General features: G+C 40.9%; 3 protein-coding genes across 14 annotated transcripts; 2 read left to right on the forward strand and 1 right to left on the reverse strand.

Annotated features, from left to right (window-relative positions):
• Window positions 1-107,416: 107,416 nt before the first annotated feature.
• LOC110212993 (uncharacterized) lies at window positions 107,417-116,328 on the reverse strand. Of its 2 annotated transcripts, XM_078151314.1 has the most exons (3): window positions 115,527-116,328; window positions 113,631-113,766; window positions 107,417-107,677 (listed from the first exon to the last, which is right to left on the reverse strand). In XM_078151314.1, exon 1 carries the CDS (start codon window positions 116,326-116,328, stop codon window positions 116,011-116,013), a length of 318 nt encoding a protein of 105 aa, XP_078007440.1. In that variant the 3' UTR covers window positions 107,417-107,677; window positions 113,631-113,766; window positions 115,527-116,010. The 2 variants fall into 2 exon arrangements, with proteins under 2 accessions (XP_078007440.1, XP_078007437.1); XM_078151311.1 differs by having other exon boundaries at window positions 113,631-116,328.
• Window positions 116,329-116,415: 87 nt separating this feature from the next.
• SLC4A7 (solute carrier family 4 member 7) lies at window positions 116,416-238,060 on the forward strand. 4 transcript variants are annotated; one of them, XM_078151308.1, is made up of 26 exons: window positions 116,416-116,565; window positions 160,210-160,291; window positions 172,075-172,221; window positions 175,798-175,936; window positions 176,470-176,630; window positions 180,062-180,250; window positions 188,513-188,628; window positions 190,488-190,645; window positions 193,166-193,253; window positions 194,555-194,701; window positions 195,605-195,711; window positions 198,346-198,520; window positions 202,543-202,676; window positions 203,051-203,296; window positions 207,133-207,238; window positions 209,063-209,224; window positions 209,599-209,712; window positions 212,825-212,986; window positions 213,154-213,405; window positions 215,943-216,011; window positions 217,817-217,990; window positions 220,974-221,105; window positions 222,764-222,864; window positions 231,580-231,687; window positions 232,501-232,581; window positions 233,647-238,060. In XM_078151308.1, exons 1-26 carry the CDS (start codon window positions 116,518-116,520, stop codon window positions 233,726-233,728), a joined length of 3,480 nt encoding a protein of 1,159 aa, XP_078007434.1. In that variant the 5' UTR covers window positions 116,416-116,517; the 3' UTR covers window positions 233,729-238,060. The 4 variants fall into 4 exon arrangements, with proteins under 4 accessions (XP_078007434.1, XP_020848840.2, XP_078007431.1 ...); XM_078151305.1 differs by lacking the exon at window positions 116,416-116,565 and adding an exon at window positions 121,445-121,719; XM_020993179.2 differs by lacking the exons at window positions 116,416-116,565; window positions 232,501-232,581 and adding an exon at window positions 121,449-121,719.
• Window positions 238,061-239,930: 1,870 nt separating this feature from the next.
• On the forward strand, window positions 239,931-482,025 carry NEK10 (NIMA related kinase 10). 8 transcript variants are annotated; one of them, XM_020993333.2, is made up of 39 exons: window positions 239,931-240,113; window positions 262,078-262,188; window positions 262,489-262,549; window positions 277,997-278,127; window positions 281,078-281,176; window positions 292,743-292,827; window positions 299,552-299,593; window positions 301,301-301,379; window positions 303,102-303,169; window positions 306,436-306,515; window positions 307,619-307,705; window positions 310,284-310,508; window positions 317,106-317,245; window positions 317,591-317,652; window positions 320,354-320,431; window positions 324,584-324,648; window positions 326,016-326,118; window positions 326,215-326,343; window positions 326,861-326,998; window positions 329,647-329,692; window positions 329,987-330,108; window positions 330,660-330,762; window positions 345,064-345,139; window positions 397,497-397,626; window positions 398,234-398,304; window positions 402,620-402,833; window positions 410,592-410,642; window positions 420,951-421,134; window positions 421,223-421,309; window positions 422,702-422,803; window positions 423,398-423,452; window positions 433,462-433,499; window positions 433,606-433,746; window positions 449,530-449,630; window positions 461,360-461,470; window positions 469,624-469,732; window positions 471,234-471,286; window positions 471,395-471,450; window positions 478,196-482,025. In XM_020993333.2, the coding sequence occupies exons 2-39, from the start codon at window positions 262,115-262,117 to the stop codon at window positions 478,242-478,244; spliced, it is 3,645 nt and encodes a 1,214-aa protein (XP_020848992.1). In that variant the 5' UTR covers window positions 239,931-240,113; window positions 262,078-262,114; the 3' UTR covers window positions 478,245-482,025. The 8 variants fall into 8 exon arrangements, with proteins under 8 accessions (XP_020848992.1, XP_078007445.1, XP_078007449.1 ...); XM_078151319.1 differs by lacking the exon at window positions 461,360-461,470; XM_078151323.1 differs by lacking the exon at window positions 433,606-433,746.
• The last annotated feature ends 94,691 nt before the right edge of the window (window positions 482,026-576,716 follow it).

Here is a 576,716-nt window from a genome sequence, read left to right on the forward strand (position 1 = left end):
CTGGCACTGCACTGAGGGAGTAGGGTGGGGGTGGCTGGTGCTGCTGGAGGCTATAGGGATCTGGCAGCTTAACTGGTGTTGAGCCAGAGTCCTAGTGCTGATATCTAGTGTGTGCTGAGGCTGGTGGGGAGTTTCTGCATTTCCCCAGGGATACACTGAAGTAATTGGTGTTAGCTGCCTATCTGCTCAGGCACCTATAGGGTGGGCATCTACCTATTTGCCCAGGGCTACACTGAAGCATGTGGAGATCTGGCTGCTGGAAGTTACCTGTTTGCCTAGGGCTATGCTGAGGCATGTGGCAGTTCTCTGAACTGGAGTCTGCCTGTTCCCCTGGCTACGCTGAGACTTGTGGGCAGTCCTGGTGTTGGTGTTTGCCTGCTCTACTACACAGGGGCTCAAGATCTACCACTGGTTTGCTGATGGGGGACTTGCTGCTGGCTTGCTGGGACCCTTTGTGTCCTGGACTGTGCTCCCCTTTTATGTAAGTAAGACAGACCTTTCCTGTCAATCTTCCAAATTTCTCAGGCTCAAAAATTGTTTCTCCCCATCTTTTTGCTGGTTCTGCTGTTTCAGGATTTGTTTTGTGGCACTCTTTTTATGGTTGTTTAAAAGTGAATACGGGAGAGTTATGGTGATTTGCTGCTTACTTCACTATCTTGGCTCCCAGAAATCCTATCTGCAACCTTCTCATTCTTGAGGTGGGATGTTCCCAGGTTAGGAATGAGGCTTAGGTGGGGAGGGGTGGAAGGAAGACAGGTGCTCTAGTTATGTGGAAGGTAGAAGAGATGGAAGTTTGGGGGAGCTCCTGCAGAAACCACTCCGACTTAGCTAATGTTGCCCACCTCCTCATTCTGAAATTATTTTGTATTAACGTTTTATATATTTGTACTTATTTCTCTGCATTCACGTTGCTCTTGCCCTTTCTCCCTCCCTCATTTCTCAATAAAATACAAGATCTTTGAGATCAGGGACTTTTTCATTCTTGTCTTTGTAAACCAATATCTTTGCATGGTGCCTGGCACATAGTAGGTGTTTAATAAATGCTTGTTGAATGAATGACTGATTAAGTGAATGGTTGAAAGAACGATTGATTGAACGAGTGAATGAATGTCTGATGGGGGCTATGAATTTCATGAGAACTCAGGCAAGAGGAAACAGGTAGTAGTGTTGTGTTGAGGCAAGAACAAAAGGTGTAGATTCCAATACCATCTTCACTATTTGCCACTAGTATAACCTTGGGCAAATCTCTTGCCCTCTCTGGGCCTCAGTTTCCTCCTACGTAAAATGAAGAGGCTGGGCTTGGTGACCTCTATGACTCCATCCAGCTCTAAATCCTATGACCTTTTGGACTCAGGTCAAAGGGGGTCTCAAGTAGCTTGGCTGGCCAGGCCCTCAGGAGGAGTGGGGTGTGAGTTTCCAGGACATTGGCTCTCTCAGCAGCAGCAGCAGATCTAGCTACTGAAGCACCAGGGGCCAGGCCTCCATCTGAAAGGGCACCAGAGGGAGAGGAGAGAGTGGCATTCTTGCAAGCTGAGAGGTCCTAGAGCAACAGCCTGCCTGTACAATGAAATCTGCTTGAAATAGAATTCCCTAAGAAGCAGGCTTGGGTTTTTTCTCCCAAATGAACTTCAAGCTACAGACACAGCCATATGGCGTGCAACAGCATATCCTAATAACATTTTGAAAAGTCATCTGGTCCAGTCCTCAACTCTTACATGTCTATGCCTTCTAAACAAGGTGCCATCATCAGCATCCAGACTTAAAAAGGAAAGGGACATGCAGATTGATTTTGGGTGAGGAAGACACAGCCCTTTATACTGGAGATGCCCTCTAGGCATGAAATCACAAAAACAAAGGGAAAGCGAGTAAAAGGTAAAGAGACATCAAGGGATGAAATTATGGAAAAATCATGACTTTTAATTTTGATTAGGGAGGGGCAAAGCAGCCCAAGTCACACTGGTAGTGAGTGAGCAGAAAAACTCAGACTGAAACCCAGGTCCAAAGCCATTCCTCTTCCCGCAGCACACAGCCACTCCCAAAGAATTGACAGTAGACTTGGAGGCTATTTCATGATGGCTTGTCCTAGTGCGTTCAAAATAAAATATACCACTGGATAAGTGCCCAGCTGTCCTCAACAGTAAGCTAACTTGAATAATCACCTCTTCTATAGGAAAGATGCAGCTGTCTGTTTTATCCTTTCACAGGTTAGATGGGACAGTGATTTCTCCTTGTGGCCCCAGTGATGCCAGTTCGTCACTGAATCCCCTTTTCTCTCTCCTGCCAACAATGACTCTGGGACCCAGCCTACAGAGTAAGGTGGACTCGCAGGGGTCACCATGGCAGCTCTCAGAAAAATCCTGAAGGACATGAGAAGGCTTCGCCTCCTGATTCTGTGACCTTTTCCCTCAGAGCTCTCCTGCACATTCTCCTTTCATCTCCTGGCAATTCCCATCAAAACCTGCTCTCAGATCATAGGATCAGAGAATCCTCCATTCACATAAAGTAAAAGTGGTTGAAAAAGCTTCCCAGGATAATTCACAGTTTTACCAGTTTAAAGACCTAAAACTCAAGAGATGACTAATCACTATTATTATTATAGCAACCACTTTGCAACTGACAGGGGAGGGGACTCACCCAGGGTCACACAGATAGTACATATCAGAGACGAGACATGGACTCATTTCTTCCTCACTTTCTGCCCAAACATCACGTCAAACTGCCTCTCCTGATAATTATACAGTGTTTTAGAGTTCGTAAAGCACTTCACATGAAATATTTGATTTGTGCCTCACTACAACCCTGCGGGGCTGGATATTATTATGTCTATTTTACAAATGAGGAAACTGAGGCTCAGAGAGGGTCAAATGACTTGCCCATAGTCATAGTTAATAAGAAATGTCAAAGGTAGGATTTGAACCCAGGTCTATTTGACTCCAAGTCAATAAAGCTCAAGCAGTGGATTTCAAAGAATTAGACAATAATTGAGAAAAACAGTTTGGAGGCATGGAGCCCTTGCTGATAACCCTGAGATCACACCAGTAGGTAGTTGCATGCTCAGTGTATAGATAAGGCCCTTTCGGGGAGTCATAGCTTCATCTGAAGATCATTAACAAGATTGATTGATAAAAAGAGTTGAGGAAGGCAAAAACTCCTGGGCATATTTTGTACATCACACAGTAACTGTGTGATTCATCCAGGTACAATTGCATTTCCTGAGCAAGCATTATTTGCTACATTTTTCCCTATTAATGTTAGTAATATCCATCCATTTCTACTATGCTACAGAAAGACTCCGTGTCCTCATCTAGAGCTCTAACTAGTATGGGGTGAACAGAGCTTGGCTCCAAGCTACCAACACAAGTCTTGGAAGAAGTTAAAGACATGCTTCCTCTCTGGAGGCATCCTCATCAGGCTGATGGTAGAACTACCCAACCCAGCTACTCCTTTCTTGGGCCTACCTTTTTCTCTAAGTCTCCATGGAGTGAGGGCCATCCTTCCATCTTTCTTCTGGTTTGACTACATCCATCATCAGATTGTCCACCAATGGAGGCTCCCGTCTCTCTCCAGCCCCACATAAAAAACTAGTTCTAATTATATCTCTACCCCCTCCAGCTTAGGAGCAGATTCTGTAGCCTTTTTTCAACCTGAGAGGAGGCTCTGATTGACTCATCACATGTTTTCTTCTTCCACAGCTGTAACATTCTCCTGTAACATGCCAACAGTCAAAATTCTGGCATTGGGAAGTGGTGGGAGCTCAAACTTGGAAGCCAATGCCGACTCAAACCTGTGCTCTTTCTCTAAAGCTACAGATAAAAAGCTTTATTTTCCTTTTGTGGCTTATAAGCAATTTTTTTTTCTTATGGAGCAATAATTTTAAAAAAAACTTGCTAATTAATCTCTGAGAAGATAAGACACAAGCTGAAATTTTCCATGTATGTCCAATCTTGAGTAACGGCTACAGGGCCCATAGGTGCCAGGGTAGTGTACCCATTCCATGCTCTGTACCCAGGTATGTGGTGTGGATTGGTACGAGTCTTGGGGAGCCAGGCCTTCTGATGAAAGGGGAGCTAGGGTACTTATTTTCACAATTCTTGGCAAGTTAAACCCCACCTTCAGCACTTCACAGATGATTTTACTTATAGCCTCAATTACAGCTTATGTCTAGGGGCTTCCTCAAAACGGTGAGTAAATAGGTATTCAATATACAATACCAATCAGGTATGGGACGTTTCTTTTGGAACACAAAAGAAATGCTGAACATAAAACACTCATAATATGCATTAACAGAATTCAGTCATTGAAATTATAGCTACAGTTACAATCTGCTAGATACTGACACTTAAACCTTATCAGATCATAAAGCAGTTTGCAGGATTGCTAAGTAGGCACTTCACATCTCACTTGGGCTCTTCACAGTCCAAACAACTCCCAGTACATGTATGTTGGCAAAATGGCCAGGCTTGGGCCAAACCTCTCATCAGCAGCCATCCTCTCGAGGCATTCTAGAGTAGTGATGAGGCTCTTCCCCTGCTGTCATTCAGCTATGATCAAATGGAACCTCCAAACTTCTCAAACTCCCAAGGTCACCTTCATGTCCATCTTGGGAGAGGTACTCCTTTACCCTGAGATCAGAAAAGAACAAACACAAAAAAGTAGCCCAAACCAAGGCCCAGGCTCTCCTGGGCAGGATATGTTCTGTAAATGCCATTTGCTCACGCTACAGGAAGGCCAGGATTAGGGTAGAACAGGGCAAAACCAACTCTTTTTCCTCATTCTCCTCTCACGAGGCAGCTAAATTAGTTTTTACTATGATATGTAGTCAGAAAGAAAGAGAAAGACTTAAGGGGGTAGTTGATCCCTTTAATACATCGACTGAGTTATCAGCTCTTCCAACTCCCCATGTCATCTCATGTCATGTCATGTCTTCAGTCCTGAGTCATATTTGCCTCACACGGTCACCCAGGAATGGCAAGTGAGCATGAACAGAAACTGAGTATGCACCACGAGACGGCCACTAGAAGCCAATGTGACCTCCTTGCATGTGGATGAATCCCCTGTGGTCTTGGAGGATTTCCTACCAAGCTCGTTGATCATAGACCTAGAGCTGGAATAATCCTTAGGGTTCATCTAGACCACCACCACTACCCCTTTTTTTGGGGTTAAGACGTATTATTTCGTTGGTACAGAGAGCTTCTGGTAGAGTAAGCTCCCTTTTCCAAGGCAGATTGACAGCTTGACTGCAAAATTATAGTCTTAGTAAGTTGCCTGGGAAACTGAGAGATCAATAACACACAGTTGGACACACATGTCCAAAGCAAAACTTGAACCCAGGACATCCTACCTCCAAAGTCAGCTCCTTAGTCATGATGCCTCTCCCTCATCTTACAGATGGAAAACATGAAGTAAAAAGACACACCTATATAGACTGTTTCCTTCTTTGTATTTGTACATCCAGTGCCTATTGCTGTCAGGCATACTGTAGGTACTTAATAAATGCTTGTTGATTGAATGAATGAATGAATGAATGATAATAAGTAGCAGAGCCAGGGCTCAGTCTCAGGCCCTCCAACTCTAAATCCTAGGCTCTTCTCTGCCTCATCATATGGTCTCTAAAACGTATAGGACCTAGTGATTTTATTTTCTTTCTTTCCTCAAGCTTTGTCACAAGCTCTGTCTTAGTTTGTGAATTCTTGCAATCAGTCACCAAAAAGATGTAACGTTTTATTCAAGGAACAGTGAGAAGTTCAGTGTCGCTGGAACAAAGATGGGAAAGGAGGAGATGGATGGTATAAGCAGACTGAAAAGGTTGGGGCGGGGTGCAGTATGAAGGTTACAAAGGACCTTGAATGCCAGTATAGGGTGGCTAAGAAGGTGTCTGCCCCTGCTACACAGGAGAGTGAGTCCCCAGTGCTTCATTTGCAGGGAGGAAGCAATGCAGTAAACCTCTGATGCATCCACGATGCGCTAATGCATCTATGCACTATTTTGCCTCCAATTTTATTAATAGATTATTTTTACAGATAAATGCAATTATGAATTAGTTACCCAACAACACACTTAATAAAATTCGTGAAGGAAGCTACTTAACCACCCTCAATGATTACATTGTGTGCATGGCATCTTTGAACTAGATTCAATTTCTAATTCACACCTTTGAATAATGTTCACAAATATTCTACTTATTTCCCCAGTCAGGAAAAACTAATTCTTCCCAGTTGTTTACCATATCTGTGCATCAGCCTCAAGGCAACCAGCCTGTTCTTGTTACCAGTCAGAAGCTCCTTTGGGAGACAGTAGAAAAAAACCCTCCCCACTCTTGCTTACTGTATATAAAAATATTATACTAATATTTTTAGCAACCGAGCATTGAGATTCTTTCTGCTATTTCAAGCAATGGCCTATCAGTAACGGCTTCTTTTGTACTTGGCAACTTACCAGAGGTGTCTGTGCTAGTTAGTAATGCTCTCTTCAAAAAAAGAATCCCACCCATGAAGTCAGAAAATAGCCAATAATTACTGCTCCCAAAAGCAGAGATAAGGACCGGACTGGGGAGGAGGGTGAGAGGAAACGTGATCGTTTCATCCTCAACAGAAACAGAGAAGTTAGGAGGAAGGGTGGATTTAGAGAGGAAGATACTGAATTCTGTTTGGGACATGTTGAGTTTGAGATATCCATTGGGCATCTATAGGGAGATCTCCTTTAGGCTGTTGATGATGTGAAACTGAAATTACAGACAGGAGGAGTTGCCTGTAAATGTGGGAGTCAACTATATAGAGATGAAGAACCCTTAGGAGGTGATGAGTTCACAGACAGGGGGGAGGGCTAAAAGAGAAGAGAGTGGAGGAGCCCTGGGTTACACTCACACAGATGGAGCTGGTCAGAATGTGGATGGTGATACAGCAAAGTCTACTGAGATGAATTAAGGAAATGGCTAAAAAGAGGAGGAGAGCAAGGTCATCGAAGCCAGGGACAGGAAGTGGGCAGCAATGTCACGTGCTGCTGAAAGGCCAAGAAGGACTGGGACCAGGAAAGGGCCATTGTCATGTCCAACAGACCACGGAATTTCAAGTCTATCCAGCCAGCACAGAACTGGGTCCTAAAGAATCAATGATAAAAATGGAACGGGAAGACCAGAAAATGATTCCATCTTCTCCATCAAAGCAATGTCCCACAGACTGGAAAAAATGTGACAAACAAGGCTAAGAAGAATTTGGTGTGGAAACAGGGAGAGAGCATCTAGAGAGAGATTGTTCTGTGTCTTGCACAATACATAAATATAGATACAGCTATAGATAGTCAAGGCATGTGTGTGTGTGTGTGTGTGTGTGTGTGTGTGTTGTTATTGTTCAGTTGTTTTTCAGCTGTGTCTGATTCTTTATGACCCCTTTTGGGGTTTTCTTGGCAGAGATCCTGGAGTGGCTTGCCACTTCCTTCTTTGGCTCATTTTACAGATGAGGAAACTGAGGCAAACAGGATTAAGGGACTTATCCAGGGTCACACGGCTGAGTAAGTGTCTGAGGCTGGATTTGAACTCAGGTCTTCCTGACACTAGATCCGGCTCTCTATCCACTGGCAGTGATATGCCTTGACTGGCTAGATGCACAACTTATTATGAAAAGGTCTCTTTTCTCTAATTAGTATTGCAAAAGACCAAGAGTTTTTGTTCTAGGTAAATGGTGGAGAGAGCAGGGGACTTAGAGTCTGGAAGCCCTAAATGCAAATCCTGTGTGATCCTGGGCAAGTCATTTAACCTCTGCATGCCTCAGTTTCCTCATTTATAAAATAGGGATAGTAATAGCACCTTGCTGTCAGGGTTGTTGTGAAGATCAGGTAGAGTAAATATTTTACAAGTGTTCATAAAGCATTTTGTAAATCCTTGAGCTCGCTATAAATTTCAGCTTATTATATTAAATTTAGGGAGGTTGTCATAAAGAGAAAGCACAGATGGAGGCCTGGCCTGCTAGCCAAGGTGACCTGGGTTCAAGTCCTGCCTAAGATACATATTGTCTGACCCCAGCTAGGCAGGTCACTTAACCCCTAGCTGCTCAAGGCTGGAGGTGTCCAACACTCCGCTAGCAGTCTGTGATACTCTCTAGTGAAGCCAAAACCAGATTAAAACTTAATTGGGAAATATTTAACAAAATAAAGAAAATATAATAAAACTAGATATAATAGATAAATAAAATATATAGATGTATTAGATTTGTTATTAAATATATCTATATAGTAATAATACAATTAATATACAAAGAGATAGTAAAACACAGCCAATATACAGCCCCTAGGGGTCCTGACATATGGATTAACAGTTCCTATTTCTATTCAAGTTTGACACCATTGCTTTAGGCAACTGTATGAAAATATAAGTTATAGAGTAGGTGGCTATCTGCATTAGTGGAGGGAGTTTCCTCACTTGGGAGTTCTCTATGCCAGTGAAATCCCAGACCAGTTAACACAGCTGTCCTGCTTAATTGTGTCCCCATCTTAATTTCTTTTTATTTTCTTCTGTAAATTTTAAAAATATATTTGTGCCCTCTCCTCCCTTCTCCTCCCCTCCTTTCCTCTCATCACAACTGGCTAACTCACTCTGCCCTTCCCAAGTCTTCCCTTGTAACAAATAAGCATGGACCAGCAAAAACAAAGCCACACATTGGCCATGACTGAAAACATATGCCTCTTTCTGCCCCACCTCACCCCTCACCTCTCTGCCAGGGATTGTAGCCACTTGAAATATCATCAGCTCCCTAGGTTTGAACAAATTGGACCCTAAGGGAGGTGAAGGAACATGGGCACTGAAGATGCTAGTGACTGAGGAAGTCATTGGATGCCAAGGACTTGTGGAGAAAAAGGAAAGGAAGGGTCCTAAAAGTTGGCAATAATTCAGAATCGTTCCCAGTTTTCAAAAGGGGCAAACAGGAAATCCCCACCAAAAATCTAAGTGTGTGGTTAAAGAGATGAGTTGAGACTCATTTGTCAAACACAGTCCCAGAAATCAGGGCTCTTTTGAAGCCAGAGTTGTATAATTGCCTGTCGGGGGCACTACCGAGGGGATTGCTGCACGGAGTGGAGTGTGAATTGGTTGAAATTATTCTTTCCTCAAGCTAAATTTTCTCTCAAGGGTCAAAAGAAAAGTTGACTCCCTTTCTCCTCAGTCCTTGCCCTCTGCACTCTCCTCTTCACAGCTCCCTGTACTTCTGGATTCTGTCTGGGTGACAAGGTCCCAAATACCACAGGGAAGGCCAGGTGTGAGATGCCTCCCCTGAATGGATACAGGATCGAGGCCCTTTTCTCTAATTAGGATTGCAAAAACCCAGGAGTGTTTATGCTAGGTAGGTAAGCCAATTGCAAAGCCCTGGGTAATTTCCCTATGAGTCTCCTTATTCAAAATCGTTACTGACCAAAGATCAGGTTTCCTTATTTTCATGTTTGTGCTGGTATACGATCTCAAGAAAGGCTTCCTGGAAAAATCCTGACTTTTAGAACTTATGGGCAGGTAGTTCACAAATCAAAGAGGACGTGTACTAGTCACTCCACCCAGTGATTTCTGGGACATGTTTTTGTGGGATAAAACTCCAGCCCTGGGCTAAAATGCTTGCTCTAGTTTTAGGGGTTCTGGTTTGGGTTTTTGCCTCTGGCTGCTCACTGGGACCACCTGCCTCGCCTTTGTCCTGTACAAAAGCTAACCTTTGAATTTAATTTGAATTGTGTTACTTGCAGAGTTCGGAGCCCCAACCCTGAGAATGAAAGTCTTCCCCCTACTGATGAAGCACGTGTCAGAGTCTCAGTAACAGCCCTCCTCATTACTAGCCAGGGCAGCTTCTCCCTCATTTAAAGTGGGCTGAACCTTTGGGGCCTTCTACGCTAGACCCATACCCAGGTCTGGAAACTGAGTCATTTTGGTTCTCTGGGCCTCAGCTAACTCATCTGTAAAATGAGGGTTTTGGACTAGCTACCTGTCCCATAGGGTCCCTTCAACTTCTAAATGTGTGATCTACTAACACTTAACATTTCTGGGCCCAGTTTCCCCATCTATAAAATGAGAGTTTTGGACTAGATGACTTCTGAATACTGTTTCAGCTCTAAATCCGTGAGGCTTCAATTTCATCAAAAGTTAGGGCACTGGGAGATTATGTCCTTCCCCTTATTTCTTTTCTCAACTTATTAAGCATCTCACAGAATCATAAGTGTTATACATGGAAAAGACCTCAGGACATCCCTGCCCCCATTTTACAGATGAGAAAACTGAGTGACAAAACTTTAAGACAATGAAGTTCCTAAAGTACATCAAAATGGACAAAGCCTTCCTCACTTTTTGTCCCCTAGCACCAAAGCCTCTTCCATACTTCAATTTAATAAGCATTGACAAAGTACTTGGTATATGCCAAGCTCTGGGCATACAAAGACAAAAAAATAGTCCCTGCCTTTAAGAAGCTTTTTACTGGTAAGATGAGGCAAAACCAGGCCACCATTTCCATGATCTACCACCAGTCACTCAGTGAAGTCATGTAACCAAAGTTGTATGAGGATTATAGTTTTGGTCCTTCTTGTTCTGATCTAGAGGTGAGGAAGAAGAAGGGAGGAAGGGTTCTGTGTCCTAATTTTTTTAGAGTAACTAAGCCTTTCCCTAATAATCTGTCACTATCCACCAAGAATGAGCTCAGAGCTCAAACAACGAATGACTAGGGCAAAGGCTCAGGGATATACTTAAGGCTGTAGTCCACAGCCCAAGGATGGAGCCTTGTGAATGATGGGAACTCTTACATAATAAGTAAAATCATGGTACCTTACCGCCAGAAGGAGCCTCAGAGCATGGAGAGCAACCTCATCAACAGAAGAGAGGATTTTGGGTCCCGAGATTTAAACTCAATTGTTCAGAATCAGAGAGTCAGCTGGTAGGGTAAGTAATGTACTGAGCTTAGCCAGGAAGATCTTGACTAGGTGACTCCCAAGTAAGTATACTCCTCTGAGACTCAGTTTCCTACTCTGTAAAATGGGAACCATAGATTTAGAGCTGGAGGAGACCTTAGAGGTCATAAAGTCCCACCCTCTCATTTTAGAGGAGGAAAGATGATGAGAGAAATGATATGACTTGCCCAAGGTCATGGTCAGTGCTAGAACAAGTAATCAAACCTGGGTTCTCTGACTCCAAATCCAGCACTCTTTACCACCTCATAGGGTGATTTTGAGGCTCAAAAATGAGATAGCATGTATAAAGTGTTCTATGAGCCTTAAACGCCAGATATAATTATCCCTGCTGTTAATCAGTATAGTGGATAGAGGGCCAGTTTTGGAGTCAGGAATTCCAACCTCTGACACATGCTAGTTGTGTAAATCTGGGAAGACTTTTTAATTTCTCAGTGCCCCGGGCATTGAAACTCTCTTACACCATAAGCTGCAGAAGAATTGCAGGTATGCATCCACAGAGGGTATTTACGCAGTGAGAGTTTCCTCCTTGAAAAAAATCACAGGTCCAGACCACATGTGGGTATTGGTTTATTGACAACATGTAAGTATAAATATATGTATATGTGTATACACATATATACAAAATACATGTTAATCCCAATTCATATATATGTATGTGTGTATATCTATATGTGTGTACACACAAATACATATATGCATATATACATGTATACACATATATATGCATACACACACATACACACACACACACACACACACATATGGATTAACTTCTGATTCCTGAGCCATTACTCTCTCCGTGATACTACCTTACTTCTTGACCTCTGCCTTTGGGACTTAAAATCAAATTAGACTACAGGAAAAAGAAATAAGTAAACCATTAGGTTGTGAGTAGACCTGTCCAGGTAGGTCTAGTGAGCCCATTTAGTCATGGTTGATAGATAGGAGCTGGTTAAGCTGTGAACTATATCATGAAGACATTTTGTACAGAAATAGCTGAGTAATTGGGGAAGGAGAAGGTCAAGAGGGAGGAAGCCAGGTGACATCAGTTTAGAAAGGTTTTAAGAAGAAAGGGATGGCAAGAAGAATTTTGAAGAAAGTCAGAGAACAAGGTTTAGCCAAAGGAGAAGATGAAGACATTTCACATGGGGAGAAATCCTCATTGTAAGGACTCTGAGTAGAATGCCCAAGTAGATTTCCTTGGCCAACTGGGAACCACAAGCCAAATAATATTTCCTTTTTTATTGGGATTGTTAATCTGGGAAATCAGGGGAATGTTGTTGACCTAAGCAATGCATTTGATAAAACCTTTCATTTTGTACTTATGGAAAATATAGAGGGCTGTGAGCTAAAAGTGAGTACAATTAGAAGACTTCAGAATTGGTAGAATGGCTCAAATCAGAGAGCAGTCATCAATGCCGACTTGGAAGGTCCGTGGAGGAGTTCCGCAGAGATCTGTTGTCTCTGTGCTATTTAACATTTTGTCAGTGACTTGGATAAAGGCACAGGAGTTATCCTTCCCAAATTTGTAGATGACATAAAACTAGGAGAGTTAGCTAACACACTGAATGACAAAGTCTTGATTAAATAAAGTCTTGCAGTCTAGAGAACTGGGCTGAACTGAATCAGATAAAATATAATGGAGATAAACGTAGAGTCTTGGACTCGGGCTCAGGAAATTGACTTCACACGTATTAGATGGAGGACATATGGGTAGGCTGAAGCTTGTCTGAAAAAAAAGATCTTGGGCTGTCAGTGGCCTGCAAGTTCATTATGAGTCAACGGTTTAATAGAGTAGCCAAATAAGTAAAAGTAATTTGGGTATTCATCAAAAGAGGTGTGGTGCCTGGGCCTTGAGAAATGGCAGTCTCCCTGCGCTCTGCCCTGGCTAGATGCCCATTTGGAGTGTGATGTTCAGTGGGGGGCACCACATTTCAAGGATGATGATAAGCTGGAGAGCATCCAGGGGTAGACAACCAGCGTGGGGAAGTGTTTTGTGCAAAATGAAGACCGGCTGAGAAGCTGAGGAAGCTCAGGGGGAAAATGAGATCTGCCATGCAGGGCCTGAAAGACTACCATGGGAAAAAGGGTTTTGGCTTGGTTAGCTTGGAGGGCGGAAGGGGCAAAGAGAAAAACTCGACTTTTGGTGTCAGAGAAAACTTCCTGTCCCAGAGCAGAATGGCCTGCCTCATGAGAGAATGGTTCCCCTTGTTCAAGCAAAGGCTAGATGACCCCTCGGGAAGTTTTTTTATGGTGGGGATTCTTCTTCAGGTATGGGTTGAACTAGACGGCCTCAGACGGCCTTCCATTTTGTCTGGGATGCTATGATTCTATAATCCTCCCAGAATTACAGAATGAGAGCTGGAAGAGACCACAGTGGCTGTTGAGTTCATCCCATTCATGGGCCATCTAGCCTTTCACTGGAGACCTCCAAGCAGGAAGAACTCATAGCTCCTCACCTCTCAAAGGAACCCATTCCATTCTTGGACATCTCTAATTATTAAGTTTTTCTGATACCAAACCTAAATTTCCTCTTTATACCTTCTACCCATTGCTTCTGGTTCAGTCCTCTAGGGCCAAATAGAACAAACCTAATTCCTCTTCCATGTGATAAGCTTTCCGATTATTTGAAGACAGCTTTCTCGCCCTCCTCATCCTCTTCTTTCCCAGGCTAAATATCCCCAGCTCGTTCATCTGATCTGTACATGACTGACATGAACTCAAGACCTTCACTATCCTGGTTACATTTCTTTGAACACCCTTCGGTTTATCAATGTCCTTGGTAAAGTATCATGCCCACAACGGAATGCAGTGCTCCAGGTAAGGTCTAAGGAGGACTGAGAACAGTGGGACTTTCAGAAAAATTACTATCTAATCCACTTTTCCTTTTCTTATATGAGAAAATAAGGGCACAGGAGAGAGGAACAATTGGAATGGGGGAGGGTCTTACTATGATAAGGATTCTAAAGCCAAGGCTCCTGGCTTCAACACTTTGCATGTACCCAATGCTTTTTTTATGTGCTTAATGCAAAGCATTTTGTATTTATCCCATTTCATCTCAACCGTCTTCTGTTAGGGAAATACTGAAACCACCTTTCAGGGAAGTAGTTTGATGGAACAGTCCAAAGGAAAGCAAACCAACCATCCAGGCAGGGAGAGCCAGTTAGCCCTAGGGGACTGAGAAATGAAACCCATTCTCCAGCTCTGTCAGAAGAGGCCCCTGTTCCCCAAATTATTGTTTTAGTAATGGCCTTTCCAATCGGCCTACTTTCCCCCCACCCCCCACTGTACAAGGGCAATATTTGCTCCTGTAGACTTGTGCTCCTGAATTGCTGTGTACATGGTCATTAATTTTTATCAGCAGATGTGACCGTGGACAATAGATAAAACATTACCCTTTTTTTTGGCCGACCATAAAGAAATGCTGTTCAAAGACTGGTATCAGAGCAACTAGCCGGAGCAAAACAGGAAATGACGGAAGGTCGGGGGGACCCTGATCCCATTATGGCTACTGCTGGGTTTGCTGAAGAAAGCCAGGGGAGGTTAATGTCTAACTGAGGCCTGGTTCATTATCTGAGGGCCTGAACATTTTCCAAGCCTTGGAGGCTGACTAATGAATTTATTAGGGAGATTAATACTTGTTATCTACTATTCCAAGCTGTTTAGTAGGTGTTAACCTGATTTTTATGCCCTGGGACAGGCTGAAGCCTCCTTGGGCACAGTTGCAACTGTTTCCCAAGCAGTGAGTACAGCAGGCAGGCTGAGGGCTTTCTTCTCGATGAGCCTTGGTGGATCTTAGCGCATGACACCTTCTTTCTGCCCCTGTGGCTTCTGTACAGGACATCTGCTCCAGCCCACTGTGGCCCCCTATCATAAGATCATGCAAAATCTCATAGATTTAGAGACAGAAGGGACCTCAAAGGATACCTAGTTCAGTCCTTTCATTTTATGGATGAGGAAAGTAAGGCCCAGGAAGAGACAGTCGTTTCCCCAAGGTCACACAGGTTGCAGAGTCTATATGCTGTGACAAGCTAGAAGAGACCATTGAGGCCTCACTTTATAGATGAGGAAAGTGAGGCCAAGAGAGATTAAGGGATTTGCCCAAGGTCACATTGTTCATAAATAACAGAGATGGTTTCTGCCGACCTTGCTCGGAACTTTCCCTGGATCTGGATCATCTATGATATCTAATGTGAATGCTTACTTTTAGGCAGCCAAATGGCTACCCCCATTCTTCTCTTTCCCCTTGATAAGCTCATAGTCAAACACTGGATACTGGGAGTCAAGTCAACTCTCTAAACACTTATCAAATGCCTACACCAGGAAAAGCAACATAGGACAGTGCCTAAAGATCCCTACTTTGAGTCAAGACCACCTCTGATGCTGGCGGTGTTACCTTGGAAGTCAATAAGGCATTACTCCAGGCCTGTAAACAGGTAAGAACTAAACGCAACCCCTGCCCTCAAGAAGCATACCTCAGACTAGGGGGATACAATCCAGAGGCACATAGAAACTAATCTTCCGAGGGAGAAAATGTGAGCAGCTCATGGGCTCATAGTCCTGGTACCAAATCTGGAGCATGGAGGCACTTAGAGGCCATTTAGTACAAACCTCTCATTTTCAACATAAGTTACCTGAGGCCCAGAGTTTAGTGAACTGGCCAGGGCACACAAATATTACCAAGCAGAGATGAGATTCCAACCCGGGTCCTTGGACTTCAAACTAAGTATTCCTCCCATTATGCAACACTGCCTCTCGGGAAAGGCCTACATGGGCATCTGTTAGGGATTCTACTTACCAGAGGAAGAAATGCCATTCCAGGCACAGGGAACCATTTGGGCCAAAGCAGGGAGGCAGAAGATGAAGCTTTCTGTAAGGGGAATGGCGAGTGGCTCAGTTTGGCTGGAACTGAGAGGGAGGGAGTGGGGATAAGAAAAAATAAGCCTGGAAGGATAAGTGGGAGCCATGGTGGAAGGCTTTAAATGGCAGGCTGAAGAAGCTGTGTTTTATCCTAAAAGGAATAAGGGGCCACTGAAGAACTTTGAGTAGGGAAGTGACATGATCATTTCAGTTTTAGGAATGACAATTTGGCAGCTGTGTTGAGGATGATCTGGAGATGAGAGGGACTGGATGCAGGGAGACCAATCAGGAAGTGATTGTAATATTCCAGTTAAGAGGTGATGGAGGCATTGAATGAAGGCAGAGTGAGAAGGGGCTGGATGCAAGAGCACCAGCGGACTTGGCAACTGGTTGGATATGGAGAGCATGGCAGTAGGATGAGTCAAAGATAACCCAGGGTTTTAACCCAGGGTTCAAGGCCATCTGCATGAGCTGTTCCTTACTGATGGAGAGTGATTCCTCAATGTCCCATGCATGCATGAGGGGTGGAATTGGCAAGTGCTTGGAAGCCAAGGGAAGGGTCCAAAAGGCCGGAGTGATTAACAGTGTCAAAAGCCACAGAGTGGCCCTATGTAGAATAAGGAATGAGAAAAGGCCATTAAGTGTAGCAGTGAAGACAACCTCAGGAATTTCAGAGAGGACATTGCTGGTGAGGTCAAGACATCACCAAATGGAGGCAAAGCCAAGTCTGAATTATAAGGCTATTCTGAAGGAAACGTCTTTTTGCTACTTTCAAATAAAGCGTGTTAATATGGAACCCCAACTACATTAACAAAGTATTGCCTGGTGGAGGACCTGTAGAGAAAAAGGCAGCTAAGTGGCACGATAGACCGGGCCTGGGGTCAGGAAGACCTGAGTTCAAATCTAGCTTCAGACACTTACCAGCTGTGTGCCTCTAGGCAAGTAACTTAACCACTGAATGCCTCAGTTTACCCATCTGTAAAATGGGGATAATAAAAGCACCTACCCCCCCAGAAGATCAAATGGGATAATAATTGTAAAATTGTAAAATTAGCATAGTTGCTGGTACATAGTAGGTGCATAATAAATGCTTATTTCCTCACATACACACACACACACACACACACACACACATCTCCTCCAATCTTGTCCAGTTCTCTCCTTAACCGACTTACCACAGTAAATCATTTTTTAAAAAGATTTTGTAATTAGTGCACCTGTCTTTTGTAGGTAAATAGGTTGGTGCTCCTAAAATACTTGAATCTGTTTTCCCCCCTTAAGTCACTCAGGCTCAAAACCTCAAAATTATCTTGGCCTCATCCCAATTCTCTATCACCTACTTCGGATCCATTACCTGGAGTTGTTTATCCTTTCTTCTAAGAGTCTATTCAATGTGTCTCTCTCTATTCCCACCATGGGGGTGGGAGGTAACTAGATTCATTTCATACATGGCTACATTCTTTTCTGTGAGTTTATGGGATCATTATCTAATGATGATTATCCATACTCCTTGGAGGAGCTGAGTCGTTTTTACTGCTCAGTGATAACAGAGGTGAATTTACCTTTTGGTTACCGAAGTTTCATTTTTTTATAACCTGTCCAACTGAGTCTCATTTCACTAACTGCAAGATTGAGGCTTTTAAAAATGGAGTTAAGCAACTTTCCCCTTGGCCTGTGCCATGAACCTGGGGCACAGCCAAGAGTAAAACTCTCTATTTTTCCTGCAGGTCTGATTTCACTCACATGGCTGACTACTTCTCTGGGGAAACAGTATGACTAGGGAGGGCTAATGTCAGTACCAGCATATTAGCCCCAGGAGAACCATATAACTATAAGGGCTAAGGGACCATAGGATCCTCATGCATCTATGCAGTAGCCTATACTCATGCCCTTCCTTAAATACAAACCATATTTTATTACCCTTTTAGACAACTGGATTAGTATGTTTTTTAACATCAAAGACAAAGAGGAAAAAATCAGCTCAATCCATCAACACATTGAAAAAATATGAAAACTTGCAATGCCAGTGAACCTCCCATCTCAGACAAGTTGAGAAATATACTCTCAACAGATCGGAAAACTGAGTCTGTCCACTTAGGACTCCCTGGAAAAAAGAAATAGTCTTGGATTATTGTGTATCATAGTCTCTGAGTCTATTTCACATGAGAAAAAAATGAGAAATTGCTTATTTAGGACACTGGGATTAAGGGAGGTTGGTTATTTTGAGGCCCTTTCTATGCTCAGGAAATAATTCTGGAATCCATCTGATTCGGTTGCAAGTCAGAGAAAGCACAGGACAGTCCAGATGGGCTTCACCTCCTCAGGCTCCATTTTTCTGCTATTTCTCCCAGATTCTGACATAGCCACTTTGTCATTCAGGTATTGACAAATGCAATCTGGGGGCTGAGATTGGGCAATGCATATAAACAGTGCCAAGACAAATGGAAATGGACAAATTGGTCCAACCGGTTCTATGGCACCACCTTACACAAAACACCTGGTTAATTGACTGATTTTTTTTTAATTTTCATCCAGCTGTGCCATGTGTCAGTCACACTCAGTAATAAGGTTGTGACTTTTATAGACAGAACAGGCTAGCAATTGGCTTCAGGGACCCAAAATTAAGTGGGCTCCAAACTCCCAAACTATGCAAGTGGTTTTGTGAGGAGTAAACACAAGCATGGAGCACTCTGGTCCCCACTGACCAGTCAACTTGTCAGGTTGCATTGTCTGTGCACTCCAATCTGAAGAGTAATCTGTTTCAAAATGAGTCCTTCAAATCACTAATACCTGGAGGAGTTCATTTTAATATGTCTAGACATCTTAATAATGTTTGGGAATTTGGATTCCTTCTCAGTGACTGTTCTGAGATAGGCCTTGATCACAGTCAGTTCTCTTGCTCAGGTGATTTTCCAGGGGTTTATTCTTTCATGCATAATGTTGAATCACAGGCGTGGAATCTTAAGATTTAGAAGTGAACTTATCCATGATCTACCTCCACTCACTAGTATTACAGATGAGGAAAAGTGAGGCCCAGGGTGGTCCAAGCCTGTTCTCATACATAGTAAACAACAGAACCAGAACACCAACACAGCTCTCTTAACTCTTAGTTGCAAGCTCTCTCCATTAGCTCCACACGTCTGCTTGGATTTCCCCAAACTGACCTTGCTTCCTACATTCCAATTTCCAGATATTGCTTCTGCTGGTTCAGTCATGTGGGAGGAGAGATAAAAGCTCTTAACTTTTTTTTTCCTTTTTAAACTAGCTCCTATTCAAGCATATTGAAGGTCTTGGGAGAAAGAGACAGAGTGGTACAATTCAAAGACTGTTAGAGTTGGAGTCAACAGGACCTGGGTTCAAATCCTTGTTCATCTCCTGTGGCCTTGGAGGAGAATCACTTAACTTTTCTAGATCTCAGTTTCCTCATCTGTAAAACGAGGGCTGACCTCCAAGCTCCCGTCTGAAGTTAGGATTCTGAACAATAGGAAAACTAAAAGGTTTTTTAAAAAAATTATTGGGTATCTAAGTTTGGCCAATCAAATGGATTGTTTCTACCATTTGATTAATATGAGATCAGCTCCTATAATACATGAATTGATAAGTGTTTGTTGAATACATCCTATGAGCTGGGTACTCTGGAGATACAAAGGATAGAGTCTGTCTCAATCAGTTTATCATCTATTCCAGGAGGGTCTCTTAGCAGAGCAGGGAGGGGCTCAAGGGTAGAAGAATTCATGCAATTGTCAGGGGAAGTCACTCTGTCTGCTGTTTTGCTTTTGGCTAGAAGAAGCCCTATATCCAAAAATGACTGCGATGTAAAATTCTATGGCATCAATAAAACTTATTTTTTAATCTATTAGAGTCAAGAAGACATCTACACATAAAGAGATAATTAACACCAAGCAAGGAAGAGCAGGTGGGATCAAAATGCCAAGCAATAAATGCATTATCAGGAAGAGACCATTTTCAGAGAGAGACTTTGTGGAGGAGATGGGATTTGGGCTGGGTCCTGAAGGATGAACAGGATTTCAATATGCAGACTGAGAAGGAGGGCATTTCAGGCAGGGACAAAGTGTGCCCCCAGATTTGAAGGGGAGAAAGTTTAGGGTGTTGTTCAGGGAACCAATTTAGCTAGAATTGTGGAAAAGTATGTCATAAGACTACAGAGGCAGCTCTACGTCAAAAAGATCTGAGTTCAAATCTTGCCTCAAACAGTCACTACCTGTGTGACCCTGGGCAAGTCACTTAACCGCTATCTGCCTCAGTTTCCTCAAGTGTAAAATGGGGATAATGATTGCACCCAGCTTAGAGGTGGTGAGATAATATTTGTAAAATGCTTGGCACTGTGCCTGGCACACTGTAGGTACTTAATAAAGGCTCGCTCCGTTCTTCTCTCCTCTTCCCCACTCCCACCCCCACTGAAAAAGCAAATTGAGACTACATTTTGGGCAGCCTAGTATGACAAGCTACAGAGTTTATAGTGTTGACACAGGATACCATTGAAAGTTAAAGAACAGTTTATACTAAAACAAGGTTTGTTTTGGAAAAATATGGGAGCGTAGTTACAGTAACGTTAAGTTTAACTTTTATAGAACTGTAACAATGTGAATTGCAAAATAGATAAGGGCTCCAATCCCCTCATCTTGTAAAGGAGGAAACTCCAATAAATGAAGTTCTTTGCCTAAGTTCACACTGGGACTAAGAGGTAAGTCTAGGATTTGAACCCAGTGTCCCCTAACTCTGGCCCAGCACTTTTTATACTACCTGCAACATTTAACTGTCCACATGGTAACAGGAAAAGGCATCCCACAAACATTACGGTGTTGGCTGGGACACATTCTGCGAGTGTGAAACCTTGAGAACATCAAGAGCATGACTTGCCCAGGGTCACACACAGGGTGAGATTTGAACTCAGATCTTCTTGTCTTAGTGTTTTTCTTGAAATGACAAGGAGCCATGGCAAATTCCAATGAGGGAGACCAGTTACTTCCTGCCTCTAAGAATGTATTCTACTTGTGTTCTTTCACCTCAAATGTATTTATAAAGGGGCAGGTAGGTGGCGAAGTGAATAGAGCACCAGGCTCAGAATCAGGAAGACTCATCTCCATGAGTTCAAATCCAGCCTCAGACACTTCTTAGCTGTATGACCCTTCGCAAGTCTCTTAACTCTGTTTGCCTCAGTTTCTCATCTATAAAATGGGAATAATGATAGCACCTACCTCTCAGGGTTATTGTGGGGATAAGATGAGTCAATCTTCATAAAGTGCTTCACAAACCTTGAAGTGCTATATAAATGCCCCTAGTATTATTTTTAATGTATTACTTCTTTATTTTAAACATTTTTTGAATTTCGAGTTCCCAATTCTCTTCCTCCTTCCAGCCCCTCCCTCAACCCATTAAGAAGGTAAGCACTATATCAATTATACATGTGAAATAATGTAAAAGATTTCCATATTAGCCATGTTGCAAAAAAAAACCCAAGAAAATAAGGAAAGTGAAAAAAAAATGACACTTCCATCTTCAGAGTTCATCAGTTCTGTCTCTGGAGGTGGAGAGCATTTTTCATCATTGATCCTTCAGAATTGTCTGGGATCATTGTATTAATCAGAGTTAGCTATTATTATTATTATTATATTTGAATTCTCTGATTCATATGTCCATTTCATGTCTTGTACTTCGCAGTAGGAATCCAGGCTTAGTCAACCTCCTGCCCATGTTGTAGTGTCTTACAGAAGTTAGCAAAATATTATTCTTCCCAACAGAAGTGTGTCAGCTGGAGCTTCAGCATTCAAGTGCCAATCATCCCTCTTCCCGTGGACAGCTCTAGCTGCAGCAGGCTCACTGCCGGCTGAGAATGCAGGGCCTTTAAACAATCCCACGTATATATTCCAATATGTTAAATAGCTCCTTTCTAAAAGGACACTGACGGCAATCATAGTGGATGAGGAGTGGAGGATGAGTCACGAGATTAGACAGTAGAAGCAGCACCCACAGAGATGACATTATGAATCTGGCCAAATATCTGACTGTCTCTGTTCTTTTCCTGGGCTTCCCAAGCCCATCTCTCCGCAGAGAGGAAGTACAGACTTTCCACTCTTCTCCTCCCCTGATGGGTCAGGCATCAATGCAGAGCCACCTTTGAGAATCTGAAGGGTCTAATTGCTACACACACACACACACACACACACACACACACACACACACACACACACACACGGAGCTAAAAATTAAGAAGAATGGGAAAGCTTACAGTCCCGAAGACTAAGAAGTCTTTAAAGTTCACATTGATCCATCACAGAAATGTGTAGGGAATTAGCCCTGTGGTTTCTTAGCTATAGTTGGATTCTTGCTCAAACTGGAGATCCTTCAACCCATGATGGATTCAGGTTAAGGGGCTCTATCAAGATTCCCCATCTCTTTTAGAATCTGCTTCCTGTTCTATCTCCTGGATACCCAGAAACAAATATTATCTGGAGAGCAGAGGGGGAGGGTAATCTGTGTAAATATATTATATTCCCACAATGTTTGAGGCTGAGATCAAGACAGGCTCACACAGGCTTCTAGGAGATGTAGTCCAAAGAGAATTTCTTCCAATGTTTCTCCTCCTCTAAGTTTTGCTGAGAGAGGAGGCATCACCATTACTACCCCTCAACAACCACGTGCATCTGGTTCCCCAGAGTCCCTCCGGGGCCATACTGTAAAGTCCTTTCCTATCCTCTGCTTCACTCTCCATGGGTTCATTTGAAGTCCCTTCTTCTCCTTGGTTCCCTAGATGTGAAAAGTCCCTTCCTTACATGGCCTGCAAGGAAGGAAGCTCTGGATGTTTCAGGCTGTCTTGTGCCAGTATGGTAATTGGCACCTCCACACTCCTGGGCGTCTTTTTGTTTCCAACCCTAAAAATCCAGATTCACCCCTGATCCATTCTTCTCTGCCCACGTTAGTGCTTCTGAACTAAATTCCCTAGTCCTCATTAAGGCCAGATTTGTTCTCCAGATAATCCTTTTCTGTGCCCATTGCCCGATGAAGGTAGAATGGAAAGAACACTGACTGGCCTCGAATTGAGACACCTAAGTCTGAATCACGATTCTAATAGTCCCTCTAACTCCATGTGACCATGGACAATTCAGTAAACCTCTTGGGGCCTCTGCCTCCTCATCCTTAAAATAGGAGTATTACTATTGGCACAGTTTACCTCCCAGAGCCACTAGGAGGCAAGCATTGGCAAACATTAAAGAATTACTCACATCTAAATTTTAGCATACTACAGTTCAGGCCTTAAACCTCTAGTAACACGTGTCCATGAAGACTAAAGTCTTAGGATCCTCCTTTGCAAATCTACTTCCCTATGATATTTTCAGAGAGGGTTTGTGGCTTCCTGTTCAGAACCTCCACCATCTTTTGGACTTCCCACAAGTTCCTGTTTCCAACCATAGGTATCTATAGCTCTGAGCTCACTGGCAGAATCAAGAAAATAGGCAGCACAGGCTAGGCAGCTAGACGAGGATTCAGGAAGACCTGAGTTCAGTTCCTGCTTCAGTCACTTATTGGTTGTATGCCTCAGCCTCAGTTTCCTCATCTGTAAAATGAAAATATTAAAGTTCTTACCATACAGGTTGTTGGAGGAGCAAATGAGATACTATATGCAAAATGATTTGGAAACCTTAAAGTTATATAAATTAGTTATATGACATTATATAAATAAATAAAGTTATACGAGTGCTAGTTGTTGTTGGCTCTTGCAGTGCACAAAGGAGGGGTAAACAAGTAATCTATACCACCTACTTCCGTTGGCTTTCACTCCTAGAAGCCCTCCTCTCCAAAAGATCGGGCTTTTAGAAGCCTCATTCTATACTTAATCACAGACAGTTCAACCTGCCTCTCCACCACCTTTCCAGTCTTCTTCCCCGGCTAAACTGTGAGGTCCTCGAGGGCAGGGACTACCTTGTACCTATTGTTCACTTTGTTGTTGGCGTCGTTGTCATTGTTGAGTTGTATCTGACTCTTCATGACTCCGTTCAGGGTTTCCTTGACAAAGATACTAGAGTGATTTGCCATCTCCTCATTTTACAGATGAGGAAACTCAGGCAAACAGGTTTAAAGATTTGCCCAGGGTCACACATCTAGGAAGTCTTTGAGGCTGGATTTGAACTCAAGCTCTCTTGACTGGAGGTCCAGTGCTCTATCCACCGAACCACCTAGCTGTTCCATGTTCTTACGTCTTTCAATGCCATTTTCCTCTGCACTGTCACTGTGTAGATTATCCTCCTGGTTCTGCTTACTTTGATTTGCATCCATTCATATGAGTCTTCCCATGTTTCTCTCCATTCTTCATAGACATCGTTGCTTATGGCACCATAACTTTCCATTCCATTCCCATTCCTCACTCTATGGAGTCAATTTACCATTGACAAGCATCCCTTTTGCTTCCAGGTCTTTTGGGGCCTCCATTTTTCAGATATTTTCCGGCTGGGTCCATTTGCCTATTTCTGGTTTTGTTTCTGTTTAGTTCAGAAATTCCTTAGCTGTCTCTCATCATCCATTTTATTTTGGGCTTCCAACCATTTTTAGCACTCACATTTTAACATGTGGTCCAACAACATAGTTTGGTTTAGTCTCCTTCCCTAGACAATTTTCATTACTTTCAAAATTGATTGTCTTTTTTGGTCCATATTAGGTATTAGTAACATACATTAAAATCAGTCTGTCCTTATGATGCGGTGGTTTCATGGGACATGTATCTACATATTCCCAGCATTTTCCATCACCATGGCAATTTTACATCATCTACATAAGGTGTTGCTCATTAGGGAAACTGAGGCAATGGACCATCAGGGTGAGTTGCTTTGATTTATCAGAGGAAGTTGGTGACAAAATCAGAAGCCAGGATTCCTAGGACCTAATGACTAGATTGGCTCTTGCCTTTATTTTTTAAATGTGATCTTTCTGGTCCAAGCTATTTTTAAAAAGGCCTGATCAAAATATTTAGATCTGTGGTTACACAAGGCTGCCGTTGGTGGGTTGTTGCTAGTTTTTTTTTTCTAACTTCAGGCCAAGTATAACAGGAAGAATTGTGAGCCAACCATAACAATCAGGATGGATATTAGAGCTGGCTGTACTTCTTGGGCAGTGTAGTGCAGTGGAAGGAATGAAGGACTTGGAGTCAAGAGAAACTTAGATTTCAGTTCCATTTCTGACACTCCTTAGCTATGTGACCACCGGCAAGGCTCTTGTCTCCAAGATTTGGTCTCCTCATTTGTCTAAGGGGCGTCATTGTGGGGATCAAATGAGTGCAGTGGTTTACAACTGGAAGGGGCTTTGGAGGTCTTCTAGTCCACCTCTCCTCTTTTTGCAGAGAAGGAAACTGAAGCCCAGAGAGGTCAAGTGATTTGCCCATGGTCTCATGGTTATGCAGGAGCCAGGCTAGGATTTGAACCCAAATCATCAGACTACAAATTTATCACTCTTTCCCTACCATCATGTTGCCTCTGTAATGTGCAAAAAAAGGTTTTGAAAGCTTTGAAATGAGATAAAATTGCTCCTGTGGTACTACCAGGGAGAAATCAGCCCATTTACATCAGTATGTGGCAAAGGGAATGAAGGTCCCATAGGTGGCGCCATATTTACCTTATTCTGTGCTTCTCCTTTGTATCAGTGGAACTGTTTTCCCTATGGTCCACTTGATCTTAACTATTGTGTGGGCTACATTTAGTGGAGGAAATTTTCGCACTCAGATTTTCCTCCTGGGATGAAATCAGATCCAAAATATATATGTTTGTGTGTGATATTGATGGATTATGTGTATGTGTGTGTGTTATGTATAATATATAACATATATAATATGTACAGATTATACAACATGTTTTATATCCATAATACATATGTTTGTACACACATGCATTTATTATTATTAAACAGGGTATTGACAAAATTGAAACTAACTTCTGACTCTTGACCCAATACTTTCTCCATGATACTACCTTGCTTCCTGACCTCTACCCTTGAGAACTTACAATTAAATCAGACTACAGGAAAAAAAGAAATAAGCAAGCCATTAGGTTGAGAATAGACCTGTCCATATAGATCTAGCGAGCCTATTTAGTCATGGTTGATAGAAGGGAGCTGATTAAGCTGTGAACTATATCACAGAGATATCTTGTACATAAAGACTTGAGTAATTGGGGAAGAAGAAGGTCAAGAGGGAGGAAACCAGGTAAGGTCAATTTAGAAAGATTTTGAGAAGAAAGGGATGACAAGAAGAATTTTGAAAAAAGTCAAAGAACAAGGTTTGGCTAAGGGAGAAAGTGAAGACATGTCACTTGGGGAGAAATCCCTAGTATAAGGGCTCTGCACAAGAACAGAATACCCAAGGGGTTTTGTATGTGTGTGTGTGTGTGTGTGTGTGTGTGTGTGTGTGTGTGTGTGTGTGTGTGTACACACACATACACTGACTGGAGATCACAAGCCAAAGAATACTTTCTCACACCAGATTCTACAGTAGGACTCTACAAAGAAAACTTAGTAAATTCCCATGATGTTTACAAAACTTGTAGGAAAAGTTTCTCGGGTGGTCTCTGACTTTGCCAACCCATCCCACCCACTTAAAAAAAAGACTTTTATTACTGCCTCAGCTGTTTATACCACAATCATTTCTTGATAAATATCTTTTCCTCCTTCTCTGTCAGTCATTCACCAGTTGACCCTACACTGTAAAGAAGAAAAATAATTAAGCATAAGTGGCTGACAAAAATGACCCCAAGGATCAGAGTTCCCAAGGGCCGTTATTAGTCCAAGTTGTTTTATAGATAAGGAAACTGAGACCCAGAAAGGGTCAGTCAGTCAGTCAGTAAACATTTATTAAGGGCCTACTGTGTTTCAGGCTCTGTGCTAAGTGCTGGGGATACAAAGAATGGTCAAAAAACAAAACAAAATAAAAAGTCAACCAATCCCTGCTCTCCAAGAGCTTAGTCTGATGAAGGAGAAGACCCACAAACAGCTATATACAAAATGAATACAATGGAAATAATTGAGAGAGGGAGGAAAGGCACTAATATTAAGGGGGACCAGGAAAGACTTCTTATGGAGGGTGGGATATTAGGGGGAACTTGAAGAAAGCTAGGAGGCAAAGGAGGGAGAGGGTTCCAGGCATGGGGGACAGCCAATGAAAATGCCTGGAGATGAGAGATGGAGGGAACGGTGTGCCAGGGACAGCCAGGAGGCCAATGTCTCTGGATCACACCGAGTACATGGGCAGGATGTGATGTAAAGTTAAGAAGACTGGAAAGGGACGGGGAGGCCAGGTTATGAAGGGCTCTGAACACCAAATGGAAGATTTTCTATTTGATCCTGGAGATGAGAAAGAACCACTAGGGTTTATTGACTAGGGAGCTGACATGATCAGACCTGCACTTTGGGAAGATCTTTGTGTCAGCTGAGTAGAGGATGGAGGAGTGGAGTGGGGAGAGACTGAGGCAGGAGACCTCTCCCTCCCAGCAGCTACTGCCCTAGTCCAGGCACGAGGTGATGAGGGCAGTATGTGAGAGATGTTACAAAGGTAAATTCCACAGGCCTTAACAATAAATTGGATATTGGGGGGAAGGTGAGAAAGAGTGAGAAACTGAGGATGGCCTTGAGGTTAAGTGACCTGTCCACTCTTACACAGGTTGTAAGCATCAGAAGTGGGCTGTGACCTCAGTCTTCTCACCCTAGAGTCAATGGTTTCCCACCATACCCTACTGCTCAATAATACATACTATAATCTGTTGCTGCGGCCTCCACTTCTCTACTGAAAGGAAATGAGTGTTTCATCCTAGGACCATGCTTGGTGATTGAAATAAGCCTTAGCTTGTCTGCCCTTTAGTGTGTTTTTTTAATTTGCATTCTTGTGGTCATTCATTCATTTGCCAAATATTTCTTCAGATCCTTCCATGTGACAGGCACTGTGTTGGGCACTGGGCATATATAAAACAGTTCTTCTTTTCAAGGATCTTACGTTTCCGTGGTAGATAATAATCTCTTAGCACTGCTTACTTCATCCTAAATCAGTTCTACCTGCCCCTTTAAGAGCACAGACTTCCTCATGAGACACAAGGAAAACCCCTAATTGCCCCCCTGAATAAAACTTAAACCCTGAAACCTAGACTATGGCCACTTCCTTATGAGGAGTCCCCATATGTGAAATGAATTGAATAAATGAGTAGGTATTGAGGAATTGAGGAGGTATCAGGTTGTCTGGAGATGAGAGGGACTTTAGAGAGAATTGAGTCTAACCTGTCCATTTTATAGATGAGGCATGCATAGAAAAAAAAAAGGGAGGCTTGCCCATGGTCGCTGAAGGTCATAAGGAATAAAGTCAGAATCTGAATCCAGATCTTCAGTTCAACCAAAATCCAACACTCTTTGAACCACATTGTGCATAAAGCACGCAGAACTCTGGCAGGCAAAACACTGGAGAAACTTATTTCGGACTTGTATGCCTTCGTGGTTGGTGGAGCCAGCAATCATGAAAGAAGGAAGGTAGAGGAAGTACAACACCAATAGTCTTTTCTACCATGCTCCCACTTCCTCCTCCCAAGCAGAAAGAAGGTGTGAACAATATTCACAAAGACCACTCCTCTTTCGCCAATGGGGCCAAAAGGGGCTGGCCTTTCTCCTCCAACTCTTCAGCCTCTTCCCCTCTCTTCTCTCTTTACCCTTGCCCAGGGCAGGATGGAAGAGGGCTTTGCTGCAGAGGTCCTCAGCCCTGTGCTCTCCAGGGCCACAGCCGCAATGACAACCAGCTCTGTTTCTTCTAACAGAAATCTAACGGAGGCCTAAGTTCATGGTTTAAAGTTCTGCTTATTGGGGAGAATTATAGAATCACTCACAATGCTAAAGAGCAGCTCAATCCCTCTCCCTCCCCCCACCAGAATTGGAGGGTTCTAGCCTATACACTTTGTGAAATGGCAGAATCCCTTAAGGCCGGCCCCTTTGCACACCTGGATCACAAGTAAAGACATGCCCATAGCCAATGGAAACCAAACTCGTTTATAAAAAGAGAATCGGGCTTACAGACCACCCGAGGCAGTGGAGGATTAGGAAAAGAAGAAACATGGAGTTTTACTTTTTCAGCTCTCTCTAGATGGAGAGGAGAGGAAGAGAAAGTGAGACTGATAGAAAACACCGCCCACACTGGGATTCTACATCCAGGGAGCATTAGCCAAGTTGGAGACTCACTTCCTGACCAGTCACTTCTTCTACTGCCTCCAGTGGGTGAAGCTTCTGGACAAGTTGAAGGCTGGATGCCATGGAGCTATCCCCTCTGCTGCAACCCTTGCTGCCCCAGTTTAGCAGTGACCCCCCACTCCCTCCGATCCTGCTGAGACAGGGAATAATGAAAGCGCAAGACTTCTCTCTGAGGAATACAGCCTTCACAGCCCTTCCCAAGCCCAGAGGAGCCCCAAGATATTCAACCATCCAGTCCCAAATACCCCACATCTTTTGCTCTACCTTGTGCTTGGCTAAGAGGACAGGGAAAACTACATCTCCCAAGGTACCTAGGTATCATCCAAAGAGTTTTTTTCCCTGTGAGGCCTTAAGCCCTGAGTCCATTTAAGGAGGGCAGGAAGGGGGAGGAGGTTACAATTCTGAAGTATCAGGGGTGTTCCTGAAATTATAGTGAGGTTACAATTATAGTTGGGTCCAGGTTTTTCTCATCTAATGACAGAGATCCTTGTTAATGGAACCCAGACGGAAACTGCCACCACCTCCAACATGGAAATGTCATTCTCTAGTTATGAAATTGGCCAAGAAGGGGAAGATTATTGGTCCTTGAGGCAAAAATAAAACTGGCTTCCTTGCTGTTCTACACGCATTTCCTCACTGCGTGGGTCACCAGCTTTGCCTGGTGTTTCTCTCAACCCAGAATGGTGTTTCTTTGTATTGCCACCACTGTCCAGGCTGGGAAAGGATGAAAGGCAAAGCTGAGCCTGTTTTATAGATTTGGACTCCAGCACTTCTTTCGTGGCAGAGTGAACATCTGTACGTTCTCTCGGGAGCAGGAACTGTACTCAGGCTATGTCATTTCCTCCCAACGCTCTCTCCATCTGCCCTGTGTGGTTTTTCCATTACAAAGCCAGATTCAAGGTATCCTGCAGCTGCCGCTTCTGCGGTTGCCATCACAGATGATGGGGGAAGCCCAAGAATAATGGAGGAACGGGAGGGAAATGCCTCTGAAATCCAGGTTTCAGGATCATTTGGGCTTTGGGCACGACCAAGAAGGTGAAAAGGGACTTTGTGTCATGAACCAAGAAGGGGTAGGATCTCAAACTGGAGGGATCATAGGAACCTATTTTTAAAGTTGGCAGGGGCCTTAGACATCACCTATCTAATCCAGTCCCCTTGGTTTATAGATGAAGAAAGTGAAGCTTGGACAAGGAAATGGAGAGTGGGGAGGTGACTTACCTAGGGTCACACAGTTGAGATTCAAACCCAGGCCCTTGACTTCAAGTCCAGGGCTCTCTCTGTGACTGTCAGTGAGGTTTTCTTCCATAGCAATGAAAGTGTCTGTCTATCTCACAATGCTCTAGTGATGCTCTAAAGAAATAATAGACACAAAAGATGCAGAGAGGCAGATTTCAGCCTGATGTCAGGAAGAACTTCCTGAGCAGTGGAGTCCTCCCACAGTAGAATGGGCAGTCTTGGGGCTGAGATCCAGGGAGTTTGCCAGCAATGGCTGGAGAAGCACATCGAGCAGGTGGGAGTGGGAATTCTATTGGAGAGACAGGTTGAACCAGATGGTCCCTGAGACCCTTTCCATCTCTGATGTCATGCAAGAATGCTTTGAAAATGACAGTGTTATAAATATAAGGTGTTATTATTATTATTGATTGGATTATGAAAAGAAGATGTGAAATCTCTCTTCCTCAGAAGAGTAATCAGTTCAATTCAACCACAAAATACTGAGTAAATTCATATCACGTGCAAGCCACTGTGCTAGACTCTGATGATACAAGGCAAAAATAACATGGATCCTCTCCTCAAGGAGCTTACGTTCTGCTGGGGAAGATGGATACAACATGGACTCACATTCAGGGAATACGAAGTGCCATAAGATACCTTCAGGATGAAGAACACATTAGCAACTGGAGGTGAAGGGGGAGGGGAATCAGGGAAAAGGTCTTCCATAGAAAGGGAGGCCTCCACTGTGCTGTGAAGGAAGCCAGGGTTTCCAAACTGTCAAAGGGAGGACAGAGTGCTTTCCAGACACAGGACAAGCCGAAGGTGGAGAGACAGATGCAGAGAACAGCTGGTGGGCCAGAGTGCATGAAAGGGAGAAATGTGACCAGCGTGTCCCTGTTCAGCTTGGCTGATTTAGGTGGGTGGCTTGCCCAAAGGCAAAGAGGCCTGATCTGAGGTGACCTCTCCAGGCCCTAGTCCCTAAAGAATTGTGTTCTTCAGCTCATGAATGAGTCAAACTATATGATCAGTAAACTCCTCCAGTTGCACAAGCCAAACACCAAACCACCCAGGTACCCCCTAGACAGTATGGTGGACAAACACCCCACCAGTCAAGTGATCAGAGAGCAGACATGGTGGGACCTGCCACCTCCCGTATGCACCACACAGCTGTGGTTTGGAGGAGGAAGGTGGTGTCAGAGGGGAGTTTGTACCCTCCCAAAGCTGAGTGGATCCAGGCTAGAGAGGGGCATGAGCAGAGAGAGAAGTCCAGATTATTAGAGGTGAACAGGGCCTGCTGCCTAACGGCCCTAGAAAGGAAAGATACAAAAAATGACTGTTTTACTACTACTTCGTTGTTCAGTCAAGTCTGACTCTTTGACACCCCATTTGGAGTTTTCCTTGGTAGAGATCCTGGAGTGGTTTTCCATTTCCTTTTCCAGCTCGTTTTACAGATGAAGAAACTGAGGTAAACAGGGTTAAATGACTTGTCCAGGGTCACATAGCTAGTAAGTGTCAGGGGCTGGATTTGAATTCAGGAAGATGAGTCTTCCTAACTCTAGGCCCAGCACTTTACTCGCACTGTGTCACCCAGCTTACTACTACTACTACTACTACTACTACTACTACTACTACTACTACTACTACTACTACTATTACATGGCATTTATATAGCAAGGCTTAGAAAGCACTCTACATATGTTATCTTGTTTAATCCTCATACCAACTCTGTGGGGTAGGTGCTATTATTATCCCCATTTTACAGATGTGAATATTGAAGCAGAGAGATGCTGAGTGACTTGTCTAGGGTCACATAGCTAATAAGTGTATGAGGCAGGATCTGAACTGAAGTCTTACTGACTCCAAAAATGCTACTCTATCCACTATGGCACTTAGCTGAAGTCCCTGCCTTCAAGAAGCTTACATTCTAATGAGGGAGACTATGCACAAATTTAATATATATAAAACATGTGCAAAGCAGTTTCAAGTAAATTTTAGATGTTAAATAATTTAATAGAATAAATAATAAATAAAAATTAAATAATAGAAGCTAATAATTGTGAAGGAGGGAGGGGAAGAGCTGACCAGGAAAGAACATAGGCAGAAAGTGGATGGAAGTTATTTGATTCTTGAAAGAAAAACCAGGGAGTTGAAGAAGGAATTTATTCCTGGCCTGGGGGAACAGGCAGTGGGCAGCTCGCCCAGGAGACAATCATGGTGCTTCTGCCCAATTCTCTTAACAAATACCCAGTGCCAACTGTGAACAAAGGACTGAGAAAGAAACAGTCGTAAATTAGACACGGTCCCTGGCCTCACAGAGTTTACAATCTAGCATGGAGGCTAAGACAAACCCACAGCTCTCTAGACAGCTTCTGTTCCTTTGAGTCCCATATAAAATCCCACCTAGTATAGGAAGCTTTTCCTGATCCCCCTTCCTGTCAGTGCCTTCCTTCTGAGATTATCTACTGTTTAGCCTGTGTCTTAGGTGTAGACAGTCGTTTGCACTTGTCTCCATCATCAGACTGTGAGCCCCTCGAGGGCAGGAACTGTGTTTTTGCCTGTCTTTGTACCCCTTGAACTTAGCACGGTGCCGGGCACCTAGCAGGCATTTAATGACTGCTTGTTGACTGGCTGACTGATTAATAAATGCCCAGAAGAGGCACAAAGTGTTTTGAGAGCTCTGAAGAGGAAAAGATCAGTGAGTGCCTGAGGCATCTGGGTCCCCTCAGCAGAGCAGAGCCAGGCCATGCCTATGAAGGGACAGCCACAGAACAGTCTAGGTGTTAGCACTTACCTCATGCCCCTCTTGGACTGGGGCGGGGGGGGGGTCTGAAGGGCAGAGATTACGTCAGAAGGCACACTGTGTGAAGCCACCCTCCATCCCCACTCTGGCCCCTGAGCGTCTCACATGGGGAATCCTTTGGGTCACTCATATCTGGAGTTATTTATAGTTCTTCTAATCTCACGGAGAGGGAGCTCTTTGGCAGAGCTTCAGAGGCTGCAGCTGATAGCGTCCAAAACAAAGGGCAGGGGAGATTTTGCAGTGGGGCCTCTCTGTCCATGAATCAGAGAGGCGAGGTGCCACATAGGAAAGAAAAATGAATTCGGAGGAATTCACAGGACTCTTTGACATTTAACACCTGCCTAACCTTGGGGGCAAATCCACCTCTCTGGGACTCAGTTTCTTCCTTTGTAAAATGAGAGGGTTGAAATAGATGGCCTCTCAGATCCCTCCCAGCCCTAAATCGGTAATCCCATGTGATCTGGGGATTAGGTGATCTCTCAGGCCCCTTTTCCTGCTTAATCTGTGATCCTAAGAACCTCATCACTGCAAAGATATAGTAAATGGCTACCTTCACAATTGGATCTAACAGCCCGGGAGAGAGGAGGCAATTCTTGCTTTTCGTCCTCCCTACATGGTGCCTAAAATTCCACACCTTCCCTCTTCCATCCCTAAACTCATGCCTCTGGATGAAAAACATTTCCCCTGAAATAATTCAGTTCAATTTAACAAACATTTATTAAGTTCCTAACCCTATGTGCTTGATACATGCATTAGCTAGCCAGCTATGATGGCAGCTTTGAGTAGTGTTTGAAGGGCTATCGTATGGAATTTGTTCTGCTTGACCTCAGAAGGTAAAACCATGGGAGAAAAGCGCAGAGAGACAGGTTTAAGTTCAGCAGAAGGGAAAAAGCCCTCCTAACACTTGGAGCTATGCAGGCACAAGAATTGCTTGACTCTGGAAACAGTGAGTGTTCCCTCACCAGAGGCCTGAGGCATAGGCTGGCAGGGATGCGGTTGAGGGGTTTCCTGTTTATATTTGCATTAGACTAAATGGCTTCTGAGGTCCCTTCAGACACTGAATGAGATTCTAGGACTCCCTTAAGAAACTCTCGCCCTTATGAGGGACAGTGCTAACTTGGAAACTTGTGTTCAGTAAAGTCTTCTACATCTTGGCTAATGGAAGAGGAAAGGAAACCGGGATTACATAAAACATGATCCATGGCAAAAGTCACTCCTGATCTGGGAGAGTCAAACCAACATGACCCATAATCATGGAAGAGTTCAGATACCCAGTTCTGCTCCCCTCCTATCTCAAGTTCACTGCTTATGAAGCATCTAACATCAGAGCTGGTTCCCGGTAGTCACTTAATGAACGTATGTGGAAATGAATTAAATTGGTCCCAACCACCAGTTCAGGGCAAGGGAGGAAAATAATCTGCTGAGTAACTACATTAATAACTTGAGATTTATTATTCAAAACTGCTATGTTCCAAGGTAACCCAGTCTAGCTGTAAACAGGATAAACTTTTGAACTACCTCAATTTGCCCTTATCTTACTAATGTATTCATGCAAAATTAATTAATCCTACTTATCATGGAAGGGTCAACATATTGTGCTAAAGCACACCTGGTAAACATTTCAGGTTCACAATTGATGTACTTATCTGACGGGTATTCCAGCCTCTCCCCTTCATCCTTTTTACCCACGTGACTGAGGTCAGTTTCACGTCTATATCCATAGTGGCAACAAGATGGAGAAAAGCCAAGTTCTAAGGATACCTGCCTATGGAAGGAAGGAATAATGTGGGTTCCTAAAGTTGATCATGTTTGTTTTGAGGATAAACTACTTAATTTTTTTTCCTTTGAGGGATGTGCACCATTTCCTTTCTAGGTTAATGAGTGAGGGAGGAGTCTGATATTCAGCACTTCTATATTCACATCCCAAAAAGACTGAAGCTTTGTCCGTCCGGTGCCATGAAAGTGGCCTCATTACGGCTGACCTGACATTTTCATCCAGAGATGATGAGCAGAGCAGCACTCTGAGTTGGTCATTAGGATACATGAATCACCAAATTGTCTGTGCTGTGGTCTAGTTGTTTGGGTTGTAAAGGTATATCCCGAATTTACAGATCTTATCTCAGAGATAAGGAAGTTTCCATAATCCAGCCTTGCAGATAACCATTCTCCTGGGGCAAGGAAGAGCTGATGATGGGCGATAGGAAAAGACAGGTGCTTTCACTCATTTCTTACTCACATCCTCTAGGGAGGAGGGTGCAGTGACAAGACAGCCCAAATCTTTCACCAATTATGCCAGTACTAGTTACTTGACACCTTGCTAAAATGCAGGAAAGGTGGTGTTCAAATGATGTCATGTTTGGCAGGAAGCGTTTTCTTTTGTGCATTTGTCCTTTTGTGCTGCTGTGGGAGTCGGAGGACCCCCAAACTAGATGGAGCCTAGGCAGCTTAAGAAATCCTAGTGGCTTTTGTCAGAATCTCCTTCACTTCATTGATGACTCACACAACTTAATTCTTTTACCTTCCCATTCCCATAGAACAAATGAAAAGGCCTTCGAGTACAGCTTTCTCTATTCCAACCCTAGATGGTGTGCCACCTTAGACCAATGCCAATGTCCCTCCCTCTTCTTTCTCTTTCTCTGTTCTGTTTAACTACAACAGCTTTGCAAATAATCACCTGCCTTGACTGAGCATCAATTTATCCAGATCCATAAAGAGGGTGGGGAAATTGGGCCCTTGTCCCAGGCCACTGAAATTTAAAGGGCATAAAAATTGTAAAGTGATTTCTTAAAGTTTGAGCTATCTAAAAACTAGTTACATTTACATTTTAATAATATTTTTACTGTTTCCACAATGTAGAAACTAGTTAGGAAGAATAGTTACACAAAAAGTAATCGGATAGCATACTTTACCCCCCACTTCCACCTAAATGGTTACGCGATAGATGAACAGTTTTTTCAACAGTGGCCTCAAGGTATTCCAGAATCTCTTTCATTAGGCCTGTTTCTCACCCACACTGGATTTGAAGATACATTTAGTGCTGTTCACCCTGAGCCCCTAAAATGCTAGTTATGGCTCTAACTAGCAATACAAGACTAAAAAATATACTGGGTTTTGTTTCTGTTTTTCAAATTAGTCATCTGTGTTTCCCTCCTACAGAAAATGGAGTCTATAACAGGTTGGTCAATTTATGTACAGTCATCAAATTTTAAAAATTAGAGGTCATCTTATTTGTAAAGTATTTTTCAACCACCTGCCATCCACAAGGCAGAGACAAGCCAGCCTAGCCAAAGCAGCAAGACATCCTAAGGGAAAGACAGGAGGTGGTGTGCTCCAAGCAAATCAAACCACCACCACTACCACCTTGACCACCATCTTCCCTGAGATCATGTTAGAGACATCCCAGGTCCCTGAGCCCAACAGCCTTTTGAATAACAGTGGTTCAATATCAGAAATCGATTTGATTCTATCTGTGGAAATGACATTAAGAAGAGTCATGACCATCTTCTTTGCTGCTGCTCCCTAAAAACGATGGGACCTTTCTTTCCATCTGACTTGCCACTGAACACTCCCATAGGTGTCATTTTCCATTAGAAGGTGAGCTCCCTGACAGCTAGGCCTGTCTGGGTGTTTTGTTTATATCCCCTCCACTTAACACAGTCCTTTGTACATATCAAGAATTTAATCAATGCTTTATTTATTGTAATGTTTTAGAGTTCTTGTTTGGGATTTTTTTCAATTTTCAATCAAATTCAGGATCTCTGGTGTTCAGACTATGATTGTGGTAACCAGCAGCTGTTTTCTGTTTCAGTTTGAATAGTTAGATAACATGAATTCACTAGTGTCTGAGGCAGAGACCTTCGAAGTAGGTATGTACTCAGGGAAAAGGAGAAGGCATCAGTTAGAGGTTTCAGACAAGCTGGGGACAGCTATGGGTATTCATTTCTTCACTGTGATTCCCCTCCACCCCAGCTTTCCTTCCAATCCCTGAACTCTTTCCCTCAGCAGTCCCAGACAGAAATGGCAAGTGACTCTGTCCCAGAGAACAACCCTCACACACAACACATAAACACACTCTTACACTCACACACACTCATGTGCTCTCACACCCAACCAACCCCTTTGGATGTGCCCATGCTTCAACAAGACAGAGAATTTACACAGAAGGAAAGGAATGTAGGGCCTCATTGGTTAGATTTCATGAGAGATTCTTCCAGTTATCTCCTTGTAATCCCTCTGCATTTCCCCTTACTGCTTCCAATAATATCAGCCAGATACCAGCAGATTTTTGACTACCCACAAAGTCTGCCCTTTCATGTCCTAAGGTTAATTATGACCTTACAATATGGCTACTCTTTCTTCAGCCCCAGGAACCCAATTAACTATTCACAAGCTAAAATTCATAAATCAGAATAAAGAGTCACAGGATCCTAGGATTCAAAGCTAGAAGGAAACTTAATCAGGAGTGGGGAACCCATGTTCTTGAGGCCCCATGTGGCCTTCTAAGAGGTCCTTGAGTGCAGCCTTTTGACTGAGTCCAAGTTTTACAAAGCAAGCTTAGATTCAGTCAAAGGGTCACACTTGAGGACCTAGAGGGCCACATGTGGCCTCTTGGCCACAGGTTCCCCATCCTTGAGTCTAACCTATTCATTTTATAGAAAAGTGAGGATTTAGGTTCAAATGCTGCCTCTCACTTAACACCCTGTAACCTTGAGCAATATTTTACCTTCTTAGGGGTCACTTCTCTTATCTGCAAAATGAGGGGGTTGGATTGGAATAATAATAGCTAGCATTTACTATCTATCTATTTATCTATCGCTCTGTCTTTCTATCTGATGAGGTAGGTTAATAGATAGATAGATAGATAGATAGATAGATAGATAGATAGATAGATTAGATAGATAGATGTTAGTAAGTAGCCCACCTCTGAGGCCAATTAGTTAAACCCAATCATTTAAGGCATTGAGGGGATAGTGGATACAGAGTTAGATTTGAGTCAAGAAGAACTGGGTTCTAAATATACCTCAGAAAATTACTATCTGTGGGACCCTGGGCAAATCACTTAATGTCTCTCAGCCTCAGTTTCCCCATCTGAAAATGAGGATAATAATAAAAACACTTATCTCCCAGAGTTGTTGAAAGGATTGAATGCGAGGGCATGATTGTCCTCTGGGCACCATTCTCTTGGTATTGAGAGCCCCGCTAAGCATTTCCTGACCAAGTACAAAATGTCACAGAAAATGCTTGGTTTCAGTTAAATATAAGATCCTTGAGAAGAGAGATGATTTCTTTGTTTTCCTTTCTATCCCCAGCTTCTAACCCATTGCCAGGACATACTAGATTCTTATTAAATGATTGTTGACTTGAGTTGAATCACCCACCAGTTAGTGGTTTCAGAAGACAGGGCAGATGCATCAGCACTTGGTAAACTATCCCTTCTGCAGGACAACTCCCCCTCTTTAATGATGCTACAAATAAATTGCATTTAATTACATTAATTCACATAATGAGTAACAGTGGACTACCCCAGGTTTTGCAATTTGTTATTTTAAATCCTACAGCCCAAGGATTGGTTTTTTCCCCTGCTGCCTAAAGCAAAATAACAGAAGGGCCCTAAGAATGTAAGCTCTTAAATAACCAAAAGGTAGAAATCTTCAAAAAAGAGTGTTTATTGATAACCACTTACACAAAAGCTTCCTTGGTGGACTCACCACCATAAAGTAGGTCCTCAAAGGTAAGAGCTTCCAAATTCATCTAAGGGCCACATTTTAGGAAGGACATTGAACACCTAGAGAGTGTCCAGAGGAAGGCCACCAGGATGGTGAAGCACCTGGAAATCATACCAGATGAGCTTCGGAAAAGGCACTGGAGAACCTGGGGAAGCCTTTCTTGATACCACCCCCAGTACTTAGCATTCCTCCTCTTCCCTGAAATGAGTTTATATTTCCTTTGGATACCTTTTGTATTTACTTATTTGTTATATTCCTATAGTAGAGAGGTTCATAACCTGGAGTTCATGGAGGGTCCATTGATAAGTTTTAGGGACTCCATTAATTTGCATGGGGGAAAATTACATCTTTATTTGCATTAACCTCTAACTAAAATTTACCATTTCCTTTAATTATGAATTGGAAAAAATACCCAACATCATTCTGAAAAGAAATCCATGGGCTTAACCAGACTGCCCAACGGGTTTACGATACCAAAAAAAAAAATTACCAGCCCCTGTAGAATGTTACTCCCTTAAGGGCAAGGGACTGTTTTCATCCACAGTGTCCCAAAACGTACTCTGTATCTAGTAGACACTTAATAAATGCTCATTGAATTGGGGATATCATGTAGATTTAAAGCTGGCAGGCCTCAGCTCAAGTTTTCCCGACTCTGAGTCTATAACTCTATCCATTGCCCCATGCAGGTTTTCCCAAGGTTAAGGTTAAAGCTTATTCAGAGCACAACTCCCAAGCACTTCCTGAGGGGATTTACTTGGTTGAGAGGGAATAGGGAGGGGAAGAGCATCTTTAGAACATTTAAAATAGGGCCTCAGCATTCAATCTTTGTTCTGCTCTTGCAGAGTTCGTTTGGAAACGCTAGTTTTAAAAATAGATTCAATATTCACTGCAGAGAATAGGGTCCATTGTATGAATGGACCTCTCTCAAAGTGCACGGGTAGCCAGCAGCTTACTCTTTGGGGTTGAATTTCTTCTAGCTTTATAACACAAACAGGCTGGACTGCACATGCCTCTTTGGAACAGTTTAGTAAGCAAAACTTTAAGGGAAATGAAACCAAAGAGTCTTCCCGGCCCTGCAGAAACCCTTTTCCCCCTCCCGCTATTTACAAACTTAATGTCTCTGTGTTGATAACTTAAAGGACACAGATTAAACCCACGAAAGGTTCCGACTCCATTTCAAGGTTGCGTTGAATGCTTTAGCTCAGTGAGATTTTCAGAGACGGAAATGACTAGCGTAATGCTTCACCGGGATTTATAACCCACATTTCCTCCAAAGACACTATCGGAAGGCCACAGGGGCAAGGCCTGTTCTCACCCACGCTGGCAAAGGGGTGGACTTATAGTCCAGCAGCGAAGTGGAAGTTAAAACTTCCCGTTGGATTTTTTTCTTGAAGAAACAATGGTTTCAGGTTCCCCCAAGGGTATCGTGACCTCACGCAGCAGAGTAGAGCATCATCAGCCATCGAAGGGACCGGACGGGACGAGAGCGTGGGTTTCTTCTCCCATAGCAAGTCAGCTTTCTCTGATCCCCCTCCACAGTGCCAAGAGGGTCAGAAGGATTATTCACTGAGTTTCGGCTCCCAGACACAAAGCGCCTGCTCCGGGACTGGTTTTAATTTTTCTTTAATGAGAGCTTATTTCTCCCCTTTCAACTTTGGGTGTGTCGGTGCTCATTCAAAACCAAACATTCAAAATTTCCCCTTTGAACAAGTCTTGTGGTTTTCCTACAGCCCTTTCTGGTAAGCCTTGGACCACTCACTCTCTTTTAGATTTTTTGGTTCTAACAGAATCATAGATTTCGAGAAGAAAGGAGTCTTAGAAGTCATCAAATCTAGCTCTTGGTTTCACCAAAAAAAAAAAAAGCAATGGAGACATAGATGGGTAAAGTGACCCACCCAAGGTCATACAGGTGACAAGTGACACTAGCAGGGTTTGAACCCTGGTCCACTGGATCTAGATTTAGTGCTACTGGCAAGACTTTTATGCAGAGCTGATGCCAGGTGAAGTAAGCAGAGCAGGGAGAATCATTTAAGCAATACCAACAACTCTAATAAACTCAATGACTAAATTTGATCCCCGAGAACCAGTGATAAAGTGTGCTACCCACTTCCTGACAGAGAGCTGAAAGACAGGGTACAGGCTGAGACATATGCCTTTTGTTCACAGGCAGTGCAGGAATTTGTTTTGCTTGACTGGGCATATTTGTTACAGACTTGTTTTTCTTTTCTTTTTCTCAGGGGAGGTGGGGAGGGGGACAGTGGGACAGGGAGGAAACAGATTTTTATTAGGTAAAAAATAAAATAAAAATAGTGTTCTTTCCGTGTACCAAAGGGAAGCAAAGGTGGAAAACTCACAAAACTTTACTTTGTCATTATTATGAGTTTCTTGGGGTCATATGATACAGCCAAGGGATCTGTGATGTCATCAGGGTAGAAAACTCCCAGTGTTGAAACTCCCTTCATCAATGCAGGTGGCAATCCACATATCATCATAGGATTCTAGCTATAGTCCTTCAAGGCCATTTGATCCAAGTCCCTCATTTTTACAGGTGAGGAAACTAAGACCCAAGAAGATTAAGTATGGGTTAGACTAGATGGCTGCCAAGGTCCCTTCTAACTTTAAAGTTATGTGAATCTGACTTGCTTGTATGCCCGCATCTAGTCATGGATAGACATAGGACTTAACTCAGGTCTTCTGATTCTTGATGTTCTTTTCACTATACCTTGTTGCGAAGATGAGATAAATTCTAGTTATATACAACTAGTAAGTGTCAGAGATGGGATTTGAACCCAGATATTTCTGATTCTATAGTGATCACTCTATCCTCTCTGCCATATTGTCTCTGTGAATGATGCTTCAAAACAAAATGTATCAATTAAGAACCCCCCAAACTAGCAGAAGTGGTTTTCTTTGTATCTCTTTTATTTTTATTTTGTTTCTTTACTGTCATTTTCCCCCTTCTCCTGGTGTCAGAATTTAGAACTGAAAGGGTCCTTTGAGGTCATCTCTTCCCATTTGACAGAAGAGGAAACCAAGGCTCAAAAAAAAAACCTAAATAACTGGCTCAATCTCTTCCAGGAATTTTTTCTTCTTTGTATGTAGTCCTGACCTCTAGCTATTCATTCATTTCCCTTCTAGCTCTTCAAGGAGAAGCAAAAGAATAGCATTACATCAAGGCAGTAGATAGGATTTCATCAGACACCAAAATAAATGCTTTGTGATGGCCTCAGTTCTGCCTTCGGCAGAGAAGTCTCTAGGATATGGATTTCAGCTGAGAATTTGACAGCATCTCTCATACTGTCCTTGTGGATGGGACAGAGAGATGAAAGCGAAGCACAGATTGTGTAAGTAGTTGTATGATAAAGCCCCCCCAAAAATCACGAACTGGTTGGTGTCAACTTTGAGGGAGCTATCTAATAGAGTCCCTCTAGTATCTAACTCCAGTTCTGTACTGTTCAACATTTATTCTTGTTGGTGTTTTTCAGTTGTGTCCAACTCTCTGTGACCCCATTTGGGGTTTTCTTGACAAAGATCCTGGAGTGGTTCGACATTTTCTTCCCCAGTTCATTTTATAGATGAGGAAATTGAGGCAAACAGCCTAGGATCACACAGCAAGTAAATATCTGAGGTCAGATTTAAACTCGGGAAGCTGAGTCTTCCTGACTCCAGGCCCAGCACTCTATCCACTGTGCCACCTAGCAGCCCTCAATTATGTCAATGGCTTAGATGATGGAGTTGATGAGATTCCAAGATTAGAGAGACACTGAACACAGTGGATGACAATCACTATGCAAAAAATTCTTCAAGGGAAACAGTTAAATATGAAAACAAATAGGCAAATGAGGATATATATTGATTGGAGCTACTGAGAATAGCACTTACAAGGATAAATGTAAAGTTTTACACTCCACAAGATAGAGGAAAACATGGCTGGGTGAAAGTTTGCATGATGAAAAATATCTAAGGGCTTTGGTGGACTGCAAACTCAATGAGTTAATAGTATGACATGATAGCCAAATGTATGTGTACCTGTTACCTTCTGGCTCTGTCTTTCTCAGACCCAGATGCTCCATCTGCTCCCTCAGGGCTCAAGGGGGCCCTGATGAGCTGGCGGACTCTTTTATCTAGTGCTATCAACTTGAGCTCCTCCTCACAGAAGCCAATGACTCCAGTCCCATTGAACATTAATTAGCTTTTACAAATGGATATTTACTTCCCATGTACGAGAAGTACCAAGAACAAACATCACCCCCCACCAAATACCTGTGTTGCATACTCTCTCCTACAACACCTCCTTCTCTAGGAAGAGCAGGTTTACTTTTAGTAGAGTTCCTACATAGTATTAGTCTCACCAAGTTTATGTCCTGATGAACTGTAACTACTAGATGAGTCCTTCTCTCAGCTGCTGTAGACTGGGGTCTGAAGGTCATTCCCAAGGGTCACTATAAACTCTCTGGGGCCCTGATGCTATTCTAGCTGCAAATGAGGACTCTGGAAAGTCATGATGTCAAAGAATCCTCTTGACATTTTGAATTCACAAGAATGAAGGCTCTACTCTCCACCTAGAACAGAGAAAAAAATATGCAAAGACCAAGAAAGCAGGCACTTCCACAGGGCCTCAGAGGGGAGACAGAAGCCCTTTATATCATTATCTGTCCCCAGTATCTGTGAGCAATAGAATTAAAAAGATCTCTCCCCCACCCTCTCCCCACATGAGAATAGGCTGAAGCTGATGGCCTTTTGGGAAGTCTCCTTCATTTCTATCTATGCAGCATTTGAAAAACAGCTCCTCCTAACCACACAATTAGTAACCAGAAACAGTCATAGAATATTTATGCATGTTCCATAGATTCTCCAAAGCACCCTCCCCAAAGTCAGCTCCTCAGCTCCTCCATATGGGGAGATGCCATTTCAGGAGTTTTGCACATGTGCCAGACCCCTATTACATATGTAGCATGTTTCACCAATGTTAGAGCAGTATAGAAATGAGAGCTCAAAAGGGAGGAGGGTGATAGAAGAAGGAAGTGGAGAAGAGGGAAGAGGAAGAGGAAGGAGAGAGAGAAAGGGGGGGAGGAAAGGGAGGGTAGATTTAGGCATAGAATTGACTAGGTGGGCTCAGAGGTCCCTTCGTAGTCTGAGATTCTGTGATTCTGCCTCTTCATTTGAGGTTGGAAAAAAAAAATCGACCAGCCATTTCAGATACATAATGCTGATAAGCTGTCACCTCATTTCTGCAAGCCACTCACTGACGCAGAACACAACTTCTCTATGACTTAACATAAGGACTGCTAGAGTCAGCATGGCCAAAAACATCGCCCTGCAGCCAATCTGGTGATGAGCCTCTCCAAACTCACCTAGGCTTGTCCTCAGACAGCTGGTATACAATCCATCTGCAAGCTCAGACGTGCAGCTTTTCTAGCTTCATGGACTGGCTTGGGCTCCACTGACATCGATTTCAAGAGCACCATGATGAGACCCAGTGAAGGTCATTGGCATGGCACAGTGGAGTCATGAGGCTTTGTTGTTCAGTCATTTTCAATCGTGTCCAACTCTTCATGACCCCATTTGGGGTTTTCTTGGTAAAGATATGGGAGTGGTTTGCCACTTTCTCCTCCAGCTCATTTTACAGATGAGGAACTGAGGCAAACAGGGTTAAGTGACTTGCCCAGGATCACACAGCTAGTAAGTGTCTGGGGCCAGATTTGAACTCATATCTTCCCCACTCCAGGCCTAGCACTCTATCCACTGTACCACCTAGCTGCCTTGGAGTCAGAGGACACATGCACAAATTCTGGTTCTGCCATTTGCAACTAGTATGAGTTAACCTTTATGGGCCTTGATTTCCTCATCTTTAAAATGAGGTGTCTGAGGTTCATACTAGCTCTGACTCTGTACTAAGATGATTTTAAAGGAGGTAATGTGAGACTGGGTCTGGCTCTGAGTATCCATCAATGTCATTTTCCTCCCACTCAGACATATCCCTGAGGCTATAATTTGCTTTTCTTTGACATCTCCTCCTTCTTTCTGTATCCAGGCTGCCCTTGATGTGAACATTAGCCTCATTTCACCTAAATAAAAACATTCAGAAGTTGACCCTGTAGATATTGTGCCCCTTCTATTTCCACCCTGCTGCCTCTTGGAAGAAAACCTCCCTCCTCTGTGCCCCTTCCTTACATCTCCAGTTGTCAGCCCATTTTTCTCAGCCTGCTTTAGAAGTGATGTAACTCAGAAGCTTCTGGGGAATGTAGTTTTAGTAGCTCTTCTGCGGTCACAAGACAGTGCCACCTTTGTGCTAGAGACACATATGGTGTGAAGGTCTAAGGCTAATTATGAAGGGGCAGAACCTCACTTTTGTCAGCCTAACCAGAAACCATTAACTGAACAGCCCACTCCTTGTAAGTACCTCAGGGGAAGTCATGTTAATAGAAGGGGGGAAAGAACCCAAGAGTAGGATGATATGGTAGAAATATTTCTGGATTTGGCATAGCAGACCTGGCATCAAATCCCAGGTCTGCTACTTAACTATTTGCTAACTGTGTGATTTTGAACAGGTCATTTTTCCTCTTTGGGTTTCAGTTTACTCACCTGTAGAATAAGGGTGCTGCCTTAGATGATGTCCAAGGTCTCTTTCAGTCTAGGGTCTATGACCTCATGATCAAAGACTTTTGGGCTCTCCAAGTTAATGATAGCATAGTATCTTCATTTCTCACAGCAATGCTCTCATCTCATAGTCCTGGTATTAGGGTTCCTTTCACACTGCAATGGCCAGTGTTTGCTCCCTTATCCCCAGTGGCCCCTTTTCAACTGCTCTCTGCTGTCTCAATGGTGGTTCTTCACAGTATCCCCTTGTGGCATCAACTCGTAGTCTATTCCTCACTGACATTGCTTTGTTGCATTTTGGAGGCCCACAACTCAGACTGAGTCTTGCCGTGGAAGATGATGGCTCAAACAGCAGAATGAATATAGGAGATTTCCCCTTATTGGGTCTTAAGCAGGAGGAAGGTCTTCAAAGAGTGGCCCATCCTCCAATCTTCAAAGAATCCCAATATACATGAGTTCGGAAGACCATCTAGTACAAACTCTTTGCGAGATGGGGTGGGGTTAGATGAGGGTGGCATTGAGATACATGATTTCAATAGTGTAGGACGGAAACTCTTCCATCAATGCAGTTCAACAACTCACATGTAACTTATAGTCTGTAAGAGTCACTTGGAGACACTTACAGGTTAAGTGAATTGCCCCAGTCACTGAGCTCCTATGCATTAGCACAATACCAGAATCCCAGACTAGCTGACTCCATGGTCAGCTCTCTTCACTGAACTATCCCACTCCTCTTGTTGCACCTTAGGGAAGACAAACATAGTAAACATTTTTTCAGACTAGTCCCTTTTTGCAAATCAGAACAATTATTCTTCTCCAGTCTTAGGATGGTAGATTTAGAGATGGGAGGGGCCCTAAAAGCTGTTTAATCCAATCCCCTCCTTTTATGAATGATGAAACTGAGACCCTGAGAAGTATAGTAAGTTGCCTAAGGCCACATAGGCAGTAAGTGGTATAAGTAGGATTTGAACCCTTGCCCTAGGAGTCCAGAATCAATAGACTTTCCTCCATACCACAAGTACCTCCCCATTTTCCTTATTCTTTCAGTAGCTTAGCCCCCACATCTGCCAGTTCTTTCTATTTCCTGGAATGTAATTCAGCTGAGCCAGGTGAGCTGACTTCATAGAAGGCAACCAGGAGCTCTTTGACTGTCTATATTCTGACCTTGGGCGCCAACTCCCCATTAGTCATTTTTTGTTCTGTCCCTTTCCAATCTAAACATCATTCTTCCAAGCAAAGAAAACAGAAGTAAAACAACAGTTGACTTGCCATAGTCATGCATTATTATGATTTCACCCACCCCCAAAAGCAGCCCTCTCTCTTCTGGGACCCTCCTCTGTCTTCCAATGAAGATTAAAGAAAAAAATTTTAAATCCTTGTCCTTGCCGGCAAGTAAGTCACACATCTGACAAATCCCCAAGAGCCCTCACACAACACCTGACAAGAGAGGTGAAGGAAACCTAAGGCAGATAGTCTTGGGTCCGACTGTTGCGGGCTAAGAGGTTGAGAGGTTGTGACCCCTCAAAGACCGGAGTACAGGACGGGTCACCTGGAATGAATTCACAGACTCAAGCATTCTTTAAGCCAAGGTGGCAAAGTTTATTGTCACGCTTTTCAGTGGGCAAGGATTCTTAAAGGATCCTGCAACCTTAGAGAGGTACAGTTAAAGTTTATATAGGATAAAATACAATAAAACATGGGCCAAATATGCTAACTAGGGGATTCAGGGTGGGATTAGGGAGTGGTTAAGGAGTGGTCAGTTCTCAATTGAAACTCAAGATAAGAAAAGTGCCATTATTCAAGAGAGTATCTGGTCCCAGACATCCTGGGCCCAGTGATAACAAACAGGAAGAATACTGATCAGCTCTATCCGGTCCTGGAATTTGCTGACACAGGGAGGGGTGTCTTTAGTTCACTCAGAGAGAAAAAGTTTAATTTAGGTTTTTGGCCCTTATTGGGGCCCAATTGATCCCAAATGATTATCAAGGCACAGTGTTTCTGAGGCTAGGGAGAAATTGGGGTCCAAGTACAAGCACCCAAACATAAGCACCCAAGCACCCCAACACTTCTGCCTCCTTAGTGCATCCTTTCAATCACTCAACCTCTGAGTTGAGGGTGATGGGGATACAAAGACATTCTCTGTTTTCTGCCATACTTATTCAATCTTCTCCTAAGTAATGCAGGGCTCCCCCACCCTCTGGCTCTCCTACAACAACCTAACACTTTCCACGGCCAGTCTAGCACATCTCCTTCTTCATGGTACATCAGCCTCTGAGTGTTGTAGAGGTTGGGCACCGGACTGAGAATTACGAAGAGCTGGGTTCACATCCTGCCTCAGACACTTCCTAGCTATGTGTGACCTAGGCAAGCCACTGAGCCCCTCTCAGCCTCACTTTCCTCATCTGTAAAATGAGGACAATAATAGTATCATTGCATAGAATGATTGTGAAGGTCAGTCAAGCTAATCTGTACACAAGACTGAGCAAACTCATTTAAATGTCATCTGCTATTATTGTTATTATTGCTTCCTGGGGATACTAATTGTAATCAGCTGCTTGCTTTACAGATCCTCCCTGAAGGCATGAGAATTGTCAAGGAATCTTAACTCATCACTGGTAGCACCTGGGCCTCTCCTTCGATAGTGAGTGTGGGTCATTGGCTTAAGGACACCTTGTTTGATGAGAGGATCGAGCTCTATTTTGATGTTTTGTTGTTATTTTTTTATTTTTACTAGCTGTGCTAACATGAGCACATCCCTGAGCCCCAGAGGATCATAGATTAAAATCAAAACAGTCCTTTGAAGTCATCTAGTCCAATTCCCTTATTTTATAGCTGAAAAAACCGAGGTGCAGAAAAGTCAAGTATTCCACCTAAGATCATGCTGGTGCCAGAACCGGGCTTCTGACTCCTTTACTCTGTCTCCTGTACTGTTCCCCATCCTTTGTTTTCTTACCTCCAAAATAGGAACGATAGTGTTCTGTATCACAGGCTTGCTCAGAGGAAAGTATATACCTCTCAACCCTCTTCCACATCTTTTTCTGAGAATTGTAATCAAATCTCAACCACCATTTCCTCTGGAAAGGATGTGTCAGTGAATGTCCCCATTGTTCCACTCACCTTCTTTGTGATACCTTAGCCCCTATTAGAATGTAAGCTCCTTGAGGGTGGGGAATGTTTTGATTTTATATTTGTATCCTCAGCGCTTAGCATATTTGATACATCGTAAGCACTTAATGACCATTTTGTCACTGTATAAATGTGCTTGAAAAGATGAAGTGCTACAAAATGCAAGCTAGATTATTATCATAGTTAATATCATATTATGATAATGTAATAATGTCATATATTATATTAATATTACATAGTTAACATGGTGACTAATATTGATATAATGATATAATTTTATTATTGTTGCTGTTATTTTTAGTATTATTATTATTAAACCTTATAGTACAGTATAAATGTGAGTTACTATCATGGCCTTTGTTCACAGGGCCAGATTTTGACTGAAACTCAGACGCTGCTACCAAGGTATACTTTTCTAGTGTGTAAGAAATCAGTGCAGTACATATCTCTGGACACAATAATATCAGCACCCTCTTATAAAGCTACATTTTAGCTTTTAAATTTAAAAACTTTTTAATTTAAAATTTGGTTGTGAGGAGGTGGGAATGTCTTTGTCGAACTTGACCTTGTTGAAGCTACATGACAGCTGGGAAATCTGTTGACAGCTGGATGTTCCATCGGTCACAATGCCGTGGACACTGACTCCTTGTTCCTTCCAAAAGAGTCTTGTGCCCTAGCCCTTTGTGATGACAGGTGGAAGACTGTTTGTCACATTCATAATGAGCTCCCAGCAATAGCTACTTGGAAACCATCAGAATGCATAGTGACCTCATTGGCTTCAACAAGAGAGTAAGAAGATAGTGTAGAAATGAAGCCTCTCTACCAGCTCTGGAGGCAGCCAATACCAATGTCCATCCAGGACTCATAATTGCTTACAGTTAAATTTAAAGCAGATTAAATACTCCAGGACTCCCAGGCATCTTTGCATTGATCCCCAGAATATGATATGACCCCAGGGTTTTTCCATCCACTGATTCATCTTATGAACAATTAGTATGACCTGAGGCTGGGTGATGTCAATGGCTGAGATAGGCCTCCCTTAGGCATTTTGAGTATAGGAAGGCTCCCTTCCATTTCCCAGGGAGATTCTGGATTCATTTGTTTGTTTTTTTTAATGCTATAGGAGTTTATTTATTTATTTGGGGGGGGGCTAGGCAATGGGGTTAAGTGACTTGCCCACGGTCACACAACTAGTACATGTTATGTGTCTGAGGCCGGATTTGAACTCAGGTCCTCCTGAATCCAGGGCTGCTGCTCTATCCTCTGTGCCACCTAGCTGCCCCTGGATTCCACGGTTTACCAGAAGTAGTTGAGAGTGGAAATACACTACCTGGTACATACTGGTCTAGGTGGGATCCTGTTCTCACAGCCAGAAATGATAGTTGTAATAACAAGCAAGGATTGAACTGGATTTCAACATGATGGGACTTTATTACAGCAAAAGCTAAACTAGAAATCTGCAACTACAACATTAATCTAGGGAAAAACCACTCAGGAATCATTGTATTATATAATACTTCTTGCCCCTCTCTGCCTATAGATACATAGAAACAGAGCCAATCAAACATCAAACACTCAGTAAGCACCTACTGTATACCACGATATATAGTGCCAAGATGGGGAAGGGGAAGAAATTTCTCCTCCAGCCCAGGTGGTGAATTATATTATCATTATATTTATCATAATTGTACTATACATTATAACTATACTATATATTATCATCACATACTCTACATAATATGATTTAGGGGTCGTTATTCCTCAGTGGGGTTCCCAAAGCAATGCTACCTCTTCCCCTCAGAGTTCTAGGACCTTTCTGAGGACTGCAGCATCTTTCTAATGCTATTGGCTTTATAATATATATGATATACATAAGACCCCATTCTCATGTTTTCCCCCCAATGTCAATTGTCAGTTACTTGTCATTGATTGACCCAATGAGTAGTGCTTCCAACCCCAGGCAGCTAGGTGGTGCCGGCAGCTAGGTGTCATGGTGGAGAGAGTGCCAGGCCTGGAGTCAGGAAGACTCATCTTCCTGAGTTCAAATCCAGCCTCAGACACCAGCTGTATGATCCTGGGCAAGTCACTTAACCCTGTTTCCCTAAGTTTCCTCATTTGTAAAATGAGCTACAGAAGGAAATAGCAAAGCACTCCCATATCTTTGCCAAGAAAATCCCAAATGGAGTCACAAAGACTCAGACATGACTGGACAGCAACAACACTAGATGTGTGTATGCAAAACTGAAAACAACAACAACACCAACAAGACCAATGGTAGCAGGGGCTTCTGAGGAAGAGAGAGTCAGAAAACCAACAGAGCTTCCAGTTCACGGTGGTGGGACGACACAATGAAATGAATTCAGAACTGGCTGAATGTCTAGACTCAGACAGCAGTTATTAATGGCTGAATGGCAGCACATCAGGAGATTGCCAGTGGATTGCCCCAGGGATCCAAGTTCTGCCTTGTGCTGGGTGGTGGTATTTTCATCAGCACCTTGGATGAAGGCATAGAAGGTGTGCTCATCACCCGGCTTTCCCAGTCTGGGAGAGGTATGAAACACACGAGATGACAGTCAGAATTCCAAAAGATCTTGACAGGCTGGAGTATTGGACTGAATCTAATGAGATGAAATTCAAGCTGGAGTCATGTAATATCCTGTACTCGAGGATGACAAATCAAAAGTGCAAGAGAGGGGATTCTTGATTAAATGGCGGCCAGTTTGGATGTTTCCTAGGGGTTTTGGTGGCCAATCAGCAGCACACGGGGCAGCCAGAGGCTCACGTGCCCTTGGGCTGTGCTAAGAAAGGCACACCTTTTAGGAATAAGGTGGAGGGACTGCCCTTCTATGTCCAGCTCCTGTGGAATTCTATTCACTTACACCTTTCCTTATCCTGCACTAAATAGAGAGGTATTCTGGGTTCTTCCATCTCTTCCATTGCTTTCTGAATTTTCCCTTTCCTCGTTGGTTTTCCCATAGCCTCCTCCTTCAGCAAACAGCTTGAAGTCTTGGTCTCTGAAGCAACTTCTGTATTCAAAAATAACATCTGGGATGCAAACGCGTTCTCATATGACAGTGTAGTATTAGTTTTCCAAAGAACAAGCAGGCTAACAGGACACGTACCTACCTGCAAGGACAAGATGTTGTCTTTACAAATAAAATAGCTGACAGCATTGATGTAGAGAGACCGGCTTGGTCTGTACAGAGCCATCATCCATGCACCAGGAGTTTCTTCATTGCTGTTTCCTGTTGGTAACAAGGCCGTGGGCTTCCCTCTCCTGTGTAGGACAATACAGATACTCATACAAGGGCTAAGAAAAGGACCAAGTGAGACCCAGCAATATGTAGTCCCCTGTTAAAGAGAGCACACCAGACAGAAGGCATCAGTAATGTTCAATAGAGTCTCCAAAAATAACTGAAGGGAAAGACAAAAGGCCTTTTTGGATTCAATCTTTAATTTCTCAATGAGATCTCTGGTTGCGAGGCCAAGTTCACTTTCCATTGGGTCAGATGATTCAAGCAACAAAGTAAAAGAAAGGCATCAATCTTGGGCCCCACATCCAAGGTCAGGGTGACCCTTAGTGTCACTTAAATCTTAAAGGCCATTAATGCTAATCCCATTTGGTTATCCTGTACACAACTTGAAAGAGAGCATTAATTTTCACTGTCAAAGACACTAGGCATATTTGCTCATAGCATTGTAAAGTTAGAACTAGTCTACTTCCTGCCTCACCCCCAACCACTACCATTTTACAAATGTGGAATTGAGGCATGTGAGTGACTTTCCCAGAGTCACACAATTAGTAAGTGTCTGAGATGGTATTTGAACTCAGGTCTTCCTGACTTCTGTACTCAGTTAGGCAGTTCTGCCTCTCAGTTCAAGCTGGGCAGAGCCAAAGAGAGGAAGAGCTCATATTTTCCTTATTCTTTTCTTTTTAATTTTAATTTTTAATAAATTAATAAACATTTATTTTCTCTCTGGCCCACCATCCCCGTTAAACAACAGACAAAACCAAAACCCCTTGTAATTAATATACATATGTAAGTAAAACAAATTCTCACACTTACCGTGTCCAAAAATGTATGTTTTATTCCTTATCTTGAGACCCTCACCTCTCTGTCAGCATGCTTCATCCAAAAAAAGGGGGGGGGCAGCTAGGTGGTGCAGTGGATAGAGCACTGGCCATGAAGTCAGGAGGACCTGAGTTCAAATCCAGGCTCAAACCAAACACTTCACACTTACTAGCTGTGTGACCCTGGGCAAGTCACTTAACCCCAATTGCCAAAAAAAAAAAAATCCCAAAAAACCCCCAACTCTGAAATGAGGATTAATCAATAAGTTGAATAGAGTTCTTAAGCCTTTCAATGGCTCTTCGTCTTTACAATATTGTTGTTATTATATAAATTGTTCTCCTGGTTCTATTCACTTCACCCTGCAGATCTCCTCAGGTTTCTCTGAAACCATCCCTTTCTGATTTCATACAGTTCAATAGTGTTTTATTACATTCATATACCGGAGTCTGCTCAATCATTCTCCAGTTGATGGGCAACCCCTCTCCCTGCCCCCTTTGTTTCCAGATCTTTGCCAATACAAAAAGAGCTGCTATGAATATTTTGGTTCATATGGGTCCTTTTCTTCTTTCTTTGACTTCTTTGAGTCGTAGACCTAGTAGTGGCTTAGTTGGGTCAAAAGGAACGTACAGTTTAGTAACTTTGGGGGCATAATGCGTTACAGAGTACGCATGAATTCCCAAATAGAAATACCCCTAGACTGTGAGGCTGGACAGCCGCAGACTATGAGCAGAGCAGAAAGTAGCCACTTTAGTCTGAGAGGCTCTGGGGAGCAGATTCTCACACATAGGGCAAAGCCTAACCCCAGGGGAAGGGAGAGCCTCTAGCATGTGCCATTGGTCAGAACGGGAGGGCTGCAACTGCTTAGATGCCAATTTAACACTGGGAGCTGGAAGGCATTCCTCCTGGCGGTTAGATAGAGATGAGGAAATTTAGGCCTAGAGTAGGTAAATGACTTACCACTATGTAATGGCAGAGCTGATATCTAGATCAGCACTCACTGCTCTACCTTTTGTAAGTCTGAAACTTTCTCCATCTCTCTAATGTTGTCTGTGATTGCTGCGATGGTCAGGGCATCATAAAATGCTAGAGTTGGAAGGAACCTTAGCCTCGATCTAGTCCCATCCTTCTGCCGGGGAAACACGTACCACATCCCCAAGTGGCTACCCAGGTCTGCAATCAAACTAGAATTTATTAAGCACGCTTCGAGTTCCGGGCTCTGTACTAAACACAAGGGATACAAAGAACGAAAACTGGGGCCTGCCTTCAAGGGGCGTATGTTCTATAGGGGATCCAACCTGTAGGGAGGAAGAAATCACTATTTCATGAGGCTTCCCATGCCCTCTTCAGAACCCACCTACTTTCAACTTTGATCCACTGGTCAGTTTTCTAAAGAGTCACAAAAGTAACCAGACTTTGGTATTTTCCATCCTCACATTCTTTTAGACCCAGCCTAGATATTTTTTAGTCTCAGGGCCTGTTGGCATGCCTGGCTTAAGAATCATTTAGCATTTTGAAGTAATCAAAATTTATCTTTGTCTACTCCCATCACCCCTTTAGGAGCTTTTCTCAGAGTTTACATCTGTTTTTGTCATCTTCCTCATGACACCCACTTCCTTCATGCTATTTAAGTGCTGCCGAGGGCCAACCATACAGTGTAAAACCACGTTCTCAAGCAATGCTATTTTACCAAAATTTTACCCATCACCCCTCCCAGTCACCATTCCTCATATCTCTCCTCCCATCAAAATTAGCCCATCCCATGTCCCATGCCTTTATGTCCCTGACATTTTTAGGAAAATAGAGGTAAAAATAGCATATTAAGCTGAATACAATTCACACTTTCCTTCCATTATGGATTAATAATCTCAGACTTGTAAGGGACCCCAGTAGCCATGTAATCCTACCTATATATGACCAAGAAACCTATTGTGGGCCAGGATATTAGGTGGAATTAGAGAGGTATGAGTTATGCCCCCATGTTCCACAACAGCAGCCCAGAGTGTTGCAAGCAAGGGAATTGCTAGGCCAACCAAAGCCAGTTGAGGTTAATTTTGTCCCTAGCTGAATTGATCCAGGAGCCAGCTGTGGGTCCTTTGGGCCAGCAGACTCTACAAATAGTTTTTCAGGACTTTGATGAAGAGCTCCAGAGATGCCGTGGAACTTCCTGTCTGACTGTCATTTCGTATGTGACTCTTGGCAAGTCACTTAACCTCTGTCTGCCTCAGTTTCTCAACTGCTTTTTACTTAACCTTCTTTTTGGCAGCTTTTATCTGTTTTCATCCTCTGAACTGTCTTTAAACTTTCTTGAGAATTGCTTCAACCTGAGGATATTGGGAACATAATTTTGGTAAAAAGCATCTCTAAGTGGCCACTTGTACCAGATGTGGAATAACAACTCTGACAAAATTCCATGAAAACACACGTAACAAGTGGTCATTTGACTTAAGAAGGCAGCATGAAGTAGATGGTAGAGAGAGTGGAGGGACTTGGAATCAGGGAGTTCCTAGTTCAAATCCCACTTCAGGACCCTCCTAGCTTTGTCACTTTGACAAGTCACCAAAACTCTGAAAGTGGCATTCTCAGGAGCAACTAAAGAAAATGCATTTTAAAACAGAAAAACACAACCCTCTTATGCTGTCATTTCAGGTAAAGTCAAAACTTTGGTTTCCTCTGGGTCACACCAGCCACCTACATATGAGAGGGGAAAGCAGCAGACTGCTTACATCCTCCCCACCCTGACCAGCTCCTTCCCCTTTGGCTGTGTCAGCGGTTTCTGCTCACTTTCATTGTGTATTCATACTCTTCCGTTCGTTAGAAAAAAAAAGTGTAGAGTAAATGTTGCAATTTTAAAAATTACTGCAGTTGAAAGAGTTCATCCAATTTCTAGTTCTTAAAAATACCTAATTCTTGAATATTTTGTACTTAGATTCTTCTAAAGTGCTCTCTTCAAAATTCCTTGGTGAAAAAAGTACAATCTTCCCAAACAGTATCCCTCCTCCACCCAGGTGCCATAAACAGTGACCCACTCCCTGTGACAGAGGGCTGGTTCCAAACACCTACTTCACCAACCTCCTGTGACCTAACATTCCAGAGAGCAGAATTGTCCTCTACAGAAGACACTAGTTAAAAGACATGAGCTTTTCCTGGGAAATAATCCTTCAAGCTCTTCCATTAGCAGAGAAATGTTTTGCCTTTATCTAGCTGAACCTTGGGCTCTCATGGGGATGAGTTAAAGAATGAGGCAATGGTGCTATGCTACATGTAGGGAATACAAATATAAAAGTGAGACAGTCCTGACCTCAAGAAGCTTACATCCTAATTTGTGGAGAGAACATATAAAAGGGAGTTAGGATCCAAGAAGAGTGGGGCAGCTAAGTGGCACAGTGGATAGAGCAATGGCCCTGAAGTCAGGGGGACCTGAGTTCAAATCCAGCCTCAGACTAAACACTTGACACCTACTAGCTGTGTGACCCTGGGCAAGTCACTTAACCCCAATTGCCTAAACAACAACAACAAAAAAGATCCAAGAAGAGAAAGTTTGTTCTGGGAAGCCAAAAGATGGTGAATGAAACAATATGGAGGTGCCAAAACTTTTGATGCAGGCAGGCAGTAACAGGAAGCACTGGGCCAGAGAAGGAGGCTTAAAGGGATGAAGTATTAGCGTCTCTATCTTCTCAAGAGCAAAGAAGCAGAGAATCATAGATTGAGATCCAAAGGGGATTTCATTGTTGCTCCAATGGGATCAAGAGAATTCTGAAGTTTTAAAATCTTGCTTCACTCAGAGGAATAGTCGGAATAGTTCAAATGAGCTCCGGTTTTGGAGTTGGAGAACATGGGTTAAAATTCTGACTCTGATCTTGAGCAAGGCATGACTTCTCTGGGTCTCAGTTTCCTCATCTGTAAAATGAGGGGGCTAGTCTATATTACCCAGAAGGCCATTTTCACCTCAAATTCTTATGTATATGTGTGAACAGAAAGATGAAGAGCAGACAAATTTCCCTCCGAGATGCTTTCAGGAATTTGTGGGAAAGGAATGGAAAATGCAGAGCCTGAGTGATGAAATATCCCTTTTCTCCAGAGCCATCATGCAGTGTTTGAGATTTCCTTCTTAATGGCCTGCCATTGATTCTGTGAGTTCAAAGGTGAGTCATGTAGCCCTGGAGAAGCAATTATCTGGTCCACTTTGGGGACAGGCATCTTACTTTCTCAAGGTCTCTTCTCCTTTCTATAAAAGGTTAGAATTGTCAGTCAAAGTATTATTGGAAGATAGCCACCACAAAGAGAATGAACCCTACCCCGCTGGGAGTATGCATGGGAGTATACACTAACATGCTGCTTACCCTTCATGCTACTCTGGGAAGCCACAAAGGAGGCACTAACTATGAAACTGAGTAAGGCTAGCAACCTGTTCTCTGGCCCGCTCATCTTTCTGGGGCTCCTTGCTGTCCGTTCCTCTTCCAAAGTACACTCCCCAGCCTCTTCCACGTGGGGGATTGCATCAGCCCTGGTCACCATCCCCTTTTACATAAAAATTTATAAATCAATATACAAAAGATTTTTTCTCACTTGCATCAAACCCCCAGCCAGGAAAAAACCTGGCACTTTAGACTGAGATTCAAACCTGTGTCTTGTTTTATCTCTATATACCAAAAGCCATTTGCTGATTCTCTCTTTTGCAGCCCCCTCCCTATTCACAAATAACAGCCTTTACAAGTTAAAAACAGTTATGGTCAATCAGATTTTTATCTAGCCAGAAAATTCAAACCACTTCGGCAAATTACAGAAGTAACTTGAGAAAATAAAGATAAGTTTTGGAATCGGCGGCTGCCTGCGGAGACAGGGCTGGAGTTAGTGGAGAAGAGAGACATACTTTATAGTCTCCTGAGTGGAAAGTGAGCAGCCACAGTAGCTCAAACATTTACGTTCCCTCAACCATCCCTTTCTGACCGCTGAAAGCAGAAGCAGCTTCGGCACTTGGAGTTCAGACAGTAGACTCATAGGTAGATGAGCCACCCCAACCCTCAGGGCCCAATTTCTAGATTTGCACCACAAAACCGCCCGCTGGAGCTCCTCTCTCTTTCTCCAGCTTCATTTGAAATGAGGGTGATCAAAATCTCACTTTCTGAAACTGAAAGCAACAAGTTAGAACTCTGGCAGTGATACTCCATTTTTAGTCTCCATCTCTCCCTGGACAGGAAGAGGTAATGCTGTCCTTCTGAGTTATGTTTCCCAGGAGCCCACACAGCTAATCTCCAAAGACTTCTTTCTGTCTGCAGAGATCTGTGCCCAAAAGTCTGCTGTGTGATTATCAAAGGGTATGTGGATTTATAGATTTACCCACTCAGCAATAAGCTCTGAGCCCCCACCGACTGGCAAGCCCTGACTCCTCTTTGAACTTGATATAGTAAATGAGCACTAGGCATGTCACTCTAACATAATGGAGTTGCCCCTCTGTAGAACAAATAACAAATAAAGATTACATAATAAGAAGAAAACAATGGATAACAAAGAGGACTTGAGCTCTGCTGCTTACCCTCTCCCAGACCTCTGACGGTCCCCAAATAGGATTTATCTGAATCTAGCAGGCCTCAGAAATGCGCATTTTGAAGTTGTGTACTTTTCCCTTCTGGGAACAAAGAATTTTCCACCTAATGTTTAATTCAAGCTTCATGTAGGGCCAGTATTTAGATAAAAACACATGGATCCAGGGTTTGGTACTAGGGAGCTAATAAACATGGGAACATAGAGCTTTTTCTATTATTGGTTGTCCCAATTGCTCCTGGAGAACCTCTGACTAATTCTGCTAGCTCATTGTAGCGACAGGTTATTGGACTCTGTAGCCAGCCCCAACAAGGAGTAACACCACCCAATTTCCCTCTCCCTGACTTTGAACGCGGCATTTCCCTGCTCCAGCCTGTGCTATTTCCTGAAGCATCTTCTCTTGATCCCCCACCAAGCCACAGCCCTGCTTTGCCTTGCATTAGGGAGAGGGAGAAGGCGCAATATAATCATATTAATTGTTTTGGCTGCCATTTTGTAATTGACTCACCTTACAATCCATTAAAGGCAACCAATTTCTTTTCAGGTAACTACTGACTAGCCACACCTCCTCTGCCTTGCACTTGTGTGGTGTTATTGAAACCAAGTGAAGGATTACATTAATTGATTAATTACATTACTCTTGATTGCAATTAATTAATTACATTAATCTATTAAATTTTTTTCTGATTAGTTTAGGTCCATCCTTTTGTAGTGGGTGAATAACTTATGGGATTCTGACTCTGCCATCCAAATTAGTAGGTATCCAGAGGCATTCTGTGGCTTGAGGCATGTATAAAGATGAGGGAGGAAACAGGCTTTTACCAATGATGAGACACCATCCCTTTTCCCACCACTTCATCCAGAAGCCTATGTCTAATTCCTCTTCCCAAGCAGACAACCAGCCACATCTAGGTCCATGATCCCATAAGGCCAATGTTAGTTGAATTGGGAGGCATCTGTGGCAGGTTATAATTGGCTTGAGAACCCCTTGTTTGCCATTCTATCTACAAAGCAAACTATGAGCTGCTCGTTAGCATTTCTAAGTAGCATCAACAACAAGCAGTGTTGAAATCATCCAGCTTTTCCCCCTACCGGGGAGGGGAGAGGCAGGAAAAGAGAAAAAGGGAGAAAGGAGGATTAATTTTACATTAATCAGCATTAGTTGTCCATTGTTCAAGAGGAAATTCAAAAACTGAGATCTTTCCTAACATTCCCTGCCCCAAACCAATACCCTTTAGTAGTGGTATTTGGGAATAAAGATGCTAATGAATCATCCGCCCTGACAATGTGGACCAATACCAGGCAGTAACACTAATCAAGCATTAGTCACATCTGCAGAGAAATGATTCACAGGCCCCTGAAGAGACTGCAAGGACCCAAAAGAGATTATTGACTGGCTAAGCTTAGACAATCTTCACTTTCTCTAGAGGTTTACACTTCATCCTGCTTATAAAAGCTAGGCCCTGAGTGATTTTGGTGGGATGTGAGAGTTTGGGGAAAAGGGATAAGAGACATGAAAATGATTCGGGGGCATTCAGATTCAAGAAATGGAGTGGAGCTGGCTCTTTACAGTCATTTGGGAGTCTTAGGGCCATAGCTTTAGAGCTGTAAGGGACCTTAGGGGCCATATAGTCCAGCTTCCTTATTTTATGATTGAAGTATTTATTAAGCACCTACTATATACCAGACACTGTACTGAGTGCTCTACAAATACCATCGCCTTTGATTCTCACAGCAACCTTGTGAGGTAGGTTTTGCAGTTTAGGCAACTGAGGCAAATAGAGGTTAAATGACTTGCCCAGGGCCTCATAGCTAGTAAATGTCTGAGGCTAGATTTGAACTCAGGTCTTCATGACTCCAAGACTAGAGCTCTAACCACCATGCTACCTAGCTTCCTAGGTCAGAGACAACAAGTTAACTTGTCCAAAGTCACCTAGCTAGTAAGCAGCAAACTCGGACTCTGTGTTTCTGGATATAGCACTCTCCTCTGGATCATGCTGCTTTTGACTTCTTCCACAACAACACCACACCACACCACACCTCACCATCCTGGATCACAACATCAGCCTTGTCATCAATTATGCAAAACATTTTGTTGTTTTCAAAGTACTAAGCTTATAATCTGATAGAACCTTCATTGTCTCACCTCCATATCATCTGGTGCAGTTTTTTTTCTTTTTACTGAATTTTAATTTAAATTTCTTCCTTTTCCCATTTCCTTTTCAGTTGAAGCTGTAGCATGTGTTGCTAACGTTTGTCTTATATGTGCATGTAAACTGTGTAAAAGTATGCTTACAAATCACATTCCACTATGCCCAAAGGGCTATAAAAATGTGCATACTCTTTGACCCCAGCAATACCACTTCTAAGGCTGTATCCCAAATAAATCATAAAAATGGGAAAAGGACTCACATGTCCAAAGATATTTATAGCAGCTCTTTTTGTGGTGTTCAAGAATTGGAAATTTAGGGGATACCCATCAATTGGGGAATGGCTGAACAAGTGGTGGTATATGGATGGTATATGGATGTAATTGTGCTATAAGAAATGATGAGCAAGCAGACTTCAGGAAAACCTGGAAAGACATGTATAGACTGATGCTGAGTGAAGTGAGCAGAACCAGGAGAACGTTGTACACAGTAACAGACATCTTGTGTGATGACTAACTTTGATAGACTTAGCTCTTCTCAGCAATGCAAGGATCTAAGACATCTCCAAGGGTCTCATGATGGAAAATGCTCTCCACATCCAGAGAAAGAACTATGGAGTCTGAATGCAGATCAAAGCAGACTATTTGTTCTTTTTTTTCTTCTGCTTTGTTTTGTTTCTTCTTTCTTGTGGTTCCTCTTATTGGCTCTAATTCTTCTTTACAACATGACTAATATGAAATATGTTTAATAGGAATGTATATGTAGAGCCTACTTCAGATTGCATGTCATCTTGGTGAGAGAGGTGGGAAGGGAGGGGGAGAAAATTTAAAACTCAAAAGCTTATGGAAGTGAATGTTGAAAACTAAAAATGAATTAATTAATAAAATATGAAGGCAAAACTAAGATAAAAAGAAAATTAATTAATTAATTAAAATTTGAAAATAAATTACATTCTGCCCCGTGAACTGTCCAGATCTGATCAAAAGCCCTTTGCTGTTAGAATTCTATAACTGCATAAGACTTTAAAGCTGTGTTGTTATAAAAAAAAATCAAAATACACTCATACTCAGTGTTTCATTGGTTTCCTTTGCACATTTATCCACCTTAGTGGTATATTGGTTATCCTTTTTTCTACCTATTCCTCTGGATTCCTGAGCCCATAGATAAGAGGCTAAGATGTCTCATCCTGACTTGAAGGAAGGAGCTTCCCGGCAAGGCTAGCAGAGGGTGTGACCAAGAAGGATTTCACCACTGCCTTCACCACCCACCCCCTTCCAGTCCTATGAAACATCATCAAATCAGTATAACTTGACTTGGCCACTACCCTCTCTCTCTTGTCCCAGCTTCTCACTCTCTCCTCAAGCTCACAGCGACTTGGCTTCCCAGGCTATCCCATGTAAAGTTTCCCACTTATGATCAGCCTGTTTAGTTCCCATCTTTGCCCACCCATCTTTCTCCACTTATCGTAACTTGCTGATCGTGTGCTCTGTTTGCTCAGAATCTTATTCAAGGCTGTCTATGATTACTACTAGAGAGTCTTACAACTTCCTCCATGCTACCATGGTAATTCATGGTGAGGATTTAATGTGTCATCTATTTCTCCCTTCTATGACCATAGTAAGTCATTTAATCACTTTGAGTCTCAGCTTTCTCATCTGTAAAATGGGAATAATAAGATTTCTACTACCCAGTTCACTCTTTGTGAAGGGATAGACTGTTATGGCAGAAAGAGTACTGGCTCTGGAGTCACCTGACCTGCATTCAAATCCCACTTCTGATACATACTGCCTGTGTTTCCTTGGGCCTCAGTTTTCTCATCTGTAAAAGGAGAGCATTGGTACAGATGGCCTCTAAGGTCCGTCTCAGCTCTAATCTATGATCCTGAGTTTAAATCTGAAGGGAGTGCTTTATAAATTATAAATCAATATAATGACAAATTCATTTTATAGAAATATGTTATTATTCCCAAATAATGGTAAGAATACAGGCCATGGCCTAGGTGTGTGGATTGGCCTCAGCAACAGCACTGGCTAATAGGCAATGATTTGGGGGGAGAGCCATAGCAACTCATTAGAATATCTGCTAAGGCATAGGGGGTGGGGGTCGCGTCAATGGAAGGACTGCTCAGAGAGATGCAATGAGGGATGCATGACACGTTGAAGTATTATTGTCAGGTGATATCTTTATATTGAATAGACCTCCTCTAGACATAATGCCTTAACCTAAACGAATGATTTTAATGGTGAGAATTTTAGGCAGCCCAGCGGGCAGGTCTCTTGGAGTTACTAGAATTACACTACATCTGATTTGTTCCAAGGACCAACCTTACAGCTAAAACTTAAGGCCCCAGAAGTGGTCGCCAGAGAGCAGGGGAGGTCTTAGGAAGATGGCATCAGGAGCTCCTAGACACAGACTCCATTTCCCTGAGCTTGGGCAGAAAAGGAAGGGCATCTCTCCACTGTGAGATTGGAACCTACTCAGTCCTCCATGATACTGGTGCCTTCCCAACGAGATTATCTCCAATTTATCCCGTAGGAATCTTGTTTGTATATAGTGGTTTGCATGTTGTCTACTTCCATTGCACAGCGACTGTTTTTAACCTTCTATTGTATCTTTAGCCCGTAGCATAGTATCTGGTACATAGTAGGCACTTAATAAATGCATGCTGACTTGTTGATTTGACAGGGATGTTCAGCATAGGCCTGGCCCCTGTTAATGCCAGGATATCCAGGGGACTGGGTCCATCTGCATTATACTCTTGAAATTAACAGCTCCTAAAGGAACACTGTTTCTCTGGACATCTCTTAGACAGGGAGGAAAGCGTTACAATAAGCAAACTCAGGACTTCTAGTCCTGAAGGGTGACCTTGGCTCCATGAGATGACTCCTTCCTTCTTCCCCTCAACTATCATTTATTCCTTGGTCATCAGTCAGCCCCCAAAAAATGAAAGCTTTTATTTGGGGGTGGGGTAGGAGTGAATTAGTGGGAAAGTGATAGGAAAAAAAGAACTCCAATCAATTAACTAGCACGTGTTAAATGCCTCCTATTCACCAGGCTCTGTGCTAAGTGCAAAAAGGAACAGTCCTCCTCCACCCTCCAAGAGTTTCCATTCTACGAGAGCAGAGACAACATGCAAATACAACATGAAAACCATTTAATGGAATAAACTTGGCAGCACGTGCTGAGACATAAAAATTTAAGAAAGACACTGTTAGAGAATAAATAGTGCTTTGAGAAGATCTGGAGTGGTAAGGTACATAAGTAGGATTCTTCAGCATTGTGAACAGTAAACAAGGCAGCTCCAGAGATGTGTTAATAGCTTCAAATGTCACTTAGACTTTTGGGATGCCCTGTATAGGTATATAAATAAGACATGTACAAAGCACATAGGCAGTCAGATTGAGGGACAGCCAGGAAACAAGTCAAATAGCTACCTTCTACTCCTGTGCCTCATCTTATTAAGAGTCTAATTGGATATCTGCTTTTGGAAGCTCATCTACCTTTAAAAATTCATTCCTCTTATTACAAAATTAGTAAGTGACTGATGTTGAGTAACCAATGAGTAATCTAGTTTCCTTTCCCAGCCCTTTCGATTACAACGGTACCTTCTTAATTCAGTTTCACTGATCTCTCATCATCTGTTGTTTTCATCAAGATGAGAAAGAGCGGGAAAGGGAGGGAGAAAAAGGGAGGGAAACAGGAAGAGAGAGAGAGACAAGGAAAAAAGCAGAAAGAAAGAAAGAAAAAAAGAATGGAAGACAGAAAGAAGGAAAGGAAGAATCAGAAAGTTTAAATACAATACAAAATCATGTAGGGATGTCAGAATTATAGATTTAGAACTAGAAAAATCTGAGTAACCATCACATTTGGCCATTTCATTTTACAGATGCATTGCCCCAGTGAGTGACAGAGTTAAGAGTCAACCCCAAGTCTTCTGACTCTGGGTAGACCTCCTACTCTGTGCTAAGCACTTTATAAATGTTATCTCATTTGATCCTCACAACCTAGGTGCTATTGTTAACTGCTAGAGAGATAGATGATATTACTATTCTCATTCTGCAGTTGAAGAAACTGAGGCAGACAACAGTTAATTGAATTGCCCAAGGTCACACAACTAAGTATTTGAGTATTTGAGACCAGAAAAAAAGGTCAAACTTTTAAATACTAACTTTTTCTGGTCATCTTTCTTTATCCTAAGCATATGTAAAGCATTTTATAATCCCAAATGGTAACTGTCATCATCATTATTATTATTACTGCAAGGGGCTCAGATGAATACAAATCCCTTCATTACTTTCCGCAGGAAGCCAGACTCCGCTGCCTGAAAAGTGGTTTTCAAGAAGTAAGTCTGTACGATTGAGTGTCTGGGAACATCTGAGAAAGTAGTGTAAATTGTAAATAAAGATCTTTTCAGAAGTCAGTCAAAAACGAGGGCATGACTAGGGACATCGGCCCTGGCCTCCCTTTCTCCTTGTGTGTGTGAGAGAAAGGCTAGAACTAAACTCGGAACCATGAGCTCTGAGTCACGTGAAGTCAGTTCTGGGGAATCATGATATAATATCTTTGACTTGTGCCTCCACCCAAGGTTTTTCTCTGGGAACATCAGAATTCCCCTCTTTTTGCCTCCAGATGGGGCCCAGGCCCCGGGATCATCTGCACTTGGTTCATATCTAGCTTTCTGCTAGGGGTCTTTGGTTTCCTTGTAAACATCACATCTTGATGTTTGCAAGACATGCCACAAAAAAAGTATATTACATATAACGAAGGCGCTCGTGCTCCAGCCCGTAGAGAGTCACGAAACCTTTCCTTTCTGGTGGGTCCCCCCACTGGCGACCTCTATGGGCATTCCAGCTGATAGTTGCATCTTAGAGGGATTATCTCCCTCCTCCCGCCATTATGGGAAAAGAATTTGGGGTAGAGAATCATATCCCTCCTCTCGATCCGATTCCCAGTACTACGTGAAGGGCAAAGTTTGGGTTTGCCCTTCACACCACAGTGCTATGCCCCACTGTCCCTCTTCCTCTCGACCTTGAGTCCAGGATTCTCAGTTGTGTGTATCTTCCTTTCCACCTTTTCACTAGCCCTTCAGTCCCTGCTGCCTCCACTTCTTCAGAGGTTCTCTTTTTGGTCTATGGGCAGCTTGGGGATGCCCTGGCTCAAGTCCACTGAAGCTTGGAGGCTCTGTCTTTCTGCCCACTTTGCACCTCCTGCCTCTTCCCCCTCTGTCCTGCTAGCTCTCTTCAATCAATCAATAACACCTAGTAAGTACCTCCTATGTGCCGGACACTCCGTTGGGCCCTAGAGACACAAAGGTGAAAATGGAATAATCCATACCCTAAATGAGCTTTCTTTCTATAGGGAAAACAAAATGGGTGTCTGTGTCTATGTCTGTGTATGTAGGTTCATGTATATACATATGGGAATATGTACAGGCCTGTATAGGTGTAGGTGTATGCATGCAATGTATGTAGATGCATAGCTGTACAGTATATGTGTTGTATATATGCATGTGTGTGTTATGTACATGTGTGTGTATATAATGTTGTATACATGTGTTTGCATACTGTCTGTATGTATAAGCTGTCCTGCTTGTCTTCTATTTCTGAGCCTTCTCCTGTTCTCTTCTGTACATTTGCTAAATGTTATACTGATCCTCTTTTTCTTTTCCTCCCCTCCCTCTCTCCCTTCTTCCCTTCCTTCCTTCCCTTCCTTCCTTTCCTTCCTTCCTTTCTTTTCTTTCCTTCTTTCCTTTCCTTCCTTCCTTCTTCCTTCGTTCCTTCCTTCCTTCCTTCCTTCGTACCTTCCTTCCTTCCTTCCTTTATTTCTCTTTCTTTCTTTCTTTTTGGTATCCCTAGTGATAACTCCCTTCTACCTCCCAAATTAAGAGAAAAAAGCCTTTCCTTTGTAACAAATAAGCATAGTCAAATAAAACAAACCCACACATTAATCATGTTTCCTTCCATATCTTGAGGCCATCACCTTCGGTTGGGAGGTGGGTAACATGTCATATCATCAGCACTTTGAAACTTGTGTTAGTCACTGAATTGAACAGAGTTCTCAAGCCTTTCAAAGTTGTTTATCTTTACAGTGTTGTGTTTACTGTATAAATGGTTCTGCTCACTTCACTCCTCTATACAGGTCTTCCCAGGTTTCTCTGAAATGGTCCCTTTTGTTCTTTCCTACAGTATAATGGTATTCCATCACATTCATATCCACTTACTCTTTCAGCCTTTCCCTAATTGATGGGCATGATCTTAGTTTCCAATTCTTTACTCAGACAAAAAGAGCTACTGTAAATATTTTTATCTGTATAAGTCTTTTCCTTTCTTTTCTTAATCTTTTCAAAGTATAGGCCTACTAGTGCTATCACTGGGACAAAGGGTTACCCTTTGGGTATGGTTCCAAATATCTTATACAAGAGGCACTTTCTCATAATTCTCCCCCTTTTAAACTTTAATTTAATGTTGCCTTAGATCAGCAGTTCTAGAAATGTGACTTTAGGATGATTAGTTAATTTCCATTACTTTAGAGGATCTGTGCCTTCATCAAAGTAGTTAGTCCCCCAACCTAAGCCAACCAAAACTTCTCCTCACCCTACTTAGAAAGTGGTCTACAATAGATGCCATCAACCAAAAAATGGGTCTCCTGCTAGCCAACCTTCTGCTGATTTGTTAGTTTCTCTAAACCTAAGCAGACTGGTCCTCTTACAACAGACAGAGTTCATCACCAGTAGGCAAAATGCTTCCAATATACCAGGATTTGGCAGCCCTTGCAGTCTGCTGACACAACCCAGGCTCACCTCCATGGCATGATCAAGCGTGGAGAAGGCCTCAAGCAGAAGAATCTGACATTGTCAGTATCTCAAAAGTTTGTCCAAAATGATGCCATCTTTCCTGTTCATTCTAGTTAGAAGGCTGTGTGTGGGGGAGGTGAGATGAGTTGAGTGGGACCAGATGGTTTATGAGTTTTCTTTCTATTCCACCCTTTCATCTCTCTCACCATGGGGTGTGCTCCCTGGACAAGTTTGAGAATCAAGGTCCTAAGGCAAACTCCCAGGGAGTGATGCTATCCAGAAGGCTGGATGTGGCCTGTTAGCAGGGCAGAAACATTATCTGTGCTGCCCTAATCTCTTCCGGGCTACAAGCTCCTGGTTCCCTTCTATCACTTTCTTCCTTGCCTTTTTCCTTCTTAGTTGCTACAGTTTATTATCTCCACTGAGATAAACCATAGTTTAAGTAAAAACTATTGTTTCTAAAATGGGGCGGTCAGATGAGCTAATTCTTTCTCAAGGCCAAGAAAACACATGTACATGTATAAGCACTGACCTCCATGCATACATGTGTACATATATATTGGGGTGACATTGGGATGCCTGTCCTCAGGACATTTGCAGTCTAATCCCCTAGGCCAGAATCTTAGATTATTTATTCATTTTGTAAATTTATTTATTTTTAGTTTTCAACATTTACTTCCACAAGATTTTGAATTCCATATTTTCACCCCATCTTGCCCCTCCCCCCACCCCAAGATGCCATGCATTCTGAATACCCTTTCCCCTAGTCTGCCCCCTTCTCTTCTCTTCCCCCCTCTTCTCTTACCCCCTTCTCCTTCTATTTTCCTGCAGGGCAGGATAGATTTCTATACCTCATTTCCTATATTTCTTATTTCCCAGTTGCATGTGGAAATATATTTTTTTAAATATGTGTTTTTAAAACTTTGGGTTCCAAATTTTCTCCCTTCCTCCCTCCCCACCCACCCTCATTGAAAAGGCAAGCAACTCAATACAGGTACATGTGCAGTTATGCAAAACACTTCCATAGTAGACATTGTGAAAAACTAACTCTATTTCCCTTAATCCTATCCTGCCCCCCATTTATTCTATTCTTTCTTTTGACCCTGTCCCTCCTCAGAAGTATTTCCTTCTGATTACCCCTTTCCCAATCTGCCCTCTCTCTATCATCCCCCTGCTCTCTTGTCCCCTTCTCCCCTATTTTCCTGTAGGGTAAGACAGATTTCCATACCCAATTGAATGTGTATGTTATTCCCTCCTTAAGCCAAATCCTATGAGAATAAGATTCCCTCATTCCCTCTCACCTTCCCTGTTTCCCCTCCACTGTAAGAACTTTTCTTGCTGTTTTGTGAGATAATTACCCCATTCTACCTCTCCCTTTCTCTTCTCCTAGTATAATCCCTCTCATCCCTTAATTTTATTCTCCAGATATCACCCCATTCATCTTCAACTCACCCTGTGCCATCTATCTATCTATACATATATATAATTTTTTTCCTCCAACTACCCTAATACTGACAAAGGTCTCATGAGTTACAAATATCATCTTTCCATGCAGGAATGTAAACAGTTCAATCTTAATAAGTCTCTTATGATTTCTCTTTCCTGTTTACCTCTTCATGTTCCACTGAGTCCTGTATTTGAAAGTCAAATTTTCTTTAGCTCTGGTCTTTTCATCAGAATGCTTGAAAGTCCTCTATTTCACTGAATGACCATTTTTTCCCCTGAAGGATTATACTCAGTTTTTCTGGGTAGGTGATTCTTGGTTGTAATCCTATCTCCTTTGCCCTCCAGAATATTATATTCCATGCCCTGTGGTCCTTTAATGTAGAAGCTGCTAAATCTTGTGTTATCCTGATTGTGTTTCCACAGTACTTGAATTGTTTCTTTCTGGCAGCTTGCAATATTTTCTCCTTGACCTGGGAACTCTGGAATTTGGCTACAATATTCCTAGGAGTTTTCCTTTGGGGATCTCTTTCAGGGGAGATCTGTGGATTCTTTCAATTTCTATTTTGCCCTCTGGTTCTATATATCAGGGCAGTTTTCCTTGATAATTTCTTGAAAGATGATGTCTAGGCTCTTTTTTTGATCATGGCTTTCAGATAGTCCAATAATTTTTAAATTCTCTCTCCTGGATCTATTTTCCAGGTCAGTTGTTTTTCCAATGAGATATTTCACATTGTTTTCTAATTTTTCATTCTTTTGGATATTTTCTACTGTGTCTTGATTTCTCATAAAGTCACTATCTTCCAATTGCTCTATTCTAATTTTTAAGGAAGTATTTTCTTCAGTAATCTTTTGGACTTCCTTTTCCATTTGGCCAATTTTTCTTTTTAGGGCATTCTTCTCCTCATTGGCTTTTTGGACCTCTTTTGCCATTTGGGTTGGGCTATTTTTTTAAGGTGTTATTTTCTTCAGTATTATTTTGGATCTCCTTTAGCAAGCTGCTGACTTGTTTTTCATGATTTCCTTGCATCACTCTCATTTCTCTTCCCAGTTTATCCTCTACTTCCCTTACTTGCTTCTCAAAATCCCTTTTGAGCTCTTCCAAGGCCTGGGACAGATTCATATTTTTCTTAGAGGCTTTGGATGTAGGAGCTTTGACTTTGTTGTTTCTTCTGGTTGTATGTTTTGATCTTCTTTGTCACCAAAGCAAGATAATATAGTCTGACTCTTTCTGCGAGGTTTGCTCATGATCCCAGACAACTACTTGAGTTTTAAACTCTTTGTTGCTTCCAATGTGGAGAATGTACTGTCCCAAGCTTCGGAGGTTTGTATCACTGTTTTCAGAGATACTTCTAGGGACCTGTAAATTTTCAGTTCTTTCAGGGTGGTATGATAAGGGTCGAGGTGTTTACTCTTCCTGGCCTGAGCTCTGGTCTTTGAGTGACTGGCCACAAGCAGTCTTTTCTCTCTTGGAACTGTGAGGAGGGGTTCCTCTCCACAGCCACTACAAGCTCCACCAAGCCAGTGCTCCTCCTCACCCCAGCACCGCCACCCAGAACTGTGACCCAGATCCAAGCACGAGCAAAGCAAGAGATTCCTGCCTCAGCACTGGCAAAGAGATCCCTGCAGGCCCCCTCTGATCAGCCACTCGATTCCCCCTCAGTCTGTGGGCCGGAACCTCAGGATGCAGCCAGTGCCCCAGCACCTAGCTCTGTGCTCTGGAACTGGCTCTGACCTAGCTCCCCTCTCACTGCAAAAACAGACTTTTCCTACTGACCTTCTTTGGCGTTCGTGGATTGAGGAGTCTGGAAACCTCCACAGCTGCCCGCAATTCAGTCCTCTGAGGCCTGCTCTAGGTTTGCTGCCACCTGCAAGCCCACAATATGCCTTTCCAATCAACCATCCAGGCTGTCTTGGGCTGGAAATTTGTTTTACTATGTCTTTTTGTGGGTTCTGCTGCTTTAGAATTTGTTTAGAGCCATTTTTTAATGGGTATTTGGAGGGGTTTGGGGGAGAGCTCGAGCAAGTCACTGCTTTCACGCTGCCATCTTCCAGAATCTTAGATTACTAAAATCATAAAGTTAGCACTGGAAGGGGTCTTCTAATCCAACTTCCTGAGGCCCGGAAAAATGAAGTGACTTGCTCAAAGTCCCACAAGTAGTGAAGGCAGAAGTAGGAGAAGGCTTGGGACAGAGATAATAAGCTCCATTTGGAACATGCCGAGTTTGCGGTGTCAGTGGAATATCCAGCTGGAGATGTCCTATAGGCTTGTGGGAGGCACAGGTCTAGAGTTCAGAAGAGAAGACGTGGCCAGAAAAGCCAGTGATTAGCAAAGGAGTAGAGGGAAAGGGGAGGAGAGACAGACAGACAGACAGACAGAGACAGAGATAGAGAGACAGAGAGAGAGAGAAGAGGAGTAAAGGAGAGGGGAGGAGAGGGGAGGAGAAGAGAGGAGGACAAAGATGCCAAATAAATTGTGCCCAAATTGATTGCTATTGAATGAGTTGAAAGCTGCTGACATTCCTTTAAAAGCAACATAGAGATGTTTGGTAAGGCATGTATGTGATTTTGGGGGTGCTAAATCAGAGAGAATCATTTGGCGATTAGGTATAAAATAACTTTCTTCAAAGCCAGATTATTCAGGGCAAATAATAGTATCGGATTCCATGTGCTACACTCCCCTTTCCACCGGGTTCCAGAAATCACTGATCCGTAACTTTCCATTGGCATGCAAGAGCCTGATTGGACAATGATTACCTTAGCTTTGGGTGCCGCCTTTTTCAAATATTATGTTAACTATACTCCATTTTTACTTAACAGGGAAAAATCATTAACAAGTGAATCAAACTTTTAAAGGCCCAGTTAGATCTTTAGACCCCTCAAATCCATTTCCATATAATTGATTAGATGAAGTTGTGCTGGTTATCTGATTTGATGGCATTATAATCGAGACGTCAGTCAGGTCCATTTTTCCAATGTGAAATGTCCAAGATCAAGAAGGGCACCTGCTAGGTTCTATGAAATGAGAATGGCCCTCATCCGAGAAAATCCAGTCCTCCCTTATTCCCTTTCCTCTCAGGATTGTATATCTGTGGCTATGAATAACAGGTTAACTAAGCGTAAAGCCACCACAGGGTGTGGGAGTTAATTGTTTATTGGTACACCTTTCCTGGCACCAGCTATGTGCCACCGAGAAGCAAACAGGTGTTTCAGGAGCTCTCTCTGAAATGAATGCGGGTGACCTTGAACTCTAAGGGGGCCTCGGTTTTCTCGTCTTTTTTCTAAAAGGAGCCAGGTCGAACCAGAGGATTTTGAGGCTCTCTCCTAACTCTAAATCTGTGCTCCTGACTGATCTCTAAGATCTCATCACCATTTTTTCAAATGAGTTGAATAGTTAATAAGGTGCATATTGGCAACAATTCCATCTTTTATTTGAAAAAAAATGATCATTTAATAGCAATAACAACAGCTGTTTTTAAATCTTTGGTTTTCTTATTGCTGAGGGCATGTGTTTTACAATACATATATACAAGTATATATACATATGTACATATGGACAAATATATAGCTATAGAAATGCATCTTTTTCCTTCTCTTTTTCTCTTTTCTCTCTCCTTTCTCTCTCTCCCTCTCTTCTCTCTTTCCTCTCTCTCTTTTATTTCTCCTTTCTCTTCCCACTCTCTCTCCCTCTGTCCTTGCTCTTTTCTCCTCCTCTCTCTTCTCTCTCCTCCCCCCATCTTCTTCTTCTTCTTCTTCTTCTTCTTCTTCTTCTTCTTCTTCTTCTTCTTCTTCTTCTTCTTCTTCTTCCTCTCTCTCTCTCTCCCTCCCTCTCCTCTCTCTCTCTTACCCCTTCTCTCTCCCCTCCCTCCTTCTCTCTCCCCACATCTGGATTCCTTTTTTCATTTCCATATGAGAAATTTGGTGGAAGGGGAGGAACAGGCGTCTCAAATTTAGCAGGTCTCCTTTTTTCTCTCGTGACTATCCTAGAATTATGATGGAGATAATGGAAGTTTATTTTGGAGGTGATCAGTTTTTGATGTCTTAAAAACTGTCAACAGCTTGGGCTGTTTGAAAAACTAGTTTAAGAAAGACTAAAAACTAGCCTTGCTAACTTGACTAGGACTGTATTATCTGTGTCTTGTAGGGGGATTGGTGTGGATGGGTCTGAATACCACCTTTAATTATGTGTAACTAAGAGGCAGAGCCATATAGGGGAAGGGCCACTGGAATCAGGAAGACCTGAGCTCAAATCCAGCCTCACACACTTCTGAGCTATGTTACTCTGGGCAAATTGCCTCTGCCTGCCTCAGTTTCCTCAACTATAAAATGGGAGTGATAAGAGCATGTCCCTCCCAAGGTTATTGTGAGGATCAAATAAGATATTATTTGTAAAGAGCTTAACACAGTGCCTGGCACATAGTAGGTGCTATATAAACACTTTTCCCTTCCCTAAATGTCAGCTATCATAATAATGGAAATGAGATCCTTTTATTATAGGTGCACATAGAATGTACATGGCAAATCCTAACTCTGTGCATCCACTTTTCAGTTTCAAACTGTGTAGACATGGAACATACAATCCTAGATTTGGATCTGGTAAGAACCTTTGAAGTCTTCTAGTCTAATGACTTTAATTTTAAAGACGAGGAAACTGAGGCCCAGAGAAGTTAAGAAGCTTGCTTCAGGTTACCCAGGTAGTATCAGAGGTGGAATCTGAACCCAGGTCCTCTGACTCAGAAGCTGGCCTGCTTTCAGTTTCCCATTCATTTCCATTCTTTTTCCCACTGCCGTGATGTTCCAGCTTCCACTCTCAAACCATCTAAAAAGCTGTAGCTCTTTTTACTTGTTTTATCTGTATTTTCTAAAGGACATGTGGTCATATGACTTTCCTGTGTCAAATACGGGGTGTAGATTCTTCCTCCCTCACCCCAATCTTTTTGCCAACTGAATCACCCTTTGGGAACTGGTCCAGTTCTGACTATCTTGAATCACACAATTAATCAATCAACTTTGTTGGAATCCAAGGCCCTGTCACCTATGTTAGCTCAACTGTTGTTCAGTCTGATGTTGTTGTTTTTTTTTTAATCATATAGACTCAGCTTCCAAGGCTGGTAACAGAACCATATGTTCTGAACCTCCTGATCATGATCCATTTAAATATCAATGAGATTAGATAAGAAAAATGGTTGGCCAACTCTCCCATTCTTCTGGCAATTCACTTAACTGTGGAAAGGTGGTTCAGGGATGATAGGGAACACTAGAAGACAATTAATCACTGTTTGTTTATTGATTAATTCAAGACAAGTTTGAACATGGCAGACAAGATCCCTGATCCAGTGCCCACCGGACCACATGGTCTCTGAGGCACCATCCAACTCTTGAGATTCCGTGGCATAGAGATGAAAGGGATCTTAGAGATTTTTCAACCCAACTCCTTCAGTATGATCTTTGATATCACCAGGTAGGAGTCTTAACATGATGTCCTCAAACTTGGTTACACTAAAAATATTTTGAAAATTGTATCTTAATATAACTGGTTTCCTTTGTAATGCACAATGGAAAGCACATTGGCTCTAGAGTCTGAAGGCTTTGATTCAGATCCCACCTCTGATGCTTGCTTTAAATGGAGGATTTCAATTAGGTGGCCTTGGAGGTCTGTCCTAACTCTTGATCTATGATTTTTGGCTTCTTTGTCCTCTCTCTTTTGCAATGTTATCATAGCAAGTTGTCAACAATAATACCAGCTGGCTTTAAACCTTTATTTTCCTATTGGTGGGGGCATGTTCAAGATAGGAAAGAGAGGAAATTATATTCAGTGCAAGGGTGATGGCCTAGAAAAGAGCTGAGGCTGTGGCGAGCATGAAGGATTGGGGTCACAGGACAGAGCAAAAGGTGGAATAATGGTTATAATTAGAGAAGGAAAGAGAGAGACAGAGAGAGGAGAGAGGGAAGGAGGAAGGCAGGAAGGCAGGAAGGAAGGAAGGAAGGAAGGAAACAAGCTTTTATTAAGTGCTTACTGTATGCCAGGCACAGTGCTAGAACTGAAGATACTTAGGCAAAAACACTCTCCCTTCCCTCTAGAAACTCATACTCTAGTGGGGATGATGTTACATAAAGACTCAGGGATAGGGGCAGCGAAGTGGCTCAGTGAATAGAGCACTGGCCCTGAAGTCAGGAGGACCTGAGTTCAAATGTGGCCTCAGACCAAATGCTTGACACTTACTAGCTGTGTGACCCTGAGCAAGTCACTTAACCTCAATTGCCTTAAAAAAAAAAGACTCAGGGATGAGTTGGGTAGAATCCAGTAGAATCCAGTGTTTGGTCACCATGGCAAAATGCCTTACAATCATGCTGTACTTGGAGAAGGAAATGTGAAGGAGAACAAAAGAGGTAATTTTTAAGGAAAAAAATTCCTGCCTTAAACGCAGCAAAAAAGAACAGCGAAGTATTCTTGGAATGTCTATTCCCCTACAGGGAAATTTAGAATGAAAAAAAATAGGACAATAAAACAAACATCTCTGGCTTAATTTCTCAAACAGTCATTAAATAGTTCTGAATCTCTCTAGAAGTTTCTTCAAATATGCCTTTCCAAGTCTCTTCAAAGAAGGCCTTATGAATTCTGATATGCTTTCACCTGTTTTTTGTTTCAGTAAGCAAAACACTATGCATTGTGCTAATATTACACATGCAATATGTGCTATTTAAAAAGGAGAGGAGGGGCAACTAGGTGGTACAGTGGATAGAGCTCTGGCCTTGGAGTCAAAAGGACCAGAGTTCAAAAACCTGGTCTCAGACCCTTGACACTTACTAGCTGTGTGACCCTGGGCCTGCTTGCTTCACCAAAAAGCCAAAAAAATACACCACACACACACACACACACACAAATATGTGTGTGTGTGTGTGTGTGTGTGTGTGTGTGTGTGTGTGTGTATATATATATATATATATATATGAAGGGGAGGAGGGGGAAAACTTTCTTAGCAGAGCTATCTAAAACCACAATGGGCCGCCTTCAAAGATGGTTTGAGCAAAGTTTGGGTGTGGAAGAGATTCCCTGACTGTGCCCACTGGACCAGATGGTCCCTGAGGTGCCCTCCAGCTCTGGAGTTTCTGTGATTTAGGGATGGACAGGAATTTAAGTGATTATTCAGGCCAATCCTTTTGTGGGGCTTAGACCAATAACTTGTCTAGTGCTGGCTCTGATATTACCAGGATTTCTTTGGGGCAGGGTTTCTTAACCTGAGGTGTTCAAACTTGTTTTTTTAAAATATTTTTATAATTTTATTTTAATATAATGGGTTTTCTTTGTAATACCAGGTTTGTATTCTATGCATTTAAAAACATTATTCTGAGAAGGGGTCCCTAGGCTTTACCACACTGCAGAGGAGTCCAGGACCCACAAGAAAAGGTAACAGCCTGAGCCTTTGAACAGGGATGTTTCTTCAGGAGACGGTGGGAGGCACACGCATCCATTTGTACATATGTATATACACTTGTGCAAACACATTGATGCAAACCGGCCACCTGCTTACTTGTGTGGGTGGGTGGCTGTCTATATTTACCCCAGCCGACTTCACAGAGGCTTCCTCTCCACATGTGCTTCTCTTTCTCTCCCCTCTGTCTCTGTCTCTCTCTCTGTGTCTCTCTCTGCCTTTCTGTCTCTGTCTCTGCCTCTGTTTCTGTCTGTTTCTCTGTCTCTTTGTCTGTCTCCCTCTGTCTCTCTCTTTATGTGTGTCTCTATCTGTCTCTGTCTCTCTCTCTCTGTGTCTCTCTGTCTTTCTCTGCCTCTGTGTCTCTCTCTGCCTTTCTGTCTCTGTCTCTGCCTCTGTTCTGTCTGTCTGTTTCTCTGTCTCTTTGTCTGTCTCCCTCTGTCTCTCTCTCTCTGTGTCTCTGTCTTTCTCTGCCTCTGTGTCTCTCTCTGCCTTTCTGTCTCTGTCTCTGCCTCTGTTTCTGTCTGTTTCTCTGTCTCTTTGTCTGTCTCCCTCTGTCTCTCTCTTTATGTGTGTCTCTGTCTGTCTCTGACTCTCTCTCTGTCTCTGACTGTCTGCTGTCTCTCTCTCTCTGCCTCTCCTCCACCCCCACTGGGTTCTTTCCTCAAGCTACCTCTTGTACGCCCAGACAAGCAGAGGCTCCTTTTCAATTGTGTCTGGTTACAATGTTTCATGGGGAGCGCCTCGTTCAGCATCACTGCTATTCTGAAGCAGCATCTCTCATCAAAGGACATGCTGCTCAGGCATTTCACCTTGGCCGAGGAGCAGCAGGAAGGGTGGTGACTCAAACGCAGAACCCGGAAAAACAAACACCCACCAGTGACTCACAGCCAGCTCACTCAGGGATGCTAAGTCTTTCCTTTTCTCCCAAGCCTGGGCCAGCACCATGCCTGACAAGCCCCAGGCTCAGCCTTCCTGCTCAGTGGCAATGCAGATGTGGCTGGAACTCCCCTTGGAGTCAGGGATGCGTCAGTGACCCAGAGATAGAGTTCACTGGGTCAGGGGATTAAGGCGACGGCTGTCTCATTTCTTTTAAAAAAAAATTTTTTTAGATGAATGTTTGAAAAACTCTGACTTACTGAGTGTGAGTCAGTCTTGAGCGTTTCTGGTTTGGGATTAGAGATTTTTGTCCCATCTCTCTGTCTGCTTTAATTGAGATTTTAATGATCTAGTCAGCCAGCAGAGAGTGGATGTGGTCTGGAGGTGGGGCAAGTATCTGGAGTTTGGGGTTCTCTCTCCAGCTCACCTTTGCTGTGGGGTCCTAGGTTAGGATTAGGGACTTGGCCACTTTTATCTCCTAATAATAAAAGCGCTTTTTAAAATAAAGCTCAAAGGGCTTCACAAAACCCTAATTCTTAGGTGCCTCAGTTTATATTTATGTAAAACCTGGGTGGGGAATCCTTTGTAGGAAAGCCTTTGAAACCCTCAGATGAAAGCGCACATGTAAAGGGGAATTATCCTCATTTATTTTTAAATGACATTACTGCGTGCATGTGTGGACAAATGCAACTGGAAGCAGCCTGAATGGGGCACCGCTTGCCGTCCTGTTCTGCCCATTGACCCTGTTTGCCTTGGACTAAGATGTGAGGACCTCTCTGCGCTTTTGTCTCCAAGGTTTCCCACAGCCAGACTCTGGTAAGAGGCAGAGAGGGCAGGCGAGGAGGGAGCAGGTCCTGGAGCAATGACCCGCCAAGCCTGGTGACTCTGTGGCGCTCTGGAAAATCAAGGAGGACTGCGGGGATCTTTATGGGAGGAGGCATGATGGACCTCCATAGTCATGCTTTTGTCAGACGTTTACATGTCTAAAGATCTGGATTCAAATCCTAGCTCTGCCATTTAGTACCTGTGTGACTCGTCACTTCAGCTCCCTCACTTTGCTCAATTATGAAAATGATAGAACTGGCCCAGATGCCCTCTGAATCTAGGAGCCTAATATGTGCCAGACAAACAGTCCCTGCCATCAAAGAGTTCATGCTTTTCATTGATGGGTCCATAAAGTTCTATAAATTCTTAAGCCTCATTGGACTCAAACTGTTGTTAGAGAACTCTGGCTCTTGCCTCTTTACCACAGAACCCTGGTAGGCGGCATGGTCTTTGAGGGCAGGGGCCATGCCATGTTTGGCTCTCCCACTGTGCCTAGCAGAGTGCTGAGTACAGAGGAGCTACCCAGTTTATTCCCATTGGTTGATGGCTGATGGGAGTGGAGGGGAAGAAGAGGGGCAAAATATAGCCTTTCTACTGCTTTTGATAGTGGGTGTATATATGAGGGGAAAGTGGGTTCTCTTAAAAGTATTTTCCCAAGCCAAAAGAGAACCCCAGTTGTGTACGTAGGGGAGTGACTTAGGAATGCAATGTGGTATTATGAATGAGGGGCAGCTAAGTGGCGCCATGTGCACAGAGAGCCCGGCCTGGAGTCAGGAAGAACTGAGTTCAAATCTGGCCCCAGACACTTACTAGCTATGTGACCCTGGGCAAGTCACTAAACCTGTTGGCCTCAGTTTCCTCCTCTGTAAAATGAGCTGCAGAAGAAAATGGCAAACCGCTCCAGTATTTTTGCCAAGGAAACCCCAAAAGGGGGAACAAAGAGTCAGACACGACGGAACAACAGCAACCATGAATAGGCATGAGAATTTGGGTTCAAATCCCAACTCTGACACAATTTGTGTGACCCTAGGCCTCTCTTTTCTCATCTGTAAAAGTGGGGGTAACTGGGGCAGCTAGGTGGCACAGTGGATAGAGCACCAGCCCTGAAGTCAGGAGGACCTGAGTTCCAATCCGACCTCAGACCAAACAACTTGACACTTACTAGCTGTGTGACCCTGGGCAAGTCACTTAACCCCAATTGCCTAAAAATAAAAATAAATAAATAAATAAAATAAAAAGTGGGGGTAACCCTAATTCCTCTCCAATACTTACTAGTTGTCCATGGGTGTATTCCTCAGAGGTTCTCTGGGTCTCAGCTTCCTTTTCTATAATAATACCACCTATAGCATCCCTCTCACAGTGTTGTTGTGAGGCTTAATTTTCTCATCTGCATGTGAAGCATTTTTTAACCTTTAAAGTGCTTTATAAATACACATTCTGGTTATTATTATCATCTCTTCCTGACAAATGGTCATCAGGCTTTTGTTTAAAGACCCTGGGTGAGGAGAATCGGGCATAACCTCCCACAGGCAGCCCATTCCACTTTGGGATAATGCCCTTTGTTAGGAGGGTTATTTCCAGCTCTGGATCTATGATGCATTAGGTTTTACATTTCTAGTTTTTCAGTATTTTCATCTTCAAAATGGGAATGGGGGGATCCTGAAGGTCCTTCTCTTATCTAAATCCTATGAGCTTTGTTGTGTATCCTCTGGGCAAGAATTTACCCAAAGAGGGACAGGAAAATTGATAGGTTCTTACTGGATGCTACAGAGTCAGAACTGATGGGACCAACGACATCCTTATCATTTTGTTGGTTTTGCTTTTCCTAGCTAGTGAAAGGTAAGGGTGCTTCCATAGGGCTTACTGGGGGAAGTTTTATTGTTGATGTTATTCAGTTGTTTTCAGTCTTGTCATATTCTGTGACCCCTTTTCTGCTTTTGCTTTTTTTTTCCTTCAAAGATTCTGGAGTGGGTTGGCATTTCTTTCTCCAGCTCATTTTACAGATGAGGAAACTGAGGCAAACAGGGTGAAGCAGCTTGGCCAGGGTCACACAGCTAGTAAGTGTCTGAGGCTGGATTTGAGCTCATGAAGATGAGTCTTCCTGACACCAGGTCTGGAGCTCTATGTGCTATGGCACTGCTTCATGACCCCGAACTGATTATAGTTCTCCCTCAAAATCTTCCTGACCCTTCTATTTCAGTGAAAGGAATCTATACTCCATTTGGAAAAATGACAGCTTAGCCCGTTGAGGAGAGACATCTTCAGTGACCCAGGATAGAAGGCAAAAGGCAGCCAAGAGGAAGAGGCAGTGACTAATCTGTCAATCGAGCCACATTCTGAAGTGAACTTGGTGGGGACAAATGTCATCTAGGAACTGCCTAAGTTTGAGCCCATTTCCCCAGGGATTGAGGTGGTATAGGGGGAAAGTGTACCCTAAGCATTGGGGGAAATGTTTGTACTTCTGTTCTTGATCTATCTCAGAAAAATATCCCTTTATAAAAACTAAGTGATTTTAACCGATTAAATGATACTCAGTGCTAATCACTGGTGGCTAACGATGGGAAGAGCATGTCAGAATTAGCCAATAGTGTCAGAGAAGACATCACTCTTACTCCTCAGATACAACCTTGAGAGGGAGAAATAGACTTGTTCTCGAGCCCTGATTCATCAACGTAAGTATATATTGGTACATGAATACTCAAGAGCTTAGAAGGTCTACTTACAGATCCCATATTTACTTATCTGTGGATGTGTGGTGTTCCCTACCCCCACCCCCACCAGGGAGGGGTTTTGTTTTGTACTAGCAGGCAATTAATGCTTGTTGAATTGAATTGAGGCTGCAAAGGAGAAGTTCCTGCCAGGAAGCATATTTTTCCAAATGTGTCCCTACGGTTTATATATGAAGTTCTACACAGAAGGCAGAGATTTTTGTGTGTGTGTGTGCAGAATTTAGCACTGCCTGCAAACTGAAGTCACTTAGGCCTGGTAATCCTCTCTCTGTCTCTGTCTCTGTCTCTGTCTCTGTCTCTGTCTCTCTCTCTCTCTCTCTCTCTCTCTCTCTCTCTCTCCCCGTGTCTCTCTTCTCTCTCTTCTCCTCCTTCTCCTTCTCCTTCTGCTTCTCCTTCTCCTTCTGCTTCTCCTTCTCCTTCTCCTTCTCCTTCTCCTTCTCCTTCTCCTTCTCCTTCTCCTTCTCCTTCTCCTCCTTCTTCTCCTTCTTCTTCTTCTTCTTCTTCTTCTTCTTCTTCTCCTCCTTCTTCTCCTCCTTCTTCTTCTTCTTCTCCTTCTTCTCCTTCTTCTCCTTCTTCTCCTTCTTCTTCTTCTTCTTCTTCTTCTTCTTCTTCTTCTTCTTCTTCTTCTTCTTCTTCTTCTTCTTCTTCTTCTTCTTCTTCTTCTTCTTCTTCTTCTTCTTCTCTCTCACTGTCTCTCTCCCTATCTTTCTCTCCCTCTCTGTCTCTCTGACTGTATCTATGCCTCTCTTGCTCTCTCTGTCTCTTTCTCCCTCCCCTCTCCCATAAACCAGGACTCTGCCTGATTTCTCTATGACTGCATTCTTTCCTATTCACTTCTTTGGTCTGACACATCCCTTTTATAATCTCAAAACAGAAATCCTCTTCCCTGCTCTTTATGGCACTGTTGACGTGGCCCTGTTTATTCTCTTGGCAAGCTCCAAAGCCCAGCTGCCCCTTTCTCCATAACTTGATGGGACTCGGGTGAGCAAATTAACTATGTGCTCTAAGTAGAACAGTGGCTTCTACTGCTTATCACTTTTCAACAACAGAATGGTTCATTTGTTGTTTACGAGGTACCACAGGTCATGTGTGGGCCTTATCTCCTGGATGGCAACCCTTTAATTGTCTCTCAGCTGTATGGGTGTAGGTACATCAGTTAATTTACCAACTGATACTTAAGAGCTGCTGAAGAATTCAGCGGATTGTCCCCTTCTCAGTAGGAGGCAAACAGCTCTTTCTTTCTTTCTATTCTGACTGATAATCCTCTCTCTCAGTTGTTTGCAAGGCTCACTTTCTTCTGAGCCCAGAAGACACATTTGGATTTGGTTCTAGTGCGTGGAACTGCAGTGTCCTAAGCGAGAGGAAGCGCAGGAGACTCATTTCATCTGTGTAGAAGGAAATAACCTCATGTCTCGGACCATTCCAAGGGAAGGTGTCACAAAGCACATGCGGGTCTGTGTTTCTCAGTAGGGCACTGACTTGAGGAAAAATGCTGTCAGAACAAAGACAAACGTGTTCAGGCCAGGACCTTCTGAACATCTTCCGGGAAGATGGAGAACCCTTCCCAAGAGCCTTTTCTTTCTGTCAGGTCACACCTGCCCTTGTAGGAAGCTCCTGTGCATGTGTATGCACCACATCTGTGTGTATATATGTGTGTGCGTGTTTGTGTGTGGGGGTGTACGTGTAGGAAGGCTATAAATTAGTGCAACTACCATTACCCCATTAATTCCAACATTCACTGAAAGTTCCTCCCTTTGGTCACAAAATAGAACAGTGGGTATTGCCAGGTCCAAGATAGTTAAAACTTGTAAACAATTTACAAAGTCTTTGATCTGAAACTTTTTTATGAGTAGGCACAGGGCTCCCCAGCTCTTCCATGCATCATATAATTGGACTGTATCCTGGAAAGTCACTGTGGTGTGTTTGAACAAACTGTAGCCTATCAATGTTGTATTTTTATATATTAGAACATTCTTTTCCCTTAAAAAAACAAAAAAGGAAGTCAAAAACTTATCACTTCTTTATTTCCTTAAATATCAGAAAGATGAACCAAAAATGTTTTTGAAAACTTTACAATATTTTTGCAGCGTTGGAAAAATAAATTTAAAAAGGAAGCTAATTTAGTTACGTGGCCCTGGATAAGTCAGTTTTTCTGGATATCCGTTTCCTAAATTTGTAGGAAGAACTAATTGGACTCGATCTGGGATTCTTCAGCTTTTTTGTATCCCAGACCCCCTTGGCAGTCTGGCAAGACCTATTGCCCCCCTTCTCAAGCCAATGAATGGTCTGTTGCCTACATTCATAATGGAAGGAAATGTAAATTGCAATTCAAGGTCAGTGAATATAAACATGCAATTTTTTTTTCCCATCCAAGTTCATAGACCCCCTGGAATCTCTCCATGGATTGCTTGGATATCCACGAAGCCGAGGTTAAGTACCTCTGGACTTAATGATCTCTATCTTTCCTTCCAGCTCAAAAACTCTGATTGTATGATAATGCTGGAAGGATAATAATATAACTACATGCCCGTGTTGACAAAGAATTCAAGCTATAGGATTCCAGTTTGTCTCTTAAGTATCTATACTGGGTATCCCAAGTGTTAATAGCTTAAATTATTAAAGAGATAATGGCTTGTGCTGTTAAAGCTTAAAACTACAGGGATACTTTTGGAACACTTTTGGAATTTGACTGATTTTATTGCACTAATGGTGTCAAATTCACTAATCACTACCTCTTCAGATCCTATGTTATTGCTCATCTTTCCTATTTAAGTTGATCTTCTTACGGTGAAATTGATGGATCATCAAGCATTTATGAAGCACCTACTGTGTGCCAGGCACTGCGGTAGACGGGGGATACAAAGAAATCTATAAAGCTTACATTTCATTGAATCAGGCCAACATGAGATAAGCCACAATATGTATTGGTTCATCAGGTGTTTTCTATAGTCTTCCCAAAATGATTACTGGCCATAAATCAGCTTAACTAAGCAGTGATCCAATCTGATTTCCAAGCTGGGCAATATAACTCACTCAGTTGTGATGGAGAGTTGGTGTTTTGGTTAAGACACAGAGTCAAAGGTTCAGCGTGGTGTATTTTCAAGCTGTAAGTACACAATTTAAAAGGAGCAGGTCACGGTTCCTGCTTGCTGAGTCCTTACCTCCCTGCTTGCTGAGTCCTTACCTCCCTGATGTAGAGGTGTTCTTGAAGTTGTCCTTGGGTACGGGTTTGTTCTGAGGCTCTCGTCCAGTCTAAAATCGGCCTCTCCTCACTGTTTCTAGTTTGTCCTCTGCTCCCATTTTGACGCTGCCACTAGTCACTGCTTTTCAAGGAACACTGCTAAGAGGCTGATCAAAAAATCCCAATCCGCTGGGCCTTTCCAGGTTCACAAAGTCCTTCTATGGGATGGAGGATAAGCATCCTGAGAGGAATCACTTGAGGCTTAGATGGAATTGCTTTCTCTTCATCACCACTAGTTGCGAAAAGGTCTGATGTTTTATTCACGATCCACAGGCTGTAACCAAGGTGTTGTTGTTGTTGTTTGGGGTTGTTTTTCCCCCCACCAATCTCACCCCTCTTCCCACGTGGGAATGTAGAGGAAAATACTAATTTTTCTGCTTGGCATTTTAACTTCTTCATAATCCATCTCTAAAACATCACTCTCCTCATATACACTATACTATAACCAGCCTGGCCTACAAGCTGTGCTCTGTATATAACCTCCCACCCCCTGCCTCACATACACACACTGTCCCCCACATCTACAATGTTCATTCTTCCTCTTTTGGAACCCCTGATTCTCTTCAGGGCTTAGCTCAACAAAAAAGCCTTTCTTGATGTCATAATAGAGTATCTCTACCATACCCAGATACAGTCTCAGGAGCTTTCTCAAACTATATGGTTCTTTAATCAGAGAAAGAGAGAAGGAGGGAAAGAGAGAGAGAGAAAGAGAGACAGAGACAGAAGAAGAGAGACAGAGAGAGAGAGAAACAAACTCCTTCGTTATTCGATCATGTTAGCTGAGTTGGAGCTAGAGATAATGCTCTGAAACATTTTTTTTTTTTTGGTCAACTGAACTACCATTCAAACCCATTATTTCTCAGTGGGGGAGGGGTGGAGAGTAGGAGAGAATTTGGAACTGAAAATAAAAATAAAATTTAAAAATGAAACAAAAAAATCCCATGATTATTTCTGGGTAATATGATTTATACACATTAAAGGCAGCTGGAGGAGGAGATGACAATTCAAAGTTTCTTTGCCATGGATTGGGCCATTGTATCTCAGCAGGTGGCAAGCTGTGACTTTTAAGTCAGACAAAGGAAAGTCTGGCGCAGTAAAAGATGTGCAGTGTTCTCCTTTCTTCTCTTATTCTGCCCACAGTGTTGGTTTGCAGGTTGGGGCAGCTGGGAATTAGGAAGCTGTCCTTGATGGATGTGCAGACAGATGTGCTTTGGGTAAGAGAGGATGGTGAGCCTCACCTCAGGCAGATGAACTTAGTCAAGGTTTTTTATTTTTCCTTTTTTCATTGTATTTATTCTCCACATAATTTTTAAAAAATAGAATTATCTTTTTCAATAGCTTCTCTTTCTGTTTAGCTGAGCTTGGAAGAAATTACCAAGAAAAGTCCTATTAAGGTCCCTTGGATTTTTAAAAAAGGGAAACCCTTTGGGAAGCAGGTTAGGAGAGGGTGGCAGTGACTAATGGAAGAGATCAGAGGGAAGTCCCGGATATTTAAAATGTTTCCATATCTCTGGTGCTAAGAAAGAAACAGCTGTTCACAGAGGAAAATAATGGACGACTTTCCTCCAAGCTTTCAAAAAGTGTCATCCCCCTATGTCTGGTGCCAGGTTTTGATATCGCTCTTTGCTGCCAAAAAATTAACATTTTCCTATACTCTCTAAACAGTTGCCAAAAAAGTAGGTACAGACACGGGAATGAGTAAGGCAATGTGTAGAAGTTATACTGAAATTTTATGGTTTGTTGTTTAGTATATATTTTTTTTCTTGATTGATTTTAGATTTTTTTTAATAGAACAGGATTTGATGACTGGTATAGGGAATGAATAGAGTTGGGGAAATTGTTCAATAAGTGCCTATGTAAGGAAAATGGATGGACCCTAGGTGCTGGGTGGTACAGTGGATAGAGTGCTGGAGAACAGTTTCACTTAAGTGAAAGACTGTAGAGGAAATAGGTCTATATGGCCTTTTCTAGGAGTTCAACCATGAAAAGGAGACAAAATATGGGATGATAGCTTGAGGGAATGGCAGGGTGTAGTGAAATTTTTTTTCAGGTCAGAGAGACTTGAGTGTATTTGTTTCCTATAGCAGGGAAGGGACCAGTCGATGGAAATAGAAGATGAGAGGGGAGGGGTGATTGTGAGGAATAGTATGACGGAGAAAATGGAAGGGAGGTCAACATTGGTAATATCTTATACCTTGCACCCTCCATGTCTCTTCGCTTGTCTTTGGGCACCACCAGCTTTGACTTCTCAGAAATTGTGACATTCTGTGGATTTGAAAACCCATAGCACCCCTGAAAACATATTGGTGTTGAATAGGTGGGTTTTGGTGTCAGAGAGCGGTTTGGGATCATTGAAAGCTCTGCCCAAGCTCTCAAATGCCATCCTCCTATGTAATTCTGGATCAAGACCATTGTCCATCGTGATGCCTGTTCTAGATACATGTTCTGCTTGATTACCTTGGTGTGTGGAGTCCATTCAGCTCCGTTTCATAATCTGTCTATACGATAAAGTCTTCGTGCATTTGGTTTTTTCTCATATGCATTGTTAGATTTATTCAATTTCATTCACAAATAAGCACCTACTAAGTGCCAGGCCCTGTGCTACCTAAGCACTGGGGATACAAAAAGAGGCAAAAGAAAGAATAGCTGTTGCTGGTCTCATTGAGTATTCTGGAGCTTGATGCAATGTCATCTGAAAAAAGGAGCACCTGAAGGACCTTGCCCTCATCCGTTTGAACTTTGTGCCAACTGATGAGTGTAGAGCTCTTTCGTTTGTACCTCACTTTGCACTGGTAATCAGGGAATCGTCAAACAGTGTTAGCACTGTTCAAGGAAATTTAGCCTCTATCAAGGAAACTCGTATGCTCTTAGCATCTGCACAGATACAGGATCTGGGCTCAGCTGCGGAGGGTGGGCTACTTGAGTTGCCTCTCAGTCACTCACCAATCAAAACAGCCAAGCTTTAAATTCAGAGTTCCAGAGCTGAATGGATTAACCTTCCTTTGGGCCAGAAGATGGGGAGGAGATTTTATCCCCCTGATATTTGGTCTGAAGATGCTGTTCCAAGCGGTGAGAAATCTCGCAGACGGCAAGACAGTCATGAAGTGGGAGAACCGTGATTGATCAGTCTCATGGAAGCCAAGACATGAGAAGATCTAGGGCAGGAATTGATTGACAATGTCAAAAAAAAACTACAGAGAGGTGAAGGAAGATGTGAAGTGAGATAAAGCCATGAGATTCAGCTGTTGTGGTCACTGGAAACCTCTGAGAGGGCAGTCTTAGTAGGGTCCTGGAAGCCAATCTTAAGGATTTGAGAAGTGGAGAGGGGCGGAGCCAAGATGGCCGAGTGAAAGCAGTGACTTGCTTGAGCTCTCCCCAAACCCCTCCAAATACTCATAAAAAATGGCTCTAAACAAATTCTGAAGCAGCAGAACCCACAAAAAGACAGAGTGAAACAAATTTCCAGCCCAAGACAACCTGGATGATGGATCAGAAAGGTGTATCGTGCCGGGCTGGGAGCGCAGCACAGCGCGGTGTGGGGCGCAGGCCTCAGCAAACCTGGAGCAGGCCTCAGAGCACTGAATCATGGGTAGCTGTGGAGGTTTCCAGACTCCTCAATCCACCAATGCCAAAGACAACTTAGAAGGTCAGTGGGAAAAGTCTGTTTCTGTCAGTGGTCAGAGAGGAAGGCGGGGTTTCAGCTCCATTCCCCATGGCCTGCGGGGGGGGGGGGGCAGCTGCTTCCTGAGCTTCTGGCCCACAGACTGAGGGGGAACCCAGTGGCTGATCAGAGAGGGATTGCAGGGATCTCTTTGCCAGTGCTGAGGCAGGAATCTCTTGCTTTGCCTGTGTGATCTGGGTCACAGTTCTGGCGGCAGTGCTGGGGTGAGGAGGAGCGCTGGCATGGTGGAGCTTGTAGTGGTTGTGGAGAGGAACCCCTCCTCACAGTTACAGGACAGAAAGGAATACTTGTGGTCACAGGCCAGGAAAGGAGTAAACACCTTGCCCCTTATCCTACCACCTTGGAAGAACTGAAAATTTACAGGTCCCTACAAGTATCTCTGAAAACAGCTACACAAACCCCTGAAGCTTGGGACAGTACATTCTCCACATTGGAAGCAGACTCTTACCTTAACAAAGAGTTTAAAACTCAAGTAGTTGGCTGGGATCATGAGCAAGCAAAAAGAGTCAGACTATATTATCTTACTTTGGTGAAAAAGAAGATCAAAATATACAACCAGAAGAAGACAACAAAGTCAAAGCTCCTACATCCAAAGCCTCCAAGAAAAATATGAATCAGTCCCAGGCCTTGGAAGAGCTCAAAAGGGATTTTGAGAAGCAAGTAAGGGAAGTAGAGGAAAAACTGGGAAGAGAAATGAGAGTGATGCAAGAAAATCATGAAAAACAAGTCAACAGCTTGCTAAAGGAGACCCAAAAAAATACTGAAGAAAATAACACCTTAAAAAACAGCCTAACCCAAATGGCAAAAGAGGTCCAAAAAGCCAATGAGGAGAAAAATGCCCTAAAAAGAAAAATTGGCCAAATGGAAAAGGAAGTCCAAAAGATTACTGAAGAAAATACTTCCTTAAAAATTAGAATAGAGCAATTGGAAGATAGTGACTTTATGAGAAATCAAGACACTGTAAAACAAATCCAAAAGAATGAAAAATTAGAAAACAATGTGAAATATCTCATTGGAAAAACAACTGACCTGGAAAATAGATCCAGGAGAGAGAATTTAAAAATTATTGGACTATCTGAAAGCCATGATCAAAAAAAGAGCCTAGACATCATCTTTCAAGAAATTATCAAGGAAAACTGCCCTGATATATAGAACCAGAGGGCAAAATAGAAATTGAAAGAATCCACAGATCTCCTCCTGAAAGAGATCCCCAAAGGAAAACTCCTAGGAATATTGTAGCCAAATTCCAGAGTTCCCAGGTCAAGGAGAAAATATTACAAGCTGCCAGAAGGAAACAATTCAAGTACTGTGGAAACACAATCAGGATAACACAAGATTTAGCAGCTTCTACATTAAAGGACCACAGGGCATGGAATATAATATTCCGGAGGGCAAAGGAGATAGGATTACAACCAAGAATCACCTACCCAGCAAAACTGAGTATAATCCTTCAGGGGAAAAAATGGTCATTCAGTGAAATAGAGGACTTTCAAGCATTCCTGATGAAAAGACCAGAGCTAAACAGAAAATTTGACTTTCAAATACAGGACTCAGTGGAACATGAAGAGGTAAACAGGAAAGAGAAATCATAAGAGACTTATTAAGATTGAACTGTTTACATTCCTGCATGGAAAGATGATATTTGTAACTCATGAGACCTTTGTCAGTATTAGGGTAGTTGAAGGAAAAAAATTGTATGTATGTATATATAGATAGATTGATAGAGGGCACAGGGTGAGTTGAAGATGAATGGGGTCATATCTGGAGAATAAAATTAAGGGATGAGAGAGGATGATACTAGTAGGAGAAAGGGAGAGGTAGAATGGGGTAAATTATCTCACACACAAAAAGAAAAGTCTCTCACAGTGGAGGGGAAACAGGGGAAGGTGAGAGGGAATGAGGGAATCTTATTCTCATAGGATTTGGCTTAAGGAGGGAATAACATAACACATTCAATTGGGTATGGAAATCTGTCTTACCCTACAGGAAAATAGGGGGAGAAGGGGACAAGAGAGCAGGGGGATGATAGAGAGGAGGGCAGATTGGGAAAGGGGGTAATCAGAAGTAAATACTTCTGAGGAGGGACAGGGTCAAAAGAAAGAATAGAATAGATGGGAGGGCAAGATAGGATTAAGGGAAACAGAGTTAGTTTTTCACAGCATGTCTACTAAGGAAGTGTTTTGCGTAACTGCACACATTTTCAGATATAACCTATATTGAGTTGCTTGCCTTTTCAATGAGGGTGGGTGGGGAGGGAGGAAGGGAGAAAATTTGGAACTCAAAGTTTTAAAAACACACGCTTAAAAATAAACAAACAAACAAATAAATAAATAAACTAAAAAAAAAACAAAAAAATGCTCAGAAGAATAAAAAAAAAGGATTTGAGAAGTGAGGAGGTGACGAGGAACTGGAGGTATTGAGTCTCAGTGGCTCATTCTAGGAGTTTGGCAGTGAAAAGGAAGTGAGAATATGACAGTGGGAATGGGAAAGATTTGCCTCTGTGAGTGAAGATTTAGGCTAGTCATGGTACCTGAAGTAAGCTGATGAATTGGGATGTTCAAGTGAACATCAGCATTAAGTTAATGACCTTTATGACCATGGGCATATCATTTATATTCTCTGGACCTCAGTTTCCTCATCTGTAAAATGTGAAGGTTGAACTATATGTTTTTTAAGGTCCCTTCTGGTTGTAGATCTATGGCCCTCTGTGTATGAATGCCCCAAGTATGAAGGCAGGAACTGGGGTGAAGAGGAAGATTCAGATACAGGCGCTGATTAAAATATTATTTTTAAATGGCCCCAAACTGATTTTTTAGCATCATCAGTTCTCTTTCTTGTTATTCTGCTACTGATATGCAGAAGTACAGGGGACCTACACAGAAATGAAGGCCATTTTGTTTCAAGGGTTAACAAAGTCTATATAATATATATAATACTCAGGAACATTGTGAAAGAACCCTCAACAAAGAGATGATGGACTATAGATGTGGAATGAGACACACATTTTCAGATACAGCCAATATATAGATTTGTTTTATTTGACTTGACTTGACAATATTTGGTACAAGGCTTGGGGACAGGCTGTGTGGGCAGGGGAGTCTTTGTAAAGTGACACTGGTATTTTTTTAAAAGATCATCGGTAAAGTATTTTTTTAAAAAAAGAGCACCTTTACTGCAATTCAGGAAATCTGGGCACATGTCCCAGGTCTAATTGTGTGACCTTGGGTAAGTCAGCTAGCCTCTTTTGGCTCAGTTTCTTCATAAGAAGACAGGAGGAAAGACATAGCTATGGAGTAGCTAGGTAGTGCAGTGGATAGAGTGCTGGGCCTGGAATCAGGAAGACGTGAGTTCAAATCTGGTCTCCAGTCTTTATTAGTCATATGATCCTGGGCAAGTCTCTTAACCTCTGCCTCAGTTTCCTCAACTGTAAAATGGAATAATAATAGTACCTACCTCTCAGGATTGATGTGAGGATCAAACAAGATAATGTTATCTTGGTACAGTGCCTGGCACGTAGTAGGCACTCAACAACGCTTATTTCTTTCCTTCTCAAAACAAACAAACAAAAAACTAGAAAAAAAGTAGATATTCACTCACTGCGGGATGGCTAAATTAATTGTGCTACACTGTGGTAGGAATATCACTGAACTGTGAGAAACAGGCAATATGAAGAACTCAAAGAAATATGTAAAGCATTAGATGAACTGATACAGACTGAAATGAGCAGAACCAGTAAAATAGCGTACACAATGAATACAACAATATGAATGGAAAGAACACAAATGAAGCAGCCTTGCATGGTGGGAAAAGCATTGGACTTGGAGCTCGGGTTTTTAGCTTTGAATCTTGGCTCCAGGAGTAATTTTGAGTGTGACATTGGACAAGTCATCTCCCAGGGCCTCCATTTCCTCATCTATAAAATGAGGGTATTGGACTAGATGATCTCTAAGGAACAGGCTGTTGTAAATTTTATGATTTCATGGCAGGAATTTAATAAATATTTGTTGAAGTGTAAGTGAGCAATTTAAAAGAAAACAGAATAGAAATAAATAAATAAGAAGAAAGTGATATAAAAATGGTAAAAGACATTGAAAATGAGGGAAGGAAAGGAGCTGCTGGAAAGAAATGGGTAAAGGGAAAAAATAGAGAAGACTGGAAAGAGTGGTAAACATGGAAAAGAACAGAATGAAGAGGTAATGGAGAAAAAGAGTAAGAAATGAGTGAACATGAAATAAATGTTCTGCCCTTGTCTGAGTCTATTAGGCACTGAGGTGGTTTCAAAACAATCACAGAAACTTCTAGTTGGATGGGACTTCAAAAGCCATCTTGACAAGCCCATACCTGAACAAGAACCCCAACAAGTTGCCATCTGGCCTTTCTTTAAAGTGTTCCAATCAAGGAGAACCCCAAGACCTCCCCAAGATTGTCGGGTTGCCTTTGGGAAAGCTCCTATTGTTAGAAGTCTATACTATTTGAATATGATGTAATAGAATGAAAACAATACATAACCTGAAAAGACGCTTTAGCAATTCATCATACAAGAAAACTTCCTTGAGAATATTATTATTAGCATTTTACAAATGATGAAACCAAGGAACAGACAGATTGACTTGGCCAAGGTCACAGACACATCAGTGTTGGAGCTGGGAAAAAAACCCCCACAAATCATGACTCAGAGTCTCATGTTGTAACCATCTGACCACATTCATTCAATAATTGGAAATTCATTCTATGAAAAAATTGTTTAGTGACAGAACCTTTCAACCAGAAGAGTATTTTGTTTGGAAGTATCAAGAGCCTAGTTTGGTGAAATTTGCATCTGTGATTAAAGCATTTAGATGTAGCAAACTTGTTCTTAAGTTACTCAGATGGAGCCACCTTTTAACTATCCAATAGAGGAGAGCTGTGATGTGAATAATTCTGAATGCTGGATAATCCTCCAAACTTTTCTATTTACCCTTTAGCCAATTCCCCATTTGGGTTGGCATGTTTACTTTGCTTTTATGTCTTATTTAGGTTGATATTAAAATTAGTTTTCATCCTCTGGGCAAACACAAGTGGTGGGAGAGAAAGGCAGCTCAGGTGAGTATTGGGTGGCAAGAAGAAGCCTTTATGGAATTAAAAATATTGTCATGGGTAAATCATACTTGGAAAACCGAGACTTAATTTGGAAGCATTTAACTACAGCAGGGAGGGAAATCTTTTGAATAATATCAGAAAAAAAGAAATGCTTGTTTCTCCAGTCTCCTTGTTCATTCTTTCTTACCGTAAGGCGGTTTAGGAGGTGGACAATGGTCGAGCGGAAAGTTTTTCTGGTGGCAGTTATTGGCCATAAGCCAGACTTATTACTCACTGTTCACAAACCTCCAGCTGGTATTTATCACATAGCAAAAGGGGAAGGGAAAAAAAAAAAGCTCTTCTCTTCTCTTATGGTTTTCATTTCACTTTGTACTCAAAGAATAGCAGACATATGCATGATTTAGAAAATCTCATGATTTCTTTCTTTCTTTGTCATTGCTCTGGGTCCCCTAAACACACCAATTACATCAACTGCTTTGTCCAAATTTACTGTATTTTGGTAGGTCAGTCCTGTTTGTCACCTTTTTATCTGAGGAAATAACATTTGATCTCCCCACTTCCTTTGGTTCATATCCTTGGGTGACTCTTACTTTGTGTTGATCGAGGGTATTTCTTGCTCTCTACTCAAAAGCTGGTCTAAGTGTTTGCCTCCCTTTGCTTTCAACATAGGAAAGAGAAGGCATTGACTCCAACCACTCTCTTAGGCACCTAGGGAGACAATGTGGTGCATTGGAAAGAGTGCTTGGTTTAGAGGCAAAGCATCCTCAGTTTGAAAACCATATCTGTAACTCCCTGGCTCTATGCCTCAGGTCAGCTCGTGTAACCTCTCTAGGCCTCAGTTATCCATCTGTAGAATGGGAGTGATGGACTAGATATTATCTGAGGCAGGGGCTCTTACATGGACCTGGGGGTCCATGAAGTTGGTTTTTTCCATATCTGTTTCAATAGATTTGGTTTCCTTAGTAGTCATATACAGTCATTATTTTGAGAAGGGATCTGTAACCTGTTTCTTTAAGCATCCCCAATGTCAGCACAGTGTCTCGCCTTGTTGCTGCTGCCGTTTGGTCGTTTTCGGTCGTGTCTGACTCTTGGTGATCCTGGTGTGGCTCACCATTTCCTTCTCCACCTCATTTTACAGAGGAGGAAACTGAGGCAAACAAAGTTAAGTGACTTGCCCAGGACCATACAGCTAGTAAGCGTCTGAGACTGGATTTGAACTCAGGAAGATGAGTTCTCTCCGCTGCACCACCCTATAGTAGATACTTAACAAATGTTTGTTGGAAGAGATCATAAAAACAGGGAAAGGATCTACATGTACAAACATATAACAGTTCTTTTTTTGTGGTGGCAAAGAATTGGAAATTGAGGGGATGCCCATCAGTTGGGGAATGGCTGAACAAGTTGTAGTATATGAATGTAATGTAATGCTATTGTGATGAGAGGGCAGATTTCAGAAAAACCTGAAAAGGCTTCCATGAACTGATGCAAAGTGAAGTGAGCAGAACCAGGGGAACATTGTACATAGCGTGAGCAACATTGTGCGATGATCAACTATGATAGACTTAGCTCTTCTTAGCAATGCAATAATCTGAGACAATTCCAAAAGACACGTGATGGACAATGCTGTCCCTGTCCAGAGAAAGAACTGGCGGAGTCTGAATGCAGATGGAAGCACGCTATTTTTACTTCATTTTTTTCTCAGTTCTTTTCTTTTGGCCTGTTTCTTCTTTCACAACATATCTAATGTGGAAACATGTTTTACATAATTACATATACATAGCCTATGGCAAATTGCTTACTATCTTGGGGAGGTGGTGGTGAGGGAGGGAAGGAGATAATTTGGAACTCAAAAATTTTTTTTAAAAATGATTGTTAAAAATTGTCTTTACATGTAATCAGAAAAATTAAAATAGTATTGAAAATAAATGCTTGTTGGATTGGATTGGAACACATTCAACAAAGGGTGAAATGTTTGAACACATAAGTCGACTGATGTCTCTTCTGAATTCTCATGCCACTTAGTTTTTATATAATGGAGGTCTGATACAGCACAGATGTTCTGCGGTTAGTGGCCTTTTTTTGATTGGCTGCACAGTCAGAACGGTAGGGTATTCACAAAGGCCAAGGTCAGCTTCTCCTTTTCCTTTGCTTCATTTGGATCTGAGGGAGCTTAGTGACTCCCTCAGCACTTCTGCTGAGAGACCATATGGTAAAGGGAAGAGCTGTGGGGCCTTTTTTTACTGTGAACCTAAATGGCCCCTTTTGGTCCTTGGCCTTTTCATTCATTCTTTTCTATGAAAGAACTCAGCTAAATTTGGAGCCTACTTCCCTACAGACTAAGGCGGTGTAAGGCGGAGTTTGCCTCAGAGGTATTGGGGAAAATATTTGCACAGTTTGCTATATCTTTGAAGTAAATATCCCTTCATAAAAACCAATTGATGTTAAGCAGTCAAATGGAAGGGGCTAACAAGTGGGAGGAGCACAGCCAGTGGGGGACTGGGCCAATGGCAGTAGAGAAAAGAGGCTCACAAATCCCTCAAGATGCTCAGAAACTCTTGGGGAGACATAGCCTAGCCTTGAGAGAGCAGAGTCAGAGCATGCATGTCACATATACCTCAAAATTTACCTCTGATTTAGGTTGTATCATATCATTTCATGATCTTTTAGTAGTATTATTGAGAGGTAACAGTAACCAAAATGAATATGAGGTACTTGATTCTAGGAGAAAAGAGAGTTCTTTGAATAACAATTGGAATATATAGATTTTGAGGGCAGAGATCTATCTTTTACTTCTCCTTTCTTTTCCTTAATACCCAGGCATGAGCATACAACTTTCTCCCCAAGAAACCTTCAGTGGCTCCCCATTTCCAGCCAAAGAAAAGACACATTTCTTAGGTGGTCATTTAAGGTCTTTCACAATTCAGTTTCAATTTATCTTTCCAGCCTTATTTCATACTACCTCCACTTAATTTGCTAGAGTTTGAAACCACAATTGCCTGTCATAGGTTCTAGAATCTTGTCTTTCTCATCAGTTTCCAGGCATTTATCCATACCACCCCAAATACCTTGAATGAATGGTTCCTGTTCCCCTGTCTTTAACAGAAATCTTTCCCCTTCCTTCAAGTGCTACCTCTTCCATAAAGCCTTTCCAGATTTCAAATCCAAGTTAAATGTGACCTCTCCCCTCTCCATTAGCATTTCATATTTTGACCTACATTACAATTATTTGCGTGCTTGTCATACCTATCCTTCCTACCAGACTATTCCTTCTTTGAGGGCACTGGACTCTCATTTTGGAATTCCCACTGCCTTGAACATGGTAGATGCTAAATATTTGTTGAATTGAAGTGGTAAGGATGAGCATCTAGCAGAAACCCAGAAAATATCTGTTGATGTTTAAATCAAATTAACTAAGGTCCACAGCCACATTCCCCTCTGTGGAATGTCTGAAAGTCAAGTCAACAAGCATTTATTAAGTACCTATTAGGTGTCAAACAGGCGTTAAGTTCCTGCCAAATTATGCATGCTTGAGTGATGTCTTTCCAGCCTTTTTTGGATGACCAATGTTCTTCCATATGTATGAGTCTGAAAACTAACCTAAGGCAAACATTCCAGGCATGCAAGGTGGCCTGGGGTTTTACATTGTGGACTTTAATCATGTGCCTTTCTCTTTTGCCCTAGGTCCAATATAATTGTCTCTGGACATATTTTCCTCCATAAGCATTTACATTTTTATTATATCACAAGTTCTAAGTAAAAGAGACAAGAGAACAGAGACAGAGACACAGTATACATAGAGCTGGCCTTGGAGACAGGATGACCAGGGCTCAAGCCCACCTATACTAGCTGTGTTACCCTAAGCAAGTTACTTGACCTCTGTGTGCCATGGGCAACCTGCCCCACTTCCGTAATATCATTAAGAGCCCCACCATCCTCCTAGCTCCTCAGGTTCACAACGTGGGTATCATCCTGGACTCCTGGCTCTCTTACCCTTCATATCCAATCTGGTTGATTTTACCTTTGCAACATCTCCTGAATATTCCCCTCTCTGATACTGCCACTAATCCCGCCAGGTCCTTATCTCCTCACTCCAAGACCATTACAATAAGCTGTTGGTGGGTCTGCCTGCCACAAGTCTCTCCCCACTCCAGTCCATCCTTCATTCAGTCATTAAAGTGCTTTTCCTACAGTATAAATCTGACCATGTCACATCCTCTACTTAATAAACTCCAGTGGTTCTCTGTCACCTCCAGGATTAAATACAAAACCCTCTGTTTAGCATTCAAAGCCCCTCATAACCCAACCCCCTATACCTCACCTTTCCAGTATTTTTACATATTTGTACATCACCCTCCCTTCTAATACTCTTCAATCCAACGACATTGGCCTGCTAGCTGTTTCCCAACAAGACACTCAATCTCTTGGCTTCCAGAATTTTCACTGGTGTCCCCCATGCCTGTCACACTCTTCATCCTTATCTCCACCTCTTAGCATCCCAGCTAAAATTCCACCTTCCACAGGAAAAGCTTTCCTAATCCCTTTTCATTCCATCTGTTAATTATTTCCTGTTTATCTTATATGTAACTTGTTTGTACAAAATTGTTGGCATATTCTCTCCCTCAATAGACTGGGAGATCGTTGAGTGCAGGGACTGTCTTTGGCCTTCCCTTGTATCCCCAGCACTTAACACAGGGCCTAGCACACAGTAGACGCTTAATAAATGTTTATTGACTGACTTTTTACATGGCACATTATAGTTGCAAAGCACTTTCCCTCATTGGATCCTTACCACAAAACTCTAAGTTAGTAGGAATTATCCCCATTTTACAATTGAGGAAACTGAGTCACTTGTGACTTGCCCCCATTTACAAGCTGGTAAGAGTCAGAACTAGGCCTTGAGCCCATGTCTTCCTCCTTTTAGCTCCAGGGCTTTTTCCGTCTACTCTAACACACTGATAAAATGCGGTAATACTGTTCCTGCAGAGCAAAATTAGTGTGAGTAAGAGTCATTCTTGTAGATGCTGTAAATTGGCTCCGAAGGCCGGTCCAAACTCAGCAGAAGCCCTAATGTTCCCCATAAACTTCATACTCTTCATAGGCTAGGGAACAGCCTCAGCAGTAAAAAGAAGGCTTTATTTGGAGCCAGATGACCCAAGTCAAATGCTGGCTTTGCCACTCATTGCCTTGGATGAGTCATTAGCCTCCAGTTTCCTTCTCTCCTATTCCTGAAGTTATGATCTTATGAATGCTTAGAATCAGTCCTCTTACTTATTAGTCATTTCTTTCACATAGACAGAGACTTAAAGATAGTGATACAAAGCTAAATGAATGAAAAAGCAGTGCTTACTGTTCTAAGAACAGCTAGTTGGTACAGTGGATAGAACACTGGGTTTATAATCAGGAAGACTCATTTTCCTGAGTTCAAATCTGTCCTCAGCACTTACAAGCTGTGCCATCCTGGGCAAGTCACTTCACCGTGTTTGCCTCAGTTTCCTCATCTGTAAATACGCTAGAATGGCAAACCATTCTGGTATCTTTGTCAAGAAAATCCCAAAATGAGGTCAGGAAGAGTCAGATATGACTGAAATAACTGAACAACACCTATGTTCCAAGTTCTATGGCTATAACAGCAAAAGGCAAAGACAGGTCCTGCCCTTAAGGAGCTTATATTCTAATGAGAAAGACCATGCACACTGGGGAGTGATGGTAGGGAGGAGGTTTTTTTTTTGTCTAGAAATTTAATGGGATTGTTAAAGGGGCTTTAATTTGACATTTCCATCCAAAACAATGGCAGAGTTGATTTGGTCACAATTCATGGTTGGGAAGTTTGAGGACAGTGTGAGTAGGGAAGGAGAAGGAAAGGGGAAGGTACAGAAGGGTGGCCTGAAGGTTGAGGGTGAAGTCTAATCTCGTGGGGAGGGGCAGTCCACTCATTAGAGTTGGACCCCAGATCAGAAGTTTCTCACTGGTAAGGAAGGCAGTTGGAGAGGCCCCAAGACCTCAGGCCATGATTTGGCTGCTCTTCCAGGGAAACATGCTTTCAGTTCATGATATTGATTGTTACTGTTAAAACATTTTGAGACAACCTGGGTAACTGTACATCTGGCTTCCCATCATTCAGTTCTCTGATTTAACTAGACCCTTTTGGAGCCTGGGCTGCCATCTGAAATTGAGAATTTTTGATTTTTCCAGAGACTTCAAGCTTTACTTGCCTAGATGAATAGGAAAAGGGAAGAATCATTTATTAAAGTCCTACTACATGCCAGGACAGTACTAAGCACCTTACAAATATTATCTCATTTCTCTCCATAAATATAGGAATCAAACAGATAGTCGATTATGCACAAGTGGAGGGATTGTTAGTAAAGGGAAGTAGAAATGGAGCTGGTATGTCAATGAACACTAGAGGTGGGCTGGCAGGAGTGAGAAAGTGGTGGGGAATTGAGTCAGGAAAAAAGTACCTGGATTCTAACATATTTGGATATAGATTGGTTTGGACTTAAGCAACCAATTCAACAATATTTGTAGAGCCCTACGTTCTCAGCACATGAAAGGACTGGACATTAATTAACTACCAACATATCTCCAAACCGTGTTCTATCAACCATTATCCAACAGCTAGTCCATTACAGACAAAGACCTTACAGCTCTTGTTGAGTTCAGAAAAGAGGGCCTTGCGAAGAAGGTAATGTATCTCAAACCCAGATGACCGACTTCCTAGGACACTATCAGAACTGGCAAATGTGACTGATAAACCACTTGTAGTAAGCTCTGTGAGATCTTGGAGAGTTGGAGAGGCACATACAGAGGACAAATATCTGAACTTTTTTAAAAAAGGGAAAAGAATGGAGACTGTAAACTATGGGCCAAGAATCCTTACTTCTAATCTTGGCAAAACTAGAACAAATTATTAAAGAGATGGTTAGTGAAAATTGAGAAAAGGAAGCGTTGATTACAAAGAGCCCACATGGCTTCCCTTCATTAAGAATAGATCAATCTGGAATAATCTTATTTCTCTTTCTGACAAGGTTACTAAGCAGGTAGACCATGAGAGTGAATGCCCTAGATAGTTTATCTAGATTTCAGCAAAACAATTGCTAAAATCTCAAATGAGATAACACATACAAAGTGCCTTTTTTTTTTTAGTGAGGCAATTGGGGTTAAGTGACTTGCCCAGGGTCAGCTCCTTAAGTGTTATGTGTCTGAGGCCGGATTTGAACTCAGGTCCTCCTGACTCCAGGGCCTGTGCTCTCTCTATCCACTGCGCCACCTAGCTGCCCCTACAAAGTGCTTTTTAAGCCTTAAAGTTCTATATAGTACTATATCCTAACTATGATGATGACGATGATGTCTCTCATGGAAATGTGGTGAAATGCAGGCCATATAATAGTATGATGAGGTAACTTTGGAAATGGTTGAATGGCCGGCTTCAGAGGAGTCATTAATGGTTCCATGTCAACTGGGAGGTAAGTCTCTAGTGGATGGCCCCCAGGGATCTGTAATTTGCCCTGTGCTATTTAATATTTTAATCAATGACTTGGATAAAAGTGTATATGGAATGCTTATCAGGTTTGCAGATGACACAGATTGGGGAGATGGGGGTAGTAACACATTGAGGGATAGAGTCAGGATTTTTTTAAGGTCTTGGTAATTTTTGATATTGGGCCAATTCTTAAAAAAAAAAAGGAAATCTGCAGGCATAACTATCCAGTTTTACACTTGTGTGGAAAAAGACAACTCATGAATATAAGATGGAGACAAAGTGGTAGGCATTTTATCTGAAAAATATGTTGGGGTTTAGCATATGACAAGCTTATAACAAGTCAATGGCATGCTAGGATGGTCCCGAAAGCTAATGGGATCTTGGGCTGCATTAAGAGAGGCACAGCTTCTGGGAATAAAAAAGTGCCCTGGTCAGACCAAATATGCCACTGTGTGTTCGGCAATCAGTGCCACATTTTAAGAAAGTTCTTGACAAATTGGAGGGTGTTCAGAGGAGGGCAGTAAGGATGGTGATGCCATATGAAAAGCCAATCAGGTCCATAGGATTAGTCAGTCAGTCAGTTAACAAGCATTTATTAAGTGCTTATTATGTGCCAGGCAGTGTGCTAAGCACTGGGACTGCAAAAAAGAAAGACAGTTCCTATCTTCAAGGAGCTTACATTCTAATGAAAAAGACAACATGGAAAAGGAAGCTGAAAAGGGGAAGCGTGAGAGGAGAAAGCACCCTGTGTGGGGGCAGCTGGATGGGAAATAAACGTTTACCATAGGAAAAAGAAGGGCGTGGGGGAGGGGAAGAACTTGGCAAATGTCACCAGAGTGGTTCTTCTTGTTCCTAAGGAGCAGAATGAGGAAGAAACTGCAGAAAGGATACTGTGGCCTTGATTTAAGGAAGACCTTCCTAACAAGTAGAGCTATGGAAAGGTGAAGCCGGCTGCTTCCTGACCACGAGGTCTTCAAGCCCAGGCTGGATGACGCCTTGCCAGTGATGACACACAGAGACGTCTTTTCCAGTTAGGAGTTAACTAGATGGCTTCTGGGTTTTCTTCCAGCCTTGAATAATGTGAACCAGAAATCCTACCTCATTCATTACATTGGCATCCTGCCAAAATGACACATATCATAGCTTCATTTGTCTCTGGCCTAAAAGGAGTCAGGAAATTAAGTCATCATGTGCTTTCCATGTCAGAACAGAGTGAGGAATGGTTGATATGCTTAGGTATCACAACGTGAGAGTTGTTATATAATTGTATAAGTAGGAACTTTTCACTCTGATGTATTGAAAGATCTGGGTGCAAATACAGCCTCTGATATCAAGGTCTGTATGTCCTTAAACGAATCACTTTACTTATCTAGGCCTCAGTTTGCTCAACTGTAAGGGAAGACGTTGGACTAGATGGTTTCTGAGGTTCCTTCTAGCACTAAATCTGCTACTGTTCTGTGATTTTATCCAGGTGGGGACTCCCTCTAAAGACACAGCTTGCAACCCCTCCAGGCCATTACAGCCTATGCAGTTGTCTTTGTTTTCCCATAAATATTCCATGGGCGAACTTGGATTGAAGAAGAAAAATTATTTTAATTATTATTTTATTTTTATCAAATTATCTTTATTTTCATCAACCTCTAACTGAAATTTAGCATTTTCTTTAATTATTTTAAAACATTCTTCTGAGAATGGGTCCATAGGTTTCACCAGCCTGCCATAGGAAAAGATGAGAACCCTGGCCATAGAGAATCCACCAAATGCTTGTTCAACTCTGAGCTCTTTGAGGGTCACAAGTCTGATTTTGCCTTTCTTTGTATCCCCAGAGCTTGGTATGGTGCCTGACACATAGGAGGTGCTTAATCAATGCTTGCTGACTGACTGTCCACTCTAGAGGTCTTCTACTCATTCATTTACCACCTCAGGGTACCAATGTATCTCTTGGGTTCTTGATCCATTATCTCACATTCTTTCACTATAGTCAATCTACCTCATTTTCTGGTCAAACATATGCTTGCTAATGTGTTTTACACTTCTTACACACAAGATGTGGACTAACAGGATATTTGTTGTTTTTCCTGAATAGGTAGTTAATTTAACCCACATTTAGTTTTGTTTGCCATCAGCTGCCTTACTCATTCAGTTTCCCAGGGGGGTTGTTGAGAGGAGGAAGAAGAGGAAGTTCCCTGCTTGAGAACAATGGATCCTACAATTATATTGTGTTTTCCGGTGGAGGGTCTTTTCTTACACTCCTGGGGCTGATCCAGGCTGAGATTGGACTTTTATTAACTACCATGGAAGAGATTTTGGGACATTGCCCTGATGGGATCAGAGACAATTTTCGACCAGGCAGCTTTCCTGGAAAGCCTCATCCTCAAGAATAATTAGTTCAACTTCTAACTGACATTCATTATGATATAATGCCATTGACTGTCTACTGCTAATGTAGCTATCATTTGACTCTGTTTTTACTTGCTGAGCTGGTGCCTGATGGGTTTCTCGGCATCTTTGGGCTAGCTGCTATTGCGCCAGGTTGCTAAGAGATGGTCCATTGAACACGCTGACGAGTGTTTGTTTGCTGGCAAGAAGACTTCCCCAACTTCTGCTGTTTTCCTTCTCTCTTGTTTTTTTACACTTCACAGTGAATGGTGAGGATGTTTTCATCTTCCACTGAAAATAAAAGATGGTGTTGAGAATTTCTTTATCCCCTCTCCAGATCCCCAAGTTCTTCTGGGCTTGGGCCATTGGATTACACAGCATGGTGGCCTCCAACTAGAATGTGGATTCTGGCCTGTCTACACAATTACATGGCTTATTTTTCTTTCAGGCTGAACCAGTGATTTCATTGGTGTCGGCACCTTTCAGTATGGAAACTACCTCCACCAGTATAAATGGGCAGCTCGTCAATAACTTAAAAGTCCCAGAGGGTTTCCTGGAACACTGGGAAATCAGTAATCTTCTCAGGGTCATACTCATAGGCATGATGCCTATATAGGTTTCCTGGAGTCTATGACTGTTTTTTTAAAGTCATAATTCTATGTTTTGTTTTGTTTTTTACCAGATTTGTGATATCATGGATATAGGGAACTTCCAATGAGCAAATTCCCTCTACCAATGCATGAGATTGCTCTGGAATATATAGTTTTAGAAGGTTGCCCTGGGAAAGGGAAAAGGAAGGGAATAAGAATTTGTATCACACTTACTATGTGCCAGGCCTTTTACAAATATCATCTCATTTGATCTTACAATGGTCCTGTGGGGTAGGTGATATCATTATCCCCATATTATAGTTGAAGAAACTAAGGCAAACAGAGGTATTTTTTAAAAGTGATTTGTCCAGATTCATACAGCTAGTGAATTTCTGTGGCTGGATTTGAACTCATGTTTTTCTGCCTCCAAGCTCAGTGCTCCATCCACTTCAACACACTACCTCAAGCATTTACTAAGCTTCTGTTAGGTGTGTGGCCCTGTGCTAGGCCCTGAGGATACAATAAGAGACAAAAAAGGAAACAATCCCTGCCCCTAAGAATCTACAACCTATTTTAGGGCAAGTAACATGTACAAGGCATTACAAAAAAGGAAATACAAAATACGCACGAGGCAAATACCAGCTAATTTGGAGGCAGAGGTGGGAGGAGACACGGTGGAAGGCTCAGGTAGCATGGGGTCCTTGGCCTTTTGAAGGAAGCTGGAGATCCTTGGGCAGGAAGGAAGGAGAGGGAATGTTGATTTTGGGGAAAGGTTGGTGGAGCACATTGGCTGAAATAAAAATGTATGAAAGACAGTACAGTAAATGAATCTGGAAAGGAAGGCAGGAGCCAAGGAAGGACTTCGAATGCCAAGCTAGAGAATTTGTATTTTCTCCTAGATGTAACACAATTGGAAAGAGAGTGGAAGGGTTTTGTATGTAGAAAGAAAGGGACAGATGTGGGGGACATCGTGGAGACAGATCTATGAGACATGAAAAATGGCTGGACATGGGAGGGAAGGGGTACAAGGCTGACTGTGAGGGCTCAAATCTGGGTGACTAGGAGGAGGATGGCTCTCATAAGAGAAAGAGGGAAGTTTGGAGGCCAGCCAGGTGCCTGCTGGGTGTGATTCAGGAGCCTAAAAGGGAAAGTGTCTTAAAAAGGATGGGAGGCTTCTAAAATGAAATTCTGATGATGTCATCACACAATAGTCCAATGGAAAGGAAAAGAAGATGAACCCAAAGAATTCGACATGGCTAAAATGGGTGCTCAAAAAGGAGTGATCTTTAAAGAACTCATAAAAATTATGCCAAAAGGAATATCAGGCCAACCTTTATGCAAAAAGAATGATACTGAGCCAGGTAAGTGAAAGGCTCGGAAGACATCCAAGTTTTCAAAAATGCGAAGGAAAATAGAAAAGGGATGTTTTTCTCCTCCTGTCTCTCCTGGAGCAAGAAGAACAAGGAAGTGGCAAGCCTCATCTTGGACAGATGCCGTGTAGACAGATGACACAGAGAAAGCAGAACTACCCAATTCCTACTTTGCTTCTCCCTTCTCTGTCAAGGATGGTCTTCCAAGGAGATGAGAGAGAACAAACATGGTTATAAGGAAATGATGCACAAGATCAGTGAGGAAGATGGTAAAAGAGTACTTCCTGCAGAGCCATTACTTTAGAGCTGAAAGGGACCTTCAAAGTTAGGCCAACCCCCTCATTTTACAGATGAAGAAACTGAGTCTCATGGAGGGAAGTGATTGGCCTGAGGTAAAAAAAAATTAGTGGCAAAACCATATATCTGTTCTCTTTTGAGGACCAAACTATTTATATTCCAAGAGGCAAATTGTTAGGTTGACCACTGGGGGAAATCAACTTTTTGGCTAAAGGAAACCTTGAAGATCATTTACTAAATTATAGAGGGATTGATAGTTCATGACATAACAATTCAGATCCTTAAAGTATTGAAATTTGTTCTGTTGCTGCGACAAGAGAAATCTATGAATACTGTACTATCACCTCCAGCAGCAATGACGAGGAACAAAAATAAAACACAGTAAGGTAGGAAAGCTTCTGAGAGTCTTAGGTACTGAAGAGTCTCCAGGGCACAGGTTCTCAGCTCGATTTTGTTCCTCTATTCCAGGTGCTCCCCTTGCATCCTCTTCTGCTTGGCTTGGGGTTTTGCTTTCCTGTCTGTGTATGTTGGGGGAGGAGGGTGGAAGCCTTGGTGACCGAGGCACAGGTTTGGTGCAGCTGCAGCTCCATGGGGCCACTTGGGACCGCTGCTAGGTTGAGGCATGGGAAGGAACCCCCATTGTAGAAAGCTCTGTTTCCCCGAGAGATTTTCTGGGACGGGGCCATGTGTGTGCGTGTGTGCGTGTGTGCGTGTGTGCGTGCGTGCGTGCGTGTGTGTGTGTTGGGAGAGAGCCTGAGTTCTCTAAAGGTCTACAGAAAGAACTGAGCAAACAGCAGCTGAGATTTATGAAGGTTTCTCAAACCTTATCATTGTATAGTTTGGGGTTCTTTGTGAAATAGGTATATTTGTTTTCTTATTTCAACTTCCTATTAATTCTGCAGGGCAGTTGGAGAAGCTATTATTATGTGCATTTTAGAAATGAGGAAATTGAGGAGGTGACACTGTTTTCCTAAAGTCATACAGCAAGTTAAATGGCAGAGTTAATGACCTAGAACCCAGATCTCCTTATTCCCAATCTAGGGTGTTTTCCACATGAAACAGTTTAATGGATTTGTTCTGTATCTCATTGATGTGGGTACTTCCTCTAATGATGTAGATTGCAATCTGGCCAAGTTTGTCCATCTTCTATGACTTTGGTCCATGCCCACAAGGGTCCACCTGATGTGCCTGGGGTCTTCCTCTGGCCCTATTAACTTTCTCTGAATACCAGGGAAGCACATGGGCTACCCCCCCCTCATCTCTTGTCTGTTCATCATTGAATGATGCCTTCTTACTCCAGCTGGGAGTGGCAATAATCATAGATTTCTCTTGTAATGGCACTAGAACATATTTCAATAGTTTTAGCACAAGAGGATCCTGACTTCATTTATGATGAGCCTGACTTCATTTATGGTCACATGTCTCCTGACATCCTTCACTTTGCTTTTCCACCACTATACTTTGTGTGTGTGTGTGTGTGTGTGTGTATGTGTGTGTGTGTGTGTGGCAATTGGGGTTAAGTGACTTGCCCAGAGTCACACAGCTAGTGAGTGTTATGTGTCTGAGGCCAGACTTGAACTCAGGTCCTCCTGATTACAGGACCAGTGCTTTATCCACGTCACCTAGCTGCCACTCACCATTATTCTTTTTTAAATACATGTTGTAGCTTAAAGGGTCACTATGTCATTTTCCATTGCCCTGGTGTGGGGGGGGGATGAGAGGAGAGGGAATCCACAACTTTCACTCTTTGGAAAGAGTAACTCACAGCTCTAAGCGCCAGGAGATTATTGTCTTTTAAAAAGCTGGCCTTTTGTTTCAGGGAGAAGCTTGGGACCATGAAAAGCATTGTATACTCCCAGCCTGGTCTCCTCCTCCTGTCCAATTCTTGGCTTGGTTCATTGTCCATACATGTTGCCTGTCCTAGATGTACTGATGGACCAGCTGACTACCCTAGTTTGGACAATAGATACTATTCATCGAGTGTGTGTGTGGTGTGTGTGTGTGTGTGTGTGTGTGTGTGTGTGTGTGTAGAGTTAGGCTAAACTTATTATAGATACCATTCAGGAGACTTTGCAGGGATTAGTGCAATCATTACAGAGAAATGGCTGTAGGACCTTACTGGCTGTCGTTCTATAGGGAATCCCTCTTAGATCTGGAATCTGCACTGGACCCTCTCCATGATGCTGGAATCGGCAAAGTGTCCAAGAACTAGGGGGAAGGGGTCTGAAGCAGGAACCCCTCCAGAGACATACTTAGGTATGACTGGATTGGACTCTGACTTTTGGTGACTGCCAAAAGCAAGATGTACAATAATGGTGGTGAGAGTCAGTCAACAAAAAAAGCTTTTATTAAATGTTTACTGTGTGTCAGGCACTGTGCTCAGTGAGAGGGATTTAAAAAAAGGCTGAAATTGTCCTTCCCATGAGGAACATATATTCTAATGATGGAGACAACATGGAAATGCTCTGGTACCTTCAAGTTACGGTTACAGAAGGGAAGTAATCTGGAGGGGAGGCGTTAGCAACGGGGAGATGCGGGGGCACAGGGCAAGGGCCTCCTCAAAAGGTGGGCTTTTTTATTTCCTGAAGAATGTGAGGGAAGGCGAGAGATGGAAATCCCAAGCAGGGCCAATGGAAAGGCAGGGGAGAAGGAAATGGTCATGTTCAAGGAACCGTGTAGCTGAATGCTACGTCACATGGAGGGGAGCAAAGTGTGAGAAGGCTGGAAGGGTGGGAAGGGGATAGGAAAAACTGTTTTTGATGAGCATGTTTCCCTGCCTTATGCACTGCTTGCTTATAATAATGAGCAAAGTTCTCTTTGTTTTCCTTTATTAAGTAACTCTCATTTAGCTTTGACTTATGTGGGAATCGTGTGGATGGAGCAGGGCCTTCAAGAAAGTCTGCTTTATTGAATCAAATGCTTGATTTAAACAGTCAATGGAGAACAAGCACAATGGGATCTTGTATTCTTAAAAGACTTTAATCAGTCATGTGACTAAACATCTGCAGAGTAGTGTTTGCAAAAGCCTTCCTGTTCCTTCCTCATAACCTTCACTGAGGGTGTCCATGGTGCTTCTGGAGATTAGTCTCAGTCTTTTTATGGAGATTGGAAAGTAGGTATGGATCTGCGGTCAGTAATATTTTCTTGTTCCACTGCAACAAACTGATGTCATATTTGGTCTTCAGCAAATCATTTAACTTCTCTCTATTCCAGTTTTTCCTAAAATAGAGGAAAACAGCATCTCATTTGAGAAGATTGGTGATTTTCCCAAGATTCCTGGAACCAACGTGCTATGTCCATGTAAGGTGTTATTTTGACATTAGAAAGCAGTAATAAATTTTGTTGGGTATCGAGTTTCAGCAATTAGAAATGCTTTCTTTGATATCTAGCTTGCCAAAACATCTATACTGGTGTTTCCCTAAATGGTCCCTTGGGATTTTTAAACTTTCTGTAATTTAAGAGGCAGCTGTAAGGTGGTGGATAAAGGGAACAGGACCTGGAGCCAGAAACACCTGGCTTCTAGTTCCTCATCTGACTTATACTGGCTGGGGTCACTAGGTAAGTCACTCAACCCCTCAGGGCTCTAGACCACCCTCTAGGACTAAACATTGTTAAGAAGGCACCTTGGATTGGCAGAAGGTGTTTTTCTCAACCAAGGGTTTCTAATAACAATGAAATCACAGGTTCAGTCCCCATCCTGTCCCACGTATTGTTCTTCTCCCAAATTGATCTCAGTATCTACCTCAGTGGTTCTCAAACATTTTTGCATTAGACAGTCTTTGCTTTGACAGTCTGGTTAAGCCTATGGATCCTTCTTAGAGTTGTGTTTTTAAGTAGCTGAAGGAAATGTTAAATTTCAGTTAGAGGCCAGCAAAAATAAAGATGTGATTTTTTTTCCCATCCAAGTTCACAGACCCCCTGAAATCTATCCCTAGATCCCCTGGGGATCCCAGGGTAAGAACTCCTGCCTAGTCTTAAGACAGAACCTTTATGCCAGCCAGTGGTTGATATGCCTAATGGGAAGTGAAACTTCTACCAAAACTAAAAAGGAAATGAAATGAAGTGATCTAAGGACAGTTGTCCTTGAAAATAAGGTCAGAATTGGCAAAGTGTCCAAGAACTGGGGGGAAGGAATCTGAAACAGGAACCCCACCCTGACATACTTAGGTGTGACTGGATTGGACTCTGACTTTTGGTGACTGCCAAAAGCAAGACACACAATAACTTTTAAGTAAGCTTGCTGGCTTTCCACAGAATGCCAAGGTACACACCTCTGCCCTCACTTGCCACCTGTTACTCAACAGCATCCTGCACTCTGTTTGATGCCCACGCTAATCGGTTCAGGATTAAAGCTTAACTGTGCTGGGGAAAACAGGAAAGCAAGGGAAAAATCCACTGAACTAGGAGTCAGGAGATTTGGGACCTGGTTTCAGAAGCTTCATTGATTTGACTTGCTGACTACCATGGCCAGGGCACGTGACCCTGCGCCATATTTACTGCCATTTTCTATTTCACTGAGAAGGTGGGATGGCTGTGTGTGTGTGTGTGTGTGTGTGTGTGTGTGTGTGTGTGTGTGCACGCGCACATTTCCTCATGAATGTTGGGATTTCTCTTGTAAAACACAGTCCCAAAGAACCCTTGAAAGCATATGAAATTCTGGCAGTAGAAAAAGCCAAATTACCTTTATAGGTACATTTTTTAACCTCATCTAAAAATTACCTAGAGGCAGGAAGACCTGAATTAAAATCTGACCTCAGACACTTACTAGCTGTGTGACCTTGGGCAAGTCACTGCACTGTTTTTATGTCAGTTTCCTCATCTGTAAAATGAACTGGAGAATAAAATGGCACACAACTGCAGTATCTTTGCCAAGAAAACTCCAAATGGGCTCAAGAAGAGTTGGACATGACTGGAGTCAGATACAACTGAAACAAGTTAACAACAACAACAACAACAAATGATTGCCTGACCACATTTCCAAAAGTGGTATCTGCGCTCATCGAGTAAGATGGAATTTAAGTAATCATCTAGGTAACTTGCACTAAGACTTCCTTTCTCAAACATCTGAGTAAAACAATAATAATAATGAATTTCTATGGCACTTAAACTTTACACATTGCTTTATATACATTATTTCTTCTGAGTAACACAACAGTTCAGTCAAGTAGTGAATACAAGTATTTTCCCCATTTTACAAATAAGGCAACTGAGGTTCTGAGAGAGGTAGTGACCTCAAAGACTCTATCTACACTGCCGCTTGGTAATATCCCATTAAATCATTGCTCTGACCTCAAAGGTTTTTGGACCATTTCCTTTATTCTTCCTTTTCAATGTTTTCTCTGATCAGATAGGGCTTTGCTTTCTAGTACTCCCTCACTCCCTCCTTCCCCTCTCCCCTTCCTCTCTGACTTCTTTAATGGGAAACAGACTGTGCTCCTGGAGGGGGAAGGTCAACAGATCTGAAATTTGGTCTAGACCCTTCCACTCATTTGTCCTATGACCTTAGGTAAGTCTTTTCACATTTTTTTTTTGCGGTGTGTGTGTGTGTGTGTGTGTGTGTGTCTTAGTTTCTTCCTCTGGAAAATGGCTATAATGAGTTGCCCAGTACTGGTTATATACGCTTTCCTGGTTTTTCTTTGTTACTATCATCGATGCATTTAGATTTTCTTAACAACCTCCACCAATTTATCAGGCCCAGAAGATGCAAAGATAAAAAACCCAAACCCAAACCAGACCCTGCCCTTTGGAGTTGCCATTCTGCAGGCGAGTGGAGGAGGGGAACTGCATTTACCAGATAAATAAGTGCCAGGTAGCATTCCCATCGAAAGACTTCAGGGAAAGGCAGCCAGTCCCAGGTTCCACCACAGCCAGGACTTTAAGGAAGCTAGGGATTCTGAGAGGTTGAGACGAGGAGGAAATATCTGCCAGGTATTTAGGACTGCCTGTGCAGAGCCTGGAATGCCATGTAGGGTACACTGAGTTTCCTCCCAGGCTCAGGTGATTGGCAGCCTTCACCTGGCAGCTGTTGGCAATGAGAGAGGTAAGGAAGACACAGCGTCATCACTTTCTCTCTGTCCAATCTCTATGATGGTTTCAGGATATTAAAAGTGACAAAGAAACTGCTGTCTTGTCTGTCTTTGCGCTCTTCCCAGAAAGAAGAACGTTCTTCCCTTGGGGATGAAGACCTTGCCAAGGTTTTCTAGTCATTCCTCATCGACTTGCTAGGACTACCAGCCATGCCAGATATGTAAGAAGTATCCCAAATCTGGGATCCTGAAAAATCTAATTAAAGTTTAACTTCCTTAAGCAAATTCTCTCCCCAGTTCTCTGAAGCTAATGCAAAGTAATAAGAAAAGTAAGGTCTTTGGGAAAGGCTTCAAATACTGGAGAACAAGTCATTTTCAACACCTCTCAAGCCCTTGAGAAGACAAAAGCTAGCATTTAGATTGAGCCTTAAGGTTTGCAGAACACTTTACAATTACTATCTTTTGATCCTCACAATCACCCGGGGAGGTAGGTGCTATTATCTGAATTTTACACATGAAGAAACTGAGGTAGACAGAACAGATTTGAGCAATTACTGTTTAAAGCAAGACTCAATTCAGCTTTTTCTAACTCCATCTCCACTCCTACTAAACCCCTTAGAATGATTATTTGCAAATAAACACGTGTGACAATTATGAATTCCTCTTTTTAATTTACTGGAACTGGCCCCCTGTAGGTTCTGTAAGCCTTTGTTGGCCTAGTTTGAATTAGGGTTCTTAGTTTTAGAAGGAAGGAACCCCAGAGGCCATTTTCTAACCCACCCCCCTCATAAAGATGAGGAGACTGAGGCCCAGTGAAGGGGAAATGACTTTTCCAAGGTAATTATCTAGGTAACTTGCACTAAAACTCCTTTTCTCACAGGTAGCAAATAGCAGAGCCTGGATTTGAACCCTCTGGCTCTAAACCGTGGTGAAGCAACAACTAAAAAAGAATCTAGACTTTCACTAATTGAGATTGCTCTCCACATTAACCAGAACTGTCACTGATTTGTTCCACCCTGTTTTTGAAACAGTTTTGCAGTGGAGGATGGGATAAACCACAGTAGAGAGATCTTTGTTAGTTGCATGCTTCTAGGCCAGGTGAGTCAGGATCTAATCTCTTTGCAGAGCAGGTTAATGAATCACAAATGATTCCTTAGTTCTCGGCTTTGAACTTGTGCTCTGGCTGTTGGTAGGGCAGCCCAGTGGTGTCAGACTTAAATAGGAAGGGGGGAGGGGGCCCAGGAAACTGTACATGAGGATCCCCGGGGCCACCAGCTGACCTAGAAAACAGCACATTAACATCTACATTCTATTGTATTTTTATTTAATTTACTAAATATTTTCCTATTACATTTTGATCTGGTTTTGGCTGCACTCGGAATGTAGAGACACCTCGGGTTGATGGGCAAAGAAAGGGAAGGTTGTGCCCTCTGAGGCTGCCATTCTTCCATCTCCTACAAGCAACGGGCTGCAGCTTTAGCAGACCAAAGGAAAATTCTTCATTCTAAAGAAAGCCTTTGGAGCAATTCCAGGTCAATACAGATTAGAGTTGAGGGAGATAAATATAAATGCTTACTGACTGATTAACATTAGTTGATTATAATTTTTCTGATATAGGGATGATAGGGCTAGGAGGGCATTATATGTAATAATAGCTCACATTTATATAGCAGTTTACCATTTGCTTTCTTCACCAAGGAAGCTGAACAAGGAATATTTCCCCATTGTACAGATAAAGAAACAGAGGCTCTTTGAGGTTAGGTGACCTGCCTAAGAGTTAGCATGCATTTGTCTACCATTGCCATTTCAAGTCTTATTTATAATTTTTGTGTGTGATTTTATTAGATATAGAATAATAATAACAGCTGGCATCTACATAGTACATTAAGGTTTGCAAAGCACCGTACGTATGTGATAGAGCAGGTGTCAAGCTCATGTTGCAGCCCAAGCCATATTAAAATGTAATTGGGAAATAGTTAACAAAATAAACATACAATGAAATAGAGATAATTTTAATATGTGGGAGTTTTAAGCTTCCCTTCTAGTTTTATTTTTATTATTTTTTCAACATCCATTTTTATAAGATTTTCAGTTCCAAATTTTTTTCTGCTTCCTTCCCCCTCCCCAAGACAGCAAGTAATCTGATATAGGTTATACATGTGCAATCATGTAAAACACATTTCCACAATATGTGGTTTTCTAAGCCCACCCCCCCCCTGCACAGGAATTCTCATTTGAGTTTGACACCAATGTTATAAGAGAACACCCAGTGTAGAAACTCTCTTTATTTATGCAGATAAAACAAATATCTGTAATGTCTGTTTGTTGAATTTTCAGGATTAGCTACTGTTAGAAGGCATTTTGAGGGACAGTGGACCCTTTCTTGTTCCTTAAAATCAAAAAGCCTATAGGAGGTCACTGAGTCAAATCACCCAGTGGTAATTTCCACAAGAGCTTTGTGGAACAATGGGGTACAGTAAAGTGAGTGCTCAGTTGAGAGTTAAGGGGGCCTGGATTCCAATTCTTTTTCTATCAGTTACTAAGTGACCATGGTGAAATCACTTTGACTCTTCAATTCAATTCAATAAACATTTACTATATGTCTAGGTGACCCAGTGGAAAGAGTGCTGGGCCTGGAGTCAGGAAGACCCGAGTTCAAATCCAGCCTCAGACACCAGCTGTGTGATAATGGGCAACATGCTTGCCTCACTTTCCTCATCTGTAAAATCAGGTGGAGAAGGAAATGGCAAACCACCCTAGTATCTTTGCTGAGAAAACCTCAAACGGGGTCACAGAGAGTCAGACGTGACTGACCAAGAACACGTGCCTTTCTGGACCTGCCTCAAATTTTCTTCTCTGTAAATGATGGTATTGGACTAGATGTCTTTAAGGTCCTCTCTGGCTCTAAACCAATGATCCTGTGAGAAGTGCAGCCCGATGCTGGAGACCAGGCTCCAGTGGTCATCTCCTGGGACCTCTCTTCCTCTCCCCCCTCTCAGGAATGGGGAAGGCCTAAGGCCTCCTGAGCTCAACAGACAACCACTAGATGGTGATCTCCAGAATCCTGCTCCTTATGGGAGATCTCAATTATTTTAGTAATTATTTACAAAGCTTGGCTACGTTTAGATACGTTGTATAATACTTACATTAAACAAGACTGCAACAATTCTGGGATTTGGCTCAGTTCAATGAAGATGTACTAAGTTTCTTCTAGGTGTTGATGTAGAGCATCGAAAAGGTGGCGCTAGCATCCAGTACCCATCAAGGTGTGTCCATCAGTATCTAGAGAGGTAGCACCATTTGCTGAATATTGAAGCTGATCATTATTCTTTTGGGGTGGGGGTGGGTTAGGCTTTTTTTTTTTTAAACAGGAACTTTGTGGTGAGAATACCCTCAAGTCCTGGTTGTGGTTTGTTCTTTGTTCTCCAAGAGGACCATGATATCAGCGAGATGATAACAGGGCTTGCAATTGACTTTGATTTGAGTGAGGGAGGGCTGTGAAAGGTCACCGGCCTCATTTTCTCCTCCAGAGCCATCTGGGTCTAGCGGCCAGATATACATTGGGTCGACTGGAGATGGCCCAGGATTCAGCGGGCGATGTTCGGCCCCTTTTAAGCTAAGGTCTTTTCAAGAGCTCACTTTGAGTGAGGCAATGTCCATTCTGTGAATAGGCCTCTTTAAGAAATGAATCAAGGGATGGCAGCTCTTACAGGAAAAAAAAAATCAAACTGGGAGGGGAAGACCCTTAGAGTTGCTGGGCAAAAGAGAAACAGTTACTATTTACATGTACTCTGAGCCAGGAGGGCCCAAAAAATAACCATTAGTGCTGCTTGGGTAACCTTTTGTTGTCTAGCCTGTGAGCTCCAGAGTGAATTTAGGTTTAAGGCTTGGTCTTTGAGAAAGAAATCTAGCCAGTGAACCCCAAGTTAACTAGGTAGCTTTTGGTCGGTTTTCCCTTTCTTTAGCAGAACACCCTCAGGTCAGGGGAGAGGGGTAAGTAAAGGGTAAGCTTGTGCTTCTTGGAACAAAATACAACTCACTCTATCCTCAGAATGCACAGAATTGCTCACTGAATATGTGTTCCTCAAAGATTAAAAAAAGAGTAAATCTAATTTTATTTTAAAAGGTAGATGAAATGTAGGCAAAGGGCAGAAATAACATCAGTTAGATTACTCCTTAGGAATGGCTTCACCTAATTTGTATCTGGTTTCCCACACCTACATCATAATAAAAGTATTTTACCTGTGCTATCTCATCAAGTCCTTTCCACAACCCCTGGGAGGGAGGTGCAATCAATATCTCTACTTTAGAGAGAAGAAAACTAAGGTTCAAGAGGTTAGTTGACCTGCCCCAGGTAAACACCTCCTCCTTGTCTAAAGGACGATTAGAACTCAGGTTTGACCATGTAGAGAACACTTGCTTTAGTTTCCTGTTCATCAGAATTCTATCTTGCTTGTTACCCCCTTCACAATAATACTTTTATTATACAGTGCAGGTAATTTTTTTTTAAGTTGGAAGGAACAGAGAAGACATTCATTTTATGTCAGATACTAGTTAAACTAGCCACAGGCCTTGACCATGTCACCATTAAAATGATTATTTTGTATTCTGTCATAATGCTCAACTTAAGTAGATCCCAGGTTCAACGATACTAGAATATTGGCTATTTCCATGACAGGAGAAGTTTGCACTCAGTACATTTTGGGGTTTTAATCTTCATTCTTTATCACTACCGCTGTCCTTAAGAAATGGAACGGATATCATGCAATTGTAGCTGTCACATGTTGTAGTTTTATTTCAAGACAATGTTTTATCATTTTGGGGATGGAAAAGAATGAAATATAGGGCTCGACTTTGTGAAAACCTTCTGACCTAGTCCTTGCTGGTTTCCAACGTAAGCCTTAAAGTTGCTTAAGGACTGTTCTAGTTTTCTTATCGTTCTTTGCTGGACCCAGCCTCAAGAGGTAAAGTGATTCGGGTTATTTTTGAAGTTGGAGGTAGTTAAGCCTAGAAAACGCTTCAGTGGAGAGCACTGTACTCACACTCAGCCGGTAGAGGCTTAGAGGCAACTGCCCTTTTTCCTCTCTCTGGTGATTCAATTATTGCTTCCTCCTTCCGGCTCAGAGCTCTGGTCCAATTGAAAGAGCGCTCTATTTAAGAGTCCCAGGACCTGGATTCAAATCTCACTACCTGTGCGACCTCAGTCAACTCCCCTTTTCTATTAAAATAACGGGGTCGTTTCCAGCTCTGAATTTACGAGCCCGTAGGCATTAGACCCTCTAGCACTCCTCGGCCTCCCCTTCGTCCCGAGCCTGCCGTTCGCGGACTTCACCACGCTTCCTGCCGTCCCGAGTGGGCACGTTCGGATGGGGAGAAGCTTCCTGGGGAAGGCTCGGGGGTCCCCGGCCACGCGTGCACGCCCGGGAGCAGCCGGCCGGCTCGCGGAGCCCCCCCAGCCCGCTTCCCCGGGTGGCTAGAGGTGCGCGTGGGCCAGCACGTGCCGACCCCAGCTCTGCCGCCTTCCAGCTAGACCACGACCGGGACACCTGGTCCCAAAGTCAGTCGCAGAGCCCAGGGGGCGGGGCGGCCTCGTCCTTGCCGGCGGCTGCCATTGGCTGGCCCGCGCGTCCGTCCGGTTCCTCGGGGCCGCGGGTCGGCTCCTGGCTCTCCAGCCCGGAGCCCCAACGGACCGGAGGCGCGGGGGCGGGGCGGGCGACGCGTCATCGCCGGCAGGCCCCGCCCCTCCCCGGCCCCGCCCCCGGAGGCGGCCCCAGCCTTCATCCCTCGAGCTCCGCACACGTTAGCCCCAGTCTGTGGCCTCCCTCCTCCCCCTTCCTCAGCCATCCTCGAGACCACCTCCGCCGCCGCCGCCGCCGCCGCGGGGAGCCCGCCGCCCGCTGCCGCCCTCGCGCGCGCCCCCGCCTCCGCGCCCCGCGCCCGCACGAACGTTCGTCCGCGTCCCCCGCGGTCTCGTCAGCGGCAGCGGCGGCGGCGAGAGAGAGGCGAGGCGGCGCGTGGGCCGGCGGGCCGGCCATGGAGGCGGACGGGGCCGGGGAGCAGATGCGGCCGCTGCTGACCCGGGTAACGACCCTCCCACCCCAACAGCCCCCTGCCCCGCCCCCCCGTGCCAGGCCCCCCCCCACGCCGGCCTCCCGAAGCCCGCCACACAAAGGCTCGGCCGCCGCCGCCGCCGCCGCCCGGCCCCTTTGTGTGGGGCGGCCGGGCCGGCCGGCGTGGCGGGGCGGGGCGGGGCGGGCCCGCATCCCCATCCCGGCTCCCTCCCCGGCGCGGCAGTCCCCGGCCCCGAGCCCCGGGCGGGGCGGGGCGGCGCGGCCGTCCGGCCCCGGCGCCACCTGCCCCGCGCCCCCCGTGAGTATGCCCGGAGTATCTGGGCGGCCGCGGCTGCGCCCGCACGTGCCCCTGCCCGGGGTCGGGGGGCCTTTGTGGGCCGGACACGTGGGCGTGGGGGGCGCGTGTGTCCGGGCCCCCGGGGTCTCCGCCCAAGCCCCCTCCTCCTCCCCGGGACCCGCCCTCAGGTGGGCTCCTCGAGGCCTCTGACACCGACTTCCTGCTCCTGGGGAGACCGCGCAGCTGGGCCCCCGAAGTGGTCTCCCCTTCCGCCTCGCCGGGACTCGGAAAATCGGGGCTTCGTGGGCTCTGGCTGGGGGTGGGAGGAAGAACGGTCCATTCGCGGGGTTTCGAGCCCAGATCCTCCTCCTCCTCCCTCCTTCCTGGCCTCGGGCCGTTTTCGCTGTTCTTTTTAATGCGGTTGTGTCTGCCTGGGCTGTCATCCGTCTCTTGGACGAACTTGATTAAACAACCTGAAAACACCCAGGGGAAACCGAGGCACAGGGAAGCGAATGGTTTAGCAGGAGTTGGAAGTCAGGATGAGGAAATGAGGGCAGGGTGACAGACCAGGAAATTAACTGGTCTTGTGTGGTCTTTGATTAAAACTGTCCTATCGCTTGCGCTTCGTACTTTAAGTGTGTATGAGATTGGGTGGTGTCTCTGCTGGAAGCTTGTTAGGGACCACAACGCCAGGAAGAAAGGTAGTGCTGGTCAGACTTCTTCAGCCTGTGATAAAATGGGAAACTTGGGGGCACGTTCCGGGGTAGGTTCCAGCCAGGTGGGGGCCGGGGAAGGTCATAGGTGTGAGAAGTGTACTTCGGCTCTATGCCCTCAAGGAGTTTACCTTCTCCTTGGGAAGAGAATAACCGAAACAACCCAAGAAACTGTATACCCCCAAATGATGATACAGCCAGTAATTGCTCGCAGAGGTCAGAGAGAAGAAATAGATGAGTGTGCCTAATTATGACTCCTTGGCTCCCAGGAAAACCAGCCCTTCCCACATCTCTCTGATCGCTTGAAGAGATGGCTGATTGCTGTGAAGCTATTCATCAATTCTCACTGATGTTTCTCTTTGACTTAGAATAAGGCAAAGAAGTGGTATAAAAATAGCGTCGCGCTTTGATGTTCTCTGCATGCCGGCAGTTGTCATCTAATATGGAAAAAAATCAGTCTGTGTACAATATTGTAATCTATTGGTCAGTAATCTGAGCTCTCAGTTTCATGCCATAATTTGATCTCTTCCAACATGCTATGATTCTAGCTGATCATTGGCGTGTGGGAGTCATTTATCTTGGGAATATAACTTGTTCTGCTTAAGTACCAAAAATGAGTCATTGTAGTCAGATAACAAACTTTCAGTCTTCTCTGGTGCTGTTTAAAGCCTGTATCACAAAAACTCTGTAGAATGACCAAAAAAAGGGAGTCTCAAACTGAATGCTGTGATTGATTTATTTCAGGTAAATGTTTAATGCAACAACAATTGCCAGTAGAACGACAAAAAAATTGAAGTTTTATGTAGATTTGCCTGATGGGTGGAAAACAGATGCTGCTATTTATATTTTCAGAAATGATAGTAAGAGAAAAATTATGAATTTTATTTTTATGAATTTTTAAATGAATATTTATTTTATTAATCCTTTTTTTCACTGACCAAATCAAGCTAACCTTTTTGGACACCTGCTACGTCCACAGAACTGCTGGGGGTACAGAAGGCATAAAAAACAGTTCCTGTCCCCAGGGAATTGACAGTCTTCTCATAGAGACAAAGCATGCATATGTACAAAATTAAATAGCAAAACACATCTGTAGAAAAGATGTCAAGGCAGTATATGCTTCATTGCTAGATTAATTATGCAGAAAATAATAATGGCTGTAGGAATTCAGAGTAGGGAGAACTCACCTTAGATCAAGAATTTTTTCCTTTGTATTGGATGGTGCATTGCCAAAAATGAATTGGCTTCTTCTTGATCTTTAAAAAAAAAAGCTTTCTATTTGTTATTTCACAAATGATTATATAAGTAGTGTGGCAAGACAAATATAGCAGGATTGTAGTTACCTCTCTAATTATGCTTATCCTTTCTTGTCTTAGTAGGCTATCTACAATAAAGGGAGAGAAAGAGAATCTTTCTTATATCCAGATGGAGGTGGAAAAAGATTGTTTGGATTGGTGTGGTAGAAATGTTTATAGTATATGGGGATTTTCTTTTGAGTAGGGGTAGGTTATGAAAATTCAGGTATTTTGTTTTGTGTTATTGTAGTTTGTTAAGATTCTGTGATTTTGGAGAATTCTGTTGTAAGTTGCAAAGAGGATTCAGATCCCAGCCTCCTTTTACTAACTGATGAAAATGTTATTCAATCTCTCTTAACATTAATATCCTCATCTGTAAAAGGGGAATAATTAGTATAAAGTGTTAACCTACATCTTAGGGCTGTTAGGAGGAAGAGTATTCTAGTATTAGAGTGCTTGGCCACAGAGGTGTTTGTCAACATCCTGTAATGAGGTGGCATGCTTCCTCTTTCCTGCCCCCTGTCTTATGTTTTGCCACAAATATGATATTTAAATTAAATGGGATATACAACTGGCAAAATAAAAAGAAAACCGGGTGTTTCAGAGTTATTGTTGTTTCCTTTAGCAGAAAGTGACTTCTGATTTAATGTCTCTCTATTTATTTAACTGCATCTTTTGTAGCTGCTGATTTTTGAGGGGTACTTTAATTTTCATAAGGATCAAAGAGAGAGCTTTATAAGTCTGTACAAGGACAAACAGTTCACTTTTTGAATGAGTTTTTTTTTAATCTTGGGATAAAGTAGGAGTATTTTCCTACATAAAAGAAGGTAACAATAAAATTTTCACCTGTTTTTGTACAGTCAGTGATTTTATTTCATTGAAGGATTACTTGAGGCTTACAATTTGGGGAGATATTTTAGGAATATGTTGACTATATCACACCCTTTTTGAAAAAAAGACCTATTGGGACCTTAGTATGAGGCTGTGTTTGGAATTCTACTTACTATTATAAGCTTTTATTCTTAATAGCAGATGGTCATGTTAACCAATGAAGAAAAAGGGGATGTGAACTTTAAAAGGAAGAGCCAAGATTAGACCAGGCCAGAACCATCATATTGTCCAGTCATAGTTCATTTCCCAGGAAGCCAACATTTTGGGTACTTTTATTATTAAGTCGCAACCCAGGTTAGTCTTGAATTTTACATGTACTCTTGAGCTAGTGTGGTGGTGTAGATAAGCCCTAACTTGTACATTTTACAAAACAGATTCCCATTGCCTCCAACAAAGATAACTCTGCATTCTGTTCTTTAGGTTAGAGTCTGGGTTTCAGTAGATTGATTGTAATTGCCTGCATTCTGGATTGAAGATGTTAATCCCTTTTCCTGACAAAGTTGTTTGTTCAGATCACCAGTTAATCTAGACACAGAACTAACTTGATGTTCTTGATTCTGCAGTCACACCTTTTAGAAGTCTTTTTTTCAAAAGGACCAAAGGGAAGTAAGTGTGAAACCCAAATCTGGAGAGTGACAGCAGCTATTACTGGAAAATTAATCAATTCACCAAGTGTTTTCTAACAAAATAAACTATTTCCTCTAATTTTTAAGAATTATATAAACTACTACTAACTTTAATTTTCAAGAATTATTGGTCTTCCTCATGAGTCTTATGGACTAGTTTATTCCTGAATTTCTTTAGGTTCCAAGCTCAGGGTTGTGATTTTTTTTCTCCTGTTTTTTTTTTTGACTCCAGGAATGCCATTGTTCATTAATTCTCCTATCATATTTCAATTCAAACATTTATTCAGTGCCTGCCATATACAAAAATTGGAATGCAAAGTTTAAAAAAAAGAGCATTGTTGCTCTTTTCAAGGAGTTTATGGTCTAGTAAGACAGGTGATCTCTTCTAAGATCAAGTGATCTAGACTTTTAGATTGGATTGAATCTCTGCATGAGGTCTTTGAAAAATGAAAATATTTTTGAAAATTCATTCATATTTGTGAGAGGCCCACACTTTCTTCAGCTTTACACTTGTGTTTTGGAATGCTTTCTATAAGAATATAAAGAAAAGAAAAATTAATAATGTTTTCTCTGGTTATTTGCTTTGAAGTAATTATTTTTATATTTTATGCCATTGGACCTAGTAAGAAAGATATAATGACATACTTTTATTAGATCATGATTTATTCTAAACATTTTTCAGTTGGGGAAAAAAAGACTAGATGATATCCAAGAATTTCTACTTTCTGGAAATGGTACATTCCTCTAAAAAGTTGGTAGCAAAGAACATTTATATATAAAGGAAATCATCTTTATGCGAACAGTAACAAAGTGTTTCATTAAAAGCCAACTTCCCCCTTTTGTCTCTGTCTCCATTGTCTCACATATGGTAGGCACTTAATAAATGCTTGTGGATTGGGTTTTTAGTTGAAAAATTTTGGTGAAGAGTTTTAAGATTTCTTTGTTAGTTTGCAGTGTAGGCTACACTCTTTCTCTAAACCTGTCCTTGTGTGTAATTTACACATATTGTATTATTTTTCAGTGTATACCTGTGTATATCTTTCTCCTCTCAAAGAGATTTCATTTTAGGTCCATAGTCTAAATGGCATAGAAGTAATATGTTGATGATGGGGAGTTGTCAGCTGTCTGGATCCTGCTATTATTCACTTAACATTTACTTTTTTTTTAAAAGCACTTTGTGGTACTTCCTTGGTTTTGAGTTCTTCTCTCCTTCTAATGCAGCCCTTTTCAACCTCAGACCATAAGAATTTCTCCCATGGTCTCCTGATCTTCATTGACAACTGCAAGAACCTTGTACTTCTCTCCTTTTGTTTGCATAGAGGTATACTGCAAATAACTGCTCCCTGGTTGGTTTTATCTGAGGTGGGTTGTGTTCTATTTTGAAAATTCTTTGAATTCATTGTTTCTTATCTTATAAGATGAATTTAATTGCATCATTCATTCTGTAAGTGAGAATTATTATAAAATTAGTCTAATTTTAGTAAGTTGCGTGAGGGAAGGGCCTTTTAGGGGTGGGGGTTTCAGTGCTTCGGTAAGTACTTAGTTAATAGATGTTTGTCGAATTTGAATAAGGGATTGAATCCTTGGTCTGCTGGTGTGGGGATTCTTTGTATCCTAGTTGACTTCTAAGTTAATTCTCCATGCCTTCTTATCCCATGTGATTCTTGACCATGTCTTTCTGTAAATCTCCCTAACAAGATCCACGCAGTATACTGGAATCTTTCTTCTCTCTTTTTAAAAAATAATTTTGAGTACCAATGTAATACTAAGGCCTTCCTTCTACCTCTTTTACTCTAGCTGTATTGTTGACCTTTTTTGTTTATATATTTGATGCCTCTCATATCAGTTCTTATAATGTGTATAAAAATCGGTAGAATCCTCATAATTGCATTTCCACTATTTCGAATGGAATCATTATGTTACTTATTGAATTTTGTTCTGCTTGATAGCAGTTTGTCTTTCTTACCAGCTCTTTATGGATGCTTTGGAACTGTTTTCCTGGGCACATCTTACCTTTGAAATGATGATGCTTTCTTTTTTTTTTCAGATGCCACTGTGTAGTTACAAGGTATTTTTTGTTAAAAAGTGGTTACTTTGTCTTTGCAGTTTGCTTGAAGGTTCAAAGTCATGGTTATTACTCTTGGCTCAGGTTGTAGTGATTTTTCTTTTTCTTCCTTTAAACTTTATGACACATAGAAAGCACTAGGGCAGAAAGCTAACTTTATGAAACTGGTTGGTATTCCTGGTGGTTCTAATGAATGATGCATGTTGTTTGATGTTAAAGACTGTGAAAGAATAATTTATTGATCTGGCACATGAGCTGTTAGCAGTATGGATCTTTTTTCTTCTTGTATAATGCTCAGATTTGCTTAATTTTAATAATTTAAAAGTTATTTAGAAAACTTGTCAAGAAAATGCTCCATCTTCTATTCAGTGACAGGCAAACTCTTAATATTTGGTTGGTGTTTCAGGGGTGGTTAGCACAGATGGCTATTGAAAGATACTCTGATATGTCTGAATCTCCTAATCTGTTATGTCATAAAGGCACCACATCAAGACAAAAGTTGCTGATACACATGTATCAGTAGAGTGAACATCTGAATCACATAATGTGCTTAACTTGGAGCTTTGAGTGCATTCGACCTTTGGAAATTATGAGTTTGCAGATTACTAATGTGCTGACCCACCTCTTGTTTTGAGTCACTTTCTATCCAGGGGTTTTAGGCTGGTGGGGTATTAGAGTGAGGGAGTATTGGGGAGAGATTGAGGATGATATTTATGAATGAGTATTTCAGGATTTGGAAACAGGTGCTTATTTTTATTGATTTTTATCATCTAAACTCTCATTTACCCTTAAAAAATATATCAGAGATCCTGAAATCTAAATATGTGAACTTTTTTTGCCTAGATTAAGAAATATTTGTGTAAAAGTAAATCAGAAGGTTTAATTATAGAAGTAAGCATTTTAAACGTTATTGTACTTTTGCTGTATAACTATTGTCCTTATACATTTATTTAGCCTTTGCTTCCTTCTTTTCAAGAATTTACAATAAAAGTAAGACTAGGTATTAGAGTAATAATGCTAATGGTTTCATATGTATATTGCTTCATTTGATTTGATCCTTATCTTTGGTAGTGGGTGCTGTAGGCTGGGGCATTGACTGTGCATTCCTTAATGCTGACCATTTTTTGAAAGTCTTTAAATTTACATCACTGTGATCTTCTCTAATGACCAAAACCTTGTTTTGAAGAGAAAGGTTCCATCCCAGACTCTCAGATCTAGGCTACTGGACCGGGTTGGGGAGCAGAGGCCCAGTACAAACCAAGCAGAAGCTGAAGGCCAGCAGTCTTTGAACTGCAAGGACAGAAAAGTGGGGGGTGCCTGAATGGGAAACCAAGGCTAGTTCTTCAGGGTGCCGATTGTGAAGCCAGAGGCAGTGATGGTGCCCAGAGAAAGCTAAGTGAAACCCAGGAGCCCAGTCAAGCTTAGGAGAACCTCTGGGATCTGAGAAACAGGGTAAGGAACAAAGGCTTCAGTAGGAAGTGAGAAAAAGGCTGTTTAGCTAAAAACAGACTTCCAGGTTGTGATTTTATGGATACATAAATGTTCATCCCTAAAAGCTGGAATGTAGTTGGGCCCTCTGCTTCAGTTTCCCATGGATTTCCTTTAGCAGAAGAGCACTTGCAGGTCTCATTATTGACCACAACAGTGGTGCTATGGCACCTCAATAGGGAGGGCATTTTTTTTCTTTCCAGGGTTTCCTTGCACTCCAGATCATGTGTTGCTAATTCTGTGACCGGAAGGTAGTAGGCTGGTTCCCCAATCCTCTCTTTTGACCACCAAGAGTTTTGCCTGTGTCAGTCCTGGGGACTGCTTTCTTTCCAGCATTGCTGAGGAGTGTGGGGGTGGTAATAGGTCCTGGCCTGGGTAATTCTGGCTCCCTGTGTTGGTGGGTAGGGCAGAGACTAGTGAAGTACAAGGGGCATTTTTATTGATTTGGGTATTGGGGTTGGTGGGCTACCACACTTAACTTCTGAATGTTGAGAAAAGATAACAATAGCTAATGTTATACAGAAATTAAAAGGTGCCTAGATTATCTCATTTATCTTCCTTGTTTTGTTGTCTTGCTTCTTGTGGACCTAGTCTAGGCAGAGGCTTCCTGTGCAGGGACTATTCTGGGGTGCTCCCAGTGGTCCCTTCCCCTCCTTCAATGTACCGTGTCCTTTCACTTTCCTAAAACCATCACTCATGGTCGTATCCACTGGATTGGCCTTTAATAATTAGCCAGTAGACACAAGTAGCTTAAAACTAAGGCATTTACTAAGTAGATGTCATTGTTAGAACCATAGTTAACAAAAAATTTCCCATGGCAAACATGAGGCTTTCTCACCTATGGCTCTATATACTGTCTTTTTTTCCTCCCTTCTGGCTTTGTGGTGCTTCTCTCAGCAAAATGGATTTGCTTGGCAGATTGCTCCGTGGGGCTCCCTGGACCTGTTGTTCTGTGTGCCTCAGCTTCCCCATTTAGGGCTGGCTTTCTTCTGGCCTGCCAGCAGTGTCACCCCTTAATTGTCTGGGGTCCTAAGGGCTGCTAGGCCCCTTCCTCACTGAGTGTGGCTTCTTTATTGAAGGAGTATTTCTGCTGTGAAACCCCATGGCTATTTTGGGAGGGAGACAGGTAACTTTATCAATGCAAGGTTAGTATTCTAAAGAATGCCTTTTCTCTCATTTCTAAGGAGTGGTTTACTTCTGAGATACTGAGGGAACTTAATTCATGCCTGGATACATTAACTGAAAAAACTTATCTTCTATCAGCTTTTGAATGTGGGAAGCTTTAAGTTGTTACACCAAGGTAATTTTTTTTGGTTTGTTTTCATTTTTTTTCCTTTTTTCTTTTTCCCAATTTGGTTAGGCAATAGGGTTAAGTGACTTGCCCAGGGTCACACAACTAGTAAGTGTCATGTATCTGAGGCCGAAGTTGAACTCAGGTCCTCCTGAATCCAGGGCTGGTGCTCTATCCACTGTGCCACCTAGCTGCCCCCAAGGTAATGTTTTAAATACCTTTTTAATTCTAATAGGCTATTAATGAATTGATTAATCTGTTATTTTGTCAGTTTGGTAAATAATATAACCTCTTACTTCTGAACTAGCTAGCTTCTTTACCAAAGCTGTTTTCCCCAAAGCATGGATATATAATATGTCTCAATCTCTGTCTGTATCTCTATCTCTGTATAGATTATGAGTAGAATGAATTTTACCTCCCAGTGCTTTCTTAATGACTGAGAAGGGTGGTGAACATGAAATCAAATTACATAATTTCATCTATCAGTAACATGAAATTTTACCCAACTGAAAATGACCATATTGATTGAATTGTCTTTTTCTTTTTGCATTTCAGATATATGAGGATTAATTAATGTAACAATGTGTGTAATTATTGAATTTTAACATTTGTGTAATATTCACCTCCTGAAACTCAGTATTGTTAGAGAGTTTCTTAAATATCATGACAGAATAAATGAAAATGACAAGAATTGGAGAATGTCTTACGTTTTATGTATATAATCATTCTAGTATAAATGAGATGTTTGTGTCCAATAGATGGTGCTATTTCCTTTTTTTTTTTAAAGAAATTAAAAAGTACTTAGGCATTAGATTTTTGGTATGGTTTCCTGTTCATACATTTTTCTTTTTGTTTTAATATTTGTATCTTCATACTTCAAAACATGATTGGTTGAAGAGAACAAGACAGGTTTAGCTTGGAGAAGAGAAGATTGGAGGGAGGGGAGCACATGATAGTTGTGTTTCACGGGTTGTGATGTAGTAGAGGAATGATTTAGGCTTGTTCTTTTTGGACCCAGAGGGCTGACCCAGGATAGGAGCAGTGACTGGAAGTATTCAGGCTTGATATCAGGAAAAAACTAACCATCTTAGCAGTGCAAGAACAGAGATGGAGGGTTTGTTCTTTATGGAGGGCTGGCCACCTGTCAGTAGGCCTGGTGTTGGATGAGGATTCGTCCCTGGGCATGAAGTGACTTTCTAAGCTTTGATTCAGTAGCTAGTAGGGCCTTCTTCATTTCCTCATCTCCTCTTTTTCCTCCAGGAAGAAGTGGGCAGGCCTTGTTACTGGGCAGTGCAACAGTGCACGTGCGTTCGTTTGCTTGCCTGTGAACTCTTTTTTTTTTTCTTTTTGTCCATGCTGTGACCACCAAGAGCATTCTTCTTTTTCCCTCAAGGTGCTCTTGATTGAATGTTAGGACAGGGCTTAGTTATGATCTCTGAGTTTTTGGACTAATTGGTCTGTCTTTTGTCAGGAGTAAGAAATTGGTTCAGGAATCAAGTTTGACCCTTACTTTTTATTGGTGGTCTGGTTTCGTTACAACATAGAGTATGTGAAGGAGAGTATTGTGAAATAAGTCTAGGAAGGCTGGCTGCAGCTGTACCATTTTGATGCTGGACAGAGGAGTTTGTATTTTATCCCAGAAATAGGGAGCTCTTGAAGTTTCTGCAGCAAGATGAGGACATGGTGAGGGCCCTTTGGAAGATCAGTTGGAGAGGACAGAAACCAGGAGTCTAATGAGGAGGCTATGGTGAGAATTTGGTAAAGAAGGCCTTGAACTAAAGTAGTGACTGTGAGAGATGCTGTGGCAATAGAATCAAATAAAGGTGAAGTGGACGCGATCTGGAGGGTGAAGGCACCGGCAAGAGGAGGAGGACTTCAAGGTTCCCTTTACCTGAAGTGATGGGGGATACCCTCAACCAAAGGAAGGCACTTTGGAGGAGGACTGAATCCAGGAGGAAGCTGTGAGTTTTCTTTTGGCCAGGTTAAGTTTGAGATGCCTAAATGACTTCCAGGTGGAGATGTCCACCAGGCAGTTGGTAATGTGGGCCTGAAGCTTAGGAAGAAAGCTAGGACTTCTGGGTTTATACCTCTGAGAGTAAACAGTATAGAGATAAATGAGGTCACCGGAAAAAGTAGAGAAGAGAGGGGGTCCAGGTCAGGGTTGGGGGGCAAGGCCTTTTTTTAATTTTTAACCTTTTATATCCCCAGCACTTACCACACTGCCTAGTAAAAGCTTAATAAATATTTTTTGATTATTTGACCCTCCTAGTTAGAAGATTGGGCCATGTCTGATGATCTAGCCCAGGAGTTTGAGAAGGTCAGTCTGGTTAGAGGAGAACTGGGAAAAAGCAGTGTTCTGAAGAAGACAAAGGAGGAGAGAGTGGTCAATTAGCAAGCATTTATTAAGCACTTAACATATAGACAAAGAGTCCAAAACAACCCTTGTTCTTAAGGAGCTTGCTTTCTATTTGTAATTGGAGAGACAACAGCTACATAAATAGGTACTAAGTCAATGGAAATTAAACCTTAGAGAGGAAGGTTCTCACTGTTGGAGAGACTGGGAAAAGGCCTCAGAAACTGGTATTTGAACTAAGTTTGAAAGGAAGCCAGGGATTCTAAGGGGTGGGCATGAGGGGAAGAGACATTCTAGGTGTGGGAATGAGCCAGGGGAAAGGCTCAGAGATAGAAAATAAACATCTTTTGCACTCAGATTTCGTAAGTCTAGAAGCCCTGGCTTTCTTCCTGAACTTTGGACTCATATTATAAACTGCCTGGTGGGCATCTCCACCTGGATGCCATATAGGCATTTCAAACTCAACCTCATTGTTTTGCTTCTGAATCGATTTCTCCAAATTGCCTTATTTCTGTTGAGGGTATGTATCCGCATGCTTCAATGAGATCTAGAAGGATGAAGTGGAGTGTTGGTAGCCAAATTTGTAAGGGATTGCAGTGAGTTGGATGTGTGGAAGGGGAAGGCAAAGAGTAGGAGTTTGGATTTGAAAGGAGGAAATGTTTAGGAGGATAGTTTGAGGAGATAGGGTCAAATGAAAGTTGTGTGTGTGTGTGTGTGTGTGTGTGTGTGTGTGTGTGTGTGTGTTGAATAAAAAATCTGAATTAGCCTGATGTGGGCATGTTGGTTTGCAAGAGGAGAGGTCCCTGAGAAGGGGCGTGTAAGGTGGTGATCTTGGAGAGAAAGTAATAGGGCAGAAGATCAAGGTTTAAGTAGAGAGCTTGGACTTGGAGGAGTGAAGGGATGATGGATGGGTTTTGAGGTACTGAATAAGGGAAGAAGAGGGAATTTGGAAAATGACCTTTATTTTTAAGTAAGAAGTGAGGTTCTTTGTTCATAGGGAGAGGGTGCTAAGGTGGACTGAGGTAAAGAGATTTGGAACAGTTGACTGTAAGGAATGGAAGAGTCAAATAAGAAATCGTCAGGATTGCTCTGGAGGGGGTGAAGGCCCATTGAGATTAGGTTAACATGTATTTACATTGGACTCAACTGGCACTGGTGTGTGACTTACGGCTTCCAATAGCAGCATTAATATGTAGGAATTGTGGGTAGCTAAGGTTTAAGATTTGGTAAGGCATGAGCAGAGTTAGGACAAAGTGGAAAGAGATTTGAGAACAGGTAGAGTATGTGATTGAACTGCAGTAACTGTCAACATAAGATTCTATATAACTATGTGTAAACAAGATATACAAGTATACACCAGGGAAGGACCTCCTGCAGATGGCGGAATTTTATCATACAAATTATTCTTTTGCTTATGCTCACTTCACTCTGCATCAGTTCATATAAATCTTTCTAGGTTTTTCTGAAGCCATCTTCATTATTTCTTATAGCATGATAGCAATTAGTCCGTCATGTTCATATTGCCATAAATTGTTCAACCATTCCCCAATTAATGGGCTCAGTTTCCTGTCTTAGAAATGAGACTGTTGGGGCAGCTAGGTGGTGCAGTGGATAGAGCACTGGCCGTGGATTCAGGAGGACCTGATTTCAAGGTCGACCTCAGACACATAACAAACTGACTAGCTGTGTGACCCTGGGCAAGTCACTTAACCCCATTGCCTAGCCAAAAAAAAAAGAAAAGAAAAGAAATGAGACTGTTGTAGAGAAACTTGCTGCAAAGATCCCACCACCCCCTGTTTTCTGCTGCTTTTCTAAGTTTGTTTGATTTTTGAAAAAATCTTTCAAATTTGTTTTAAAATTTGTTTCATGAACTCATTGGTTTTTGTTTGGTTTATCAGAATTTCCAGGGAGTCTATTACTTGGGAAAGGTTGGTTTGCCATTTTCTGTGTTAAGCTATTATATTTCCATTTCTTTTATTCAGAACTTTTATTTCATTGTTAAAATTTCTTTTTAATTCGTTCATTTCAGTGGAATGGAAAACAAAAATCTTTTTCCTTTGACCCTATAGTTGTTGTGGAGTTATTTCCTTCTTCCAGTTTAGATTTTTGGGTTTCTCTGGATCTACAGATTCTTTATCTTGGTGGTATCCTAACTTTAGCCGTAGTTTATGAATTGGGGCTTTGTGCCAGGGTCAGACTCTGCCCCAGGTTTAGACTCATACCCATGGGGTCTTTGAGGTATGGAGTACTAGATCTTGGGGCATTCACTGGTGTCTCAGGACAAAGTACAGGGAAATGTAAACCCCCAGGCCTGAGCTTTCCTAGTCTGAGCCCCGCTCCTACCAGTGATTTCTGAGGTCCATTCTGTGGGTTTCCCCATCTTGGGGCTTTCTTGAGGGAGCATTCTGGGCTTGCTGCCTCTGGAAACAGAATTGCAGGTTACAGGTGTCTCATGTTTGGCATAGTGGGAGACTTCTTTCTGTCTTACTTTCTTTGTATTGGCTTTTTTAGCTGGCTCCTTTTCCTCATTGCCTACAAACAGTGAGGTCTGTTTTGTTGTGCAGTTTCTGGGGTGGCTGAAGTAACTTAATTGTAGTTTGTCCGTTGGATTGTTTGGTGCTATTTTTAGGTTTTTACTTGAGTAGATGTGTGGGAGCTGGGCGCCTGTATGTTCCAGCGGCTTCTTGGCTAGATGTCCTCCTCATGTTGCACTGTTCCCTTTCCACATTGCACCTTCACTAAGGATATAGACTTCTTCTCTTGGAATCTGTAACTATTTATTTCATTGGAATTATCTTACTTCATTATGTAAGACTCTGCTGGTTTTTTAGATCAATTGATAAGCAAATGCTTACCCTCCAGATTACATTTGTTGTATCACTTTGCTATTATGCAGTTTGTTATGGGAGACTTAATTGTGTTTCTTGACTAAATTTGTAATTTTAATTCTGCATCAGTTTAGATGTTAGTACATATCATGTCAATGAGGCTACAGATTCATTTTTGTTCTGTGTCAAACGTTATATTAAGTAACTGCTTTGTGCAGAGGCAGCAAGTTGTAGCTAATTGGCCTTGGAGTTAAGAGAGATCTGAATTCAAGTTTCGGCCTTGATACATGCTGGCTTTGTGACCATCCTGGGTAAGTCTTAGTGCATTAGGCACTAGTCTCAAAGCTTGTATATTGCAGAAAAGGAATCCAGCGGAACTTGGTAAAAGGATTTTTCTTGTCCGGGAGTTCCAATCTCTATCCCAGTGTTAAAAATGTTAGGTTCAGGGGATATAAGTGTGATGCAAGTATAGGCTTCCTGTGACACCTTATAGGTATCCTATATGGTACTTAGCACTGCTATAGTGCAAGAAATCCACACTGACATCTTTCTTCAGCTTATCAGTGGGCAGGGTGTCTACTATTAGCCCTGCACGGTGTTTTAAATTCTGGTGATAAAAATGCAAAAGTAAGACTGCCCTAGGATTATACATTCTACTGGAGGCATACAGCATATTTACAAATAAGAAAATATGGGATGTTTAACCCCCCCCCCCCCAACTAAATAGTACCTTATTAAATGGGGCAGAGGGATGGGCAAGGTAAGATGTAATTTGTCCACCAGGTGGTGCTGTGCTCAAACTGCTAGGCTGTGGTTTTATCAAGCTTTCTCCAATGCTAGTCAAGAAATAATGGAATTTGGAGTTGCAGTGGACCTCAGCTATCATTTATTTCAACTCATACTTGAAGAGGAGTCTCTACTGTAGCAGATCCAACAAGGAGTTGCCCTAGACTCTGCTTGAAAACCTCCAGTGAAGGGGAACTCGCCACTTCCCAGTTGATCCACGCCATTGGTTATTAGGAAATTTTAACTGACATTAAGCCTCAGTTTCCCTCGTTATAACTTCTACCTGTTGATCCTGGTTCTGTCCTTTGGCCAAGCAGAGCACGTTTAGTTTCTTTTCTGTGTGACAACCCTTCACATACTTGATGATGGCTATTACGTCTCTTACTAGTTTTCTTCAGGTTGAGAACATCTCCAGTTTCTTCAGTTGATCCTCTTATAACATAGACTCCACGCCTTCTCTGGATAGTCTCCAGTTTAACAATGACCTTCTGAAGCTGAGGTGCCCGGAACTGAACACATTACTCCATTTGAGGTCTGATTATGGCAAGTATAGAGGGACTGTTGCCTCCTTAATCCTAGAGGCTTAATTAATCCATCCCAAGACTGCTTTAACTTTTTTGGCTGTTACATACATCACATTGCTGAGTCAGATTGAGTTCCCTCTGAATGTTTGCTTCTATAGGCTAAAAATAATCTAGTTTGTAATAATTCCTAATTCATCTGGTCTTTATAGTATATACTCAAAACCTTTCACCATCTAGGTTGCCCTCCACTTTTTGTTCTACACTTTATCAATGTTCTTTTTTGAACTGTGGTACCTAGAACTTAACACAATAGTCCAGATATGGTCTGACAAAGGCACAGAGTAACTTATCACCTCTTATTTTTCAAGTATAACTTTTAAAAAAATCAGTTTTATTTTTATTTTCACTTCCAAATTCTCTTCCTCCCTTAACTCCCTTCCCTAACCACTGATAAGGCCTACAATATCCACTATACATAAATATGAAGTTATATAATACATGTTTTTTAATTAGTCATGTCCTGCTTCTGAAAACTGCCTATTTATATCCTTTGACCATTCATCAACTGGGAATGGCTTTTATTTTTTATAAATTTAGCATGGTTCCCTATATGTTTGAGAAATGAGATCTTTATCAGAGAAATTTGCTGCAAATTCCCTCCCTGCCCCCAGTTTCCTGCTTCTTTAATTTTAGCTGCATTGGTTTTATCTGCCAAAAAAGATTTAATTTTATATAATAAAAATTATCCATTTTCCTTCCTGTGAACCTCTCTGTGTCTTGTTTCATCATAAACTCTTTCCCATCAATAGATCTGACAGGTAATTTTTTTCATTTTTCTTTGATTTGCTTATCTCACCTCTTTTGTCTAAATGATATACCAATTTTGAGCTTATCTTGTTATATGGTGGGAGATGTTAGTTTATGCTTAGTTTCTGCCAGATTGCTTTCCAGTTTCTCCAGTAGTTTTTGTTAGTGTATTCTTGCCACAATAACTGGGATCTTTGGGTTTATCAAACACTAGATTTCTGTGCTTATTTGCTTCTGATTATTGTGTATCTTATATGTTCCATTGATCAACCATTCTATTTTTTATCCAGCACAAGATTGTTTTGATGATTACCACTTTGTAGTACAGTTTGAGATCTAGTATTGTTAGACCCCTTTCCTTTTCATGTTTGTCCCCACAGATTTCCTTGATATTCTTGATCTTTTATTCCTCCAGATGAATTTTGTTGTATTTTTTTCTGGCTCGATAAAGTAATTCTTTGGTAGTTTGGTGTGGCATTGAATAAGTAAATTCTTTTAGGTTGTATTGTCATTTTTATTATGTTGGCTTGGCCCGTCCAGAAGCAATTAATATTTCTCTAATTATTAAGATCTGTCTTTATCTGTGTGAAGAGTGTTTTGTAATTGTATTCATAGAGTTCCTGTGTGTGTGTCTTGGCAGATAGATTACCAAGTATTTTGTATTGCCTGAAGTTATTTCAAATGGAATTTCTCTATCTCTTCTTTCAGGGTTTTATTGGTAATATATAGAAATACTAGTGATTTGTGGGCTTATTTTATATCTGCAGCTTTGCTGAAGTTGTTAATTGTTTGAAGTAATATTTTAGTTGACTCTCTTTTGTTGTTCACTTCAGTGATGCCACTTGGGATTTTCTTGGCAAAGATACTGTAGTGGTTTGCCATTTCCTTGTCCAGCTCTTTTTACAGATGAAGAAACTGAGTCAAACAGGGCTAAGTGACCCAGGGTCACACAGCTAATGAGTGTCTGAGGCTGGATTTGAACTCAGGTCCTCCTGGTTCCAGGCCCATCTATATCCATTGTAGCACCACCTAGCTGCCCAGTTGACTCTCTAGAAGGGTTCTCTAAATATATCATATCTGCAAAGAGTGATAGTTTTGTTTCCTCGTTGCCTGTGTTTATTCCTTCAATTTCTTTTTCTTGTATTATTGTTACAACTAGCATTTTTAGTACAATTTTGAATGATAATAGTAAAAGTGGACATCTTTGCTTCACCTCTGATCTTATTGGAAAGGCTTCTACTTTATTCGTGTTACACATGCTTGCTACTTATCCTTTTAAGAAAAACTCCATTTATTCCTATGCTTTCTAGTGTTTTTAATAGGAATGGGTGTTGTATTTTGTTATAAGCTTTTTCTGCATCTATTGAAATAATATAATTTTTGTTATTTGATAATGATCAGTCATGTTTATAGTTTTCCCAATATTGAACCAGTTTTACATTCCTAGTATAAATCCAGCCAGGTTATGGTGTATCATCTTTGTGATACATTGTTGTAATCTCCTTTCTAATATTTAATGAAAATTTTTGCATCATTATTCAGTAGTGAACTTGGTCTACAGTTTTCCTTCTCTGCTTTTGTTTTCCCTTGTTTAAGTATCAAAACCATATTTGTGTCATAAAAGGAATCTGGTAGGATTCCTTCCTTCTCTGTTTTTTTCAGATAGTTTCTCTAGTATTGGGAGTAATTATTCTTTGAATGTTTGATAGAATTTGCTTATTAATCCATATGGTCCTAGGGATTTTTTCTTAGGAGGTTATTTATGACTTACTATCTTTTCCTAAGATAGGGTTATTTAATCCTTTTGTTTCCTCTTTTAATTTGGGCAGTTGCTATCTTTTGACTTTGTGTTATTGTTTCTTGATGTCTCATGGAGTCATTAGTTTTCACTTCCTACCTAATTTTTAAGGTGTTATTTTCTTCAGTATTTTTTGTGCTTTGTGTAAATTCACCTTTTCATTTAGATTGTTGGTTTTGTTGGCGTATAGTTGGATTGACTACCTCTTAATAATTTTTTAAATTTTATTGAGTGTATATTCACACTTTCATTTATGATACTGGTAATTTGGTGTTCTTTTGTAAAAACCAAATTAGCCAATAGTTTATTTTATTTTAATTTTTTCATGAAACCAGCTCCTAGTTTTATTTATTAAATTTTTTTTTAACTTTCAGTTTTATTAAGCTTTCCTTTGATTTTTAGGATTTCAATTTTTTTTGTGTTTAGGGATTTTTAATTTGTTCTTTTTCTATTTTTTTTAAAGTGCATGCCTAATTTGTTGATTTTTTTTCTTTCTTTTATTCATATAAACACGTAGAAATATATTCTCACCCCCCTTCTCCTCCAAGTACTGCTTTGGTTGCATCCCAAAAATTTTGGTTGTCTCATTGTTGTCATTATCTCTAATAACATTATTGATTGTTTCTAAACCTGCTTATTCTTTAGTATTAGATTATTTATTATCCAGTTAATTTTTAACATATTCTTCCAGTGTCTGCTATTGAATATAATTTTTATTGCATTATGGTCAGAAAAAGATATATTTGATACTTTTGTTTTTCTGCAGAAATATTGGAAAGTTTGAAAGATTTTTATAACCTAATGCATAGTCAGTTTTTGTGAAGGTGCCATGCACAGTGGAGATTAAGTATGCTTCCTGTTTGTTCCCATTTAGTATTCCCTTGAGGTCCATCTTATATAACTTTTCTAAAATTGTTTTTTTTTAAAATGTTTTTCTTATGTATTTTATGGTTAGCTTTATCTAGGTCTGAGAGGGGTAAATTGTCCTCACTAGTATAGTTTTATTGTTTATTTCTTTCTGTAACTTAACTTTTCATCCAAGAATTTGGAGATATGCCATTTGGTGCATATATGTTCAATATTGATATTAATTCATAATACCTTTTTACAAAATGTAGCTTTCCCTGATTTTTTCTTTTAATTAGGTTTATGTTTGCTTTTGTTTTGAGATCATAATTGTTACTCATGTCTTTTGTATTTTAGATTCTGCTCTGTTCCTCCCCCCCCTTTTTTTAAAGCATTGTGTATATTGGATTTGGTTTTCTAACCCATTCTACTATCTTCTCCCATTTTTATGGATGAGTTTTATCCCATTCACATTCAGTTATGATTGCCAACTGTGTAATTCCTTCCATTCTGTTCTCTTCTGTTTATCCTTTTTTTCATCCTGTCCCCTTCTCAAGAGTCTATTTTGCTCCTGACGACCAACAGCACCCTAAATCTACCTTCTCTTTTATCCTACCTCCCCCCCCCCCACTTTTTCCACAACCATTTCCCCTTCTACTTCTCTGTTGGGTAAAATAGATTACTGTACCTGGTTATGTGTTATATATATTCTTTCTTCCTTGAACCCCAGTTTGTGTGAAAATGAGATTCAAGCATTTTCTGCTCTCTCCTCCATTTTCTCTTCCTTTGTATAAACTCTCCCTTGTGCCTCACGTGAGATGATTTTCCCCATTCTTTCTCCATCCTCCTCCCAATGCATCCTCCTTTCTCATTTTTCTTCTGAGATCTTCCCAACATATTAGATTTATATCCGTGCCCTCTGTTTAAGTAGATACCTTCTAACAGCTCTAGTTATGATAAAATTCTGAGGGGTCTGTGTGTGTCATCCTCCCATACAAGGATATAAACAGTTTAACCTTTTTAATTCCCTTATGATGTCTCACTCATGTTTCTTTTCTTATGCTTCTCTTGAGTCTTGTGTTTGAATGTCAAATTTTATATTCAGCTCTGGTCTTCAGCTCATTAAATTTTCATTTTTTTTTAATCTCCTGTAGCGTTATACTCAGTTTTACTGAGTCGATTATTCTTGGTTGTAATCCTAGCTCCTTTGCCTTTTGGAATATCATATTCCAAGCCCTCTGCTCCTTTATATAGCAGTAGCTGCTAAATCTTGTGTATTTCTGACTGTGGCTCCCTGGTATTTGAAGTATTTCTGGCTGCTTGTAGTTTGTTCTCCTTGACCTGAGAGATCTGAAATTTGGGTACATTTCTGGGAGTTTTCGTTTGGGGATTTCTTTCTGGAAGTGACTGGTGGATTTTTTTTCAAATTCTACTCTTTCTTTTGGTTCTAAGACATTGGGGCAGTTTTCCTTTATAATTTCTTGAAATAATGTTGTTTAGGATCTTTTTTTTAAATCACGACTTTCAAGTAGTCCAGTTATTCTTAAATTATCTTTCCTTGACCTATTTTCCAGGTCAGTTGTTTTTCCTGTAAGATTTTGTTTTCTTCTGATTTTTCTGTCTTTTGACTTTGTGTTATTGTTTCTTGATGTCTCATGGAGTCATTAGTTTTCACTTCCTACCTAATTTTTAAGGTATTATTTTCTTTAGTATTTTTTGTGCTTCTTTTACCAACATGTTGATTCTCTTTTCATTATTTTCTCACATTGTCCTCATATCTTTTCTTGGTTTTTTCTTCTCCCTCTCTTATTTGATTTTTAAAATAATTTCTTTGTTCTTTTAAAAAAATCTTTCTTTAGCTCTTCAAGGAGTTCTTGGTTTTGTGTCCAATCTGCATTTTTCTTTGAGGTTTTGCTTGTAGATGTTTTAAAGTCAGTGTTTTCTGAGTTTCTGTCTTGAGCTTCCTTTCACCATAGTAACTTTTTATGGTCAGATTCTTTTTTGTTTGCTTATTTTTCTAGCCTATTTCTTGACCTGGGAGTTTATATTAGAGTTGGGCTCTATTCATCTCTGGGGGTTGGGGGGGAATGTCCAGATTCTGTCTCTTATGTCCTTTTGCTGTTTCTGTAGCTCAGTGAGTGCCTTTAAGTTTTTGGTGCTTCCAGATTGGTATGATCTGGAGAGAGGAAAGGTCTGGTCACTGCCCTCCTCTTCTATGTTCTGGTTCTTACACAAGTATTGTTCCTTCTCCCTTGTGAATGCAGCCTGTCCTCTCTGCCCTGGTACTCTAACCTGGAATTGGGAAGTGGATGACAGAGTTGTCATATGGCACCTGATTTGGCATCCAATGCTAGTACAGGGGTCCTTTGGGATCGTTTATTTTTTGACCAGATTTTCAGTCACCTTACAGACTTTGGGATCTGGGCTGCCCCTGGCTGGCCCCCATCGGGTCTCTGCAGACCTCTTTTTCTGTCTTCCCAAGCTGGAAAAATGACTCACTGTGATTTCCCCCCCCCCCCCCTTGCTTTCCTGACTAGAATTCAGTTTGGCACAGTTTTTAGGTTGTTGTGAAAATGTTTGGTTTGTGAAGAAATAGTTTATTTTACTGCATGTGTGTATGTTTTTGTGTAAATGTATAGTCAACAAAGTTGTGTGGGAGAGAATTAAAAAAAAAACTTAGTAAATCATATATTATAGCAAAGGGGAAAATAAAAAGAATATTTTCAATCCAGGACAGTGATTTTTTTTTATCCCAAAATGGAAAGTTACAATTTGTGTAGTTAAAAGGGAAATAAAGTCCTAGATGAGATACTCATAGGAAGTGATAGAAGAATTAGTTTGAGATTACTTAACTCCCTTAAATTTGCAAAGTCCTTTAGGATTTAAATTAAGTACTGTTTTGAATATTCAATGAATTTATGATGTGAAATAGTATAGAGCCACTGCCACTATTCTTTGATAAGTCGTGGAGAAAAGAGGAGCTCCAAAGATGAGAAGTAGTCAAAGATTTGATTTTAAATAAGAGGAAAATCCTAGAAAATAAAGACTGGGTTGGATGCTGCTACTCTGGAAAATTCTAAAACACAGATTTTTTTTTTTTGTATGATTAGAAAGGAAAGTAGTAATCTCTAGGAGCCATTGTGGGCTTATTAAAGACACATTTGATTGTAGATGCAAGGAGAATGTCATAAATAGTAAACATTTATTAAGTACCTATTGTGTGGTAGGTAATGTGCTAAGCCCTGGGAATACAAATTTTTTTTTAAAAAGAAAGAAAGAAGGAAAAAGACAGTTATTGCTCTCAAGAATCTTACAATCTAATGTGGAAAGACAACATACAAAAGGAACTGAAAAGTAGGTGGAAGGAGGGAGGGTGCAACGTGGGAGCATGGTGGAAAAGTCTGACCTGGGCTGCTCCCTTAGATGGAGGTTTTGGACTTTTGGACCCACTCTCCAATCAGAAGGTTATAGGGTGCTGATGGGATCTTGCAAGATGATGAGGAAATTTGGATTTTAAGGAAGCATTTGAAATTACCTTGTGGGCAAGATGGAGAAATGGGGTGACAGAATAAAGATTCAAGATACTAGTTCATCTTTTAAGCCAACCAAAACTAAGCAAATGAAAACTAATAGGACTAAACAGAAAATCCTGTACTTAGTTTCAGACCATCAGCAGCATAGGTACAGGATAGAAGAAACCTGGCTTACCAGCAGTTCATATGAAGATGACTGTTTAAGTTTATTCTTAATTTGATTATAAATCAGTAATATGATGTGGCAAACCAAAAAAGTAGTACCAAATTTAACCTGAATTAGTGATTCTGGTGAGACCACATCTGGGCTTGGTCTCTTTTCTGAGCAATCAGCAAGCATTTTAAGCTCTTGCTGCATGCCAGACACTTTGAGAAGAGTTGGGGATACAATGAAAGACAAAAACAGTCCCTGCTGTCAAGAGGCTCCCATTCTGATGGGGGGGGCAACTTGCTAATAACTAACTGTAGGTTCAGGGTATATGCATTGTGCCAATAAAGTGAAGGCATTAGCAGTAGGAGGGACCAGGAAAGATTCAAATTCCAGAAGGTGGAATTTTAGCTGAGTCTTGAAGGAAGCCATGAGGGAGCTCGTAGCACAGTGCCTGGCACATGGTAGGCACTTAGTAAATGTTTCTTGACTTTGGTGAAGATGAGAAGGGAGAGCATTTCAGGCTACAGCTAGTGAAAATACTAGGAGTCTTGAGATAAAGTACAAGGAAGCTGGTGTTGTTTGAGTTTGAGAATGTAGAGGGGACTAAAGTATAAGAAACTGGAAGAGCAGGAAAGAAAGGCCCCTTTGCGGAGGACTTTAAATACCAAGAGAGGATCTTGTATTTGATCCTGGAGGTAACAGGGAGTTACTGGAGCTTATGAAGTAAGGGGGCGTGGCATAGTCAGACCTACTCTTGAGAAAAGTCACTTTGGAAACTGAGTGGAGAATGGTTTGAAGGGAGAGAGACTGGAGGCAGGGAGATCTATCAGAAGACTGTCAAAATAGTCTAGGTTTGAGGTGAAGAAGGGATTGCACTAGGGGAGGGCGACTGTCAGCGAGAGACAGGGATGTAGAAATGGTAGACATGACAAGGATTTGCTGCAGATTGGAAATGTGGTGAGGGCAAGGAATTGAGAGCATGTTGAGAAAGGAACGTAAGAGGCTAAGGTTGGGGAAAAAGATAATGGGCTCCTTTGGATCTGTTGTGTTTAGATGTCTGCGTGACCTTCTAGTTCATTTTGAAGAAAAAGGCAAGTTCACTTAGTCAACTGTCCACCCAGGCCAGCTTGCAGTGTGCCTTGTTAGCACTTCTGCTTTGTTTTTCCCCACCTGGACCAGAACCCTACATCCTAGACTTCTAGAATCCTCAACCTTAATTCCTGGGAAAGTTCATCTGCTTATCTTTGGAGCTCTCATCCTGAGGAGAGGCATCTCTGCAGACGAGGATTTCTTGAGTGTAAACGGCTAGCCCACTTAGATGTAGCTGGCTCTAGACCAAACAGTTCTTCCCATCTAGCCATGCACCAAGGCCACCGCATGCTCTCTCCTCCCTCACTTTGTAGCTGTTCTTCTGGATGCAGTCATCAGATTAGTTCATGCCACTGTTTTAGGAAAGGTTTTATTAACTGTGTGCCTGTGACTCTCCATCCTCACAGCACTTCTGGGTTGCTTCCCTGTGTCATAGTGTAAGCTGAAGGAGTGCAAGGACTGTCTGTCTCCCTTTTTGTATTTGTGTTCTTTAACAGACTACCTGGCATACAGGAAGTGGTTACTAATTTTTAAATTTAGTATTCAGTATATGTTGTTAGCTCAGTTGAGTGGGGGTGCTGAGAGTCTAAGTGTTCTCTCTAGGTGAATTGAAAGCTTAGCTTTCAACGTCATGATCATATACTGTATCTTTTTCTCTGACTGATTATCTTACAGTACATTCCTGTGGGTCACAAGGTAAGTGGATCTGGTGAGGTGCCTAAGTAAGGATATTTGGTTGTTTCAGTGTGTTCTATCACCATAATTTTTGGAAGACTGTTTAGGAAGGAGTTAAAAAAGCATGCCATTCCAATCAAGAGTCAATAGTGTCATGGCTAATATGGAAATGTTTTGTGTGATTTCACAATATAACGAGTGGTATCATATTGCTTGCCTTCTTAATAGGTTGGGGGGGGCTGGAGGGAGGGGAAAATTTTGGAACATAAAAATAAAAAAAGAATTAATAGTCTTATCCTTATAGTGGAAGGAAAGCCTTTATTTAAAAAATGTATTCCAGGTTAGAGGTGTTTCCCCATATCGTATGAAGAATGCTGTTTAACCCTAACCAGTTGGTTTTTTTCCTAGTTGCAGTTTATATAACTGACAGTGTAAATGAGTTTATTTTAAACAATTAAAAAATTACATCTTGGCAAAATATAAGTATGGAAAATGTTTATGAAATTTGAGGATGTTAAACAATGATCTGTAATATGTATGTAATGACTTATTAAAAATAATTCTAGGCTTTTTAGCCTAAAGTTTAAGGACTAACCTTAAGAATCAAGTCCCTTACCCCTCTGAAGCTGTTTTAAAGGAATTTTGTGGATGAGTGCTAGTTAGGGAATGAAGCGACCTTGAAACAATCATTTTTCTTTGTTGTTATTATTATATTTAAATTTTTTTTAGTATTTTATTTTTCCCAAGTTACATGTAAAAACAATTTTTAACATTTGTTTTTAAAACTTTGAGTTTCAAATTCTCTCCTCCCTCCCTTCCCACCCCCTCATTGAGAAGGCAAGCAATTTGATATAGGTTATACACGTGGAGTCATGCAAAACATTTCCCTAATAGGCAGAACAATCATTTTTCTAATTATCACAGGCAATAAAACAACTGTCTTGGGTGACATTGGTAGTTGGGTTAACTCTTGCATGCCTTAAGTTGTTTTTTCCCTTGTTTTGTCACTTTTGTGATTTTTCATTAAAAACCTGTTTTAAATTCTTTACTGTAATACATTGTGGTGCTTCAAAACCATCTTTGGTATAAATTAGCGAATGCTTGGGTTACTTTTTTGTTCAAGTATTGGTTTCATTGTGTTTAAAAAGATAATTTATATTTATCTTTCATTGGTGGAAAATATGTACGTATAAAATATTAATGAGAATATAAATACATGTTCTTAGACATTTTTTCTGTGCTATTAAAATATAGTGGTAATAGGTTTTTTATAGTGAATCAAATGACATTTAAGTGAAAGGTAATTGGTATTTAGGTTGCTTTTTATTTTTAGTCAGCTTATCACATTTGTTTTTTAATCCTCTAAACCAAAGGAATTCTTAGGACTTACTTGTAAGCATTTATAAGTTCATGTGGAGTTTCGATGGAAAAAACTCCTATAAGCAATTAAAGGCCTTCTTGGGCTTCCCAAGCTCATGTGCTGTTGTGCAAAGGGAAATGTGAAATCATTGCCTGAAAGAGGTGCTTGGAAAGGTTTTCTGAGGACTAATGTTAGGCTATAATAGAAGTTGGTATTTCAGTTGATTTGTACAGTTGCAACTACTATCATGTGAATCTTGATTCTGGATTTAAAGTCTCCAGTGCTTCACGTTCAGTCGTTAAAAGTTTGTCATGATTGTAGCATGTGCCCTTTTCAAAATGCAGAGTGTGGAAGGATAGACGATAATAAAGATCAGTTTAAAAATGAAAAAAAAAGGATATTTTTAGGCTTTTTGGTTCTTGGCGAAGTTAAAGCTATAGATGTTTATGCTTCGTACATGAAGGTCGTGGATATTTGTCTCTTGCCAAAGTTGTCAGGGTTGTAAGTAGAGTACTGACAGCTAAAATAAACAGCAAATTATACTTTGTGCCAATTAAAATTCATTTTAAAGTAGCATTTCTGTTTTTCTTCACTGAATGAATTTCATTGGTGAATATTACTAGAAAATTAACTAGGAACAAGAAATAATTAATTGGTGGAATTCAAAAAATTATTTGCTTTATTAAAAAATAAAGAGTGCAGTGTTTTGTAGTTTCCATAAGGATGTGATATTAACAGTAGGAGTTTATACAAAAAAATGTACTTCTTGTAACTTGCTTTAGTACTTACATTTTCTGTAATAATGTTTGATGTTTATTTTGGCCTGCTTTTAAACAAATTGTTAGAGAAATACTTCTGAAGACTTGAGTATACTCAGTTGCTATTATAAGGTCCTGGAATAGCAAGATAATTCTTAATACTGCAGTAATTGTTAATGGAAGTTTAACAAATTGCATTAGCATAAACAAACTGTTCAAATAAAAACACAATCAGTTTTTCACACTATTGACCCTGGTGTTGAAATAGCATAAATATATTTGGTTCATTTTTTGAAAGAGGAAAAGCTAATGAACTACACTGACTTGATGTAGAAAACTATTTTGAATTGGAATTGAAGAAAGGCAAATGTTTCCCCTATCTGCTATTTTCTGACCCTGTGTTGTAGTTATTGGCTTGGAAGATTAAGGAGCCTTAGAAGAAAGTGATTGGCTGTAGAATAAAGAGCAACTTAGTAGTGTTCATATCTGTAAAGCCCAGTGACCTCAATCAGACATGTACTTGGAGGCCCTGGGATATTCAGGAGACTCACCACATTATCGTATTAATACCAAGGACAGTCCTTATATCTTACTATGGAGAGAGTATACCTGGGGAGGAAGCAACTTGTATGTACATAGCTTGGGAAGGGGGGTGGTGAGGGAAGGAAGAGAGAAAGAGAGAGAGAGAGAGAGAGAGAGAGAGAGAGAGAGAGAGAGAGAGAGAGAGAGAGAGAGAGAGAGTTTATGAGTGTGTGAGTATGTGTGTGTGTGTGTGTGTGTGTGTGTGTGTGTGTGTGTGTGTGTGTGTGTGTGTAGGAGATAATATTGATTTTCTTTTTTTTTCCTCCTCTTTCCTAAATGTATCTTTGAATGTTTAGTAGTAAAAAGTGAAGAAAAAGCCAAGGCTATCAGTACTGACCCAGGATAGTATCATGTTTTGTGTCCTTGGCTGTGCAAGTAATCTCCAGAAAAATGAATAAATCTTTTATCTAGTGAGCAATGTTTATAGCATCTTAATTAGACTGTAAAATTAATAATGAATAATTGCAACTTATACAACAGTTGTTCTTATTTCTTTGACCAAAATGGTACAGGAAAGATCATCCTAAGATTTTAGGTTTTGAAAATAATTTGGTCTTTACCAAGCCATGTGGCTCACATGGTTTTAGCCATCAGAGGCATTTAGGGGCCCCAAAGTTCAATTTTTTTGTGACTGTAGATTTCACCTGCTAGTTTCATGGAATTCAAGAAGTGAATTTGTGGTATGGGTGATTTCTTGAACTATTTTGTTAAGCTAAGTTTTGTGATCTTTAAGATGCTGACAGCACAGAGTTTGGTATATTAACCTTAATTGACTTATTTTGGTGAAAATAACTCTAGAATTTTATTTTTTAAAGTAAGGCGTATGCTTTAGATAAAGCCTTGCTGTTTTTGTCATTTTAATTAGTCTCGTACTGCCCTATTGGTTACTTGTCTGAGGTTAACCACAAAAGTGTTTAGCTGTCAGGTATGGAGATTTCTTCTAGCTATTTTTAGTATTCTGTTTACATGCCTAGTGCTATAAGAATGAAAAAGAAAAGCACCTTCTCTAGTTCCAAGTTTAAAAATAACCATAACATACTGTTAACAGATTGAAATGTGAACTTATCCTTTAAATAAATAATGCAGTTTAAAATTCAGGGCCATGAACTATTCCTATGTTGTTTCTATATGGATTTTTTTAAAGAGAAATTAATTACATTGTAATTAAATAAAGGACGTGGATTTCTTTTTGGTAGAACTAGGAATACAAAGTAATTTCCTCTACTCACGTTCCTTCATTCTTTTCCATTTTAAGTCAAATGTTTTATAATATAGCTATGTGTCTTATGCTTCAGTTATGTATGGTTATTGCTTTATTTTTGCATTCTAATACTTCCGTGGAGCTGAAGTATAGCCAAGTGTTGCCCTGGATAAGAGTGCTGGACTTGGGAGTCTTGAAGACTTGAATGCAAATCCTGCCTCGCATAGTTTTTAGTTGTATGATGCTTGGCAGGGTACAACCTCTCTGTCTCAGTTTCTTTCTCAAGGGTTGTTGTGTGAGGATCATTTGCAAGCCTGAAAGTACTGTGGAAGTGCTGTTCAGTTGTTTTTCAGTTGTGTCTGCCTCTCTGTGACCCCATTTGGGTTTTTCTTGGCAGAGATAGTAGAATGATTTTTCATTTCCTTCTCCAGCTCATTTTACAGATGAGGAAACTGAGGCAAATGGGGTTAAGTCACTTGGCCAGGGTCACACAGCTAGTGAGTGTCTGAGGCTGGATTTAAAGTCGGGAAAATGAGTCTTCTTGACTCCAGGCCCAGTGCGCCATCCACTGTGCTACCTAGTTGCCCCTATAAATGCTCACTACTATTAATAGCATTGTGTGGGTACTGCGTCATCTTTGCCTACCCATCCTGTGTAACTTATCCATATCTTCCCATAAATTTGCTGCAGGGGGTGTTCTTGCTTTCTTACAGCCAGTGGGGGATATAGGCTGTCTAGTTGTCTACATGATTGGCCTATTTTTTTTTCCTAGTTGTGCGTTCCTCTCATGTCTTTTCATGCTGTACCTGCTGTGTCCCAAGTCTTGTGTTAGGCGTTGAGGATATAGATTAAAAAAAAAAATAAGACTGTCTACCCTCAAGGCGCTTACTGGAAGAAATCAAGATAAAAGAAATTTTTGACTTGTCAGGGATTACATGGACCTGTAGAATTTGGGCAAGAAGCCAGATGTACTAATTCTCAAGTTCAGTGTTCTTTCGGTTATGCTGTGCTGTTGATATAATTTTTCTGTACGCTTTATAGTACATTAAGCCAATGGGTAGTCGATGTACAGTATATTTTTACCCATTTGCTATGATTCGATGCGTGATGTAAAGTTATTTTTATAGTTCATAGATGCTGTATTTATATTTGTGAAATTAAAAAAACTGGTTTATTTAAGGTCAAGTCCTCATTTAGAAATGCATTTCTTGATTATGATAGTTTTAAAAAAATTTATTTTTTATTCTAAAGTTACCAAATAAATTAATAGACATATAAAATAGAGAAAAAGAGAATTGTACATGAAACCATGAATCTTAAATCTACACAGCTTCCTTTTCCTTTCTAAGTACCTACATTCAGTGTTTTTCCAAGCTGTATGACGCAGTTCTTATTGGGGACAACATTTTTTCGGGGGGAGTAATGTTATCAAGAACTCTTAATGCAGAAATGCTTATGAAAGAAAGCTGCGCCTTCTCTAGAACCTGGAGCCTGAGTGACGTTCTCGGGGTCACTGAACCCAGGGCCTCCGAGTTTGGCTCCGTATCCACTACACCACAGTGTCTCTCAAAAAACATGGTTACGGATCGATCAGGAAGCTATATGCCAATGTACACACAAGTTACCTTATAGATCTGAGTGACTCCAAGAAAGGTTCTAGAAATTAGGGGAAGCAGGTGTCTGAAAATGCCTCGTCCAGTGCCTGCTGCGTGCCAGAAATGACACCTGAAGGAGGCGGGGGATTTTATAAGGTAGAAGTGAGGAGTGGCAACATTCCAGACATTGAACCACCTGCCCCAAAGGCATGAATTGAGATGAAATCTTGCCTTCAGGGAGCCCCTCCAGCAGGGGGAGTGAAGCAGCATGGGAAGGAAAGGGAGGCAGGCAGGATCCCTGTTGGGAAGCCTTCCCAGGCCAGGCAGAGGCATCTATATTTTATCCTGTAGGTGAAAAGAAGCCGTTGAAGATTTCTCTTGGAAGAAGGATGGCATTGCATTTAGAGTTTGGGCTCTTGGCATCTCCTTGGAGGTGAAAATGAGGGCTCAGGTTGTGTTAACAGCTTTACTTTTCAGGAAGGTTTTCTTTTTTTGAGATGAGATTTGTTTTCCTCAAATTTAAATCTAACAGATATTATGCATCTATTATGTACTAAGGCATAAAGATAGGTGTTGGGATTACAGAGACACAAACAAAGCAGTGACCTTCTTAAAGTATACATTCTAAAACATGGATACAGATTTGAAAAACAGATAAACAGTTAATATGAGGAGGAAGAGAACCCTAACAACTGGAAGAATTGGGGAAGACTTCCCTTTAGGAGGGTGGTACATGAACTGAACCTTGAATAGAGATGGAAATCTTAAGCTTTGGATGGAAACATGGAGTGGGGTAAAGATCAGCCTGTTTGAAGAAATGGAGATGGAAGGCCAAATTGGGCAAAGAGCCGGGAGTAGGCCCCTTTGACTGGAGCATAGAGTGTATGAAGAAGGAAAGGTATAGAAACATAGGTGGGATCTGTGTTCCAGAGAGCTTTAAATACCAGGTTTGGGAGTTTGTATCAGCAGTTCTTAAGCTGAGATCCAGGGACTCCCAAGGGTGCATAAATTAAAGAATAAGGAACTAGGATGAGAAGTAAATTTGCATCTTTGCTTTTACCAATATCTAATTGAATTTTAACATTTCCTTCAATTATGAATTAAAAATTAATCTAAGGAGTCCATAGGCCTACGTAGATTGCCAAATGGTTCCATGACCCTAAAGAGGTTAAGAACCCTAGATTAGATGCAATAGGAAAATCAGTGGAGATTTTTCAACAAGGGAATGATGTCCCATGTGTGCCTTAGGAAGATTATTTTCACAGTTGTGTGAGAGATGGGATCTGAGAGGGGGAGAAGTTGGATGTAGGGAGACTAACTAGGAAATTAATAGTCTACAGCAGAGGAGATGCGGGGCCTGAAGGTGGCCACTGGCCACATGAATACAGCAGAGCTGGTTTTAGGAGCAGTGGTGGTAAGGGGTAAAGGAATAAGACTTGACTGCCGATCTCATGTGGGTGGAAAAGATTTGAGTCAAAGACGATTTTTTACACTGGTTTTTGAAGATGTTATGGTGATCAATTAAGGAGAAGTGTAGGTGTGAATTGGAATTTGTCCAACGTGATGGGTGGGAATTTATTGTGAAAGATTACTTCTTCACTTACAATCATTCTCTGCTTACGAATGAGATTTAATCACCATAGTTAGTCTATATTATCATAAAAAATGGGACATATTTTTGTTTACATAATTTACATTTTTAAATTTCCTTTTTATTCTTGGCATAGGCTAAGATGAGGCCAGTAATAGGAGCAGTTAATTCTTAAAGTGTGGATAATGTGCTATTTCAGAGGATAGAACTATTATGTCTTCTTGACATAAAGCTTCCTCCTTGTGCCTGCATATGTGTGCACAGGGATTAAATGATATGAAATAATTAGATGAAGAATTAAAAGCTTTTGGAGAGGTATGATATATTTAAAATCAAGGTAGTTGTGTTTTGCTCAATTTTCTTTTTCCAAATTAGAACTTAAATGGCATATTAACTATATACTTTTTGAAAATATAGCTATATATCTATGATGAGCAAAATCAACTTGTTCTGTGTGGTATTTTTTTGTCTGACATTTTGTGGCAGTTGTGCAAGCCATAATATTGTCTGATTATTCTGGTTTTATAATCCTAAAATGGTACCTATGACTTTTTTTTTAAACTTCACAGAATTAGGAATACCATCAGGTATGTTGACCTCAATTCCTGATTATGTGTTTCTTTTTCATTAACTTTTTGCACACTGTCTTTTACATCAGTAGATAAAAGCTAGCCATTGTTAGCTAGTTTTGAAGGAATCATAGAGTGTTGAATTGGCAGGACAGCTTAGAAATTTGGAAAGACAGAGTAAAATCCTCTACAGCAGGAGTGTCAGATACATGGAACAAAATAAATAAAAATACAGTCGAATATAGATAATACATGGTTTTCTAAGTCAATATGTGGCCAGAGGGTTTAGTGGTCCCTTTTCTGTTTGAGTTTGACAACTTGGGCTCAGGGTCCATGATGGCAGAATTCCAGAGTGTCACTAAGAACCCGATTAAAATGCCACTGGTAAATGTTTTTTAACAGAGTAAAAGTATAACATAGATAATGTTAATTTGTGGTTTTCTAAGTCACCAGGAATCTGTTTCTATTTGTGTGGCACCACTCCTCTACAGTGTACCTAACAAGTGATCATTTTGCCTCTGCCTAATGCTTCTCTTAATGGGAGGCCTTGCTTTTGAAGGCAGTTGGTTGGCTAATTCAAAAACAAGAGCTGAAAGTTGATCATGTTATCTTGATTATTATTAGTTCAGGAAGAATCAGTGGCTTGTTGAAAAAAGCTTTGCGTTTTAGCTGCATTGAATTGTAGGGGTGACTTTTAGATAGGTAATATGATACTTTTAAATTTACAAAGAAATCCTATGAGATAAGAAATCTCAAATTAGAACTATTTTGGTAGGAATTGGGGGGTTAGGTAAATAGTTATTTTTCACCTAAGATATTTGAACAGACCTTGAAAGAGTAAATTGGAAAGCTGTGAAATAGATGTGAGATTGGTATTTGCAGATAGTATTTTGCAGCTAATGTACAGGCACTGATTTTTCCTGCTCTCAATTTTTTTAGTAGCATTTATATAGAAATGCTTTCCAGGTTATCTTACTGGATTCTCCCAGCTATCCTGAGAGGTAGATGCTATTATCATTCCCATTTCACAGATCAGGAAACTGGTCTGGAAAAAGTTAGGTGACTTGCCTAGGGTCGCACAGCTAAGGTAGTGTTTGAAGCAGGATTCAAATTTAGATTTTCCTGATCTCAAGTCCAGTACTTTAACCTCTATGCCATATAGTGGCCTCTTGAGAGATCAGAAGAAATAGTATAGCATTAGATTGATATCATATTGAATATAAGTGGCAATGCAAAAATTCTTTTTTTTCCCCTTTTCTCTCTCTCCCTCTCTCTCTCTCTCTCTCTCTCTCTCTCTCTCTCTCTCTCTCCTCTCTCTCTCTCTCTCTCTCCCCCCCCCCTCTCTCCCCTTTTGTTACCACAAAAATGCTGCTGTGAATGTTTTGGTATCTACGGGGCCTCGCCTATGTTTGAGCTCCCTGGAGGTATATGCCCAGTAGTAGCATCTTGGGGTCAGAAGATCTGTACAGTTACGTCACTCATGATTCCAACTCGTTTTCCGAAATTAGTTGCAGCAAGTTATACTACCATCAACAGTATTATTAGTATTCTTGACTCTGACAGAGCTTATAGCATATTTCTGACTTGTTTTGTGAATTTGCTGGTAATAGGTTGAGGTCTCAATTGTTTTAATGTGAATTTCTCCTGTTATTAGTGATATAGCACAGTCTTTGCTATGGGCTTTGGAAGTACTGTAAGTTGTAGCCTAGATTTACATTGGGGTGGGAGGCTGAGACTCCATCCCCTCTAGGATCAAATACAAAATGCTGTTTGGCTTCAAAGCCCTTCCTAACCTGGCTCCTTCCTGTCTTTCCAGGCTTCATATATCTCACCCTTAAGTACTCTGTCACCCAGTGACCCTGGCCTTCTAGCTGTTCTTTCACAAGACACTTAGTCTCTTGACTCTGTGTGCCGTCACTGTATGTTTTCCATGCCTGTATCCTGGCCTCTTGGACTTCCCTCAAGATCCAGCTAAAATCCTGTCTTCTGCAAGAAGTACTTCCTAATCCTTCTTATCACCCACGCCTTTCTTCTCTTAATTATCTCTAATTTATCCTGCATATAGTTGTGTTCATATCTCCTCTGTTAGACTGAGAACTCCTTAAGAGAAGAAAGAAGAAACGCTTTTATTGCAGGGGGAGGCAGGGACTTTCTTTTTGGTCTTTTTTGTATACCTAGCTCTTAGCAGTGCCTAGCATGTAGTAGATTAATAAATCTAAACTGTCTTACACGTACTGCTACCAGATTAATCTTCCTAAGGCACCATTCTGATTAGCACTGCTCACCTTAACTGCCTTGCCTGAAAGTTTTCAATAACTCTTTTCCTTTGCAGAGTAAAATCTAGACTCCTTATCTAGCATTCAGAAGCTGTGATCCGACTCCATTCTCTTTTTCTCAGAAGGGTCATGCTTTTCTTAGGTGTTTTCTTAAGATTAGGACTATATATGACACTGTTAAAATAATTAGGCTCATTTTAATCCTAGAGGTATTATAATAGCCCTTGAAATCCACTCTTTTTTTCTTTAGCTTTAGGGAGTTAATTTTAGACTGAAGGTTATGTGTTCAGACATGGTACCAGTTAGGAGAAATCCTAATGTTTAGGCAGAGGTTGTATTCTGTGCCTAAATTGACATTTCTGTTCATCTCTAGTTATTCCCTGGTCTCTTTGTGGTTAAAGCAAAATTCAAATTTACTGGAAATGTTTGGCTGATAAAACAGCAGATTATGGTCTAGTCACTGGATAGAGGTGCACTGGCAAGGAAAGTTGAGGAAACAGCACACTTTTTTCTTGGCACTTCCTCAGTTTTTAGGTAGGTGACTACACTGCTCTGTCAGCTTTCTGCTCAGAGGTGCTTCTAGAGTTGATGTCCTTCCTCTACCTCTGTTTTACCTTCTCTTTTCCTTTCTGTGAGCTGCTGGTTCTTAGCTCCCATCTGTGTAATATTCTGAGATGGCTTTACATTTTTATACAAATTCTTTAGGATGTGATGAGTACACATTAATTCAAGGAGGAGTAGAACCATATTCTACTTGGTTCTGATGGATTCAATCAAGAAGCATTCTCATATAACAAAAGCAGTTACTTTAAAAAAATTTATTTTTAGTTTTCAACATTCACTTCTATAAGATTTTAAGTTTTAAATTTTCCCCCCCTCTCTCCCCCCAAGATGGCATACAGTCTGATATAGGCTTTACTTATACGTTCATATGAAGCATATTTTCCCATCAGTCATGATGTAAAGAACAATTAGAACTAATGGGAGGAACCATGAGAATAAAGCAATAAAACAAAGCAACAAAAGAAAAGGAGAGCAAATAGTCTGCTTCCATCTCAATTCAGACTCCATAGTTCTTTCTCTGGATGTGGATAGCAATTTCCATCATGAATCTTTTGGAAAAAAAGTAGTTACTTTTAAGGGGATGAAGCTAATCAGTTGATCTCTACCCGTATCTATTTGGGAATTAGAGAGGACTTCAGCTGCCATCTTGACCAACCCATCCATGGAAGGATTCCCCATATCACTCAACCCACAAATGATCATTCACCCCCTTCTTGAAGATCTTTAGGGAAGGGCACATACCACCATCCTTTGAGGCAGCCCATTCAACTTTTGGGTTGTTATATTGGTTTGCAAGTTTTTCTAACATCCAGTCTAAATTTGCTTTTTTGCGGCTTCTTACTCCCCTGGCTCTGCCCTTTAGACAGACCCCAGCAGAGCAAATTGAATCCCTGCTCCACATGACAGCCCTTCAAGTACTTGAAGGAAACAACTAGATGTCCCCTGAATCCACTACCAGCCCACCCACCCTTAGTTCTTTCTATTCCTGATTGCCTCTTCTGGCCATTCTGTAGCTTATCAATAGCTTTCTTAGACAGTGGTACTCAGAACTGACTGAACACAGCTCTCCACAGCGGGCCTGATGAGAGCGCAGGGTACCTCGGGGCTCTCACTTTGCCCTTTCTGGGAAGTTACAACTCTTGTAACACAGCTCAAAATCCCATTGGCTTTTTTGAATGTTCTAAAACTGCTCACTCAGTTGAGTTTGCAGTTCATTAAAAACCCCATGTTTTTGTTCAGAAGCACTGTTGCCTATTCGCGTCTCCCCAGGTGTGTACTTGTGAAGAAGGTAATTTTTGTATCTAAGTGTAAAACTTTTTGTGCCTATTGAATTTCATCTTAATTTTTATTGTTGTTTAGTCGTTTCAGTTGTGCGTGACTCTTTGTGACCCCATTTGGGTTTTCTTGGTAAAGATCCTGGAGTGGTTTGCTATTTCCTTCTCCCACCCATTTTACCAATAAAGAAACTGAGGCAAGCAGGGTTAAGTGACTTGCCCAGGGTCACACAGCTATTAAGTGTCAAGTGTTTGGTCTGAGGCTGGATTTCAGCTCTGATCCTCCTGACTTTAGGGCCAGTGCTCTATCCACTGCACCATCTGGCTGCCCCAAAAACCTTTCTAAAGACAAAAGTAGTAACATATTCTGTCACTTCATCGTAGAATGCTTTTGAGGGTAACAATTTATCCTCTTTTTATTTGAAATATCCAAGGTAATTTATACCATTCTGAAGGAGTACTTATGTCTAATATTAAAGTATATTATTTCAAGTTTGAGGACTAACTTTAAAAATGACTGATCTCGTGAATTAGCCTTAAATGCCTAGTCTGTTACTCTCTTCTCCCCTTCCTCTTAATAACTGCTTGGCCAGTGTTTTAGGTCTGTGCTGGAAACGTCATGTAGTTAATGTTCTGATAGATAAGTGCATGGTAGGGTCATAATAATAAGGACAATGATACTAAGTGATTAAATGGTTTAGGCAATTTTAATAAAGCATTTTAATAAAGCATTAGATGCCTGTGAGGTCTGTGACATTCAATCCTTTGCTAAATTGTAGAAGCACAGTCTCTTTCCTCCATAATTCATGATTTTATCTGGACTTGTGTGATATTTTATATTGCTTTTCATTATTATTTTTTTTGCCTCTAAGTAGTTTTAGGTCTGTCTGTGCAGGTATTGCTTACCAAGGGATGAGAAAGGAGGTTGGATTAGTTGCTGTCATTTTAGTCTTTCGTTACCCACCACAGGGCAGTTATCTTGCAAAGGTTTATTTCTTCCGATATCTCCTAGATGCTTTTGTTAGTGATAGGGTACAAAATACTGTAGCTTTTATGTGGTTGAATGTGCTTGAAAAGAAGCCATTTTGGAATTCTTTGCTAAGCCTTTAGCCATTAGAGCATTCAGTTTTTTATTTATAGCCCTGTTCCTAATGTGTATTCATGCCTATTCCTGAAGTTGGCATTGTTCTGTTTGAAAGGTGATATATCAGCTTAACTCATTCACACCTGTTTAACAAATGTGCCAGTAATGATCTGCAGAGCTTCAAGGAAGGAGAAAGATATTTGTGGCTTGTTCACCTGGGACTTTCAGCACCATGGATTATATTTCACTTAGCATCTGGGTAACTTAAAAAATTGCCAAATATCCAAATATGAGGCATTTAATTTAGCTTTTATAAAAGTAAACCTATAGTAGCTAATATCATTGTGATGTTATTCCTGTTAGGAAGGAGCTATATTTGAAAATTTATACTCTGCAGGGTATTTTTTTTTCCTCCTTGGAAGAAGTTGGCAGTCACTTAACAGTTGAGCTTTGCCCTGATAATTAATGTAATATCCAGCTTCTTGACCCAACAATCACTTCATCAATCTAGCTATCAGTCATTAACTTTTTGTTTATTTCACTGTTGAAAAATAATCATCTAGTCATTTTGCTGTGCTAAAATCATTTCGTGTATGAATAAATGAGAAGAGCTGATTCTAGAAAAAAATTAATTTCTTACTGTAGAATATTGGTAAGCAAATCTAAAACCAAATTCTGGTGTGTTTTTTCCCCCTTTGGTAGGACTAAATTGTTTAATGATTGTCCTTCTGAAGCAGGGGATCCTAACCTTTTTTGTGTCATGGGCTTCTTCTCAGAATAATGTTTTTAAATGCATTCACTAAACTGTTTAGTGAAGGTGAGCATACCTGAATTTGTATCCTCAAATTAAAAACACCTAACAACCCATACCTATGATCTCAGGATCAGAGGATAGTATCACCATCTATTGCCTCCAGATAACTGACCTTTATTTTTCAATTCAAAGAACGAACCAAAGGGGACCTAGAAAAGTACCTCCTCTCATGAATAGAGATATATGGATATCAATTAAAGTACCACAGAATTATTTTATAGAAGTAGAAAAAATAGTAAGAGAGCAAAAAGTCAAGAATATCAAGAGGATCAGTGAAAAAAAAGTGTGAAGGAAGGTGGCCTAGCAGTTCCATATTTCAAACTATATTACAAAGCAGTAATCATCAAAACAGTGTGGTACTAGCTAAGAAATAGGGTTGTGGATCAATGGAATTGTTTAGGTACACAATACACAGTAGTAAATTATCATAGTAATCTAGTGTTTAACCTAAAGGGCCAAGCTTTGGGCATAAGAATTCAACTGGAAAGCAATTTGGCAGAAATTAGGCAGAAATTAGAACAACATCTTACACGTACCAAGATAAAGTCAAAATAGGTATGTGATTTAGACATAAAGGGTGATACCATAATCAGTTAGGGGAGCATGCAGTATTTTACCTGTCAGATCTATGGATATGGGAATAGTTTATAACCAAAGGAGAGAGAGAGAGAGAGAGAGAGAGAGAGCGTGCACGTGAGTGAGCATGAAATAGATACTTTTGACTGTATGAAATTAAAAAGCTTTTGTGCAAATGAAATTAATGTAGCCAAAATTAGAAGGAAAACAGAAAATAAGGAAAAAAAAATTAACAGCAAGTTCCTTTGATAAAGGCCTCAGTTCTCAGATATATACGGAACTGAGCCAAATTTATGAAATTGTAATAGCCATTCCTCAGTTGATAAATGGTCAGAGGATATGAACAGGAAATTTTCAGAAGAAGAAATCAAAGCTATCAATAGTCACAGAAAAAAAATTACTCTCAGTCACTACTGATTAGCGAAATGCAAATTAAAATTCTGAGATACCACCTTATAGCTATTGGATTGACTAACATGGCAGAAAAATGGCAAATGCTGAAGGGGATTTGGAAGAATTTTGACAATAATGCACTGTATGTGAATTAGCCTAACCATGCTGGAGAACAATTTGGAACTATACCCCAAAGGACTATAAAATTGTGTATACCCTTTGACCCAGCAGTACCACTTCCTAGGTTTGTATCTCAAAGAGATCAAAGAAAAGGGACAGGGACCTGTATTTACAAAAATATTTGTAGAAACTTTTTGTGCTAGTAAAGAATTGGAAGTTGAGGGGATGCCCATCAATTGGAGAATAAATGAAGAAGTGATTGATATGTATATGTGTGTGTGTGTATGTATATGTGTGTGTGTATATATATATGATATATAATTATAACTGAATACTATTGTGCTATGAGAAATGATGAATTCTGAAAAACCTGAAAATTCTTACATGAACTGATACAAAGTGAAGTGAGTAGAACTAGAATATTGTGCATAGTACCAGCAGTATTGTAAGGATGAGCCGACTGAAAGACTTAGCTACTCTGAGCAAGCTAAATATCCAACATAGTTCCAAAGGATTCGTGATGAAAAATGTTATCCACCTCCAGAGAGAAAGTGATGAGCTCTGAAAGCAAATTGAGGCATACTTTTAAAAATTCTCTCTATTTTTATTATTTTATTTTGGTGGTTTTCTTGTGCAACATGGCTAATATGGAAATGTGTTTCGAATGGCTTCACATGTATAATCAATATCAAATTGCATTTTCGAGGAGGAAGAGGAGGGAGGGAGAGAATTTTGAACTTAAAATTTTTAAAATGATAAAATTATTTTATGTGTAATTGGGAAATATTTAATGAAATCAATAAATGATTTTTAAAAAAGGTTAAAAAAGTGTACATACAGTTCAGTTAAGCAACCATTTATTAAACACTCTGCGTAAGATAGTCCTAGGTTTTTGGGATATAAAGACAAAAGATTCCTTCCCCTTAAGTATCTTTTTTGCTGGACCTTGGGAGTGGAGGCCAAGGGTGGCAAGTAATAATATACTTACTAGTTTGCAAGACACCACTCCAAAGATCCCTCAAAGTCTATCTAATCCCCATTCCTGAGTAGTAACCCAGGCTTCAGCTAACGACCCCTAGGAGCTCCCTTCTGGGGACTCCTTCTCTTTTTGGGTAGCCCTGATGGTGAGGCAGGAAGCCTGCAGTTGCCTCTTTCTAACTTTGATAAATTGTTTGTAGTTCTGCCCTCAAGGGTCAAGGAGAACATGTATGAGAGCTATACTCTAGATGTTTGACGAGGGCACAGCTGTGGGGCTGGGGCAGCAGCTCCTTCCTAGTCCTAGAACCCTCTGCTTCTCCTAATGTAGCCTAAGGCCAGGTTAACTAATCTTTTGGCTTTAGCGTCACTCTGTTCACTCCTTTTGAGTTTAAAGTCAACTAAAGCCCTGAAGATCTTTTTTCAGATGAATTACTCTCTAGCCAGGACTTGGCACTTATAGGAAGTGAAAGTGGCAAAGGAAAGATCCAGATGATGTGCTCCGGGACTATTAGATGAATACTCTTCTATGGCACAGTGACTTGTATGTACAGAGTGCTTAAGAAACGTTTATTGAATTGATTTGGGGAGCAAACACTTTGAGTTAGAGGTATTGGGAAGGCTTACGGATATCTGTGCCCAAGAATTGCCAGGGAAGAAAAGTACTAAAGAGCTTAGGGTGGAGGGTGTGCATCTTCTTATATGTGAGCTCCCTTTGGCTCCTTGGCCAAACAGAAAATTTGTCTTCCACCATACAGCCACAGTCCCCTGGTGGCTTGACCTGAAGTAGGCTCACCAAGCCTCCATGTAATCCACCAGCAGTGGCAAGTTTGAGCATGATCTAAGGTCTGGACCATATCTCTTTACACTAGTTACTTGTGTGTATGGATTATTATAACTGTTATAAGTGGTTATAATGATGACTGTAGAGTACCATAAAAATGGAAGTGTTTTCTAAATTACTAAAGGAAGATAAAATTATATTTAGTGTCATTGGCTCAGCAGATACTGTTTACAGTTGACTTATGCAGATTGTAGCAAGCCCTTAACTATTTTATAGCCTCCTAAATAAAATCCACAATTACTGAAGAGTTCTACATAACTCGCCACACAGGGAAAACCAAGCAGATGAAGAAAGCCTGTTGTTGATAAACAAATAGAGAGGGAGCCCATGGAGCTGGTCTAGTACCAATATCTTGGTGGACAGTGACCTAATCCTAGAATTAGATATAGTAGGAGGAAGTGAGCACCAGATTGCGTTTGTGAAATTGTGCAGCACTTGTCTCCAATCCTTTCCCTAGAACAACAATCCGTCTTTGAAACATTTGTAGTCCGTTCTGATGATGCTTTGTGGCTCCCAATCATGGAATGCTTTAATTTTTGAAGAATCTTAGTATCATAGGTGGAAGGCTGGAAGGGTCTCCTGCCCTTTGCCCCAAGTCAAAATTGAGGGTTGTGCAGAAGACAGCTGAGTAGCTGATAGTGGACATTATATTACGTTGGATTTTGATGCTTCAGATTTCATATTTATTCTGCATCAAAAGCATCAAAATTTGATTGACTTTTCATAATGAGTCACTAGAACATCTTTATTAAAAATGTTTTAAAGTAGCCTATAAACAACAATTTTGACATGTCCTATAGCCCCTTCAGATCCTTTTGAAGAGGCAGTCATATATGAGCATACACATTATTTTTCCTTCTGTATGGTGAGATTCAGTTGACCAAAAATATATTGACTTCTTTTGTTGAGCATAAATGGCAAGAGAATGACAACTCTAGGTTCTAAGTACATAGTTTTTAGTAGCAGTAATGCTTCTGATTTTTGAGCTCCGACTTTCTTTCATAAGAAAAGTAAAACATTTAAATAATTGCATTTGGTTATTTAAATATGATCTTTAATAATGTATTTGTATTTCTAAAGTCCTTATTCTTTTATCTTTGCTGTTCTCTATTAATGAAACATAGAAATACATTAATTTTGATAGGATTTGTTTTGTCTTATCCCCCAGTGTTTGTTTGCAAATGTAACTTTCACTTTTATGTGATTGTTTCAGGTTGCCAGCTTAATGAGACTGTCACAGAAGCACAAATTTCTTGCCAATATCTCCATATCGATCCCCATAGATATTTAAATATTTAAGTATTAACTTCAAAGCCTTGTTTTTGACAACTTAATACTCTCTCTAACCACAATCTAGTACAGATGGGTTTAGCATTACCTTTGAATGAGAAGATTTAAGTAGCCAAAAAGACCAATAAAGAATTTGATAGCTTATATTGCTCTTCTACTCCTCCCACCTCACCTTTGATTTTAATGTACTAAATTCTGGTAGAAACCTTTTTGTTTTCTAAGAAAGTGAATACTCCTAGTATGCTGGGTAGCCTTCCCCTTTATTTAATAAATCTTTTGCTTTTGGTGAGTCTTGAATTTAGAGACAAACTTCACTTTGAGCTTAGACCCTTTTATTCCAAATCCAGTGCTTTCCCCACTGAGCTACACTGCCTCTTTTAACACTGGACCCTAGAGCTTAAGAAATGTAATTACTTCTTTTTGATTTGGTTAATTTTTTTATAGTAGAAGAAAACTTTCTTTCCAGAAAGCATTTTTTTTGTTTTTCAAATTCTAAAGGTATTCTCTTTTGGGTTAATTAACTGCATTAGATATTGAGTCATGGTAATGTGATTTCTCAGTGTGTGGCTGTTTTAATAGAAGTTGGGAAAAAAAGAATTTGAGCAAGAGAACTGTGTCTACTCCTGTAGTTGTGGCCTATGACTGCAGCATGACTTGGGACACTTCATGAGCCAAGCATTTGATTATATCAGATGGATCTGTGATCTCCTTGGTTTAGAAAATCCCTTCAGTGGTAGAGGTTGTTCACCATCCACGTCTGCTTTCCGTAAATTTGCCATAGGGGCCTACCCAATGTACTGGAAGCCTTTGTCACTTTCTCCTTGTTGAAGCATTTAGTTTGACCAGTGTCTCCATGTTGGTGTTTGGGTTATAGAAGGAGGAGGTCAAAATGCTGTAAGGGCCATCCCCTTTTTTGGTGCTGGTGGGAATATCATGACCAGGCATCTCTCGCAAATACTTGTACATGCCCTCTCGTCGGCTGCCTCGGTTCCTCCAGCCTCCACTTTTTATAACCTGTTCTCTTGTGAGCAGGCCTAATTACCCATGAACATATCCACCCCAGCTTTCTTCCTTTACTGTATTTTCCTAGTTCTCTTCTCTTCTCAGTCGAGTTGTACCTTTTCCCTGCAGTTAACATTGGGTTAGGTCCAGTTTCCTGTACTGTTAGCTTAAGACCTAGCTACTTTGCGAAAGTGAGTAATTCTGTCCTAATGCTTTCCTTTGGCAGTGTGATGTTGATTGTTTGGATACTTTTTCTGTCCACGGAGGTCATGATTGAACTTCTCTATGTCTTAGTGGTTTCATAAGTTAATATAACTCTTGAACCCTCCAAAAAATTACCTGGCAACCAACCTTCTGATGATGAGCACCTTGGAACAGAACTTAGCTGAGCTGGGTTTTAGCTGACGTTGAGGCCTGACCTGGAAGTTTTTCACCTTAGTAGAATCAGGTAGTTTTTATTTCACTGGCTTAGCTTTGGGGAATCTTTTAGTGAAAGAAATAGTTTTCTACTGTAGATTTTCAGAATTGCATGCCACCTGTGTGTAATACCTAATTTTTCATGTGATTGGCATCCCCTATTTTAATTAAGTAACCCAGGATTTCCAGTTCCTTGGACATTGGTATAGTCCCTTCTTACTACTTCCCTACACCTACCCACCCACACACCCACACTCCTTCCCCCCTTCCTGCTCCCTCCTCCCACTCCTGACATAGATGAATGAATGACTATAATTTGCTTTTTGTTTTTAGGGTCCTGATGAAGAAGCAGTTGTGGATCTTGGAAAAACCAGTTCAACCATCAATACCAAATTTGAAAAGGAAGAACTAGAAAGTACGTCCTTGAACATAATTAAGTCTATAATGTAGTATAAACCTATGTCTGATTATTCCTAATAAGTATGACTTTTTGAATTTATATATTTATTGTAGGATATGGCCTATCCATCAGTATTCTGACTTCTCTATGTAAAATCTCGTTTTAAAATATTGATGACTGAACAAATTTCAGGATATCTTTCAGATGTCACAAACATATAGCAGTTTTAGAGTCTTGGAATTATAAAATTTGGGGGCTGAGCTTAAAGTCAAGGTAAAAAGTCAGGAACAGGCGCTTTGCCCGTTTTTTTTACTCCTGATACAAATAGGATCATAGATTTAGAGGCTGAGTGGAGCACAGAGGTTGTCCAGCCCACCCCCCCTCGGTGTACAGATCAGGCACTGGAAGCCGGCCTGTCATGTTCCTTATCCTTAGATCTCACCCAAGCGAAATAGTTGTATTTCACACCAGAGATTCGTGGTTTCCTCAGCATGGGTATGCTCTTCGCCAGTGATGGCTGCAGCTGCTTCTGGGTCTTAGTAGCCTTTGTTGCTGTGGCTAAAAACATGTCTTAGACAGATGGTCGGTCCTGTGGCGATGAGCCTGTTTGAACTCATTAACAGTCTTGGATGGAGGTTGTACTTAAAGCATTTTCTGCTTTGTATGACCTTCAAGAAGCCAGTGTCACTTGTATTCTAAAATAGGACTAAGGGTTTATGAAGAAGTTAGCTATAATGTAGAGGCCTAAGATCAGGTTAACATACTATGTGAAGTGGCAAGTTATTAAGCAATCCACTTGTAGCGATGTTATCCTTCAAATTCTTTAATAACTTAGATACTTAAGTAAGCATCATAGATTCAGAGCTAGGAGAGGCATGAGAAGTGATCTAATCCATTCCCTTCACTTTACAGATAAAGAAACTGAGACCCAGATAGGCTAAGTGATTTACTCAAGATCAGTGGACAGAGCAAGAATTTGAAACCATGACCTCTGTTTTTCCAGAGATTTAAAAGTTTTTTTTTTATTAGAACTCACTAGATAATGTGTTGTCTGTTCTTCTTGCTGCAAATACTGAAAATATCCTTTGGCAAAAAGAAACTTATTTCTTCATGCTGCTGTGTTTTTTTTTTCTTCTTCTGGGCTAGTTCTTTTGTTTAAGGCTTCTACTTGGTGTAGTTCCATTCTGACCTTCAGGATTGAACATTGGGTCCTCTTTCACCCTTGTCACATGGTTGTTTGTGGGTTTGTATGCCAAAGGGACGGTAGGAGACCTTTCTAGAGCCCCTCCAGAATACTTGAAATGAACCACTTGTTCTGTTTATAAAGAACCGAGCTCTTTGCTCCTTGTGTGCTGAAGGTTTCTTAATTGTTTAGTTCTCAGAAATGTGAGAAAGTGGAGTGATTGTAGGAAAAAAACCTTTCCTTTCTTTGATAGCTAGATTGCCACTGATCCCATTGTAAATGACTAGGTAGGTGGTGTGGTGGATAGAGAGCTGGGCCTGGAGTCAAGAAGACCATGTGACCCCAAGCAAGTCATTGAACCTCTCTCTGCCTTAGTTTCCTCGACTGTGAAGCAGGGATAATGATAGCACCTACATCCCAGGGTTGTTATGAGGATTGAATGAGATAATTGTAAAGTGCTTAGCACGGTGCCTGCTACATAATAGGTGCTACATAAATATCAGTTATTATTAATTATGATCATCATTAGCTCAAAAAATTGTTGGCATGTTTGAGTGACTGTTATGAACCTTAACTCCATCCTAGAAGTATGTGTTTTAGTTTAGGTCCTAAATCCCCAAAATCATAGGAACTAAATTTCCTTGGTAAGAATTTTAGTTTTCATAATGATAATATATTTTACTTTCTTCGCTCTATAAAGATTGTTCTTTCACCATGTAGTGCAGGCTTGTGTAGCTGTCACTTCCAAAAAGAGGTTTGCTTGTTGGGGAAGGACAGGAATAGAACTTGGGGATCCTCCTTTCTTGGCTGGCCTTGGTACTTGGTGGTTCTTCAGCTTTGCAAGGCTGCATTGGTCAGATTAAACACGGCACTGCATTTGAAAGGTGATGAAAAGTGTGGGGAAGACTCGCGCAGAAAGAACAGCCGTGACACGTACTGCTGCCTTGTGGAAACAGCATTGGATTAAAATGATCTGGGTTTGAATCTCCTCCATTGTAGACAAGACCTGGGGTCAGCCGTTTTCTCTGGGCTCAGTGTCTCATCAGTAAAATAAAAGGTTTGCACTATATGATCGCTGAGATCTCTTTCAGTTTTAAACTCTGTGATCCTGTGGTTTGTGATCTTTTAAAAAGTTCTAGAGACATAATTCTGGGTATTTTCATCATTTTATTCATAATACCAGTACGTTTATTTTTTAATTATTTTTTTATAAATTTATTTATTTTCAGTTTTCAATATTTACTTCCACAAGACTTTGAGTTCCAAATTTTCACCCATCTCCCCCCTTCCCCCACCCCAAGATGGCATGCATTCTGAATATCCCTTCCCCTAGTCTGCCCTCTCTTCCATCTCTTCCCCCCCTTCTCTTATCCCCTTCCCCTTCTGTTTTCCTGTAAGGCAGGACAGACTTCTGTACCCCATTTTCTGTATTTCCTTATTTCCCAGTAGCATGTGAAAACATTTTTTTAAACATATGTTTTAAAAACTTTAGGTTTCAAATCTTCTCCCTTCCTCCCGCCTCACCCACTCTGATCGAAAAGGCAAGCAACTCAATATAGGTTATACGTGTGCAGTTATGCAAAACACTTCTGTAGTAGACATGTTGTAAAAAACTAACTCTGTTTCCCTTAATCCTATCCTGCCCTCCCATTTATTCTATTCTTTCTTTTGACCCTGTCCCTCTTCAGAAGTATTTGCTTCTGATTACCCCCCCTTTCCCAATCTACCTTCCTCTCTATCATCCCCCTGTTCTCTTGTCCTCTTCTCCCCCTATTTTCCCATAGGGTAAGACAGATTTCCTTACCCAATTGAATGTCTATGTTATTCCCTCCTTCAGCCAAATCCTATGAGAATAAGATTCACTCATTCCCTCTCACCTTCCCCCATTTCCCCTCCACTGTAAGAGCATTTTCTTTTTTGTTTGGGTTTTTTTTTATGTGAGATGATTTACCCCATTCTACCTCTCCCTTTTGTCTTCTCCAGATATAATCCTCTGTCATCCCTTAATTTTATTCTCTGGATATGACCCCTTAATCTTCCACTCACCCTGTGCCCTCTATCTATCTATCTATCTATCTATCTATCTATCTATCTGTCTATCTATCTATCTATCTATCTATCTATCTATCTATCTATCCATACATATAATTTTTTTCCTCCAACTACCCTAATACTGACAAAGGTCTCATGAGTTATAAATATCATCTTTCCATGCAGGAATGTGAACAGTTCAACCTTAATAAATCTCTTATGATTTCTCTTTCCTGTTTACCTCTTCATGTTCCACTTGAGTCTTGTATTTGAAAGTCAAATTTTCTATTCAGCTCTGGTCTTTTCATCAAGAATGCTTGAAAGTCCTCTGTTTCAGTGAATGACCATTTTTTCCCCCAAAGGATTATACTCAGTTTTGCTGGGTAGGTGATTCTTGGCTTATAATCCTATCTCCTTTGCCCTCCGGAATATTGTATTCCATGCCCTGCGGTCCGTTAATGTACAAGCTGCTAAGTCTTGTGTTATCCTGATTGTGTTTCCACCATATTTGAATTGTTTCTTTCTGCCTGCTTGCAATATTTTCTCCTTGACCTGGGAACTCTGGAATTTGGCTACAATATTCCTAGGAGTTTTCCTTTGGGGATCTCTTTCAGGAGGAGATCTGTGGATTCTTTCAATTTCTATTTTGCCCTCTGGTTCTACTATATCAGGGCAGTTTTCCTTGATAATTTCTTGAGAGATGATGTCTGGCTCTTTTTTTGATCATGGCTTTCAGATAGTCCAATAATTTTTAAATTCTCTCTCCTGGATCTGTTTTCCAGGTCAGTTGTTTTTCCAATGAGATATTTCACATTCTCTTATATTTTTTCATTCTTTTGGATTTGTTCTACTGTGTCTTGATTTCTCATTAAGTCATTAACTTCCAGTTGCTCTGTTCTAATTTTTAAGGAAGTATTTTCTTCAGTAATCTTTTGGACTTCCTTTTCCATTTGGCCAATTTTTCTTTTTAGGGCATCATTTTCCTCATTGGTTTTTTGGACCTCCTTTGCCATTTGGGTGAGGCTATAATACCAGTATGTTTATTAATAAAAGGATGGTCATTTGGCCATCTCTGTCTTAGACCAATGATCCCTCATGGTGGTAGCTTAAAGTTTATGTGCTCTTGGAAGAGTAAATGTTCCTGAGAGTGGCAATCAACTCTGGTTGGTTAAAAATTAATGAGAAAATGAATTTTACAGTGAAAGGCTGGGCTATATTACACAGTGAGGGTCTTGGAGTGACATTATGTCAAAGAGAGACTGTTCCTATACTCAGACCACCCCCACCCTTGGGCATTCTATTCAAAGAATTTATCCTCACCCAAACCTGAGTAGAGTACAATGCCTTCCCCACCTGAGTGGGGTCTGAACAAGATTGTTAAGAAAGTTAATCCATTCTCGTTATCAGCAACATCCTTCAAAAGACTGAACTTTTGAAATCAGGACTTTAGAAAAAGGGGAAACTTTGGATCTCCCTAAAATTGGTTATTAATAGTCATTTCTCTTGGGTTGAAAAACAAAGAAGAGAAGTCAGGGAGAAAAGGATGAATTTTCAGTACTTGGCTTTCTCTTCTTCAATTTTTGTTGATGATAAATTCACATGGTTTCTTTTAATCATAGTGCTATAGATTTATAAATATTGAAACCGTTAGAATATATGTTGAAACATGAAAGCCCTGCCAGAAGGTGCCCAGAGAGTGTTGTTACAAGTTTTGGGCTAGAAAATGAAGTCATTAGATAATCAGATGGTGTTTTAATATTGCTAATGGCGGAAGTGATGGGCATTAGACGATAGATCTGGAAAGAAAAGAGCTAAAGGATGGCATTTGATTTAAAAAGAGAGTGATGGTCCGTGCCTAACAAGGAATGGCAATGCATTTTCCTGATGTCACCTCAGATCTAATCAGGAGAACTTTAAACCTAATGGGAAGTGGGAGGGAGAAAGCTGCTGACATAGATCCTCTGAGCTAGATACTGCAATAGGGAAAGGAGAAGAGCCTGAGACAGAATTGAAGTGATGAGCCAGAAGTGCTCATCTGTGCTGAACAGCAGGTTTACGAAGTATCAGGAGTGAGTTTGGGTGAATGAGAGAAACCAAGCCACAGGGGTGAACATGACCCCTAGGTTTCCCTGAGCTTTGGTGGGATATGTAATATAGCCTTGAAGTCCAGGCCTTATTAAAATACTAGGTATAAAAAAGAGGAGGGAGGGACATAGGGTAGCGTTGATATTCAGAAAAGCACTTGTGAAGAAATTGAGGAACAAGATGGGGGAGGGGTTTGGTAGAGCAGTGAGGAGGGTGAATGAGCACTTTTCGGGGTCCCCAAGACCCTTTAAGGGAGTCTTCAAAGTAAAAACCATTTTCATGATCATATGAGGATATTTTGATTTCTAATACTGTAAATATTGATAGCTATGACACACATAAGCCAAACCTCTTTTGGGGAGTTGTCAGTAATTTTTAAGAGTGTAAAAGGGGTCTTGAGTCCCAAAAATTTGAAAACTACAAGTACAAGAGCACTTAGAGACATAAAAATTGTGGCAGAACAAAAAGCATGTTGTCATTGGAGTAAACTGTCGACTGCCTGGATAGGAAGAGGAAATGGAAGGTGAGCTTCAGAGGAGCAATGTCAGTAATGACAGGGCCTTCAGTTACCTGACATTTTGCTAATGCAGTCTTTCTGCCCAGAGCGGAGCAGTTTATCATTTCCTGACTTAATGGTAATTTCATACTTCAAAAGTCAGAGGAGCCAAAGAAGGAAACTTATTATTTTGAACCCAGTTCAATTATTCTGCAAGTATTTATTAGGTACCAATTATGTGCAAGGCACTGGGAATAAAATGACAAAAACGAAACCGTTTTTGCCCTTAAATAGCTTGCATTTTATTGGGGTAAATAATATAGATTTATACAAAGAGAACAGGGTCTACTCTGGCCTCCTCTGCCAGGCCTCCCAGTATGTTCCATTTCATCCCTCTCCCAGGGGTCTCTGCTATCCTGAAGAGGCCTGGGAGGGTGTTTAGGCTCTCTGCTCCTGGCTTCAGCCTCCACCAATGGTATTTCTCTCAGTTTGAGGGGCCCCTGTTCATTTAACCACTCAACAGTCAATTAGATTTTTTTTTTTTACAAAGGAATATTTTATTCCAAAGCTTTAGCAAGAACAAATATACACAACTTTCTCCCAGTAGCAGGGGGTTGGGGAGGGAAGAATTCCCCATGTCTTAGTCACTGGGAAGGGGAAGGGATTTATGTTCACAGCTTAGTGCAGTTCCTTCATAGCATCATCTTACCAAGTTCCAAATTCAAATTTTCTGCTGGGCTTGGCGAGGCACCCTGTCTTCTCACAGTTTTCCTGCTGGGGCTGGCCATAACAACTTTGGGATATCATCTCATACCTGTCAGATTGGCTAAAATGATAAAAATGAAATGACAGATGTTGGAGATGTGGAAAATCAGGAAAATGTGGAAAAATTGGGGCACTGATATACTGTTGGTGAAACTGTGACCTGATCCAGCCATTTTGGAGAGCAATCTGGAATTATGCCCAAAGAGTTAAAGAACTAATTATACTGTTTGACCCAGCAATCACTATTAGGTCTGTTTCCCAAGATGATTAAAGAAAAAGGAAAAGAACTTATGTTCTAAAATATTTATAGCAGCTTTTTGTGGTGGCAAAGAACTGGAAATTGAGAGGATACCCATCGATTGGGGAATGGCTAAACAAGTTGTGGTATTTGATTGTGATGTAATACTACTGTGTTGTAAGAAATTATGAGCAGGTTGGTTTTCGAAAAATATGGAAAAGCACAAAATAGTGAAAAGTAAAATGAGCAGAACCAAGAGAACCTTGTATACAGTAATAGCTATATTGTTTGAAAAACAATGAATGACTAAGTTATTCTGAATATTATAAATACTCAAATCAACTATAAAGGACCTGTGAAGGAAGACGTTATCCACCTCCAGAGAAAGAACTGATAAATAGAAGTATGCATAACAAATACATGTATTTGTGTATGCACACACATATATACGTAGACATATTAACATACACAATTTGTGTCACATGGTGGCTGTCTCCTGTAGTGTGGGGTAGAGAGGGAGGAAGACAGTTTGTAACTTAAAGTTAAATAAAATTAAATAAAAAGAAAAAAAGATGGGCTTTTTAAAAAAAAGTAAGGGAATATTAGGTCATTAAAAGCTTGGAGTCACTTAGGAATCTGTACTTCCCCTTTGTTCTACATTTTTTGATGACTTGGATAAAAACATAGCTCCCTGACAGCTGCTTCTCTGTCACCTTTACTGATTTCTTTTTTTCTTCCTACTCCTTAAAGGCGCTCATCCTGAAGGCTCTGTCTGTCAATGGCAGTTTGTTCTCTTGACACTCCCCTCTTAGGTGATTTTCTTGAATCCTCATTGACATATTACTTCTGTGTATGTGATTCCAGATCTGTGTCTCAAGTACCAGTCTTACATTTCTTGATATCCATTTACTCTCTCTGCCTACCACTCCTTCCTATATCTCCAGCTCAATTTTATCAAAACTGAGTTTGTCATTTTTCCTCCCAAACTTAGTTCTTTTTCTCCTGGTCATATAATCTTAATATTATATTTGGCTTTCTTTGCCCTTATCCTAATAATTTAATCAGTAATCAAGTCCTGCTAATTGTACTCTAGAAACGTCTCTTGAAATTCTACTTTGATTTGCTTTTGTTTTTTTACTGAAGCCATCCCAGTTCAGGCTCACCTCACCACCTTTCTGGACTATTGTAATGATCTGTTAACTGGTCTTCTTGGTTCCAGTCTGCCACGTCTAATCTTCCCTTCCCGTTGGCATTTACTTAATTTTCCTAAGGCCTTTGTCTGATCATGCTTGTCTCTTACTTGGAAATCTGAAGTGTTTCACCCTTGCTTATCAGATAAAAGTGATGGGGGTGGTAACAGCAGGATCAGACCACGGTTAGAGAGGGCTTTAAGGTTTGCAAAGCTTTTTATGTACATAACATAACAGGTAATTATATGCTTACTGTACATTTACATACATAACAATTTATATACATAATATAACAGATGATGTGACATAATTTTACAGATGATGAAACTGAGGTAGGGAAGTCTGCATAGCTTGTAAGCCTCAGAGACAGCATTCAAAGCCTGGCCTTCCTGAGTATGACTTATCTACTAGATGAGGTTGCCTCTTACATAAATCCCCTGGCTTCTTAAAGATTCTTTTCTGTCTTGCTGTAGTCTACTTTTCTGGCCTTATTCTAACCAAAGTGGACTATTCATTGTCCTCTGTGCCTTTCACCCTGCCCCTGGTGTCTGGCGTGGCCTTTTCTTCTCCTGTACTTCCCATTACTCTCTCCTTCTGGATTGTGAATTTAAGGGCAAGCACTCTATCTGAATTATCAGTGGTTCCCCAATGGTGCAAACATAGTAAATGCTAAGTAAATCACATCTATTAAAGTGGATATTCTTCACAAAAATTCAAGGAAATGATTTGTATCAATCATGACTTTGAGCATTGGGGTACATCTGATTATAAGATCAACTTAAAGAACATTGCATTGAATTGAGGAATTCTTTGGAGCACTATGGTAAATTTACACAGAGTGAATCATTGCAAAATTAGTGTAAACAGATAACCAAAAGTGCTGTATACTATTGATTTTCACTTTATTTTCTTAATGCACTTGTCTAATCATGCCGCTCTCCTCAGACCAGGTTAATACATTTTTTCTGTGAAAGAATTTCATTTTCTGAAATAATGATTTTTTATAAAATTAAAAAACAAGGGAACCTGTAATAATGCTTGTCAGCACCAATGATTCATTACCACTTTAGCAGCGATGTCATGCTTATCGTTTTGGTGCCAGTGGGAGAAGGGAAACATTCAGTTAGCTCTTTTAACTTCCAAATAATTATATCTTTTTACTTCATATGTTAAAACCTAAAAGCATACAATGCCAAACCACCTTACTATTATTTTAATTTATCTTTCCCTCTTGTACCTTTGATATTTGAATAGAATCTTGAAGCTGGGGAAGCTAAGAGGAGGCAGAGGTGAGGAGGGGATAGCCATGGTCAAAGGCACAGAGTTGGATTGTTATAATGGAGGAACAGCAAGAAGGGCAGCATCACCGGATTGTGGAATGTATGGAGGAGAGGTAGTGTAAGAAGATTGGAACTGCAGGAAAGCACCAGATTGTGTAGGGCCAGAAATGCCAGAGAACTTTATATTTGATCTTGGGTATAATGAAGGGAACCACTGGAGTTTGAGTAAGGCAGAAATCACTTTGGTAGTGGAGTACTGGTGGTGAATTGTTGAGGGGAAAATCATTAGTTAGGGATACCAATTGGAAAGTTGTTGCAGTGGTAATCTAGGTGTGAGATAATGGTGACCTGTACTGGGGTGGTGGCTGTGGTCCTGGAGAGAAAGGGGCTATATAGGAGAATTGTTGTGAAGGTAGAAATGCCTGATTTGACAACATGTTGGTTATGTGGGGTGAGTGCGAGTGAGAAGTCGAGTATGATTTCAGGGTTGCAGAGATGAGTCATTGAAGTTGACCTTTGACAGTAACAGGGAAGTGGAGAAGAAAAGACAGCTTGGGGGATGGGAGGGGGGGAGAGATCCAGGAATGGAGACTGAAAAGGAGCATTTGGACAAGAAGAGAACCAGGGGAGAACAGTGCCACAAAAACCTACAGAGGAGAGAATTTCTAGGAGGAATGAGTCATCATCAGTGTCCAAGACTTGTAGAGAAGTCAAAAAGAATGAGGATTGAGAATTTAAGGGAGGAAAATTTTCAGTTGATTTATGAGGTCAGAAGCCAGATCATAGGTGTTATAGAAATGAGTGAGAGAAGAAGTGGAAATAACTAGACTTTCTCAAGTTTAGTTGAGATGTGGAGGAGAGATATAAGATCATGGCCAATGGTTACAAGTCAAGCAAGAGTTTTTTTTTTTTTAAGGATGGAAGAGACGTGGGCATATTTATAGTCAGGGGAGAAGGAGCCACTGAATAGGGAAGGATTGAAGAATATGGGAGGAGACAGCATCAAAGGTATACGTATGATGAAGGGTTTGCGTTGGTCAGAAGACTTCGTCAGAGATAGGAATAAAGAGAGCTGTGTAGGGGAAGACATCTGAGCCACAGGGATTGTTCCCTTTTTTGTAGTTGAATCCTCAGCATCTGGCACAGTCCCTGGAACTTAGTAGGTGTTTTCCTGGATATTCTCTTCTTTTTGGATTTTCATGCCTTGCTTCTTGGTCCTCCTACCTGCGTGATTGCTCTTTGTCACTCTCTTTTCCCGGTTCTTCACATAATACCCCTAACTGTGGGACTACTGCAAGGCTCTTTCCTGGGCCCTTTTTTTCTTCTCTCCCTGTTTTCTTGCTTGGTGAACTCTTTGATTCCTATGGGTTTACTTCTTTCTGTGTAGATAGCTTCCATATCTATATATCTGGATGGGCATCTCAAAATAAACATGTCCCAAACCAAACTCCAGATTTTTCTCTTTCTGAAGAAGGACACCAGCATCCTTCCAAGGCATCCAGGTTCACAGCCTTGACATTATCCTGGATTCCTCCTGCTTCCTCAGCAATTCAGTCAGATGCTAAGATTTGTCACATCTGCTTCCACAGCTACTCTTGTATCTGTCCCCTTCTCTCTATTCACATTATAACCATTCTAGTTCAGGCCTTTATCATCTCTAATCTGTCATTTCAAATTAGCGTCCTAATTTGTCTGACTGACTCAATCCGTCTTCCATAGAATCGTCCAAAAGCACAGGTGCTACCAATAAACTTCAGTTACTCCCCATTGCCTTGAGGTTCAAATACAAACTTTTTGTGTGTTTTACTCTTAAAGCCCTTCATAACCTGGACCAGGCTTCCTCGTCAGCCCTGTTACACATTACTCCCTTTTTTCCACCCTTTGCATCTAGCCGAACTGGCCTTCTTGCTGGCCTCATGAGTGCTGTTTCTTCTTCCATCTGTACAACTTTGTCCTGGAGGTCCCTCTCTTGGAATCCCTCCTTTCCTTCATTACTTAACTCAAATGTCACCTTCCACATGCTGATTACCTAGGCTGCTAGTGTCTGCCCAAACCACGCCGCCTTGTCCTTATTTTGTATGTCTCCTTTGTACTTCAGTACGGGCGCGCTGTCTTCACTCTTGCAGCGACTTTCACTTTTGTCCTCGTATCTTCAGGGCTTGCCAGCACGTCTGACACATAGTAGGCACTCGATCCATGAGTTTGGATGGTTCTCAAGATTTTTCTCCATGGCAGAGAAAACGGGGCAGACTGAGTGAGCCAGCTGCTCTGTCTTCTTTCTTTTTATGAAGCTTGCAAATTAATGCTTGCAGCCCTTTGCTTTCTTTTTTTAGTGAACTTGTTTTCATTAAGAATATCATTGTATTTGAACCACAGAGAAAAAAGGAGTAAATGAAGCAGGCATTTTTGCACTTTGGTTTATGTTTTGTGGCAACTGAATAGTTTGCATCTGGAACAAATTCTGTTATAGCACTGTATGTATTTACTGTTATGAAACCTTTAATGTGTTTTTGGTGCTTTTTGAAAACAGGCCATCGAGCTGTATATATTGGTGTACATGTCCCATTTAGTAAAGAAAGTCGCCGACGTCATAGACATCGTGGGCACAAGCATCATCATCGAAGGAGAAAAGACAAAGAATCCGATAAAGAAGATGGCCGTGAGTCTCCTTCTTATGGTAAGAAGGGTGGGAATACACTTGAGGAGGATTAGTTTTAGATAGATCGATAGAGGTGGAGGTAGGGGCTGGAACAGGAGAATGAAGGAATTTGTGCCTTGGTTATTGGGATATAGACTGGATGAATTTATTAGGGACAAGTGGGAGGAGGAAGGGTTTCCTGGAATAAATTTGAGTAGAAATATTAGACAGAGGCTGGTACAATTCTTAATGTTGCTTGATGTTTTTATTTGACATATTTTTTTGTTTTTTTTTTTTGGCAAGGCAGCTGGGGTTAAGTGACTTGCCCAGGGTCACACAGCTATTTTATTTGATATTGTTAAGAGACAGAATATAATTATCGTATGACAATTATATTATCTTTTTGTTGGTCTTTGTGTTCTTTCTTAAAGCCAGTAGTTGAAAAAAAAAATCAACTATTATGCACAGGTGCCCTAGATATATTTTAAGTGAACGCTGGAAACAGTCTGTGAATACCATTTTTAGATCAAAGGTTTTTAATGTATTCTGTATGTTTTTGTTGTTATGATTAAATAACCCAAGTAAAGAGATTTGTCATTCCTTAATTTTTTTCCTAAGGAAGAACATTAGGAGCAGTAAAGTTAGAAACAGAAAATATTAATAATGTTCCATCGTTTAAAAATATTTTTTTCATGAGGTTAGGCCCTTCTAATGTGTTGTAAGACAGGCTATTCAAGCAAAAATCATGAAAAAGCATTTGATTTTTTCCTTTATAGCCAAAAAAAAGATGGGAGAAAATTGGGGAAAAAAACACATTTGTAGGAAAAATGGTTTTGTATATGACGTATAACAAATTCAAAACAACTTATAGAAAAAAAGGTTATCACATTTTCACCTATTTCTTAAAAAGTTTGTATGCAGCTTCCATCCAGTTAAAATCAGTGTGCTTTTTCTCCCTTGAAATGTCATCCAGGTTTTTCCAAGAATGACCTATGAACTATGTTTGTCTTGGAATGACATGAGAAGACTCTGTAAACAATTAGATAAAACCTCCAGAATCCGTTGTAATATCTGGGGAAAAGAAATTGGATGGAGAAGCTATTCAGACTTCATTTTCCTTCACTTTGACTTGTGGTCTCTTTCTTCTCTGCCCCCTTGGAAACCTCCTCAGAAGACTACTCCAGTGTTCAGAGTTTCCTTAGCCTTGGCCACCAAAGCTCCGGAGGCCTCTTTTCCTCCCTTCTTGGCTGCTTCCTTTGTCATCAAATCCTCCTTGACTACTACCACCGTGGCCTCCAGAGTACCTGTCTGATTTTCCACCAGTCTCCCCATCTGTCCCTCAAAACACCTGTCTGATTTTCTACCAGTCTCCCCATCTGGCCTCCAAAGCACCTGTCTGCTTTACCACCAGTCTCCCCATCTGGCCTTCAAAGCACCTGTCTGATTTTCCACCAGTCTCCCCATCTGGCCTCCAAAGCACCTGTCTGATTTTCCACCAGTCTCCCCATCTGTCCCTCAAAGCACCTGTCTGATTTTCCACCAGTCTCCCCATCTGCCATGGCTTCTTTGCCAGCTTTAGCATCTTCTTCCATAGCCAAGCCCTTTAGGTGACTTTGCTTCTCTGTTCCTTGTTCCAGTAGACTATAAAATAACGTTTCAGTGTTTGTTCTGTGGTATCTTTGCACAGGTCTTTGACAAAGTTTTCTGTGAATGGCTATAATTAGTTGATCTGTGTCCCTCTAGCCTCATCCCAGTTGCTGTATCATCTGTTTCCATGTTTTAAAATCCAGAGCTGCTTTTATGTCTTGAGTGGAGGAGCGTCTGAGGCATGCAAACCCTTCAGGTCTTCTGTAGTTGTCTGGGGTACTCGGAGAGGCTTATCTTCTCAGACTGTAGGCATCCTATGCTAGGTTTTTCAGTACAAGGATCTTTGAGTCTTTGAGTTTGCTGACTTGTCACTCTTACTTTAGGAATTATTTTTTTCACCTTTAGAATTCTCTTGCCCATAACTTTCTTCCTTCTTTTGTGATTCAGAAAAAGAGCCTGACCGTGTCTGTCTCTGTCTCTGTCTCTGTCTCTCTCTCTCTCTCTCTCTCTCTCTCTCTTGTAAGACGTTCTCCACTTCATCCTGCTTTAAATTCAATTTAGGCAGTTCCTCTAGGGATCCCATCCTGGATGCAGACTAATCTACCCTCAGTGGCGTCTTCAAACCCTCACATTCCTCCTGAGTCACTGGATAAGGCAGGTTCTTCATGAAGAATGTCTGTACAACTGTATTTGACTTGTTTTCCTTTGCTCTTTCCAGTTTCATTTCAGAGTCAGGGACATCTGAGCCCTTGAGTTCCAGAGTTCTTCTCATGTATTTAGCAGATTCAAATTCCGTATAACTCAGCTTCCTAGTAGTAGCTCCATAATTGCAAGATTACTTTTGAAAAGTCTGTGATACCAGTTTTTAGTTCAGAAGCAGTGTTTTTGAAGTTCAAGTTTATCACTTCCAATTTCTTTCTCTTGGCTTTGTTGGCTTTCTGTTGGCCCGTTGTCTTTTTCTCTTTCCAAGTGTTTCTTTGACAGGCGCTACCTCTTATTCCTTCTCATTGTGGTACTTGGATAGCTTAGTTTTGCAGGAGCAGTCTTTCCTTTGGCAAGTTGTTATCAATGGCTTTCTCTTTAGAGGTATCTTCATTCTCTTCCTCCTTCTCACTCTCCTCACAATCTTATTTGCCCATATTTGCTTCCATTTTTGGACCCTTTGGGTGACTCAGGTGCCTCATCGTACTTATCTCCATTGCCATTGTTAGATTCCTTGGCCTGTTCTTGGCATTTTACCCATTTATTCCTGAGGGTGCTAATTGTTAAAGCAAAGGAGGCAGGAGTGGCCCTCTTCTTGTTTGGCGTGATGACAGCTTTGGCTGGGGAAACCTCTCTTTGCAGGGCAGACTGGCTTTCTTGCTGAGAGTCACGACTGCTTTCTTGGCAAGTGTAGTAGCAACAGTAGCTTTTTTGGCTGGTGGAACCTTCTTTGCTGGTGTAGCCGCAGCCTTCTTGCTTGTCTTCTGAAGAACCACAACCTTGTCTCTAACTGACATGGTCTTATCCTCACTGTCTTCTGTCTCCTTTGGGGGAGAAGCCATTTTCTTTGACTTACCTTGACTTTTAGTACCTTTACTTTTAACTTCTTCATAGTGGTAGTGCGTGACTACTGGGTGGAGGGTTCAGAACAAACAGCAGGGTCACAGGAACTATCTGTGGTGTGTCTCTAAGTCAGGCCCCCTTTGTGGGCAGAGATCAAGAGATAAAACTGAGCCAGCCAGCCTCTTCAGACCCTCTCATTTCTTTTACAGGTAGTAGCCTTTAAGCTGCCTTTGACTTACTAAAGAAAAAAAACCCTTAAAGGTTCTCTTTTTAAAAATAGGAATATGCCTTATGATTTTTTTTATTTAATGTTATTTTTTTCTCTCTAGGATTCTTCTGTAACATTTGCTTTAAAATGTACAGTAATTTAAAATAAATTAAAAATGGAATATATTAAAAAAGCTAAGAAATTTTGAAGTAATGTATCTTTCAACAATTTGGAGAAAATTTTTCTTTACTGTTTTCAAATTGTCTTCTGTTCAGACACACCATCCCAGCGTGTCCAGTTTATTCTTGGTACTGAAGATGATGATGAAGAGCACATTCCCCACGACCTCTTCACTGAAATGGATGAACTTTGTTATAGGGATGGTGAAGAATACGAGTGGAAGGAAACTGCTAGGTAATGCTACTTGAGTAGTCCTCTTGTCATTCTCCTGTTGGCTCCTAAGCAGGGCGCTAACTCTTATCTCTGATAATTTTTTTAACTGTAGATTCCATCTGATCTTTGTCTTTATGCCTCTGTGTTACCATACACCAATAGAACATGGCAAGGTTTATAGAATTCGTCGTTGCATTCCTGAAATTTTATAGTTGAGCAAAATGGATCTGAGAAAGTAAAGCATACTAATTACTGAGCTAATATATGTAAAGTACTTTGCAGATCTTAAAAATACTATATAAATATGAGCTACCATGATCATTTTGTGGGCTCACTTCTTTATTTTGAACATATATTGGTCTGCATGCTTGAATGTTGATGTAGACCCTATTTGTATGATAGACATTTTGCTGGCATGGAGAAATAATGGATGGATGTGAAGCCTGCTTTAGTTTATTATTTCTAAGTGGAAAAGCATAGGCTTGCTTTGGTATTTGTCATCTTTCTTTGTAAAAGACAGTGCTCAGGATCATAGTGTACATGATGCTTTTCAGGTGGCTAAAATTTGAAGAGGATGTTGAAGATGGTGGGGATCGATGGAGCAAGCCTTATGTGGCGACCTTGTCTTTGCACAGTCTGTTTGAGCTGAGGAGCTGCATCCTGAATGGAACGGTTATGCTGGATATGAGAGCAAGCACTCTGGATGAAATAGCAGGTTGTAGAGCATGTATAGTTGTTCAGGGTGAATTATGTTGGAAGCTCTTGTGTCATTTATTTGTTTGCTTATTCATTCATTCATTCATTCATTTATTTACTTAAAAAAAATCTTTTTTTTTGTTTTTAGGCAATTGGGTCACACAGCTAGTAAGTGTCAAGTGTTTGGTCTGAGGCCGAATTTGAACTCAGGTCCTCCTGAATTCAGGGCCGGTGCTCTATCCACTGCGCCACCTAGCTGCCCCAACTTGTATCATTTATATTATGTGAAAGTAAATTTTATAGCGTATGTGTGTATATTTGTAAATTCTGTTTTCATTTTATGGCAAGGAGATTTGTAGCTATTAACAAATAAAGCCAAATGAAAATTCTCGTAATTGGTTATCATAATGGATCTGATAGAAATGTAGCCTTTGCAGAGTTTTCCTTTGTGGCCAGAAGATCCATTGATATTATTCAAATTAGTGTTGAATCTTAGAGGGCCGGAAATGTGTTAGAATCTTTGGGGTAAAAATTAATTATTCACTGCTATTTATGGCAACAGATTGATAGACTTGACCACTTACTTTAAAAATACTAATTGCTTTGAATTCCCAACTGTCTTTATATCAGGTAGCTTGAAAAAAAATCAGGGTTTTATTGTCACATATGTATGCTTTGCCTGTGGCCTGGGATGTAACCAGTATGAGTTAGGCTATTGAATGGGAAATCTGGAGACTGAAGCTCCATTTCATTTTTGCTATTATCCCATCAAGAAATGTTGTGTGTACATGATTTAATTCATGAAAAATATACAGTATTTTTACTAGTTGTGTGACCCTGGGCAATTCATTTGACCTCAAACTGCCTTACTTTCCTCCTATAAAATGGGGATAATAACAGTACCTGTGTCCTAGAGGTGTGAAGATAAAATGAGATAATACTTACTATTAGGTGCTTTGCAAACCTTAAAGTGATACATAAATGGTAGCTGTTATATTACTGTTATCATCATCATCATTGTTATAGTACTCCAGGGTCACATGACCCTGTTTTAGGCAGCTTCAGTGGAATACTCATTTTCAAGTGTGCATACAAAGAAAAGAGAGTCCTTTTTTCCTCTCTAGTAGCTAATAGTCTAAACTACCGATAGTGAGAATGTAATGGCCCCAAATGTATGAAACGGCCCTTCTGACAATACATATCAAACTAATTAACGACAATAGTATAAAAAACATAAACATTATTATGTTCATTTTTTCTTTACTCTTCAGAAATGGAAGTAGCATCCTATTACGTTATTATTTAGCCAAGATAGTCATCGCTTTTTGCAGTGAGCTATAAGATTAACATCTTCATCTTATCTGGAGAAGATAATGGTTTCTATAAAAAGATACTGGATCTTTTGAAAATCACTGAGACCTTTTGAGTAATAGAATCAGAAGTTCTTGAAAGGAGGCATATACATTTTAGATATAGTTCATTTTACCCAAAGTAAATAAGTGCCTAACTATGTCTCTTCCTAGTTCCAGCAACACAACTTTGGCATAGGCTTCCAGTATCACTCCTAGATTAATTGTTCTTAGAATTTCCACCTATACATTCTCCCTTCTGCAGTCCATCCTTCCTAACATTTTGTTTTAAGCATGCTCTGGTTTTGCTTTTCTTCTGCTTAAAGGTGGTAAGTGCCTTCTACTGCCTCTTCTAGACTCCTTTTGTGTGGCACATAATGTCTACCACAAACTTTGGCCACTTTTGGTTTTCAGCTTTCTTTCCTAATAACTCCCTTACATTTATTTTTTCTGTGCCCCAGACCACCAGGTTAGTTGCATCAAGAACATGCTCTGTACTCTGTCTCTGTGCTGCTGTGAGAGCTGTTTCCTAGTCCCAGAATGCCTAGGGATCTTTGCCTGTTTTGATGCCTGCACTTATTTGACAGACCAGGCCTTATATGCCATTTCTTCAAGGAAGCTTTTACCTGATCCTTTTGATTGGTATGTTAGGTTAGAGTAGGACCTTTCCCTTCAGAGCAACAAGGCATTTCTGTAACAGTACTGAAGTTACTTTTTTATTGGTGGCTTTTTCTCCTCCTAGACTATAACCTCTTTGAGGGTAGGAACTGATTTATCTAAACTTTGCATCTTCTTCAGCTTCTAGTATGATTATTTGCACACAATATGTAATTAATAATTTTTTATTGAATAATGTATATGTATATTTGTTTGACTAACTTTAGAAAACATGAGATTAAATTCCAAGAGTTTAATATACAAAATTTAATATGGAAAAACCCCAAATCAAACATTCTGTTCCCCTTTTCGTTACTGGGTTCAAATTCTCATTTAATTTTTTGAATTTTCAAAAACACATTTAATTTACATAATAGTATGTGAAATATGTTGTATGACAGAGGTAGCTAGATGGCAAACTGAGCCTGGAATCAGGAAGCTGGCCCTATTCAAATCCAGATTCAGATACTTAGTAACTGGGTAATACTGGGCGAATCATTTAACTTCTGTCTGCATCATTTTCTGCATCTGTACATGTGGATGTTAAGAACACATCCCAGGGCTGTTGTGTTGATCAAGTGGGATTGTATTTGTAAAGTGCTTTGCAAATCTTAAAGTGTTATTTAATTATTGTTGATAATCGATGATGATGATAATAAAATTTCCCCTCAGATTAATAATATGAAAACCGCATTTGAAACTGGAGCTTTAGAAAACATTTATAAAGAAATAAAACCTCAAACCACAACCTGTTTATTATCTTTTTACTTATGTTGAATCTTGTCAACCATAGTTTATTTGCATATGACTTCAGAAAAACTTAAGTTTATTGTTTTGGGGTTGTAGACTTATTTTAATAAGATCAGGAGAAATATGTTTATCTTAATTTTCTCACTTTGCAGTCTTTTGATAGGGTGGGATTCTAAAAGTTATGTGAAACAATGAAATATTCTTGTATCTTAGGAAGACCAAAATATTAATTCCTTTGGTTAACAAACTTGGAACTATTCCAGGAAAAAAACAACCAACTATTAGTATGTGTTTTTGGACAGGGTAAATAATGGCTTTATATATAAATGGAATTTATCATGTAATTCATGGAAATGCAATTCTGACTCTAACTTAAGGGATCTTTGTGAGATGATGCTAGATTTTCATGGTGACTTTATTGGAGCTTAGGTGTGGGGCCAAGAGAGATTACTGACTCTGGAGGCAGAGGCCCTGGGTTCTAATTCCGCCTCTGGCATTTACTAGCTGTGTGACTTTGGGCAAGTCACTTAGCTTCCCTTGGCCTCATTTTCCTCATCTGTGCAATGAGAGGCTTTCCAGCTCTAGATCTATGATATTAATGCTTGAAGAGTTGTGTATTATTTTTATTAACAGTCGCTGCTCTTATTTATTTGTTCAGAAATAATTCCTGTTGCCCTTTCTTTTCATGCAATAGATATGGTGCTGGACAACATGATTGCCTCTGGCCAGTTGGATGATTCGATAAGAGAGAATGTCAGGGAGGCTCTTTTGAAGAGACATCATCATCAAAATGAGAAAAGGTTCACGAGCCGGATTCCCCTTGTGCGGTCTTTTGCAGATATAGGCAAGAAACATTCTGATCCTCACTTGCTTGAACGGAATGGTGAGATAAGTTATAGCATCCAGTTTTTACTAACATGTTTATTCTAACAGCATCCCAGCATATTAAAGAGTGAAATTTTTGTAAAGAAGAAATCATCAGTATATAATTATTTGAGGGTTCTACAACTCCCTCCCTTTTTTCTATTAAGTTATTTTGCTGTTTTTTCTTCTTAATGTGTCTCTTGTGTTGTAAAACACAGCTGATCACATTCTCAAACAGGAAGTGCAGCAACCAGCCTGTCTGGAGGCACTTAGCTTTTTGGAGTACCTAAGGAGTCTGGGCTGGGCGCTGTTCCCCTCCCTGAGGGCCGTGTGACTGTGTTTGCTGTCCCTAAGCAGTGGGGCATCTAAGCAGTGAGATTGTTGGGGTGTCACACTGGGGATCCAGCATTGTTGTCACTTTCAACTCCAGAATCAGAATTTTGAGATGGGAAGTAATTATTCTCCAGTTAAGTGAACATATAGAAATTATCTTCTGTGAGCCAGGTTATGTGTTAGACGGTGAGAAATTAAAAGACAAATAAAACAGTACCTGCCCCTAAGGAGCTTAAGGAACAACACATAAATACAACTAGATATAACATATGTACAAGATACATGTAAAGTAATTTGGTGGGGGGTAGGGTAGTGCCAGGAAGAGTTCTGCTATTTAGGAAAATAAAGAAGGGCTTCTTTAAAGAGCTGAGGATAAACCTGAGTTAAGGTTTGGAGGCCCATGATAGAATGTCATCTAGGAGCTCTGTTGAAACAAGTAGATTGGAGCCAGATTAGGAAGGGTGAGTCTTGTTTTAATTCAGAATCTTTGTTGAATCAGATTTTTCAAATGACTACAAAATACTGTTGATGTACAGTTTTTTTAAGAGGCAGAATATCAAGAGGAATTGGGACTTTAGAAATGGAGGCAACAAAACTTGCAGACCGCTTTAAAAATTTTTGTAGAAAGCACATTCCTATTTTTTGAGACTGACTTAGATCAGTTATGAGTGAATAATTAAGATTAACCTTTATATTTCTGGTATATTGTCTAAAACTTAATGTTCATCCTCAGTAGTGTGGAAGAATTGATGTTTTGAATTTAGTTTTCATTTCAGCAGTCTACTGTTGACTGAAACTTAAAAATAATTCAGATGTTTCAGTTCTACTTTGTTGGGAATTTTGATCACTACAAAGGTGAAAAGGCTGCAGTTCCCACCATCATGGCTCTGAAGTGACATAAATAGCTAATGGCAATTCTTCATTCATATTGTAGCTTTAAATTACTTATTAAAAATATTGAGATGTAGAAAAAAGTGTCAATTTAATGACTTTTGCTATTACTGATTACTGAACTATGCTAGCTGGTTGAAATTAGTTAGATTTTCAAAAACTGTTTATTTTTTTCCTTTCCTTTTAAAAGAAGTATAAGATGAGGACCCTGCCTGAAAGAGGAAGGCTAGTGATACCTGAAATCCAGGGTGGGATTTGGGTGGATGTTCTCCAAGGGTTCTTCCATTTCTTTAACTTCTGTGAATCTTCCTCCTGGTGATTGCTCAACATGGATTCTTCCCCAGTAATCACTTCCCTCTGTCTCCAAAGGTTGGAGCAGGGAAAGCCATTGGCATTGAGCACCTATGGCAGTGGTTTTAGGTCTTCTCAGTGCTGGTGAGGTTGTAGGGCTGAGAAAGCTGGTAAGCATGGTCATTTCCTTTATTCTTTTGCAGAGAGTGAAGGACAAGGTTGATAATTGGCCCTCTTTTAACCATTTGGTCTTGTAGAATGCTGAAAGAATGATAACATCTTCAGATCTTCTTCTTCTTCTTCTTTATTTTTGGTGAGGCAGGTGGGGTTAAGTGACTTGCCCAGAGTCTCACAGCTAGTGAGTGTTGTGTCTGAATCCGGATTTGAACTCAGGTCCTCCTGACTCCAGGGCCAGTAGTCTATCCACTGTGCCACCTAGCTGCCGCCAGATCTTCTTTAAGTGGCCCCAAGTAAGGTCTCTCTCCTAACTGGTTAAATGCACCTAAAATGGACAAATACAGTTAGATTTTCAAAAACTATTTTTTTCTTTCCTTTTAAATTAATTTCTAGAAAGCATTCATGCCAGTCATTTATTGCATTTAGTAATTAGTCCATCCATCAGAACCAGCTGTAAATAGGTACCTAAAACCTTTATGGGCCATTAAAACCTGTTTCAATTTATTAGCAAATATCTCTTGGAAATCTAAAAATGATAGGAAAGTAAAAATATTGCTTAGGAGTGCTGAAAACAATAATTGACGAGTTAGTTGAATATAGGAATCCTTTAAAAATTTGTGTTCATTGTTAAAAAAAGATAGGGTTTCAGATTATTCTAGGACACATTCTATTTGTTATTTATAGAACACGTACTTTAAAAAATGCTAATTTGCATGTGAGTGGTTCACTATAATTCCATTATTGATGCTTTGTAGTTCTGATTGACTTTTTTTGTTGGGGCAGCTGTGGGATTGTAGAAAGAACATTGAACTTGGAGTTGAGAGGCTTGGGTTTACATCCTGTCTGTGCCACTTGGCAATTGTCTGATCTTGAGAGGAAGGAGAGTTACTCAGTCTTCCTGACCCTCAGTGTCCTCATCTGCAAAAGGGGGCGGGGATGGAGGGAAACAAGCATTTATTAAATGCCTACTGTGTGCCACGTATTGTGTTGACACTGCCTGCCTAACAGAGTTTTTGTGAGAATCGATTGAGGGCAACATATGCAGAGTTCATTGTTAATCATAAAGTACTCTAAAAATACTTATTGTACCTATTTTAATAATTTTCATGGTCTTTTTTTAAGTGTAAAATAAATTTAAGTTTACACTTTCATAAGTGTAAATAAGTTTGTACTTATTATCTTTGTGATAAATGGAATTTAATGGAGGGTACTAGGATACTGTAAAGGAATTACCACAAGACATGGCAGAAAGAATTCTGGGGCATGGGCTTCAGAGGCTCCTCAGCTGCTCACTGCTCCTATGGCTTTAGGAAAGGTGCTTTTCTTGGCCTGGGTCTCCTCACCAAGAAAATGAATTCACTGGACTAAAGGGCCTAAAACGGGGATCATGAATGTCTCTGGGATTGTGGGTGCTCATGGGATGCAGCTCTGAAGCCCTGCGGCATGAACCATTGGATTTTTTCTACCATTTGTAACTGAAAGTATGAGATTTTCCTCTGTTTGACATCTGAGCACACATTAACCTTCGAAATATTATAAAATGGCTTCCTTTTAATCATAAGCATCTAGTTGTTTTCTTGGAGAGGAGGCAGACATGAGTTTTCAGTTAATGCTATGTAGTTTTTTTCCTTCTCTTTGTTAATAGAGCCCAGCTTCATCATCTTTATTGTTAAATGTTTTTGAATATTTTAAGGCCTCTCAATGACCTTGATACAGTTTTCTGTAGTTGAGTACTTTTAAATGATGTTCAGTAGTTTTGCTTGGAGAACATCTGCATTAGGCAGAGTATACTAATGTCATATTTTAGTTAGACACTCTTATAAGGAAGCAGTGATAGAGACTATGGGAGAAGTGCTAGATCTCCTCAGTGTAGGAACAAAGGTACAGTGAGTCTCTGACATGCTGGTAAGTTGGTGCTTGGCATTGTTGGTTTAGACCCTCTCTGCATGGTAATAAGCTCAAGACGCTATGAGTTAGATGTCCTGTCTTATTTAAATGACAATTTGATTCTGGTTTGTTGCTTTTCAAAAAGCCAGAGAATCAAGGGGTGTAATTGTCCTTTCATTTTATATTAAATGCTGACTGTTTTTTTTTCATCTTTCCTCATTAACATTCTTTTTTCTTATGGTTTCTTCAGTGAACTAACTGATCAGTAGAGTCTGTACCAGTTTTCTAATACTTACGAAGCTTGATTGCCATGCTTACTCCACACCTGCATGAAATTAAATTTTTGACTCTTGAAAGCTTGTGATTTATGTCAGAAATGATACATTTTTGTGCCTCTTTTTGCATTCCTGCTGTGAACTTCATAATTGTTCATTTTTTTTTTTTATCTCAGGGGAAGGCCTTTCAGCCTCCCGCCACTCTTTACGAACAGGTCTATCTGCTTCAAATCTTTCACTGAGAGGAGAATCACCTTTGTCCCTTCTCAGTCATCTTCTTCCTTCTTCAAGAGCTGGGACTCCGGCAGCCTCAAGGTGTACAACCCCAGTACCCACCCCTCAAAACAGTCCACCCTCCAGTCCTAAAATCAGTCGACTGGATTCCAGAAGTTCTCAGCAGAGTCAGCTTCAGGTCCCAGAACTTCTGATTTCATCTGCCAGTGATGATATCCCCACAGTAGTAATTCATCCACCTGAGGAAGAATTAGAAGCACTGCAGTGCCAGGAGCAGAAGAAGGAGGAAAATATTGACCTAAGCCCAGGCAATTATCCCCAGCTCTGTGTGGTGCTTTCTGGATCTGCCTCACTCGCATTGGAATGCTTTTTTTGGCACATAGCTTGAGCAGTATATGAGTAGTGCTTACCATTTATTTTGACTGGTGCATGTTTTTTCTTCTGCAGTAATTGTAGTGTGTTATTAAAAAACTTTTTAGTTTTTAAAATAAAAATTAGCCCACACATTTAAGGTCACCTTTTGAATGGGCAATGGAGCTTTTTTAACTAGTAGAGCACTTAAATGATTTAAAAGGACTTGTTAGAAACAATTTTTCTTAAGGTGAATATGTTATTGTGATGTAAAAAGTTTTTGAGGATTAATATTTTGCAGATTAATTCATAATCCAGTCTACTTAATGAGAACATTTTATCCATAATTTATAGTCATCATTTTGTCTTCTCTGGGAAGCCCAGATTGAGTGACTTTCCCCAGTTTTTATTCAAGGAGTCTGTGACGTTTATGATTGTGCCTGATCAACATTTATGACAGGAAAGTGTTAGAGCCTAGAATACAGACTAGGAATTCTGCATTTGAGCCTGATTGTTTTCTCTAAGACAAATTTATATTAAAATTTGAGTGACTAAAGCTTGTTTCGTTCTTGCCAAAATTATGGCTATGCATATAAATTAGAAATTTCAATGGAACATATTTCTTGGTCTTTGGCATGGGACCCAGTGTTTAGATTATGGTGAGTTAGAATTACTCTGGAAAATTATTTACATATACATTTCTTCTGTAGAATTAAAAATAGAGAAAAAATGTGTGCTTTTCTGAAAGTGTATGTTTTTCCTCATTTTTCAGTTTATCTTTTATGACATCACTAAGACTTACTAGTTATATAATCATATAAATTAAGTCCTGGGACTTCATTCCTAGAGAAACCCTCCTTTTGCTAACATAGAACAGTATCATCTAGTCTGAGACAGGGCCCTGTGGCCAGTGTATGTCAGAGACAGGAGTCCTTGAACTCTAAGCTTCTGACCTTCAAGGCTGGCTCTTTACCTACCCTGCCTTGTTGCCTCTTGGTATAAATTAACAGTTACAAATATAGAGAGAAATGTGATAACATCAAGATGATGTTTATTCTCCATTTTAATGGGTTTATCATAGCAGAATCTAGGAAACTTCCTAAGTAGCAAATTTAATTTTGATTTGTTAGAAAAGAATATAGTCATGTTAATGATAATGGTATTTAGGTAAGGAAGAATCCTTTATATAATTACTTACAGCTACTGATAATCAACAAATGATGGTCAAAGACTACCATCTCATTTTTACTTTTTTTTTTTTTAATAATGATAGTGTATTTCATTGAGGTTCACTAATGTTTTCCCTTGAATTCTTAATGCCTGACTTTTCTGGGTGCATCCCATTTGTCAGCTACGGTGAAAAGCTCTTGCTATATCATTTTCTGTGGAAATTATACCAAGAAAAGACTTCACATAGGAAGCCCAGTACACCTTATGTAGTTATATTTTGTATGTCAAGTAAAAGTAAGATGCTTTAATGGGAATACCTTCTTCCCCCCCCCCCCGGGGAAAAAATGACAGCTGTTTCTTATGCATACTGTAGAAGAGTGCCGTTTTGATATTTACCAATATTAATCTCATTAAAACTGCTTTTCTGAGAGTAGAATCCACTTTGCAGTGGTAGCCAGAAAGGCTGCTTACAAAGATGAAAGAAAATGCTTTTGGCTTTGGGAAGATCCTTGTTTAATTTCTCTTTCAGAAACGCCTTGTCTGTGAAGTTGTGTAGCTTTGGAAAGGAAATATGGGGACAACTATGGGTAGTCTGCCTTTTAAAAATAAGATGTGTGTATTGCTTTGGTCTATACAGTTCTTTGAAAACCTAATGTTAACTGTGAAATTTTAACATTATGCCTATAGAGAAGTTACCTCAAGGCTGTCTTTCACATTGACTGTAAGAGTCACATCAAAGACTTCTGGGTTATAGTTAATTCAACAAACATTTGTGAAGTTCTTATTCCACAAAACATTATGCTAAATGTTGAGAGATGCACAAACGCAGGTCATTCAACAAATAACTTATTACATATCTACGTGTGTGCTAGGTCCCTGCTCTGAAAGATTTTATAGTTTAGTGTGATCCTGAAAGAAAAAATAGGGAAAATTATTTGACTTGTTTGACTAAATTCATAGAATATTACTAGCATTCACTATCATAATATTTTTGCATGAATTGTATATCCATAAGACCATAGTTTTGGAGCTTGATGGTAACCTAGATCATGTAGTCTAATGCCCTCATAGATGAGCTAGAAACTAAGGCCCAGAGATTTCAAATGACTTGCCCAAATTCACTCCTGTAGAAAGTAGCAGAGCCAAGATTCCTACCGAAAACTGCTCTTTTCACTAAACCATATTTGAATTAAGGTTATAGTGAGAGGAAAATGTCTTAAATCTGTCTACTTCCGTGATATAGCCTTAGGAAAAGAAAAGAGCTTTTGTGCCTTGGAAAACAATTGAACAGGAAGATAAGGACAAAGAGTGGAAGGGGAGACAATATAGCATCCTGGGTTCTCTTCTCTCCCAAACAGTTCTGTGTCTTAGTGGTTGAGGTTAACATACTCATTGTTCTTGCTTTATTTTACCCATGATATCAGCGACTTGCTTCACTTTGTGGTCGAGGTCTTAAAATTAGCCCACCGTACTTGTAAACCTAATGCAGAATATTCTTAAGAGCCATTTTTTTGACAAGAGGGCTGAACAAAATAGATTCTTTATTAAAAGTAACTTACCTGATGTCCTTAATATGTATTTATTTTAGACTACAAAGTTCAAAGGAAAGAAATTCTGAGGACTAAGTGCCTCATGAGCTAAGCTGCTTCATCTCAAAAACATTGTGATAGGGCGACTGAAGGTTTTGAGAAATACTTATTGTTTTAGAGTTGCCTGTTTTTTTCCATTGAGTGTTGGCTAGTATGGATAAATCACTAGTTTGTTTTCATTGAGGGTTTATTATCATAAAAAGCTTCTAGTTTGAATTTGTGCCATGACAGTACCATGCCAAGAAATGTTTAAGAACATTAAAATGTTCTCATTTGTGCCATGAAACAGGGCCATGGATATAGTCAAGTGCTTTTATATTTCTTCTACATGTTAGTGTTTTGGCTTCTTAGTCTACCAGGAGCTACTTTTTCAGAGATTTCCTTACGTTTTTATAGCCTGTTCATTAATGGGCTGGTGTCAAGGAAAATTCCTCTTTGCTGCTGTGTGTGTTGTAGTAGTCAGTCTCTTTGCCGTTCTGGGCTTCCATTTCCTCATTGGTACAGTGAGTGGGCTGGCTTAGGTGACTGCTGAGCTTTATTCTGGTTCTAGTTCCGTGATCCTCTCGAGTGCTTGTTGGGATGACCGTGAGCGGCTAAGGCAGTAAGTCTGTTTTTGGTTAGCATCTAACTTTTTTTGACAGAGTTTGTTGCCAGGGAAAGTTGTTTTAATTTCTCCTGGTTTGAGCATATGAAGTACAGGTTGGTTTCTATACTTTGTGTCATCATGGCCCATAAAATTCATGTATATATATATGTAAAATTGTTGAGGGCTCACTTGCAAAATATTTGTGTTTGGAGTCAATTTGAATGTGTTATTCTAGTCTTCTTCCTTCTTTCTTCACTAAGTAATTCTTCCTTTTTTGGAGGGAGGGGCTATCGTTGAGGCAACTTCTAATGGCACCATTTATATTTGGGAGGCAAGCTACTGATTTGCTTTTATGTAAAGTACTAATATGCTGCACATTGGCTCACTTGCACATTTGCTTTTGGCAGACCATCACTGTCAGAGTTAAGAGCAAAATTAGATTATACAATCTATTTTTTTATATATTTATTTTGGATTTGTGCATTTTTAAAATATAGGCGTTTTGGCATCTCCACAGTCAGCACCTGGAAACTTGGACAGTAGCAAAAGTGGAGAAGCTAAAGGTAATGGAACTGGAGGAAGCAGAGAGAATAGTACTGTTGACTTCAGCAAGGTAATTCTGTCATTGAAGGTAATTGTCCACAGTCTCACACTTATGCTCCAATCTAGGGTTGTAACAGTCGTGTTCCCTTGATGATAATTTGAGAAATCATTTTTAATAGAATGGTCATTCTAAACTTTATTGATGCATGTGATTATCTTATCATGAAAATCGAAGAAAAGGTGATTAGCTAACATTTAAAGTAGCTGTAGGAGAGGGTTTGAATAACGTGGAACACTTTTCAAATTGTGAAAGGATTTATGAGTCCTGCAGTATTTCCAGTGATACCTGTCCATTGATCCTATGCCTCTTTAGTACCTTTTGGACATCAGTGATACGTTTGAGCACTGTCAACACTAGAAAGATCAATGCTAGAATGATGGGACAGCCCTGGTGAATTAGCCTTTTGAATCTGGCTGTAATCTTGTGGGGTCCGTACTAGACACCAGGTAGCATATCAGCTCTTCTACCACTGGTAGAGAAGAGAAAAGCATAGATCTCAAAATACCCATTTCAAATCAGAACTAATTATGTGGCTTGGGGTAAAATTCCTGCATAACAGGGTTAAAAGCTATTGCTAAATACTAAAGTAATGGAGCCCACTTTATATATTACTTTTGAAAAGTTGATTCTGATTGGCTATTTAAATAGCATTTTTACTATAAGCTTTTATAGTATTACATAATATAGTTCAAAGATAATATTAAACTTTGAATGTGACTTTTGACAGTTTTCTGTCGATGAAGTTCGCCCTCAAACTATGTTCCTACAAAAAGACAGCTTGAATAGGATTTTGTGTTGCTGTTCTTGCTCCACAGAGATGGTAGGGAGCTCTGGCCCAGCAGCGCTTGTGAGGCTCTTTGTAACTGCCTCAATTTCGTCAATATGACTTTTCCTGTCTAGTTATTTAGGATTTAGTTCTGTGAGTAGTTCTAAGGGAAAAGTGGTTACTAACCAGACTGCAGGCTACCCTTGTTAAATAAACAGCTGGAAGGACTGCAGGTTGACTCATGCTGTAGTTGTCCTCTAGCTTTGGCAGATACCATTGATTTTCTTTGCTCATTTGCCAGTTTTAATTTTTTTTCTTTGGCCTGTTGTTGTGTACACTTCCTCGTCTCCTGTTGGACAGGAGTCGGCCTCCTGGCACTGTAGTTGTGGCACACTGGGTGTGGGACTCAAGAGGCCTGCTGTAAGTGTTTGGTTTGTTTTTTGTAGCTAGTGAGTGGTTGTGTAGTGGCTCCTGTGAGTTAGAGACATGGAGAAGTTCGCCTAGTACCTATCATTTTGTAACTGTTCTTTGGAATTATACACAGTAACTGTGTTTCGTTAGATTATAGAATATAATAGTAATGAGAGTGAAAGGTGTGGCTCTTCTTGCATGATGAGCCTGCATAAGCTTTTGAACTTTTAAAAAGCAAGAACACTAAATTTACTTGAGTGGCAACTAATTCTTTATTCAATCATGGTAAATAAATGACTTCTAGAACTGCGTATAATTTCATGAACTCTTAGTTGTTTGTGAAAAAATATTTGTCCTTAGAGTTTTGAATGAATGTTATTATATTCATTGAAAATTTTCTCTAGTGAAAATGCAGAATAATCTAGGTTTAGAAGTAATAAAAACTAGAGCATATTACAACATTAAAAGTGTTGCTTAGTAGGCATCTTGTTTATATTATCATATTTTGTCTTTTTAGTTTTATAGATCTGTGAAAAATTTGCTCTTGATTTATGCTTCCATCAAATCATTTTCAGTAGCCTTTCATAAATGAGTATTTTTATTTCTTTTTCCCCATCTCTTCCCTACCACTGTCTCTAGTGTTGGTATGAAGATACTGGGGTTTGATTATTATTTGTCTGTTTTCTGATAGGTTGACATGAATTTCATGAGGAAAATTCCCACGGGAGCTGAAGCATCCAATGTTTTGGTGGGAGAAGTGGATTTTTTGGAAAGGCCCATCATTGCATTTGTGAGGCTGTCCCCAGCCGTCCTCCTTTCTGGCCTCACTGAGGTTCCAGTGCCCACCAGGTAAAGAATCAGTTATTGTGATGGTTTCCAAAATTCAGCATATATTAAAATTAATGAAGGTAAATATTTCAGTCATCTTGTGCAGGAAAACGTTGTTGTGGAGTGAATACTTTCTGTCCCTTGTAAGCATTCTGAGGTGGAAAAGAGGCTTTAGAGTCTGGAGGACTTGAGTTCAAATCCTGCCCTTGCTTCAGACTGGCTCTGTGACCTTGCACAAGGTCCCTGTAGCAGTGACATAGCTGGAAGGAGTAGCCTTCTGTTCTGCTTAACCCATTCCCCTTTCCCCCTCTGAAAAAAAGTCAGCACCTGAGAGAATACCTTTTAGAAGCTTCTCTGTGTCCTGGTAACTAACTTATTGTTGACACTTTATACTGGATGAAATGTGTTTGACACCTTAGGTGGAAAATAACCAAGTTGTCACTCTTTTAATATTTTTATTTTTGTATCTTTTCAGTATATTCACTCCTAATTATGTATAGCACTTTATGTTTCCTCTTGGGTCCTTGTAAATAGTACTATAGCATTAAATTGTATCATGGCTAACATCTGATAAGTTCTGGCAATCCCAGATTCCCAGTGCATGCCCACTGATATCCAGTGTTTCCATTCATTCATTCATTCATCCAAATGTCTCCTGTGTGCAGAGACTGTGCTAAACACTGTAGAGATGCAGAATTTATAAATAAAAATCTTAGTCCTGTCCTCATGGAGCTTACAGTCTAGTAAAAGGTTAAAACACAAATTAATTATATATTGTAATACTACCCAGTATATCCATGAGAGAGATGCAAACAAAAAAAAATTCTATGTGAGATTTGAGGGAGAATGAGATTTTTGAGAAAAACTAATTCCTACAAATGGTTACATTTTCTTCATTCTTGTTCAGTACTTCCAAAGATCTGTGTTTTGATGAGGTTGAGAACTCCTTCTGACTCTGCTGGTAGCACCCTTCTTCATGCATTAGTAGAATATATCTCTTAAGTTTTTGTGGCTGAAAAAAATTAATTTACTTTTAATCAACCTGGTTAAAAAGTTTTGTTGCTGTCTTTTATCTCTCCATCCCAAACATTTCCTATCTACCTCTTTGTGCCAAAGAAAGACAATTAAGCAAACACATCTGGTATAGTGGCTGCATCTGAGTACATATACACTGTTTTGTCTTGAGTAGTCTTCTCGATCTGCGCTGTAAATGAGGAGGTATATTTTATGCCAGTTAGCCTGCCCCCTCATTCATGCTTCTCATTATTTCCTTTAAAATGGTAGGCCTTTTTTATTATTTGTTCTGATTCTCAAAACTTATCTCCTCTGCAATTTCTCTGGCATAGCACTAAATCTGACAGTTAACTGAGGTGGTATTTTCAGTTGTCATCATTAGCATGTGCAAGAGAGCTGGTAGTTGTCTGGAGAGTAAAGCTCCACAAAAGAAGGCAGATTGTAGTTGGACAGACTTTCCAACAGTTGGAGCTCTTCAGCTTGGTGAGTTAGTGTCACCGGGATTCTGCAAGCAGAGGCTTGGTGGCCCACTGACTCGTCGTCAGTGATGGTGCAGATAGTTTTATTTGTTAGGAAGCATGGTGGATTTGATCATTTTGGGGAAGGAAGAAGAGGAGAGATGGGGAGGAGGTAGGGGAAGAGAAGGGGGGAAAAAGGGGAGGAGGAGGGGGAGGAAGGGGAGAAGGGAGGGAGGAAGGGGAAGATCAGGGGGAGAAGAGGGAAGAAGGGGAAGAGGAGGGGATGAAGAAGAGGGGGAGGAGGAAAAGAAAGAAGGGAAAAAGGAGGGGTAGGAGGCAGAAGAGGAGGGGGAGAAAGGAGCGGGGGAGGTCTTTTTCCATTCTTAAGGTTCTCTGGTTCCACCAGCTGTGGGATTTTGGGAAAGTAATGTCACTTTTGTGAGCCAAAAGGACAAGGTGTGAGGGTGGGGGAATGATCATTGTGAGGAAAATGTTTTTCAACCTTAAAGCATTATATGAATCTTAGTTTTAAATATGAAGGAAACTTTATGTCCAGAGTCTCCAGTGAAAGATGTGGGAAGCAGTGTGGCATAGAGCACTGGACTTGGAGACAAAAAAGGCGAATTCAGATTCCATCTCAGCCATTCCCTGGACGAGCCCCTTCCCTTGTCCCAGCTCATCTGTAACCTTGTGGGGCGATGAGGACGGAAGGCACCTGCGATCATTATAGCACCAGACTGTGGTGAGGTGACCACCTCTCCACTGTGTCCTCATCATATACATGCTGGATGAGGATTTCTAAGACTAGTAGCTACCTTCACATCTAGATATAAAACACAAAAATTAAATAAAGTATTTGTTGGTTATTTATGCCAATTATCCCTTGGTTTGCGCAGATTAGCAAGAATTGATGGCCCTCCTGTGCAGCCAGTCCTTTTCTGCATGAAGTTCTTTGCCTTCTCATTTTGCTAATGGCTGTGTTTAATTGCTTAGAATTATTTTTAGAAAGTTGTTCCTACTTTTTGGCTTACCTTAAATTCTGTGTCTCCCTATCTTAAATCTCTTCCAGGTTTTTGTTTCTATTACTGGGCCCTGCAGGCAAGGCGCCACAGTACCATGAAATTGGGAGATCAATAGCTACCCTCATGACAGATGAGGTAAGGGAAAACATGCTTATGTTTTGGTGAATTAGCACTGTATATTGCAAACAAAGAAACAAATCGTGATAAGTTAGTTGAATATTACTGAAGTCCCAGTGTACTTCTGTTTCATAGCGTAGTGACTCACTGGGCAGAATCCTATATTTAAAGAGCATGAGTTCAAATCCTTGTCCTGCCACTTAATACCTATGTAACCCTGGGCAGGTCATTTAACCTTTATGGGCTTCATCTTTCTCGTCTATAAAATGAACGGTTGGATTTGATGCCTCAGGCCTCCAGGGTACCTTCCAGCTCTCTATGATCATATGACACTGAGGGACCAGATGGCAGAACACCAAGACTTTAGGCTCTGTCATTTTCCTACCTTCCTTTTCCCCTGAAGCTGTGATCTTAGGTATGTCCAGCAGTTCAGTCACTAATTGCATTTTCTTTTGTTTTCAGTATGTTGAATTTTTAAAGTGTCTAGGAAATGGAACATTTTAATTCTGTTATCTTCTTTATAGTCTATTTCATTTAGATCTATTTTGGGGAAAATAGTACTAATAAAAGTTCAATTCTTTAGTCATCCATAGTACCACAATTCAGATGTCTTGTTTTAAAGTCAAATCATGTATTGTAGACATATTTTTTTTTCTTAACCGTCTCTCCACAATTCAATATCAGGCAGATATATCAGACAAAGATAGGATTTGCATTCAATATTTTGATAACTTAGAAGGAAAAGATTGTAAAGTCATTTTCTGTCTCCCTTCTTTCATTCTTACCTCTTATCTTTCTTGTCTCTTTCTTCTCTCTCTCTCTCTCTCCCTATCCCTCCCCCCTTCCTTCCCTTCTCCCTCTTTTTATCTTCACCCTCCTTTGTATAGAATGTGAAACATCGAAGGTTTTTTTTTTATAACAATATATTATTAGGAAGCCTGAGGCTAGCAACTTAATTTATTCCTAGTGGAAACACACTTTAAAAATACACACTTTAATCTGATATCTTTCTAACAAGTAGCTTCAAATGAATTTTTTAAGAGAAGCTTGCTTTATTCTAGTGGAGTGAAGTAGCATGGTCTAATTGTTCAGGGAGTACGCTCCCAGCTTGGCTGGAAGGAAGCACCATTCTTTAGTTGTGTGGTTGCAGTTGAGGTACTTTAATAATTCCAGTAGGGAGGCACTTGATACGGTGTATGGATCCTTTTGTTGTTACTGTTGATATAGATTTATTTGTGATTCTTTAGAATATATTTTATATGCTGAATCTATCAAATAGAAAATCATTATAGGAAATTATACTTTTTTTTCTTCTTAAGATTTTCCATGATGTTGCATATAAAGCAAAAGATAGAAATGACCTTCTTTCTGGAATTGATGAATTTTTAGACCAAGTAACTGTTCTGCCTCCAGGAGAGTGGGACCCTTCTATACGCATTGAGCCACCAAAGAGTGTGCCTTCTCAGGTCAGGTTCATTAGGATTATTTTTTTGGTTTATGTTTATTGTAAATGTTTTAATTTAATCTTTATGTGAGTAATAATAGGAATTGGCCTGTGGTATGTGCCAAAACAATTGTATTAAAATCCAATTTTATCAATAAAATAATGGATTTGTTTTTCAGGCAGAACCATAGTGGCCCTCCTTTGGGGTGGTCCCTTGGGTTGGGTGGGTGTTTGATCTTTTGTTGAATCCCACTTAGGCCTGATTACTACAGAAGGGTGATGATGAGGACTGCTTAAAAATGAAAGCACTTCTTTGACCCATAGGAAGTTAATGGCAAAGTGACAAACTCTGTTACAAACCAGAGTTTAACGAAGACTTATGTGGTGCCCATCCATCCACTTAAGAAGTTCTGCTCTAGTATTTAATAACAGAGGAGGATATTTTATCTCCTCATGAAAATCAAGGTGTATATATTTTCTTTTACCCTAGATATTTGTGTCATTTCCCTTTTGGGGAGACTTTATTTTAAAATTAATTACGATTTCCGTCTTTTTAAAAACTGCTTGGATTTTTAAAGATAACATGTTTCATGCATGTTTTTGAGAACACATAAAAGAGTGATCGTGAAGACTGAAATATTAGTGCTCTAGTGAAGAATGGCAAAGATGAAGGCTTGAACAAACACTCAGGCGGAGACTCTCCCCAGTGCCTTTCACTCTCAGGGAAAGCAATCAGCGCCAGAATTGGTGAACATTTTACTCTGACTAATTTTGAAGAGACCAATTTAGCGTCCTCAGTATGAGCTGCTGTGAAAAATCTGCCTGTGTGTGTATGTGTAGATGTGTATTCATACATGTATGCAGCTGCAGATGCGTACACACATGCATGCGTACATCACGTAATGTTATGCGTTTTTGAATGCAGGAAAAGAGGAAGATCCCTATCTTTCCAAATGGATCTACACCTTCATCAGGTGAGATGCAGAAAGAGGAGGGCCATCATGCCGGACCAGAACTGCAGAGGACTGGCAGGTGTGTTTACTGGCTCATGTGTGAATTTCAGAGAGATCATATGAAAGCTCCATGGAATGTAGATTGTTATGTGGTATATGTTTATAGATCTGTAAGGGGGGGTGTGTGTGTGTATTTGAGTATTGTTTCTCTTGAGTGTTTGATATTTGGCATTTTAAAATGTGGTAATAATTTCACCATCTTAAATATACATTTATCCTATCTATAATTTTAAAATAGTTTTAATGTTATGGATGTGAATATATTTTACTTAATTATAGCCACTTATAACAATGGGCTAGATATTCAAAACATTGCATGACTTTTGCTATCATTTTTTCCAGCTATCATATGCTATCGTTATATGCTATCATATATCTTCCAGTCCAAACCCAGGCTACGCTTGAAGAGAGTATAGAATTTTAATGATACCAATTAAAGGAGCATGAAAGTTTAGGGAGGAAGAAGAGTATCAGCTAAAGACTTATTTATAACGAGTAGGGAAATCTGAATACTACTGATTTTGCAGTACATCATTTGATGTTGTTGCAGCAATAATGGTGCAGCATAGTAAATCTTATTGAAATGCCCAGAAGGATAAAATTAGAAACAAGCCATTTGCGAAATTTGAAGATAACTTGGAGATTTTGTCATTGGAACAAAGAACAAAAACTTAGCTGTGCAGGAACGTAGTTGACACTTTTCAAATACTTTCTGATTCTCCTTGAATGGAGATAAATGTGTTAATTCCATTTTACTAGGATAGCGTTCAACAACAGTTGTTTCTTTGCCCACAGATTCTGAATCCTCAAAATCTGTTCAGTAAAGCATTTGCCATAGAGCAGGTGTTAGAGATTTTGGTAAATGGCCTGAAGTGCTATAAATAGATAGATAGCTAGAAGGATAGATAGATAGGCAGATAGATATTTATTCCTTTTTCACTAAAACTTGGGAGGATTTTTTTTTTCCCTGAGGAGTTCTTGGAGCCTTTTTCCAGGAGTTCGCCAAGGCATATCACATTTTTTTGGCTCTTTGGACAGTGGCAACAGAGGACACAGTGGTGGCCAGACACATAGACCCAAGTGGCTTTAGAACCTTACGTTAGCCAACTTTATGATGTACTCAGTTTTAAAATTATCTTTATGTAAATTACTTTGGCCTTATCTATGTTAATTTTAATCTTTGATAGGCTTACTTTGTAATATACTTCAGGATATTACCTTTGTATAATGATAACCTTTGTATTTGGTCAATGTTTGCTTAGAGACTGGGACCCAGTATTAGTATTAATTTAAGGAAATTAATTAAGTTTAAGGAAATTAAGTTTAAGATTAAATTAAATTTAAGGAAAAGACAGCAAAGGAGAAATTGCTGGGGGAGGAGGAAATCATGTAAGGCACTAAAACACTATACTGTACATACCTGAAAACTTGGCTTATTAATGCAGTTCTTTCCTTCATCGTTATTGCTATCAATAATTGAATAATGACTTATCCTTTTAAAATGTTATAGTAAACTTATATAGACAAGCAACAGATTTTTGCTTCTTTACTCTCAAAATTTTATTCAGTATCAAGGTGTGTTTCCTAAAGGCTTAAGAGTGACATAAACATTTTAAATGACATGACTTTGGTATGTAAATGTTAATGTTGCTTTTATCAACTGAAATTTTTTTCCATGTTTATTTAAGTTTATTATATACAGAAAAATTAGGAAATATTTTGAATGCAGAGTGAATTATTTAAACATATCCCAGTGCTTATAATTTTATGTGGAAACATACTGCAGTGTTTTTCTTCATTATTTAAATTTTATGTTATTTCATTATACTGGCTAAAATATTCAATTACTTTTCTCAACCTCCCATAACATACTGCAGAATACATACTGTAGACCTTTATAAACAGGGATAGAGAAAAAACTGGACCTGAGATTTTATTGATTCTAAATTTCACTTCCAGTGGAGGAAGCTCACTCAAGGGTGAGGTACCTTGTCGGCACTTTGTAGTCTTAGAACCTGACCAGAGCACTGAGAGGTTTGACACGCTACTAATGTGTCAGTGGAGCTTGAAACCAGGTCTTCCAGGCTCCAAAGACAGCTCAGTATCTGCCATGCCTGGCTGTATCTTGTGTTCACAATGATGTAGTGTATTTAATGCAGAAAAGTGAGATTAAAATTCCTTTCAGATTAATTCTGAGGCTGTTCTTCAGAATAATGTTTCTAAGTGTATACAAAAGTGTAGTTATAGAATATAGTTAGTAGGAGTGAGTCCTATATATTCAAGTTGTCTTTAAGTTGTGTGGCTGGATTTTAAAATTTGCATTGTACATCTACTTCTCCTATATGTTTGTGTCTAGGATTTCATCAATTATTAAATGATGTGACTGCAATCTTTTTAGTATGTAGCCCATAATAGATATTGTAACTTCTCATTTGTCTTTTTTTTGGGTCAAATATAATGTAATCAGCTTTCTAAAAACCCTTGTCATCCTCGAATTAGACTAAATTATTGTATTTTCTTCCATGTGTATCATGATTTTAAAGTCTATTGACAAGCAATAGGCACTGGCCATCTTGTGTAGTCCATACTATGAGTTGAAACTAGCTAGAATCCTTCAGTGTACAGTTTGACGAGTTTCATCTCACCTATTTAGGCTTTTTGGTGGTTTGATACTTGACATCAAAAGGAAAGCACCTTTTTTCTTGAGTGACTTCAAGGATGCATTAAGCCTGCAGTGCCTGGCCTCGATTCTTTTCCTATACTGTGCCTGTATGTCTCCTGTAATCACTTTTGGAGGGCTCCTTGGAGAAGCTACAGAAGGCAGAATAGTGAGTACAAAGAATGGTAGTGGCCAGGCTTTTAGATCTTCAGAGGCAAGTGTCTCTGCATTTGTCTCGTCTATTCATACTTGTATTTGAAGAGTTTACCCACAGCATTTGATTAACCTGCCCCAAAGCAGACTTTCCCTAGAGGTAATTGCTGTGGAAAATGTGGGGAACACATGTGAACAGGAGAAGCTGCACAGTGGAGGTAAAAACAAATGTTTGTCCTAGCTTGCTGGTTGAATGGCTTTCTTTATAAATTGAGAAAGGGCTTATATTGTCTTTGTTTGGGGTGGTGGTGGGGTAGGGGAGGATGGGGTGGAGGAGGAGGAGGAAAAGAGCAGTGGGAGGTGGGTGGAGAAATGTAAGAGTGGTATGCCATCTTCTGAGGCCTTCTGAAGGAGGATAAGCTTGACCTGGTTAGTTGGCCTTGGCCTGTTTTGTGGGCTCTCAAACAATTGTAGAAACACTGGGTTCTGTAATGGTGCTTTCTTTAACTTTTTGCTGTTTAATCTAAATATAAAAAAGCTAGCCCAAGGGAAGAGTGGTTTACTAAAATCTTCTTTTAATGTGACAAAAATAAACGTAAATGTTTTTTCTTTTGTTGGTAATACTATAAGTGGTTATTGTGTATTGAATTGTATCTTTTAATCTAATATCTAATGCCTTGGAAATCTTGATATTTTTTTTTTGGCACTTGATTGAATGTGATGGTTCGTAATTATGAATTGTGAGTTATTCTTTCTTCTACTGTTAAATTTACCATTGGTATAAAACTTACTTTTGATGAAATTCTGAAATCTAACAAAGCCTAAAAATTTGGTTCTTTAATTTTAAAAAATGGTTTTATAAGTAATTTAAGTGTAGTACTACATAGACTTATTATGAAAATAAACCTAATAGTTTTTTCTTTGAAATATGAATTTTTAAGCAGTTGTTTTAGAATATCATAAAATCTCATTTGTTTTGCTTTAATTTTTTTTAAAAAAGCTACATTTTCAAATAATTGGTATTTAATCAATCAACACAAATTTATTAAGTTCCGTTTTGTGCCAGGCACTGGGCTGGATGTCGAGGATACAGATGTAGTCCTTTGTTTTTTTAAAGGATCTCATAAGCCAAAGACTTAAGACATGTACACATATAAGTACAGCACAGGAAGTATTTGATGATTGGTAGGAGTCCAGAGGAAAGACGCTTAATTTCCGGCTTCTGTGATAGTGAATACTTTTATAGTATTTGAGTTGGGCCTTGGGGGATGGCTAGGATTTTGATAGGTAGATGTGGTAGGAGAGTTCATTCTAGATGGAATAGTGTGAATGAAGGCATCGAGGCAAAAAAGCGTAAGTTGTGTTTGTGCTTTTAAAAAGATTAATCTGGCAAAAAGGTTGGGAGAGAGGAGTGTTCAGAGCCGCCTGTGGTGTGTCATGGACCCCTCTGTCAGTCTGGTGAAGCCTGTGAGCCTCTTCTCAGAATAATGTTTCTAAATGTATTAAGTAGCATTTCCTGTTGTCTCCTCCCCTCTAGTACCCGTCCTCTCAAACTGCCTTGTATTTACCTACTTCTTATTCATTCTGTTTATATTTTTTCTGTATAAACGGTCATCAGCAAGCATTTATTAAGCACCTATTATGTGCCAAGCACTGTGCTAATCTGTGTTTGTTGTTTCTTCTGTTAGAACCTGAAGAGTGGGGCTTTTCCCCTTGGCTCTTTTCTTTGTAGTTTTCTCTCCTGCATTTAGCATAGTGCTTATCGATTGATGGATTGGTTGGTTGATTGAAGAGAGGATAGATAAGATGGAGTATTGGAGGTCTTGGAGAGGTTGAAGTCGTCTTTTAAAATGAGAAAGTTCAGAGAGTTGGACTAGTTGTTGTGGAGTACTTTTGGAGGTCTACAAAACAAAGAGGTTCAGGAACCATGAGATGAAGGCTCATTAGCCTGAATATTGAAATCACTTAAGTGCTGACTACTGTGAACTAAGGAAAAAGGAAGAATGTGGACTTGATGCTGAAGTTTTCTGGAAAGGTTGTTAGGAAATGATTCAGGAGACAGCAGATAATGGCAGTTTTGATATGAAGAGAACAGACAAATATGTTGTGGACTTGAAATGATGAAAAGGGAGAGTGTCATTTTTTCTTATTGTTTTGAAAGGCATGTTGATAATTCAGGGCAGATTTCCTTTTTCTTTGGGAGGATTGGGTAAAATTGCCCTGTCAGTGGGAAGGGGCAGTGGAGTATAAATTATTTCCAGAGAGCCAGGTTCATTTAGGTCAAGGAGATAGAGGAAGATGAAAAAAATAATTCTTTGTTAAAGGGATGTCTGCCTCCAGTGCTGGTAGGTTTTGCAGAGTAGTATAGTAGAAGGTGGTTGTAGGGAGAGAGAAGTGAGGATAGATCTGGCTTGGAATAAGGAATGAGTGTTGTGTATATGAGGGTATAATTGACCAGAGCATGGCTGATGTGTCTCTCTGGAGTTGTGGGTTGATTTGGATCGAACTAGGTAGGAGACCTAGGGGAGAGAGAATAAGAAACGAGGTGGCATAGCACACGCAGCAGGCTGAGTCTGAGAATGGAGGACCCAGCCCTCCAGAGGGCAAGGGGAGATTTGTGGGCAGAAAGATGCCAAAATAAACAGATGCATTCATACATACTATCATTCCAAAGGGAGGAAACATTCCTGTAAATGGTATATGTGGAGTTTTATATGTTGACCCTCGCTGAGGAGTTTCAGGAGCTGGTCCCTGACTCTTCCTGTTTGCTGTTGTATTATCGCTTCATTACTGTACTATCTTTGCAATAGTTTTGGCTTTCTCTTCTCAGATACCATTTTATCTATATTTCTTTTGTCACCTATACTACTATATAAATTAGTTCTAACAAATATGCATTTCAGCAGAGTTTAAGACAGTTCATTATTAATCTAGAACTCAAGGACAAATTCCAAGTATGTTGTCTTATTTCATAATATGAAACATTTACACAGTTGAACATGTTATTGTTGGTATGACGCTTACTCCCTCAGACAATTTTGCCTGTGGACACAATCCAGGTTGTAAGTTAATCATTTAATTTTGCTTCCATAACATAAGGTCACTTTTAAATTTTGAAAGAGGTTGTATTGCAGTTAAGGGGACCATGGGACATCCTATTTGACCCAAATTTACTTTTCTTACAGTTATTTTCCGCCTTATTCTAGTTTCCTTATACTGTTGTTAGGCCAGTTTAATGAAGGGTGGGGTGTTGGTGAGCAGTTAATTCTAATTTTAAAAAATATTTTCCTGTCAAATAGTTGTTTGTTGCTTCCCCAGTCATATTTTGATAGTGGCCCTAAGTTAGCATGCTTTCATTTTGAGGCAGGTTGGCTTCTTTTCATGGTTATTCTCTTTTTCAAACTTTAATAATAAAAGAGAACTTATTGTTTTAAAATTTTTAAAAATCCAGAAAAAGTATAAGAAAATTACTAGAATTTTCTTTTCCCTGACTTTTCCCTGACTAGTTTATACGTAGGATTTTAGTTTCAGCGTTGGGAACGTTTCTGAATAGGCCTTTGGGGTGTGTGTGTGTGTGTATATGTGTGTGTGTGTGTGTGTGTGTGTGTGTATATATATATATATATATATATGTATATATAGGTTTCTTGTTTGTCTGTTAGATAAAAAATGCCTTAGTGACAGTCAATCAGTGTTTTTACTAAAGCCTCATGAATGGTTTCGTCATATTAAGTTTTAATGCAGGTATGTGGCAGAACATACCTTGTAATAAGTAGGAGGAAAGGCATATTTCCCTACATGTGTTAATGTTCCACATTTTTTTACAGTTTTTACTTTTGGTCTGGCATGTTCTGTTGAATAAATATTTTTAAGTTTTTTTCTTACTGACTGTGTAGCTTATACTGCCATAAATGATGGTATCATTTGTTTGATTAATATTTTTATTCAGGCTTCCTTTCTAGATGCCTATGTGCTTATAGCAGATTAATGGAATATCTGTGATGGATTTGTTTTTATGGCTTTTCTCCCCAAAACCAGAGTGCAATAGAATCTCTTTTTGGAGCATCGTTAACTGGGATCGCCTATTCATTGTTTTCTGGGCAGCCACTTACAATATTAGGAAGTACAGGACCAGTTCTTGTATTTGAAAAAATATTATTTAAATTCTGCAAGTAAGTGATAGTTCTTTTAGCTTTGTGTAATATTTTCTAAAATTAAGGGGAAATGTATTTCAGTGATTATTTTCAGGCTGTGAAAACTAGGATCTGTTAAATGTTTAAAATCAATATTCTTTGAAGTATCTGCAGTTACACATATCTTCCTTGTCAATTTTTGTGTGAATATTTATGCAAAAATAAAACTTAAGTTTGTTAATGGAAGGAAGATAGTCTCAAAGTAAAGAAAAGATTTCATTTCCTTATTTCCATTTGTTGCCCATTTAATGTCTCTTAGGATGTTTAGTTTCATGTTATGCATTTTTAAAGAATGTGAGGGAAAGTGCTGCTTTTGACTTGTACTACATATGTGCATGTTTCTTTTTAAACAGAGATTACAGTCTTTCCTATCTATCATTACGGACCAGCATTGGTCTCTGGACTTCCTTCTTGTGTGTTGTCTTGGTAGCAACAGATGCAAGCAGCCTTGTGTGTTACATCACTCGGTTTACCGAAGAAGCCTTCGCAGCTCTTATTTGCATCATATTTATCTATGAAGCATTGGAAAAGCTCTTTCATTTAGGAGAAGTCTATGCTTTTAACATGCACAATGACCTAGACAAACTGACATCCTATTCGTAAGTGTTTCTCTTAATTTGTTTATTAATTAGTTATCATGTTTCATTTTAATTCAGAGTTAAAAGACCTCACTTTGTTACTAACAAGGTGTAATATACCAAAATGGGGATGTAGACAGAATCATTAATTGCCGAACTGATCTGCTGGACCCTCTGTGATCTATAAGAATTTTGTTAGCTAGCTATGTATTTTCTAAACTATTAAAATTAAATGCAGTACATTGCAAAACTGTATTTTAAAACATATAGTGTATCATACATATACGTATTACATTTATTTTTGCATTTTCCTAAACATTGCAGAAACACTATGTATAGTTAGGGCTAGGCCTTTGTGAAGTCCAATAACACAGAGGCATTCACTTGCATTACTGTCATCTTGTTGAATTCTCCATCAGTCTTGGCTCTGCAATGTGTGTGTTGTGACCGCAAGAGCATCATTATCCCTTTTGGAGGTTGTGATTAAACAAGAATATTGGTGAAATGGAAGAAATTCAGACCTCTTGATACAATGAATATGACAGAAGAGCTAACTTTTTTATGTCTTAGACCAAAAGAGAATAACCACCTGTATATTTCATGGAGAAAAATTTCTTTGAGTTTTAAACAAAAAGACATTGGAATTAGTATCATTTAACTTTGAACTACATTGAGTTCTATGCATAGGTAAAGCAGTAGTTCTGTTTTGTATAACCTACTAGTCTATTACTGGAAAGAGATGCTTTTCTTTGTATTATTTAGAAAATTAAAAAGCTTTTTACTTATTAAGCTTTCTTGATTAAATTTGATGGATTTCTAAAAAAATACTGAAACTCAAAAATTTAAAGTTTCCCTAAAATTAGTTTTATATCATTCCCAGCCTTAATCAACAGTATGTTGAATGAAATTTAAGCTTGTGTTAATGGCTTAAGATCATCACTTTGATGTAAATTATTTTTCCGTGTTTTAATATACTGATGCCTTCTGGGATTATTGAAATACATAGGGTTATTTATCCTTATATTAACTATTTCTAGGCTGTAATGATGTTCTAATTTGTTCTTCCTTTTCTCCGTCCTGGCAGTGATACCTTTAAAGATTATTGACATGTATATGACTCAGTTTATGCTTTGGCTTATTGCCTCCTAGGAGTTCTAACTATTCATTTATTTCTTCTTTGTGATCATTTCTCTTGGCTGTCGCTTTTCAGCCGACCTCATTGCTGCTTGGAATTCCCATCACAAATTTCTACCATTAATTGTTCTTTCCCCCCTCTTCTGTCCATTCGACCAAATCTAACCTATACTTCTCCCAACACACAGACCTCACCTCCTACTGTGCTGAAAAAATTGAAGCCATTCAAAGCGAGTTCCCTTTTTTCCCCTTCTCTTAATCTCAGAACCTTTTGATATCGTCTTCTCATCTTGCTTCTTTTCCCCCAATCTCTGACAGGTGACACCTGACAAGGCGAACCTCTTTACATCATTACCACACCTCCCACCCCCTCCCCAGACCCCCAATCATGCTCAGTGATTACAATCTCACTAACCCCACTCCCAGTTTTCCGACTCTTCCTATGTGCTGGTTCCCTATTGCCTTTAAACATGCCGGATATCCTTTGTCCTTTACAAAAACAGAAATAACCCTTCCCTACCATCCATTTAAGCATTATTCTTTCTTATTTCCTAGCAAAAACTTTCTATAGTTACTGCCTGTACATTCTCCTCTTGTCTGACCATTTTTTTCCATGGCTCCTTTGCTGACTCGTCATTTTTATCATTCCTGCCTAACTGTGAGTGTTCCCCAAGATCCTGTCTAGGCCCCCTTTCCTCTATATGCTTCTTTCTTAGTAACCTGAGCAGTTCCTATGGGTTTAATTACCATCTCTGTACAGAGTACTCCCAGACATATATTTCTAGTCCCAATATGTCTCCTGAGCTTTAGTCCTGTATTACCATTTATCTACTTGACATTGCAAAGTAGATGTTCCAGTGACATTCTCTCCCGGCCCTCTCCCCCATTTTAAAATTTAAAATTTTATCATATATTTTTATATTGATTTTAAATGCCAAAAAAGAAAGCAGTTCCTTATACACAACAGAACCTAAATAAGAGAATTATATTTGAAATCATGAGTCTCCATTTCATATCTGCTTGATGTTCTTTTAAAGATGATTCCATGTGCTTCCTTGAAATCTCTCCTTGTCTGTGCTTCCTTCTGACCTTTTTTATGTTCTCATATGTGTACAGTTATTTTCTTTTCTGGTAGCCCTGTTGCTACTTGTCGTCTTTTCTCATAACCCCTTCTTATTTAATATTGGCAATAGCAGCAGGAACGGCAACAAAACCTCTTTCCCGTGTGACAGATAAGCATGATCAAAGAAAATGAATTGGCACGGTGACTATGTCCAACCATGCATCGTTTTGTTTTTCTCTTAGATCTTTGCAGTTGGTCAGGCTGGATCTTTATTGCTTTTTGTGCCTTCTCAGGGCAGAGTGCTAGGAACTTTGGAGTCCTATAGTTTGGGCTATAGTTGGTGATGCTCCCAAGGTTTCCAAGATCCCCCCACCTTAGGACTTTAGGACCTTAGGACCTCCATAGTAGTCTCAAGATACATAGTCTTGTAGGTTACACATACTTTTGGTTATGCTGGGAAGCTGCAGCTTGTTTACCTGTGCTGATGTAATCTTTGTAGCTGTTCTCTTTCCTTTTGTCCCTGGGCTTGTGGCTGACTTTTTGTGCAGTTCTAGTGTGGAAGAAATTCTGGTCACTTGCAAGTTTCTTCAGTAATATAAATTTCAGGTTTTTGCTGGAGTTAGGTTTGTGGTATTGGGTGATCTGCCTCCATTCGGGTAGCCATCTTGGCCGAAACTCTTGGAGACATCTTTAATTCAACATTATTTTTCTCCTTAAGTCTTCTTCTCTTCCAGGTTTCCTGGTTTCTGTTGAAGGCACCACTAGCCTTTCAGGTTTTTAACTTCAACATTATCCTAGAATCTTCACTTTCTCTTATTCACGATCAGTTGCCAGATTTTCCTTTCTCATTCTATAGCATCTCTTGCATCTAACTCCTCTCCACCTAGTTAAGGTCCCCTTTTCTCTCTCGTGTTATTGCAATAGCCTCCTAATTGTTCTTCCTGCCTCAGGTCTTTTCCCCACCTCCAAAGACACTTACTGCCCAAGTAATTTTCCTCTAAATTCAATCTTGGACTCCTCCTCAGTCAACACCACTGTTTCCCTGTTGCCTCTAGGATTAAATAAAATTCCTTTGTTTAGCTTTCAAAGCCATATACAACTCCATGTATCTTTTCAGCTCTCTTGGACATTACTCCCCTGCTCACACTGTGTGAGATTCAAATTGTCCTCTTCCTTATTCCTAACCCGCCTTATCTCTCTTTCCCATGCCTTTGGACTCACCATTGTTCTGCATGCTTGGCATTAATTCCCTTCTGACCTCTCCCTCTTCCCTTAAGATATAGTCTCTCCTAACACTAACTCCTTTGACTGTCTTTGCATTTATTTATTCTGTAGTTGGGCTGCATTTGTAGATAGGCTGCTTTGGGTCGTAGTATCTTCTGTATTCTTTTAGAAATTAATCCTCCTTAAAGGCTTTCTTAATTATCCTTTCTCTATTAAGTATGTATTTTTGAGTGGGTATTTGTTATGTTAAATTATACGTAATGAAGACCATGTTCTCTGTTATCCTTTAATAGTAGTATAAGATATATTTTCCCCTCAGATTTCTATGTGGTAAAAATATTAAGATGTCAAAAATTGCCATGCTGCATTCTTAGTTTAATTAAATTTCAAAATTAAACACATCAACTGTGAAAGCATTTCCTTTAATGGTTCTTAGATGCTTGTGTACTGAGCCTCCAAATCCTAGCAATGAAACGCTCAAGAAATGGATCGCAATGAATCGGTCATCACAGACAATTTCATGGGGCAACCTCACTGTTGAAGTGAGTATTGAAATATACTTGAAAAATACTATTCATTTTGCAAGTTAGTTTTGACTTCATGACAGCTTTATTCTCATTAACCTCCATTTGCTTTTCCAATTCATATGGAAATGGTTTTAGAAAACTTTTAAGATATAGCCATTAGATTTAGAATTGATTTTGAGCCTGCTATGGAGTCAAATAAAGTTTATCATCCTGTTATAAACCACTTAAGTAAAAAGGGGGAAAAAACTGTAACAAGAGATGAGCCTCAAGCAGATGGCTTATTAAAATATTACCAACGAAAAGAATGGTCTCACTTTCTAGCTCAGCTGACTGAACATCTCAGAGAATGGCTGGAGAGCAGTGGAAGGAGAACTGCCTTACTGTTGTCTGTTTGGGTCTGGGCTCACCTTCCAGCCCGTTTCCTCCTGTATAAAATCAGGATAGTAATACTTGCACCACTTATATTATAGGGATATTGTGTAGAAAGCAGTTTGCAAACTATAAAGCACCATAAAAATAGAATGTAATAATGATTAAAATTGTCTTTTAACCAAAATATCTGCTTCCACTGGATTTGACCACGGCAGTGGGCCCAACCAGTCATTGCTTACTTCTTGTTCATTGACTTGTCTCGATAGGGAACTTGTTTTCCTGATGTACTAGGTAGATTCCCAGGGATGAACACCACAGCTCTCATCTCTTCTAGGCTGTTCTGTCTTTTCTGGTGTAGGCCCTGCTATAGAAACTCATAGTCATAGACGTGAGTTCTTTCCCAAGCATTATCCTTGCTTGAGATCAGCCTTTGTCAAAAGTCCCTCAGAGGAGGATGAGACAAGAGACATTAAAAGGATTATGATACAACTAGGGTAGAATGCAGGTAGTCTAGTATAGGCAAATGCAGTTCATTTCATCTACATTGGAATGAAGCATTGTTCCTTAATTATTTATTGAAATTGTTACTTTTGAAATCACATTTCATTTTTTAAAGCCAGTTTTTAATGTAGTAAAGTTAGTATTAGCTTTTAAAAAAATGTTTTAGCTAATGCATTTTATTTTTGGAAGAAATTTTACTGGCAAGGTGTACCAGACATCTTTCTTACTAATATTGGGGCAACTTTACTGATACTAAAAGCAGCTCATATTTGGCTTATGAAAACTATGTAATGGAGTTTCATTGAATTAAGTCTGTTTATGTGAGCTGATAGAGAATGGCAGTGAACAGTGAGTAATACCAACTCACCGTTTCTACTTGTGAAGGCATTCTTGCTCTCCAGAGCTGCAGACAAGAGGCATGAGAAAGCTGGACTGGTGCCTTCGACGTGGCTCTCATCTCAGAATCTTTCTCCCGTCGTTTCTTCACAAGCCCAGCCAGTCCATTCTTTCTGTAGACGAGTAGAATTCATGAGAGACTCCTTCTGTAGTTGGCCTTTCTGAGTGGCTCAGAAACCTCTGCTTTATTGTTTTTCACTTGCTCACATTCTCTCCTGTGTTGCGGTCAGGCAGAAAGAAGAAATGGTGGTCTGGCCAGCAGTTGCCCTCTAATGAGAGTGCTGCTGTTGGAAGACATCTTTCTGGAATGTCTCCCTGTCACCCCTCTTCCTGCCAACTAAGGTTTCACCTGTCTTTTTTATTCCGTTTGAATACCTGCCTCTAGTGAAAAACCTACCTTTAGTGAAAAAGCACATTTGTGCAGAATTGTTCTGTGATAACCATCTTGGCTCCAACTGATTGTGCTTGATGGGTAATTTAGTCACCCTTTCACTGTTTGGAAAAAGGTAGGAGCAAATAATGACTTCAGTTGACTTTAAAAGAGCCAGAATTTCTTCCCTTTTTTTCCAGGAATGTAAACAGTATCATGGTGTCTTCCTGGGCCCAGCCTGTGGTCTTCATGGGCCCTATATTCCTGATGTGCTCTTCTGGTGTGTCATCTTATTCTTCACAACGTTTTTTCTCTCATCATTCCTGAAGCAATTTAAGACCAAGCGTTATTTTCCTACCAAGGTAATTGAATACAACTTTGGAGGTTGTAAAAAATTAATAATTTGTATTTAAATTAAAACTAGTCTTGCATTGAGGTTAATCATTTTTGTGTCAGAGATTTAAAGAGGACCAGGAATGTTGCGTTTCATAGCGAGTGTGCGTGGTATGTGGCCATTTCTGAGTTTACTTAGGAGGAGAATCTGTGAGAAAAGCTATTTTAGTCACATATATAGTTAGATATCTACTCTTTGGGGAATTAAATGCAGATTTAGTTCACAAACATTTTCATCACCCAAACCACCCCCTATTTCATGATTTGTGACTGCTGTGAGTTATTTGGGAAGAGTGCATAGTATCCACTACGTTTACACACTAACTTGGTGCTTTTCCTTTAGGTCCGATCGACCATCAGTGATTTTGCTGTGTTTCTCACGATAGTGACTATGGTTGCCATTGACTACCTTGTGGGTATTCCTTCTCCTAAACTTCACGTTCCTGAAAAATTTGAGGTAAAGGTCATGCACACAAACGTGTGAGGAGGTGTCCTTATATAATAGCTATTGATGAGCAGTGTAAAAGCCACAAGAGGAACCGTGGCCTTTCTTGTTATTCTTGGAGCTTTAAAACACAATGTTTTTCTAAAGGGACAGAGGGCCTGCGGGGGTATGGGAAAGAAGGGAAGAAAAGAGAGTAAGGGGCGAAGGGACCAGCTAATAGGGCACAGAGGGGGGATGTGGGTGAAAGAGTGCCCAGGAGCATGCCTGGCAGCGGGTAGTGTGCCTGCTACCTCTCCTGCCTCTTCTGCTTTCTCTGCACCTCTCATGTCTCTCTGCTTGCTCAGCGTTTTGTGACTCTTTCTATTGACCAGGCATCTCAACCTTCTCTATTCAGGAGTTCCAGTCCTAGTACTTACTTAGGCTGTCTACACTGTGCCCATCAATAGAATTTTAGCTCCAGCAGAGCGAGGACTGTGTGATTCTTTTGTTGGTCCCCTAGCACCTTGAGCAGATCAGACTCTTCATCTTTGCTTGTGGAATGGTCAAGTTAGTTTACAGATTGCTTATTGAACAAGGAGTTAGTGAAGTATTACTTATTTTCTACGGGGACTGAATTGCCACAGTTCTTCTAGGACAGGAAAGTGAGGTTTGTGTGTGTGCACGCACATGCTCCAGCTAGGGAATTCCCACCAGAAGGCTGAGAGGACATATGGATGGAGTTGAAGTCTGCCCTTTCAGATTGAAGATGCCTGCTAAATTAGAACAGTCTTATACTAAGAAGTGATTCTGTTCAACGCAATTTGTTGTTGGCAGTATTGTAGCACCAAGTGCTTATTTTTCTCTTCAATGGGAATGTTCTGATACATCTTAATAATTTATTATAAGTTACATTTCCTTTATATAAAACATGGGTTACTTTGATGTGAAATTGTTAAAATTTTTTTTCTTTTTAGCATTTCCATGTGTTTAATTGGCAGCGCATTATACTAAATGACCTTTAAAAAGAATGCCCTGGAGTACAGCTAGGTGGCACATTGGATAGAGCACCGGGCTTGGTGGCAGGAGGATCCGAATTCAAATTCGGCTTCAGACACTTGACACTTACCAGCTTTGTGACCCTGGGCAAGTCACTGAATCCCATTGCCTAGGGCGCCCCCCCCCCAAACAAAAGAATGCCTTAAAGTAGATATCCATTGATTCATATGGTAAGAAAATACTATTTGCCAGTTAGATTTATGGCAGACAAGTTGCATAGGAGATCAAGTGTCAGACTTTGAGGCAGGAAAACCTGAATTAGAATCCTGCCTAAGACATTTAATAGTAGGGTGATGCTGGGCAGGTCATATAACCTCTCCCAGCTTTAGTTTCCTCATTGTAAAATGGGGATAATAATAGCACCTACTTCTTAGAGTTGTTTTGAAAACCAAATGAAATTACATATATAAGTGCTTTCTAAGCCTTAAAGATCTATATAAATGTCAGCCATTATTATTAATAATATATTTGGAATATATGGTTGTTAATAGCTGTGATCTTTAGAAAAATAAATTTAAAGGCCACAGATTTAGAACAAGAAAGGACCTCATAGGACATCAAGTCCAGTACCCTTATTTTAGAGATAATTTTCTCTGGACCTCTCTTTAAGTGACTTGTCAAAGGCCGTACAGGTGGGCAAACAGAGCCAAGACTTAATCTCTGGTCCTCACAGACTTTGAACCTAGTGGTTGTTTTTCCAATGACTGTACCACTATTTAACTTCATTTTTTAATCTGTAAAATGAGAGAGTGCATTTAAAAAATATTGAGTTAAGTACCTGTTATGTGCAAAGCATCAGCAAGAGTTTAGATTCTAGATACAGCCCTTCCATTAAGGAGCTATAGTCTTGTAAGGGTCTACTAATGCCTTAATATTTAAACAGTAACATAAAGACTTTACATGACTAAATGTGTTGAAGGACAGAACCTGGGGCATTTTCTAAGCATTGTACTAAACATCCAACTAGATGTAACATCCTGTGATTTTATGATACTGGGATGTTTCCTTGAGGGTTTGGCCTCAAGGAGATTATATTATATCTAGGGAGATAAGACAAAGAATAGCTCTAAAATAAAAGCAATTTATAGACAGTAAAGTATAAAATGTTTGCAAGCACATCAACATTGTGATGTTGATTATTGGGTTTAGGTTAGTAAGGGAAATCTTTTCGGAGGTCATGAAAATTTCAGGAATTTGGAAGTCATGAAAATAAGCAAAATATTTACTTTCCAGTTTGTAATTGCCACTATTTTCATGGAAGAAAAGTGATTTCCATAAAAAAAACTATTAGGAAATTAAAGCATATGTAGATAGATGTGTGTATACTTAACCTTAGGATCCCTTGATGGCAGAACTAGAGCACAGAGCTCCTCTGAACACACAGTTACTATTAAAAATCATTGCTTTAAATAAATCATATTGCAGTATGTAAGAGAAGAGGAGATTGGGGTGGGGAACCCAGGGCCTCAAGGCGACATGTGCAGCCCTTTGACTGAATCCAAACTTCACAAAACAAATCCTCATAATAAAAGGATTAGTTGTGTAAAACTTGGACTCAGTCAAAAGCCTGCACCCAAGGACCTAGAAGGCCTCGAGGCCACAGGTTCCTCATCCCTGAGATAGAGGGTCAAGGATCATTGGAGCTAGAGTTATAGAGGGGCTCTCAGAGATTAGTATTACATCCCTTCATTTTCTACACGTGAGGAAATAGACTTTCATCTGTTGAATGACATGCCCAAGGTCATATAGGCGTGAATGGCAGAGAGCTGGGATTCATACTTTAAATTTAGTGCCTTTTCTTGTATCTATCCTGACATTTAGGCAGTTTGGTATGCTAGTTTAGGCCCATTACAATGCTGTCTGTCCTAACCTGGAGCCATTTCATCCAGTGCCTTATGCTCAGATGTCATAGAAAACTCCGGTTTTCCATGAGCGTTTCTCAACCAAGTTCTTCTAGCCTTTTCTTTCAACAAACATTAGTGAAACATGGAAGTACTTCTGTAGCTTCCAAGGATTAGAGGAAGGAGACCTATAAACTTCTCCTTTTTTTTTTTTAACTTTTATTATTTAAATGTTTTTTCCTCCCTAGCCTACTCATAAAGAGAGGGGTTGGCTCATCAGCCCACTGGGCGATAACCCATGGTGGACATTATTAATAGCTGCTATTCCAGCGCTGCTTTGTACTATCCTCATTTTCATGGATCAGCAAATCACAGCAGTCATCATAAATCGAAAGGAACATAAGTTGAAGGTAATTTTAATTTTCTTTCTACTTCAGTAATTCAGATATGAATTATTTTGTTAGTATTTTCATCATGGCTCTGGCATAAAAATAAGTTGCTTGATTTGTTACTGGAAATATTTTCCTAAAGTGAGTTGGCACTTGAGAATATGAGAAACCTTTGCTTGACTTTACAGAAAGGAGCTGGATATCATCTGGATTTGCTCATGGTTGGTGTGATGTTGGGCGTTTGCTCAGTTATGGGTCTACCATGGTTTGTGGCTGCGACAGTTCTGTCCATAAGTCACGTAAACAGCTTAAAAGTTGAATCTGAATGTTCTGCTCCAGGTGAACAGCCTAAGTTTCTGGGAATCCGGGAGCAGCGAGTAACAGGCTTACTAATTTTTGTTCTGATGGGCCTGTCTGTGTTCATGACTTCTATATTAAAGGTAAGATAATTTTTCATTAAATTGTCTTAAGAACAATATTTTAAGGTTGAAGCTCATGTTTAGTAGTATAAAAATTGTCCAATTAAAATAAGCTTGAGTTTATTAAATTCACTTTAAGTTCAAAGGATTTTAGTGGTAGTTATTAAATTTGAAATGGTATAGAGTTTTCAAAGATGATGTTTAATTGATAGGAGTTTGCATATTAAATCTAGAATATGATCTTAAAAACTGTTGTATAATTTTCTTTGTATGCTTGCCTAAAGGTAGAGGAGAATCCACCTAAAGATGCTTCAAGTAATTCTATGTATCCACGATCTCATTGGCATGAATTAAACTCTCTAGTGGTTCACATTGCAACCATCTCTGCACCTTATCCAGTGAGACTTTTGTATCTGTCCTCCTGTAATTCACCCATCGAAGATCTACACCCATGAAACACAGAGAACTTCATAAAAATATTGACAATATTGTATAAAATAGGCAAAGCTTAATCAAATTTGGTTATGTGAAAAACAATAATAATAATGGAGAATGAAAGCACCCATACTAGTACTAAGTAAAAAAAATAAAAGTATGATGAAAAGATGTCATGAAGAATAATTAGAAATCCTAAAATAGCACAACTTTAGGCTCTTAAGGAGACTGTATAGAAAAACAATTCTGACATGAAGCTTGGTTTAGTCTTAAATCATTATACACTTACCTAACAAAATGTATGTATTCATTGCTGCCAGTAGCAAAAAGCTAAGGATATGTCAACATCCCACAGCCTCCCGGTTTCTCTAGAAAGTTGCCCTCCTTATCATCCCTGCTGCTTCTCCCTTATTTTCCTTCTCATCCTGTTGGCTCCTTCGTTGTTGCACACAAACATGGCTATGTCTCTTATCCGTAAAAAAATCCCTTCTTGATCTGACCATTCCTGCTGGATTTTGACTCTGAATCTCCTCTGTTAAACTCTGAGAAAGGTGCCCATTTCCTGTTCTTTGACTTACCTGTCATCTGGCCTTGTAATTCAGTGAAACTTCGTTCACCAATGTTGCCAGTATTCTCTTCATTGCCAGATTTAGTGGCCTTTTTCTCAGCTGGCCCTCCTTCACTTCTCTTAGACTTGTCATTTGCCTTGTGGACAGCTATTCCTCTAGGTTTTCTCCTAGAAACCTGTTTGCTCATGGTCTTCCTCCCATTTGTATGACTGGTTCTTGATGTCTCCTTTTTTCTCCCTATGGTCTCTCATTTGGTGGTCTCCTCAATGGCTTCAGCAGTGCTCTCTACGCAGATGATTGCCACATCTAGATTTCCAGTCCTAATCTCTCTGAGCTACTGTCACTCATCTCTGGTTGCTTCTTGGACATCCCAGAGTAGATGTCACGGGCCCCCTTCTCCTCGTTATGTAGGTTCACATCTCAGGATAACTGAGGCAGCCAAATGGCAAAACAGATAGAGCGCTGGGCCTTGACTTAGGAAGTTCTGGCTGTGCGCATGAATAAACACACATAGCTGCTCTTCAGCAAATTGAAGTCTCTCCTGAATGCATCTACCACTCTTGAACAATGTACAGGTTTTAATATCAAAGAATACCACCTCTGTCTTAAATGCCGAAGTTTTTAACTTTTTTGAGTATTAAATCTCATGCTGGAGAAATCTGCGTTTTTAACCTTCTCTCCCACTTCTGCTTCCCCCCCCACCCCCCCAATCATACACTTCTTTCTCCCGTTGTGGAAAAACCATAAAAACAAGATTATGTAACTTCCTAAGGCACACGTAATTATCTATATCATTATAATAATAATTCCTAAAGTACATTTAAAATATTTATTGTGAGAATGGTTTAGATATTAAATTCATCTAACATTTTAATATTGACTGTGATTTGGAGTTGAGAAAAAATACACTAATTGCCATGTTTATCACCAAATAAGAAATGACATGATAATTTTTAATTTGCTTTTATAGGTTGTCTCCCTGTCACAATTGATTATATGGTTGATTGTTTGTATAGAAAGAATATGCTTTTGTCATATCCTGTATTTAATTATATAGCCTTAGGATTTATCCCTGGATGGGACTAAAGAGATCGTTCTTTTTCAGTTGCCTTATTGTATAGTTGAACATACTGAGTCTCTCAGCAAAGTTAAATAACTTACTAAGGTTACATAGCCAAGACCAAAACCAAAGCATGCTGGTTCTGAGGTTGGCATTTATTTTCTCTAAGCCACACATACATGCCTTGAAGCCTGATCATCACAAATGTGGTAGTTTGACACAAAGGTTGTCTGTAAGTCACCTTTCATTATCAGTATTGGTTAGGGAACTTGAACTACTTAAGGATTCAGATTTTATGAGCCAATTCATTGTTAAAATTTTCTTCTCTTATAGAATATATTTGGAGTCACCATGAGGTCTCCTGGTCTTGTGCCCAGGACTATTTACCTTATTCTTTTGTGTATTGAGATCTAGTGACTGTATCACTTTGTGCTTAGCTGTTGTTTTTTGCTGTTTCCATGTGTGAATTCTGATTGTGATCTTTTGACTTACAGTTTATTCCAATGCCAGTTCTCTATGGTGTTTTTCTGTATATGGGAGTTTCTTCACTAAAAGGCATTCAGGCAAGTTCAAAGTTTAAAATTTTTTATTGTGATATTTTCAATTTTAAAAGGTTGGCTTTAAAGTGGTAGTGATTCTGTGTCCCTTTGGGCAAGTCTGTTTTTCCTTATGTCAATACCTTGAAAAGCCAATGTTATTGCTGTATTAAAACTTATTTTCCCAGGCATCAAGACCTAACCTGTCCTTTAGAATACAGCTAGTGAAAATAATAATAATCTCTGCAGGACTTTAAATTGACAAAGCACTGTACTTGAATGCTTTAATCTGCTTCCCCACAACAACTTTGTGAGGTAAATAGATACCATGTTTATATTTGCCCTCATTTTATAGATGAGGCCATGGAGGATCCAAAAGGTTGAGTGATTTTCCAGGAGTCACTGAGCTAGGAGTCAGACCCAGGATTGTCCTTGCTCAGAGTCCAGGACTCTTTCCTAACAGAGTTGGTGCTGAGAGAAGGAGGAGGGGCATTCTAAAACCGAAAAGGGGGGGGCCTGGGGGAGGAGGAGAGCTGCCATTATGGTCTGGAGGTTAGGAGGAAAGTTAGACATTTGGTGCCTCCTTTTAATCTGGGGATTTGTGATGATGGAGTTGAGTTATTTATAGCCTTCATTTATTTTACATAACTTTTTCTGAGTTTTTAGGAATCTTTTATTTATGAAATGAACATTTAGATTATTAGGTATTCTTGTCATTCACTATTTTACAAATAGCTATCCTTGATAGTTTTCGTATATGAAAGTTGTTGATTAAACTTTGGGAAAGTGTTGATCAGCTGTTTTAATTTTCAGTTTTGTTTTAAAAGTAGATATATTTGTGCTTATTTGGATGCTGATCTTTGCATTAATTCCATTCTGGAAGGAGCTGTTTTTAGCTTGAAATTACCTCTGGATGATTTTTTTGATTTTTGACCTCTATTCTGAGCCCTTCTTTTAGCCTTTTAGGTCATACATATTGAAAAGTGAAAAGTTAACAATTATAGCTGATTAATTTCATGGAACAAAAGTTTATGGCTGGAAGGGATCATAGAGTTCTTTTAGTATAATTTTGTTCTTTTATGAAGAGAAATTGGAAATCGGGAGGGTTAAATGACTTGTATTTTCATGAACATCTTTTAAATATTGTGTCCACTAAAGTGGACAAAGGGTAGGTAGCGGTAGCGTGGTATATTTTTTGGTTCAGTGGGCCATGTTTATTTCAATAAATTAAATAATTTCAAATTATCTCCCTTACTTTGTATTGCATAGATTTAAAAGTATTTTGCTGAAATATAGCCAGATCCTAGTTAGTGCAAATAATGAATCCCTGAAGTGCTCTCCTGTATTTGAATCTGCACTATATAGGTTTATGAGGACATAAAATGTAAAATGTTTTTTTTTTTTTTGGCCAGTGGAAACATGAAGTGGGAATTCAAATAATGTACCACATTATATGGGATTCATTATTCACAAAACTTATCAGAACCTAGATGCTAACTTGCATCTATCCTACTTTTGCATACTGTGGAAAAAAGTAGCGAAATTTTAGCTTAAAACTGATGCTTGTCAATATGAAAGAGAGTTGGCATCAAATCCCAGGAAGACAGCTTGGGTTCAAATCCAACTGCTGACATGCACTGGGTATTGACTGAGCATTGAACTTTTTAGTGATTGGAACAACTCTAATACTAGAGGTTATGGAGAAATCACAGATCCTGTCCCTGTCCCTAATATGTTAAAGCTTTAAAATGTCAAAGTAACCTCTTTAAATTTTAAAGAGCATAGACTGAAATTCGGTTTAATGTTTTTTACTTTGGTTTTTTTGTTGTTAGTTTTTTGACCGCATCAAATTATTTGGAATGCCCGCTAAACATCAGCCAGATCTGATCTATCTGCGTTATGTGCCGCTGTGGAAGGTCCACATCTTTACAGTCATTCAGCTTACCTGTTTAGTTCTCTTGTGGGTGATAAAAGCTTCAGCTGCTGCGGTTGTTTTCCCCATGATGGTAAATGAATCTTTTCCCTCCTGACCTTTTTAAGACCAGTATGTCAAGTGATCATATTGCTTTTGATAAGCGATCATTTTATGTGCGTATTTGAGGAAAGAATCATTAATTTATTTGAATGATTTAGAAATAGGTAGTTATCAATTATTGGTTTTCGTTTCTTCTAAAGTAGTAATTTTTTATTCTAGATTTTTGAGGATATTTTCTGAGAATTTTTAAAAAAAGGACTACCATGAAAATAATTATAGCTGCTTTTAAGTCAAACTTTGATACAGAAGATGAAGAAATTGAGAAAATCTAGTATTAACTAGATAAGACTCCACATTAAATCAGTATGTACTCTGGTCTTTGATGACTTCAATGCAAAGGTGTGAATAAATGAAGTGATTAAAATATGTCACCAAAGATACTTGGCCTTAGTGTTCACTGCTCTCATGGACAGATGAACTCTTGGACTCTGTTATGGAGAAACCAAGGCAAAGAGGGATTCCCTGGAGAGGATGCTTCTGGTCTTCCACATGCACTTGTGTACAGGTGACATTTCATCAAGTCGAGGAACCTTGTGGAACCTCCTAAATGAGATCCATAATCACTCAAATGTTCAGCCTTTCTATGTGTATAGGAAAAACTAACTGGCTAGATACTCTGTAGAGCTCTCCCGTTAGTGTTTGCGTCTTGGAAAGGTGCTGCAAATGAACAGCAAATGGATTATCTGTGGGAAATTGCAGAGTTCTTTTACTAACCTTAAGTTACTTGCTGGGATAAAAGCCCGTCTTTACAATACTTCTGTTATTCCAGTGATATTGTATGTCTGTGAGTCTTAGAACACTGTAGTCTCCAAAGACTTGAAATTGAGGATCTCTCAGAAGGCTGATAAGCACATGGTGAATGTGACCAAGTTGAAAATTATAATTGTCAAGAAATTATGAAGGAGAATCAAGATTAAGGATATCATCAAATAAGTTTCTGGTTGTAGAAAATGGGCTGGAGTATGACAAGAGAAAGGGATAACTGATGCATATTCATTCTGCTCTGTTGGAATATTCAAGATGGTAGGCGAACTCAAGGAAGTCTCATGACAGGTCGAGTGGATCATCTGTGGTGAACTTAGGGGATGGCATGGATGAGAGTCCCACAGGATAAGTAGGCATGGATGGGTGGTGACTCACAGTGTTGGGATTGACCTTCTCTTCTCTAAAGAAGTCACAGATCCATCTTGAGTGTGTCTGAGAACTGTAGCTTTGGGGACTTGCACCACACAACTCTCCATCCCATTGAGTCACTTTAGTAGTTCTTGATTAAGATGAAGCAGAGACTAATGATATCTCAGCAATTATGCCAGTCTACCTTTGCATTTACTGTAGAGGATAATGCCATCCTCCTAGGCCCTTAGGCTCGCAGTATAGGAGTCATTCTGGACTCCCCACTATCTCTCTCTTCCCCTCCCTCATCGTAGCTGTTTCCAGGCCTGTGGATGCTACCTCTAGCATCTCTCAAATAGACTGCCTTTTCTCCTCAACATTGACACTACCTTGGTGCAGGCCCCTTATTACTTTATGTCTGGGTTATTGCAATAGCCTCCTGTGGGTCTGCCTGCCTCAAGTTTCTTCCTACTCCAGTCTCTTCTCCATTCAGCCTGTAAAGTGATTTTCCTAAAGTTCAGGTCTGACCATGTCATCTTCTCCTACTCAGTAAACTCCAGTAGCTCCCTGCTGCCTCCAGGAGCAAATATAAAATGCTGTGTTTGGCATTCAAAGTCCTCTGTAATCTAGCCCCTCCCTCCCTTTCTGGCTTTCTTGTACCTTACTCACTGTCTTGTACTCTTTGATCCAATGACCTGGGCTGGGCTTTGTGTATGAACAAGACCCTCCATCTCTTTGCTCTGAACATTCTATCTAGCCGTCTCTCATACCTGGAATGCTCTCCCTCCTCCGCTCTGCCTGTTCACTTTCCTCAGCTCAAATCCCAACTTTTCCTGGAAGTCTTGTCCATCTCACCTTAATTCCAGTGCCTTCCCTCTCATTTTCTTTTTATCCTGTGTATAGCTTAGTTGTACATACTTGCTTGTTGTTTTCTCCATTAGATTGTGAGCTCCTTGAATACGGGGGGACTGTTTTTGCATTTCTTTGTATACCCAGTGCTTGGTATAGTGTCTGGCATATAGTAGGAGCTGAAAAACATTTATCGACTAATATTATTGACTAATGACTAAAAATAACTCTGACGCTACTAATAAATTAACTCTTATAACTTGTTGTACAAATCATAGTACCCATAGATTATTAGTGAGCAGAAACCTTAGAGACAATTACATTTAATCCCCTTACTTTGTAGAAGAGGAAACTGAAGCCTAAATAAGGGGTGTGGCTTTTTGACAAGTTTTTGTCACATGAGTAGTCTATGGCAGAGTCAGGATTTGAACCCAGATCCGTTGCCTCCAAGTTCAGTGCTTTTTCCATTGCTTATGAGCAGCATGGCCTTTGAAGATAGGAAAAGGCATTTGAAGTTTGTGGAATAGCGCTGTTTCATAAATAAATATCCACATTTAGTATTCCTGCCTGTAGTGTTAATGTTGCACTCTCTGTACAGGGTGAAAAAAGTTCTTAATATGCATCTACCATTAAAAAAATAAAGAAATGGAGATCTAGACCTTGATAGTAGTACTGTAGAGAGGAGAAGGGGATAATTTTTAATATTATCTATGGTTATCTTAAATATAATAACTTTCCATTTGACATGGCATGCTTTTTAATGAAGTACTTGCATAGGCCAGGGAATTTATTCCAAACAGATAGTTAAGAATTGTATTTTTTATAACTGTATACTTTTTGTTTGTGAAGGCTAAAAAATATTATTTTCTGGGTTAGTTTTTTTATTTCATAGGTCTTGTTTAGTCTTGTTTTTGGTTACTTGATTTTTTTGTATTTGGAACAGTTTGTGAACTCTTCAAAAGAGGTTTAAGGTCTGTGTTTTTTTTTTAAAGGTTCTTGCATTGGTGTTTATACGCAAACTAATGGACTTGTGTTTTACCAAACGAGAACTGAGCTGGCTTGATGATCTCATGCCAGAAAGTAAGAAAAAGAAAGAAGATGACAAACAGAAGAAGGAAAAGGAGGTGTGTAAAACTATTGAGGTTAAGTTTAAAACCCTAAAATCTGCTGGGAAACTGTCAAGGCACAGCTCGGTGATTTTTCCAACTGGCCAGAGTGAGTGCAGTTTCCAGGCAGCTCAGCTCTCTCCATGAGCTCCTGCCAGAACGACTGGCCTGAGCTGAGTCTCAGCTGGCCATTGTGCAGCTCTTTGAGGAACTCTGTATTCAGGAACAACACATTCTAGAGAAATCTGTAGCTTTATTTTGAGTTGTTGACAAAAAGGTATCTACAGTTGGTTTTAAATTTCAAGCACATTTTGATGATGAATACAGAAAAATGGACCGTACATAATTTTTATGTCATGGAATTCAACTTTTTAAAAGGTGTAAAGCCTTATTTTCATACTTAGTATTATAGTTGAATTTAGAAACTAAGTTCTTGTTCTTTTTTCATTATATTCAGTTATCTGATCAATTCAAGATTGTAATTTAAAAAGCATACCAGATAATTTTAAATTGTGTCAGTATAATACTACATTTGCTGATCATAGGAAACTGAAACTAATTATTTTTAATGCTGATATCTCTGCAACTGATGTGAGACTTTACAAATTGTATGTTTACTTTTCAGTAGTATTTACAAATATCTAATTGTAAAGGAATTTTTAAAAGTTAAGATTATTATTTTCTTCTGAAAGTCACCATACATTGGTGTCTGTATCATAATTTAAACTAGTTTTCCCTAGTAGTGGTATCTTATTTTTATTAGATACATCAGGGTCTGTCTGTCTGTCTGTCTGTCTGTCTGTCTGTCTGTCTCTCTCTCTCTCTCTCTCTCTCTCTCTCTCTCTCTCTTTCTAACACACACACACACACACACACACACACACACACACACACACGCACGCACGTTTGAATTCTGCTGATCAGCCTTTTCTGTAATAAGATAATTTTTTAAAAATTGGGTGTTTTCTGTTTGTCTGTTTCTTACATGAGGAAAATCCATTTTTAAAGAACCATCTCAACCTCTACATTTTATTTGCAAAAGTATATTTTATATCAAAAATGACAAGAGCCTTGAACATGGCAATTTTGATAGGACAGAAGCATAATTAAATGATACTTTTTCCCTAAAAGATGATATTTTTATTTATTTCTTAATAGAAAAAAGTTAACATACAAAATATGTATTTTTCAAAAGGACTTTTTTTACCATATACTACAGATATTAATGTAGATTGGTGGTATGAAACTCAACTAGAAACAGGGACCACTAAACCATACATAAGAATCTCTTCCATCAGCATATGGACTTAGAAAACCACATTGTAACATTATTTATATTTTATTGTATTTTTAAAGTTTTGTTAAGTATTTTTCCAAGTGCATTTTAAACATTCACGCTTCACTTGGGAATATTTTGGGCTGCATGTGGCCCGTGTGTTTGACACTTTTCATGGAGGTCTTGTTGAAATAAGTATTTCAGTCGCAACTATATTAATATTTTGTTTGCATAGTTTGGCAGTTTTAATTTCTCATTAGTTAATATGTTACATGTAGTAAATTTCCCTTTGAAATGAGCGTTAATCCAGTGTCTTAATCTTTATTAGTGTTGGGGGGGGCAGATGGGGATGGAAGAAGGTAAAGGTAGAGAGAAAAACGATTTAATTTGCTTCACCCAGGAGGCTGAACGGCTGCTTCACGCCGATGACAGTGACACTGTGCACCTTCCCTTTGAAGGCGGGAGTCTCCTGCAGATTCCAGTGAAGGCCCTCAAGTACAGGTGGGAGTAAACTCTGTTTTGAAATAGTACACTTCCTATCCCTAGGAGCTTAGGTGACAGACTAAGCTTGAGAGTAGTGCATGGCATACAGTAAGTACTTAATAAATGCTTCTTTATTGGTTGTTTCATCAGCTCTCCAATATTCCTGTCAAGTGGAGGTTATTTAACCTTTTAAAATTACCTAGGAAACCTTTTAAAAAAGCGATGTGCTATAAAGTTGAATGACTCTAAGGGGTGGCTGTGTATCATGTCATCCCGATAATCAGTGGTGTCTTGGAGGGGCGCTTATGCCGCCTGGAAAAAGCGAGCTCTTGGCGGAGCATTTTCAAAGTCCAGAACTGGGGTGGGCGGAGAAAAGTTTTCACTGGGGGATGCGCTCTGCCTCAGGCCAGGCTTCTTCGTTATCCCTTCGGTTTTTTCCTAGGATGTGCAAATTTTTGGCTCAGCTACCTAGCCTTCTTAGGGAGACTCCATGTGACTCTGTGCTCTCGGCATAGATGGCAGAATTGTTCTCTCCCTGTAAAAGCTTTAGATAGCTCCCTTCCTCAAGGACTATAGTCCTTCTAGTGATAAAGCACGCTGCCCACTTCCTGAGAGAGAGATGAAGGGCTCAGAATGCTGAATGAAATAAATTCTTTTCTGACATTGCCAGTGTGGAAAGTTGTTTTAATTGACTAGACGTGTTTTGTAGGTTTTGGTTTGTTTGCACTGTCAGTGGGGAAAGGTGGGCTGGGATAGAAGGGTGAAAAAGCAGATTTTGGCTGATTAAAACACAAATGAAATATATTTAAAAAATGAATATCATCCTCAAGGCTCCGTAATTGCTTGGGAGTCGTGGGGTAAAAGTTATTAGTGATTGCTGGTACAAGGAACTTGAAAAAAATTGTTAATAGGATTCCCTGTAGTGTTTAACAGTTTTGATTTTGATATTTAGTAATTTATATTTATAACCTGAAAATTAAGTAATTGTATGTAAAATTTTGTAATGTAAACCATTGAATATGTATCCTAATGTTCAAATGTAAATTCCTGCTAGTTTTAAAAGGTAGGTGTAACCTGTTGTCCTCTAATTGGAAGTCTTCAGTTGAAGAACTTAAGTCAGCCTAGCCCCAACCTTCCTTTCCACCTTTATGACTCATTACTGTCCTCTCGGTGTGTCTGTGCACTGGCTGCTCCACCATGCCTGCGCATGGACTCCCTCTGCCCTGGTTTTTTTAAGGCTGAGTTTCAAGCTCCATCTTCCGCGGAAGACGTTTCTGCATTCTTCATGCTGAGTCCCAAACTCAGTATAGAAGTATTTTTTGCGTATTTCACGCATGCATGTATGCATGTGTGTGTGTGTGTGTGTGTGTGTGTGTGTGTGTGTGTGTACATGTACATGATTTAGTCTATGGCCAGACTATAAGCTTCTTGGGGGCAGGGACTGTTTCTATTTTGTCTTTGGATCCCGAGAGTCTAACCCAGTGGTGGGTACGTGGGAAGCACTTTGTGAATGCTTGCTGTGTGTTTAGGTGGGATGTGAAGGGGATTCTTGTTCAGCTACAGTTTGGACTGGAAGGCTTTTAGTCCTTTCCAGCATGTATTCTATGTGAAAACTTAAGTGACACATTAATTATGCATATGTTTGCTCTGGGGAGATCTAGTCTGCTCTTGAGCCATTCACAGCTGAGAAACACTTTGGTTAGAGTAGGTATAAATTCTGTTACCCTGATTAGTTACGAGAATCATTCATATTTATTAAGTTATTTGGACTTGCTTTTTCAACTTGTGTGGAGTTTCAGAAATTATATTTGTATCATATAGAGTGTGTATATTTTTGCATTTTAGTGGATCAGTGATTCATTTTTTCTGTGTTAGTAATGAATGACGCTGTCTGGAATCCCCATGAAAGAAAGAGAGGTGCATGTATTAACTTATTATTTACAAAAAGTTATAGCCTAATTTGCATCATCTGCAAAATTCAGCATCATCTTCATTTTTTAAACAAGTTTCATTAATATATTTTTTGTCACCATAGTTTCCCCCAGCATCCCTCCTCCTCTTCCTTTCTGAGAGCCATCCTATATAACAAATAGTATTTTTTTAAGACTGAAAGAAAAAGAAGAGGAAAAGTCAGCTTGGCTAATTAACATATTAAAAAAGTAGGAAAATATGTGCTATGACAATACTTGTGGACCTCTCAGCTCTCCAGAGGGGAGTGGGTTGGGATGTCTTCTCATATCTCTTCTTTAGAAGAGACGTTCTTTACAATTCTGTAACATTCGCTTTTTATTTGTATGGTGGGTCTTTCTATTTACATTGTTGTGGTCATTGTGTATATTATTTTCTTGGCTCTGCTTACCTAATGGCATCAGTTCATGCAGCTCTTTTCATGTTTTTCTTTATTCATCGCACATATCGGTTTTTATAGCACAATTATATTCCATTATGTTCATGTACCACAATTTGTCTAGCCATTTCCCATCTCTACTTTTTTCCAAGTCTTTACTATCACCAAAAAGTACTGGTATAAATATTTTATTATATATGGGGATTTTCATTTGATCAATGTCCTCGTTGGGGATATGATCCCAGTAATGGAATCTATGGAGCAAATGATTTGGATTTTTTTAGTACTTTATTTGCGTAATTCCACATTGCTTTCCAACTGATTCACAGCTCCACCAACAATGCAACAGTATGCCTATTGTCCCACAACTTCTCTTACATTGACTCTTACCATCTTTTGTTATCTTTGCCAATTTGCAGGGTATGAGGTAAAGCTGCAGGGTTGTTTTGATTTGCATTTCTCTTATTAGTAATTTCTAGCATTCTTCCATACTTTGCAGTTATTTTGAAAACTTTTTATTCACATCCACTGACTACTTCTGTATAGGAGAATGGCTATTAGTCTTTTATATTTTAATTGTTTATAATATATCTTGGATGCCAAACCCTTATTATAGAAATTTGATATAATTTTTTTTTCCTGTTTGATTGCTTCCCTTCTCATCATAAGTGCATTAATTCTACCTGTGCAGATACTGTTCAGTTTCGTGTAATCAGAGTTAATGATTTTATCTTTTATGATCAGCTTTATCCTGTATTTGGTATAAGAATACATCTACTCACAGCTGGGAGAGGTATATGATTTTATTATCTTCTGATTTTTTTTATAGTATGATCTTTGGTATGAAGGACACATAGCCACTTAGAATGCTTTGTGGAATATAGTGCAAGGTATTGGTCTAAGCCTCATTTGTGCTAGAATGCTTTCCACTTTTCCCAGCAGATTTTATCCCACCCTGGTTTGTTGAGTTCAGATCATGAAAAAAGCATTTGCTTTTGGTAAAACAAAAGGCATCCTTAAAGTCTGTTTTCCAAAAAAATTGTATCCCATTGATAATAGAATCATTCATGATAAAAGCACAGGAACAGTGCTGTTCAGTGATCTTTTGTGATCATAATTAGCAGCAGATTATAAACAGGGTGATGCGTATTTATCACAGATGTGTTGAAGGAAATCTAGGTCAAAGGACAAGTAGATGAGGAATGTTGTATGGATAGCAAGATCTTTTGGATGCCTGCTTATTGACAAATGTACTGAAGGCATCAAGCCCCTGAATGTTGCAGAACCTTCTTGAATAGACAGGTAATTAAAATTTTTACTAGGCCATTCAAACAGACAAAATACCAAGTGGATAAAGAATGTCTTTTGCTCATATTATGGCATGCATTTGGAAAGGGCAGTCTGTAGAGCTTATCCATCACTTGTGTTTGTGTGAGACAGTTAGAGAGGGAATTGTCCCTGTAGTTGAAAAGGAAGAAAAGTATAGGCCAAATTGCCTTCAGAGAAGTGAAGAGGTCCTATATTGACCCCTTGTCCCATGGAAATAAAGATGTAGCTTATCTTTTTAAATTTTTTTTTTAAAATTAATTTATTTTTAGTTTTCGACATTCACTTCCATAATCTTTTGGGTTTTAAATTTTATTTGCCTCCTTTTCCTCCCCTCTCCCCAAGACAGCATGCCATCAGATATAAGCTCTACATATACATTTGTATTAAACATATTTTCACATTAGTCATGTTGTAAAGAAGAATTAGAACCAATGGAAGGAGCCATGAGAAGAAACAAAACAAAAGAAAACAAAAAAAGCAAATAGGATGTTTCGATCTGCATTCAGACTCCGTGATTCTTTCTCTGGATGAGGATAGCATTTTCCATCATGAGCCGTTTAGAGTTTTTCTTAGAACCTTGTTTTGTTGAGAAGAGCTAAATCTATCAAAGTTAGTTATCACATGACGTGGTTGTTACTGTGTACAATGTTTTTCTGGTTCTGCTCACTTCATTCAGCATCAGTTCATCTAAGTTTTTCTGAAGTCTGCCTGCCCATCATTTCTTGTAACACAGTAGTGTTCCATTACATTCATATACCACGACTTGTTCAGTCATTCCTCAGTTGATGGGCATTCCCTCAATTTCCAATGGCCACCACAAAAACAGCTGCTATAAATATTTTTGTATATGTGGGTCTTTTTCCAAACATTTGTATGTTTTTGGGATATAGATACCTAGAAGTGGTGTTGCTGAGTATGCCCTTTGGGCATAGTTCCAAATTCTTCTCCAGGATGGTTGGATCAGTTCACAACTCTACCAACAGTGCATTAGTGTTCCAATTTACCCACAATTTCCCTAGCATTTACAATTTTCCTGTTTTATCATGTTAGCCAATCTGATAGGTGTGATGTGGTACCTCAGAGTTGTTTTGATTTGCATTTCTCTAATCAATAGTGATTTAGAACATTTTTTCATATGACTGTAGATTGCTTTAATTTCTTCACTTGAAAACTGCCTGTTCATATCCTTTGACCATTTATCAACTGGGGAATGACTTGTATTCCTACCAGTTTGACTCAGTTTCCTGTATATTTTGGAAATGAGGCTTTATCAGAGACACTGGTTGTAAAAATTTGTTCCCAGTTTTCTGTTTCCCTAAAAGGTGCATCTTTACAAAGCCAACATTCTGTTGGTGTTCCTGTGTGGTAGCAAAGTATTGGACTGTAGCTTTCTATGAAGAATTAATGAATGTCAGGCCTCCTAAGAAGCAGTGGGAAGGTGTGTGGTCTGTGTAAGCAGTCTGCATCTGAGAAGGAATGAACTTTAAGGAAGGGAGTAAATGGTCTCCAGGAATCCCATAATAGGACAGGAAGACACAGGCAGTTTATATGGTAAGGTTGAGGGATGGCTAGTGGACAGGCAGAAGGATCTACTGGTATCCTTTCAGGTGAACTGAGGAAGGCTCACGCCATGTTGGGTGGCTCCTGTGTGTCAGACTCATGAATCACACTGGATGGGCAGGCACAGATGGGTTGCAATGAGCATTAATTGGAGGAAACTCCCAAACGATGAGATCATGGATCCATCTGGGTATGGGGTGGGCACTAGCATGCAAAAAATACCCCCAAAATGTTTGTCCTTATGGAACTTAACATTTTAAGGCTGGGTCTGTATACGTATGAGGAGTGGGGTGGGTGGACAGTGTGAGCAACATGTAAGTATAAGTAAATGCCAAGTAAATTTGGTGGAAGGGGGTAGAGAAGGAGCAAGAAGTAACTGGGGAGATCAAAAAAGGCTCCTCAGTTGGAGGTGGCACCTGCACTGAGCTTGGAAAAGGAGCTAGGCATCAAGCAAGGGAGAAGTGAGAGGGGAGCGTTTTCCTGGGCTTGGGGGACAGACAGCCTTTGTAAAGGCATGGAGATGGGAGACAGGATGTTATGAACGAAGGGCAAGTCTGTAGGCCAGCTTTGCTGGAACGTGGTTTATGAAGGGTGAGGTGAAATGTAATAAGCCTGGGAAACTAAGCTACAGTGAGAGTGTGAAAGGCTTTAAGGGCAAGAGGAATTAGCATTTTACTCAATAAACAGTAAGGAGCTGCCGGAGAGTGACGTGGTTAGACCTGTGTGTTAGGAAAGCCCCTTTGGTTGCTGTGTGAAGGGTGGACTGGAGAGAGGAGCAGCTGAATCGGTGATTGCCGTAGAGAAGGGGGCAGATGAGAGATGGGGTGAAGGGAAACACTAGTTGAATGTGGGTGGTCAGAGAAAGGGAATACTTGAGGACGAGAGTGAGGTTGAAAAACTGGGTGATTGGGTGGGGGGTTGTCCCTTTGTCAGAAACGTGGAAGTTTGGAAGAGGGGCTAATTGGGCTGAGAGATTATCGTTTATTTTGGATGTGTTGACTTTGAGATACCTATGGGACCGCCTGTCAGGAAACATCCAGTGGGCAGCTGGGTACCCGTGCACTCTGGCTGTCCCAACAGTCTCCTGTTCCTGTTATATAATTACTTGATGCCATTTCACTCTTGTTCTTTGAGGTTGATTTATGTATTGCTGTTGGCTCGCGCGCCCTTTCCATTGCCCTCTCATATTCATTTTTAGTTCTTTGGAGATTATTGATAACCGTGATTCACTGGTATCCAGAAACACTGCATGTGGTATTAAAACATGGACCTTTGAATTGATGCGACGCTTGGAGTGAATTTGCCTAGTAACTTCCTGAAGAGTAATCAAGCCCTTTCTCCGCCTCTTGTTTAGGTCTTACTCAAAGCACATTTGTGCTCTGCCCTCTGGACTGTCTGTCCAAGATAAACATGCATATAGACATACTCTCTAGGTGTCCATACAACTGTATAGGGTGATCTGTGCAGTGAACTTTTGTTGTCCACTTTATCTTTTCTCTGGAGATGGTTGGGCCACACTCGTGAATTATTACTGATCTCTTCTACAAGGCGCTGTCATGTGTTCTGGCTTGATGCAATCAGTGTTACTAGCCACAGGAAAGCCCTTTACAACCAGGTCCCTAAGTCTTGATGGCAAACGTTTGTGTCAAGTGTCTCTCTCTCTCTCTCTCTCTCTCTCTCTCTCTCTCTCTCTCTCTCTCTCTCTCTCTCTCTCTGTCTCTGTCTGTCTCTCTCTCTCTGTGTCTCTCTCTCTCTGTGTCTCCCTCTCTCTCTCCCCCTCCCTCTCCTCTCCCCCCTCCCCTCCCCCTCCCCCTCCCCCTCCCCCCCCCCCCCCCCCCCCCCCCCCCCCCGTGCTTATCTTTCAAAGGTAGAGCAGAGCTGTAAATTTTCTGAACCTGTTCATTGACTGTGGTAGTGAAACCACATATTTGCAGCTGTAACTCTCTTCCTTCCATCATGCTCATTAAATTGTAAGAAATGTGCTTGACTTTATTTTTTTTTCTTTTCTGCAAGGCAGTTGAGGTTAAGTGACTTGCCCAGAGTCACATAGCTAGTGTTACCTGTCTGAGGCCAGATTTGAACTCAGGTCCTTCTGACTCCAGGGCTGATGTTCTATCCTTTGTGCCACCTTGTTGCCCTAAGTTTGACTTTTTAAATGACTTCTAAATAAGTGTCTGTGACTGGCCTGCCATTTTATTACTAAATTTGGAAAAGGGAATTCCTAGTTAGCTCTTCAACATCTATATTTGCAGCTTGTTTTGTCTGGAAATTACAAATTATTTTCATCTTCTGGTTACATGCATAGTTAAATGCACACTTTTTGTGAACTTCATGGTTCAATTTTGACAACTTCATTTATATATGTTTGTAGCTGTCTTGTACTCTACTTTTCCAGATCCTTTGTGATGTCTAAATTGTACTAAAAATCTTGAAGTAGTTCTTCCAAATAAACTCACCTTGGAAGATTTCCCAATCCTTTTCTCAAAATATTGTTGGGAAAATACTGTAATATTCATATTTGTTGTGATGCAGATAAATTTAAATTAATACATAGGTTATGATGATTCTAAAAAGGGGATCAACAAAGGGTAGCACTCATAACATACCGTGAGTTGTTGTGCACTGACGCTTTTCCTGGCTCTTTGTGCACTTTTTGGTCATCCTCCCTTCATGCTTTCTCATTCCTCAGACTCCTTCCCAAGTTCATGAAGGGTTGTTGTTGTGAACCTCAATACTTGATCCAGTCTGTGATGTCCTTTTGTGTCAGTGCTCCCTGCATGCTGATCTCAGCAATGAGAGACAGTAAACATTTGAGATTTGATGATATTGTTTTAGAATAGTGTAGTCTATCCTTGTCTTTAATAGATTCCTAAAATTTTAGAATTGGAAAGGACTGTAGTGACCATCTGACCTTTGCTTAAATGCTTCTTCTCCCATAGCTGCCCATTGCATTTTGGAATAGCTCGAATGTTAGGACATTTTCCCCTTTATCAAGTCTCAATTCAAGCCTCTTTTCAAATTCTGCCCCTTGAGATAGCAGTACAAGTGTAGTTAATCTTACACATGACTTCTAAATTCTTGAAGATGGCTATAATCCTTCTTTCTTCCCTTCCTCATTTCCTCCAAATAATTCTTAAATGGCATTGATTTGCAGCCCTGGATTCACCACCTTGATTGTCCGTCCTCCTGGACACATTGTAGTTTATTACTGTCCTTCCTTAAGTGTGGTGCCCACTGCTGAACAAGTTGCCTCAAGGGTAGCCCAAGCAGGAGAGAATACAGTGACACAAGTAACCTGCAATATTTTTCATATTTAGGAACATAACTATCTAGGCTTTGATATCCTACAAGATAATTGTGAGCTTTTATATATAGTTTTAGAATAATATTGTGCATCGGTGACTTTTTTCCTTGTGAACATTATAGGTAGTTTGGGTGACAGTATTTGCGCTTTGCCGGGTACCACATGCTAACCAAGAAGTGTGTTTGTTCTCCAGCGTTGATCCTTCAGTTGTTAACATATCAGATGAAATGGCTAAAACCGCCCAGTGGAGAGCCCTTGCCATGAGCACCGAGAGCACCAGAGCATCCAGGCCGAGCATGAGGTAGCTATGATCATCTCTTTGGCTGTGTTCTGATGTAGCATTTTACCCGTGACTTCAGTGATGGTGTGAGGAGAAAGGACACATATGCACACACACTCTTTGGGCCATTGTGCTATAAGCGGGTTCTCTCTGACTTCCACGTGCTCATTCCTGCTTCTTTAGATCACTTCCTGGTATTACCACCCCAGGGGCAAAGAAAGGAGAATCTCTAGAGCCTTGGTGACTCAATTAAGGTATTTTCTTTTCTGGCAATAGCTCCTTGTCCACTGTAGTCTGATATCTGCTGAGGTACATACCAGGAGTATGTTCTCATACTGTTCAGTGGCACGTAGTTACAACATCCCCTGTGTTCTCCCTTTCTAGTAGGAAGCATCTCCAGTCCCTGGGGTCATGGTTCTTGCTGGCCTCTCTCTCCCTCCACTTGCAGTTCTTGGCTGAAATCTCATTTGCAGGCCTTTGGACCCCCAGAGAAGTAGAGTCTTTGCTTTTCTAATCCCTCTTTCATGGGAGGTCACAACTGCCCTCATGGCAGCTGCTTCAACCTGTTAGCCTGGTGGATTTCTTTCTTGGCTTTGTCCACAGGAAGTAACTGCCTAGACTTTGAAGATTTTCCCTCTTTACCCAGTTTTACTTGGCTGGCTTGCCTGGGCCGGCATATCCTGAGTTTCTTTCCTTCTAGCTACACACTTGTTTTTGTTTTCACCTTTTTCCTGTCTGTGCTCCCGAGTCTCTTGTAGGGGACTGTTTGTCCCAGCTCACGCCTCATTCCTGCTCTCTTTTCTGAAACCCTCACTGAATTCACTTGCCTCTTAGCTCTTTACAGCTCATCCTTCCTTCTTCACCTTTCCTCTCATCCTCCAGTCAACATTTTGGCCCCATTTGGACACCCCCTAGGTAAGTGCACATTTACTTGTAAAAGATAACCAAATCCTGGTACTGGGGAATTCTTTCTTGTCTTCTTTTATACATTTTTAAATATTTGAGATCCTGCATTTACCTTTGATCACATCCAGGTCTGCCTCTCATGAAAGTTTCACTTTTTTGGGGAGTGGGACATTTTTGGTCACAAAGCATACAGAGTATTGTCAGACTTTTTTATAATCGGGGTTGGCAAGTCATTTTCCCCAGCATGGTACCTTATAAATATGTGTTGTACTGCTTACGTGTATGTGAGAGCAGTGTCCTAACATGTCTGCACTCTTTGGATTTTTGTGTGTGTGTTATACTTCAGTCCATATTGTACAAGGTGGTGCACTTTGGACACTTCTAAAACTTGGTTTTCTATGCCTTAAAAGTATAGCATATATGTGCTTACTGTGCACAGTACTTGCCAAGTTGAATTGAATTTGGGAAAATTATTATTTTTTTACCTATTATGTTTTCAGAATTCCTCCAACTATGATTCATTAGTAATATAATATTTTAAATCTTTTAATTAATAACTTTTTGAACATTTAGTGCAGAGATTCAGTTTTTAAAAGATTGATCAGCCTTCAGTCAAAGTTAGATATTACTGAGTACAGAAATCTAACAAAAATTATTAATCAAGCCTATGTGTATATTGAAGGATTTGGGGAGGGGGGGGGTTCCTTCCCAGGCAGATAAAAAAAATTAGTTGTAAACTTTTTTTTGCTCTTTAAAAATAATAAATCATTAATTCCTTCATTCTGGTCAGTCCATATATACACAGTATTAGAGATTCAATTCAGGAATAATAGCCTAATAATATTCTTTTCAACTTTAAGATTTACTGTTATTAAATTAGCCTCAAACAGTACTACAATAGTAGCCAAAATCATTAGTTCACAGTGATAATGGCAGCCTCAAGTTGTTGAATGTTTCCTATACAAAAATAACTTTACATTTTATGAAGGATTGTTGATAGTTTAAGTGTCACCATTTTAAAAATTTGCTGTTTCTATTTTTAAACCCTTCATTATTATTCTTTGTTTCAAATAGCCCAGAAAAACCAGTGAGTGTGAAAATAAATCTGGAAGATGAACCTACAAGGAAATATGTGGATGCTGAAACTTCGTTATAGAACTAAACCAAGAAGAATTATGTTATGTATGTGTGTGCTGTGTGTTTGTATAGACTGTTTTTGGCTACCATACCACCAAAGTATGACTCCGTGCTTTTGAAAGTGTTTGACTTGTATGTTATGAGCACAGTAATGACTGTATATGTGATGAGGTGGGTCTCTTGTGAGTAAGGTACATAGTTATTAATTATCCTTTGAATATTTATTCTGTTAGAAAAATTATTTTCCAGTTTTGAAATAGGAAGATGTGGGAAAAGCATAAGTGTATTTTTTTCTTAAAAAATCTGTATGTGTACCAAAAGTTAATCAACCTTAGTTTATACTTGTCCATGTATTTATTATTGAGAGCTCTCTGTGAATTTTAACCTGAGTTATTTAAAAATTTCACCTTTTCTCCAATTACTGTTTTGAGTTTCATGGAAGAAAGTGAAGCTTTTTTGTTGGTTTTTATGAAACAAAACATAGCATGCCTGTTAGATGACAAATGGCATCTTGGTTTTCCTCTGGTTTTGTGAGTTCTTTATGCAGGTGGCCATGTCGATATTCCCCAGAGATGGATTTTTAGCCATAGAGGTAAATGTGAAATATTTATTAGAACATTTGTATTTATGACCTTCATTTTTTTTAAGATATAAAGAACAGTAACAACAACAAAAAATCCATCCTCTGTTTTCCAGTATAATACTCAAGTAAAAATGTAGGTGATTTTAAAATATATTTTTACCCCCATACCAGTGTTAGCTACTCTGTCTGCTCATAATGATATTTTAGACACTCTAAAACAACTATTTTCAGTAGTTTGAAACATATTAGGCTTTACTGCGGTCTTTATTTTTTTTTTTCATGAATCCTTGTGATTACAGTAGAGCACCATATACCTGTTTGCTGTTCTCTTCTTTGTATGTCAAAGTTAGGAAAACATGTGAAAGACATGTTCTCTCATCCCATAAAGCATTTTTTGCTCTCAATTTCTTAGAATGTTTTAGTTTAGTATCAGGTTCAATTCTTGATTATTTTTCATTTAAAAAGAAGTGTGGTTAAATAATCAGGAGTCAGAATTCTGGAATGGGTTTATGATCAGTATTACTTTATGGGCTCTTAAGAATTACCTTGGATTCTCTGTTTACATTTCCATTCTTTCCACTGTACAGAATATATTTAATACAGTGCTAACCTTGGTTTTGTTTCTAAACATTTTATTTATTTTAATTGGTGTAAAGATTAAATTCTGTACAAAAATTTAAGGTAATGCATATACAGTAGAGTAAATGTGGTAATGTAAATAGTTGGGGCTCTCTTACATTTATGATTAATTCCCTGAAAGAATACAGTTGACAGATTTCACAGATTTGATATTAAACACTGCCATGTTAGTGTTTTTCAAGGAAATTAAATATTTTATGTAAAGCTCAGACTATTGATGACATACCTACTTATGATTGGGATTACTACTTTTTTTTTTCTTTGTCTTTTTAAGTTCCTTTTTATCCACGCTAGTAAATCTTCTTGGTCATCTTTTATATAATCTTTGTTTGGAGTTAACTCCTAACATGAAATGAATAAATATTGTTGTTACTAAACCTGTAGGACTGGATGAATGGGGTTGCGCAACTGATTTGGCAAAAGGATAATTCACAAAAACCAAACATGTTTTACGTTAGTCTTGAAAGGTATAAAATGGTGGTAGTGACACAAAAATCAAGCTCGATCCGATAGTCCGAGGCTTCTTTGTAAGGAAGGTGGGCTGTGGAGGATAGAACTTGCAGCACATCAGAAATAATGCTGTAGGAATTGGCAGCCACAGTGATTGAGTGAAAGTATGTCTCAGACTATCCAAAGCTTCTTGGTTGACTGCTATTTAATGCACAAACAAAAATGCGTCTCTTTTATTATTTAGACATTTTCTTCGGTGTGTTATCTGTTTTTAGTTAATACAGAAAAGTCATAAGAAGGATAATTTTCACCTCAAATGAAAGGTTAGAAATGTAGATTTTTTTTTTTAAAGAAAGCCACATTGTCAGCATTAGCTCATATCTCTTTTGGTCCTCCTGAATAAGGGAGGAGTGCTTATTACTCTGCCATCAATTGATTTACAGAACGTTATCCATGGTGCTTGTAACTCACTGTGCTTCCATTTAAATAATTCCTCTTTATTTTCAACAGTATAATCATTTACAGAGACCCAAATATTTGCTATTCATCTTAAAACTTTTTAAACATCTTGTGTTGGGTGCTAGAATTTCTTCATAGCCTTCTGAACTTGGACACGGGACACCAAAGGGTTCATAATCCAGGCCATTTTACTGGAGGTAATTTTTAAATTTAAAGGGAAAATTACCCTGGGATCATAGTGTTTTAGTGATTTTGTTTAATTATGTAAAGTAATTACCTTGTGCCAGAAAAACCATGAATTTCAAAACACTTTACATTCAAAATAATTTTTCTGTGTTCTTCATAGTTGTTATTTTCTTCTTCGTCTAAACTACTTTGACAAATGATATGATCTGATACTATTACTCCATAAAAGACCAGTGGTAACTCATGTTTAAGTAATTTACTGCTTAATTTACTTTATTTTAAATGTTATTTCCTTCACTGTTTTAAAAAGAAAAATGGATGGAATATGCATTCGAAGGCAGTGAAGGACATGACTTGGTTTGTGTAGATAAAAATGTTGCCTTAATGGGTGTAAATGAGCAGTAGTAATTACTATGCACTGATTTACTTCACGCTGCAAAACAAGTAAGCCAATCTGTAGTCCATTTTGAAAATAAAGGAAAAGAAATAATCCAGCACTTTCTTGATGCCATTGGTTGCCAGGAATGGAGCTTTTTGCTACTGACTCTACCTGGCTGCTCGAGCCACCTCAGGACATTCCTCTCACTTCCCTCGATTCTTTCTTCATAGATGTAGAATGTGATGAGATCAGATTTTGAACAACTGAGGTTTAGCTATCTTCTGAACAGTCTTTCATTCTTAATTAACCATACAAACTTTCTCATCATAAAAGGATGATTCTGTATTTTAGTTTTAGTAGATATGCTGAAGTCAATCATTCACCCCCCCCCAACCGATTTTTTGGGAGGGTGCAAGATAGTTCTGGTCTTTTAAACTATTGGTGGTTTTTTATTTTTGGTATGTTTTTAAGGAAGAAAAAAGCAGTGGCATTCAAAATGCTCATACTTGCCAAGTCTTTGCAAAATTTGTAGGATTTAATTTAAATACACTAATGCAGGTATTTTAAAAAGTATATTTCTGTACCAGTCAAAAACATCAGCCAATTCAATTAGCCAAACATTTCCTCAAGCTCCAAAATGCATTTATATGTATATACAGTAACTTTCCCTTTTATGGGGCAGGTTCGAAGTTCTGTTAAAAATCTATCTGAAATTGAGGGCATAATAGGAGAGCTTGCTACTTTAAAGGGGGTTATATTGTGTACATAAGTTCTGTAAATGTGCTAAGCAATTTAAATGGTGATAGTTTTTAAATGCACAGATTTCACATGTTTAGGCCATTAATACCAGGATGATTCTAATTCTCTTTTTATGTTAGTTAATTTAACATTTTAAATTACTCATGTAGCTCACATCTTATGCAGTACAAATGTGAAAGATATCTTTTGTTTTATACCAACAATAATTTATTTTCTAGAAAGTACATTTAAGACTTCAGGGACATTGGGAGTCTGGAATAGTGTTCTAAATGCAAAAATTGTCTAGTGATATTTTAATATAAAGTGCTTTTATTTGATAACCTTTAAAATAAGTGTCAATTATAGGAAAACCATTAGTTTGAATGGGATAAAGATTCTTTTATTAAATTAGCACATTCTGAAATTCTAAGCTGACTTGGGGTAATGTGTTAAACACCTAGTTTCCTTTTTTTTTTTTAAATCAAATTTATTAAAACAGTGATTCACTTGGTATTTGTACCTGTTTTTTGTTGATACATTGTATATGATTTTTCTGTGTGTGTGTGGGTGGGGGGGGATGTCTTCTAATGTTCAACACATTTAAGTGAACAGAAATTGAATTTTAGTGTTCATTTATATACTATTTGGTAATGTGTAATTACACAGTACGGTTCAAATTTTTTATGACTTTTATAATTACAATAGCATTTTTTCTTTTATAATAAAATCCAACGCAAGGTAAATCTTAACTCTAAGTGTAGAACTGATATTTTGTTTGTATGAAGTACACGTCTCTCCAACATGTCTATAATGTGAAAGATCCTGCCTTTCAAATTTGTTTTATAATTATTAGAAGAAAACTATTTTTTGAAATGTTACTGAATTTGACAAAAGCAATAAAAGTCTACTGAACTGTTTTGTTGAATGTTGTTTTTTCTTAATTTGTATTTTAATTCTGGCTTTCGGAAATCCATTATGAGCATGGAATTTGGAAGATGAGCTAAAAAGCTGGTGAAGGAAAATGAATATGGATTTTCTCCCCTTCCCCCAAACAAATTTAGAAAGGAGGAACCAAGAGATGGATGAGGAATAGATGTGGGAAAAGGCACTACCGTTTCCTCCAGAGGCCTTCTTCCACCTTTGGTTAGGGAGTTGGGAGTTGCATGGAAGCCCCCAAAGATTCCCCAGAACCTAAATGGTTGACTTGGATCTTTTGCTGTGAGAGACCTTCTCTTAGTTTCATGACTTTGAAGCATTACTGCCTGTTAGCCTCCAGGTTTGGGTGTGTTTGGGTTTACTTAGATGTTAGAGGTCAGGCAGGATTCAAGAGCATAAGGATTTCATCATAGCTTTTAATTTTACCGGTGGTAAGGTTGAGATTTCATTAAGAATCAGGTCACCCTGATTGAGGGAGGGGTTTGTTCTTTACGTTTTTTCAGCTTTGGGCATCGAGATGTTCTTAGTCAGGAAGGTTATTTTGGACCTTCTGTTTGCCACATACTGAGGCATGTGATCAGTTGATTGCGCATGCTTGCTTGTATTGGCTGCTGTGCCTTCTCACCTGCTGCCTGCTTAGCGTGCACTCTTTCTGGAAGGCCTCTCTGCTTCTGCTTCTATCGAAGCCTTTCAAAGCCGAGCACTAAGCTGGCCCTCCATCGAAGTGATCTCTCTGATAGAATGGAGCTTTGCCATTCCTTTGATTATTTCCTATGGATGGGACTTTGGCATGCTAATAAGTTCTCCAACAGCTTACAGGGAAGTCAGGGAGCTAGGCCGTATCCATATCCACTGGGTTGGTAGCAGGGTAATGGCTTCCCACTCATCAATTAAGAAGACTTATGAAAAGATTACCATGTGCCAGGCACTGTGCTAACCCAGCAGATACAAAGACAAAACCAGTCCCTGCCTTCCAAGAACGGGGGGAGATCACATGTACCAAAATAGTTATAGAGTAGATGGAAGGGAGGGAGCCTTAGGAGTTAGGAATCTCTGGTTCATGAATTTGGCTTAAAAAAAAATTGATAGCTGTATTTCAATAGAATTGGTTTCCTTTGTAATCCTATATATTATATTTTCAGCATTTGAAAACTTTAGAGAAGGGGGTCCATAGGCTTCCCCAGATAGCCAAAGAGGTCCATGAAACAAAAAAGTTAAAATCTCTTAGAGAAAGCGCTAGTACAGGGTACGGAATCAGGCGACATGGGGGCTGCATCTGCGCCGAGCTAATAGTAGGCGCTTAATAAATGCTTTTGCTTACCCTGATGAAATTACCCATTCCCCAAATGGGAAAGCTGTAGGCGTCTCGAAGAGGCCACGTTTGTTAGCTCAAGAGCATCTCTAGGAGGCTCCAGGGATGCAGAAGATGCTGGCTCTGCCGCCCCCCCCCCCCCAAGCCGCGTCGGACTGGGGAGAAGTACGTGCCGGGAGGTAGATTAGCACCCCCACCCTCGGCCCAAGCGAGAGCAGCTTCCGACGCCGCCGCAGATTCAGGCAGACCCCCTGGGGCGCCAGGAGGGTCGGAGGCCTGTCCGACGCAGCCTCAGTGCTGCCCGAGCCTCAGCGGGGCCTTCAGCCCCAGAGCGCCACCTCCATAGTCTCCCCGGGCCGCTGGGCCGGCCTGGAACCTGCGCGCTCCCGCCGTGCCATGGCAACCGCGAAGCCAGCGTCACCCGTCGCCATGGCGCCGCGCACCCCGCAGCATGCTCGTTCGCGATTGGTCCGCGGGGGCTGGCCCAGAGGAGGAAGACGCCTCGGCATTGGTGCGGCTCGCGCCGGTTGGTGGCCCCCGAAGTGGCGTTTGGCTGAAAACCAACGGCGGCGCTGGCGGCGGCGCCCCCGGGGTGAGGGACAGCGGCGGCCGGGAGCGAGGCCCGCCCGGGGCCGGGGAGGGAGGAAGGTGGGCCGGCGGCGTCTAGGCGAGCATGGCGAGCGGCGGATCTGCCTGAAGGAGGGCGTCCTCCCCCGCGCCAGGTGAGTGGGGCTGGCCGGCGGCGGAGGGGGAGGGGCGCAGACCCACTGCACCGAGGAGGAGACTGAGGCGGGGGCCTGCGGGGGCGGGGGGAAGTGCGGCCCTCCGCTCCTCAGACTGGGCTCTGGCCTCGGCACTCGGGGCTCCAGGAGCCAACTAGCACGCTTCTGGGCCCCAAAGGCGGGAGTCTGCGGGATGCTTGGGGGCGCGTTCGGGCCGCTCAGGCTAAGGTGGGGAGAGGGGCGCGTCCAGACCCCAGGGCAGCCCAGGGCCGAGTCTGACCTTCCCCACCGTTAGCCTGGTGTGGCCACACCGACCCACCGGAAGGGCCTGGAGCTCGTCCAGCAAGCAAAGGCCGGACCCTCCCCTCCCGCCCTGCCCCCCCCCACCTGTGCCCTCTCTGGGTAGGGGTGAGCCCTTCATCAGGAGGAGGGGGAACTGGGTCAGAGGACTCTATTCAACCCTGAGTGATTTAAAAAGACCCTGGATCAGCAATCGAGGAATTTTAAGACGGACTGGCCAGGAAGGGTCTTCAGTGAGTTAGAATAGGGGGAAATAAAGCATTTACTTTAGGAGTCTGGGATGAGGGGAGGGCAGAAAAACTCGGTTCAGAAGCCAGTTGTGCATGAAGTGTCCACCGTGGGCCAGTCGAGGGCACAAAGAGAATGTTAAAACCATCTCTGCTCCTACTCAGAAGAATTAAAAAATTAAAGGAGGCCAAGTGTCTGCTAAATACAGAAACCCTGCCTGTCATCTGACATCCTGAAAGCAGAAGAGGGGAGGGGGAAAATCCATAAAAATCAGACACAATTCAAAGACCACAGAAGTTTGAGGTGATGTAGGAACAAAAGTCACACCTGAAATAATCCCCGAGGACATCGGTATTAACCGTGGGGGGAGGGGGAAAATACAAGATTATGTTCTGTTTTGTTTTAACAAATGTACAATTCACTTTAAAAAAAAGCCATTGGATTTCGTAAGAAAGAGACCAGTGGTTATCATAATGAGATTTGTGAGTTCAAAGATTTGCATGGACCAAAGAACAGGCCAGGCCGTCTTCATTTCTCCCTCCGCCCTTTCTTATAAGGTTACTCAATTGGTAGATCAAGGGAACTCTGTAGACATAGTTAACGTAGTTCTTGGCAGTGCATTTCAGAATCCTGAATACTATTCTTGTAGAAAAGATGGAGAGGTGTACACTGAGTAATAAAATTGAGTGGCTTTTGAGCATCATTACTGGTTCCCTGTCAACCTTAATAGAAGTCTCCCTTGAAGGGCCGAAGTGCTCTGTCCTTAGCCCTATGTGGCTCCACATTTTTATCTGTGATTTGAATAGAATCCTAGATGGTGTGTATCAGGACGGGTTTTAAACATACCTTGATGGGCTAGAAACAGTGGGCCCAATAGAAGATACCTTAATAAGGATGAATAAAAAGTCCTACACTTGGGTTCAAAAAGTCACCTTCATGAGTACAAGATGATGGGCACACAGCTCCATAGCACTTTGTCAGATCTTGGGGATCCAGTTGCTAAGAATGTTATTGCAGTCTTTGGTTATAAAGGGAGGAGTGTGATAACCTGAGGCTCACATGACCCTGTTTCAATAACATCTCCAAGTCTGGGTTCCTTCTTAGGCTCCACATTTTAGTAAGGACATTGATAAGATGGAGAGATCTGGAGGATGGAAACCAGGTTGGTTAAGAGTCCTGTGTTCATGCTGCGTGAAGACTGGATGAAGGCACAGGAAACGTTTAGCCTGCCTTGGGGCAGCCTGGGGGCACAGAAGAGGAAGAGACCTGCTCTTCTGGGTCTCTAAAGGCAGAATTAGGAGTCACAGGTAGAAATAGCAGAAAAACAAATTTAAACTTGGTGCAAATGAAAAAAAATCCTCACTTTTATTTAAAGCTCTCCAAAAGTAGAATGGCCTGCCCTAGGAGGCAGCTGGGTTCTTCTGTCTTGGAGGCCTTTGACCAAATGTTGAGTATCATTTCCATGGAGAGTTGGACTAGATGGCCCCTTGAGATTCTGTTATGGGGTCCGGTGGGGAGGGGAGAAAATCGGGCTGCTGTCACTTTTTTCAAACCCTTGTCATTTGCAGCAAATGTGGTGTCCCAGTGCCGCTATTCAAGCAGGTTTTGGTTTCCATGAACATGTTTTGCACCTGTTGGCTCCCCTGGAGTCATCTCCAGTGCTGCATTTTAGGGGTTATGCTAAAGGCTTGTGTTTCGGGTGAGGTTGTTTCCACAAAACATATCCTGCTCCTTAAACAGCAATCAGGCAAATTCCAGATTATTGAGGTTCATGTTATGGTAGCTGGTGATTCACATTCCTGTGGGCCCTTAAGGTTTTCAACACTTTTCTCGTAACAGGCTTAAAACCCCATTTTACAGATAAGCAAGTGAGCTTCAGTAGAGTAACCTGTCCAAAGTCGTCCTTCTAGGAAGTACTGAAGGCAGGTCTTTGGATTCCACAGCCCTTCTCTTATGGTGGTACCCTGACATACGACTCTAAGGAAGATACTGTTCTGGGGAATTGGATTTTCTGGTGAGCTTGTGTTCCATATGTGGATCCCTAGTTTTCAAACAAGTGGGGCACATTGGTTTGCAGGATGTAGTTTGATGTTGCATTCAAAGTGTCTCCCCATCGGGTTCCTACACTTGTCTTCCCAGCCTCCTGTGGAAGAAGGGGCCTTGGATTGCCCGGAAGACCCGAGTTTCCTAACTAGATGATCCCAGAGATGCGTTGGACTCTGTCATTCTAAGTTTATGAGAATTGTTAGCTGTGTGATCTTGGGCAAGTAAAGTCACTTAGGTCTGGGTCTCAGATCTGAAAAATGAAGGCATTGGATTAGATGATAGGTAAGGTCCCTTCAGCTCTAAGGACCTGTGATTTGCCTGAAACCTCTGATTTGGACAGACTGTGTCCTGTGCACATGACTTAGGCATTTAACTTTCCTGTTGGAAAGGCTGTCGAGGTCCTGTAGTCCGTTTGGCTCCCACTGTTCCCTTGCCTTCCAGATCTTGGACTTCCTGGCAGGCCCAGCTCTGGTCTTTCGCCTACATGAAGCTTCTTCTGGCCCCTCTAAGCTAAAAATGAACTTAACGTCTTCTGAACTTGGCCCAAATTGTTTACCCAATTGTTCATGATGCCTTGGGGCATCTCCTGGATTGTTCCTTAACTTAGGCCCCTTCTCACCCTGGAGCTTGTAAGCCCCTCCAGGGCAGGGCTTGTCCTCAGTGTTCATGGTGCCTCACATAGTGTGCGTACACCTTCCTGGAAGCTCCATGTTTGTAGGCATTGTGTGTGCTGTGTTTGGGTCCTCAGCACCCAGCGCTGGGCCTGTCGTTTATTGGTTGAATAAATATAACAATACAACTAAACTTCTTGTCGTTCAGTCACTTTTCAGTCAGTCTGACGCTTCGTGATCCCCTTTGAGATTTTCTTGGCAAAGATCCTGGAGTGGTTTGCCATTTCCTTCTCCAGTAGACTTGGGAAATTCTGGGAAAATTGAGGGAGCTCTCATAACTTGTGGATTTTTTTTTTGTACTTCAGGATTTTATTAACAGCTGTGTCTGCTAAGGCTGGATAATGAAATGATATGGTTCAGCTTCTAAAGGTGGCTTTTAAAAGAAGTGTGTGAAAATTTATCATGGAGATTTCCCCTTTCCCTGCAAGTTACATTGTGTATTTTTTCCCTTTCATCAATGACAGAAACACAAGTTACTATTGTTAAGTTTAGACCTAAAAGTCTTTAAAGCCTAACTACAACTTCATATTTGTATAATGGAATTTACTCCAATAAGATAATTGTTGGCCATAGTTGTCCTTTATTTGACACCAGATTAAAAATGTTTACAAAAATCTGTCCTCTTTTATGCCTGTGAGTCAGCTATGACTTTTCAAGATGTTTGTTTCATTTTTACATTTATTTAGCCAATATTCTATTTTAGCTTTGGTTTATTTTATTTCATTTGGACATATTTAGTGAGAAAATCTGGATAACCCACAATTTAAGTGGTGATAAATGAATTAACATATTGATGGTCTGACCTAAACATGCAGGTTTCATTCTAATATAACTTACATAACTTGTGGATTTCAGGGAAGGTTTCACAGAGTTTGATGGAGGGGAAAAGGGGAGGAGAGGAGAAGAGAGAGGAGGAGAGGACAGGGGAGGAATGAAGAGGGGAGGTGATGGGAGTTAGAACTGAGCTTTGAAGGGAGGTGAGGAATGTGAGAGATGGAATTGAAGAGAGAGTATATTCCTGGCATGAGGTGTGTTGTGTGGATTCACAGAAGACACAGATTTTAAGCTTCTTGGGTCTGGGTTTGAATGAACTCCAGAATTTGTGAAAGTGAATTATATGAATAAGTCTGGAAAATGGTCCTTGTCAGGTACTTTAGAAACCCCAAGAAGGCAGAGGAGATTGGAATGAATCTGTCTGATCCCAGGCCTTGTCATGAAAAAATTTTTTTTAATAACCTTCTCTTAGATTGTTACTGATTTTTTTTCTTTCTTGTATCCAAGTAGAGTGGACAATGTGCAAAAATAAAATTGGGTCACTTGGGCTTCCTGGAGTTTTTATTAAGGATATCACTACTGTAATAATAATAATGATGGTTTACATTTATATTTCACTCAGCAGTTTACAAAGCATTTTTTCCTCTTGTCAGGAAGGAAACAGAAACCCCACCTCTCCCCTTGCTACTGAGGGAAATGAAGAGGTAGAAGTTTTACATGCCTTGAACAAAGTGTCTCTGCTCTACGGATCCGAGATAGGCGTTGGACTGAGGGCTCCTTCCACCACCCTCAGTGCCCAGTCCAGCGTCCTGGGGCATTTGCCTCTTACTTTAGGCCTTGTGAGTGGGCCGGGCCATCATATCCCCCACCCGCACCGTCTGGGTGTTCCCCTCTTTCATACACCTGCTGTTTCATGCAGCCATCACACTCAGGACCCCCTTTGATGGTGACATGCTGCATATTTCCTGAAAATTGATCAGTTAAGGTTGACTTCAGTATCAGTCATGCCCAACACCATTTCTTCATCAGTGACTTCAACAAGCATTTACAAATTGCATACAGTCACTCAGCAGTCATTTATTAAGGGCCTGTGGTGTCCATAGAGAGGTGTCATAGCATGGTAGACAATGAAAAAATAGTTATATAAAGTGCTTAGCATAGTGCCTGGCACCTTGTGGGTGCCATATAAATGTTAGCTGCTATTATAATTATTTTTTAAGGGAGCTAACCTGGTAGCCACAAAGCTCTGGGTTCAGGTCCCACATCTAATACATCCTGTGTTATCCCAGCCATTCATTTAAACCCTCAATGACCTAGGCAGTCTGTACCCTCAAGAATCTGTTACAAAAGGGAGTATAACACACACGCAGATAAACAGACGCTACTTGGGGATGAGAGGAGGCTTATGGAGGAAATGTGCATGAGATAAGTCCTGCAGGAAGATGGGGATTCTGCAAGGCCAACGAAGGAGCCCACTCCAGTGAAGGCAGGAAGAGAAGAAGAGGACTAAGGGCCATGGGGGGACATCTGTTGGTCCAATGTGGCTGGGATCCAGAGGTTCTAAATGACAGACTGAGGTGCTTGTGTTTGGTCTTAGAGGCAGCAAGGAGCCATTGGAGGCTGAAATGATCAGACCTGGGCCTTAAGGAAATTATTCTGTTAGCTCTGGGGAGGATGGAGGCACAACTACCAGATGTGGAGATGGGGAGATGGGGATGCAGGTGGGGAGCACCCAGGGGTTATGGCCTGGGGTAGTAGGCAGGAATTGAGGATGAAAAGTCAGTAGAGGAGTGAGGTGGGGGGAGGAGAGGCAAAGACGCTGTGATCTGAGGAGAGAATTGGAGGTTGACCATTTTGGGGGGGGATGGGGTGATACCGTCTCTCACCGCCTCTTCTTTTACTCCAGACTTTTAGGAAGAGGTGGTCCATTTCTTTGCCCCGGCCAATCCCTATATATTTATCCTTGATCCCATTTTCTCCAGTAGATTGTTCTTACAGTCATCCCCTTCAGTCCCCCTCTCAGTCTTTCCCTGTTGATTGGCTCCTTCTCAAATCTCCCCATCCTCAAAAAATCCTGACTAGACTCTCCCATTCCTGAAAACTCTTCTCCTGTATTTCTCTATTCTTTCTCAGGCAGACTCCTAGAAATAAACTGTCTACACTCATTACCCCCACTTCTTACTCCCTCCTGACTCTTTGCAATGTGACTTTGGACCTCATCATTCCTCAGAACTATCTTCCTTAGGTCCTGTTTCCCTGATCCAGTGGCCTTTTCTTGGTCCTTATCCTTCTGGTCCACTTTGCAGCTTTGACACTGTTGACCACCCTCCCCTCCAGATACTCTCTCTTCTTTGGGTGTTTATGAAATTGTTTTCTCTTGGTTCTGTTTCTTCATATCTAAAATGAGAAGATAATTAAAAAATGCTTAGGGCAGTGCCTGGCCTATAATAGATGCTTCCCCCTTCTGTTTTCCCCCATCCCCTTTCCCCTTTCCCCTTTTCCTTTCCTCCTTTCCCCTTCCCCCTTTCCTTCCTTTCCCCATCCATCCTCTCCCTTTAACTTACGGATGTACCACAAGGCTCTGACCTATCTGAACTACGCTCTCAGGTGGTGACCTCATCACCTCCTGTGTGTTTAGTGATCAGATCTCCCTAGATGACTTCCAGATCTATGTACGCAACCCCAGTCTGTCTCCTGAGCTCAAGCTGATGTTTACAACTGCCTATTCGACATTTCCTGGTGGATGCCCGCAATGATCTCAAACTTTACACCAGTCAGTCAGCTAGCATTTACTCAGAGCTTAATCCAGGGGTGGGGAGCCTACAGCCTCGAGGCCACACACGGCCCTCTAGGTCCTTGGATATGGTCTTTCAACTTAGTCCAAGTTTTACAGAATGAATCCTTTCATTAAGGGGATTTGTTATGTGAAGTTTGGGTTCAGTCAAAGGCCCTTGTAACAGTCTCTACTCGTAAGGAGGTTACATTCTAAGGAGGAGACAAGTGCGTGTCTAAGAATATAGAGGATGACTATAAAGAGAATCAATACAGTAGAGTGATGTGCTGGGACTTCTCACTCTACCCAAACAGACAGACTGCTCTTCTGAACTTCGTGATCTCTGCTTTGGGCTCCCACGTTCTGGGCACGCGGCTTTACGACCTTGGGGACACCCTAGAGTACTCGTTCTCTCTCGCCCCATGTATCCAGTATTATTTCTACCTCCTCAGCAGCTCCCACATCCATCCCCTTCCCTGACACAGTCATGAACCTTGTTACCTGGACTGAGACAATTTCTTGTTGTTGAGGCATTTTTCACTCATGGCCAACTCTTCATGACCCTCTTTGGGGTTTTCTTGGCAGAGATACTGGAGTAGTTTCCCATTTCCTTCTCTGGCTCATTTAACAGATGAAGAAACTAAGGAAAACAGGGTGAAGTGGCTTGCCCAGGGTCACATAGCCAGTAAGTGTCTGAAAGCAGATTTGAACTCATGAAGCTGAGTCTTCCTGACACCTGGCCAGGTGTTCCGTGCACTGTGGTGCCCCTTAGCTGACTATTACAACAGCTTCCTCACTAGTCTCCCTGCTTCATGCCTCTCCTTAGTCCATCCTCCACTCAGGTGCCAAAGCGATTGTCCTCAATGGCATGTCTGACCTCTACCCAGTAAACTCCAGTGGCTTCTTGTCACCTAGAAGATCGAATATAAACTCCTCATTTTGACATTCAGAGCCCTCCGTAAGCTGCCTGCCCCCATCCTTTCTGTCTTTACTGTGCATCCTTCCATCATGGTTCAGCCAGACTGGCCTCGCTGTTCCTGACTCAGCCGCGCTTCCCGTCTCCACACCTTTGCACTGTGTCTTCCCTTCCTGGAATGCACACCTTCCTCACTCCTGTCGCTTGGACTTCGATTCTTTTCAGGGCTCAGCTCAGACCGCAGCAGGCCTTTCCTATTCCCCAGGCCTGTTAATGCCTCCAGCCCACCACCAGCATTACTTAGTAGCCATATGTGTGCTTGTCTTTCATGTTAGAGTATGAGCTCTTTGAGGGCAAGGACTCTTTGTTTTCTTTTTGTCGGTAGCACCTAGTGTAGTACCCGGTACCCAGGAAGGGCCTAATAAGTGTTTGCTGGTGGGTGATGACAGTATATGGTAATGTGATTGGAGTCTTCTGTGGAGCACATTTTCTTTCCAGAGTCCTTCCCCCACTGGTGTGGTCATCCGTTAGAGTAGGAATTTCTAAAATAAACAGTTTCTAAAATTAACTACCCTGGACAAGCCATTGGATGGTGAGTTCACAGTGCCATCCCTGCCACGTTCTGGCTGGTGGCCATTTCTTTATCAAACTGTGCTTTTGTTTCCCCTTGGTACAAAACACACGTTAGAATGTGCCACCTACCTGTTTCACATGGGCATTCTGAGGATTAATGAGTGAATGTTTATCAGGTGCCCCAAGGTCCTGCTGGGGGAGTGGGACATAAATATCCATCATTATTGCTCTTACATCATGCTTGGGCAAAGGGCCAATGCCTGCTCATTCTGTTCCTCCCCCATCGAGGATTTGGTAGTCCCTGTGGTAAACTGCACTTAAGCACTGTTGAGTCTGGCCTCCTTTTTAAAATGCTCGTCGGCTGAACCAAAAGAAGCTGACCGGCTTGAGAACAGGCCTTCTCCTCCCCTCGCCCCCCAGCAGCAGCAGTAGCGGCAGGTGTCAGAGAGGGAACCCCAAGGAGCCCTGGAACCGGCACCGCCAAGCGATCATATTGCTGTAGAATTAACATAATTGATATTGAGGGGAATTGACCAGAATAGCTCTCATTTATTTATTTGGATTCCTTACGGGGTAGATGTGCTCCTGCTTCAAAGCACAATTAATTTGGCCAGGGGCTAGGCACTCTCTGTACTTGTATGATCAGACCTTGTTTCCAGAGTGCTTTAATCGATAAAAAACAATCTCCTAAGTAATCAGTTCACTTTTTAATGTATTTTTAATGTTTCTGGATTGTTCAGTCATTTTTCAGTTGTGTCTGACCCTTTATGACCCCATTTGGGTTTTCTTGGCAAAGATATTGGAGTGGTTTGCCATTTCCTTCTCCAGCTCATTTTACAGGTGAGGAAACTGAGGCAAACAGGGTGAAGTGACTTGCCCAGAGTCACACAGCTAGGAAGTGTCCAAGGCCAGATTTGAACACAGGTCCCCTTGACTCCAGGCCTGGAGCTCTATCCACTGCACCACCTGCCTGTTTCTAGATAGTCTGTATGAATTATATCTTACGTTAACTTAAGGTTTTCCTCTCTAATCGTATTTTGTCAAATATTAATAACAAAGGAGAACCTGAAATAAATCTTTATGACAGTTATTAAAATATGAAATTATAAGACTGAAAGAGCATTTCATTGGCCATTTTATAATGTGGCTCTGGAGTCAGAGGATCTGGGTTCAAATCCTCCCTCTGATGCTCAATGTGTGACCTTGGTCAAATCACTTACCCTCTCCCTGAGCCTCAGTTTCCTCATTTGTAAAATCAGAGGATTGGACTAGATGGCCGCTGAGGTCCCTTCCTCTTCTAGACCTGTGTTCCTGTACAGGAGGACTGACGCTGTGGGACATCAGTTGCATGTAAAATGTAGGAAATAAATTTGTTTATGTATGGGAAGCCATAACTTCCAGATTTGAGAAGCCTTTGACATCTAAGAATGTACGTGCATGAGTGTGTGTGTGTGTGTGCGTACACGCACACGCATAGGCATGCCCATTAGATGCTGTTCTATCCAGTCTGACTACATGAATAACAAGCTACACGAAGATTGTGAATTGTTGAATACAGTGAAGGTGACTTCACCAGCTGATACCCCAAAGCAATGGGCCTCAGCCCTGCCAAACCCCTAATGCTATGATTGCCCCTTAACCAGTCATGTAGGTTGGCGATTTCTGGGTAAATTTCCTGTTTTATTTAAGTTCAAGTAAATTCATCCAGAAACCGTGGGACTAGAAGTTCCTTTAATATGATTTACTAGAAACAGTGATCTAAATGCATGATCCTTTTTGTGAAATCTGAATGCCTGCCTAATGTGGCATGTACCATTTAATCAATTTCTTTTTTTGTTTAGTAAAGGCCAGACTACTCAAGTAGCTTCTGAAAAGAGGCAACTGGCTGTGTTTCAGAAAGGAGTAAGAGCCCTTTCCTTTAGGGATTTAAATGCCACAAATATTAATGTTCTCATGTCATTATCTCCCAAGTATGTTTGCATTATACAACTTCTATTGATTACTGGTAATGAGGCAGTTTTACTGCTGTGTGGATTTCTCTGGCTGTCATACATGTTTACACTGCAGTTACCCAGAGACGATCAGCAAATGAGGTGTGCATCTCAGAGGACTTATTCAGCATTAAGTAACCCACATGTCCTTGGACAATAGGAAACTAAGAATTTGAAATGATTCCAGTTGTTATTTATGAGAATTGAAATCATTTCAAATTCTTAGTTTCCTGTTGAGAAGTCAACAAGTCAGAGCTGTGATCGGTAATTGGATAATTGGATATCAGCCAGCATCCTGACATTGTTTGGTTATCTTTTACTGTATGTAAAAATGGGTTGAGATTTGCCTCCTAGCAAATGGCAGATTGTTACAAAGTCGCATGCATGGGGTTAATGGCTTTAGAAGGTGGTGGTGCTGAAAATGTCTTTTTTTTTCTTTTAGAAATGTGTAAATGTGTATCACCTTTAGGTTTATATACAAATGTGGCTTGTTATGTCTTTGGAAATTAAAGAGTAATTTTTAACTTTTCCCATTCTAAGACGTTTTGAGTAGTCTTCATTCAGAGGGAAAATTTTAAATTTGCCATATGTGATCGTCTATGATCTAGGTATATTTCTGAAACTAAATCCTTATGTACTCATGGTTTTGGAGATTGCTTAATATCCATTAAGTCTTTTTGCCTAATAGCAAATAAATTTTCGAGTTCTTTGCCAGGCATTCAGGGACCCCGCAGTTGAGCCCAACCCATTCTTCCAGCCTTTGCTCACCCTGCTCTCTCCCTATGTGGTGGTCTACATTCTAGCCAACTAGGACTGCTCCCCAGATATACCCCATACTCAGTGGTTTCTGGGTCTTTGTTCAGGTGATTCCTCACATAAGAAATACACTGGAGGTGATGTGGGAAAACTGGAACATAATGCATCGTTGGTGGAGTTGTGAACTGATCCAGCCATCCTGGAGAATAATTTGAAACTCTGCCCAAAGGGCTATAAAAATGTACATACCCTTTGACCCAGCAATACTGCTTCTAGGGCTGTATCCCAAAGAGATCATACAAATGGGAAAAGGACCCACAGGTACAAAAATATTGATAGCAGCTGTTTTTGTGGTGGCCAAGAATTGGAAATTGAGGGAATGCCCATCAACTGGGGAATGGCTGAACAAGTTGTGGTAAATGAATGTAATGGGATTCTATTGTGCTCTAAGAAATGATGAGCAGGCTGACTTCAGAAAAACCTGGCAAGACTTGTGTGGACTGATGCTGAGTGAAGCGAACAGAACCAGGAGAGCATCGTACATAGTAACAGCAACATTGTGTGATGACTAATTTTGATAGACTTAGCTCTTCTCAGCAATGCAAATGATCTAAGACAACTCCAAAAGACACATAATGGGGGGCAGCTACTTGGCGCAGTGGATAGAGCAATAGCCTTGGAGTCAGGAGGACCTGAGTTCAAATGCGACTTTAGACACTTAACACTTAATAGCTGTGTGACCCTGGGCAAGTCACTTAACCCCATTGTCTAGCAAAAACAAACAAACAAAATATGCAAGACACAGTAGTCAATGACTATAGTAATCTATTATTTGATAAACCCAAAGACCCCAGCTTCTGGGATAAGAACCTACTCTTTGAAAAAAACTGCTGGGAAAACTGGAAAAGAGTATGGCAGAAACTAGGCATAGACCCAAATCTCACACCATATACCAAAATAAAGTCAAAATGGGTTCAGGACTTAGATATAAAGGCTGATACCATAAGTAACCTGGGAGAGCAAGGAATAGTTTACCTATCAGATCTATGGAGAACAGAAGAATTCATGACCAAACAGGAGATAGAGAGCATTATGAAGAGCAAAATGGATAATTTTGATTACATTAAATTGAAAAGTTTTTGCACAAACAAAAGCAATACAACTAAGATTAGAAGGAAGGTAGAAAATTGGGAAAGAATTTTTACAACCAGTCTCTCTGATAAAGGCCTCATTTCTAAAATATATAGAGAGTTAAGACAAATTTATAAGAGCACAAGCCATTCCCCAATTGATAAATGGTCAAAGGATATGAACAGACACTTCTTGGATGAAGAAATTAAAGCCATCTAGAGTCATATGAAAAAATGCTCCAAATCATTATTGAATAGAGAAATGCAAATCAAAACAACTCTGAGGTACCATATCACACCTATCAGATTGGCCAACATGACAAAACAAAATACATTGTTGGTGGAGTTGTGAAATGATCCAACCATTTTGGAGAGCAATTTGGAACTATGCCCAAAGGGCTACAAAAATGTGCATACCCTTTGATCCAGCAATAGCACTTCTAGGGCTATATCCCAAAGAGATCAAACAAATGGGAAAAGGACCCACATGTACAAAAATATACATGGCAGCTCTTTTTGTGGTGGCAAAGAATTGGAAATTGAGAGGATGCCCATCCATTGGGGAATGGCTGAACATGTTGTGGTATATGAATGTAATGGAATACTATTGTGCTATAAGAAATGATGAACAGGCTGACTTCAGAAAAACCTGGAAAGACTTGTATGGTCTGATGCTGAGTGAAGTGAGCAGAGCCAATAGGACTTTGTACACAGTAACAGCCATGTTATGCAATGACTAACATTGTTAAACTGAACCCTTCTCAGCATTACAAGGATCTAAGACATTTCCAGAGGGCTCGGGAGGGGTAATGCTGTTCACATTCAAAGAAAGAACTATGGAAGTCGAAGAGTTTTGTTTCATCTTTCCAGTGGTTCCTCTTATTGTAAAGCCTGTATCAGATTGTGCGCCGTCTTGGGGAGGGGTGGGGAGAGGAAAAGGGAGAAAAATTGTCAACTCAAAATCATGTGGAAAAAATAAAAAAATTAAAAACAAACAAACAAACAAAGAAACAAAAAAGCCCAGAAGACTCATGATGGAAAATGCACATCCAGGAAAAGACCTATGGAGTCTGAATGCAGGTGGAAGCAACTGTTGGCGCTCTCTCTCTCTCTCTCTTTTTGTTTCTTCTTTCTCTTGGTTCCACACATTGGTTCTAATCCTTCTTTATAACATGACTAATGTAAAAATATGTGTAATGTGAATGTGTGTGGAGAACCTATGTCAGACTGCACACCGTCTTGGGGCGGGGAAAGGGGAGAGATGGGGAGAAAATTTAGAACTCAAAGTCTTATGGAAGTGATTGTTGAAAATGAAACATAAATAAGTTAATTAAAAAAAAATACACTCCTTCCCTTCCCAAAGCCCTGTGGGACAGTGGGAAGAGCCCTAGATTTGTGATCGGAGGCCAGTTCTACCACTTACCAAGTACGTGACCATCCATGGGTCTTCAGCTTCCTTGTCCATTAAATGAGGGGCCTTCTCCCTCTAAATTGACGGCCCGTCATCTTCTTTGATCATCTTCTCCTGTTGGGAATTTTTCTGGCTCATTAAGACTGAGTGAGCCCAAATGTCACCTTTGTCATGAGGACTTTTTTGGTCACCTCAGGTAACACATCCATGAAGACTTTTTTTTGGTCACCCCAGATGACACTTCCATGAAGACTTTCTTCAGTCACCCCAGATGACACCTGTATAAGGGCTTTCTTGGTCACCTCACATGACACTTTCATGAAAGCTTTCTTGGTCACATCAGAAGGAACTAATCTTTCCTTTCTCAGACCTCCCATAGTACTTTCTTTGTATCTTTCTTATATACTGATCATGATTGATTTGTATTAGCCTTATGTGTCTTCCTTTTCCCCCTACCAGGTAGGGAATCATCCAGTGAAAAGTACCTTATGTATTAGCTAACTATAAGTCCTAATTTTACAACTGAAGAAATTGAGTGTCTTGTTTGAGGTTACCCATTAGACCATTATAACCTCCCTAAAGGCAGTGCTCTGGACGTGGTAGAGGTTTAATCATTGCTTTTTGAATTGCATTGAAAATTATGGATTGTGATAAAGTGTAATATTATTATTGTTATTAATGATTACTTTCATGCTTAAAATGTATTTTTGGAATGTTTTGTTGTTACGTGGCTATATTAACTTCTATTATGTTGCTTGTTATCAGAACTATTAGTATGATAACACCTTATTTATCCAGGATTTGCTCCCTTAGTGACCTCAGTTTTTCATAATATACTCTGAAACAGTAATCTCCAAACTTCTTTGATTGCTCATCTCATTGGCAATCTTTTTTGAGAATGTTATCCCTATGTGTGTATCAGCTTATTTATGAATGATATACGATTGTACTAATAATTGTGTTCATTAGTACTATCAGACTGAAGTAGAAATGGAAACCACTAATCCGTACAAAAGGATCCTTGCACATATTGACTTGGATGTAAAATGTGATGCTATCCATGTTTTATTGTATTTTTATTTATTTTGTTAAATATTTCCCAATTACATTTTAATCTGATTTAGGCTGCGTTGGAGAGTACAAGCCACACATTTGACTCCTCTGATACACATTATAAAGCACACAAAAATTGTAATAATAATAATAATAATAATAATAATAACAATAGCTAGCATTTATACGGTTCTTTAAGGCTTATAAAATACTTTTATTATCTCATCATATCCTCACAACAACCTTAGGGACTAGGTGCTATTGTCATCTCTATTTTACAGATGAGGAAACAGAGACAGAGGTTAAGTGACTTGCCCAGGGTCACACAACTAGTAAGTGAGGCCAGATTTGAACTAAGGTCTTTTTGACTCTAGGTCCATCATTCTATCTACAGTGCTACCTAGCTACCTTAAAAAAATCTTGAGATAAAGAGAAAATAATATTTGATTCTGGAGCTAATAGGTAGGAATTGGAGTTTATTTAGTAGAAAAGTTACATGGTCAGATGTATGCTTTAGGAAAATCATTTTATCAGTTTCATGGAAGATGGATTGGACTGAGGAGAGGCTTTTGAGGTAGGGTGACCAAGCAGAGGGCTGTCGCATCAGTCTAGGAGACAAGTGATGAGGGTCTGGACTATGGTGGTGGCTATGGAAATCAAAGGGGAGAGAAGTAAGAGATATGGAGATAGAATTGACAAGACTTGGCATCTGGTTGGCATATGAATATGGAGTGAGGAAAGGGAGAGCTTGTGGTGACTCAAGTGACTAAAAGGAGGGCAGTCCCCTTGAGAGTGATAGGGAAATTTGGAAAATGGGTGAGTTTTGGGAAATGGGTAATGTAACAATATCTGTAATCCGTATTACTATTCGTCTATACCCTATATGAAGACCATTGGCCTAGATGACAGAAGTACACAAAAAAGGTCTTTCACTCACCAGTATAAGTGTCACAAAGTCTGTGAACTGAAGTTCGTGCATTTTCTGTCTAAGAGAGCTAATCAGACCACCACTTAAATCCAGATTATTCCTTGTCTAGACATAACTCTTTTAAGTCTGGTTATCTAATTATGTTGGCCCATGGTAAATTAGAAACAGGAATGGAAAGGTCCAGTTACTACTGATATTACGACAGTAAGGAAGGAGAGAAAAAAATAAAAAGTAGGCTCAAAAATGCAAGAAAAAAAGAGTAAAGCATTTCCTTCTGGGGCTATTTAGTATAAGGGCAAATGGACCTATTCAACTCAATAGGCCTAAAGAGCATCACAATATTTAAGCATATTATAATAACTGGTGTTTATTAGCATCACAGGAATTTGGATTAAAAGTTATTGTAGAAATCATCAATCCTGACTCGTTAAAAAGTTAAGTTTATCCTCTTGATACTCTAAGAAGATAGGCTAAATATATTATCTACATTAAAATGGTCAAGTTTTTTTTTATAGCTTGATACTTAAAGGAATCAGGAATTTGGAAAATTAATCTATGTAGAACATAATTCTCTTAGGATGCCAGATAAATGAGTATTACCTGAGCTCACTTAAAGAGAATCATCACCCTAAGAGCTGTTAAGTTTTCTTGTATTTACTTATAATAGAGTTTTTTGGTAAGTCTGTTGAACAGAAGGTGTGAAAGACATGTGACTTTCTTCCTAATATTTAATTTGGCCTAATACTTCATTCGGCCTAATTGTGCTAGAATTTATAGCATAAATGACTTCATTTTGATTGAGGGGAATTGAAATTTTTCAGGTTTCACAATTTAGTTGGCAAGGGATTACTTTAACATAGTATTTTATATTTAGCATAGGGCATGGTCCAGTCATCTGTGACTCAGTGTGCTGGAAGGTGAAATATGAAGCCAGTTAGGGTGGCCAGTAGATCTAGGAACAATGAAAACTTTAGGGGCAGTGTGTAACATAAACTCTGTTGAACTACTGGTATCCAAAACTGAGGCTCTTCCTTATGTTACACTCACAGGCCAACCAGGGTGGGGAATGTCAGGGGGAGGATGGAGTCATACTGGAGGTCAACTCATATAAGAACAGCCTTCTGGGAAAGTGAAGTCTAATTAAAGGCAGGGCTTCCAGGAAGAAAGAGTCGGGGAAAATTGCCAGGAAATTGGAATTGAGCTGGTTTAGATAGAGAGAAGAGCAGCTAGGTGGCACAGTGGATTAGAGTGCCTGGCCTGGAATAAGGAAGACTCATCTTGAGTTCAAATCTGGCCTGATACTTACTAGCTGTGTGACCCTGGGCAGGTCACTTAAGCCTGTTTGCCTCAGTTTCCTCATCTGTCAAATGAGCTGGAGAAGGAAATGGCAAACCACTCCAGTATCTTTGCCAAGAAAACCCCAAAAGGGGTCACAAAGAGGGATAGAGACTGAAACAACTCAACAGCAGATAGAGAGAAGTCAGCCATGTGGGAACCATCTATCGCTGTCTATAGGCTGAATTTGCATGATCAGCGTCTGGAGGCCCGTGGGCTGTTTTTGTGCCAAGACCCTGCCCCATGACCTGTCTGTGTCTTTGCTTATAAACCTTTGTATCTATGCTGGAGATAGAACCCAGGCATTTATCTTCATCCATGTTCCAGGTGACTTTGTGATCGTGCCTGAGTAGTCTTGGCCACCAGCCCTGCACCCCCACACAGCATCAGCTAGCCCACCAGTGTCATCTCTTCCATGTCCCCTCAGGTGTGTGGCTGCTGGACTATCAGAAGGCCAGGGAGGCCCAGCAGACATTTCAGGACACTGGACACCTCCATTGTCTGTGCCCACCTCACATAGCAGCTCTTGTCCTCTGGCTCATTTTTCCCTCCTTTCATCATATGCATACTTTGATGTTACACATCTGGGTGAAAAGTAATAGAAAAGACAAATCAAGAACCAGCCATCCAGTCCTCAGCCCTGGGCTCCTCCCACTTTCCACTGCCTTTGCTGTTGAACAAAGCTGGAGAAAATAGTGAAAACCCATTCACTGGGTCCACTACAGATCTGTGACACCATCTCAGCTGGGCGCTTCCTGAGGCAAGGCAATCCTTTTACCCCTCCTTAACGGAATTCACCATCCCCCTCATGACAGTGGCTCAGAGTCAAATGGAACTTTGAGGCTGTCTAATCGTTCAGCTAGCCTCTTCTTTTCTGGGCTAAAAATCTTAAGTTCTTTCGGCTGACCCTCATGTCTGATGATCTCAAGATCCTTTCCAATCCTGGTTGCCTTACCCTGGACACTCCACAAGCTCCCCAATGTCCTTCCCAAAAGATGATTCTCAGAACTGAATGCCAAACTCCAGATGTGAGTGAACAGAGCAAAGTACAGTGGGATTAGGGCTCATACTCCATTCATTTTTTTTTTGCTACTCAATGATATTGTTACTCATTGAGTTGACAGTGCACTTATATTCCTAGATCTCTATGAAATGAACTTTTGGCTTGCCGTGCCTCATCCATGTCGTTTTTCAGAAGCTGATTATTTTGAACCCAAGTGTGAGACTGTACATCTATCCTTATTGTATTTTATTGGATTAGTGTGGACCTTATCTTGCTAGCTTGTTGAAAGCTTTCTGCATCTTGACTCTCTATTCTCTTGTGTCCTTCGCCTGGCTTTGTGTCATAGGTGCTTGATGAGGACCTGACCGAGGGTGTGATGTCTGAGCAAGTGGAAAGAAGAAGCCAGACGGGAGAGTCATCCTTGAGGTGGAATTCACAGGCCTTAGTGTGGAGATGGGAGATTAGGGAGAGATGTTGTGAAGCCGGCTGATGAGGATCATGGTCCTCAATAGAAATAGGGACATTTCTAAGACAAGTGAATATAGGGGGATAGTTGCAAGTTCTACTTTGGTTTTGATGATTTTTAAGCACCTTTGAGGATGTTTAGGTGGAAGTGTCCGGCAGAGAGTTGGGGATGTGGGACAGTAATTCAGTAGACAGATGAGACCTGAATTATTTAAGAGTCATTTGTATAAAAACAATAATTAAATCTACAGTAATTGATTGGTAGTTTTTTTTTTTAAGGATGAGGGAGATCTGTACATGTTTGTAAACCATAGCAAATGAGTTTGAAGATAAAAGTCTGAAGAGAGAGAGGAGGGCAGCTCCAAGTAGAGGTGGGAGACGATAGAATTGAGGGTGCAAAAGGTCTGGCCTCCATTTTCCTGGTAAAGTAGGAGGCAATCATCTTCTAAGGGGGGAGATTGATGGAATTGCCTGTGGAGCTGGAGGAAAGAGAAGGTTTAGAACAGCTCTAGTTGGAGAGAGAATCAGTAAGGAAAGAATAAAGGATTTTTGTGCAGCATTAAGGCTCCGGTTGCGATATGATGAATTTGTAGTAGACCCAGTCATCAGGGTTTTGTTCCTCTCACGGCGTTCGGCTTTGGGGGAATGTGATGCAAAAATGGTTAAGAACCCCTGCCTTCAAGATGCTCTTCTAACAAGGTGTCTGCTATGCACATCCCCAAATCATACAGGATTCCCTGAAAGGCAGTGCAACCAAGTCAGTTTTGTCCAGTAACCCACTGATTATTAACATCAAGCAAGGTACAAAGTAGGGGGATACGTGTTTGTCCATGTTGTTCCCCATTGTTGCACAGGGGCTCCCAGTGTGATTCTGAGACAGAGGAGGATACCCCATAAATGGCGAGGTCCTCCAGATGCTCCGTTGTATTGATGACATTACATGCCATCCCAGAAGATTCGTAGAGGCAGCCAAGCAGGCAACAGTCAACTGACAAGCATGGAAGTGCCTACTAAGCATTACACACTGTGCTAAACAGGTAAAGATGAAAGAGAGGTGAAATACAGCCCCTGCTAAGGAGCCCCCAGTCTGACGGGGGGGGCAGCACGCACAGGACGGCGCACAGACAAGGCTCAGACAGATGCGCTTGGAGGGGACTGACTGGCATTAAGGAGGGCTATGAAAGGCTTTGGGCAGAAGGGGGCGACTTTAGCTGAGATCTGAAGGAAGCCCGGTGGACCGTGAAGTAGAGATGAGGAGGGTGGGCATGCCAGGCCCCGGGAAAGAGCTGGTGAAAATGCTCAGACTCAGGGAAGTCCTGTGTCACTGGAGCTTGGAGGATGTGGAAGGGAGGAAGATATGAGAAGACTGGAAAGGCAGGAAGGAGCCAGGTTAGGAGGGCTTGAAAAGCCAAACTGATTTTTGTATTTGGTCCTGGACTTAATAGGGGCCCCTGGGGTTGATTGAATTGGGGGTATTACACAGTCAGACTTGTGCTTTAAGATCAGTGTGACAGCCGTGTGGAGGAGAGCGAGGGATGGGGTCACTAATCCCCAGGCTACTGGGGAAGCCCAGCTATAAGGTGGTGAAGGCCTGTGCCAGGGTGGTCGCGGTGTCAAAGGCAAGGGGGGGGGGTCTGTGTGAGAAATGTTATGAAGGCAGAAACGACTGGGTTTGACAAGTGATTGCACATTGGGGTGAGAGTCAAGGATAACATAGCTTGTGAGCCAAGGAGGCTGGGAAGATGGTAGTGCCCTTGGCAGTAATAAAGAAGTTAGGGAGAGGGAGGGTTTTCAGGGAAAGATAATGAGGTTAGTTTTAGACAAATTGGGTTTAAGATGTCTGTGAAACGTCTATGTCGAGATGTCCGGTAGGCCGTTGGAGATGTGAGAGAGGTAAGGGCTGGATAGAGAGATCTGAGGATCATCTGCATGGAGGTGATAGTGGAAGCCAGTGGTGCAGATTTGCTTCCGGGATGAGATCTATGACCCAATAAGTGTGTGAAACTAAAGGATCCTAAAGGATGTTTCTTGTACAAACTGTGGCATGTAATCGGATGGACATCTCTAGAGTTTTTATGTATGTATATATGTATGTGTGTGCATGTATACATAGCGTATAATTACATATATGGATACCTATATCTTGCACAGGTACTCTAGATAATTAGCCAGGGCCAGAATTGAGAAGCTGGAGAGCAGAATGAATTGCCTCTGGGAAATAGGAGAGTTCTCTTAATGATTCCAAGCTCTCCATGAAATTAAGGCCCCTCTTTTTAATGACCAACATCTTCTAGTGATATTTTGTGGCTATTGGTCATGGAATGCCATCATCTTTGAATAAGTGAGGTCAAGGATGACTCAGAGAGCAGTGGGCATGCACGGTGGGTGTGAGCACCTGTGACACATTTCAGATGAGGAAGGGTGTGAGAGGAGCAGCTTAAAGTATGTCATAGGGAAAGTGCATGACTTGGAAAAAGATGAGCTGGCCATTGGTAAGGTGTGAGGAGCAGGCAGTAGAAAGTCTAGGCACCATTGGACTTCATCCCTCGATGTCAGTGGTGCTAAAGGAAGTCCCTGGATGCTTTCATGTCCCTTTCTCCCCCCCACATCCCCGTCATGGAGCATTTACAGAGAAAACCATGGGGTCCCAAGGCACATGGGCTGGACAGCCACAGATGAGGGGTGATCTGGGTGATTGCAACAATCAGCCTATCAAGGAGATCACAGAATCATCCAGGTGCCCAAGAAGTGCTCTGATTGAATCTCAGGGAATGCAGAAGTTATAGCAATAGGATGAAAATTCAGAAATTCAAACAGGCCCTTTTGCAAGTGTTCCTGAAGTGAGGCATTGCAACTGATCTGAACCCAATGGGGTATGCCCCGAATTATTGCAATGCCTCTCAAGCCGGTCCACTTCTTCCAGGACTTCTGCTGTCTAGACAGGGCCCATGCCGGCTTCTTCCGGGACCAGACGAGTTCTAGGAATGGTGGAATTGAAGGAACAGTTCTGTATATTGTTCTCAGCTCTCTGTGGTGCTTCTCCATGAAGGCAAAGCAGGAGAGGGCCTATCAGGTAGTCCACTTCTTAGCATTTACATCTCTTAGGTGTCTCAACTTTTCTCCAGTTGTGTGTAGTCTAGATACTTTCTCAACAGCCTGGAGGTGGTCAGTGAAGAGAAAGCTCATACTCTGGGCAGGTGGTAACAGGAGATGTGGTGTAATTGCAACATTCAGTTTCCAGTAAGCATTGTGTATCATAATATCATAGACCATCCTATAATATTTGTAGATGTGGTAAGAGACGATTATGCAATATATACAAAGTAAATATAAGTTGGTAGTAACAATATTGTACTTTATATAGTGCTTTGGAAATGATTGGTTTTTTTTATTCTTTTGGAATTGAAATTTGTTTTTTTATTTATTAAATTGATTTTGCTTGCTATTTTGAATTATTTGGTAGACACATACATATAGCTTCTCCTCTCTCTCTCTCTCTCTCTCTCTCTCTCTCTCTCTCTCTCTCTCTCTCTCTTTCTCCCGCCCCCCACCCCCCGCCTCCTCTGCCCTCTCTCCTCTCTCCTCTCTCTTCTCTCTTCTTGCTTTTAAAGGAATGAAATGTTAATCCTGGGGCACTGATGTTTTACAATGCCTGATCAAGACAAAAAGGTGAAGACCACAGAGAAATCAGCAGATAAGAAGCAACAAGGAATCTCCACTAGGTACAGTACACTGAGCCCCGGAAGGGCTTGGCTTAAGCAGTTACTCCTTGATAAGGAAACCAGTTGCTCAAGTTTGGTTCCTTAATGAAAAATGTGGTTAGAGTCACCTGGCAGCTGTTACTGTGGGTCACCAAAGTGACTGAAACTTGTGCTGCTGTCAGGCGTCCTAACATGCGTACAAGTTTGAAGGTACAAAGTCACCATGCCAGGGGGTAATGTCATCAGTAATTGGTAATGTGACCTTTACAGCTATTCACAGACACAGCTTTGTTAAGTTTATGTTATTATTCTTTATCCTAGGGACTACTCAGATCTTAAAAGACTTCGGTGCCTGCTAAACGTTCAATCAAGCAAACAACAGGTATTTTTTCACTAGTGATCTGGAGAACACTATGGTAACATGAGAGAATGCATTTTATTTTAAACAGACTGTGTTTAATTGGTGTAGGGAGTTCCCAGGGAGGTCCTTCCTCTACCAGTGCAGTCTGGTCCCTGCTCCACAACATGAACCTTTGAGAGTTGCTGGGGGCACTGAGACATGAAATGACCGGGGTCACTCGGGCAGGATATGGTAGAGACCGGAGAGAGAGGTTGGAAGGTACATTAGAGAACATCAGATGCAGTGTTCTCCTCCTGTCCTCCCCTCCCACAGCCTCCTCAACGGGGAGCCACTTTCTCCTTGAATACTTACAGTGATGTGGAGCTCAGTACTGCCCACGGTGGCCCATTCCATTTTTAAACCCCCCTAATTACTAAAATGTTCTGACACTGAGCTGGAATCTAGCTCCCTACAAAATCCCACCCCCACTGCTGCCTTTGGAGCTCTGCACTTGGCATGCCTTTGGATGGTTATGGTGGCTACTCCATCACTTGCTGGTCTTTCCTGTCTCAGGCCTGCCACCCTCCCTTCTTTCATCTGTGACTCAGTAACATGGCGTCCTTGCCTTTCCTGGTGTCCCTCTTTTGCATCTTCTCTGCTTTCTCAGTTGGTGCCTGTTGTTTTGTATTCCTCTTCAAAAGCAGCTTCCGGATAGGAACCCACAGCCCAAGTGGAGAGTGTGGAACCCACTGTTGCCTTTCTTGTTCTGGGATCTCTATTTCTAGTCACACAGCCTAATTTCACATTAACTTTTGGGAAGCCACTTCACACTGTCAGCTTGGGCTGAGTGTTTGCTAAAACTCATAGCTCTTTCTCACATGAAATGCTTTTAAGCCAAGTAGTCTTTTCATTGTACATTTGAATTTGATATACACTATTTGTTTTTGGTTTTGTGTTTTGGCTAGGCAGTGGGGTTAAGTGACTTGCCCAGGGTCACACAGCTAGTAAGTGTTATGTGTCTGAGGCCGGATTTGAACTGAGGTCCTCCTGAATCCAAGGCTGGTGCTCTATCCACTGCGCCACCTAGCTGCCTGTGATCCTGGGTTCTTCAAGGCTCTGCTGACAGAACGTGAGCTCTGATAGATTCTACTGTGCGGGGAAGTGTTGGAGTCCGCTCCTGGCGACAAACTCTGGCACTCACCTAGCACACTAGGGGGAAATTGCCACAGTTAGTCTGGTCATTTGGTAATTAATTCTTTGGTTCCGGCAACCCAAGAAACAAATACAAATGCACAATGGCTCTCAGTCCTCCTGGCTCCTTTTTTTATGGCCTAGTGACAGAAAGAGATTAGAAGCCTCAAAGAATCTCACGTTTTAGACTGCCTGGAAACATAGTTCTTAAAAATCTAAATATAGTATGTTGATCCAGCGATTAGTGTATGGACATAATCCTAGGGGAGATGAAGCATCTCCATCTTGACATTCTTACGGTTACAAAACCAGATGATAAGAGGAACATGTAGCTCCGTGGAAAGATGATTTCCAGAATCTCCCTGCCTGGCAAGTGCAGGAGTTGGGGGTCAGACCAGAATAACAAGAACACATTTTATGTAACATTTGGGCCACCTCACATTGTGAGGCTCCTGGTGAGCGTTTGTAAAAAGATCACCGGGGGAGTACCAGCACGCTTCCTTCATGAATTTGGTGAGAACTTTCAAATTAAATCTTCAATGCAGACATGAGAACAATCAGTCAACTAATCCACAAGCACTGTGCTGGACACTGAGGATACAGACACCAAGACTGGACCAGTTCCAACTCACAAGGAGCTCGCGTCCTAAAGGACAAGACAAAAAGCACGTGTAAAAGTGTATGTAGAGTGTAAAAGGTAACAAAAACCAAGTAGATAAATATAAACTAGCTTGGGAAAGAAGGCACCAGCCATTGGGAAGAGGGGTGGAGCAGGAAAGGTTTTGTGTAGAAGGAAATGCTCGAGCTGTGACTTGAAGGAAGATACAGTCTATGAAGTGAAGGGGAGGAGGGAGTCCATTCTAGGTATAATGGAGGGCAGGACAAGGAGATGGAGGTGGGAGAGAACACCAGTTTGGCTGGCTCACAAGAGTGCAATAAGGGTCAGTATCCAGCCAAACTAGAAAGGGTGGTGGAGACCAGGTTGTGAAGGGCTTTAAAAGCCAAATAGAGTTTCTGTTTGATCCTAGAGCAGAGATTCTCTTAGATCCTAGAAGAGGGAGCTACTGGAATTGATTGAGGAGGAGAGTGATGTGGCCAGGCCTGTGCTTAAGGAAAATCATTCTGGCAGTAATTTGTTGGATGGAATGGAGTGGTGAGAGACTTGAAGCAAGGAGACCAATAGAAGGTTCTTGCATGAATTGAGGTCAGAGGTAACAAGACGGTTGCTGACTGGGGAGGAGGCCTGAGATATGTCGTGGAATTGATTGGTTACTCGGGATGAAGAGGAGTGAGGAATTGAGGATAATGCCAAGGTTATGAACCTCAGAGACTGGATGGATGGCAGTGCCTTCAGTGGAATTAGTGAAGTTTGAAAGAGGGAGGATTTGGGGGTAAAGACAGTGAGTTGAGTTTCAGATGTCTCCAGGACATCCATTTTGAAATATTCAATAAGGCAGTTAGTGTTGTGGGACTAAAGTTCAGGGGAGAGACTGAGGCTCGCCCTGTAGATCTGGGAGTCATCTGCAGAGAGACAGTGATTAAACACTTGGGAGATGACGAGGTCATGGAGAGATCATAGAGAGGGAAGAGAAGAAGGCCTTGGACCAACCTGGGAGAACACCCACAGTTAGGCAGCTAGATGTGAATGAGGAGCTGGCCCAAAGGAGTGGTTAGACAATAGAAGGACAACCAGAAGAAAGTTGTGTCGCAGAAATCCATAGAGGAGAGACTAAGCGGTCAGAAGTGTCCAGTGCAGCATGAGGAGCATGAAAAGTGAGAAAAGACCCAATGACAATTAAGAGAGCAGGCTCATTTGAGTGATGAGGCCAGGAGCTGGTTTGCAAAGGGGAGGTGAAAATATTTTTGAAAATAGGAATCAGGAATAAGAGAGGCCAAAGCCTTATCGGCTCCACAGAAACCTCATACTCTTTTACATAATTAAATTCTTTCTTAAAATGAAGTGGGTCAGAAAACACTGGATGTGGCAAACTCACCATAACGTTACAAAGAATGGACCTGATTATGTTTTCAGAGGCAGGAAATGACTTGTTGCTGATGTTGGAGTCATTCCTGAATCAACTGTTTGGGTATAGTCACACCACTGGTTTCTTAGATGAAAGATCAGAATTAGTGCAAAGCTAGAGGAAAGACTAAAAATGAGGAAAAAAGATATGGCACAGGGGAGGTCAATAAAAAGGTCCATAGCCTGATTTACTGAAATAATTATTCATGCCAAACTATATTAAAGTACACATTTACTCATAAAATATGATGAAGAAGGAAGCTGCATGCTTATGGTTAATGTTCTTATATAAACTAGATAGTAGCAGCAGAGCACAAGTCCAATTTAAAGAAAGTTTGGCAAGAGATCCAGCTAAGTTAAATTATCCCAGGAATGTCCAAAAACAAAAATGGAGGGACAATAAGTAGACAAAACAATGGAGATGTTCTGCGGAGAATTCCATGACAAACATACCTTCACCTTCAAGGGCAGCGGCGCCTAACATCGTAGGCCAGGAGGCGCTTGTAGGAAATGTAGAAATGGTGTTAAGCAGAATAAAGATGGGGAAAGAAGCCAGATTGGGCCAAAGGTTTATGGATGTGATCTGTGCTGTAGGAGAAGTAGCTGTGAGGCACTGGTGACCAATGTGAAGATATCTAAAGGGGGAAAGATACCGAAAGTGTGGAAACAATTTTGGACTTTTGTTAATATAAAATAATTGGTGCCTTCCCGAAATATCAACAACTACCAACAGATGATCATTCTTCCATCTTTATGAAATATTTTATGAGAATCATGTATATACAAATCAAGGGCATCCTTAATGAGAGCATTAGTAGGGAACAAATCGGCTTTCACAAGAGATATTCAATAATGGGTCATGTCTTTATCATTTTGCAACTGATTGAAAGATGTAGAGAGTGTAAGGCCCTGCTGCACTCATTGTTTGTTGATGATGAAAAAGTATTTGAATTAGGAGAGCAAAATGCTGCCTTCAAGCCTCTCTTCTGTTGTGCTGCATTCCATCCATAAATTGAAATCATTCGCAATTCTTTGGAAGATATTAAAAAAATAAAAATAACCCTGTTTGAGAACCCTCTCTTTAGAAACATCAGGCAAGGCAGAAAACAGGGGGATGCTTGTTAGCTACAAACATCTGGCCACTGCGACGGAGGAGATCCCTTTTAAGGGCAGAGGAGGACAGGTATCCAAGCTGAGGCCTCCCAGGAGACAAGAATGGGGGCCTTCAGCCTGTTGAGTGGGTGGCCTTCCTGCATGGAATAAAGAGGATGTAGACAAGCATCACTGGGCAGGCAGTTGTGGACAGGTTGTGCTCGATTTCTTTACGAGAGGGCATCCGAGTTGATGAGCTAGACTACAGGTCCCTTTGTGTATTTGAGTTTCATCTTGGCTCCTTTCACGCTCTAGGGCTGGATCAAGCATTTTACTTAATTCTTGATCCACAGGGTCTGTTTCAGGTGGTTGAAGGTGGCAGGTGCCTGAGTGCCCAATCTTCAGCTCACTGCTGTATTCTAAAATTCTATTTGTTCTTGATTCAGGCTGACCTTTACACTCAATCATTCCTAATTATCCAAGATTTTACTGCTTAGTCTAGACACATATACTCTTATCTCCTGTCGAGTTCCTGTCATACTGGCTTATTAAAACTTTAGGGAAATGAATTTTTCCAAAGCATTGTGTATCACATTCTTTCCCATGCCATAACACTGCTCTTGGTGCTCATTCTGCATTGTTCCACAATTAAAGGAAGATAGATAACAGGACTGTATTGTAATTTATCTTTTAACGTTTTGATTGTTCAGTACGATGGCAGGAAGATGCTGTATGAGGAACAGGCAGTGTTATTAGTACTGCTGATGTAGTTATCATTAGATGGAGCCTGCCATAGCTGTACCCAAAAAATCCAAGAAAGAATGAGAGTTATCTTTTTGGAAAAGGTGGAATCGATGGTCTCTTTGCTGGATTTCTCTCTCACTCTCTCTCTCTCTCTCTCTTTCTTTCTCTCTCTCTCTCTTTGTCTCTCTCTCTCTCACTGTGTGTGTGTGTCTCTCTGTCTCTGTCTCTCCTCTCTCTGTCTTTCTATCTCTCTCTGCTTTTCACAGTACTTTGTGGAGGATCTGTGTGTGTTTCTGAAAGTTAGAAAGGCCTGTTTTATACACTTGAGTGCTAATTTTTTGATATACAGTGGAGGAAATACCTTTCCAGAGATTGGGTATATCCTTCTCTGTCCGTTATAACTGAGAAGACAAATTAAGATTCTAATGTTGTTTGGTGACCCTAAGATCAATGAAAAGGAATTTGAATTGTTCAAAGTAGTATTTCCATCAGGCCGTTATAGCCTAATGTCTTATTCTTATTGACTTCATCATAAGTGAAGATAGCAGGCTTTTGAGATGCAGCGTGGCATTATAGGTCCCTTGTAGATGTAGTCTGAAGGAGGCAGAGTTGTCTTCTTTGCACTCTGAAAGTGGCTCCCAAGTCCCTCTACAGGGGTGGAGCTGAGGCTGATGATGAGGGAATAACTGTCTGGAAACAAGAAAAAGTGGTTTGGTCGTTCCTCTTTTGCCATTTTGGCCATTCAGAGAGGTGCTGATGTCAGGTAGTATCTGTGATTGAATCTGTGGGCCACTTGGCTGGTTTACTTTTCATGGAAGGAGTGTTCAGTGGGAAGCAGCAGACCCAGGTCCTGGTCCCCTTGCATATTCCAGATGATAACTGCCATCTTGGGCAAGTCACATGACCTGTTTAGGACTCCATTTTGTCACCTTTAAAATGGGATTATACTAGGTGATCACTGAGGTCCCTGCTGGCTCTGAAAATAATGCTAAGTCTGTGATTCTATAGGCTGCTCATACAGTTCCCTCCATGCCCAGGGGCCGGAATAGGCCTTTAGTGATATAGGTTAAAACCTCTTGAACTAGGGGAAGGAGAAAACCCAAAAATGTGTTGAGATTTTGAGTGTGGAGCATGGGTCTCAATTTTACATGGCTTCTTTTTTGTGCAACTTTAGAAAGCTTAAAAATTCAAATTATTGATAAAATTCACAAAAGCTCTAAGATCCCAAATAATTTTTTGATGGGAAATGAGTTTTCCCAGCTTGTTAAATTATATATAGTCAGTAAATATCGACTGGCTTCTTTCCACATTCACATTCTTTGTATTAGATACTAATACTCAATACAATTACAAGTATCTTCTCTTTTTCTAGAAAAATGTTAAAAATATAAATATCCCACAAATTTAAAGGATCAGAGAAACTCTTAGAAGTAAATAATGTTGCCTATTGGGTTTGGCAGGAAAGCATAAGGGAGAAGTAGATAGGGGAGTAGGTTCACCATTGTCCCAAGGGTTCCTCTGATTCTCTTAGTAAGTTGAGTGGGAGCCATGAGCTCCAGCTGCTGTAAATAAGGCCTAGATTCAGTTCTCCTGGAAAGCAGCCTTCATCTGCTGCTGCTGCTCCTGTAGACCCTGCTCTCTGTCCCCTTTGCCAAGCTGAATTGCTCTGACTCTCCTGGGTCTCTGGAGGAGGGATATTTAGAACTGCCGTGGCAGCAGAGAACTCCTCCCTGCCATTTTGAGCTCATGATAGCTTCATTTCTTCGTGGGCCTTGCAGAATTATCACTCCCTCTCTATTGACTGATCCCCTCTTTCACAAGGCAGCCCTTCTAAGCTTTGTGAGAATGACTGCTGGGTATCTAAAGTGTTTTGACCAGAATAGAGCTCCTAAGCTTGGTTTTTATTTATTTATTTATTTTCTGTTGATACATAATAAAGACAGGGATGTGGACTAAGAGGTCAGACCTTGCCTTCTTGGCTTAGCTTTTGTTCTGGCTTAAATTAACTTATATGCCAACCTGGAGACAGTCTTGGGAACGATTTTTTTCCCCAGTGTTCCTGGACAGAGCCCTCAAAATCACTTTTGGGGAGCCAGATCCCCATAATGGAATAAATGTGTTATAAGAAATTTCTAAACCTTAGTCAAATAGTTATCTGGAATAAAGGACTTTGCTTTTGCCCTGGACACAGAGAATCAAATTACTTAAATTCAACTTGAGCTCACCTTCTTGACTTTCCTTCTCCTCCTTCTTAGCTGAGTTATGATGGCTCATAGGCTCTGATATGATTAAAAGAAGTGTTAGCTTATTGGAAAGAGACTTTTTAGTCACTCTACCCTAGCACCTGGGAGCTGATGATGATTGACATCCCGGGGAGATGAAGTCTAGAAATTGGTAGCAGAAGGACACACGGCAACGCTGAAACCAGATGAAGTGTCCAGCAGGGAGCAGAGATGGTGAGGCCATGGGCCGAGCAGAGTGCCGCCTGTCACAAACAACACACCTAGCAGAGATCGGCAGAGAGCAGTACGACAATATTGTTGCAGGACACCAGCTGTCTGGCAGCTAGGGGTGTGAGCTGTTGCCTAGCCGCTTGTGTTCCCTGGCCACATGGGTTTGTTGCATGTGTTTCATGCGTGTTCCCTGGGCACATGTATTCCCACATGTATACCCTCCTGTCCTGGTGCTGGGAGAACCTGTGGAAGAGCATCCTGTCTGTGAGCATGGTGGAGGGGTGGCTTTGCTTTTCAGTTTAATCGCTGTTTGGTTAAAAGTCTGTTGTTTTAGAATAACAGGTCATTTGGTTCAGTTGTAAAAGCCAATATGTTGGTGGAGGCTAATGAGTTGTAGATGCTTTTTCCCCTCCTAATTAATCCTTTTTTTAAAAAAAATTATTTTTAAAATTAATATTTATATCTAGTGGATATTTACACAAGCTGGGAAACCTCATTTCCCATAAAAAATTACTTGGTACCTCAGAGCTTTTGTGAATTTTATTAATAATTTGAATTTTTAAACTTTCTAAAGTTACATGATGTATATAATATATTGTAGTATATATAAAATAATGAGAAATAATTTAAAAATTATTTTTAAAAGTAAAATTTTCTTTTTCATGATGAACTTAACAATCATTATCAAAATGAGTGTTGACCCAAAGAGCATCTTGCTGCTCGATAGGGTTTCTGGACGCTCATTTGTAAAGGGGATGCCCCAAAAGCTACATTGACAAAACACACACACAGATATTGCTGCAGAGAACACAATAAATTTCCACAAAATGAAATTTTTATGTAAATTAAATTTTTGTAAAAAACTATCATAAAAAGGTCAGTAAAAGAAATCTGTGGTAAATCCTTTTGTAAACAGGATGTTTCCCTACTTCTTAAACCTGGATTTTTCACAGTTTGAGTATGCCTTAAATGAAATACTCCTGCATTTTCAATTTAGACAAAGAAATCTGAGGGGTTTGTGGGAGTAGGGAACATTAGTATCTTTTTAAAATTAAATTTTATTTTATTTTTGCTTCCAAATTCTCTTCTTCCTACCTCCCCTTCTCCTACCCATTGAGAAGGCAAGACAAATGTAGCCTCATACAAATATGTATAGTCATGTAAAACAAATTTCCATATTAGCTAGGTACATGAATATCTAAATGAAAACTATCGTCCCTTGTAGCTCTGATATCCCAGATTCTAGCATCTTCTCCCCAAGCCAATCTCCCAGCAGACACAAGAACTTCCCCTACAGAATTCATCTGTGGTTGTCATGTAGAGAAGTGAGGCTTGTTTTCTTTCTTTCTTTTTTATTTAATTTTTTTTGGGGGGGGGCTGGGCAATGGGGTTAAGTGACTTGCCCAAGGTCACACAGCTAGTAAGTGTTAGGTGTCTGAGGCCGGATTTGAACTCAGGTCTTCCTGACTCCAGGGCTGGTGCTCTATCCACTGCACCACCTACCTGTCCCTTGTATTCTTTCTAATAGTCATTTCACCATACCTATATCAGAAAGTGAGTTCCTACAAGGAAATAAATGAAATGCTCCCTAGTGAAATATGTATCCCCAAAGATTGTGAGGCCATTTGATTGGCATGTTTATATTGTATTTTCATCACAGGCTTCAGTAGAAATAAGATAAGCATATGCCACCCAATGTGTGTTCAACTGATACCTTGGAGAGAGAGCTTCCTATAAGGATTCCATTGCATTGCTGAGAAACCAAAAGTTAACATATTGTATTTTGGATACCTTATGCATAATGCCTTAGCTCAATTAGGTGTCATCCTGATTAATTTTATGGAAGTGCTAGGTAATTTGTCCCCCCATTGAGCATGTTACACTCTGAGCCCCATCTTAGGCTAACTTCAGGTGTTTTCACACCTGGACTAATTTTATGCCATATTTCAATGATCAAAAATATTTGAGAAGTAGATAGCAGATCATAACATTATTATTCAGATAATTGACTAATTTCCTGAATCAGCTGTTTGTTTATAGTTGGGCCATTAACTCAGTATACCGAAGAGCAGAATTAGTAAAAAGTCAAAACAGTATTAATGAGAAAAAGATATCACATGCAATTGGAACAGCTCAGTCCTTAGGTATTTAAACTAGTCATTCATAATGAAATTAGTAAAAATAAGTAAAAAAAATTAGAACAAAGAATAATATTGAGTAAACGATATCACATGCAGTTGAAACAGTTCAATCTATAGCTATTTGAACATTTAAATAGTTACTTAGTAGCTATTTAAATGATCAGTGAGTAATGAACAGCAGAAATGACATCGATGCTGATTACAATAATTTTGTATAGCAGTTTTAACTAATATAAATGAGTTGTTATAACAAGGAGACCAAAAGAGCCTAGTCAGCATAACCTAGACTTCCTTGCTAAATAGAGACGGTGGTCAAAGGTAACACTGGTTTAGAATATTAATGTCTATGTAAAAGTCTTATGAAGAAGAATGATGGATAACTATGAATAGTATTGTCATAGAAGCAGAGAGAAGTCGTGGAAGGGCAAACCCATTTAAAAAGCTTGGCATTATGTCCAAGGAAGTAAAGTTCTCCAATGTGTTATGACTTTCTTCGATTTGCATTTTAATTATTTTTTTCTGTTGTCTTTGTGAATTTCCCTGTTTGTTTATCTTCTTCTGTTGGGCTTTTTTTTTTTTTGGTCTTTCCCCTCTCCTCTTTGCCTCTGGTGTTCCTCTTCTGTCTTGGACCTACCCTTCCTTCTTTCACTGCCCTGTCTAACATTCTCCTGGTCCAGCCTCTGAGGCTGCACCTCCTCAGCTGCCCAGCCTTGGATGGTTTGGGGGTCCAGGTCCTTCCTTGCCCAGAGTAAACTCATCTCAGCTAAGGCTGCTGATTTCCTTTCCCTTACTCACTGAATCCCCTTCCCTTTGACCAGTTCTGGCCTGTTCCATCTCTGCCCCTGTGTCCCCTCCATCGATTATTTTTCTTCAAGTGGCGAGCCAGAATCAGAGTTTTCTGTCCCTTAGGGCTGTGGGTGGGATTCAGACCTGAATCTCTGTTATGGAGAAAAGTAATCTGTATTCCCACAGCTGGATCCTGAGACACAGGCCTGTGAGGTTGGCTGACCCTGCCTGCTGTGTGATGGGGTGTGATGGGGATCTGAGGGTGCTGACAGTGGAGGGGAGTTTTCAATATTAAAGTTCTCTAGTGTTATTTCTTTTCTTATCTTCTGGCGTCAGCTCTATTTGCTACAAATGAGGCCCTTCTTTGGGAGTATCGAGGTGGTGTGTTAGGTAGACTATTGGACTTGGAGTCAAGAAGACTTGAGTTCATATCCTGCCTCGATAGGACCTTGGATAAGTCCTTTATTTAAACACTTCCATCTTCAGCTTCCTCATCTGTAAAATCGGAATAACAGTAGCACCTACCTCCCGAGGCTGTGAGGATCCAATGAGATCACATATATAAAGTGCTTTACTTTTACGTATGTAAAGTGATGCAGCCTTATGGAAATGATGACTGTAGCTCTTATTAGCTATTCTTCTGAGTTTCTCTGGTGTAGCAGACTCCTGCGTCCACTACGATGTTTAATCTCCAGTGAGGTGAAAAAGAGAGAAAAAGAGAAAGAGAGAGAGAGAGAGAGAGAGAGAGAGAGAGAGAGAGAGAGGAGAGAGAGAGAGAGAGAGAGAGAGAAAGAGAGAGAGAAAAATCATGCAGGCCAGGGGGTAGCAAGTTATGAACAAGCTTCCTTTATTGATCTGAGGGTTAGGGTTATTATACCCCATTCATGGGAACAGAACCCAGAGTGGAAAAAGCCAAGTATCAACAATTAATTTTTCTCATGGTAACGGTAACTGGGGGGTTTTCCCCCAGAGTCGACTCCTTGCTTCCCGATTATCTTTCAAGGTTTATTGAAAATCCTTCATCCTCTCAAGGGACAGACAGCACCTGGAAGAGGTCGGAGAGCCTACGTTCTGACCAGAGGGCTCTTAGATAATGGACAGGAACAGGAACATCCTGACATGACCTATATCCTCAAACCCATCAGTGCAAGCCCTCAACAGTCTCCCCCCTCTGACTATTTAACTTGAGAAGATGAAGGAATGAAAAAATCTCACCTAAAGTATGGCGAGTGTATTTTAACAAGCAGGGAAGGAGGAAACACAAAATTAATACAAAACATAGCCAAGGTAAAAAATGTAATAGCAAACTTAATACATTCTTAAAAGGATTAAGTTGACCGATCCAATCTAACAATTTGTTTGCAATATCTTTAGGATCAATACCGTCAATACGAGAATCAGCAATTTCATGTTGTATTTTGGATAGCTGATTATTGTCCCAGGTGATATTGTCACAGTGCCATGCACCTTGGAGCTTATTTAATATTTGTTCAATAGTTATATTAGTAAAGTTTGAATACACATATGGAGTTACACAGATAAATGAGTAGAGATAATCACATTTCAAATTGAAGTGTATTTCTAATTGTTGTTATGTTTACCTAATGCAATTACTGATTGTTCTAAAAGATCCAATTCTTGTTGCACCATAGTATCTACATAAATTTAATATTGTAAAATCGTAGGCCAATTGTTAGCATACTGAGCAGCTCAAAATTGGCAGTAATATCATGAAGGGTATTAATATTGAGGGTAATATTAGAATTGTGCCATGCCCTCAAGAGGCGGGTAAGTCTCTTGTCTCATGAAGCATCATAGGGTAGCAGGGTAATGTAAATATTCTATAATCACATTGCAATCGCAACCTTGTTTTCAAGGGTTCTAACTTACAATGCTGATTGCTCTAATAAATTGACTTTATACAATAAATCAATAGCTTCTTAAGCTTTAAGTATTAAACATTGCTAAGTAATATACAAATTATGCAGTTTAAATTTTAGATTGAAGCACAATAGATAAAACAGTAGTAGATGCAATAAAAGAAGCAACAATGATTGAACCAATAATAAGGAGACCAATAAATTGTTTTGATTGACTTGAGGAAATAATAATTTAGGAGCATGTTTTCCAGAGCTCTGGAACTATTCATGTGAAATATTAGTAGGGAAAATAATAAATGATTATTGTTTTACCAAAAGTACAATATAGTCATTATGATCAATATATTGTTTGAGAGTACAATTGACACAAGTAACATTCCAATTCAAAAATAGCATTAGATTGAATAAAATTTACATAACCATTAGACAAACGGGTATTAACAAATGATGTAACAAAGAAAAGACATGATTCAATATTGTTGCTAAATTTTGAAAAACATATAGGTGTCCTGGATGCTAGAGATCTGAGGGTAATCAATAACATTGACTTTGTCCTGGAGATAGGGATCTTCTTGTCTTCCTAATATACAGGTGTTATTAGTATATATATAGTCCCAATTTGTCCATATTTGTGATAGGTTGCAACCAGGATGGAAAAGGAAAAAGAAGTCCAGTGCTGAGCATTCTGTACATTACACACTTGAGCAGAAAGTAAAGCTACTATTGCTAAAAATACAAGTTCAGGAGTCTCTTATCACTCGATGAGAGGGAGCTTTCACTTGACCTCTAAGTGGGACGGCGACTCGTTACTGTAGATTGGCTCTTTCTGTGCTTCCCCTGAATTCTCATACTCTGCATTCGAGCTGTGAGTTGTTACATACGCTCTGACATTTTTCTCTGGTATCCAGGCAGGTTTATCAAAGTTTTCTGAAAAATATAAAAGCACACCCTCATCCCCTCATTAGTAGTGGATCCGGTAATGGATCCGGGCCTCTGGATGTTTTTAGGCTAAGGTGTACTCATCTTTGTTAATATTTAGAAAATTAATAGCCAATTGTAAAAAATATAACCAATTATCAAAAATTAATAGCCAATTGTCGATAAGGGGCAATAGCCCAGATTCCCCCTTTTTTGTAAAAAAAATTTTTAATATTTTTGTTTTTAATTATATAACATATTGGTGATTAGAGAAATGTAATAAAAAGAATAAATAGAAGAAAATGTTTAGTAACATATGTAGGAGTATTATTTATTTTAATTTGTGTAAGTACACTCAAAAATTGTGAAGGCTTATAAAATATTATTGATTACATGTTTTAATTGCTTCACTTGTTTGAAAAGTGGCAAAAATGAAAGAAGAAAAAATATCAATTATAACATGAATATAAGAAAGCTTTTCAACAGAAGGCATGTAAGTTACATTCGATTGTCAATTATGTTTGGAGAAAAGCCTTTTGATATATCTATGAAATAGGCTATTAATTTTAAAAAAATAGTCATTATTCTTTATACAATGTTTGTAATACTGTAGGAGTTTATTTAAACATAGTCCCAAAATATTTTCTTCTCAATAGTTAAGGTGGTTGTATTGGCAGAATATAGTCAATAAAAGGCTCAATAAAAACTTAATAAAAGGTCAAGTGTTAGCAATTAATAACTTGTAAAAGTGTTGGGTAGAATTGTAATTAAGAATCAATAATGGTATTACTTTTCAGTAAAAAGTCTGGACAAATTAAAATGTACTTGTATGTAGGCAATATAGATAAGGTAATAACATGAACGAAGTGAGTTTTGAAGTTTGTATAAAGGGGTATAGAATTGTGTATTAGTAATATATTTTAACTTTGCAGTCTCTATATTTTGAGAGACATAAATAGATTATTTTTGCTAGTAGAAACAATATTAATAGCTCAGCAAAATCCTGTTATATATTTGTATTTAACCCATTGTTGAACGCAGTGGGTGTTGAAGGAATGAGGTTAAATTTTAACAATTTTTTGAAATAATCATGGATAATTAGTAAAAAAGGTTAGTGTTTTAAGAGATGGTTAGTGATTATCAATACCAATATGACCAGAAAAAATAATAACAGCAATTTGGCAATCTTTTAAAGAGGAAACAAGAGTGTCTATTTATTTTTTATTATAAGGTTGATGAATAACTGCAAATACATTTTCTGTAAATTAAAAATTGTAGAGGACACTGGAGTACTAAGAATAGCACCTTGCACTTCTGTAAAGAACTGTGGGTGAAATGAGTTTTAGGAATTATTCTGTTTGACTAAAGCTCATATTTTGCTTTAAGAGTTAATATGCTAGGGGACTTTAAATAAGGATCTTCTCTTAATGTAAAAAAGAAATTACACAAATGTTCTGTAGTAATTTGAAGTGGTGGTCGGAGCCAATTAACATGCTCTAGAAGTTTTTGAAAATCATTAAAATTAAATGCTGTTAAAGAATTAAGAGGTAAATGTACTTTTTGTGGTTTCACTGTTGTTTTGGTGACAATATGACCTAGGTCGGAGAATGAAGATTTTTCTTAAACTTTTTCCAGGGCTATAATAAGCCCAGAGTATTGTAAAGCTAATTAAAGCTGCAATAATAAATGTGTGAGTTCACTTTAAATGGAAGAGCTCCAAAGTACGTCACCATATAATATATCATTTTTAGCTTTTTGTAACGGAATAGTAAAAAAGCAATCTTTTAAATCAATAACTATCAAAGGCCAGGAAGTCATAAAGCATCGTCAATTTTCCTGACTTCTTTTCAATGATAAAAACAGGTGAATTTTAAGGAACCCAAACAGGTTTATTTGATTTCTTTTGTATTTTGTCAGTTTTATGCATAGGAAAAGCACAAACAGTGGGCGGGAGAAAATAACAGCTCTCATGGAAAACACCCACTCTGCAGGCAGCTTATTTCTTCCTGTATTTTATTTTGTTTATGGCGACATGAAGACCTTTAAAATTAGAAAGTGTTTTATGTATAAATAAATATATATATATATACATACATACACACACACACACATATATATACACAGAGAGAGATGTATAATGTATGTGTATATATATATATACACACATATGTATATGTGTATGTATATACATACACATACACATATATATAATAAATAAATATGAGCTTTTGTCCTTTTCATTATTGTTATCTTTTCTGCAGCTTCCAGCCATTAATTTTGACAGTGCCCAGAATAGTGTGACAAAATTGGAACACGCCATCAAGGCTGGTGGACACAGAAGCCGCGGTCAATGGCAAGAGTCAACTGAGGCTATTGAACTGGAAAACTTCAGGTGAGGAAGGCCACATCTGCCCGACCCACAGGTGGGAGCCTTTGACTCATCAAGTGAGCTGAGACTGGAATGCGCTTTTGTGTGGCCTTGCTTTCCCAGCCTTCTCTGGTAGCTTCAAGCAATACTTTAATCCAGGCCTGGGAACAAAATTGGGAGTCATTTCAGGGACCAATGACAGAACAGGGCTGGAATGTTTTTGTACCCAGTGTTGCCATATACACATTGGGACCTTCTTCCACTAAGGAATTTTTGATCTGGTTGGGTCCAATTTAAAATTGACCTTTATTCTGAACAATCTATTTCCCATCCATAACAAAGTAGAACAAAAAGAAGCAGTTAATCTGGGTAGATGTGGTTAATAAATACATTGGTTGTCACAGCAATAGAAAATTTCCACTGGTAGCTATAGAAAAGGTCTCTCTTCATCACTGACTTAGACTGTGATTCCCTTGTCTCCATGTTTATCTCCCCATCACCACTCAGACCTCCTGGAGACTTCTCATTCTTAGAGGCCACGCCTCTTCTAAAAATTAGTTCTCTTAGCCTTTCTAAAGTGCTTAAGCGCCCTGTCACTAAGTGCCACATAAATATTGAACGGACTGGAATGGCCTTGGATGTCCATTTCAAACTGAGAGAGAATTTTGTAATTGTCCAGCACATTCCGTGTGATAGGTACAGGAATCCTAAAAGGTCTGAGAGGGTCAGGTGCTTTCATTTTAAACCTTCTTTCTAAAATTAGGGAACATACACACAAGGAATTTGGAGCCCACACTTTTAATAGTCTGCTCATTTTCCATCTTAGTCTTAAAGTTGTTAATAGTTGATGGGCAAAGCTAAGTATAGGAAAATTCACCGTGGTTTGCCTTTGACTCTGGCATTTAGGGAGTGGGTCATCATGGAGGCAGGCAAAGTGTTCATTTCACAAATGTTTGTTGATTGTGTTGCGGGCACTGTGCTGCGCACTGATCTCAATACAAAACTGAGATGAAGATCTCATCCCTGACTTCATGGGAGTTTTTGCGCCATACCATTAAAGCACAGATATCCTTATTGCCCAGTCCTCAGCCTCCATGATGGCTCATCCTCATTGGATAACCAGCAACTCTCCGCTCCCACCCCTCGACACTGTTTTCTCTTGTGATACCAAAGCTGTTATTATGGTCATTGTTCTAGCTCCTCATCTTCCTTCCACCCTTGAACTTGGGTATCTTCTGTTGCCGAGGTTTTCACTGACTTCTGTTGATTCCAATGACTCCCAGATCTGTTTCTTCTATACTAAGTTTTCCCCACAACTCCCTTCCTGTATTTCATGGAATTCGAGACCCTCCTAGTTGGAAGGGGGCCCCCTCAAACCACCCAGATCGGAGCAGAAGGCCCCTGTACAGCATCTCCAACAGGTAATGATCAAGGCTCGATATGAAGACCTCCAGTGATGGAGAACCCATTACTTCCTGAGCCAGCCTCTGGGACTTGTGGGCAGGCAGCTTTAATTAACTGAAATCTATATCTTGGCAACTTCCAAGTAATCTTTCTAGTACCCTCCATATTCAGAAAACTGGTAATGGCCTCCCATTCCTTACCGAATATAAGATGACATCTTAAGATTATTAGAAGAGAAGTGTTTTATGGTACTTTGTTGGAACCTTGGATTTTGGCCAAGAAGCCTGGTATTTGGGTTCCATATGAATTAAACAAGACCTTTCCTTCTCTAGGCCTCAGTTTCCTTGCCTGTAAGTGTGTAAAATGAAGGTGTTAGCCTAGTTGACTTCCAAACCCCACACAGTGGTTAATTCCATGGTCCAAAATTCCTCCATATCCTTTTCTTTGTAGTGAAATTAGAACTAGGAAATGAGGGGAGTGGATTCTATGTCTTCTAAAGGCCTTTTTTCACCTCTAGAGATATGATCTTATAACTGTTCTCAGGTTCTCTTCTTTTCCTAGGGGAAGAGGATAAGTGTTTACTAAGCACCTGCTACATGTTTGGTGCCGTGCTAAGCATTTCACAGATATCTTACTTGATCCTCACAGTAGCCCTGTGAAGTGGGTGCTGTTGTTATCTCCATTTTGAAGTTGAGAAAACTGAGGCAGACAAAGTGAGATTAAGTGACTTGCCCAGGATCACATAGCTATTAAGTATCTGAGGCTGGATTTGAACTCAAGTCTTCCTGACACCAGGCCCAACCCTCTGTCCATCACACCACCTACGTGCCCCTGAACCATCTCTGTATCGTCTCCTATTTCTTGATTTCCTCTGTCCTTGGAATGACCGTGTCCTCCCTGAGTACTAAAGTTCCTTTCTTCTTTTGATGCCCACAGGGTAAAACCATAGATTTTTCCCTGAAGCCTTTCCCCTCCTCTCGCCACTGTTCTCCCCCACTTAATTTCTTCTTTTTCACATTTTCATAGAACTTTGAAATATGTCTTCTTTCTATAATTTCCCCTGTGACAAATTAAAGTAGTTCAGTGACTGTAAGTCACCCACAATTCTGACCCTGGTAGGCTTGTTATGAGTCCTTTCAAGAGGTGTGAACTGGAGCTAATGGAGCCCTGTTTTTAAAGGAAGAGGTAGGGGCATAGCTGGAGCCGCCAAGCCAGGCAGGTGCAAATTCTGTCGAAGGACAGAACAGTGTTAGGATTCTGAGTGGCTGAAGCAATGCCACCCACTAATCCCTTCCTCCATCCCTTCCCTCCCGCCATTTTTAGAAGCTAAATTTTGTTCTAGGAAAGAGGCAAAGCATTGATTAAATTCAGTAAAGAATACTGTAGGGAATGGAATGGTATTTGGTCATTGCATGGTCAGTTATCCTTTGTCCAGGTAATAGATGTTCACCCAAATTGTTACCTGTGGCCTATTAAGAGCGAGATTCCTTTGGATTTTGTGCTGTGATACATTCCTTCAAAGACACTGCAGATGAACATTTAAGACGTTTTTCTCTTTGTTTTGCTTCAGCATAAACTATAAGAATGAAAGAAATTTTAGCAAACATCCACAACATAAACTGTTTGAAGAGATCTTTACAGCATTGGTGAAGAACAGACTTATATGCAGGTAAGGCTGACTAAGAAGACAAGGGAGTGGGAGCATGGAGGATGTGTACCCTGACTTCTGCCACTTGGTTTTAGGGCAGTTTACGGAATCAAACATTTTATATGCTAGAGCAATTGGTAATAAGATGTTGAGCAACAGTTCAGTCGTTTCCAGTCATGTCTGATTCTTCATGACCCCATTTAGGGTTTTCTTGGCAAAGATGCTATAATAGTTTGCTATTTCCTTCTCCAACTCATTTTATGGATGAGGAAACTGAGGCCAGCAGGGTGAAGTGACTTGCCCAGGGTCACACAGCTAGTAAGTGTCTGACGCTGGATTTGAACTCAGGAAGATGAGTTTTCCTGACCCCAGGCCCAGCACTCTATCCACTGTGCTACCTACGTGCCAAAGTGATAAGATAAAATAAAGATTAAGTCTCTGAAAGGAAAGCAGGAGAGGATAGTTTTCAGGTGCTTGCCTTTGGCTACTTTTGGGCACTGTATTTGGAAGTTTAAGAAAAAAGGGAAACGTTGAATTCCATGAAAAGAGTATGCACATTTGGCCTTAGAGAGCCTTTCTCTCAGTTCTAAAGTGAAGGAAGAATAGGTTGGTCCTTGTGTAAAGAACATTGGGTAACATAGTACACTGTTCGAATGGATGCATCTTTCTATTCCTTAGGAGGAGTGAAGGCATTGGATTCTTGCTTTGTGAATATTTTTCTCTGCTGTGCTGACATCCTAGAGTCCTGGGAATTTACCTTTTAGTAATGTGATGATATAGGGAGACTGCTCAGAGAATCTAGACAACATTTAAGGCAAAAAATTGGAAGCTAAGAGGAAGTCTGACAATTAAAGAATGGCTGAATACGTTGTGGGGTGTGAATGTGAGGGAGTGCGATGGTGCTGTAAGAAATAAGGGAATGGGTGATTTCAGAGACACACGGAGACACTTAGGTGAGCTGGTGCCGAGAAAAGTGAGCAGACTTAGGAGATCAGTCTATACTATAACATCAAGATTACAAACGTGAACAATTTTGAGGACTTTTGTAGATTAATATAAAATGAAATGAGCAATTTATTCAACAGCTACACTGAGACAATTGTATGAACTGTGATCAAAAGGCCCATTCATGATCTGAGAAGACTGAGGATGAAACATGCCGTCCACGACGGAGAGCTGATAGATGCAGGATGCAAAGCAGTGTGGTTATTCTTGTGTACAGCCACAGGGAGAGTTGGTTTTTCTTGACTCTACATATTTGTTATAAGGAATGTGAATTTTTCTGGTTTTCCCTTCCTCCCTCCCTCCCTCCTCTTCCTTCCTTCCTTCCTTCCTTTCCCCTCTCCTTCCCTCTCTCTTCCCTTCCTTCCTTCCTTCCTTCCTTCCTTCCTTCCTTCCTTCCTTCCTTCCTTCCTTCCTTCCTTCCTTCCTTCCTCCCTTCCTCCCTTCCTTTCCCCTCTCCTTCCCTCTCTCTTCCTCTTTCTTTCTTTCTTTCTTTCTTTCTTTCTTTCTTTCTTTCTTTCTTTCTTTCTTTCTTTCTTTCTTTCTTTCCCCTCTCTTTCCCTCTCTCTCCTTCCTTCCTTCCCTCCCTCCCTCCCTCCTCCCTCCCTCCCTCCTTCCTTCCTTCCTTCCTTCCTTCCTTCCTTCCTTCCTTCCTTCCTTCCTTCCTTCCTTCCTTTCTTTCTTTCTTTCTTTCTTTCTTTCTTTCTTTCTTTCTTTCTTTCAACGGGGCAGAGGGTGGGATGGAGAGAAAACTGAATTCTGTTCATTTTTTAAATAAGATGTAGGGGATTGCTACAGATATGGAGTATTGCGTGCACTTTCAGATGAGGCCACTGTGTTATTAATTTTACTTAATTATTTTACTTTGTTTTAAGAGCCATCTCATGAAATAAATGGGAATGAGCTGTAAATATCTGTAATGGAAAAAAATTGATAAAACTGAAAGTGAAAAAAAAGAGTCTAGAAGAAGAAACATTTAATCTATCCAGGAGACATCAAATGCTTTACTGAGCCATTTATTGGTGTTAGATTGTATGTAAGATGGAATTCTCTACAAGTGCCTATAATGCAGAGATTCCATGAAAGTTAGAGCCAGGCTTTTTTTTTTTGGGGCATCTTTTTTTACATCATTTCCTTTTAACTTCTCCGTACCATTTAACCATGCCTTGTGACAAAGAAAAACATTTAAACAAAATCCACAGACAAAATCACAGTGTCTGAAAGTGCATGCCACGTTCCACATCAGTAGTCCCCCACTTCTTTCTTCTTAGAAGAGGGAGGTATTTTCCGTTGTCAGTTCTCTGGGACCAAGATTGGGAATCAGGGTTCCTTCAGCTGCCTTTTGATGGTTTTACGTCACTGGAGTCACCACGTTTATTGATCTCGGGACTCTATTAACTTTGTTCTGCAGGAACCCATTAAAAGCTTCCCATGTGTTTATGAATCCCTCGCAGTAGTTATTTCTTAAACGTAATACGATTTTATTAAATTCATATACCATCTATTGCTTAGCCACTCCCCACCCCACGGGCACCCACTTTATTTCCCATTTTTGGTGATGACAAAAATTGTGTTGTGCATGTTATGATGTGTGGGGGGCCTTTTCTTCTGTTTCTGACCTACTTCAGGTATATTCCCAGCAGTGGGATTGCTGAGTCAAGGGCATGTACAATTTTCCTCATGAAATTTGGTTTTGCTTTCCCAGAATGTTTCAGTTCACACTTTTACCCACAGTGTATTAGTGTGTTTGTTTTCCCACAGTGTTGATGATTTCTGTCTGTTAACGTCTTTGCTACTTTGGAGGGCTGAGGTCAAACTTCAGAGTTGTTTAAATTTACCTTTTTCTTATTATTAGGGATTCCCTGCTATTTGTGGGTATTGGCATTTCTTCTTTTGAAAACTGACTGTTCATATCCTCTGACCACTCATCTCTTAGTGAATGACTCTGGGTCTTCCGTATTTGTATTGAAAGAGCCAAGTTTTTAGGTGGGCCCAGCTGTCTCTTTGCTGTGAACATTTTAGAGCTTCCATGCAGAGGCCCAGCATGCTTCAGGACCTCTGTGGACAGCTGGCAGGCTTGCTGAAGCAGGGCACATATTTTCCTCAGGAATTTTCTCAAGCATTTGTACGAAGTTTGGCCAAGAACCTTGAGTTCCGTGCCATGGAGCACCACGGCAGCCTGGACGGATGTGTAGGGCAAGAGTTCTGGAATAGCGGTGGTGAAAGAATCTCTCTGAAAAGACTGGCTGTGGGGTGTCTGATTTTAAGGCAGGTGGGCTCTCTCCTCATGGGACTGAGTGGAAAGTCAGCTCTATGACACACCACTGCCTAGGTAAATGAACTGACTTGTGGGATGGGTTTATTTAGCATCATTTATCAAAATGTCAGAGAATCTTTACTGGATGTAACAGTTTTGTGTTTGGCATAATTGACCCAGACGTATCCCTTCTGATGGTCACTAGCCGCTGTTTAAGCCTATTCATTATGCACAATAAAGCCTTGGGGTCAGTGGTGAGGAGGGTGCATCTCCAGGTGCAGTGCATTCCCCCATGGTTTGGATCTAAATTAAAAAGAGGAAGGTTGGAATGTAGGTCTTTTGGATGCCATCAAGGAAGGGAGTGGCAGTTTCCTTAATTTCAGCAGCAAGATGACCACAGGCCCTTAAGATACGTTAATGGCCCCCAGCCCATCTCAGGAGTGCATTGTTTGACTGATTGGTGGCTCCTCTCTGAAATCAAAGACTGAAGAAATATTAATGCATGTTGCCAATAGTCCTAAGTGTCCTAAACTGTTTTCTCGATGAGAAAATCCGGGTAGAACGATGGGATTAATGATGTAGTAAGTCTGCCTGAAGCCTTCTTGCTTATCACATAATAGTTTTGAAGGAAGTCCTCCTTCAGTTGGTTGCCCAGAAAGCCTTCATCAGGTTTCAGAAGGACATCAAATAGACTGATCTATCTATAAATTTAGGGGAAACATTTACTTTTCTTTTTAAATATGGGTTGAACCACGCTTGGTGCCACTCCTAAGCAAACTCTGACTATATTTTTCTTAGGCTTTATTTAATTTTATTTATTTTTCAGTGAACAAAAAAATACATTTTCTCTCCTTCTCACCTACTCTTTCCCCATTGGAAAAAGAAAAACAAAACCCTTCTATATTTCCCCTTTTGCATCTAGAGTCCATCACCAACTAGAGTTTAATTAAATTAAATTATTTAGGAAAGATTGAAGTCCACCCTTCAGGGCAGATTCTAAACTGTTCTGGTGCCAAGTGATTTTTCCCAGGGGTCTTTTTCAATTTTTAGTAATTGATGGATTATTTCAGATTGAGAGTTCTTGGCTGTCAGCCAGAAGGGTAAATGGAATCTCTATAATATGGAGAACCCATCAAACGGCTGTGTGATGTCACTGGTGTAAGGAACTCCCAGAGAGAAATCCTACCATGCAGATAGGCGACTTTGCTGTGATTTATCATCTTAGAGAGTTCCCTGGGGCACCAAGAGGGTGCATGACTTGTCCAAGGTCATCCAGCCAGAGTCTCAGAGGCGGAGTCAGAGGAAGGATTTGCATTCTGATCTCAAAGATTCCAGGGCTTGCTTTCTGCCCTGTTCAGCGCCTCTCTATTACATATTTGAATGGAATTGCTTAAGGCTGGGATTTCCAAGTGTTGGTGATTCTCTTCCTCCTTTCTTCCAGAATATCGTCACCTTGTCTCCACTTCTCATAAAACAATATATGCAAATAATTTTATTAGCTCACAATTTATTCAGATACCATTGAGAATTTATTAGCTTTAATAACATTACATTAAATTTTTAAATATGTAATAAAAATAAAATAGTCGTTGCATGGTAGTCATAGATCTAGTGCTGAAAGGACCCTCAGACAGTAGCTAATATAATTTTTTAGATGAGGAAACTGAGGCCAGTGAAGTGAAGTGACTTTCCTCAGGTCATACAGGTAGTAACAGAAATAAGATTTGAACCCAGGTCCTCTGACAGTCCAGTGCACTCTCCCACTCTACCAGGATATCCTGCAAAGAGAAAGGAGAAAAAACCGATGATGGTGGATGGCCCTCAGACTCTTTACATCTCCATCCCGGGGCACCTCGATTAGGGAGGGGGAAGGGCATGGGGGTGACATCCTCAGGTAGGTTGCAGGGCAGGGCCTTGGCCATCTGGCCTTCACCTGGCCCTGGGTCCCTCCTTCATCTATAAGGTAGTGGGAGGCCAGGGGTGGGCAGGGCTGGTGGGGAGCATGAGATGGGGATAGCAGTGTGCCTCTGACGGAAGCATGCCCTCCCTTTGTCTAATGGGGGAAGATATCTCTGTCTTTTGCAGTGCCTCTGCAGAGGACAAAAGGGGCAGGGGCTGATGACTGGGAGAGGGAAGGAGAAGGGGAATTCCTCCCTGCATTCTAGGGCTCACTGTGTTCTCCTCATGCCATCAGAAGCTGGCTGCAACAGATCGGCCAAGTTAGTGTTGTGTTTGCACCTTTGTTAACTTTGATTTGAGCCTCGAATGCTGAGAAGAGGCATGCTGTTTCCCCTGTCCCCCAGTTTGGAGCACTCTGTCTTATGGGACCACCGAATTTTGAGCTGGACGGTTATTTAAGGGTCACTTAGAGATTCCCCCCATTTTATAGATGTGGAAACTGAGAACCAGGAAGAAAAGTGACTTGTCCAAGTCATAGGCCATAAGTGCCTGAGCTGAGATTGGAACCCCGGTCTTCTGACTCTGTTGCTCCATGTTGCCTTTTCTTCTGTTGTCAAAGGAAAGTTTGTGCTTTTGTTAAAAAAAACAGGGTTTCAATAGCAGTCTCATGGGACTCACATTTGTTAACACCTCTGATGGCTGAGCTGAAAGCCACCCATTGGTATCTTTTGTAATCCATTTTTGAGCAGATAAATGGGTTTGTAGGATTTGGACTTAATGTGTCTTTGATATCTTTGGCTTTAACTCAGTTCCATTTCTCGTAATTTCTTGACAACTTTTCTAGATTGTTTTGGCAGTTGCTATCAAACCAAGGAGATTAGATCATGGGAAGAATCTGGTTTTTTTGTATAAACCAAGTAGCTCTGATCTCCCTGTTTGTCTTCTCATCCTGTCGCGCTCCAGGGTAATCTGTGTAGTCATCATCAATGGAAAGAGGTGAGAGCTACCATTGAGATCGATTCAGTCCAGTCATACATTTATTGGGAGCCCACTAAGTGTCAGACTCTGCACTAAGCTCTGGAAGCTTTCCAAGGATGACAACTCAAAACAGTCCTTGCCTGAGCAAGCTTGTGGTCTAAGGACGGGGAGCGAGGAATGGACTGTGATGGGACCAAAGCAGAGATTAGGGAGAGCGCTTGGTCCGTGTTTAGCAAGTGGGATGTATGAGGTCAGTTAGTGACTTGCTTTTCCAAAGTCTCAAGGGATACGCAGCGTTAACTTGTTAACACACATGGTTTTGGCTTCTGATCCTATGACGATCCTGCTTGAGAAGGTTCAGGGGCCTCCTTACTGTTCCCTGTCTGTCATAGAGGGGACGTCTTCCACCTCCATGACTCTGTACCGCTCGGCCCTAAGCCGAGAATGCTTTCCCTCCTCCTCTCCATGTCTTGGAATTCCTGGTGCCCTTCCTTATGTGGCTCAAGACCACCCGCCACGTATGTGAAGCTTTTCCTTGTGCTCCCATTGGTTAGCGTTCCTTCCTTTTGTAATTATTTCCATACTTTGCATTTGCTTGTCATGGCAGATATGGCCCTGAAACCAGGCAGATTGGGGGTCAAGTGCTGTGTCACTGTTTAGGGTTCTGGGTCAAGCTTTCTAAGATTATAGTTTGCAGAGCAGCTGCTGACCTGCTTTGATAAGAGGGGGTCGCCTTCCAGTGTGTCTGGCATTGATCTTGTTTTACATAGTTGTCTCCATGTTCTCTCTCCTACTAGATGGTGAGCTCCTAGAGGGCAGGGGCTGACTTTTGCACAGTGCCAGGCACACTTAATCAACGCTCTTGACCGACTGACCCCTGGGATCCCAAGTCCAGCCCCTCTCCTTGTCCCTTTCCCTTGTATTTGCTTGTCTCTGTGGAGGCTGTTTCCTGTCTTTGAGGACAAGGATGCTTTTCCTTTTGCCTTGTAGTCCTCACGACCTGGCACGTGGTGCTCACTGAATCAAGGCTCGTTGAATTGAATTGCATCCACAAACTGTGATCTCCTGACTGTACACGGGGTCAGTGCAGGGCGTTCGAGGCTGTCTGGTAGCCGCCTCCTCTTCTCAGACACCATTGTAGCATTGTCATGGTATGCCCTACCCAGGAGGTTATGGCTTCTCCCCCAGTGAACTGAGGGGTTCTGCCGAGATGAAATGGGACCTGAGCTGAGGTCAGTCAGACGACTTGGGTTTTTTTGCCATAGCATCTTTTCAAGACTCTCTGCTCAGGTGTGGAGGAGTTGAGAATGTGTGTTTGTGGAGAAACAAACCATACCAGGAAATCATGGGTTCATAAAATACTGAAGCACATTATTGCTTAGGAAAATAATTGTCATGATTCAGCTTCTTTCCCTCTGAGCAAGAACAGATGTTGTGCTTTCTTTTCAAATGTTGACTGTTTAGTAGAACATAGTTTTTTTCTTATACCTTGTGTGTTGGTATAGTGTAATACTTCATTTTAAAAAACCAGGGCTGTGGTTAAAGACAAAGGTAAGAGGGTTGATAATGTTATTAATAGTCCTGTGAAAACTATATGCTCAGTCATGAGGAGGATGTTTGCCCTCTTATGAATTCGTTGCTGCTATTTTGAGACTGGCCTCTGGAGAATTGTTGTCCTTGAGGAAGGTCAGTTTTTCGGCGTTGACTCTGAGAAAAGCATGCCACCACCAGGAACTGGCCTGAGCACTTTAATGCTGCCATATTTAAATACTTGAGCAGTCAGTGGTGGGGTTGGTGTGACTACCTCCTTCACTGATGCGGATCGCAGCTGCTCTTTCATTGAGTGGAAGATCTTTCTGGAGCTCTTTGCCCCTGTGACCACTGTGACTAATGATGAGGCCCTCTGGTGTGTTCCTGCAGCAAACATGGCTAAATATTCTCTCTCTCCTTTCCATCTGGCATTGAGGTAGTGTGTAGGTGAATGGAGTGATCCTGATGCCAGGAGATGGGACACTGGGTCCCAGTCGTCCCCGACTCCTCATCTGGAGAAGGAAGGGCTTGGGCTGGACCAGCCCTCAGATTCCTTCCAGGTCTAGAGCCTCCATAAGCTCAGACATGTCTTGTCACCTCATCTGTGATATTAAGGGGTTAGAACAGATCAAGGCTCATTCACCTGCCTCTTTGGCATCATGGACTCTCACTCTGGCAGTCTAGTGAAGCCCATGGAACAACCTTGTAAGTATCATGTTTTTAAATGTGTAAAATAGAGTATGTAGGTCAAAGTACAAATGAAACCAAGTTATGGAAATATAGTTATCCAAATATGAAAAATTCCAAGCTCAGATCTGTCCCTGGGACCCCCAAGATGAGAAGCTCCTGGCCAAGCTGTTCTGGCCTATCTGTGGACCCTGGTGGTCTGTGTATCCCACATTAGGAGCTGCTGGCCTCAATCGTAAGCCCTTTTCTGCGCTACGGTTCTCTGATTCTCTTTTTTCCGTTTGCTCAGTTGCAACCTCGTGAGTTCCACAAATCTCTGGCAGTCAGATGTGTATATCATTTTACAGAATACGTAGCTCTCCTTAATTGCCAAAACACCATCTTAAATGCCACTTCCTTGTGGGGAGCTAAAGATTGGGAGACAAGGACCCAGGGCTCCTGCCAGAGGTTAGGAGAGGTCGATGCAGACGGCTCTGACTTCGGGAATGCTATTTACATTGACAATGGCAGAGCCTGTAACTTCACCAAAATATTAATAGCCGTGGGCTCCATTCCCAAAGTTTAAAAACAACAACAAAAAGCTATTTGTTGCAACAGAGCTTTAATCACAGAGACTCTTTTCCTGGAACACTGTTCGTTTATCCATCTTTCTAATAATGAAAATCCACTTGGGGCTGTTGTTTTTAGAAAGAGGAAAAATCCATCCCTTTCACATTCATTCTAATGTTCAAAATACTGAAAGGGTTGTGGAATTTATGTGCTAATGTATTTTTCATCACAAAATTCCATATATCAAAAGGGAAAAGTACCAAGTGCACACATGTTTTCAGAGTGAATCATCTCTTAAAATATTCCATAACTTTCTCAAATAATGAAAAATCATCTCAACAGCGAAGCCTCATTTTGTTACTAGCAGCTGTTACCACTTGATGAGTCTTCTCTCTCCGGGTGTACACTGGCTTTGCTATGTGTTGTATGGTATCTTTAGCTCAATTGGCCCCTAGAATAGAGGTTTGTCTCTATTTATAAAGCTGAAAAGATTTACTTCTGTGACTCTTATCATAAACACAGGCCAGCTCAAAGGTTTGGCCATAGATGACTCAGGCATTTGAAAATGTATTCACATTTGCAGTATTTTTCCAAATAGAATGAGTGTGTACAAAGATCAAAGCATTATTATCCTTCCAGCAACCAGAATCACTACCCTCTGGATTACCAGCCTGCCCTTGGGTTCCCCCGAGGCCTGAGCTCTCTCTGTTGGAATAGATGGAGTAGAGGGGGTGATGCTAGTGGCCATGGCTGTGGTCATGGGGGAGTCTGTGGGGAAAAGGAGCCTGTCTCAGAGGAGCCCGGAATATCGGCGGTAACCACTTGTGACATAGTAGAGAAGAGCTGGGCATTGCGTGACTCTTACCTGTGCCAGAACCAGTTTCCTCGTCCTCTTGGGGAAGGTTGGCACAGTGGAACATGGGAAGAGAGGGAGAGAGAGTGATATAAATATGGACACACTATTTGCCATGATAATAATGGAACCGCAATGGATAACCCTTTCTTAAGGCAGCAACATGGTGTAATGGATGGAATGCTGGGCAGGAAGACCTGGGTTCAAATCCTGCCTTCAACACTTACTAGCTGTATGGTCTGATTCTCGGCTTTCTTACCTTGGAAACGAGGCTAATATAATTGGGGGAAGGAGAAGGCATTGTTCTGGTGTCAGAGGTTTTGTTGTTGTTCAGCTGTGTCATTCATGTCCAACTCTTCTATGACCCCATTTGGGGTTTTCTTGGCAAAGACACTGGAGTGGTTTGCCGTTTCCTTCTCCTGCTCATTTTACAGATGAGGAAACTGAGGCAAACAAGGTGAAGTGACTTGCCCTGGGTCTCCCAGCTGGGAAGTGTCTGAGGCTGGATAAGTCTTCCTGACAGGCCTGGCACTCTATTCACTGTACCACCCCATTGCCCGGGTGTCAGAGGACCTGGGTTCAAGTCCAGCCTCTGACAGGTTCTACCTGTGTGCCCTGGGCAAATCATTTGGTCTTTCCTGGACCTGAGTTTTCTTGTCTATAAAGTGAGGTGTTTGGTCTGGATGGCCTTTGAGGTCCCTTCCAGCTTGGCATCTGTGATCTTATCCCATCATCCTCACAAAGTAGTTTCGATGACCAAATGAGACACTTATCTGTAACATGCTTCGCAGACCTGAGAGGGCCTCCGAGAGCACAGTGGTCATCCTTGATATCGTAGAATATCAAGAAGTCCGTCGAAGTGAGCAGCCCCGTCAGATATGGCTGGATTGGCGAGGATGCTGGGCTAGGTATCAGGAGGCAGGAGGGTCTCTGGGTGCTGCTTCCTCTGTGTGTGTGTGTGTGTGTGTGTGTGACCAGGGCCAGGCTGCTTCATCTCTCTGAGCCTTGGTTCCTTTGTTTGTAAGTGGGGTCGAGAAGGAGGAGATTTGGGTTTGACTCTTGCCTCTGATGCAGTCACTGTGTGACCTTGGCTGAACCACTCGATTCTCTGAGCCTCAGTTTTCTCATCTGTAAAATGGAGATAATAATACCTGTGGTATCTGTGTCACAGGGTTTGTGAGGGTCCAGGGAAGAAATGTAGGTGGAGAGCTTCGCAGGCATCTGGTGCCATAGCAATGAGCTGGTGTCCTTAAGGTAAGGAGGCTGGCCCAGGTGATGGCTCAGGCTCGTTCTGTCTGCAGACACTGGGATGTGTCAGCTGGGTCGTTCCTGATGCCCTTCTCCAAGATGACATGTTGTGGATGGGCTCTGGGCGACAGAATTCCCTGTGCTTAGTAAAGACATTGTAGGTTCCTGATTTCTACTGATTGATTGATGAGTATTTGTCAGTGACTTTTAATCTAAATAAGCCTTCTGATATGGATTTGATTCAATTCAAGAAACAGTCACATACTAGGAAATGCTGATCTTAGTGCTTTAATTCAAAGACAGAATCCCTGCAGTCCCTACCTTCAAGGAGCTTACCTCCTACTAGACTCTCTTAGCATATGTATATATTGGATACCTTCTAATAAAGAGATGGTAAGATTACAGGTGGATATTTAAAAATCACCTATTTAGTACCGTAGGATAATTTTTTGAGTCAGCTTGGACTGAACCAGGCAAATACTTATTTTTATTACTGTTCCTTGTTGTTCAATCTGTGTTTTTTATATGAGTCATCACAGGGATGCCTTTGGTTGACATCTACAACATTGTTTATTTTCTTTCAGAGAGTGGGTTAATCGGGCCCCATCTATTCATTTTCTGAGAGTGTTAATCTGCCTGAGATTACTCATGAGGGATCCATGTTATCAGGTTGGTTTGGAAAAAAAATCACAATTGTTTAAGTTAAATTAAGATGTTAAAATTAAGATGATAGCCAATGATAACCAATTTTGTATTGGTTTTTCCAGAGTGGCTTTTCTTCCTCATAACTCAGGGCTTTCCAGATCTCTAACCCTCCCATGCTAATCAAAGAGATTCTGCAACATTTTAATTTGACAGAAAATAAGTGTTTATTGTGGTTTATCATTTTTACCTTCTCTCTTGAGACAATTGCATTTCTTGTCTCTCTTAATTCATGTTTGGTATTTCTAGCCATTAACTCTTAACTGATAGAGGATTTTTTTTTAGAATTTATTTTTAGTTTTCCACATTCACTTCCACAAGATTTTGAGTTCCAAATTTTCTCCTCCCAACCCAAGACGGCATGCAATTTGATATAGGCTCTACATATACATTCCTATTAAACATGTGTTCACATTAGTCGCGTTGTAAAGAAGAATTAGAAGCAATAGGAGGAACCACAAGAAAGAGGAAACAAAATAAAAACAACAAAAAAGAGAACAAACGATGCACTTCGGTGCGCATTTGGACTCCATGGTTCTTTCTCTGGATGTGGATGGCATCTTCCCTCGTGAGCCTTGGGAGCTGTCTCAGGTCCTTGCATCGCTGAGAAGGGCTAAGTCTATCAAAGTCAGTCATCGCACAGCGTGGCTATCACTGTGTACAAGGTTCTCCGGGTTCTGCTCACTTCACTCAGCATCAGTCCATACAAGTCTTTCCAGGGTTTTCTGAAGTCAGCCTGCTCATCATTTCTTATAGCACAGTAGTATTCCATTACATTCATATACCACAACTTGCTCAGCCATTCCCCAGTTGATGGGCTTCCTCTCCATTTCCAATTCTTTGCCACCACAAAAAAAGCTGCTATGAATACTTTTGTACATGTGGGTCCTTTTCCCATTTTTATGAGCTCTTTGGGATACAGCCCTAGAAGTGCTATTGCTGGGTCAAAGGGTAAGCACATTTTTATAGCCCTTTGGGCATAGTTCCAAATTGCCCTCTAGAGGATCATTTTTGAGCCCCTCCGAGCTCATTCCGGGGTGAGCGTCCTGCGGTATTTGGCCCAGGGGTTGGCCCATGGTGTTCTAGCAGGTCATGGGAAGCTATGGGTGTGAGTGTGGCTTGGGAGGCGGCCAAAGCACCACGCTGCAACCTTATAGAATTGATCTCTTCCTCTTTCCAGCTGCCTACTCAAGATTGAGACCTGAATCTCAACTCTTCTAAACCTTGACCCATCACCTCCTCAAAACCTCTCCTTCACTTTCCATTTCTAATGCTGGGCCTAGCCTCCCAGCTCTCGAGAGGCTTGGGGTCCTCTTTGACACCGCTCTCTTCCTCATCTACCCTGTCCAACCTGCTGCCGACTCTTGTGGGGTCAGCTTCTGTGACACTCCTGACATCTCTGCCTTCCTTCATTGCCACCCCCATTGGAGCTGCGGTTGGTCAGCCCCTCCTCTCCTCTCCCCGCCTCTGCTGGAGGGTCATACTCACTCTAGTTGTGCCGTGGAAGGATTTGCATGCAGATGCCTAACCCACCTTCCTCTTAACCTGCTGGAAGTATAAGCTCCTGGAGGTCGTTCAGGGCCTGCGTCATATGTGTGTCCACAGGGCTTTGCATTTAGTGGGCACTTAATACATGTTTAATTAAATTGGTATTGATCAGATTGTTTGAGAAACTAGATGTGACATCAGCGGTAGGTCCTGGTAGATCATACCCTCTCTAATTTGATGAAAAGTTATGGATTATCAGTAAAGAGAACCCCATGTATAAGTTTCCTCATGCTTTGGGGGGAGCCTTTTGCCACCACCACTACCAAAGGTATTGAGGGGATCTCCCTTTAGGTAGTTAGACTTTGGGACCAAAGCAGAGCCCTCACTTCTCTTTTCTATCTTTTAATGTCCTGGTGCGTCTCGAATCTTCTAGAGGTGTTTCTTCCTTCTGCCAGAATGGGTCATAACCCAACCACCCCTTTCTCATCCTGTTCGGCTCTCGTCCACATCTCTTTGATGGTTCCTTTTTTGTCTCTTCATGCACACGATTCATCATTTATACTATTCTGTCACAATTTATGTCCACCACATGTTATTCCTTGCCCTTTTTTGTGCTCCACAATTTTCCTTCCTCATAGGTTGTGGCGGTCTTCTGTGTGTTGATAATCATGTTAAATAGGTGGCCTAGAATACTCCTCTCTAGTCTGCTGCCTAAGTAGTAGGCCATCCAGACTGCCCCAAGGGAGGTCAAACACGACGTTCCAGGATAGAGAAGTTCTCTTTGTTGGTAGGGCTGATGACACCCTGGTGCCAGACTCTATTGGCTGGTTTCCCAAAGTGGATGCTGGCTATCTTAATCCATCTTCTTGATTTTAGGAGATTGGTGTAGGATTAGTCATTGTCCTTGCTGAAGAGTACAAATCTTTAGCAATACAGTGACCACAAGAATTGTTGTGCCTGTAACAAAAAAATCAAAGGTTTCCTCAAACCAAAAGTTCCCTGTGATGGCCACTGGTTGTTTATGAATAGAAAAGAAGGTCCTGCCTATTTCCCGTTGACTCCGGGACCAGAGTGTAGCTCTAATCCTTAGAGTCAACAGAGTGTGGCTTTATCCAGAACCTTGTACAGAGATGGCTCTTTTCCACCCCCATCCCTGCCCTGCTTAGCCCCTGACCAGCTAGGCTTTCCTTCTTAGCCCTGGGTCCTTGAGAAAACAAAGAAGATTCTTTTGGGTTGGGTTCAGGTTCATCAGAAAACCTCGCTCTCCATACCCTGTTGATGTCCAGACTGGTCCCCTGATCCTCCCTGCTTTCATGCCTACTCTTTTGGACATGGCTTTTTTCCCCTTAGGCCCTCAGCCTACTCCAAATTTATCAAGCTGTTGAGCTGTCAGTTTCTGTTTTTGATTAATTTTATCCTTTGTGCTCCTTGCTTATCCCATATTAGGTTGTTTTCCTCTCCTCTCTCAGTCCCCTTCATGTGGCATCTCCTGTCCTGATTCATGCCAACATCAGGCCCAACTCATTTGTCTAACTATCTGGCTATCTTTTTAATCTCCTTTCAGTCAGCTTTTAACTATTATAAATTTGTATTTTTGAAACAACTGCATTTACATAAGATGGCTCCCTGTCATCTGTGGCCAGGAGGGGCAGACAAGACTCCAGACTCCTGAGGAAGGCTTATTCATCCCAAGCTTCGGGGTTGGCGTCTCACACTTGCCCTCCCTCAGTCCCGGGATGAAGCCCTTCATGGCCGAGTGAGGACACATCATCTGTTCAGCGGGTTTGGTGCGTGAGTCAAGAGGAAGCTCTGATGTGACCGGCTAGACCATGCAGCCTCTGTGGAGTCAGTTTCCCCCATGCTTCAGAGGATGAATTTTGCTTGCAGCCGAGTCTCATTTTGGATGTGCCCTATTCATCATTGCCATACTCAGAGTAAAGTATTAGAACAAGAAGAGGGCACAGCAGTTTCTCTTCATGAATTTAACCATGGAATCACAGGATTTTGGAGTTATTTGTTTTATTGTAGCTTAGATAAAGCCGTGGCTATGGTTCAAAGACCATTGCATATAGGGTTGCTATTATAAATCAACAAGTCAGTCAGTGAGCATTTATTAGGTATCTGCTGTGTACCAGGTACTGGGGATGCAGGCAAACATAAAATTGCCCCTGAACTCAAGGAACTTAAATGAAGATGCCAGGAATGCAAAATGACAGACAACTCAAAAAGGCCATTTTTACTTGACTTTGGAATGTGTTTTTGTATTTCTATTTAAATATGGGTCTGTTTGGTGTTCTGGGGATTCACTTCACACAAAAGAACTAAGCTACTTCCCTGTTTGCTGTGGTCCTGCTCAAAGTGAGATGGCCTAAGTGAGGATCAGAGCCAACTTGCACATAACTCCTTCGACCACATGGTCCGGAATTTTTCCGGAAGTAGAAGTCCAGCCATGGTTGGCAGGGTCTGCCCTCTTCCCTTTTTGGGCTTGACCATTTGCTGGTCCCAGGGCACGTTTCCCACCCTCCGGGATCTGCTGCAGCTCAGCACTTGCCTCTGCCAGTTCCTTCACTCTCCTGGGATGTTACTCATCTTGCCTGGTGACTTGAGGTCTTTGAGGGCAGCTGGAGACTGCTAAATCATCTCCTTATCTTGTGTTTCTGCTCCCTGCTAAACATTGGCATTCCATTACTCACATGATCATTGGATCAGAAAGCAGTCTTCTCAACGTTATCATCATCCCCATCCATGTTGAGCTATGACTTCAACCCTTCATTGACCCTTCTCTTGCCTCCCATGTTTCTTCAAAAAACAGAACAAAAAACAAACAAACAGAAACCAAGATAAAAACCCAGCCTGGGCTTGTTTTGGGCCTAAGCATTCCTGATGTAATTCTTAAAGGGCCATGCTACTCCTCTGTGACCATCCTTTATGTCCATCTTCTCTGTTAGGGTCCCAGTTTTTGTTGCTTTTGTCCTGCATCCAAATCATCCTCTTTTCCCTATTCATTGGAATAATTCCTCCTTGTGTTTTAGAATTTCTTTCTTTGAAGGCTTCTATCTGTCTCAGCTAACTTTTCCTACGAAAAGTCCCTTCATGTTACCTACACCTTCTCTGGATTCTTTGACACCTTCTTTTCACAAATAACAACAGTGATGACAATTGATGTTTATATAGGGCTCTGAGGTTAGTAAAGCTTCACAAAAACCCTGTGAGATAGGGCCACACATATTCTTAGCCCCATTTTATTGTGAGGAAACCCATGACTCAGGGTCTTGCCCATGGTCACACAGCTGTCACAAGTAGGATTTGAAGCCAGATCTTCCTCACTTTAAGCCTTCTCTTCTATCCTCTATGCAAAGTTGTATGTCAGATTATGCTTGGCTTTCCTTCTCTATCATGACCTCCATGATGGAATGGTCACTTGTCCCAAGCATCCAGATGTTTCAGGAACCAGTTCTCTCTCTCTCTCTCTCTCTCTCTCTCTCTCTCTCTCTCTCTCTCTCTCTCTCTCTCTCTCTCTCTCTCTCTCTCTCTCTCTCTCTCTCTCTCTCTCTCTCTCTCTCTCTCTCTCTCTCTCTCTCTCTCTCTCTCCTCATAATCAAGCCCAGAATAAATTTCCCTTGTTACTTCTTCTGCCATTGAAGGATGAAATTGTCCTTAAGTCAAGTCACAAATTTATCAACTGCTCTGCTTTCAACAGAGAGACCTCTAGAAACTAGCTAGATGGTTGAAGTCCCCTGTTATTACAACTCATTCATCAATAACCATTTATTTCATCATGTTTCTGTGCCAGGTTTGTCCTCTGATTACCAAATTTGTCTTGGTTTTATTTGATTCCTTCTTCTGTCTGGGCGGTCGTATCAGTCTACTACTCCTATGACCATATTACTTCTTTTTCTAACTCCATTGTTCCTTACCCAAATGCTCTTTCTTTCTTCAGGTTCCTGGCTTTCCTCATATTAATATATCTTTAATACACGATGCTGTTCTCCAGAGGCTTTATCAATTCTATTCTTTTGAATAAAATATAATCTTCCTGAATAAAATTTCAGTCTTGATTTTCATCCTGCAAAGTCTCAGTTTGGGGCCAAATTTGTCTTTTTGCGATAGGCTGTTTATGACTGACATTTTGTGCATTTGCAAATAGACGTCTGACATCCTGGCTGTCACTGACGGCTGTCTTCTTGAATTTGTTTCTTGTTTATTACTGGTCCTCTCTTGTTCCTCCTCTGTGGGCCGCCCCTCTGCGGTACCAGATCTGTGTTGGCCAATCTCTCCACCTCTCTCCTTGTACCGTTTAAAACCTTCTTCAGCACTTTACATTGTGTTGTGTTTTGTATATTACAATATGAATATGAAAAAAACCCAGGCTTGTATTATCAGCATCACAGGGAAGAGAAATGATTAAGGGATGACATGTTATGATGAGGGGAAGGGAATATGTCTTCCTCCCCAAAGCAGAGGTCACAGTACCACAAGAATGCCTGTAACACTAATACTTTGGTGTGCCTTTCTTACAAGGCATTAGGAAGAGGAGCTGTTGTCGTCATTGTTTTTACCGGCCCTTCCAAAGCACACTCCGTTCTTAGCCAAGGACCTTTTGTGACTGCTTTTTAAAAAGTTAAAATTAGAGTGAATTGTGCTGTTGTTAATTCTGTAATTAAGCGGATTATCTATAAACATGACGGCCACGTTTCCCAGCTGTTTCTCTCCTTCCTTATTTTTCTCCCTCAAATATTGCATTAACTGCTCCTCACATCCTTAAATGCCACAATGTTTTGGCCAGTTTTAGAAGGTCAGTAAAAATCCTTAGCTTTAAGATGTGTGTGTTACTTGAAAGTTTGTATGAAATAGCAGGACACTCTTTTTGACATCCTTGTGCCTTAGATTTTTAAAAAGACATTATTTTAAAATAATATTGCTATTCTGATCAAATTGAGTAAGCAGAATGGTAGTGTAGCTCTGCTTTGGGGAAGAAGATATATTCCCTTCCCTTCCCCTCATCATAAAATGTCATCCCTTAATCATTTCTCTTCCCTGTGATGCTGATAATACAAGCCTGGGTTTTTTTCATATTCATATTGTAATATACAAAACACAGCACAGTGAAGGGTGCAAATTATGCCTCCCCTTTCCCTGGGTGGCCTTTAAAAATGGTTTCGGTTCTTCATGAAAGTTAATATATGTTTTTTTCTTTTATTAGGAAATACTCCATAACTTGGGTGGGATTGAAAACCTCGCCCGGGTAAGAGACCTTTCCTTGTTCTTGTTCTTCCTCTGTGGTTTGGCGTTCACCTCAGGGGCAGGTGGTCAGTAAGCACCTAAGAAAAGAACGCGCCTGGTGATGCGTCCTGGAGAGCAGGGTGGATTCATTCCCATGGCTGCCCACGGGGCAGCAGGTGTGGCTCACAGTCATGCAGAAAGATAAAGCCACCAGGCTCCTGCTGGTGGAAGCCAACACCCAGGACTTTTTGTTCTGGTTAACTGGATTGCAAAGAGCCTGCCAGTTGAAATTAGAAAGGGTATGAAAGGTCATGTATAATTTAGTTTAGTCAAGGGAAGAAATATGAGGCACACTGATCAGGTTGGCTTCCCATTTATTTCCTCAACACGGATAGGATCCAAGAAAAATAAAAATTAAAAAAAACCCAAACCCCAAACCCCAAGTTTGTAAAGTGGCACCGGTCCTTTACTCAGCAATAATGAATAATTATAATATGAAACAATCAGCAACGAAATATGGCATCATGCATTTTGAGTTTATAACTTGTATGCTTCTTGAGGGTAGGGTAAGAAGGCAAATGCTTTTTGCTAGGCCCTGTGTCCTGTATTGATTAAAAACAAAATAGTAAACAAATAAAATTCCCGGGCCCGGGAATCCCCGTCAAGCCCATTGTAGCCCAGTCTCCGAAATTTCCTACCCCAAGCGTGTGGTTGAGTTATCACCAATGACCCAGAGGAAACGAAGCACCTTCTGAACCACCCACATTCAGCACAGTGTTAGCATTAAGTGTATTTTATTAGAATTCTTTGGTCATAACCCTCTCAGGGATCCAGAGTATTAAGTTAGCCAGAATACCAAGATTGCAGTTCCCTGTGTTTGGAAATTCATTTCGTAGCATGGTCAGTGTTCGATGTGATTTTGGTCATCATGGAACAATATCATCTGTAGTCGAAATAGTTGATCTCATTTCATCCTCACAATGACCTTAGGAAGGAGATGTTCTTGTAAGCCCTATTTTACAGATGAGGAAACAGACCCACAGAGGTGGACTCGCCCAGAGTGCCAAAGCTTATCTAAGAATCTTGAAGTAGGATTTGAACTTGTGTCTTCCTGACTCTTTATAAATGACTGGCCAGTGTAGGAATATTGAGAAGATAAATAACGCTCATGTTGCAAGTTGTCCTAGACCCTGTTTCACGTGCTGCACGTCCGTGTACTCTTCTGTGTGCTCATTTATCCTGTTCTGATGTCCCGCCCTCCACCCACTTCTGCTCATTTCATGACAGACACCTGAAGCTCCACAGCTGCTGTGAATTTTAGCACATTATGTTGAGTGGAGAGACACGTGTGACGTTTGGTAGAAAGCTCTGGATTTGGAGTCAGGGTCCTGGGTTCCAGTCCCTGCTCTGCCACTCACTGCTAGTGAATGTGGACAAGGGAATCCCCCTCCGTAGGTCTCAGTTTTCTCCTCTGTAAAACGGCAGAAACAAACTAGATGCTTTCTAAGGTCTCGCTCTGAGGCTGTAACCCTGCGATCTCCACAGAGGGCAGGGAGGGACTTCAGGAGAAACATTCCTCTTTTTGCTTATCTCTCAGGTGTGTCCGAAGAGCCATGGGAACTCGTTTATGACTATGGGGCGCCACCTACAGTTCATGTGGAAAAGTGCCGCCCGCCTTTTTGAGAGTTTTTCTTCTTACACCTTTTTTTGTGTTTGGTCTTACTTGTAGTACATGGAAATCATAGCAGATGGGTACCTCGGATACGGAGAAGAGCAGCATAACGCTGACAAGTTAGTCAACATGATGTGTAAGTATTGGGGTGTGTAACTCATGGACAGCTTGGCGAGTAGCTAGTTGGGGGCCGCCTCCTGAGATGGAAGCCTCTGCTCATCCCGTTGGGGTGGTGGGGCTCACTGTCTCTCTCCCTCTCTCTGTCTCTCTCTCTTTCTCTCTTTTCTCTCTGTCTCTCTCTCTTCACAAATGACCCTGTTTTTACCTACCTGTGTCCGTGCTTTACCCTCTTGTAGAATGTAAGCTCCTTGAGAGCAGGGGCTGGTTTTATTTTAACTTTTGTATCCACAGTATCTAGCACAGTCCTTTGCACACAGTAGGTGCTCAGTAAATGTTTGTTGAATTGGATTGGACTTTCTGTTCCTTATAATGAATACATATATGATTCTTTGTGATAGGGAAAAAAGAGGCTAATTTGAGTATCTAAGATGTACAAAACTTATGGCTTGAGTCCCATGCAATTAACTTCAGCTAGAGGTACCAGGAAGTATAGTCCTTATGGTGGATTAAGGACTGGCCTTGTAGTCAACGAGATCTGGGTTCAAGTCCTGACCCTGACACAGAGCTAGCTGTGTGAACATAGACCAGTCATTTAACCTAAGTCACTTCTGACAACAACCCTTTAAGTCCGAAAGGTGTAGAATGGTCACCCACCTGTGTTAGTGGTGTGTCTTTCTGCTCCAGGAGTTCCCCTGCCCCAGTGAAATCACAGGTCTAGGATGCCCTCCCTGCTACCTACCCCCAGTCTCAATATACACTGAATGTGGAGGAGCAGCTCTCAGGTCATGACCAGAGCTTTTGCAAAACATTTTTTTGTGAGAAGATATATTGAATAAAATATTTAGCTATTAAGTATATATAGCCTTCATTAAATGAACTGGATACATTCCATCAGTTTTGGTAAAATCCTATTTTCCCATTGATTTTCACTATCATTCCAAAGGTTGTGCACATCTTTTCTATGAAATTAAAAAAAAAATTACCACCATCAAGGTAATGCCTTTGTTTGAAGTTGAAATATCCACCAGTCCTGAAGGGTTCTCCACATGTTGATACGTGGCTCTTTGCCCCAGAGAGAAGCAGCCAAGCTTCCATTTGCTGCTCGGCCGTTGTCAAATCCCACAAAGCTCTGAGGAGTTTTCTGGTCCTGGAGAGGGACAGTCTTTCCTGCCTGTCTCGACACACTTCCACCTTCTGATGATTAGGAAGTGTAGCATTCAGCTAATTAGAAAATGGTGCCTGGACAGGCCCAGGAGAAGATCTCCGTTCTCTGCCTCACCCGCAGTCCCTTTTAAAGGACAGGTAGGAGAAGAGAGAGAAAAGGCCAAGAAGGTCTCAAGGACGGAAAAGCGGGAAGGCCCAGGAAGGGGAGAGGAAAGTTTCTAGCCTGATAGAATCTACCTCTGCTCCTCTTCTCTCCCCTCCTGGATCCAGTGGGGCCAGTTGAATGCCCTTGACCAATCTCCATTCCCTCATCTATACCACAGTTATTCCTAATGGTCCTTCCTGCACTGACAGTCTGTGGGGGATCTGTCTTCTCTTTCCTCATTTTATGCTTTTTATAATTTGAATTTCAGCTGCCCAGGGAGGTTCATCATGGTTTGTAACGTTTCCCCATGAAGCTAATGGCCCACCTTGGTGCTGCGTCCCCTGATATGGTGTTTTCAGGGGACTGATCAGCACTGGGGGGATGGGAGGGGACCAAGAAACCCACTTTGTGATTTCCTTTCTCTCCTAGATATCTTTCAAAAACTTTCTGCTGTCAAAGATCAGAGAGAATGGGTCATAGCAAGTGGAGCCCACAAGGTAAGAGCTTTAAATTATCTACAGATTAACCTACTTGACTTTTGGCACGTGATAACTGGCCAGGTTAACTCTCTCTTGCTGAGGAAGCACCGGTGGTCTGTAGTTGTGCTCCTCAGGTCTCCATCTCCTTAACTTTGCACAGGCCACCTACCTCCCATTCTGGAGATGTTTTCTTACCCCCCTCCTCCCCCGCCCTGGAATCCTTCAGGATTTGGCCTTTCCTAAGAGTGTCATGTGTCTTTCCCCGCATCTCAGCCCCACGTTCATGTTGGGTGTATCTGATTGAATGTCCAGGAGATGACTGGAGCTCAGAAAGTCTCTGACGGAGCTCGGTGTCTTTTCCCCAAATGTGCCCCAATCCCAAAGCTCTATTGAGGATACCTCCATCCTTCTACCACCACCAGGATCTCATCTTCGCCCCACATATCTGGTCATGTGCGAAGTTTTGTCCCTTTCACGTCTCTCTTGAACGCCCTCCTTCTCCCAGCTCACGGGGTTAGTCCCTCCTTGCCTGGGCTATGAGCTGGCCTCCTTGTTGGTTTCCTCATGCCTTTCTCCTCTCCAGTCCACCCTCCAACAGCTGCCAAAATATGTTTCCTAAAATGCAGATTGGTCCGTGTTATTTCCTACTCCTGTGACTCCTGCTCCCTTCAGGATGGCTCACTGGTGCCTCTGTTTGACATCTCGAGGTCCTTACCAGCTGCCTCCTGCCTCCCCTTCCAGCGCCCGTCAGTCCAGCCACACTGTCCCTCTCGCTAGACCTCACTAATGACATTCACATGTCCCGTGCTGCTTGTTGGAAAATGTTCCCTCCCCCTCTCTTCCTTATAGAATGCCTGGTTCTTTCAAAGCCCAGCTCAAACCCTGCCTCCTATGTGAGCCTTTCCAGATTCTTCTAGCTGCTATTGCCTCCCACTGCCTGGTAGTCAGGCAAGCATGAGCAGTTATTAAGCGGCTACTGTGTGCCAGGCACTTGCTAAGTGCTGTGGGTACAAAGGCCAAGGACAGTTCCTGTCCTCAAGGAGCGCACAGTCTAACAGAGGAAACAACACACAAACAGCTGTGTGCAAACAAGCTATCCAAAGATGACGTTTCTTTATTTTGAATAGGAGCGCCATTGTTGTCAGTGGAAACTTGTTTCTGAGACTCTCAATATCTCTTAATTATCTGCCCTATTTGGGAAGGGGGGGGAAAGTATTAGCTTGGAAAATTAAAAGTAGTAGAAATCCAAGCAAAGTTTTCCCCACAAACATAGATGTCTTAGTCTCAGGGAGAGATCAAAGAATAGAGAAGACATTCCCGACAGGCGGAAAAACAGGGAATCTGGACATTTTCCTTGGCCTCAGATTCCTGCCCTTTCAATTACTAATAGGAAGGCAGCGACACACTCCTTGACTTACAAACAAAACCACTGCTGCATAGAAGGGGAGGGACGGGTTTCCTTGGCAGCCTCGCCACCTCTTTCTTCTTTTCAAAAACATTTTGTTCTGGACTTCAATACTGAATCAAACGGACATTTCATATGTACATATATACACATCCACATATACATACATATGTATCCACAAGTGTATATATATGTGTATCTGTATATATCTATGTATCTTATGTATTGAATATATGTGGATATTTTGATGTACATATCTATTAGAATGGAAAAATAGAATTGTACATGAAGCTGTCAGTTTCTATGTATAGTTTACTTTCTTTTGAAGTATATAATAAGATTAGCCTGTAGCTTTCAGAACTGCCCTGTTTTTCTGGCATTCTTTCTGGCCTTCTCTCTGTTTTCACCTCAATGCCTTTTTCCTTCCTTCCTTCCCTGCTTCCTAATTTGCTTTCCTTCCCTCCCTTCCCCCTCTCCTTCCTTCCTTCCTTCCTTCCTTCCTTCCTTCCTTCCTTCCTTCCTTCCTTCCTTCCTTCCTTCCTTCCTTCCCCTTCCTTCCTCCCTTCCTTCCTCCCTTCCTTCCTTCCCTCCCTTCCTTCCCTTCTTCTCTCCTTCCCTCCCTTCCTTTTTTTCTTTCTTCTTAATCCCTATCTCCCTTTGCCTTCCTTTCTCCCTTTCACCATTGGAAATAAGAAAAACAAAGCCCTTGTAACATATGTTTGGTCAAACAAGAATTCCCACATGGGCTGTGCCTGAAAATTATTACTTCTTCTGATTCTTGAGTTCGTCACTTCTCTGTTGGGAGGTGGGCACCATGCTTCACCATTGGTCCCTGGAATCATCCCACCATCTCTTTCCATTGCCTTGGGAACAAGTAAATTGACCATAGGCAGGAATAGTAGGAGAGGGTGAATATCAGCCACGTCTTGTCCCTCAGCCCCATTCGATTGCGCGCTTCTTGACGTCACGTCTTATTTCATCTCTATGTACCTCGTATTTGTTGTTTCTTCTTTAGTTGCATCCGATTCTGTGCCCCGGGGACCATAGCACACCAGGACCTTCATCCTCCACTATCTCCCCAAAGCTATCTAAGTTCGTATTGGTTGTTTCCATGACACCATCTGTCCAACTCATCCTCTGTCATTCCCTTCTTCTCCTGCCTTCGGTCTTTCCCAACATCAGGGTCTTTCCCAATGAGTCTCATCTTCTCATTATGTGGCCAGAGCATTTAAACTTTACCTTTGGTATTTGTCCTTCCAATGAGTAGTCTGGATTAATTTTTGTCCCCTGTGTACACAGCCCTTAATACTTGTGTAACCGATTTGAATATTGTCTACGTGTCTTGATTCCTCCCATATTGCTGGGATGTTAAATCTTGTTTCTGAGGAGCCTGTGGCCTGTCAGGTGGGGAATGAGCCCAGAGTGCATACTAGCAGGGGCCTTTGGGAGACCTCAGAGGAAGCTGGGAGAAGCAGGAAAGCTGGCCAGGCCTTCTGGAGTTCTCTGGCCAAAGAGAGCTGAGCAGCGACAGAAACAGAGAAGGGATTGTTTCCAGGGTTTGCTGGAGGCTCCCGGCCAGGCCCTCCAGCCTTCTCTTCTGAGGTGTGAGATGGAGACTGGCCTCTAGAACATGGGGTAACCAACCTGGCAGTCCTGGGTGGGCTTTCTGTCCTCTCTCCTGGTTATAGCCTGGCCCGTCCAACAGGCAGTAAGGAGAGGTGCTGGCCCTGTGCAGAAGTGAGACATTTTCAATGTGTAGCTGAATGTGTTAAATGGTTTGTTATGTTCTTAAGAGATAAACAAACAAGCAAAGAAAAAACTCATAACAACCAAGAAACACACTTTCTGGCCTTTAATTTAAAAATCTATTTTTTTTCAGACATTAGTAAATTTATTAGGAGCCAGAGACACAAATGTTCTGTTGGGGGCCCTTCTTGCACTTACCAGTTTAGCTGAAAGGTAAGTTTCTTTTAATATACTTTTAACTCTCAGCCTCAGCTGTGATACAGGCTCCTCCTCTTTCCTCTTCCTCCTCCATCCCCTCCTCGAACGTGGGCACAGTCTCCCTGGCTCCATTGCTTCTTAGTCTAATTTTGAAAAAAGCCCTGGTGGCGCAGTCACGACATGCGATGTTCCTTTATGGAGGATCCTGGACCAACGTGGTGTATTTTTCGTGAGCTAGAGGGGCTCGTTGCCTCAGAAGATTCTTCTCTCTGACTGAATTGTCTACAGCGTCTCCTTCTTTCCCTCATTTCTGGTGTTTTTGAAATGACTTTAATTCTTTTCTTTAAAAAACGCTTTACCGCCCTTTCTTTAAAGGCATGTCTGTTTTTAACATTTTTCAAAAAGTCTTCTTTTTTTTTTTTTTGGCTAGGCAATGGGGTTAAGTGACTTGCCCAGGGTCACACGGCTAGTAAGTGTGAAGTGTCAGGGCCTCCTGACTCCAAGGCCAAAGCTCTATCCACTGTGCCACCTCACTGCCCTCAAAAAGACTTTCAGAAAGGCCATTCTCAGGCTCCAGCTCGTCCTGCTTTATGCCTCAGTCCTTTTATTTTTTATTGAGCCCGTTCTTTGCTCTTCCGACGTTAAGAGGGGTGGCGTAGGTAACGTGGTAGGTGTTTTTGATGTATTGGTTGGTTTGACTGATTTCTCTTTTTCTTCTTTGTTTTTTAAAAAATATTTATTTAAAGGGATGGTTCTTTGGGAGAGGGGATGAGGAGGGATAGAGGGGGAGCTTTAGATGATGTAAGAACAAAAGATATCAATACAAATCTGTTTAAAATAAAAATAGTACATGGGAAACTCCAGCTCATTTTCCAGACCATTGAGTTTTATAACTTGTTAAATCTGCGTGTATCCTAACGAAGGATGAGTCTCCTTGTCTGTGGGAGGGGGAGAGGCAAGACTCAGTCACTATGCTGCTAGTCATGGAGTTGATGTTTTATGATGTACTGAATCCCTCCATTCTGTGTGGAGCTTGTGAGACAGTCTTCACCCTGAGAAAATGCGATGGGAAGGCAGTGGAGAAGGCAATGAGGGTTCTAAGATTGTTCCCTTCGCAGTCCAGAATGTAGGGAGAAGATCAGTGAACTCAGCATCGTGGAAAACCTGCTGATGATCCTACATGAGTATGACCTGCTCTCTAAAAGGTAGGATTCTTGGTGGAAGAAAGAGACCATCTTACGTTTATGGGGGAAGCTTATTTTATTTTCTTCTTGTAGCGTGTTGTTTATTTAATATTGTAAAATTCAAGTGATAGGAAAACTCCCAGTTTCATGTACGTGCAAGGAAATTTGTACAGAGAAATTAAATGATTTAGTTCAAGCCTAAGCGGCCTCCTGTGAAGTTACATGTGCCCAATTCTGTGTGTGAATAAATATAACCCTTCATCAGAACAAGGATTCATAATGATCATCCTGAATTGTGAAATCATGTCCCGGAGAACCAGGAGGAACTTTAGGGACCATCTGGCCCAGTCTGTCATTTGTACAAATGAAGAAACCCAGAGGTATAAGGACTAGATAGGTAGTGGTGCTCAATTTGCATCCTAGGGCCACCCCTGACCTCTAATCTAGAGTTCTTTTCATCACAGTGAGTCACCAAGAGAAGATTAAGTTATGTGGCTTACTTTCTGTTTAAGTCAGGAAGCTGTTTAAGCCAAATGAGAAATATTTCCATCTAAAGATTTGTTTTTAAGAGGTTTTAGTAGATAAGGAGGTTCAGGGGTCTGGAAAATTTACTTCTGTGGATCACCTAATTCCCTGGCAGTACTACATAAAAGAGGCACTGATATAGATGGTTGCATTCTCCTGAGAACCAAACCAGACGAGCTATTCCTATTGATTTTTGTCTTTCTTCTCCCTGATCCGTCTGCTTTGGAACATAAACATGCATAGAGAAAGTCTCCTTGCAGTTTGTTCAGAAGTAAGTCTTCAGTATTAAGAATGAAGCTCTTTCGGTTCAAAGCTGGTTGGGGCTCTTCTCTTGTGAGCGTCCATGCCCTCCACTCTCTTCTCCAGTGCAAGGGGCGCCATCCCAGCTGCTCGTCTGGGATCTGACACCTTGAGTTTTTCATCATGTGCATTTCTAGTGCCGCATTCAAGGCGGTTTTCTTTAAGGTGTCTCCAAAGAATGTCCCTAGGACAATAGAAAGATTGACAGAAATAACAACGATAACGACAACAACAATGATAATGGTAGCGAGCATTCATATGAATGTTTTAAAGTTAGCAGATCATCCAGATATTCTCATTTGATCCTCAGGTATGTGGGTGGGATTATTATCTCCATTTTACAGATGAAGAAACTGAGGCAGACAGAGGCTAAGTGACCTTCCTATAGTCACGCAATTAGGAAGTGTTTGTTGGAGAAAGCTCAGAGTGTGGCCTGGACAGGAAGGAGCAGTGGATAAAGCCCTACACTTGGGAGCCAGGAAAAATGGGGTTCAAATCCTGTTTCAGATACTTTTTAGCCATGTGACCACTGATGTATTCTCTTTCAGCCTCAGTTTACTCCTTTGTAAAATATGGTAATAATAGCTTCTGCCTGTCTGGGTTGTTGTAAGGATCAAATGAAGCACTATAGAAATACTATCGTACTACTACTATTATATTTCTTCTTCTTCTTCTCCTTCTTCTCTTTCTCCTCATCCTCCTCCCTCCTCTTCCCCCTCCTCCTCCTTCTCCTCCTCCTCCCCTTCCTCCTTTTTCCTCTCTTGCCTTCCACTACTGGAATGTGAGTCTCTCGAAGGAAGGGAGTACCTTGCTTGCCTGAATCAGTAGTCCTAGCACTTAGCATAGTGCCTGCCATTAAGTAAGTTCTTAATGGTTTTTTATGCATCCTATCCATTCTGTTCCTCTCTGCGTATCCAGCCCCACATATTCTTCTAGGTTCTAATCACATATGTTCCAATGAGGTAATGTAAGCAGAAGCCCTGGGTGATGAAGTGAAAAAAAACAAAACAAAAAAACCCCCACTGGACGTTGAGTCAGAAGACCTAGGTTTGAATTCCAACTTTGCTATTTACTGGCTTTGTGACCTCGAGCAAGTCAGTTACTTTCTGACCTCTTCAGTTTCTTCATCTGTGAAATGGGTATAGTACATGACTTTTGTCCCAGAATTGATATGAAGAAAGAATTTTGTCAGTTGACAGGTGTTACATGTTTGTGAGCTTTTAAGTGCTTTGGAGCTAAAATTGGTCCCATCATTCCTATAGAAGGCACAGGCCAGATCCCGTCTGTTCCCTCTGGAAGCATGCTTCATGTCACCAGTCCACACTGATCCAGCTAATTCTGTATTGCCTTTAATTATTTGCTCTTCCATATGCATGTGTATCTTGTCTCCCTAACTAGATTCTAAGCTATTTGTGGCAGGCAATCATGTCTTATGTTTTTGTGTCCCCACATAATTCTTAGCACATACTAGGTGCTTATATATATATAGATGTATATGTATATATGTGTATGTGTATGTGTGTATATATTATATATATCTGAATACATATTTTACTTGAGGATAAACCAATAAAGAAATCTGCTGCTGAGATGGTGTAATTTCTTGATGATGCGTCCTAGTAGGAAGTGCCACGTCTATTGTATAATTTTGTAGTAAGATCATAGCCACAACCTGATGGTAGTTTCATGAGTGAGTAGCTGGTGAACTTCCGTTTTTAAAAGGCAGACTGCAAAAAGCTTTGCTTCTCTTTGCACGTGCTGTGTCCCCTTTCAGGCTGACTGCTGAGTTGCTGCGGCTCCTTTGTGCCGAATCCCAAGTGAAGGAGCAGGTGAAGGTGTACGAAGGCATCCCCATCCTCCTCAGTCTGCTCCATTCTGATCACCTGAAACTTCTCTGGAGCGTCGTCTGGATTCTGGTGCAGGTGTGTGAGGACCCCGAGACCAGCGTGGAGATCCGCACGTGGGGAGGCATCAAGCAGCTTCTGCACATTTTACAGGGGTAGGTCCTGGCGCCTCGTGCCGATTCATTAATTAGCTCATCGTTTAGAACTACTTTTGTCTCTTGCCTGTCATAGGATCTTTTTCACGCCATCCCTAGAGTCAAAACTGCAGGCATTCCAAGGGCAGTGGAGAGAGGCATGGTGGGTGTAAGTGAGATATGGCCTGTTGCCAGTTGGGGCTTGTGTAGGTGGGGCACAGAAGATCATGGAACATGGGGGAGGGGTAGTGAATGCCCAGCCCAAGCTTCCCACCAGTCTCCATGGACCGTTAAGAGACCTGAAGGAAAGCCTTGCTCACCTTAGTTGGGGGGAGTCTGGGAGGGCCCAGGCTGGAAAGGCATGGACAAGTTATCTGCCCAGGTGGAGGGGGGTACCCACACTGATGAAGTCACAGATTCTTTGCAGTATCAAGGTGTATTGTGTTTTACTGCTATTCATGAGGTCAGATACAGGTTAGCATATTGGCTCCAAGACATCACTGTGTGCGCCATTAGAATGTAAAACGCCCATGCCTTCTCCTCCTTAGCATTTCTTTTCTTTGTGCTCCCCACTCCACCCCCTTTGTCCTTCCATATCAAACCCCTAGGATGTGTTCTTGTAGCTCTGTCATCCCTTTGGGTTTGCCAGTGAGCTACTCAGGCTGTCTATCATTATCTTTCAACCTCTGGACTGGGTGACCCCACTTCTTTCCTGATTTGTTATTTCCTGGATGAGAGTCCTTAGAGCACAACTTGTGCCCAAGTAATTTCATATAGAAATGGTCTGCGGCTTCCTTTGTCCACCATGCTTCTCTCCATTGCCCTTTGGGTTGCCTTCTTCAGAGACTGTTATGGTTTGCCGTCATGGAGCACAGGATAAGTATTCTAGTGATTTACAAGAACAGATTGGGAAAATTCAAGGATGGCTTATTAAAAAAGATGCTTGGTGAAAAGAAATCAGTGATTGCCAAGAGCTAGGAAGGCTTCCTCAAGAGGAGGCTGTCCTCAAGACAGTGGCCTTGTCTCTTTTGACGGGGTTATTAAACTGGGTCATAAAGGGAATATTGCAGAAAATTATTTACCAAGATTTTGGCAAAGCTTGAGAAAGCCTCTTATAGCATCCCTGTGGAGAAGACGGAGGTGTGGGCAAGATGATGGCACCAGTAGATGGACTTGGAAATGGACGAGTACCAGACTCGAAGAGTAGTCTCAGATAGCTCAGTGGCTGCTGGCAGGAGGTGTCCAGTGGGTGGGAGCTTGGCCTGGGCTGCTTAAAATTCTATCATTGACTTGGGTAAAGGTATGAATGACATGCTTATCCGATGTTTGCGTGTGTGTGTGTGTAGGTATGAATTTATTTATACAAGCACTTATTGTCACTCCCTCCCATTCCCACCCTCCCATTGAATAATTTAAAAAAAACCCTAAAAACAAATGTGCATTAATTCAGCAAAATAAATTCCCAATTAGCCATGTCCAAAAATGTCTTTCTTATTCTGCATTTCAAGTTCATCTCTTCTCCAACAGGCCGATGGAGTGTTTCATTTTCCATCCTCTGGATTCCTGGTTTATCATTAGACTTCTAAAGTCTTTCAGAGTCTGATTGTTAGACCTGCAGTTGACAGAAATCTGGGAGGCATCTAGCTGACTCACTGGATGGTGGTCAGGATTAAAAAACGTCTCTTGACAGATTAAAACACGTGGCTGATTTAATAGTGTGAAGTTTAGTAGCATATTTGGATTCAAGAAATCAGCTCTCCTAGTAGAAGGCAGGAAAGGCAGACTTAAACAGCAGTATGCTTCAAAAAGACTTGGGGATTTTACTGCATTGCAAGGTCGATGTAAGGCAGGAGTTTGACTTGGCAACCAGAAAGATAGGTGGCGCAGTGGATAGAGCACTGGGCCTGGAGCCAGAAAGACTCATCTTCCTGGGTTCAAATCTGGCCTTAGACACTTACTATCTGTAAGTTTTCCTCCTCTGTAAAATGAGCTGTAGAAGGAAATAGCAAACCACTCCAATGTCTTTGCCAAGAAAACCCCAAATGGGGTCACAGAGAGTCGGATGTGACTGAAAAACTGCTCGATCACAACAGCAAAATGAATATTCTAAGAGAAGCACAGCTTCTACTAACAAGGGGGTGATCATCTGCTTCTAGTTTGCCTTGGTCGGACAACATCTGAAGCATCGTGATCAATTTTGGGTATCCCAGTTTAGGAAGGACATCGGCTACAGAGTCTTTAGAGGACAACAGCTGAGGTGGAGAAGGACATTGAGCTCTTTCTTTACATGTGAGGGCTGGTTGAAGGAAACAGAAATATTTAGTCATGAGAAGACTTGGGGTGGTGGTAGGGAGGGACATGATAGCTCTGTTCAGGTATCTGCATGAGAGATTGGCCTTACTATTTTGGCCCCAGAGTTCAGAACCAGATTGAATGATTGGCAAAGAGTTGTAGAGAGTCAAATGTAGGCTCCATGTCAGGAAGAACAGCTTTGTAATAAATAGTGCTATCCCCCAGATGGAAAGGTCTGGTCACTTTGGAGATCTTTGTGCAGAGGTTGGAAGACCATCTGTCAGGCATAGTGTGGTCACGAGCCTTTTTACAGCTATGGGTTGGACTAGCTGGTAACTGGGGGCCCTCGCAACTCTCAACTTCTGTGATTCTGTGGTTTCCCTTACAGTCATTTTGACTGTGTTTTTAGAATGTTAGAGCCATCTCTTAACTGATATCTTCTATTAGAACTAAGATGGGAAATCTTTATAATCCCAATTTTAAGAGAAAGAAATAACAACTTCCTTAGAGGGCACAGGCCATACATAAGACATGTAGCTATTCTTTACCTGCTGCCTTGATGCTCTGGTGAAAGTTATTTGATCCATGGGATATCTGGCTGCCATTGTGAAGAAAGGCATTTTCATGGCATATCACTGTATTAAAAAATAACACTATTCCTATAATCTCTTAAGTTTTTTTTTTTAATTTGAGAAACCACCTAAATATATCTCTTTTTTTCTAGAATAAGTTTATGAGTATCTAGTTTGTCAATATTTAATAAAGTATTAATAGTTATTACCTAATGCATCCCAGTCCATGATATCATTTCATCAATCATATGTTGGTGAAGTTCAAAGACCGTGAGATGCTTTACCAATCATAAATACATTACCTGCAAGTAGAAGATCTTTAGTCATTTTCCCATCATAATTTACATTTTATAAAATTATGAATGCCTGTATTAGGCATTTTTTTAAACCTGTAAATCTATCAAAGGAATTCAGTGACCCTGTAAACTATGATAATGGGAAAGAACAATTTGTTAGGAAGAGTCAAATTGAAATTGTCATGAAGTACATTACAATATGGCTCCTATAATTTGCATATTAGATAGATCAGAGTTTTCAATAATGTAGTTCTGCAAGCATTTAATAAAAACATTTCCACCATCACCTTCAGGAAAGTAGTATTAACTATTATTATCATAAAGCATATTGTGTGGCTGATAATTCATAGTTAACTAACAGTATTTCTTCTTGAAAGCCTTTCTGGTTATGATCTACAGCCCATAAAACTCATGCTAATTTAGCTTGGGCAACTCATCAATACTGAGATGACTGGATGTTGCTAAATCAATACTATTCAGACTCCTTTCTCCCTGGGTATATTAAGAAATCAGATTGTATAAAATAGTTCATTTTCTCTGAAGGAGTATCCTAAAATATACAGACAGAATTTAGATTTACTGCGAATAGTGATTTGGCTAATCATGTTTCTCATCTCATGAAAAAGAAATGCAAACTTGCAGCTCTTTGCAGGTTCTTGCTTGTTAAAATTACTGTATTATATTTCATTCAGTGCTATAACATTAACTGGTGCCAGTTTAAATTTTGCTGATTTTAGTGATTTTATGTGAAATTTGGCCTCTTTATCCCTGTATTTTCTGAATTAATTTCTTACATCCTGCTTGATTTTTTTAATGTTCCTTTTTAAAATTTCCTTTTCATTGTGTAGAATGTGGGCTGCCTTCTGGGATAGCTGCTGGGCACTCTGATTCTGTTAATAAAATATTAATTCAAAATTGCATCGTATTCAATTAATGCTTTAAAGACTCATCCTTATTCTCTTTTTGTGTATCGTATTGAGTTTAATTCAAAATAGGGCTTTTTCTCCACTCCCTTCATCTAAATGTATTTTTAGTGGTAAAGACTTCCTCTGTTTTTAAGGTGTATTTCATATAGGGGACCTGATACTATGGACCCAAAATCTGTGAATTATTCATTTAATGAAGGGAAAGATGATGAGTTCTGTTATGGACTTTTTGCATTTGAGATGTCCCCAGTACATCCAGTTTGAAAAGTCCAATAGGCAATTGGTGATGTGAGATTAAAACTCAGGGGAGACATTGGGGCTATCTGTAGTTATATTTATATGTATAGATAGCTATATCTGTGAGTTATCAGATAATGATGATAAATCCATGGTAGCTGATGAGCATGTAGATAGAAAAGAGTAGGGGGGCCTAGGAGAAAGATCCTTAGGGAATACCCACAGTTGGAGGGGGCATGACATGGATGAAAATCCAGTCGAGGAGCCTGAGAAGAAGCAGTGAGACAGATAGGAAGGAACTGGGAGAGGGCAATGTCATGAAAACCCAAAGAGAAGGGATTCTCCAGGAGCAGAAGGTGATCAACAGTCTCAAAAGTAATAGAAAGTTCAACAAGGAAAAGTGAAAAATGACTAGCAGCTTCTGCAGTTAGGAGAATGTTAGTAACATTATATGAAGTGGAAAGTGTCGTTGTGAGGGGAAGATGGTGAGTTTGTTTTGGGTTGTTATTGTGACATCCAAGTGGACATGTCCTATTGACAGATGGAGATGTGAGAATAACTTAAATGGTGAATGGTTGAATACAGAGACTCATCATTGTACAAGTAATTGGTGATCCCTTCAGAAAGGATCATTTCACTGGGGCCAAAGAGTGTGGAGGAAACTAACCAGAGGGCCAAGAACTGGGTCTCAGGAAACACAGCTGAAGATGTGATGAGTATTAGGATGTAGGGAAGGAGCAGTCAGATGTGGGAGAAAATGCAGGTACAGAAGGCAAGGGAGGAGAAACTTTGGGAAGGAGGAGGAGGAACCAGCGATGTTATTGTGACAGAGTCAGGAAGAATGTGGACTTAGAACAGACCGTTCTCAATGTGGACGTCACTGGCCTAATTAACATAGTTCAACTAGAAGAATGAGGTGGAAACCAAATAACAGAATTAAAAAGGAAATGAGAGGTGAGGACGTGGAGAAAGGGCATGTTATTTGAGAAATTTGGAAGTGAGAAGAAAGAAGTAGGAAAGTAAGGAAAGCTGTCAAGTGAAGGCGTGTTTTCCTTCAATGTGGGAGAGACCAATTTCTATATGAAAGAATAGTCTCAAAGGAATTGGAGAGACTGAAAATACAAGCCGGTAGGGGCAGCTAGGTGGGTCAGTGGATAGAGCACCGGCCCTGGATTCAGGAGGACTTGAGTTCAAATCTGGCCACAGACACATGACACTTGCTAGCTGTGTGACCCTGGGCAAGTCACTTACCCCCATTGCCTAGCCCAAACAAAACAACAACAACAACGAAACAAGCAAGGAAGAAGATGAGACAGAACAAGATTAGTCAGGTTTCCAGAAGGGGTGGGCGGAGGGCAGAGGGCAGAGGGCGGAGGGCAGAGGGCCAGATCACCCAGAGAGTCCCAGAAGAGCGCCTCTGCTTCCTTTGAGACAGAGAGCAGGATGAGAGAGAGATAAGGGATGGAGACGTGGAAAGAGGGCACAGTCATACTGGGTGGCTTCAGTCTTCCCTTTCAAGTCACAGGGGAGCTGTCAGCGCAGAGCGCGGTTAGGGTTAGGTCAGGGTGGTTCCACATTGAGAGCTTCCTGAGGGAACGAAGCCGGCCAGGAGGAAGACTCGGTGGACTCAGTCTTGAACTGTTCTTTTTTTCAAATGACATTTTATTTTTCCCTATTATATGTAAAAACAATTTTTAACATTTGAATAGTTCTTTTAAAGAAAGAATATTTTTTCCCCCAATTACATGTAAAAACAATTTTAACATTTGAACAGTTTTTTCTTACAAATATTTCTATTTCTTCCCAATTACATGTAAAAATAGTTTTTAACTTTTTTTTAAGTTTTGAGCTCTAAATTCTATTTCTTTCTCACTCTTTCCCCATCCGTGAGGTGGCAAGCAATCTGACATAGGTTATACCCATGCAATCATGTAAAACATTTCCATATTAGTCATTTTATGGAAGAAAACATGAACAAAAAAGAAGAACAGTGAAAAAGAGTATGCTTCGTTCTGTATTCATACGCCATCAGTTCTTTCTTTGGAAGCGGGTAGCATTTTTTATCATGTGTCCTTTGGGATTGTCTTGGATCATTATATTGCTGAGAACAGCTAAGTTACTCACAGTTGTTCATCATACAGTGTTGCTGTTACTGTATACAATGGTTCTCCTGGTTCTGCTCACTTCACTCTGCATCAGTTCATGTAAGTCTTCTCAGGTTTGGCTGGACAGTTTTGTAAGCAATGAGTGGTTCCCCTCCTGCTCACCTGCTCATATTTGCATTATGTTTTTCAGAGACAGAAATTTAGTTTCTGATCGCTCTTCCATTGGAAGCTTGTCTAGCGCAAACGCAGCAGGGAGAATCCAACAGCTTCGTTTGTCAGAAGATTTAAGCCCTCAAGAAATACAAGAAAATACCTTCTCTCTTCAGTCAGGTACAAACACATCAGTAAAACAATTGCCACTGTCAAGGAGTTTACACTCGAATGGGAGAGACCACAGGGCCACGCAGAAGTACGTGCAGGATAAATACAAAGTGATGTAAATACAAGGTGGTTTGGGGAAAAGGCCACCAGGCAACGGGAGGATGAGGAGTGGCAGTGCTCGGGGTGTGTCTCATAGGCAGGGCAATTTCCAATCTGAAATTTAGGGTTTTGTGAGGAGTTGTTTGGCTGTTGGCAATAAAATGTGAGTCAGGGATATAAACAATGTTTGTTGAAGTTATAAGGCTGCTTCCCACCTGTGCTTATTCACAGCCTTTTGGTTATTCTTCCTTACAGCCTGCTGTGCCGCTCTGACTGAACTGGTGCTCAATGACACAAATGCTCACCAAGTTGTACAGGTAGGGCGTCTTTTCTAAATCATCGGAGATTCGAGACTCATTTTTACACCTCACACATTTGAGGATGCATTGCACAGTAGTTTTCATATTCGTCACCCCCACGCATTCAACAGCACTCATTGGCTTCCAGTGGATTTTATTTAGAAAAACAAATGTGCACTTGACAGACACTGAAGAAGAGAGCAAACACTGTTTTATCTGATGAATCATTCTTACCTCCCTGCTGTTTGAATGGGCATTATAGAATAGCTCCTTTCATTTTCCTTATACATTTTTTCAAGTTAGTTTAAATAGTTAGAATTATACACATGCAAGGGCTGTTTAGAAAGTGAGGCTAAAAGGTTAATTATGGCTCTAGTTTGCAGAGTGTAATAATAGTTGTGGTAACAATGTTTTGCTTGTGTGTTAAATACTGTAAAATAGACTGACCCTTACTGTGACTTAATGTGACAGTTGTTAAAAGTGAATTCTGCCCTAGAATCATAGACCCCGGACAAAATTTGTGCTATTTGACTTTTTTTAGATTGGAAAAATTCCATTGCTTGAATTCACCATCAACTTCTTGAAATTTGTTTAGAGAATATTTTTCATCGACGTAGTGTATGAAAATTCAAAATGTGTCATGACTCAGGAAAGAAAACAGATTACCAGTGGTACCATAAAAAGTGAAAAGCCAAATTCTAACTGAGGAACTTACATTTCATTGACACTGAAGAACTTGTCCTGTACTGTGACAAATATTTAAATGTGTAGCACTGTGCCCCCTCCCCCCCCCCCCCGCTGCCCATGTTGATTCCCCAGAGAGCTATACAAGTATAAAACAATTTATAGGTGGATATCTGCCCCAAACCGTGGTTCTTGTGCCCGTACTGATATGTTTCTTTTTAACAGATCAATCTCAGGACACATTACTTAAAAACAAAAGACACTTAAGCAAATAGTATAGCCAAATAAGGGTATCTAGGTGGCTCAGTGGATAGAGTGACAGGCCTGGAGTCAGGAAGACTCATTGTCCTGAGTTCAAGTCTGGTCTCAGATACTCACTAGCTTTGTGACCCTGAGCAAGTCACTTAACCCTGTTTGCCTCAGTTTCCTCATCTATAAAATGAGCTGGAAAATGATCTGGCTAACCACTCTAGTATCTCTGCCAAGACAACCCCAGATAGGGTCACAAAGAGTTGGATGTGACTGAGATAAGTGAACCATAGCCAAATAGGTGACAAGACAGACTTCTTCCATAGACATAGCAGTGTACTCTCCCAAGATTATCAACAGCCCAAGAGGCTACTTCGGCAGGAAACACATGCATCTCTCCAGTCCCCTGTGTCAGGAAAGCATATGGCCCCAGGACTTAATGGGGGCAGGGTCATATCTTTCATGTTTCAAGGAAAAGAATTTCCTCTGGCCTTCCACTCTTGCTCTTTGCTGCCATCTGCTGGTATCCTGCTGTAATATGGCTTCTTAGGAGGGCTTTACTAACCATAACCCTACCTCCTATCATTGCTTTGTTTGAGAAGCCGAAATCCTGTCAAATCACCTTGGGATGCACTCAGCAAAGGTTCCATCTAGTGGCATGGGGAAGGGATTCCTTTTAACCCTCCTGAGGCCTCCTGATTGTCCTGCAAGCTATCTCGAGAGCAACACTGAAAAGGGCCAGGTGGGACAGGGAGAGCCCTCCAAGGAGCAGCCAGAATGCCTATACTCCCTTCACATTTGTTAAGTGATAAAGGTAGCAGTGAGTTGTTTTGTGTTTTAAAGATATGCACTAATTAGTTTCTTCATAAGAAAGTCAGTTTTTAAAAATACTTCAATCCATTTATTTTAATATAAAAACACATTATTTTAAATATGTTTAGTATATAAATGCAAAATGTATTAGTATGTAATATATAAATGTACAGAAAATATATAAAATACACAATATATAAGTATGCTTATAGTGATATAGATTATATATGTGTAATATGTAATATTGTATACAACACATATAATATAATAAATATATATAAAATGCATCATATAAATAATAGAAGCATATTATCTATGTATCTATAAAATATATGAAAAATTTTAATCCCATTCAATGGAGGCATAAAAATTTCCTTTAAAAAAAAAGTTTCCCTCCCGCATCCCCCAAGTCTGCATACATATTAGGATCCATTTTAAAATATTTTTACCAGGTATGCGATATTTATGGTCATAATTTCTTTGAAGTAAACAAAATCACATCAATATCTCTTCAGTGCTATTTGATTATAATTCTTTAGTGATGTTGTTGGTTTGTGTTTTGTAAAGGTGCTGTATCTTTTGTTTTCAGCTATATGGTCTTTCAGCCCATGGTCTTTGTTTAAAGCTGATTTACTAAGCTTTTCTGATTTTTAAATTGGTGTTAATTTAACATGCAGAGATGGGGTGGGAGGAGGTTAAAAGACATTTGAATCGTCATGGTCCTTCCTCCCTCCACTATCACCCAGTACAGGACAAGTTAATCAGCAGAAAGGAGAATGTCTTGAAGACCACTTAGCAGTTTGGAGAGGTATATTCTACACTGATGGAAGGAATAACTTCACCTGAGAAATCATGGATCTTTGAATTATTGAATAAGTTAATGTATAAAGTTGTTGCTGTACATGATTACATTTCTATCTCTTATCTCAGTATCGCCAGCGTCTGATAATGTTATTTGGCTTTTGTCTTACAGGAAAATGGTGTATATATAATAGCCAAGTTAATTTTACCAAGCAAACAAAAGAATGCAGCAAAAACTCATTTATTGCAGGTAACGAATGAATGAATGCATGAATGAATGAATGAATGAATGAATCAATCAATCAATAGACCAGCAGAGCACTTAATCATGTGCCTACTGTTGGCCAGGTACCGTGCTAAGGATTCAGACAAAAGCAAAATAGACCCTATTCTTAAAGAATTTGTGGTCTTTGGGGGAAAGCAGCATTTGTTGCATGTACACAGGGTGGTTTAGGGAGGGAGGGTGCTAACAGTTGGGCATATCGGGAAAGGCTTCTTGCAGCAGGTTGTGCTTTTAAGGAGTCTGTGAGGTAGAGGTGAGGAGGAGGAGAAGGCACATTTCAGGCCTGAGGACTGGCCAGTGCAAAGGTGCAGAGGCAAGAGATCGAGTATTGTATGAGAAGAGCAGCAAGAAGGCCAAGGTGTCTAGACTTGAAAGTGGGGGAAGGGAGCCGTGTGTGAGAGAGTCTGAAAAGGCAGGTTGGGGCAAGCTTGTGAACGCAGCAGAGCAACCAAGAGAGGCTCCCTGGAGGAGACAGGGAGCCACTGTGGCCTATTGAGTAGGGCGATGATACGGTCAGACCTGTGCTCGGGGAAGATCGCTTTGGCAGCTGGGTAGAGGGTGTGTTGGGGCAGCAAGGCCAGTTAGGCTATTGCAGGCCTCCCACCAAGAGGTGAGGAAGGCTTTAACCAAGGTGGTGGCTCTGTGAAGAGTGGGAAAAGAACAGCTTTGAAAGATGTGGAGGGAGAAGGAGCAAAACTGGACAGCCGATGGAAGATGTGGGCTGAGGAAGAGTGAGGAGCGGAGGGTGAACCTGAGTTTGAAAGTATAGGAAACTAAAGGATGGTGTGATTGGAATAAGGAAAGGTTTGGGGAAAATGAGATTTACTTTAATGGTGCTGAACTTGGGATATTTATTGGAAACACAGCTTGGAATGTCCAGTAGGCGATGGATAAGGCACTGGAGCTGAGGAGAGAGATGAGGGCTGAATTTATAGATCTTCTGGAAATCGTCTGCAGACAGACAATAATGAAACCTGTAGGACCTAATGAGAGAATGTAGAGGAAGAAGAGGAAGAAGCTGAGAGGATATTAATATGGATGATGAACCAGCAAAGGGGACTGAGAAAGATCCATTAGATAATCAGCAAGCTTTATTAAGTGCCTGTTGTTTGTTGGGCTGGGTGCAAGAACAATGAAATGGAATAATCCATGGGAGAGATAACAAGTACACATTCAGAATAAATGCAAAGGGAATAAAATGCAAATCTCTGCCAAGTAGTAAATACAAGGTAGTCTGGGAGGGAAGGCACCAGCAGTCCAGAGTCAGATCGGAGAAGAACCGACATGAAAACCCAGAGATTATGTTTAAAAAAATATTTCATGCTGAAATGTGTGCCACCTTAAAATATACTCATAAGCCTGTTGCTCCCAGGCTTAAGTATGTTATTTTTCTTTGTTGTTGTTCAGTCATTCGGTTGTGTTCAACTCTTCGTAACTCTATGGACCATAGCACACCAGCCTTCTTCTTCCACTACCTCCTGAAGTCTGTCCAGCTTCATTCGTTGTTTCCATGAGTCTGTCTCTCCATCTCATCCCCTGATATCCCCTTTTCCTTTTGCCTTCAATCTTCCCCAGCATCAGAGTCTTGTCTAGTGAGTCCCATCTTCTCATTATGTGGCCAGAGTATTTAAGCTTCAGCTTCAGGCTTTGACTTTCCAGGAAATAGCCTGAATTAGTTTCTTCAAGTATTGACTGATTGGATGTCCTTCCTGTCCAAGGGACTCTCAAAAGTCTTCTCCAGCACCACAGTTTGAAAGTGTCGAGTTTGTGGCCCTCAGCTTTCCTTATAGTTCAACTCTCATACGTTGCTGTTGGAAAAAAAAAAACATAGAAAAACCATATTCTTTCTTAGGCAAGTGTTATTATATACAGGTTAACCAGAGAATAAGTATTATGGACTTGCCTAGTTGGAAGGGATTGCAAGCCAACTTCTAACCTGAAGGCATAGAATTAATGAGATTGTTGCTTTGTAGAAAAAGGAAAAAAAAATCAACTTCTTTGACATCCTCCTAGGATAAGACAGTATGCTTTTCAGCACTGACATGAATCCATGGGTGGAAGTTACAGAGAGGCAGATTTCAGTTTGATCAATCAGCATTAATTAAGTGTCTGTTATATGAGAATCACTGTGCCCTGTAGGCACTGGAGATTTGAAAAGAAAGGACAAATTGCCTAATAATGAAAGTGATCTGCCATTAGAAGAGGCTGCTTTGGGAGGTGGTAGGTTTTCCCTCCTGTGGGGGTCTTTAAACAAAGACTCAGTTACTATTTGTCAGTCATGTTGTATGAACGATACTGTCCACTTCTGCCTCTGAAATTCTGTGATTCTGAGACTGAAGCAGATGGGCAGGCTTCCCTCAGACCTCACCTCACTGTGATTTGTAGCAGGCTCTTTTTGTACTCGTCTTTCCTCTGCTAATTGGGATGCTTTTTGGAGTAGAGCCTGGCTTGTCTTTCTGGCCCCACCGTAGGAGTTTAATAAGTGCTTGTTGAATTTTAACTTTGCAGGTCTTATGTCGGCAGAATTCATGTACTTGTGATGATGTGCATTGGGCAAGTACGTGACCAATTCAGTACATCGGTCAGATTCTTAAGGAACTTGAGTGTGTTTTGGGGACATGTCATTTCTTACAGTGGCGACTGGGGACTTTGAGGCCGATGTGGCGGCATCTGATTTTATATTTCGTCTTTTCTGATGTTTCCTTTTTCACGTAAACTGTACCACTATTGAGGGGCCATCCAGAAACGCAGCATCCATCCTCGCGATTCTTAAAATGTGTTTCCTCATGGACATTTTACTCTTTGGTGTGGTCGTGCTCCAACTGGCCCTTCTCATGAAGGATGGGGTAGTGGGGAGCAGGGCTAAGTGCCGGGGATACAAAAAGAGACAAAATACGGTGCCTGCCCGCAAGGAGCTTTCAATCTAATGGGGGAGATGGCATGAAAAGCAAGCTATACTCAGGATAGATAGAAGATAATTAACAGAGGGAAGGCACTGGAATTAAGAGGGGTTGGGGAAGGCCAGCCTCATATTGGAGGAACTACAGAAACTAGAAGATTAAAATCAAGTGAATGACAAGAGTAGAGTAATGGGTTGGGGGTAGGGCAGCTCCTAAGTATGCAGTACATGTGAGGCAGCCAGGTGACTGTGGGAGAAGGGATGGAATTAGAGTCTGGAAGACATGAGTTCTAATTCTGCCTCAGACGTGGATTAGCTGTGTGACCCTGGGAAAGTCACCTGACGAATAACAGCACCTTTCTTATAAGGTCGTTCTAAGGTTGAAAGGAGATATTTGTAAAGTGCTTAGCAAGCCTTGAGGTATTATACAAATGCTACTATTGTTATCTTTAATATAGAATGTCATGTGTAGGAAACCACTTGTAGGCCATTGTGATAGAAGCAGATAATGTATTAAAGGGAGAAATATGAGAGAAGACTGGAAAGGTAGGTGAGAGTTAAAAAGCAAATGGTTTTATAAGCAAAGGTGAGGGTTTTGTATTTTAGCTTAGAAGCAGTAGGCAGCTATTAATGATTTTGGGGCAAAGGAGGTGGCATGCTCAGATCTATGACAAAGGAATCTCAGTTTGGCATCTGGGTGGAGAAATCCAGGTGTTTGGTGAAGCAGGCCTGCTCTAGGGTAAAAGCTAAGTTAGTGTCAAAAGGGGGAAGTCTACTGAGAATATCGTGGAGGTATGATTGACAACATTTGGCAGCTGATTGAATATGGGGTGATGGGGGGAGATGGACGCAAGAATGACTCGAAAGTTGCATAGCTGTGTGCCTGGATGGATGATCATGCCCTCAACAGAAATAGGGATGTTTGGAACAGAGAGTGATTAGGGCGGCACATCAAGCTTCTGGGGTCACCTGCATAAAGGAGCCCATTGGAGTTCACCTGAGTGTGTAGAGAGAGAAGATAAGTTTGTGCTTTGTCTGGGATAGAGCCTTAGGGGCCACCCACTGTGAGTGGAAGGGAAGAAGGAGGATGATCTTACCAAGAAGGCTGAGAAGGAACAGTGTTAAGGATAGGACAAGTCAAGCAGGTGTATCCTGTGATTTAAAGGTTTTGTATATCACCTGATAGTATTCAAAAGCTTATTACTTATTTTATTTTACAGTGTTATGCTTTTAGAGCCTTGCGGTTTCTCTTCAGTATGGAAAGGAATAGACCTCTCTTCAAAAGGTACATGTTTGTAGAGTTTTAAATGCCAAGGAACTTGTTTTTGCTAAAGCTAGCATTCAATTTTAACTTGTTTATTAGGCCTGTTTTCAGATAAACGTTTCATGCCAGAGGAAAAATGGGGCCTGTTTTAGAGTTTTAAATGCCAAGGAGCTTGTTTTTGCTAAAGCTAGCATTCAATTTTAACTTGTTTATGGGGCCTGTTTTCAGATAAACGTTTCATGCCAGAGGAAAAATGAATCATGAAGATAGAAATCGGTTCATTGCTGGGAAAATTACCTTTTGCAAATAACTAATTATGGAAAAGTATAAATAACTGTCAATTGTGAAATCATAGAGACAAGCCACCATATGGTTATAAATTTTCTTAGTTGCCCATGACTAGAAGGACTTTTAATGTCCCCTTATTTTAAGTAAAAATTTAAATGCACATAAAAACAGTTACATTTATAAAATAGTCTTTGAGTTTTGTGTGTTCTGTTCATTTGAAAATGCCAAAGCTGATCTAATTGACTTTCCTTAATAAATAGGGGTAAATATTTGGGATTCAATAATCTCTAGAAGGTCATTCTGTAGAGACGTGGTTGGATGGTTATGAGTGATCATAACAGTTGGTGGGTTTTGCTCAGAATGACTGTCTTGGAGAGAACCTCCCCAGACAGGAAGTGTGGTGTCACGGAGAGCGTTGTGCGCTGAATTCCAGTTCTGACTGCCACTTCCTAGATGTGTGAGCTTGGTCAAGCTGCTTCCCCTCTGTAGGCCTCAGTGAACTCATTTGTAAAATGTCACGTTGGGCTAATTGAATCCCAAGGTTCTCGTAGCTCTAACCTTCTGCGATAGATGCATATCAGCACAGGTGCCAAATAATTATGGGGATTGGGGGAGAACCAACATTCTCCTCTATGAAGTATAGAGTCTAGTCAGCAAGCTAAGAATAAGACTTTGAACCCATGTAGCATCTTCTGAGAAGCTACGTTCATTCTGTTTCCACGATGTGCTTGAATTGAAGTGGCAGGTGAAGGGAGGAGAAAGGAAGAAAATGAAGCGGATGCTATTCTGCCTCTTGTCAAGAAGGCCTCAGATTACCCTACCTACCACCTTTTAGGGGATTTGCCTTATGGAACGTATCTCTTATCAGCCATCCCACTTCCTTGTTTTTTCTATTGAAATGATGTCAACCTTTTCAGAACTGGTAATGATTCCAGGGAAATAAATGGGAACAGACATTATTTCCCCTACTTTATAGGCAGATGAAGCATGCTGAGATTAAGCTATGTGCCCAAATTCACATACTAAGACAGTATATGGGGGAAAATACCCCTGAATTGATTAGGTCTACATAAAGCGTGTATGTATTTTTTTTTACATAGACTTTTCCCCACTGACTTGTTTGAGATCTTCATTGATATAGGACATTATGTACGTGATATCAGCGCTTATGAGGAGCTGGTATTAAAGTTGAATTCCCTGATGGTAAGTGCAGAGCTTTATCAGTACTGGGGTGAGTCTGCAATGTGGCCCGTTGGAGAATCGCCGTGGTCACTCCTTTCCTGTACGTTTTCTGATCAGGAGGATGACCTGAAGCAGATCGCTGAAAACATTGAAAGCATAAATCAGAATAAAGCACCAACGAAACATATAGGCAACTATGCCATTTTAGACCACCTTGGGAGTGGTGCTTTTGGATGTGTTTATAAGGTGAGTTTGCCTTTCATCGAACGACAGGTTGGGTGTTTGGGAGCGAGCTGGGCCTGGAGGCATAGAGCACTTGTACGGGTGGAGGTGAAAGGGGGCCCCTCTCTTTTCCTCCAACCGTGGTCTCAGTTGCTATTATTTCAGCTGATGGCTTTAGAAACTGGCCAGGAGTGTTTTGAGAATGACAGTCTTTATTTTTGTTTTTATTATTTTTTATATCAATTCTCACAAACAGCAGGCAGAGTGGTTCTTGCATTAAAGTGTGACCACAAGTCTATAATTTCACGGCCATCGGCCTGTCATTCCTCAGTCAGACTCTGCTGGACACCCCACACTGTAGAATGGATCATGGATGCTTTTAGCTGATCCCACTGAAGACGGGTTTGGAATAAGAATTTTAAATGCTCCGAGACTGACGGAGATGCCTGGGTTAATCCCAAGACCTTGTTTATGAACTTTCTTCACTCTCCCCTATCCCTTGTCTTTCTTTCACTTTGCCTTGTATTTTTTTTTTTTACAGGTTAGGAAGCGCAGTGGTCAAAATCTTTTAGCAATGAAAGAAGTAAACCTACATAACCCTGCGTTTGGAAAGGACAAGAAAGATCGAGAGAGCAGTGTAAAGAACATTGTCTCGGAGCTAACGATAATTAAGGAGCAGGTGAATGCCCTTATTTTTTGGAAACTATTGATTGACTAATGGGTATAATTATTGATTAAATAATCAATTATTGATTATTTGAAATTATTATTGATTAAATAATGAATGTAATCAGTACAGTAGCTCTGAGTTCTAGGCCTTGCTATTTGTATTTGTCACAGGGCTGGCCAGTGAAGGCTTACGCTGTGTGACACGTGTGGCTGGCCCAGCCAGGGGCAGTGGGAAACTTGTGTCTTGAGACATGGGATGCTGAGTAAGGGAGAGGCCTCCCTCCCTGTTCAGCATTGTCATGTGCTCCGGGAGCTTTTTGGTCTGTTGAGTAGGGAAGGAAAGCCCAGGTAAGGGAGAAGCCTCAGTCCTTCTCTCACCCAGGCTGATGGAGCCAGGAACACATGGTGCTGGTGTTTCTCTTTCTGAGTTATGGACTCACTTGGCCAACCCCCTCATGAGTTGTCAGATGGGTCCCCAGAACATAGCTGTCTGCAGCCCCCTCTTAGAGTTCTACCCCAAGATCACAGTGGTGAGACTATTCTAATGCACTTGAGGGGTGGGCAGCAGTCAGAGAAGACATATGGCCAAAGCTCCGGGGATGGGACCTTGCCAATGTAGAAATGCTAAGTTTCTTAGTTCCCATTTGAAAAGTGATTCACATACATTATCTCATTGGAGTCTTATAACTCTTTGGGGTAGGTATTAGATGGTGGTGCTAGTGATTGTTTTTAAAAGTCTGGGCCAGTGATTTCATCAATGTAGAGAACTTCTGGATTGGAAACTCCCCTCATCAGTGCAGATTGCAACTCATTTGTGATTCCTACTCTTATAGAGTTGTTTGGGCTACTGAGGAGTTAGGTGGCTTGTTCTCTGTCCCACCACTAGTTGGTGACAGAAGCAAGACCTGAATCCAGGTCTTCCTGATTCCAAGACTGACCTTATCTGTAAAATGAACTGGAGAAGGAAATGGCAAACCACTCCAGGGGCTCTGCCAAGAAAACCTCAGTGAGGTCACAAAAAATCAGACTCTGTGCCAGGGACTGTGCTAAGCTCTGTACACTGAAACAAAAAAATGACATCCATAGACTATGAATTATTAATGAAAATTGTTGGATTTCAAATTTGTAAATGAGCAAGATCATCCACCTGAAGTTGCCATATTTAGCTCCTCACTCCGTGGAATGATACTAATCAACGATGACTTGTTTACTAATAGAAGAGACACTCTGTATGCCGTGATGGTCCGTCCAGCATTGGAGTGAAACCTCTTTGTAAATATGTAAGGTTGTCAGAACATAATCCTGGCAACTGGCTCCCCTGTGTCATGCCCCAGGCTGCCTAAACAGTTTTGACCACTTGCTATTTGGTGAGACTTAATGTTTTTAGAGACTTGGGGGAAAAAGAGGATCCTTGGAGGACCTGATCAGTGGTGTCCATGACTTGTGAGTGACGTGAGGCTGTAATTACATAACCTGCTAACTCAATAATTAATAGGTGGGTGGTAAAGAACTAAGTCATTAAGGGAAAGGAAATGGAGGTCAGGTGAAAGCAGAATGTGTGTGTGTGTGTGTGTGTGTGTGTGTGTGTGAGAGAGAGAGAGAGAGAAGGAGGGAGAGGGAGAGAGAGAGAGAAAGGCGGGGGGTGGGAGACAGTCATGAAAATGCCCTTAGAGCAGGGCAGAAGTGAGGAAGTAGAGTCAAGGTCAGGGAGGGACCATACTAGGAGTCTGAATATGAGGCTCAGGTTGCTTTATGAAGGAATAAACAAGAAAAATGTAAGTGGTTGACAAGTTGGGGTGACCTTGGCCTTTGTTACCACCATAGAATTTGTCGTTATCAAATTACCTCTTGGTGGTTGTTCAGTTGTTTCAGTTGCGTCCAACTTTCTGTGACCCCATTTGGGGTTTTCTTGGCAAAGGTACTGGAGCGGTTTGCCATTTCCTTCTCCAGTTCATTTTACAGATGAGGAAACTGAGGCCAGCAGGTTAAATGACTTGCCCAGGGTCTCAGGGCTAGTAAGTGTCTGAGGCCAGATTTAAACTCAGGAAGATGAGTCTTTATGACTCCAGGCCTGGAGCCCTGTCCACTGCACCATCTAGCTGTCCATAGATTACCTAGCTTCCAAATAACTTCCCAAACAACTCAAGTTAATTAATCTATTTTTTTTACAGCTTAAATTGGGTGGAATCTCAGAGAATTTTAGTTTTGTAATTACCTTTTTTTTTTTTGAGAGATAGGGAAACTTGGATAGATAAAATAGGGGGAAGACAATTTGGGAATTTAAAAATTTCCAAATTCAAATTTTAAAATAAAACCTCCATGAATCTCAGTTTCTTCATCTGTAAGATGAGGGGGTTAGGTTCTCTCTAAATTGTGTGTTATATGATTCTATATGATTAAGTGATTATCAATACAGCATAGTTAACTAGACTTCTTTTGAAGGCTATATTTTAGGAGATTTTTGTACTGAGATAATATTTTATTGACTGTAGCATAAATAAAAAAGATCATGATAATTTCAGTGAGACTTTACAACTTGTAAAATATTTTAAATTTCTTATTTTCCTGTTTGAAGCCTAGCTAAAATTTTCCATGAGATATTTTCAGATATGATTTTTCTAACCCATCCTCTCACACATTTTTCATTTTTTCTCACAGCTTTATCACCCCAATGTTGTACGCTACTATAAAACTTTCCTAGAAAGTAAGTATATTACCACAGTATTTGTTATTAATGAAAATATTAATAACTTATAAACAATAAAATCATGGGTATTGGTTTATAATAGGGAGCCAGGAATAATAGAGTATTTTAATTAACAATGATACTACATTATTTAATAATATTTATGTTTATTGTTTTATATTACACAATTTCAGTCATTGAGTATTTACTGTGCCTATTATGTTGATAACATAACATTGTGCCAGGTGCTAGGTGCTGTATAGGTTATTGTCTCTATTGAATGCTGTTGCCTTTTCATCCTTTTGTGTGTAGATGACAGGTTGTACATAGTTATGGAACTCATAGAAGGGGCACCTCTTGGAGAACATTTCAGTTCTTTGAAAGAGAAACAGCACCATTTTACTGAGGAGAGGATATGGAATATATTTATACAAGTAAGGATTCACGTTGAATGTGATTATTTATAAAAGACACAAAATGGCATAATTCTTTTGAGTTCCTTTCTTGGAGACATGCAAGTTTACCAATCATTGAGGTAGCTCTATCTCTGTCTCTTTCTCTATCATCTCTCTGTCTTTGTCTATCTCTATCATCTTTGTCTTTATCTGTGTTTCCATCATCTTTGTGTTTGTCTCTCTATCATCTCTGTCTTTGTCTGTCTCTGTCGTCTTTGTCTCTATCATCTTGTCATCACTATCTCTACCATCTTTGTCATTGTGTCTATATCATCTCTGTCTTTGTCTCTTTCTCTGTCATCTCTGTCTCATCTCTTTCTTTGTGATATAGCTGAGTCTTTATCTATGTCTATGCCTTTGTCTGTCTGTATTCCCATTTACATCTACCTGTATTTATACCTACATCTGACCTTGTCCAAGGGTCTTTACCCCTGCTTCAGCATCTCCACCTCCACCTACATGTCTACATTTGTCTTTATGTCTATATTTCTGTGTGGAAAAATAAACCCATTTCTGTTTCTTGTTTCAAGCTGTGCCTGGCTCTTCGTTACTTGCATAAAGAGAAAAGGATTGTCCATCGAGACCTCACGCCAAACAATATCATGTTGGGGGATAAGGACAAAGTAACCGTCAGTAAGTACAAATTCTGAGATTCCTTGGAGGAAAGTTTCTTGATATTGTCCTGGATCAGTGAGTCAGACTTGCCCCAAGTACCTCTGGAGAATGAGGCCCCATACGTGGGACCCATAACGTAGCTGCTACTGCCCTTATTAACCTCCTATTGACCTGAATGGGATATGGCAGTCTCTCAGCTGGCCTGTTGCTTCCAAAGGTCAGGAATCCGGCTCATTCTCAGTAGAAAGTTGACTCCAAACAGGCTTATCTCCTTTCCTCTCCAGTTCCATGGATGACATTTCACTGTTTAGCTATTTATACCCACTCCATGTAGGCTTCAAAGAAACCCGAACCTCAACAACTTCTCCCCACCCCCCAATTTAAGCCATTGTGAAATTCTAAAGATAACCAGTCTAGAAAGTGTGTGTGAAGTTGGTAAACCATGCCAAATTTATTTGAGAAAGAGTGCGTGGCATTTGAACCCATGAAACAGAGTTGGACCATTGTGACGGTCAGTGCAGCATTGCTGTGGCTGGGGTTGCATGGCCTTTGGTGCTTTGTGAGTTAATTCACATTTTTTGTAGTGAGCCTTAGGGCTTACTTACTTAGATTTCAAAGTTATGAGGTACCTGATGGGCATCCAACTTGAACCTCACAAAAGCCTTTTGAGGTAGGTAGGACACCAGAATTTTATCCACATTTTACAAAAAAAGAAACTGAGGCTCCTACAAGAGAACCACCTTGCCCAAGGCTTCCCAGCTAGGAAGTGGCAGAGATGGGGCTCAGACCTTGGTTTTATGACTTTAAGATTGCTAGGCTATAAGATTCACCCTTAGAATTATGAATTGTAATAATAAGAAATCCATTCATTTCATCATTAGAAATAGACTGATTTTTTCTTATAGTCAGGCTTTTTAGTTTTTCCAGACACAGCCTAAAATATAAACTTGTTTTCTGCCTCAGACTAGCAATATTTTCTGGATATATTCTATTTCTTATCCTTTGTCTAGATTCTAAACAAAGAGATTCCAGACTTCAGCACCACAGACTAGAAAATCAGAAGGTGTTCCTAGGATTACTTAGAGTCTCTTAACAAACACATTTGTTTATGTGCATATTATCGAGATTTTAGCCGAGATACATTTGTCTGTATCATCTTTTATGGCTGTTGTCATGGTGGGGGCCATTTTATTGTTTTAATTTTTAACAGGAATTGTAGTTTCCTTGATATTATTGATTGCAGATTTGCTGTATAAAATTCACTAGTTTTTAAAAATACAGGTAATTTTTAAAAGTTGGAGAATTTCAGGCTCCTTAGTCCCCAAATAGAAACTAAACTCTTCTCCAAAAAAAAAAAAAAAGTCGTGGGCTCATTAAAGCATGCTACCACTAGAGGGCACTCGTGTCATGCTTTTCCAATTCACTAGAATGTTTATTTTCTGAGTGATTGCAAGGTAGAAAAATGCAGAATAATTTTAAAAGGAATGAGAAAAAATGTGCATGAAATGGGGGACAAAGACACAAGAGCCTTAGAAAAACTGAAAAGGGCTGAACTGCCCTTAGAGGTGCTTCCTTCTGATTCCTGGTCCGAGTGCAGAGAGAGTCAGAAGCAGCTCCCCACAAACATTGGATCAAGCGTATTTTAGGAATATGTAGCTTTGAGAGTTACCAACACATTCATGTGAGGCTTTTCAAAAAAAGTTTCTCTTTTAATGGCCCTTAGCACATGATATATACTTAGGGTCTGATCCATGTACTGTGTGCAGCCTTCAGAGAGACACAACGCAAGGGGTTCTGGCTCCTAGACCCTGCTACCTGCCAAGTCAAAATCACACTCATGAAATAACATTATAGAATTCCTCAGAATGGGGAAATCTGGTGCAAGTCAGCTTTCCTTCCTTCTGTAGTCTCCATTTTGTCAACTCTTTGCTTTTTTTTTTTGTAACCTAAATTCCTAATGGTTAAGCCAAAAAACAACCCCTCCCCCCAAAAAAAATTATGTCGTCCTAGAGAATGACCTTTAGCTGTAGATGTTAGTGAGCTGATACAGTGAAAAGAATATTTTGAACTTTGAGCCACAGGACCTGCATTTGTGAGACCTTTGCTGCTCCGTGCCTCAGTTTCCTCATTTGTGCACTGAACAGGTTGTGCGGAGGGGGCACTATCTATCATAAGAATAGTCTGTGGACTCCTGGAGGTATAACATTTTGGAGCTCAAGGTCTGTGAGCCACCCACAGCAAAGAGATTTATAGGTCTTCAGATAAAACTGCCCATTTCCCCTAAGTTCAAAGATAAGAGGCTTCCCCTTATGTCCACTAAGTTCTGTGGGTTTCTGTTTGAAGATATCAGGTGTGGTATGTACGTGCTGGTCACAGGGTCACAGATCTAGAAATGGAAGGGATCTTTTAGGTCATTTAGTCCAGTCTCATCATTTGACATGTCACCCAGAGAGACCGCAGGAAAAAAGTTCACACAAATCCACTGGCTTGCTGCTGGTGCCACTGGGGCCGTGCTCAGCTAGGAAGAAAGCGTCCCTGGACTTGGATTACATACAACAGGGTTGTGACGTACAATCACATGGGAGAAAACAAAAAGATTATTAGTCTAGTTATCTTTAGATTCCCAGTCAGTTGGCCCAAGGCTCATCCTTTGAGAGTAATTAACTCAAGAGAAGATGAAATTAACAGTTTAAGGAAACTTTTGTATGCAGTTACATCCCTAAGTCAGGCTGGGAGATTTCTCATCAGTATGGGCCACTGGCCAAAGAGGGAAAGCAGTGAGAATTAGGCAATTAATCAATCATCGTTGGTGATGTGTCTGCACAAATGCGTCCATACCATTCTAGGAAAAATGAGTGAAAAAGTCATGTTCTACTAATAATAGTGAGTGGGTCTGGAATGTCATTTTCATATAGTAAGGATGGCGTATTATATTGTAATCGTGTATTGGGAGATACTTTGTTCATATAACCTTGAAATTTGGAGAGTAGAAGAATGTTACAAATTCCAAGCTGGTTTCGATATGTATTCCTTGAAACTGTGTGCAGTACGTAGGTGGGAACATTTGTATTTCTGCTGACTAAGTCTAGCGCTCTAGTCAGGATCCAGTAAGTTTGTGTGATCTTCACAAACCTGCTGACGTCCCTGGGTCCCTAATGAACTACCTCAGGCTTCCTCTAGAATCTGGCAAGTCATAGCTTGTTTCCAAATACAGCAAGATATTCTACTTGTGCCATCGAAGATGGCGTGTTTCAGAGTTGGCCGCCTTCAGCAAGATCCGTGTTGTGAGAGGTAGCGTTTTCATGTACAGCCTCCTCCTATTGTAGCTGTTACCATTGTTCCTGGATTCCCCAAGCCTGAGGGATTTCTTCAAGCATGCAAATTGTGGGTCTTCTCTTTCTTAGGCATGAGTTGCTGTTGGTCGAAAAAGACCCAGTGTTCCTGTTGATAAGTCTGCTGGAGCCTGGGCTGGACTTCAGAGTGCAGACTATAGTTCTTGGCTGGGTTGGTACCCGAAGCCTTCCTAGCTCATTGAGAAGTCCCCAGAGCTTGGGCTTCTCTGTTAATGCTTTCCAAGGCCCGAGGCCATCTCTGTGCCACCAAGAAGTGCTGCAGAAGGATTCTAGTAGGACCTCTGGAAGCATTCTTCTCACTACAGGACATTAAATTGCAGTTAAAAAAAAAAAGCTCATTTTTGCCATTCATTTCAGTCCTCTTTCCTGTCTAGCTCTTTACCGGAGCTCATAACAAGTAATAAAATGGATTTATTTGAAATTCCTTTCGTCTCTTTGCTGCTGTTTTGCTCAGTTTTTTTTGGAGATAATTAATTGGGCCAGGCCTGCCACAAATAGGGTGCTAAGAGGCCCCACCTGCTAAAGCCGAGGCCATGTTGGAAAGTGCTCCAGCGTGGATGATTTCCAGCGGGTGCCTGCAGTGAGTGCTGGCCGGGGGCACCTGTGCCTGGGCAGAATGGAGAGTCCGGTGCCAGCTCTGCCTTGTATGACCTGCCTTCTCACTTCCTGCTGAGCGGGGCAGAAGTGAGTTGTACTCCCCCCATTTGTTGGTGCGGAGCAGAAGTGGAGACCAGCTCTCCCAAGATAAAAGCTGATGGGGGATCGTGGTGAGGAGCATAAATCAATCTGTCAAGCCCTCTCCTTTAAAATCTCACCCCTCTCTTGCCTCTGCTGTTGGAGAACTGGCAGGAGACAGAATGCCACCTTGCGGGGCCACGCATTAAGGATTTCCCATTTTTATCCAGGCAGAAAGGGACGGAGTACAGCCCCCTTCTGGGATCTCCTGCTGATGCAGCTGGCAGCAAGAACAAATCCTCTGTAATCTCCTGTAGCCGACCAGTGCTCTACACTGCCTCCGTGTGGCCGGCCCCGCCCTCAGCAGCCATTGTCCTCATGATTGCTTGGCTTGGTCTTCACATTCCTCCTGTAACAGCCAGGTTCCTGGATGAGGTCCACTTAGCCTTTTACACAGAAAGCTGCTTCCTGGAAAGCAGTGTCACAAGGCTCCTAATAGGACAAGCCCAGGGCTCTCTGACCTGCCCCTGTGTCAGGTCCCAATGGCCCATACTGCTGTTCTCCTCAGATGTTCTCCAGAGAAACCTCTGAAGGGGGGAATGCTTTCTACCTGTAGCCGGTTATACCTCACCTCCTTTGCACTTGTGGGCAAAGTGAAGCCATTAATTTTTCTTCTGCCCTCAAGACGTGGTCTTTGAGAGATCAAAAATCTCATTTTTCCTCTCCCTAATTGCCTAATGCAAAGGGACAGTTTAATTTACCCTCCTTATGTAAGGAATCCAACCTCTCCAGAACTATTAATAAGAGCCGTGGAAAACCAATTCCAATATATCTTCATAAGAACACAACTTCCAAGGAAATACCACACCATTCCCCTCACCTTCTGCAGCTGCCATAGTATCAAGTTTACCAGGTTGGCAGCTCTGGAAGGCATTTCCCTCAGGTAGCAGCTTCAGGAACTGCTTACCTGTGTTCTCTGACACAGGCTATTCCCTGAACCCCCAGCCAGGCGAGGCCGTTTATAGTGCAGGTGTCCAAAAGGCCAGATGAGCTCCCTGCCCCCTTAAAGGGCTGGCGCAGTTCATCTGATGCTAGAGTGATCACTTAGCATGTAGGGTGCTGGTTGGGCTATTCTTGGAAGAATGAGAAGAGAGAGACAAAGGGTAGGGGCGACAGGGAAGAGAGAAGAGCCTCTAGCCACGGCTACCGACCCCAAGCAAATGGTGCTTCTGGTACACCAGGGCTTACCTGGTTGGGCAGTGACACCCTGCTCACCCAAGACCAGCTGACCTGAAGAAGGAGACAGATATCCACTAGTGGGCTCTGACTTCCTGAATGACATCCACTGCCTGGAAACTGAACCTTTGGGAAGTCATGCCACGAGCAGAACAAGTCCAGCGTGGAGACGCTGGAGTTTCCCATGTGGACAGAGAGAGGGAAGTCACTGAACCATGATGTGCCTGTGGATAAAGGGGAATATTTGAATCTGAGCACCTGAACTTTCTTTGAACTCCTCAAGTTTGGGTTACCCAGGATGCAGAGGGTTCCTGACTCCAGTTGCACAGCTCTATCCACTTCACCACCCAGCCACCCAGGGCAGTTGCTTTAATGCAGTGGGTTTTATGCTTTTGTGAGAATGTGACTGAGAAGGCAGTGTGTGGCATAATGGATACAGCTGGTCTTAAACATAAACAGTTGTACATAGATAAGTAAGAGTTGTTGTGTCCAACTCTTCATGACCCCCTTTGGGGTTTTCTTGGGAAACATACTGGAGTGGCTTGCCATTCCCTTCTCCAGTTAATTTTACAGATGAGGAAACTGAGGCAAACAAGGTTAAGTGACTTGGCCAGGGTCATACAGCTAGTGAGTGTCTGAGGTCAGATTTGAACTCAAGAAGACTCATCTTGACTCTAGGCCTGACGCTCTATCCACTGCACCACCAGCTGCCCCAGATAAGTAAGATACAGATTAGAGACATAGTAATTATATTGTGTGTTTGTATGTGTGTTGTTTAATTTCTTTTCTTTTTTTAATTTGTTTTATTAATTTATTTTGATTTATCAACAATCACTTCCATATGCTTTTGAGTTTAAAATTTTTCTCCCCCTTCCTCCCCACCACCCTCCCCAAGATAGCGCACAATCTGATATAGGCTATACATTTACATTCCTATTAAACATATTTTCACATTAGTGAAGTTGTAAGTAAAAATTAAAACCAATAGGAGGAACCATCAGAAAGAGGAAACAAAACTCAACAGAAGAGAAAAAAAAATATTCACATTCACAATTATGATTACTATCTGTGTCTTTTTCTCCACCCTTTTTTCCCCGTTTATATGCTTTTCTTTCTCCTTTCTCCTTTCCCCTCCCCTCACTAGTGTTTTGCTTTTGACCACCTCCTCCTTCAGTCTCTCCTCCCTTCTATTATCCCTTTCCCTTTTCTTCCCCTTTACCCTTACTGCTTCTTCCCTCCCTTCTATCCCCCCTCCCTTTTCTTTCCCCTTTTCCCTCCTACTGCCTATAGGGCAAGTTAGATTTCTATACCTAACTGATTATGTTATTCCCTTCTTGAGCCAAATCTGATGAGAGTAAGGTTCAAACAATGCTCACCCCCCCCTTCCCTCTGCTGTAATAGGATTTTCTGTCTTTTCCTGTAATGTAATTTACCCTTGTCTGCCTCCTCCTTTCTCAGTACATTTTCTAAGATCAGACTAATCCACTTACTTGGATCCATTTAACCCACTTGATTATTTTTTTTTATCATTACATCAAAGTCAACTAATATCCACCCCCTTCATAAATGTATACTCCTTTAACATGGTGTAATAACAATACAGTTCTCAAGAGTTGCAAGTGTCATCTTCCCTTGTAGGGATGTAAACAGTGCCCTTATTAACAACATTTTGTATCTTTCTGTCCCATTTACCTTTTTATGTCTTTCTTGAATCTTGTACTTGAAGATCAAATTTTTTGTTGAGCTCTGGTCTTTTTATCAGGAAGGTTTGGAAGGCTCCTATTTCATTGAATATCCATCTCCTGCCTTGAACAATCATGCTCATTTTTGTGGGGTAGTTGATCCTTGGCTGCAATCCAAGCTCCTTTGCCTTATGGAATATCATGTTCCGCACCCTGCAGTCTTTTAATGTAGAAGCTGCAAGGTCCTGTGTAATCCTGACTGTGGTTCCATGATATTTAAATTGTTTCTTTCTGGCTGCTTGCAGCACCTTCTCTTTCATCTGGTAATTTTGGAATTTTGCTATTCTATTCCTTAGTATTGTCAATTTGGGATCTCTTTCACACATGGTGAACGGTGTATTCTTTCTATGGTTATTTTCCCTTCTAGTTCTAGGACTTCAGGGCAGTTTTCCTTTATGATTTCCTGAAAGGTACTGTCCAGGCTTTTTTTTTTTTTCATCATGATTTTCAGGTAGTCCAATGATTTTTAAATTGTCTCTCCTGGATCGATTTTCCGGGTCGGTTGTTTTACCAATGAGGTATTTTATGTTTTCATCTATTTTTTCATTTTTTTTGTTTCTGTTTAACTAATTCTTGCTCTCTCATAGAGTCATTAGTTTCCATTTGTCCAATTCTAGTTTTTAACAGATTGTTTTCTTCTGTTAGTTTTTGTACTTCCTTCTTCAATTGGCCAATTGTATTTTTAAGGGATTTGTTTTCTTCAGTGTTTTTTTTTCCAGTTTGCCAATTGTGTTTTTTAGGGACTTGTTTTCTTCAGTGTACTTTTTTTCCAATTGGCCAATTGTATTTTTTAAGGACTCTTCTACCTCTCTCATTAGACTTTTAAAATCCTTCTTGAGCTCTTCTAAGAAGGCTTTTTGGCTTCAGACCAGTTCATATTCCCTTTTGATGTTGCAGATGTGGGTTTGTTGACAATGTTGTCCTCTTCAGAATTTCTTTGTTGATCTTCACTCTTCTCATAATATGAATCTATGGTATGTTTCTTTTTACTCATGGTTTCTTTATTCCCTGGCCTTTAAAGAGATTGAGCTCTCCTGCTGGGGAACAGAGGGCACTGACCCAAGCTTCTTGTGTTGGGAGCCTAGGTCCTGGTCACTGGCTTTGTGTGCTGGGGCCTCTTCTGTTGGCAATTGGAAGATGTAGGGTTCTAGCAGCTTACCTCGTGTTGTGCTGGAATCAGCAAGGCTGGAACTTTCAGGCAATTCTAGGTTGCCTGTGTTTCCTTTCCTTTAGCTTTCTTCAGCTCCTTTTTGATGGGTGCAGCAGGGTGTTTATCTGCCTGGGGCCCCTTGCAAAGCTGTCTCCCTCATTTCTGCTAATGCACTGGGAGATTCCTTTGTGGTAGAGTGCCAAGGCACCTGGTGGTTTTCTGAGCTGGTTTCCACTGGTTCCCTGCCCTCACTGAGGCACTGGGAAGTCCAGGTGTTGGTGTTTGCCTGCTCTGCCACCTGGGCTTCAGGATAGCCTCCTGGTTGACAGTTGGAGGCTGTAGGGTTCTGACAGCTTATCTGGTGTTGGGTTGGAATCAGCAAGGCTGGGACTTTAGAAGACTCTAGGTTGCTTTCTTCAGCTCCTTTCAGATGAATGCTGCAGGGTGCTCATCCGCCTGGGGTCCTTTGTAGTGTTGCTTCCCTTCTTTTTGCTGAGGCACTGGGAGACCGGTTTGCTGGGCTGCTGCACTGCTGTTTCCCTTTTTCCTTGTAGTTCAGCTGTTCCAGTGTTTTTTTTTCTGGGATGATATTTTCTGGGATTTCAGAGGTTGATAGGGGAGGGTGAGAGTGACTACCTTTTTACTCTGCCGTCTTGACTCCCGGAAGCGGAAGTCTCGTGTTGTTTAATTTCATAACAGTTTGAAGAAGGATCGAAGTATGAGAGGTGAACCATCTATGGACACTTCCTAGGCCTTCTAATGCTTTTTGGAAGGAAGGTAACATTTCCTGTGATTCAAATATAAATGAAGAATGAAATTGAAAAAATGTATACTATTAATAGAGATGAAAAAACCCCTTTCGAATAGCTAGCCCTCATTAATTCTTGCTGTCTTTGAGTAGGCTTCCCAACCATCTTTGTTTTTTATGAAACCTGGGTCATTGCCTGTCATTACTCAAACTGACTGCGCTTCATATAAAGGACAGTGAGGAGAAGGATTGTGCTAGTTAACTAGTGTTGGTTGAGCACCTACTATGTGCTAGGGTGCCCCACTAAATGCTGGGGCTTGGAAGCTGTGTGTACTATGGCTAAAACCTGACCCCGCCAGGATCTGGAGTCTCCCGCCTCTTTTCAACTCTATGATTTGGGTCATGTTACTGCCTCCTGCTGCTTCAGTTTCATCAGTGTGAATGGGACCGATAATGCTGACACTTTATAGTATTCTCACTGTGACAGTCACATGAGAAAATTTGTTAAAGTGGCTTATGATGAGTTTCAGTTGCCTTTGTTGCTCTCTCTCCCAACATTTAATGACCTCTTGGCAAAGACAGGGAAGCTGTGATGTAGCATTTGAAGCCCGGGCATGGCGGGACCAGCTAGAGCTGATGATTAAATTTTCAGTGTGAGCGTTCATCACCTCGAAAACTGGGGCTGCGCTTGTTGTTTTGTTGATTGTCAAGACTTAAGAAAGCGATGGAGAAAGAGTCGATTAAGGCAGATTAAGTTTTGTGCCTCCCCCCAAGTTGGTTGTCAAACATTTACCAACACACCCCTCATTTCAACTGAATAGTGTCAGAAAGGCTATTTGGGGTTATTATTTGAACTCAGGATTTTTTTTAAGGAAATGGGGGTTAAGTGACTTGCCCAGGGTCACACAGCTAGTGACAAGTGTTTTAGTCTGAGGCCAGATTTAAACTCAGGTCCTCCTGACTTCTAGGCCAGTGCTCTATCCACTGTGCCACGTAGCTGCCCCTTGGGGTCATTGGTTGACCGGGATGACTGGGCTACTGTGAGGTAATACCCAGATATAAAACTAGTGTCATGAAGGTGTTGGTTGAATTTCTAAATGACAAATTTGGATTTTTTTTCCCCTCCCAGTAAATGAGAGCAAGCCATGCCCTAGCAGACAAAGACTAGGATTCCTATCAGGAAGAACAGGGTTCAGATCTTGCCCCCGGTGTGTGACCCTGGATGCTGGGATCCAGATTACTTCCCCTCCCAGCCCCTCAGGCAGGTACAGGTTGCGGACCAGGCGTCCAGCTGCAGTGGCAGAAGTTACCTTATGAGCCTTTTCTAAGCCCTCCTTTCCAATGCCGATCAGCACGTTTGCCTCGGTTAGTTGGAGAAGCCTGGGAAGTTGTACGATTCACCCAGGGCCCCGTGTGTGTCAGAGGCAAGCCTTGGGTCAACATCATGTTGCCTGTCTTCTGCCTTTTCATCAGGAGTTTCCTGTGCCAAGAAAACCCCAGGTCCCTCCCCCCACATTAGAGTATTTAAACATTCTTAACAATCTGTTCAGTCCCAAAGCACCTCCTAATAACCCTGGACAAATCTGAGCCCAACAGCATTTCCTGTTTCCCAGCACTCTTGGTGGAAATTGAGAGAGAGAGAGAGGGTAGGGGGAGTCAAAGCCAGCCCTTGATCGGGCTGTTTTCAGATGGAAATATACGTCATGTTGAAGAATGAAAAGGATGTGAATCTGAGCATGTGATTAATTTGGGTCTTGTTAAATTTTTAAAGAATCAGCATTTAAAATACACGAAATCCAAAAAGAGGGTGATAGAGTAGAAAGCAAAATCACTCAAGCAAATGAGCAATTGGGATTCCTTCAGCACTGGAATCTGTTAATTTTTTTTTTCCCATTGGCTGAAAATATTCTCAAGTTCTTATAGTACAATATTTATTATATTGCGTAAAGTGAGTGCGTAGATCCATCTTTCAGCGCTGCCATGAAATGTATTAAATACCAAATGGAGTGTCGTGGTTATGCGGGGAAAGCTCTTCATCTTTTAGGTTTGGGGGGAGCCTCATCCCCATTATCACAATGGCGATTTCCACCTTCAGACTGTCCCTGTTCTTCCTGAGCCCCTGGGCTGTTTTGTTCTCTGTTTCTAAGTTTCCCGATTTTCAAGAAACTTTCTGATCATCAGAAATAGCGATGCCTCGAAGCAGTGGAGGAAGTTAATAATGATGATGAAGATGATGATAATGGTGATGGTAGTAGTAGTGGTGGTGGTAGTGGTAGTGGTAGCAGCAGCAGCAGCAGCAGCAGTAGCAGCAGTAGCAGCAGCAGCAGCAGCAGCAGCAGCAGCAGCAGCAGTAGTAGAAGATACTTGCAAAGCCCCCTGCGGTTCGCAAGGAAGACCTAGCAAACCTTAAAGCGCTTTGTAAATATCAGCTGCTGCTGTTGTCCAGTCCGTCCATTTACCCTTGTTTGATGTCTTCAGTTTTCCTCGAAATCAGTTGTTATCTGATCCAGGTTGCCGAGCACTGTGCGGTAGCTTTAGAAGTGCCCGAGCTCTCTGTGTATGAACAGTGAAGATTAACTAAGCAGAGACACAGACAATGAGCACTTTTTGAAATACTTGAAATACGTGTTAATTATATTAAACTATCCGCTTGATTTATTATTTCCTCTTATTTGTACATGGCTAACATTCATCCCCAGAAAAGCATAAAAACTTTTTTTTTTGCTGCACACCAAGATATTATTCTTGTTAAAGCTACCAATTGTGTAATTAGCAGCAGGGCTATATTTTTGCTTCATTTATTATAGTCTGCAGGCATAATGAGAATACACATATGTACACATATGTATATATGTTCTTTCAGAGCACATGACCTACTTATAGATATCATATTTTTTGCATGAAAAGAGACATGGATTTAAGTCTTGGCTTCAAAGTTTACTGGGATAACCCTGGGTTAGCATTGACTTATTTCTTTAATTTTCTTATCCTCATAGGACTGTGATGAGGAAAATGCTTAGAAAATCAAAGAGCACCATATAAATATGAGTTGTTATGTAATATCTTGAACATAACTGACATTCAGTTTATTGAATGAGTGAATTAACATAACTTTAGTCATATCATTTGTACACATCAACTTTCTTTTGTATGATGACATAATTCATTATATATATGTTCTATGTAATTAATATAATCATGTAATATGACTTAATGGTTGCAATTATAGAAATGCCTTTGCCACAGTTAGCTTTTTGGAGACCACGTGGATAGTGAGCGGAGTTTCAGACGATCCCAGATTTAGAGCTGGAAACAGCTTTAAAGTCCAGACCCTTTATTTTACAGATGAGTAAACTGAGGCCCAGAGAGGCAAAGTAATTTGTCCCAAGGCACGCAAATAGTAAGTGGCAGAACAGGAGTGTGAACGTAGGCACTAGCAGGTGTTTAATAAATGCCTGTTGACTAACGGGTGGTCTCTGACTTGAAATCTCCTTCTCTCTCCCCTGTGCCATACTGAATTATCTCTCTGACCAGGGCGTCCATGATCACTTTGAGGAGTCCCGTAATCCTCTTGATGACATTGTATGGCATGGACACTTTTAGGGGCAGCTTAAGGTTCACCGTCCCATGATGGTGAGCATGCTTCTGCTGGCACCTCACTGATTGGGTTTCAGACCCTGGGGCTGCCTCCAAGATGATGGGCTGACTGAGGGTGAGGAAGACAGACTTTTGGCAAAGGAACCAACCACCCCTCTCTTTGGTCTTTGTGGCCTTACAAGTCAATGGACCAGCTTGCACTCTTTCACTCTTGGACATTGAAAAGCAGATTGGAGAGGAGCAGAGTGGGCCCGTACATGTTGGGGGGTGAGCAGAGGGTTTAGATAGGCCTGGGTCCACATGAAATTTCCTTCTCTTCAAAGCACTCAGTGGTGATTGTGGCAGAAGCAAATGGCAAAGCCTGGTGTGTGTGATCATTTCTCTGTTTGTAGAGAGTGTTTGAGAACCCCATCTATCTCCTGGATAGAATGGCCTGGGCAGCGGAATCCTGGAATCTGGGTTTCAGGTCAGAGAAGGGACATTTCTTGAGGAGCAGAAGCTCTGGAAGTCCTCTCGTAGGGAAGCCCAAGTTGGGGAGTCTCCAAGGATTTGTCCTCCATCTTTTAACAAAAAGAGGTGTCATAGAGAGCCTCTTGTTACTAGATGTAAAATATAGTATTAAATGGCTTATTTGTTTCGTGTTCCTAGACTCTAGAAAATGCAAAGGGCACTGATTTATCATCAGAGGACCGATGTTGGAACCCCAGTTCTGCTGCTTCTCTCACATGTGACCTTGGGCAGATGATTTCTGAGGTCCTATCTTCCAGCCTGAGGTCCTATGAAAGGGCCTAATAAATGATATCTGTGGGTATCCTGCCTATAACTAAAAGGCAAAACATGAAGTTCAGATATTTCACATTATTTTGTGCAGTGTTGACTGTAGTGAAATTCCAATGAATTTTTAAAAAGCAAATTACCCATCCTATTGGGGTTTATTTAGTGACATTTCATCAGTTTTGGGCCTATTTCACTGTGTAACGTTGTGGAAAGAACCCTGAACCAGGATGCCTAGGTCTGGGTCCCAGGTCCAAGGCTGCTTCTGACTCAGTGTGTGAGACCTTGAGTTGAGTCATTGATCTTTCGCAGCCTCAATTTCTACATCTATATAACGAATATAATAATGACATAGTTTATTTACATAAAACTGTGTGGTTAGAATCAAAAGAGGAATTATATGAATTTCAAAATTAAAGAGTGATCAAATGCTAGGAATTGATTTATTAATAATAATAATAATAATAATAATAATAATAATAATATGACTCTTATCTTCCCTAATAAAATGCAGATCATTTTCATGCAGTGTTAAAAATCACACACACACATATAATTAACATGACCTTTTTGTTGTTGTTGAAGAAAGTTTGGGATGATTCTAAAGCCCTTGTCTCTGAGGCAGTATATTTCGTAGCAGTATTCTAGTTAATTTCCTTGGTTTTAATATTTCCTATTGCTTTCATATTATATACCTTGACTTAATCACTTTTATCATCTGATGCAAATGACTGCATTCATTTTAGATTTCTTGTATTTATGGGCAAACAATTACAGATGATATGAAAAACTAAAACTTTGCTGCTATGTTCTAAGTTACATTAGCAAGGAAAATTTTCTTTTTTTTTCCAGTGAAATCCATTAATTAGGGCTGAGGTAGGTGTGAAAGATAAGCAGGTAGCACATTTTGACAAAGTGAGAAAAAAAAAACAACCTGCTTATTGTTGTGAACTCTACTCATTATCGGTCCAAATGATAAGAGTTAAGGAACAGCACTATCGTCATGAAGAAATTAATGGCACTTTTTTTCCCCATGAATTGTAGCTGACTTTGGCCTGGCAAAACAGAAGCAAGAAAACAGCAAACTCACATCGGTTGTTGGAACAATTCTCTACTCCTGGTAAGACAGATGAAAAATGTATGATTCTTGAGTTCTCTGTGTACTGGTTTGAATTTTCATTTATTTTCTTCATTTGAAATAGTTGTTCCAGAGGGATCCTTATTGTATCACTTGTTCCCGCAGGAAGCCGCTGGCAAAGTCTCCTCCACGTTCTCAAAAGTGCTGCTTGCCAATTTCCTTTCGTTTTTTTTTTTGGGGGGGTGACGATGGTGCTGGGTGGGGAGCGGTGCACCGTTTGTAGCACGATCACATGTAGGGCATTGCTACCCCAGCGGGTGTGTTCCACAGTGCTGATAGATACACAGTGGGATGGTAATTACATTGATCCCGAGAATCCAAATAGAGGTATAGACAGCTTTGTCCAGACGTAGCATCCCTTTGGGAGGGACTTTTTAAAAAGACAGTTCTTAATTGGAAGGGCCCAGCCAGCCTCAGACTGCACGGCTTAGATGGGTGGCCTCGGGGAAAGGAGAACAGAATGTCCCAACCTGCTTAGCTGCTTCTTTCTGTATTTTGTATAAACCAAGCGGATTCTGATCGAGTCGTTTCAAACCCCGTCGTTCAGCGTGACTCTCCATAGCCCACAAAACAAAGGCCAATTCCTTGATTTCATAATCAAGGCCCTCTCTGGCCCCCACCTCTACTTTGAGCTTCATCTCCCATTTCACAGACCATGGGCTCCAGCCATATTGGACCACCTTCCGTCTCCTGGACACTCTCTGGGCTTTCTCACTATCTACGTTTTTTCTTCAGGACGATAATTCTGGATTTAATTCCCTTTTTCCTCATTCGTTGGTCCTTTCTTCCAGACTCAGAGACCAAGTGCCACATCTTCCATGAAGCCTTCCTTGGTTTCCCCCAGCCAGAAGTAATCTCTCCTTCCCCTGTAAACTGGGGACTTTCATTTCTGCCCTTCCTGGGGCCCTGAGTCCCTCCCACATTGTACTCCCACTTAGGACAGCCCTCATGGGCATTCTAATTATCTCTGCCCACGGCTTGTTCTTACGTAGCACTAGGTCATAAAGTATTTCACAGCCTTCAGTGTCATGGCGTTCACCTTCCAGTCCCTCACAGCCTCTGGTAAGTGATAGTTATTGACAGAATTACTTGTATTAGATGAGTTAGTCATCACAAGATGTGTAGACAAGCTCTGGCACCTTAAAAAACAAGCCCAGTCCCCAGCCTTCCTGATGAGGGAAGTGGGACCAAAAGAGCCCCTTTTTTCTTTGTTTCTTTTAATTTTCTATCGGTTGAAGTTGGTCTCTGTGGCTGACATTTGTCTAGCTTTGTGGGACTCTTCGTCTGGGGGCTATCCAAGAGGCACAGGGAACGCATTGGGGGCTCCACTAGCAGTGTGGTGACCATTTATCTTCTTGGTCTTCTCACGGATTTTCTGTCTCCCTGGCCGGGGTAAGACCGTAAGCCCTCCACGTCCTTCATCCTCTGTGATGGCTCCTTCTTTCAGAAATCTCCATAGGAGACACACCCATTTCAGTGGAGGTCTTCCTTTGGTTCTCGTAGTTATTAGTGGAGACTGATGCAGCAGTCGGCCCCCAGCCCACCCCCTGTTCTGGACGCGGGGGTCTTTAATGATCTCTTTGACGCCATTTCTTCAGTAACGGGTCAAAGCCTTTTACCCAGGATGCATCTTTCCACTGTCCCTTACGTTACCTGCAGGTTTGATTCTTTGGAGATCATGGTCCATGATGTGCGACGAGGTAGCCAAGCTGATAGAACAGACACTATGTATATATAATCGTGTGTGTATGTGTATATGTTATATATATTCTTATGTACATAAGAATATATATGCATATATGTTATGTATCAACACCATCATTGTGTATATATTCCTACATATATATGTATTTATATCCTATACATGTGTGTTTATTCCTATATATGTATGTGTAGTCCCATGTAAGTATGTATATGTTTCCTGTATATGTGTATACCCACATGCACACACAAAAGAGAGTATATATACACAGTGTGTGTTTGTGTGTGTCTGTGAGTATATGTGTGTTTGTGTGTGTGTGTGTGTGTGTGTGTGTGTGTGTGTATAATGATAGTGTAGATACATGGTATATATTTCTCTATTCACATCTGTACACGTATATAAATAACTATATCTTTATCTATACACAGACATATACCCATGTATTTGTAAATAGGGAGCAGGTTGGGATTATTGACGAGGATGTGTGGTTTTCCATTCGGGGCTTGCTTACTGTCCTTTGGCAGAAGGGAAAGTGATAGACATATAGTCAGAGACAGAGAGACGGAGAGAAACAGCCAGAGACAGGGATCTTGATTAATTCCACAGGTCTGCCCATCTAGCTGCATGTCATAATCTGGGCCATATTAGTTTTTTCATCCACTTTGTTTTCTCACTGTGGATGCTTAGGCCAATCTCCTTCAAACGACTGGATTTCATTGAGGAGGCTTTTCTATTTCAGGATTTAGTACAACTAATGGCGTGTGTTCTGTGAAAAGAACTGTTGTCATCAGTATGGAATGCTTCTGTTTGGATTCCACACAGGGCGCCTCCCAAGACACCTGCTTTCTCTCTTTTATGCTTCATTTAATTTTTTACTCAGAAGACTGTTGAACAGTATTGTCTCAGAGGTCACATCTGTCACGAAATTGTGTATGTTGTAACATACAGCTGGCTGTACACTTGCTTGAGGACAGCTTCTAAGACAGTATTGGAATCTACTGAAGCAAATATTTTTGTGAACTCAGTAAACACCAGACATTGCAGTCACACTCGGTTGTATGACTTTGAAGTTGTCATCTGCCTTAGAAAATAGTTTAGAAAAACTTGCCTCTGCCGGGCTCAGACTTTTATCTAACACTTCCCCAGTACCTGCATAGACCATTTTCATACATTTTTAACAAAGATGGGAAAATAGGCATATGGATTGGTAATTACTGGAATCTTTTCGCTTGCCGCTTTCAAAAGCTATTCATGATCTTTTCCATTCTTTTGGATTCTTCCTCTCTTTGAAGATAGCTTCAAAGTTGATCCTTGAATGCCTTGAAAATTGTGTCCCTTCTCTCCTGAATTTGTTCGGTATTTTATTCATTGTCCAGTCTAGCCACCCTTCCAAGTACTTCATTGTTGTTATCACTCTGTCACAAAGTACATTGCATCGGAGAATAGGATATTGTGACTTCATTATTACCACTTAACGAGAAAAAAATGTAGAAATGCTGGCAGTCTCTTCTGTTTCATGTCTATTTGTTATTCTTCAGGTTTCATCTATAACTGCTTTTTTGGGGTAGTCTAATTTAGTTGGATTTCATGTCAAGCTCTCAATTATTATTATTTTACCATTTTGTGAAACAGTGCTGATTGTAATCTTCCATCTTTCTCTTTCATGTTTTTTAAATAAGTTTATTCTCTATGGTGTTGTTACTTTTAGCTGCTCTCACTATCTTCTTGCCAAGGAGATTTGGTATTTGCTGACTCAGGTGGTTTCTGGTCTCTTTTGCCCTTCTCATGGTGGCAAATGCTTTATTTCCCTTAAAGTTCTATTTTAAAAAAGCATAATAATCAGATTCAGTGTCTTTGACTGTATTCATTTCCCATTTTTCAAAATCAGTAGCTTCAATAGTAGGTCAGTTAGGAGTTAGTATAATCACATACAATGTCTTTATGCTTTCTTTTAATTTCGCATTGATTTTAACATTTGCTCAGTCATTTGGTGGCAACCCACTGTTTCTTCTAGATATGTTTCTTTTTGTGTGAAATGTGCTTCCGTGCTAACTATGGTTTCTGACTCTTCTTGAAGAAAATATTAATGATAAACAAGTTGGAGTCCTCCGAGTAGTAAATAGGCCTTTGGGCCATGTTCACCCCGTTATCCTGTACTGTATTTTCTCCCTCATGCCCACCTTCACATTGAGTAGCCCAGTAGCCAAGTATATATACTGACTCAGTTTAGACGATCTTCTCAGGGTCTTCATGGAATTTATTGACTTCTTAATTAGCATGGAATCATAGAATTGCAGAGCTGGACAGCACCTCAAAGGCCATTGACTCTAAGCCTTACGCAAGAAGCAAATCCCGTCTATGAAATCCTCCCAAGTGGTCACTCAGCTGCCCCTTGAAAGTCTCTAGTGATGAGGAGGTCACCACTTAGTTGTTTACATCTTAAAGCTCTCAGGAAATATGAATTGTTACTAGTGGTGTTATTGTCATTCTTCCATGAGGCAGCCAATTACCTTTTAAAGCCTTAATTATGGGGGAGTTTTCCCTTGGATTGAGCCAAAATCAGCCACCCATGGGTCCCATTTCTTCTTCCAGCAAATAAAACAAGTCCAATGTTTTCTCATATGGTCATTCTTCAGCTCCTTGAAGAGAGTTACTGAATTCAGCTGCCCCTTCAGCTTCCAGCCCCGGTTATTTCAACCAGTCTTCTTATGGCAGAGTTTCATCTTTCACCAGCATCCTCGATATGCCATCCTGCACAGTGAGCCATGTGAGATTCGGTTAGGGCAGAGAACTGATGTGCTGCCACCTTGTGGCTATGAAGACCATAGTCCTATTCTCATGCATACGACACTGTCGACTGATGTAGTTCTGGTAGTTTAAAAAATATGATAGTGTTCGCAGAATAAATGTTTTCTAGCCAAGTCTTACTTTCCCTATATTTCTACAGCTTAAGAAAACCTTAATTTCAGGACTTCTTGATTTTATCTCTGTGGAGTTTCATCTCTTTAAGTCTGGTCAACCATGATAGCCTTTTGGGGGCCAGCTCTGTCACCCACTATATTAGGTATACTTCCCACCGTCACTGTCAATTTGATAAATGTTACCTATGCCTTTATCCAGGTCATTGGTGCTGAAGATGGTGTGCCATAGCCGTCCACCAGAGAGCTCGCTCCCTCCTAATTGATTTTTGGAACTTTGATAGGCACATGATTTGATCAGTTTGGGTGCTACCCCCAGCAATACAGGCTGAAAATTCTAGTCCTTCTCCCAACCAGGTGCCAAGAACTGTGCTAAACTCTAAAGTCAACCAGTTCTGAACCCACCCGATAATCTCATCGTCTAGCCCACATCTTGCCATCCTCTTCAAAAGCATATCCTAACTAATCATGTCAGATGCTTCCTGAAATCCAGATTCATTATTTCCAGGGTGTTCCTCAAGCTACTGTTCTAATAATCCCGTTAGCAAGTGGAGTTAGGTTAGTTTGACATAGTTTGTTTTGATCTAACACACGCTATTCAAAGCAGTGACTTGTTCCTAAAACTAGATGAATAATAGTTAACATTTATATAGTACTTTAAGGTGTTGCAAAGCCCTTTACAGATATTACGTTGTTTGATCCTTACAACAGTCCTGGGAGGCAGCTACTATTATTATCTCTGTTTTATAGACAAGGACACTGAGCAGACAGAGCTTAGGTGGCTTGCCCAGTATCACAGCTGGTATTTGAGGTAACAATAATAACAATGATGACAATAGTACAGCCTGTATCAGATTGTGCCTCGTCTTGGGGAGGGAGGGAGGGAAGGGGAGAAAAATTTTAAACTCAAAAGCATATGGAAGTGACTGTTGGTAAATCAAAATGAACTTTAAAAAAGAAAGAAAACAAAAACAAAACAATGATGACAGTAATAACAACAACAGTGACAACAACAGTAATGGTTAACATTTGTATAGCGCTTACTGTGTGCCAGGCGTTGTGCTCAGTGCCTTACAGTTATTAAGCCTTGCAGCAACCCTGTGAGTTAGGTGCTGTTAGTACCCCCATTTTACAGATGAGGAAACTGAGGCAAACAGACATTAAGTGACCTGCTCAGGGTCACACAGCTAGTCCGTGTCTGAGGCTATTGAATTCAGGGCATCCTGATTCCAAGCCCAGCATTCTGTCCACTGGGCTCCCTGTTGTCTTTGGCCAAGAGATGAAGCCAACTCTGCCAGCTTCCTTAGTCTTCTCTCTGAGAAGAACCTGTGAGCCATCCCTTCCTTTAGTAGCAATTTCTGTGTCTTGATTTCATTTAGAGTAAGAATGAAATTATGCATGCATTTCAGTCCTTTCCATGATATCGAGGTGGTTGGACAAAGATCAGACTTTCCAGTGAATGTTGTAGATTGTTTAAGAGCTGTATTATTATTAACACCCTCTGCCGGGCCTTTTTTCTGACATTTTGCCCCGTCACTGCTGAAGTCATATGGGAAGAAGGACTGTTCTTTGCTATTTTTTCTTTTTTCGCTTTTTTTCTGTGGCTAAAACAAACAAACAAACAAACCAACCAACCAACCACAAAAACAACAAACGCACCACGTATTGGCCAAATCTCTTCTGGTGTTGATCCTCTCTCTACTTCCTTATGCTGATCCTTGGAGGGGAAATCTGATATGTTGCTGTGATCTGCTGGGGTCATTTTAGGTTGACAGCCTTTGAGAACACAGGGTCACCTCCATGCCATGATCAAAGTGATCAAAATAGGATTTTGTGGAGATGGTGGTTTTTTGGAGTCATTGCTTACCCCAGTTGCATGCACCCATTGATAATGGCACTGTTACTTAAGAGAAAAAAAGGTTGGTTGACATCATCAGGCTAATCAAAATAGATATATGTGCATTAAATATATAGTGTATGTGGGGGGGGGAGGGAGACATAGGCAAACAGACACTAGGTGTAGTCTCATTGTTGGTGAGAAAATGACTCTCAGATTGGAATTATTAAAGACATCTGTTGACACATTGATAAATTAAGACTTTCTTAGAGGTATGCAAAGTGTAATGTTCTTAGAGGGCTGACTCTTCAGCTGTGGCAGGACACTTTACAGGAGCATGCTTTCCATTCACCTTCATTTTTGAGGCAAATTTATGATAAATTGTTGACCAAATTGACCATGTTCCTTAAAAGGAGCAAGTCTCTGAGCAGCAGACTTTGACATTTTGTACAATCATCAAGATTTACCCACACATTTCTCTCCCCTTGCACCCTTAGGTAAGTTATTTTCTTTTGTAGTATCCTGTACTGTGCTTCAGAAATAGGGAAAAATTACAGACTTAAAAAAATTTAAGTAATGTATGCAACTGAGTAGGTTTCATTGTCAATCAAGGATAAAGAATAGATGATGTGAAATACAAATTCATAGAGCAGTGAGTAGTACTAGCCATAATGCAGATTTATTCCCCAGGCTGCCAGTTATGTTTGGAATTACTCTGTGTGGCGGTATCAACTTTCTGTGACAGCGGCTGTGGAGTGGGCGGGAAGGCAACAAGTGATTAATAATGTGACTAGTATCTCCTTATCTTAATCAATAAAGGTAACTTAACATTTCCTCTTAAATTTAAAGTTAACAGAACAGTGGAGGCTGAATTTACTTATAGAGGCTGAATTGTTATTTTTTATAGGTAAGATGTTTTATTTTAGATGCACTCATTGTATTTCTGAGCTCTGCTAATACTCAGTTAGGCATGACTGTCCTCACTGCTTATAAAACAAGAAAGCACTCGCTTGGAAAGTATCTCACATTGTGGTCTCTCACCATCTCCCTCAGAGGATCCCTAGGAATTACCTGGATTTTTTTCAGGTTAAGTGTAAACCCAAATTCTACCCTATGATTTATCTATAGAACTTAGTGTATTCCCTTGGAAATAGTAAAGACTTCTTAAATATTAGTTGAATGAATGAATAAATAACATTGAGCCTCATCTCCCTTTCATGATGGTTTCTTATGTAACATTTGCTATTGTCATCCAAGAGGGAGCAGGGCGTTGTGAGAGAACCTGCATATGTTTCCTCATCTTGAAGATTTCACTCTTCGTGGGTTTATAGGTTTAATTGGCTATTGGCCCAGGTTCCATTCTACAGGAGAGATCCTTCAGGGACTGTGTCCTTGTTTTGGGGAGTTGGAATTATATGCAGAGTGCTCAAACTGACCCCAGGGTTGATGGGGCAGAGTTCAGACAGCTGCTAGCTTGGTGTCACAGCCAAGGCTATCTTTCAGAGACCTGAACAGCATAGACTAACCTGTATTGGAAGGCTACCTCCTTCCACCCAGCACCCATACCTTAAGTGCTAGAGATGGACCCAGCATGGCCACAACACTCAGCTGGATGCTTGGGAGAGAGAAATGGACACAACACAGCTCCTTCCGTCACCATCTTTCCCAGCCTCAATACAGGGTGACAGAAAAAATACACCCACATCAGGACGTTCTCCCTCTTCAGCCCTACCCTTTCCACCCCTTCCCCCAGTGTGAATTTCCCTTTGCAAACAGCTGAATCTCATGGCCTCCCCAATAGTGGAGAGGCTTGTCCGTAGCCAGTAGCCGCTGCCCCACTATTTTGCCTTCTGTTTTTCTGCTACTTATCATCACTCCTGAGCTTCTGGTGCAGGGGCAGTGCAGCCCAGCTGCCTCTAGTTCCACTGAACTCATCTTTTCCCCCTAGATATTTTGCTGACTAAACTAGTTGCTACCCCCTTTGCAAGCATCGTGGACGGCAGTGCTGACCATTTGTCAAAATTAAAACAGGCATCTTTATAGAAAGTCCTTGGTCTGAATTTCCTTTGAAACAATTCTAAATGACACTCCATATGACTTCCCTCTGAAGCACACTAGGTCTCTGCTGGAGTTCTGGTAGTCCCACAGACCCCCCCCCCCCCCCAGTATGGACTCTTCTTAGATTAACCCAGGAATTTTTGGAGCAGGCTGTTATTTGAGCCTGAGGTCTCCTTTTGGGAGCACACATCATTTTGTTTGTTCCTTAAAGTCTCGGGTTTGTTTTGTTTTATTTTTAGTTTCCAGCCTCTTTAGTGGAAGAAAGTTCCCTTTATCAACTATTTTAAATAAATTATTTATTCCGTATCTCCTCTTCTTTTGCTAAACAAGTATGATGTATAGGCTAAATAAATAGAGTAAATAAACTTAAGATTTAAGGAAAGTAGAACCTTTTTTTTTCATTCATAAAATGACACTCTTCTCCTTCTGATATAAATGGTTATTATTATCCATGTCTTGGTTATCCTTTCTTAGGGAAAAAAATGATCTGAATCGAGAGGCTGAATTCATTATTTAGCAATATGTCTAGAACTATTCATCAAAACGGAGATTAGCACAGCAAACCCCAGCTTGACTTTTCAGAGTAGATTCCAGAGACTGGAGAAGTTTCACAAAACCAACGAATTTTAGAGTTGGAAAGGCCCACAGAGGTCATCTAGTCCAAACCATATTCCAGAAGGGAATTCTTGATAAATGACCCCTTGGCCTCTTGTTTCACGATCTCTAAGGAAATGGAGCTCAAGGCATCTCATCTGCTTTTGGAGAGTCTGAATATAAAGAAGTTTTTCCTGGCATCCAGCCTCAATTTCTTTGTAACCTTATCTCCCCCGGCCCATCCCATTGCTCCTGATTCTACCCTCTGAGGTTAAACAGAAAATTCTGAACGCTCTTTCACGAGACTGTGGTTTGCACTAATGAATTGGGCTGAGGTTTCCAGAAGAGCTGAAACCTTATAGGGTCGGAAGGTGCAGGGCAGTATTTTTCTAAAAGTATAGGTCAGGAGCCCCATTGGTGTGCTTCCTATTAACAATCAGCCAGTAGACTCCAGTAGTTCTTAGCAAAATAATTTACTCAAATTGTGTAGTAAAAACAGTAGTCACAAATCAACTTCCCGTGTGCCTGGAGTACGGTCTCCCACAAATATATGCTGTGTTCACAGAAATAGTAGGGACAAATGTAAAGTATATTGATAGTGAGGCACCCGTGTAAGAACTCCTATGACCAAGGCCACAAGTCCACAAATCTGGAGCTAGAGGACCTTGATGTCCCCTCTCTCTTCTTAGAATCGTCACGAAGTTCATCCCTGGACATGGAGTCTGGGATGGACAAGTTGCTTGTCTGGTTGCTCCTCGCATCGGCCAATCCTCTGTGCTTCCTGAGCTTGCTCCTTAAGAGGAGGCTGCAGACTCCACCGCTTCCAGATTTAGGCTCAGCTGGGGTACTGCTGTGCCTTTCCAGAAAGAGCAGAGATCCGTAGCCTGAGCCTGGCAGAAGCCTCTCTAGGTCTGCCTCTTAAGGACTGCAGCTCTGAAGCTTGTCATCTCCCGGCCAGTTTTTTCCTTTCCTTTGCACAATTCTTCCGTATTCAGAGATGGGTCCTCTTTGGCAAAGAACCTCACCCTAACCCATCCAATACTTTCCCCAAATCTGCGCCATAACAATAGGCAATAGCTATTTGCCCAGTAATCACCAGACAGTTCTGGGGTTCAGATTTCTCTAGTTATTTTTAAGCTCTAAGGTCTCCCGTCGGTCTGTGAAAATTAGCAGTTAGGGAAAAGGTACAGAGGCGATCTATAGTGGGGAGGAAGGTCATTGTTTTCTGCCAACCTTTTGTACGCTGTTCAAAGTCTCACTTCCTTTACAAGGTGTAGGATAATCCATTTATATCTGAAAGGGTCTCTCTCCTGCTCTACTTGGCACAGATTCAGCCCTAGTAGGACGTAGAATTATGAGCAGAAATCTGTGAGAAGAAAAATCTGAGAAGATACTTTCTACAAAGTGCAAATGATCGTCTTGAGACATGAACTTCTATCACATCGTCTCTGTAACTTGCTCCCTTCAGACGTGCCGACATGTTAAAGTCTGAAAGGGGCAAACACTTAACATGTAATGTTGAGCATGTGGTCTGCTGAAAGCTTGCATATTCCCGTCTCACAGTTTAATCAGACTTCTGTGGCGAATATAATCACATTCATAAAGATGTTGTAAAGACAGAAAAGTTGGCACGTAAGTCAGTAGTTACTGAAGTTCTCTTGAGTTGCTTTTTTTGGGCTGTAATACTGTACAGCACCCCCCGACGACCCCTATGCTTTTGGCGTCTTCCCCTTCCAGAGATAACCTTCAGAATAATCCTGTTAATGTCTTCATGATTCGGTCAGTCGCCCTCCGTGTGGGTTCCCTTGGTGAGTGCTGGGTCTGGTTCAGCATCTTGTGATATGCCTTCTTCAGTGCCCTCTGATGGTATGTTGGGGATTGAGGCATCAGTGTCCAAATAGGCTGGTTCGGCTACCACAGATGATGAAGATAGACCAGTTTGTGCCATGTTCCATGCGTTTGCTGTCCTGCCGATTTCTCACCATAATGCTTTTGAGATGACTACGTGACTCAAATGTATCTGGTGCTAAGCTTCCTGGAGAATTTATTTATTTATTTTTATTACATTATTTTTCACTTTTTTTTTTTGAGGTGATGGGAGAGTTGCTCAAAATAAATTGTAGGTTTCTATCAACTATAATCAAGTCAGGCTAATTTTATTTTTAAAAGTGGCGTTTTAATATCGTTCACAATTCGGATGGATTTGTCCGGGTTGTGGAGGGTTGCTTCTTTGTCGAAGCCTTCCTATTTTATTCCTCATGTTACCAGGACATCTAACATGCCCTTTGACACTAATCTCAACCATTCCAATAATTCCACCATTGCTCAAAGCATTTTTTTGGAGTTGCCTTCAGAGCCCACAGCACATTCCTTTGGGGAATTCTCAGGCAAGACGAGAGGCCTGTTGATTTCTGGAAATAAACAGAAGTCATATGGAGCCAGGTTTAGTGAATATACTGTGTTTTACATAGATGTTGTGAATACTTTTGCTCCTAAATGAGGTGTGACTAAAGGAATGACTTCTGTTCTCCCTCAGAAGATCATTGCAAACAAGGGATTCCAGAACTGTTGTAAGCTGGGGCATCATTGCTAAAATGAAGGTAGAGAAGATGAGATTAAATTTTCTGTTTGAGAGACAATGGAGCATGGTCATTAAGGCTATGAGGTCAAGTCCTATAACTGACACGTGATTGCTGTGTGACTGTGGGCAGCTTACTTAATGTCTCTGTAAGCAGTATTCTCTAAGACAAGTTACAGACAAGTTGCCAGTTCTGGACCTCTCTCCTCCCCACCCCTCCCCCCAAATAGCCCAAACACATCTTACTCTATAATAATAGCTTACATTTATAGATAGGATTAGGAACTGGATCTGTGATTTCATTGGTACATGGAACTCCCAGGGGAGTAAAACCTTGGTCAGCACCTTCTCTGCAGCTTAATCATAGAGTTGCCTCGAGCATGGAGGAGCTGAGTGAGTTACTCAGCTTGAGGTGAGGCTCGAATCCCCATCTTCCTGGCTGCTAGGGCCAGCTCTCTGACCTGTGCCATGCTGCCACTCCTACCTCCTTATATTTATTTGCATCTCCTCTCATCCTTTTATTTGCCTCCTAACTTCCTATAATTTTGATTTTTTTCCCCCTCTTTGGCAGTTTTTCTTTTACAAACTAATTTACCTGCATGATTTGTGTACTTTGGCTTGTCAGTAAAATCGCTGCTATGTAGAAGAGAAAATTATGAGTGATCGCAGCCCTCAATTATAGACTTAATTAAATTCAATTAAAATTTCATTGTTAAATATCTCCTGACTTGTATGTGTGTGTGCTTAGCCCTCACAGCTTACTTGTATTCTTATTTTATGTTTATAAAACAGTTTTACAGACATCATGTCATCTGTTCCTCACTGCAGCCCTGTGAAGTGGCAGTGTGTAGAGAGGTTAATTAGTGTAACCCCCACCAGATCTTGTGTTTTCTACGGTCCCGTGCCAACTCTCGGAAGGGTCCTTCTTGTAGGCTCCGTGAGAGCAGGGTCATTGCCTTCTACTGATTGTCTTCTTCCCACCTCCCCACTTTTAGTGCCTAGCCTAGTGTTGATGTAAGACCATCAAGTATTGTAGGTTAGGTTTTGTATGACCGTGTCAAGGGTTTTGCAGATTGGGCAACCAAGAAAGCAAATTTCTTGGGAGGTTAAGGGTTGATATTCTTTGGAAGTCATCATTTCCATATTATCCGTGAATCTAGATATTAATAAGCTTCTTTAATCAGATGGTAATTTCCCACTTGACTAAGTAGTATAATCTGCATCTCTTATCTTTGAGATATTCAAGGTTTTATTTTGACGTAATGATGAACTTAATATGGACAGATGCTTTGGGAATTTGAAATGAAGACGTTTTGAACTTGGCTGGAGGGGAAGAGATTACCCCAGACTGAAACTAGTTATAGTTTAATGTGGGTGTGAAATTTATTAGTATTAAGGGGCAGCTAGGTGATGCAGTGAAGGGATCATAGGCCCTGGAGTCAAGGGGGCCTGAGTTCAAATCCAGCCTCAGATACTTGACACTTATTAGCTGTGTGACCCTGGACAAGTCGCTTCAACCCTAACTGCCTCACCAAAAATAAAACAATCAATAGTATTAGTTTTGTATGTGATATTGTTGGGAACCAGCGGAAGGAGGGATGGATTTGGTGTCTTGGGACCTGGGTTCAAATTCTGCCTCTTACAGTTATGATGTCATTATGTAACCTCAGGCAAGTCACTGAGCTTTTTCTGGACCTCCGTTTAAGTGAAGGGGGTTGGACTAGATGACCTCCAAGTTCCCTTCCAGTTAAAATCTGTGACCAGAAGCAGCCTGTCATCCTGTATTTGGTACATGGGCCATCCTTCATGGATTGTACCACTGGACACGTTCCACCCTTGGTCGGCTCTGACCAGAAGCTGTTGGGATGTAGCTTCATACAGATCAAGAAGCACCTTGTAGATTGTCTCGTCTTCCTTATTTGGCATTGCCTGGAAGTCCTAGGACGAGAAAGGACTTCTCTAGCTATTGATTTTGTGACGGGAATGCCGTGCTCGGCCTAGAGACTCATGATGGCTGACCTCTAGTTTTCACATCATTTTTCTCTCCCTCCCCCTTTTGTGCGTGGTGCTTTTCCCCCAGTATTATTTGTGACGGATACCTTTTCATATTCTTCCCAGTAAGCCTTCACATAAATATTGCGTATTATGTAGGGTATATCATCTTTCAAGGTAAGCTAGGTGGCTCAGAGGATAGAGTGTTGGGCCTGGAGTCAGGGATACCTGAGTTCAAATCTGGCTTCAAGTGCTTGCTAGCTGTGTGACCCTGGCCAATTCCCTTTCCCTTGTTTGCCTCAGTTTCCTCATCTGTAAAATGAGCTGGAGAAGGAAATGGAAAACCACTCCAGTATCTTTGCCAAGAAAACCCCAAATGGGGTCACAGAGAGTCAGACATGAATGAAACAACTGAACAGTGCCACTGCCTTTCATGGTACTTTCCATTTTCTCTGCACCAGTTAACTTCTTTGATTAATCTTGTGTTTTTCTCCTTGGATTTATTGGTATTTTTTTCCTGAACAAGTTTACATACCAGGCATTCTAGTCAACACTGTGTTTTCCTAATGGAAGTAAATGAGAGGAAATGTAAAAAGGATGTGTTGTCAAGCCTTGAGTCTGCGACAAGAGAAATATCCTTACATTCTCACAATGGAACAAGCTAATGAATAATTAAGGTTCTCAAAAAAGTCGCTTAGTGTTGGGGAGATACCAGATAGCAGCCAAGCGTCCCAAGTTGGGCTTGACGTGATGGAAGTGGTCTTTTGGGGAGATTATCGGCATTCTGGGCTAGGAAGGAAGAGAAGATCCTCTGCCCAGGCTCGGGCTTATTCAACCCTGTGGGGATGAAAAGCAAAAGTATCAGATACAGTTGTTGGCCTTGAAGAGCATCTCATCCAGCTAGGAAAAAACACTTGGGCACATGAAGAGTTTAAAAGGAAAAAATGCCCAGTTAAGTAACGTCAGCCCAGGGATGGTGGGAAAGAAACTCCAGGGCCCCGGGACTGGCATTAACAGATGAGTGAGGAGGGGAATGTGTGATATAGAAGAGCAGCCAGCTTTTCCCACATTCTCCTCACATCCTCTCAGAGTTTAAATGAAGGCATTAGCTTCTCCTATAAACATAACGTAATGACAGAATTAATTGCTTTATTAACAGGGTAGTGAGGCTGGTGGGCTGCAGAAATCATGGGAGATCAGGAGGAGAGAGAAAACATTAGAAGATGTTGAAAACAAAAGAAGAAAATGGAGGAAAGGGGAAAAAAGATAGGACTTAAGCAATAGGGACCACAGAAAGAAAAATTCCTGTGAGATGCTAAAGGAGGAAGAAAAAAAAAAGATATTTACTTTATGTTCAACTCCTTTTATTTTTCTGATTTAAAAGTTAAAAAAGGTTTGCCACTCACACCTCCCTGGCCACCAGTTATTCAATTTTAAGTGATTTTCAGAAAGCATTTTTTCATTGATCCTAAAACCGCATATTGTGGTAAATTAATGCCAAAAGGAATGGACGTCCAGAATGCCCCGTCTTATTCCTAGAAATAACAGTGCAATCTCAACAAAGGAAAGGCTTCCTTTGAAATGCAAGGACAGGATTTCTGCTGAAATGGTAAGAAAATAGGTACAGATAACAGAAATACAAGCTGTGACTTTAAGAGAAAACCTCCACAAAATGAAACCATAAATTATCAAGTCATGCTAATATTGACAAAAAGTGAAAATGAAAACTTGATGATATCTGAACAAAACAACGGTGGCAGCGACAATGGAACAAGGATTTAAGTGCCTCTGTGTGCCAGGCACTGCGCCAAGTGCTTTCAAAATATCATCTCGTTTGATCCTCACAAGAAATCGGGCAGATGGGCACTATTTCATTTCCATTTTACAGCTGAGGAAACTGAGGCAGATAGAGATTAAGTGCCTTGCCCAAGGTCACATAGCTAGTAAGTATCCGAGGCTGGATTTGAACTCAGGTCTTCTGAACTCCGTGCCCAGTGCTGTATCCATGGTGGTGCCACCAAGCTGGCATTCATACAGGTCTTGAGGGTTTGTGGAATGCCTTCTATTCACGCCGTCCTTTGAAATACAATCGTTGTGCAGACCTGAAGACAAAACATATGTAGTAGATTTTACTAGTATTTGCTTCAGGTCTGTAGAATCAGAATTTCTGCAGATATTGGGTATCTCCACAAATTTGGCAGTTAAAAATAATTATTCAGTGGTAGATGGAAGCTCTGACCCACAGACCACACCATGCTTTAAGAAAGTGTAACAGGGCAGCTGGGTGGTGCAGTGCACTGGCCCTGGAGTCAGGAGGACCTCAGTTCAAATCTGGCCTCAGACCAGTCACTTGACATGTACTAGCTATGTGACCCTGGGCAAGTCACTTAACCCCAGTTGACTAAAATAAAAAAAAAATGCATCAGATGCCAGTTAGCGGTACTTCCTGGAAACCTTGGATTCCTCCTCACCCGAGTGTTATAATAGATATCTGCGTGAATCCCTTTGCTGTTGACCTCTTTTCCCAGTCCTTCATCTGACTTCATTTCCTCTTCCTCTGACCACGCCCATTCTGTCCATAAACACGGTGGCACCTGGAATTCCCTAGGACTCAGCCAGTGAGGGAGTGTTTCCATTGATTTTTCCAACATGAATTACAAATCTATAGATATTAGTCTAATTATATCAAGATACCAAAAAATCCCCCACACATAGTAGGTATTGGTTTGATAAGAGAGGGAGGTCTTTCCAGTAGTTAGTGCTGTCCAGAAGAGAAATGGGCTACTTTGAGCGGGATTCGGCTCTCTCTCACTGGACACTGGTAGACTCTTTGTCAGTGACGCTCTAGTGGAGATTTGTGTTCTGTTAGGGGCTAGCGAAGGCCTCTTCGGTTCCAGTTTAGAGCTTCTGTGATTCTGTAAGGTAGACATTAATCACACTCTGTTTAAGGGTGCCTGGATTTTCTTGTCTAAGGAGTACTAGATATTCGTTTGGATGTTGCTAGACTCCTTTTTAATAGCCCGTCATTATGGAGCAACAGCCGATGTTATTTGATGCGTGATTTTGTGTTTTAAGAAAGGCACTTATATAATTATATATACCATAATTGAAATGTTATTATCTCTCTTTGTGAAATTGCTATAATTACTTTATTTAGTTTTGTACTTGAATTTTAAGCCCCAGTGCACTCTGCTTAGAATAATATGCCAACATATGTGCTACTTAATTTTTTTTAAGTACTGCTACAAATAACCACGTGGCAGTAGGTTTGTAAATTAAATAGAGTGCCGTTTACCTCGAGGTTCTGGGCCTGCTGTCAGCGGCAACTAAGAGCATTTACTGCAGTATGACTTGGTGGTGGGTTTGCCCATAATTGCTGGATGGCCTCAATACTGAATTTCCCAGATTCATCAGTTCATGTGCTAATTACTCATCTTGTAAATGATAATCTGAATAGAGTTCAGGAAATACTAAGATTAAAGAGAACTCTGCTTCATCTGTAAAATAGGAATGATGTTAGGAAGGAGGCTGGGTCAGATCTATCTTTAACGTCAAGATATCTTTAAGTTCTAAGAGCTGCTCCTGAGTGGGCCTCTAGGGGGCTCCATAGTGCATTAGAGGCTTGGGCCTGGAGTCCGCAAGATTCATCTTTGTGAGTTCACATCTGGCCTGTGACACTTAGTAGCTGTGTGACCCCTGGCAGGTCACCTAAAACTGTTTGCCTCAGTTTCCTCATAGGTAAAATGAGCCAGAGAAGGAGATGGCAAACCATTCTGATATTCTGTCAAAAAAACCCCAGTGTGGTCACGAAGAATTGAACATAACTGAACAACGGTAAAACAATGCAGGGTATTATAGGATTAAGGATGAACGTAAGTGACAAAGACGAAGAAGAAGTAGAAATGAGCATAAAGAAATGCGTTACATGTGGCAGCTCAGGCCTGTAATCCCTGTAAACCCCAGAGGCTGAGAGGAAGGGTATGGGGGTTGGATTTCTTGGCTTCTCTAATTTATGGGTAATTAATCGTTTTATTAATTATGATTAGTAAATAATTAATAAAAGCTCAATCATTTGGCCGTCTCTCGTGAACCAAAGATGGATTGTGGTGACTTCTTGACGCTTCTGTGTCCTTGGAAGGGTGGATATTCCAGACAAATGGCAATCAACTCTGATTAGTTAACAGTTAATGAGAAAAAGGGTATTATAATGAGAGGTAGACCTATTCTAATGAGGGATTGGGAGACATAATTTTGATTATGTCACTTTTGCTCCCCACCTGCCATCCAGACAAAAGATCTGCCCCTCACCTACGCCTGAGTGGAACACCACAGGCTTTCCCGCTTGGGTGGGGTCTGAACAAGACTGAGGAGAGGGTTAATCCAGTCTCCTTATCTGCAGTGTCCTTCAGATGCTGGCTGAATGAATAACCAACCAAGGGACTGATTTCTGAATGAGGAAATAGGAAGGGAAAAAGTCCTGGATCTCCCCAGTACTAAATGGTTATTAACCTAAGAGAGAAATCATCATTTCTCTCAAGATGTTGAAGGAGAGAGAAGGAATCCCAGATGATTTCAAGGTTTCAAGCTTGGACAGATGCTTATAATATTGATGAGGATTGAAAACAGTTTAAGGAAAATAGAAAAAATCTTCATTAAGAGAAGTAGTTTTTGCTTTTTAAAAAAGAATTACTTTGTGTTCTTGTGCCTGTTTAAATTCTGATTTCTTTCTTCTGAGTTTAAAAATCCCATTGCGCTAATAATATCACAGGTACTCTTTACTAAGTAATGTTCTTTTTTAAAATATCCAACTCATGTCTGATGGTTAGCACTGAGGGAAGTTATAATTTGCTTCTCTTTGCTCTGAATTGTCATTGATTCTTAGGGGTGAGTGGTGTTAGTGAAAATGTGCCATCTCACTCTCTGCCTGTGGGACCTTAGATCTGAAGGCATTTGGCCCCATTGTCCAGGGTGTCACCAGTGCTGTGAAGAAGGCTTTCAGCATGATGCTCACAGACTAGCCAAGCAGTCGGCTGGACAGTCATCCGCAGGCCTTATCGCTGAGACACACATTACCATTCAGACATAAGCCATGCTTGGTGTGAATGCCTCCAGACAGGGATGTTACCCAGTCTCATGCTGAAACTCAACCCAACCAGCATGTAAAAACATCTGTCTACTCCATGCCAGGTAGTGTGCTAGGTGCTAGAGATATAAGACAAAAATGAAACACTCTCTGCCCTCATGGAGCTTATGCTCAATGGATGCACAGGTAAGTAGACAGTAATAACACAGTAATATAAAGTGGTCCTTATAGGCCCTATGTAAGAGGTGGAAGCTGAGCTCTTATTGGAAGAAAGCCAGGGATTCTGAGAGATTCCAAATTTCCAGGCATTCCTTCCCATGAGGAGGGAATAAATTTTAGATATGGAGGACTGCCCATGCAGAGGCCCAAGAGGGAAGGCCACGTGTGCGGGGAAGCAGCTGGCAGACCTGTTTGACCAGAGAAGAGATTGTGTGAAGGGGACTGCCATGAAATTGAACAGGGAATGTCATTGGGAGTCAGATTGTGCAGGGCCATAAATGCCAGGCTGGAAAGTTTGTTTTATCCTGGAGGCATTTGGGAGCCACTGAGTGGAGTGTGTTCATGTGCATTTGTGATGCGGTCAGGTCTGGGTTTCAGCAGCTGTTGTGGAGGATGCATTTTAGAGGAGAAGAGATTGCAATAGTCCAGGTGAGAGGGGATGAGGGCCTGTGGGAGAATCTTCTGTCCTGCCGTAACCTTGGTGGGTGTTGGTACAGGTGAGAGCGCTTGGGCACCAGAGTTTGTGGCTAGGTTGTTCTCTGCCTTCACCCTCCATACGCTGCTCTAGGAGTGAGCAATGGTGATGGCAGAACTGGGTTGCCACTGTTTCCGTTAATCGCGTCAGCTGAACTTGTTCCTTTCTGGCTTCTGTCCCTGGTCCCTTGGATGATAGGGATGGCGGTTTGGAAAACGCACATTCCCATCAGCAGCGTCTTGGAGGCAGCTCTCCCCTTCTCTGGTAGTTTGGAGGAGCTGGCAGGGGCGACTGCGAGCTTGGAGAAGTAGCTGCAGCAGCTCTCGGTTCCTGTGAGCCAGCGGTCACCGTCCTGCCCATCTAGCCCACGTGATATGGGGCCAGGATCAGCAGCCAGGCCATCTGGGGAAGACTACAGGAAGCAACTCGGGTCTTGCTGTCGCGAGGCCCACCTCCTCTCCAGGAGCTCTCTCGACATATTTTCAGCTGGTCATGTACCAGGTGGATTAGGAGGCGGTGAACTTGACAGGGTCATGTCCTAGTTGCAAGAGGGAAGCCTGTTGCTAGGGAACTATCCGCACTGGGAGGCAGAGTTCCATTCAGTGTCTGGACACCTGTAAAAGGCACAGTAGATAGTGGCTTCAGTGCTAAAGATACTGCAGGGAAAGAAACCTCTGCTTAGCTGTGTAACGACACTCTGGCTCCCGAGAACACTGAGGGGCCCAGAGGAGGCCATCCAGGTGATTCTGATGAGGAGACTTCAGCAAGACCCCTCGTTTCCTTTGCGGAGTACCTTCCACCACGAACTTGGACAGGATTGGTTGAGCTGCACACTCATGGACCAGAGTTCTTCTAGGATCCTGGACGACGAGTTTGAGACCGAGAGGACTCGGGCAGTGATGGAGAAACAACGGCGGGAGCAAATGGCCTGTGCTCGGCATGTGGGCCCTAGGCCATTTCCACTGGCATTGCTGGTCCTGGGATCAGGATACAAAGCCAGAGCCCATGGCAAGGGAGAAAGGTGGTGAAGTTTACTTAGAGATTTCAGTTCCTAGGCTATTGGCCAGTACTAGGCGTGCTCAGATAGATCTGTGCTGCTTATGGACTGTATAGACCCTACTGCTCTGTCAGGCTGGGTGATCTGGGACATGTGTGTCCATAGGATGGTTAAATATTTAAAAAAAAATTTTTTTTAGAGGAAAACACCAAAGTCAGTTCATTTAAGTAGATACACATACCTATATGTATGTACATATATACATGTACGTGCATATATGTATATTCATGTAGGTATGTGTATACATACATACATGTGCACACATACACATATGTATAGATACACATGTGTGTATATAATATAAATATACAACTATGTAAATATATGTATATATAAAAATCTATCTTTGTCTTCTTCATGAGATCCTTGTGAGTGGAGATTTTTTCACTCATTGTCTTTATGTCATGGCACATGAGGAGGGTCTTAAATGCTTTTGAAGTGATCGATTGATTGGGGTAGGCAGGCAAACCCATGTAGCCCCGCTGAAGCACCAAGGGCCCCTGAAGGAGAAAGAAGAGGCAGCGTGGGCCCAGCGCATCAAAGTACCGTGGCTACCTCAGCCACCACCTGCCTTCAGACTGCAGGAGAGAGCCCAGGAGGCTGAACCCAAGAACTCTGGGCGTAACAGTCCCCCTAGCTCTACCCCTACCCCATACTACTTCTAGGGGCCCTCCTTCATCATTTCTAATACCAGCTGCTGACCAACCAGCACCAATGGGAAGGTAAGCCTTAGAGCTATGGGAGTGGCAGCACCCACCTCCCTCTGGACCATCAGTCCTACTTCCAGCCCACCTCCTGTGCCCATCATCCTCTGGTGACATGAAGCCTGGTCGCCCCTTCTACGAGGACCGCAGCCACAGCTATTCAAGACCCGAGGACGGAAACAATAATTCTTGCCATACAAGTCCTTGGCCCTCGCCAGTGGTTCAACATCAGAAATGTAGGATTTTATCAACTGAAAGGACATTAAAGAAGAGCCGTGGCCATCTGCTTTGCGGCTGTGCCGCAGTGACTATGGGGCCTTTCCCTTAGAAGTGGCTGAAAGCTGTATGTGTTTATTGTCTTCCCTCATGAGAATGTGGACTCCTTGAAAGCAGGGGCATCTTGCTTTTCTATTTATATACCCAGTGCTTAGCATATTATAAACATTTAGTAAATGCTGTTTGATTCATTCATTCATTCTCTCACAAGGTCTCTCAGCATGGCAAGGTTTTAGTTGGCATGTCCAGAATTTTCTCTTGGAAACCATGTACTTTTTACCCAGGGGGCTTGTTATGGCCTCCCCTTCCCCCCTTTTTTGGTCATTATTTTAGTAACTCTTTAGGCAACTTTCAAAGGTTTTTCAATGCTCCTCAGCTTCTCTCTGCCATAAAAGCTCATTTTTTTTTAAAGCATCATTGTTCTCCTAGAAATGCTTTATAGATACAGATTATGAGATGCTAGGGTCTTGGAAGAATTCAAATTGAGGGTGACCCTGTAGGCAGGGGCATGGAAGGGATGGCATATTCCTGGGTGACTTGTGTGATGAAAAGTGGTACCAAAGACTCTCCGTGACCTGCCCAGTGAGCCAAGCCTGTCCTGAGTGAGGGATGATGGAGGGACAAGCAGATTGAATGGCCCACCAGGACCCACAAACTATGAAAAGAACAAGAAGAAGGCTTCTTGGGAGTATTTACGGAAAGACCTAGAGGAGCGAGAACAGAGAGCTTACATCATGGATCCACTGAGGTATAGAAGTGTGTGCATGCATGTGTGTGTGTGTGTATGTGTATGCATGTGCACATGTGTGTGTGTATGACGGGACCAGAGGTCAGAGAGAAAGAATAATTTAAGTTTAGAATCTGGGCCATCTGTTTCTAGCTGTGAGTTTGACATTTCAACATTTATTCTCTTGTAGTTCAGTTGTTTCAGTCATGTCCAACTTTTCATGACCCCATTTGGGGTTTCTTGGCAATTGTATACTGAAGTGGTTTGCCACTTCCTTCTCCAGCTCCTTTTACAGATGAGGAAACTGAGGCAAACAGGGTTAAGTGACTTGACCAGAGTCACCGATCTAGTAAGTGTCTGAGATTGGATTTGAACTTAGGAAGATGAGTCTTCCTGGCTTTAGGCCCACTACTCTATGACCTCCTGTTGAGGTCTGTGTTCTACTCATTGACAGCCTCTGAGGTCCCTGTCGGTCATTTTCACAAGGACCCTGGGCAGCTGTGCTGGGGTTAAAACCTCTAATTCCGAATTCAGCATTCTTTCCTGTCTTTCTGTCTTTAGTGTTTATTGTCTATACCTTCCAGACAGACAAGGGAACAGTCTTATGGAGCTGAAAGACCACTGAATGACAGGCCAAGGGATCTCAGGCTACCTGACTCTGCCTTGAGATAGAGCTCACATTTTATTAATCTTCCTCCTCCTCCTCCTCCTTCCTCTCCCTCCTCTCCTCCTCCTCCGCAGCTAGCCAAGTACCTGGTGCCTAGTAGATGCTTGTAAAGACTTGATGCTTTTTCTGCACCACAATTTCCTCACCTATAAAATGAGGGAATTGGATTCAGTCATGACTCTGAGGACCCTACAAGTCTAAACTCCTATGAGGCAGTGAGTTTATTTTTTTATGGAGTCACTGGTAACAATAACATTTTGGCTAAATACGTAGAAATAACCCAGATGTTATTTGGGCTCAGGTTTCCAACTTGTCCTTACAGACAGGATCTGGGAACATTTTGGCTTTTAAAGTCAAGGATGCAGATGAACTAACTATTAAGTGTTTTTCAGCTCTAAGCTGTAAAAGTGGTTTGTTGAAATTGTGCTGAAGTGAGATTTTTTTCAGACAAGTTTTTTTTTTATAGTCAAAGTTTAAAAAATACGTTCTCACACTACATGGGTGTGCGTAAGAGAAAATTACTAGTGACAATAAGTTGCTGGCATGAAGTGTATTCAGGTGAAGGGGGAAAAAAAGCCTATTTGCTCCCAAATTTCTCCCTTTGGAACAGCGTCCCTCTCTGCTTTGGCCGAAGTCCAAAGCCTCATTGAATGTTGAAGGCCATACCAGCAGAGCGAACACTGGGAAAGCTTTGCCGGGGAGACTGATGACACACTGTGAGTCTCATCCAAGGACCAGTCCAGTTCATTTTGGAGAGTCTCGTCGCCAGATTGACTCATGGGGGATGGATTTTTGGCCCTGGCACTTCTTAAGAAATAATCTACAGAGTTATTGTAGTTTGCTTTTGTGGGAGCAGGGCCTATACTGTTACAAATCGTAGTTCTTTAAAGGATTCACATAAACATAGTTTCCACATGTATATTTTGAGAAGGGCAATGAAAACATTTCCTGAAATCCTGTGGCCCCCTATTGTTCTGGTTTTTTTTAAACAACCAAAAAGCTAATCAGCAAAAAAAAAAAAAGCACACTTGGCCTGTGCTAGAGCACAATAAAGGTGAAAATAAGGGCCATTGTCTAGGTACACTAAGTGGTGAGGGAGGTAACATCTGTTATGTTCAATTCTTCATGATCCTATTTGGGGTTTTCTTGGCAAACAGAGTGGTTTGCCATTTCCTGCTCCAGCTCATTTTACAAATGAGGAAACTGAGGCAAAAGCTTTTAAGTGACTAGCCCAGGGTCACACAGCTATGAATGCCGGAGGCAAGGTTCTAGCTCAGGAAGGTGAGTCTCTTTACTGTCCATTATGCTATTTAGCTGTTCTGTCTCTAGCCAAAGCTGTCTTTCCTCTCCCCCTATTTTCCCCTCACTTCTTATGTCTATCTTCATTCTGCCTAACCAGTAGAGATCTTTGGCTGTTAGGATCCTTGAATGCGCTTCTGGCCCTGAGGGGAAAGGAGAGCAGTGAGCCCTAGGGGAAAGTTTAAGCTTAATCTTTTTACTTTGGAATCAAAGGTGTTAAGATCCCAGCCTGAGCTTAAGGAAATCCCAAGTGAATGTGAGATGTCAGTCACTTTCAAATTATTGCTGGCTCCCTCTGTTCCCCCTTCCCCCCCATCACCCTACTCCCACCCCCCTTAATAGCTTTGGAATCTTTCATCCTGTTGTAGGAAAGATGAGTGCTCTCTGGTTGGCACGTCAGATTGTTCAAAGTTTTTATTAGACGGCCAGCCATTTGGGAGACAATCCCTTTAAAAGACTGTGCAGTAGAACCTGACTTGATATATCAGTAGAAACAGAAAAGGGAAACATTCCAAGAGGAATTGCCCTCCCCCACCCCTTAATGCGCAGGGTCAGGATTTCCTGGGCCCAGAAATCTGGCGTCTTGTAGTTGTCGGCACAGAGAACCAGAAATAGAAATGTACCTGCTCAGTCACTCAGGCCTGGGCTGGTTCTACAGCACTATTTGGCGCCATTTTCCAAGGATTTAAAGAAGGAATAGAGACATTGTAGAAGATGCACTTTTCCTTTAACTTTGACCCCCCCTTTTTTGGGTATAGTAAAAAGAGCTGAGACCACAGCATCCTAGAGTGGAAGGAGACCTTCCAGCCCCCTGTTTGATGCACGACTGTCCTCTACATCTCTGACAAATAGTTGGCCAGGCTTTGAGGGAATGTTTTCTGTAACTGGAACTCATTAGCTTCCCAGTGTGTCCACCATGTTTATGGACAGCTCTGTTAGCTTTAGTGTTTGGCTTTCGTGTTCTAATGGATTGGTGACCTGATCTGCACAAGTTATTATGTCACTACCTTGTACAACTCAGAGAGTCCCGGCTTTGGAGCTAAGGGACCCAAGTCCAGGCCTTAGCTAAGCTGCTTCCTTTATGTATGACCTTGGACAAATGATTTCATTTCTCTGGGCCACCATTTGCTTGTCTGTAGAATGGGGTCAGACGAAATGGCCTCTAAGGCCCTTTCTTGCTCTAACTCTGTAGAGGCACCTAGATGGTGCAATGGATAGAGGGCTGGGTCTGGACTCAGGAAGACCTGAATTCAAATCTGGCCAGAGATACTTCCTAGCTCTGTGGCCCTGGGCAAGTCACTTAACCTCTGTTTTAATTTTGTCAATTATTAAAAAAAATGGGGATAATAGTAGCACCTATCTCCCAGGGTTGTTGTGGGGATCAAATGAGATAGTATTTGTAACGCAATTAGTAATCACTTAATAAATGCTTGTCCATGACTGTCTATACTGTGGTGGGGAACCTGCGGCCTGGAGGCCACATGTAGTCTTCTGGGTCCGTGGGTGTGGCCTTTAACTGAGTCCAAGGTTTACAGAACGGGGATTCAGTCGAAGGGCCGCACTTGAGGACCTCGAGGCCACTGGTTCCCCAGCCCTGCTCTGTCTGCTGTGTGCTTCTTCATGTATTTCCATAAGTCTTCCATAGAAGATGTGGTTTAGGTCTTCCTCTAATCTTGTGGTATTTTGTGTTTACCAGCACGACACTAAGGTCTCCTTTTGTCTCTAGCTCTCCATGCATGATTGGTGTGGCTGCTCTTTGAGTCCTATGTGCCACCGGTGGTGTCTCTTATTACACTTTTGTTTGCAGATGATCCTTCATGACATGCTCCAGCCTGCCTCTTCCCTGCACCCCCTGCATGTCTCCGTTGCCCTTGGGTCACTCTGTGATCCTGAGGCTTTAGAGACCATAGCGTTCCATAATGTACATCTGTAGAGCATCACCAGGGGCCTGGTAATGCTTACTGTTGCCCTGAAATCTGCCGTCCTAAACTTTCTGCTAATTTGGTACTAAGTCTTCCCTCTGGAGGCTTGTAGAAAAATTTAATTCCCCTTGCAGATGGCATCTCTTCCAATAATTAAAGACAGTTATCGAGTACCTTCTATGTTTCTCTTCTTCCAGCAAAACCTCACTAATTCCTTCCACCATTTCTCATAAGCTGTGGTTCTGTCTCCCCTGCCCCTCCTGAGTGCTCTCACTACAACTCATCAATGTTTTTTTTAAATGTGGTATTTAGAATTGAGCACAGTACTACAGATGTAGTGTAGCTGGAAAAAGAACAGTGTGAAAATGATGCACATGCCTTCCCTCCATTGATTATCTCCAGTTTGTCATATATACATATATATATATATATATATATATATATACACACACACACACACACATACATATATGAGTGTGTGTATATTATACACACACACACACACATACACATATACACAATATTTGTTTGCAGGTTGTAAACTTCATAGAAGCACAGGCTTTTTCCTTTCTTTGTATCTCTAGTACTTAACACAATGCCTACCACATGGTAAGCACTTAATAAATGCTTATTGTTTAACTAAGCATGTAGATGGCCCGCTTCATAGAACTGTGAACTTGGAATCAGGAAGACCTGAGTTCAAATCCTGCCTCACTTACTAGTCAGTACCCCAGGGAAAGTCACTTAACCTCCCTGTGTCTGTGCCTCAGTTTCTTCACCTGTAAAATGGGGATAATACTGCAGGGTTGGCTGTCAAGATCAAATGAGATAACATATATAAACATTTTGTAAATCATAAAATGCTATATAAATGCTAGTTATTGTTGTTATTGATAACAGTGCATTACAGGACACATTCATTAATGCAGCTTATGATGGCATTAACTTTTTAAGAAGCCTCATCACACTGTTGACCCATGTTGACTCTGTAGTCAGCTAGCACTCCTAAGTCTTGTCCACTTGACTATTTTCAAGTCAGGGCTTCTGCTTTGATTTTTTTAAAGTGAATGCAAGGCTTCAAAGTCATCCCTCTTAAATTCCCATCTTAAACGTGTTCTAGTCTATCTTGTGGAGATCTTTTAGGATTCCAATTTTTCAGTCAACAGATTAGGCCATCCCTCCCATCTTGGTATGCTTCAGCTGTTTGCTACATGTTTCACCTATAATTTGATCCAAACAATAAATAAAAACATTGAATGAACAAGCATGGGTGTGACCATCCATATGCATATGAATTCAGTAACCAGTATTCTTTGGATATCATCATCAATCCAGTTGCAAATCATTCCGACTGTGCTATGATCTAGGCCCCTAAAGTCCAGCAGCTAGGTTGTTTATCATGTTTGATGGGTCCATGCTGGCTTGGAGTACTCACCACTTCCTTTCTAAGCATTGGTGATCCGTTAGTTTAATGATTCATTACTTATTTTCCTCTCAAAGATCCCACCATCTTCCCTGGTGGAATGAAAGGATGATATTTACTAATCTTCAGTTGAAATATTATCTCATTTGATCTTCACAACAACCCTGGGAAGTGGTACTGTTATTATTCCCATTTTACAGATGAGGAAACTGAGGCAAACAGGTGACTTGCCAAGATCTATACAGACAGCAGTTGTCTCAGGCTAGATTTGAACTCAGGTGTTCTCTAACCCCAACACTTTATCTGCTATACCACCTGTTTGAAAGTTAAATACAGAGGAATTTCATGAAGACTCCAGGAAGGGAGGAAGGGCTTTCCATCCAACCAGGTGCTATGAATTACCCCTTTGCCACATAAGATCTTTAAAGCCACTTTTCTCCCAGAATCTATATATACTATGGGAGAGTATGTCTCATCTTTTGTAAGGATGTTTTGTATCAATTATTCTTACTATATACCATATATGTAAATAACCATTTCCAAAAGCTAATTAAATTTGGCTGGCAAATTGATGATTAACTGAGAGCACATCAGTGGGGGCTCATGAGTATTACAAATCAATTCTAACCCTCCAGGGGAAGAGTCATTTGCCCTCTGGGGAACCAGCCTGGTAAAGCATGTGGGCGTTGTGAAGTAGCCTCATTTCTCAGTTTTCTCTTTACCATCCTCTTCCCCCATGTTAGAGTGAAAATATGGGAGAAGGTAGAGAATTGTAGTAGTCGAGTAAAAATGATTGTTTTTTGTGTCGTATATTTTAAAGTATATTTTATTTGCCAATCCTCACAGCGTACTTGGGCATAGTTCTGTTTCTATTATATCTGAAAAGAAGCTGAAACACAAAGAGGTTATCTGCTTTTCCATAATCACAGTGTCGAAGGTGGCTTTCCATTCAGTCACACCAGGACCAGCTGCCTAATTGATTCCTTTTCCCTGTATGGAGTTGACATCACATCGATACAGTGAATTGTTAAATGAAACACAATATATTTAGACTTGAATAAGGTGTTTTATTTTTTTTTTCTGTTTTGAAAGTTTGTAATTATAGGGCTGAAAAGGATAAGATAGAGAGATTATTTTTATAAATGACCAGAGATTACTGCGGAGACTATTTTCAGTTGTGCAGAATTAGGTATATAGAATTCTTAGAGAAAGGTGTTTCTAAGGAAAGATATCGATTCATGCTTTGCATTTTAATGATTTGAGTAATTGAATGAAAGTTAGGGTAGGCTGTTTAACTCATTGCTGGCAGGAAAAAAATAACTCTCACAAACTCATTTTCAGTCATTAATGTTCACTTGAAAATGAATGAAACATATTGTGTAACTGTCAATCAACAAAATAGAATCTCCTTCCTCCTTCAAGACTTTTACATGAAGCCTTTCCTATCCCTGTGATTGTGAGTGCCCTCTTCCCTAGCTACCTTCTATTCATTTTGCATTTATTCAGTAAATACTTACCTAGCTACGAAGTTTGAATGGAGCAGCTGTGAACCACCACTGGAGAACTCAGTTCAGCAGAGCTTCATGGATGCTCCCTGGTGTGGCCCCCATTATTAATGTATGTGGTATGTCTCCCACTAGGTCATAAGTTCATTAAGAGTATGAAAAGCTTCATTTTTTTTTAACTTTTCATCCACGGTACCTAAAATGGCACCTGACACATAGTAGGGTCTTAGTAAATGTTTGTTGAGGGAGTCATTGATTGATTATTACATTAATCATTAGTCAGATGAATAGAAATTAAATAACTAATTTCTCTAATTGTAGTGAGAGATGGGAAACATTCCTATCATGTTGCAGTTAGAGCCGTTCAAAGCAAGGACTAGGGAAAACAGTGAAATAAAATTTGACTTGACTTCCTACCATTTCCATATCCACGTGTTTTCTACTGTTCCTTCTAAATTCTTTCTTCTTTGTTATGTTCATTTTGAGAACATTTTGAAGAAAGAAATTATTCAAAAAACCTCACTATTTTAGTATTTTGGTATTTAATCTTCTTTAAAAGTAGCATAAATTATTTGAGAAACAGCATGTAGTACTAGATAGAGAACTGACCTCGTACTCAGGAAGACCTGGGTTCAAGTCCCACTTTTGATATATTGGATATGTGACCCTTGGCAAGTCACTTGATGTCTTAGTGCCTCAGGAATCTCTTTAAGATTCTAAGTTGCAAAGACAATACATAATGATGATGATAGCCAACGCCAGATACTGTGCTAAGAGTTTTATAATTATTGTCTTATTTGATCCTCACAACAAACCTGGGAGGCAAATGCTATTATTATTCCCATTTTACAGATGAAGAAACCGAGGCAAACAGAGGTTAAATGACTTGCATAGGGTCATACAGCTAGCTTAAGTCTCTGAGGCTGGATTTGAACTCAGGTCTTCCTGACTCCAGGCCCAGCTCTCTATCCACTGTACCTGGCTGACGTCCCTTACCAAAAGTGAAATGACAAGTCTGTTAAAAAAAGATCACTCAGGGGCAGCTAGGTGGCGCAGTGGAGAGAGCCCTGGCCCTGGATTCAGCAGGACTTGAGTTCAAATACGGCCTCAGACACATAATATTTACTAGCTGTGTGACCCTAGGCAAGTCACTTAACCCCACTGCCTAACCAAAAAACAAAAAAACAAACAAAAAAGGAGTCACTTGTCTCTTGCTTTCTAGTTATTTCTCTGGATTTTTAACACTTCTCACCTCTTTAACCCTCTCCTCCTTTTTAAAGTCTTTTACACCCCTACCTCTCTTCTTATCCACGCCTATCTTTTTCTAACTTATCCCCTCCGTTTATGAGTCAGCAGCTAAAGTTCATCATTTCTCCCCATACAGCATCTCTGGCATCTGTCCCTTTCTCTCTCATCACGTGACCAGCCCCCTACGTTAGGCCCCCACTGCTTCTCTTCCGGACCATTGCTGTGGCCTCCTCATTGGCGTTCCTGCCTCGACCTCTACTAGCTGCCAAGGTCTCTTCCTACAGCGAAGGTCAGACCCTGTCTCTCTCCTGCTCCACAAACTGCAGTGGCTCCCTCCTCACTGTGGGATCAATCTTTCAATCAGTAAACATTTATTAAGTGCCTACTATTTGCCAAGCATCATGCTAAGTGTTGGATCGAATATTTTATCTTTACCTCTTCCTTTAAAAACAATTTTTTATAAGTTTTGTGGTCTACGTAATTATTGGTGTAGCAGCATATGTATGTAATTTAAAAAAGAAACCAAGTAAAATATGCACACATTAGGAGCACAAGCTGAAAAACTTTTACCTTGAGAGGTGCACCGTCAAAAAAGTGTGGAGCCTACTGCCGCAGAGAGGCAGTGCTTACTGAAAGGAGTCCAGGCCCTGGAATCAGGCCAGCAATGGAGAGGTTTCAGGAGGAGGGGCTTTCCACGTGTCCTTCAGATCAGAGCATAAGGTGCTATGAATTTGTGAGCAAAGATGGCTCGGGAGGGCGGATGTGCGGTGCAGCAAGCATCGTGGCCTTCGTTGCGTGCTTGCGTCTTTTGGTGCCAGCCTGCTGCGGCGTTTTAGTCTTTGGCTTTGCACATTGTGCTCTTCAGCAAACTTCCTCAGGGCCAGCTGGGTTGATGAGCTGTCCCCTTGGTCTGACTTATGTACTGGTGGTATTTGTGTGCACACTGTTCCAATAAACTGTCAGTGGCCCAGAGCCTTCCCAGCTGCTGACCATCTGCAATCCCACATGGTAGAGAGACCCCAGGTCTCTCACGTGGAGCGGGGAAAGGCTATAAATTACTTCCTGCCCTACACAGCCAGACCCTCATCTGCAGATTTATATCCTTTCCTGCCTGGAAGCCCCAGGGCTCTTGTTATATAGTACAACATGGAGGGATATGCCATGCTGGTGATTCTGATGGACACCAGCCCAGTTTCACAGGGAAGTTAGATAGACAGCTGTCTCAATAGCTTAGACATTGATCCAGAAGGAATAGTTCTTGTCTTCCATATCTCCAAGGTAATGGCCAACAATCAATAAGTGTTAAGCATGTATTATATTCCAGGCACTGTGATGATTTGGAGAAGGAAGATGGGACATTGGTGGTGGAGAGATAAAAGGGATAGAAAAAATGGAAAGGTTGTGTGTGTGTGTGTACGTGTGTGTGTGTGTGTGTGTGTGTGTGTGTGTGTGTGTGTGATCCCCTGCCCTCATACTTGTCCCTTTTCCTTGGGGACCAACCATGTTACCTCTTAGGTTGTCCGTGCTCTGACCATCACCTATTAAAACTTAACAGATTTGTGTCCCATTACCCAGTGGTTTTCAGGGTGACAACTGGCTAATCAGATAACCTGATTCCCCATTGATGCAGGAATGGGAAAGGATCCCCAAGGGCCCCTGCCCAGCTGCCTGCTGGAATCTCCCAGTGCTTGCTAGCAGGCCTTTCTTTCTCCAGAGGTGGACAAATGGGAGTAACTTCCCTTGGGATGTAGTTCCCGTGCAGTCTATGTATATGTGTAGGCAAGATCGCGAGCACACCTTCACCTGGCGTGCGATAATGGATGGGCTCCAGAGCAACGTACGGAACGAAGTGAGATCGGCACAGATTAATGATGATGGCGACGAAAGTGACGGTGATAACTAGCCTTTATGTAGCACGTTGAGGTTTGCAGGGCACTTTACAAGGACCTCATTAGATCTCACAACAACCCTGGTGCTGTTACAGGTGAGGAAGCAGAGGCTGGCAGAGGTCAGACGACTGGCCTTGTTGGTTCCAGGCCCGACCCTCCATTCACTGTGCCACGTACCTTAGCCCCACTCATCACAGGGATGGAAAGGAAGAAAAGTCTGTCCTCCAGCAGCTTCTCACCCTCCCGGTCTCCCCTGAACTCTCCTGCACTCTCTACTCTTGAGTGCACGTAGGCCATTTCGATCAGGGATACAGCAATGCCAGGCTCATTATCTAACTCCCCTAATATGGCGCCCAGTTCAGTTCCTCTTGCAAGTGTTACTTGAATTAGTTCCTCCAGTCTTGACAAGGCAGGGACATCCCAGGGAGGTCTCGGGAACATATATTAGGTGCCGACCTGCACACTTTTTTTTTTTATTTTTGCGAGGCAATTGGGGTTAAGTGACTTGCCCAGGGTCACATAGCTAGTGAGTGTTATGCATCTGAGGCTAGATTTGAGCTCAGGTCCTCCTGACTCCAGGGCTGGTGCTCTATCCCCTGCACCACCTAGCTGACCCCCTGCACACTTTTAGGCCTCTCTAATTGTTGGTACCCAGTTCTCTTGGTTGCACCTACACACCATTCCTCACCCCTTGTATGCACACGTGTGCTTCTTTTCTCTTATTTATATAGTGAAGAGCATGACTGAAGAAGATTGTTTGTGAAGGTCACATAGTTCAAGAGCCAAAAGCTTTTTGTGGATGCAGAGTGATGGCACTTTGTTTCCAAGGTGAAACAACGTATTTCTCTCTTCTTTGGCGTCACATAAGGGTATAGATTTAGGACTTGTTCTCACAGCATCTTATGAGACATTGAAGTTGTGATTCACCCTAAGACATCTCCAGTTAGAAAGAGTCTGTTTTTAAAAGTGACTGATAGATATGCCAGCTGTCTCCCTTAGAATAACAGATAACTAGAGAGCGGTCTTACATAGAGAACCAAAGCCATTTGTCATTAAAAAGTTTTTGAATGACACTTTAAGAATTTGAAAAATTTCATTTTGAATAAGAACACAATTTTATTCTGAACCCAAAGGCGACACTATCTGCCGACATTTTAGTTACAGTGAGACATTTGATCTCATTTTTAAAGTGTGGCGAATGCCTTTTACTGAGGTACTTTTAAGCAGTTTATCATGGTCTCTGAATCATAGACTCTTAGAGTTGGAAAAGACGGATTGAGGAAACTAAGTTCCTGAAAGTGCAGGTGACTCAGCCAAGGTCATGTAGTGGGGACAGTATATGGCAGAGTAGGATTAAATAATTAAATAAAATTAAATTACATAATTAAATGTGATATCATTGAATGATATAGGCTGTAAGGGTAGGAGTTCAACAGATGGAGATTAATGGTCTGGGGTAATTTAGACATGCTTTGTGGAGGTGGGATTTGATTTGGCCCTTAAAATATGTGGACAAAATTTGGTTCAAAAGGAAAAGAACAGTCCACTGACGAAAAATAGCATTATCAAAGGCTAGGAAAAGATGAAGTGCTCTTTGCAGGATTCGAGCTGAAGATCAGCCTTTTTGGAGTAGGTTGACGTATCTATCTGCGCTGAGTCTCCTGGACAGAGATGGGCATTCGTTCCCGCCGTGCCCCAAATACCCTCTACTCCAGCGAGTGGTACAGTTTCTCTCTCTTTCTTCCTTCCCTTTTCCCTTTCTTCCTATTCTCAAGCAATAAGTAGTCTAGACAGAAAAGTATGCAGAAGAGCCATTCCCTTAAGAGGAGAAAAAAGGTGCAGTTGTCTGAAGATTCACGAGGTTACTGAGGGATATTGATAAATCCTTAAATTTTTCAAAGCCACATAAAGAATGAAGAATCAAAGAAAGAGCGGAGGATACACTCAAAAGCATCTCAGAGCATCAAGCAAGAATAGAATCAGGGCTGCGAAAGCTTATTCTGGGCAAGGACAGTGAAGGACAAGAGGGTTTTTTTGTGTTTGTTTAGCCATGGTGATAGATGATGAGAGAGAGGAAGTAAAGCTTCTCTTGATTTTCCTCTTATTTTTTCTGTCAAAGAGAACAAGCTTTGAACAGGTAAGGAGATATCAGTCATTGAAACGCAAAATGAGAAAGGGAATGACAAGAAAGAAGTCTGCTGCCCTTGATGAGTTCAGGGTACCAGGTCCAGATGAACCCCATCCTTTGGTACTGAAAGAATGGACAGAGGTGATGGTTTGCCCTTGTCACTGACCTCTGAAAGGGTAGGTATGCAGGACAGGAGGGTACAGCAGGATCAGAAAAAGCCAAAGTAGACTGATCAAAATGGGAACGAGAGTGATGTCTACGAACCACAGGCCCAGGAGACTGACTTTGAGTCCTGGCAAAAATCCAGCAGCGTTATGGTGGAAGAGATTGTCAATGAAAGTAGTTTTTGACCTTGTTTGCTCTTCAGTGTGACTGGATTATAATGACATTATCCAAAGAGAAAGGTTAATGATACATTCTCACCAAGGCCATCAGAATCTCCTCTCCGGGTGAAGAATCAAAAGGAGCAGTACCTGCGGCTGGGCTTCATCAAGGCCAGCTCCCACCAGACTAACTCTGCTTTTTCTTACTATGTTAGCAGCCCCAACACAGCAAAGGGCTTGCTGCGAATAGGGTTTGTCTGTAATCTAGCAGGACATTTGGCTCTCGCGCCAATCTTGTGGGCAAGGCCGAGGGAAGTGGGCTAGACTAGCATCACGACCCGTGGTTTAAGAAGTGCTGATGGGGTCATGGGTGGAAAGAGTTGGAGAAGCCCTGGGCTGGACAACAGTGTAATTAGGGAGACTGGGGATAGTTGAAGGGCTATACCCAGTGAGCAGTCATTGGTGGTTCAGTGTAGACCCCTACCGTATCATGTGCAAATTTGATATTCATGTCATTTGTGTCTTTAGCCAACTTATTGATGATGATGATAACGACACTAGCAGCTTGTATTCCCATAGGTCATTAAGATTTGCAAATAGCTTTATATACATCTCCTTGGAGCCTCATGGCCACCCTGGGAGACTGGTCTTACTATTATCCGTATTTTTGCAGATGAGGAACTGAAGCAGACAGCAATTAAATAACATGGCCAGGGTCACAAAGTTAGCATGTGGCAGAATCAGATCTGAACTCAGGTCTTCCTGGCTCTAGGAGCACTTTAGCCACCTACCTGACTCTGATAAAAGATTTAAACAGCACAGGCCCGGGAGACAGTGAGAAAATCTCTTCACCTTCCCAGGCCTCTGTTTCCTTATCTGTAAATGAAAGGGCTTGGGCTAGCTGGCCTCTGACGTCCCCTCCAGCTCTAGAGCGATGACCTTCTGGTGGTCCTAAGCGTGAAGTCTCATACTCAACATGTTCAAGACATGGGAGGTATGGCTAGATAGGACTTTATCTGAAAAAAGCATAGTTTTTGTTTATTTGTTTGCTACTGGGTAGTAAGATTGGTAGGCGTCTCTGGTCTGGATGGCAGCTACAAAAGCTGGGGCCATCTTGTGCTGCCTTGAGCAACATGTCATTCAGGGCTAGGGAGGTGACAGCCTTCCTATTCTCTGCCCTGGGCAGATTGCTTCTGGAGCTTCCCATTCTGTTCTGGGCATCACATTTTAGGAAGAAATTGAAGAGCCAGAAAAAATCTGGAGGAGGACAGCCCAGACGGTGAAGGACTTTGAGGTCACCATCATCACAATGAGAACAATTTCCATTAGGTTTGCAAAGCAACAACCTTGTGAGGCAGATAGTGCATTTATTACTATCCCCATGTTACAGATGAGGAAAATGAATCTCAGAGAGGTTATGATTTGTCTGTGAACACACAATTGGTAAACCTATGAGGAAGAATTCAAACATTGATTGGCCTTCTGACTCTTATTTGCTCATCTGTGTTGCATCATGTTTCCATGTTAGGTGAATGAGTTGGGGAGGATGTTTAGCTTGGAGAAAAGAAACCTTGAATGGTTGAGGAGGATCCCATAGCTGTCTATAAAGGCTGTCACAGGGAAGAGGGATTCACTTTATTCTGCTTGGCCCTGGAGGAAGTTGTAGAGAGGTAGATACACATGTACATAGGTAGATATGTACATATTCTTATTCGTATAAATCTGTGTATTCTAGGTATAAAGCAAACTTCCCATTTGGGGCAATCTGGAAATGGAATGGGCTGCTTCAGGATGGGGAGATGTGGAGTGGGGAGGTGAATTCCCCTTCACAGGAGGTATTGTGGCAAAGGTTGACCATCCACTTGTCAGACATAGTGTAGATGGGATTCTTGTTCAGGTATGAGTGGACCCTGTGACCTCAGAGGGCCCTTCCAGCTTTGAGATTCTGTGGCCATTTGTACTTTCTGTGATACAGCGCCTATAGAAAGGCAAAGATTCTTCTTCCATCCAGTTTTGACCCAAAGAAGGTAGAAACTGGCAAATCTGGTTAGATGGCCAGACAGGTCTCCTTGCTCGCGATTCAGTAATGGGTCTGGGTGCCTTTTCTGTCACTGTCTCATCACACGGCATGGTTTTCCATGTTCACAACTCCCACAAAGCTGATGTGAATGGGCATGCCCATCCTTGTCATTATTCAATTGAATAGTTGATTCTGAATCTTAACAGGGACACGAAGATGAATCTTACCTGTGACCCCATGATAAGTGGTCACTCAGCCTCTGTTTTAAGTCCTCTGGTAACAGGGAACTTGTAATCTTATGCTTTATATGTGTAGAGAGTGACAGGGAACTCACTTTTCCATCTGTATAGAGCATCCTTCCTTCCTGAGCACTTCCATGTACATTTTCTCAAGAACAGATTCAAAATTAATTACATTGTCACATAAATTGGTTTGAAATTGATTGTTCTGTCTGAGCGTTTCCCCATAATCCTAGAGGGGAGAAGAAAAGTTAGTGTAACTTGATTCTTTTTCAATTAAACAACACATCAATTAAGACAGTGCTGATAGAGAACTATTCTGGAAGTCCAGATTTCTTGTGCTGAGCCATTAACATGCTAGGCTGAATTTTCTGATTGGTGTGTGTGCATGTGTGTGTTTTGATATCAGACTTACATGTATGTACATAATCTTAAATGTCACTTATATGTATGTATATATATATAATGTATATATATGTATATATATACATATATATGACAAATAAATGCTTTTCAAAAAGAATTATTGAGTTAGTGAGCTAACTCTGACTCCATTCTTTAAGAAAAAGCCCAGTAATAAGTATTCCAGCCCTCTAGGAAACAGCTTAGTAGATCATTACTCTAATTCATTAATGACATCTGGAAATCCTAGTCAGTTCGTCTCCCTAAAGCATAATGAAATCCAGGAAAAAGCTGATCTCTAAGAAATGTGCGCTGTTGGTCACCAGCATATTGGGGATGAGTACAACCATCATTTTTGAATAGATTCTCATTCAGTTTGCTACGTAATTAAATGCTCACTAATTCCTTCTCTAATTACTCATTCTGGTATGGAGGTGACCCTAGTTTCTCCAACTCCTATATTGGCATATGATTAGCTCTATCTAGCAGGCCCCACTAAGCTGAGAAGGCTTCTTCACCACCCTAGCTGAATTTAGAGGAATGTACCTTTGGAATGTTGGCCACCAAGAGAGGATTTTATTTGAACCCTAGCAGCTCATAAAATTGTCTCTTAATGCATGAAGAGACTGCAGCCTTGCCAGGGAAGAGGTTATTCATGCTAAAGGAATTACTAATTTTTGGAGGTATTTGAAATATCAAGCTGAACTAAAATAATTCCTCTAAGTCAGTTGTCGCAACTCCTGTGCACATATTTAAAGTTTCAAGTTTGGTATGTATAAGACATATACGATATCTGTGACATCCAAGAGGGCTGGTTCACTCTCACGAGATACCACCTCTTTCTATGTTGAGTGGGACTGCCTAAAAAACTATGAACCACCAATGAATTAAAAGTAGCTGGAAGAGATCCTAGCTAGCTATTCCTTCTGACTTCTACCTTCTTCCTAGCTCACCGTCCCCTCATCTTGACTTGGTGACCATGTCTGTGTCTAGCCTTCAGTTTACCTAACTTTGCTTCTTGAGAGCAGAGACAGTGTTTTTGCCTTCTCTTTGTATCCGCATGGCTTAGCACAGCACCTGGCACATAGTAGCCATTTAATAATACTGGGAGCTGGCTTCTTCCTCTTGCTGGTTTTGAGCACTGTTTTGCCCTGCCCCAGCCCCTGTTTGCCCCTTGATTGTCCCAGTATTGCTTCCTCATGTCTTTTCAAGCCAATTGACCCATCAGCCACTATGCCCGCAGCCCTTGGCTTTCAAGGTGTGCTCATACATACATTTCCCCCACCTGGTGGACTGATCACGTGTGCCCTCTGGCCTAGCAGGCAATACGAGTTCACCCTGGTCAAACTTGCCCCATCTTGGGTAATTTGTTTTGAGTTTTACACTTGCACATGCTGCCTTTACTTTAGAATTCTTTTTTTTAATGGAATAAGGGCTTCTTATAAAAAAACAAACAAGATGTGGAAATATGAGAGGAATCAGTATATTGAAGGTAGAAGAAGGTGATACTGAATGTAAAGGGAAAGAGGAGCCCTGAACATTGGTGCTGATTGACAGATATGAGTCCCTTTCTGAAGGGGAGAAAGCAGCTGCTTGCTCTAAGGATTGGTGCGAGGATGCACCGGTGTCTTCTGGAGAGGGAGTGACCAATCAGCTGTTAACTAAGAGCCTTCTATGGACCAGAGGCTGGGGTTATGAGTACAAAGAACAGAACAATCCCTACTCATAAGGAGCTGCGTTCTGTTGGGAAAGAGAGCAAGTACGTATACAGACATATACCACGTTCACATAACATGAAAAAAAGGGAATTTTCGTCTAGTGTTAGACACATAGGAAACCAGTGGAATTGATTGATCGGGGGAATCATATGGTAGGATCTATACCTAAGGAAATCATTTTGGTATCAGTGTGTAGGATGGACTGGAGTCAGGAGAGGCTTCCAGAAGACAGACCCATTAGGAAGCTCTTGGGACAATCTGGGTGGGAGGTCATGAGGGCTTGTGCTAAGGCAGTAGCTCAGTGAAGAGAGCGAGAGATGTCGCAATGATAGAAATAGTCAGGTTTGGCAGCGGGTCGGAGATGTGGGGTGAGGGAGTGTGAGAGTCCAGGACAACGCCGGGAGATTGGAAGGATGATGGCGCCGTTGACCAAAAGAGAGAAATCTAGAGAGAGGGAGGGTTTTTTGGAAAAGATGAGTCCAACTTTGGTTGTGCTGAGTGTAAAATGTGTCTAGGACACATAGTTTGAAGTCCCAACAGGCACCTGGTGATAATACTACCTGACAGCTAATATTTGTACGGTGCTTCCTATGTCCAAGGCACTGTGATGTGGGGAGGTTTAGGGCCCAGACGGGGAGGAAAAGAACCGGGAGACAACGGCCACTCAGTACATATTAAGCACCTGCGCTGTGCCAGGCATGGTGCTAAATGCAAGGAGAGTATGTCAGATACATCTGAGGGAAAAAACGAGAAGCAGGGGTGTCTGCTGAGGGGCGCTGTGGCAATGACATGCTGATTGGACGTTACTCACAGAGTGGCATGTATCTGAGGCATCGCTCTAGTATGTACCAGACCGTGTCCCAAGGCTCCTCAAACCTGATGAACGACTTCCCGCTTCTGGCGATTCCCACGGGCACAAATGGGACTTTCACAAGGGATCTAGAAGATGTTGCTAGACCGTGAAGCCTTGGGTGAGACAAGGAGAACCTTTTTATGACTGAGTGATTGAAGGCCAGGGCTCCAGAAGGAAGAGGGGCGTGCTGGAAGTTAACAGTGGAGAAGCTGATATGTGAGAACGAGATTTGGATTTCTTGGATTCTGTTGTTCAGTCATTTCAGTCGTGCCTGACTCTTTGCGACCGCATTGGGGGTTTTCTGGGCAAAGATACTGGAGTGTTTTGTCATTCCCTTCTCCAGCTTGTCTTATGGATGAGGAAACTGAGACAAACATGGTGAAGTGACTTGCCTAGGGTCACATGGCTAGGAAGTGTCAGAGGCCAGATTAGAACTCAGGAAGATAAATGTTCCTGACTTCAGGCCCAGCACTTTATCCACTGTGCCACCTACCTGCCCCAGTCTCAAAGAAACAACAACAAAGATTTTTTTTTTCCCTAGCTCTAAGATTCTGTCTGAAGAGCCTGGCACATAGTAGATGCTATGTAAATGCTTATTTTCTTCCCCTTCCTTTCCTTTCCTGCTATCGAATAAGTCTTCTAGACATATAGGATTAAAGAGACAGTGAAATTTCAGGCTGAAGATTTTGGAGTCTTCTACATACAAGTGACAATGAAATGTAGACTGAAGGTTGTCACCTGAAAGAGTAATCTCCTCCAACAGTGATCGTCTGTGTTACTCATTTAACACTTAATCATCTGCCTTCTGTCATTATTTCCACGTTACAGTGTCTGCGTCTTGTTTCCCCAGTGACATAGTGGGTCCTGTAGAGAAGGAACTTTAGCTTCTCTGTCAGCCCCGTTAGGCCTGGAACAGTGTTGTGCACATAGCAGGGACTGTTTAAATGAAGTTAGGGGGTCTGTGCAAGCAGTCTGATGGATGCCCATGTTTGATGGACCACGGGAAGCAGACCTACACAGAAGATCAGGAGCATATGTGAAAGAGGCCAGAGTTAGAAAGAAGGAAGAAGGAGGAGTTAACGGCCTAGAGAATGGGGGCAAGGCCATGAAAGAGAAATGGAGAGGCTCTAAGGAAGCTACTGCTGACTTCAGTGTTAATCCATTTTGCTTCAATTCACCAGGTATTTATGGAATTAACAGCACAGAACACTCCTACAGGCACTGGGGAAGAGATCAAATTGCATTAAAATGTGGTCCTTACCCTTATGGAACTTATTGTCTAGTGGAAGACGTGATGTGTACATGTACTGATAGTACAAATAATACCTAAGTATTATTTTTCAAGTCAAGTCAAGAAGCACTTTATATGCTAGAGTGGCAGGCCTGGAGTCAGGGGGACCTGAGTTCAAATCTGGCCTCGGATGCTTACTGATGTGTGACCTTGGGCAAGTCACTTAGCCCTGTTTTCCTCAGTTTCCTCATCTGTAAAATGAGCTAGAGAAGGAAATGGCAAACCACTCCAGTAATCTTTGCCAAGAAAACCCCAAGTAGGGTCAGTAGGAGTCAGACACGACTGAAAAGGACTGAACAACAAAAATGACAACAGTAACCCAACAGATACTATGCTGAGTGCTGGGGATACAAAGAAAGACAAAAGCCTTGCCCTGGAGGAGCTTACAGTCTAACGGAGAAAGGGCGCTGGGCTAGAGGTCAAAATAGGGTGACATGTGATGATTTGGGGGCCGTCACCAACTGGGGAGTCAGGGAGAGCGTCGCGGAGGAAATGGTGTGTGTAAGTTGGCTTGGAAGGCGTGGGTGGGTAATCTTAGCTCTCTAATCATTAAATGGAGACTCAGCTGCTGTTTCATTATTTTTCCTAGACTGCAGAGATCATCCGATTGGACACAATTAGTATCCAGTGGCTTAGAAACTTAAATTAAGTAGATTAGTAAATGACAAATACAGAGGATAAAACTTAGGAAGTAAAATGATAATTACTTTTCATGTGGAGCTTTGCTATATAATTCAAATGCTGTGTTTTTTATTCTGTGAGGCCATCATTCATTCATTCATTCAACATACCTTTACTCTGTCAAGAAAGGGAAAAACAAGGAAATATATATATGTATGTATATATGTATATATATATATACATATATGTATATATGTATATATATATATATACACACACACACATATATGTGTATATTATACACACACACACACACATATCTTTGTCTTTAGGAATTTGCATTTTATCAATCATTTAGTTCTCTGGTGATACCACAAAGAGGGTAGTTTTATTCATAGATTCATTATATCAGAAAGGATCTCAGAAACCATGTAATCTAATCCCTTCATTTTCTAAGGGGGAGAACTGGGGCCAATAGAGGAAGGGGATTTGCTCAAGACATGGGAGTCCCCGGAAATGTGTTTCTACCCTTACTGGTGAGACCCTCCAGAGAAGATCCATGCACTGGAGTGCAGACAAGGCTACAGTCCAAGAACCTGCCAAGCAATGTGCAGGGAAACTCATAAGCAGCAATATCTCTGTAGGAGAGAAGTTTTCTGACCATGGCAACACATGTAATGGGTGAAAATACAAAATGGCCACTAGGCCTATGTGGTCTTGTCATTTTTGTAGTGACAGTGTTCGTCTCAGAAAAGGTGACATGGTTAGGGGCCGAGGATCATACACTTTTTAGAAATCTTCAGCTATTAATTTAACTATTGGTATTATCAAGGTGAGGTGTGTGTCTAGTGACTGATATATCATTAGAGGAGTAGAGTTGCATCCATATTGAGGTTCTTATGATAAGTAAAGCCCAGGAGGCCTAATAGAAGGATTGAACCCAGAAGATCCCCTTGGAGAGTCAGAGGAGGGGTTGGCAAAGTTGGTTTCATCACACGGCCAGAGGCAATAAGAAACATCATTTCATGGGATACTTAGTCGTCCCACATTGTGTTTTTTATAAGGAACATAAGCCAAAATACTGTTTAGTAAAATAACAACAGTGGCAGAAAATTAAAAGTAGAGGAGTTACATAAAGAACTTAATGAGATCGTCCAAACCAAGGGAGTGTGTGTGTGTGTATATACAGACACACACACACACACACACACATATGTATATACACACACTCACATGTGCCTACACACATGTACTGACCTATATGTATATAAACATCCACACATACTGACCTGTATGCATACACGTGCATACAGATATATGACATATATTATACACAGGCATATATATGTATACATGCACATATACATAAACACAAACTGACATATATATGTGAATAGGAGAGGCTGTGGAAAAATATATCGGAAAACATGGTTTGGGTAACAAGTTCATGGTTTTATACAGAATTCTCTTTCCTTTTTTTGTATATATATGGAGCTGTTCATATTGCTTAAATTCATCATGAAAAAGAAAATGTTTAGGAAATGAAAAAGAATAAAGACTTTTAGATTATTCATAAGCCTTATACTTCTGTGTCATGAATTCTTTAAGCAGAGAGACAGAAGGCACTGGACAGGGCAGGTATGAAAGTGCATCATAAAAATGAAATTGATTAGAAAATATATTGAAAAATATATAGAAAATAATTGGTTGCTGATAGAGGGGCTGTTTCAAAATCAGCTGTTTATATACAGTCAGGTTATTGGCTAACTAGAGCAAAGTTCAATATCAATGTCAAACTGAAGGAAGAATTCAAAGATGAAAAGAAAACTCGTCATTTAACCAGAAGTTTTCCAACCCTGACCGTTTTAAACAAGCCATTGAAATGAGAAGGTGGGAAGTGGATAAAAGAAAAGAAATTGGCATGGCGTAGTGGAAAGAAGGCTGACCTAGGAATCAGAAACAAATGAGTTCAAGTCTGCCTTTGACAAATAGTAGCTCTGTGATCATGGGAAATTCACTTAACCTCCAAGGAACCCTAGACAGTCCCCCAAGACAGTGAGGCAAGTTGCTGAGACCACTGGAGAGAATTTTCGCACCAGAAGTTCCTGATATATATTTTATTATATAATTATGTAATAATTATGTATGATATACAAATATAATATATACACACAAGTGTCATGAAAGATGTCCTTGGCAAAGAACAAATGAGGGAAGAACCCTTTAGACATTCCTGTTTGTAGATATTTGTGGATATCAAATGCATCAGCCCTTAGAACACTGAAGAGCCTTCTCAGTGAGCTCCATGGCTACTCAAAAGAACTGGTCTTTTGTTTCCACAAATAGATTGTGAGCTCCTTGAAGACAGGGACTGTCTTTTGCCTCTTTTTGTATCCCCATTGCTTGGCACAGTGCCTGGCACAAAGTAGGCACTTAACAAATGTTTATTGACTACCCTGGGTCTTCTGGATTACTTTATTTGACAGATTAAGACACTGAGGCTCAGAGAGGTCATGTCCTTGCAGAAGGACATACCAGGACACAAACAGGGCCAAGAATCACACGGAGTAACACGTAGATGAATTGTGATCTGTACCCACAAGGACCAACCCATCAAAACATTGAATTTTAGGTGAGACAACATTATCAGGAGAGCTTCCTTGTGGCAATTAACAAAGGGAAATCAGTTAGTTAGCAGGTATGTGCTAGGCACCTTGCAAGAGAAAAGACAGTCCCTTCCTCAATGTACTTACGTTCTGATGGGGGAGGACAACACTTGAAAAAAAAAACTGAAAAAGGAGACACCTGTTGCAGGGCTGTAATGGAGGAGTCCGGCTGGCAGCCTGGTGAGAAGTAAAGAGATGGCTGGAGTTTCTGCAAGGAGCCATCCAGTCTCAGGAGGGGCATTAGGGGCAGTCTGGGGCCTTCTCTGGGGCGTGATAGAGTAGCCAAGATTGCAGCCTGGTAAAATATGCTCGTTGATTGGCCTTAGAGAGCGCCAGTCCACCTGCCTCGTCTTGCAAGTGAAGAAATTGCGACCAGAGAAATTGCGTGATTCGCAGGATCACACAGAATGGCAGCCAGTTGTAGAATCTGGACTCTAAGCAAAATAAAATTCCAGGTTAAAGTGAGTTTAGGTTGATTGTAAATACTACTTTCTCCCCCCATGGAAAGTAGCCTGATGTGATTTTCAGTCTGTAAGGATGATTAAGCTCTGCTTAAGTTAGAGCCATTTTTTTTTATGTTGTGGGGGACTTTGGTCTCTGGTACTATATCCTAAAAAAGTACAGTTTACTGTTTTCTCCTGAAAATGTTCCTTTCTGTTATGAAGACTACGCTACTGCCTAGTGCACAACATGGGTGGAGTAGTGGGTGGTGGGTATAGTACAGGCAGATGAGCATGATAAGCTAATATCTAAATTTTCAGAACTACTTAATAGACTTAAGAAGTGTACACTTGGTAGTTGGATACACAATTCCTTTTCTATATATATAATTTATATTATTGTTTTTATTTCTTTGTATATTTATTTTGTTGTATATGTGTATTTATATAGATAAAAGAGATGTTGGAAGAATTTCTTTTAGCAAAATTAATTATCTCTCAATATTTCGATTCTTCTTAGATTCTTTTATAGTTACTTTCTGCAATTTACTGTTTTCCATAAAAGGAAACATTTCTTTTCCAAAGTCTTGGGATGCCACTACTCTCATCCTATATATTTGTATTATCAGTTAGAGGTGTTTTTTTTTCAATTATAGCTTTCAAATCCCTCTTCAAAGTTTTCATTTCTTCTCTGTTTCAGTTGATCTTAGACATAATGGATGTATGGATTTGTTAAGGCTCCTGCCTTGTCTAGGGAGTTAATCCTTTATCATATATCATTCCTATGAAATCCTAGCTGCCAAGTATATTAGTTGTTTCTTTTGTTTAAGGGGATAAAGTTGGAGAATGGTGACATAAATTGTTATTTATCTGTCCTAATGGAAGGAGGCATTTGGACAGCGAATATAAAACAGTGTCCAGAGCTTTCCTTTAGCTTTGAGGCCAGGAAACGAAAAACATGAAATAGAGATGAAGGGAGTCTCCAGGAAGAGCTTGGTAATTGAAATAGTAAATTTAGCTGTTTTTTCCTCCTCCTTTCATGAATATTGCCTGCTCTCCCTTTTCTCCTTTATGCCAATGGGCGACAAAGACATCGCTGAGAAAGTCCTGGCTTTTGGTTCTAGGTTGCAAAAGCAGAAAGTAGCAGTATTTTGCTAAGGTAGCGGTTCCTTGGTAACCAAAGGGAAGGGGCAGAATTGGTGAGGGAAGCCTGCCTGGAGGAGGTGGGGACAAGAAAGGCCCACCTAGTGGTCTTTGGGGAAATGGGTCCATCAGCCTGTGAGCCCTTTGAGCCTTGGGCTGTTCTTGACTTTCTTTGTAGCCCCAGAACTTAGCACCTTGTCTGGTGTATGCAGTGGGTACTTAACACATTATTGTTGCTTTGGCTTAACTCGGCCTCCCAAACACAGCAGGGGATTTAGAATTCACTGTAAATGCATGGGGAGGTTGTTACTGTACTTGGCCTCTGCTTATCTACACAGGTGTAGACAAAGCGTAATAATGTATACTGGAGATCAGAGGAGCTTAAGATGCAGCCATGGTGATGTACCTTAGAAACATCGGTCTCAACATCAGTGACAAAAGATGGGTCCTTCAGTAAAGGAGAGACATTTGAAGCATGGTTACCAAAAAAAAAAAAATCAAACACAAGCAGGGTATTTGCTTTGCCTACATCTGTGTACTTATTTAAAATTTTTTTTTATTATTTTATTTCAGTACACTTGGTTTCCTTTGTAGTCTTATCTATTTTATTTTATGACTTTAAAAACATGATCCTGAGAAGGGAGTCCATAATTATCACCAGATTGCCAAAGGGGCCTGTGATACCAGTAAGATTAAGTATCTTTGATCTAGGCTAATTCACTCTTTTTTTTGAGGGGAGGAAACTCTGAGGTCCAGAGAGCTGACGTGACTCCTCCAGGGTTGCACATGTAACTTAATAAAGACAAGCTTTTCTTCTCATCATTGAGTCCGATATCTGTATGCTATAAAATAAGCCTACAATAAAACCTTACCAGGACCAAGGTCCTGTTCAAAATTAGTGAAAATTCTCAATTGCTGCATATTTTTGAAGAAATAGAACTTTGTTGCCTCCTTTCTCTTCTGTACGATTAGCAATTTGGTTGTGGATATGCTGATAGTCTTTATACACTCTAAAATAGTTAATCATCCTTCCTCCCATGCTTGTTTCCACTGTTGATGTGTTTGGTAAACTTTTTTCCTCTAGTGTTGAGATGAGTTTTGTTATTAATAACCCCTCTCCCCTTGCCTCTATCAGTATCAGTACTTTATAGGCACATGAGTGCTCTGAGTTTTAGAAGAGTCTTAGTTATTACTAATTCGAAGTTAGCTGGATCCCAGCCTTTTCACAATTTAACTATAATCGTTTTGCAAATCGAGAAATGGTGCTAAGCTTTGTTTCTTTGAATACCATCATTAGATTTTTTTTTTTTTTGTGGAAAGTCATTTATTTTTAGTAGTCTTCACATAGATGAGAAACCCTTCCAAATGCATTATACTAACTTGATGGACCTTCTTGCATTTATTTTCCAAGATGGAGCTTAGACAATCCAATGAGGGAAATTTAAAATTGTTTCAAAGCAGTGATAGTCTTCATAATGGCCTTCCAAACGAAAAGCAGTTGATGTAAGTTTTCATCTGTAGTAGGGATTTGAAACACTTATCTCAGTTATATCCTCCAAAGACTTATGATGTGTTCTTTTGGAAAGCCAGAAATGGACTGACAAAGAGGTTCACAGAATCTCTTCTCTCCCACTGCTAGTTCTATAACTCCTTTTCTCACTCATTGTTTTTATTTGTAATTATGTAAAGCTGTTATACCACTAGGGGATTTGAAGCCTGATGCCAGAAACATTTTGACTTCTGGCAACTGTTTTACTGCTTGTTTCTTCTTCTCCATTTTCATTTTCCCCTAGAGTGGGAAGGTAGGGGTCATAGAGATGAGAAAAAGAAAAGATTCCTGACTGGGAATTAAGTCAAAGCAGAAGTAAACAGTGTCTTCAAGTACTGCTCCTTTTTTTGCATGAGTTTCCTCTGAGATTAAGAGAGTATAGCATTTTGTAATTAATTGTGGTAAAATCAGGATGGAGTTAGACCTTTTTTCAAGGTCTGAATTTAATTTGAATGAAATTTAACATAATTGGGATTGGAAGAATGCAGTTAACTTTTAGTTTTAGATTTTTGTGTGTGTGTTTGAACTAGATGCAAAATGTCAACATTGCTGAATAAATGGGACATTTCTTACAGAAAATAGGTTTTACTGACCATTTAGTAAAAGAACTTGTGCTTGAGGCTGCCACACTGATGCTGCCAGTTCAAGTGGCCCTTGAGTTCTTTCCTGCAGGAATTCCATTTTTTTTTCTTTCACTGAATCACTTTTTTCTGCCACCTTTTGAGCAAATCTGGAGAATCCATATCCCTTCCCCTCCCCAGCACTGATCCACCATTGTTACCACAGATTCAGAAATGGTTTCTAAGTCATTTCCTTTTCAAATTTCCTATTCTAGAACCCCACCAATTTGCATCTGGTGATATCTCCAGAAAGAAGAAAGAAATAGAAAAAAACAAAGTCACCAACTTTCACCATGGATTGTCCGTCTAATTCCATATTGTCTTTGCTTTTGAGGGCATCCACAGAATATGAATGGTTTATATCTTACTTGCCAACAAAAGGCCTCAAGAAATTATATTTTTTTAAAAAGTGATAGTGTAGAATAGATCTTTGTTAGCAGAATTTATGAATGCATTTAGTAATGTCTTTAATTCTGAAGAAAGTGGCATCTTTAGGATAGCCAGATCTGGAAAGAAATTTCTCTTTGGACAAATGAGCTCTAAGGGGCATGGTTTTAAGTTCAAGGAACAGATCTGTTTTTTAAAACAACATTAGATAGCAGTTTCTTCGGTAGGGTATCATTTACCTTATGTCTGGAGGCATGCCAATGTTTTTGTGTCTGTACACGTACTGTGTGTGCGTTCCCTGTAAAAATCATGATTTCCTCTGTTATCTGCATGTACCCTGCCCCAAATGATTTTTTTCAAACTATTGACATTTCCATCTGATTATTTCAGTTTGATTTGCCCTGCTTTTAATGGTCTATGGGCAGGGGAAGCAGACACAGTGGTATCATGTGGTAATGATATAATCTGGGTCTTTTTGTATTAGCTAGGTGGTTGCTCACACAGCAGGTAGAGAGTAGTCTTAAATTCCTTCTAGCTCATTAGTGTCTGTCAGAGAGCTTCTGCTACGCTTAGCAAACCCTTTTAGAAGCATGTTCCTGTGCAAGACCAAATAGGTGGAAGATCCCCCATAGACAGGCTGTGTAAATGTTCCCATTGTGAAGTTTCATTGTGCCAATTGCATTGATCTCTGGCGCATCAGAAGGTCTTTGTTGTGAGAGGCTCTGTCCATCAGAAGAGATTGCCTGAGTCATTCACATACCAAAAGTAAACTAAATGAAGAATGCACATTGCCCAGATCATAGCATACAGCAGAGTAGGCAACAAGGGGGGGATATTTCAGTACATTGCATAGATCCCTAGCTGAGAACTGAGAGGAAGATGTGGATGACAGTGGTAGGGAAGAAGAAGATGCAGGTAGGTTGTAATCTGCTTTGGTGGAGGGAGGAGTGATGAGAACACAGGTCCATGGACACATTGACATATCATCTGCTAATCCAGCTGAACCTCTGAAAAAATCGCATCATAAAATCGAACTTAATAATTAAGGTTAGTGATGGCAACAAGCATCAACCTTGAAATTTTAAAAACCCCTTGCCATTTTCCCTTTTCCTTACTCTTTGTAAACTTGTTACCAATTCACGATGATCTTTGTTACTTAAAATTCAGAAATGAACAAAATCATTCATTTTTGCAACCTCAGATAAAATGAGTTCTCACTAACTATCACATAACGATAGTGTGATTATTAGATACGAAAGGTGGATGATCACAGATAAATGATCAGAAAATCTGGAGACCATCTTTTTAAAATGTTGAGAGGTCACAGTTTGCATTGATGAAATGCACTGGATGGACCAACTTCATGGACAAGGTCAGATTCTTGGAAGTATCGAAAATCTGTTGAAAGAATAGCAGGGCTGTTATTGTTCCTTGAGTCTTGCCAGTCCACAAAGATTGATAGCTACCCTGATTGTCTTGATAATGATTTATCAATTTCTTTACGCCATAATAGGCCCTTAAATCTGGCATTTGGTCCCCAGCCCATGAACTGTAGTTTGTCCTTGTCCAAATACACACACATACAAGTATATGCATCTATGTATAGCCTTCTCTTTTCTCTTTCACAGTCCATAACATAATTCTGGGGTTATTGGTCGATGCTAAATAGAATTTAGAATTGACTGACTAAAGCTTCTTTCTTTCCTTAATCTTGCTCTATAAAGGCTTTTTGGTTATTTAGTTTAACTCTAGAAAAATAACGCACTATGCATGTTCAAAATCTTATCCCAAGATGCTTCAGAAGACCGTAAGATAATATGTCCCATAGCACAGACCCAAAAGTAAATGCATTTGGAGAAATGTGTGTCCATTTAAGTTTGACTTAAAGATTGGCAACATCTTCCCTACATTTGGAGGTATTGTTACAGCTAAAATGGAAAGAAGAATGATGTATGGAGAAGTCACCAAATGCTGCCTCTGTAAGTTATTAGGAATTTAAATGATGTGATTGGAGCTCATCTGGGCGCTGGTTTAGGGGCTCAGGAAACAGAGATAAAGGTCCAGGGAGGTTGGTCTGGAGGAATGTGGAGTATCAACAATAAGCTTTGCCTGCTTCACTTTATGCCCAACGGCATTTGAGGTGAGGATCCTATCTATGCATGTTTTTTTCCACTCTTTGCACATCTTTTCTGAAGTTGCCCTGAGGAGCCAGTGGTATACAAACCTTGGAAATACAGGAGCCAACAAGACATGTCATTATGCAGTCTCTTGTGTGTCTGTCCTTGCTTCTATCATATTTAAGCCCTTAGAGATGTTTCTTCAGGCAGTTTATAGGCATCTGGTCTCTTCACTATGGATGGAAAAGTCAGGAGATTCCAAAAACATTTTTATATTTTTAATGAGGTTTAAATCAGGCTTCTTCTTCTCAGGAGTCAGATATTCAACCCATAATCATTATATGTGTGTTGAATTCTTCTGCCACATAATAATTAGTATACTCAATTAACAGAATGCATCTGATTTTTAAAGTGTGCACATTTTCAGCAGTTTGGCTACTCTTTGAAAACTTGACCTTATTGGTCAAGAATGGGAACTTGGAAGTAATTGAAATCAAAATAGCCACTCCTGAGTGAGGCAGAATTAACTTTATGGACTTATTCTGTACGCTTTGAATTGGAGAAGTGTTTTGTGTTATTTTTTGTCTTTTAAATTAATGCTTGTGGATATGTCAGCTGAAGGGTATGACCAATAACAGAATGTAATCGTGTTCAAGTCTTCACGTCCTTACTGTGCTCACCATTACTTTTTGAAAGGATTTAGCCTAAAGATGCAAAATTTAAATTTCTAACCATCTGCCATTTGTAACATTAGACCCATTCCACTTTTATAAATGTCCTTTTCTAATGTTACTGAACAACTATTGCAGTCAACACACATGTGCTCATAACTTCGTAGTCTGCGGGGTAGGGAGGGAGGGATGCAGTTAGTCATACATCAGTACCTACTGAAGTTAGGACGAGTGGTCTAACTCTGTGCCTTCACCATTGTGCTTGTAAGGACAGGGACGCTTGGTCTCTTTCCTTCTCTGTTTTCTCTTCCATTTCCCTGTGCTTTTCTCTCACCCTCTTTCTTTCTTCCTTATGCTTTTCCTCTCCTTTTCTTCTCCCTTCCCTCTTGTGCTTCCCTTTCTTCCTTTTTTTTTTCCTATCCTCTTCCCTTCCCTCTTCCCTCTCTGCCTCCTTTTCTTCCTTCTCGCCTTCTTCCTTTTGCATGGCTGGTAAATTGAAATAGATCTGATTTTTTTCCCCCTAAAGACAGTATTACATTTTTATTTATATTTTAGAAGAGATTAAGATCTAAACCTTTCAAACTTTTAATGTGGTGATTGTCATTTTTGCAACTGAGACACAGCAGACCTGCCTGTGGATATAATGAAGCTCTCTGCAAATTGTTACTTATTTTCTATTAACAATTAAACTCTAAGTTTGGTTCATGGCACATTATTACATATGATACTATTATAAGACATTGGAAAGGTTTTTTTTCCTTATAAAAGTATGAGCATTGTATAGTACCTTCCAATGCTAAAACATTGTTCTTCTAGGTTAGAATAATTTTTAAGTGAATGTGTATCTTAGTTTTCTTGTAAAATAAAGAGTTATAAGGATGTCTCTCTTCATTCTATGTTTACATCCTGAAAAATCAGTCCAATTTTGCATCCTTTTATCCTTCTTATGTATTTATCGACTTACTTGTTTTGACTTAGCCCTGAGGTTTTGAAGAGTGAGCCCTATGGGGAGAAAGCTGATATCTGGGCTGCAGGCTGCATCCTTTATCAGATGGCGACACTGAACCCTCCCTTCTACAGTACCAACATGCTCTCCTTAGCGACAAAAGTAAGCATATTTAACAAAGCAAACTCATCTTGGGGTTTCTCGGAGGGCTAGCGCTTTCCCTCTAAAAGGAATACGTATGATTTTAAGAGATTGTCAAGAGATGAGGTTTATTCAATTATAAATACAGGTACTTTAACTTTTCTTCTAATAATCACATATCACCCACAGCTGTACCACATCTCCCTACAATTTTAAATTTAAAAATTCATCCTCCCAAATTATATTTAGCAAATTATACTGAGATTTAGTTCATCTCAAGTTCTATTTTAATATAGGTATGAAATCAATTGTATCATAAGTTGAAACCTACATTTTCAAATGTGTTGGTCAATCTATAGTAATTTATTGAGAGGATATGATATGGGTATGGTATGATATAATGTAATATAGTATAATATAATACGATATGATTTGGTATGATTAATGTAATATAATGTAGTACAGCATAACATAGCATAACAAATTTTATGGTGCTAATTGTTCCTGACTGCTTCAATTTCATAATTCTTTCATGTTGTCTTAAATGTTCCACCAAAGAAAAACAATAACGTTTTCCTGGAGAAGATGGAATATATTCCCCCTTCAACCTATTCTGTTTCTTTTGCAGATAGTAGAGGCAGTATATGAACCAGTCCAAGAAGGGATCTACTCTGAAAAAGTAACAATTATAATCAGCAGGTAATTTGGTTGTGGAGTTTCATGGATTTTTACAAAGAGAGAGCATAAGGGGACCACTCACCCCCAACAGCCTTCTGTATTGATTGGTAAATGATGAAAAAGTGAGCAAGGTATACTTGAACTGTTAATGTCACATAATGATGAATATTATCAGCTACTAATTTATTGAAAATAGTTCTTATAATTCATCCCCAATTATCTGGCCAATCTGAGTTTTTTACTTAAAATTATGTTTTATTTAAATGAACTTTAGAATCGTCAACAAACCAGTGTTTCAGTGTACAAAAAAGAACCAAAAAAAGATTGTATGTGAAACCACACTTTGTTATGTGTCATTTGCTTTTAATAACAGTACATATCTCGCTTAACGCACTGGTCACTCAATCGCCTGGTTTGCGTTTGTCCCCTTTGAACCTTCTTTTCCTTTTCTCCTACGTGCATTTTAATTGTCTTATCAACGTTGTTGGTTCCATCTCGGTCGCTAGCCACTAATCCAGTCAATATTAAGTGCCTGCTGTGTACCAGGCACTGCATTCTTCCCTCTCCTCTTTATTCTTCAGAGAAGTCTTCCATTATAACAGACGGACAAACAAGGGAGTGATCGAGCAAAGCAGTTCAGCACCTGGGCCGTATCTGGACCCCTCCGCTCTATCACCTCTCTGCCAGAATGCGGATGATCCCTTTGCTTTGTTCAGCTGTTGCCCACTTGATGGGCACCCATTTTGTTTTTAGCTTTTGCTACATTAAAAGTGGGGAAATAACAGCCCTTCCTGTTCAAGGGTTGTTGTGAGGGTCAAACGAGATAATATTTGTCAAGTGCTCAGCAGAGTGCCAGGCCTGTAGTAAGCGCTATACGTACTTTAACTATTATTATTGTCTTGGTCAGAGTTATGATGGTTTTCAAAACTGCATGTTTTTGGAGTACTCTTATTGTATCCATATTTCCCTGAAACTGCTCTTTTCACTGTTCCTTATGGTACGTGGGGATTCCAATACATTGATATCGCATGATTTGTTCAGCCATTCCCCAATTGAAGGGGCCCTCCCTTTCCTGTTTTCTTAAAACACTTTGTCTGGGTATCTCTTTGGCCTTGCACATAGTAGGCACTTAGTAAACATTTATTGAATTGAATTATTTTCTTTTGGGGCAGTCTTCCTTAAAACAAAAAAGATAATAGATTCTCCAGAGATGTCAAGACTTTCTACGTATATGTATGTGTATATATAATATGTGTGTATGTATGTATATATGCACATATACTATACATGTATATATATATATGTATGTGTATGTTTATGTGCATAAATACATTCATAATTTCCATTATTCTCATAGTTAGCCATCTGACCATTTGAATGAGGAGGGGGTGTAGAGAGGAGTGGGTAATTTTCCCATGACATTGCTCTCACACTCTGAACCTTGGTAACCTATGACAGGGAGGTCAGACGTGAGGCCTACAGCACTCCTCAGTGCTGCCCAAACTAGCTAGAAATGTAATTGGGAAATATTTAACAAAACAAATAAAAATGTATCAAAGCAGACAAAACATTGGTCTGAAAACTAAGTCAATCCCCATCCCACGGGGATTGTTACGTATGGATGAGCGACCCCGTTTCTATTTGAATTTGGCACGGCTGGCCCACAACATACCATTTCCCTGGCAGACTTCCTTATGATCCTTCCTAGAATTCTCTTTGGTTCCAAACTATGGATTTCTCCAGATCAAGTTTGTCTGCCCTGGTATCTTCCCACTCTCCCTGTCTACACAGGCTTGTCATCATCGATGGCTTCCCAAATTCGCCCTCCTCAGGTCTGCTTTTTCCCTTCCCTCCTGTTGGCACATGGGATGCACATTCATATTCTGTTGTTGTGACACTTCTTTTTGAATAGTTTTTTTTTCCCTGAGTGGGAGAATAACTTAGCAACCTCAAAGAGTCTGGGGGAACAAGGAGATAAATCTCACCAGTCTGCCAGGCACCTGGGTCACTATTTTTACCCCTTTGTAGATTGTTCGATATTACCGTCTGTTTACTTTGCCAATTCATGTAAAAGGAGATGGGAAAATATTTCCATTTCTAACACGAAATATTCAGATCATTTTATTCTTTCATGTCTGTTCTAGGTTACATAAGCTAGTTGGAATTTTATTTGGGAAGCATTCATGGGTAGCAAAATTATTCTTTCAAATCATTTTAAAGATAAGAAGATCTTGAAAAATACAGAAGCCACATATTGTGTGGACTTTTAAAAAAATTTTGCCCATTCTGTGAAGCATCAAAGTACTAATTTATTGAAAAACATAATAGGTAAAACTGGATAACACTTCCATCATTCCAACTAAATTCTTCATATGAGGCTTCCCAGAACAAAATTGCAAAGTGGAGTGAAAGGGGAGATCTTTCTTCTTGCTCCTCACTCACCCTCACCCATACATATCTCATATTACTTTCTTAAACCTTCTTAGTTGGGTCAACAGTCCTTGTGTGTCCTCTTCAGAGTTCCTGCTGGGCATTTTGATACCTAGGAAGGTCCTGAATTTTACCTTAATTTTACCATTGCAGGTTGGAGTCCTTCTCATCCTTGCAATTATTACTCGTATTTTTTCCTGGATTCTAGTATCTTGAATATTTCTTTACAGTGACAGAGAAGGGAGTTGCCTCAGAGAAATGGGGCTAAGTTTGTTCCCCTGGCAGAAATATTTCTGGCAGTCCATGTCTAAAGTTCTGAAATTTTGAGTATTAGAGGCAGGCAGATTCTATCTCCAAGTCTGTGAGTTGAGGATAAAAACCATATTCAATCAAACTTGAATTGTTTCTAAGATTGGCTCTTAAAAGCATGGCTCCATAGAGAATATGACCTAAATAGAATTCCACTTTAAGTGTCTTATATCTCTGTCTATAATGATAGTAATGCTAGCTTCCAATTGCTTTTTCAATTAAGAAAAAAAAAAAGCTGCTTCCTGGATGACAACATGTTGGCCAGGAGCATTCTGGCCCAATTTGTATTGTCAAAGATTTCAGAATTTAGAAAACTGTAGTTAATGCAAAACAAAGAGAAAGTTTACAGGAGGCGTTTTTGATGACACAGCATCTCTTTACCCAGCACCAGGTCGAGCATGCAGTCATGACAGCTATAATTGTCTTTACCATTTAAGTGAGAATTGGATAACTTTTAAATTAGAAAGTGAAATTTAACACTGCTTTATTTGTCTAAACTGAGAGAAAATCTTTCAATACTTCAGCTATATACAAGTTCACATACTTAACTTTTGTGAAATAGGAGGTAGTCAGGCTAACCCTACTAATACCTCTATAACCAGAGCTACTAATACCTCTATAACCAGAACTATACTTGCTTCATATACTCAAGGTCTTAAATCCAACAAACTATGTGTCTCAAGAGTTAAAAAAATAAGTAGATCTCCATTGATCGGCCCATTAATGTGTTGCTGTCTTGAAGTACTTATGAAAAACCAAAACTCCTTTTAATTCTAAAAAAAAAAGTTAAAAAATCAAACAGTATCTGTGGTGGTCCAGAAGGCAGAACAATTACAAAACTGATGAATTAGAATTTTGTTTAGATTTGTGCAGCTAAAGAGAGCCCTACGTTAGCTAAATCAGTTTCAATGCCTTGATTCCAGGAGAAAAACTGTGGGTGCACAGGGGTTCTTGTTACAAAATATAAAACATGGGATTTGGACGTATTAGGGATATTCAGATGTGTTTGATGTTATTCAGTAATTGAAGTAAAAATTAGATCTGAGCTTAGCAACTCAACCAATAATGGATTTGTCAGAAGAAGGATAATTACACCATTAGATAACTTGAAAGTATGAATATGCTGTGATTGTCAGCATCTGTCCTAAGATGTAGAGAATAGCTCAGCTTAGTGGCTTTGGGCATATTGCTCTTCATGCTACAGAAGTCATGGTCTGTGGGGTGGGGACCCAGGGAGGCCACCAGTGGGGGAGGGAAAAGGACCTTCCTGGTTTTACCAGCTGGAGCTACAGAAACTTGAGAATGCTATACCTGCTTCCAGTCTTCTTGTAACCACCCACCTTGCAGATCCCTCACCCTCAGCATTATGACCATCTGCCTCATCCAGCCTTTCTAGTCCTGAAGCTTTATCATTTCCATTTATCTCTGCTTTTCTCCTTCAAAACTATATTTTGTTGTGTTCATTTTAACCCATTTTTACCTGTACTGTATAAAATGTGGAGGCAGAAGACACCTGATGTGATTAACTGAGGGCCTCCCTAGGGGAGGTGAAGGTGATCAACACAAATCATCCTGTAATTGACTGCTCTTTTCTTAGATGCTTAACTCCTGATGCAGAAGCGAGGCCGGATGTGGTAGAGGTCAGCTCAATGATATCTGATGTCATGATGAAGTATTTAGATGGCTTATCCACCTCCCAGCTTGCGTTAGAAAAGAAGCTAGAACGGGAGAGGAGGCGCACACAGCGATATTTCATGGAAGCCAACAGGAACGCCGTCACTTGTCATCACGAGCTGGCGATCTTATCTCATGTAAGTAACTTTCTAGATAAGAGTGATGTGCCGTAATATGCCAGTTGCCATTTCTAAATCAGTTTTGCAATTTATCTTGTGATAACTTCTGGAAAGATATTACTAGTCAACATATTTGCAGCAGAATTCATTATTATTCAATGGTACATATATTTGTGGACTCTGAGACCGTCAGATTCTTGCTACAAAAAAAATGAATTGAAACAACTCTAAAAAATAAGTTTAATGATGGAACTGCCTTCCTGACAGACCGGCAGGTAAATGTAGTAGGTTTCAAAGATGGACTTTTCTCTTAGTAGGTCACTCAGATCATAGGATCATAGGTTTAGAGCTAGAAATGACCTCAGAGGCCAACAGTCTTCTTGTTTTACAGATAAGGAAACTGAGACCTAGAGAGGATTTGGTGAATGAATAAATAGTAACCGGCAGGGCCAGGATTTGAACTTGGGTCCTGAGGTTCCAAGCTTCGTGCAGCTTTCTTCTACATCAGATAGCCTTCTTGACCTTGACAGATATTCTTGTCCAGTTATCAATGGAACACATTGCTGTCCAGTGATAATCCTTGACTCTAGCTATGTAGCTGGGCCGGCATCTTTTCTGGCTCATACTTCTGAGAGTATGATATTATGACAGGTAGTGTGGAGTAGTGGATTGCATGCCAGACTTGGAGACTGGAAGACCTGGATTCGGATGCCATTTCTGATGCTTTTTAGCTGTGTGACCATGACCAAGGAATTTTAACATCTCAGAGAATCAGTTTCCCCATCAGTTAAACTGGAATAGTACTTCAGAGAGCTGTCATTAGGGTCCAGTGAGATAATGTGTATAAAGTGCTTTGCAAACTTTAAGGCATGATCCAGATATCACTGTTAGAGAATGTCTTTTATGTTGTTTCTCCCTTGCAAATGCTTACTTAGTCTTTACTCTTCTTCTACCCGCTGAGCACCTCTCCACTGCCCCACATTTTAACTCTTCGGAGATTGTGGTGGGCCATGATTTGATTAGCCAGTCATGACAGCATCACCAGAACAGTGAGCTTGTAAACAATTGTTTCAGGGGGAAGCTCAGCGTCACTGAATTTCCCAGACGCGATCTCACCCAGACCCCTCCTCCTCCTCCAGTGTTGGCCCAGCTTGTTGTCCACATTGTCTGTCCAAGGTCAGCTGTAGATCAGACTCTGTATAATAGGAGTCGTTTGCCCGCTTGGTAACTCTTTTAAAAGATTATGGGCCTTCTCTAGAAGGCTTTGCAGTGTTCCAGGGTGTGAAGCAAGGAGCACAGTGGTGTTCCGACTAGCAGCATCTAAAGACCCTCCCCACCCGGAGGGAACTAACCCCTAGATTCAGTCTGCTTGCAGGACGTCTGCAGTGACGGCACCAGACACTTTGCAAGCGTTGTGTCAATCAGTCAGTCAACAAGGCTTTGTCATCTCCCCCTTTTATCCCTCTCGGAACGTTAGCGATCATAGTGTTGACTCACAGTTATCTGTGTTGTTGAATCTTCTAAGAACTCTTGTCCAATTTGGACAGATATGCCTTGTTGAATGAGAGTCGACAAGGCAACATTCTGCACCATCAAGTAAGACAGCAACAATAAACTCTTTGGTTTATGTAACTCTTTAAGGTTTGGAAAAGCGCTCCTCATGTAGTATCTGATTTGATCCTCAAAACAGCCCTGTGAGGTGGGTGCTGCTATCGCCCCCATTTTACAGATGAGGAAACTGAGGCAGACAGAGGTTAATTGATTGGTCCAGAGTCGTACAGCTAGGACATTTCTGAGGGAGGAAGCAGACTCGGGTCTTGTCGACTCCAAGTCCACTGGTCTATCCACAAAATCCACAAAGCACTGGCGAGCTGTCGCCCAAAGGTGGGCTCAGCAAAATCTTGCGTTTTCTGCGCTGTCTTCATCTCCTGTGTACCTGCCTACCCTGGGCCCACGGCCCAGCTCGTGCCAAGCTCTTTAATGAACGCTCGTTGACCAACAGTTTAGATGCAGTTTGTGCCAGGATATTGTTTAGAAAAGTGGTCTGGGGCTCCTTCAGACCTTCTTCAAGGGTGTGGTTGGTATGTGTGTGTGGGCGTTATTCCTATCTTCCCTTACACACTACCCTCTACAGTGTCCGTGGATCTATCGTGCGGATCCTTCAGTGAGAGCAGTGTCCTAACCAGGGCCCGCAGCCAGGCGCCTTCTCTTTGTCACACCCAAAGACAGGAATTGGCTGTCTTTTTTACTGTATTCACGTCCCTGAGTCAGCACTTAATAAGTGCTTTTTTCCTCCATCCTCTCCTCCTTTTCTGTCTTTCTCCTTCCCTCCCTCTTCTACCATCCCTCCCTCCCTCTATCCATTCTTTCCATCCCATCCCTCCTCTCCTCTCTTCCTTCCCTCTCTCTCTCACTCTGTCCCATCCCTCCCTCTTTTCTTTCCTTCCTTTCTTCCCCCTCCCCTCTTTTCCACTCCTTCCTCCCTCCCTCCCTTTCTCTTCATAATTTTCCTCTCATCCATCCATCCTTCCTTCCTTCCTTCCTTCCTTCCTTCCTTCCTTCCTTCCTTCCTTCCTTCCTTCCTTCCTTCCTTCCTTCCTTCCTTCCTTCCCCGTATAAGTTAGGCTGATTTTTCTCTGAAAGGCAACAAAATTGTCCCTGACATTTGATTGGCCCAGTACCTCTCTTGATGTGACTTCCTGACAGCTCTGTCCATATTGATGTGGCTTCCTGGTCACTTAAGGGCATAAAAAGGGCCACTGATGTGGGATCCAGATCTAGACAGCTGATATTCTAAGGCTGTCGAATGGCCGTATCCTGCACTGCTGACTAGATTTTCTGTATGGAGGCCAGGAGGACCATGTCTACCCAAGCTAAGTGCTGGAGTATCTTTACAGAATAATTTCTTTCTGCCATGGCTAAGTGAACCTCCTTTTTAAATTGTTAAGTGAGTCAGTGATGCCTCATTTCATTCCAACACTGAACCTGAGCTGACAGGGTACCAGCCTGCCTGTGGGCCATCCACCACATGTCCCTTTCCTCTTCATGACCTTTTAAAGGGGTAACTTACTCATCAGATGGTATCTGGTTCAGGTGGTCAGCGGCACTGAAACTGATTTATACATGAGTGTCATTTCACTAAAGAGTACCATTTACCATGAAGCCTAGATGGAGTTAGAACATTACTTCCCTCTGTGCTGAATTTTAAATGTACTGATAATGTGGAATCTTTGACTTGTACTCTCATAATATTCCATTTCATGCATCATTGAATATTAGCAAAAGGGTTGAAAAAGCAGTATTATTAAAGCTTGAATTTTAACAGAATTTAAAGAAACATATGATTGATTGAATTTCAATCAAGAACAGTATGTAGTTAATTGGTAATGTGCATTCCCTGCTTACCAAGAACCAATTACTATTTTTAAAAAAATTATATCTTCACCATTGTTGGTCTAAAAATTACAGGTGCAAAATTTTATGCCCTTTTTGTTCTTACAAGTGTAATTGCTTTATTTGAGAGAAAAGTACAGTGAAATGTTCTCCCATAACAGTTTATAGCATTAATGTAAATAATACGATTATAGAATTCAGGGATGAATCGTAACCAAGGGACAGAGAAATTAGTAGGTTCAGTAGAACTCCATGAATTTTCACTACCAAACAGGAGACCCATTTTGAATTACGTCAACTATTGTGGGGCCAAACCAATACATTGTAAGAAAAATTGACGTATTTTATCTCACAAGAGCATATGCTGCCTGCTCTCAAATTTCAATCTGGCTAATAATTAATTAATGCTAATTTGAACAGCATCCTGGTCAAAGAGAAGTACATCAGGCTGCCTTCTGCACCAGGGCTTCTCAAGCTCTTCCCACTCGCGACCCCTTTTCTTGTTTCAGTAGTGTTGGTACTGCGTGGCCTGAGGGCATGCATAGTGCAAAGTGCACATGGCTTGTGTTCAGAACCAAGGCTTCAGTGGAGTTGCACGATACAACACATAGGCACTGCCAGAAACACTTCGGAGTCATTACGCATTTGATTTTGAATTAATTTTTGTTCATTGAGCGTTCAGAAACCTTTTACTGTTGCCAAACTTTCTGTGACTCCATATGGAGTTGTGGCCCATAGTTAAAGAAATGCTGTAAAAATCTACGCCAGGGCTCTTCGGTGCCTCCTCATGACATGGAGGGGGCCCTCAGCTCTCCAGTTTGAGCCAGGGGAGTATAAGTACTGGAGGGCCCTCCCAAGAGGGAAGGGCTTCAAGCAGGAGCCTGGGATGAACCAAGCATCTTGTCTGGGGATCAGTTGGCTAAGAGCAAAGAGGTGTATCAGCAGAGGGTCGGGCACCAAGCGCTGGAGCCTTTTGGCCATATCCGCTCATGAAGTAATCTTCTCGTGCTGTGGTCTCCAAGATGGTTTGATCCTGCACCCTGTCAGTAAAGAGAACTGAGAATGCACACAGATAGTACCGGAGGCAATGCATTATGGAATATATATTATGTATTAAATATATAAATATGTATGTTCATAAACTAAATGCATATACTGATGTCATGTATGATTAAATTACTGTATACATGTACTATTATATATATATGTTATAAACCACACATAAAAATAGAAATTAAAAAGATTGAAATAATGATGAAAATAATACTAAATAATTTTCATTTTATTTATTAAAAGTGCAAAACTCTTTTCGTCTCACTCAAATATTATTAAAGTTTTGTTTTTAGGAAAAGCGACGTGATGTAACGTGCTTCATTATTTTTGAAAATCTTGATTTAATGCTACAATACAGCAATTCTCAGGTCTGTTCCTAAGTTCAGTTTATTTCAGTACTTGGTTTTAATAACTATCATAGCTAGAAATGATACTTTGCAAAGATGAGCAGTTCTCAGTGGAAGAAGTATGTTGTTGGCTGTGCTACCTTTAAAGCTTCCAGAGGAGTTCTGAAAGTCATTCAGGCCTGTTGTTTAAATTTAAATTATTGTAATCAGTGTGGATCATATTCTGTCTTTGCTTGCTTTCCTATGTACCATTTCATATATGTGTATATATCTACATCTATATCTATATCTATATCCATATCCATATCCATATCCATATCTATATCTATATCTATATCTATATCTATATCTATATCTATATCTATATCTATATCTATATCTATATCTATATCTATATCTATATCTATATCTATATCGTTTCCTTTTTGCTTACATAAAAATGCTGCTATAAATACCTTGGTATGACTGAGGCTTTTTCTTGCGGCTCATTCTTGACCTTGGAGTATATACCTGATTGCACGATATAACTGAGTCAAAGACAGGAACAATTAAGTAAGTTTTTTCACAGGTTCAGAATTGTTTTCCAGAAAATCTGGGCCACCAGTTTACAGCTCCGTCTCCAAGAGTCCACAGCCCAGCTAACAGTGATGATCTCTGTCTTTTGTCATCTTTGATACTTTGAGGGGTCTAGCTTTTCAGAATTCAAAAATTACCATTTTATTATTATTAATGACCTGATCATTATTATTATTATTGTAGCTAAGTAATGATTGCTGTGGTCTTTAAATGGTTGTTGATAACTTGCAAGTTTTCCTTTTGAAAAGTGTTTGTTTCTAGCCCTTGACCATTTGTTGCTTGGTCACACACACAGATACATATACGGATGAAATCTTTTTGTTAGATGTTAGACGTCAGTGAGAGACATTTGATACATTTTTGTTTGCACTTAGTGCTTTCTCTTATGTTCTAGCACCAGTGATTTCATGGACAGAAAAAGCTTTGCTTTTATTTAATTACATTTTCTCCTTTCTCTTTTGTGGTTACCTTTATCCCTTGCTTGATTGATATTTATTTTCCTAGTCACAGTTCTGAAAGCTGTCTCCTTCCATTCGCCGCTGATTTTTTCATGTTGTAATTTTTATATTTAAACTTCATACCTATCTGTAGGTTATAATATAATGTCCTAATTTTTATCAATCTGCTTTAAGTTCCTGTCAAATGGGGAGCCCCTTCCCAAATAGTTTATGTTCTGGGTGACAACATGTAGTTATTTCTGATTCTTAGTCATCTAGTCTATTATATTGATATATTTCTCAACTTTTTAAACCAGTATCAAAGAGTTATGATGATGATTATTTTATAATATGGTTTAAGGTGTGGAAGTGCTGTTCCTTTTTCATTCCTACTCTTAAAAAATTTCCTTGACAGTCTAGACCTTTTGTTTCTCCTAATAATTTTTTATTATTTTGTCTACCTCTAATCACTATATCATCATTTATGTGACATCCTTATTTTTGTTATATTGACACTGCCCAGCCATGAGCAATGACCATCCCTCCAATTTCTTGTCTTCCTTTATTTCTGTAAAGAGTAGATCATTATTGTAAATATTTAAGTCCCAATTGTCTGGCTAAGTTAATTAGTAGGAGTATGTGTATGTGTGTGTGTGTGTGTGTGTGTGTGTGTGTGTGTGTTCTATAGTTATCCTTAATGAAAATTCTCTATTGTTTTCTCTTGCATGGTTTTGTCACTGTTTTATGGAAACGCTGGTGATTTGGTTGACTTTATTGCGTATTCAAACTGAACTGACATTATAAATCTTCTTGATTATTCAGCTTGCTAATTCTGTAAGATTTTGTTGTCTTTAAATGAAAACTGTTTTAAGCTATTCTTTGCTTGTGTTTATATCTATAATTTTTCTTTCCTGTCTTATTGTACATACTTAGCATTATCCTTTGAAAATAATCCTAGTTTTTTTATTTTAGTCATGTCTTTGCTATCTTTAGGGATTTTTATGATTATAAATACTATTTTTATCAATTTTTTTGTTTATTGATAAAATCATGTCTTTTTACTTTTTTGTGGTTTGATTAATTATTCTAATTGTTTCTTGATATTAAATCACACTTGAGTACTTGGTATAATTCCAACTTAGTTGTAGTAATTTTTCTTGGATTTATTGTCTTGGCCTCTTTGCTAAAATTTTATTTAAAAATTTTTTGCATCAATATTCATTACTGAGATTTGTCTGTAGTTATATTTCTTTGTCTTATCTCACTGAATTTTAAGTATCAGATCTGTAATTGCCTCATAGAGAGAGTGTAGTAGAGAGTCTTCTCAGTTATTGACAATAGATTTTATAACAAAGGTATGTTTACTTTGCTTTTTAAATGTTTTATGTAATTTCACTTTTGAATTCATGTAGACTTTCTCCCCTGCAGTCTCCCCCCCTTTCCCCCCCCAACCTCCTTTGGTAGTTCCTTCATGGTTTGCTCAATGTTCAATTTCTGAGATTAGATATTTTAAGAACTCCATTTATTGTTTTAATTTGGGTATTTTGTATTTTTGTAGGTAATTATCCATTTCTTTTCATTTCTCACCTGAAATAAATCATTGTACATAGCAGTTTCTGATCACTTTCTATTTCTTCTCTTCACTTTGTTGATTTTTTCATTTTCCTAATTTTATTTTCCTTTCTTTTTGATGAGTATTGTAAAGATTTATTAATTATATTTTAAATGAGTGCTCATTTTTCTTTGTAATTTGTAGAGATTTGCAAAAGAATTGTGCAGTTTTAAGCTTTAGTAGCTTAAATCAAAGATGGGACATCCTACAATAGCTTTTTATTTTGCTTTTCAATGTTAATTTCTTATTTTTTGTTTTGGATTTGTTAATTTGTTGATTTTCTAGGTTTTTTTTTTAAGTTGCATAATCAGTTCATTAATCCCTTCTCTTTTTTTTTATCACTATTTTATGTTTTCAGAGATATAATTTTTCCTCTGAGGACTGCTTTAGATGCATCCAAAAAATTTTGGTATGTTGTCTCATTGTTTTTCTCTTTTTCATAGCTATTGTTTCTATGATTCATTCTTTGAACCACTCATTGTTTAAAATGTCATTAGTATTCTTTTAAGCATACATCTTTAGCATGCTAAATTATTTTGTAATATTGTAATCCATAAAGGATATGCTTAATATTGCTTATATTTATTCACGATTTCTTTGTATCTTAACAAAAAATAAGTTTTTATGATACTGAGAAAATGGATATTTTGAAAATCTCAGATTATTTCTTGAGTCCTTTAAATACAATTTTTCAAACAGACTATTCAGCTTTGTGGTTTTCTTCTGGTTTATCTTTTGAGTTAGATTTTTCTATCTCTGAGAGAGGAACATTAAACTAATCTATCTCTGAGAGAGGAACATTAAACTTTCCTACAATTATTGTGTTGTTATCTATGCCTTATTGAAATTTTACTAACTTTTTTTCCTTATGACTTTAGATACTATGGCATTTGGTGTGTGTGTGCATGTGTGTGTGTGTGTGTGTGTGTGTGTGTGTGTGTGTGTGTGTGTGTGAGAGAGAGAGAGAGAGAGAGAGAGAGAAGAGAGAGAGAGAGAGAGAGAGAAAGAAAAAGATTTAGTTTTTAAATGTTTCTTTTGTGCTGCAGATTGTTGGGTTTTACCTTAGTTATTCTAACATTCTGTTCCATTTTATTTGGGTAGGGGTATAATTAGTTTACATTTAGGATGGTAAAGGTTACACTTTTGTTTTCCTCGATTTCATTCTCTTCCATTGATTTCCCTTTTCTTTTAAGTAAGGTTTTAGTACATATGTCTAATCCTGCTTATTCTCTTAGCCCAGTTTTCTTCCGTAGGCTTTTTCTATCCTCCTCTCATTTTCATGTCTTATCCCAAGGTCCTTGACTTTACTTAAGTTATTTTTCTCTTTTTTTTCCCTTCTCCTAGTCCAGATGAGAGTAGAGTTTAGAATCCTCCTTTGTGCTTTCATCCCATTCATTCTTCTCACTCTGAGTAACATTCATTTGTGGTACCTTTTGTGAGAAGTGTTAATTGACTTCATATCTTTCCTTGTTTCCTTCTCATTCCAGTCTTTTCTGAACTCCACATAGGGATTCTGGATGAAAAGGCCTTGCTCTCTCCTCTAACCTGTTCATCTATTAGCTCTAGAAAAGTTATATAAGGTTAGAGGGCTTTTTTTTTTTGGAGTGGCGTTCTGATGAGCCAAATTCTCAGAAATATTGATTCAAGAAAGAGGCAGTGCCATGTGGTAGAAGTCACTCTTCCTCCTGTATCCATGAGTCATGGTCCTACTGCAGACAAAACCTATGTTATATTCACCACTTACCTCTGTCTCGGACCTACCCTAGATGTTAGGTGCCCCCAGGGGTGTTCTTCTGCAATGGTTTGTGGTTCTTATAAACACAGACATTTCTCAGAAAAGAAGTCTCCTGTATCTGCTTCCCCCAGACAAAATCTGGTAGGAAGCCCTTGTTACTTTGCCCACCTCCTGCTTTGTATGGTCCTATTCCAGCATCTAGTCATCAGAACTCTTCCTAGGAAAAGACACATTCCCTCTTCTCCCACATCCCTTCCATCAGCTGCACTTGCCCTGTGCTCTCACAGCTCCCCAGGTAGATGAGAGTTGGAAGAGTCCACTCCTCCCTCCTCTCAGCTTAAGTGAAGGCAAGCTGGAGCCTAAGTCTGCCATCCTCTTGTCCCTTGCCTCCACTCTCCCTAACTGACCCCACTTCCTCCCAGATGCTTCATTTATGGAGAATATGTTTTAGGCTGTACAATATTAATTCAGTTATTTTCCCTTCCTCCTACTCAACTCTTTAAACTTCTTTTACTCTTTCTTTCCTCAGTTTCTTTGGCCTCTAGATGCTAGAATTCTAGATTTAGAGCAGGATAGAACTGTAGAGATCATCTAATCTAACATTTTTGTTTTATACGTTTGAAATTTGAGGCTAAAGGGGTTAAGCACATGGCCAAGGTCACACAGGTCAACAGTAGCCAATTTTCAAACCCAGGTCCTCTGACTCCAAATCTAGCCTTGATTCCCCCATTGCAGTAGATCTCTTTGTTTTCCCTTTGCCCCTTTTTTGGCCAATATGTGATTTAAAAAAATAAATAAAGCCTTGTCCAACTTCAGAATCACAAGAGTTTATTTTACACATTAGTCTTTTCTTATTAACTCTATTTACTTCATTTTCCTCCCAAAGTTTTTTGTTTGTTTTTGAGCCTGGATCTCCCCCCTACCTTTTTTTCCCATTCTAGAAGTATAGCAACAACCCCTTACTGGCCTGGCCCAGCTATTCCATTTGTGACCTTTCCTTAGATAGTCCGGTGGTTCACCACTGATGGGGGCCCATTGTATTGGTGCAAGACTTAGTGGGAACACCTGGTTACCTTATTCCCACTGCACCAGAACTCCCAAGCTTAGGCAGTCCACCAGCTTCAGCCTCCTTAGCAGTAGGAATTATAGGTGGGGGCCATCATGCTCCAAACTTACTTACTTTTTTTATGTCTCTCTCATTCAAAGTGCCTGCTTCTGGTTTCTAATGGCATTTTGCATTGCTGTTTAAGTTTAATTGTGCAATTTATATTATTCAGAGGGTTCATATTTTCTTTGCTTTTTACAACATAATAATAGTCTAATGGCTTCTTTAACTTCTCATAAATAAGTAGTCCAGAATTAGTCAAATCCGTTTTTCCATGATATGAAATGAATTTTAAAACTACGTTCCTTCTATTAGTGATCTGCACATTATTTAAACCAACTTACTGTTTTTTTTTTTTTAATGCTTCTGGGTAAGTTTCGGTTATTAATTGTTGCAGTTTGTTAATTAGGCTTTTCAATTCATTGTGTGGTTTTTTTTCTTTCTAAGAAACCCATACTTTTCAAAATTACCTCTCTGAATTTTGTCTTCAAGATCAGTCACTTTGGGTAGTATATAATGTTTTATGTTGCTGTCCTGCTGCTTTTCCTTCATGTTTTTATTTGTGAGGTCCAAATTTACTTTTTTCCAGAGAATGTGCAGTTTTAAAGAGTTTCTCCATTATGTTTTCTAAACTGTCTAATGCCATTGATTCCCAATTTAATTTCCGTAATATTTCTTCTTTTAATTTTCCTGTTCCTTTGAATCACTTGGAGTTTCTTTATATAATTTCCTTATTGCTCAGGGTTCTTGTAGAATTTTTTGTCACTTTCTTTTTAGTGAAATTTTCAGGTCACTTTCTGTTACTCCATGATATCGATTCATTGGCTGCATCTTTTTTCAGTTTTTTTATTCACTTTTCCTTGTCCCACAACTTTCACTTTAAACCTTCTTCATATATGACCATCTGGCATCGAACCAGGCCTACAAAAAGGCTTCTCCCCCAGCTACTACCATTGTGTTTTTTTCTTTGAGGAGGCAAGCAGAGCAGGACACTTCAAAATCTTCTTGTGTTGAGGGATGAGGGTATCTGGTTGTCTCCTTGTCTTATGGAAACTCCATGAGAAACAGGTAACAGTTGGTTTTATATTTCCTTCCCCTCACCTTTCTCATTTTTTTCTGATCTGTTTATTCCCCAAGTAAAAGAAATGACCGAGTTTAACAAAATTTGGCATGGTACGGAATATAACACAGCATACCTTAAGTCTGATTGGAAGGTTAATCTGGTAACAATGGTGGTGATGATGATGATGATGATGATGATGGTGATGTGATCATGACAATGATGATGGTAATGGTGATGATGTTAACAACGAAGATGATGATGGTGGTGGTAGTGATGATGTTGATGATTAAGTAAATGAATGTTTGCATTGATCTTAAAAACCTGCTATAACCAGCAACATGAGGGATATTCATGTTGCTTATAATGACATTTTGCTAAAGTCAATATAATACATAAAATGAATATACTGTATTTGTATTCCCAGCACAATGCTTGGAACATAGTAAGTGCTTAAGAAATATTTTTCGTTCATTCATTCACTCCTTCATTTATCCTTTCTTATCATTAGAAATTGTATAGTGGAAAGAAAACTGGCATAAGAATTAGATTCCCACCTCTCTCTCAGCCATTTGCTAGTAGTTTGACTTTAGACCAAACCACTTCATCTCATTTATCAATATGAATTGATACATACATATGATAATTCTTCAGCATGGTTCAGTGGAAAGGATACTGGACTTAAAGCCAGAGGCTGTGGGTTGGAATCCTGATTCTGCTGCTGAATAGTTTGTGACCTTGGACAAGTCACCTAAACTCTGGGGGTCTGAGTTTCCTTGTTTGTAAATGAAGAGGTTGGGCTAGACAGAAGTAAGAAAGATCAAAAGATCCATTGTAGATACTAATTTAGTAGGAAGGGAGGCAAACTTTTAAATGCTACTGAACGTGGTAAATTTGATGTATACTTTTCATTTAAATTGTCATTCTTGGCATCTCAAGGGCATTCATGTTAATGAATTTCTTTTATTTGGTAACAGTTCAATAATATGCACCAATCTTTCTAAGCAGTTCTAATTGCAGTGATGAAAATGGCATCATCATTGGGTAGTGGAATAAAAATCAATATTTTTCACTATGAATCCCCATCTTTATAATTTTTAATAATTCTAATGTTAAAAAACCTTGCAATAAAACTTTGCAATAAAGACCCACACGTGGAGGGAATGTTTTTCTCTTATTATTTGATCCTTAGTCTGTGTCCAGTTCTAAGTTGCAGACCCCTAAAATGTCCTTCCTGGCTTTTCTAGTCTAACTTAAAGAACACTAACCTCTGCTGTGATGCGTGGGGCACCAAGAAAGGAAAATGCCTCAGGACTTTAGGAATTCTGTAGGAGTCATGATAATACCCAAACAACTCAAAAAAGAAATGCTTAAAAATTTCCCCACTGCTCCTCCAGGGGTGTAGATTCTATGTTCAGCACATCCAAGGGACATGTGCAGTCTCTGGACATCTTCCTTACTTCTCAGGTTGGGCAAAGACATATGGGGAATGTGCAGTGGGGTGACCACTTTCAGAATGCCTGTGCCTCCCCCAATCATATGCCATCTCCCAATCCCATGAAGAGGAGACGGGGGACTTTGAGGAGTGCCCCTTTCCTTTAGAGTCATTACCCACGGGGGGGCTGCTGTGATTGTGCAAAACCCTTTAGCTCCTCCCTGAATGTCATTCAGTCAACCTGGCATCTAGATTTTGTCATTTAGGGACTAAGTTTATCTACTAGAAAACCACAGTCATGATCCTTTGCCATTTAAACATTTTCTCTGTGCTATCTATCCCATTCAAACCCTGGAAAGTGGTTGTCAGGATTCAAAGATCCTGCTTTGCCAAATGAATCCCTGCCAAACACCTGGTACCCCCACATATCTGTGCACATAAGGACACAGTCCTCAGCCAAAGCAGCAGAAGAAAAAAGGGTGGCGGAGACAGCCACAAATAGAAACTCAGCTCTTTTGGAACTCAGGAGCAAACATGAATTTATTATGCTCCTGCTGGGAAGCATGTGCAGGGAAGAGTAGACATTCTCATGTATACTCATTACTTGAGTTTTCTCTGTCAAGCTAACGGCCTGGGCAGTGTTTCTTTTTAATTGTACTACTTTTAATAAAATGGGCCTTATGTGCCTGCTGCCACTTGTCACGGCTAATTTGGATAATACCCGTTTGCCGCTGTTAGGAGCTGCTCAACTGAAAATGTATCATGATCAGCTGCACGCAGGAAAAAGCTACTTCATACCAAGACAGTCGGAGCTTGACATCAGTAGGCTTATCCTGGCACTTGGCTGACAGGCACACAACTCACAGAGTGGGGACAGTGTCCACGATGGCTTGTCTAATCTCCGTCATCTTCTGGAGATGCCATCTTGGCGCACAGAATGTGCCTGTCCATTTCTGGAAGGCCCAGGTGTTCTAAGCAGCCTGGTTGAGTCTCTCTCCTGCCCCCTGGCTGATGCCAAATAATTGCCCCCCAGGGTTGCTCCTCTGATTCTGAAGAGCCTTTTGCCCCACTGCCAGAGAGCCAGCGCTGCTGCTTAGCCTGAGTTGGCTGGATTACTCTTAGTCTGCTTGTTTCTGTGATGTCCAAGGGTGCCATTCTCTGCAAAGCACACGCCTCATACCCCTCTGATATGTTTAGGAGAACAAAATCCGCCAGTCTCTCGAGCTTTGTGAGAATGGCGTGGTCTCCTTCCTATAATGAGTTCACAGTCCTTTTGTTAACGTGCCATCTTTTGTACCCATGCCACCCACCCCTACACTTGTGGGAATGAGATCTTAAACCCAACATAGGCTTCTTATTTATCCCTATTGGATTTTGTCTAATTAAATTTGACCCACCATCCTAACCTACCAATTTCTTCATAAGCTTATGAAATGAGGTCCTGAATCTCCTTCTTGACAATCACAATGATTTCTAGGATTTAGAGGCAGCAATGGGAAATAGGGCGTAGATTCAAGACTCCTGGAGCTCTAGATCTAGAACTGTCTGGCTTCCGGAGAGAATGGTGAGGTGGGGACCAGATCTCAACAGCCTTTGCTTTGTGAAAGGAGGGTTTAACTAGATCCTTCTCTGGGCCTCCATTTTCTCACTTGTGAAGTGAGGGAGGGCTGTAAGATTAGGAGTTCTTAATATGGGGTCTACACATAGATATCAGCAGGGTTGGGGGAGTCCATGGACACGAACAGGGAAAAATAGATCTGTATTCAATATGACTAGTTTCATTTGTAATTGTTCTATGTATTTTGTTTCATGTATTTAAACAATGCTATTCTGAGAGAGGGTCTGTAGGTTTTACCAGACACAAAAGCAGTTAGGAATTCCTGGACTAGATGGGCCTGAGAATCCCCCTGTTCTAAATTATATGATCCCGTTTTACAAAAGGAACAGTAGTTCATCACCCCCAAAATCACAGATTCTTTTGCTTCCCCCAATAAACATCTTGTAAGTGACCTGATAAGACACACACGATAACATACAGCAAGAAAATATTTTCAGTGGTCAGTACCTCAGTCTTTAGCAAGTATTCTGGTCTAACTGCAATGTAAAATGTCATCACAGGAGTCAAGCTAGATGGTGCAGTGGATAGAGCACTGGCCCTGGAGTCAGGAGGACCTGAGTTCAAATCCAGCCACAGATACTTGACACTTACTAGCTGTGTGACCCTGGGCAAGTCACTTAACCCCACTGCCTAGCCAAAAAAGACCCCCAAAACAAATAAACAACAAAAAAAAGTCGTCACAGAAGACAGCTGAGGCAAGCAGTGGTACAGTGGATTGAGTATTGAATGTAGAATCAAGAAGTTCTGAGTTTGAATCTTGTTTTAGTCACTAACTGACTACGTGACCCTGGGCAAGTCACTCTCAGCCTCAGTTTCTTCATCTGTAACGCGGGATAATTACAGCAGCTACCTCACTGTGTTGTGAAGATCAAATGAAATAACATATATGTAAAGCATTTTGTAAAACCTTAAAGCATGGTATAAACGTGCACTGTTACTATTGTTATTTAAGTTCATGAGGCCCAGAGTATACCCCGTATATGAGCATTGACTTGCCACACAAACACAAGTCATCTCGTTGTAGTGGCTGGAGATCCAGGCTTAAAGCCAGGAAGACCTGGGTTCGAGTCCTCCTTCTGACACAGAGCAGCATAGCCCTGTCAGTGCTTTGAGCAATTCTCTAATAAGACCCTAGGTTGTGGAGCGTGTGCTGACCTCCTTTGGTAGAGGGTGTTCCTCAGCTTTATAGGCGTGAGATCATAGATCTGTTCCCAAGTCTTACCATTTCTATATATGTATCTATAGCTATGTGTATAAGAGATGTATTTTCCAATTTGTCTTAAAGTTAACTAGTCACAAGGATGGACATTTGGAAAACCTTAGCATGTAAAACGACCGCCATTCTCAAGTGGACAGTTTGGGGCGTGGCGGTTGAAGGCAGCCAATCATCATGCGGCCTGAGACTAGGAAGTGAGGCAGTGGTTTAAGGTGCTTTTCAGCACAGGCATCTTCTTCCCCCCAAGCATCATAGAGGTGCATTTGGATCATTGCTTGGTTTGGTTTTTTTGTTTGTTTGTTTTAGTTTTTTTGCAAGGCAATTGGGGTTAAGTGGCTTGCCCAGGGTCACACAGCCAGTAAGTGTCTAATGTCTGAGTCTGGATTTGAACTCAGGTCCTCTTGACTCCAAGGCCAGAGCTCTTTCCACTGCACCCCCTAGCTGCCCTTGGATCATTACTTGAGCAGCAGAGTTGAGGATAAGAGGAATCAGGAAGAGCAGGTACTGTAAAATTAGTGTAGGTGAGAACAGAGGAGGAGGCCCTGAACTACAGTGGGGCCAGTGAAGAGGGAAAAAAAAACAAGTGAAAGATATTACAAAGGTCAAAACAGCGAAGGTATTACAAAGGTATTTGGATGACTATGGTTATGTGTCTGGAATTCTGGAGGGATGGTCATGGCGTTAACAGAAATAGAGCAGATGGGGGAAGGGCTCCAATTTAGAGAAGGAAGAGCTCAGTCTTAAGACATGTTCATTTTGGGATGCCCAAAGAATATCCAGGAGCCAGTTGGAAATATGGGCCTGGAACTATGGGTGAGCTTGAAATTCAGATGCAGGAGCCATCTGCATAAAGGTATTAACTGAAGCTGTTGGAAGAGATGGTTGGGATGCATGGAGCAATGTAGGGTTAGGCTTCTTCTATAGAAAAGTCGAATGGGGCTCCCCTCCTTAGAGATTTTCAAACAAGAGTTGGATAGCCATTTGTCAAGTATGTCATAGAGGGGTTTTTGTTAAGGCATGGATGCCTTCTGGAGTCCTTTCTAACTCAAGAGTTTCAGTCATTCTGTGGTTTTGGATGTGATCACCAAAGGAGAGCGTGTAGAGAGAGAAGAGAAGATGGTGTAGGAAAAAGCCTTGGGGACATCCACATTTGAAGGGCAGCAGGCCACAGAAGCAGTGATCAGAGAGAGCGCTGTCATGAAAGCTCCAAATGAAAGGGTATCAGGGAGCATTTGGTGGTCCACAATTTACAGAGATGTCAAGGAGGCCAAGGACAGAAATGTAACTCTTGGGTTGGGTGATAAGGTGGTCTTTAGTAGTGCTCTGTCATCTTTGAGAGAGCTTTTTCTCTGAATTGGTGGGCCTGTGGAGCAGTAAGGGGGTACAGTGAGTGCCCACCACTCCTTCTAGGGGTTTGAGAAGTTTGCCAATGAAGGGGAAGAGATACAGAGTAGTAGTTTGAGAGATATGAGGCAGCACCAAGGGGAGGTTCTGTTGGGCTAAGGAAGATGTGGCCGTGTTTGCAGGCTGGACGTAGAGTGTGGACCAGAGCTAGAATGGACATCAATGTGAGGGGAGGGATTGATAGCGCAAGGTCAAGGACAAGGCAGGAGGACATAGTATCAGGGGTATATAGATGGAAGGGTTGATATTCAGCAAGGAATGAGGTCTGTCTTCCTCCAAAACTGGAGGAAAGGAGATAGGTAAACATATTAAAAGAATTAAAAAATTGGAGAGGGGGGGAAATTGAAAGAATTCATATTGGGTGATCTGAATTTTCTCATTAAAGTAGTATAGACGAGGTCGGGGGGGTGTCAAAGGTAGAGTTGAGAGTATGAAAAGTGGAGGTTTAGAACAGCTTTTGTGATTGGTGTGATAAAGAGGCATTAGGGAAGGGAGATGCCGACTACATGTCGGCACTGTGCTAAGCACTTTTTTATTTAACAAATTTTATCCTATTTGATCCTCACAATAACCTTGGGAAGTAGGTACTGTTATTATCCAGACTTTAGAGATGAGGAAACTGAAGCAGACAGAGGTTAAGTGACTTGCCTAGGGTTACATAGCTACGAAGTGGCTGAAGCAGGATTTGAACTCAGGTCTTCCTAACTCTAGGCCCAGGGTTTTATCCACTGCACCACCTAGCTGCCTGGAGTAAATGATGAGCAAAAGAATTTCCCTGTGACAGTGAAGGCCTAGTGGTGGGCAAATGTGTGGCGGGTCCAGTTAGCCACATTCCATGGCTTCCTCTAGCCTTGCTCAGCAGTGTAAGGACGAGGGTTGGGGCTAGCAGGGCTGAATGGTGGAGAGGCCAGATGGTGAGGGACACCAGGACGGAAGAGAGGGCCTGGCCGAAGAAACCAGTAAGAGGTGAGACAAGTTCAGGAGGAGTGTGGAGAGATGAGGGAACCGGGCCAGGTAGAAGGACAGGACCGACCATGGGTTGGTGCAAACCCAAAATGCTTTTGGAACTGATTTCTGTAATGAATTCTCACTTGGAAGAAAGCTCCGGAAAGAAAGCCATCAGCTCTTTTATTTTGCTTCTCAGGAAAATTTTGAGAAGGCCAGCCTGAGCAGCAGTAGCAGCGGCGGGGCCAGCTTGAAAAGCGAGCTTTCTGAGAGTGCTGACCTTCCCCCAGAGAGCTTTCAGCAGCCCTGTGGGAAAGACGAAGACAGAGCCTGTGATGAAATCTTGTCCGATGATAACTACAACTTAGAAAATATCGAAAAAGGTGAGGGCATTTGTAAAGATGTCAGCACAGACCTGTCTCTTGTGTTTTCTGTTCCAAGACTCACTCGTGTCTCTTTTTTGTTGTACAGACACATATTTGGAATTAGATGATGAGCTAGACATCTCAGATAACTCCAGCAGCTCTAGCTCAAGCCCTTTGAAAGAGTCACCATTTGGTAAGCCATCTACCAAGGGCCGTCTAAACCATTTCATCATTTCCAGTGGCAGATCAGTCAGCAGTGCGCTGACGTTGTCGTCCTTGAGGAAAAGGGAAGGGCACAAGCATTGATGTGCTGTTATATGCCAGGCAAGGTAGTAAGTCCTTTACAAATACCATTTCATTTGATCCTGACAACAATCCTAGGAGGTAGGTGCTGGCACTGTTCCCATTTGACACTTGAGGAAACTGAGGCAGGCAGTAGGTAAGTGACTTGCTCAGGGTCACTGAGGGTGGGTTAGAACTCATGTCTTCCCGAGTCCAGGCACAGTGCTCTATCCGTCGTGCCACCTTGCTGCCTTGGAACAAAGAAATGGCAAAGCAGACCTGTGGCCCGCCCATACAGAGCATTTTTGGGGGGTAATCTCGTAAGGCCTGAAGTCCCAGCCATCCCAGCTCGACGCGGGTGGGTTTGACTGTTTCTACTGGCAAATGCAGGAACCGTCAAGGAAACTTTACGGGATCAGCCTGTCCATTAGGGACCAGGGGCTTGCTTAATTGTGACCGCAGCAATGATTTGCTTTGGCTGTTGTCCTCCAGTGAATTGTCCTCAGAGAGGATTCAGCGAATGAGTAGTCCAAGAACACTACCCAAAGGGATATTTGCAGTTGTCCTCCTTAGGAGCACAGCTGATCCCTGCATCTCCTCCCTTCTGTTTGCTGTTACAGACTGAATTTACCTACTGGACTGGGAGGTAACATCCATGTCCGTAAACACGCAGGGCTGACCCTGGGAGTTTTCATGTGGCCGTTTCAGCTACATTCAGAGCCACGCTTTTGTAATACGTGATAAAGTGTTTGCAGAGCTCATCCCTCTGTAGGCTGATTGGTTCGTCCTGGACAGCACTCACTCCAAATAGAATCTGAGAGTAAAACCATTAGGATGTGTCAGTCACCAGAGCCCTGACGGAGTTGGCCACGGTGCAGGCACCTCAGCCGCCTTTTGGAGTTTCCAAAGTCCATTCGAGATTAGGTCATCGAAGCCCTTCCTGTCCCAAGACAAGTTGGTCACCAAGTGGGGAAGAACCTTTTAAAAAGCCTTTTAAAGTGCGCAGGCCTCAGTTGGTATGCTAAAGTTCACAGACACTGAGTGGCTCGCAGCGATGGTGCCAAACTCAAGTAGAAATGGGAACCAAAGCTGAGCCTCAGGTTGGCTTAGAAAACCACACACTAACATTATCTATGTTCTGCTGTATTTTTATTTATTTTGTTAAATATTTCCCAATTATGTTTTAATCTGGTTTGGGCCGTGTTTGATACCTGTGCTTTATAGTATGTTGAATCCCTCAAATCGAACCATTTGCAGAGGGATTGGAGACGTTTAATTAAAATTTTCTAATGTGACTAAGCAGGAAACATTGTAAGACACTCAGTCATTCCAAGGATCTGTGCGCTTAGCTCAATCTCAGCCGAGACTTTAAGGGATGGTGCTGCTTCTTTATGCCCATCACCATGTAAGTTCACTGTCACACAAATTTAATTTGGTTTGTTATTTTCTCCTGTCTCTTCTTTTTGGATTCATTTTTTGTGCTTCTCCTTTTTCTTTCACTTCAATTATTTTTTTCTTCTTTCCTTTGTCCACTTCCCACCTGTATTTTGTTGCAATGCTTAAAAGATTTAAAAAGAAATCTTTTAGTCAGGAGAGCTGAGCTTGAAAATCATCTCTGAAAGTTATGAAATCATGGTCAAAAAACACTTACTGTCTTGGGGCCTCTGTTTCCCCATCTGTAAATCTTGTATAAATAATACTTGAACTACCCTCCTCACAGAATTATTGGCAGCAAAGTACTTTATACACCTGAAAACACCCTAGAGATGTGGTCTATTGTAAAATCGCTGTGTGGAAAAAAAATTACTTTAAAACTCTAGCAAAAATAATTTTTTTCCTAATGTTATATTTTCCATTTATGCTTTTAAAAATCTTTCCATTGTTTTAAATTGATTGCATAAGAGAAATTCTGTAAAATCGAAATCTAAGTTTTTCAAACATAAAACATCATTTTAGAGAAGAAAATGTAATCACTATTCTGTGCATACATTTGTTTCAGGCATATTAAAACGAAGTTTCAGTGCTTCTGGAGGAGAAAGACAATCTCATGGAAGGTCTGTAAAATTTTAGCTTTTGGAAATATTTTAAGCTTTGCAAAGTCAGGATATTACTAATTGGGCTGGCTGCTGGAAAAAAAAAGATGCCTGATGTTTTACATTAAGTAAGAGGTTAGGACATATCATGTTGATTTTTGTTCATATGACTAGGTACTTTGTATGCCCTGATATAAAAATAATGTTTTCAGAGAGTGGTTGGAAGACGTAGGTAGAAAGCAGATATTCTAGTACGCATAGAGAAAATCTGTCAGATTAAGTACTGGTTTGCTCTAATTTGCGATGACCTAGTATCTGAGTTTATTAAGATAGTTATTGTAAGAAATAGGTCTTTGAATTACCCAGGATTCTTCATTTTATAAAACGAGCACCCAAACCAGGTCCCCTATCACATGTAGACCAATCTAGATTAAGTAAATTCTGTGGCTACAATATATCATAAAGATCCCCTTTCTTGCATTTTCATAGAAAATGTTTGTCACCAGGTAAGTCCTTGAATAGCTGATTGTTTGAAGAGTAGTGATTGCCTTCCTGTATCAGCGGAAGGCAAACAGCTCTGTTTGCACCTTGGAGCACCCCTTGTAATGGTGATATGGCGGCAGGGTCTCTGTGGGGAGGTCCAGCGGCGACTGGGCAGGCTGGTTTTGTTGATGGAAAACAGTAGATGCTCTGAGGGAGGAAATTAGTGCCTGCAGGAGATGTAGGCAGAGCTTAGAGGACACATTCTGAGGGATACAGGTCCTGACTTAAGCGTAATTGAGCCTTCCGTAAACAAAGAAAAATTTATTGAGCACTGTACAATCTGCTAGAAAGACGGAGAACGCAGAAGCACAAGAAATTGTTCCCACCCTGATTGGCCCTGTTTTATTGAGGAGATGTGGCATATACTCTTGAGAAGATAGCAAAAATGAAAGGCATAGGTATGTGTCTAATGGGTGGTGCAGAAACAACAAAAAAGAAAAATAAGGAAAGAAAAAGTCCCAACTCTTGGACTTCATTAAGATAATCCCCAAGGCTAATAAAAGGACATATATTTATAATCCTTAAAAAGTATTAAAAAAGGGCAACATGTTATTCACCATGTGCTTAATTTTATATATTCTCATAGATGTGTTTTTATTAACCTTTAATAAAAGATTATTTACAAATTATTTAAACTTCAGTGAGCTACTAGAATGTAAAACATTTGCCAAGAAGAGAGAGCCAGTCCATCAGTGAGTACTGTTCAGTGTCTGCTATGTTCCAGGTGCTGTGGAAGGAGCTAGTAGTACAAACACAATGAATGAAGGGAACAGTCCCGGCCCTCAAGGAGGTTACATTCTAGCAGGAGGTGACAAGTATGCCACCTAAGCATACAGAGAATAAACACAAGGTGGTCAAGGTGGGAGGGAGGGAGAGCATATGTAGAGCCCCTTCTATGAGCAAGTAATGTTTGAGCTGTGTTTTGGAGGAGAGTGGTTCTATGAGATGGCGGTAGTGGGAGAGTTCATTCCAGGCTTGGGGTGCAAAGGCAGATGGTGCAAAGGAAGGGAGTTCTTTTTCTGGAGGTGGATAACTTTTTCCATTATGAGCCTTTTGGAATTGTCTTGGATCATCATATTGCTGAGAAAAGCTAAAGCAATCATAGTTGATCATCACACAGTGTTACTGTGTACAATGTTTTCCTGGTTCGCTTTTCATCAGTTCATATAAGTCTTCTCAGGTTTTTCTGAAATCATCCTGCTTGTCATTTCTTATAGCACAATAATGTGCTATCACAATCATATACCACAGCTTCTTTAGCCATTCCCCATAGAGGTTTATTGAATAGAGGAGAGACATGGTCAGATCTTTACTTGAGAAAAAACACTTTGGCAGAAAAACTATCGAATAGAATCTAGGGGGAAAAAGTCGTTAAAAAAAAGCAAATCAATGTAATCCTTTTGGTTGTAGTGAATTATGCATGAGACAGTACATCTTTTAGAGACTTGTGAGGTATAAAAAGAAGACGGGCATTTCCAAGTCAGGGACCTCTTAGATTAGGCCTGCACAACCTACGGCCTGCCAGAGGATTTTGGGTAGCCTACAAAAAATGTAGAGTACATCCTCTATATTTTTTTTGGGGGGGGGTCTCTTTTTTTCTTTTTTTATTAATTTATTTTGATTTATCAACAATTACTTCCATAAGCTTTTGAGTTGTAAGTTTTTCTCCCTCTCCTTTCCCCCTCCCTCCCCAAGATGGCTTGTAATCTGATATAGGCTATACATATATGTTCCTATTAAACTTATTTTCATCTTAGTGATGTTGTAAGGAAGAATTAGAACCAATAGGAGGAACCATCAGAAAGAGGAAACAAAACTCAACAGAAGGTAAAAATAGCAAATAGTATGCTTCATACTCCATACTTCTTTCTATGTGGATAGCATTTTCCATCACGAGGCCTCTGGAGGTGTCTTAGATCCTTGCATTGCTGAGAACGGCTAAGTCTACCAACATTAGTCAGTGTACAATGTGGCTGTTACTGTGTACAAAGTCCTCTTGGTTCTGCTCACTTCACTCAGCATCAGACCATACAAGTCTTTCCAGGTTTTTCTGAGGTCTACCTGTTCATCATTTCTTATAGCACAATAGTATTCCATCACATTCATATACCACAACTTGCTCGGCCATTCCCCAATTGATGGGCATCCTCTCATTTCCAGTTCTTTGCCATCACAAAAAGAGCTGCTCTGAATATTTTTGTACATGTGGGTCCTTTTCCCATTTGTTTGATCTCTTTGGGATATAGGCCTAGAAGTGCTATTGCTGGATCAAAGGGTAAGCACATTTTTATAGCCCTTTGGGCATAGTTCCAAATTGCTCTCCAAAATGGTTGAATCAGTTCCCAACTCCACCAGCAATGTATTAGTGTTCCAATTTTCCCACATCTTCTCCAACATTTATCATTTTCCTGTTTTGTCATGTTGGCCAGCCTGATAGGTGTGATGTGGTCATCCTCTACATTTTGTGGGCTGCCCAAAATCCTTTGGTGTGCTGCAAGCACCCCGTGGGCTGCAGGTTTTGAAGGCCTGTCTTAGATTAGTGAGAACCAAGTGCATAGCTATCTGGGTGGAGGGCAGCATGAAGATATTAGCAATGGGTTACGCATGTGCTGTGAAGACAGCAAACACTTGATAAAAGTTTGTTGGATGAACAGATGCATGTGATAGATAAAGATGAGTCAAGATCTAAGATCATCCCCTGGACTCAGTTACTCCAGCTTCACGTTTTATACATTTAACCACCTCAGCCCATAAAATAATATGTTGCAGTATGACACATGTATATAACAACAACAACAACAACAACAATGAGGAGTAATAGTACACTGGTGCTCCAGGTATCAATGGAGTTTGCAGGCAGCATCCCAAAGAGCTGCTAATAGACTGCTCAGAAGTCCACACCTGTGTGGACCAAACTTCTCAGGCAGATGTTCCAGGAGAGCCATTTTGGTGACATGGAAGGATCCATATTAATTTGCAGATATTTATTGAGGACTTACTATGGACGAGGCAGCATGGTGGGTGCCAGCAGGCATAGGAAGGAGAGGAAGACCATCTCCACTCTCCTAGAACTTAGAGTCTAACAGAGCAGAGAAGACACATATACGAATGACTGGCATCTTTTTTCTATAAGCATGTTTGCCAGCCTTCTAATGAAAAAAATCAGCAGAAAGTTTTGGTAATTTTAAATGTTCCTTTAAATTTCCTTAGGAGCTGAGAAAGACAGAGTGTATCATTTTATGGGTGGGTCAATGGCATAAAAACTAAAGCTGAATTAAATCACAGACATTATAATTGCTGAAAGGAATTGAGATATGAGACAGATGTTTTGTATTGTGTATCTGAACTAGCCATGATGTGCAATGCTTTTCATTTCACATTTAGTTTTAGCATCAAAGCAAAGCTTACAATGCACTTAAATGCAAGTTCCTTACCTTTGACAAGCTTGTGAAGGCCCAAAGGCAGAAAAAACAGTTCTTCCCCCATAAAGCCACCCCTAAAAATGCCCAGACTTGGAGCAGGAAGAACTCCTACCTTCACCTTTGTGTCAGAGGAGAGTCGTTTCAGTGATCTGGTGCAATAGGGTCTGATGAGAGTCAGGAGCAGAGCCAGTGGAGATGGGGATTTGTGAGAGAGATGCTGTGCACATGGAAATGAGGTTGGTCAACTTACTGGCTATGAGAAGGGACTGAGAAAGAGGAGTCGGGGGTGACGATGAGGTTGCCAAGCTGGGTGATTGGAAGGATGGTGGTGCTTGGGACAGAAATAGGCAAGTCTGGAAGAGGGCCAGGTTTGGGGAAAAGCCATTCAGCCTGTTATTGACCTGTTCACTTTGACTTGCTTGTGAGGCATCAGGTGGAAATGATGAATAGCCGATCGGTGATCCGGGGTTGGAATTTGGGAAAGAGGCTCGGGCTAGATGCAGAGATTTAGTTCTTGTTTGTGTTGTGGCGGTCATTTGTCCTTGGTTCTAGAAGAGGAACATGACATAGGGAGGTGATGCCAAGACAGGCAAGTGAATCGGATTTACGTGAGGGAGGCCTGTGCGGAGTCAGCAGCCGTCTGGGTCCAGTGGCCAGCTGTGGCTCAGGACCGCTGGAGAAGGCTCATCAGCACAGGGGTTATAGTTAGGCTCATGTGACTAATGAAGGCACCAAGAAAGAGAACATAGAGAAGAGGGCGGAGGACAGATCCTTGGGGGTTTATCCAGTTAGGGAGGTAGGATGTGGAGGACGGTCCTTCAAAGGAACCTGAAAAGACGTAGTCACATGGGGACCAGGGGAGAGCGACATCATAAGAACTCAGAAAGGAAGGTGCCTTCAGGAACGGGAGGTGGTTCACCCCGTCAGATGCCACAGAGAGATGAGTGAATGGGTCTGAGGAAACGTCATTTGATTTGGCAATTAAGAGATCATTGGTGACTTTAGAGAGGGCAGTTTTAACGGAGAGATCCAATCTGATCACGTTCATTGAAGCCTTCATTGATCTCTCTATCCAGAAATAATCTCTCCCAACTTGTAACACTTATAGCACATCTTTGCACCTCTCTGATGCAATTAGCAATTTTACTTAGTATTTAATTTATTTCTGCATGTCTTATCTCCCCCACAAAATCGTAATTCTTTGTGGGCAAAGACCCTATCTTATGCATTTTTGTATCAGTGCCTTGCACTCACTAAATATTAATTTAAAAATGAAGCAACAGTAAGCAGGAGTCCTGGGGTGGGCAGGGGGCAAAAAAAAAAATAGAGAGATAGAATGAGATCCTGTGACGGAAGGTATACCAGTTCAGTCTAGTTTGAGCAACTAACTGAAATTATAATTTGCAAATTTACTTCTTTCCTGCAAAGGACATTACCCTAATTTGAACTTGGGTTTCCTAAGCTACAGGTACCTGAGATTCAGGCAGCCCACACCAGTGACCTTTCTTCAAATTCTGTCCATCTTGCCATGATACAGTTCAGAGATGCCTGGGCCTGAAAACTCATCCACCGTCCTGGAGCCTAGAACCTTGGCCAGTGCCATGAGCTTGAAGCCCCAGTTTTTTCCCTTGTCCTGTTGCTTAGGCAACAAGGTTTCTCCATGCCTGCCTGCATCCTGTTGCCATGGTAACAGGCCAGAGAGAGCAGGCAGCCTTGAGTGCTCCAAGGTTTTCAGTAGCCAAGCTCTGACCGTGGGCTTATGGTTCTTCCTCTGCTGACTTCATTTATGCATATTTATACCTATCTGCATGCAGGTGTGTTTGGCATTTGTATTTAAAGGTGACTTAAATTCAATTTTTGCAGGTACAACTGCAGGACCATTGTGTGATCTCAGAATCGATGTAGTCGGCCTCTCATTAACAGCTGTTGCTGCTTTTTTCAGAGCTTTCCCTCATCATCTGCTCTGCCTATTTTTCTCATAATCTCTGTGCTAATTTTAGTTAAACTGAGCCAACTGATCTTTGCTTGCCTAGAACCAACTTAACTTATCTGAACAGTCAACAGGAAATTTCATCACCAGACCATGAAATCGGATGGTTCATTATTTCATTGTTTCTGGCATCATTGCGCTTTATGATCCTCAAATCTGATTTGATAATTTTCACTTTTAATGATATGCATAGCACTTTGGAATGCTTTGGAAAAGAGCTTGGCTTCCTTAAAGGCCCCTAAAGGAGTTAATTTTTCCATGGAATTAACTAGAAAATTAGAGTTAGAGGCCACTTGGTGGAGTGGACAGTGTACTGGAATGTGGAGTCACAAGATCCGAGTTCAGATCTTATGTGACCAAGGCAAGTCACAATGCCCCCTCTTTAAAATGAGGGGGTTGTTAGCTGGCAATAGCTAATATTTACATAATGTTTTAAGGTTTAAAAGCTTCTCTCTCTGTATCTCCCTCTCCCTCTCCCTCTCCCTTTTCCTCTCCCTTTTCCTCTCCCTCTCCCTCTCCCTCTCCATCTCCCTGTCTCTCTCTCTCTTCCTCTCCTTCTCCCTTTTCTTCTCCCTCTCCCTCTCCCTCTTTCTAAAATCTTTTGATGTTCACAGCAATTTTATGATGTAAGTGCTGTTATTGCCCCCATTTTACAGATGATGAAACTGAGGCAGTAGAGGTAGCGTGATCTCCCATGATCACAAGCTAGTGACTGTCAAAGGCAGGAGATGCAGGAGACTCCTTTCTCAGAATCAGAGGTCTTGAGCTAGAAGGAACTTTGGTGGCCTCTAGTTCAATAGCCTAGTTTTACAGATGAGGGAATGAAAGGCCAGTGAAGTAAAGTGATTCGCTCCAGGTCATACAGATAGTTAAGTATCAGAAATGAAATTTGAATGGAGGGCTTCTGTTTTCAAAGCCAGGGTCTTTCCACTGTATCATTGCCACCTTCTGACTCATAAACCCTTCATTCCATTCATTATACCATGAGCTGCCTCTAAGGAGTCTTCTACACTTGAGTGAAGCTTTTTATATTTCCACTTGCAAAAGAATTAGCTCAACAATTAGTCCATTTTCTGATCATTTAGCCCACAGGGGATTTTTTGAATTCTGAATTTTTATGGTTGGTTTTATCAAGTTTTAACCTCCTTAGCTAGTGACCCAATATATTTGAGCTGTATAATATGTTTGTAGTTAGTTGGAAGGCTTACACTAAGAAGAAATCCCTTGAAGCTAGGATTTTCTCCCCTCTTCTTTGGTCTCACAGGTCTGCAATGGAGCCAGTCTTTATCAGGTCACTTTAATTTTCTAAGCTTGGGTGGCTTATCTGTAATCTTGCTAATGAGTTGAGAGAGCAGGTCTTGGAGTTAGGAATTCCTACCTTTGACACATACCAGCTGGGTGACCCACCATGTCACTTCTCAATGCCCTCCCTGGTTGACTCTGTAAAAGCAGCATTGACTGATCTGCATTGGTGAATGCGGGTCAATCTACATCCAAGCTGTACTGGAGTTTCCTGGCTGAGAGTTCCCTAAATGAATGAAATCACAAGTCTTTTCCAAATCTCATTGAGTTGCCTTCTCCACTCCATTCTCAGACCAGGAAATGAGGTCAGATTCAATCACTTTGGGCCAAAGGCCATTCCTGATCTTCCAAAACAAATTTCTTTGAACGAATTGTTCTGGTCTGTGGCCCTGTGCACTCACACTTCTCCACCTGCTTGTCCTAGCATGTGGGGACTATTCACCACAGCCCTGATATATCGTTTGAGCTGAAAATACTGCAGTATTGTTTAAGAGCTGACCTTCTCCATCTTACCATGCTGTGTGTAGTTGAGTCCATCCCAGAATTAATGGTCAGCCTTACATTTTGACATTAAATGATGTTACTTTGAGTCACAATTAAACTCTCCTTTATTTTTAAATTCCGGGTGACTTAATTATCTTCTAATTAATATAATAAATGCACATCTTTGCTCATGTACTTTTCGTTGCAGTTTCTATTTGCAAATGATTGGAACCCAATTAAAAGTTGGCTGTAAAACTAAATTAGAAAACCACAATGGCTTCCATTAGCCACTCTCCAAACACTGTCCCTCTAAAAGACTATTCTTTAGGTAAGATTTCATAAAAGTTAGAAGTCCATGCTGAATTCCAGTCACCTAGCAAAAAGAAATTTTCAAAAGTGAAGTAATTATATATTATGTAAATAAATTATAAGTCAACAAAGTAATTGTATGTTGCATAAGTAAAAAACTAAGTAATTATTATGAAAAACAAAATCCCTAATCATCATTAAAGAATTTAAAATGATGTTTTGTTTGTATCAAACAAGTATTTGTAGTGTTGAAGTGAAATGTCAAGGCCAGAATTATCAGACTCACATGGAAAAATATTGAAATGCTAGCATCCTCTCATAGCATTGCTCAATGCCATGTAGTCAGTTAAGTAATAGTAGAAATTTGAACTTAGATTCTCTTGTCTCAAAAGCCCATGTCTAGAAAAAGGCAATAGACTTGAATGAAAAAATCATGGGGGTTCCTTCTCAGTACACTTGGTATGCACGGAGCAAACCTCCCCAAAGTAGAAGTTAAGGCTACTGGCAGCTTGTAAAATGGGAAGACAATCTGGAATGAAGGGTGAAAGAATTAGGGTAGGGTAGGGTGGGAGAACTGGGGGGAGGAATTGGCAACATGGAGCAATATTGACAGTACTGAGCTTTTGGAATAATTCAAGTCATGAGACCTAGGAAATCATTTATCTTACATGGTTTTTGGACATAGTGCAAATGAAAAGATATATTTCTAAAAAGAATGTATGTACTTTAAAATTTTAAAATGTGCTTCCTTAATTAAAAAAAAAGTCTTAAGAGATACACTGAAGTGTTTGTAATGCCATAATCTTTTTTGAATGAAATTTCTATTTTTATCTTTTGTTTTTACATCTCCTACATTTCCCAATGTCTCTTGGCTTCTGTCCCTCACAGAGAGTAATCATTTCTGATGAGGAATAAAAAAGAGGAAGAAAAACAGTTGAACAAAACTAAGCAACATATCAAAAAAGTCTGATGTTACATACAGTGTTCCATCCATACCCACAGTTCCCCAGCTCTGCAAAGAAGCAGAGAGAAGGGCTTTCTCTGTCTCTTCCTTGGTGCTACATTTCATCATTTAGTAGCATTTAATTTTAGTTGTTTTGTTTTTTTTTATTCTTCCTATTTACATTATTGTGGTCATTGGATACGTTGTTTCCTGATTCTGCTTTTCTTCACTTTGTATTGGTTCGGATGATTCTTCCCACACTTCTGTTTTCACCATAGTCATCATTTCTTACAGCACAGCCATATTCCATTACATTCTTATGCCATGGCATTTTTAGCCATTCCCTAATTGATGGGCATCTGGGGGCCTTTCTCTTTGTAATGACCTCCTTGGATTATATGTCTAACAGGGTAATGTTTGAGGCAAGTGCTTTGCACATTTTATTCACTTTCCCATAATTTCACATTGCATTCCAGAATGAATGAATGAATATGCTTCCTATATGACAAACATTGTGCTAAGTACCCTGGATACAAATATAAAACACAAGAGAGTCCCTGCCCTTACAGAACATACATTCACATATAAGGACATGTTGGCCAGGGAGGGGTGTTTTGTCTAAGAAGTCCCAGGGATGGTGAGTGGACTCAGGGCAGTTGAATGGCACACCTTTTCTAGGAGTGACAGTGTTGAGTTGATCATTATTCTCAGAGCCAGAAGTGGAAAGTGGGGTGGGGAAAAGGGTATCCTGAAGATGGCCGGGGGAGCAGCTGCGGCAGGGTGGGGCTGGGGTGGGGCTTGGGACGTGAGCACTTATTTACCAACCAGAAGCCTGGGGCAGGAGAGCTGGTGGGAGGGGCCTAGAATTGCTGGACAAAGCCTGAGCTCTTCCAAGGTTCCAAGATGTCACTTACCTAGCATACTGTGGCTTGTCAATGCTTCTGATGTGGGATGAGATTTTCTGCTTCTTATCTGGTAGAACTCTGTCCTATTCAGCTTTAGAATATCATGCTCATAAGTATTCATTCTTTTTCTCAGGGAATACTCCGGAGGAATAGGATCAAGGCCAAGACCAGGTAACTTAATACTGACATCAAATGATATGTACACATACATACATAAAATGTTTCAAGCCTCTAGTTGTGTTATAGTTTGATACCTTTCCTCCTTTTATTTCTCCAGCTCTGCTGCCTCTTGACCTGCTTCTGAAAGTGCCGTCACTCATGTTCAGGGCCCACGTTAAGAAACTAGAGGCCTCGTTAGGGACAGGGTGGCAGTCCAACAGCCTCCCAGCTGTGATTCTTCGCAATCTAAAAGATCATGGTAGTACTTATTAGATCATTTTGGTGTCGAGCAAACAGTAGGAAAACACAGAGTGATAGTTGGGCCAGAAGTATCTGAATGGTCCTTGAGATGTCATTTGAATGGGAACAGCGGGAAGACCTCATTATGTTTGTCCCTCCTTATGAGTACAGCCCTTCAGTCCATTCAAGTGCTTCCCGTGTTCACTTATTTGATGGGAAGATTACAGGCTATTTCTCCATAATTTGCATTTCTGTCTTGGGGCATTTAAGGGGAGGGAATGTTAACCAGCTGAATTATTGATATGTTAAAGGACACCTGCTAACCATGTGTTAGTTACATGTGTGGGTTTGACAAAACTCATACAACTGTTAGGAAAGGTCTCTTTTCTCATCTATTATTACCGTTCTAATGGATATAACTGGCCCTTTAAGATTTGAATAAAGCACACTATGTCCTCAGTAATTCAGGAATGTTAGGGTTCTCACTGATGTTTACATAGGGTCATTTATGATAATGATTTGGGTAGAAAAAACTATTTCCAAGTACTACAAAATAATGTCAAAAAGTCCCAAAATAAAAACAAGGGTTTTAGTGCAACCACAGAAGCTATGATTCTACCTTTAAGGTTTGAATCTCGGACCTAAAGTCTAAATTCCATTATTTGTATGGTACTTTATATTAATAAATAATTTTTGTATGTAAATATGTAAACAAACCTACAGAACTAAATTTATATACGTGCACATATAAATATATTTATGTTGTGTATATAAAATATATAAATACATATATACATTTTTATATATCATATAAATATATTTATATATGTTTTATATATAAATATAGAAACCTATTTATATATAAATGTATATCTATATATGTATACACACACACACACATTTCTCCAGATTTGTCCTTTTTATTCCCATTGGTGGAGTGAAAACAAAATGAACTTAAGATAGTTTCATATAAAATGCTACAAATATGAGTATAGACCATGATGTCAAGAACGGGTTGTGGGACAATTGATTTTATTTGAGGCTATCTTTACCATTAGCGATAGCTCAATAGAACAATTGGATTATGCTCTAAGTTACCATATCGATCACGATGTGGTTTCAGTGTTTTGAGATAAAGATCTAGGCATAACTCCATCACTAAGCTTTGCCTGGTGAGATGAAATTCAGTTTACCATTTGGCAAGCATTTATTAAGTACCTGCTGTGGGCCAGGCACTGTGCCATTGCTGTGGCTGTCAATGTTGGGGTAAGCCGATGGGGCAGGCTGCTGTGCTCTTACACAAAGACTAAATGAAAGAGTCTTTGCCTTTGTGGTCCTTACAAAGTATCAGAGTAAAACCACTTGTATGCTGTACACGGAATATGTACAAAGTAATGCAAGTTAATTGAGCGAGGGAAAGGAGGAAGGCATGCACAGCTGTCAGGTGGGGCACGGTGGGAAAGGCTTCATCTAGGATGTGGCCTTTTGGCTGCACTTTGCAGGAAGCTGGGGATTCTAGGAGGCAAAGGACAGCAGGCGTGGGACACAGCCAGAGATGGGAGATGGGGTGTGAAGAGGAGAAGTGTGTATGGTAGGACTGGAAGGACAGGGAGAGCCCACTTAGAAAGGGCTTTAAAGGGGAAACAAAGGGGTTTCCATTTGACCCTAGGGAGGTAATAAAGAGTCAGTGCAGTTTATTGAGCAGAGAAGTGACATGCTCAGACTTTTGCTTTATTTTTAAAATTTTTCTACTTAATAGTATTTTATTTTTTCCTATTAGATGTAAAGATAGTTTTCAACATTCACTTTTATAAGATTTTGAGTTCCAAATTTTTTTTTCTCCCTTCCTCCTCCCCAAGACAACAAACAATCTGATCTAGGCTATACATGTACAATCATGTTAAACATATTTACACTTTACTTATGTTGTGAAAAAAGAATCAGAACAAAAGGGAAAAACTATGAGAAAGAAGAACAAGCAAAAAAAGTGAAAATAGTCTGCTTCCATCTGCATTCAGACTCCGTAGCTCTTTCTCTGGATGTGGACAGCATTTTCCATCATGAGTCATTTGGAGTTCAGACCTTTGCTTTACTAAAACTGCTTTGCAGCTACATGGGTGATGGATTGGAGAGGAGAGAGAGGCCAGGAGACCAATTAGGAAGTTACTGAGATGTTTATATACATTTGTATAGCCCTTACTATGTGCCAGGCACTGACTGTGCTAAGCACTTCACAATTATGGTCCCATATGATTCTCACAACCACCCTGCAAGGTAGGGGCTGTTATTATCCCCATTTTACAGAAGAAGAAACTGAGGAAAGCAGAGGTGAAGTGATTTGCCCAGGATCATAGAACTAGTAAGTATCTGAAGCTGGATTTGAACTCGGGTCTTCCCTGACTCTAAGCCCAGAGCTCTATCCACTGAGCCATCTGACTGCCTAAGGCAAGAGGTAATGACTACTTGAGCTAGGCTGCTGGTCATATGAAAAGGGAGGTCATATGGTGTCAGGAAGGCCACGAAGGTAGATTCCACAATGCATGGTACCTGATTGGATACGTGGGCCAAGTGGGAGGGAGGAGAAGAGGATTCTGAGGCTGGAACCTGGGTGGCGACAGATGGCGACTGATTGTCGGCTGTGATTTGATAGCCAACGGAGAAAGAGAACAACTCAGAGATCTATTATGCACACACAGACACATAAGCAGTCAATAATTCTGTGTCCAATTGATGTACAACAGAATCATCAGATTGTTCTCCCGAGACATATGCTGTTAGTCAAAGAGTAGATGGTATTCTTATTTCAATGAAATATGGAGATATCTTCTCTTGAGCCTTTAATCAAATCATTTACATTCTAGAGTCATTCTCATTTAATCCATTATCATCCTTAAGGCCCAAATCCTTAAATTATATAATACTTAACACTGAAATGAGAGAATATTTATAAAATGATTCGTACAATGCCTGGAACACAGTAGGCACTTAATATATGCTTCCCCCTTTTGTTTTGATTTTCTTTAATGTAGTTTCTTTTTTAAAAAAAGTTAGATATAGGATATCTTATTTGGACTTTTCTTTTCATCCCTGATGCTTAGCACAGTGCCCAACACATAGTAGGTGCTTAATACATGCGCGTTTGCTGACGTTAATACTTTAAAAGTTGATGGTGAGCAGCAATGCGTATTGACATAAACACTTCTTATCCTTTTTTTTTTGTGCTGTTTACTGTTGAACTGACTTCATTTATGGAGGAGAAAATGCAGCAACAATGACTCACAAGTTGAATCACAGAGAAACTTGACATTTTTCTTGTAGCTCACTGGTCCTGAGGATGGCTGAGGCAACCTAAATTTCAAAAGATCCAGGTTAAAATCTAAGAAGGTGTAAGTGTCGTAGTTATGATGTTGAAGGTTCTTGTAGGTAGATTTAACAGATGCCTCAGCACTTTGGGACTCTTTTGGTGACTTCTTTTGTTTTTCCTTTCCATTGCCTCCTGATTTTGCACAGAGAAAAGCTGTGGAAGTAAATTCTTGGAGCCTCCATGCTTTTAGTTGTATGGTCTTCAGTACTGCCCCTGGGCCCAGTCCCAGGACAGAGGAAAAGGCCGTGGCAGTAGGGGAGGGGGGAACTCTAGGCGAGGTTAACTGGCCCAGAGGACACCGGCTGGCCACCTCCAGAGCTATACCTCGAGCTCGCGTCCCTTTACCTAGGTGCGAACGTGACTGGCCAATCCGAACCAACACTTCTTACGCTTGATATCTTGATTCTGGTATGACTCCGTGGTGGATGTGTTTATACCTTTGCTTTTTTTTTTTTTATCATTGAGATAGATAAAAGTGACGCAGTCTTAGTTTCCCTGCCTGCTTGTTAGCCCACAGGATCCGAGTGGCCCTGTCTACACAGGCTTCTGCCTGCTCTTTCTCGCTCTACCTAATATTCATAACTAGTATTACTCCCTATGTGTAACTAATCTGGGCAGCTAGGTGGTGTAATGGATGGAGCACCACGCCTGGGGTCAGGACCAGAGTTCAATCCAGCCTCAGACACATACTAGCTGTGTGACCCTGGGCAAATCACCTAACCCTGTTTGCCTCAGTTTCCTCATCTGTAAAATGAGCTGGAGAAGGAAATGGCAAACCCTCCAGGATCTTTGCCAAGAAAACCCCAAATGGGGCCACAGAGAGTCAGACGTGCCTGAAATGGCTCAACAGCGGCAAATGTGACTAAAAGGAGCCCGCGTGTCTGTGCTGGTGAAAGAAACAGTCTACCGCTCTAATACGTGAAATTCCTTGTATGGCAATTCCACGTTCTGCCCCATTCAAGAGGGCTTGGTTCCTGGAGCACCAGCATGAAACTGTTACATGTGGTCTCCAGGTTGTGCTCAAAGCGATGGAGCCAGAAGGGGCCTTAGGGGGTCTTTTACAAGTGAGACGCTGACAGTCCCGAGCGTGGAAGAGGCTTGGATGAGGAAACGGTTCTCGGTAGCGAGCCTCTGAGTTGCATTTGAACTCGGGTCTCTTCACTCCAAATCGAAGGGGTTTTGCCCACCATAGCACAATGCAGTGGAAATATCCTTGGACTTGGGCTTGGCAGAGACCCCGGTTCCTTCAAGGCCTACCTCGGACACTTGGACTGTGAGTGAGTCACAACCTCTCCAGATGATATCTAGTTCGTCAGAGGGGGATGATGCACCTGGAGCGTCGATGGCACAGTGTTGTCTTAGATGGAGAGAGTGCTGCACCTGGACTCCTGGTGACCTGGCTTAGACTCTTGCCTCTGGCACTCTCTGGCTGTATGACTGTAGTCAGCTTTGGGCCTCAGTTTGTTTATCTATGAAATGGTGAGGGTCATCCTTGTGGCACCTGCCTCCCAGTGTTATGACACCAAAATGAGACAGTGTAGATAAGGCTTTGCAAACCTTGAAGCTCAATGTGAAGGTCAGCTGTTACTATTAGACTAATATTAGAGCATTCATTACTCCACTAAATAACTTTAGGTATGACTTAAACTTTTCCACCATGTTTTTCCATAGAGATTTATCAAAAAACTAATGTAAAGAGAGAATGAGTTTAATAAATGTCCTCTTGAGACCCTGTTAAATTATTGTCATCATTATTATTATTATTAATTTACATAAAAACTTTTAAAACCTTAAAGCACTATGTAAATGTCAGCTATTAATATAATGCAAGTATTATGGTGTTCAGTGCCCAGCATCCCAGTGCAACTGCTGTTTAAATTTTCCCTCAGCAGACTATTCAATAGAGACCTATCAAAAAGCCAAGGTAGAAGAAAGGATGAAGTTTATCGAATGTCCTTTGGCTCCCCGCCTAACTTCTTTTAAGCCAACTCATTTGCTTGGCTGATTTATTTTGCACATATATACATCTTATTAATTTTAAAACAGTCGGGTAAATTCATTAGTTTTTACTGAAGTGATAATTGATTTACATACTATAATTCAGAAACTTTGAAACCTTGACTTCCTGTATGGTTAATTAAAGTTTTGTATTTTTTTTTTTGCCAAGAAAAAAATTGAATTCCGTAGTGTTGTGAAAGAAAAAGCTTAAATTTTAACAATCCTTAGCAAATCTTTCCTACATTTGTCAAACCACAGGAGCTTATCAAGTGCTCATGGTGTGCAGGACACTGTGAGAGAGATGGTGATAGGGAGGTGGTGTAGAACAATGGGTAGTACGCTGTCTCTGGACTAGGAAAAGAAGTGGGTTAAAATCTCATCCCTGCTGCTTAGTGTGACCTTCCTCAAATCGCTTCCCTTCCCTGGACTTTAGTTTTCTCGTCTGTAAAATGAAAGGCTGGCCTGCTTAGCTTCTGAGGTCCCTCCCAGCTGCAAAGCCATGAATATATGTCAACACACCAAGTGTTAAATAATCATGCTGCATCAATAAAAAGGAACAATAAGAAAGTTGTCACACGGCCCTGCTGGGATTTGTTATTCTACTGGCAATAAGTGTTGTGTCAGAGGTAAAACGCATTAGCATTTATTTGGCCTCTGGTGCGTTAGTATTTGTAAAAAAAAAAAAAGAAAAGCCCACCTTTCACATGGATTGACCTGCGATCTGGGGCTGGGGAGAGAGGTTGGTTAGTTTCACTGAGATTGAGAACATTTTTTAGGCAAGTCACCAGGCAGGTGGAGGGGATTCTGGTAAAACAGAAGTAGTACTCTGTGATTTCTCAGCTGTTAATTAGGATATTTTCTTATTAGGCACTGCAGAACCTATTTTTAGACTTGTCTTTTGTTCATAAAGGTCAGATCTAAATAAAGCAGTTGAAGCATGAGCTGAATGAATACTTCTGCCTGTGCAGCTCATATTTCCATTACCACAACTTGGAGGAGTCCTCAAAAATCTTCCTTCAAGGTGGTATTCGCTTTCCAAACAGCCAAAGCTTCTGGTTTATGTTCCATTAGTATGCATCTTTCACATTTTTTTAGAGCACAGAAATCTCTCTGGTGTCATGGTCGCCATCAGGGCATCTAGCATAAGACTCCAAACTGAAGTACCCCAGCACTGGAAGGTTGTACCCCACAATTTACCATCTAAGTGTCTGCTCTGGCCCTTGACTTGTTTTGCTGTTATTTCATGGGTATTAGTTTTACCTCTCCAGCTAGGGTGCCCCATCTTGTACTTCTTCATCACCAATGGCACAAACATTTGTGAAGCACCCTCTATACATTCCAGTGGAACGTATAGCGGGTGCTTCATAAATGTTCGTTGGATTGAATTGAATAGTGGGCACTTGAGAAAAATTTGTCAGCCAAGGTCTTAAGCTCAGAGACCTTACAGATTTAAGCGCCTTCATTTTCTAGCTGAGAACATTGCAGTCCAATCCTAGGTGAATTGCCCAAGATCACACCAGTATTAAGCAGCAAAGCCTGGATTTGAACACAGAGCTTCAGACTCCAAATCCCACGTGCTTTCTTCTATACCATGATCTTTTAGGTAGAGTCGATGAAACTCTTGTTCCTCCCTTCTGCAGTGAGAACCATGGTACAACCAATCCCAAAGAGTTGAAATCATAAAGCGTTTCTGCTGGGTGTTGGATTAATTACCAAAGATTTTTGGGGGAAGGGACAGGGCAGAAAATTCACTATCATAAGTATGATGTGCTTGTAAATTTAATTAACATGAGATCCGCTTGCTTTCACTGAGCACACACCAATTGTGGGTAAAGGGAGACAGGTAATAGAGAAGTGTGTATAGCTTTCCAGAAGGTTGCTGATTACAGATAAAAATGTTGCTGTGGGGTAAAAGTTTGTTTACGGGCCCAATCAGAGATGAGATATAAAGCACACACCATTCTTTGGAGCCTAGCATTTAGCATGGGGCCTGGCAGATGGTAACGGCTTAACAAAAGTTCCTCGACTGACTGACACAGCCAAGTTAGGGCATTTCCTTGCATAACTTTCTAGCCATGCTGTGGGACTCTACGTGTATGTTACAGAAAGGCTAGAAGGATGGTAGGAAAGTATCGACATGACAACAGATGAAAACAATTTAAAATTTTTGAGAAATTGTTGCTAACAAACGCCTCCGTGCTATATCTGATGTGCCCTGGGGTCGTTTAGCATTTCTGTGGCGGTTTGGCATCTGGGGCGTGTTTGAGATGACTAATTTGGTCTGTCATCACAGTCAGTAAACATCTATTAAGCACCTACCACAGTACAGGTCCTGTGCTTAGTTTAACACTGGAGATACAAGAAGCCCATAGTTTAATGGATAATAATAACATTGATAGGGCCCCTATTCTGTGCCAGGCGCTATTCCAAGCCCTGCATGAGTATTATCTCATTTGATCCTGGGATAGCCCTCGGAGGGGGGTGCTGTTATGTATCCCCATTTTACAGGTGAGGGAACTGAGGCAGAAGTTGGGATTTTCCCAAGGTGACAGACGCAGTAAGTGACTGAAGTTAAATTTGAACACGGGTCTTCCTGACTCCAGGCCCAGTTCTCTGTCCACCACAGTGCCTAGCTGTTATCATAGCCACCCACACTGATTGAGAGCTGAGTAGAAAATGCTATGACTGGTGAGTCTGTGGCAATGAGAGGACTACGTGCCCAGAATATTGGGCTTCTTAGGGCAAGCTGTTGCCAACAAGTCATGCTATCTTACAGTTAAGAACATTATTTTTAGTTTGCCATTAATGCCACCTTGTCTGTTTGACCTAGCACAGCCTCTGCAGAAAAGCAGGTATTGGGATCAGAGACAAGGGGTTCTTCCATAGTCTCATGCTTGGAAGGCCCAGAAACTCTTTCAAGCCTCAGAGGCTATTTTGGAGATAGGAGGATTTTTCTAAGTCATTGGTAATCATCTCGCTTTGGTAATTGGATTGCTCACTCTAATTGCCCTACATTGAATAGGACCTGCCTGTCATTAGGACAAACTGATGAAGTTGCCAAGGTTTGTGTGGGCCTTAGTTTGGGCTCTTTGTGTGAACTTACTTCTCACACAGGTTGAACCTATTACTGGCCAGGCAAACAATGATTATGCATATGGGACAGTTTGCTCCAAAGTTTAGTGTTCATTTTCAAATTCTGCCTTAAAATTAAGTTTTAGATAACAAACATTGATTAAGCACCTGCTTTATTCAAGGCCCTGTGCCATGGGCTTAGGGTACAAGACCAAAACAGCACCTGCCCTCAAAGCGCTGCCAGTTTTCTTTCTAACCTTTGGAGTTTTCATTTTTTCAGGAATTATCTTCCGTGAGTAATTTAAATAAGGGCACTCAGTAGCATCCCTCTTTCCCCTTTTTGTATGGGGCAGGATACAGTCTGGAATAGAAGAAATAGTCCTGAACCTTTAAGGGGACTGGTTCCATTCTAATATTAAAAATAACAAATAAGATTCAAGTACATTGAGTAAATGCCTTAATGCCTCTAGTCATTGGGCATTGCCCATTTTGTTTATTTTTTTTTCCTAGTGGGGCAACTTGGAAGAAAGCCAATCTCTTTTCCATGTTATGGGAGTGAAGGTCAAGCAGGTTGACTCTTTGATCTGTTCTAATACATAAGCAGAGCATCCTGACTGTATAGGCAAGGACAAGGATGCTCTATTGTCACTGGGATGAGTCCCCAGATCAAGAAGAATCCCAGGAAATCCATCCTGAGTGTCTAGTTCTTGTGTCACAAGAACTGAAAGAGAAAAAAGCCAAGCAGACCCGGAAAAGGACATTTTCTAGAAGTCATTCTCCCAGAACCCAGAGTATGAATTAAAGTCACTATTCAAGCACCATTTTTAAAAGTTCAAATGGAAGAAAGGTCTGATTGTCTGATCACCTCGAGGAGAAGGGACAATACCTTAATGAAGCTTCTGGCTCATGAAATAAAAAGTTTTCCATCAAGAGTTTTTCAGGAGCGCGGTGTCGATCCAATCCTGTTTGCTTTTCATCCCTGGAGTAGGGTAGAAATTTCTCCAGATCATTTAATGTTGAGAGATGCTCCCCTTATTTGTACTTTTATGCTGTAAGAGAAGATTACTACCTGAAGGAGAACAGTGGCTCATACCACCCAGTTACTGATGGTTAGAAAACTTGTGCTGTCTTCGGAGAGGAGGCCCAGCCAGGGAGAGTCTCAGGCTAGGCATTCATTTAATATGCCAGATATACTGAGTTTAACTTTCAAAGAGGCATTGGGGTCATTTAGGCCCAGAATTTCGCAGGTACATTATTTGTGTGTGTGTGTAAGAACAAATGGATGATTTAACCTTTTAATTTCATATTTAGATGAATCTGGGTTCGATTCTTAGATAAGGACCTTGGGCAAGAAACTCTTCTAAGCCTCAGGTTGCTTATCTGGAAAATGAAGAGGATAGATTAAATGGTCTTAGAGAACGGTTCCTTTTAGCTCTGAGTCTGTGGTTTGATTGTGAAGTCACCATTCAATTTAAAAATAATAAAATAATAATAGCATTTTTACAGCATTCAAAGTTTGGAAAGCACTTTACAAATATTTTTTCATCATAACCCTGGGAGGTAGGGGCTGTTATCATTCCCATTTTATAGGTGAAGAAGCTGAGGCAGACAAAAATTAAGTGACTCTTCCAGGGTTATACAGCTTTTAAGTGTCTGAGGTTGGATTTGAACTCAGGTTTTCCTGGCTCTAGGCCTAGTGCTCTATCTACTGCACCACTTAATGGTCTAGGTTCCTTGTCTGTAAAAGGAGATGGTGAGATGAGATAGCCTCTGAGGCCCCTTTGCAGCTCTAGTTCTGTGGTCCTGCATTTTCTTACCTCCCCTTCTGGTTTAAACACATCTGTGGAAGAGTTCTAATAAGCTGATTGTTATAGGGTAGAAAAGATTGTTTAACTTCCACAAGGAGCCCTCTAAATTCATCACTTCCCAACTGGATTGTAAAATTCCTGATTCCTAGGAGCCAGGGTTTGGTAGGATGTTGGGCTGACCTGGCTTCTTTTTGTAGACCGTGTTTGGCCACTTGACGAGTGGCAAGTCACTTCACCTTGTGTGCCCCAGTTTCCTCAAATGAGCTGGAGAAGGAAATGACAAACCACTCTTTGCCAAGAAAACCCAAAATGCGATCACGAAGAGTCAGACATGACTGAAACAACTGAACAAAAACAGCAGAGAAGTGGAGCACAATCTCTCGTTCTAATTATTATCTAAATTGACAACTTCAGTTCATATGGTAAGGTTTTCAGTTTCAAGACTAGACATGTGAAGCAAAGCAATTCCCAAAGTAGCAATGGCTGGCAAGTAATTTAGCCACTATAGTAAGACTAAATTTTGGAATCGCCACGCAAGATATTTTAACGTGTTGTAAAACCAGAAAGCAATGGATGTGTAAATTCAGCAAATTGCTCAAGTGCTAGGGCTGTATTGCTGCTTTCTTTCCAGATAATTGGATTGTGTATTTTCTGCAGGTTTGGAGTCAGCTTAGTCACTTAAAACAAGAGGTGGAATAACATGTTGAAGGATAAAAGAAAATTATATTTTCCAAAAGAAAAAGGTCCAATTTGCTCAGTCTTTTAAAAAATTCAGTTGATACTAGACCCTATATGGTTTCATTATTGTTTAAAAAGAAACAGCTTTGAATATTTTATTCAGGATGTAAGTGAAGAATTCAGAGCTTTACAATTTTTTTTTTTTTAGATTTGAGATTTCTCAGCACAGTGCCTGGTACACAGTAGGTGCTTAATCAGCATTTATTGATTTACTCATTGATTGACTGCTTGACTTCTAGATGAAGACCAAAACATCAGACAATTTTTGTAGTGAGAACACAAGACTGAAAGTCACAAATGTGCCACACTTGGTCAGCCCAGAGCTTGAATTACGATCACCTACTTGAGCATCTGTGCTGTCCTTTTAGGAGGAAATGATTTTAGCAAAAATATTTTCATAATCAGATGCTCAGGGTAAATGTTTGTTGTAGCCCTCACAAACTGACAAGAAAGCCTAAGGTTTTTGAAAGCCTTGAAGATTTATTGACGGTGAAATGCTTCAAATCTTGATAAAGGAAGATTGCCAAGCTTATCCTCTCCTCAGCATTCAGCAATTGGTTTAGTTCCTTTAAAGAGCAAAGAATAAAAATAAATGGAGAACCATATAGCTTATTTATCTTCATTAATCTTTTATTTTTAAAGAAAACCAGTTCAATTGAAAGGAGCACCTTTCTCCCCACCTTGGGGTGTTGGGAGGAAAAATGGTATTGAAACTGGAGCAGGGAATGTGGTAGCTAGGTGGCGCAGTCAATAGAGCGTCAGGCCTGAAGTCAAGAAGACTCATCTTCCTGAGTTTGAATCTGGCCTCAGACACTTATGACCTGTGTGACCTTGGGCAAGTCACTTCACCCTGTTTGTCTCTGTTTCCTCTTCTGTAAAATAAGCTGGAGAAGGAAATGGCAAACCGCTTCCAGTATCTATGCCAAGAAAACCCCCAATGGGGTCCTGAAGAGTGGGATATGACTGAAACAATTGAACAACAACGAAAAAGAATGTGGTAGGGATAAGAATCTTTATGTCAAGTCTCTTCAGTGAATCAATCTATGAACACTTAACCTACTAAACAGCAGGTACTTTATTGGATGCAATGACAAAAATGGAATATTTCTCTTTTTTAATTTTTTAAAAATTTTATTAATTTATTTAGATTTATCAACAATCACTTCCATATGCTTTTGAGTTGAAAATTTTTCACCCCCTTCCTCCCCCCCCAAGATGGCGCACAATCTGATATAGGCTTTACATTTACATACCCATGAAACATATTTTCACATTAGTGAAGTTGTAAGTAAAAGTTAAAACCAATAGGAGGAACCATCAGAAAGATGAAACAAACCTCAACAGAAGGTAAAAATAAGTGATAGCGATTCGACTTCCATAGTTCTTTCTTTGGGTGTGGACAGCATTTTCCATCCCGAGGCCTCTGGAGATGTCTTAGATCCTTGTAATGCTGAGAAGGGTTCAGTTTAACAATGTTAGTCATTGCATAACGTGGCTGTTATTGTGTACAGAGTCCTCTTGGTTCTGCTCACTTCACTCAGCATCAGACCGTATAAGTCTTTCCAGGTTTTTTCTGAAGTCAGCCTGTTCATCATTTCTTATAGCACAGTAGTATTCCGTTACATTCAGATACCACAACTTGCTTAGCCATTCCTCAATTGATGGGCACCCTCTCAATTTCCAGTTCTTTGCCACCACAAAAAGAGCTGCTATGAATATTTTTGTACATGTGGGTCCTTTTCCCATTTGTAGGATCTCTCTGGGATATAGCCCTAGAAGTGCTATTGCTGGATCAAAGGGTAGGCACATTTTTGTAGCCCTTTGGGCATAGTTGCATATTGTTCTCCAAAATGGTTGGATCAAAAAATGGAATATTTCTCAAGGATGTGAGCACATATTTGATCCCATCTCCCTCTTCCCTTCCACCTACCTCTCATCCCAGTCCCTTTATGCTACTGTTTTCAAATCCTTTCTGAGTCACCCTGGTAGAGTGTGGCTCTGGGGATGAGATGTTAGGACCATGGTAGATATAGACATAGATAGGACTTGAGGGGCGAGCTAGTCCAACCTTCTCCCTCTTCCCCCTATTTTACAGATGAGAAACTGAAGGCACCAAGGGTATCATATGGCACCTGTAAAGCCGAAGTGATCAGGAGTCTAGGCTGCTGGCAAGAAGGCTTTCCTTTTTTAAATCCCAAAATTCCCATTAAAAGTCAAGTCTAAAAATCCAAAATGTCTAAAAATTGAAGTCTCTCTTTAGCTTAGCTCTCTCTGTGTTTACATTTAAAGCAACCGATGCATTTGTGGTTGGCTGGTATCTCATTCTCTGACACGTTGTCTCACATTCAGGCTTCAGCAGGTGCAAAGGGAGTGTTTTTGCTGCAACACCCGTGTTGCCACCCTGCTTGTCTGCTCAGGTTTTGAGGATGGGTCTGCATAGAAAGAGACATTTTTAAAATCATGTTCAAAAAGTCGGTCACTGACAAGCATCAAGTTGTGTAGACTCTTAGGCAGTGAGGCTGCTGGTGGAAAACAGTGGCTGATTTAGGCTCGGGAAATAAGTGCGCTCTTTTAGATCGCAGTGGATCTCCCCCGCTCTTCAGGCCCCCCAACATGAGACAATGTACTAGATCCACTCTCACAGTTCAAGAGATGAGACTGAAAAGGAAGGTGATGCTCAGGATTCTGGGGCTCTGGGATGCTCTTGGAAGCTGCATGTACTCTTACTATTGGTCATTTTCCATTGAGGTTTTACAACATCTTCCTACACCCATTTACAGAGATGAGAGGTCATTAGATATGGAACATTGTATATATTGTCTGATTTTTTTGTTGTTGCTGTGCTATGGATTATTTTTGCTAATATGCTTTCTCTTTTTCCTCTTGTAAAACAAATTCTTATGTGGGATGACTCTCTAGAAGGGGAAGAACACTGGAAAATTCAGGCAATCAGTGCAATAACAAAAGATATCAGCAAAATTTATTTAACAAATAAAAAGAGAGACAAAAGTATACCTTTTGGAATGTAGATAATATTTTATTTGTACTTTTATGTCTTAAAAACAGATCTTATAATGTTTGTGGTGAGACTATTTTTCAGCCTTTTAAAAACTCAAAAAAATTTGTTTACATGCCTTTAATATAACTTTTCAAATGAAGACATACAAGCTTTCTGAAAACAGTACCACCAGAAGCCAGTATGCATTAAATAATTAAATTAAATACTGTTAGAACTCTTAATAATTAGAGAATAACTATTCTAATTTCAATCATCAAAGGTCTTGCCAAGAAAGCCAAGAAATGAGAGGTTCAGGGAAGGTGTAAGTCATCATTTAGTGGATGCCTACTATGTGCCAGGCATCGTGCTAAACATTGAATATGGAAAGAGAAAGATATTCTGCTGTTCAGTTCACTTCCATAAACACATATTAAGTATGAACCATGTGCAGGGCGTTGGTGGGATTACAGAGGTGACCATAAGATGACACACTCCTTATCCCCAAAAGTTTGGGAGACATGGAGACAAATACCTGTCATACAAGTTAGAAGGGGACTGAATACACAATGGAGGTCAGAGACAGGACTGAGGGACTCAGGAAGGAAGGGATCACTTCCAGCAGTCATGGCAGGATGGCGTGGGTAGAGAATGGATGTTCTGTGTTGTCTCACGTTTGGGCTTTGTAAATGAAGGAAGGCAGAGGAAAGGAAGAGACTGATGCAGAGGCCAGAGCAGTGGAATTGGGACCTTAGTGACCACAAGGTTGATGAGGGTTGGGGGTGGTGGTGAAAGAGGAGTTATGGTGACCATCAAAAGCAGTCTGCTGGCATTTTAATACCAAGGCTCTGAATCTAACCTAAGGATCTGATGTGAGTTAAAGAGAAGTTTCTCCTTGATCCTGGGGGGAAAACCAAGGTGAAAAAAGTATCTGTAACAGTAAAGATATAAAGACTGTATTTAATTGTACTTAGGTGTGCATTTCTTTAAAAGTGATCTATGTATAGCATGATCCTTTGTCCTATTCAGAGTTACTATTTGTTATAATAAAGAGTTATGTTTTTAATTTTTTAAAGGGTCATGAGTAGAAAATCATGCCAGCCTCGAAGTGGATAGGGCACTGGACATGGAGTCAGGAAGACCTGGGTTCAAATCCTGCCTAAGACACTTGCTAGCTGTGTGACCTTTGGCAAGTTGTTTAGTCTCTCCAGGACTTTCTTCATCTTAAAAAATAAGAGGATTGGACTCCTAAGGTCCCTTCCAGTACTAACTGTAGGATCCTGTGAGCTGTACCTAAAGCTTGGCTGTTCTTAGAACATCAGTGATGGTAGCAAATGCTAATTATAGGCCGAAATACCAAGAGGCAGTAAACAGCCTCTTTCCTGAATGGTAAAATTTAAAAACTTTAAAAAATTGTCTTTCCCTCGCATCCTCCTCCCCCCCCAAAAAAGAAAACCAAATAATTGTAACAAATATTCATAGTCAAGCAAGACTAATTCCCACTTTGACTGTGTCTCATTCTGCATTTTGTAATGGCGAACTTTCAGAGCTTAATATTCTAGTGACAAGGTGATGTCCAGGCTGATAGAAACAAAAGAATCCTATATTCCATGGTCCCAACTAGTGAAACCTTGCCACTGTTCTGAAGGACTTTCCTTTTGCTAGGGACCTGAGAGTGGCTGCTGTTTTTTTTCCCCACTTTTATACATCCTTTTCAGAATTAAACACAGCAAAGTCCCATTGCTTATTACAGTAGCCTTCGCTAACATTTACTTTGGAAAGCACCAAATGGAGGTCTTGTTCTAACAGTAGCGTTATCTCCTCCAGCTTCTGCAGGGATTGCTGTGTCCCAGAGAAAAGTGCGGCAGATCAGCGATCCCATTCAGCAGATCTTAATTCAGCTGCACAAAATTATCTACATCACCCAGGTAGGTGCCTTCTCTTCTTCTTGTCCTTTGGTCTCCAGTGTCTCCCGGCAGCTCTGCTGGTGAAGGAATGACTTTGGATGCCATGGAGCAGTGAGTGCTTGCTGTCTCACTCTCTACCTCAGCATGGTGGAAACCAGTTTCTGGCCAACAGATGAGAGAGTTAGGTGAATAATTAGCTCTCAGGGAGCCTGGATCTCCCAGTTCCTTGATTGCAAGTTATTATATATTGTTGATGGCAAAGAAACATGTATCTCAAATGGCTAACCATTCAGATTCTTGGATGTGAGGCTGGCAGAGAAGATTGGGTTCCCAGAAAAGCAGGCCTGGAAGCAAGAGGAAGGAGAGGGAGAGAAGTCTTCCAATCAGCCTCATCCAGAAGTGGATGCCTTGAATCTAGGGCTGTCAAGGGATAGGCTTTGCAGTGGCTCATAAAATGCTAGACTGGTCAAAGGTAATACAAGCAAAGATGTGCTGGAGACAGACGTCCCTTTCTGGCTCTGGAGACCTGATTGTTCTAGTTTCGGTATGGTTATTGATGCTCCTAGAAATAGGCAAACGCTGTGAATCCAGGCTTGATTTATTGTTCCATTGATTGTCTAGGCTTTAGAAAATGGTGGAGAAAAATTTAATAATTCAGATGAAACTAAAGTGTGTGTCACACCTCTTTTTTTTCTTTCAAAAAGCTGGTTGTTAAATAATTGCCAGGATACGTAACATATTGTTTAAACCATGGTAGAAATGTGTGTTGGATTTATAGTAAGGAGTCAAGGTTCAAATCTCAGCCATGACACATAGTAGCTATATGAACTTAGGCAAATCACTTTGCAATCTCATTTCCTCAATTATAAAAATGGAGATAAACACTCATAATAATTCACACAGGGCAAAACACTCCAAACCAGGGATGTGGGGCCTTTTGTGTGAGAGAACCATTTGGCAGTTAGTGAAGCCTATGACCCCCTTTTCAAGATTTTCTAAAACTATAAAATAAAAGGTTCAGAATCATGAAGGAAAACAATTATATGGCAATCCATCAAAATATTTTTTAAGAAGTTCATGGGTCCCGAGCTAAAAACTCTTGCTCTAAACCTTCAAGAGCTGTTTGTCTTCATAGCCCCAAGATCTAGCACAAAGCCTGGCATTGAATAAAGGTTTTCCAATGAATAGATATGTATTATTATCATCCTAATTTTTTTTTATTATACTGGGGTGTCCCAAAAGTCTTGGTGCAGCCGTAAGCCCTTAAAGTTTCACCAAGACTTTTGGGACAGCCTTTTATCAAAGGATGTTGGTGGTTGAAATTGCAATCAATTATTCAAGTCATAAGAACAATTTGCTGTGAAATTATTTGAACCTCCAACCAGCAAGCTTTGATTAAGAGCTTACAGTGTACTGAACACTATGTTAAGTGCTTGGGAGATACAAAGAAAGTTAAAAACAGTTACTTGTGATAGAAAATAATCACTTAGGTTATGTAATAATAAGTGACATTTACAGAAGTGCTACAGGCATAATTGTACTTATTTTATAGATGAGGAAACTGAGGTACAGAAAAACTAAGTGATTTATCCGGGGTCACATGGCTTATCCGCGTTGCAGATCAGATTTGAACCCAGATCTCATATGATTATAGATTTAGAGGTAGAAGAGGCTTCAGATGAGATCTTGTCCAATCCCCACACTTTACAGAAGAGGAAAATGAGGCCCAGAGAGGTTGCTTGATTTGCCCAGGGACACACAACTGGTAAATGTTTAAGGAAGGGTTTGAACCCAGCTCTCTGCACAGCACCGAGACTTCTCCCAATCCCATTCTCTGTAGTACCTCACGCTCCTCTCAAAATATGCCGTGCTATTTATTTCTGGACAATTAAGTACTCTCCTCGCTTTTGAAAAGCTAGAGGAGGGGCAGTGGAGAGAGCACCGGCCCTGGAGTCAGGAGGACCTGAGTTCAAATCTGGCCTCAGACACATGACGCTTAGTAGCTGTGTGGCCCTGGGCAAGTCGCTTAACCCCACTGCCTAGCCAAAACAAACAAACAAGCAACAGCAACAACAGAAAGCTATAGGCATCATGACAAATGTCATAAGCCTTCTGCAAAACAGAGGCTTCCTGCTGGCACAGAAACCCCACTCTGGACACACTCGGGGGCTTCGGTCTTCTTTCTCAGGTGCCAGGGAACGCTGATAGGAGATGCTTTGCAGGGCGCAGACTGGCCCCGTATCCCTCCTCCGGGGCCTGTGCAGACAGCCTCTTTGTTTACTGCGTGTCCGTGTTCTTCACCTCCTGTAGAACATAAGCTCTGTGAGGACAGGGGCTGTTTCGTTTTGCATTGTCTCCCTCGGACGGTGTTGGGCACATCATAGGTCTTACCTTTCCACATTTCTTAGACCGTGTTCCCCACCGCACGCTCTTCGATCCCAGTGACGTGGGCCTCCTGGCTTTTCCATGAACAAAACACCCCTTTTCTGACTCCAGGCACTTCCCCTGGCTGTTTCCCTCATACCTAGAATGCTCTCCCACCTTCACTCCACCTACTGACTTCCTTGGTTTCCTTCAGGTCCCAACTAAAATCCCACTAATGCCCCACTAAATCTTTTACTGGAGCCTTTCCCCCACCACTCTTAATTCTACTGTCTTCCCTGTTAAGTATTTCCTGTTTATAGTGTATATAGCTTGCTTTGTATAGATTTGTTTTCCTGTTGTCTCCCCAATTAGACTGTAAGCTCCATGAAGGCAGAGACCGCCTTTTACTTCTTTTCGTATCCCCAGCACTCAGCGCAGTGCCTGGCACGTAGTCAGCACTTCATACGTGTTTTCTAATTGGTTGAAATACATGTTGGCTTAGATGAGCGAATCCTAATTTCCTCCCTATCCCAGTTCCTGGGTGGAATGTCTCAGCTTGGTGGCTACTTCCCACTGGGTCTTGGGGGGAGCAGGAATGCTGTCTTCCCTCCCTCTGAATATCTCTGGAGGTCCAAAGTGGGGATGCCAAGTAGCCCCCCAATGTAAGGTGGCCAGTTGCTTTCGAAGGAAAACATCCCACTCTGAGGGAGGATCCGGATAAACCCCCAATCTTTTGAAGCATTTTATCGCATTCTACTGCCTATGCTATTATTTGTCTGCTACTGAACTATAAATTCTATGAGTAATAATGATAATGATAATAGTAGTAATAATAATGATAGCTAGGATTTACTTAGGTTTGTAAGGTTTACAAAGTACTTCATATGTGTTATCTCATGGGATCCTCACAAAAACCCCAGGAGGTAAGTGCTGTTATGCGTCTAATTTTACAGATGGGGAAACTGAGGTAGATGAAAGTTAAATAACTTGTCCGGAGACACACAGCTAGTAAGCGTGATCTCAAGGGATCTCAAATCTTCAAGCGTACCAGAGCTGCTTGGTTACTGTGCGTGTGAGGGCAGAAAGTGTATGACATATCCTTAGAAGTCAGAATTCTAAACTGAGGATGACACGCGCGATCTAGAACTGTGCTCGTAAAAATGGCTGAAATACAAAGTGTTGGTGCTCACAGATCTTCCAGACTCCAAGTCAGGCGGCTAGAGCGCCGGCCCTCACGTCAGGAGGACCTGGATTCGAATCTGGCCTTTCCCACTAGCTGTGAGATCTGTGTAATTTACTTGATCAGCGTGTGCCTCACTTTCCTCGGCTGTAAATGGGGAGAATCATATGTCCTGCTTCCCGCGGCTGCTGTGAAGATCACATGGGATAATATTGTTTTGTCACTTAATAGTATTTTATTTTTTCCAATTATGCGTAAAGATGGTTTTCAACGAGTTCCAACGGGAATAAATGCTTATTCCATTAAGCTTCAGTTATCTGAAAACTTCACTTATGTGGAATACTTTTTCCCCTACAAAATCAGATAGATAAGGTGCTGCTGTAATGCAGCAATTGCCTTTGACCTGTATCCAAAGTATTATTCTCTGTTTCAAAAGGATTTCCATTACATAGTGAATTCTAGTTTAAAAATAAGCCTTAACTTTATTTTAATGGAATTAACCTTAATAACTACTTGAGCTCCTGAGGATTATGTGGAAAAAATATGTTTTCAAATGTATATATAGTTTCTTTATGCCTGCCATGCTAATTTATATACGATAAAGAATTTTTATGGACCTATTAGGTATCGTTATCTATTTTCTAAGCATTATTAAGGTAAAAAGTAAAATTTTTATAAATATTATAAAGTTCTTATAAATCCTTCTTTTGGGCACTTAAACTGCCATGGGTTAACAAATGACTCCTCACTCCCTGGCAAGATGGGATTCATTGCTCTAAGTTTGATTAAAAATGCATTTGCAGAATAATTCAAAGTTTGCAACACTGTACAGGGGAGAAAGTGATATCCCTCTTGGGGACTTTAACCTATGGTACTAAACAAAGTAGACGCTTTTAAAATAGGACAGACAGGAAAGCCAAGTTTAACACTGCAGTTCTGTATCAGTCGTGGCTTTAATTGCCCGGATCAGAACCGAGAGTCCTCTGTCCCTGATAACGTTACATCTGTTACCCTGTCAGATACAAAGCAGAGCGGCCAGAGCTGAATTTCTCTTTGTGGAGGTGTTTCCAAGCCTCAACTCTGGGAGACTTAAGCTGGGGCCGTTACTCAAAGTTGCAGGTACAGAGCGATTGACAGCCGCCAGATGAAACATACAAGGGAGAGTTCTGGCTTTTGGCTGCTGGGGCCCTTTCGATGCAGTTTCCATGGAAACAGGTTGGTTGGCTCTGGGAAAATAATGTAAAAGCCACTATTTTAAAAGACAGGATGTTAAAACATCCTTACCCTGTCTTCACTGATTTGACATCTATTTTCGTCAAAACTGAAATGGCAATCTTAGGCCGGCAAGCTAAGAGTGGAGTTTGTTGATAATTTCACCTGCTGGAAACCAAAACCGGTATTTGAGCTTACAGAACATCCGACGTGAATGGTTTCTCCATTAGGGCAGGGGCCTCCTGGGTGGCTGCTTTGGAATGAGCCATTCAGTCAATGCAGGGACCTTGCTTTAAAACAAGGATGTCTGGAGTTTTTGTTTTGATAAATATTCTTAAAAGAACAATACTTTGAATCTGTGCAGCAGCTTTTAGAACTGACCAGCTGCCTAGAAGAAAGGAGCGAATCAGCCAAAGCTCATTTATGCGACAACTACGGTTTTTCCAAGCAGGGGAATAAAATATAAAACACTAAAAAACAAAAACAGACTTAACAGAATGCCAGTAGCAAGGAATGCGATATCCTGCACCTTTTATGTGTTACAGTTACAGAACTCATTGGATGGCCAGACTCAAAGAGTAGTCACTTAAGATTCAGATGGTGAGAATTTTCCAGGGGAGTGCCAGGGGAGGCTGTGCTTGGCCCTGTGATGTTCCATAGTTTCGTCACTGACTTGGAATTAGCAGATGGCACAAGGCCAGGAGGAGGAACTAATACCTTAGATAACAGAATTTGGATCTGAAAGGATCTTGGCAGGCTAGATCCTTGGGCCCAGTCTGATAAGGTATTAACATTCAGGAGAGATAGATGTGAAGTCTTGCATTTGGGTACGAAAGGTCAACTTCTCCACTGTAAGAGTGGAGAGGCATGGGAGGCAACGGTTGTTCTGAAATAAGATCTGGTGATTTGAATGGATCTGCAGGGTGATAATGGCAGCCAAAAAGCGAAGGCAGTCTCAGACTGAGACAGGGCGCTTCCAGGAAGAGGGAGGTGATAGAACTAGGGTGCTGTGCTCTCATCCTGGCTCAGATGAAGTATGTGATCAGCTCTTGGAGTCTTGGTTTAAAAAGCAGGTGGATAAGCCGGATGGTGTCAAGATGGTGTCAAGCTGGGTGGTGTCAGTATTGGAAACATTCCCTCCAGAAGGAGTGGTAATGAGAAGATGATTCCCAAGTAATACATTCCTGAATTGTGAATGTTCAGTGTATATAAAATGGCAAGATGAAGGATGTGAAGGGCCTCGCGTCCATGAGAATTGTTTGAAGGAAATGGGTATGTTGAGCCTGGGGGAGAGAAGACTTTGGGCAACATGATGTCTATGCTCAATTATTTGAAGGGCTGTCATTTGGAGAAAGGATGAGAATTGTTCTGTCTGATCCCAGAGGGCAGAACTAGGAGAGAAATGGAGGCTTTATAAGAGGTGGGGAAACATTCCTAATGATTTGAGGTGTTCTAAAGTGGAATGGAGAGGCAGTGTGTAGCATGCTGGCCCTGGAATCAGGAAGACTCATCTTCTTGAGTTGAAATCCGACCTCAGACACTAGCTGTGACCCTGGGCAAGTCACTTCACCCTGTTTGCCTCAATTTCCTTATCTGTAAAAGGAGCTGGAGAAGGAAATGGCAAACCACTCCAGGATCTTTGGCAAGAAAACCCCAAATGGGGACATGAAGAGTCAGACATGACTGAAAAATGATTAAACAAAAAACTCCCAAAGTGGAGTGGGCTGCCTTGAGGGTTGACACTCATTGGGTGTGTTCTAACAGACATACTCTGATGAATGTGTTGGACTAGATGGGTGCTGAGGTCCCTACTCACTCTCAAATTCTGCGATTCAATGAAAATTACTCTGATAGCCTTCCTTCCACTAGCGGGACGTTCATACTTTGACTTGTTTTTCTAATAATCAGGAGTTTATACTGATCCAATCCATACCCACTTACCTAGTTCCCTTGCATGCATTTGCAAGGCAGGCAAACATTAGAAATCATAGAGTAAGCATGTTGTTATAAGTCATACAAGTTGGAATTATTCTCAAAGTGCTCTATAAAGATGTATTATTACTTTGTATACGAGAACAGTCTCATGGATAATTATTTAAACCATAGCCTGAGTTCTTGGTTAGTGGGTGACGTAAAAACTTACCTGGAAAACTTAAAGATGGGGTGTAGCCCATTTTGACGGACTAGCTGGGTGGTTCAATGGATAAGCACAATCGATAGCTGAACTTGAAGTCAAGGAGACCTGAGTGCGAATCCTGTCTCAGATCCTTAATAGCTGTGTTGACCTTGGGCAAATCCTTAACCTTTGTCAGCCTCAGTTTCTTTCTCTATAAATAACGATAGTAACTACTTCTGAGGGCTGTTGTAAGGATCAAATTTGTAGTGTTTTGTAAACCTTAAAATGTTATATAAATGCTCACTATCATTATTAATCTTAATAAAACTGTGTTCTAATATTACCCTATGTATAAGTCTTAATTGGAATAAAGAGGTTGTTTATATAAAAAAAGTTATTTTCGGCTTGCTGTAAGTAATAAGTGCAGACCTGAGTTAGTTGGAAGTTTTCCATCATAATTATATTCAGGAGTTCCAAGTTAATTTGAATTTATCACCTGATGATGAAAGCCAGTATTGGAAACATTCCCTCTGGAAGGAGTGGTAATGAGAAGATGATTCCCAAGTAATACATTCCTGAATTATGAATGTTCAGTATATATAAAATAGCTGGTTGTACATGTTTGCCCTTCTTTATACATATATCAAGACAATCCTAGGCAACTACCCAGTTTGTTCTGAGTTGATGACAAATCTGATTTTTGGCATTGGAAGGATTGTCTAGCAAGCTTTGGAGAGATGACTATGATTATATGGGATAGACTCTTCCCTACCACCTCCTTTCTTCCCTCTCGTGCCTCAAGGGAAGCATGTTGTGTTTCTGCCTTTTCTTCTGTCTTTCGTTAATCACAGCTCAATTAGTTCAATTCACTTTAACAAACATTTACCGAGTGTCTGTAATGTATGACACAGACCTTATTCTCAAATAGTTTACAGTATAATTCAAATAAGGACAAATGTGCAAAAAAAAAAACCCATAAGACAAAACACTATGAAACAAGGGAAGGTGAGATTAGTGCAAAGTCCAGGCAAAATGCTGAGAAATTTGGATAGATTTCTGAATGCCAGGGTCGTGATTTATGTCTATTTGGTGGGCAGTGGGAAACCACTGAAAGTCTTTTGGATAGAGGAGTGACATTGTCATAGTGGTACATCTGAAGAGTACTCAGGGAGAAATGTGGAAGATGAGTGGGAAAGGTGATAGAGGAGATGTAATAAGACCATTTAGGAGGCTATTTCTTTTCTTGAGAAAATTAATTTAATGAACATTTATTGAACAAAGGAATGAATAAAGCATTTATTGAACACCTAGTAAATGTGAAGCATTATGCTAAGCACTGGGGAAACAAATAGCAAGGTAAGATAATCCCTTCTCTCAAGGGGCTCTTATTAGATGGGGGGAGACAACACATATGGAAGGTTTTGGTTTCAAGTCAGATGGAAAAATCCCATGGTCCTTAGGGTGTAGTGGCGAAGGAGATGTTGATGACTCTTTAATGTCATTTCCATTAATAAAATAATATTTGTTCCTGGTGTTGAACCATTTGGCAGTACCAAGGACAATTATTAGGCGCCTGTTTATATGCCAGGAGCCATGCTGCATGCTGGGCATGTAAAACTAAAAATGTCCTAGTTGTGCCCTCGTGGAATTTACAGAAAATGGGGCAGGGGAAGAAATGTACAAAGAGAAGAACAGCAGTAACAATAACTAACATTTTTTGTGGTTTAAGGTTTGCAAAACACTTTGATGAATATGTTTTATAGTATTTGATCTCAAAACAGTTCTATGAGGCAGGTGCTCTTATTATCCTAAGTTTATAGCTGAAAAAATTGAGATAACACAGCTAGTAAGTGTCTAAGGTAGGATTCAAACACAGGTCTTTCTGACTGCAAGCACAGTGCTCTACCCACTGCACTTTGCTATTTCTACAAAGCATTTTCCATAGGGAGGGCACTAGCAACTAGTGGGATCAGGAGAGGCCTTTGGTAGGAGGTGGGGTTTGAATTGAACTTCGACAGAATCTTAATGATTCTTCAGGGAGGAGGTGAGGAAGAATCACATTCCAAGCATTGCAGAGGAGTGTGGAAAGTGGATGTCATGTGGAGGGACATCAAGGAGGCCACTATGACCAGAAGGTAGAATGCATGAAGGCATAAAACATGGGGGGCGAAAGGCCTGGAAGAGTCCATTGGAGCCAGATTGGGAAGGGTTTTCAAAGCTAAGTAGAGGAGTATGTTGTTCCATAAAGGTAAGATAGAGGGGAGGGGAAGCTACGTGATGCAACGAGGGCTTGGAGTCAGGAAGACTCATCTTCCTGATTCAAATCTGGCCTCACACACTTTCTAGCTGTGTGACCCTGGGCAAATCACTTAACCCTGTCTTCCTTAGTTTCCTTATCTGTAAAATGAGCTGGAGAAGAAAATGGCAAACCACTCCAGTGCCTTTGCCAAGAAGGGTTGGTCAACTCTGTTATATACTACAGGATAAGAACTGAAAAACAAAACAAAACAAAGCAAAAGCCATTGGAGAGAACGGTTTCAGTTAAATGATAAGACTGGACACTGGATTACAAGAGATTGAAAAGGGATTGGGAAGTGAGGCAGTAAAAGTAATGTGTGTAGACACCTTGTTCAAAGATTTAGACTGTGAAAGGAGGTAAAGCAAAGAAGGAGAAAATGGGGCATGATGATGAGGTTATCTGAAGGGCAGAGTTGGTAAAGAGAGGGAGCTCATAATGTTCCATGCGTTTTAAGGACATCATTAGTAACTTTGGAGACATAGTGATAAAAATGCACTATTATTTCCTGTTTATTTTGTATAAAGGTTGCTTTGTACACATCTGTTTGTATCTTATTTCCCCCTTCAGATTGCAAGCTTTTTGAGGGCAGGGACCGCCTTTTGCCTCTTTTCCTATCCCCAGAGCTTAGCACAGTGCCTGGCGCATAGTAGGCATTTCATAGGTGTTTATTGACCAATTGATGTTACTATGGATTATTACTTGAAAGTCTGACAAAGTATTTTCCGTAACAACGAGTAGGAGGAGAGCATTTTCGGAAAAGTGGTGGGGACAGAAGCCGGATATAAGGAGTTGGGAGAGTGACTGGTGGTCATAAGATAGAGGCAGTAAGTATATTTTGCTTTGTGTAGGAGCAATATGTACCTATCGGCACTGACAGGGAAGAGGAGACAGGGTGCAATGGCACGGACTGGGGTTTATATTTATTTTTAGTTTTAGTTTTTGGTACAGGGAAGAGCCTGTGTTCATCTGAAGGAGACTTGTTTTAGCAATGTTGGTGTTTTCATGTATTTCCTGTTATGTTGTGGCATCCAGGTCTTTTTTCCTTTGGTGGGGCTATGACTCTAAATATCTTTCCTGTAGTTCTCATATAGATACCTTGAGCTGACTTCTTTACAGGAAATCAAGATCATCTGATGGGGGCTCTCCCATGTACTATACTCATCAGCTCGACATTTCTCTATCTGTCTATACTAGGTGCACTAGCTATCTATTCTCTCCTCCTGTTCTGATGGAGAGGCAGCCCTCCTCCTTTGTTAGACTCCTTTGTCAATTCAGAGGTATCTTCTTGTAGTGTTTGGAACCAATTCAAGGACATTGGTTCAAATTCTGGTTTCTACCACTCACTTCCTGAGCAATTCTGGGCAAGTCTCTTCCCTGCTCTGAAACGTAATTTCTGTGTTGATAAGATCATAGATCTTGAGCTGGAAGGGACCTCAGAGGCCACCCAGCTTAAGCCCTCAAGCTCCAAATCCTATGATCCCGTTTTCTGGATTTAATCCTTCGTGGCCCCTAAGAGACCTTGTAGTTCCCATCCTATGCCTTGCTGTGGTGTCTAGCTCCCAGTAAATATGTAATACCACCTTGTGCCTTGATGATGGCACTCAGTATGTAAATTAGTTTTTGGGTGGACTTAGTCAAGACCCATTTGGATATTATGGAAACCGATCAATGAGCATTTATTAAGCCTAGTACTAGGTGCTGGGGATACAAAGACTGAAGTGAAAAAATGGCAGCCTTCAAGGATCTTACGTTCGACTGGGAGGGACGATGTGTACGTATATATACATATACACACATACATATACATACATACATACATACATACATATGTATATATATAAATAGATGCAAAATAAGTGCAGGGTAATTTGTGGGGGGGGGTAAGACAGTAAAGGCTTCATGTAAGGAGCAACATTTGAGCTGAGATTTGAAGGGAATTAGGGATTCGAAGAGGCAAAGAGGAGAAGTAAGGCCATTCCAAGAATGGAGCACAGCTAGTTCAAAGGCATGGAGATGAAATGGAATGTGTTTATAACATGTTTGGCCATGGCAAATGGTGACATGATATTAATGGAAATGAAAAGTGAGAGGTAAATAAAAGCAGTCTTTTAAATATAGAAACTGTATATATAAATATATTATACATACATATATATATATACAAACACACATTACATAATGTATATTTGCTATATACAGAATATAGTGCAGTATATGGACAATATGTGCATATATACAGTATAGCATGTAGAATAGATATATAGAGAATATATATGTATATATGCACATGTATGTATGTGCATATACATATATGTACATACATACGTAAGTAGATACACACATACATATGCTCTTTCAGGGCTGTAGCATACAAAAATTATATAATTATATGTATATGTACATATATATGTACATATACATACACACATATAATTAGCCCGTGGTCTAAGAAACAAGTTCAAGTTCTGATTCTAATGCCGTTAACTATCATGACGCAGCCTTTCCATCCAGAGGACCTCCAAGGCTGCTCTGCGGTGGTCTCAGTTAGGTCATGATGGTTGTTTTCTGATTCCCTGCAGCTCCCTCCTGCTCTGCACCACAATTTGAAAAGAAGGGTTATTGAGAGATTCAAGAAATCCCTCTTCAGCCAGCAGAGCAATCCTTGTAACTTGAAATCTGAAATTAAAAAGGTACAGTATTCTATATATGGCAGTAGCTCATCTTGGTATCGGCTGCAGTGCATTGGGGCGGGGGCGGGGGGACCCATTCCCTTTCCCGTGGTGCCCTCATTGATCCTCTGTGCAGGGCGCAGGGGAACCTTTCATGCTCGAGGTACAAAATGAGGGAAAGCAACACTTTTAATTCTCTTTAATTCTCTTGATTTCTCCAGCTGTCTTTCTGGGAAGGCAGTATCATATTCCTTAAATACTATGGGGATAAAAGAAAGCTGAAGAAATGAATTGTTATTTTATGTAAATATAATTTAAAAAAATACTTTGCCCCTTTAGCTGCTAATCTTCAATTACTTCACTAGGCTCTGACTCAGAGGACTAGAGTTCTAGCCCCTGGGCCACCATTGGCTGGCTTTGTGATGGTGAACAAGAAGCCCAGTATTGTCATCCACCGCATGAGGGAGCGGTTGATGACCTTTGCCGTCCTCTCCTGCCCTGAGATTGCATGATTTGCCGCACTTGTGTGGATAGGCTGCCTCTTTATGTTCTAGATGGGGAAGCTAGGGCATGGAGGAGTTTTAGAAGCTACACAGAAAAGCAGAGCCGAGGCCGGGGCCACCACTCCTTGTCTAGGGCACCATTTTGAGGAAGGACCACTAGACTCCCCATTCTCAGATAGACCCAAGTCACCACGGTGCAATGAGTCCATTCAGAGAAGGGGTAGTGCTGATTATAACAACAACAATAATAATGTAGCTAACACGTATAGAAAGCATTAAGGTTGGCAAAGCACAAAGCACCCTACATACATGTTATCTTAGTTGATCCTCCCTGCAGCCCTGTGAGTTATTATCAGATCATCATGCCCGTTTTACAGATGAACACACTGAAGAGAGGTTGACTGCTTTGCCAAGGGTCACAGGGCTGGTAAGGATCTGAGACAGGATTCCAATTCCTGATCCAATTCCAGGTCTTCCTGATCCTGAGGAGTCCAGCTCTCAATCCCTCTAGTCCTACTTGAGCTTGTTATTTTCATGATTATTAGCGATAATATTGGCTGATTTGGGCTTTCCAAAGAACTTTTCACATAATTTATCATTTGATCCTCCCAGCATCCCTGGGAGGTAGATGTTACAGGTTGCAGTAGCCCCATTTTATGGCTGAGTATACTAAGGCTCAATGAGGTTAGGGCCCAAAGACTTTCTTCCAAGATTTTGAGTGTATCAGTTTGGGCACAGCCTCCACACTTGATCAGCTAGTTTTTCTTTACCAAGGTTCTTGTTCCCCATCACAAACTCAATGGGTAAGTGTACCGCTGCTCTTTATTTGGGAGATAGGATGGGTTCTTTGATTAAAAAAAAAGAATAGATACAGAATGTTTTTATCCACATCTTGCTTCACCGATGCCCATATTGAAAGAAGGGAGGTGTAAAAATGCAGGCAGCTGCAGATAAACAAAGCATAAAACCACCTCTGCTGAGATCAGAGAGCTCCTGCCTCTCTCATGGGCTGGACTGGTGAGTAGGGCATAGACACATGGCCATGGGAGATCAAAACAGGACAGAAGGAGTTTCCAGCTATTTACTCTACAATATTTACATGCTGCAGTAGGAATGCACACCAAACACATTTTAAACAGTCAGAAGCTCAGAACTTCTGAGGAAAGATTGGGTTTGCTAAAATCTCATCATTATTAAAATGACATACAGCAAAATCTCAGGCTTACAGAACAGTGCAAATCCTGGTCTTATAGCATGAAAGCAACCATGGCTCCCAGTCTCCCTGGTAGCTGGATTGGAACGACGACTCTCTGGACCGCTACAACTTTGCACCACTTAAAAATACACATATACTCTCCTCTTAGGTTGGTTGAGTTTCCTGGTTCATATGTCACTAATGAAATGTCATCTTCCTCTCTGCACCTGATGTGCTAAGTGGCCAAGAAACTCATCCAGCTTGCCTTCTCACCAGCTTCTCTGTGCCCCTGTCTGCCAGAGAGTAGGTTCTTGTTAATTCCATTAACCCATGAGATTCCATTAATCAAGAGACTCTAAAGGGAAGTGGGGTAACTTGAGGGGGTCTCAAGTGGAGCTCAACTTGTTTATGTTTTGCAACCTTATAAGGCAATCTGAGCTAACCTCTTAAGAATCCCATTGGGTATTCTTTGGAAAGCAGCTTGAGGAAAGAGCCTGGATACCCCAGAGCACCCTCCCATGGTATAATATGCTATATGGGAAATACAAATGGAAAATCTTGGTGTGCCTAAGAGTCACCTCTTTAACAGAATTAATGGGGTGCCCAACACAGTACATGGTCTAACCTTAAATTAAAGGAAGGAGAAAGATGATGCTTGTTGACTCTCAATCCAGTGACCTAACATATGAGTAGGAGAAGCCTAATGTAGGCCACAACCCTCTGTGACACCAAGGCTTTAAGCGTGATCTTGAACTGTAGGGAAGACGAGCTCCACCTTCCTCCAGCAGTCTGGTTCTGCTCGGGGAGCACAGCATAGCTAAGCCCTGTTGTCCTTGCCCCATGGTCCCATGGATCGTGCCCTTATTTATGCCTTTTCCCTCTGATCACTCCTCTGCCTTGCCAGTTCCACTCTACCTTGGGTTGTGTATTGCCCAGCCCATTCCATGTGACCCTTCAGAATTCCCACTATTATCCACAAATTTCCCTACATCCTCAACCAGTCTTCTATCATTTCACCTGCCTTCTTGGTTTAACTGAAACCTGACTCTACCATGAGGATTCCACCTGCCATACAGTCTGTCCCTCTGGTTCCCTTCCTTCTTCTTCTCTTCTGCCCCTGTATTGTCCTGATAGATACCTACTGCACCAGCCAGCTGGATCACTCATTCCTGTGCTTTAGTGTGTCCCCTTAAGCAGCTTCCCTGATGGCCCAATCCTTCTACTACTAGAGGTATAAGGCCATAAGATCAGTCCTTGACAATCAGACAGTGAGGCTTCTAAAAGCAGAATTTCCCTTTTGTCTAGCGGGGCCAGGAGATACTTACTCACTTCTCCTTATCCTATAGAGACCTGAGGCTGTAGCTTTTCCCAGCTTCAGGGGAAATAATTGTGGCTCTAACCCATCTAGAAACCCAGGCCAGATGAATCCTAGAATCTTAGAGCTGAGAGGGACCCCAGTGACTGCCAGCTCCAACCTGTTCCCAAACAGGAATCCCTTCCATAACATACCTCCAAAATAGCCATCTAGCCTTTGTTGGAAGATCTCCAGTGATGGGGAACCCATCAACTCCTGAGGTAGCTCATTACATTTTTAGATGGGGCCAGTTATTAGGAAGTTTCTCCTTATAATAAATTGAAGTCAACCTTTTTGCCGTCCCATCTAAGGCAACATGGACCAAGTCTAATCCCCCTTCCTCCTGAGAGCCCTTTGGAGAAAAAATTAGAGACATGTTCTCTTTATGTATGATATTCTGTCATATTCTCCCACTTCAAGTTTTCTGTTCTCTAGGGGAATTATCCCTAGCTCCATCGTCTGATCTCCGGTGATATGGTCTTGAAGCTCTTACAGCAGCCTGTTTCCTCCTCTGGACACCCCCAACTTGTCCATGTTCTCCCTAACAAAGAGGCACCCCGTGGTCTGACCAGGTCAGATGCTCTTGGGAATGTCTTGTCACTTCCCATGTTCTGAACAATTAGACCTCCAGATTAGGGTTAGAGTCATCCTCTTGGTGAGCACATCCCATTGCTGCCTCCTGTTAAGGCACCAAAATTCCAAAAATTAAACTCTGATGCAAACAGGTATTTTTTTTTCACAAGAACCACTACTATCCAGCCATGACTCCCCTAAGTTGATGTTTTGAACCCAAATGAAGGGCTTCTGGTCTCCATGGTTATAGACAATGGTTATTTAAAAAGCTATTAGAAAACAAGAGAAATAGCAGGAACATCCCACAAACCTAGTTTTCTATTAAAATATAATCTAGCATGTTCTCAAAGTGGTGTAAGTCAATTAAGGGGGATAGAAGGAAAGAAGAGAAAAACATACAACAAAAAGTAGAAGGGGGTAATGGAGAGGGAGAGAGAGTAGCAGTACCTATCAAAACCCCTTTCATTTCTGCCACCTGCTTCCATTTAAGTGTTGCACAATTTCCTTCAGAAGCTGCACAAAGGAAATTAGATTCTTCCTAATTTGTATATTAGTTTCAGCTGCAAGTGATGCCCTTCTTTTGTGATAAGGTCACCAAAATACAATAACATGAATTCTGGTATGAGTAACGTTGTCATTATCTCCAGTTGTCTTTTGATGCTTTGGGTTTCTTATGAAATGTAGTTCTTTTCCTAAAACATTATAATTTAAATTATCCCTCAATATTTCAAGGAGTCAGATTTTACTGGTGTAGTCACTCCTTTCTCTGACACAGGTAACAACTTCTCTTTGCTCTAGCAGTCAGGTTTTGTGAATTGCTGTCATTTGAAAAACAGTCCATTATCCCTGGGCCAGTCTCTTGGCTATATTGGCTAATCTGGTCCTTGGATAACAGATGTCATCCGTCACAGGGCCATTCCGGCTTGCTAGAATCTGTCCAAGTCTGAGGTCTACTGCCTAAGAACCTAGAATCAGAGTAGGTCTTTAGTGAAGGACATTATCAGTTGACCCTTTTAAAAATACCAAACCTGTAGCATTATGTAGACAGAATCATTCACAACTCAAGCTTCGTATTTTGGTAAAGTTAGTATGGGGCAGCTAGGTAGTGCAGTGGATACATTGCTGTGTCTGAAGTCAGGAAGACTCATCGTCCTGAGTTCAGATCTGACCTCAGACACTTAGTAGCTAGGTGACCCTGGCCAAGTCACTTAACCCTGTTTGCCTCAATTTCCTTATCTGTCAAATGAACTGGAGAAGGAAATATTAAGTCTCTCTGGTATCCTTGCCAAGAAATCCCACATGGGGTGATGAAGAATCAAACACGACTAAAATGACTGAATTATAACAAAAAGTATGTTGTGGGCATGTCACCGTTTTTATTTAACGTACTGATTTTTAAGTTCATAGAGCTAGAAGGTGAATGTAGATTACGGGGTATGAGCACTTTGTTTGACAAGTGAGGAAACTGAGGTCCGAGAAGTGAGCGACCAGTTCAAGGTCATCCAGGTGATAAATAGCAGAGTTTGGATTTGAATCTTATCTTCAGACTTCAAATCTGATATTCATTTTATCACGCCACACTGCCCTTCTGAGTAATTTGCTGTGTCTAAGGGTTTTAGATCACTCTGGACAAGAGAATTATCTCTGGGCCTACAGAAATGGGTTTTCTGGAGATGAAGGGATCCAGGGTTGTCCAGTTCAAATTCTGTCAGAGATGCTTGTAGAGGAATTGTGGGTTTATAAAATGATGTATTAAGAGGACCCAGGTTAAAATATGCAGCTTCCGTTTCTTATATATGTGACCTCAGGCAAGGAACTTACTATCTCTGGCCTCCAATTTCTTTCTGTGTACAAGGGTCAAATGTAATGATCTCAGAGGTCCCTGACTCTAATCTATGATCCTATGATTCTATTAAGTGGCTTCAAATGTGTTTGGGATCATAGCATGCTCACCTAAGTGAACAACCATCTATCGTAAAAGTTTTACATATTCTGGTTTAATAATGCCTAGAAGAAATGTCCCTGGCTTTTCCAGTCTTGTATTTCCAATTGTCTCCAGCCCATTTCTGTTTCTATGTCATCATTTCTCACATCTAGTTTCATCATTTCCTGCTAAAACCTGCTTCCCTTCCTGACTGTTTAGTCTGTCAGTCATAGTCCCCCAACCCCAAGTTCTTCATCTTGGAGTTACCTTTGACTCTTCACTGTTTCATGCTGCCCATGTCATCCATGAAGACACCAAGACCCATAGATCTAACCATTAAAATGCCTTAGACATCTATGTTTCTAGCCTCCCTGACACCACCCTAGGCCATTCAATCCATTCTACATACTCCTGTAGGAATAATCTATCCTAAATACCATGTGGATTTGGAAAGCTGGAGCATATCCAGGGGACAACCAGGATGGTGAAAATCCTTGAATCCATGCCCAGAGAGGTGTGATGGAGGGATCTTGTGTGGTTTAGCTTGGAAAAGAGAAGACTTGGGGGACAGGGTGCAGACATGATAGCTAGCGAGTATTTGAAGGGCAGTCTTGTCAAGTCAACTAACATGTTTGAAGCACTTAGGATGTGCCAGGCGCTGTGTTAGGTACTGGAGAGACAAAGAAAGGTGAAAACAGTCTCTGCACTCAGAGAGTTCATTTTCTAATGGGGAGATAACAGTCAAACAGCTACATGCTTATACATAAGACCAATTTATCCATCTCTCTCTAAATCTCACTCTATGTGAAGGGGAGGTAATCTTAGAGGAAAGGCAGTAGCAGCTGGGGGGACTGGGAAAGGCCCCTGCAGAAAGTAGAGTTTGAGCTGAGACTGACAGGAAACCAGAAAAACTGGGAGGCAGAGTTGGACCCCAAAGCCAGAGCTAAGAACCATGGCCAGAGGCAGCAGAGGCTGATTCAGCACTACGGCCAGAGGTGGCAGAGGCCAATTCAGATCACACAGGAGACTTGGGCTGCCTCCAGAGCAGAGCTCATAGGGGCCACCTCCTTGGAGCTCTCCAGACAAAGGCTAAGTGGATGGCCACTTGGTGGGTGTGTTGTAGATGGTATTCTTTTTCAGGTAGGGGCCTCTGAGATTCCTTTCCAACTCTGAAACTGTGATTCTGATTCTGTGAAAAGCCCTTGCATACAAAGAGCCACACACACATTTTTCAAATGAGTACCTTGATGGTATCCCATGCAGTATTTGATATTTAAAAGCTACCTGTAATTTCATACTATTTTACCATGTTATCTGGATACCATCCTGTTACTTAGTAGTTGCCATTAATTTCAGGTGTCTTTAAATACCCCTGAAGGCAGATGAATGAATCAGTGAAAAAACATTCAGCCTTTATGACATGTGTGTGCCAAGCACTATGCTAAGTTTTCTAGGGGTGAAATAAAAAAGAGAGAAAGTCACAGGTCTCAATAGGCACACATTCCAATAGGAAGAAGGAGAAGCAGGAAGAGAAGAAGGAGGAAGAGGAGGAAAAGAAAAGAGGATAAGGAGAAGAGAGGAAGAGAAGGCTGAGGGAAACTAGTAGCATTTATATTAGTGCTTTTAGGATGACAGAATGCTTGTTGCATGGAAGAAGAGAATGTCAGGATTTAAGAAGAGAACAGAAACATGCCTCCTTTCTGGCTAGAGTGTGTTTTGGGGGCAGTTTGGAATCTGGAAGAGGCAGGGGTTTTTGGGATGGCCAGTACGCAGAGTATGTTAAGGAAGTAATGTGCTTAGGAGTCATGAATTGGGGCCATGCCCTCAAAAGGGAAAGGACTTGACTTATGTTGCATTGTCTGAATGGTCCAACTCATGGCTGCTTTGTGCCTGTGCACTCACATTAAAAATGTACTAACTCAAAAACCTGAAATGACTCCAGCACTACAGGTGCTTGGCACCGATGAGGAAAAGAGAGGTGAGAAATTGTTATTTAGAACTGAAAAAGATGGCCAGAAGATTCAGTAGTGGAGAAGGGGAGTCAGTAACTGCTGCTTTCATAAGTTCTGTCATGGAGTGAATCTTTTTGCCTCGTGTTAGGCCCAGATTCAAAGTGAGAGGAGGAAAATGTTTCTAGACAAAAATTAGTGAATAGCAATTTGAAAAATTTGTATTAAGAAATGCAGTTTTCTCTGGTCAGTCACTCTTCAGAGAAAGTGAATGAAAGAAAATGTGGTTTGGACTAAAGAGATTGTTTTGTTGAATAATTGGCATTTATTTCTTTTGCATCTGATAAAACTAACAATTTGGGGTTGCATCTCCACCCCATTATGTTTCTATACAATTAAAAAAATTTGCATTCACAAAATATAATGTTGCTAGGACTTTTTATTCCCCCTGTGACTAGGGACTCATCTAGCTTGCTTTGACGATGATTTAGCTGCCTCCACTTTCTGATAAGCACCTTTGGAAGGAGGATGTTTTCTTATCTATTTACAAGATACTGAAAACCACAGAGCCCTGACTCTTCTATGCATGAATGCAAAGAAATGAAAAACACTACAAACCTCACCCCATCTGGGTTGGAGAGAATTCTGCTGCTCATCCTTTTATTTTGCTTTTCAGCTGTCCCAAGGATCTCCAGAGCCAATCGAACCGAACTTTTTTACAGCAGATTGTCATTTATTACTGCACTCATCAGGTGGAAATACCCTATCCCCAAATGACAGGACAGGTAATGATTTTGTGCTCAGAACATACTTTGAAATCTACTTTTCTGCTAGGAAATATGGCAGTTTTGATTGGCAGTTTTCAGTAAAGAGAATTCATCTTAGAAGGAAAAGAAAACAGAACCAATTCTTGACTATCCATGGTAGCAAGGAGGACAGGTCAAAAGCAGAGGGGGTAGGCATATCACTTCTAATTCAAACCCATTGGAGTTTACCGGATATTCTTTTAACCCGCGTGTTTCATCTTCATACCTTCCCTTCAATGCTTATTACCTGAGGGACCCAGGCAAAGGCATTTCGCTTCCGTGACCTCACCTGTAAAAAGAGACTTGGAGTAGATGGACCAGGGGTTCCTTCCAGTTGCTTGATTTGCTTCTCCGCTTTCTCTTGCTCATTCTGTGATGGAAATGCCCATGAGGTGAAACACCTAAGAGATGGAGGGAAGGGTGGGGCTAATCAGGCCCTGGACATTTTGTGGAGTATTCGAATGAGAGGCCTGACAGAATTGTTTTTGAACATCTCCTGCATGGATTTAGCACTCACATGGCTGTGAGAAGGTGGCTCTGAGCCTTCAGACCCTTCGTCAGTCTTTGAAGTCCTTTAAATGGTGATGCTTGCTGGGCTGACCACACATTCTTGCTCTGGAATCAGGGCCATCCTGTTGGATTTAGAAAGCACGAGGGGTTTTGTTGTGCTCTGGACATCAGACAAAGCAGTCCCACTCCTCAAACGACTGAATTTCTTTTCTGGTTTTGCAATAGCATTTCCAAAGCTTGGCCAAGGTTCTAAAATGAGGAGCATGGGGAAGCCAACAGGCCCTCAGGTCAAGGTCAGCAGGGAGCACAGCAGCTTGCCTTGATGTCTGTTACGGCAAATGAATGGGTTTCAGGCCAGAAATGCTCTGAGGAGACAAAGGAAACCCTTGCTCTCTTTTCCAAGAGCTTTCCAGGCTCTGCTCAGGCACAGTGACCCAGCCCTGAGTTCCAGAAAGAGCTCAGAGCCCATTATGTCATGGCCACCTGGGACAAGGGGAGTGAACAGTGAAGGACAAAGACTGTTGGGGTTCGGTTTTTGTTCCAGCGGTTGTGTCAACTGGATCTGCCTCCTCTCTAGGCAGCCACACAAAAGCTCAGCTGCCTTTTTTCGCACCCCCTTGATTCCCTCCCGATTCTTTTCCTCCGAGCGTATGCCTCATTGGTGTGCCTTATTGGCTCCGTGGGGTTTCTGTAGCTCAGCAAGGCGGTCCGTGGCAGTCTGGCTCTCGTAACTAGCCTCTAGTTTACTTACTTAGCAATGGGTAAGGAGTGTTTTGTTTTGCAATAGAAATTCCTTCATCAACTTTTCATGTTAGCATTATGATTGATCTAATAGGAGAAATTACCCATTTTTATCATTAAGAAATTGCTGTGTTCTCCCCACAGTTGTGTCCTAATTGCTATCAAAGGTTAACTTAACCTCAGCCAGACTTCTAATGTTCACCTACCTGATATCATTTAACTATTTCAGGACTTCCCAGCAGCCTTGATCTGGAGGAGGGAATAACCTATGAACAGATGCAGGTCAGGTTTGTGTATTGCCTTTGAACAATTATATGGTTTTGTTGTTGTTGACTTTTCATTCAGTGAATATTTCATTCAGTTACTGAACTGAATTTCCTTCACCTCTAGACTGTGATTGAAGAAGTGCTGGAAGAAAGTGGCTATTACAATTTTACTTCTAACAGGTGAGATCTGGCATTTACTTCAAAAATAAGAACGAGGAATCGGGATAGTGGAATGATGAATCTGATTTATATCTTCAGTTTCAGCTTTCTTCTTCCAATTTTCATTGAAAATCATTAAAAAAAAAAAACATATCGGCCTAGGCTAGATAAAAACCATGGATGAAAGAGATTTCTAATGGCAGCTCTTTATGTGGATGCAGCTGCTGTATTCACTATTGAAACAGAAAGGTGGTGACCACTCAGTTGCAATTTTGTCTCATTCCTTTTCTTCCATTAAAAAATAATAATAAATGGAATTGAATAAAAGGCACTTCCAAGCCAGGCATCTATTAGGAGTTTTTTCCTCTCATTCCTCTTGAAGGATTGTAAATTCATGTTTCCAAAACCCAAAATCGCGTATTTTATTCCTCATTCAGAATCACACACACAAGCTAAAAAAGGAACCAGTGTGAAGAAAATTCAGATGTGCTCGTTGGGGGCAGGAGGGTTTGCTGCTGTAGACAGCCATTCTCTGAATATAATTAAAAATCTTAGGTATTGTCGAGTTGTAGGCTGTGTTCGATTGTTTGTGATCTATAAAGATTCTGCCAATTTCTCATTTAATTTCTTCAAACGTTCTATCCCTTTAATTGGCACCAAGAGATCAATTTTCTAGCTTCATAGAGTTCCAGAACCTAAAGTTCGTCCAGTCCAAGGACCTCAATTTAGTTCATGCCTCATTGTTTGCATGTTGTCTTTCCCATTTGACTGTGGGCTCTTTGAGAGCAGACTATCTTTTGCCCTTGTTGGCATCCCTAACACTTGGCACAGTGCTTGGTACACAGTTGGCACTTAATAGATGCTTGTTGGCTTGTCCTGTTGACTGTACTGCTTTGTCTCAGCTTTCATACTGAATCCACTCCTCATCGAGTTATTTATACACTTACATGCATATTCATTTATCAATATAACTCAGGGTAAAATTTCCACATTGTCCCAGGAAGGATACAGGACTGCTCATTTGGCCGTGCTGCCCACCCTTCCAGGTCAATGCCCCCTCCCCCCCAAAAAGAAAAGAGAATGAAAGAAAGAAGCATTTTTAGGCCATTAGATGATTTAAAAAAAACATCTTTGGAGAGATGGTTAAATTCTTGACTGTTCTTATCCTTTCTCTGCAAAGATTTTCTCATGAATCTCACATGTCTAAGATTACTCAACTACTATCTTGGTTTGATGATTTATTTCCAAAACACTACTTCTATAAATGTGGATTTGTTATGATTGTTCAGAGAAGGTATGAGTAATTCTTGTTCTCCAAAGATAAATCGTTATGAGACATTACCACCACCACCACCCACCCCCCTTCTCTGGAGTGCTGGTTGAATAATTGACTTTTCCTTTCTACCCAGTACAGTCCTGAAACGCAGTACTAATACAAAATTGTTCCTCTGGGGGTTGCTACATCCAGTCTGTCCTGGGTGACACCAGCCACCCATGCCCTTGATTTGAAATGCCTCCTGATTTGAAGTTGGAATCTGCCTAAACTTGCAGTGGCATGATGGAAAACTTTTTTAATTGCATTCCTGTTGAGGGTACAGATCTCAGGCCCATCTTGTTCTCACAACCCAGAAGAAATACCAAAGCTGAAGCTTGGTGTACAAGGGAGCTGTAAGTAAGCTTCCATTTGTGCGATGCATAGAGCTGGTTGTTTTCGGCAAGGTTGAGCAACCTGTTGAATCTTATATCAAAGTTATAAGATGTAGGTCTTAGAGGAGCTTTGTATCTTGTTTAAAAAGTGAAATACGTGGGGTTTTTTTTGCTCATGTAGAGAAATTATGACTACCTCTTTTCAGTCCCATCATTCTTAATACTTTTCAAAATTAGAGGTCATGGTACGTCCAACCAAATCGTGCTTTTTGTCTAGAAGAGTAGTTTTAAACTCAAACTATATTTGATTTTAATTTGTCACACTAGTTAATATACACTACTAGTCAAGTCAACATAAAGGACTTACTATGCATTGTGCTCATTTCTGGGGATACAAAGAAGACAGTATCTGCTCTCAAGGAGCTAGGTAGCCCAGTAAATAAAGTGCTGGGCCTGGATTCAGGAAGGCCTGAGATCAAATCCCGCTCCAGACATTCACTAGTTGTGTGGCCAAGTTGCTTAACTGCTTCCTGCCTCATTTTCCTGGCCTGTGAAATGGGAATAGTAACAGCACCTAACTTTCAGGGTTGTTGCAAAGTGCCTATCACAGTGCCTGGCACATACAGCAGGCGCTTAATATATTCTCATTCCCTTCCTTCCCTCGGAGCTCACAGGCTAATGGAGGAAACAACATTTGCACAGTTATATAGAGGCAAGCTAGTCTTTGCTCACCATCAGAAGGATCTGTTGATCCAGTTCCATGTACATCTGGATTGAAGGACCGCTGGCCACATGTCACGGGAGCCACCCTTGGATTCGTGGCATGGTTTGAGATCCTTGTTCTGAAACACCCGAAGAAGAGAACGTTTTCTTCAGTGTGATAAAGACATGATAATGTCTCATATAAAGATGGTGAATGTGACGTATCACAATGCTGAGCTGAATGGAATGGGAAACATGGCTCACAGAATCAGATTCCAGTAATGAGCTGGTCACATACATGTTTTTATTTGCTCCCAAGTCCCTGTACTTTCACATTTTCCTGTCTCAGCTTTTTATAGCAGCTGCAGCTCCTAGGCAGGGTATTTCTTGGGAACTAATCACTGAGAACTGAGAACAATAACCCTTGACTCTGCCTACGGCTATCAGCTATTTCCAGGTGGTCACTAATTGCTAAGAAATGGGACAGGTTCCAATTAGAAATAATTATCCATAAACAAGGAAAAATGCAGCAACCAGATTTTTCAAAATAAGATCAGCTGTCACTCTGGTGTTTTCTCTACAGACCAACTCTGGGAGCATCTTGAAGACAGGGAGATAATCTTTAAAATTTCATGTGTAATTCAAAAATGTATTCCCCCTTACTCCTAGCCTTAGAGAAATGTCTCCACTATCATCCACCCAGACCCTCTGATCTTTATCAAAGGGCTTGAAGTAGATGAAGACCAGAGCTGGGCTCAGGACACCTAATTCAAGTCCCAGCCCATTTTCCTTCTCTGGCCTTGGTCTCTTTAGGCTCCAGAGTGAGATGGCTGGAGTCTGTGGCCTTCCAAGTCCCTTTCAGTTCTACATCTGGGGACCCCTAATCTATGGTGTTAGTTGGTGATATCAGATCGTTGGCTTATGTGTAAAATGTTCCATGTGGGCTTCTGAAGAAACCCTCCGCAGAGGGCATTGGAGCAGCCCCATGCTAGCGGGCCCTGCCTTAGGGAAGTTTGCAGTTCGAGACCAAGTAGTATCAGCTGAGAGGCCTGAGAGCATGAGGCTGAGACATGAATTCAACAGTAAGCTGTTCTTTGTAGGGCTTGAGGACAGCTGTCAACCCAAACTTATTGGAAATAACTAGTTTCCATGTTCTGATGCAGAGGGGCTGGGAGAAACCTTGCATCCTCTGACCAAATTGGGAAGGCTTGGGAGAGGGGCGAGGCAGAGAAGGGGGATTTTGTTGAGCATTTAAAGTAATGAGCAGCCTGGCTTAGTGGCTAGTGTACTGCTGGGCTTAAAGCCAGCAAGGCCTGGGGTTCAAATCCTGCCTCTGGTGCTCACTAGTTATGTGACCTTGGGCAGGTCATTTAATTTCTTAGGGCTTCAGGCCACTCAGTATGGCTTAATTACCAAATCACAGACATTTCTAAATCTATGTCGGTGGAGGGAGTTCTCACATTAGGGGAAAAAGTTACATGGGTCCATTGGGATTTTCCGAAACTGGACAGAATATACTTTGCTTGCTTCAGGGGGAGGATGTTCCAGAGAGAAACAATTGCTTTGGAACAGGAGTGAGTGGTATGGGGAAAAGAACCATGGACCGAGGCTTAGGGGACTTGGCCTCCAGCTGTGTGATTGAAGATGACCCACAATTAGTGCAGGTCTCAATCTATCCTCTCTCCAGTGGGAGAAGGAAGGGGCCTGAATTATTTCCAAGGCCCCCTCCAGCTCTAAAAATTACATTGAGCCTTTCAGCAAGTGAGCCCGATATGAGCAGACAGACCAGGGTGCAGCATGGGAGGGACTGAGAAAAGTAGGCCATGATTACCCTATAAATGAGTGAATCAACGATTTATTAGGCGCCTGCCATGTGCCAAGGACCGTGCTAGGGGCTGAGAAGACAAAGACAAAAAAAGTAACAATTCCTGTCCTCGGGAAGCCAATGTTAGAGCCAACAAGGGAAGAGAGAGAGAGAGAGAGAGAGAGAGAGAGAGAGAGAGAGAGAGAGAGAGAGAGAGAGAGAGAGAGAGACAGAGAGAGAGACACAGAGAGCCAGAGAGAGGGAGGGAGAGAGACAGAGAGGGAGGAAAGAGAGAGAGAGAGGAAAGAGAGAGAGAGTAAGGGAGAGAAAGAAGGAAGGAGAGAGAAGGGGAAGGAGAAAGAGGGAGACAGAAGAGAGAGAGAAGGAGGGGAGAGAGAACACACAAAGAAAGAAACATAGAGATAACATACATGCATTCATATATATGCATGTATATATACAGAATAAATATAGATTGAATATATACATATACATGCATAAATTTCTTTACATGGTATCATAAGTCTATATACATGCGTATACCTATATGCGCTATACTAGACATAGGTAAATATAGATAGAGATGGTATGCCTGAACCAAGCTTACTTTCATGCTTAGCCCTGAATGCTTTCAGGGGCAGAATGACGAGGGGACCAGAGGCTGTGCTACATGAGATTTGGAGATAGAGAGGATGTATTGGACGTGCTAGTCAGTCACTTGATTCAGTAAGCATTTACTAAATGCCTCCTGTGTGCCCGGCACAATTCTGGGCACTGTGGATTCAAATGCAAGAAATGAAATCATTTCTATTCTCTTACATTCTAAGGGGCAGGGGTGGGGTGGTGCAGGGTAAGAAGTATACACTGAAATATTTCCAGGTAAATACAGGGTAGTTCAATCCAAGGTATTTGGGGAGGGGGAGTACTAGCACTTAGGGGATGAGACAGGGCGTCGTGTGGAAGGCGGTGCTTGAGCTGCATCCGTGGGGAGGAAGGTGAGGCCAAGTGTTTGAAGGCCTGTTACGTGGCCCGTGGATCTGACTTGCCCTGCTTACCCTCAGCGGCACTCAGAGCTGTGCATGTACAAGTTACAGAAAAGGCAGATTTAGGCTCAATGTCAAGAAGAGCTTGTTCTGACAAAGAGAGTTGCCCCAGAAGTTGCCCCAGTTTCCTGTTAACTGAAAATCTTGTGAGTCAAGATGGGATGACAGCTTGTTGGGGAGTTTTCTGCAGGTTTTCTGTCTGGTTTGTTACCTGTGGGGTGAAAAGATTGTTCATTCCTGTGTTATATAATCTGAGAGGCCCCAAAGGCCGTCAGGGGCCATGAGGTATCTAAAATACCTTTTGGAGGGCACTGGGATCCCATGTTGAAACAAGGTTTTTATCTTGGAGATGGTAACCCATTAAGCACATATCGTCCCTCAGCACCTTAGTATGATCCAGTTACTAGATCAGGCTTAGAGAGAAGGGCCTGAGGGAATAGGCCCCCAAAGACTGGGGTTTTCATTGGAAGGAAAACAGTATCAGTGAAGGATATACAACATAATGTAGGTGCTGGGGGGGCTAGATCCAGATGAGGCTACACAGTGGGTGAATTAAGCAGCCAGGAGGTACCCCAAGTTAATTAGTTTTCCTTTGGGGCTCTTCCCATAATAATAGCTCATATTTACAGGGCATATTAAAGTGTACACTGGAGTCTCCTTCCAATCCTGAAGATAAATAGTGTGTAATCCCCATTTTAGAGATGAATAGATAGTGAGAGGAGTCCCTAGTGAATCAGCTAGGATACAACAGGGCCAGGATTTGAACCCAGATCTTCTGCCTCTGCCACCATTTCCATTGGCTATGAACCATACAGTAAGCATAAATGTTGAACTTGTGGGTACATCCATATTTAATTACTCCAAGAAAAGAACATTATTTTTCTCTGTTTTCATATTGAGGCTCTTGGTGCGGAACCCTGCCAAATTTATGTACAATTAGAGAAGATAATCTATGTAGAATCAAATACATATGTGAATTTTAAAATATGCACCAAGATTATTTTATGATAGGGAAAAATCACAAACATTTATTGAGTCCCAGCAAAGCACCAAGTAGTCTTTGCCCAGGAGGCATATCTCCCTCTGTATACTTTCATTTGCCAGAATGACTACCCAGCAAGTAAAAACACACATTTTTAAGTCCATTGACATTCAAATATCTGCAAATCACTTTGAACTGCTTCATTATTTTCCATTTAAGTGAGCACCAGAATCAACATCTTCCTTTCTGAGGGACTCTTTTAACATTCACATTTCCTTTGCTGTCTGCACAAGCATGTTTTCATTAATGGCCTCCTAATAAGAGTTCCCCTCAATATAGAACTTCAGAGTTTGAAAAGGACTTTGCCGTGGTGCAGTACAAATAGTGATGTCTCTATTAAGGAGACGGGGGTTCAAGGAGGTTAGACGTAGTCTCATGGCAGTGATGAGTCATGACCAAGGACTTGACGTTCCATCTTCTGGCTCCCAGTTGAAGATTCTTCCAGCAGAGAGGCAGGGCTGCCTCTCCTAATAGCAGTAAGATAGTGTGAACTCAAGTATTTCTCACTAGAGCCTCTTTTCTCTTTAGGTATCATTCCTATCCATGGGGAGCAAAGAGCTATCCAACGAAAAGATGAAATGTTTTGAGTGGACTGGGGTTTGTTTTTACCAATGAAGTTAACCTGCCAGGACTTCAGTTATTACCGTGTGATGGCCAAAGGGACAGGCTCTGCCGGAAGGGTATTGAAGAGAAGAAACCAATGCTGAAATGAATCCAGGATGCCTTCCGGGGTTCTTGATGCACAGGGCATGCGGCTGCCATCCACGGCCGCTCCGGTCTCTGCAGGGAGCTCTGTGCCTGCTACGCAGTTAGAATGCTGCAAGTTTCATTTGCTGGGAGTTAACATTCCTTAACAGAACTTTCTTCCATTTAAAAAAATAGTTTTTCCTATTTTTTTAAACAATAATGTGATCCTCAGGATTGCTGGAACTGTGTGTTTAAGGGCATGTAGCCTTCCTTGTATCAAAAATAGGGATAGATTTGAAAAACAAGAACAAAAACAAAGCAAGATTCAGATAACAAATTGGGTGACTCACTGTATCCAATGCTAATTTTAATAGAAATCCCAAACTGCAGTTTGCAACTTAAATGAAAGAATTGGCTTGATCTCAACCACCTGGGTGCTAATAACCTTCAAGTTTGATACAGCGTAGACAGTATTTGCAAGCTGTACAGCTTCAGAGAGTAACTGTCAGTTTTTGAATTTTAGGCCAGAAGAGTAGACTATATTCATGTACAGTGTGCATATGTATGTACATATAAATGTGTATATATGGAGATATTTTATGTTTACCTAAAAAATAAATACCTAGATGAAAGGGATGCTTTGCTGCTAATCAAACCTGCAGGGATTACTGAAAGTTGAAAAGATGTACACCCCGTCGCCGAGATCTGATCATCCTGACTCCCCAGCCTGCCCTCTTGAAGTTTAAACAGTTGTTTGAAAAGGAAATTATTGTGTAATGAGTGTTCAGTTCTTATATCCAGTGTGAACTACTATAAAGAGTAACATATATGTATATATATATATGTGTGTATTGTCATATACATAACACATGAGATTTGTGTGTATATATTTATCAGAATATCAAAATGCCAAACAGTGACACATCCCTGTATAAATCTGGCTGTTGACTATAAGATAGAGTTCTCAAATGATCATCTCTGGTACCTGTGTGTGCATAGACACATGTGTATACATACTGCTTCCTGGGTAGCTACAGTGTGTCTTGACAAGGCTTTGTAAAACTTCCCATGCCAAATTAGAGCTTCCTTACTACGGGATACTGCGTCTCCTTTTAACACCCTTCACGGGCCTTTAAATATGCAGTACTAAGGCAGGCCTAAATACTGCTTTCATGTAAGAGCCTTTTGCTGACTTTTTTCAAGTATCTAGTTGTAGTCTTACTTTTTCACAACAGGGAAAGGATTTGGCTGATCGTATATCGCTAAACTAATATATCTATTTAGTTTATTCTCTATCTTAAAATGGCCCAAAGAGAGTGATCTGATACATATTTTTAATATTTAAAATATATATATTCATTCCCATAAAGTTTACACTTATACCTCTGGGGGAATCTTTGTTACCAAATCAGTTACTACAAAGGCATTATAATTTAAAATAAGAGCTGTATCTCTAAGGTGATTGGAAATGCTTTTTTTTTTAAAGTACAATAGTAAGGAAAAAAAAAAAGGTTTAGTCAGAGTTCCAAAGGCCCGCCCCTGACTGTTCATGGCAGAGCAGAATTGAGTGATCACATAAGAAGTCTTCCTTTTCGATGCCAGCAAAGTTCCTTGGGGCATTTGTTTTTGTTCACAGGGGCCCAGTTACAAGATTAGAGAATCCAGATTTGAGGGAGAATACTGTTTAAAATATCTGTATTATCAAGCTTTTCCAGCTTTTTTCTCTGTTCTTTGACTTCTTTAGTCATATCCTGTCCACGTAAGTGCTTTTGTTTTATGTATGTTTTTCAACCAGAAGCAGACATGTGAGAATCTGGACTTGTCAGGGGGCGTGCACAAATCTGAAAACATTGTGATTCTTTTGATTACTATGAATAGCGATGAGGAGTGACCCCAGCAAGTCACTCACCCCATTACTTCAATTACCAAGGGATGCTTGACCGTCTCCAAATCTATGGGCATAATAAGCATTCTTCATCCCTCTGTCAATTCAAGTGTAAGCTCAAAGGCTATGATGACCTCATTTTGCCCATCCATATCCTGGCCTTCGCTCAGTTATTACTTAATTTTGGCTCGAGTGGCAACCTCAGGGTTTCATTCCTTGATCCTCTTCCATGTAGCCCCTGGCAGCTGCTGAAAGCCCAGGCAGAGCTAGAGGAAGCCCAGAACCTTACCATGGAACAGAAGTCAAGTGCTCCTAAACTAGGCTATTCCATGCATCCTGGGCTTGAGGCTCATAAATGATCATAAACAGGAGTGGGTGACAAGCACAGTGGTCAAAACGATATCCTTTCTGACCTGGTGTCAAAGTGCAGAATCCAGACATCAGACTTTGTTAAGAAAGTGCCCCCCCCAAAAAAAATTTTTTTTCCCAGGGTTTTGTTGTTGTTTTGTAAGTGTTTGCATTTGATATTATTGATTTGGGAGTAAACAAATGGCTATTTCCCTGGAAGTGTGTAAGTGTTTGGACCCTTCCAGTGTCATTGAATATACCAGAAGTTACAACTCTTCTAAGTAGAACGGGGGACTAAAAGCATAAACAACAGCAAAATCAATGGATCCTCTGCCCAGCGATAGTTTCCTGTCCTTCTGTGCCTACATACATTGTTCTTTTTTCTAAAGAGAGCCAGTTTTTGAATTGACTCCTTAGCCTACCATTGTCAGACAAATGTATGATTCTCCTTGGGCCTGAGCTGCTGGAGGGAAGTTAGGTACTACCTAGGGTACTATTCAATGCCTTGATTTGTATCCCAAGGGGCCTGCGGGAGGTGAAGGCTGACTCCTTAACGTGACAGCAAGGAGAGGCTGGCTTGTAGTGAAAGTCTATTAATTTTGCTTTTGACTATCTTAATCGTCTTCCTGTGTGAACAAGTTCTTCATTGAGCAGGGAAAGTCTTGATAATCTCTTATTGATTGCATTTCTCTTATTTTGCCTCTCTCTTCTGTATAATTTGTAATTATTTGTGGTGCTGTGAAAATCCCACTTAGTTCACGTAATTCAAAGGGGCTTAGCTTTGTATAGCTAGAATACAAATCAGCCTTTTGGGCTCACTTTTGATTCGCGGATGCTTCAGTTAATTATATTTTGGTCCATCAGCTATGTCTGAATATGTGCTGTTGAACCTTGTTTTACTTTTTTAAGCCCAGATTTTCCATTCCCAATGAAGTGATTGCAACAGTTACACCTGCTTGTCGTCATCTCTCACACATGTGCTCTGCAGGCCCCTTTATGGCTAAACTATCATTAGTAACAATAACTCACTCCCTGCACCAAAGGTTAATGACGGAGTCTTTTGGGAAACCTGCAGAAGTGCTCATGTTGAGTGTGGATATTTGCGTCCTCATGTGCAATGGCTTTTGTTGTTAATTGGCACTCTTACTTCCTTGGCACACAGGACTGTCCTCATCAGACAGTCGATCAGTTGTCCCAAACATTACAATGTGTAGTGCTATTGATTAGGGGTCAATGTTATCCTTAGGGTGCCTGCATTCAACTGACAAGATGAGATGAATCTTGATGCTCAAATCCCGGACTTCACCAGGGTGTTTTCGAACTGTGCCACAAATGTTCACCAACAAGTACCATGAATATTTTTCATGTGCGATGACTGTGATATTGCATGGTTGTTTTTCATCAGTATTATGCAGATAAAAAGCCACGTCCTTTGCTATTGGTTTCCTTAAATGTGCTTTCTTAAATGGGAGGGCCAGTGGGAGAGGAAATGGGTCCTGGCTCTGCTTTGGTTTTTGTTGGTTTTTTCAGCCTCAGTTTCTGTGAAAATAACGTTAGCCTTCTGTATGAAGTTAGAAACTTGACTCTTTTAAGTGGTTTTCATTGCTTTCACTTGCTTTTTGTCATGTTTATTTGCTGGAGCACAGAACAGGTGCTGCCGGTACAAAAAGGGTTTGGCCAAAGCAACTGCCCAGAGACACCTTGGAGATTCAGCTCTAGGGAACCCAGAACCAAAAACGATGAATAGCCCCATCTCTTGGCCTCAGCTGCTTAGGTAAAACTTCCTCCAAATATTCAGCTTTTTATTTTTGGCTTCTAAGTGCAATTATTGGTCATACGTATATATGTATGCACATAATGCTTTGATTTATGTAGACATACACATACCGAGAAGGCAAGAAAGATGTACATACACATACTATATGTAGGATACATGCGTATGTGTACATATATATGCATCTGTATGTACATAGTAAATTTTATATGTAACATGTTCAAATGTATCTCCAGATACCACTGAAATTGTATTAATTATTCTCCTAAAAATATGCATACTCAGTTCATGAATTTTAGCTAGATTTTGTTTTTCAAGTCCAGCGCTGTTGTATACGGCATGCGTCTCCGTTAATACTGTTTTTCACATTAATCAGAAGATTCAAATGTTTCCTAGAAACTTCTGTCATAGTCAAGAAGACGTTATTGTTGATTACTTTTTTTGCCTGTGATATTGCTTGAGATCCACACGAGAAATAAAAAGGACTTTACTATTCTGAACAGGTGACTAGTGAGCGCTGCAGATTTGTTGTGCCAGTGGCTCGATCCACGATACAGAGCTATTAGGTTTTTTCCTTAAAGCTTGCTCACTCATAAACACAGCAGTCTCCTTGGCAGCTATTACTGGCATTTTTTAGAGTAGTACCTATTTTTGGTGCTAAAAATAGACTGCAATTAACTATGGCAATAATTCAATTTTCAACAGAAAACACAACATCATCTGCCTAGAAAGGTGAAGCAACTTGCTATGAAGTGAGGAGGGTTCTTTGTCCTGTATCCCAATCTGTGTCTGTAGAGGTAGGAGCAGTGGATTAAATGCCACAGAAATGTGATCTGGAATGTGATTGTTTTAAATCTGTTCCTGGAGGGGTCTAACAAGTTCTTGAGCAAAGCCACGAGTTTTGCCATGAAAAAAATAGAAAAGTCCCCTTGACTGTCCTTTCTGCGTATCCTTACACACATAAATAGTTGAGTACAATTTCGTTTTCAAATATATGGACCTGCCCATGAAGAATTACCTTTGGTTTTTGCAAGGATGTGCAAAACTGTTTCCATAAAATACACAGGGATTTGTGCCAGATATTGGAGAGAGGCAAGAATCCATCTACAAAAATAATTTAAAGGCCCCACATCTTAAAGTCAAATTGTGATAGTAGTTCACAAAATAATATTCTTAAGTTGTGAATAGTCCATCATTTCAAGTGCCTCTCACTTCAGCATTCTGAAGGCTCACAAAGCTCTTCTTGATGACGTAATTCTCCATTGAATGAAACAAAAGCAAAGGCCCTTGACCTCCATGACTACCCCTTACTCCAGTCTTCTTGTGAGTATCAGGGGTAGTTTTTAAGTATATGTCACCTGAAGAAGGAATGCAGGCAGTATTTTTTATAAGCTCCACAAAATTCATCCTTATGTAAAGTAAAGAAGGAATCTATTTCAGGCCAGTGATGCCCCAAAGATGCAGAATCTCCCTAAATGATAACTCCATCTCTAAGAATTGGGAGGCAGGCTCTAGAGGGAAGGCTGACTGATAGAGGTTCCCCTAGTCACTGGGGCAACTTTGCTGTTTTCTATAGCAAAGGGAAGGGATGCTCTGGGATTTCCAGCAGTAAACATTTTTCCTCTTGTTCCTGGGGATCCTAGGGTAAGCCCTACAGTAGAAGAGTCCTACCCTGGTCACTGTTGTGACATTCCTTTAGAGACCATGGTCATCATTGCCAGTGATGCCTGCAGAGAGAGCCCTAGAGTGGCAGAGGATGCATCACCGTTCTTCTCTGGAGGCAAGCAAAGACCACGCCCCTTCCCCTCACTGACTGCTGCAGTCCCAACACAATGCACCTTTTTGCTCTTGTTTTTTGGAATACCCTTTGGGGTGTTCTAGGGGAAGCCAATGGCCCCCAGAAGAGATATATTTACCAGTAAGCCATCATTTTCTGGTAAATAAGGACCATTCACCTTCCTCCACCAGGGAGCTAAGACCACTATATACTGTAGTACAAAAATGGGAGGAAATATTACAGATTTTTTCAGGCAAGTCCAGGCCATTTTGAAGAATCACGCATTCAGATACATCGAAAAGAAAGAACCAGGGGTTGTTTTAGTTGGTTTCGGCAAGGCAATTGATAATCAAGCTGCTGAAAGATCCCATCATTTCCTTTCTCCAAACCAAGAAGCAGCCATTTAAGAATGCTTTCAGGACATTTTGTCCACTGGCATTCAGCAGATCAGAGCTGAATTATAATGCTTCCTGTAGTCTGTTGTTCCCAGTGGCAATTCGTGAGGTTCACACAGAACAGAGCTGTCTTTTGAAAAGAAGTGAAACTCGTAATCTCACGTGGCCTGACCACATCTCTCTTCTGTATGGTCACAGTCCAGAAATGTGCAGGGACAAAAGACTCTGACTGTGGAATGTTAATGTAGACTGTATTATCTCCTTTCTTGTCACCTTAGACAATGACACGCCTTCCACCCCCTGCCTTTCCAATAGTCTAACACAGAGGTCTCCTGTGGGGAGCCTGCTTTTATCATCAATGGAAATATTTTTAAAGTCATGTCTGCGAGGGATAATGGAAGTGAGAGAGGCAGTCAGATTTCCTGGGTACCCTGGAGACATTCTGAAGACACCTAAACTCTCCCTGTATGAACACACAGACACCCTAGCAAGCTGCTGGTGATCCTAGCATCAAGATAGAGCTTGTGTGAGATTAGAACAAAGAAATGCTCCTGTGAAATCTTTCTGTGAGAAATGTGAGCAAACTTTATTTTTGCTATTGATTAAATATGTCAAATGTGGATGGAAATAAAACTTTATTTTCAGTCATTTTGAAAAAAAATAATTGTCATCAATTTACTTTCACAAGAATACGTACCATTTAAAAAATTGATCATGAATAACACTTTTCTATATTATAGGATGTAGGCTTCCTGAGGGCCAGCACTGGTTCACTTCCATCCATGTATCCCCAGCTCCGAGCAAAGTATGTGCCACTTAATAATTCTTCTTCAATGATTTAATTTCCCCCTCCCTTCTCAGTTTTGTAAATGCTCATTTAAATTTGCTTGCTTGAAGTAGTTAAACAGGTCAGCCACCTCTAGATCCAGGCTGGAAATTGTCATCCAATTGGCAACATTAAGCACCCAGATACATGGACCTTGACACCAGGAAAGTAGAACTGGAATGAACTTCTGGACAATGTAAGCTCTTCAATTCTTCAAGGACCGATGGTTTTGTCAGTATAGGTATGCCCTTCATTGATCCCCTTCAACAACTTAGGAAATGGTCTTTATGAGTTGCCGTGGCTAAAAAAAAAAAAATAAATTGATTCTTCTGCAGCAAACTTGGGGATGAGCTCAACTTAGCCAGGCTGATTCTCAGGGAAAGGTGTACAACCCATTGGAGAGGGCGTACTCAAAGCCTTTCCAGTTTGGTAAGCCCTACCCAAGCTTCCGCTGGCTTGGCTTTTGTGCCTTGGCTATCACTTCAATTCCACAATGAAACACTGGAGGAGGATTTTAATAGAAGGACCACCTTTAGTTCCCCTTAAGTTCACAACTCTGCTAATCTAAGAAAAAAAGTTCTTATTTTTCCGTTTTCTTCGTTTGTTTCTTGAAATAGCCCTTTCTGTTTGATAATGAGGAATCAGACTCCCTTAGATAAATGGTGACATGAGATTAGTTGGAGGTGACACCGAGGTTGTGCACTTTGTATCTAACATGCTACTTTTTTCATTAGGTATACCAACTCAGAGCTGCCAGCTTGACAAATTAAACAAAAATAAATAAATAAACAAAAGAGCAGGTAGAGAAGTCAATCTTTTCCCCAGATGTGCTTGATGTGACCAGTACCCCTAGAAACCATCTGGGGAGAAGGAACCCTCATCAGTACCACAGCAAGCATCCCCTGTCTTCTTAAAACTTTGTGGGGCACAGTCTTTTTTTTTTTCTCAGTTTAGCCTTTTCTAAGTAGGAATGAATTGATTCTTCTTGGTAATTATGTTTATATGGCAGAGGACAGGAATGAAATAAATGAATTAAAGGGAATAGTTTGGTGCTAACTGCAAATTGCAATTTTGAAAAGCATTTCTTAAGCAAGGACCAAAGGAAAATGTCTGCCATCTTTAAAGATTATATTCCTCATCTAAAAATTAGTGCTGTGATTCTCTGCTGCCCAAAGCCTCCCTCATTTTTAATGTTTTTCCCCCAAGCTTCCCCTTTAAAATAGAGATTTCCTGTTTTCTTGAAGACTTCAAAAGGTCTGATCCATCCAACAAGTTTATATGGAGCCCGAGCTGTGCTCCAGGCACGGTGTTAGGTGCTGTGGCTACAAAGACAAAATGAAAAATATTTCCTGCTCTCAGGGAGCTTCCAGTCTGTTGGTGGGAGGAGGGTACTACAACATGTCCACAGTGTGTATGTGTGTGTATGTATGTATATATATGTATATATGTGTATATATACACACACACACACCTAGATACACATATATGTATGTAGGGGTGTGTGTGTGTGTGTGTGTGTGTGTGTGTGTGTGTGTATAATTTGAAAAGAATGAAGAAAATACTTAAGAACTAGAGAGAAACGAGGTCATGAAAAGACCACTGTCACTGGAGTCCACAGCTGCCTTCTTTAATGCTGTTTTTTTCCTTCTTGTAACCCTGAAAGAAAGAGCTGGCAGACCCCTTGCTCCCCACTGCCACTTCAACATCCTCCCTCTGCCAACATCACTCAGAAACCTTTCCTCCATTTGGACCAACTCCTTGTTGCTGAGATCTACCTGCTTCCAGGATTTCAAGACCTGGGTTATGGTCTTCTTCATTCCAATTCTTACCCAAATGCTTAGAATATACACACAGTGATGCCCTCTCAGAGATTCTGGTTTCCTAATTGATTAACCTATTCAGTTACCGTAGCCTACATCTTCACTGTGTCTTAGCTACCCACAGTGATGATCATATCCTGCAGCTCACCATTACCCATAACTGTGTCATATGTGTGACTTGGAACTCATACCATCATCTCCTATTCTTCCATCGTTCTGTGTTCTTTGGTCCCAAATTGACTCTTCATTTGCATCCTAACATCGTGCATTTCCTGTGTTTTTCCCCGTTTTCCTTTGACCTCACTTTCCTCTCTTCGTAGGCTCAACCCTATTATTAACCATTCCAGTTAATGCACTCACCCTTGCCTCCATTGTTCCACTACCTTTCATGCCTTACCAATCTTTAATCTTGACTTAACCTCATCATATACTTTTGTCTTAAGAGTTTTTACTCATTTTCCCTTCTGGTTTTAGGGTTGATCTTTCTTATTGATTTATGTCTGTGTGTGGCTTTTGTTAAGTTTTTTTTTCCCTTGATATCTTTGCTGTTTCACCTGTTTTCTTGTATTCATTCTCTAACCTACTTTCTAATTCCCTTCCCTTTGCTTATAAACAGACCTGAGGCAAGGCTAGTCTGTAGCGCATAAGGTTGGGGGATGTTTGGCAGTCTAGGTCCCTGCCCTGAGCAATGTCTGCCAGAGCTGACCCTGCCTGGGTATAAGTCCACTTTCCTTCAGCTCTAACTCAGTTATTCTCACTGGAATTCCTCCCAATTCTTCCTTCACTTTTCTTTCCTTCACATTGTTGGGTAGAATCAGCATCATCCATTTCTTTAAAAATTTTTTTTTGGTTTTAGACAAATGCTAAAACTTAAATACATAATAAGAAAAGAAAAAGAAACATTGTAAACTTAAATATAAAATAAGAAAAAAACAAAAAACGTCACATGCACAGCAGAACATAGAAGATTCAAATTATATAGGAATAACTTTCATTTCAAGAAAGCCTATGTATTAAATACTGTTCATTATGTTGAAAGCTGTCCATCTTTTCTTTGCTTCCTTGTAGGTTTTCTTTTGTTCTCTGCTATGTACTTTTTACTTGGTTCTTTTCCCCCCCTTCCTCCCTCCTACTTACCACCCCAAGGCTATAGTTAAGGATTGGATATATTTATATATAGGTATTGATATATACATACACTTATACATATATACACACATATGAATACATGTACATATGTACATATGTATGTACATATGGATATTATATATGTGTATACACACACACACACACATATATATATATACATATATATATATATATATATATACATATATATGTATATATATATATATATATATATATATATATATATATATATAATCCCTAAGAGATTCTACTCCTAATCTTTGTTTTTATGTTTGTACTTATCTCTTTATTTTTCCTATCTCTCCTAACACCTTTACTTTACTTCTACCTGCTACGTTACCCTCCTATTACTTAACCTACCTCCACTCCAGCAATCCCTCCCTTATCCTCCCATTCCCCTAAATCTAAACCCCCTTTTATATCCCCTTTTTAACCTATTCCCACACCCTCCCCTCTAAAGATCCCTCATTTATCCTCTCCCCCCTCCCTATCCCCTTAGTTTTATTTCTTTCTAAATTTAGAAGACTTTTATACTCTTCTAAATGTGTATGTATTTTCCCCTCTTAAACCCATTCCAATGAGAGCAGGTTTCCAGAACTAACAGCCTCCCTCCCCCATCTAATTACTCTGTATTGGTTCTTCCTCTTGCATCTTATTTGTAAAAGATAATTACTCTTTTAGCTGTACTTGAATGGTTTTACTTTTTGAAGTAATATCATGCTGAGGTTTATCCCAATCTTCCTTATAAGTTACCTAATCACTAGTAACAATCTTGGACATAGGTTTTACATTTTTCATACATAAAAGATAAACATTCTATCCTTATTTAGTCCCTTGTAATTGGTCATTGATATGTACCTTATATTTCTCTTGGCTCTTGTATGTTAAGTCTTCTGTTGAGTTCAGGTTTTTTTTTTAACAAAAACTTGAAAGTCTGACTATTGATCAAATGTCCTTTTTTTTTTTTCATTCAGAATTGTGCTTAGCGTTGCTAGGCATGATCTTTTGGTTCGGAAGCCCAGTTCTTTTGCTCTTTGATATATATTGTGTTCCAAGACCTGAAGTCTTTTAGTGTAGCCACTGCTAGGTCTTGTGTGATTCCAATTGTGGCACCACCATATGTAAATTGTATTTTTCTTGTTGCTTGTAATATTTTGTTCTTGATTTGGGGGTTTCAAAATTTGGCTATAATATTCCTGTGAGTTTTCCTCACAGATCTCTTTCAGGTGGTGATTAGTGGATTTTTTCCTATTTCTACTTTCTTCTCTGGTTCTAATGCTTCAGGACAATTTTCTTTAATTATTTCTTGTATTATTGTATCAAGATTTTTTGATCAGAACTTTCAGGTAGTCCAATCATTCTTATCTTTTCTCTTTTTGATCTGTTCTCTAGATCCATTGTTTTTCTTATGAGATATTTCACATTCTCTTCTATTTTTTCATTCTTTATATATATATATTTTTATTTCTTCATCTCTTATAACTTTACTGGCTTCCCCTTGCTCAATTCTGATTTTCAAGGAGTCTCTTTCTTTCTTTCTTTTTTTCTTTCTTTTTCTTTCTTTCTTTCTTTCTTTCTTTCTTTCTTTCTTTCTTTCTTTTCTTCCTTCCTTCCTTCTTCTTCCTTCCTTCCTTCCTTCCTTCCTTCCTTCCTTCCTTCCTTCCTTCCTTCCTTCCTTCCTTCCTTCCTTCCTTCCTTCCTTCCTTCCTTCCTTCCTTCCTTCCTTCCTTCCTTCCTTCCTTCCTTCCTTCCTTCCTTTCTTTCTTTCTTTCTTTCTTTCTTTCTTTCTTTCTTTCTTTCTTTCCTTCTCTTTCTTTCCTTTTTGGTGAGGCAGTCAGGGTTAAGTGACTTGCCCAGGGTCACACAGCTAGTAAGTGTTAAGTGTCTGTGGCTGGATTTGGTCCTCCTGACTCCAAGGCCAGAGCTTTATTCACTGCACCACCTAGCTGCCCCGAAGAGTCATTTTCTTCCTTAAGATTCTGGATCTCCTTTTCTAATTCCAATTCTTTTCATAATCTTGTTTTTCTCGTATTTTTCTTTTTCTTTTTAGTTTTTCCTTAGTCTCTCTAATTCAATTTTTAAAGTCTTTTTAAGTTCTTCAATGAGTTCTCTTTGGGCAGGTCACCATTTGACTTTACTCTTTGGGGTAGAAGAGGGTTTCTTTGCTTCATTATCGTCCTCTGAAGACATACCCCTATCTTCTCTATTCTCATAGTAGCTCTCTGTGGTTGGATTCTTTTTCTTTTGCCTGTGCTTTTTTTTTTTTGGTAATAATTCAGTTTCTATAATCACCTCTAGTCCTGGGGCCTGGGGGATGGTACCTCTAATCCTCTTCAGTTCACTCTTCTGATCTTGAACTCAAACCAAGACCTCCAGCCTCCTCTAAGTGCCCACAGCAGAGGCATCCCCATGCCACTGCTTCTGCACTCACCCTGGGTGTGCTGGTTCCTTCTCGCCCCCACCCGTCCCCACAGCACAGCTAGGTCTTTGTCAGAAGAGGTCCCTCTCGATCTTCTCCAGGTCAGATGCCCAACTCCCCTCACACGTCGTGGGGGTAAAAGTACCTGTGGCTGGGGCCAAGGCAGCCTCCCAACCCAAGCTAAGCCCAGGGCTTGCTGCTTGTCGTTCAAGCAGCTTGTGGCTTGTTATTAAAACAGACGCTAGCCTGGAGGTGTTTACTCTTCACAGGGAGGAAATCTTGTCCAAGATTTTTCCTCAGATCTTCTCCAGTTGTCCCTGGAGGACCCTTCTTCTGCCCCTAGTCTTGTTTTTAAGGCTCTCTGTTCACCCAGAGGTGTTATTTTATCACTTTGTGGAGGAAAATCTTGAAAGCTCGAAATTTTCTGACTTACTCCGACATCTTCCCAGAATCCTCTCCTGCATCATCTGTTTCTTGCAGAGTTGGGGTTGAACTGCAGCAGTGGGGGATTCAAGGAACCCCAGATACAAGCCTAGGAGTTTGCTTGTGCTTGCTCCACCTGGAGCGTGGAGATTGGTAGGAGAGGGTACTTACTGAATACTTTTAAGTATTCAAATTTTCAGGATTTTATTACTTAAAGGATTTTATCTTGTTGGGAGTTCTGTCTTCTGAGTAATTAGCTGTAAATATTCTACATATGGTTCCTCTCTAGTTCTAGGATTCTCTTCATTCTCTTCAAATGATCACATATGTAGACATACCCCAGAGATATTGCAGGTTTGGTTCCAGTCCACTGAAATAAGGCAAATATTGCAATAAAGAGTCACAAGAAATTTTTGGCTTCACTGCATATAAAAGTTGTGTTTACACTATGTTAGATATGCAAAAGTATTGTCTAAAAATGTGCATACCTTAATGAAAAATATTTTATTGCTAAAAAATGCTAACCAAAATCTGAGCCTTCAGCAAGTCATAATCTTTTTGCTGGTTGGAGGGTCTTGCTTTGATGTTAATGGTTGCTGACTGATTAGGGTGGTGGTTGCTGAAGGCACAGGTGGCTGTGGTGATTTCTTAATATAAGACCACGAATGAAGTTTGCCAGAATTAACTCTTCTGTTCACTGGGACACTTAAAAGGCTATTGTAGGGTTATTAATTGGCCTGATTTTGATATCATTGTGTCACAGACAACAGGGAGGCCCAAGGAGAGGGAAGGAGACTGGGGAATGGCCAGTAGGTGGAACAGTCAGAACATACACAACATTTATTGATTTCTTGGTAAGTTTGCCATCTTGTATGGGCACGATGGTGGCCCAGAATAATTACAATAGTAACATCAAAGATCATTGATCACAGATCACCATAAGAGATATAATAATGATAGCAAAAAGTTTGAAATATTGCAAGAATTATCAAAATGAGACACAATGTGAGCACGTGCTGTTGGGAAAATGGTGCCAATTGGCTTGTTCGAAGCAGGGTTGCCACAAACCTTCAATTTGTTAAAAAAAAAAAGCAGCAATATATGTGAAGCACAATAAAACAAAGCATGATAAAATGAGGTATGCCTGATACTTAATTATGGACATGTTGTAGTACGCTTACCCTACCAATAGAGGGTTCAAGAGGATTGCAGAAAGTGACACCACCATATTGTACTTGGAGATCTCATCAGTTCCCATGGATTAAATTCTCATCACTGTGCTAATGATTTGCAGATCTAATTATCCAGCCCATATCTCTCTGCTGACTTCCAATCTTGTATCTCCAACTGCCTGTTGGACATATTGAACTGGATATCTTGTAATCATCTTAAACTCAACATGTCTACAGCTGAACTTCTATCATATTACTGAGCTACCGAATGCTGCCAGAGGAAGTCACATCATCCTATTGACTGGGACCACTCCAAATTCACATCTAATTTCAGTTAGACCCTCACTGCCACTTGGCAAAAGTGTATTGTTACATGATCAACTCCCTGTACAACTTTCCTTAGCAGCTGTTACTAATTTCTTTTCTCTCCTCAAGGGTTTGATGCTATTCCTGCTGCTTCCCCCTCCCCACCCCAACCCAGCCAATATTCTCCTACTCCTACTTTACAGCCATTCATCATGAGTTCTCTCATTTTCCCTACTCAACACCTCAAAATTCCTCTGTTTTATCTCTTCATTTCTCTGGCTATTCCCCTTAAAATACCCTCAATTCCAGTCCTACTGGCAACCTCCCACTACAGGACTCCTTCAGGTCTTGACCTGGCCAGCATCAGTCTTTTGCTCATTTCTAATTTCTCCCTAATGCTGTCTTCTTCCCAGCTGCCTGCTGCCATGCCCAGGTGACCCATCCTTATAGAAAGAGAGCACTAGATTTTTCATCATCTAGAACACAACCCAAAGCCAGCATTTTTGTTTCTTTGTTTGCTTTTGCTGCTGACTGATATACATAACAGAGGCAAGAATGTGGTCTAGGGGAGTAGAAGACAATGATCTTGGCTTTTTTTGTTGTTTAGCTTTTGCTCTTGCTTAGAATCATTTATCCATATCTATACGAGGTGCCTTTCTTCTCACTTGCCTCTCAACTCTCTACAGTCTGCCTTCCAACCTCATTAGTCAGCTGAAATTATTGATGAGTAATAAATTAATAGTTTCTCTCTAAAGTTATGAACTGGAGAAGGAAATAGCAAATCACTCCAGTGTCTTCGCCAGTTAAATCCCCAATGGGGTCATGAATAGTTGAACATGACTGAAATGGTAGAACAAGAACAAAGTTACTAACAGTCTCTGAACTGCCAAATCCAGTGGTCTTTTCTCAGTCCTCATCCTTCTTGATTTCTCTGCAGCCTTTGCAACTATTGAGCTCCTTGATTCTTTCCTCTAGGTTTTCATGATGCTGATCTCTCCTGGTTCTATCGTTCAGTCTCTTTTGTTGGATCATCAGCAAGGTCACACCTGCTAAAGGTGGAGGGAGTGCTCCCTTGGGTTTTGTCCTGGGTTTCTACCTTTACACTATTTTACTTGGAGATTTCATCAGTTCCAGTGGATTAAATGCTTACCACTATGCTGATGATTCTCAAATCTATTTACTTAGCCTTAACTTCTCTGCTAACTTCTAGTCTCACATCAACTTCCTATTGGATATCTCAACCTGGATGCCCCATAAACATAAACTCAACATGTCCCAAAACTGACCTTGCTATCTTTCTTCTTAAACTCTCCACTGTTTCCTAATTTTCCTATTACTGTTGAGGGTATCACCATCCTCCTAGTCACCCAATCTTACAACCTAGATGCTCTGTTGACTCCTTAGTCTCTCTTACCCCCAATCTGTTGCCAAGGCCTATTGATTTTAACTTTCTAGATTCTTTCAGGTACTCCTCTTCTCCTCTCTCAAACTTCCATCACTGTGGTGTGGGCCCTCATCACCTCATATCTGGACTACTGCAATAGTCAGTTAGTTACTTCCCCTGCCGTAAGTCTCTCTCCACTCCTATCTATATTCCACTCAGCTATCAAAGTGATCTTCCTAAAATTGAGATCTGACCACAACTCTTCTCTACTTAATAAACTCCAAAGACACCCCCAAATGTGGTCATGAAGAGTCAGACGTGACTGAAAGAACCAAAAATCGCAACAACAACAACAACAACTTTACTCCTTTCTTGAGCTTCAATCTGCTATTATAAACTTCCTCCTTTGACTTTCCTTCTAGGAGTCTCTTAGGCTTCTGAAATGCACCATGTCCTGAATGGAATTCAATATCTTCATTGAAAAACAAATAGATATACACACATATGTACACATATATATTTATGTATATCTGTACATAGAGACACATATGTATTCTTATAATCCCCTCCCCCCCAAACATGTCATATAACAAATTGGATTTTTTAAGGGAAAAAATCAACATGACTGACCACTTCAAAAAAGTCTGAAAATGTGTAACCCTTGTGGGCGTCCCACTTCTGCAAAGGGGTGAGGTGGAAATGTCTTCTCATACTGCTGCTTTCTAGCCATGCTTATTCTTTATAATTTCATCATACTGACTTTCAGTGTGTGGTTGTTCTTTCACATGCGTTGTTGTGGTTATTGTTTTCTTGGCTCTGTTTACTTCATTCTGCATCAGTTCATGTAGATCTTTTCATGTTTCTCTGTGTGCATCACGTTCATAATATCTTATAGCACAGTAGTTTTCCATGACATTCATGAGCCACAATGTCTTTAGCCATTCCCCAGTCAACGAGCATTTACTTTGTTTCCAATTCTTTGCTATCACAAAAAGTGCTGCTATAAGCATTTTGGTGTATACAAGGACTTTTTTTTCTTATCAATAATCTCATTGGAGTGTAAGCCTAGTAATGGAATCTCTGAGTCAAAAAATATGGACGTTTTAGTCACTTTATTTGCATAATTCCAAATTGCTTTCAGGTGGTTGTGCTGATTGACAGCTCTACTGACAATGCACTTAGCATATGTATCTTCCCGAAACCTCTGTCTAGCATTAACTATTTCCCCCTTTTCTCATCTTCACCAATTTTCACAGTATGAGGGGAATCCTCAGGGTTATTTTGATTTTTCATTTATTATTAGTGATTTGGAACATTCTTTCATATGGTTGTTAATAATTTGCAAATTTTGAGAACTGTTTGAAACTCTTCTTCACTAAGCCCTTCCTTCCTCTAAACTTCTCTATTAAATATACCACATTCCTCCCAGTTACCTAGTTTTATAACCCGAGTCATCCTTGACTCTTCTCTCTTCTTTATACCTCCTTATATCTAGGTGCTGAATCTCATTGATTTTGCCTCTAAGCTGCCTCTAGCATGATCCCATTCTCCCCACTTCTATGGCCACCATTTCAGTCCGCTGACTCATCAGATCTCACCTAGACTATTGTGAATGCCTCCTTATTGGTCTCCTTATTTCTAATCCTTCTCTTCTCTAATCTATCCCTTCCACTGCTATCAAAAGAATGTTCTTATGGCCCAGGCCTCACCGTGTCACTCTCCTCACCATCCTCAACTGACTCCTTATGGCCTTCAGGGTAAAATATAAACTCATCCAGAGCTACAGACTTCTGGCCTTTGCACTGGTCATCTCCAGTGCCTAGAATGTCCAGCCTCCTTGCCTCTGCCTTTCAGAATCCTTGTGTTTTTCCTTCTTCCAGGTTCAGTCCAGGCATCAGTTACCTCCTTGAAGCCCTCCTGGATCCAAGCTTACCCCATCCCCAGGTACTAGTGTTGTCTTCCTCTTCAAATGACTTTATGTTTCTTGTCTCTGCATATTTTGTTTCATGAAGGAAGAGGCTCTTCTGATTTCTCTTGTTTTTGTATCCCCACTCCTTAGCAGAGAGTCTTTGACATAGCAATCAATCAATCAACAAGCAGGCATTAAGTGCTTATGTGCTAGGCACTGTCCTAGGTGCTGATGATGCTGAAAGCAAAATTAAACAGGGCTCTCCGCTCTCAAGGAGCTCCCATGCTATTGGGGAGAAACAACTTATATACAGAAAAGCATGTACAAAATATATAGGGTGTAGAGACTGGACTTGTGATCTCATTGATCTAATATATAACACATAATATATGTGTATATTATATGTAAATATATATGTAATAGATAACATATGGTATATACATCTATAATATCTAATATAGTATTTAGAAAATAAATACAAAGTACTGGGGAAAGATTGCTAGCAGTCTGGGACAGTCTCATGTAGGTAGTGATGCTTGGGCTAAGTTTTGAAAAAAGGGATTCTAAAAGGCAGAAGTGATTGGAAGTCTTGCACAAAGCAGACCTTTCATACTGGGGACCTTGATTGACATCCACGTGGTGTCAAGAGACCTAGAGGAAGACCCCTTCCTTCCCCTGTCCCCAGCATCTTAGGTGTGGACCTAATAAAGAATTCACTGAGAGGTATAGACAAACATTATACTGGATAAGAATTCAACTCAATAGACATATGTTAGAATGTGTATTAGAAAAAATATAGATAGGTAGCAATCTTGACCTATCAGAGAGAGTGCCCATGTTGTTAAGACTATGAAATCAGTGGAATAATATATATATACACACACACACACATATATATACATATGTATAAAACACATGTAGTATATTACTATACTAATATAATTATATAATATAATATAAATATATAATATTGTAATATATTACATATATATATAAAACAGGTACAGATAAATTGTGACGTTTTTCCAAATGCTTTCATAAGCAGTATCTTACATGATCCTCATAAAAGCCCTATGAGGTATACTTACCAGTGGTGATTATAATCCTCAATTTACAGGTTAAGAAACTGAGGCTCAGAAAAATTAAGTGGCTTGCCTGAGGCCACAAGCCAGTAAATGAGAGCTAGTACTGGAGGTCAAGCCCCTTGATCCTGATCCTATTTTTCTAATTCTTGAATAGAAAAATGAGTTTTCATGGAAATCCATAACTTTCATTGCTAAGCATAGAAAATATTCTATTAATCCTATTAAAGGTCTGGTTTCCTACTGCACCCGGTAGATGTTACACTCTCAATTTGTTCTGGCTGTATTATTTATGTACTAGAGCTCTGCTCTTGTCCTGAAATTTTAAAATCAGTAGAGAGATACAGATCCACCACAGAAGTGAGTGTGTGTTTGGGGGGAGGGGTACATACACATTTGTGCAGAGGATGATGGCACCTAGAAATATACCTGCCCTTGAACCCTGTGGGTGAAGGAGTCTCACTAGAAATGGGTCCATCTTCACTCTAACAATCACTGCTTCTTCTACCACCATGCCCACCCCTTAATGCTGTCTACTTTCTACTCATGACAATGTTTATAGGTTTATTTCTCAGCCAACAAATACTTCCCAACTGGAAAGATCAACTATTCCTTTCTCTCCTTGGAAGGTCCATTTTCAGTGCACATTGTGATGTGGGGATATTATTCTACATTGATCATGTCCCCAGCATTTGTCTGTTGCTAATAAGAATCCTGTATAAGTGTATAAATATTAGAATGTAAGCTCCTTGAGGACAGGACTGTCTTACTTTTGTCTTTGACTCACTAGGGGCTAGCAGAGTGCCTGGCATATAGTAAGTGCTTAAAAAGTGCTTGTGGATTGATTGACTCTGTGAGTATTTGTATATGTGTACAGAAGCGCACATTAGAGATTCCCAAGAAAAGCCCATAGAGGAGGGAGGGGGCAGGAATTAGAGGTAACCTCATCACGACTTGGGAATCCTATGAGGGCTGTCTTTGTTCATCTCTGAACTCTGTCCCTTCAATGATGACCTTATATCCCTTATTCAGAATTTGTTGGGTCAGAGCCAAATACTCATGCAGTAGTTATTTCCAGATCCATATGTTGAAACTTCTGTGCCTGGGATAAACTCAGTTGGGGATAGACAGTAGTACAGAAGATAGCTTGCTCTGGGTGTAGATAAACTGGTAGAGGGTGTGGCTCTATGACACCATTGATAGTGGCCAATATTCCAGATCTCCATGAGGAAGAGGAAGGCAGCAGACAGGGTTTCATGAAGTCAGCCCCTGGGAGAGGGATACCACAGCAATAGTAGGCTATGAGTGAGAGCCACAGTTCATGTGAAGCAGAGTTGGGCACATCACCAAATAAGTTGAAGGTTGGTAAGGAAGATCACAATGAGGGAAAACTTTGCCCTCCCTGATGCTAGTGCCTGGCATGACTCCCTGGTCACTCTACCGCAGTTATAGCCCTAATGATTACAGTAAAAATAAACAAAACAGCTAATCTAAAACATCTTGGGGGTCTGTGCTGGATCACTCCTGAACATGATGGAGTGGTCCCAGAATGGATTTTCTGCAGATCTGAAATTTTTCATATGTGGAGCTGCAGGCAACAATTTTGAAAGTCCTGTCTAATGATGGCTGTTACCAGATCTATTCCTTCCATGACTTTCATCTTGCTCTTAGCCTCTAAGCCTGGACACTTTAAATTGTGTCTTTTCCCCTTGGGAAGGGCACCTGCTTCCATCTTGAATAGAAAACTAAGTAATTTTATCTTTCCTATAGAACAGCCATACCTGTGAAATTGAAATAGTCATTAGTTCGATCTCACCTAAGGCAATGATGGGAATGTGCCCATTTTCCTTGGCAAGAATTTAAGAGGCAGCTGATATGAGGAACAGCTTTCCAGATAGAGGCAGGACTTTGAAACTGACACCCTCATGGTCATATTCAACATGTTTAAAATGTTGATCTGGAAAGAGCCCCCTTTAACATACTCTAACAGTTCTTCTCTGTAAAGAGCTTGAATCTGCTAAACTTAAAATCACCAAATCATAGAATGTTCGAGCCAGGAGAAGCCTTAGAGATCTAATCCAACTCCCTCATTTTAAGGTCAGAGAAAATGAGTCTCAGTGGGAAGGAACTCAGTGGGCTTATCCAAGTCACATAGCTGGACTGATGGACATAGAATGTTAGAACTTGCTAGTTCCTTAGAGACCATCCAGTCTAATCCCCTCACTTCACAGGAAAGGAAAATGAAGCTCAGAGATGGGAAATGGCTTACCCAATGTCACAAACATGACAAAACCAGGTGTTGAACCCAGATCTCCAAATTTAGTATTCTTTTAGCTGCAATCTGTTCTGGTGGAGGGAGAACCAAGTTGTACCATCCATGGAAGTGTTGGAGTACTCAAGGTCATAAAATATCAACCATGTCTCTCCCCAAATCCCAACCAATCTATTATTTTCCCACCATTCCATTGTGCTTCCAAGTTAGTGAAAGATGAGATAGCCAGATGGTGCAGTGGATAAAGCATGTGACTTGGAATCAGGAAGGCCTACATTTGGATTCTGTCTCAGACACTTATTAGCTGTGTGACTCTGGGTAAATCACTTTAACCTCAGTCTGCCTCAGTTTCCTCATCTGTAAAATGGGAACAATAATAGCAGCTCCTTCCCAGGATTATTGTGATGGTCAGATGAAATGTTTTTAAAATATATTGCAAACCTTAACATTATAGATATTACTATCATATAGTATATCATTATATATTATATTATTATATAAAAATCTTATAAAAGCAAAAACTCAAAGTAAATGAAATATCAGTGTGGTTTGAAAAGAGTTAGATTGTTGTGGTTTGATTTAGCATATCAATTTAATAGTAAAAAGAGTGCTGGATTTGGAGTCAGGAGACCTGAATTTGAATCTTATTTCCTGACTTTGTGACCTTGGGCAGGTCACTCGTCACCTCTGATAATCATCTTCCACATTGGCAACATGAGGCTGAAGGCAGTGAGGTGGCACAGTGGATAGAGCATTGAGCCTGGAGTCAGGAGGACCTGAGTTCAAATCCAATCTCAGACACTTACTATCTGGGTAACCCTGGGAAAGTCACTTCACCCTGTTTGCCTCAGTTTCCTCATCTGTGAAACAAGCTGGAGAAGGAAGTGGCAAACCACTCCAGTATCTTCTGCCAAGAAAACCCCAGATGGGGGCACAAAAAGTCAGAGATGACTAAAAATAGCTGAACAACGACAGATGGGGCTGATGCTGCTTGTTCTCTCTGTACCACAGGGAGCACTTAGTGGGTTGTGAACTGTTGTTATTGATCGGTTCCCTCTGCACTAGGTCATTGGATCACTACATGGGTCTGCTAATGTGGAAACAGCTTAGGATCTGGAATCAGAGCCTCGGTTACAGTCTTGGCTATACCACTTACCAGCTGAGAAAGTCGATTTACCTTTTAGAGCTGAGAGTTTCCTCATCTGTAAAATGGCTGAGGGCAGGGCAGAGGGTTGGACTTAATGAGCTTTAAATTCCCTTCAAACTCTAAATCTGCCATTCTGTGTTTAGGAGGGGGGAGAAGAGAAAATTTTGATTTGTGATTCATTCACTGAAAGTGACATTTGGCCTTGGTTGCTACTTGCAAATATTTGTTTGCCTATTGTCTCCCCGTTAGATTGTAAGATCCTTGAGGGGAGGGACTGTTTTTTGCTTCTTTTGGTATCCCCAGAGCTTAGTACTGTGCCTGGAACGCAGTAGGAGCTCAAATATTCACTGACTGACTGACCGAACCCCTAGTTCCCCTCTCATTGACTGAGCTACACTAACAAACACATGAAAGTCACTAGGTACAGGTGCCTTTCCTTATTCACAGCATTGGATCCACTGACTTCTAAGAGTGCTGAGGTGTGGCCTACATTTTGCTTTCTTCATCTAGCAGTCACCTATTAGAGGCAAGACAGTGGTGCTGGGGTTACAAAGACATAATATGAAACAGTACTTAACCTCAAGGAGTTTACATTCTACTGGAATACTTTTTCTTTCCCCCCCTCCTTCCTTGTCCCTTCCCCCACCTTCCCCCAATATCGCTTAAGGGATGGTTGCCATACACTGTGTTTTCACGATAATTACAAGCAAAAATGCAAGGATATATAGCATTGTCAACATAGTCTCATCCCCAATGCCAATCATGAGACAAGGTCATTTCAATGCAATAGTGCCTTCTGGGATTTGAAAATAATGAAAAATCGAAAGTTCTATACACATACAATTGAGCAGCTGTCATGTGGTAGAGAGAACATTCTATTTGGATTTGAGGTTAGAACCCCTGGTTTGAGTTTCGTATTATCCACTTAACTAGTTCTGTGACCTTGGGCAAATCACCTCATGTCTCCAAGAGAGTTTCCTCATCTGTGAAATGGAAAAAAATGATACGTCTAATATCTTGATTTAAAAAAAGGAAAAAGTAGCTAAATGGAAAGAGGGCTGTTTTTGGAGAGACAAATAAGAGTTGTGGGAACTAGTTTTATCATGGTGTCCAAAGACAAAATAAAACATCATTTCCTGGGATACGTGATCATGTTGTGCTGCAGTGATGATGATAAATATATAAAAGGACCGCCATCAAGGTTATTGTAGTGCGTGTGCTAATATTTATCATTTATTGTTGTGGATGAGGTAGGTTAGAAGTTCTATTAAAAACTTGATCAGATCCTCTAAATTATTTCAAGATATGCCTTAATAATCAGTAACTTGGGGCAGCTAGGTGGACCAGTGGATAGAGCACCAGTCCTGGATTCAGGAGGACCTGAGTTCAAATCCAGCCTCAGACATATAATACTTAACTAGCTGTGCGACCTTGGGCAAGTCACTTAACCCATTGCCTATCCTAAAAAAAATAATCAGTAACTTCACTGCAAAGATGGGTATTGAGGAAGATGGTAAAAAATACATGGGCAAATATGGTTATGGAGTGAAAACAAGGGAAGACAGTGCTTGTTGGTGTTTCAAGCCAGTGAAGCACCAAGTTTTTGGACATAGACACCAAATAATGTCAGAAAGAAAATCAATTGTGTATATATAAACAGACGGGAACAGACCTATGCGAGAGTCAATTCTGAATCAGTTATATGTGTATACTACTGAGGATCAAACTAGTTAACACATAAAAGACTTTGTAAACCTTAAAACATTACAGAAAAGCTAGCTATTATTTTTGTTTTTACCAAAGATAATTAAGTTAGAAGAGGTATATGTATTATACAATGAACACGACTCTAACATGATCTAGTTAAACAAGCTGTTGATGCAAAAATTTTGGAAATGGATAGAAGGATAGACACTGACAGACTATGTTAATTTCTTAAGGAAGAGAAACAATCTAAAGGATGGGGAGACCAAAAAAGTATAGAAACCATCTCAGCTAACACAGATTTCCTTTCTTTTTCGGGTGGAAAGATGTGGCAGTCAAAAGTAGAAAGAATTTTAAACATAAACTTCTTCATAGACTCTTTCATAGGAAGACACCGAAGATGGACGAACACTATTTCTTCATAAAGTTGTAAGAAGCAGTGGATGGAAAAACAAATTAATAGAAAACATGTAAAAGGATCCCACTGAGCCTGATTACTTCAAGGGCACTGAAGGATGAAACTGGAAAGAAGACAACAAACAGATGAAAAAATGGAAAAGGTGTAGAGTTCTATAACAAATACTTTTCCATCAATGACAATAAGACTACTATATTTGGACTGTCACATCACAGTCTCTAATATGGATGGCTGTTGAAATGACAATAGAAATCAAGTGTGATGATACTTGCCAGTAATCCATTCCTGAAGAGGCTGAGGCTGGTCGATCACCTGAGTTTGGGTGTTCTGACCTGCGAAGTTCTAAGCTCAGGTATGATCAGTTCTCTAGAATTGAATGGAAGAGTGGATCAGATTGCCTTTGGGAAATGATGAAGTGCTTTTAACGACTCCAAGGTTCTCCTTGAAACAAGACCCATCTTTTAATATCAGTATGCTTCTGGTGACTCTATATAGCTGTGAATGATAGATGACTACACTCTCTGAAGGACTGAAAGTGTGGGTTATCTGTTGGACAATGGAGAGGTATATGGTGGACATAAGGAGGCTGCAATATCTTATTAGTGAAGAATTTTCTCCAATTCAGAGCATTCACAGGCACCTGTTTGGTGACTGTATTTTGTCCACTTACTGCATGGTGACAAAAAGGCTTTTAACTGGCTGCTGAGGTGGAAGAGGGAATGTACATACAGAAGGAAGAAACAAATGAAAGTTAACTCTTCTCTACTAGCTTTCTTAGTGAGGAAGAAGAACTATTCTAAGCTTCTGAGTGAAGAGTGGTAAAAGCGGCTGTAGCTGCCTTATCTCCCCATCTGGACATCCATGGGGCCATGAATGCATGGCCACCTCCGTTTCCTCTCACTGTTTTGTTTCTTTTTTTCTGGATCTAAGGTAAATGAGTATTAGGGAAAACATGGACTAGATCATGACTTTGTGACCTTCAAAGATCAGAAGACCATCAAAAATTCAGCAAATGAAGTACATAGTAGAATCCAGCAGGTGAACCAGACCTGAGGAGTAATTTGTATAGGTCACCCCAACGGTAAATTGACTCAACTGTTGAGACACCATGCCCTGAAGGTAAGAGAGTGACTATCAGCTATGATGCCCTCAGAAGGGAAATTGGTGGGAGGAATGTTTGTAGTGACCCTTTTAAGTTTGAACCTACTCTTCCCAGGAACTGAGGTGTCAGGTGAGACAGGGTTCCTGGTTTTGTAGGTTTTTGTACTTTGCATCTTGCTAGAGCTGCTCAGTAAATATCCCTTTGTGAAAGCTAATTAGTTAATTGATACTGGGCCTAGGAGAATGGGTAAAGTGATACTGGGGTGCTAATCAGTAGTTAGAGGAAAGGAGAAGATGGCAACAGACTAGGTGATATGGATAATGCAGCAGATAGGCTGTGTTTGTGAACCATTGTTCACAAGGGTTAGAGAAAGATACCTCTAACCTCTCTAGGTTACTTTTAGAGCTCTGAAGGGAGACTTACTTTTAGGTACCCAACCTGCTAGTCAGAAGTAGGCTGGAAGGATAAACTATACATCTCTCTCTCTTTCTCATATACATACATACCTCCATACTTCCATACCTACATATATGTGTGTATGTATGTATATGTATGTGTTTATATGTATATATGTATGTATATGTGAGTGTGTATATACTACACACATATTTATACATCTATCCATCTATTTATCTATTTGCTGTAAATATTAAAGAATTAAGTAGTGGTGGAAATGAAGAACTGGAAGGAGAATATGCCTCCCTGCCATGTCTGTAAAAGGGCCTCTGTTGTTGCTAAAGCAACAGTAGAAGCCCAGCAGTGGAAAAATGGGCCAATCTTAATTTCCCCTTGGCTTCTTGCCATCCAAAATCAAATGTGCCGGAGTTATAAGTTAGGGGGATAAAAAGAATTGACTAGTCAGTTACCAAAAGAAACTGAGCTAAGGAATTCCAAGACAGCAACATGGAGAAGAGGGGCCTTTGAATTTGACATCCAGACCCCCAGGCTCTGACCACTGGACCAGTTCCAGCTCTGCCACTGACTGGCTGGCTGTGTAACCTCTCTGAGCTGTAATTTCCATATCACACAAAATGAATGGTTTGAGTAGATAAGCAAGTTTTAACATTCAGTGATCCTGTCATTGGCAGCTTTGAAACTGGTTCAGGGTTGGGCAGAATTTGGGAGTCTGGCAAAGTGCTAGGGATCATTAGGCAATCCATCAACCTGATTGGTTTCTTCTCCCAGCATGCTCCATAACATAATCATAATAAAAACACTTTAATTTAAATACTCATCTCACCAAGACATCCCCAAGATTAAATTGGAACTCAGTTTAATTATATGGACAATGTCACAGGTTGAAATGGACTATTTTATGAGGTTCCATGGTACAGATAGTAAAGAAATAACTCCTCTACTGAGCCTGATGGTTTCCCCTGAAGTGAGTGACCTCTGGGATGTGAGTGAGGGTGCTATGGCCTCTCTGTCACATTTGAATGGGAAAAAAGCCTTCTGTTTAAGGTCCCTTTTCCTGATGCCTGAGTACTCCTGAAACTCTGCTGATCCCAGCAGGATGCACCTGCCATTCCCCAACGAGGCTGATGTCCTTTGGACAAACTCATTTGTCTGTCTTTTTTTTTTTTTAAAGTGCTATAATGAATGTAGTGTACAAATGATATGACAATCTTGGGAGCTACAGTCTCCCTTAGCCTTAGCTTCTTGTTACTTCCAAGAGTAGCCTCAGGGTCTGGATTGAAGATTTGCTCCCTTTAGTTCTTACCCTTTTCTCAATCGATAAATCCATCAGTACCAGGCTCTGTGGTAGGTGCTGAGGACACAAACTGCAAGGAAGCATCCACTTCCCTCAGGGAGCTTCCAAGATGTACCCATTTATTAGCACATCACTTAGTCCTCCTCCTGCAATCCAAAGCAAAGCTGTTTAACTGGATTAGGAAAAGTACCAGGCAATAGAATTGGATGATCATTCCAAAGCATGATCCCTGCTCTCTAGTGATCCTGACTCAGCTTCTGTGCCACAGGATGGATGGGAAACTAGGAAGTCCCTGGCTCCTCATAAAACCATCATTCTCCACGAAGGGGGAGGAGGAGATGAGCTCAGACACTCAGTAGCTGGTGGAAGAATCTAGGTACTTGAGGGTAGGGGTACCCTCTACAGCAAGAGGGAAGTTGTTTTATGTTTTCTCTCCCTGACCAAATCTAGGGAGAAGGTCAAGTCTCATGGTTATGTGGTGAGAGCTTGGTTAACTCCTGGATGCCTCTTCATCTTCTTCTCAATATTAATTGAGGAAACCTTGTGGCTACATGCAAATGTTTTCAATATCCACCTCCCCCAGGCACTGATCATTCCAAGACAGAGGGCAAAGGTCCGTAGAGTCATCAAAGCACGTGGGAGGTACTAAAATGCCCTTCTCTACAATATTACAAATATGCCTTAGCTCAGAGAAAGTCCTCTGGAGCAATCACCTCCCTTGACCAGCACGTTAGAGTTTTATCGATACAGTTGAAAGGGACATTATCATTGTTAACAGATCCTTCCCAATTTGAGAGCAGGATGATGTTTTGGATACACCAGCCTTTTTCATACATGTTCTTCAGGTATTTTCAGTTGTGCCATGCTTTGTGACTCCATTTGGAGTTTTCTTGGCAAAGGTACTGGAGTGGTTTGCCATTTCCTTCTTCAGCTCATTTTACAGATGAGGAAACTGAGGCAAACAGAGATAAGTGACTTACCTAGGGTCATACAGCTAATAAGTATCTGAGGCCAGATTTGAATTTAGCTCCTCCTGACTCCAGGCCTGGCACTCTATCCATTTTACCACCTAGCTGCCCCTTTTTTCATAATACTGCTATTAAAAAAATAAAAAAAGCTAATTCAACCTTAGGCCACATCAAAAGAGGCATAATGTCCTGGCCTAAGAGCATCTTTGTGTCCTCTTCCCTGATCATGCTGTAGTTGGAATATCCCAATCAATTTTGAGGCAGCTGTGTGGTATAGTAGATAGAGTCCTACACTAGAAGTCAGTAAGACCTGAGTTCAAATCCTTACTCAGATACTATGTGACCCTGGACAAGTCACCTCACCTTTCTCTAACTCAATTTTTTCATTTATAAAATGAAGACAATAATAGCATCAAATTCCATGATCCAGTGGCTAGGTTTTGTCTTATCCTGTACCTGTCAGGGCTTCTGAGCCAAAAATCAGGGTTCTTCCCACAAATTCTCCAGTTCCAAGATGGTGATAACTCAAAACATCCTTCACTATGTGTGGTACAGTGGGAAGTAGACTGGATTTAGAGTCAAAGGACTTGGGTTTGAATCCTGGCTGTACCATTTACTACCTGCCTTACAATGGATAAGTGACATCACCTTTCTGGGCCAGTGAGTGTCCATGTGTTGACCCACAGGATCCTACATCTAGAACTGGAAAGGACCTTAGAGACCATCTAGACTAATCCCATAATCTTACAGAAGGAGAAACTGAGGCATGGAGAAGTTATGTGATTTAGTATCACAGAGCTAGAAGGGCCCCTAGAAGCTATCCAGTGCAACCCCCTCATTTTATAGATAAGGAAACTGAGTCATCCAGGGTCACAAGGCAGTCTCAGAGCCATGAGACCCTGGGCTTGGATCTGTACCCAGCAGGATCATTTTGACCAAACCAAAGCTCAGTGAGGGTTACTCCACAACCAGCTCATATCAAGAGATTGAGGCAGGAAGATATTTTAAAAGATCCCACCCTCTGAACTGGACCTCATTTTGGCAAGCCACAGTATCGCCCTAAGACCACCTAATATCTTACTGATTAGCTGAAGCCCTAGACTTCTTTGCAGAGACTTAATATCTTGGCCTAAGGGAGCCCTTCTGTCTTCTGCCCTGGTTGTGCTGTGGATGGAATGGTGTGATCAGTTCTAAGGCAGCCAGGTGGTGCAGCAGATAGAACACTGGAGGAGCACAGGACCAGCAATGCTGCGTTATTTTTAGTTTTCCAAAACAAACTGCTGGGGGTTAGAGAGCTGAGAAATTCTAATTCAGATGTGCTCTGTTTATCCAACAGGCTGCTCTGGTTTCTTGGGAACTATCAAGGTCTATTAGTTTAGGCTGGAAAGATTTGTTTTTGTTTTTGTTTTGTTTTTAAGCAAAGTCATTTTCTATAGATTTCTTTCACCTGGAGTCTTTAAATACACCTTCATTCATTCAAGAATATTTAGAATATTTAGGGAATCTTTCATCTTTAAAAAAAGTGTCTTTTAAAGAAAAAACCCTCTTGAATTTTTGCAGATACACTTTCTGTTAGGTTCCAGGGAGCCCAGAGGATGCAAGGATATGGAACTGTGGCTGCTTCTTGGGGACCATGTTCTCTTGCTAATGATGCTGATAGTCACAACCACTCAGCAGGTGAGCTGGAACAGTAGAAAAGCAGTAAATAAAGTTAACTGGTGCTATGCACCAGAAACCCTTGGCCCAATTCCTCAGGATGGGAAAAGCACCCAAGGCACCTCTGTGTATTTTTCCATGTTTGCGCAGCTATCACTTTGCCGATAATTTTCCATTAAAAAACATGTGCAGGCTGTTGGAAGGGCACCTTCTGTGTGCAGTGGGTCTTAGTGGGCACTGTGGGTATTACAAAGGAAGGAGAAGATAGTTGGACAGGCCTGCAAAATGGGGGAGTAGGTCAGAATTTATCCTCACATACAACCCTTTTGCCTCCTTCCCTAACACCCCTTTATCTCCTTTTGGGAGCTCAGTTCCCTAGAGCTTTTCACTATCTTTCCTTCAACACCTATTCTTTGGAAAAATAGCAGACATTTGTGTTTTAGTGTAAATGATTTGTCTTTCTCAGAGGGTCTCACATTTAAAAGTTTATCCCTTATTATAGAAAGGCTTGATCTTATTATATCCTGTTATAACTAAGGCCTTCATGATGCTTCTGAAATTAGTGGCCTTCTTGCTATGTTTAACCTGTATAAGGAAGGCAAACCACTGGTAAAGAACTACTCTGATGCCTTCTCAGGATGCAGAAGTGACCGGGCTCTTGAAGGCCATGCCAGGGAGGACAGGATCTGTCGTGTCCTATAAATTGTAAAGGCAGCAAACATGGTCCCAACAACACACTCTATGCCTGTTGTCCACGGACAACTCAACTCAAATTTGGATGAAAATTCTACCACGTTGGTCACCATATAATGGATTTTCCAGCCATAGCATCTTGAGAATCATCTACTAGAGGATTTGTAATCTCCATCAACAGAGGGAATGTGTGCACCAGTCAAATGATTGACCCTTAAAATATTGGAATTTATGGAAGGGAGTACAATTCATTTGTTTATTCATTCAACAAACTGAGTGCATACTGTATGCAGAGATGTAAGACTTCAATCTCAATGGTCTTGAGAAAGAAATGGTTCAAGTACACTAGAGGGGAGGAGAAAATCTACCCAATAACTGCCCGGTAATATGAAACAGACACACCATCCATCAAAATGAAATCAAAACCAGACATTTAGTAGTCGGTCAATAGCACTATATGAGCAGCTCCAGTACATAATGGGAGACAGATTAGAAGGAAATAAAAATGTCCCATCCCTCTGGAGAACTTCAGGAAGAATATGGCTACAGTGAAGGGGAATGACTGGAGGGAAAGGATTGTCAGAAAGAGTCCATACTGAGACCATCTTATGCCTCTTAATTAGCCAATGTCCATTCCTGGTCTCATCCATATGGGCACTCTGTGGTCTGCTATAGACCCACACCTTCTGATGCAGTGAGCATTATGGGAGCTCAGTCCAGGCATCTCATCATCAGAAAGAACTGGGTGGATGTCTGAGATAAGAAGAAAACTTTGTTTGGGGCTCTGTGGCTTCATTACCATAGGGAACTCTGGGGGAGGAAATACTCTCAACCAGACTAGATCAATACCTTCTTTGTAACTGGATGTCTTGGAGAGTTACCTGGAGGGGAGAGGATGTAGCCAGGCTCACACAACCAGGATATGTCCAAAGTGTGACTTGTCCATATCTTCTCCTAAGTCCTCTAAAAACGATTCACCCAAAAGGCTGGTGACCTTCCTCTGGATCTTTTGGTATTTTTATAGATGCCAACGTAGAGAACACCCGTGGGGTTAGACATTAGCTAGCTATCTATGGATGTCTGGACTGAATGAAAATGTTACTTTAAATGCTTCCCCAACGAGTCTAATTGAAAAGAACCTTGGAGACAGAAGATAATAAGTAAGTGAATGAAACCAAAGTTGAAAAAAAAAACAGAGCAGTGCACCCAGGGCAACGGTTGCTTGCAGCACAGAAATGTTTATTAATGTTGCCTGAGGTCATAGGGATGTTTCTGACCTAGAGGACCATGACCTAAAGCTCCTGTTATCTTCATCTTGATGCTGCTAAAATAGCATGCTCAGCTGCTTTCTGGAGATGCCAGAGGAAGATAGTGGGAAAGGAGGGAAAAGAAAGGAAAAGCAAGAGTCCACCAGAAAACCAACAGATTATTGCTATTGGGAATGGTTTGGCTTGCGTTGAGATTCTGGAACTATGTGATCCATTGAAATATGGAAGTACATCATTTAATACATCATGGAAGATTCATTAAGTAGGAAAATAAAAGGAAACCAATAGACAACTTCCCTTGCCCCAGATCTCTGATTCTGCAGTCTTCCCCTGGCTTAGAAACCTGCCAGTGATACCCCTCAGTCATTTGGACATGACATCCCTTAAATATACAACATTTGTTATTCTGTGGTTGAATGAATTTCTAAAGAGAAAGAAAAGACACCAAAGTAACCTGAATGAAAGAGACAACTGGATGTGAAAAATCCTTTATTTTATTTTTCTAAGAGGGTATTACAAATGTGGGAAATTGTTTTTTAAAAGGAGAGAAAATTGAAAACTATAAAACAAAATTAGCTGTCAGAGACCCTGCAAAGTAGAGCAAAAACAATAGTAAACGAGCATTGAACGTCACCATGGGAAAAGAGACCCATTCTACCTTGACAAAATGTTTTATGTGAATTTAATCAAATGCCAGCCCAAGGAGTCACATTACAAGTATACAGACAATGTGGTACCCTAGGTTCTTTGGATTAGATCATCCAAGATCTTGTCTGTGGCTAAAAAAGCCACATGGATAGAAGTGAGGAGGAAGAAGTCAAACTCCAAGACATGGTTGATATTGCCAAAATATCCTTAAGCTCATTCATAGAGTAATAAACTGCAAGGATCTTAGAGAGGAAAGGGACCTCAAAGGTCATCAAATAAACCACTTCCACATCATAGTTGGACTCCCCGTGACAACACCTCTGACAAATGGTTGAAAAATGGTCAGCCAGCCTCCTCTTGAGGATCCCCAGTCATAGTCAGTCTATGAAGGCAATCAATTTCACTTTTAGACAGCTTTGGTTATTAAGAACTTTTATGTGGAACCAAAATCTGCATCTTTGTAACTTCTGCCTACTACTCCCTGTTCTTTCCTCTGGAGCCAAGTGGAATTGTCTAATTGATGTGTTGGATAAAGGCATTAAAATAGCATGTTTGTTAAAGTTGCAGATGACACAAAGCTGGGAGGGATGGCTAACACCATGGATGACAGAATAAAGATCGCATAGTAAACACTTAAAATGCTTTTTAAAATTCATTCATTCATTCAAAAGTATCTTGAAGGGCTAGAGTATTGGGCAGGATCTAATAAGATAAAATTAATTATAAATTTTAAGTCATACTTCAGTATAAGAAACCAACTCTAGGAGTATAAGATTAGAGAGGCTTAGATCTTTTTTAATATATATTTTTCCAATTACATGAAAAAACATTTTTAACATTTTTTTAAAGTTTTGAGTTCCCAATTTTATCCCTTCTTCCCTTCCGTCCTGCTCCTCAAGATGATAAGGAATCAGATATAGATTACACATGTGCAATCCTGTAAAACCTTTCCATATTAGTCATAATGTACAAGAAGACTCTAATGAAAAAAGAATGAAAGAAAGTGAAAAATAGCGTGCTTCAGTCTGTATTCAAACACTACCAGTCCTTTCTCTGGCTTGTGGATAGTGTGCTTCATTTCATCATTAGCCCTTTGGGATTGTCTTGGATCATTGCATTGAGGAGAATAGCTAAGTCACAGTTCTTCATCGAACAATATTGCTCTTACTGGCTACAATATTCTCCTGGTTCTGTTCACTTCATTTTGCATCTGCTCATGTAAGTCTTTCCAGGTTTTTCTGAAATAACCCTACTTGTCATTTCTTACAGCGCAGTAATATTCCATCACAATCATATACCACAGCTTGCTTAGCCATTTCCTATTTGCTGGGCATTTCTTTGATTTCCAGTTCTTAGCCACCACAAAAAGAGATGCTATAAATATTTTTGTATAAATAGGTCCTTTTCCCTTTTTTTTTTTTTTATATCTTCAAGATATAGACCTAGCAGTGGTAATGCTGGATCAAAGGGTATGCACAATTTTATAGCCCTTTGGGAATAGTTTCAAATGATAACAATTGTTTTGAAAAAGATTTGGGGGTTTTAGTGTAGGTCACGTTCAACATAAACCAGCAGAGTGATCTGGTAGCCGAAATAGTTAATGCCACCTTGGGCTTCATTAAGAGAGACATCATTTCTAGGAACAGAATGGTAGTAGTTCTACTGTCCTCTCCTTTGTCAGAATTCACTTGGAAAATTTTGTCAGTTCTGGGCACCGCAGTTAAAGAAGGACATTGAAAAGCTGAGGAGTGCGGGGAAGCTAAGTGACGCAGTGGATAGAGCACCGGCCCTGAAGTCAGGAGTTCCTGAGTTCAAATCTGGCCTTAGACCAAACAATTGTCACATTACTAGCTGTGTGACCCTGGGCAAGTCACTTAACCCCAACTGCCTAAGAACAACAAACAAAACAAAAAGCTGAGGAGTGACTAAGAGGAAGTCAACTAGGATGGTAAAGGATCTTGAATCCATAAAATATAAAGATCAGGGAAGAAAGGAAGCATTTTTTACCCTGGAAAAGAGAAGACTTGGGGGAGACTATAAAAGCTGCTGTTGTTAAATATATGAAAGGCTGGCATGAGGAGAGATTAGATTTGTTCTGTTTAGCCCCAGAGTGAAGGATGAGAAACAATGGATAGAAGTTGCTAAGAGATAAATTTAGACTCGATGTCTGACAAGATGAGCAGTCCCAGAGCAGAATGGGCTGCACCTGAGAGGAGGTGGAATCCCCTCTTGGCAATTTTCAAGAATAGGGTGAATGATTAGTGGTTGGATATTCTGTACTGGGGATTCCTTTCTGTGTGGGGTGGACTAAATGTCCAATGAAATCCCTTTCATCTCTAAAATTTTGTGGTTCTATGAATGCAGGGGAGGATATGAATTGGGATAGTACCTGAAAGACCTGGAATGCAGAGAAGGCCACCAACAGCTTGGCTTTGCATTTGAAATTCTCCTGGTTTTCTGCTTCCATTGTATGAACTGAATAATAACCAGTGCACCTGAGGAGAAATGGAAGACTAAATGGCTCATGTTTAGAGAGAAATCAGCTCCTTTTCTGTTCTAGGTCTGTGACTTGAATGCTCTTCTGGTCTTTGCTTAGGGATTTCAATGTTCAGTTTTGTTTCCTGGGCACTGCCCATCAGCCGAAGTCTATCATTGTATGTTTTATTCACCCTGCCCTTTACCAGTCTCCTCTGCCTTGCTGCTTTGGCTTAAGATTCATGGTTTTGCAGCAGAATAATCTGGTAGTGTCAGGCCTTCTTTACTGTTTACTTCCCTAAGAGAGACTGTCAGGGAAAGAACGGTGTTTTCTGATGCCATTTTAAAATGCGTCATGTATGGGCCACTACTTCCCCCATTCGTGCCCAGCCTAAGCATGTTAACTTGGGTCTGCAGGTGCCTGAAATCTTCTAATCACAATCTCTAAAAGGTGAAGCATCCCCCAGGCTATTCCCATTTGCACTCATGCTCATGGGTTAGGTCCCAGAGATGCTACTTTCAGGTTCTGGGGCATGCTTCTTGGGTTTGCAATCCTAAAACTATAGTCCACAAACCCCCACTAGTGAGCTTCTCCCTAATAATCAGGCAATAGACATAACTGGGCATAGTAAAAAATGGTACAAAAACATTGCCCCTCAAAGTGTGGGCACACTATACCACAAACCCGCATAGCATATGTGGGTTCAAACTTATAGTACAATGCAGAGAGAGAGAGAGAGAGAGAGGAGAGAGAGAGAGGAGAGAGAGAGAGAGAGAGAGAGAGAGAGAGAGAGAGAGAGAGAGAGAGAGAGAGAGAGAGAGAGAGGAGAAGAAGAAGAAGAAGAAGAAGAAGGAAGAGGAGGAGAAAAAAAGAGGAAGAATTTATTTTTGTGTTTGTGCTCTATCCATACACATCATTTCATCTATTACCATCATTCTATTCACTGTTTGCAGATGCTAATGTCACTCCTAAAGATATATTAAGGAAGGAGTGTGTTAGTAAATGCTTAACAACCAGCTCATTGAAAGAAAACTGTAAAATACTTTTAGAGTTTAAGCTGCATTATGTTTCCTTCCTTGCCTTCTTATATCTAGAAATCAACAAAATAAATCCAGCCATGACTTTTAGAATTTGCTGATTTCTGAGGTGTAAATGCTCATTTTCGAAAATATAACAATCTCTTGTAGGCCAGTTTGAGCTGGCTCCAGCCCCACTCTATATTAAGACCTCCTCTGGGAAAAAAAGGTTTGCTCCTAAGCATATTTAAGAGTTGGAAAGGACTGGATTACTTAGGGAACGGCTGAACAAACTGCGGTATATGCATGTGGTCAAATACTATTATGCATTAAGAAATGAGGAAATAAATGATTTCAAAGAGATGTGGAAAGACTTGTACGAACTGATGCCGAGTGAAGTGAGCAGAAGCTGGAGAAGAACTTATACTATAATATCAATATGGTAAAAGGAATAATTTTGAAAAAAATTTGTAAACTGATGAGCAAATGAGCAAAACCAGAACTACTTACAAATGACTTTGAAAGCTATAAGAACTATAATTAAAACAACAACCAGGAGGCAGGTAGGTGGCACAGTGGATAGAGCACCAGTCCTGAAGTCAGGAGGACCTGAGTTCAAATCTGGCCTCAGACCAAATACTTGACCCTTACTAGCTGTGTGACCCTGGGCAAGTCACTTGACCCCAATTTCTATAACAAACCATCCCTTATTACAAAGGACAGATTATAAAGCGTGGTACCTACCTCCCAACAGATAGGTGATAGATTTGGGGTATAGAGTGAGTCATATATTTTAAATATGGCCAGTGAGGACTTTTGTTTTACTTAACTGTATATTTGTTACAAGGAATTTGTTTTTCTCTTTTTATTTTTTTATAGTAAGGTGGAGATGTGATAGATTTCTGTTAAGAAAATAAAACTTTAATTTTAAAAAAGCACTTCAGCATCCATCTAATCCAACCCATATCCAAAAGGAATCCCAAATATTAATATTCAACAAGGAGCAGATTTCCAATCTCTGCTTGAAGACCTATAAGGTTGGAAGGCTTGCCACCAATGACAACTTGATAGATGAGCACTCCCACCTAAATAGACTCTGGTTAGATGGAATGTCTTAAGGGTATTTCCTCTGGTTGTCTCTTAATGGCTGATGAAAGAGACCAATGGGTCACTTAGTCAAACCAGCATAATCTGAGAGTCAGCTCCTCTGTTTGTAAGAGACCAAGCTCATGAGCTAGCTCACCATAGGGCAATGTTCCTCACAATTAGAAGAGTCACTGTTTAATGCCACTTGATTAGCTAGCATTCATAAAGCACTTCTTTTGGGCCAGTCACTGTACTTCCTGCCGCAGATACAGAAGACAAAGATCAGAACAATCTCTGCCTTCTGGGAGCTTACCTTCTGCTGGAAAGGAATCTGCTGAAGAAAATGGATTACCTGGTTGAAAGCGTGAGATCTGTTGTTTCTCCTGTTGCTGTAAATTTCCACCAATATTTCCCCCTGCTCCGCACCCTGCCCCAGCCACTTACTGGGACCAACATAGAGACAGCATGTGTGGTGATCAGCAACAGTTAGGAAAAAAAAACAACTAAATAAAACCACCTAGCAAAGGTGATGTTTGTGCTATCAACAGTGAAAAACAAGAAAACAGGAACATTTTGTTGGGTGTGATTTTGTTTTCTCTCTTCACATTTTCAAATCTTTCCAATGATTTGGTTTCTAGCTTCACAGTTTCCACCCAAGAGACAGGAATAACTCCAAGTGCAAGAGTCCTGCTGGAGAGAAGCCAACACCATGGAAAGTTGTTCATCTTGATATCAAGGGGAGGGGAGTCCAAAGAGTCAGGAGGCTTTTCCCAATGTTGGTTTTGTTAAACACAATGCATATGGAATTCAGATGGGATATTTGCTACTTCTTTTACCTATGGAGATCCTATTAAAACACCTACCTTGGTTCAGAGAAGGCCAGAGTCATTAAGACCCTTAGCCTAGATTTTGCTAATCATTTTTCAGGCTAAGGGAAAGTTTTCCTATTTGTCAACCTTCTATCTGGTTTTCTCACATCCCCTTCTCCACCCTTTAGAGGGAGAAGTTTCCTTTCTTCAGGAATTTAACAAAAAAAATCAACAAATTCTTTTCTTTCTTGTTGGACTAGCAGCTTGGTGTATCCGGTGTCAGGAAGTGACCAGTCATTTAATCTCTCTGAGCCTCAGTTTCCTATCTGTAATAAAGTCACAACAGAGTTGTCATGAGTCTTAAATAATATATTATCATGTATTTTCAGCAAACCTTAAAAGCACCATATCAATGTTAGTGCTTTTTATCATTGTCATTGAATAGGCTTTAATAATGTTAATAACCATCATTCATTTAGTACTTTGAGGTTTGGAAAGTACTTAATATTCATTGACTCAGTTGACTCTCACGGCAGCCTCAGGAAGTAGGTTCTACAGGTATTGTTAGATCTATGTTTTAGATGAGGAAATTGAGTCTTGGAAAATTGAAATGACTTGTGAATAGTCCTTTAGCTAGTAAAAAGCCCAGGTCTTCCTGGCTCTGGTTCTACATTGTCTCTCCTTAAGACACCTACACACAGATATATGTCCATATTTCGAGAAGTATTGTTAATATTTGATTAGTTACAAACTGAATATTTCCTTTGGGCTCTTATCTAGATCTTTTTTAACACCCCTTTCCATTTTTTCTTCCTTTTGGCTATTTTGCTGCCCATTAATGCCTCCAAAACGAAAAACAAAACTGTCACAGAAGTCACTTGGTTACTCATCGACAGCTTGGAGGCAGGAACCAGCATTCTTCATGGAAGAGACAGGGCGTGAGCTGGGCTGTAAAGGATGGGCAGGAAGTCAAATGGAAGAGAAGGGGCATTGATGACTCAAGTGAAATGTTTGGATGTCAATTACCCCTGTTCCCCCCTGTTACTAAAAGTAACGAAGCCATTGGGAGCCAGCTTCATGTATACACTACCTTTTTAAGCTTTCACTTGACTCTTCAAAACTTGGGTGTTAATATGCTTTTTGCAAAAGCAAACATACTTAGCCAAAAAGAAAAAAAAAGAAATATCCCTGGTATGCTGAAGCTTTGTTGGGAATCTTTGGGATTGCAGAATTGACTTAACCAAAGGAAAGTATGCCTAATTGCTTGGCTCATTTGAATAATTGGAATCTTTTAAAGAAGGTTTAGCAGTGTGTGCAGTATGCAAATTTGTACCCCAAAGCTTCCCAGGCAGCCTCTGGGGAGGTGGATAACATGCTATTTATTTGCTTCTTTCAGGAACCCAAGGTGGAGATGTTGTCTTCCTTGGAGAAGTTATTTTTATTCCACCATTGCCCCTGGTTGTAAAAATTTCCCTCCAGGGTGTGTGTGTGTGTGTGTGTGTGTGTGTGTGTGTGTGTGTGTGTGTTCATGTGCCAAGCGAAGACTCACTGAACTCATACATTTTTTACAAGAAGAAGATACTCACAAAGTAACTTTACCTAAAAGAATTAGAGTTCGTAAGAGGGGTCAAAACGTCACATGTTTAGGCCTGGAAGGGACCTTAGAAGCCAACTTAACCTGTTCATTTTTAAAATGAAGGACAGAGGCATAGAAAAGTGAGGTGAATAGGTTAGCCCACAAAATCACGGGTTCTGTGAGGCCTTCTGGTCCAACCCATACTTGGAAATGAATTCAATCGAATTAAATCAGCATTTATTAATTGCTTACAATGAACAAACACCCTGCGCTGCTTGCTGGGGATTCAAAATCAAAATGACAAAATGTCCCTGTCCTCGAGTAACTACTTTCTGTTTACAACATCCTTGACAAGTAGGCATCCTGCCTTTCTCTTGAGGAACTCCAGGAGGAGAAAGCCACTACTTTCCAAGCCCATTCACCTGTTGGATTGCTCTCATTGCTAAGAAGGTTTTTCCTTCCCATCAAGGCTAAAATTTGCCTCTCTATCACAGGTAGGTGGCTCAGTGGATAGAATGCTGGGCCTGGAGTCAGGAAGACCTGAATTCAAATCTGACCTCCAACAATTACCGGCTGTGTGACCCGGGGCAAATCATTTAACCCTGTTTGCCTCAGATTCCTTATTTGTAAAATAAGCCAGAGAAGGAAATGGCAAACCACTCCAGTGTCTTTGCCAAGAAAACCCCAAATAGGGTCTTGAAGAGTTGGACGCGACTGAAATGGCCAAGCAACAATAGTTAAGTCATTGTTCCTAGCTACGTATCTGGGGTCAAGCAGAAAAGATTTAATTCCCCATCCACAGAGACTTACAGCATCCCTTCCTACCCACCCCAGAACTGTCTTCTCCAGGCCAAATTTCCCCAGTTTCTTCAGCTGATCTTCATGTGGCCCCTCACCTAGTCCCAATCCTCTGGATGCATACTGATTAATCAATGTCCTTCTTATGGGATGATGTCATTAACTGAACACAGGACTGCAGAACCAGTGGTCTGATAAGAGCATAGAATTGCAGAGCTATCACCTCCCAAACCACGGACGCCAAGCCTTTCTTAATGCTGCCTAAGATGGCCTTGGTTTTTTGTCCAAATCCATCCAGGGCAGCAACATTCTTTTCCAACCCTATTGGCTGTTAGTCTCAGATTTACTTTATGATTTTCTGAGGCAGCATTCGGGGTATTCAGTCTCAGCTTTTCATTATAAGAGAGAACCAGAGGGATGGCTGAGATAAAAAGACAATTAAAGGAACTGAAAATATTGATCTATGAGTCTAGCTAAGGATGTCCTGCTTGGTTTAACTGAAGATGAAAAGCAGTAGAAAATTCGCCATCTGCTCATCCTCAATGCTGCTTTGTCACTTAGACATAGGTCCCGAGGCTGGAGAAGATTTTTTGACGGCATTCAGAGTCTCAGAAAGCTAGAGAGAATGGGATTAGATGCAGAAAAAAGAAGGTGGAGCTTTTTTGCAGGGAGAGATTCTGAGCAGTAAACTTCATTATTCAGTCACATATATGCCCTGGAAGGTAATCTAGGGAAATCTAATTGTTTAATTATTTAAATTTAGGGTAAGATATTAGTGGGAACCTGCCTCCCAATAGAAGGACCCAGTTCCCAAATGATAATTTTTTTCGTTTCAAATTTCGATCAAACCAATTGCAATTGGTTGACAATTTAAGAAGCCATTTTGAAAGATGTTTGTCGGTCTAGGAATTTTGGGGGGAGGAATGTGATGGCAAATCCTAAAAGTTCTCTCTGAACTTTCCTCCTTGCAACAACAGAATGCTCAAAAGTTAGAGGACCTGGGTGCTAATTCTGCCTCTGTCACTATCAGTGTGACCAGGAGTAAGTCACTTCACACCGGAGTTCCCACATTTGGACTAGATGGTTTCTGAGGGACAATCCCAGCTCTAGCTCTATGAACCTCTGATGCCAACTGAACCTTGAGAGACGGCAGTTTGGACCTTAGGGCAAGTGACTAAGACGTCTACATGGGCCATTTTATACCAATGTTTGTGTGTGTGTATGAACATTGGTATTATATATATATATATATATACACACACACATACATACATACATACATATATATACATACATAGATACATTTATATGTATGTGTGTATATACATACATACACACATATATGTATGTATATATAGTATCTGTAACATATATATGTGTGTGTATATATATATATATATATATATATATATGTATGTATGTATGTATATGTATATTTGAGACTGGGTCTTTCTATCTTACTTGGCTGGAAGTGCGGCAATCACTCAAGAGACCTAGTGCATAATCAGCAAGGAAGCTTTGACCTGCTCCTTTTTCTGAACTGGGCTGATTTGCTCCTCCTTAGCCAACATGGTAGCCTCCACTGCTGGGATTTGCCGTATTGGGGGTAGACAATACAGACACTGAAGCAGCTTAGCCCACTGTAGCCTAGAACCTTTGACCTCATTTGATCTGCCAGCCTCAGCCTCCCCAGCAGGTGCCACCGCACTCAGCAAATCTATTCATAAGACCAACCAAATCTCTAAGATTTTAAGTAGCCTATCTGATTGGTAGAGGGAATTTCCTTACCAGGAGTTCCTCACACTGATGAAACCATAGGTCTACTTCTCCCCTTCCCCTAAATCCTCAGAGTGGGCATTTTCTCCCCTATTATTCAATCAACAAGCATGTGTTCAATGCCTACTAGTGCTAAGCAGCATGAGAGAGTCACTATCTCTTTAACCAAGATGGAGAGCAGACCTCCAAGTCAGGAAGAATTGGCTTTGTGTTCTACCTCTGACACATACTTCCCCTGTGCCCTTTGGCAGATCTTTGAACCGTGCAGATCTTGAGGCAGTTCTCTAGGACTAGAAGTAGTAGAGCAGATGCCAGTCTATATTGGTATGGAGAGTTTCCTCACCACTAGTTTCTCATGTCAATGAAACGACGGGTCTAGACATAGGTCACTCCATTCCTTCAAATCACAATAGCTACTTTATCAGGGTGAGTAATTCCTCCACCAATAATTAATCAACAGGTGTTTATTAAGAGCCTGTTTGTGTAAGGTGCTAGGACTTATTGTTGTTAGGAATACACAGACAAAGACTGAACCAATTCTTGCTCTCACAAGAAGCCCAAAACATGGCCCTTTTCCACTTTAGTATGTGTTTTTTTTGAGTTTCTGTGCCTGGAGAAGATTGATCCCCAGGTAAATGACCTTCTGGCTGGTGGACCTCTCTGAAGCATAGCCTGTTCTCAGGAGACAGACACAGAATCGTTATCTGGGCAGTTGGCAGAGCCTTTCTATCTCTCCAAGACCTTATGGTTTTACAGGATCATAGTATGCAGAGGTAGAAGGGACCTTGGAGATCATTTAGTCCAACCCCTGATGGGGTGTGTGGTCTATTGGCATACTCTTGAGGACCCTGGCTTACCTCCACACTTCAGAGAAGCTTGGGAGGGCTGACTCCAATGGAGGTGGCTCATAATGAAAAAACCTAAGTCATCTCATTCACTTTTTTAAAATAGCAAATCAATCCAAAATTATAGTGGACAGGAAAAGGACACAGAAGTTAAGGACAAGCTGTGTACTGTCTTATCTAATTAACGTTGTAACCAAAGCATTTTGACAAGTATTCTCACTTAGAATCAGCCCGTTTACAGCTGGTTTTAAGTGTCTAAAGAATGTTTTCAATTTCAGGTTAATGTCAAACTTACTTTCCTGATTGGGAACTACAAGGCCAGGAAGCTTTCTGGCTGGCTTTTTAAATGTTCAGAAGCCAACTGCTTACCCTAGAACAGTCTGAAGCCTTTCTTTCAGGAGCTCAATTTTAAATGAACATCAAAAATGTTTGATACATTATTGATCTGATATTTATTACATGAAAAGAGAAAACAAGTGGATTGCTTCTTAACATAAAGCTTCATCTTGTTAATACTGATATTTTCCCAGGGATTCTGTAAGACTATTGATTGAAAAGGTGATGGTGCCAAGTGGTTAATCTTTAACATATTGCTATCAAGGAATTATATGCAAGAAATAGGATAAACAGGGGTGTGTTGGGGCTACCTTGACTAGCTCAGGAAAGCCCTTTGTGAAAGTTTTAGTGTGAGCATTTACACCTCAGATATTGGCAAAAGCTACAAAGCAAGGCTTGACTTATTGTTTTGTTTATTTTCTAGAGTTGAGAAAATGATGGAAAACAAGTTAATGTAGATTAAACTAAAAAGTATGGCATAGGTGGAGAACTTGTTCTTAAACATTTACCAACACATGCTTAAATGTAATTGATATCTGGCAGATAGATGTCCAGAAAAGGAGGTGGGCAGATCAGATAGTGAGATCATAGTCCTGAACTTGTAATTTGAAAAGCCTGTGTGGATTCTTCAGTAAACAGGGATAAAGTATACAAAGGAAGGCAGACGTTATCAAATATCTTACCATTCTTAGACCATCCATAGCCAATGAAGGAGAGTGAAAAAAAAAAACACTGAACTTGGAGTTGAAAGACCTGAATTCAAATCCTTGTATGGCCATTTATCAACTGTATGACCTTTGACGAATCATTTAACTTTTCTATGACCCTGATTTCTTATCTATAACCTAAGGGGGTTGGACTAGATGGCATGTGGGATTTCATCTAGCTCTGGTTCTCTGATCCCATGATTCTATGATCCATTAACTGAATGAATGAATGAAGCACTTATTAAATGCTTAGTGTGTGCAAAGCCTGTGCTAAGCAGTAGAGATGCATACAGAAAAGTGAGACAATCTCTGATCTCAAAGAGCTAATATTCCAATGAATTCTAACTATTCATCCCCTAAATGTGAGATTTTTGTCCAGTGATCAACCAATTGACACCCATTGGAAGAACTGAGTCATATCAATATTGACAAAATCCATACAAGAATATCAGAAGACAAGAAAAAAACCAGATCTAACTAGAAGGATGGCTCAAAGTTTTCTTGAAGTTGTAAACAAATGTATTGATTAATTAATTTCATTGTGTATCCAATGATTAAAAAATGCATTATTTCATGGGTGGCTGGTTGTTTATCTCATCTTACAGTGCTCATAATTAATATGTCAAAAGGCCATCGGGAAGATATGATTCTCCTAACCATGTCAATTTATATTTTGATATTTAATGCTATTGATGCAGAAATGGGCATTAGGGAGAATGATGAGAATGTAGCTGGAAAATATGGCTTAGGTATGAAAAAGGAAAGAGGCTAAAAGTGTTTTGGCTACTCAGAATTACCACATACATAATGCACCATATACATCATACTTTCTTCCAGAGGAGTTAGGAAACACTAGAAAGGGAAAACAAATAGTACCCCCTCCAAGGAAAAGCCTGTGTGGATTCTTCCTCCAAGGAAAGTATTTAGCAAATAGGAAACAACTGAGTATTGGTGTAGGTATCATATCAGAATCAGCTGTTTGTGTGCAGCTAGACGATCAACTAGGCAGAGCAGAAGCTAAAATCAGCATCAAATTAGAAGAAAAGATGAAGGTGAAAGATGAAGTTAGACATTGTGGACTATTCTGAAAGCTTCAGTTGGACCTATGCAAGTGAGCTGATGCATGCAGTGCTCTGAATAATCCCAAGCTATTTCCCAACACACACGTGTTTTTAGTGCAGGTCATAGTTTTGCTGTATAATTGTGCCTTTGGTATGAGAGGCGTTCATGAGAATTGCATGAACAGGGTTTCTCCACCAGGCTTATGGAACAGATGCTTAAGGGTACTCAAAACTGGAGTTCACTCATCTTACTTTTTAATAAATGTATTTTTAAAAATAGGATGCTCTTTTCTTTTTAAAATTATTTATTTATTTCTAACATTCTTTTCTTTTTAAAATTTTTAGTTCCATATTCTCTCCTTGCCTCCTATCCCTCCCTGACTCACTGAGAAGGCAAACAATATGATATTAATTATACATGTGAAATCATGCAAAACATTGCCATATTAGCTGTATCTCAAAAAAATAAAGTGAGAAAATTATACTTCAATTTGCACTCAGAGCTCATCAGTTGTCTCTCTGGGGGTGGGCAGCATTTTTTCACCACGAGTCCTTTGGAATTGTCTCGGATCACTGTATTGATCAGGTAGCCAAGTCTTTCACAGTTGGTCATCACTACAACATAGCTGTTACTGAGTGTAATGACCTTCTGGTTCTTCTCACTTCACTGTGCATCAGTTCATATAGGTCTTACCATGTTTTCTTTTTCTTTTTTTTTTTTAACTGAAACCCCCCCCCCATCATTTCTTATAGCACGATAGTATCCATCACAATCATATGCCACAACTTGTTCAGCCATTCCCCCATTGATGAGCATCCCTTCAATGTCTAGTTCTTTGCCACCATACAAAGACCTGCTATAAATATTTGTGCACATATAGATCCTTTCCCTTTTTCTTTGATCTCATTGAGGTACAAGCCTAGTAGTGGCTAAATCAAAAGTTCCAAATTGTTCTCCAGAATGGTTGGACCAGTTCACTACTCCACCAAGAGTTCATTAATGTACCTATTTTCCCTCATCTCTTCCAGCATTTATCATTTACGGTCATTTCTGGTAGGCGTGAGGTGGTGGCTAATAGCTATTTTAATTTGCCTTTCTCTAATTAATTTGCCTTGCTCTGATTTAGAGCATTTTTATATGACTATAGATGGTTTTGATTTCTTCTTCTAAAAACTGCCTACTCATATCCTTTGATCATTTATCAACTGGAGAATGGCTCTTATTTCTTATAAATTTGGCTCAGCTCCCTTTATATTTAAGAAATGACACCTTTATTAGAGAAACTTGCTGCAAATTTTTTTTTGATATTACTTCATTGTTTATGGCACCTTTTAGCAAAATGTAGCCTCTCTGATTATCTCTCCGAATTAATTTTTTTTGCATCTGCTTTGATTGAGATCATGATTGTCATCCCTGCCCTCTTCACTTCAGCCAAAGAGTAATAAATTGCTTCAGGCCTTCATTTCGACTCTCTGTGTGAACTTCTGTCCCAAGTGTGCCTCTTATATACAACATATTGTTGGATCCTGACCTCCAATCCATTCTGCTATCCACTTTCATTCTATGGGTTAGCTTATCCCACTCACATTCACAGCTATAATCACTAACTTGCATTTCCCTCTAGCCCATTTCCCTCTATTCTATCCTTCTCTCTTTTTATCCTGTCCCTCCTCAAAAATCTGTCTTGCTTTTGATCACTGCCTCCCACAATCAAGTCTCTTCCTTATCACCCCTCCCATATCTCTTACCCCCTTCCCCTCCTATACCCTATTGTATAATAAAGGTTTCTATACCCAACTGTTTTTACCTCTTTGAACCAAGTCTGATAGAAATAAGGTTCAAGCATTGCCCACCCACCTTTCCCCCTTCACTATAAAAACTCTTCCTTTTGCCTTCTTTACATAAGAACATTGTCCCATTCTACCTCTCCTTTCCCCTTTCTCCCAGTGTATCCCTCTTTCTCACCTCTACGTTATTTTTTTTGGAGATCATCCCAACATAATTGACTCACACCAATGCCCTCTAACTATGCAGAATTCTTCAAACTGTCCTAATAATAATGATAAAGTTCTTAGGGGTTGCTGGTATCATCACCAGCTATAGGAAGGTAAATAGTTTAACTCTATTAAGTCCTTATGATTACTCTTTCATGTTTACCTTTTTATGTTTCTCTTGAGTCTTCTGTTTGAATTTCAAATTTTCTATTCAACTCTTATCTTTTCATCAGTAGTGCTTGGAAGTCCTCTCATTCATTAAATATCCACTTATTGCCTTGAAGGATTATACTCAGTTTTTCTTGGTAGTTTATTCTTGGTTGTAATTCTAGCTCCTTGGCACTCTGGAATATCAGATTCCAATCCCTCCATTCCTTTAACATGGAAGCTGCTGAATCTTGTGTGATCTTGACTGTGGCCTCATGATATTTGAGTTATTTCTTTCTGGCTGCTTGCAATATTTTTGCCTTTACCTGGGAACACAGGAATTTGGGTATAATATTCCTGGGAATTTTGATTTTGGGATTTCTTTCAGAAGATGATCAATGAATTCTTTCAATTTCTATTTTATCTTCTGGATCTAAGATATCAGGGCAATTTTCCTTGATAATTTCTTGAAAGATGATGTGTAGGCCTTTTTTTGATAATGACTTCCAGGTAGTCCAATAATTCTAAAGTTATATTTCCTCAATCTGTTTTCAAGGTCAGTTGTTTTTTCAATTAAATATTGTTCCTTAAAGTCTCATGAAGTCATTGGCTTCTACTTGCCCAAATATAGTTTTTAAGGAATTATTTTCTCCTGTGAGCTTTTGTACATTTTTTTCCATTTGGCCTGTTCTTCTTTTGAAGGAGTTCTTTTCTTTAGTGAATTTTTGTGCCTCTTTTTACTATTGGATCAATTCTGTTTTTAAAGGTGTCATTTTCTTTTCTTTTCTTTTCTTTTTGTATGCCTCTTTTACTAAGCTGTTAATTCTCTTATTGTTTCCTTGCATCATTCTTATTTCTTTCCCCAATTTTTCTTCTAACATTCTTATCTCTTTCTTTAACTCTTTCAGGAATTCTTGCTGACCTTGGGTCCAATTAACATTTTTCTTTGAGGCTTTGCTTGTAGTTGTTTTCACATTGTTGTTTTCTTCTAAGTTTGTATCTTGGTCTTTGCTGCCACTGTAGTAGCTTTTTATGGCCAAGTTCTTTTTTGCTATTGTTTTTCTCATTTCTCTAGTCTATTTCTTTACTTTGATTTTATGGGCTTTGCTCATCTGGGGATGGGGAGGCACTGTGCCAAGCTTCAGGCTTTTTTATGTTGCTATTTTCAGAGCTAGCTCTGGGGGTCTGCAAGTTTTCACTGCTTTCAAGGTGGTGTGATCCACGGAGAGATACAGTCATGACTCACCTTTTCTATACTCTGGTCTTTGCTCAGGAAGGGCCTATACTCTTCTTCAGTTGCAAGTACCAGTGCTCCTCTTGGCCCTGGAACTGGGACCAGAGCGCTTGCTCCCTTGTGAGTGTTCAGAAGGGCTCCACTCTGTCCTGGAACTGGGACCTAGAACTGCTTATGGTCAATAGAGTTGCTAACCAGTGCCAGCTGCACCCAGTGCCAGGAAAGGGGCCTTTGCAATTATTTCTGACAAGTTGTCTGACCCCCTTACCATTTCACCATCTTACTTCAAACTGAGCATGTGCAGACATACCTTGAGGCTTGTAGTCTGTTCCACTCTTGGGGCAAGACTCGGTTCCCTCAAAATCACGACTTGTTATAGTAGTTCTAGCTCCCATCTACTTGAAGGCCCTAATTTTGTTTCCCTTCTCAGTATACCCTTTCCTCTAATCCCCAAAGTTTACTCACTTCCTATTTAAACTAGATATAACTTACTAATAGGAAATTTAAAGTAAAACATAACATCATTAAAATTTGAAGCTGCTCGAGGGGCCACAGACATCTGGTGGCAGCATCTCACTGTCTAATCCACCATCCTCCCTTCTGTTTCTTGTCCCTTGAACAGGTCAAGTAAGAACAGTAAGGACAGATGAAGAACCCGAAGATCTTTTCCTGTATATTCTCAGTCTCAAAGGCCCAAAGTGGAAACCCCGATCACTTCAATCACCTCCTGAATTCTTGCTGCTCCTTCAGCAGGTGTAACTCAGCAGGTGGCCATCTTCCAGGTAACTCTGGCTATTTGGGCTGACCTCAGGGAACCTCCAAGGTGCTTGCTGTCTCTTACTGATGTGAAGTCATTGCCCTTGGGCAGGAAGACAGAGCAAGAGTGAGTATAAGAAAGCGTGTGTGACAGAAACCCTTGTCTGTCTCTTTTAAACATCTTGCCAGAGTAGGACCAGAGTGCAATCCATGGCAGCTTCCCCTTCGCGGTGAATGCTGGAAAGTATACTCTCAGAGTGGTTCCAGTGCTCTGTTTTTCTTTGGGTCCTAGATATACGGAAAATGCAGGCCGGGGGGGAATACCCAGCAGGAACATATTAGCCAGAAAAAAAAACAATTTTCATATTATTCTTATTGTTTTGTTGGTTTCATCTTTGCTGAATTATCCTTTGAAAACTTTCTTCCCAAATTATGCATCACCAATTCCCAACCTGTTGCATTCCAAAGCATCCTAAAATTATATCATGCCCACCCCTGGTTAGCTGTTACTTTAAGAATACATATCTGCCACCAGAGATGGAAGAATGAAGGAAACCATGTAGCCAATCAGAGTATTAGGAACTGAGTTCTAATTCAGGTTTTCCTACTAACTAGTTTTGAGACTTTGGAAATATTGAATTATCAAATTTTGGACTTGGAGAAGACCTTAGAGAGGTCGGTCACACAGCTATTACCTCAATGAGAAACCCATTAGAGGCAGGGTGGAGTGATGCTAAAATGTCAGGTATAAAGGCAGGAACCTTGGTTTCAGATCCTGCCTTAGGCTTTTACCACCCTCAGTTTTCTCATCTGCAGAATGGAGATACTAAAACCTCACAAAAAGGGCTGTTGAGGAAATTGCTTTGCAAAACTTGAAGTACCAGATGAATGTGAGATTGTATTTTTAAAACCCAGGTCTCTTGACTCTAGCTTTCTTTTCACTATGCTATAGTACCTTTCAATTTGATATCTTGAAATTTGACTATATGTTATCATGGGAATAATAATGATAATAGAGACTTAAGAGCGAGTCAGATAACGTAAAGATATTTTGTAGCCTTTTTGTAGAGTATTTTATATTCCCAGTCACTCAACAAGCATTTGTGTGTGTATATACAGGTATGTTATGTGTGTGTGTGTGTATATATATGTATATGTATATGTATATATATATATATGTGTGTGTGTGTGTGTGTGTGTGTGTATGTATATGTGTATATATATGTGTGTGTGTGTGTGTGTATATATGTATATGTATATATATATATGTGTGTGTGTGTGTACAGGTATGTTATGTGTGTGTATATATATATGTATATGTATATATATATATGTGTGTGTGTGTATATATGTATATGTATATGTATATATATATGTGTGTGTGTGTATACACACACACATACACATATGCGTGTCTGTATATATCTAGATCTATATCCTACTACGTATTATCTACTATGTTAGGCTGGGGATGCAATATAAAATGGAGAGAGCTCTTATTCTATTGACCATATTGTAAAATTATATTATTATAAATTATTATAAAATACTCTATTAATACATAATTTTGTGGCATAAGAGTCTATTAGTGTGTGATAGTCTTTCCATAAGGCAATGTTTTCTGTCAGAAATTTGTATGAAATTTAGGTCTGAGACCTAAGGACATGTGATCCTAGCTTTAGTACTTGGACAGACTCCAAAGGCCAATTAATTCATTTTTCTCATAAGAAACTGAGTAGAAGTTGGGACTTGCCCAAAGTCCCACAGGCAGTAAGTGGAAGAGGTGGGATCCAAATCTAGGTCATCTGATTCCAAAAGACCCAGCTTTAATCGAGCCAGGTAACCTGCTAGCTGTGCAGGAACCATGGGACCTTCCTGTTTCGGAAAAAATTGAGTTGTGTGATACATTTGTATGACGAGAAGCTTACTATCCTGAAGTACCAAAAATTCATCTTTTACTAACTGAGATATTATGTGACCAAGATTCACAGTAATCTCAACAGCTAATCAACGTACCATTTCAGCTGAAATGAGCTGAGATGTAGGAAATTCTAAGGTACCATATCTTCATCCAGCTTTCTTTTCAGCCCTCTATGTCTGGCCCTCCACTGAAGCTGTATTCCAATGCCTCATCACAAGTCCTTGAGGGCTGTTCCAGTGAAGCATACCAGCTGGAGTGGTTAGTACAGGCCAATTGTTGGACTGCATGTATTGTCCAAAGACCTAAGTTTGGAGTATCGTTACCAGATTAGCCATAAGGTAAAGAATTTTTTGAAATACAGCAACTCTTGGAAATTTCTAAGAGGTGGTAGAGAAGTTGCAATGTACATTGGTGGAGGGGATACCCACATGCACAAAATCATAGGTCCTCAAAATATTAAGCAATCATCCTTGATCCACAAATGGATACCACAAAGTTGATATTATATTTGCAGAGCAACAGATAACTCTACCATAATGAGTCAAAGCCTTTCCCCCCTCAATCATCTCTGACTTTAATGAGTAATAGAAGCATAGGTGATGAGAAAGAGAGATTGATTCATTTCCCTCCAGCATGAACTGAACATCTAATTTGGAGTTGGAAGACCTGGTTCAAATCCCACCTCTGACATTTCTAATGTGACCCTAATATGATGGTGACAAGAGTTCCATATAAGCAGAGTAGCAATTGACAGCCCCAAGTTCAAGTGCTAGAACAATCTAAGTGGGGCAACTGGAGGATGCTTCATGCTCAATAATGCAGATCCCCAGGACCAGGTGTTTTACAAGGAGTGGGTCATGGTCAGGCACATGTGACTGGTTTCCTAACTTTGATGTCACAGGCAGGGAGCTTCTGGGGTTTGACCAATTGCACAGGTATGGGATGGAGACGTTTTCAGGTGTGGAAGATTCCTGAAAAGAACAGGCAAGTTTCCAGTAGTACTCAGGCACAGGGGAGTGAATCTTAAGCAGAGAAAGCCTGCCTAAAGAGAGAGTAGGAGGCATATTTGAAGAGCAGTACCATAGTAAAAAAAAAAAATCTGAGGATTTTAGAAGCTTGTAAGCTTAATATGATGGTGTGGCATAGTGACCAAAAATGCTAATGTAAACTTGGGTTACTTTAAGTGGCTGTAGAACAAAAGACCAGATATTTCCAATATACTCTACTCCAATCAGGGCAGCTAGGTGGTGCAGTGGACAAAATGCTTGACCTGGAGTCAGGAAGACTCATCTTCCTGAGTTCAAATCTGGCCTCAGACACTTCTTAGCTGTGTGACCCTGGGCAAGTCACTTCACCCTGTTTGCCTCAGTTTCCTCATCTGTAAAATGAGCTGGAGAAGGAAATGGCAAACCCTCCAGGATCTTTGCTAAGAAAATCCCAATGGAGTCACAAAGAGTGGCCCTACTACTCTAATCAGCTCACATTTGGTTCAGGGTATCTCATTTTAGGAAGAACATTAAGAAAAAGGATACCACCCAGAGGAAGGTTATCAGAAAGATGAGAAGACTAGAGAGGTATGGCATAAGAGGATCAGTTGAATGACCCGGTAATAATGAACTTGAAGAAGATGCTACTAAGACAGTGTCACAATTTTCAAACATTTGATTGGCTGTAATGTGGATGAAGGTTCTGTCTTGGTTTTCTTGGCCCCAGACCTAGGAAGGAGGAGGGAAATAAGCATTTATATATTACTTACTACGTGTGAGGCACTGTGCTAAGCGCTTTGCAAATATTATCTCATTTGACACTCACAACAATCCTGTGAGGTAAATGCTGTTATTATCCTTATTTACAGCAGGGAAACCAAGGCAAACAGAGTTTAAATGACTTGCCCGGGATCACAAGCTAGTAAATGTCTGAAGCTGGATTTGAACTCAGGTCTTCTTGACTCCTAACCTAGTGCTCTATCCACTATGCCATGCAGTAGCCTCTAGGCACCTAAGAAAAACGAGGTGGAGATTGCAGAGAAGATGGCTTTGTCTGGAAATATGGAAACATTTCCCAATAATCAGTGCTGTCCTAAAATAGAATGGTCTGCCTTGAGGGACAATCTGGGTGCTGTTAAACTGGAAGTGTCCAAGTGGTGGTTGGAGGACCACCAATCAGGGATGCTGTGGAGAGGACTGCCCTTTAGTGATAGGAGGCACTAGTAGGCCATTACTTCCCAGCTGTCATGGAGATTCTGTGACTCTAAACTCATGGTTATTAGGAACAGTACCATCTTTAAAATCCCCGACTGATTCTCTGATTTAGTCACAACAGCATCTCTGCTCCTCTCCTCCCCCGTTTGCAGCGCTATGAACATTTCTTGGAGGTGTTTTGTTCTCTTGTCAGTGGAATTTAGATAAATGAAAGGATTAGGTTCCTGGACTTGGGCAGACAATTTCCTCTTGCCATTTTTACACATGATGAGGAAGACTGGGTCTGGTGTGATAGGGAACACTTCAACGGAGGTTGAATGCTAAAGAGGAAATGAAGCCACAGGCTTGCAAATAGGCCCCCATGCAGGCCATGTGATTTCTTTTTCCTTTCAGTTATTGAATCCTGTGGGAGATTCAGTGCCAATTATGTCCTGCTCTTTTATGGCTAAACAGTACCAATTCAATATCGATGCTTGTTATTTAAAGCAAGTAATTGTACGCAAAGGATGGTGGAGGTGGGGAGGAGGGCAGAAAGGGGAAGAAAGAGGGCAGAAGGGGACCTGGGCATGTGACAAGGCCAAAGGGAATCAGAAATAGAGAGAGCTGCTATAGACATCAAGGGGAGGCCACCTGCAAGGACAGGATGCTTTTAAATATGATTTTGCAGACTCTGCCCCCAGGAGTCTTCCTCCTGGGCTTTCTTATCATTTTTGAAGCTGCCTGGAGGAGAAAGAGGAGATAGTTCTTGTCAGAGCCTTCAGGCCCAGAGTCTTCCATTTATTTGTTTTTCTTGACAATCCATTTTCACAAATGCATGTGTCACCACAGCAGTGGTGAACATTCGTAGTAATGAGAGAGGCCAAGAAGACAATCCAAGCTGAGTTTTAGTTTACTCATTCACCACAGCTTGATTTAAAGTTCAAATGATCTCCCCTGGGAAAAAGAGCAGTTTAAAGATCCAAAAAAATCAGTATGAAACCTTGGAAAGAGAATTTGCTGTCAAGGCTGTATACAGATGGGTCTGTCCAAAGCCAGATGCATGTCTCCCTCCCCCTGCTTTGACATTCATTTAGTGGAAAGGGGTCTGCCCATCATTCCAAGGTAGCTAAGATAGCAGAATTCAGACAGAATTCAGCAAGCAGAATTATAGAATTTGTCAGTTCAAAGGGACTTCAGAGATCATCAAGGTCAAGCCCAGCCTGAAGCATGAATCCCCGTCGTAGCATCATTGGCAAGTGGTCATCGCGTCTCTACTTGATCACCACTGGGCATGAGAAGATCACTACCTGTCAAAGCTGTCCATCCCATCTGTTGGACAGTTCAATTATTTGTGGAATTTGAGAGGCTGAAAAGACATCAGTGGCCACCAAACCCAGGCCATACATGAAAATAATTCCCACTATACCATTCTTGACAAGTGGCATTCTGACCATTGTTCATAGACCTCTAAGGAGGGGTGGGGGAATCTATCACCTCTGGAGGTAGCCAATTCCAACTGGGCAGCTCAAATTGATAGCAAGTTTTTCCTGCTATTGGTTCTGAAAAGGGGATGCGCGTTGTAGTCTCTATCTGTGACTCCTGGTTCTGCCATCTTGGTCCACGCAGAACAAGTCTACATGTCCGTGCTCTACATGACAACCCTCAAGTACTTGAAGATGGACTTCATGCTCTCTCCTCACCCCAATACACCCAGTCTTCTCTTTTCCAAGGTAAACTTGCCCAGTCCCTTCAACCTCATATGACATAGATTCAAGGCCTACGTTACCTCATATCTTGACTCTCTCTAACTTAACAATGTCCTCCTTAAGCCACAGTGCCCAGGGAGGAACACAATACTCCAGATGAATTCTAACAGGAAGAGTATTGTGGAATGATCCCCTTCCTATTCCTGGAAATGGCACCTCTCAAAGCATCTCAAGTTTCCATTAGGTTTTTTTTGGCTGCCACATCACACTGTTCACTCCTACTCAGCTTGCAGTCTACTAAAACATCCAGGTCTCTTCTTAGAACAACTGCTATCTCACCAAGCCTCCGGCATCATGCAATTATACAGTTGATTTTCTTTTGGTAACTAAGTGTAAGACGTTGTATTTCTCTCCATGCAATTTTGTCTTATTAGATTCAGGCCAAAGCTCTTGAGTGTCATCCAATGTGTTAGTTAGCTATCTCAGTCAGTGGCAAATTTGATGAGCACACCATCAATGCCTTTTCCTAAGTCGCTGATAATAATGTTAAACAGCACTGACCCATGCAGCTCTATCTGACTCCGTCTGTCATACCACCTCTATTTTTTTAAACTTATCACCTCTCAGACAACTCTTACACCAAACAGAGTCCTTGCCTAATAATATAATTACTTTGCACCCATGCATACAATCTCATGGGAAATACAGCCCTGACAATTTCTCTCAGCAAATTAACTTCTCTGCTATTAAGTATATGGGAAATGACATTCTTGGGACTTCTCCTCCAAGCCATGACTGCTACATTTATTTTATTGTATATAGAAGATTCAACAGTAGATTTTAAGGGTGTTGGAAGTTTGTGGACAGTGGAGACCCAAGGAACTGGAAGGTGATGCCACTAGAGAGGAAAGAGAACGTGTATAAAATTTGGAGCATAGGCTCAGAGCAGAAGGGACCTCAGAGATCCCATAGTACAGTCTTCTATTTTACAGAGGGTAAATGACTTTTCCATAGTCACATAGAAGTAGATAACAGAGTCAGGACTCGAATCAATATCTTCTGGCTTCAAATTTAGACCTATTTCCACTGGATCCCCAGTCTCTGGAAAGTCAGGGATTTGACCTCACTTCTAATTCAATGTAATTAATTCTCAAATATTTATTCAGTATCAGTTGTTTGCAAGGTATTGTGGTGGTCAAGATACAAAGATGAAATGGTCCCTGGGCTCAGAGAACTGGCATTCTATTAAATATCCACTGTGTGCAGAGCACTGTGCTAAACACTGAGGAAAGAAAGTTTGAACTCTGTCCCTGCCCTCATGGAGCTTACAGCCTACTAAAGTCTTATTCTTTATGTCTCTTTCAACTACCAGTTGAAGTTTTTGGCTGTGCCGTGACTTTTAGTGATGACTACCATTTATCTGCCACCTCTTTGGGGTCTCCCTGACACCACTCAGTGTTGAATGGGTTAGACCAGCAATGTCAAACCCAAGTGGAAATGGGGTCTACTAAACCATTCATATGGATCCCTGCAGGCTGCATGTTGACTAAGAAAATCACACATTAACATTATCTATGTTCTACAGTATCTGGTTTAATGGCACTGGGAAGTGTTGCCACTGCATGTAACTGCAATGATTAGCGTGTTTGACACCTCTGGTCTGGACCTCTGCTGGTGATATAACGTCAGTGGTATTGGAACATTTAGTAATGCCTTAAAAGAGGAATACTCTGGGTAGATTAATTCTCTATAAAACATCTACTGTTTGTGTGGGGAGAGATTAATTGTTTTTCTTTTTTAAAGAGTGGCACTAACTAATAGTGTTGATGAATAGATTCTTATTCACTGACCCAAAAGGAGCCAATGGGAATTCAGAACAGAAATAACTCTATCACAAGTTTATTGTCTAAAAAGGGGATTGATGGATTCCCTGCTCAGGAAATGAGCCTTTTATTCCAAGACAAATAAAAAAGAGTTAGAGGGGCATTTAATAAATTAACACCTAACAGTCTGAAGTGGGGTGCTATGGAGCAAGTATGGGATCTACCATAGATTAGATCTCTTCTGGACCTGGGAGGTCCTGGCTTAAATGATTTTAAGAGGTGACTGGGTATAAAAGAGACACCAAGGAATATTGAACTATACTAGGTGCAAGGTCAAAACATGACTTGATTGGCCATTCATATATTTTCTCATTCCTTCCTTCCTGGCTTCCAGCAATCACAGTCCTTTGATGAACCTGCTTGAATCATCCATACATCTATTCCCTTTTCTTGTTCTCTCTTATCTAAAAGGTCTCATTTGACCTATTGCCTGCTGGGGATTTTGACATTTACATGAACTGAATTGAAGACTTGGAGTGAGGTTGGGGAAAGAGAAAATCCATTACAGAAAGGCTGCCAGGATCTTACTGATATTATTAATGTACCATCAAAGTAAAGAATGGGATTCTTCATGAGTAAAATGGGGAGGGGACTTTTTTCTCCAAAGAGTAAATTGGTACTGTTTACTTTTGTGTAACAGACATTGCCCAGTATCTCACTGAACCCTCCCTTTCACCAAAGAAAAACAGTTAAATCAAACCAGCTGACCCCATCGCTACAACCAACATTGAATTCAGCGTTCTGTTCTGGTTGTCCCTTACCTATCCGGAGGAGTGGCAACCATCATCATCTGTTGTCTGGGATTAAGACTGATCAACATAGTTAATCTGGCTTTCTAAACTTAGTGTTGTCTTCATTCGCATTGTTGTCTGTCTGCATTGTATATTGTCATTGGCGCGTGGATTGCTGCATTTACTCAAGCAGAGATCAGTTTTGAGCCACCACACACTAAGGTAACCCTACCTCCTTAAACTTACTCAATCTCAGTGAATTCTTGGGATATGGGAATTGATTCTTCACAGAACCAGACACACATGCTTGGATGCTACATACAATTGTTTTTACTTTTAACAAATATAAGGTTCATAAGAAGAAGAAAACAATGCATGAGAAAATGTAAAAAGGAGAATAAGCAACACCATGTCCATAGAATGTTCAGCTCATCCTTTTAAATGAATCAGATGAAGGGTGCAGATGCCCGAGGCGAGGGACCTCAGGTCAGCCTGTAGTGTGACACGCTGGTAGTGGGGCAAATTGTCATCACGAGGCTTGGTACTTTTGCTGGTCCCAGATATCCATTACCCAGAAGACCCTTTGACCTCTTCTGATCTTGTCTACTCAATTGAGGATCAGGGTGAATGGACATAGCAGCTAGTTCTGGGGGTTCCCATCATGCCACCTGGCTAGCTTGTCTTTGACCTTGACTGCTGTACCTTTCTCCTCTCTGCCAATTCCTGTTGCCAAATGTCTACCTTTCTCTGTGAGGAGGGAGTCAACTGAGGGACAGGAAACTGGAATTGTATGTGTCATTATTTCTTCTGGGTAGAGTGTGACCTTCCTGATGGCAGAGACTGTTTCCATTTTTATCTTCATACTTCTCATGCCTAGCATAATATCTGGCATGTGGGAGGTACTTAAAAATGATTATTAAGTTGAACCAAATAGTAGTCTAACTAGTATTTAGATTGCTTTATTAGTAGAAGGAGATAATTATGGGTAATAAATTGTCTAATTTAGGATGGGGAGAACCAGGGGGGCAGGTGATTGAAGAGCCAGTGAGGTGAACCAAGATTCCCAATTTCTATAATTCATTCTATGCCTACTCTTGGCCTGTGATAACCAGCTGTGTGTGATGAGAAAAGTAGAGGTCCTTGATAATTAAAAGTAAATGAGACAAAGGGAAGTTTAAATGATCATCATTAAGGTTTTTCCTTTATGTACCCCGGGACCACAATGAAGCTAATTAGTCGGTGAAATATCCTTGTTTGAGGGAATATCTAGTCTGATTGCATCCACTGTTCGCTATTACAAGCGGTGCGGAAAATCAAAATGAAAAATTTCCATTTCAATATGACATAATGGACTCCAGGTGGGGGAGAGAGGCATTGATTGGAGAGCCCCCCTCTTCTTTGGGGAAGTGTGACCACCTTGGGATGAATTGCTGTTTGCAGGTCTTGCTACTGATGTTAGGGCTATGCAGCTCTCCTGGGTGGGAAATGAGGCTGACAGATTATACTGTCAATATTTCTGGTTAAGCACAGATTAATCAAAAGGTCTTCCTGCTACAGTGAACTGAACCTGAGTGCTTTGTGCTTAAAGCAGGAACTGAGGTGTTTTTTTCCTGGGCATCCATCATTGTTAAATCCCATATGGTGACTGAGGAGACCACAGCTTTGCCTTGTTATCTCCTGGGCCCCCATGACTCAGCTAGACCATGTAGGGGGTCCCCGGACTGTATTGTAGCCAGGCAATGGGCTGGAACCCACAGGCTAAAACCTGGATGAAATGAGAAGGGATATGGGACAAATAGGAACAGATTGAAACCATTTCCCATTGCCCTAGAAGTCTTTGTTGGGCTGCTGCTGCCGTCTGACATGTCCTCACCTGGGCATAAGCCAGCGAAGGAAGGGTTTGGGAAGAGGTGATAATCTTAAAAACAAACAATTTCATTGGATGAGTCTCTCTGAATACTTAGTAGCGGGCTCCATTTGCTCCGGACTGACCCTTCCTCACGTCCAACGTTCCTTCCTCCTGATCTCTGGTAACTCCCATGTCCCACGCTGAAACTGGAATTGGGACAGAGATATTACAGTGCTGATTTCAACTGCCCTGGAGCTAAGATGTGGTATGCAGGGGAGTAACGTAGCCTTTTGGAAAGAGCGCTGCACTGGGAGCCTAGAGACCTGCATTCCAGTCCTAACTCTTCCACTGAGAGGAGAAGGAACTCCTTGGAAATCCACCGGGGGGATAAGTGAGATAAAGGTCACCTCGACAGCTGTACGCTCTTCTCTTTCCTATCGTAATGACCCTGGAATGGTCAGCCAGTCACTAAATATTTATTAAGCACCTACTCTGTTCCAGGCACGGTACTAAGGGCTGAGGATAGAAAAAGAGGCAAAAGAGAGTCCCTGCCCTCCAGGAGCTTACAGTCTAACTTCTGGATTCAAGGAAGAGTCAGGGGCAAGGGCACGGTGCAGTGGAGAGACGTTGTGTTCGCAGTCTTGAATTTTGTTTCTTTTAATTGCTACCTGCGTCACCTTGGGTGAATGACTTAGCCCATCCAAGAATCAGTTTCCTCCTCCATAAAATGAGGGGCTCAGACGAACTTCTTCTAAGGTACCTTCTGAGTCTAATTTCCTGGGCAGGGGAGCCAGCACCCTGGAAGGGACGGAGCGAGAGGAGGGATGCTTGTTCTGTGATCTCTGACTTGGGAGCAGGTGAAGCGTAATCATTTTACAACTGCAGTTGGACGTGTTCATGAACACGTACGATCTTTATAATGTTCCTATCACTATCATAAATAGAAACAATTTGTCGGGGGATAACATGTTCACCCTCTCGTGAGCAGGGGTATGATTGGGGGGTGCGCTGGGGGGCAGTGCCTTCCCTCTTAGATTATCCACATTTTATCCTGTCTATAGCTTGTTTATACATTGTTGATTGCATATTATGTTTCCCATTGGATGGTGATGTCCTTGAGGCAGGGACTATTTTTGCCTTTTTTTTTTTCTTTTTGTACATGCAGCACTTAGCCAGTGCCTGGAACATGCTGTTGCTCAGTTATGTCCAACTCTTTGAGAGCGCTTTTGCAATTTTCTTGGCAAAGATACTGTCGTGGTTTGCCATTTCTTTCTCCAGCTCATTTTACAGATGAGGAAACTGAGGCAGGCAGGCTTAAATGACTTGCCCAGGGTCACACAGCTAGTAAGTGTCCGAGGACAGATTTGAACTCAGGAAGAGGAGCCCAGCACTCTATCCATCTAGTTGTCCAGTCTGGCACAAAGTAGGCACTTAATAAATGCTTGGTGACGATTTCAGGATGCATAAACCGATCACAATCTGGCTCCTGTCTGCCTTTCCTGCCCACGATGTTCCCTTTCATGAACTTTTTTGGTTTTGGCGAGGTAATCGAGCTTAAGTGACTTGCCCAGGGTCACACAGCTAGTAAGTGTCAAGTGTCTGAGGCCGGATTTGAACTGAGGGCCTCCTGACTCCAGAGCGGATGCTTTATCCATTGCACCACCTAGCTGTCCCTCATGCACTTTTAATAGTCAAATTGTACTGCTATCTGTTCCCCACATTCTGTCTCTAGACTCTGTCATGCCCAGAAGGCTCTCCCTCTTCGCTTCTACCAGGTGAATCCGTAGCTTCAAATCACGACTCAGGAGTTCCCTTCTTGGGAATTTTCGGGACCCTCCCCAGTTATTAAGATTAAAATCCTCTTGAAATTACTCTACATTTTTTATTGTTGTAATTGCTATTATTATCAATCAATCAATCAACATTAAGTGACTCCTATTTGCCAGGCATTCTGCTAAGTGCTGAATCTCATTCTTATCTTTTTTGATGATGTTCAGAGAAACAGCCCTGAGACAAATTGTTATCTGCTATTATCATTTTGTATTTAGCATTATGAAAACTCTTACAAGGTGGACATAATGAGTGCTTTTTGCAGTTGGATAAAAGTGTTGTATATAAACTCATCTGTGGTCTAGTTGAAAGCATGCTTACAACAGCACCAGTGGCAGATAAGATGGCTAGGCTCTGTACTTTATCCTATTCTCACATGGTTTGAATTTCTTCTGCTAAGTCTTATATTTTGAAAGCTTTTCATTCCATGAACCTTGGAAAATTCCCAGAAGTATTTGTTATGGAAATTCCAAGGGATGTTTTGATAAATGTTTAACAACTAGCTCTCTGACAAAAAAAAAGTACACTTGACTTTACTATACTTTAAAGTGTAATCTGCACTATTAACATTTTTTCTATCACCTTCTTAAGTTCAGACAATCAATAAAACAATAAATCAAACCCTAATTTGTAGCATGTGCTGCTTTTTGAAAAGTAAATACTCACACTGAAATTTTAACAATCAGCTTTCATGAGCTAGTTCAAGCTAGCTCTAGTACTAAACTGCCAATTCCTATTTAAAACATGGCCCCTCAATTGTTATGCAGCAGTGACGTGTCTGGATGATTGTGGTTGTAAAAGTTCTGTCTGTAATGCTGTCCTCATCCCAGAACAGCCTATATATTGAAATCTCAAGAATATTTTGGAATCTGTACAGATAGTATGTTAATCTGCTATCTCATTTTATAAAGGATAGTGAATTTCTGGTGTATAATTCTGGCCATCTGGTTATGTCTGTTTAGGTATTCAGTAGGTGCTAAATTTAAAAAAATAGCGTTATCCTCATCCTCATTATCACTAGCACCCATTTGTATAGTATGCTTAGGTTTAAAAGTGCTTTACATATATTATCCCATTTGATACTGTATTTTCTTCAGTAGAATGAGGGCAGGTGCTGTTTGTTTCTGTCATCCTACCACCAACATGGAGCACAGTTCGTGTCACATAGTATGAATGTTTGTAGAAATGAATTGGATTCTCCTAGATCTGGCATGGACCATGTAACATCCTCTGCTCTTAACCCCCATCTCCTTATCAGTGGAAGCTTCTCTGTCCTACAAGTATCTGGCACACCACTAGCTGGGAAAATTGTTTGTGGGATGTGGGACTGCTTAATGAGAATGAATGTGTACTGGATACCTTTCACTTGTGGTTAGCTTTTGTTTCCAGATGAACTATGGGGAAATTTGCAGCCTGTGATGTATCTTGTTGGAAGAAGACAAGATCCATTTCTGTTATCATGGAGATCTTTTTTTTATCACCTGGAATATTTCTCTGGGGTTTTTTGAAATTGCAAAACTGGGAATGACAAAACATGCAAAAAATGAATCATGGGTAAGAATGACAGTTCAGAAGTGACAGAATATATTGTAGATGGGATGTGGTTGAAAATGGAACATAAATGAGAACAGGAAAGGAAGCAAAAGGGAGAAGATAGTACGGTGGACATAGAGCATTTCCTCCACTTTCAATGTTTGCAGTAGGCACTGAGAAAACCAAAGGAGGCAGGTTTTTTGAGAAGGGAAGGGTAGAGATGCCATAGATGAGACAACATGAGCATTTGAGCATGTAGCAATTTCACTTGCTTAATCAAATGAGATCATTTTGTAAAGCACTTAGAACAGTGCCTGGCACGTGGTATGTGCCTAACAAAAGTTGGTCGTCTTTCCTCCTTCCTCTAATAATCCAAAAGACCAGGTAATAAAACAAGTGTTCAGATCAACATTTATTAAATACCTACTTATGTGCCGGGCCCTATGGCGATACAAAGAGAGAAACTAAACAGTTTCTTCCCTCAAGGAACTTACATAATGATGATGATGATGGTGGTGATAAAAGTGAGGTTGATATATAGCACTTTGTTTTATATATAATATCTTACTCGAATCTTCTGATTAAAAGCAGCATGGGATAATGGATAGGTCACTGAACTTGAAGTTAAAAACACGTAGGTTCAAATCCTGCCTCAGATGCTTCCTTGCTGTGTGACCTCAGGGTGGTCACATAAGCTCTCTATGCCTCAGTTTTCACAGGTGTAGAGTGAAGAGACTGGAGAATGACCTTCCAAGGTCCCTCCCAGCTCTAAATCTATGTTCCCTTAAATAACCCTGTAAGGTAGGTGTCATTATTAGGCCCATTTTACAGTCTGAAGCAGTCTAGAAACTCAGGTTTTTCTGATTCCAAGACTAGTACAGTATCCATTATGGCAGCCAAAGGACATAGTAATTAGTAGAGGGAGAGAGTACAAATAACTAGGAAAGGAGATCAATGAAAGTGAGGGGAGAAAAAAAGTGATTAGATTCTGTTTTTCTTTAAAATAATTTTTATTTTTGACTTTTAAAAAAATAATAATTATTTGTGGAATACTTCCCCTACCCAATTGAGCTCTGTTCTATCACAGATCAGGAAAAACACCTGATCCAGTGACTGCATGCACCAATGTAGGCCTCACTTGACCCTAGAGTACCCCACTTCTCTGCAGAGAAGAGAGAAATGTGCATTTCTTTATTTGTTCTCTGGGACCATTATTGGCACTTTCAATTTTAATTTCATTTTCCAGTGGAGAGTAGGCTAGGAACAACATTAAGAATGTCAAAGGGAAAGGAAATACTTTATTCCAAGTCACAGAACAAGTTAGGAGTAGGGTTGGGAAGGTAGCTCAACTTCCCTTTCCTTCAAGGCCCAGCTCTGGTACTGCCTCCTCCAAGAAGCTTTCCTTACTCATACCCAGTTAGAAATGATCCCTCTGTCCTCAGATCTCTTCTGTCACTCTCTTTGACCCCTCCCATGCACTTCATCACAGCCAAACTCATATTAATGACAGTATTATTGGGGTGCACATCTTGTCTTTCCTAGCAGATAACTGGCTGTGGAGAGAAACCATGTTCTTTTTTCATCTTTGTGTCTTTGTTCTCGGGCTGTGCTCTTGGAGTCAGTTTGTGGAATGTAAAGAGGCTTTGAAAATTAGATGAACCAGTCACAAAATTTCAGACTCTTTAAAGGTATCATTATTTTCATTTTTAGGATAAGAAAACTGACGCTAAAAAATCAAGTAACTTGTCAATGGCCACATATCTAGTAAGTATCGGACTCTTAGATCAAGAAGAAACTCCAGAGACCATCTTGTCCAACCCAAGCCTTAAAGAATCCCCCCTACAACTTAGCCAACAAGTAGCCAGACAGCCTCTTACTGAAGACCTCCAATGGAGGGCGAACCCACCAACTTCCCATAGCTCGAGGGGGGTAGCATGTTGTGATCTCAAACTCCAGTAGGCCTTTTGTAACTGCCACCCATGGCTTCTGATTCTGGCCTCTGTGGCCAGTCAGAACAGACTTAATTAACCCTTCTTCCTAATGTCAGTTATTCAAAATTTTCAAAGACAATTAATCGCTGAAAGCAATATATGTCCTTTATTTGTCATGCTTAAGGGAAAGCCATATGGCTTAACAGGAGACACCCTGAGACTGAGAACACAGAGAGGGGGACAGGGGCAACAAAGGAAGGGCACTAGAGTAGCATCCACCTCCAAAGTAGGACAGCAACCATAAGCTTAGAGGAGTGCTCAGGCTCAAACCAGGGCAAGAGTCAGTGTCTCTAAAGGGGAAAAGAATGCAGTGATGAATAGAATTGGTCACCATCTATTGGGGAGTGACTAGAGAAATTATGATATATGAATGCAATGAAATATTACCATGTCTTAAGAAATCATGGTTATGAAGGGGAGAAACATGGGAAGATATGTGAACTGATGATGTCTACACTTACTGCCTCTGCTTTCTCTTCTCTCATTCTCATCTAAACCCTCTTCTGCACCTCTGACCTCATTTTCAACTAAAACTCCTCTTTCCAAAGTTACTTGTGTTCCCTTTTGTTACATAGTATTGAGTCAGAATTGATGATATAAGGAAAAACTTCCTAAGAATTAGAGCTATTCAAAAGTGGAACCTATTACCTCAAGAGGTAGTGATCTCCTTGTCACTATATATCTTCAAATATTGAGAATCTTATAGAAGGATCTGGTCAAATACATGTTAGATTAGATGGCTCGGAAGTACCTTCCAACTGGCAACTTAACCTTTCTGAGTCTTGGTCTACGTCTGAAAAATAGAAATAATTCTAGTATCTACTTCTCAGGATTTTTATGAAAAATAAATTAGATAATTGATAAAAAAAACCCCAATTTTTAAAACTTAGAGATGTTATACAAATGCCAACTATTATTTGAATCTCACAACCACCATGGGGGAGTAGAGAGTAATCTATTTTTGCGTAATGCCCATTTTAAAGATGAGAATAATGAGGGTCAAAGATGGGTTTGCTTAAGGTCAGACAGCTAGGAACTGATGGATCTAGGCAGTGAACCCAGTCAGGCAATCGACAAGCCTTATGTGCCAGCCACTGTGCTCAGTGCAGGGCATATAAAAAGAGGCAAAAACAGGTCTTTTGATTCCAAACTAAGAGCTCCATTTTCCTGACACTCTAACATCTTCCTTTCACTCTTCTTCCTAATCAGCCCTCTCTTGGAATCCCTTTTCCTAATTCACTGCCTCTCATTCTTTTTTTTTTTTTTGGTGAAACAGTTGGGGTTAAGTGACTTGCCCAGAGTCACACAGCTAGTGAGTGTTATATGTCTGAGGTTGGCTTTTAACTCAGGTCCTCCTGGCTCCAGGGCCAGTGCTCTATCCATTGCGTCACTTAGCTGCTCCCATTCTTAAGAGATTGTTACATCTCTTCCCTAGGATTCTCTGGAAAGTGTAAAAGATAAGCTCAGATCCTAAAAGAAGACAGATAATTATTATTAATACATAATAATAATTAATAAGATAATAACAGCTGACATTTATATAGTGCTTTAAGATTTGCAAAATGTTCCATAGTTTGTGGGGGTGGAGGAAGAAGACACCCAGCCCAGGTCTGTCTCCTCTTGGGGTCAACTTTGCATTATTCACTTAGTCCTCCAGATAAGGATTCTCTCTGTACAGAGGAAAGAATCCTGCTCATAATTAGGTCAATTGGAATGAAAGCAGGTTTGCCCCATGCGCACCTCTGTGAATGAAAAGAAAACGAGGCTTTTACTGAATCCTGAAATTAATTGCACTCTAGCTCAAGATGAAATTTTGGTAAGTGGATTCATGGTGAGGCCATATGTCCTAGTGGGATATGGCCTTGAAGTGAGGAAGATGGACTTTAATTCCTTCCTCAGTCACTTCTCAGTTGAATAAGGCAAAACAAACACTTCTTCTGAGACTCAGCTTCCTCATCTCTAAAATGGGGGCAATGATAGATAGCACTAGTTTCCTAGGATGATTGGGAGACTCCAAGGAGTAAGGTGTAATCAATCAATGAGCATTTATTAATCACTTACTAGTTGCCAGACATCTAAGTGGCCAGACATCTAAGTGGCACTTGAGCAGGTAGGTGGTGCATGGGCACCTAGGTGACACAGTAGATAGAGTGCCAGACCTAGAGTCAGAAAGACCTAAGTTTAAATTTGGCCTCAAACACTTATTAGCTATATGATCCTGGGCAAGTCACTTAACTCAGTTTGCCTCAGTTTCCTCATGTGCAAAAGGAGCTGGAGAAGGAAATGGCAAACTACTTCAGTATCTTTGCCAAAAAACCCCAATAGGGTCATAGAGAATTGGACATGACTGAAACGACTGAACAGCACAGTTGCCAGACAGGATACGTGTACCAAGAATGAAACAATCTCTGTTTATATTCTAAAACTCTAGATACGTGTCAGCCTTTAGTACTGATTCCGTCCGTTGAAACCACCTCCCTCAATACTGGTTGGACTCAGTTATCTCCACTTTGGGATCTTAGGACCGTAGGAGTTAGAATTAGAAGGGGCCTTTCTTACTTGCTCCAGTATAGTACAGTGCCCATGAAGGACGAGCTATAGCTGTCACAAGAAAGGAAGCTGTCTTGCATTCTGGTGTACTTCCTGTCCCCGACCATCTTTCTCCCACCTTTTATTGGCTGCATCAGTCTTTATCAGCCAATGGTGGCAGAGTGTTCAGCATCCTCTACGTGGAAGGCTTTAAAGAAAGGCAGGGCATTATTATTCCAGCAACGCAAAAAAGCAAGAACATTTTCAGAGTGATTAAACACAGCAACTAATGCATTATTGGGGTAATTACTTTTTAATTTGCTGAAATGTTAGAGCACAGCTGGCCATGACACTAGAAGAAAAAAAGAGATGCTACGACGGGTGCTGGAGGGAAATCAACTAACCAACCCGGGGCAAAGTCCTTAAGCAGTTTGGTTCACCCCGACAAGATTGGCATCATTTGCTTTTCCACTTCTTAGACCTCACAGGCCATCTGACTTTCTCTGGGTCAGAAAGGGCTTTTGGTCCAAAAAGATGTGAGTTTTGCTCCATTTGGCCCCCTAGGTAAGAAGAGGGAAAAATGGTGGAAGCATTAGAGAGACAGATTTTGAACTTGTGTTGGGAAAAACTTGCTAATAATGATTGGATCTGTCCAAAAGTCAAATGAGAAATAGTGGGTTCTGGGTCACTAGAAATTTTTTAGCAAAGGCATGTGGGTATGTGGTAGAAGGGGTTCTTGTTTGTATACAGGATGGCCTCTAAGATCCCTCCTAACTCGGAGATTCTGTGATTCCGCGAAGTCATGCCACTATCAGATTGCCTTGTTTCAGCATATGTTTTCATTAACCAGATTTCTCTCTCCTTCTCTTTCTCCATCTCTCTCTGTCTCTCTGTCATATGTTATGTCAGTCATGTTATGCTGTATCATATTAATTATATTGTATTATATCATGTGTTATATTATCTCATATATAATATAAATTTATATAATATCTTCATACAGGTATATTTACATATATGCATGTATGATAACATAGATATTTACATAAAATGAGTATTACTCATTATGTGCTTGGGACAATGCCAGGTTACAGGAGTTACAGAGACAAAAACCATATAGTCCCTCAAGGAATTCCTATTCTACTTGGTTGCTACAACACATATACAGTTAAAAAATACAAAGTAATTTTGAGAGGGGGAGGGAGCACTAGCCCTGGGGGAGGAAGGGGGTGGAGATCAGGAAAGGTCTGGTGTAGAAACTGGCACTTGAGCCCTGCTTGGGCTTGGCCTGTTCTCCTACAGTTACGTCTGTTTGGAAACATCAGACATTCTGTATTTAACATCATTTCTTGGTGCCACTTGCCTTCAGGCTTTGTGGCTAAACCTCTCTTCTTTCTCCACCTGCCTGAGTCCCCTGTTTGCATTCTTTCACCCAGCTTTAGTCTTCAAGTCCCCAGGTGAGTTAAGGTGATTAAGAGGTTGAATTAGCTATATTTCTAGCATCTCCATAGTGTGTCTGAAAGAGGCATGCATCATCCTGACATTGCTTCAGACATTTCCTCACTGGCTGTGAGTCACTGTGGGCTGCTAGACTCCACTGAGCATGTTGGTCTCCACTGGGATAATCAGAAATGGGTTTTTAACTGAACTAGAAGAGCAGAATAGGTGCATCCCAGAATTCTAGAATTGGAAGGGACCTCTGAGGCCATCTAGTCTGGCCCATGCTTGAGAATTCCCTTTATGGTGCATGTTCAGCATGGATGAAGAAGATGGGCAATGTCAGAAATGGAAGTAGTATTTAAAATAACAACAAAATGCATAAAGCATCTGGGAATCAATATGCCTAAGCACATTCAATACCTGTTTAGGTACAATTATGAAATACTCTTTAAAGAAATAAAGAATAGCTGCAATAACTGGAGCGGTATTCAATGTTTGTGGCTTGGTTTGGCCAATATAATTAAAATGACTATACCATCAAAATTAACTTACAGAGTTAGCATAATACAAACCAAACTACCAAAGGGATATTTTGTAGGACTAAACAAAATACTTTTTAAAAATCATTCATCGTTGGAATATGAACATTAAGATCTAGACTATCAAAGAAAATGATGAAAAAAAGGTAGGGATGAAGGTAGAATAGTACTTCCAGAACTCAAACCACATTATAAAATAGACTTCACCAAAATCCTTTGACACTAGTTAAAAAATAGAAAAGTAGATGAATGGGATAGACTACATAAGGAAGAATCAGGAATAATTGAACTTAATAACCCAGTATTCAATAAATTTGAAAATATGAATTACCTATAACACATCTCCCTAGTTACAAGAAATGCTGAGGAAACTGGAAAGGAGTTAGGTTTGGACTTCTCCAAAGTTAGGTTTAGACCAATATCTTACACCACATGCTACCATCAAATCAAAATAGATATGTGACCTGCATATTAAAGATATTATCATAAAAATTAGGAGAGACACTAGATCAATGCCCTTTTATAGCTATGTTTAGGAGATGACAACGCAAAAGAAATAGAAGACATTGCAAAAGATATGAAAACAATTTTGATTATATAAAATTGAAAAGGTTTTAAATGAACAAAATAAATGCAACTGTGATAAGAAGGGAAGGAGTGGACTGGCAAAAAATTTGTGTTAAATATCTCTAAAAATCTCTGAGGTCTAATATCCATAATATATAGACAAATAACAGAAATATATAAAGACCAAAAGCCGTTCCCTAACTGATATATCAGGCATGGTGCAGTTGAAAGCCCCCCCCTGGATTTGGAGTGAGACAACTTGGGTTCAAATTCTGGCTCTGACACTTACCTACTGTTTGACATTGGGCAAATTTCTATGCCTCAGTGTCCTCCCATGTAGAATGAGGGGGTTGGACTTGATGATTTCAAGAACAAAATGCCCAGTAAGCGCTGACTATGTGCAGCTACTGAACTGAAGAGAGGGAAAATAAAGATCAAAATGATACAGTTGTAGCCTAAAAGCAGCTTACATTCCAATGGGCAGGAGATATGACATTTATACAGATAAATATAATACAAAGTGGCATGTGCTAGGGGTAGAGGGTCAAAGGAACATCTATTCAGAACAGAAAGAGACCTTACATGTTACCAACCCTCCCCCACCCAAAATGCACTTTATGATTGATGAAATTGAAACCCAAAATGGTGAAGTAGCTTGCCCATTGCAGTAGTAGTAGTAGTAGTGGTGGTGGTGGTAGTAGTAAGTAGTATAGTAGTAGTAGTAGTAGTAGTAGTAGTAGTAGTAGTAGTAGTAGTAGTAGTAGTAGTAGCAGCGGCAGCAGCAGCAGCAGCAGTAATTACAGAGCTGAGATTTTTAATTCAGGTCCTCTGATTCCAGGTGTGGTTTACATTTTCCAGAACCATTTAGGGAAGAACCAGACAAAAACAATTCTAGATTCAGGACAAAGACCACCAAAGATGAACAGTCTACTAAATTTTTCTCATAACTGGACACACCAAAATAAAATGAAACATTACCCTCAAAAAAAATGCCCCAGACTTGAGACTTTTATTTTCCTCCCTATCTCTAAAAATACAACGGATTTTTAAATATTTGTTTCCGTCTAAGTTGTTTAAGGTGCTCCAGATCACCATGGGCTTCTTCTGAGAAGCTGTGGTATTGATGTTCTATTAGTAGTAACCTCAGACTTGAGGAGTATTGGTCAATGTGTGGCACTTCCAGATATTTCCTCAGAGTGTGTGGCCAGGTTCACTGCTAGAATGTAATAGCCTGAAAACAACACTTCAAACAAAAATCAATTAGACTGATGGAAATGTATTGTTGGTGCTAAAACCCAAAATCATCGGGTAGATTTCTGTTACCTTGATTTTTGGCTGTGGAAGAAGGATTGACTTCCAGGGCTTTCTCCTAACATGACTGAAGTGGTAGTTGAGAAGTCACTGTCATTATGAGACGCCATTTTTAGAACCTTTAGATGTCTAACTTACTGACTTAAGTTTATAATTCAAGCTTTGTAACCTTTAGAGAAAAAAAATGATCCTTTCTCTCAAAATTTCTCATGCATGTTTTCAGCCTGGAGGGGAATTTCTTTGAAAAGTTTAGCAAAAATCTGCCATGTCATTGTAGAGCTATTTGAAGTGGGAATGGATGTGTTTTATTTGACTTATCTCTCATTGCCTCATTTCCTTCCAGAGCTCCCTCCCCCAATCTTAGTCTTTTTAGAAATCCCAGGTTTTGTAGCTAGCATATATAAAAGGATAAGAAACAGTAAGTTCAGTTCTATTCAATTTGATTCAATTCAATGTCCATTTATTAATTTTCATGTAAGTCCTTCATCATTATTGTTGGTCCTCATGAACTCTCCAATGAGGATTTTCCTCTGGGTTTCATAATATCTCCCCAGACAATGAGCAGAAGTCTACAGTGCCATGCATTCAGTCAATTAATTAGCAAGCATTTATTAAATGACTATTATATGCCAGCTACCTTCCCAGGTGCCAAAGATACAAAGACAAAGATTCCTTACCCTAAAGAGAGAGACAAAATACACAATGCCAATACAAAATGCCTTTATTCTGTAGGCATGGACAAAACACACCAGAGATAGAATGAGGTCATACAGTGGTGTCAAACTCAAGTAGAAATGGTCATCATTAAATCATACACAAAGATCCCTGCTCACATATTGACTTAGAAAACCACATATTAACATTATTAATGTTATGTTGTATTTTTATTTACTTTATTAAATATTTCCCAATTACATTTTAATCCCTTTCTGGGGGCTTTGGGAAGTATTCTAGGCCATATGTAGCCAGCAGACCACATGTTTGACATCTCTGATGTAGTAGATAGAATGCTAGACTTGAAGACAGAAGACCTGTGTTCAAGTCTTATTTCTAATACATTCTGGCTATATGAACATAGGTGAACTCTTCAACTTATCCAAGCAACTCTGTAAGATTGTAAATCACAGAGGTGTTGTTAATATGAATGGGTAGAGGTGCTTCCTCATGGAGAATTCCCTATAACAATGAAATCATAGACTTAGATTAAAAACAACAACCCAGCACCTAGGATAGTGCTAAACAATATAATAATTGTTGAATGAATGAATGAGAAAATTTCAACTCCAAACCGATCATCTGGACGTTTCTTGACAATATCTCATCTTCCAAAATGGCAGCTATCAGATCCTCTGAGGTGGTTTGTCCCTTGCTTCTGAGGGTCTATGTTGGGTCCTCCAGCCCTCTACTTCTGGTGTCTTCTACTCAGGTGAAATCAGGCTTGCTCCCAGTACTGTTTGCCACGGGATTTGTTTCCTGTCTTTCCTCTCCTCCAGTTGGACTTAACAGCTCCAAGAGATGAGGGGCCTAGAATCTTTCTTTTGGTGACAAAAAGAACATTTGAATAATTTTCCAAAATTTTGAGACTGAAGAAATTCCATTTGGCAAAATTAACAATTGCCCTACTCCCAGGAATTAGTGTAGAAACCTGTTCATCTCATTTAGTTCGTGTTTTGCTTGTTTGTTTATTTCAAGGGCAGCTTCTTGCAAGCCACATTTCTGCAATAAAGCCAGGAAAAGAGAACTGAATTATGGGGCAAGGTCTTAAAGCAGCTCCATTTTCCCCCTTCATCTTTCTTTTGAAGGTGATTGATTGGAAAGAGGGTGGTGTTTAGGAGGTGGGTGGAGCAGAGGAAATCTCCAACACCTGGTACCCAGGCAACTCTTGGTGGTTTGTTGGGAGGCAGATCCTGAAATGATTAGGAACTCACAAAAATTAAAGGGGAGTTTCTGATGCTGTATCACACACAGATTTGTAATAAAAATATGAGTTCTAATGCTAGGAAGAAGAGAATGTGGGATCAAAGACCTAGTAAATTCCAGAAGGTTCTAATTATTTGATTAGCTAATTTGTGCTCCAAAAGAACTTTACCCTTGGAGGCTAAGAACATGAGAGCTGATAGACCTCCCTATCATTATCGTGAGTAGGCTTCCATAAGGCTAAGACTCTGGGATCCAGAAGATGCCCCTCTTAATGAAGACAAAGCATGGCAGACCTTTTTCCTGTGTGTCTCAAGAGACTGGATTTCTTACTAACATAGTTCAAGGTTAGACTCTGGACTCTTCAGCCAAAAGAGAGAGAGCAGTGACCATTTTTCTTCTTATGAACAAGATGGAGGACCTCAACTGAAGTCACCATTTAAGCCCCAGTAGATGACAGAGGCAAGGACAGTGCAAGAGAGAAAATGGTGGAGACCAGCAGGATTCAGTGCCCCACAGAAGCAAACCCAGAAGAGAGAAGTATAACGGAATCTCCAAAAGTCACTGGTGAGCCTACAAATGTGCCAGTTCCAAAGTACCGAGTTTCTTTCCCCATACGTGCTATGTGCATAGCTATTTGTTTGCTCTTCTGTGCATATATCCTAGGTATATTCACTATCATTACTTAAAAACATCTATCAATGTGGCAACTTGTCAACTCCTCTGGGACCTTGTCTCTTGGCTCTGAGTGTTTATGTTGCATCCTCCAGGCCTCAATGCTGGCTTCTTTTCTGCTCAGATGAAATTAGCCTCACTGCCAGTATTTTGTATGTCACTATTTGTTTCTGTATTTGTGTTAAAGTGCCCCATAGATAGGGTAGGAGGAAGGGAAAGATATTCTATTATCACTTCTCTACCTATACTATTTCATTTACTGTCTACCCTTTGACCTAATTGTGTCCTTTACCTGTCTAGGCAATGTAGACACATTGGTAGGGTCCATGAGTTATGGTTTGGGATGGATGTGGACCTATGGAGTACCTTGAACCTGGGTCAGACTTTCTAGGAGGCCAATAGGTGGATTGGGGTTGCCATGCAGAAATAATGTTATGACTTCTTTGAATAAGCATACCCTTCTCTTTCCCCAGTCCACCAATATGCAAATGCCACTTGGTTCTATCATCTTACAGGCAAAGTAAACCCTAAGAGAGAAAATTTGGAATAGCCAGGGAGCATACAATGATGTCACATGCTTCCCTTCCAATATGTAATTCAGAGCTATTTAAGAGGACAACAGACACAATGTGAGACATGAAAGCCTCCGTGTCTTGGCAGTAGATGGCTGGTGAGGTGGTAAAGAGATGCCTTTAATAACAATAATAGAAGGCCTATTTGGGGGCATTTAAAGCTCCCAGCCAAAAGTTGTCAGTGAAATATTTAGCACCTCAACCCTAATGAGCAGCTGCCAATAAAGGCAACTCAAAGGGGCCAGTGGGAAAGTAGCACGAGTAACCTCAGAAGATTTGTTGTTTTTTTTTTTTTTAGGAAAAGATTAAGTCAAAGCTGAACATTATTTCAGTTAGTAAGAAGGTATTCAGGATTTTGAGCCTTTTGTTTCTATGAATACTACAAATATGGCATGGTTCTTAGCTTGGAAAATAAAAACTTAAGTAAATTCTGTGGGTGGGGCAGCTTCATAGAGGTGATAGTTGAATTGGTGGACAGCTGAGTGGTACAGTGAGATAGAGTGCCAGGCTTGGAATCAGGAAGACATTTTCCTGGGTTCAAATCCATCCTTGGACATGTACTAGCTATGTGACCCTGGGCAAGTCACTTAACCCTGTGTGCCTCAGTTTCCTCATCTGTAAAATGAGCTGGAGAAGGAAATGGCAGACCACTCTACTATCTCTGCCCAGAAAATCTCAAATGGGGTCACAAAGATTCAGACACAACTGAAATGACTGAACAATAAAAAAGTATGTGGGTCTAAATACTTTTTAAAGGTTTATAATTTCATAGATGTGGCTAACCTCTTTAGCTGCTGCTATTCAAAACCTTTAAAAACCTTATAAATGGTTTTCAAGAATTATTACGGCTAAAACTCACTCCACTGTGACCAACCACGTGTCATGCCTCTTGGAGATAGGCTGGGCTGGTCCTTAGCCATCACAACATTAGTACTAAGCCCTTCCAGCTTGGTAGGACACAACTTGCTGGATTCTGCTAGCTAGAGAATCCTTCAAACACCCAGAGCCATAGCTGTATCACCATGAGGCATCAGATTGAGTCTACAATGTAGTCTATGAATTAAGTCATGTTTTTATTTTCTAGAATGCATGGACTCGATAATTAGAGGATTTGGGTCCAAAAGCCAATTCCAACAACTTATTACTAGCAGCACCTTGGGCTAAGTCACTTAACCATCACAGGTCTCAGTTTTCTCATCTGTAAAATCAGGAGATTGGATTATGTGGCTTCTGAGGGCCTTTCCAGTTTGAGAACTAATTTCTTAGGTTTCTCTTTCTGAATTAAAATTGAACTACTGAAGCCTTATCTAATTTATCTGCTAGTTTTAGAAGGGAAAGGCTTGGGAGGAATAGAAACCAAAAACCCTCCTTGGGACTTGTCCTGAGATCTCAAGGCTTTTCAAGTGTCAACATCACAGACCATGTAGGAAAACTACTGTGTATGTGTCTTCAGAATGTTTTAATGTGTAATGCTTAAGAAAAAAGCAGTGTCAAAAGTGGGCCTGCCTGACAGCAAAGGTCCCTGGCAGCTGGAGAGGGCTGGTAAACAATTTCTTTTCTTTGGTAAGAGGACCTTTGATCCAACCCAGTAAGGGGAGGGGGGCAGAGAAGAAATATGTCAGGGGCTGAAAAGGGAGTAAGGCACAAGCCATGGGAAAGCGGGGAGGCAGAGAATTCTCCATTTCCACATTTGGAGGCACAGAGGTACATTCAAGGCTAGAACTAGAGAAAACATTGCTGTGTGGATATCACTAATTAGAGAATTAGGTGCTAAGTACAAGCAGAGAAAATGGCCCTGGGGAGGCAATATGGTACAGCTGAAAGAAGCCCGGCTCTGGAGACAGGATCTGGGTTCAGAGTCAACCTCTAAGCCTTGTTACCTGTGTGACTTTGGGCAGATTATTCAAACTTCTTGACACTCAGTTTCCTTCTCTGCAAAAGGAGTAGGTCCAACGTAGCCCCAGATCTATGACCTTATGTCACCAATATCAATGAAGATTCAATCCACAAGCATTTATTAAGTGCCTACTGTGTGCCAGGCACTGGGGACACAAGTTCCCCCAAAAGACTTAAGCTCTACTTTCAAAAAGCTTACATTCTAATAAGGGAGACAACATGTACATCAGTACGTACAGTATAAATATAAAGTGACAACTAGCATTTATATTTTACTTTATTTTATATTTATTTTTATTTTATTTATATTTGCTTTATGATTTCTACTTTATATTATACTTTAAGATTTTCAAAGTGCTTTTCAGATCTTATCTGATCTTCACAACGACCCTGAGAAGTAGGTACTATTATTACCCCCATTTTGCCAATGAAGAAACTGAGGCAGACAGTGTCAAGTAGCTTGCCCAGGATCACACAGCTAGTAAATGTCTGAGTTCAGATTTGAACTCGGGTCTTCTTGACTCTAGGCCCAGCCCTCTTTTCTCTGTTCTACAAACTGCCAAATAACTACAGATACCTATAATGGAATGAGAGATGGGAGAGTAGGCACTAGCAGTGGAGGTACAGGACGTTGGGGGGTGGATGAGGAAAGACTTTGGCGTCTTCATGGAAGAGGAAGACAATCAGACAATGGCAAAGGTTATCCAAGGGTAAGCAAAAAATTAGAGACCAAGGTTGGGACAAAGTTGAGATGTCTTCTGAGGACAAGAGGCCAGAGCTGGAACTGGGACTATTTCCTTATTGTTAAAATAGGAAGGTTGGACTAGAAGGACTAAAATACCCAAGTCTATGATTCACCTCCTCTATTAATGAGCATTTATTAAGTGCCTACTATATGCTAAGCCCTAGAGATGGGCATATATATATATATATATATACACACACACACACACATATATATCTATAATATGCACATGTATATATATATATATACATATGTGTGTGTGTGTATATATATATATATAGCATATATATATATATATATATAGCATATAAAGAACAATATGGGTGAGTCTGAGTAGGTAAAGCTGTTAGAAAGCTGCTGGATTTGAATTTGGAGTCTATTATTTATTGTGTGATCTTGAGGAAGAGGTGAATGTCATTGGATCTCAGTTTCCCCATTTGTCAAATGAGCTGAACCAGATCTCTCAGTTCTCTTCTGGCTTGGAATCTTCTTGAGTGTTTGAAGAATTGGCAAAGAGAGTTTCCTCTGAGCCCCTTCTAGAGTGATGGGGGGAAGGAGCATTGGCCATACTCTACCTCCATCTTCCTCGTCTGCTTGGCAATGGCAACCTTGAACTACCAATGGTTCTGATGTGAAATATTTGCCTAATCCATTTTTCAGTTTGTACGAAGGATGGGCACATGCCTTTGGGATTGATTATCACAAAGGCAAAGTAACTTCCCAATTCCTTGAGAGGGGCATGGGAGAAAGGGTACCAATCTTCAAAGCAGAAGACCAGGGTTCAAGTCCAGGCTCTGACATTAGCTAGGAGACCCAGGGTCAGTCATTTAATGTTCTCAATTCTTAGTTTCTTTATCAGCAAAATGGGGATAATGATGCCTACCTCAGAGGGCTATCTGATGAGGAAAACACTTTTATAAACCTTAAAATGCTTTAGGAATGTGAGTCCTAATTATTATTTTCTTTTAAATTCAGTTTTGATGTTGTGTATAATTAGGACTTAATTAATGCCTTTTCTGGAAGTTAATGTAGGAGTGTCAGACCCTAAGCATTCATTGATATTATAAGCCAATGCAAATTGGTTTACATTCAGGGAATCAGAAATCATTAGCATTTCTTTCCCTTCTGTGATGAAGCTCTTTCTTTCCCAGCCCTTCCTTTTTTTAGCCTGTCAAGGCTGCTCCACAGGGGGTTGGCCCACTTGTGCGTGGTCATTTCACTGCCTTGGAAGTCATTCTTCTAGGCAGAGGAGCTCCTTGGAATGGGGGCTCATGGAAGACCTTCAAAAGCTGGGCTTCAGGGGCAGCTAGGTGGCATAGTGCACAAAGCAACATCCCTGGAGTCAGGAGGAGATGAGTTCAAATCCGGCCTCAGACACATAACACTCACTAGCTGGGTGACTGGGCAAGTCACTTAACCCCCAATTGCCTCACACACACACAAAAAGCTGCGCTTCAGAATACTTGTTTCTAAATCTCTCTCTCTCTCTCTCTCTCTCTCTCTCTCTCTCTCTCTCTCTCTCTCTCTCTCTCTCTCCCCTCTCCTTTCTCTCCCTCCTCCATCTCTGTCTCTGTCTCTCCCCCCTCCTCCTCTTCTTTCTCTCCCTCCTCCATCTGTCTCTCTGTTTCTCTCTCCCCCTCTCATTTGATCCTCACAAAAAGTGTTAGATGCTTTTATAATCCCCATTTTAGAAATGAGGAAACTGAGGCAGTCAGAGACTAAGTGACTTGCCCAGAGATACACAGCTAATAAGTATCTGAGGCTGTATTTGCACCCAAGGCTTCCTCATTCTGGGTGCAGGGCTCTATCCAATGGGCCACCTAGATGTAGTCAGCATCAGCAGGGGGATTTGAATCCACATCCTTTGACTCCAGAGCCAACATTCTTTCTCCCTTAACACATTGCCTCCATGTCACATCATGCCTAAGCGTAAGCTAAGTTTACAAGTGAGCCCTGTCCTTGTTAGAAGTCTAGTATTCAGGGAGGGGCAGCTAGGTGGCGCAGTGGATATAGAGCTCCTGCCTTAAAGCCGGGAGGACCCGAGTTCAAATTTGGCCACTTGAAACTTACTAGTTGTGTGACCCTGGGAAAGTCACTTAACCCTGATTGCCTCACAAAAAAAAAAGTCTAGTATTGATTTTAATCACAAAATTTCCAATGATGACAATACAAAGCATATGAGTCAGATTTCTACACAGATAGACATCCCCTCCCCCCTGCCCAGGGTATCAAAAATTCTGATGGTAGTTATGGTCCATGGTGAATACATTTCCTAAATAACATCTAACAACCAAGTCCTTCTTCCTCTTCCTATGCATGTTTGAAGACATAAGTACCACACTAGGTCCAGTCAATTGTCCATCCAAGCAAGATCTCTGAGAGAAGCACCACGGGATGTCTGCTGGGAGGTCTGGCCAATGGTGCGAGTTTAAGATTGGGGAGATGGAGCTTAACAGCCAATGTTAGAAAGAAGAAAGGCTGGGGTCCTGAGTTATTATTATTGTTATTAATGATAATAACTAACATGAATAGAAATCCTCTCATCTTAAAAAGTTTTGTTCTCCTTTAAGATCCCCTTTCCATCATTTTCTCTCTTTTAAATTACTGGTCACTGATTTGACACAAAGTTTATTTTGTTTCCCATGGATGGGAGTCTTTGGGCTATTCAGTAACACTCTTGGTGGCTTGTCTAAGTCAGCTGCAAGGGGACACTTTATTCTGAGACCCAGCCAATGCATTTATAATCACTTCTTTGGCAGGAGAACTTAACCTTCCTTAACAGTTTCCTTGAAGGCAAATTTTAGAATCCAGTCTCTCCCTTTTGGATTTCTTTCTGAATAAAAGGTGAAGCCCTCTGGTCGCAGCCAAGCCTGAGCATACTAGAGTAAGGAGGGAAGAACTTATTACCATTCAAAGCAGCTGCTGATGGTGTCTGATGTGGGCTGCCACCCATGAAGAGCTTCCACAAAATAACTCTGTCGATCGTCTTCCCAAAAGGGCCATGGTGACATGTTAGCTGTTTCCAGCAATTACAGCTATCTACAAGTAGAATGAGCTGCCTTGGAAGGAATGAGTTCCCATCATTTAAGGTCTTAAAGTAGAAGCTGGATGGCCAGTTGGGTATGTGGCAGGAGACACTCTTGTTCTGGTAAGGTCTAGAAGAGACGCCTTCCGATTCTGAGATTTATTGAGGAAAAAGATCTGGGAATTTTTGTTTTAACCAGCATAACTCCTATTTACCATAGCCAGAGAGATGGACAAATACCCATAATTTTCTGTCCTTTATCCTTAATGTTCCACTTATTATAGTTGGCAGAGGCAGCTGGGTAGTATAGGGGGATAGAGTGTTAGATTTAGAGTTAGGGGAACAAATTTACATTCTGCCTTGGATACTAAACTTTGTGATCCTGGACATGTCACTTAACCTTTCTCAGACTCAGTTTCCTTGTCTGTAAAATGGAGCATCCACCTTACAGGGTATTATAAGAACATAGTGATATCTATCTATCTATCTATCTATCTATCTATCTATCTATCTATCTATCTGTCTATCTGTCTATCTATCTATATCTCTCTGTCCATCCATCCATCTAATCTGCCTGTCTGTCCATCTGTCTATCTATTTACCTATCTGAAGCTAGATGGCACTAGGTGGAGTCAGGAAGACTCATCTTCCTGAGTTCAAATCTGGCCTCAGACTCTAACTAGCTGGGTGACCCTGGGCAAGTCACTTCACCCTGTTTGCCTCAGTTTCCTCATCTGTAAAATGAGCTGGAGAAGGAAATGGCAAACCACTGTAGTATCTTTGCTATGCAAACCTCAGATGGGGTCATGAGGTGTTTGGACATAACTGAAACTGCTGGACAACATCTATCTATCTATCTAAAGGGCCTTCTATGCTACCAATGCTATATAAGTGCTAATATTATCATTATTATTCTAGCAAAAGGCTTGCCTACATTAGGAGCTTGCCTGTATCAAGATCCTTTTAAGAGACTCCCTATTTTCCAGAGCTAAGGCCCAGCAGTCAAGCTGTGCCCTGAGCTTGGCATAACAACAATCCTTTGTGCTCACCTTCTGGATGATCTCACCCTCTGGCACAATCATGTAATGACTGTATTGCTTTGACCGGCACCAGGCGTTCTCTGAGCTCGGACAAGTTCTGGACACGAAGCCCTGCTATGAGCAGACTCTTTGTCACTAGACAACCTGTTGTGACTCACTACTGTTGCTGCTCTGCACTGTTTGACTCTTTGTCTAGCCACAAAGATGTCGATCAAGGTTTAGTGGGTTCCCCCATTTGGGAAGGGGGCGCACATATGTTGATTTTGCCTCCTTGCTTGGCAAGCCATTTCCCTCACTTTCAAATTAAACTTCTGTTTGATTCCTGACTCTCCTGTCTCTAGCCTGCTCTGTTTGGCTCCTGCCATCCACAGGTTAGAGGCAGCTTTGGTCCAGTTGACAGCTGCTTAGCTATTCTTGGCCAAATTTTAATTACTGGTTAATACCTCATGAGCTTCTAGCTATTTAGAATTGGGGGCAGGGAGCATAACAATGCAGCCTGTCCCTACTTAGCTCTTGGGAAAAGGAAAAAGACTCAAAGGGGGCAGGAATTGTTTCTTAGACCCAGGCCAGTTGCAGTTACATCACTAGGTTGAGGAAGAATTTCTGTTATTCTGGGTTGGGCCTTTGCCTTTAATGATTTTATCCACAGCTGCAATGAAGGCTGGGTCACTGGGGCTTTGCTTTGAGGTGAGATTGTGGAAGTGGCAGTGCAGAAATTGAAGCATGACCTTGCCTTCTTGCTCAGAATCACCCCCAAGGACCCATTACCATGATGTCCCTCCCCTGGGGCCTGATTTTACCCTCTTCAACCCCTGGAAGGTGCATGTGAGTTTCTCCAAAGGACTGGTCACATTGACTCCTGGCACATTTTGTGCCAGGATGATGTGATAAGTGATGGTTGGACTGTCCTCTTTGTTTGTACTGCACTGATGTACTTGTACAGTAGGGCTCTTCTCCATGCTGCCATCTTACCCTTGCCATTCCCACTATCCTCTCTGATCAGCCCCACCCCAAACCCTAACCCCATCTGTAGGAATTTCTAGTTGTAACTCTAATTTTATGTAGGTCACTCTGTCCCATGTTATGGTAATAAGCCTGGTCTATTCTGTGGAGATTGTCTATGTTTTCATTACTCAAGTCAGTATAGAAACACCCCACATGTCACTAGTAAAAGCCAAGGGCAGATGCTATTTCTTCCTTGGGGTTTTCCTCACTGGTAAGAGTGCTTATTTCCAGGATTGGGTCTGCTTTATTGCTGGTATCAATCTTAATCCTGAAAACATTAAAAAGTGAAATTGGCTTTTTTGGGGAAAGCTGATGTGAAAATAATTTCTGGTGTTTGGGGAAAAGCATCTTCCATTCTAATTTCAGCCATATGGTATTTGATGCCATGTTGAAAGTTACCAATTTCATATCTTAAGTGCAACTGAGATGTAAGTAGCATCATTGAGGAGTTTATTGAAGACCTCGTCGGAGGTGACCAAGAAAACCAAATATTGTTGGATAGGATGAGGTATGCTAACTTCTGTGACCTTCATGCTGAGGCCAATGAACAAGTCATTGGCTTGACATTTGTTGGCCATACAATTTATCCTCATGGTCTTTTATGTCTGCCATTCATTCCTCCCTGACTTCCATGGGACATTCATCTGCAGCTGAGAATCCGAGATCTTCAGAGCTTATCCGGTGCAGCTCATTCCTGATGAAGAACACCTGCTATGAAGTGCCTGACCAGTGATCATCCATGCCTTGATTAAAGGCTTACCTCTAATGAGGCCACCTAGGTGGCTGGGTGATTTAATGAAGACCTGAGTTCAAATCCAGCCGCAGATACTGACTAGTTGTGTGACCTTGAGTGAGTCACTTCACCTCTGTCTGACTCAGTTTCCTCATCTGTGAAATGGGGGTAATAATAGCATATCTCTCCCAGGGCTGTTCTGAGGATCAAGTGAGATAAAATTTGTAAATTGATTAGCAAAGCATCTGAGATAGTAGGTGCTTTATAAATGCTTAATTCCTCATTTCCTTCCAGTAAAGAGGACTATTCCTCCTCTAGGTGCCCATTCAGCTTGAGGACAGCTATGTTAAGCTCTTCTGGATTTGAAGCCTGTACCCCTTGACTCTAGTCTTTTGTGGCCATATGGAATCAGTCTAACTTCTCCCCTATATGTCAGGCAGCCCTTTTAAGTCTTGTCCTCCCCACCCACCAGACTCCTCTTTTTAGGTTAAATGTTTCCAGTTCACTCAGCCAATTGTCATATAGTACAAACTCAAGACCCTTCACCATCTTGGTTGCCCTTCTCCAGCTTATCAATAGCAGGAATAAATTATTATTTAGCTAAGAATAGCTAATGTTCCTGTAGCACTTTAAGGTCTGCAAAACATTTGACATACATTATGCCAGTTGACCAACACTTTTTTTCTGATATTTATGTAATTAAAGAATGAGATCATAGAGGAAACTGAAATTCTGTTACATATGCCTAAATTATGGCACATTTCAAAGATGGCAATGATAATGTCTACCATGAAGATGATAATCAGTGGTATACAGACTGTCCATTCTTTTGACCTTTGCCCTCCCTAGCCATCTCCATGTTCCTAAGCTTGTAGAACCTCCATCTTAGCAAGCAGAGGCCACTATGGTCCATCCTCCTCCTTCTGCCCCTATAGTGTCCTGGCTATCAGCAATATATACCCTTGTTTTCCTCTGTTGAAAAAGCTCTACCATTCTCTTGAATGGAAGCTGACCAATGAGATGGCAAATGGGAGCAGGGCAAAAAACAAAAACAAAAATCTCTGGAAAGCTACAGCCAAAGAGCAAAGACTATCTTATACATTTGGCATATGCTGCTGAATTAAAGGACTTGTCCAGCTCTGAAGTCATAGGAGGAGGTCTTTACCTACTTTGGGATAATGTTGATAAGGATGATGGTATTTTTCTCCTGGAATTTCCAAATGAAAACCCCAATACTATAATTGCCAGAGAAAATCCATGAAAACATTAAGAAAAATACAACTATACTCTGTTTGGAGGACTAGTGATAAGTAATGTTTATATGATGCTTTGTGATTTGCAAGGAGTGTGGAGTCTTCACAGTAACCCATAAGGTAGATGTCACAGGCATCACTCTTATTTTACAGTTGAGGAAACTGGTGTTCATAGGGTTACTCAGCTAGCAACTGTCAGTGTGGGTTTGAATCCAGGTCACCCTGACTCATCTGCTATTCCATGTAGGCTCACACTGGAATCTAAGTCAGATGACCTGTTTGAGTCCCAGGTCCAACATTTCCTACCTCTGTGACTGTGAGTTAATCACTTAGCCAGATTCCTCATCTATGAAATCGGCATAATGGCTCCCCAATTCATGCAGCTTTTTGAGTAAAGTACTTGCTATGTCTTAAGTATTAGGCAAACATGAACTATTACTAAGAATGATAATCTAGGACTGGGGAGATTATAAGATTACGCTAACAGCTTGGTGGGGCTACTTCTCTAGTTGACCTGAGCAATGACTAAGGTCTTTATAGTGCCCTAAATGTGCATCCACACATTAAATAATCACAATAACTTCTGGGCAAAGATTGTATGAGTTTGGAAGAGCTCATAGGCAATGGTAATGAATGCTTTGACAATTTAAGCAATTATTTCCAATGTGGCAATTTACTTTTCTCTTCATTAAAAGAAATACAGTTACCAGAATGATTGGTTCACCTCTGTCTGCTCCTGAGATGGAGAGGTGGCGGGCTGACTTGTCAGGCTACCTGTGAGGACAGCTGCCTGACCACCCAGGAAGAGTGCCCAGTACAAAATAAAATATAGTCCCCTTTCCTCCGCTGCCATAAGGGATGAGTGAAAATAAACATTTGAGAGGGCTAAGTCTTTCCTCCACCAAAGTTTTATTCAAAGTGTTACATGTCCCTGGGGTGACACTGGGGCCTCCAAGGGTCATGTCAATGGGGTGGGAGGGAGAGGGAGAGAAAATAGATTTTTCAATTTAAAAACATCACTGAGGAGGGTGTAAAAGGTGTGAGGTGTTGCATGCACTTTCAGATGCCTTCACCATATCATACATATAACTTTTACTTTGTAACAAGAGACCTGCTCATAAAATGGGCAAAATTTGCAAACATTTCTTTCTTTCCTTTTTTAATATAAATTTATTTATTTTTAGTTTTCAAGATTTACTTCCACAAGATTTTGAGTTCCAAATTTTCACCCCATCTTGCCCCTCCCCCCACCCCAAGATGGTGTGCATTCTGAATAACCCTTCCCCTAGTCTGCCCTCTGTTCTATCTCTCCCCCCTCCTTCTCTTATCCCCTTCCCCTTCTATTTTCCTGTAGGGCAGGATAGATTTCTGTACCCCATTTCCTGTATTTCTTATTTCCCAGTTGCATGTGAAAACATTTTTTTAAACATGTTTTTTAAAACTTTGGGTTCCAAATTTCTCCCTTCCTCCCTCCCTACCCACCCTCATTGAAAAGTCAAGCAACTCAATATAGGTTATACATGTGCAGTTATGCAAAACACTTCCATAGTAGACATGTGAAAAAACTCTATTTCCCTTAATCCTATCCTGCCCCCCATTTATTCTATTCTTTCTTTTGACCCTGTCCCTCCTCAGAAGTATTTGCTTCTGATTACCCCCTTTCCCAATCTGCCCTCCTCTCTATCATCCCCTGCTCTCTTGTCCCCTTCTCCCCCTATTTTCCTGTAGGGTAAGACAGATTTCCATACCCAATTGAATGTGTATGTTATTCCCTCCTTAAGCCAAATCCTATGAGAATAAGATTCACTCATTCCCTCTCACCTTCCCCTTTCCCCTCCACTGTAAGAGCTTTTCTTTTCTGAGATAATTTACCCCATTCTACTCTCCCTTTCTCTTCTCCAGTATAATCCTCTCTCACCCTTAATTTTATTCTCCAGATATGACCCCTTCATCTTCAACTCACCCTGTGCCATCTATCTATCTATCTATCTATCTATCTATCTATCTATCTATCTATCTATCTATCTATCATCTATCTATCTATCTATCTATCTATCTATCTATCTATCTATCTATCTATCTATTCCATACATATAATTTTTTCCCTCCAACTACCCTAATACTGACAAAGGTCTCATGAGTTATAAATATCATCTTTCCATGCAGGAATGTAAACAGTTCAACCTTAATAAGTCTCTTATGATTTCTCTTTCCTGTTTACCTCTTCATGTTCCACTTGAGTCTTATATTTGAAAGTCAAATTTTCTATTCAGCTCTGTCTTTTCATCAAGAATGCTTGAAAGTCCTCTATTTCACTGAATGACCATTTTTTCCCCTGAAGGATTATACTCAGTTTTGCTGGGTAGGTGATTCTTGGTTGTAATCCTATCTCCTTTGCCCTCCGGATATTATATTCCATGCCCTGCTGTGTCCTTTAATGTAGAAGCTGCTAAATCTTGTGTTATCCTGATAGTGTTTCCCCAATACTTGAATTGTTTCTTTCTGGCAGCTTGTAATATTTTCTTCTGGAATTTGGCTACAATGTTCCTAGGAGTTTTGCTTTGGGGATCTCTTTCAGGAGGAGATCTGTGGATTCTTTCAATTTCTATTTTGCCCTCTGGTTCTAAAATATCAGGGCAGTTTTCCTTGATAATTTCTTGAAAGATGATGTCTAGGTTCTTTTTTTGATCATGGCTTTCAGATAGTCCAATAATTTTTAAATTCTCTCTCCTGGATCTATTTTCCAGGTCAGTTGTTTTCCAATGAGATATTTCACATTGTTTCTATTTTTCATTCTTTTGGATTTGTTTTACAGTGTCTTGATTTCTCATAAAGTCACTAGCTTCCAATTGCTCTATTCTAATTTTTAAGGAAGTATTTTCTTCAGTAATCTTTTGGACTTCCTTTTCCATTTGGCCAATATTTCTTTTTAGGGTATTCTTCTCCTCATTGGCTTTTTGGACCTCTTTTGCCATTTGGGTTAGGCTATTTTTTAAGGTGTTAATTTCTTCAGTACTTTTTTGGGTCTCCTTTAGCAAGCTGTTGACTTGTTTTTCATGATTTTCTTGCATCACTCTCATTTCTCTTCCCATTTTTTCCTCTACTTCTCTTACTTGCTTCTCAAAATCCCTCTTGAGCTCTTCCAAGACCTGGGACTGATACATATTTTTCTTGGAGGCTTTGGATGTAGGAGCTTTGATTTTGTTGTCTTCTTCTGGTTGTATGTTTTGATCTTTGTCACCAAAGTAAGATAATATAGTCTGACTCTTTTTGTGCTGCTTGCTCATGATCTTGGCCAATTAATTGATTTTTAAACTCTTTGTTAAGGTAAGAGTCTGCTTCCAATGTGGAGAATGTACTGTCTTAAGCTTTGGGGCTTTGTACAGCTGCTTTCAGAGATACTTGTAGGGACCTGTAAATTTTCAGTTCTTGCAAGGTGGTATGATAAGGGAGAGGTGTTTACTCCTTTCCTGGCCTTTGCTCTCATCTATTAATGACCACAAGTACTCCTTTCTGTCCTGTAACTGTGGCTTTCCTCTTCACAGTCACTGCAAGCTCCACCATGCCAGCGCTCCTCCTCACCCCAGGACCACCGCCCAGAACTGTGACCCAGATCCAAGCACAGGGAAAGCAAGAGATTCCTGCCTCAGCACTGTCAAAAAGATCTCTGCAAACCCTCTCTGATCAGCCACTCAATTCCCCCTCAGTCTGTTGGCCAGAAGCTCAGGAGGCAGCCCCCACCCCAGGCCTGAGACCACCTCACTTCTCTCTCAGCACCACAGAAACAGACTTTTCCCACTGACCTTCTAAGTTGTCTTTGGCATTTGTGGGTTGAGAAGTCTGGAAACTGCCACAGTTATCTGTGATTCAGTCCTCTGAGGCCTGCTCCAGGTTCACTGTGGCCTATGGGCCCATGCTGCACTCACTCTTCTTCCACCTGGCACGATATGCCTTTCTGATCAAACATCCAGGTTGTCTTGGGCTGGAAATTTGTTTCACTCTGTCTTTTTGTGGGTTCTGCTACTTTAGAATTTCTTTAGAGCCATTTTTTATAGGTATTTGGAGGGTTTGGGGGAGAGCTCAAGCAAGTCACTACTTTTGCTCTGCCATCTTGGCTCCACCCCCCCAAACATTTCTTATAGAAAACCAAAGTAGATCAATAAAACTTCAAAATGTCTTGCTGTTTTCCTTCCTTGGATACTCTACTTGCTATCACTCTCTTTGGGTTAGGTTTTCTAATACCAATTCTCAATTTATTCTACCAGGCCTTGCTCCAAAGAATCAGCTATGAAGAGGTCTTGTGCAAAGCTTGGCCCAATGAGACAACTGGCTGGTGAGGCTGCAGGATTTTTTGTGGTCCTTACAGTTGCTGGCTGTCTGTTATATTTCTGTATCCTCTAGATGACTGACATGCCTTAGTTTAAACCCTCCTGGGATTTAGCTGGTCAGGTAATTAGGATGGTAGACTTAGACTTGGAAGGAACCATAGAGTTCTTGTTTTTAAAATCTTTTCTTTTCTTTCCCTGAGGTTCTACTCTTGACCTTTCAAAGAATCAGCTGAGAGACTCCGGGTGAGTCAATTAGCTTGGACCTCATTTTCCTCATTGATCAAGGAAGAAGGTTGGACTAGATAGGAATAAGAATACCCACCAGTTAATCCTAATAACTGATGTTTTATGGGCTTGGAAGTATTATCTCATTTGAGCCTCATTGCAGTCTTCCTGTGATTCTTATTAGCTGTGTGACCTTGGAGTCAAATCAGTCAAGCTTCCTCTCCCCAACTGTAACATGAAGAAATTGGCCCACATGGTCTCTAACATCCCCTCTAGGTCTGGATCAATGATCTTATTCTACCCATGGGTATTGTTATCTTCATTTTACAAATGGGGGGAATGGCCTCAGAGAGGTAAGGTGACTCGTCCATGGTCGCGGAGCTATAAAGTATCAGAGATAAGATTTGAACTCAAATCTGTCCTGCCTTCAAGTCCAAAAATCAATCTGCCCCAGGTGGGTCTCCTCCAGTTCTAAAGTTACATGATTTCCCTACCTATCATCCGATGAAAACTGTTTTCTTCTAGTATTTTTACATTTTTTAAAATTAATTTTAAACTGCAAATAACCAATTCCACAGGGGAGAAAAATGAGAAATCTGATTCACTGAGACCTTTCTCCCTCATTAGAGAACAAAGCCATAGGGTTCTCTTTCCCCTCCTCAGATTCGACATTTTGCTTGAGCTAAAGTAAATGGGATGTCAGCAGGATCAGTTTGATGGGTGGCCTACAAGGGAAGGTAATTTTTCACCAGTGGCATCACTCAGGCATAGTGATAGTCAGGAGAGAGAATGCAGACTAGGATAGAAAATTGGCAAGATTCCAGCATTTGGACCAGGATGCTCTAGGGGCCACCTGCAACGGCTGGGGGCTAAGACCAGGGAGCCTTGGGCCCAGTGCTGCGGGCAGATGGCTTCTTTGTTATTTAAATGGCCTTATTCATTTTTCACTTACACTAAAAGCAGGGGGAAGGAAGCCTAAGTCTTTTCAAATCTTTATTAATTGAATTTCTGATTACAACTCACTTTCTCCATAATGAGGTGCCACTGAATGGCTGGGATTGCAGCTAAATTTAACTCCCCATTCCAGCTTTGCTTCTGCCTTGGCATGCTGGAGGAGCAGTCGTGAAAATAATCTCAGGCCCATATGTCCAGGGCCTGGCGGAACTTGAGGTGGAGCTGGAGGAAGTTAGTCAGTAGACCTGATAAATATCAGACCTGGGCTGAAAAAATGGGATATTGTTTCTTTGCTTTATGTTTCTTCTCTATTTCCTCTTCACAGGAGTCTGTATTGTTAAGGAAACAAAGGTCTTTCCTGGAGACAAATACCTTGGTTTATAGCCACAGTAGAGCTAAATGGACCTTCAAAAGTACCTAGGCCACACTAACTTAGAATGGAACCTCCTTGAAGGCAGGAAATATTTCACTGTTTCTTTGTATCTCCATTGCCTAGCAAAATGCCTGGAACATAGTAGACATTTAATAAATGCTTATTGATTGATTAAATTAGGACCACTCACTGCAGTCAAGGGCTCTCCATACCAGTGCCTACATTTCTTGGCAAAGGTCTCACCAAATGGGAATCATCTTTATAGAGGTGATTGTTGAATTGATGAGCAGCTATGTGGAGCAGTAGATGGTGCCTGGGCCTGAAGTCAGGAAGACATCTTCCTGAGTTCAAATCTGACCTCAGATACTTACTAGTTGTGTGACCCTGGCCAAATCGCTTAACTCTGTTTGCCTCAGTTTCCTCATCTGTCAAATATTTGATCTGGAGAAGGAAATGGCAATCCACTCCAGGATCTTTGCCAAGAAAACCCTAAATGGGGTCAATGAAGAGCCAGACGTGACCGAAAATGACTGAATGACAGCAATAAAAATTGAATTGGCAGCCATGAATTTATTTAGTTTTAGGGGAGGGGAGAGCTGTCCTTTCAGTCCAGTCCTGCAGATGAGTCAAACTCAGAGTTAACTGTTTGAGAATATTAATCTCACTGAATGGAATAGAAAATTGTGGGGCGAATTCCTTTTAAGCAAATAAATCGTATTTTCTTTGACTTTATAACATATGGTCTTTGTACAATTATATGTTTAAAAGAGATGTGCTACTGTGATTAAGGTAAAACAACAATATTTAACATGTTATACAATACAAATAATATACTGAATTTATATGTATATCTACATACACATGTATGTGTATGTATATAATAGTTTCATATTTTAAGAAGTTGGACAAGGTTTGTATAGCATGGGCCAGCACTGATGGGTGGTGCTCTGCATAGCTAAAGATATAGTGAATAGTTCACTAGACTTGGAATAAAGAAGACCTGGGTTCAGATCTTGCCCCAGATACTAGCTGTTCCCATTGGGCAAGTTACCTCTCCTTTATGTGCCTTTTATTTTTCTGTAAAATGATGGGGGGAAAGAGATGGCCTTAGGGATGCCCTACACCATCCTCTGAAGTTCCTAGCCCCTCAAATGCAATCTACATATGCAGGACGGCCTTGCTATTCTAACAGATGCCATGAGATTTCTGGAATATAAGCCCTTGAATAAAGTCCCTGTAATGTTCCAAAGAAGTATTCCTGATTTGGTCCTAGTTTCAAAGATTTTCCATTACCTGACAAAGTGATACATTTATATAGTCTGTTTGCTGACATAAGCTTTATTGAAGGCTGAACAGCAATATGGAAAAGTTTACAGCCTCTAGAGCAGGGAGCCTTAACTTTTGTCTGTTTCATGGGCCCCTTTAGCAGCCATGAAGGCCATGGACCCCTTCTCAGAGTAATGTTTTTAAATGCATAACATGAAATACAAAGGGTTACAAAGGAAACCAATTATATTAAAGTAAAGTTATGAAAATATTTTTAAAAGCAAGATTCCAGGGGGCAGCTAGGTGGTGCAGTGGATAGAGCACCGCCCCTGAAGTCAGGAGGATCTGAGTTCAAATGTGGCCTCAGACCAAACACTTGACACTTACTAGCTGTGTGACCCTGGGCAAGTCACTTAACCCCAATTGCCTAAAAAACAAAAAACAAACAAACAAAAAAAGAGCAAGATTCCAAATTAAGAACCTCACTTCTAGAACATTTTATGGAGTAATTAGAATTTTTATGCCACCAGCTTTCCTGGGACATCTTGAGGCTTAGGAATGCAATGTCCAGTACCAGGAGTTTTGTTCTACATAGATTAAGACTTCTATTGGAAATGAGGGACCATCCTGTACCCTTGAGGTTTTATCTTAAATAGAATCTCTAGGGGAAAAAAGAACCTATTCAGGGGGGATTTAGTTTGAGATCAGCTTTGCCAGACAAGTTTCATTTTTTACAACCCTGGGTTCAAGTACTGGACATATTCCCAGCCTTGAGTGATACCTGCAATTCTTCTTGGTAGGAACTACTGAGGTCTCAGACTCATCTCCAAACCACATTTATTGCTCTCAGTCAAGTCCTTTCTTAGATTTTTTTTTACCTGGGAATCTTCTGATGTGTTAACCGTACCAGCTTAGAGACCTCCTAAGTGCTGTCATTCCATCTCTTGCATTGTACCAGGGGTAGACAGGCCTAGGGATGAGAGACCTTTCCATGGGGGATCTTCTTGAGCTTTTGGCTTTGCTTCCTACCACTCTCTCCCAAAAATTAGTTCTGGTAATTAGGACATGCTTTTTTCTTAATCATTTATACTTGAATTTCCCTGCCTATGAACCTTATAGAAGGATAGCATAATTTATGGAGATGATCACTCCTTCTAATGAATTTTTGAAAGAAAAGTTCCCAAGGATGCAAACTGAACGGTAGAGGGTGGGTTTCAGAGGAGACTGGCCAATATTTGCATAAGTTGGGGGCTTTCTCATGAATATGGAACAGCCGTATCTGCAGAGGATAATTCGTAAGTAATGTTGTCAGATGGCTTGGGAGAGGGGGAAAGGCACCATCATGTTATTAATTGTCCTCTTTCTCTGGTTATTAATTGTTGTGACCTAAAATCCTGTGGAAAACCAGAAACTGATTGCAAAGCCTCATTCTTCTTTTATTAAATCTCCTTCAGAATTGGATGTCTTATCTCTTTCAGAAAAGTAAAATGATTTCTTTGGAAGGGGCATTTTGAAGGTAATATATCATTACAGATGGATCTCAGGCATAAAGCACTAATGCTCTTCATTTAGCTGAGGGTTCTAGCTAGTGCCATTTCCCCAGATAATCTTGAAGTGTCATGGGCTGTATTTCATTTTGATCAAAGATTTTTATACAGTGTTTGTTCCTAGCCACTGGAGAAGATTCTCACTATGAAGTATGCTTAAAGTTAAAAAGTGAATTGGACAACTTCCTTATCTTCTGTTCTTTAAGACTGTTTTCAACTGAGTGTAGGCATATCTGTTTATCAGAACCATAACTATCTAGTTAGTAGGGTTAGTCAGAAACTGGGCCACTAATCCCATATTTAAGGACCCCCCTGTCCTGAATATTCACTTACTTTTAAAAATATAATGCTATCTATGTTTTATTGTATTTTTATTTATTTTGTTAAATACTTTGCAACTGCCCATGGACTTCCTGTTTGACTCCTCTTGTAATGTGGATAGGGCATTCAACTTAGTCAGGGAGGCTTAGTTCAAATCCCTCCAAAGACACTTCATTGGCTGAGTAGCTTTTGCTAAGTCACTTAACCTCTGTCTGCCTCATTTTACCCATCTCTAAAATCAGGGGGGGTAAGACTTGATGGCATTCAAGGTCCATGATTCTATGGTTCTAAGTTTTGTACCTAAGGCTAGTAACATAAGGCGCAGGGTGTGGTAGTCCAGGAAGGAGCTCACTTGGTGTAGTCTACAGGGTGAGGAAAAAAGATCATGCTTGTTGAAAGACCTAGGGTTGTTTAACTTGTGGAAAAGGCTTTGTCTGGACAAGTAGAGGTATCTTCAAGTATTTAAATATTTATTAGCAGCCAACTTAGTAATGGACCTTGCTAGCCAATGGACCTTACCTAGCATGCATATATACATACATACATACACACACACACACACACACACACACACACACACACATATATATATATATATGCATGCATGCATGTATGTGTGTATATGTGTAGGTATGTGTGTATGTGTATATATGTATGTGTGTATATGTGTAGGTATGTGTGTATGTATATACATGTATATATATATGTATGTGCATGTATATATGTAGGTGTGTGTGTGTGTGTGTGTGTGTATGTACACACACACACACACACACGCACATAATAACAGGGCCCTCCTTGAAGCTTTCCCAGCTCAGTAGCATTTGGTCACCTTTGCTTTCCACTGGCACGGCTTTCATGAACCCAATTTCACTGTCATACCACAATGACAAAACTGGAATTAGACTGTCTCTAGCCAAAGATTATAAGCCTGTGCTTGGCCTCATACTGTTTAACATTTTTGTCAGTGTCTTGGATAATGGTATAGGTTGCATGTTCACCAGATTAACAGAGGACACAAAAGAGTCTGGATCCAAAAAGGTCTTGTCAGGGCAGACGATTGGAATGGATTTAAGAAGATGAAGTTAAATTAGCAGTAAGTGTAAAGCTTTAAACCTGGCTTGATTAAAACATCAACCTTTGCAAGTATAGGATGGAGGCATGGTTAGTACAAGAGTTTTCCTGGGGGAATTACAAGAACAGAAATTCCTTAGTGTGATGTGGCAAGACAAGGGTTCATGTGATCTTCAGAGAGGCTGACCGTAAGTGATAGCTCTTCATCCTGTGCCTGGCTCAGGTTACATGTGGAGTGCTGTGTTCAGTCTTAGGTGACACAGCTTGCAAAGGAAGATGATAGGCTGAAGAGCATTCAGAGGAAGGCAACCTGGATGCTGAAGGGCCTTGAATCTTCGTCATAAGAAAATAGCTTAGAGGAACTGGGTGCATTTCATCCAGAGAGGAGAACACTTGTGGGGGAGAGTAGGGAAGGAGAGAACACGAGAGCTTTCATTGCATATTTGAAGAGCTGTCATGCAGAACAGAGATTAGATGCATTTTCTTTGTTCCTAAGGACACAGCTAAGATCAATGAATAAAAGTTACCAAGAGTCAAATTTAGGTTTAATGTCAGCAAGAAAAAAAAACCTTGCTGACAAACTAGTGCTGTCCAAAACTGGAAAGCAATCCTCTCGAGATGGTGGATATAATATACTGGAACTGAGAAGTTAGTCTAAAAGTTTTGTCTCCATTTTCACCAGTGATGAAAATAGATCTATCTAGAAATGCTGGCAGATATGTTCTGTTTTATAATCTATTTGTTATCCATCCAGTTTTCATTTCCAAATGTTGCTGAATGGTCTCGGTTCATTCTCATGCAAATCCTTCAACACACTTGCTTTCCCCAAATATAAGATACTCAGTTTTGGTACGTGGTTGGATCCCTGGCAAATCCGTAGGGTGAACGATTTTGTTTTTCAACTTCTATCTCATCAGCTGCAACTGGGACTACTCTTAATGCACCTACTAGGTGATGGTATCAGAGTACAATAGATCTGAGGCAGCTATTTTGTGAGAAAGAGTTCTGCTACCTTCTTCATAGAAGAAGCTATCGAGCTTTTAGATTATTTAGACTGTGTGCTGTTTTCAGTCATGTCTGACATCTTCATGACACCATTTGGGGTTTTCTTGGCAAAGTCAACTCATTTTATAGATGAGGAAACTGAGATAAACAGAGTTAAGTGACTTGCCCAGGGTCACCCAGCAAGTAAGTGTCTAGGGCCAGATTTGAACTCAGGAAGACGAGTCTTCCTGACTCCAGGCCCAGAACTCTATCCACTGTGCCCTCTAGCTGCCCTGATTACTTAGCAGACAGTGAAATAATATGACTTGATAGTAGCCAACACTCATGGAGTACCTTCTGCTAAAAACAGTAGAGATAGCCATCTGACCTGGCCAGTTTCGCTGAAGGCTGGAGAAGTGGAATAGATGATGTCCACTTGTTTTCAGCTTCAGAGGGCAAAATTAGGACCAATGGGTGAAATTGAATGGGATGCAGCTTTTGGTGTAGAATAAGGACTCACTGATAAGTAGAGTTGCCCAGTGGTAGACTAGATGACCTTTTGAGACAGTGAATATTTCATCACTGAACACCTTCAAACAGGATTCGGATAACCACCTGTCTGTCCTGAGATTTATATTCAGAGCTGGAGGTTGAATTAGATCGTGTTGGAGGTCCTTTTCAGCTCAAAGAGCCAAGAGCTGCTAAACTAAATGAAATTCTTAATATATCAATTATCGGCTAATGGACAAAGAAAAACTGATTGTGTGGTCTTCAAGAGTCACATAATTTTACTCTGTTAAGTTCATTCATTAATCTGTGGTTGTTTTTTTTTCATTCATTCAACAAGTACTTTTTTGTATCTACCAAGTAGACTGGGCTGAAGGAGTTCTAGTGTGAGGGTGAGGAGACAAAAGATAAATGAAAGCCTTTCCGATGGCTCCTTGCAAAGCAGCAGAGCTCTGTTGCTAAAATTATGCAGATCTGCCTCCCAGACACTGTAAGCCCCAAATTGTATGGTCGAAGTGGCAGGTCCAGCTGATGAAAGGAAGGCAGTAAATTACAACTGAATCTCTATCCAAGCCTGTGTTAATAATCTGATTTATTACCTGATCTGTGCATAGGTCTATTTACATAAATAGTGCATGGGCTACCAACATATCAGCTCCATGAGGAAAGGGTCTGTGTCTTACCTTGGGTTTGGAGCTCCCCTAGCCCCCCAAATTCTAGGTGCTAAATAAAAATGTGTCAAGTGTAGTAGGTAGGTAATGCCATATGGAGAATGTTGGATTTGGAGTCAGGAAGACCCAAGTTTGGGTCCTGCCTGCAACCCTTTCTAGCTGTGTGACCCTGGGCAAGTCACTTAACCTCTCTGTCCCTCAGTTTCCTCATTTATAAATTGGGGGAAATAGTAGCACCTACTACATGATTATTGTGAAGATCAAATGAGTAACAGATTAAAGCACACCATAAATTGTAGCTATTATTATTGTTGTTATTATTAAATGAATAAAGCATAGTGAAATTATATGATTTTCAAAGAAAAAAACTGGATCTGAGGCCATGAACCACCAATATTTGGAAATCAAATGGAAACTTTAAACCAGGAGTTCTTAATTGTGTGTGTGTATGTGTGTGTGTGTGTGTGTGTGTGTGTGTGTGTGTGTGTGTGTGGGTGATGAACATCTTCAGCAGGCTGATGAAGCTCATAAATCTCAGCTCAGAATAGTGTCTTAAAATGTGTAAGATTAAAAAAGAAACTAATTGGGATGAAAATAAAGATTTTCTTCCCAATCAAGTTTATGGATCTCCTGAAATCTATTTTTAGACACCCCTTCCCCCTTCCATGGATGCTAGGTTAAAAACTGCTGCCTTAAGTATATAAATAAAGTGAACACACGCACGCGCACACACATGCACACACATGCGTGCGTGCACACACACACACACACACACACACACCCATACACATGGAATTCACTTTGTAGACCTGTCTGAGCTCACATTATTGTAAAAAAAATGAATGAATAACAACTCCCTACTATATTTGTAATATAGTTTCATATTGATACAGCTGTGCGAAAGAGTATGTTATTAAAGCATTCTAAACTTACTCATATCTGGTTATTTATAGAATATAATATTTGCAAAGAAAGGTTCGGGAGTGTCTGTCTTGGACGTTGTTAAGATCAAGACAGGCACCTGTCCAATTAGTTTGGTTTAGGTGAAGGCAAAGCACATAGTAGCTGCTTAATAAATAATTGTTGATTGATGGAATGGACTAGATGACCTTTAGCCTAAATCTATGGAAACCACTGTAATCTTGCTTGCCCGTGCATGCACGCGCGTGTGTGTTCATGCCTCTACTTGTGCGTATGTGTGTGTGTTTTGGTCCCAGGTAGGTTTTTCCTGTACACCACTAGTTCAAATAGATGCCAAATGAGGCAGATGTTCTCAGTATTGAAAGGGCACCAGAAAACCAAAGCCACATGACCTCCCCATCCCCAGGTCTTCTCTCTTTTCTAAGATTACACATTGGCTTATGGATAGGACTAGACACCTATTAATTTGTCAGGTGAACTGGTACTGGCTAAGTGGTAATTGTGTATGCTCAGTGGATGGTATGGAGTGATTGTTAGAATGCCAACAGTCAGGGCTAGACTGGTTTAATGGCCAGGGCTGATCAAGGGTGTTTGCAATGCAAGAGAAACCTATTCTTGGGGAGGAAATCATTGCTGGAAGAGGCAGCTCCACATATGTTGTTTTCATTTCCACCATGCTGTTGGAAGGGAGAGCTCTCTTCGCTAGCGGTGGGAAGGGAGCGAGGGGAGCAGGTTTGTTGTTATGCCAGGGTGATGATGGAATGAAATCAATCAAAAGAGGCATAAGCAATCTGCTCTGATTTCATTTATTTTGATGCTTCCTGTGTGAGGGTTCTGTAAACTGAGATATCCTAGGGTTTCATTGTAGCCTGGTGAGCATCGGACTTGGAAGATCTGGGTTCGAATCCTGACCTGCACCTTACCTCCTGTGTGAATTTGGACAAGTCCTTTCACTTCTACACAGCTGCCTCAGTTTCCTCATCTGTGCAATGAGTAGGCTCAACTGAGTGGCCTTCCAGTACTCAATTTCAGATCCTACTTTGGATTCCCTCACCAGACAAGAACTGAATTTAGCTTTAGCATGTCAGAGTACATGGAGTGACAACTTCTACATGTGACACTTGTCTTTTTAATTTAGTTTCATTCTTTTTGTGCATTTAGTACTCATGAAAGGAAAAGGGGAGTCTCTTTAATAACCCGGTGTTGCCCTGAGTTGGGCAGCTTGGAGTAGCAGGAAGGACATTAGATTCTGACTCTGAAGTCCTGGGTTTGAATCCCAACTCAATTAATTGTCACCTTGTGTCCCTTTGGGAAGTCACTTTCCCATTCTAGGCCTCAGTTTCCTCATCTGTAAAATGGTGAGGTTGGGTTCAATGATCTGTAAAGTTACTTCCAGCTCCAAAACTTGTGATTAGCTTATGTGGTAAAACTCTTTTGCAAAGCAGT

This window comes from Phascolarctos cinereus, unplaced genomic scaffold, assembly GCF_003287225.1.
Source record: "Phascolarctos cinereus isolate Bilbo 61053 unplaced genomic scaffold, phaCin_HiC Scaffold_1;HRSCAF=81, whole genome shotgun sequence".
NCBI classification, from domain to species: domain Eukaryota; kingdom Metazoa; phylum Chordata; class Mammalia; order Diprotodontia; family Phascolarctidae; genus Phascolarctos; species Phascolarctos cinereus.

Coding starts and splice junctions, on each gene's coding strand:
- LOC110212993 (XM_078151314.1), bottom strand. CDS start 116,328: ATGGCTGAGGAAGGGGGAGGAGGGAGGCCACAGACTGGGGCTAACGTG.
- SLC4A7 (XM_078151305.1), top strand. CDS start 121,573: ATGCAGCCCTTTTCAACCTCAGACCATAAGAATTTCTCCCATGGTCTC. Junction 180,251..188,512: donor TCACTTGCTTGAACGGAATG/GTGAGATAAGTT, acceptor TTTAAAATATAG/GCGTTTTGGCATCTCCACAG. Junction 207,239..209,062: donor GGGGCAACCTCACTGTTGAA/GTGAGTATTGAA, acceptor CTTTTTTTCCAG/GAATGTAAACAGTATCATGG.
- NEK10 (XM_020993333.2), top strand. CDS start 262,115: ATGCCTGATCAAGACAAAAAGGTGAAGACCACAGAGAAATCAGCAGAT. Junction 307,706..310,283: donor TATGACCTGCTCTCTAAAAG/GTAGGATTCTTG, acceptor GTCCCCTTTCAG/GCTGACTGCTGAGTTGCTGC. Junction 410,643..420,950: donor GATGCATCCAAAAAATTTTG/GTATGTTGTCTC, acceptor TTTGCTTCTCAG/GAAAATTTTGAGAAGGCCAG.